General features: G+C 41.2%; 5 protein-coding genes and 1 long non-coding RNA gene across 32 annotated transcripts; 2 read left to right on the top strand and 4 right to left on the bottom strand.

Moving 5' to 3' along the window:
• Positions 1-28,197: 28,197 nt before the first annotated feature.
• Positions 28,198-45,768, bottom strand: FGFR4 (fibroblast growth factor receptor 4). 4 transcript variants are annotated; one of them, XM_056811659.1, is made up of 20 exons: positions 45,286-45,768; positions 44,258-44,287; positions 42,246-42,309; positions 40,228-40,377; positions 38,702-38,965; positions 38,459-38,542; positions 37,516-37,682; positions 36,496-36,619; positions 35,840-36,030; positions 35,531-35,669; positions 35,056-35,249; positions 34,730-34,875; positions 34,313-34,434; positions 33,505-33,615; positions 33,076-33,266; positions 31,686-31,808; positions 30,728-30,798; positions 30,052-30,189; positions 29,762-29,867; positions 28,198-28,741 (listed from the first exon to the last, which is right to left on the bottom strand). In XM_056811659.1, the coding sequence occupies exons 4-20, from the start codon at positions 40,316-40,318 to the stop codon at positions 28,586-28,588; spliced, it is 2,418 nt and encodes an 805-aa protein (XP_056667637.1). In that variant the 5' UTR covers positions 40,319-40,377; positions 42,246-42,309; positions 44,258-44,287; positions 45,286-45,768; the 3' UTR covers positions 28,198-28,585. The 4 variants fall into 4 exon arrangements, with proteins under 4 accessions (XP_056667637.1, XP_056667638.1, XP_056667636.1 ...); XM_056811660.1 differs by lacking the exon at positions 42,246-42,309; XM_056811658.1 differs by lacking the exon at positions 44,258-44,287.
• A 3,397-nt stretch (positions 45,769-49,165) lies between these two features.
• ZNF346 (zinc finger protein 346) lies at positions 49,166-122,459 on the bottom strand. 6 transcript variants are annotated; one of them, XM_056811661.1, is made up of 7 exons: positions 122,259-122,459; positions 117,363-117,466; positions 115,667-115,762; positions 114,119-114,263; positions 107,069-107,287; positions 99,451-99,544; positions 49,166-49,450 (listed from the first exon to the last, which is right to left on the bottom strand). In XM_056811661.1, exons 1-7 carry the CDS (start codon positions 122,314-122,316, stop codon positions 49,390-49,392), a joined length of 777 nt encoding a protein of 258 aa, XP_056667639.1. In that variant the 5' UTR covers positions 122,317-122,459; the 3' UTR covers positions 49,166-49,389. The 6 variants fall into 6 exon arrangements, with proteins under 6 accessions (XP_056667639.1, XP_007474189.2, XP_007474184.2 ...); XM_007474122.3 differs by lacking the exon at positions 49,166-49,450 and adding an exon at positions 85,092-98,062; XM_007474123.3 differs by lacking the exon at positions 49,166-49,450 and adding an exon at positions 85,092-98,062 and having other exon boundaries at positions 122,292-122,450.
• Positions 121,555-315,027, top strand: UIMC1 (ubiquitin interaction motif containing 1). 15 transcript variants are annotated; one of them, XM_056811651.1, is made up of 19 exons: positions 121,931-122,038; positions 122,875-122,908; positions 150,144-150,247; positions 152,579-159,005; positions 164,803-164,892; positions 165,005-165,053; positions 173,419-173,552; positions 218,097-218,184; positions 234,798-234,922; positions 235,838-236,983; positions 239,896-239,960; positions 265,219-265,304; positions 268,930-269,009; positions 273,264-273,432; positions 307,153-307,231; positions 308,839-309,007; positions 310,186-310,249; positions 311,000-311,045; positions 312,293-315,027. In XM_056811651.1, the coding sequence occupies exons 7-19, from the start codon at positions 173,427-173,429 to the stop codon at positions 312,492-312,494; spliced, it is 2,445 nt and encodes an 814-aa protein (XP_056667629.1). In that variant the 5' UTR covers positions 121,931-122,038; positions 122,875-122,908; positions 150,144-150,247; positions 152,579-159,005; positions 164,803-164,892; positions 165,005-165,053; positions 173,419-173,426; the 3' UTR covers positions 312,495-315,027. The 15 variants fall into 15 exon arrangements, with proteins under 15 accessions (XP_056667628.1, XP_056667629.1, XP_056667630.1 ...); XM_056811652.1 differs by lacking the exon at positions 121,931-122,038 and having other exon boundaries at positions 122,495-122,908; positions 152,579-152,721; positions 158,949-159,005; XM_056811650.1 differs by lacking the exons at positions 121,931-122,038; positions 122,875-122,908 and adding an exon at positions 121,555-121,699.
• Positions 237,458-259,229, bottom strand: LOC103099550 (uncharacterized). Of its 4 annotated transcripts, none has more exons than XR_008915191.1 (5): positions 257,375-259,229; positions 251,839-252,004; positions 240,421-240,601; positions 237,959-238,126; positions 237,458-237,833 (listed from the first exon to the last, which is right to left on the bottom strand). It is a non-coding gene; the product is annotated as an uncharacterized LOC103099550 (long non-coding RNA). The 4 variants fall into 4 exon arrangements; XR_008915192.1 differs by having other exon boundaries at positions 259,133-259,220; XR_457919.3 differs by lacking the exon at positions 257,375-259,229 and having other exon boundaries at positions 251,839-252,196.
• Positions 315,028-336,048: 21,021 nt separating the features above from the next.
• Positions 336,049-382,913, top strand: HK3 (hexokinase 3). The gene is made up of 19 exons (XM_007474119.3): positions 336,049-336,238; positions 347,756-347,833; positions 352,656-352,818; positions 353,170-353,324; positions 353,607-353,726; positions 353,876-353,971; positions 360,769-360,883; positions 360,975-361,158; positions 361,388-361,543; positions 361,788-362,021; positions 365,051-365,346; positions 366,001-366,149; positions 366,317-366,436; positions 367,129-367,224; positions 367,580-367,679; positions 381,587-381,770; positions 381,917-382,072; positions 382,202-382,435; positions 382,523-382,913. Exons 2-19 carry the CDS (start codon positions 347,810-347,812, stop codon positions 382,662-382,664), a joined length of 2,724 nt encoding a protein of 907 aa, XP_007474181.1. The 5' UTR covers positions 336,049-336,238; positions 347,756-347,809; the 3' UTR covers positions 382,665-382,913.
• UNC5A (unc-5 netrin receptor A) lies at positions 382,774-489,544 on the bottom strand. 2 transcript variants are annotated; one of them, XM_056811647.1, is made up of 16 exons: positions 489,206-489,544; positions 413,376-413,597; positions 406,392-406,535; positions 405,746-405,849; positions 404,529-404,709; positions 403,781-403,948; positions 398,767-398,931; positions 397,051-397,239; positions 395,093-395,395; positions 389,490-389,577; positions 389,007-389,175; positions 388,545-388,778; positions 388,178-388,327; positions 384,863-385,030; positions 384,356-384,534; positions 382,774-384,068 (listed from the first exon to the last, which is right to left on the bottom strand). In XM_056811647.1, exons 1-16 carry the CDS (start codon positions 489,276-489,278, stop codon positions 383,903-383,905), a joined length of 2,703 nt encoding a protein of 900 aa, XP_056667625.1. In that variant the 5' UTR covers positions 489,279-489,544; the 3' UTR covers positions 382,774-383,902. The 2 variants fall into 2 exon arrangements, with proteins under 2 accessions (XP_056667625.1, XP_056667626.1); XM_056811648.1 differs by lacking the exon at positions 403,781-403,948.
• Positions 489,545-536,229: the final 46,685 nt, after the last annotated feature.

Raw genomic sequence — 536,229 nt, 5'->3', positions numbered from 1 at the left:
AAGGTACACCCCCCAAAAGCTGGAATTCGAGAACACTTGGGTTTAAGAGAAAGGAAGAAGGAAGGTCCCAGGACTCTCCCACCCACACATCTAAAGTGCTAAGCCTCCAGTGGCAGCAGGAACCTCTGGGCGGGCAACAGCACTGGTCTTGAGGGAGTACTTTGAGAGCAGGGCTGTGCCAGGCTCAGAGCGTCGAACACAAGTGGTGGGGAAGGAGCTAGAGAGGGAGTGCAGAGCGGGCAGCCTGGTCACAGCAGCAGAGACCCTCCATATTGCTCCAGCCTTCCAGGAGATTTTGGCCTCAGGGCACATCCAACCCAACCCAGCTGAACTTAATCCCATCAAAAGTCTTCAGAGGTCAGGGAAGCACAAACTCCAATACCCTTCCCCCATAGACTGCACTGAGAGATCTCCTGACAAAGGTCCAAGAGGGGAGACTGACAGAAAACCCCAAAACCAAAAAAATGAGAGGAACAAGAGCACAGACAACTGTGGGTAGTAAAGAAGGGGTAAATATGAGCAAACAACAGAAAAAGAAAAAAGAAATTATAATCGACAGCTTCTATACCGGCAATGAACAAAGAACAAATGGAACAGAGGAGGATCGAGGAACGTCAAGCAAAAACACAGAAACTCCAGCAAATTGGGCACAGGCTTTGGAAGAACTCAAAATACAATTCAAAGCACAATTAAGAGAGGCTTAAGACAACTGGGAAAAGAAGTTAAAAAGTAAGATAAGATAAATCTGGAAACAGAAAATAGTGTCTTGAAAGCCAAAATCAACCAGCTTGAAAATGAGGCAAAGGAGATGAAAGATGAGGCAAAGAAGACAAAAGATGAGGCAAAAGAGATGAAAGATGAGGTAAAGAGGATGAAAGATGAGGCAAAGGAGATGAAAGATGAGGTAAAGAGAATGAAAGATGACCTCCAAAGAAAATCAGACCAGAAGGAGAAAGATGACCAAAAAGCCAGGGATGAAATCCAGTCTTTAAGAACCAGAATACAAAAACTATAATTAAGTGACCTCACAAGGCAGCAGGACATTATAAAACAAAACCAAAAGAATGAAAAAATTGAGGAAAATATGAAGCATTTCATTCACAAAACAGAAGATTTAGAAAATCGCTCGGGGAGAGACAGCTTATGAATCATTGATCTACCAGAAGACCATGACAAAAGAAAAAGGCTGGACATCATACTGCAGGACATTATGAGAGAAAACTGCCCCAATATTCTAGAACAAGAGGGAAAAATAGAGATTGAAAGAATCCACAGATCACCTCTGGTACTTAATTTGTTATTGTCCACATTTTATTGATGAGAAAGCTAAAAATATGCCTGAGGTTACATGATTAGTAACTTTCTGAGGCATTATGTATGTATTTATTTATTTTAAATTTTATTTGGTCAATTTAAAACATTATTACTTGGTTACAAAAATCATATTCTATTCCTCCCTCCCCTCCACCCACCCCTCCCATAGCCAACTCACAATACCACTGGGTATTGCATGTGTCCCTGATCAGAACCTATTTCCATGTTGTTGTTTGCATTAGGATGTTCATTTAGAGTCTACATCCCCAGTTTTTCCTCTGAATGTGAATAGTGTTCTTTTTCATAGATCCCTCCAAGTTGTTCAGGGTCATTGCATTGCCACTAATGGAGAAGTCCATTACATTTGATTGTACCACAGTGTATCAGTCTCTGTGTACGATGTTCTCCTGGTTCTGATCCTCTCACTCTGCATCAATTCCTGGGGGTCGTTCCAGTTCCCATGGAATTCCTCCACTTTGAGCACAACAGTATTCCATCACCAACATATACCACAATTTGTTCAGCCATTCCCCAATTGAAGGGCATCCCCTCATTTTCCAGTTTTTTTGCCACCACAAAGAGTGCAACTATGGATATTCTTGTACAGGTCTTTTTCCTTATTCTCTCTTTGGGGTACAAGCCCAGCAGTGCTATGGCTGGATCAAAGGGCAGGCAGTCTTTTATTGCCCTTTAGACATAGTTCCAAATTGCCTTCCAGAATGGTTGGATCAATTCGCAACTCCACCAGCAATAAATTAATGTCCCCACTTTGCCACATTCCCTCCAGCATTCATTACTTTCCTTTGCTGTCATGTTAGCCAATCTGCTAGGTGTGAGGTGATACCTTAGAGTTGTTTTGATTTGCATTTCTCTGATTATAAGAGATTTATGTGGATTATATCTATTGATAGTTACCATATAAAAATGAAGGTATCTTCATATTATTATGAAAAATTAATTTTTACCTCATGTATCCCCTGAAAAGCATCTCAGAGACTATACCAGAGGCCCCCAGATTGCATGCTGAGAACCAGTACCCTCCTCCATTTTCTACCAGACCTATCTTATTTAGCCTTTAAGGTCTTACTCAAAGGCCGCTTCCTCTGGGAAATTACTAAGCTCAATAAGACGGTGTCCTTGCCCTAAGGAAACTCACAGTCTCCTAGAAGGAACATGATGTGTGTCAAAATAATTCTAACACAAAAATAGCACGTGAAAGCCTAAGAAAAAAAGTACAAAGTATTCCAATTCAGGCTTGTTTCTGACTGGGGGAGGCGATGCCCAGGGGAGGCCCTATGCAGAAGAGAGGGCCTGGAGTTGAGCCTTGAGGGACAGCTAGGACTTTGTTAGGTGTAAACAGAAAGATGAGTATGTGAGGAGGGAGGAAAGGTCCAGGTGTGAGTGAGTGAGTGAGAGAGAATGATGGTCTGTTTGGGGTAGAACACAAGCTATGCAGGTGGGAGTAGTGGAGGTTTGGGGTGGAATGTCAAGTGAAGGACCTTAAATATCAGTGGGGAACAATGGAAGGTTAATGAGCAGGAGAATGAGGAGGACATTAGCAAGATGGTACTCAGGGCAGCGAGGTGACCAAGTGGATAATGAGCTGGGCCTGGGGTCAGGAAGACCTGAGTTCAAATCTGATCTCAGACACTTATTAACCCTGTGACCCTGGGCAAATCACTTAACCCTGTTTGTGTCCATTTCTTAATTTATAAAATGAGCTGGAGAAGGAAAGAGCAAATTGCTCTAGGAAACCTTAAATGGGGTCATGAAGAGTTGGACATGACTGAAATGACTCAACGATAACACTAGCATTAGGAAGCCTGTACGAAGTGATGCAACGTGAAGTGAGCAGAACCAGAAGAACATTGTCTACAGTAACAGCAATAATGTACGGGAATCAACTTCGAATTACTTAGTTATTCAGCAATGCAAGGATCCAGGACAACTCCAAAGCACTCATGAAGCAAAAGGCTAGCCACTGCCAGAGAAGGAATGGATGGAGTCTGAATGCACATTGGAGCAGACCATTCTTCATTTCATTTCCATCATAAATTTTTTTTAAAATATAAGCAATATGTATCTTTTTTCACAACATGATGAACATGGTGAACATGTGTTATATGATAGTACATGTACAACCTATATCATATTGCCTGCTGTCTTGGGGAGAGGGGAGGAGAGGGAGCAAAGGAGAGAACACAGATCACAAAATGCCAGAAAACAGTTATTAAAAATTGTATGAACCTGTAGTCTGGAAAAATATATAAAAAAAATTTTTTTTAAGATGGCTCTAGCAGAGCATGCAAGAAGAAACAGTTAAGACTAGACGATCAATTAAGGAACTGTTGTAATAGTATAGTCTACAATGCTCAAGTGTAGCCTGAAGCAGATTAAAATATATTTGGTGCATTGTTGGTGGAGTTGTGAATGGATCCAATCATTCTGGAGAGTAATCAGGAACTATACCCAAAGGGCCATAAAACTTTTCATATTCTTTGCTCCTGTAATACCACTACTGGATCTTTATCTCAAAGAGATCATTATCAAAGGGGAATGGACCTACTTGTACAAAAATATTTATAGCTGCTCTTAATGTCATGGCAAAAAATTAGAAATTGAGGGGATGTCCATCAACTGAGGAATGACTGAATAAATTGTGGTCTATGATGGTGATAGAATACTATTGTGCTGTAAGGAATGAACAGGATGATTTCAGAAAAAACTAGAAAGACCTTCATGAACTGATGCAGAGTGAAATAAGCAGAACCAGGAGAACATTGTACACAGTAACAGCAATACTGTGGAATGATCAAATGTGATAGACTTAGCTACATTCAGCAGGACAACGATCCAGGACAATTATGAGGAATTTATGACAAAGAATGCTCTCTACCACAGAGAAAGAACTTGGAGTAGGAATAGATAGAGAAGGAATACAGATGAAAGCATGTGATTTTTCACTTTAATTTATTTGGGTTTTTATTTTAGGGTTTTGGTTTCATATGAGTATTCTCTTACAAAAATGAACAACATAGAAATATGTTTTGTATGATAATACATGTATAATCCCTATCAATTGCTTGCCAGCTTGGTTTATTGTCTTTAATAGTCCTTACTTTTTTTCTATCTTGGAACAAATACTTAATATTGATTCTAAGACAGAAGGTAGGGTTTTTAAAAATTTTTTTTAAATGTAATTGGGAGAAAGTTAACAAAATAAGTAAAAATATAATAAAAACATAAATAATATCACATTTTAAAACTAAGTCAATATGTGGCCCATGGGCATCCTCACGCACAGATAAGTGTTTCTATTGAGTTTAATACCTCTAGGTATGCTGAAGGCCTAAACCAGAGGGTCATGGGAATGGAGAGGGAGGGAGAGATGGGGGAAGTTTTCAGAGCCAACTCACAGGAGCTGGCGACAGATTGGAGATGGCAGTGGGTTTGGAGAGGGAAGAGTCAAAGATGATTGACAATAGGAGCATAATAGGTATGGATGATGGTGTTGCTCTGAGAAAAAATAGGGATGCTGGGATGAGAGGAAGATTTTTTTTTGGTGATGAAAGTGGGGCAAGTTGAGTTTGAGATTCAGGAAGGATAACCAGACACCCGTATCTTGTAGGCAGCTGGAAATGCATAACTGGAGATTAGGTGAGAGATTGGGACTAGAGATATAAATATAAATATTTATTTTTATATATGTATAATATATAAAAATATAAATATAAAAATGAGAGGGAGGTCTGAAAGTCATCTGTATAGAGATGGAGATGAAACCCTGAGAGTGGATGAGAGCATTAAGGGCCAGAATATATTGGAAAAAGAGAAGAGGAACAGCAGAGAGCCTTGAAGAGTATATGTTCTTGTGATTTTGCTTATATGGGCACGCAGAGGACACAGTCACACATACATGTGTAGATACACATAGAAAAACATGCATGCACATACAGATAGACAAATGTGTGCAAGTACATGCATAATTTGCATGTATGTCCCAATTATATTCATATACACGTAGCTCTCTAGACAGGTTCAAATTTCTCGACAAACATATATGTAGATATACATATGTGTCACCACATGCAAAGATGCACATGTCCAGACCCAGCCTTGAAAAGACTTACATGTTCACATGCACAGACTTGCCCTTGCCCCCAGTGGATGCCTGGTGCTGCTGTCTGGGGGTGACCATAACGGCAAAGCTTGCAGTGTTGGCTGCCTGTTTCTGCCATCTGCTGAGGGATTAGGATTAATCCAAGAGAATGTGGGTGGACGGGGCAGCAGGTGTGGCTGGCTTTGAGGGGGCAGAGGCAGCAAATTGGAGAAAATATTTCTTTATTCTCTCGATGCCGAAATCTGAACTCGGGCTGCACCTGGGGCTAACGGCTGGTTATTTTCTCTGTCCTTCCCATGTCCCAATCCTCATGGGAGCCATTAAATCGTTCAGAGCTGAAATCTATTGTGGGAGGGAAGGGTACTGACTGACCTTCTCCAACCCTTAGGATAAGAGAGCAGGGGAGAGGGCCAGGCCTGGGGTCCCCAGGTCTGGCTACAGAGAGTCAAATTTGGGGGACACTTCAGGAATGTTTGTCTTCTTATTCATTCATCCATCAAACATTATTAAGCATCTACCAAAAGAGAAGTTCCATTTCTAGTCTAAGATTTAAACCGAATTCTTGCAAGAACTTTGGGGTGAGCAGCTATTATTATGTTCATTCTACAGATAAGGAAACTAAGGCTTATTTAGGTAAAGCGTCTTTTATAAAGTCACACATTGCTGTTTAGGGGCCAGAATTGCGACTGAAATGCAGGTCTCTGGAGTCTCACGGCAGTATTCTTTCCCTTCTGTATATGTATACATGTGCAGGTCTATACCTATGTATGTATATAGACTCCCACACGGGGGGAAAGGTCATTTATTGCTGTATCCTTGATGGCACCTTTTGGGGTCTTTTCTATTTTCTTGAGTAAACTAGAGTCAGAGGCTTCAGTTTTGGTGGGCATTAGCGTAATCTTCATTGTTTTGGAGACTGTGCTTTTGTGTCAATGTCTAAAGATTCTCTCCCTGCCACTGGAGGTGCCCAGGAAGTAATTTGCTCCATTCCATCCCCACCCCCCCATCCTTTATAGATAGATTTCACAAAGCAGCCCTAAAGAATTTGAATAATTTGGCCCAGACACCCTTGGGAAAGTTGGAGGACAGAAGGTCAATGGGAGGGGAGAAGAAATGGAGCCCCCCTCAAGCCCCAAGAATTGGAAGGAGATGTCAGCACAAGTAGGAGACACCTTGACTAGACATTGGGGGAGAAAGGAGTCCGGTGGCAATCTTTCACTATAAGCCTATGTAAATGTTGAAGACAGAAATCCATTTGGAGGTATAAGAGGAAAGACTTCGGGGGATCGTTTATTTTTAAAAAAGGCTTATGTAGGGCAGGTAGGTGGCTCAGTGAATAGAATGCTATGCCTGGAATTGGGGGGACATGGGTTCAAATGTGATCCCACACACTCCTAGCTGTGGGACCCTGGGTAAGTCACTTAACTACATTGGCTAACCCTTTCCCTTCTGTCTTACAGCTATTACTAGTTCACAAAGTAAGAATTTTTTTTTTAATTACAAGCAATTGTAGTGATTTTTTTGAACAACATATAAAAAAAATTCTCATCGACTGAGTCAGTGGGGAGGGGAGTGTTTAATGGAACCAGTTCCCAGAAAAAGGGAATGAGTGTCATCTGCAGAGCTGAGAAGGTGATTGACAAGGATCATCTGCTGAAGAAATTTTATTATTTTTTAAATTTAAATTAATTTATTTAGTTAATTTAGAACATTATTCCTTGGTTACAAGAATCATTTTCCAATTTTTGGCCACCACAAACTTTGCCGCATCCCCTCCAACACTCATTACTTTCCTCTGCTGTCATGTTAGCCAATCTGCTAGGTGTGAGGTGATACCTCAGAGTTGTTTTGATTTGCATCTCTCTGATTATCAGAGATTTAGAACACTTTTTCATGTGCTTATTAATAGTTTTGATTTCTTTTTTTTAAAAACATTATTTTATTTGGTCATTTCCAAACATTATTCATTGGAAACAAAAATCATTTTCTTTTCCTCCCCCACCCCACCCCCCAACCACCTCTCCCATAGCCCACACTCGATTCCACTGGGTATCACATGTGTTCTTGACTAGAACCCATTTCCGTGTTGTTGGTATTTGCTCTAGAGTGTTCATTTAGAGTCTCTCCTCAGTCATATCCCCTCCACCCCTGTAGTCAAGCAGTTGCTTTTCCTCAGTGTTTTTACTCCCACAGTTTATCCTCTGCTTGTGGATAGTGTTTTTTAGATCCCTGCAGATTGTTCAGGGACATTGCATTGATACTAATGGAGAAGTCCATCACCTTCGATTGTACCACAGTGTATCAGTCTCTGTGTACAATGTTTTCCTGGTTCTGCTCCTTTGGCTCAGCATCACTTCCTGGAGGTTGTTCCAGACTCCATGGAATTCCTCTACTTTATTATTCCTTTGAGTACAATAGTACTCCATCACCAACATATACCACAATTTGTTCAGCCATTCTCCAATTGATGGGCATCCCCTCATTTTCCAATTTTTGGCCACCACAAAGAGCACAGCTATGAATATTCTTGTACAAGTCTTTTTCCTTATTATCTCTTTGGGGTACAAACCCAGCAGTGGTATGGCTGGATCAAAGAGCAGACAGTCTTTTATTGCCCTTTGGGCATAGTTCCAAATTGCCCTCCAGAATGGTTGGATCCATTTACAACTCCACCAGCAATGAATTAGTGTCCCCACTATGCCACATCCCCTCCAGCATTCATTACTTTCCTTTGCTGTCATGTTAGCCAATCTGCTAGGTGTGAGGTGATACCTCAGAGTTGCTTTGATTTGCATCTCTCTGATTATAAGAGATGTAGAGCACTTTTTCATGTGCTTATTAATAGTTTTGATTTCTTTGGCTGAGAACTGCCTGTTCATGTCCCTTGCCCATTTATCAATTGGAGAATGGCTTGATTTTTTGTACAATTGGTTTAGCTCTTTGTAAATTTGAGTAATTAAACCTTTGTTAGAGGTTTTTATGAAGATTGTTTCCCAATTTGTTGCTACCCTTCTAATTGTGGTTGCATTGGATTTGTTTGTGATTTTTCATTTTGTGATTTTTCTTAGCTCTTGCTTGTTTTTAAAGTCTTTACTTTCCCAAAGATCTGACATGTATACTATTCTGTGTTCACCTAATTTGTTTATAGTTTCCTTTTTTATATTCAAGTCATTCACCCATTTTGAGTTTATCTTGGTGTAGGGTGTGAGATGTTGATCCAAACCTAATCTCTCCCATACTGTTGAAGGAACTTTAGATATCTGTAAAGCTGAAGGCTGAGAAAAGCAGAGATGGCAGGAGAATCACTACCTGCTTGGAGAAGAAGATAGATGAAGCAGGGAGCTACTGGGCAGCAATGGACAAATGTTGGAACAGTCACCAGTGACTCCTGCTAAGAGTAGGTGTTGGTGCATAAGACAAGTAACATGGCACAGATGTAGAAACTGTGGAGAAGAACTCTGACCACTCCTGACTGTCTCCAAATAGAACCCCATCCAGGGCAATAGTGTAAGTCATGGACACCATCCTGGGGAATGGTTATACACTGGCTGTTAAAGTCACTTTCTGAACTGTGGGAATAGAAACACAGAAGAAAAACACATGATTCATCATGTGGCTCTATGGGTATATGATGGGGGGTTTGGTTTTAAAAGATGACTCTATTACAAAATGAATAATTTGGAAATAGGTTTTGAGCAATAATACATGCATAACTCAGTAGATTTGCTTGTTAGCTCTGGGAAGGGGGAGGGAAGAAGGGAAAGAGAGAACAAGAATATTCTAAATCAATAAACATAGAAATAAAAAAAATAAAGTCACTTTCTGTAGATTCAGACAAGACATTCATTTCTTTTTACTTGTAAATAAAACTTCATGTTTGGAGCCTCTGCAGTCTGTTTTCTTATATGAGTTGGTAGCTAGTCTTGGGGGGGAAGGGAGTATGCAGAATACTGAAGCTCCCAGAGAATCTATCCAAGCAATGAGTCAAAGATTTCTCCAAAGTGGGGGCAGATGGGTGGCTCAGTGGATTGAGATCCAGGCCAAGAATTGTGGAGGTCCTAGATTCAAATGTGGCTGCAGACACTTCCTAGCTGTGTGACCCTGGGCAAGTCACTTAACCCTTACCATTCTTCTGCCTTGGAACCAATACACGGTACTGATTTTAAGACAGAAGGTAAGGGTTTAAAAGGGAAAAAAAAAGATTTTCCCAAAGTGTATCCAGGCTTTTTGCATCAGCTTTTCCCCAACCACCAGCTAGCTGCCTTGCCACTTTGTGTATCCTCTGTATTCCCCCTGTCCTCCCCTTCTCCCAGCCCTACCTCCCATGCTGCTTTCTAGTTCAGAAACCTCACAATCACACCAACACTGCTATTACTGCTGGAAAGAACATGTCTGTCTCTTCTCTTCCACCATTCACCATCCTTGCTATTGTCCAAATCAAAATACATTTCCTGGCCAAAACCCTCTTTATGTGTTACCTTCTCCTATTAGAATGCAAGTTCCTTGAGGGCATGGACAGACTGTCTTCACTGGGCAATAGGAGTTAAGTGACTAGCTCAGGATCACACAGCTAAGAAGTATCTGAAGTCACATTTGAACCCAGGATCTCTCCTTTCCAGGCCTGATTATTTACTGAGCCACCTCACTGCCTCCTTAGAATCAATTCTAAGACAAGAGGGACAGAGGCTAAGGAATCAGGATTAAGTGACTTGCCTAGAGTCACACAGCTAGGAAGCTCTTGACTCCAGGTCTAGTGCTCTATTTACTGTGCTACTTAACTGTTCCTGTTTGTTTTTAACATGAACTGATGTCTACTTACTTTTTTTCTCTTGTATTTTTGCAGACAAATGTTTGAGAACTGATGCAAAGTGAAGTAGTTGAACTAGAACCACATTGTACACAGTAACAACAATATCAACAATAATCAACTGTAAAAGACTTAGTTAATCTGATCAATATGAGGATCCATGACATTTCCAAAGCACTCATGATAAAAAGTGTTATTCTCTTCTAGAGAGAGAAGTGATGAATTTTCTTTATTTTTCTTGTCTTTTACTTTTTTTGCAACATGGTTAAAATGGAAACATGTTTTGCATGACTTCACATGTATAATGGATATTGTATTATTTCCCTTCTAAATGGGTAGGGAAGGAGCTGGAAGGAGGGAGGGAACATGGAACTCAAAATTTAAAAAATGAATGTTACAAATTTAAAAAACCATGATAAATGTTTGAACCCAAGTGGAATTTTTACATTTATTCCTATTCTGTTTTATCTTATTAGATTTAACCCATCCTTCCAATCTGTGGAGAATATTTTGGATTCTGATTCTGTCATCCAACATGCTTACTATCCTCCTCTTAGAGCTCAGCTTACATTTTTTAAAAAGTTTACAATGCGGATTTATTCTCCACGTTTTATTTTTCACTGCAGTTGAAATTAAAAAAATTGGAAAATACTGTGGGTAATGGATTACAAGCAATCATTCTTTTCTTGTTTCCTGCATGAACACTCTGTTAAGACTGAATTAAATGCCAGCCCTTAATTTCCATAGAGTTTATTCATATTTACTTGAATTAGAGAAGGCAGAGAGAAAGAAGTCTATTCTAAACTAGCCATTTGGGTGCTCCTCCACATGGCTCTCTCAGCCACCATTTCTTTCATTGCATGCCTGAGCGAATAGAGAGAGCCCATTTCTTGGAACCCCCTCTTTTGTATCTTCTTCTTTACTCCCTCCCTCCATCCTAACCTGATCCTTTGTGCCTAGGTCACTCGCTTGTGATCCACGTTGGAGACACTGACATGATGTAGCGCTAGTAGTAGTACTGGGACACAGTCCTGGGAGGTGGGGGGGTTCCCTTAACACAACTCAAAGCTCATCTCTCTCCCTAGTAGGCTCTCAAGACAAAGAGAGGAATTATCTTATCCAGGTCTGAGACCCTGTCAATTTGCCCCAGATTCTACTTTTCAAGACTCACATAACTCTCCCTCTTGTCTTCTGTCTCTCTCCCCACTTTTCTCTCATAGATCCTGTGTAGACATTCTGGACAAGAGTTGCATAGCCTGAAAAGTCATGAAGGCTTTGATAGCTGGCATGGATAGAGAGCCAGCCCTGAAGTCACTTAATCCTGTTTGTCTCAGTTTCCTCATCTGTAAAATGAGCTGGAGAAAAAAACAACAAACCTCTATCTTTGCCAAGAAAATCCCAAATGGATTCATGAAGTCAAACGTTGGGAAAACGACTGGACAACAACATATGCATTACAGGCTAGTGGGATTAGGAGGAAACCAGAAACTATGACACCCAAGTATCAGTCAGAAGAAACGAGGATGCAGAACCTAGAGAAGAAAAGACAGGGCAGCATGAATGGGAGCTAGTCAGGTGACTGGGGCTTTGTCACAGGCTGTCAAAATGCAGGGGAGGGAATGGCCCGCTTTTTCCCTGGGGTAACTACTGTCCCAGGCCTCTTCCTAGCAGTTTTCTGCTGATGCAGCACAAACATGGTAGACCAGACAGTATCATGGGGTCCTGGCATCAGAATCATAAGATTCTTTCCTCTGACAAAGAAGAAAATAAATGATATTAATAATGAGCTCTGCAATTTAGATTCAAGTCTTCCAGAAACAATTTTATTGAATTTAATATTACTCATGTCTAGTTGAGAGGGACAGAGACAGACCCAGAAAGAAAAAGACCGAAAGAAATATAAAGAGAAGTCCAATATGGTTGAGCATCTTTGAACTAGTCTATCATATTTCTTAAGGAAAAACTTTAAATTTAAATTATCTCCCTCTTATTTGGCATCAAATAATTGTAATGCAATGTTATACAATTAAAAAAAAATCCTTACCTTCTATCAATACTGTGTATTGGTTCCAAGGTGGAAGAGCAGTAAGAACTAAGCAATGGAGGTTAAGTGTCTGAGGCCAAATTTGAACCTAGAACCTCCCATCTCTAGGCCCGGCTCTCAATCCACTGAGCCACCCAGCTGCCCCCAATATTATACAATTTTGAACCATGCTCTATTAATTTGTTTCTCTTTTGATATTTTATTTTTTTCCTCAATTACATGTAATAAAATTTTTTGAGTTTCAAATTTTCTCCTCTTCCCCCACCTCCTCCCTGAGATGGTAATTAATCTGATATGGTTTTTACATGTGCAATCATGTAAAACACTTTTCTGTATTAATTTTGTGGAAGAAAACTTGAACAAAAAAAATAAGGAATTAATATATAGTATACTTTGGTTTGGATTCAGACCCCATCAATTATTTCTCTGGAAGCAGATGGCCTTTTTTGCCAGGCTTTTGGGATTGTCTAGGATCTTTGTATTGCTGGGAATACGTAAATGATTCATAATTGTTCATCATACAATAATTGCTGTTATTGTGTACAATGTTTTCTTGATTTTGCTTACTTCACTCTGTATCAGTTCCTAGAAGTCTTTCCAGGTTTTTCTGAAATCCTGCTTGTCATTTCTTATAGCACAATAGTATTCCATTACATTCATGTATGAAAACATACTCAGTCATTTCCCAGTTGATGGGTATCCCCTTATTTTCTAACTCTTTGCCACCACAAAAAGAACTGCTATAAATATTTTTATACATATAGGTCTTTCCCCCCCCTTTAAAAAAATTTTTTTTTAAAAACCCTTACCTTCCTTCTTGGAGTCAATACTGGCTCCAAGGCAGAAGAGTGGTAAGGGCTGGGCAATGGGGGTCAAGTGACTTGCCCAGGGTCACACAGCTAGGAAGTGGCTGAGGCCAGATTTGAACCTAGGACCTCCGGTCTCTAGGCTTGGTTCTCAATCCATTGAGTTACCCAGCTGCCCCCTCTTTTTCCCTTTTTAAAAAAATTTCTTTGGAATTCAGTCCTAGCAATGTTATTGCTGGGTCAAAGGGTATTGTATATTTACAGCCCTTTGGGCATAGATCCAAATTGTTCTCTAGAATGGCTGGATCAGTTAAAAATGCCCCCAGCAGTGATATTAGTGTTTCAGTTTTCCCATATCCCCTCCAACTTATTTCATTTTTCTTTTCTGTAATAAAAGCTAATCTGGTAGATGTAGGGTGGTACCTCAGAATTGTTTTAATTTGCATTTCTCTAATTAATAGTGATTTAGAGCATTTTTTCACATGACTATAGATAGCTTTAATCACTTTGTCTGAGAACTGCCTGTTCACATCCTTTCACCATTTATCAACTGGGAAATAACTTATATTTTCATACATTTGACTTATTTCCCTACGTATTTGAAAAATAAGGCCTTTATTTGAGAGACTTATAAAATTTTTTTCACCATTATGATTTTTATGTTTTACTTTATATCCTATTACCCCCCCATTTATCCTACTCTCTCTCCTTTCCTCCTACGCATCCTCAAAAGTGTTTTGTTTCTGACCACCAGCCACTCCAATTTGTCTTCTCTTCTATAAGCTCAATGCTCTACCCCCATCCCCTATCCTTCCAACTTTCTTGTTGAGTCAGATAGATTTCTTTATGACATTGAGTATGTGTGTATATTCTTCCTTCTTTGAGCCAATTCAAATAAGAGTAAGGTTCAAGTAATCCCTTCCCCACTTCCCCCTCTTCCCCTTCCACTGTAAACACAATTGCCTCTTTTATGTGAGATAATTTATCCCATTCTACCTCTTTCTTCCCCTTCCTCCCAATGGCATTCCTCTTTCTCATCCCTTAATTATATTTTTTTAGATATCATCTCATCCTATTCAACTCAAATCTTTGCCCTCTCTCTATGTATACTACTTCTAACCACCCTAATCACAAATATCATCTTTCCAGATAGAGATGTAAAGAATTTAACCTTATTGAATCCCTCATTATTTTTTTTCTTGTTTACTTCTTTATGCTTCTCTCAAGTCTTGTATTTGAGATTCAATTTTTCTATTTAGCTCTAGCCTTTTTATCAGAAATGTTTAAAAATCCTCTAATTCATTGAATACTCATTTTCCCTCCAGTTTTGCAGGGTAGATGATTCTTGGTTACAGTCTTATTTCCTTTACCCTCTAGAATATCATATTCCAGATTCTCTGATCCTTTAGGGTAGAAACTTTGAAGTCTTGTGTTATTCTGATCATAGCTCCATGATATTTAAATAGTTTCCTTTTTGTTGTTTGCAATATTTTCTTCTTGACCTGGGAGTTCTGTAATTTGGCCATGATATTCCTGGGAGTTTGTATTTTGAGATCTCTTTCAGGAAATGGATTCTTTCACTACCTATTTTACCTTCGAGTCCTAGAATATCAAGGTAGTTTTCCTTGATAATTTCTTCAAAGACAATGTCTATTCTCTTTTTTGATCATGGATTTCAGGCAGTTCAATAAACTATGTCTTCTGGATCTATTTTCCAGGTCTGTTGCATTTCCAATGAGATATTTGATTAAAAAAAAAATTTTTTTTTGCTTTGTTTGATTGTTTCTTGATGTCTCATGGAGTCATTATCTTCCACTTACCCAATTCTAATTTTAAGGATTTTTTTCAGTAAGTTATTGTACTTCCTTTTTCCATTTGGCCAAGTCTACTTTTTAAGAAATCCTTTTCCCTAGAGAATTTTTGTACATCCTTTTCCATGTGACCAATTCTGCCTTTTAATGAGTTCTTCACTTCAGTGTACTTTTATATGTATTTTTCCATTTGGTCAATTATATTTTTTAAGAAATTCTCTTCTTTGGATTTTGGTGCCTCTTTTATCAATTGGCTTATTCTGTTTTTTAAAGATATCATTTTCTTCAGTATTTTTTGTGCCTCCTTCACCAACCTGTCAACTCTTTTTAAAATGATTTTCCTGTATCACTTTCACTTTATTAATTTTTATTCCATATATTATATTTGATTTTTAAAATCTTGAGCTTCTCCAGTAATTCTTTTGGGGCTTGAGGCCAATTCATATTTTTCTTGGAGGCTCTGGATATAGCAATATTGACTTTGTTGTCTCTTTCTCTGTTTGTATTTTGATTTTCCCTGTCATCAAAATAACTTTTGATATTGTTTCTTTTATTGTTGTTTGCTCATTTTTCTAGACTTTTTCTTGAATTTTAACTTAAAAACACTATTTTAGGTAGGCTCCAATACTGTTGGGAAGGGGGTACTGTCCCAAGCTTCAGGTTCTTTGTGCAGATGCCTTCAGAGCTAGCTCTAGGGATCTGTGAAGTGTGTTTAATATTCTCCTGGCCTGTGTGCTGGTCTGTGAGCAACCACAAGTACTCTTTTTTGTCTTGGAACTGTGACCAAGACTCCCTGCTCCCCTGTAGCTACAAGTGCTGCTGTGTGCTAGAACTCCCCCTTGCCCTGTGGGATTGTGACCTGAGAATATTTGGATCTGTGTGTGGTCAATGCAAGAGGGTCCTGCACCCAGAACCAGCAAAGGGACTTGTAATTTCCTTCTGACTAGTTGTTCAAGTTTATAATTTGTGACTGAGAATTCAGGAATCTGCCACTGATTCGGCCACCCCCAGGGCCTGTCCTGGTTTGCTGAGGTAGGGTCTGTCTTGGCATACAGCTCTGTGCTTTACTCCCACAGCGTGTGACAGATCCCCTTAAGCTGTCTTGGCTTGAAAAATTGTTTTGCCCCTTCTGTTTGTGGTTTCTGTCACTTCAGAATTCCTTTTCAGGTTTTATATCAACGTTGTTTGGAGAGTAATTTGGTAGAGCTCAGGCAGGACCATGTACTTCCTCCATCATCTGGGCTCCATCTCCTCTAATACATTTGCAGAGAATTAGATTAGTGTTTTGTGTGATGCCCTCTGCCCCAAGATGATTTGAAAGAACTCAGGAATGTTGAATAAGGGAAAAAAATCATAATATGTTAAAATTCTGTAACATTCTTGAATAGTTTCCATTCAGCTATAGACTAAAAAGAATTCCTTTTTGGGTTCAATATCTTATCCTTGAATGCAAAAGAGGACACTGTTCTTTGATGAGTCAAGATATCAATCATTTCAGGTGGGTGGGGAGGCAAGGATCTTATCTAGACAAGAGTTACATTCATTCTCTTTTTCTCTATCTTATCACTCTGTTTCAAAGGAAAGTCTTAGCTTTTGTTTTGGCCACTTACCTAAAGATTTGGAAGAGGTTTTAGGCTGGAGAAATAGCATTTCTTTTTGCAGTTGCATCAGATACTTTATGACCCCCTTTGATGTTTTCTTGGCAAAGATACTGGAGTAGTTTGCCATTTCCTTCTCCAGCTCATTTTTCAGATGTGGAAACTGAGGCAAACAGGGTGAAGTGACTTGCACCACAGCTAGGAAGTGTCCGAGATCAAATTTGAGTTCATGAAGATGAGTCTTCCTGACTTCCAGGCCTGATACTCCTTCCATTGCACCCCCTAACTGCCTTTTCTAGCTGTGATAAGATGGGCTGTTATGTCCTCCCTACATTTTTCTCTTTACCAGGTTAAATATAATAATTTATAATGTTTGTTCTCATCTGCAGAGTACTTTAAGGTTTACAAAATGATTTCATTTGATTGAGGCAGTTAGATGGCACAATGAATAAACAGAGCCTATACCGTTGATACTTACTGAGTGACCCTGTGCAAGTCACTTGACTTCTTTTCACCTCAATTTCCTCATTGATAAAATGGGGAACAAATTTAAGTGACACCTACTTCCCAAGGCTGTTGTGAGAATAGAATGAGATAATATTTGTAAAACATTTTGCAAACCTTAAAGCTTTACATGTAAATGCCAGTTATTATTTCCTCACAATTATCCTGGAAAATAGGCAACATTATTATAGGTCACACAGTAAGCAGCAGATGTTCTCTATTTAATTCTAGTGCTTTCCTCACTATGCTACACTTCTTCCTCACAATAACAACAGCTCTCATTTCTATACTGCCCTAAGTTTACAGAGTACTTTTCCCCAATACCTATTTAAGGCAAGTTGTACAAGCATTGTTATCATACCCATTTTTAAAATGAGGCTCATGGCAGTGAAATGACTTGTCTAAGGTCATATAGCTTTACATTTTTATTTTTATCTTTTTAAACCCTTACCTTTCATCTTAGAATCAATACTGTGTATTGGTTTCAAGGTAGAAGAGTGATAAGGGCTAGGCAATGGGTGGTAATTAATAAGTGATAATTAAATGTCTTGCCTATGGCTATACAGCTAGGAAGTGTGTGAAGCCATATTTGAACCCAGGACTTCCTGTCTCTAGACCTGGTTCTCAATCCACTGAGCCAACTAGCTGCCCTTCCCTATTGGTTGTTAATGATTAATGTATCATCCCAAAGACCTTCACCTGTGGCATTATTTTTTTTTAAATCCTTACCTTCCATCTTGGAGTCAGTACTGTGTATTGGTTCCAAGGCAGAAGAGTGGTAAGGGCTAGGCAATGGGGGTCAAGTGACTTGTTCAGGGTCACCCAGCTGGGAAGTGTCTGAGGTCAAATTTGAACCCAGGACCTCCCATCTCTAGGCCTGGCTCTCAATCCACTGAGCCACCCAGTTGCCCTCTGCGGCATTATTTCTCAATTTGTGGAGCCTCTCTTATGTGGTCAGTAAATCCTAGAAACGTACGCCTGTAATGCACATGAGGAGATGGGGCAGAAGGGAATGAGGGAAATGGGTGCTACGACCCGGGCACCCAAGAGATGGTGGCAGTGTGAGGAGGGTTAGGGCAGGGGAGCTGGGAACTTCTCGTGGGGACCAGGGATCATGAAAGTTTAGAACATAAGCTTGGTAATGTGTTCAAGAATGGTAAGGGCTCTGGGACCCAAAGATGCGAGGGACACTCCCTCGTGACATGCCCTTAACAACTAGTCAATGCTACCAGAAGTGGGACCCCGGGCTTAGGAAAAGAGATAGAGGAGTTGGATTTTTGTGGTTGTTTTCAACAGCCTCCTGAACCTGACTCTGGAGGACTGAGGGGGCAGAGGGGAGTAGAGACACCAGGATCTCAGAGACCAACTTCCTCATCCCCCTCCCACCCCGCTGGAGAATGTTCTCCCGGAGCCAAAGGAGAAGAGAGAGGAAGGAGGGGGCAGGAAGGAGAGGGGCTGTGAAAGGGGAGAGTGGATGGAGCCAGCCCAGCTGAAGATCTCGGTGGATTAGGACAATCCGTTCTGGCCTGACATCGAATATCGGGAATGTGGAACAAGCACGGCCAGTGCCAGGGCTCCCATCTGTGCCATCGCCCTCCCTTTCTTCCCCAGCCAACACCTTGACCCATGGCGGGATGGGGTTGGGGCTCTTCTGATGGGAATCAAAACAACTTGGAGCCCAAATGCTTGGAAATGAGGAAAAGCTAGGCTGGGGTGTGTGCCCTGTGCTCAAGCCCTAGCGTTACTGTCACAACAGCACCAAGGATCTATGGGATCCCCACTGAAGGTTCTGCGAATGTTGGTCCTTCTCTCAGTTCTCTGAGCCGCCTTGAGCAGAGTTCAGATTCAGAACGTTCTGATTTCAGGGTCTAGCTGTCGCTACCTTCCTGATTTTTCTCATCAGTAAAATGGGGATAACAATGCCCGCTCTGCCTTCCTTACACGGTCCAAGTGCCAGTTTTGCAGTTTACTCATTCTGAACCTTGGGGGAATAATTTTAATGACATTCAACCAGCTTATATAGGTTCACATTCAATGGTAACACTATTTCAGAAGTTGAGGCAGGCATAGTAAATGCTCTTATCCTTCGTTTAGAGATGTAAAAACAGGTTTGGAGAGATGGAATAATACAGCTTGGCCAAAAGAAAAACAAAGAAACAAACTGTGGGATGAGGAAGGAAAAAACCTAGGTTTGAATCTTTCCTCTTCCATTTATTGTTCGTGTGACCTTGGGCAAGTTATCTGAGCGAATTTGAGGTGGATTTCTTCTGTAAGGGGAGGGAGTTGGACTAGATGATCTTTAACTTCCTTTTTTGGTTCTAAATCCATGAACTATGTTACTTCTCTGGGCAAGTTACTGGATTGGCTTACTGAAGATCAGTTTCCTCATCTGTAAAATGGGGGTTACTTATCCTCCCTCCCTCCCAAAATTATTGGGAAAACCAATGTGAGAGAAAGGACTGAACTTTGTAAACTGGACAATGTTATGTTCATGTGAAATTAATTACTGGCGCATCCAGCCAACCAGTGGCAGGGCTGTGGCTGGACCAAGGCCTAGGACTCTTCCCAGGACACTATACTCAGCCTGAGAAGACCGGCCAACAAGGACTAATGTCTACTGGTCTCAGAGGGGAGGTGGCAGGCTTAGGGGGGTGGGCAGCTTTGGAGGAGAGGGGGATATGTTCCTTGCACCCAGAACCAGCAGCCACCCTCAGCTTCTCTCTCCTTGTTAAACTGTGTGCAGAGCTAATGTTCTCAGGCTGTAGTCTTCATCTGGAGGGACTAGTCAAAAACCATTTTATTAAATACTTACTATTTACTAAGCCCCCCTCTCAGTGCTCAGAGTCACCAGTTTTAGGTAAGACATCTTTTGTGTCTCTGCCAAGAAAACCCCAAATGGGGTCTCCAAGAGTTAGAAGGATGAACTGACTAAACAGCAACAAGGAACAAGCACATCCAGCTTGGTTTTAACCAGACTGAAGTTTCAGGCATCCGGGGAACATTCAGGAGACAGACAGGTGAAGGCAGGCAGGCAGGCAGGCGAAGAAGCGGGTTGAGAGCTCAGAAGGCCCAGAGCAGGAACTCCAGATCTGGGTTCCATCAGCTTAGAGATCATATGGAAGCTGGAGAAGGGAATAAGACTGCTGAGAAAGTAGACAGAGAAAAGAAAAGGGTTCAGGTGGGAGCCCAGGGGAACATCTACACTGGATCATAAATTTGGAGCTTGAAGGACCTCAGAAGCCTTCTAGTCCACTTGTTCATCCCCCATTTTACAGATGAAGAAGGCAGTCTAGAGAGGGTGACTCGCCCAATGTCATACAGGTAGGAAATAATAGATCTAGGATTTGAACACAGATCCTCTGACCCCAGAGAGAGTGCTCTCTAACCACTGTGCCATGCTGGCTTCAAAAATTCAGAGACTGGGAAGAGGATGAGCAGACACAGGGCACCTGCTTCCTGGCTTGTCTGCCTCTGCCTGGGACCTTTCATGGCTCCATGACCTTTCTTGGCCCGTCTATCCTGCAGCTGGTTCAATCCTTCATTCCTAGACTGAGCTCATTCTACTGGCTTGAAGCCATGTGCCAGCAGCTGGCCCCAGCCCCCTAAGGGGAAGAACCTCCTTTCTGCCAGCTGTTAGACCCGCATAGCTCCTGAAAGGAATGGGCAGTGAACCCTGGAGGAGGGTTGTAAGGTGCCCTTAGCCCATCTCCTGGTTCCCTGGTCAATAGTTCTCATTTCTCTACTACCTTAAAATTGATCAATGGGTAATGAAAAAATTATCCCCATTTTACAGAAAGGGCCATTGAGGTTTTTAAAAAAGAAGTAACTTTCTCAGATTCATACAGACCTTCTCTGCTTAATCCAAAGTTTCTTCCTGATGAACCTGGAGAAAGGACCTACCTCGGTTTGCTCATCAGGCTGGGTTTTAGGATTTGGACCTTAGGTAGCAACTCAGGATCCGAGGTGAGGCTCTTTCCCATAGGCCACATGGGATAATAGGACCTTATATGTGGAAGGGAACTTAGAGGCCATGAAGCCCACCCCACCCATTTTACAGAGGAAACTGAGGCAGGCTCACAGCTGGCAAATGATTTTTAGAAAGTCACCTATTGCCTCTGAAACCACAAGTAAGCAATTTTGCTCCCCAGCTACCTGATGGAGCATGTGCCATGCCATGCTGAAGAAACTGTGGAGGGTTTTTAGGCAGGCTGTGTGGTACACTGGAAAGTACCAACTGCCTAGCCTTTGCTGCTCTTCTTAGAACTGATGCTAAGACAGAAGGTAAATTTTTTTCATTTAAAATTTTTCTTAAACCGATACCTTCTGTCCCAGTGACAACTCTAGGCCAGAAGGGCAAGGGCTAAGCAAACAGGGTTAAGTGACTTGCCCAGGGTCACACAGCTAGGAAGTATCTGAGGCCATATTTGAATCCAAGACTTCTTTTTTAAAAATTATCTTTTAGGGGGCAGCTGGGTAGCTCAGTAGACTGAGAGCCAGGCCTAGAGATGGGAGGTCCTGGGTTCAAATGTGGTCTCAGACACTTCCTAGCTGTGTGACTCTGGGCAAGTCATTTAACCCCCATTGCCTAGCCCTTACCACTCTTCTGCATTGGAACCAATAAACAGTATTGATTTCAAGGCAGAAGGTAAGGATTTTTTTAAAAATTATCTCTTAAAAGTATTTTTCCATGGTTACATGATCCATGAGCTCTCCCTCTCCTCTTCCCTACCCCTTCCCCAAGTTGACAAGCAATTCCACTGGGTTATAAATGTATTATCACTTAAAACCTATTTCCATACTATTCCTTTTTGTAATAGAGTAACCTTTAAAAACAAAACGTCTCATCCTATACCCCTATATACAAGTGATAAATCATGTTTTCTTCTGGATTTCTACTCCCACAGTTCTTTCTCATAAGTCCCACAGAGTGTAAAGTCAGTGACATTTGGTCTCCTCACAATGTTTCAGTTACTGTGTACAACATTCTCCTGGTTCTGCTTATTTCACTCTGCATCTGTTCATGTAGAAATCCTCCAGTTCATCATTCTTTATAACACAGTAGTACTTTATCACCATCATATACCACAATTTTGAACCCTAAACTTGTTTCTAGGACTAATTCTCAATTCACTGAGCCACCTAGCTGCCCCTAGAAAGTAAGGATTAAAAAAAGAAGAAAAAGTACCCTAGACTCATCTGTGCTGGAGCTATCTTGACTAGAGAGCTGGTTGTTAAAATATTCACTGTGAGCATTCATTTTGCTGAAATCAGCAAACAATACAAATCAGGGCTTGATTTGTTATGTTGACTGTCTAGACATAAGAAAATGATGGAGAAAATGTTATCAATGCAGATTAAACTTATGTGTGTGTGTGTATACACACATCAATTTTTCCTGAGCCTGTTGTTAAATACTTACCAGCACGTCCGGGTCCTAGCTCAGATATTTGTTTTGCCCTTCACCCCCCCCCCCCCCCCCCGCCCATCTCCAGTTTTTGCCACTGTGAAAAGGAGATGACAATGTTCATGCTTCCTCCCTCACTCGATGTTGGGTAGAAAGTGTTTTGCAAACCTTGAAGCATTCTAAATCTGAGCTAGGATTATGAGACAAGATGGAGGAAAGGAAGAGGTCCAGGTGGTCCAGTTTGTATCCTGTGCACCAGCTACTTTATCCAATGCAGAGTCAGTGATAAGAGGGTTGGATCCATCCTGTTCCTTCCCAACCAATCTGTTTATTGATCCCATCCCATCCTGCTCCATTTCATTCTGTGAAATGTGTATTTGCAGCTCCTATCCCATAGCTTTCCCATTGGGGTGTTTATTGAGCTAATCCTTTACTCTGATCCCTTTTCATTTATTTGTCCCATCCTCTCCCCAACCAAACTATTTATTGATCTTTTCCTTTCCAGTGCCATTCATGCTATGTGTATAGATCTCACCCTCTCCCATTCATTTTGTCCCGTGAAATCTGTATTTATTGATCCTGCCCTGTATATTCCCATCCCTTACCGTGGGTTTAGTCATCTCATTTCAACCCATCCCTTTGCATCTAGTCCGGGTGCCTGTTCTATTGCTAGGTGCAGTGAGGGAGCTGGATAAAAGGGTGAGTGTTGTAAGGCTTCGGAGGAGGGAGATGAGTATCAGCTGGGGTGTTCAGGGAAGGCCATCATTAATCATGGGCAGAGCTGAGGTGGCTGAGTGTCCAGAGAAAGGGGAGTGACAAATCCACCGGCTGGTGGCAGGGTCAGATACTCTTTGGAATACTGTGCTTGGTTCTGGGCATCACATTGGGGCACATCTACAAAGGGGCAACAAGGATGATAACAGGACTGGGGGCCTTGTAAGAGGAAGCCAGGCTGAAGGACCTAAGGGTGTTGAGTTTGGGGGTGGGGGAGGTGGAATGGCATGAGCCCTTTTCAGGGAGAAGAGGGAGAGGACTTAATCCATGGGTCCTCAGAGGGGAGAACAAGGAGATAGTGAGTGGCAGTAGGAGAGTGGCCAGGGCAAATTTTAGTTCAATTTAAGGAAAATTAGAGCTGTCCAAAAGGGAGATGGATGCCCTGTTTTGGCAGGTAGTGGGCTCTGTCACTAGAGATCTTTGAGCATTTGTTGGGAAATATAATAGAGGGGAATCCAGACTAGTCCAGGTCCTGAGGTTGGACTCTAAGAACTTTCTGGATTGGGGATTTGAGGAGTCTCTGAGACTTCCTGGAAGAGGTAGGACTGAACCTCGAAGACTGGGTAGGGTTTGGCTAGGCAGCATTCCAAGTTTGGTGTCTTTCAGATGGGTGGTGGGGAACAGCATGAGCAAAAACAGAGCTGGGAAAATATGATTTGGAGAGCAGACAAGGGTAATGTGGCTGGGAGCAGGGTGATGGTGGCAAACTGTAGAGGGCCTAGAAAAAAGCCGGGTTTGGTTAATCAATAAGGAATCATCATATCTTTTTAAGCACAGGTTTTGAGGCAGCTGGGTAGCTCAGTGGATAGAGCTCTGGACTTAGAGTCAGGAAGATCAGAGTTCAAATATGACCTGACTCATTAGCTGTATGACCCCTGGGCAAGTCACCTAATCTGTTTGCTTTAATCCATTACACAAACAAGTGGCAAAACCACTCCAGTTATCTTTGTCATTTAGCTGCTTTTTGTCATTGACAATGTCAATGGGATCTTGAAGAGTCAGACTTGACTGAATGACTGCTCTGGTTCATTCCATGAAATGTATATTTACTGGTCCTATCCCACTGCTTCTCATTTGATCATTTCAATTAGACCTGCACATTACTACCTGGGTGACCTTGGGCAAATCATTTAACCTCCCTGAGCTTCGGTTTCCTTAGCTATAAAATCAAGGAGGTGGACTAAGTTTCTTTCCAGTTCTAAATTCTGGGGCCCTCATCCTAGGAACATTATGAGAGTTGGTTGTTGAGAGGAAACAGAAGCAGAGAACACTGAAGAGGCTGTTGTGGTAATCCAGGGGAAGGTTGATGAGATCTCGATAATGGTGTCTGTGACCATGGAAAGGAGTTGAAGAGGCATCTTAATGGAGGAACTGACAAGATTTGGAGCCAGACTGAATGTTGGGGAAGGGACAGAGAAGTCAAATATGCCTGGGGTTTTGAGCCTGAGAATCTGGGAGAATGGTGATACATGTCACCAATAGAACCAGAGAGGGGTGGCTAATTAGCTCAGTGGATAGAGAGCCAGGCTTGGACGTAGGAAGTCCTGGGTTCAAATTTGGCCTCATATTTTCTAACTGGGTGACCCTGGGCAAGTCAGTTAACTGTGGTTATTTAGCCCTTGCCACTCTTTTGCCTTAGGTCAATTCTAATACAGAAGGTAAGGGCTTAAAAAATAACAACAAAAGAGGCAGAAGGTGAAGCAATTTGGGGGAAGGGACGAAGAGGAGTGATTTGTTTTGGGACCTGTAGAATTTGGGATGCTGATGGATATCTAGATGAAAATAACAGTTTCCTATCACTTTAGAGTTTTCAGAAATACTTTTCTCACAACCTCCCTATAAGGGAAGTATAATTATTCCTATTTTATAAAAGGACTAACTACTGCTCAGAAAGGCAGTGAATTGTCCATTGTCACATATCTGCTAAAGGCTAGATCTGAACCTTGACCTCAGCTCCTATAACTCTAAATTCAGTCCTTTTCCCTCTCTAGCCCACATTACACCCCATGTCCAAAAGATGGAAGATGTGGGCTTGGAGCTCGAGAGAGAGGTCAGGACTGGACAGAGATTTGGGAGTCATCTACATTACAATTTAAGCCAGGACTATGGATGACTTTGCCAGTCAAGCAAAAGAAAGAAAAGAGCGGAAAAAAGAGAAAGGGCTAGAATCTATACTTAGGGAGTGGGAGAAAATGTCAGAATGCCAGGCACAACTTCAGAATAATTTCTGAGGTATAAGTTATGACCCTAAGTTGTGAATCCATATCTAATCCATCTTTGAACTGGTTTATATTTGGTCATCTCAGCCTTGACCACTTTACAGGTAATGAGATCCATGTTTATATCTTGCTGTATGGAGGCAGGAGAAAGACTTAGGAATAAGAACAAATGTTAAGTTTGGAGATGAGACCTGGGTTTGAATCTTGGCTCTCATAATTAGTAGCTGTGTGAGGCCTTGACAGGGTCATCTAACTTCTCCAAATCTTAATTTTCTCATCTATAAAATAAAGACAATTGTATCACCTCCATCCTAGGGCTATTGTGGGGAATGTACCTTGTAAATCTTAAATTGTCTAAATGTGACTTTTTATTCTAGGCTTATGTGATCTTGGAGAAATCATCTGTCCCTGAAACCCAATTTCTTCTGCTATAAAATGGAAACAGAAATCCTCCTTCCTCCTCCCTTCCATGGCACCCAGGAAGGTTGAGGTGAGACAACAAGGCTGATTGGTACAGTGCAGAGAACCCTAGTGGGTCTTGAAGGCCAGGAGGATTTAGAGATGGAAGGGTCTAGATTAAGAGATGGGAGAATCTCTACGTTTAGGACTCTAGGAAGGGTCTAGATTTAGAGCTGGAAGGGTCTAGGACTCTAGGAAGGGTCTAGATTTAGAGACAGAAAGGTCTAGGACTCTAGGAAGAGTCTAGATTTAGAGTTGGAAGGGTCTAGATTTAGAGACAGAAAGGTCTAGAACTCTAGGAAGGGTCTAGATTTAGAGACAGAAAGGTCTAGAGCTCTAGGAAGGGTCTAGATTTAGGACTCTAGGAAGCATTTAGATTTAGAGATGGAAGGGTCTAGGAATGGTCTTTAGGAAGGGTCTAGATTAAGAGACAGAAGGGTCTCTGGGCTTAGGACTCTAGGAAAGGTCTAGGAAGGGTCGAGATTTAGAGACAGAAGGGTATTCAGGTTTAGAGATGGAAGGGTCTCTCCTAGCCTATAAAAGATGAGGAAAGAGATTGCTCTTAGAACGTGTTTTTGATCTGGCTCTTACTGTGTGACACTTGTAGGGCCATTGTGGGGGGAAGAAACATTTTAAATTTTGATGTGGTGCAGGCATTCTCAACTATGTGTGACAATTTGTCTGGAATCTGGGGTTCCTCCGAGCAGGCCCCCGAAGACTGAGGCTGCCACAAGGGGGCCTTGACCGCCAGGCCTGGCCTCCCTTGCCTATAGGACTACAGGACGGCTGGGCTGCAGCTGCCATTGGGACTTTCATAGGGTAGAGGCGGAGTAGAGAGTAGATCCAGGGGATCAGGGCCCTGGGCCCTGGGAAACCGGATCCATCCTTTGAGAATAGGGACGTGCTGCCTGGCTCAGCCGGGGCTGAAACCCCAGCCGAGGACTCAGGGACAGGAACAGCTGTGGCCCAGGCCTCCCACACCGCCCCTTGCCTCCTCCCACACTCTGGGCCGGTTGGTGCCCAAGAGGCTGGCCAGGTGGTGGGTGGGGCGGGCGGGCCATCCCCTGGAGTCTGGACTCCAAGCTGGTTTTCCCAGCGTGGGAGAAGCCGAGCCAGTGGGCTCAGTTTCAGACCTGGCTAGGCTTCCTGGTCACGCTGGGTTAATGGGGCGGCCGAGTTAATACTGAACAGATGGGGGAGGATTGTGGGCATGGGTGGAGGGGAGGGAGCCCTGCCCCAACTGTCCCTGACCAGATCCCACGGGAACAGGATCTTGCCCCCTGCCCCGGCTCCCAGGCCCCGGAGCACAGTCCAGCGTCAGACACACACATATCCCAAAATACGAGGAGACAGACACAATCACAGGGCAGAGAGCTGGAAGGAACCTTGGAACCCAGAACATAGAATGCCAGAGCAAGAAGAGACCTCAAAATACATAGTATTCGAGTGGGAAGGAGCCGTAGAACAGGACGATAGAGAGCTATGAGAAATCTTGAATCGTGGCTCTTATAGCTGTATGAGGACTGGCAGGTTGTCTAACCTCTCCAAGCCTTCATTGTCCTCATCTGTAAAATGGAGACAATAATAATTGCATCACCCACTCCTAGGTGTTAGAGATGGGAAATCTGGAATGTAGGATACAGAACGTTAGAACTGGTGGAGATCCATCTTGTCCAGGACTTTCACATTCAGAGAAGAAATATGGCTGAGGGTGGGGAAGGGATGTGATTGCAGAGTTAAGTTAGTGATGGAACCAAGGCTAGAACCCAGAAAGGTGAACATGGATGCAAATGAATGAGCTGTTTTAAAAGATAGCTGGGGGGAAGGTTTCCAAGGGGTTGATCCAGGCAGGGACCCCAGCCGGAGCAGGTCTGCCATGAGGAAAGGCCACCCCTGACCCGGATGCCAGGCCAGAAGCCCAGGCCTGTCTAATCTGTGTTTGCATTCCTCCGATGAGTAGAAAGACTGTTTGTTGGACTGGAGCTGGGAGTGCTGGGTTCTAGTTCTAGCTTTGCCACTGACCAGCTGCTGCATTTATATGACCTTCTGCTCCCTATGCCTGGAGAAGCCCAGAGTCTGACAGAACTACAATTGCAAGGATTCTTGGGTCAGCCTTTTTCTCATTTGTTCCTCCCAATGTCTTAGAAGCCATCTGGTGCTGCCAGGCTTCCCTCCTAGTCTGCCTTCCCTCCCCAGGGCTTATCCTAAAAAGGGGTCTCTCACCCTGCCTCCCATCCTCCCAACATACTCTGCCAAGTCTTGATTCCATCTCTCAGGCTTTCGTGTCTCCCTGCAACCCCTAGTCCTACCCTGTGGTAAAAGCCAAGCGTATAAATGTCTATTCAAAAAAATAATTTATCAAAAGTCATATATATATGCACAGACACATTATGTACATCAACCTTCCCTGGGATCAAGGGAAGGGAGGGAGAGGAGGAGAGGGGAGGGAAGGCCTTAGAGGGTTGGGTCCTTCTAGGGACAACTTCAGATGAAAAGGACCTGGGGCTGTCCCTCAATGATTCTGGGCTCTGATAAAAAGAAAAGAATCAAGGCACAACTGTATCAAATAGGCAGCCATTCAAAGTTGGCTGTTCCTACCCTTCTTAGGGGAAGGCCACCGAGAGTTCCAGGGCAGTCAAATTCTTGAGATCAGAAACAGAGCCCAAGCCCAGTGCATTCACAGTCATATCCCTGCTGTTTCAATCCTTCGTTGGTGGGGTTCACCTTATGTCCTTACATTGTGGTAAGTGAAGGGGCTAGGGCTCAGGCCCCCGGGGGCCAGGGGTTCATGGGTGAAAACCGAGTCATTGGAAGAGCAGGTGCTGCTGGTGTCCTCAGCGGCTGGGGAGTACTGCTCAAAGGGCATCGAGAGGTCCAGGTACTGTGACAGCAAGAAACCAGCAAATGGAGGAGAAAGGAGAGGCAAAGCCTAGTTAGACTGGCCCAAGAGGTTCCACCCCAGGTCTGCCATGTTTGGCCTTGGGGACCAACCCCAGGTCTGCCATCTCTGGCTATAGAAGGTCCACCCTAGGCCTGCCATCTTTGGCTATGGACGCTCCACTCCAGGTCTGCCTTCTCTGGCCTTGGGGACTCAACCCCAGGCTTCTTCTGGGTCTGTCCTTTCCCTCTCTCCACCTCCCCTCAACCAGCCTCCTGATGGATCTCAGAGAGAGAGAGAGAGAGAAAAAGAGAGAGAGAGAGAGAGAGAGAGAGAGAGAGAGAGAGAGAGAGAGAGAGAGAGAGAGAGAGAGAGAGAGAGAGAGAGAGAGGCGCTAGGTTCCTTTCTTACTGTGTCCAGTTATCTGTCTGTTTTGAATTGGACATCCGGATAGAAGAGGGAGAAATTAATAATAAAAATAATAATTTCCAGTTCTAAAGTACAAACCATCTTCCCTATAAGTCTTGAGATGCAAAGGCAATTATCCCTAGTTGATAGATGAGGAAACAGGTTTAGAAAGGTTAAGGGCTTCCAAAGAGGTTAGGTCACATAGCTAGGAAGTAATAGAAGTGGGACTTGAAATGAGGTTTTTGGGGGCAGCTAGGTGGCTCAGTAGACTAAGAGCCAGATCTAGAGATGGGAGGTCCTGGGTTCAAATATGGCTTCAGATACTTTCTAGCTATATAACCATGAATTATATAGTAAGTCACTTAAGCCCCATTGCCTGGCCCTTACTGCCTTTCTGTCTTGGAACCAATACAGAGTATTGATTCTAAGACAGAAAGTAAGAGTGCAAAAAAAAAAAGAAATAGGGTTGTCTAGCTCTAAGACTAACATGCTTTCCACTCTATTTCCAATCCCTTGATGGAGGCCTAGGAAAAGTGGTGGGGTTTTGGGGGATGTGTAGGTGTGGAGGAGTGGGAGAAGATAAGGTAGGAGGATGAGTGCCCACCAGGAACATACCTCCTCAGAGATGGCAGTCAAGAGCTTGTTCAGGGCTTCAACCAACTGCTTGAAGGTAGGTCTCTGGGAGGGTACAGCGTGCCAGCACTCACGCATCAACATATACCTGGGATAGACAGAGAGAAGGGAAGGGGTCAAGAGCCTGGAAGGGAGGAAGAAACTGTGAGCTAAGAGGTAAGGAGGAATAAGAATGGAGGTTCTGAGCAACAGGGGAGTGGGAAAAGGAGCGGGGATAAGCAGGAGCTTGTCAGGAGAGGAAATGGGGAATCAGGATAAGAAGGGTGGCTCACAGCTCTGGGGGGCAGTGGGAAGGCCGGTCCATACGATGTCCTTCTCTCAGCAGTGAGAATAGCTCTTCTACAGGGATGCCAGGGTAAGGGGAGCCACCCAGGGTGAAGATCTCCCACAGCAGGATCCCAAAGGACCACCTGGAGAAAGAATGTGGGCAGAATTTGGAATTAGCCTGGACCATGATGGATTCTACCCACCCCACCCTGACCTATACCCAAGATCCAGGAGAAGCTATCAGTGACTTCATATTAGGAGGACACAGATAGAGACGGGGATCAGGGGAGAAGAGGAATGGTGGGGTTGGAAATTGGGAATCCCTATGTCTGAAAATAGGACTTTCAGGTATAAAGATCCTAGGTAGACATTAGTTGGCACACAGTATTCCTTTAATCAATAACTGACAACTCATTAACTGAAACATGGTACAGAGTGATAGAATATTAAATCCCAAAGGGACCTTAAGCATTGTTCTAGTCTAACCTTTTCACTTTATAGGGGAGGAAACTGAGGTACAAGGAAGGCACAAGAAAATGGAACGGAAGTGACATGCTCAGAGCCATTGCAGCAGAGTCAAGATTAGGACACAGCACTCCTGACCCCTTCCCCCTCTAGCCCCTATGCAAAGGGGAAACATGTTCATTCAGGGTCAAAGTGCCTTGGGCTCCCAGAACTTACACATCACTCTGGTGAGTGTAGACTCGGTCAAATAGGGCCTCAGGTGCCATCCACTTGACAGGCAGGCGGCCCTGTAGTAGGGAACAGAACAGGACTCCTGATGGTCTAGCTCCCTGGTTGAGTAGGGAGAGATGTAGCAGCTCCATATGGGTCCTCCAGCCCTCCCTACAGTGCTCTGAGCTCTCAGGAAGAGCCAGAAGAAAGACATACATATGCACATATATGTATATGTGTGAGAGGGATGGAGAGGGAGAGACAACGAGAAAGGAGAAAAGATGGGGAGGAGAGAAGGAGGGAGAAAAGAGGAAGAAAAAGAGGAAGAGAGAAAAGAGGGAGGGAGAGAAAAGGAAAGAAAAGAGGAAGAGAGAAAAGGGGGAGAGAGAGAGAAGAGGAAGGAAAAGAGGAAGGGGTAGAGAGAGTAGAGGGAGGGAGAGAAAAAAGGAAAAGAGGAGGAAGAGAGACAAGATAGAGGAGAGAGAGGAGAGAATCAGATAAAGAAGGTAGGAAGAGGAGAATTGGGGAGCTAGGTCACAGTGGGGAGCCATGTGCTGACCCTTACAAAATAACTAGAAATGACTCTGTTGGAAGGAAAGAGAGAGAACTGAGCAGAACCTCATCATGACAGGGCAGGGTTACTGTGGAGAGTGATGAGGTTCCCTAGGCATCTGTTAGTATTCTTCCGTTGTGTGTCCTAGGGAATGTCTTGTGCATTGGGTCATCTTATAAACTCAGATATTGCTGTCCCAAAGGTAGGGGCTCCTAAGCCCTTCTCTTATTTTCTCTGCAGGGTCTAGATCAGAGTGGGTGAGAGAACCTTGCACTCAATATTTATGGGATCACGACACAGATGGCTGCTTTCTTGCTCACCTGCCTCCATTTTTATCCGTCTACCCATGTATTTTGTGCCCTCTCCCCTGCCCTATTCCATCCTCTGGGCAGGCTTCCCTGCCTTACTCACATTACTGGTTTTTTTGTAGTAGTCGATGTCATGAACACCCCTGGCCAGGCCAAAGTCTGCAATCTTCATCACATTGTCCTCAGTGACCAGCACATTCCGGGCAGCCAGGTCCCTGTGTATGCACTGGGATGGAGGCAGCAAGGGAAAAGTCTCAGGTCAGTGATCTGCTCCCCCTAATTCCCAGACCTCTCATCATAGAGGAAGAAGTCATTTCCTTAGCCTGAAGTGCACTGCCCACCCCCGCCCCTCCTCACTTCATCAGAGCCCGAGTGTCCTCTTCCAGATATGGAAATATCTGCCATGGCTTTCTACTCCAGGTGAGTGTTATGAGTAGAGAGTGCTCACTCTTTCTCCATGAGTCAAAGAATGGACATCATGGTCCTTTAGGAGTGTTTAGGGGGAAGCAGCTAAGTGGCTCAGTGGATTACTGCCAGGTCTGGAGACAGGAAGTCTTCCTAGCTCTATGACCCTGGGCAAGTCATTTAACACCATTTGCCTAGCCCTTGCCTTTCTGTCTTAGAGCTGTTTCTGAGATAGAAAGTAAGGATTAAATAAAAGGTTCACCTGGGGAAACTCCAGAGACAGTTTCTAGACACTGCAGTAGAAAGAGCTGTAGACTTATAGAATTATAAAAGGTAAGACCCTAAAGAAATCACAGAGTTTTTATTTGAACCCACAACTTTTGACTCCAAATCCAGTGCTTTTCCTACTATGCCACACTGTCTCCATGAAAATTTGACTGGAATCCTGGCTCTAGTCTTCACTAACTGTTCATTATGTCTCTAAGCATAAGCTTGTCTATAATGGGAATAGTACATACAGCTGACCTCCTGGCCTCATAGGACTTTGTGAGGGAAGTGATTTATAAACCTTGATAGGCTAGGGAAATGGAAGATGGTATTACTACTGAGCCTGGAAAAGTCTGGGATGTCACCAGTGCAGGTGGTCCCTTCCCTGATACAGATTACGGCCCCCTCCAGACCACCTGGGTTGCTTTGGCCTGGCCTCTGGTGAGGGGTTGATTGGCACTAAGTTTGGCCTTAGACAAGAAACATGTAGTCTGTCTCCTGACTCATACTCAAAGCCTTTCCAACTCTGCAGAAAGATAGTTATGTTGTAAGGGTCAGCACAGGGCTCCCCAATTCTCCTCTCCCTTCTTCCTCCCTCGTCTCTCCCTATCCAAGCTGGCATAGTTTTTAACTCCTCCATGCTCTGTTTAGGAGAAGGTTAATGAAGGGTTATCTTTGTCCTTATTGTCGTCATCATCATCACCACTATCATTAACATCACTGTCATCAGCATCACCATCATCACCACCACTACCACCATCACCAGTGTATCTCCTGAGCTAGGACACTGGGGTGGAGCCCGTCCACCCACCTGCCCTCACCTTCCGAGACTCCAGATATTCCATGCCACGGGCCACTTGGTAGGCACAAGAGACCAGGGCCTGGAATGACAGCTGTTCCTCGGGGGTCCTGGGTGCTTCCAAGGTGTAGTCAGGGCTAGGTGGTCTTCTTGCCCGAAGGTATTCCCGGAGGTTGCCTTTAGCAGCAAATTCTACGATCACGTACAAGGGCCCTGAGGTAGGAGAGGCAAGATCATGGAGTTGAGTTGGAAGTGACTTTTGAAATCATCTAATCCAACCCTTTTAAGGAAACTGAGGCCCCAGGAGGGTAAATGACTTGTCTGGGGTCACAGAGCTGGGAAGGAGTTGCACTGAGATTCAAACCCAGGTCTTCTGATTCCAAATTCTTGATCCCATAGGTTCTCTCTTCTCTCTACTTCCCCCAGAACCCACCTTGCCCCCTGGTCCCACCTTCCTGGGTGCAGACACCCAGCAGGTTGATAATATTCTTGTGTCGACCAATAAGCTTCATCATTTCCATCTCAGAGATCAGGTCTGCCAGATCTTTGTCAGAAGCATTGTCTGTAGCAGATGACATACAGGGAAGGAGGGGATGGAGTCAGGTCACAGAGTGTGGGCACCATAAAAGTAGAGGGAGGGTGCTCCTTCAGGGCCCAGCTTCAGAACCATCTCCTCCAGGAAGTCTTCCCTGATTCTCCTCCCCATTCTTCCCCTTCCTTGATTCACAGGATTTGAAGGTGGGCAGGAACTTTCTCAGAACATAAAACAGGGTGTTGTTAGGTGCTGGAAGGTAATCCTTCAAAGTACCAAGGTTAGATCATTTTACAGATGAGGAAATTAAGGCCCAGAACAGGGAAAGGGCTTGATGAATTTCATGTAGATATTAAGTAGCAGAGACTGAACTTGAACCTACATTCAATGCCAAACTCAGATCTCCTTCCCCTGATTCACAGTTGCCTCTCTCACTCAGGCCATTCTCTTTGCTCTCCCTTATACACTCCAAACTCAGTGTACATCTCTTCTCCCTCCCCTTTACATTGGGCTGTGAGCTTCCTGAGGGCAGGATCAGTGTCTGATTATCTAGCTGCAATCCACAGTACTGAGCACAGCATTCCTGCATCAAGTAGGAAGCTAATAAATGTTTGTTGCATTGTATTGAAAAGGAGCTGGAGAATAGAGCAAATGTGGTAGAAGACACACTGAGGGTCACATGGGAGACAGAAAAGATCCTTGCCCTGGGGCCATGCTCCTTACTCACCTTTGAGCATTTTGATGGCCACCGTGGCAGCTCCATCTGGTTGTTGAGGGTCCATTCCATAGGCCTCTGCCCATACCACCTGCCCAAAACAACCTTCACCAAGGGGCTTCCCTAGCACCAGCCTGGAGACAGAAAACCATGGCTTTATTTGGGGCACTGGCATCAGCTTCACACCCTTGAGGAACAGAGGACAGGATTGCTTTGCCCTGGTTCTAGGCCCTTGCCTGCTGCCCTGCCCATACCTTCCTACTCAAGCCCTGCCCATTCCTCCCCATCACCCTCTGACCCCCTTCATTCTCTTCCTGCCTTTTGCTCTCCTGATGAGTAGAAAAAACAGGAGACCCAAGGGCAGCTGACCCAAGAAATGGTTGGTGGCTGGGTCATCGGGGACCAGGAGGAAGCTCCTGTAGAACCCACCTATCCCGGGGAAACTCCCACTTGGCATCAAGTGGCAGGTCCAGCTCCACAAGGCCAGGGAGCATTGGGGTACAGCTGGAGGACAGGCGGCCACCCCGAACGAGGGAGGAACTCAGCTTCCCTGATGAGCCTGACTCCAGGGAGAACTGTCAGGGTGGAGAAAGCAATTCAAAGGAGGAGAAATGCACAGGAAGGCCAATGAGACCCCTGGTCCGGGCCAGGAAGTTCTCAGGGAGAGGCCTGCCTTAGTAAAAGTCTGGGGGAGAGAAGGTGGCACCCATAGGGTGGGAAGGGACAGGGAGGCTCAGGCCGCGCCAGCCACATACCTGTCTGATGAGAGGGAAGCGTGAGAGCTTCTGCACAGCAAGGGGCTGGTGGGGCGGCCGGCTAGATAGCGCCTGCCCCCGGCACAGCCCGGCAATGACCAGGATCACCAGGATGGCCACAGAGCCTGACGTGTACATGATGATGTCTGTGGCCTTCACCTCTGAGGCAGCAGCTTCCCATACCAGCCTCTCCTCTGTCCCGCGAGGGCCGGCATAGATGGATGAGATGCCAGGTCAGTGTTTCAGGGGTGGGGCTTGGTCATCTGTACACGACTGCCCCCCCCAACCAAACACATTCCCCCACCCCAGGAAACTTACAGACTGACCCCCATCCCACGCAAACACATGAATATACACATGCTTCCTCCCTCTGTCCTGCTCATGCCAGCCTGGGACCTCGTGGGCCTACAAGCCTGTGCCAACCCTCCCCCCCTCCCCCCCTCCCCCCACAGTACCCCAGCTGCCAGGGCCTCACCAGGCAGCACCGTGAGCCAGGCCGATTGGTAGGAGAGCCCAATGGAGTTGCCAGCCAGGCAGGTGTATTCGCCTGCATCCTCTGATGACACATTACGTAAGTACAAGACCTCTACCTCTGAGCTGTTGATATCAGCGGTCTGCAGGGCAAAGAAGACCAAAATGGGATCTGCATGAGATGTACAGTGCAGTGGGAGGGGAAACAAGAACTGGGAAAAGCCACCTGCATAAGGCGACCTCAGAGTGAATCTTTAGGGAAATCAGGAAGTAGGGGGAGAGCACCCCAGGCTGGCTGGGCCTCTGGGCCTACCTTGAGCACCTGCACGAAGGGGAATCCGTCCGCCCCAAAGCTGCTCCCGTTGACCTCGATGTGCTTCAGCCACTGGATGTGGGGCTGGGCGTCGCTGTAGACTTTGCACAGTAGCTCTACATCGCTGCCAACCACAGCTGTGGTGTTGGCGGGCAGGCCAGCCTGCAGGATGGGCCGGTGGGGGGAGCGCTCTGCAGGGTGGGGAGCAGCGTCAAAGCTGTCCCCTAACCCCATCCTCCAACCAGCAGAGGCTCCAAAGTGCACAGCCCGGAGCACCAGAAGGAACTCTAAAAGTCACCTCCCCTAAATCCCTCACTTTACCAAAGAAGAAACTGAAGCCCAGACAAGGAAAGTGACTTACTAAGGTCATACAGAGTTGACACTACTGGTTCTAAGGCAAAAGAGCAATAAGGACTAGGCAATGGGGGTTAAGTGACTTGCCCAGGGTCACACAGCTGGAAGTGTTCTGAGGCCACATTTGAACCCAGGACCTTCCATCTCCAGACCTGGCTCTCTATCCACTGTGCTACCTAGATGCCCCATCAATATTCTTTGTACTCTTGGTCCACTTTGTCCCTTTCTGCTTCCGAGGAGACTGGCCCATGGCATCTGCATCCCACCTTGTCCCTTTCCTAGAACCCTGGGTCACTGCTCACCTAGCACATCCAGGAGATAGTTGTATCGGAGGCTCCCCAGGGCATTCTCTATCACGCAGGTGTAAGTGCCACGGTCTGAGGGCACCACACTTTCCATGACGAGACTCCAGTGCTGATGTCTGAGCTGGAGAGAGAATGGGTGGCCCAGGCAGACCCCATCAGGGAGAGGCCAGCAGCCGGGCAGCCTCATCCACACAAGTCTGCAGGCCTTCTATATGCAGGTACACACGCACATATATGCCCTTCCATACAGGCATTCACCTCTCTCCTTGCTCCTTTGGCTGCAAGAGCAGACACTGTCTCCTGTCTACATGGAACCATAGCTGTTATTCACATTCACACATGCACACCCACACACGTGTCCTAATCAACATGCAGAGACACAGGTGTTGCTGGGCCTTGTTGGCAAGAGGACGGCAATTATGGCCAAAGTCCAAACACATGCAGAGGAACCCAAAATGTGTCTTTGCACAGATAGGGGGGCAGACACAGGTATGTCCCTGCCAAGGGCAATGCAGGGCAGCAGTGGGAGGGTGGCAGACACAGTCACATTTTCCCTAGTCCTTATATAAAGGTAGACCTGCCTCTTGTGGACAATACCCTGTGTGGGCCATGCAGAAGGGATCACTGAGAGTGCATGCATAGCTTCTAGGCTGAGACACATCCCCTGTCCTCAGTAGGCCTGGGCCAGGCCGGGCCAGTGGCTCAGAGAGGCTACCACCGGAGGCCTCTAAGAACTCTGAAAGGGATGCTGCGGTTGACCAGATACTTTGCCTCATGCACAATGTTGCTGGTTAGGAGCTACCAGATGCAGTAGAGTGCAGCAGCTAAGGTTAGGGTTTTAGGGCCTGGCGCTGCCTCTTACTGGCTATGTCACCTTGGGTAAATCACTTAATCTCCCTGGGTCTTAGTTTCCTCATCTGTAAAATGCTCTGCCCATGAGGAACAGCTAGGAGTAGCCTCTGGGCAGGGGTGTCAGGTCCAGAGCAAGATTTCCTGCTCTATCTCCTAGGTTCTCACCCGGATGCCCCCAATTCGGTGCTCTCCATGGAAGTCTTCTCCGTTCTTCAGCCAGCGGATGGTGGGCATGGGGTTGCCTGCAGCTGGGCACCGGAACTTGACTGTGTTGCCTGCAGGGACTGCATGCAGCTTCTTCTCCATGCGATGGGGATGTGTCCAGTAGGGACCTAAAGGGAACAAAGCTCGAGTGGGCTGGTGGGACCATTTCAGTGGAAAAGGACATTTCCATCTCCATTGACTCAGGGATGCCTGAATGGGAAAGGGCCTTGGTGAAGAGAAGTTCCCTTTAGGTCTGAAGGTAGTTAGTGACAGACAGAATTTACATGAAGACCTTCAGCGACAGGAAACTCTTTACATACAAGCAGCCTGTTCTACTTGTGTGCACCAAAGTTGTGTCTTCTTGGAGCTCCAACCTATCTCCCTGCATCTTCACCCCACTGACCTGGATCTTCCCTCTGAGACTAAGGACAGTAGTCTATTTGCTCCTTAGCGTGATGAGCTTTCAGACACTTTGGACCATGGAGCACTTCCCAAATCTGTTCTACAGGCTTACCATGAAATCTCCAAACTGGGAAGGGACCTCAAAGATCATCCAATCTCATCTGTTCCTAAACAGGAATCACCTGGATAACTCTCAATGAGTATATTTCCCAATATGAAGCTAAAAATCTGCCTCTCAAGAACTTCCCCAGTAACAGGGTTCTACTTTATGAGGCCAAACAATGAATCTAATTCATCTCTTCCCCAAGGGATAGTCTTCCAGCTTCCTGAAGTCAACTACCAGGTCCATTCCCAAGGCTTTTCTTACCTAAGCTGACTATCCTTCTGAATGCTCTTTTCTTTTGTTATAGCCTCCCAATCTAGAAACCCCAGTTCTGATCTTGGAGAACCTTCCCCAGTTCTATTTCTCAGTTTGGGTAGGGAAGAGGATTGAGTTACTGACCTTGCTGTGGATAAATGTGCCCCTTGGGAAGGTCCTTAGGGGAGCTGTCACTGTCCTCGTCATCATCCCCGGAGGCCAGAGAATCTGTTAGCCAAAGAGAAGCTGTAAATTTGGAGGTCAGGGATCAATCAGGCTAAAGGTACAACCCAAGGAAGGGGAATGACCCAGTTCTGCCCTGGACTTCTAGCCCCTCTGCTCCCATTAGTGCTTCTCCTTCTCTCACTTCATTCCCTTTTCTCTTACCTATGACAGAGATAGTGAGATTGTGCAGAACATGGCCAGAGCCTCGAGAAACACACAGGTACAGGCCAGCATCCTCATACACTAGAGTGGCGATTTCCAGGCGACCTCGCCAGGCTCGCACACGGCCTGATGGTGCCAGACGAGTGCCTTCTTTATACCAGTGGCCACCTCGGTTGGCACGACCACAGCAGAGTCGTAGTGCTTGGCCCAATGCTAGGGTCAGGTGCTGTTCCAACTCTTCTGGGCCTGGGGCCTGGCAGGGCTCTGTGAACAAACCACCAAGTCAGAAGGAGAAATCAGGACTTGTATTTGAGCCCTATTTTATTCCTCATTCCCAGAGGTCTCCAACTTTGGAGATTTATTACCCTAAAAGAATAAAATGAACATATCCCTTCTTACATCTTTCCATGCCTCTTACCCAGGGATGCTTAGGGGAGTATGACACACCCCAGTTCTCTCATACCCAAGCACATTCATCCCCAGGTTTCCCCTCTGTGCTCACCCAATATGGGCTTATTTCCCTGGACATTCTCTTACTCCCTTCCCTCTCCAACACTCGTATCCTGAATCTCATTCTTCAAGGTCCTCTCAGGCTCATGAGTCTTCTAGATCCATAGACTCATTTAACATATCCAGGGCCCATTATTTCTGGGAATTAAAGCTATCCACTCTAGTGAATGAATTTATAGAAGTTCCTCATCCAGTCTCCCCAGCAAAAGTTTATTTGATCCTTTCGCTGTAGATCCTTACCACCCATGCATACCACCTATTGCCACTCTCCTCGTCCAGGAGGAACACACACTTTAGATGCTTTCATGCTCAAAACCAAAGGTTTGTCCCAGGCTGCCATGCAGGGTCCCATGCCAGCCCCAGCATGCATGTCTGGGAGTCCCACCACCTTGCAAGGCCCAGCCACTCAAACAAGCCAGAGCTGGAAACTTACAAAGGGCAAGGGAAAGCTGGTGTCCTCCCAGGCAGCCCTGGGAGCTGGGCGCCTAGGCCCACCTCTGGCTTTCCCCAAGGGCCAGCACCTATAATATGTCAGAGGGGTATTTGGTCCACTTCCCTGGTTGCTACCCAGAAGCTTGTGGATAGGCAAAATGTCAGAGCTGAAAGGGATCTCAGAATACAGAATGTTAGAACATATGATGTTGGAGTGGAGATGGGTCTGGGAACTTAGGATGTTAGAGCTGGATGGGATCTTAGAGCATAGGTTTTCACAGCTGGTTGCTATCTTCAAATACCAAATGTCAGAGCTAGAAGTCTTAAAAGAGAATGTTAGAACTAAAAGATTCTTTAAAGGTCATTTAACCCAACCTCCTCTTCTGACATAAAGGAATTAAAGGTCAGAGAGAAGGAAGTGACTTAGACAAAGTCATAGAGTTTATTAGTAGCATAGCCAGAACTTGAATCTTGCTTCTGAAAATTTAAGCCCTGTGATTTCCCCAGGAAACTCCCCCTTGGATCTGCCCTCCCTTTGACATACTTCCCCTAGCATTTACTCCCTCCCTCCCCGAGTGTCTTACCCTGTTCCACCTCTTCAGAGGTAAAGGCATGAATGACCAGGAATCCAGCTGCTGCCAAGAGAGTCCCCAACACTGATGCCAGTGGCTGCATCTTCCAGTCCTGAGTCCCCTCAGCTAGAATTGAGGGCTCTGGCCAGAGTGGTCACTTCCCTGGAGAAACCAGAGGGAAGAAGCGTGAGCTTGGCATGGGGAAACAGAGAGAGCCTGGTCATAGACTAGAAAGTATATGTGGGAACTGATGTCGAGATAATCTATTTCTTCTAAATACCTCCAAAGGACATTCAGCATGAGTCTCAGTGCACAGTAGGTACTCTGTGCACTCACAGTTGACCAAAGAAACCAAAATGATGGAACCACAACCCTTAGCTAGAGGGGACCTCAAGGGTCAGTGCATTCCACATCCTATCTCAGTGCCTAAGGAGCATACCAGCATCCAGAATGGTACATCCTGCCTGAGCATGCACAGGTCCAGTGATAGGGAGGGAGCTCACTCCTTACCAAGGCAGCCAGATCCACTTCTGGGGAGTTCTTTCTCTAGGTCTAAAATCTGCCTCAAGGAATTCTCTGTGCCTGTGGTAAACTAGTTAGGTCCACTGATCCACCAGGCAGAACAAATTAATCTTCTTTCTAAGTATAGCCCTTCCAAATACAGGAAGGCCATCATGCCTAATTTTTCTTTCAGCTAAGCATCTCCAGTTCTTTCATAGGAACCTCCTGGGAGGTGGTTTTTAGGCCCTTTCCCATAATGGTCAACAGGTGTTCCAGTTTGTTTTTATTCTTCTTAAGGGGACAGCTGGGTGGCTCAGTGGATTGAGAGCCAGGCCTAGAGATGGGAGGTCCTGGGTTCAAAACTGGCCTCAGACACTTCCCAGCTGTGTGACTCTGAGCAAGTCACGTAACCCTCATTGCCTAGCCCTTACCACTCTTCAGCCTTGGAACCAATACACATTATTGGTTCTAAGACAGAAAGTAAGGGTTAAAAAAAATACACACACACATATTCTTCTTAAAACAGGGTATTCAAAGTTGCAAACCTGATTTCTGGGATTTACCACCTGCTTAGTTCAACTAGATAATCTGATTCTATTAACACAGCCTAAAACTCTTATCAGTTTCTTTGATCTTTGGGTCATACTGGTAATGGACTCCTTTTGAGATTGTAGTGGGTACCTTTACACTGGCTGCACTGGCTCCTCTTAAGGTTCATTCTCCTGGAGAGAACCTCCTGCCTCCCTGCAGTTTCTTTATCCCTCTCAGGAGGATGCACACTCTCAAACTGGATCCACTGCCTGCCTGCTCACCCTTAGACTCTCTGGACAGACATTCGGGCCAAGAAGCAGCAGCTACGTGGACAGTTTACTCCCTCTGCTTCCCTCAAGGCTTCCTGAAGTACTATCCAAATGCCCTGGTGAGCAGACAGGGGCTGGAACCCTTTTCAGGGCCCCCAACATATCCTGACCCCAAGTCAAGGCTCATCAATCCTTCCACCCTGGAGAGCAGCTGAAGTCTAGTCCCTTTCAGACAAATCTGCATAGAAATTTACTTGGATCCTTCAATACCACAGTATGGGTCCTCCCTCCTCCTCCACACATCCCAGCTCCCTTATCCCCCTTCTTAGTAGGGGGCTGCAAGAACTGCCCAGGTCAGTCATTTATTGGTTCATTCTAGCGGGCCTTTATTAAGCAGTTATGAGCCAGGCACCCAGGCTAGGCAGAGTCCTCCATACAAAGATAAAAACAGAACAGTGGGGGGGGAAGGGGTGTAGGAGCTTACATTTTAATGGAGTGGAGGACAAACAATGGGGTACATAGAGAAGCAAATAAGCATACATACAAATTAATTTGGGAGAGGCCCTAACAAATGGAAAGACCTAGAAAAGTCAAAGAAATGCATCTTCTTGGAGTTGCCCTTGGGGGATGAGCAGCTGGGCTAGAAAAGACAGTCTATGCTAGAGCTAGAAAAGAAATTTGGGGATTTAAAGTCAGAGGATCCTGGTTCAAATCCTATCTGCTACTTACACTAGTGATTGATGTGGTTTTCTCCGACAAGCTCCTTCCCTTCTCCAGCCCTCAGTTTCCTCATCTGTAAAATGAAAGGGGCCTGTCTCCTTAGATGGTCTTTGGTCTTTTCCAGCTGTAAATCTCATGATCCTCTCAGCTTGGCACAACTTGCAATTGACTGGCATGGCCTTTGAGGGCCAAGGTCACCCTGATCCTCTGATAAGGTATCAGAGAACTTTAGTGGAAAAGAGGATTTAGAACTGGAAGGGATCTTGGAGATCATTTAGTCCAACTCTTTCATTTTTAAAAGAACATTTTTTCCCTTTTCTTTTTCCCCAATTACATATAAAAATAGCTCTCAACATTTTAAAAAAGAATTTTGAGTCTGGAATTCTCAACCTCCCTCCTTAGCCTCCCTGAAATGGTAAGCAATCGGATACAGATTTTATATGTACAATTGTGTAAAACTTAAAAATAACATTTTGTTGATGTGTTTTTAAATGCTTATGTTTTCCTTTGCATCCTTCCCCATTTCAGAACTATCCCATATAACAAGGATTTTTTTTTTTAAGAGGAAAAGGTACAATCAGAACATTTAAAAAAGTGATCTATGTAATGCCCCCCATATGTGGATGCTTCCTTCCCTCATCTTTGTACAGGCATGGGGCCAGTTCCTTCATTTTACCAGTGAAGAAACTGAGGCCCACAGAAAGGAAGTGACATGGGCAAGGTCATATCAATTGTAAGTAGCAAGATTAAAACAAGATTAAAAATTAGGACTTTTGACTGATTTAATCAATCATGAAATCAGCCACTATAGGCCCTGGCTAGTTGGATTTTCTGCTGTGAAATGTATGTCCCTTTATTAGAAGTCATGTTTTTAAAAAACTCTTGATTTTAGGTCCAACTGAAGTAAGATGATTGTTGGCTTGACCCCTGAGTATCTTGCCTTAACTGGCTGCTTATTTTGCTTCCCTACTATGAATTGTGGCACAATGGAAAAAGTCTGACTGACACTTAAAGTTGGAAGATGGGTAAAAGTCTCATCTCTTTCCACTTGGTAGCTATGTGACTTTAGACAAGTCACTTTGCTAGTTTTTGTTTTTCTAATACTTAGCACAGTACTTGGCACATAGCTAGTGTTTAATAAATGTCTATTTTACTTTCTATCTCTGATTCTGATTTTGTTCTTTAGTAAAATGTTAACCAACCAACCAACATTTATTATTATTATCATCATCTTTAAACCCTTACCTTGTCTGAGAATTGATACTAAGTATTGGTTCCAAGCAGAAGAGTGGTAAGGACTAGGCAATGGCAGTTAAGTGACATACTCAGGGTCACAGCTAGGAAGTGTTGAGGCCAAATCTGAACCCAGGACCTCTCAACTCTAGGATGACTGTCTAACCATTGTATTGTATCTCTTCTTTAATGGGATTTCCACTAACAAAATCCTATCAGTATCTGAAGTTGAATTCTTTGACAATGCCAAGGACTTTGGTGGCAAGAACCTTCTTTTCTGTTCAGCAGCTGTAGCCCTAGCAACTGCAGAAGCATTTGCCAAGAGAGGGTCTATGGCCATAAGTGCTGCTTCCCAGGTTGCTTTCCCTGTTCAGAACTAGGGAAGTGATGGGTCTAACTATCTTCTCCCCTGGTGAGAACATACCTGGAGTGTTGTTTTGGGGACCAACCACATTTTAGAAAGGAATCTGGCAAGCTTGAGAATTTCCAGAAGGGCCTAGCTAAGGACAAACCAGGAGTCTTCACCCTTAATCTAAGTAAACTGGGGTTCATTTAATCTTTCTAGGCTACAAGTTTGGGGACTTCTAGATTACACGTTGACACTAGGAAATAAAGAAGGAAGGAAGGAAGGAAAGTAAGCATTTATTAAGTGCCTTCTATAAACCAGACACTATGCTAAGCAGTTTTACAAATACTATCTCAGTTGATCTCATTTAAGTACACTGTTAGGGGACAGGGCAGCTAGGTGGAACGGTAGAGAGCCTGGTCATGGAGTCAGGAAAACTCACCTTCCCAGGAGTCAAGTGTGAGAGCTCCTCCTGGGATAAAATGTAAAGAGTTAAGATTCAGAAGCTGGAAAGTCTACTTCCTGCTTGGGGAGGAGGTGGAAGAAAGGATAAGGTTATCTGGGAAGACTTCATAGAGGAGGCATTTGAGCTATTTCTTGAATGATGAGAATTTCACAAGTGGAGATGTCAAGGCCATTTCTGGCAGAAGAAGCAGTCCATGGAGTAAGTGTGTAGAGTCCGGAAGTGTTCCGAGAGAGGTACAGGGAATATAGATCACTCTGGGGAACATAGAGAGGCTGGAGCTCTCCCAAGGTCCAGGCCGAGGACGAGGCTAGCCTTGAAACTGGCCTAGGAGGGGGGATCCCGACTGCCTTCATTTTCATGCGTAAAGGAGAGGCATAGCCTCCCACTCGGTCAAAGTGTCATCTGGGGCTTCAGTGAAGCAGGACAATGTGGGGTGGGAACAGGGGGAGGGTATAGCGAAGTCAGGAGCCCATCAGTCTCAAAAGGAGGGCGGGAGGGAAGGGGCCCTATGGCCAATAAGTACTAGCTCTGGTTTGCTCTTTGGACAGGGTGACAAAGGGCTTTGTGTGCTCTGGGTTCTGGTTACTGATTTACTCCCCTCTCTCAGCCACCTTGCTTCCCTCCCCCTATCTCCACCCAGCCCACTAGGGGCGCCCGGATCCAGGCCCATCACTGTTCCCCCCTAACCCTAACCCCCCCTCCACTCCCCCGCTCCTCCAGGGTAGTCTGGAAACAGGAGTGTCCCCAATTTCCATAAGGGTAAACCTCCTTATTTCACGATTCCGGAGCCCCTTAAGTGCTAATCCCACAGGGCATGGTGGTGTCCGCCTCCCGCACCGCAGCCCTGGTCCCGGTCCCCCAGCCTCCTCTGCTAGTCTCCATCCATCCCTAAAGTTGTTCCCTGCCCCAGGCTTCGCTGGGCACGTCTCCTGAGCCGCCTAAACTCCTGCTCCCCTGTCCCAGGAGTCTGGAGCTCCTCAGTCTGGTCCGCCCTGGCCTCTCACCTCCGTGGCTCTTCGCCGCTGCTCCCGCAGACTAGTCCCCCCTGGAGCCTCTCTGCAGGGCACCCGCGGCGGTGGCTCCCATTAGCAGCGGGGAGCAGGGCTGTCGCTCCCTGTCACTCTCCGGCTCCGGCTCGACTCCACAGTCAGGGGCGCTGCGTGCAGGGGGCCAGGACCGCCCCGCCCCGCCCCAGACCGCTGGGTCCCCCCCGCTCAGGCTCTAAGGACGCCTGGCCCCGGTCACTGGGTCACTGCCCGGTGCGGTCCGCCCACAAGCTGCGGAGCCAACAGCTGCCGGTGGGGAAGACCCAGCGAGAGGCAGGGGGCGGGGGAGGGGGGAATCCTAGCATGGACCCCTCCTCTCTCCTCCTTCCAGCCTCGCTCTGCCCCGCCCGCCCGCTTCCCTATCCTCTCATCTTCCCCTCCTCTCCCCCTCTCAACTCGTTCCCCTCTGGGGAGTCCTGGCTCTGGCACTAAACAGCTCTGGGACCTGGGGCGTCACTTTTCTACTCTCTGGCTCTCAGTCGCATCCCCTCCCTCCACCCCTGCCCCGCAAAATGAAGGGGTTGATTGGTCAAGATAACGTCTAAGGCCGCTCCCAGCTCTGACATTGGGCTGTTCAGGGGTCGGCCTGTTTTTGCATTTAGGCTTAGCCGGAGCTGCAGCGGTGAGAGGGTTAATGAAGGGGGGTGGGGTTCGGCAAGTGGCCCTTAGGGGGTAACCTGCAAAGTCCTCTCCTCAGACTTCGAACCACCCGGCTACAGGTCAGAGCGGTGGGGGAGGGGATCCTGACCCCCTCCGTGGGTCTCCATCGGCCCCATGCTTGTCCCACCTCCCTGCTGGGACAGATTCCCTAATTCCTCGAGAAGTTGCATCCCTAGTCAAGGCCACCCCATTATTTCTTTCTCCCCCGAGAAAAGGTTTCCCATCGTCTCTCCAGGACCCCGTGTCCAAATTCAGCAAACATTTATTAGTTGCCCATTGTGTGCCCTGGGTTAGGTTTAAGGAGACAGGTTTAGATAAGATCCAGTCAGGTTCCAGCCTTTACCAACAAATCTTTCCAGAACACTTGTCACAGGACCCTGGGGGGAAAACAGAGAGGGGGAAGACACACTACTTTTAGAGTTAGAGTGTGTGTGTGGGACGCAGAATGCCTGAGCTGAGACATCTTCAACCAATTAATCCTTCACTTTGACAGTTAAGGAAACTGAGGCCAGGGAGGTAGGCTGTTGACAACTAAGGCAAATGAGTAGCTATGTAAGGGTGGGGATGCCAACCCAATTCCACCAAGTCATTGGGCAGTGGCTGCAGTTCTCAAACTTTTTGGTCTCAGGACCTAACTCTTAACCTTGTGGGGCAGTTGGGGTATCACAGTGGATAGAGAGCCAGACCTGGAGTCCTTCTGGCTTGGGTTCATATCTAGCTTCCTACATTTTCTAATTGTGACCCTGGGCAAGTCACTTGACCCCAATGCTCTTTTGCCTTAGAATCAATACTGAGTCTAAAGCAGAAGATAAAGGTTTAACAAATAATTGGGATCAGTAATTAATAGAAAGTCCCATTGTTTATCCCATGAGTTTGCATTATCATAGTAACTCCAGGAAAGAGTTGTACTTTCATTTCTGCAAAATGCTTAATATACATTATCTCATTTGCTCCTCACGAGAAGTTTGTGAGGTAAACATTGTAGTTATTATTAGAGATGAGAAATGGGCTCAGGACGAAAGCATTTATTAAGCACCAGCGAAGTGCCAGCCATTTCACTAAGCACAAGGAATATTAAGAAAGGCAAAAGACAACCCCTGCTCTCTAGGAGCTCACAATCTTAAGGGGAAGACACCATATATGTATACTTTGCACAACTAGGTACAAATAAGATGTGGACAAGATAAACTGGAGAAAATTAACATTAAGGGAGATCCAGAAAGACTTCCTGTAGGAGGCTGGAAGCTGAAACTTAAAAGAACTCAGGAGAAAGAGATAAGAAAGGAGAGACAGCTGGTAAGTGTCAAAGATAGGTTTAAACCAGGTGTTTCCAGTACATATTGCTGAAGGCACAAAAGGGGAGGAAATGAGGGAGGGAGAGAATCTGAACTGCAAAATGTCAGAACAATTGTCAAAAATCCTTTCTATATGCAATTTAAAAAAAAGTTCAAAATAAAACATAACACCAGGTCTTTCCTGACTCCAAGACCATTGCTATTTTGAGTGCATCATACTTCCTCACCCAGTCACCCTACATCCTCCTTCCCATTCATTTCTTCATGCCTTCTCCATTCTTTCCCTTTCCCCCTGTCTCTCCCTTCCCCCTTTGTCTCTGTCTTTCACCTTCTTCCTTGCAGAAACTACTAATCTGAATATGGAACAAAGGATTTTACCTCCGGGACTCTACTCTGCCTCAGTTTCCTCATCTATAAAAATGGGGATAACAATAGCACCTATCTCCCAGGGTGGTGGTGAGAATAAAATAACATGTGTAAGGTGTTTTGCAAACCATAAAGTGCTATCTAAATGCTAGCTATTATTATCTCTGGCCTCTGTCCTGGAGCAGGAAAAGTGGGCAGATGGCTCAGGCTCTGGCTCTGAAGACAGCTGATCCTTTCTCTTGCACTCTGATGCCAGGTCAAAGGGCAGGCAGCTGTTGTTCAGGTCTCCACATGGGCAGGAGGCTGGGATGCTGAGGGGTCACCACAGCCTGTTCTCGTCCCATCTCCTTGTTTTAGTTCAGTTCCAACTAGACCCTGTGTATCACTGTCTAGGCCCCTAGGGCACTATTAGGGGCTCAGTAGCAGGGGAAGTGGAAAAAGAGAAGCGACCCTGAGAAAGAAATGGGGAATTTGGGGAATCCTGGGTGGGGATAGGGGGCCTGTGGAGAAGATCTGAGGATAAGTGCGGATCTTTGGGAGATTTATGGGAACTGTAGGGGGCCTAATTCCTGAAACTCACAACTTTATCCTATAGGAAACTCTTGGAGTTGCTTAACCCTACCAGCGCCCTGGAGGTGGAGGTACAGGTGAGTTCCTTTTGCTGTAGACTGCCACTCCATATCCCCACTATGCTACAATCACTCAAACTCTCCTTTGGAGAGTTTTATGACATTTCAAATATGATTCTAGTTTTTTCTTTTGCTGCTAAGTGTTGACCAACATTTTTCTTGAATTGATTCAGGCTTACCTTCCCTGTTATTATTTATTTTCAGGAAAAGGCAATATATTTGAAATTGAGATCTTCAATTACATTCCAACTTCTACCATTTATTATTTGTATGGCCTTGGGTAGGTTATTTGATCCTTTTCCTTCCCTGACCTCACATTTCTTGTGTCTGAGTCAGAGCTGGTCTAGATAACTTTGAAGGTTCCTTCTGGCTCTCCAGTGGCCTCACAAGGGAGTAAATCAAGACCTGAGTATCATGGAGAACTTTTACATCTCCTCTAAGATCCTGAACTCTGAAACTCCTCTTCTTTCCCCTCCCCTCCCCTCTGCTTCCTATCAATTTTCTCTCATCCTTTTCTTTGCCCTAATTATGACTTTTCATCCCTCAGTCCTTTTCTAGTCTCCCAATCTATAAATTATTCTGGCCATTGTTCCTTTTCTGCTTAATCTTGACTCTATGCTTTGCCATTTCAGTGATGACCTCTCTATATGCATATCTGTCTGCTAGATGATGTCTTCTATGATGTGGGGAGGGGAGATAGAGGCAAAGATACTTGGAAATAAATTCTATTAATAGGAAAATAAATGCCTTCACCTCCACCCTCGACTCCTTTGTCTCGTGATTTTCCACCATCTTGCCCTACTCATCCTCAACCATAAATAACTTCTAATATATATATATATATATATATATATATATATATATATATATATATATATATATATATATATATATATATGTATACCAACTCTTTTCCTACTACCAAACACTTCCAATATACTGGAGAAAATCTCCAAAAGACACAGCCTGGCATCAACCACAAAGATTTATGCTATCTAACCTTGAGTGGGCCCTCACTGGTAGAATCATGCTTTTTATTCATGACTGGACTGACTCTGCATTATACTACTCAAAATGGTTATTATGCATCTTCTTTCTCTTCAGATTCAACATCAGATTCCTCCGTTAGTTGGTGATTTTTCCTCATACCTTAATGAGAAAATTGAGGCCATCCTAACAGGACAAAAAAGAAAATTACAAATGTTGGAGGGGATATAAAAAAACTGAGACATTAATGCACTGTTGGTAGAGCTAGAAACTAATCCAACCATTCTGGAGAACAGTTTTGAATTATGCTCAAGGGACTATAAAACTGTGTGTATCTTTTGACTCAACAACAGCACTTCCACCCAAAGAGATTTTTAAAAAGGATCTATATGTACAAAAATATTTATAGCAGCTCCTTTTGTAGTGGCAAATAATTGGAAATTGAGGGGATGTCCATCAATTGGGAAAATGGCTGACCAAGTCATGGTATATGAATGTGATAGAATACTATTGTGCTATAAGAAATGATGAGCAGGATGCTTTCAGAAGAGCCTGGGGAAGCCTTATATAACTGATGCAAAGTAAAAGTGAGCAGAACCGGGAGCACACTGTACAGAGTAACAATATTGTACAATGACCAACTGTGTATGACTCAGCTATTCTCTGTAATTCAAAGATCAGAGAAAATTCTGAAGGATCTATGATGAAAAATGTTATCCACTTCTTGAGAAAGAACTGATGGAATCTAAATGCAGACCAAAGCATATTATTTTTAAACTTTCTTTTTTTGTGTTTTCTTTTACAACACGACTAAATCTGGAAATATGTTTTATGTGACTGCACATGTATAACCTTTATCAAATTGCTGGTCTTCTCAATGGGGGGGGGAGAGGAGGGATGGAAGAGAGTTTAGAACTCAAAATTATTAAAAATAGAGGTTAAACTGCTGGGTTTATACCCCAATAAGGAAAAAGACTTGTACAAGAATATTCATAGCTGCGCTCTTTGTGGTGGCAAAAAATTGGAGAATGAGGGGGTGCCCTTCAATTGGGGAATGGCTGAACAAATTGTGGCATATGTTGGTGATGGAATACTATTGTCCTCAAAGGAATAATGAACTGGAGGAATTCCATGGGGACTGGAATGACCTCCAGGAATTGATGCAGAGTGAAAGGAGCAGAACCAGGAGAACATTGTACACAGACTGATACACTGTGGCACAATTGAATGGAATGGACTTCTCTACTAGCAGCAATGCAATAATCCAGGACAATTCTGAGGGATTTATGAGAAAGAACACTATCCACATCCAGAGAAAGAACTGTGGGAGTAGAAACACAAAGGAAAACAACTGCTTGATCACATGGGTCAATAGGGATATGATTGAGGATGTAGACTCTAAATGGCAAATATCAAAAATATGCAAATAGGTCTTGATCAAAGACAAATGTAAAACCCAGTGGAATTGCTCTTTGGCTACAGGAGGGGGGAGTGGAAGGAGGGGTGGGAAAGAACATGATTCATACAACTATGGAAAAATATTCTAAATTAATTAATCAAATAAATAAAAATAAATAAAGGTTAAAATTGTTTTCACATGTAATTGGCAAAAAATAAAATATTAAAATTGGGGAAAAAGAAAATTGAGGATATTGGATATGAATTTCCTTCTTTCCCAATTCACAATCTCTCTTTTTTCTTTTCTATTCTTTTTTTTCCTCTCTATGTTTTCAACAACCTTCTTTCTCCTTCCTTAAATTTTCAGAAGTGGCCCTTTCTCCTTGCCAAGACATTAAACTGTCTATCTGTATCCTCAATCCCACTTCTTTCCATATCCTCTGTCACCTTGCTCCATAAGGCAATCTGTCCATCTCAAGTATCTCCAGTCCTTCTTGATTTATTCCTTTTCTGCTGTCTACAGAATTGTTCAAGTCTTGTCCATCCTAAAACAAAACAAAGTGAAACAAAACCCAACAAAAACAACAAAAAACTCCTTTTCATTCCACTGTTACTTCAGGCTACTAACATATCTTTTCTGTCTTCACCACTAAAATTCTAAAATGATTGTTTACTCTCACTGCTTTGACTTCCTTACCTTTCCACTCATTCTTCAGAATTCTACATTCTAAGGGTAGCTAGGTGGTGAAGTGGATAGAGCACTGGACTTACAATCAGGAAGAATCATCTTCATGAGTTCAAATTTGACTTTAGGTACTAAATGGCTATGTGACCCTTGGCAAATCACTTAACTCTGTCTACCTCAGTTCTTCATCTGTAAAATGAGCTGGAAAAGGAAATAGCAAACCATTCCAGTATCTTTGCCAAGAAAACCCTCAAATGGGGTCACAGAGAATCAGCAACAGGGAACTGAACAAAAGCAATTAAAGACGTATATGAATAGCATACAATTGAGATTGTTCTTATCTTTAGGGGGCAGTTAGGTGGCTCAGTGGACTGAGCCAAGGCTTACAGACAGGAGGTCCTGGGTTCAAATTTGACCTCAGACACTTCTCAGTGTCCCAAAAAGAAAAAAGAAACCAAACAAACAAAAACCCCTCTATGTTCTAGTTTCTATTCTCCTATTCTCTATAGCAACAGTTCTTCCTTAAACCCATGATAGCATTTGCAATTGGTAACTACTTATAAAAGAGATCCTCTTTTATACCATTGCTTCCAGTGGCTCCTATCTCTTAAACCACTTCTATAGCTCCTTTCTGCTTATTCATCTTCCTCCTGCTCCTTAATGGTGGTAATTCCAATCTTTCTCTCCTAGGTCTCCTTCCCTCTTCTTTCTCCCTTAGAAATCTTATCTATTTTATAAACTGGAGGAATTCCATAGGGACTGGAATGACCTCCAGGAATTGATGCAGAGTGAAAGGAGTAGAACCAGGAGAACATTGTACACAGAGACTGATACACTGTGGTACAATCAAATGTAATGGACTTCTCCACTAGTGGCAATGCAGTGATCCTGAACAACCTGGAGGGATCTACAAGAAAGAACACTATCCACATCCAGAGAAAGAACTGTGGGAGCAGAAATACAGAAGAAAAACAACTGCTTGATCACATGGGTGGAGGGGATATGGCTGGGGATGTAGACTCTAAAGGAACATTCTAGTGCAAACACCAACAACATGGAAATGGGTTCTGATCAAGGACACATGTAAAACCCAGTCGAATTGCAGGTTGGCTATGGGAAGGGGTGGAGGGAGGGGAGGGCAGGAAAGAATAGGATTCTTGTAACCAAGGAATAATGTTTTAAATTGACTAAATAAAATTTTCAAAAAAAAAAAAAAGAAATCTTATCTATTCCCCAGATTTCAATGATTTCCACTACACAGACATCTCCCAGATCCACATCTCTAGCCCAAATCCCTCTAGTTGAGTCACTCATCTCTTGTGGTATGTCTAGCTTCATCTAGATGTCTGACTGGTATGCAAAATTCATGTCCAAGACTGTGGTTATCCTTTTCCCCCAATTTAGCTTTTTCCAAAAATCCCCTGCTTCTGTTTATAGCACCCCTATTCTTTCATTCGCTACTCAAAACCATGGAGTCAGTCATCTTTTATTCCTTCTTTCTTACCCTCCAAATATCAGGAGTCCTGTCAATCTCTTGATATATTTTGCTTCTACATCACTTCTATTTTCATATATATCCTATTCTCTCTGCTTATTGAGCAAATAGGAAGAAGAAAGAAACAAATGGTTTAATAAAACTCATCATTATATAATGGAAATTTGAGAATATTCAATGTTCCATACCCACAGACACCCTTTTCTCATTTCTTCTCTAGGGTATCTATCCCCTTTTCTTCCCACATGGTACCATCACTTGTTCATCACCTTTTTTTTTAAACCCTCACTTTCCCTCTTAGAATCAGTATCAAGTATTAGTTCCAAGACATAAGAGAGATAAGGACTAGGTAAGTAAGGTTAAGTGATTTGCCCAGGGTCACATAGCTAGGAAGTATCTAGCTACTGAACCACCTAGTTGCCTCTTGAACACTTAAAAAAAAATTACCACTTAATTAAAAAAAATTTTAAACCCTTACATCTCTAGGCCTGGCTCTCAATCCACTGAGCCACCCAGCTGCCGGCTCCTGCTTTATTTTTTAAAACTGCTTTATTTTATTCTATATAGACTTTTGTAAAGTCTCTTAAAAACAAACAAACAAACACCAAACTTCTATCTTAGAATCAATAATAAGTATCAGTTCCAATGCAGAAGAGCTAAGCGTGTTAATGGAGCTATGAAATTGGTATAACCATTTTGGAAATTTAGAATTTTGTAAATGGTGACTAAAATGTCTAAATCATTTTTCCCAGGGATACTACTGCTAGGCTTATACCCCAAGGAAGTCATTGACACACAAAAAAAGTATTATTTATTCCACTATTTATAGTAGCTTTTTTTTTTTGTGGTAGTAAAGAATTGGAGAAAAGTAGATGCCCATCATTTGGGGAATGGAGAAACAAATTGTGGTACACGAGGATAATGGAATATGACTGTGCTGTAGGAAATGACAAACAATGAATATAGAGAAGCAGGAAAAGAACTAACTGAACTAATGCAGAGTGAAGTAAGCAGAGCCAAGAAAACATATGCAATGATTACAATAGTATATAATAGTGGAAAGAACAACTACCACAAAACAGTAAAAAAATTAATGTTGTCAAATTACAAAGACCAAGAGCAGCTTAAAAAAAACAAAACCCTTACTTGCCATCTTAGAATCAATACTATGTATTGGTTCCATGGTAGAAGAATGGTAAGGGCTAGACAATGGGGGTTAAGTGACTTGCCCAGGGTCACAGAGCTGGGAAGTGTCTGAGGCCAGATTTGAACCCAGGACCTCCCATCTCTAGGCCTCTCAGTCCACTTATGCCCCTACAAGCATAGTTTCAAAGAAAAGAGTGAAGATATCTCTCTTCTCTTCCCTAAACCCCACTCTTCGACTCCTTTGCAGAAGTGGGGGGTAATCAATGGGTTTTCTGACTTTTTCAATTCATTGATCTGTTGTGCTAATTTTTTCCTTCTTTTCTTTTACAGATTCTCTGTTATATGAGATGGCTCAGTGAGAGGGAAGAAGTGGAAGGATGGAGGTGAAAATAGAGTCAATTTAAAATCAAAACATAATTTTAAAAAGAAAAAGAGCAACATGCTTTAGTGGACTATAAACTGAAGGAGTTAACTCACCAGACACAAAAAGGTATGGGGGCAGCTGGGTGGCTCAGTGGATTGAGAGCCAGGCCCAGAGATGGGAGGTCTTGGGTTCAAATCTGACCTTCAGACACTTCCTAGTTGTGTGACCCTGGACAAGACACTTAACCCCCATTGCCTAGCCCTTAGCAGCTCTTCTGCCTTGGAACCAATACATAGTATTGATTCTAAGATGGAAGGTAAAGGTTTAAACAACAGGTATTATCCATTGCCTCAGCAGGGCAGGAATAGTACAGGCACAGTGTAGAATACAGGAGGGTATAAAATAATTCTGTTGGACTTTGCCCTGCTCAGATCACATGGGGAGCTTCCTGCTCAGTTCTGGCCAGCCACTAATAAGCTTGAGTGTGTCTGGAAGAAACAGGGAGAAGCCCAGGAGATCATGCCATGGCCCTGGGGAAGTGCAGACTTAGGAAGGACCCAACAACTATTTTTGGCCCCAGGGAGGTAGAAAAGCAGTCTGTGGATGCTATAGAGTGAGGTGATATAATGGATAGAGCTCTAGGCCTTAAAGTCAGGAAAACATGAATTCAAATCTAACTTGCAGCGCATATTAGCTGTGTGACCTTGGACAAGTCACTTAACCTCAGTCTGCCCCAGTTTCTTCATTTGTAAAATGGGGACAACTATAACACCTACCTCCTTGGGTTGCTGTGAGAATCAGATGTAAAGTACACAGCATAGTCCCTGCCACATAGCAGGTGCTTGACAAATGCCCGTTTCTTTCCTCCTTTAATGAATTAGGGTAGAGGGGGCAGCTGGGTAGCTCAGTGGATTGAGAGCCAGTCCCAGAGATGGGAGGTCCTAGGTTCAAATCTGGCCTCAGACACTTCCTAGCTGTGTGACCCTGGGCAAGTCCCTTGACCCCCATTGCCTAATCCTTACCACTCTTCTGCCTTGGAGCCAATACACAGTATTGATTCCAAGAAGGAAGGTGAGGGTTTAAAAAAATGAATTAGAGTAGAGATTGAACCCTGTGATATGACTAGATGAAGAAATTTCCTATGTCAGTGCAGGTTGGAAACTTCTTTGTGCCTCAGTCTTGCATAGCATTGAGAGGTTGGCACTTGTTCAAACAGTCTCTCTCTGAATGGGATTTGAACCCACATCTTTCTAACTCAGAAGGCAGCTCCACTAAGCTGCATGGTCTCCTCCCTTGGCAGAAATGTAATGAGCTCATTGGGGAGGCAATTTGGTCCCCTCATTTTGGCCCTTTATTCAAAGGCTGGAGGATCGAGTTTGGCTGTTCAGAATCGGATCTGAATGGGTGCCAGCTCAGAGAGTTTGCGCAGATGTATGGTCATCCTGTCCTCTCCCTTCCTTGCTATTGCTCAGGCTCTCCTCCTGCCTAGAATAAGTTCTCTATGCATTTCCATCTGCCAAGGTCTCTTTATTAGAGGCCCAATTCAGATGCCACCTTTCCCAGGAAAGCTTCCCAGATCGCTTCCTCACGAAAAGTGACTTTCCTTTCCATAGTTCTGCCTTTGCCCCCTTGATACTCATCTCCTTTCCACTGTGTATAAATTGTGCAATTCTCCTTAGTTTCCTGCCCCATGGTCTGCCATTAAATAATTGCCTCCTTGAGAGCAGGATTTATGTTAGGTATAAAAATATACATGTGTGCATGTTCCCCACCCCCCCTTCACTCTCCCACTCCAGCTGACTACTACATGGTCCTGTTCAGGATAGACATGTAGTTAAATGTTTGTTGAAATCAAATGAAGCCTAGAGGGAAAAGGAGGGGCTCTGAGGGAGGGGGAGGGAAGCATGTTTAGTGGAAGAACTAGCTAGCACTACGCTTTGGCTGGGGCAAGGGGTTCCCCTTGCTCCCAGAAAGGAGTTTCAAGGAAATGGCCTTACTCTAGCCCCTCCTAGGAGTTTCCCATTGGCCGAGTGATCTTCCATCTCTTCTTCCATTCCAAGCTGCTTTTGGCGCAGACTGGGCTGCCTATCGACCCTCTGGGGGACTGAGAAATCTCCAGTTTGGATCCTGGGGTAGTCTTCTAGTCTGCCCCTATCCAAAGCACCACAGGCTAGGTCCTCCCTGGGAGGCAGAGAAGGAGGGAGAGAGGGAGGGAGGGGGAAGCTGGGCAGCCTGGAGTCTTTTCCCAGATTTATAACCAGAGCCAGTCAAACAAAAACCCCTTCATCTGTCTGGCTCCCACTACTGCCGATGCCGCCTCCCTGTCTCCTCAATTGCAAAAAGCTCCCCCAGATTAGCAGGCACCCACAAGGGTTCCCTTCCCCTTCTCAGGCCCTCTCCTCCGTTTTCCCTTCCCCCTCTCCTCAGGGCTCCATCTCACCCCTCCCTTCTGCAGCTGGGCCCCGATACTGGATACGGTAACGGGCACTTTATAGCTCTTCCAGAACCTCTGTACTGCAATGTCTGACAGGGACAGGAGAAGCTCTCACATGAATAGAGGCATCTTGAGGGAGGAGAAACCTTAGCCTTATACCTAATGGTCTTTAGAAAAGCCATCAGGATGCTCTTATCTCATTTTCTCCCTTTGTGGATTTGAATTCTTCCATCTTCACCTTCCTAAAAGAGGAAGGATTCAGGTACTGACTAAGAAGTCCTTCCTTGCCCTTGGGCTGAGCTTGTGAATGTAGGACAGTTCTCTATAAGGAGAAGGTCCTTCTCCTCCTCCTTTTCCTCCTCTTCCTCCTCCAAGTAGAATCAGCTTCTAGGTCTGGTCTTGGTGTCAACAGTATTGCTTTTGGATGGCAGTCGGTTTCAATGACCAGCTTGGGGGAACACTACTAACTTTGTTATTCCAGAGCAGGAAGTTACTTACTGGCCCAGCTTGGTACCTTAGCCCCAACCCCAATCCCAGGCCCTGAGACTTGGGCTAAGCCCTTGTGAGCTTTGTGAGACGTGGGCCTGGGATGCCAGTTTCCTGCTCCACTTAGGATGAGCTTCTGCCTTTAGCAGCTCAGAGCATGGCACCAAGCCCTACCTCCCTTCTAGCTAGCCTCCAGAGGAGTCATCTAGAGAACCCCACTTCTCTTTTCTCTTTGCTACTGGGGGAGGGAGGTGGTTTGGAGACAATCTCTGAGCTCTCTGCCTCCTTGGAACCTTCAAGGAGTCCCTGCAAAGCTATGCCTTCTCCAATGCTGGATACCAGAGCTATTTCTCATTCATACCCTTAACGTGAGGAAGTTTCTTTACCCCTCTCCAGAACCTACCCTCTTCCTCTGGGCACATCTGTACCCAATTTCTGAACTGGAGACAGCAAAGCCACAAAGGATGGGAGGGGCTGTGGAAGCCATTCTTCTTCAAACCACCAAGAGCTAATGTGGAGACAGGGAGGCTGAGGTAGGGCTTGGCCAAGTTTGGGGGTGGGGTGGGGGTGGGGTCAGTTCAAGACTGGGAAGGGAGGGGACCAGGAGCTTCCAATGGGCCCAGATGTCTCTGAAACAGACCCTAAAGCCATGGTCTCATATAAAGGTGATCAGCATCATCCAGTGTAAAAGAAGTAGATTTTGAGTCAGAGGATATAGGTTCCAACTCTCCCTCTAACAACTTATCACCTGTGTGATCTCAGCCAAATTGTTTCTCTGGGCTTAACAAGGAGTGGAACTACATGATTTCTAAGGTTCCTCTTTTAGCTTTAAAGTGATGATCTTATGATTATACTTGTAGACAGCAAATATGATCCTATCCTAAGAGAAGGGACTTTTGTCAGAACATGGGTCCCGATTTTTGGTTTAGAAAAGTCACTCACTCTTACCTGAAAGCTCTTAAAAGTCCCCCTTTTCAGATAGTTAGAAGTCTAGATTAATAAAATGACTTTTCATAGAGGTAGTAAGGGATCAGAGCAGGGATTTGGACCTAGTCATTCTGACTCTTTCTGTTACACCATGATACCTCCTTAATTGGAGAAAAGACATCTTCCATTAGAGGAGGGTGGAGTCCTGAAATGTATACAAAGGGACAGGAGGAGTGATGGTATAAGGATATAGGCACCTTACAGGACGGTAGTGGCTGGGAATATTTTCTCTCCTTCATGGTTGCATTCTGGATCTGTTGCTTCTTCCTACTGGGATCGAATCTGATTTCTCTACCCATAGTTACCTTAAGTTTCAGATTCAGTCAGGAGAGAGCAAGAGGGAACAGAGGAAAAGCTGATTTGGCTGAAGCTAATCCTGGAAGAAGAGAAGACCTGGGCATAGGCAGTGGAGAAACCTTGGACTGAAGATTCCATTTTTTCATTCTCTCTTATTGCCAGTGATGTGGCTGGTTGATTGCAGCCTGACAGGTGGGTCCTTAGTCTGTCCTGGCTTCAGGGTTTCTGTCTGTGAGGTAGAAGGTGGCTTAGAAATCTCGTCTAACCTGCTTGTTTACATTATGTGTACATACACAGGCAATGGTGGTATGTTGGAAGAACTAGATTTGGATTCAAAAGTCTAAATCTGTTACTTAGTGTGTGATCTTAGGCAACTACTTTACTTTGGGCCTCAGTTTCCCCATTCTCTCCAGCTATAAATTTTATGCATTTATGATCCCAGGGGCTTGAGTAGGACAGGAAGTGTGCAAAGAATAACCAAATGTTCTACATTTCCAGCTCCAATGTTAGTAATTTGGCCTTCACCCTTGCCACTTTTGTCTCTGGCTTGGGTTTTAGTTATTGGTTCTCAAAGTGTGGCCTGGAATCCCTGAGGGTTCTGAGGCACTTTCAGGGGGGTCTGTTAGATCAAAACTATCTTAATAATATTATTTGTCTATTAAAACTCTTCCCTTTTCCAACTACACATCTGTGTGAGGCTTTATTTTCTTTACATACTTCAACCAAAATAATATATTGTAACAGATTGAATGCAGAAGCAGATATGAAAATCCAACGGTCTTCTATTAAAACAGACATTAAAGAGATTTGCAAAAAAAAATACATAAAACAATGCCACTCTTCTAATTTCTTTTTGCTTTGGAAAAGTTATCATAATACATTAGTAAGAATTAAAAAAAATTGTCAGCTTGAATTTCTAACATGGTAAATCTCAATAGACATAACCCATATAAACAAACAAAAACTCTTTGGGATTCTCAATAATTTTTAAGAGTGCAAAAGGGTACAAAATGCAAAATAAATAATCTGGATTACATCAAATTAAAAAGTTTTTGTACAAACAAAACCAATGTAACCAAAATCAGAAGGGTAGCAACAAATTGGGAAACAATCTTCATAAAAACCCCTGACAAAGGTTTAATTACTAAAATTTATAAAGAACTAAATCAATTGTACAAAAAAATCAAGCCATTCTCCAATTGACAAATGGGCAAGGGACATGAACAGGCAATTCTCAGCCAAAGAAATCAAAACTATTAATAAGCACATGAAAAAGTGCTCTACATCTCTTATAATCAGAGAGATGCAAATCAAAACAACTCTGAGGTATCACCTCACACCTAGCAGATTGGCTAACATGACAGCAAAGGAAAGTAATGAATGCTGGAGGGGATGTGGCAAAGTGGGGACATTAATTCATTGCTGGTGGAGTTGTGAATTGATCCAACCATTCTGGAGGGCAATTTGGAACTATGTCCAAAGGGAGATAAAAGACTGTCTGCCCTTTGATCCAGCCATAGCACTGCTGGGCTTGTACCCCAAAGAGATAATGGACAAAAAGACTTGTACAAGAATATTCATAGCTGCGCTCTTTGTGGTGGCCAAAAATTGGAAAATGAGGGGATGCCCTTCAATTGGGGAATGGCTGAACAAATTGTGGTATATGTTGGTGATGGAATACTATTGTGCTAAAAGGAATAATAAAGTGGAGGAATTCCATGGAGACTGGAACAACCTCCAGGAAGTGATGCAGAGCGAAAGGAGCAGAACCAGGAAAACATTATACACAGAGACTGATACATTGTGGTACAATCGAAGGTGATGGACTTCTCCATTAGTATCAATGCAATTTCCCTGAACAATCTGCAGGGATCTAAAAAAAAATACTACCCACAAGCAGAGGATAAACTGTGGGAGTAAAAACACCGCTGAAAAGCAACTGCTTGACTACAGGGTTGGAGGAGATAAGACTGAGGAGAGACTCTAAATGAACACTATAATGCAAATTCCAACAACAGGGAAATGGGTTCGAGTCAAGAACACATGTGATAACCAGTGGAATCATGGGTCGGCTATGGGAGAGGGAAAGGCGGGGGGGGGGGGGGGGGGGGGGGGGGAGGGGAGGGGAGGAAAAGAAAACGATCTTTGTTTCCAGTGAATAATGTATGAAAACGACCAAATAAAATAATATTTAAAAAAAAAAAGAGTGCAAAAGGGTCCTAAAACCAAAGAGTTTGAGAATCTTGGTTTAGGATATTGGTAGACATTTGAACCACCTCACCGTCCAGTCCTCTGGACAAGGTTTGAAGTAGGAATAGGACTGAATAGGTGTGGGAGTTGGGGAGGTAAAGTGGGTGGGGGTATGGACAGATTCCGAGAAGTAGCATTGGACCAGGAATCCAGAGACCAGTTATAAGACTTGGGAAAATCCCCTTTCCTTCTTCATCCATAAAATGATAGGGCTGTACAAGTTGGCACTTTCTTGAAGATTTTTCAGTTTTGCCTAGGGATGGGGGTATGGGTGTTTCCATTTCTCTATGATTAGTGGGAGACTGGTGCCCTCTGGTGGTCACCAGGAGACTTGGCAGGTCCCTAAGATCTAGGATAGTCTAATCCCTTTGCAATACATACTGGATGGTCTTCAAAAGATGCTGTGGTCAGATCATCATCTTGCAACTAACCTGGTGATGAGACTCTATGAATGTAGCCAGGATGGTGTGTGGTCTGGTGTGAAAACATCTGGCCCATTTCCAGGCGTGTAGGCAAAGCCTCACCAGTTTGCATTCTAGTGTAACCTTTCTGAACTTGATATCCCTTCCATGCTATGATGAGGTAAGTTGTGAAATAACTCTGTTGGAGGCTCCTCCAAATAATAATGTTCTAAAGCATATTAAGGTTTACAGAGAGGTATCAGGAGGAGACTGTTCTAAGGCTCCACTCTCCATCCCTGTGACTTCCCAGATTAAATCTCCCTTTCCTAGTCCCACTCCTCTAGATGTGCTCTCTTCTTTCAGATATTTTGAAAGATCAGCACTTTTAATGACCTCCAAATTTTTCCTGAAACAAAAGCCCCATCTTTTAATAGTCTTCCAGTAGTGCTACATGGAATACCAGTCTTCATGGAATTTAAAGTTGTAGTTCATCTGAAAGATGGTAGAGAGGTATAGGGAAGTATGAGTAGTGTAAGAGGAGGTTTGACATCTTGGAAAGACATGAGCTGGGAAGAGCTGCAGAATTCTACAGCAGTGGGGGATGGACGAAAAAGGAAGACAGAACTTTGGAAAGAGAGGAGAGAAGGGAGCTGATCCAGTAGTTGGGGACCTGACTTCTGTCTGGTACCACAAGCCAGAGAGGTTAGCTCTGGTTAGTTTCCTGATCCAGTGATCTCTTTCCCTGTGATTCCTGACCCAGATCTCACCAGAAGACAAGCCAATTGGACAGGAAACATAAACTGTCCAACAAGAAAAGATTTCCATCTACCTCCTTGAATTTGAACTTGGAACACTCACTGTGCAGCCAAGAACCAGTCTTCTTTATTCTGACCCTAAGGGGTCAGGTGAACCAAACCTGATCTGTCTTGACTTTGGGGAGGGGGGATATTAGCTAATTATGGACCCTTTCTCCCTCCTTCCTTTCTGAACATCAATTCCTTACCCTCCATCTGCCCCATTCCCTTTTCTGTTTCCCTTCAATAAATTCAGTTAAGAAGATTCAGTAATTGACTCAAACTATTACTAGAGGGAAACTTGAGAGCGAGGTGGAGGGAGGTGACATTTCTTTCCCCAAGAAGAGAACTTATCACCATAAACCTCTTCAACAAGATCCTTCATAGAACCCAGCAAAGTTGAAGGCAGCCATAGTGAGGGAGGTTTGTCAGAGAGTGCTGAGGGGGGAAAGACAAAACCATTCTCCTTTCTCTCCCCTGGCTCATCAACATCGCCTCCTCACTCTGTCCCTGCCTTAGAAGGGGAAGACTCCATTTCCTTTATCACCTTTTTCCCCCTTACCACAAATCTCTCTCTGTTTTTACCCTCTATTACAAGTGGCACCCCAGAGATAGAAGGATCCATCACCAACTGCCATTCTTTGACAGTTGGAATTCTCTGGGCAGGGCAGTCATCTTAAGGGACAGTATACAGGGAGTTAATACATAGAGAACAAAGAAGGGTATGTGAGAGAAGAAAACCCAGAGACTTTTTGGAAATGGAAAAAGCCTGGAATGGCTGCAAAGATTCCAGTAGCAGTGGGGGATGGGCTGAGAAGATTTGGAATCCCAAGGAAAGGAACCCAGAGAGAGGCAGTTGGAGCCAGGGTCTCTGGCTTTGAGTGAGCTTCTGAGAAGGTCCGATCTTTGACTGGACCCTGATCCCAAGAAACCCTTTCTTTCATTAACTCCTGATCTCTATACTCCCTAAACCCCTTCAACAAGTAGACAGAAACTGAAAAGAAGAGAGTCCTCAAGAAGAATCATCACAGTCTCCTCTCCTGAACTGAGGCACCTGCTGGGCAGGGCTAAAGCCAGGGTTCATCACTCTGAACCCCTCAGGGGCTTGAGGTCATTAAGCCCAAATCACCTCAACTTTGGAGGGGAAGGGTTTAGACAGCTTGGGATTCCTCCTTCCTCTTCCCCTTTGCCTCAATCTACCAGCCTTTCCCAACTTCTTCCTACATCCCCTGTTACATTAGAATAAATTTTATTATCCACTATAACTGGCTAAAGACTGAATAAAGGACAGTTATAATTGAGGAGGGGAGAATGTGGTGATCTCTCTCCCCCTAGAGAAAGAATTTTGCTGGGAAGAAATAGCTTAGCTGGGGGGAGTAACAAGACAGATTTAGTAAGGAGCCATCACAGACTGAAGGCTGAAGGGGGAAACCTCACTCATCCTCCTCTTTCCTGGCCACTTTAATACCAGATACCCCTGCTTTGCCTTGCCTCAAGGGGGAGAGGACTCCATTCTCTCTTTATATATAGATATACCATCAAATACACTCCTCGATTATAAGGGACAGTCATAATAAGAAACCATAATGATTCAAAAGTTATTCTGGACAATGTTGGTGGGATCCATCCTGGCATGTTGGGGATATTCCTTCATCTACAATACCATTACTGATATGATTGATGACACCATTAGGACTATATTCAACATTAATAAGTACTGGAACAAACTGCCATTTGAAATATCTACACTATGGCAGACTACCACAAGCATATGTAGCTTTAGTAGCTATTGGGAAGGCATGCACATATATCACAAAAGGAATTAAGATAATCTTGGAAAAGAAGGCTATGAACAAAATAACAGACAACAAACTAGAAACATTATTCTCTCAAATACCTATTATAACTGAGATATGCCAAGAATATAGCATGAGAAAGAATGGGAACCTAGGGAATGGGACTGAGACAGTGACTGGGGAAGTGGCTACAGATACACAGACATGAGCAAGAGCAACAAGGCATCCAATTTACCAACAGCAATAGCAATAGCAGTGTGTAATAACAAAGTTATGGTAAAGAAAGAAACCAGCTATCAACCTGAATCTCAGGGATTTCGCCAAACTAACACCAGACTCAGGAATACTGCATGCTAAAGTGCACTTTTACTACCCAAGACTTGGATTCATTGAAACTCAGGATACCCAGATTTATAACTGAATCATATAAATGTTTAAAGGAGCTAAAAAGAGTGTTCAGACTGTATGAACCTGATTTCAGGGATGTAGAAATCCTGCTCTCTGAACTTTTTACACCCCAGGAACAGAAAAAATTCATTGACAAAACCCACCAAGATGACAATCTAACCAGCTGGCCAGAAGTCTATAAAGACTTTGATTTTTTACAAGACCACTAAATATGACATATCTTAAAAAAGCTAGGGAGGACCTATTACAAGCAATAAAATCTTTTTGTGATAGGGCAAGTGCATGGGAGAAGTTTGACAAATTACAAGAACAAAAGGACACCAATCCCTGTTCATTGACAGACTTCTTAAAATAGGACTCTCCGAAATATGAATCTCTTTCCCTGTCAGAACTTAGGGACTCAGTCACTTACCTATTTGAAACATAGGTAGAGCAAGAAAAAGAAAAAGAGGAGTTAAAGCAAAAATTATATGAAACCAAAGAAACTTTAAAACAAAAAGGGATAGAGGAGGTCAAAAACCTGGCCACTATTAGAACATTCCCACAACAGAACACACAATATCATCCAAGGGGGCAAAGAGATAATAGGAAGTGCTTTCTCTGTAACAAAATAGGTCATGTAGTTTGATTTTGCCCAGTGAAGACCAAATATGAGCAAGGATACAACAGGGATAGAAATGATCAATATCAGAGATCACAAAATAGAGGGTACAAAAACAATTATGGGAAACAGCAAGCTTTCCAAGATGTCAAACCTTCTCTTACAGTAGGCTGTAACATATTAATAATGAAGAATTACTCTGAAGAAATGGTGTGGATTGAACAAGGGGAATATACAAGCAGAAAAGGAGTGAACCAGTATTGTACTGAGTGGTAACTAAAGCCTAATGGTTGCATTGGTATCTCCAAATAATTTAGCCCTTCTGAATCTTCATTTTGTTACCTGTAAAATGAAGGGATAGATACTGTTGGGTTCCTTCTAGTTCTGAATCTATGATCCTATTATTCTTGTTCAGATACAGTCTAGACTAGAGGATCACTGATGTCCCGTCTCATTCTACATTTTCATTTTCCACTTTTTCAATGCCTGGCAGTGGGAAGATAGAATCTGCTTAGGCAATAATATGGACTAAAATCACCAAACCCATATGTAGTAAAAAGGTTTGTAGAACTGATGAATAAACTCAATTCAAGTCCACCTAAAAATGGTTTAGGAGATGTTGTGGAGTATGGAAGGGGCAGATGCCATACTCCTTTAGGGTCCTGGGGTGGGAGAGAGGGAGGGGTAAAAATGTTCCAAGTAAATGACATCCCCTAGGCTAGTCTTTATGGAACTTTAGCTTAGAATTAATTTAGAAAGTTTAGTTCCTAACTCATCTCTGACATGGATGATTTTTATACACTGCCAATTCCCAAACTCTGGTACATTATTTCTTAATTTCTGCATTCTCTTCCCCTGTAGATAAACAAAAAATGTACTGCTATGCTTGAGTTTGTGGAGACAGAGGTGAGTGAATGAATGAAAAGGATGCCAAGATCAGTAATTCAATGATGGTGGCAATAGTAGAAGGGGAACAGGTAAATAAAGATCAGTGCCAGCAAATCTATGAACCCAGTGAACCCTGTAAACTCTGGGCAAGATGGTGGTGGCAAAGGGCAAGAATCCCAGAAAAAGAATAATACCTTTGATCTCAGGTTCTGTCTGTGTTAATTGCAGTTATGAGTTGCAAGGGTTTGATTGACAGGAGCATGTGACTGGAATCTTTGGGATTCAATTGAGAGAGAAACTGTCTCTCTGGAGTTGGAGAGGAAAGGAGAGAGAAGTGTGGCTGAATCTGTCAGAAGATCAATTCCCAAGACACTAGCCTGTGAAGATCCTTTGGCTGTGGTAAGGATTTATTCTTCAATCATCTGCTGGTCAGGGATTGAGGAGCTGTCTTCAACTTGGAAGAGTTTGTATGTCTGTGGATATTTCACCTTGGATTCCTGTTTTGACTCCCAGTTGTAAGATTCAGCTTCCCTGTTTGATTTGTCTTTAGGATATTAGTGTAGTTAGATAGAATTATTAATTTAGGAGTTAAAATTAAAGGTATAAAGATAAGATCACCTCTCACTCTCCCTGCCCAAAACACTCTTCCCAATCTCAAATAAACACAAACTATTTAAATGTTAATCCATATGTGTTTTCCCTTCCTAAAATCCTGGTAGTACCAGTTGGCAGAGCCAGCTAGGTTTTAGAAATCATAAAAATTTAGTTTTATATATATTAGACTGTCTATTGTAACAGAGGTCTGAACTCAAAAAAGAGTGACAGGCTGAGGTGCTGCTGAATTTTCTCTCCTTGACAGGGGAGGGGCCCCAGGAGATCTGGAATCTTAAGAAGCCAAAAAGGTTCTGACTAAAGTCAGTTAGCTCTCTCAGCCTTGAGACAGCCAAAGGAGAAGGTCTTGTTAAGACTGCATCCTGAGGAAAAGATTCAAATCTTTCTCTTGGTGCCATCCCTCACTGATTTCCCAACTGAAAGCAACCAGCCTGAGAAGAAACAAAGCAGCTAATAAGATTTTCACATCTCCTAGTGCCCTGGGTCTGAACTGTGCTTGGTTGTGACCAAGACCAGGGTCATTCAAACTTGAATCTCTCAGGGGGCCCAAAGCTGCCAAGGCCTAGGTTCCCCAACTTGAGGGGGAGAGTAAGGTATAGCCAGTTAGGGACACCTTTCCCTCTTTCCTCACAGACCCTTTCTTACAATCATTTTCCTGTGTCATTCCTGATTGATCACTCAGAATAAAGTTTATTTTTCTCCTAATTGAATTCAATGTGAGTGGAGAAATAGTTCTAGCTGTAGGAGAGAGCAAATACTCTCTCTGAAAGGAGAAGCTCTTGTATAGCGCGAAGTAAAGGGGCAGTTTGGGTGGGTAGCCATAACTGAGAAGCTGAGAGAGGGAACTACAGACTCACTTTCCCTTTCTCTCCCTTGGCCAAATTAAACATTGACTGTTCCTCCTGAACCCCAATTTGAAAAGGGAGGTCTCCACTCTTTCTCCCTCTCTCTCTTTACAACCAGACTAATTCTCAATTACACTATAGAAAAATCAGTTAGTGGGAGTGGAACTTTCCATTCTCACTCAAAGTAGTGGTACAATGTACAAAGTAGTGGGGCAATGGAATTCTAAGGCTCTGGGCAGGCTAGTGGAGCCATTTAAACTTTAAAGGGCCATCACCAAGTGTTCTTGGTGGTCATATTGAAAAATTTTTTTTGTTTATATTTGTTTCTGTAAATATGGAGTATAACAACTCCCAGTCACTTGTATATACTGTTTTGTCGATGAATGTTAAGATGTCTGGTGATGTAATAATGGATGTTATTTGTAATGTGGGACTGCATTATGCATATCCTATATACTATTTTTATGTTGTTTCCTAATGTATGTTATATAGGATTAGGATATACATGGATGAAACTAGTGATGGATATAACATTGAGAACTGTCCTGTCTTATGACCCCTTGTGTTGTATTTGTCTTTGTCTATTGTACAAGTGTAGACTGGCTTTCTTTATTGTGGGCAAATGGATTAAGGCTATGGTCACCTAGGTAACAAGGGATTCTGAATTAAAATTAATGGTGATGCATATGAAATATCAACTGGATCAGATGGAGCAATATATAAGATAAAACAACATCATAAATATGGAACATGGTTGTGGGGATAATACGAACACTGAGGACATGAAATAATTAAGCAGGTTACAACAACAAGAAACTACAGGGAAGGCTACCATCTGTCCCCTTAGGGATCTACCTGTGGTTACCAAAGATGAGATACATAAAGTAAAGACCCATAAAAGATTTTCCCTTGAGGACCTTGAATCTATTAAAAGATGAACCCTAGCATTCACTGACTAACCAAATCAAGTCATAAAAGAAATGAAATGAGCAATTGACCTTTTTGACCCAGATTACAATGATTTCACTCTTTTGATGAAAGAGGCCCTAACTAAAAGGGAATGTAACAAATTTATTGAGGAAACAAGATCATATCCTCTGTTACTATCATGGCTGGAGAACTGTAATGTGGATATGAGTGATAATCAAGTTTATGAGGAATTAATAGAAGCAAGGGAGGCTATTCTTGAAGTTATGGGCAGGTACACCAAAAGACCTAATGCCTGGTCCAAATTTGAGGCAATAAAATAAAAAGTCACAGGAGCACCTGCACCATTCCTAGAGAGAATAACTGAGTAAGCAAAAACACTTCTTGGTGTGGATGCTCTGGAGGAAGGGACCATTGCTCATATCAAACAGATTTTTATAAAAAATGCACTTCCCAAAATTAGACAGTTTTTTAAGAGCAATTACCCAGACTGGGAAGACCTAGATCTGGATGACCTTAAGTGTAAGGCTACATATTTAACAAATGACACAGAAGAAAGGAATGAGAAAGATTCTATAGTGGAGGATTTGATTCTCTAGGATTCTTTAAGTAGACCATCATATCATCTGCAAAGAGTGATAGCTTGGTCTCCTCATTGCCAATTTTAATACCTTCAATTTCTTTTTCTTCTCTAATTGCTACTGCTAGTGTTTCTAGTACAATATTAAATAATAGCGGTGATAACGGGCATCCTTGTTTCACTCCTGATCTTATTGGGAATGCATCTAGTTTATCCCCATTGTAGATGATGTTGACTGATGGTTTTAGATAAATACTGTTTATTATTTTTAGGAAAGACCCTTTTATTCCTATAGTTTCTACTGTTTTCAATAGGAATGAGTGTTGTATTTTGTCAAAGGTTTTTTCTGTGTCTATTGAGATAATCATGTGATTTTTGTTGGTTTGCTTGTTGATATGGTCAATTGTGTAGATGGTTTTCCTAATATTGAACCTTCCTTGCATTCTGGGTATGAATCCCACCTGATCATAGTGAATAAGCCTTGTGATGACTTGCTGGAATCTTTTTGCTAATATCCTATTTAAAATTTTTGCATCTATGTTCATCAAGGAGATTAGTCTATAGTTTTCTTTCTTTGTTTTTGATCTGCCTGGCTTTGGAATCAGTTCCATATTTGTGTCATAAAAGGAATCTGGTAGAACTCCCTCTTTGCTTATTATGTCATATAGTTTGTATAGTATCAGGATTAGCTGTTCTTTGAATGTTTGATAGAATTCACTTGTGAATCCATCAGGCCCTGGGATTTTTTCTTAGGGAGTTCTTTGATGGTTTGTTCAATTTCTTTTTCTGATATGGGATTATTTAAGAATTCTATTTCTTCTGTTAATCTAGGCAATTTATATTTTTGTAAATATTCATCCATATCACCGAGATTGGCATATTTATTACAATATAATTGGGCAAAATAGTTTTTAATGATTGCCTTAATTTCCTCTTCATTGGAGGTGAGGTCTCCCTTTTCATCTATTATACTGTTAATTTGGTTTTCTTTTCTTTTTTTTATTGGATTGACCAGTACTTTGTCTATTTTGTTTTTTTTTTTCAAAATACCAGCTTCTAGTCTTATTGATTAGTTCAATAGTTCTTTCACTTTCTTTTGATTTTATTAATTTCTCCCTTAATTTTTAGGATCTCTAATTTAGTTTTCTTCTGGGGATTTTTAATTTGCAAGTCCAATTCATTGATCTCTGTCCTCCCCAATTTGTTAAAATATGAACTCAAGGATATAAATTTCCCTGAGTACTGCTTTGGCTGCATCCCATAGAGTTTGAAAGGATGTCTCATCATTGTCATTTTCTTCAATGAAATTATCGTTTCTATGATTTGTTCTCTAACTAACCGATTTTGGAGAATCATATTATTTAACTTCCAATTAATTTTTGATTTGGCTCTCCATGTACCCTTACTGATCATTATTTTTATTGCCTTGTGATCTGAGAAGGCTGCATTTATTATTTCTGCTTTTCTGCATTTGTTTGCCATGTTTTTATAACCTAGTACATGGTCAATCTTTGTGAATGTACCATGTGCTGCTGAAAAGAAGGTGTATTCCTTTTTGTCCCTATTTATTTTTCTCCATATATCGATTAACTCTAATTTTTCTAAGATTTCATTCACATCTTTTACCTTTTTCTTATTTATTTTTTGATTTGATTTATCTGAATTTGATAGTGGTAGGTTCAGGTCTCCCACTAGTATAGTTTTACTATCTATTTTCTCCTTCAGTTCCACTAGTTTCTCCTTTAGAAATTTGGATGCTATACCATTTGGTACATATATGTTGATTACTGATATTTCCTCATTGTTGATACTCCCTTTTATCAGGACGTATTTACCTTACCTATCCCTTTTAATTAGATCTATTTTTACTTTGGCTTTGTCAGATATCATGATTGCAACTCCTGCCTTCTTTATATCAGTTGAGGCCCAATAGGTTTTGCTCCAACCTTTAATTCTAACCTTGTGAGTATCTACCCACCTCAGGTATGTTTCTTATAGACAACATATGGTAGGATTTTGGATTCTAATCCACTCTCCTGTTTTCATTATATGGGTGAGTTCATCCCATTCACATTCAAAGTTATCATTGTCACTTGTGTATTCCCCAGCATTTTGATATCCTCTCCTAGTTTTGTCCTTTCTATTTTTGCTATATCCTTTTAAACCAGTGGTTTACTTCTAATCAATCCCCTTAATCCCCTCCCCCTTGATATGCTTCCCTTTCTGGCCCCTCCCTTTTTGTTCCCTTCTTGTTTTTTTAGGGTCTGTTAAGATCCCTCCCCCCTCTCTTTCCCTCCCTTTTTGTACTCCCTCCCCCCCTTAGTTTTCCCTTCTCACTTTCCCTGTAGGATAAGATAGAATTCAAGACCCCAATGGATCTAGATGCTCTTCCCTCTCAGAATTGATTACACTGAGGGTAAAGTATTCCCTATTACCACTCTCTTCCTCTCCTTCTTATATGAGTATTCTTCCCCTCACCTTCCCATGTCTATCTTTGTGTGATAAAGATTATCCTATTTATTTTATTTCTTCAAGTTTCTCTTGGTGCCATCTTCAATTCCCCCCTCCCTTTTTCTTTTTCTTTTTTTGTATATCATCTTATAGCACTTATCACCCCAATCTCTTCCTGTGAATGATTCTTCTAATTACTATAATAGTGAAAATAATTTGAGAGTTACAAATAACATTTTCCTCATATATTAATATATGTATATATAATTTGATCTAATTGTAGCCCTTAAAGAAGTTTGAATAAAAATTTTTTTCCCCTTTTCCCTCTCTTTTTACCTTTTTTTTATTACCTTTTTTAACCTATTTACCTTTTCATGTTTCTCTTGATCTTTGTGTTTGGATATCAAACTTTCCACTTAATTCTGGTCTTTTCTTTACAAATACTTGGAAATCTTCTATTTTATTGAATGCCCATACTTTCCCCTGGAAGTATATAGTCAGTTTTGATGGGTAAGTGATCCTTGGTTGAAGACCCAATTCTCTTGCCTTTCTGAATATCATGTTCCAAGCATTGTGGTCCTTTAGTGTGGAAGCTGCCAGATCTTGTGTAATCCTGACTGGTGCTCCTTGGTATCTCAATTGTCTGTTTTTGGCTTCTTGTAGAATTTTATCCTTAGCTTGGAAGCTCTTGAATTTGGCAATTACATTCCTGGGAGTTGTCTTTTGAGGATTTAGTATAGAGAGTGTTCTATGAACTCTTTCAATGTCTATTTTGCCCCCTTGTTGAAGAACATCAGGGCAGTTTTCTTGGATGATTTCTTGTAGTATGATGTCAAGATTTCTGTTTATTTCTGACTTTCCGGTAGACCAACGATTCTCAAATTGTCTTGATGTGATTTGTTTTCCTGATCTGTCAACTTGTCAGTGAGATATTTTATGTTTTCTTCTATTTTGTCAGTCTTTTGACTTTGTTTTATTAATTCTTGCTGTTTTGCAAGATCATTTTCTTCCAGTTGCCTAATTCTGTTCTTTAAGGACTGATTTTCTGCTATAATCTTTTGATTTTTCCTTTTTTGGTTTGGTCTATTCTGGTTTTCGTGACTTTCAGCTGTTTCTCCAATTGGGAGTTCTTGTCCTTTAAACAGTTATTTTCTCTTTGAATTATTTCCCACTTTTCTTGTCAGAAGGCTTCCATCTTTTTGATAAGCTCCAATTTAAATTCTTCAAGAGCTTGTGGACAATTTCCTTTTTTTGGGAAGCTTTTGGATTTATTTGAATTTCCTTCTGTATTTCCTCTGTAGCCTGGGTTTTTCCTCCGTAAAAATTTTCCAGGGTTAACCCCTTCTTCCTGTTTTTCTTGGAGGGAGGTTGTTGCTCCTGGGCATAATTTGCCATCACTGTGGAGGTTTTTCCTTCCCTTTTTAGTCAGAAATCTGAGTGAGATGGGCAGGCTCTCTGTGCATGGAGCTAAGGAGCAAGGATTTTGTCTGAGGCAAGCTCTCGAATCTCCGCAGCTTCTGCTGTATGCTGCCCTTCTCTGTGCTATTTTCCCACGAGTGCCCACGGTCTGTGCTCTTTAGCCTGCTGGGGTTTTAGGTATAGCTGCTCTCAGGGGTAGGTTTTTGGTGGTCTTAGTCACCTCCTAAGGACCTAGAGGTGCCCCTTACTCACTCTAGAGGTGCCCCATACTCACTGTTTCTGGTGCATGCTGGCTCTGACTCTGGCTCAGTAGGTGGGGTGGGGAGGGTAGATCAGCTCACAGTTTTGGTGGGAGCTTTTTCACCCCCTTATAGTGTGGAAATGCCAAAATCCTATGTACCTTCAATGCTGCGCCCTACTGTAGGGTCCCTTCGTTCTTATGAATTTGTTTTATTTGGTCTTTTGAGGTAGTCTATATCGATGGGTGCTGAGGAGAGGATGAGTCTTGAGTCTAGACTGCCACCATGTTTACCTGGAAGTGATAGTGGAGGATTTGAAAAGGAAACTTAGGGAAGCAGAGAATAAGGCTAAGGAAAGCGAAATAAAGGAGGTGAAAACGATAGCTGCTTTAAGATCTATGCAGCCAAGGAATAACGCCTATAGGTCTAATGAGAGAAGATCAGGTCTCAGAAGATGTTTATGTTACAGAATTAGGCATTTTTATGGAGACTGCAGATTTAGGAATCAATTTAGGAGGCAAATTAATAGAAATGGAGGATATAATAGGCAATATAATAACAATAATAACTGGAGCAATAACTGGAATAATAATTATTATTATCAAAATAGAAATGTAAATCAGTGCCCATATACCTGTTTTTGGGGACAACCAGTACCTGATCTGACCACTATGCAGGAGTGGATAAAAGGGGGCAGCTGGGTGGCTCGGTGGATTGAGAGCCAGGCCTAGAGATGGGAGGTCCTAGGTTCAAATCTGGCCTCAGACACTTCCCAGCTGTGTGACCCTGGGCAAGTCACTCCCCCCCCCCACCCCCAATACACAGTATTGACTCCAAGATGGAAGGTAAGGGTTTAAAAAAAAAAAGGAGTGGGTAAAGTCTGGAGCTAGGCCGAAATATTGCCAGGACTGGCTGGTTGTAGATTTACCACTGTGGCCTGTGGGAGAAGAAAAGCTTATCACAGATAATGCAGAGGTAGGTTCCAAATTTGATTGAAAGAATAGTCTATGTCCAACCTCTAACCCGAAATTCATTAAATTTATAAGCTTCTGCTTTATAATACAAATATTCTCTACCTAACCTTGCCCTTGGCCAATTCTATAGCTATTCACATCTTAGTCTGATTGATTCGAGATAGTTTATCTCCTTAAAACCTCTCAAAGATCAGAAGAAAGTTTTGCTCTTTGGCACTCATGGGTGGGGTTCTGGGCACCCAAGTTTTTGGATTTGGAGTCAGAATGCTGGTTCAAACCCCAACTCTTGACATTTCCTAGCTATATGATCTTGGCTACATCAATCTCTGAACCAGTTTTCTCATCTATAAAATCACCTTGCATCATTTACTTCATAGCTTTTACCATTATGAAAATTTACAAAGTATATATTATTATGAGGGGAAGGTGGGTACCAATGACAAGTTGCCTAGATTCAGGAACTACAAGCAAAATGGCAAATTGCTAATCATCAGTAGAAGTCTTGGCATATAACACATATCCCTGGCCATCAGCAGTGATTTTTTTATTGGGAGGCCTCTCTCCCAAGGGGCACAGAGCAGACATCCACACACACAAAAGTTTCTTTCTTTCACAAAGAAATGGAGGTTGGGGTTCTAGAGGGAAGTAGGAAAACCTTTATGAATATGTAGCAGCTTTGCTCCATTTCACAGACTGAGGAGGGAGGAATCTCAGAGTACTAAGAAAGGGAACCCTATTCTCTTCAAACTACTTGCCTGTGGGATGTCCTGAAATCCTTGCTACATCAAAATAAAAAGAAACTCCTTTTTTCCACAGCAGGGCCTACCCCTTCCTACTTGTGGGGCATCTGCTTGCTACAAGCTGGCTTCAGGATTAGAGCATTTTGTTAGATAGGAGAGTCACTTAAACTATGCTGACTCAAGGACAGAGAAGAAAGGAAGAGAACTGGAAGATCCCCCCAAATTTGAAGATAATAAGATTCAAGGAGAAAGTGAAGAAGACAAAAGAAAGAAAGTTGGGTGTGTCTATAATGCTATAGAGGTAAAAATAAAAACTTTGGATTTCAAGACCCCATTGGCAGGAGGTTCACAGGAATTCTCTAGGGAGCTAGCCGTAACTAGTAAGAAAAACAAAAGCCCAAGAAACTCATGTTTCTGGCAGGGAAAATTTTGTAGTGATTTGCACAGACTTCATTACATTCGTCTTTCTGTCATGGACAAGGGATAATTATTAATGCCCAAAGCATAGGCTGGTCTCCTTTTGAGAAGAGAAAGTAGAGGTCCTGGAAGAATATCTCTTCAATCCATGTTATCAGGAAGAATGTAACATAAATTTAAAAAAAAATGAAAGTGCTTCCATGTAAAGACAAAGAAAAAAAGTTTCTCTAAAGACAGAGTCTTGTCTGCAGCAGGAGACAGAAGACTTGTCTGCAACAGGAGACAGAAAAGACTTGTCTGCAGAAGGAGACAGAGAATTCATGTCTGCAGCAGAAGGATGGAAGATGGTGACAGAGAAAGTGAAAGACTTTTGAGCTTCTGGAGCTCAATACCAGACATGGGGGCGGGACCCTCTGAGGAGGAAGAAGCTATTCATCCTCAAAGGAAGTGTGATATAGATCCAGAGATGCTGTCAGGTCAGAAACCTATAACAGTCAAAGGCAAAAGAAAAGAATATACTACAGAACACCTAGGCAGAGGGAAGAAACAGATAAGTTTTGAAAACAGACAAGCCTGGCACTGTGGAATGAGGAATCTGGACTCCTACCAGAGTTCATTCTCAGTGAAAAGCAGAGCAGCAGCTCATAATTTTGTGGCTTGCTCAGATGATTACTTCATTCATCAAAAGATGGAAGAAGTTGAGAAACTGCTATTTTGGATCAGAAGTTTGCCAAAAGGAACTGAATATTAAGGTATAAATGAGGAGAAATCAAGGGGAAAGTACTCACTTTATCTTAGTGATTTGAAGGAGAGGACAACTGAGCATAGTCTGACATGCATACAAAGTTACTGGAGTAAAGATTTCAAAAGACTCAAAGAAAGGATTAGGTAAGATTCTATGGATCAAAATTTGTCAGAAGTCAGACCAGGAGGGAAAGGAAGTTTTCAAGAATGAAATTCTGAAGACACAAAGAAAATAATTCCAATGAGGAGAAAGAAATATGGAAGCAAATGGAACTTAAGCAACCTGGGTTTTAAAAAGATGTGTATAAAAGATGAAAGCAGAAATAGGTAATGGAAGATGAATACAAAGCCTGGCATAGGCTTGTAAGAACAGTATCAGGAAACTCAAAGTTCAAAATGAGCTAAGGTTGGTAGGAAAGCTAAAAAGAATGGCCCCCAAAATAATTTTTAAAGAGCTGAATTGAGGAAAAGGATGATTAAAGACCAGATAGGACTGCTGCTCAAAGTGGATGGGCCAATCATAACTGACAAGAGAAAGAAAAGCTGCTTGGTTCTTACTTTGTTTCTGTTTTGTCTGCCAGGGACTGAACAAAAATAGTTAACAGGATATTAAGATTCAAGATAAGTAGGGAAAGAGTGAGAAAGTATCTGCCTACCTGCCTTTCAAGTCACCAGGTCCAGATAAACTATATCCCAGAGAACTGGTAGATTTGATTGTTGAATCACTGTTGTCAGTCTTTAAAATTTCATGAAGAATGGGAGAAGTACAACAGGATTAGAAAAAGGCAAATGTCTGGATTTTTTAAAAGGGAAGATTATGGAATTGGCAAACTATAGGGCAATAAGTACAACTTCAATTTCTGTCAAAATTCTGGAACAAATATGTGGTTAAGGAATGTATAGAAAAGGAAGAAGTAACCACAAAGAGCCAGGATAGCTTCATGAAGAACAGGTCATGCCTGATTAACTTTACTTTAAAAAAAAAATCTAGATTTACTAGTTTTAGTTTACCAAGGTTTTAGCAAAGCATTTAACAAATCTTTCATGCTATTTTTGTGGAAAAGGAAAGCTAGATAACAATGGTTTTGGTTTTAGATAAATAGATGGACTGAAAGAATGGTTCTATGTTACTCTGTGTAGTAAGGGATTTCTAGCAGGGCATAGCAGGGCAAGTTGACAGCATGAGACCCTGCAGACCAACATTCCACATAGAGAACTCTCAGAAGCTGGGGCTGAAGACAGGCAGTTGCTGAAGCAATTGGTGAATTGGTGAAGAGAGAGGCTGCTTTTCTCTAGCAGTCAAGAGAGCCCAGGGGGTGCTGTCTGGTGTTTTGGGGTAGACCCAGAGAACCAGTGATTCCCTCTTCTTTGGGCTTTCTTGTTTTCTGCCTGTCCCTGCTACAGGAGCTGGTGCTACTGCTATGAAGATTTCATCTGAGCTGTTACTGGGACTGCTGCTTGACCCAAAGGAAGACTCTGGTGTTGTGAGAATCTTTGGCCCATTTGTCCCTGGCTCTGTTCCTGTAAGTATTACTTTAGAAAATTTAGTTTAGAATACTTATATAAGTATAAGGGATTTAATCTCTATGTGGGTTATAAGTTAGGTATTCCCTGTTCCCTACTTCCCTTCTTCCTTTAGATAAATAAACTGTTAATTTTATATATATAGCTAGTTTGAAACCTTCTTTTAACCCACATTATAATATTTGGTAAGTCAGTAGGGCAACCTAAAATAAAATTTTGACTTTGGCCAGAGTAAAACAGACAGATTAGTAGGCTGGCAGTTAGGCTACCTGGGAACATTCCATTGATCCTCACCAGCACTTGGTTGCTCTCCAAGGTGTGGAAGAGAGAAATGCTAAAATGAATACAAGGACTGGATTTTGCAAGGTTATCTCATGAAAAAATGAGATCTACAAATCTACAAATCCCTTGCTGAGCAGAAAAAGATCCAAACTAACCATCCATTTTACAGTGGTGGGATAGAGTCCTTTTCCCTTTGGGGAAGGCAATAGCCTATCCTTCAGAAGACTCATTCAAGTTATATCTCTGTGACAAGAAATACCATCATCTTGAATCTACAAAGACACTAAGATAGTTTGGGACTAAGTCCCCAGACTTGTGTCTCAAACTCCTGAAAACATCTATAGGAGGGAGATAGTTCAGGGACCCCCCGTTTCCTCTTTCCTAATTTATACCCAACTCCTTTTATCTAATAAATAGCTATTTTCAACTTATTGAGAACCCAGACATCTTAAATGTACTAGAGGGGGATTACAAATACATCAACTAAAGAAGAAAGAGACTGAAGGGGATTTTCTCTTAACCTTCAGCTCTAGCCAGATTTGACTCCATCTTCCAGACAGCTCTGCCTGGGAGGACGGAGAATTGGTGTTTCTCTTTATTTGTTCCCTCTCCCTATCTTACCTGTCAAAACTCTGGTTCCTTGATTTTCCACTAGGACAGTTTTGGTACCCCAGTTTTAAAGACAGAATCCATCTTGGCCAACTAAAAGGGGCTTGACAGTTGGAACCCCTGAACAAGGGTAGCCGTTTGGGGGGTTCAAGTGTAGAGACAAATTGAAAAGAAAGACAAGATGTGGCAATTGGTATTTTGGGCTTCTATCATCGTGATGCTTGGTATATTCTGGATCTATTGCTTAATTTACAACATGGTGACATCAATAGTGATGGACACAATTGAATTAATTACAAATACTATCTTCTTTGTAACAATAATTCCTTTTACTAACTCTGTGATATGGCAAGCAGTGACCCAGGTTTATGTTATTCTAATGGCTACAATTCAAACTTTGATTTATGTGAAAACTGTATTAAGAATGATTTTACCTAAAAAAAAAAAGCACAGATCTTAATCCTTGATAACAAGCTTGAAGACTTGGTTAAGAAGATCTGCAGTGAATACCTAGCCAGTAAGAATACTGATAAAGATAGTGAGATGGGGACTGAAAACACAAAAAAGGAAGAAGTTAATAACAAAGACAAACGAGGCAATGATACAGATAAGGCTAAGGGTTTAACAGTTGAAGACAATGTATCTGACAGTTCTAAGGCAATTAGCAAAGAAGACAACACAACATCAGAAGTCACAGGGGCTCACAAAATTATGTCTCTTTGTGATGTAGTGAGGCTGAAGGGTCTGGAGTTTTACATATAAAGGTTCACAAATCATTTACTATGCAAGACCTGAAATATCTGAAGAAGAGATTCCCAAATTTGTCTCTGAACCACACAAATGTGTAAAAGAACTGAAGAGAGCGTTCAAAGTTTATGAACCAGACTTTAAGGATGTGGAATTCATAATGGGGGAGGTATTTAGCCCTCATGAACAAAGACAGTTTGTGGACAAGACCAGACAAGATGATAGTTTGATGGACTGGCCTAGGGCACATGAAAGGGAAGTCTTTGATTTTGCAAGACCAGCTAATTTCTCTTATTTGAAAAGGTGCAGGGAAGACTTCCTAAAAGCCATTAAATTGTTCTGTGATAGACCTAATGCATGAAATAAATTTGATAGGATGGCCAGACTGACAGAAAATATTGAGTCCATCTTGGGGATTAGCCAAGATTCACAAGAGTCTATTGCTCATGTCCATAGGCAGTTCTTGAAAAGGTGCAATCATCAGATGAGAAACTTCTTCAGAAAAATTTTCCCCAAGTTTGATTCCATAACAATTTCTGAATTGAGAGACACTGATAATATACCTCTATGAAAATAAAAAAGAACAGGAAAGAGAGAATAAATTGAAACAAACTGCAAGAAACCACAGAGACATTAAAAAAGAAAGAAATTGAAGAAGTAAAGAATTTAAATACCATCAGCACATACACTAGACCAAATTATCAATCTCGGCAAACAGGTCAGAAAGACACTAGAAAATGTTTCTTGTGCAACAAGATCGGGCACATTGTGAAGAATTGTTCCCTGAAACAAAGATATGAGCAGGGACACAACAGGATGTAAAATAACATACTAACACCCAAAGCAGAGGTTATTACAAGAATAATGAAAAAAGTAACAAGAGCTGTTGTGATCATTGCAGAATGAGAGAATCATAAATGCCAGATTTGAAAACGATTCAATCTGCAATCCAAAAAGGGGAAAAAATCTCGCTATGCAGATGTTGTAGCTAAGGGAAAGAGATACATAGCATGAAGCCAGGACTCAGCTCCATTAAAACAAAAGACTATGTATGGGGGAAATGAATGGACAGTAGTTAAAAGGAAGAGACAAGAGGGATTGAACATAAAATATAAAAAGGGTGATGGTGTCAAAAGGGTGGTATCTACACATGAGATTTTAGATTCTGTAAGAATTTTACCAGAAGGGTTGGAACAAAACATTAGTAAAAAGCAGAGAAATGGAAAAAGAGATTCAGAAGCTTATAGCAGAGATAAAACAAGATATAGACGATTCAAATACATGGAGCATAATAACAGGAAAAGAGAAAACTAGAGAACAAGTTAAAGCATATCTTAAGAATTTCTTTGAATATAGATTTGGTTTAGGGATTGGACAGAGAAAGAAAAGTTATTAAAACTTACAACAAAAAATCAACAACAATATAAGGTTACATCTGTAAAGAATAAGCAACATCACATTTCTCTAAACCATTTCAACACAGCAACAGCAAAGGAAACAGTTACAATGAAATCTAACTGTAGAAACAAAATACAAAGCTGATATTCTTACAGAATCAAATAAACTCTCACAGGGACTAATTGAAATCACCAAAGAATGTTTCTCTACTGAGAAAAAGGAATCCAAAAGCAAAAATATTTTACCCATTACTGTTTAAAGGAGAAAATTCAAATCTTAATAATTGTAAACCTGGGAAAGGGTTGATATGACTACACAAACTCAAAATCCAGAAATGTTAACCCTAGTATCAGAGTATACAACAGAAACATTTGAAAGTATAGGTAGAATACAGCAAGTTACAATTGTCAGAGAGGCTCAGTGTTCAAATAGCTCTCAGTTCTGTAACATTCCAAATGCAGGACCTACGTCTGACATACAGCTTCAGAAAAAGCTGACCGTGGTCCTAATTCAAGATTTCTTAGCATAGGAAGGCTTAGAACTGGTGCAGTTAGTGGGGAACAGCCAGGAAATGACTTAAGCCAAGAAATTTCAATTAGTTCAACCATATAGACAACAGCTAATGTAGGGGCAGTGCAAATCAACTATATAACAACTGGTTCAATTACAACTGACACACCTGAACCATATGTATGGATTAAAGTGGGAAAGAAAGAATATAAATCTCATTGATACTGGTACTTCTATGTCTGTTCTAAAGTCATTTCCAGGAGATACTACCATTGAGGGTATGGTTTCAGTGGCAGGAGCTACTGGGTAAATACAAAAGGTCCCAGAGCTCAAAAGCACAATGGTAGGTCCTCTCTCCACTGACCATAAATTTCTCCCAATTCCTGGATGTCCAGGTAACCTTTTGGGACATGATTTTTTAAATGTAAAATCGGAGTGACTTTGCAATGTGAACAATCTGGGAACATATATTTACATCTACCCAAGCAGTCTCTCAAACATTATTCTTTATTATACCTGTAACAATTAGAGGAAACAACTGAACTGCTGCAAGCATTAACATCAATGTATGGAATTCCAGATGACATACCACAAGGAGAATGATGTGGGTTTCAGCAACACCAGTAAAGACAGAAGTCAGGGATGGTGTACCTCCTAAGATACCTCAAAATAAGCTCAGTAAAGAAGCTGTTCTAGGCATAACTCCTATTATCAATAGTTTACTGGAGCAAGGCATATTAAGACCAACAGTATCAGAATTTAACAGTCCAATCTTAGCTATCAAGAAGAACAAACAGAATGCTGATGGTTCATTTTCCTGGAGATTTATGGAGGATCTTATGGCAATAAACAACTTTATAAAGAAGACACACACCATAACACCATCACCAAATGATATTACAGAAATTCTACCCAAAGCCCAATGGTACACCATGATAGACCTGAGCAACACCAACTTTAAAATCCCATTACACCCTGACTCTCAGAACATTTTTGTATTCTCATGGGGACAAAATAAGCTCTGCTAGACTCGTTTAGTTCAGCTAAATGAGTGAAAATGCATCCTTTTTTTTTTGCCAATTGCTTAAGAGAGACTAGAAACAGTCCAATTCAAGCACAGCAAATTGGTACATTATGTTGATGATCTACTACTTGCATCACCCAATCCAAAGACATGCTTGGAAGATTCAAAAAGGCTGCTGATAGAACTTTATAAAAGAGGAAATAAGGTCTCTAGAAAGAAGCTTCAGTGGGTTCTCCTGAGAGTAGAATACTTGGGGTTTATCCTGTAAAAGGGCACCAAGAAAATCTCTACCAAAAGGATTGTTGATATCCAAAAGCTAGGAATCCCAAGAACAAAGAAACAACTAAGAGCATTCCTTGGGACTGCAGATTTCTCTCGGCAATATGTCACAGGGTATTCCCATATATCCAAATGTTTAACAGATTTGACAAAGAATGAGGTAGAAGAACCATTACAATTAACAAAAGAACACTTTCATGTTTTGTCAAAGTTGAAACAGCCTAATTCTAACAGCCCCAGAATTAGGGATACCAAATCATGTCAAGGAGTTCCACTTATATATGCATGAAGCTCAGGGCATAGTTTCCGGGGTGTTGGCACAATATCTTGGACTTAATATAAGACCTGTAGTATAATCTACAGTATAATCCTAGATAAGATGAAACATCTTATCCTAGATAAGATTGTACATTGCTTGAGGAGTATAGCTGCAGCAGCCCTCATGGTAAAAAGGCAAATGACATAGTACTGAGATATAAGCTAAATGTATATTCTGCTCACCAAATTGAAAAAACTCTTATGGTCACAGAATATGCATGCATTCACATCTGCTAGGCTATCTCAGTATGAAATCATTTTGCTAGGAAATGATAATCTGACCATTCACAGATGTGCACCTCTAAACCTAGCAACTCTGATTTCTGATTTGCCTTTAGGAGAAGAACCATTACATGACTATACCCAAGTTATAGAAATTGTATATAAAGCAAGGGAAGATCTAAAAGATACACCTCTTAGTGATCTAGAGATGGAGTTATACACAGATGGATCCTCATACATCTTTAGAGGATAAAGGGTCACAGGTTAAGCAATAGTGACAAATGATAGGTCATTATGGCATGCTTCACTGCCTGGTCATGTCAGTGCCCAGGGTACCGAATTAAAAGCTCTCCTGCAAGCATTCGAGTTAGCAAAAGGCAAAAGTGTGAACGTGTTCACAGATTCAGTTTATGCCTTTGCAACCCTGCATGCTAATGCGAATATATGGCAGAACAGAGGTTTTATAACTACAGCTGGGAAGCAAATTGCATATAAAGATCTCATATCCCGTCTAATAGCTTCAGTAGATTTGCCAAGTGAAGTACCTATAATACGTTGCAAAACACACACTTCTGGCAAGGACAATGTATCCCAGGGGAACCAAAGGGCAGACATAACAGCAAGATACGCAGTCAGATTTGGTCCTTACTGTGTTCTGAATATTTCTCTGGTGGAAAAGCATATCACCAAAGCATACCACAAGGATGAGATTCAGTCATGGCAAAAACATCTAGGAGCCAAATTAGTGAAAGGAATATGGCTAGCTGAAGGAGGGAAGCCCATACTACCTAGAAAACTTTATCAACATCTATGTAATGTGATTCACTCCAAAGGTCTTTATTACGGAGTGCAATTTGTGCTGAATGCAATAAGGAGATTTTGGATCGCCCTGGGGATATCTACAAACACTATTAGAGTTTGTTAGGCATGTGATATATGTAGGAAATTCAATCACGGTCATTTTAAGAACAAGGCACTAGGAGGCAGACCTTTGAGTTATACACCATTCCAATGTTTACAGATTAATTATATTAACATACCTAGTGACAAGGGATACAAATATGCACTTGTGATAGTGGATCATTTAACTAGATGGATAGGGTATATCTGGCTAAAAACAATAACACAGTCACAGTAGTAAAAACACTACCGAAGGAAATAATTCCTAGATATAGCATTCCTGACGTTATAGACTCAGACAAGGGATCACGTTTTACATTGCAGATATTGCAAGAAGTGTACAAGAACTTAGGAATCAGAAGTTGTCTACATGATGTGTACAGGCCTCAGAGTTCAGGGTGGCTGGAGCACATGAATAAAGAATTAAAAACAACTATAGGAAAACTCTGCACAAACATATCTAAAGTGGACAGCTGTTCTTCCTTTAGCTTTATTCCACCTTAGAACTAGTTTGAAATTCTATATGGACAACCATTGTGGCATGGACAAACAGCTAAACCGTATTACATATCCATGTTAAAAGGAAAATGCCAACTTTATACCTATCTAGTAGAAATACAAAATATGTTGGAAGAACTAAGAAAACTAGGATTATTAGTCCAAAGAGTACCACTTGACTTCTTACTACACAATATCAAGCCTGGAGATAAAGTGTATGTAAAGAATTTTGTTAGAGAAACATCTACTTAGCCTAGCTGGAATAGCCCTTTAGAAGTAATACTAATTACTCCTACTTCCATCAAAGTTTCAGGAAAAGATCAGTGGTAACATGCCTTGCATGTGAAACAACATTATGCCCACAATATTGATAGCACAATAGAAGATCTAGAGAAAAATCCAGAAGAGAATGCAAAAGAAATATCAGAATCTGAAGTAATACAAAATGCCTTAGAAACAACTGAAATTGTCCCTATAAATGAGAATGAGAGCGAAGAAGTAGTAATAGAATAAGGCACTGAACAAATCTCTGCTAACATAAAAGAACAAATCCCTGCTAACACATAACATCATAAAGAATCTCTGTTAAGATCAACAACATCTGAAGGCTAAATCAAGACTAGAAGGAAGTTTTCATCTCCAGATCTCAAATCTATCTCCATATTTCAAATCACAACACCATACATTGTATATACACATACATGAAGATTTGCACAGTAAAATACTTACATACACGCATGAAGATTCATTATCACTTACATACACACATGAAGAAAATCAATCTTACACACATGCAAATGATAATTTTACACATATATATGATCCTATATGTTAAGGCCATCAGAGAACACAGGACTTCAATCAAAGTGAGACAACAGGCAAATATGCATGCTGAACAGAGGAAGTCACTGGACCAGATATTTATATCCATCAACACCAAGGACAGCAAAAGAACTAAAAAAAAAAAACTGATGATAATGGGTCACGTAAGATTATTCATCAATAATGTTAATTTCACATATAGGGCAATGCATTCACATACACATTAGAATAATAGCAGGAACAATAAATCATAGATCTTCAGGCAACATATGAAGAGGATTCACTGACGGAGTAAGTATGCATGCAACAATACATAATTAGCACATAAACATTTATTCACACTGATATTTTTGGGTTGTATCGTACATAAGATCAACCTATTTGAGTTTCTGCAGGACTCATGCAGGCAAAAAGATACAAAGAATTCTTGTCTGAATGACTTCTGGTCAGAACTCATGTAAAAATGTAACATAGTTGTACATATGTAAAGTTTGTACAGGAAAAGATGTACATTTATATAATACTAATGGTCTAACATACTAACATAGCTTAAGGAAGATTAACATATTAACCATTAGGGAGAGATTAGCTTAGGGAAGTTTGGAACTAGAGATAGACTAGGGACAGGACAATATCATATCTTGTGATATAATTTTTAAAAAGAAATATTACCATAGAAGTTAATAGAGTTCATAATTAGAAAAATTGTTATTGTTCATTGAGATAGGAAAATTTAGTTTGTTACAGAATGTTACATTGTTGAAACTGTTGCTATGCTCAAAATACTTATGTATTTGAATTACTTTCCTACTTTCCACTTTCCTGTAATCCTGATTTTAGCATAGAATTTAGATAAATTAGGATATTTAAGAGAGTGAGATTTATTATTTTGGGGGGTGGAGAAATATTTAGAATAGTATATTTTATTAGATAAGATAGAATGTTAATTAATAAGGTAAGTACTGGACTTTGGTACAGATGTCAGGCTGACTCTGTATAACAGAAAAAAGGGGGAGTTGTGGAAGAGAGAAATGCTAAAATGAATTCAAGGACTGGATTTTGCAAGTTTATCTCAAGAAAAAAAGGAGAACTCTGGCTGCCAAAGGGGGATGGGAATGGAACATTCCAGCTAAGAACATATTGTAATATGTAAGGTTAAAACTCATAAATTATTTACACCTGAAGATCTGGAAATATTAGATGTAGAACTCCTTGCTTTTCAGATGAACCTAATGAGGTGGTAAAAGAATTTCAAAGGGCTATAGAGATTTCTGACAATTTTTATTTATTAATGAAGGAGTTATTAACTAAGAGGGAAAGAAACCAATTCATAGAGGCCACGAGATTTTGAAGGTTTGGATATGAATTTATCCCGATTATGAAATGATGAAACAAGCCAGAAGGTCAATTATGGATGTGATAAAGAGACATACTAAATGTCCTAATGCTTGGTCTAAATTTGAGAATATTAAACAGAAATTAAATGAGTCACCTACAAATTTTCTTGAGAGAATAACAGATACAGCTGAAATATTTTTAGGTCTGGATGTGTTAGCAGATGACACAATTGCACACATTAAGAATATATTTGTAAAAAATGCATGTCCTAAGATTAAATTATTTTAAAAAAATGATTGCTCAGATTGGGAAGAGATGGGATTGAAAGAATTAAGGAGAAAGGCAACTTATGTGTGTATGGACAATGATGATAAATATGAAGACAGGAATACTGTAACAGAGGATTTGTAAAAGAAATTTAGGGATGTAGAAAATAAAGCAAAGGAGAGTAAAATAAAGGAAATAAAGGCAGTAGCAGCACTTAGATCTGCAACCAAACAACCAATATAAGCCAAAAGAAAGGAGATCTGGACCTCAGAGGTGTTTCTTATGTAATCATGTTGGACATTTTGTAAGGGAATGTAGGTTCAAAGGGCAAATTTTCTAGACAATTAAATAGGATTAATGGATATAACAGTATAATAATAATTGGAATAATAATTATCAGAGATAAAAATGTAAACAATTGCCAAAATAATTGCTGTCAGGGAGCTCAAGCACCAGATCTAAACACTATGCAAGAGTGGGTAAAATCAGGAGCAAGACCATTCTTTTAACTCACCTTATAACATCTGGAATGTCCCAGACATGTTGTTGGCCTTATGCTGTTAAACATCTTATCAATGACTTGATAAAGGGAAAGATGGTACGTTTATTAAATTTGCAGACAAAACTAGGAGAGATTACAACCAAGATTCAAAAAGATCTGACAAGTTCAAAACACTGCAATCAATTAAGTAAGTTGAATTTTTACAGGAATAAATGTAAGTTTTATACTTAGGTTAAAAAAATCAACTTGGGGGGAAAAATCAAGATAGGGGAAGTATGGCTAGATAGTTCATCTGAAAAAGATCTGTCAAATTTGAGTGGACTTTAAACTCAATATGAGGCAACATTGTGATAAAAAAAGCTATCTTAGGCTACCCTGAGAGGCACAGTGTTTGGGAGATGTGAGCGCTGCAGAATTCCACAGCAGTGGGGGATGGGCAGGAAAAGGAATTCAGAACTTTGGAAAGGAGAGCTGAGCTCTCCCAGCTACAGTTGGGGGTGGACTTTTGCCTGGCATCATTAGATAAGGCAGGTAGCTCCAGGTGGCTTCTTGATCCAGTGATCTTCTCTCTGTGATTTCTTGACCCAAAATCCCACTAGAACATAAACCTATTTGACAAGACTTTGGGGAATAAGCTGTCCAACAAAAAAGATTTGTCATCTATCTCCTTTAAATCTGAGTTGGGACATTTATTGTGCAGACAAGAATCAGATTCCTCATCATCCTAACCCCATGTGGGCAGGTGAATCAAACCTGATCTATTTGACTTTTGAGGAAGGATATTAGCTAAATAGGGACCCCTCTCTCTCCTTCCTGAACATTAAATTCTTATCCTCAATTTGCCTTGTACCTTTTCTGTTTCCCTTCAATAAATTAAGAAAAGATTCAAGAACTGATTCAAGTATTTTTAGAGGGAAACTTGAGAGTGAGAGGGGAGAGAGAGAGGGGACTTTCTCTCCCCAAAGAAAGAGAGATTACTACCATAATCTTTTCAAATAGATCCTTCTCAGAACCCAGCAGGGCAAAGCTGAAGGCAGAATTAGAAGGGGGAAGACTATTATTTCTTTAACACCCTTTCCCCTTATTACAAATCTTTCCCAATTTCCACCATCTATTACAAGTGGCACCGCAGATATAGAAGGATCCAACACCAAATGCCATTCTTTGACAGTTGGAACTCTCTGGGCAGGGCAGCCATTTAAAGGGCAGCATACTGGGAATTAACACATAAGAAACAAAGAAAGAGACAGCCATATAAAAAGAAACAACAATGATCCAAAAATTGTTTTTGACTATGTTAGTGGGAACTATCCTAGCTTACTGGGGATATTGTTTCATATATAACATGATAATTGACATGATAAATGACACCATGAATACCATATTTAGTTTTACTAAATACTGGCAGAAAATACCATTTAATATATCTACACTGTGGCAGACTTTTACCCTCAAGTATATGTAACCTTAGTAGCTGTGGGAAAGGCTTGCACATATGTTACAACAGGAATTAAAATGATCTTGGGAAAGAAGGCTATGAATAGGATAATGGATAATAGATTGAACACACTGTTTTCACAAATACCCATAATAACAGCAATATGCCAAGAATATAGTATGAAGAAAAAGGGAAACCTAGGGAATGTGACTGACATAGTGACTGAGGAAATGGCTACAGAAAATACAGACATGAACAAGGGCAATGAGGCATCCACTGTACCAACAGCTATAGCAATTGCAGTATGTAACAACAAAGTTATTGTGGATAAGGAAACTAGTTATGAACCTGAAGAAGTCCTGGGGGCACAGAAAGTCATGCCTCTCAGAGACTTTGCAAAACTATCACCCGACTCTGGAATTTTACATGCTAAAGTACACAAGTCTTTTACTACACAGGACTTGGATTCACTAAAATGTAGGAAGCCTAGATTTATAAGCAAACCATTCAAATGTCTAAAGGAACTAAAAAGAGCATTTAGATTATATGAACCTGATTTCAGAGACATAGAAATCCTACTCTCTGAACTGTTTACACCCCAGGAACATAAGAAATTCATTGAAAAAACCCGCCAAGATGAAAACTTGACTAGCTGGCCAGAAATGTACGAAGACTTTGATTTTTCTAGACCACTGAACATGACATATCTCAAGAAAGCTAGGGAGGACCTATTGTAAGCCATTAGATCATTCTGTGATAGGTCTAATGCATGGGGGAAGTTTAATAAGTTACAGCAAGAGAATTAAGAACGCCCTTCCTTGTTTATTGACAGACTTCTAGAAAATGCTGAAGCTATCCTAGGATATAGCCAAGACTCCTAAGAATCAATAGCTCATGCCAGGAGGCAATTTCTCAAAGGCTGTAATCAACACCTTAGAAATTTTTTTTGGAACTACTGCCCAAAATATGAATCTCTTTCTCTGGCAGAACTTAAAAAAATATGAAGATATGAAAGATATAGGAAGTCAAAGTCTAGTTTTAATCTGCCATAGTCAGATCATACCTGGAATACTATGCCTGGTTCTGGAGATCATGGTTTGTAAAGGATATTGATAAGTTGGAGAAACTAGAAGAGGGATGACCAAAAGGAGCTCAGGATGATGTCATATGAAATTCAGGTGAAGGAATTGAGTATGCTTCTGCAAGTCTGGGGGGTGTTATAGGAAAAGTTAAAATATATAGTGAGTGTGCAGACTGACAGCAAGGGGAAGAGTTCTGGAATTCTGAGGATAGCAATTGCTGTTGAGGAGAGACTGTTAAGCCTTGGATTATGGCTTTTTCCCTTCTGGGTAGACCTGAGAGGAATTAGCTTGTCCCTGTGAATTTTACTGCTTACTCAATAAATCCATTCTGCTGCTTGAAGTATCCTGTGCCTGCTGGCCTTGTGTCCTGTACTATGACAACTGACAGCTGATTGTGACACTATCACTGGGTCCTGTCAGACTTGCACACAGACCTTTTATTGAGATTACCAAAGGGGTGGTTAGTATTAGTTAAGTATAGTATCTTTGGGTTATATAGTGTAAGAAGAGAGTAGGGAACCACTTGGAAGCAATCTCTCTGTGGAGAGATTTGTAGATCTAGGGAGATGTAGATACTTATTAATAATGTAAGGAATATCGAAATCCCTTCCAACCTATACTTATTGTATTACATACTTCTAATTTATAACCTAGGAGTCTGTGGGTGTGTCATCTCAGGGTCTGGCTCTACCTACTGTTGCAATGGAAGTAATGTTTAGTGCTGTGGATGAGAGAAAGATACAATATATTACAAAGACTGGATTTTACAATGAAATCTCATGAAAGAAGGAAATAGAACTTTGGCTGCCAACGGGGAATGGGACCGGAATCTCTAGTTTAGAAAAGCAGGTGAACAGTTGGGAATATACTTTTTCATGTAACTCTGAACTGAGGAGGAAAGGAGCAGATCTCACTGATCTTATCCGGCTACAATCCCTTGTTGATCTGAAGAGATCCAGAATAACCATCTTTCCTTATAAGTGATGGATACTTTTTCCCCTTGGGGAAGGCAAAAAGACTATCCATCCCAAAGATTTCCTTCAAAAGCTGTATCTGTCTCAGGAAATTACATCAACCTGACTCCACAAAGATCGTAAAGTCTTCTGGGACTTAGGTCCCTAGACCTGAGCTTCAACACTTTGAAGAAACTTTAGGTGGAAAATAGATTAGGGACTTCCTGTTTACCTTTTCCCATACCTATCATTCCAGACCTATAAAGTAATAAATACATCTTTTAACTTACTGAAGAACTAGACATCTTCAATGTACTACACAGATAACCATCAGCCAAGGAAGAGAACAGAAACCAGAGACTGAAGGGGATTTCTTCTTACCTTTCAGTTCTGGACATAGATTAACTTCTCTGGGACAGCTCTGTCTGGGAGGGAAGAGGGTTTCTCTATCTGTTCCCTCCCTCTCAGTTACTTGCCAAACTTTGGTTCCTGATCCCTCACTAGTATAGTGCATAAGCATGATTGGCAAGTCCTCAAGACAGAATCTTCAGAGCTGATGGGGAAAGATTCCAAAGCTGTTGGAGAGACAGTTCGTCCCAGCTGGAGTTGGAGCTGACAGGGAAACCTGGTAGTGGAAAATCTTCTCTCTCTCCTGGACTCCATTGGACAAGCAGACCCTCAATCAAGAGTAAGCAGAAGTTTCCCCAATACCCTTAGGTGGACTAAGGGGAAGATTGAGGAAAATTACTGCCTTTCTCTGGACCTCAGCAAACCTCCATCTGGATATCAACAACTGCCTGTCAAGGACTCTTATTTATGCAAGATCTCTGTTGCATAAAATCTTTAGGATTTTAGTGTAGGAAAATAGGATTATTATTTAGGAATTTACATTAAGGGTTTAAGGTTTAAGATTTCTTTCCCCCTCTCCCTCCTTTCCCTAACCTCTCCTCTCTATTAAATAAAACCAAATATTTATATGTTAATCCTTCTGTGTTGCTTCCCTAGAAAACTCTTCTAATTAATACTAGTATTTCAGTTGGCTGAGCCAAGTAGACTGTATAACTTAATTTTTATGTATTTTCAACTATCTAGATGAGATTTCATTAGAGATAAGGCAGTTAGTTGGAACATTCTAAAGTCCTTCTGAGAGCGGTATAGTCCAGAGGGGGAGGCCAGTGGAATTCTAAGACTCTGGGAAAGCTGTGGGGCATTTAAAGACATTAAAGAGCTATTACCACATGCTCTTGGTGGCCATATTTGGCAGCCATTTTGAAAATTTTTTTTTGTCAAATTGTAACTTTTTGTAATTGTTTCTTAAGAACTGTTCAAAGTGAATCATAATAGTACAAATACACTTGTTAATACTGTATTATTGTTTAATGTATACATGTCTGGAGACATGTTAGTTACTGTGTTAATGATGTTTTGGAAGTGCATTCTGTATATTCCTTATATTGTATTTGTATTGTTTCCTAATATTTGTTTAATTGTGCTAGAATATGACTGGATGAAACCAGTAATGGATGTAAAAGTTAAAACTGTTGTGGCACATTTCCCCCTAGGTCTTATATGTTTGTATGTCATGTATAAGTCTCGACTGGCATTCTTTTACACTGGCAAATGTTTAAGGGCTAAGGTCATCTGGGCAACTAAGGATTTGGAACTTAAAATGATGGTACACCATATGAGATGTCAACTTGATTTAATGGAATTATATATAAAAGAAAATATGATTGTAAACAAGGAACATGAATGTGGGAATAATGGGGAATTGAAACAACTTAATAGATTACAACAAGAGGAGGCTAGGGGGATGGCTACCCTATGTCCACTTAGGCATCTCCCTGTAGTTTCCAAAGATGAAATATTCCAAGTAAAAACCCACAAAAGATTCACCCTTGAGAACTTGGAATCGATTAAAAGGTGCACTCCTACCTTTACAGAAGAACCCAATCGAGTTATTAAGGAAATGAAAAGGGCATTAGATTTGTTTAACCCTGACTATGATGATTTTGCATTGCTAATGAAGGAATTATTAACTAAAAAGGAACATAACAAGTTTATAGAGGAGACAAGATCAGACCCTCTATTGGTATCCTGGCCAAAACAATATGATATGGATATGAATAACAAACATAGATAAGATAAATTGTAGGAATGTAGGGAAGCTATAATTGAGATTATGGGTCGGTATACTAAAAGACTGAATGCCTGGTCAAAATTTGAGGCAATTAAGCAAAAGATCACAGAAACACCTATGGCCTTCCTCGAAAGAATTACTGAAGCGGCTGAAACATTCCTTAGCATGGATGTACTCGAGGAAGGGACCATTGCTCACATTAAAAGGATCTTTGTCAAAAATGCAGGTCCCAACATCAAACTAGCCTTCCCAAATCAGGTTACTGGCCTGATAGATTACTATCTTGGCTTCCAACAGCTACAAAACAGTTATTCTAGTTCTAAACAGTTAACTTAGTTAGCTGAGCCAGGTAGATCAAATATTGATTTGGGCAAGTCTAAAAAGGGATTTTTAGTATAAACGGGGTGTCAGTGGGTTAGCTGGCAGTTAGCAGCTTTAGAATTCTATTGACCTGTCTGTCAAAGGCAGAAGGTTCTACTTAGCTTGTTACAGTGGGCAGCTGTCCAACGTGCTGAAGTCCACCAATGTGGTTGATTGACACCTCAGTGTTAAAGGGTCACTTCTGTTCAAGTGTTAAAACCAAGTAACATCTTTGGTTGAAAATTTTTTCTCTTTTCAAAGTGGCAGCTAATTTCACTTAACCTATTGTACATACATTGCTATTTCCCCATTATTCCTGTGTTACTACAACCACATACAGAGAATAATGGAAATGATTTACAAGTGTGTGTTATGGATACCCTATTTAATATTTGCTATGGTTCCGGATTGGTGTTATCTTTTATTGGATTGGAATATGTGAAAACCTTTTATGGAGCTAACTATGAGGCAAGTTTGCTCTTATTTCCCAGTTACATTACTGATCAAAGCTGTTATTAAATGGATGTTGAGAGATTCTGAGTAAAAGCAGATGATGGTAATGATGCAATTAAAGACAGATTTAATGCATTAGTGTTTTTAAGAAAATTTGGTTAATGGTAAAATTAATGGTTGTGCTTTAATGAATATAACTGATTGGTGGTGCAAATGGTGAGGGAAGTGAAGTGAAGGCTAAAGTACCAAGTAGGCTAGAAAAGGAAAATGAGGAATTGAATAAAAATCTTGCTTTGTTTCCATTGTTTCCATTTCTTCTGATGGGGTAGTACATCTAAAACCCCATAAGCAATTTTCTGTAGCAGAATTAGATGCCAAAAATCATAGAACTCCCAGATTTTTTGATGATCCAAACAAGGTCATCTGAGAATTTAAAAGAGCAGTCAGAATATACTATCCGGATTATGCTGATTTTTTTCTCCTGATGGAGGAATTACTAACAAAGCATGAGAGAAATCAGTTCATAGAAACAATCCTCCATTAACCCCATGGCCAGAACACTATGAGGAAATAGACCTGAACTCAGTGCATAATTATAGAATTTTGAAGCAGACTAGATCGATTATTGATCATGGAAAGAAATTCCCGTAGACCAGATGCATGGTCTATATATGAAAAAGTTAAATAAAATTTTGATGAGACTCCAGCTAGTGTTTTGGATTGCTTAACTGAGGCTGCTGGGTTAAAACTGGGATTGGATGTGTTGGCAAAGAAAATCATTGCCCACATCAAAAGGCTATTTGTCAACAATGCCTGTGCAGCTGTAAAGAAATTTTTTAAATCAAATTGTGTGGACTGGAAATTGATGAGTCTAGAGGAGCTAAAAAGAAAGGCTACTGTAGCAAAGGAAAATAAAGGTTGCAAGGAATGATGGACAGGGGCTTGAGATCAGAATCTTCCCGAGCCTGGTTGGGTCAGAATTCCTAGGGACAGTTGATTAACTGTCACTCTGGACCTGAGAGAGAAAGGAGATAGGAGTATGTAGGAATCATCTTGAAACCCATCCATAAAGCTACTGGCCTTTTTAATATCTACTGGCTGTAGTGTGGAGTCATTCTTCAGTCTTCTGCTGGACAGTGATTAAAGAGTGGAATATCTACTTGGAAGAGACCATCTGTTGACATTACACCTGGGATTCCTGTTTCTGGCTCACCAAGGACCCTTTGCGAGATACTGATCCTCTGTTGGACTTGCCTTTAGATAACTTAGGATTTAGTCTAGTATAAGTCAAATATTGATTAGTTAGTGGGTAAAAGAATTCAGATTTCACCCTTTCCCATTTCCCTTTACTTTATCCCTTCTATGTTAAATACAATATTTATGTTTTTCCCTCTGTATTATTTTCCTTCCCTCTATCCAAATTATATCTACTTTTAGTAGTTGGCAGAGCTAGCTAGGTTTAAGAAATTTAAGGAAATTTAAGTTTTATTTATAGAAAAAAAAACAGTTTCTATAGGGAAGTCAGTTAAGGTTGGAATATTCTATCTCCACTCTGAGAGTGGTACATTCCAAGGGTGGGGGCCAGCAGAATTCTAAGACTCCAGCTAAGCGGGTAGAGGTATTTAGCTACATGGTATAGGCGGCCATATTGGTGGCTACATTGTAAATTTTTTTTCTTTCAAGTTTTTCCCTTTTAGTAATTGTTTGTAAAAATTATTCACAGTAGATTGTAACAACTCAAATTCACTTGGATATACTTTATTATCCTTAAATGTAAACCTGTCTGGAGACATGGTAATGGATGTTTTGATGGTACTGTGGGAATGCATTTTGCATATCCCATACATTATGTTTGTTTTGTTCCCTAATTTTTGTTATGTAGGATTATAGATGGATGAAACCTTTTATGGATATCACAATGCGAACCGTCCTGTCTCATGTCCCCATAGTTTGTATCTGTCTTTGTAACTTGTAAAAGTGTAGACTGGCATTCTTTATCATTGGTAAATGCTTTAAAGTGATTATGTTTTGGTTAACAAAGGATTCAGAGCTCAAACTAATGGTGACACATATGAAAAAACAACTGGATCAAATGGAACTACTTATAAAAGATAAATTTATAAACAATGAATATGAGTGTGGGGAAAATGTAAACACTGGTGCAAAGGAAAATCTAAGCAGGTTACAACAAGAAGAGACTAGAGGGATGATAACTATTTCCTCTAAGATCTTCCTGTAGTCTCAAAGAATGAAATATTCCAGGTCAAGACACACAAAAAATTGACCCCAGAGGACTAAGAGTTCATAAAGAACCCTAGCCTTTGTGGACGAACCCAATCATGTAATTAAAGAGATGACAAGGGCTATAGACATATTTGACCCTGATTATAACGATTTTTCACTATTAATGAAGGAACTATTAACAATAAGGGAACATAATAAATTTATAGAGGAAACAAGAGCAGACCCTCTATTAGAACCCTGGCCAGAAAGATATGACATGGACATGAATGATAGAGCTCAATATGATATAATGAAGGAATGTAGGCAAGCAATTTTGGAGGTCATGGGTCAGTATACCAAAAGACCAAATGCTTGGTCAGAATTTGAAGGAATAAAGCAAAAGCCCGCAGAAACACCAACATCATTTTTAGATCGTATCACTGAGGCTGCTGAGACATATCTTACTACCTTGAAGAGGGGATGATTTCCCATATAAAAAGGGTCTACTATCTATGTTTATGCTGCTGATAAAGAAAAGTGTAATGAGGATAAGGATACAATCATTGAAGACTTAAGGAGACAATTAAAAAAGGTCAATGGTTGAGCAATAGAAGAGGTGAAAGCGGTTGCAGCACTAAGATCAGTGCAACCTAGGAATCAATATGTACCTAGGGAAAGGAGAAATGGAGCTCAGAGATGTTTTCTCTGCAATCATGTCACACATTTTGTGAGAGACTGTCAGTACAAAGGACAATTCTCAAGACAGCTAAATAGGAGGGGATAAAGTACTCATCTTTAATATATGAAAAGCTATAATATGGTAGAGTCTTGCTAGGCTGGGGAGTAGGGAAGAATTAGGAACAATGGGTAGAAGCTACAAGAAGGCTGATTTCAGCCTGACAATAAGGAAAATTTCCAAACAATCAGAATTGTCCAAAAGTAGAATGGGCTGCCCCAGGTGGCGGGTTCTTCTCCATCAGAGATCTTCAAGCAAAGGCTAGCTAGCCACTTGTCAGGAATACTGTAAAGCAGACTTCTGTCCAGTATGGGTTGGCTCAGAAGACCTCTAAGAGTCCTTCTAATTCAGGTTCTTTAAGTAGTCCTTCTATTTCTACAGAGGGAAGGGCAGTCAAAGGGATCTCTTGCTTGCTTATTTTCATGGTATGACCTGAATCAACTTCTTTCCCCTCCTTCCTGCTTCCTCCCCAACCATTTGCAAACAACTCTCTCTAGTCTAGAAGTTCTACATATAAAAAAGTAGAGTCCCCTAATACCTAGGGGGCTTCCTCCTAGAAAGAAACCTTCCTATTCTCACAGATTCCATTTATCACCAGTGCATCTGGGAGAGGACTGTACAACAAAGGGAAGGAGAAAGTCTGAAGGGTCAGGTGAATAATGACTTTAATGTGGTCTATGTCCATAGAGTGGATAGGCAGAAGGTCTTGGGCAGGCACAGCTGCTTCCAAGTGAGCCTCCTTTAACTTGCACCCTCAGAGTAACCTCCAGTAATGATATTTTGGCTGAGAGCAGCAACCTGGGGGCAGAAGGGACAGAACCTCGTGCTTCCCATACCAACTTGACTACTGAGTGTACCCAGAATAGCATGTATGATGCTATTCCCTAGTACCATTCATCTATCACAAAGAGTAGATAGATTATCTGAGGCTTCCAACAAAAGTCAGAAAACATTTCAACAATCAATTAGGTTTAAAAGCAAGCCTCTCCTGCAAAACCAGAAATAACTTGCCTTTCTTTTAAGGGATGAATAAGTACAGTTGGCCAATAACCTGAAAGGAGTTCTCTCGGGAACAGTGAGTTTTTTGTTTCCTACCCCTGCCATGGTTTTGGCACTCACATTCCATGGTTTCCCTATTAGGTGTCCAGGGAATTAAGAAAAACCCAAGGTCTTGTCTCTCCAAATATAAGATGATAAATCCTATGCAGACCTTTCCCATCAGAGAGGACCGAGTAAGACACATAGAGACACACAAGTTCAAGTGGGACCAAGGAGCTAACATCCAGCTCTTTGTGATTACTCTTGATCTAAGAGAAACCAGTCAAAGGTGCTGTTCTTGAAACCCAAGAATTCTGCACTATTTGTAGAGGGAAAAGACACAGCTTAGAGGCAAAGGGGTGGCAAGAAATGACATAAAAAGGGGGGACGCCACCTGTATGTCTGAGAAACACACAGAACAAGATGTCAATTAACAGATTATGCCAAAGGAGCTTCCTAATGGAGCACACAAGATGGAGCAAAGTTTGCTACATCATATCCTTTTCAAACTAAGTCATTTCTGCTTTTGTCCTGCGCAGTCACTCTGAGGCACGGGTCAGTCTCTGACCAGATAATAGAGCCGCTGAGAGTTGCACTAGCTGCTTGTTCTTGGCTGGCACCAACACGAAGAGAACAGTATTGCCATTGGCTCTAGGAGTCTTGGCTAAAATAACTGTAGTCTCCTGAGGACACTGTTTCTTCCCGAACATACTGCTGCTTTGGAAAGCGTCCTAGGATCGGCACAGCTCCTGGTATACTGTGGGGGAGGTGGAGAGAAGTAGGAGTAGAAGGAAAGAGAAGAGGAAAGGAGACAGGGGTGTCAGAATCTCTGCAAAGCCTGGACTCCCAACCTCCCTAAATTGGTTCATATCTGAGCTACTTTCCTAGAATGTGGTCAGGTCAGATACTGTGGGGTGTAGTGGCAAAGATGTTGGATTTTGGGGTCACAAAGCCAGAGTTTGAATCCGAGCTTTGTTACTTATCATTTGTGTGACTCCTCTCTGGGTCTTAATTTCTTCATCTGCAAAATAAGGAAGTTGGACTGAGTGAACTCTAAGAATCTTTCCTGCTCAGAAGTCTTGATTACTAGCAAGTTATATGGTAGTACATTTGAGGTGCTGCTAGCAATACTGAGCAGAATGTCATAAACCAAACAAGTTGTCTTGGGAGAACTTAACTCATAATCAACAATGCTTAAAAAATTAACTGAGCAAAATCAAGGAAGACCTATTACATCCTCTATGAAATGTGTTTATCAAAAGTGAAGAAGTTTACCTTTTGGAAGAGGAGTAGGAGAGAAAATAGATTTTTGTTAATTGAAAAAAATTAAATAATTAGCAAGTGATTCTGAGGACCAGCATTGAGAGAGATCAAGCTCAGGCAATCAGTCCTTTCTGGCTCTTAAAATAGGAGGATTGTATGATGGCCAGCCACTGCCTTACAACATATCACATCCTAGAAACCCTCTGGCTAAACAGGAGCTGTCATTTTTCCTCCATGTAAATTAACCAACTTCTTAATGTCATGGGTTTAATGATAGAAGGAACCTTAGATATGACCTAGTTCAACCCCTTTAATTTTGCAGATGGAAATGAAGGCTCTGAGAACTGACTTGCACAACATCACACAGATAGTTAAGTAGGAGAACTAGGATTTGAATCTAGTTCTTTCAAATTTAGGGCTCTTTCCAAGATGTATATGGTCCTCAGCTATGGGCAAATCCTTCAGTAGGAGGCACATTGGGGAGTTCTTTCCAAAATTTCATAGGGGACTCCAAGATGCTACCATAATTCTATGTCAGGGCTCTTGAAAGAACAAACCAGATGTCTGTTTAGGAGAAGTGGTGGAACTTGGGACAGGTAGGTAGCACAGTAGATAGAGCACCAGTCAAGAGGACCTGGGTTCAAATTTGACCCCACATACTTGTAGATTCTAGGCAAGTCACTTAACCCCGACTGCCTAATCCTTGCCACTCTTCTATCTTAGAACTGATACTAAGACAGAAGGTAAGGGTTTGGAGTGGGGATGAGGGGGAAGAAAGAAAGAAAAGTGGTGGAACCAAGTACTGGTAGAATGAGCTGTTTTGTTGTCCCTCCCATTTGTCTTACTAACCCACACCCATAATGAAAAATAAAGCTCACTTACTGATTCCTGTGCTTGAAGCCACTGATGTGCGCCTGGTACTGCTCTATGGAATTCAGTATGATTTTGCATGTGTTGCAGGGGTAGCCCCACCCAGCTGAAATAGACAGCAATATTAAACTATATTGTGATTCCAAACTTTGGGCCCGTGGCAGAAATAAGTATGGTAGTTCAAAAATGGTAAAGATCAGTTAAAGACTTTTGAGTAATGAGCACAATAAATGATACCCACAGTCCCTTTACATTTTTAAGCCCCAATTCCCACCAAGCTCTTAGCCCCAAACATTTTATAGCTCTGACTGATAAGGAGAGCAGGACCAAGCCAGATACTAACTAACTTTGTCATAGTTTCACAGAAATCATGGGATGTCAGGGGTATTTTGGACTATTCCAATCTCTCCATGTGACAGATGGGACAACTAAGTATCAGAGTTTAAATCATCTGCCCAATGTTACATGGCTTAGGATCTTAAGCAGGATCCAAACCAAAGTTTCTGACAGTGAATTTAGTGCTCTTTCTACTCAAAGGAAAGCCTTTTTTTCTTTAAGAGTTGGGTTTAGCAGCAGCTCAGTGGATAGTGAGCCAGGCCTGGAGACCAGAGGTCCTGGATTCAAATTAGACCTCATATGCTTCCTAGCTGTGTGATCCTGGGCAAGTCACTTAAACCCCATTGCCTTGCCCTTACTGTTTTTTTTTAACTTAGAATCAATTCTTAATATTGATTCTAAGACAGAAGGTAAGGGTTTAAAAAAAAAAAGTCAGCTTTAGGCTCTCATAATATGTACCATCCTAAGTGTCCTAGATGGTGGTACTCTTTGATCAAATTAATCTCTGGAAGGTTCTAGTCTCCTTGGGCTTGTAATAACAGTAATTAATATAGATCATTATTCTGACAACCCAATTTATCTTGTAGCCAGGCTAGCTCCAGATTTAGAGTGGTCTTTATTAAGAAGCCAAACACCTAGGGAATTTAGTCCAGGATTTACCACCGACTTCCTGTGTAACCATAAACCAATCCCTTTTTTGGCTTCAGCAAACAAGGGGGGTTGCATTAATTAATAGATTTTAAAAGGTCCTTTCCAGTTTTTACAAAGTTCTTTCTAGTGCTGAGATTCCATGTTCTATGTGCTGAGGACCCTTCTGGCTCTGTAAGATCTGGTCTAATGAAGGTTCTGATATTCCATGTTCTGTGTCTTCCTACTCTGACAATCTGTATTCTAAACATTGCATGGTTTTGTGAACTGTGTAGCACCTGGTCCTCTTTATTACTTCACATTGTCTCATACAATATTGCCATCTCAAAGAGTTATGTAACAGTGGCAGGTATTTTTAAGACATTTATTGAAAGAACATTGAATTAGGAATCATGAGACCCCATTTTATGTCTAGATATGTAGAAAATTAATGCCTTCCACTAAAACATTTTGCCCAGAGTTTTATACTGCCTTTGAGATAAAGTACAATCTATATGTACCAAGAGGTAAACTGTTATCCTCAGATACCAAATTCTTTTAGTCTAAGACCAGTATAAATAGGTCATTTTCTAGAAGGATTGAGCATCATTAACAGCAAAACTTGGGACCATTGGCATTCCTAGAAGATTATAAATAAAGGGGAGGAGGGAATATTCCACCCCTTCTCAAAGAAGTTGGCTCTATTTTGTACATTATTGGTGTATGTGCCGCAAGAGACAGTGAAAAAAAAAATGGGGCTAGTTTTCAAAAGCCTGGATATATAAGTGCTGTATCTAATCTACTAAATATTATCTAATGCTCTAGAGGCAAAGCTTCTCTCTGGGATCCCTCCCAAGAGAAGCAGCTCGTAAATGCTGCTACAATCAAGGCCATTCCTGACAGATTACTGGCATGCCCAACCTTCAGGCATGACACAGATAGGTGGAAACCTTTTCAGAGACCAAATATAGGCCTATGAGACCTTGGGAAAGACACCTAACCTTCCTAACCATTAAAACAGATGTAATCCTAACTGTCCCTAGGGATTCAATTCATACAAAATCTAGATAGTCTCTGAAGGACTGAAGATGTTGTAGTGGAGAAGGGGCTGGTTCCAAAACTTGGCTCACTGGTTGTTTATCCTTCATTTTCAAAGAGAACTGATGATGACATCATGAAAGTAATGTCTTGACTTGCATGTGAATTAGATTTAAGTGAGGTAGGGTTGCACAAAGTCATCAGGATCACTCTCTCTTCTCTTATGGCAAGACAAAAGTCATGGTCCAGGGTATAGCAGTTAACATGGTATCTTTGATATTTCACTCGGCTTTAAGAGTACCACAGTGCCTGCTTTAGCTGCCTCCATGCCTGTTGGAACAAACTGTTGTCATCCACCCCTTCCCAGTGAAGGGAAGTCTTGATGGGCTTGGGGAAGACACTCCCCTAATTCACTGGTAGGATTGAGACCTGTAAGTTACCCCTAACCTGGCTTAGACCATCTGCAGAGACAGTTTTACCAGAGTGTGGCTGCTATATATGCCTGGCTCATTCACTACGTGTGTGTAAGATCTTAGACTGCTTCAGGTCTCAGTGGGTTGGGCTAGAGAGTTTTTAAAGTCCATCTAGCCTTATGTCTATGATTTTATTCTGAATGTTAAAGAAAGAGAAAATTCCAAATCCACATAGTCCCTATTTTCATTTATTTAGAAGGGTGAGGTAGGAGACTGACTGGCCAGGGATTGGGGAGTGGTGGGATGGGCCTGAAAGGGAAAGCTCCTGGATCCTGAGGACATACTGTGGCACTAGTGTGAGGACAGCATGAAGCCCACCTTTTCTTCATCCACAAACTCCAGATATCAAAAGCCAAAGCAAACAAGCTTCAGGGGAAAGGCAGTGTCATATAGTGTCAAGAACAGAGAATTAGGAGTCTTAAGACTAAAATTAAAATCCTGCTTCTAGCATTCATTGGTTTGGGTTTGTCCTTTTCTTGTCAGATTCCATTTTCTCATTTTTTAAATGGGTCCTTCCCCGCCTCTCTCACAGGCCTGTTGGATGAATTAAAAAAAAAAAAAGCCTTTGTATACTAAAGAGTGCTGTATAAATGTATGCAGTAATGTTTACTATTATTTATGTGGGGGACTTGTATGATGAAGTCAAAAGAATCAAACTCTGAGTAACCCAAAGCGCAAGCTAAATGGTAAGTTAAGCAGACTACCTTCTATCACCAATGATGACTTACATATGAGAAAGACTATAAAAGACACTGCCAAGGACACATGACTGGGAAAGAAGGCAGGTGTTTATGTGTTAAGAGGGAGATATAAAAGAGATGGACAACATGGATCCTAAATTGGTAGCGGAATAGTATTCAAAGAACCAGAGGAAACCTCTACACTATGCTGGATATTTTACAGAAATTAATGGAAATAACTTTTAAAAAGGATGCAAAGACATGGATGAGTTGAGATCTATAATATCATAGGAAATACTCATACCATTGCAATTACAGAGCTACTGAAGTCCTTAAGTACAAAGCAATTCTAATGGTATTTGGTAGCAAAGAAAAGGAAAAGGGCTGAAGATTTTCTGAAAGCAATTGATACAGATCCTTGGTCTTGGATGACTTTACTGAAGACCACAAAATTTGGAAAAAATCAAGATGAAGTTGAAGAAGTACTGAGAGTGAACAAATAGAATAAATGGCCAGAGGCTTTATGAGCAATGTCCATCACTTAATATCGATGCTAATTGTAAAGTAAAAATGGGACAGGTGGTCCCTGGCCATTTCTCCTTTCTTTTTTGCAAGGCAAGATTTTAGGGCCCTGAAGGGTTAGCTAAAGTTTTGCTGGAATTCTGAAAAAAGGCATACTTCCTTTAGGAAAAAGGCAGGGCTTTCTCTTCTATCCATAAGTTCATGATTGTTCAGTGATCTGGTGTAAAATAAGAACACAAAAGACTAAAGAAAGAGTACTCATTATTCAACCAAAATTGCTAGAAAAAATTGGATAGCAATTCAGGCAAAAATGGGTTTAGAGGGGCAGCTGGGTAGCTCAGTGGATTGAGAGCCAGGTCTAGAGACAGGAGGTCCTAGGTTCAAATCTGGCCTCAGACACTTCCTAGCTGTGTGACCCTTGGCAAGTCACGTGAGCCCCATGGCCTAGCCCTCACCACTCTTCTGCCTTGATTCCAAGGCAGAAGGAAAGGGTTTAAAAAAAATGGGTTTAGACAAAAATCTAACATATACTATCACATTTACTATAAATTCCAAGTGAATAAACAATCTAAACCTAAAAATCTAAAATCTAAAATCTAAATCTAAAAAAAAGTCATACTAAACAAATTAGAAGAGAATGGAAAATTATATGTTCTGCAAGTTTGGGAAAAGGAATACTTATTAACCAGAATTGCAGTGAAATCTTATCTGTGTGACCTTGGGACTTAACCTCTCCATCTCAGTTTTTTTATTTGCAAAATGAAAGGTATTGAATTAGATGGTCTTTAGGTCTGGACCCTTCCAACTCTAAGCCTAAAATCCTGATTTGATAAAAGCCATTCAACTAAAATTTATAGAGAATTAACACAAATCTAAAACATCAGGAGCCATTCCCTAATAACTAAAAGATATGAACAAACAGTTTTTCCTAGGAGAAACAGAAATTAACAATCAACATGTGAAAATGTTTGAAATCACTAATAACAGAAAAGCAAAGTAAAACAACTTGGTGATATAATTTTACATCCAAATTGACATAGAAAATAAAAAATTCCATGTTGGTGGGGTATTCTGAAAGAACTAACTCACTGATGAAGATGTAAATTGGTCCAACTGTTTCAGAGAACAATATAGAACTGTATAAGAAAAGATGAAAATATTTTCATACCTTTAACCCAGCTATCCCACTACTAGAAGCTGGCTGACAGGAAGGAAAGTCCTATCATATAAGAGAATTTGTTTCATCACTATATGTAAGGATCAAAAAGTTGCAAATAAATATTTGGCCAGCAAATTGAAAATGGCCAAGTAGGCTGCTGTTATATATCATTGTAACATTTTCTTCTTGGATAGGTTGTGAATTTCTGTCTGCTGTATTAAATAAAAATTTATTAATAAAGAAGTGAAAATGTTAAATCTTTAAAAACTATCATTCCTAGTGGGAAAAAAAGGCTAATTTGCTTATGCTAGCAATTCTGTGTTCAAGAAGATGTGTCCTGAAGGGGGAGGACCAAAAATGAAGTATGAAGTCTAAAACTGTTTCATTTCTTCCCTACCCAACCTGGCTCTCTGTACACATCAGCCCGCTGCTTGGGAAGGCCTCTTGGTTTGTGATTAGAACTTGGGCCTGGAACCTTGCTTTAGTATCAGCTCAGTCAGCAGCAATGTAGTGGGAAGAGCACTGGAACAGGAGTCAGAAGACTCAGATTCAAATCTTGTCCTTCTTTATGAGCCTCATTTAACTTCTCTATGAAAATTCTAAATCCTATAGACTGACATTTCTTATGTGTCTCAGAACAACAGTAATTTTTCTCTAGGCAAGGAAGGGTAGTGTAAAAAATAGACTCGAATACAGGACTACAATCCCCATGAGCCTTTGCTCCACTTCCCCAGAATGCCTTGTAATCTCACCTGGGCCGAGATCGAGAAGGGATTAAAACTGAGGAAAAGGCTTTTGAGGGTCTTTTGGACTTCCGTTTTGGAGCAGAGGGTCTCTTCCATGATGTGAGGTTATTTTGTCTAGGCCTCTGGCCTAGACACATGTTTCTTACTTGTATATTCTTAATCTTTAACCTTTAATAAACCTCTAAAAAATATAATACTCCTTGCAGAGAGAAACTAATTTCTACCTGCCTCAGTCTCCCCATCTCCCCTAAATTTTAATCTTTACAGTAGGGAATGAAGGTTTACTAGGTGGGAATGTATGCAGGTAGAAAGAAAATGAAGCCAAAGTCTTCAGTAGTCTAATGGGTCTTTCATCTGCCTGCGGTTTTCACTACTACCAGCAGGGAGGGTGGAGATGAAAGGATCTGATCTTGGTCAGAGAAAATAACAGAAAGGACAGTATTAGATTCAGTCTCTGAAATCTCTAGACTGCTACTTCAGGACCACAGCAAAGGAAGATGGCGGAAATAGATCTCTAAAACAGTCTCATGAATTGGGAGGAGGGATTGTTTTTGAGAAAGCTGAGGAGGAATATTAGTCCTGAAGCATCTTGAGCATAAGCAATGAGAAAAATATGAGGCTTGGACATTAAATAGCAGACCTCACTCAAACCACCCGACAGGGGTTGAACTTACCCTAGAATGCCTGGGATTCTGAGGGTCACAGAAGAGCTATGATACAGAATGTTGTGAGTCAGAAGAGACAACTCTTAGTGTCTCTACTATGTAAACACATTTTTGCCTCCAACCTGAAATATGACTGGCAGGCCACAAAAGACAACCTGTTAGCAGGTTCAATTCCTTTATCTAGATGACTTCTGCTATTAGACTACATGGTTTAAGTAGTCTGCCTAGGAAATTATTTGAGAATGGCATTTTTCAAGGAGGAACAACAAGAGTAAAGAAGGCAGAGAGGAGGTGCAAACACTACCTTGGGAAAAGTGGAGTTGGCAAATATGGGTGCCAAAAAATAGGTTGCTAAAGCTGATCCTCTAGTTAGGTTTTAGAGAGCAAACATTATGTTTTATTGAAACAAGCATAAAAAGAAATAATAAACTGGAGGAATTGCATGTGAATTGGAACGACCTCCAGGAATTGATGCAGAGTGAAAAGAGCAGAACCAGAAGAACCTTATACACAGAGATGGATACACTGTGGCACAATCAAACGTAATGGACTTCTCTACTAGCAGCAATGCTAGTATTCTAGCATTTCTAGGACAATTCTGAGGAATTTATGAGAAAGAACACTATCCACATCCAGAGGAAGAACTGTGGGAGCAGAAATACAGAAGAAAAACAGCTGCTTAATCACATGGGTCGATGGGGATATGACTGGGGATGTAGACTAAGCAATCACTCTAGTGCAAACATCAATAATATGGAAATAGGTCTTGATTAATGACACATGTAAAACCCAGTGGAATTGCTAAGGGAGGGGTGTGGGAGGAGGGGAGGAAAAGAACATGAATAATGTAACCATGGAAAAATATTTTAAATAAACTAATTAAATAAAAATGTTCAAATAAAAATAAAAAAGAAGAAAAAAAGAAACAGAAGCATAATTATTGGAATTTCTGACCACTGTTGAGATTATATAGGGGATCTCTACTCAGGCATGGAGTAAACATTCTCTGATGTCTCTTTAAGCTCTGGGGCTACAGGATTCTCTTCTGGATATGTTCTGGTTTGTCAACATCCTTCTTAAAGAAAACTGGCTCCCAGAAAAAATCCAAAGAGGATCCTAGGATTTACAACTAGAAAGAACCTTAGAAATCAACTGGTCTAAGACTGCTTATTTTGCAGATGAGGAAACTGAGGTAAGTTAAAGTAACTCACCCAATATAACCCACGAAGGGGAGTAAGAAAACTGAAATTCAAATTTAAGTTCGCTGACTCCAAATTGTACTAGTGGGGAATCAAAATTAAAAAAATAAAATAAAATAAAATCCAAAAGGCTTTACAATACTACCCTAAGGCCTGGCCTAAATCCTGAGATAAGATTTTCTCACCTTCTGAAGCCGTTACAGGGGAGTCCTTGCTCTTGCCATAATGAGCCATCAGTTTGACTTTGGTTTCCTGTTTTTTGTGCTTCTTGCCAACATAGTGCTGCTTGGCCATGGAGGGGTTGTTGAAAGTGGCATGGCAGAGGCTGCAGAACTTATCTGGATCAGATGTATCACTACTGTCTTCACTGAAGCCAGGGGCATTCATGGGGAGTTTTGATGGAACTATACATAAAGAAAGACAATTAAAAGTCTCAGAGGTTAGTAGATTTTATATAAACCAAGACAAAAGGAAATAAATGGTAGAACAACTGATCTGGGAATGCCTGTGCAAAAAGAGTGTTTCTTCTCACTGGAGGAGGAAGAATGAAAGGAATGGTGGGATTTGCCAAAAGTGTAAGGGAGCAATAATGATTAAGGTCCTCAGTGCTGGAGTAGAGTTTAACAAGGTAGACACAGACTGAACTTGGGGCTCTAATAGTCTGAAAAATCTTTGAATTTCCCACCTTTATTTATCAGTATCCAATTCAGTCCTCTAATTGTGGGTATCTACAGAGGTTCTGCCCTTGGCTTTCTTGTCTTCGCTCTATACTCCTTACTTGGTGATTAGTTCCTATGGATTAAATTAGCTCTCTGCGGATGGCTCTTAGATCCAAATCCTAGACCTAAGGTTCAAGCCCTTGGATCTAGGTCTAGCCCTAAATCTTTTCCTAAATTCTAGAATTGCATCACCAATTATTTAAAAATGGATGTTCTATAGGTATCTCAAAACCTAACATTTCTAAAACAGAACTTATGAACTTTCACTCCAAACACAACCACTTCCAAACTTCCTTATTTCTATAGAGAATACTATTAACCTTACAAGTCACCAAGATTCATAACCTTCCATCATCCTTGATTCTTAACCTCCTCTGCTCCCATGCCCCATATCTAATCTCTTACAAAGTCTTTTGCCAATTACTCTTCCAGAGTATTTTTTAACATACATTCCCTTTTCTCTACTCACAATCACCTCACAACCTGATTACTTTAATGACTTCCTAATTGGTTTCTCTGCCTACATTCTCTCCCCTTTCCAATTCCTATTCCAGATAACTGCCAAAGTGATATTCCTAAAACACAAGTCCGACAATGAAACTCTAGATGTTTCCACTTGCCTCTAGAATCAAATATATAAACTCCTTCGCTTGGCATTTAAAGTCTTTTACATTATGGCTCCAGCCTACTTTATCAGACTTTAAACATTATTCACTTTATGTACACATTATAATCCAGCCAAACTAGCCTACTTGCTGCCCTGTACTCATAACATTCCATCTGTCCTCTCTGTTCCTTGGTGTCCACATGCCTGACATACTGTCTCCTCCTTCTGCCTCTTAAAGTCCATAACCTTTTTCAAAATTTAATTCAAGTACTCCTTCCTATATGAGAACTTTTCTGATGCCTCCAGGTATCTATCTCTCCTTCTGAAATTATTTTGTGAGTTGCATCACCTTCTAAAATGTCTATGTAGGTAAAGTAATCTGCCTAATATCAGAGGTAAGAGTACCAGTTGGAACTTCAAAGCAGATCACAGCTCTAAGCCCCATGCTGTTTTTCACATTCTATATAATACTACCTCTGATGTTTTGGCCTGGATTTGAGGTTGACTACCTTTTCTGAAACTGTCCTGGGGCAATGTAAAGATGCAACTCCTTGAGGTTAGGGATTACTCTAATTTTATTTTTTAATCTCTATCACCTACAGTGTTCTGAATAGTCGGCTTCATATGAATGCTTGTGAATGAAGTGATGGCCTGACAAATGCAAAAATACTGTGGTAATATGTGTCTTTATAACACTTCTCTCCCTTGAAAACCCAAAACAATGGATATAGAAACCTTTCAAAAGATGAGAGAAGTGGGATCATTACTGTTATACATCCTCATAACATCCCAGTTATACTGTCCAGAGGCCAATTTATAGGTAAATGATGGATCAACATTTATTTATAGTTTACAAGAGAGAGCGAAGGAAAAAATCATTTATATAGTATCTACTATGAACCAGGTACTGGGCTTTAAAAAAACACCACCACTTTACCTCTTGTCTTAGAATGGATACCACTTATTAGTTCCAAGGCAGAACAAAGGGCTAGACAACTGAAGTTAAGTGATTTGCCCAGGGTCACCCAGCTAGAAGTGTCTGAGGTCCCATTTGAACCTAGATCCTCCCATCTCTGGGCTTGGCTCTCTATCCACTGAATCATCTCCCCCCTGCTCCTCTTAAAAATTTTTTTTTTCATTATGCTTTTTCAAATAACAAATATCTCATTTGATCCTCACAACAACTCCGCGAGACTGGTGATATTATTATCCCTATTTTACAGTTGAGAAAACTGAAGCAAACAGAGGTTAAGTGAATTTGCCAAGGTCACACAGCCAATTAAATATCTGATGTCAAACTTAAACTCAGTTCTTCCTGATAGGTGTTTCAAAGCACATCTATTATCTCCTTTGATCCTCATAATACTTTGAAATAGGCATTACATGAATCATTAGTCCCATTTTAGAGGAAAAATTTTGTTCAAGATTATATAGCTATTAAATGGCAGAACAAGAATTTGAACCCAGATCTACTGGATCCAAAGTAAACTAACAATAAACTGACTTTTATATGATAATATATTAAATTGTTTCTGATACATCTTTTCACTGGAAACTGAAAACAATCCTATGAGTTGATAAGTGTAGTTATTTCCAATTTTTAGATGAAGAAAATAAGGTTCAGAGAATTCATATGATTTACCCAAAGTAAAAAAAAAGTTTCAGAGTAAGAAATGAACTCAGTTCATTTGACTCTAAATTCAATGCTCTTTTTAGTAGACTAGAATTCCTTTCTCTTGTTAAAAGTCATGTAGAAACAGGGTCCAAACTTCTTGCCTTCTCTATCTCCTTGAAAGAGCTGGGAGCAGAACCAAGGCCTATGGCTCTTTACTGAACCAAGAAACAGTGTATTTGTTGAATCCAGACTCAGAATACTCAGCTGATTAGTGATAAAACAGGTTTGAGTTTGCTTCCTTTGTGGGGCCAACTCCCTTTACTCTCACTGACTGCAGACTGCCTCTTTCATCTTGATCAACCATATTGTAAAGCAGAGCTATAGATAAGCAGAGCAACACCATATATAGAGTACACCTCACACTCACCAAGACTCTCTAGGCTACTGTGTTATTTTTCCTTTCCAAAATATCATTTTTCTATATATTTTTAACAAGTCAAGTGGAAGGTACTTGCTTTATGCAATGTCTAATTTAGGAAGTCCATGTCCAGGAGGGTCAAAGAATTCCAGACTTAACACTGCCTCTGGCACCTCATCATGGCACGGAGGGGACGCTGAGTGAGTTCTTGAAGAATATGGCAGCAGTACACCAGCTCTGAAAGATCCTACCAGGCTGAAAAGATTCTTAATTTGGTTTCATTGCCAGAACTGTATTTCTGTTGTTTGAGGAGAAATCTAGCTAAATTTGGAAGATCTCACTATTGGGATGGAGATAATAAGAAGAATTTTTTGGTCACAGACTATCTCAAAAACTCCCTACTAATTATAAAAGGCTGTGACCTGTATTGTTGGAAGGAGACCTATGTGAATTGAAGGGCTGAAAAATGTATTAACTTTTTGGGGTTGTGATGCCACTTTTTTTTTTTTAACCCTTACCTTCCTTCTTGGAATCAATACTGTGTATTGGTTCCAAGGCAGAAGAGTGGTAAGGGCTAGGTAATGGGGGTTAAGTGACTTGCCCAGGGTCACACAGCTGGGAAGTATCTGAGGTCAAATTTGAACCTAGGACCTCCCATCTCTAGGTCTGGCTATTAATCCACTGAGCTACCCAGCTCCCTTAGAACCCTCCCCAGGGCTTTTTCACAATAAGTATTTTATAACTTGGCCTCCTATAATTATACAGCTTTTTCTTTAATCCTTAAATTTCCCTTTATTTCTAGTTCATTCCAATATATAGAGGTATTTTTGAAACCCAATTCTTTCACCCAAACTGTTACCTAACACTCCTACCTTTCTATCATCTGAAGATTTAATAAGCATGTTACTTGTGTTTTCTCAAGACAGTGAAGGTCCTCAAAACCATATAATGAGGATTGTATAAAAGAAATGAGGATCTTTAGCCTAGAGAAGTCTTTGTGGGAAGATGGACTCATTGTCTTTAAATATATGAAAAGATTTCTTGTGCAAGAAGGCTTAGACTTGTTCTGCTTGGTTCCAGAGGGCAGCACAAGGACTAATGGAGGGAAGTTACTAAGCAACAGATATTCACTCCATATAAAGAAAAAACTTAACAATTAAAACCTTCAAAAAAGGGAATGGTTTGCTTCAGTAAGTACTAAGTTCTAGGTCAATAGAGGTGTTCAGAGGATAACCATTTGTCACATATATTTATAGCGGAGATTAATACTTCAGGCAAGGCTTGGATCAGACAACCACTAGGGTTCTTTCTAGCTCTGGAAGTCTGCTCCTAAGATTCTAAGATCCTGAGCTCCCCAGTTCATGGTTTAGCATCAACCAAATTATCATGAATTAATAAGTATCATGGACAGAGATATACTGCTTAATGCAAACAAAATGGAAGTTCAAAAATTCAAATAAGGACATCAGCTAATCACTCCTTCTCATGGGTTCAGAGAAGGTATGTAAACCAGTACTCCTGTTATTAATAGGGTGAATGAAACCCAGGGATGAATCCCCATCATGAGAAGTTAAAAGAGTCTATTTTCAAACCATGTGGAATGAAAATTAATTCCTAACAGTTGAAAACACAGCTTGCTAGACAAAGAGAGCAGCACTGAAGTTCTCCACTTTTATAGGCAAGCTTCCTATCTCAGTAAGAAGAGGCTGCTTTTGTAGATAAAAGCAAGTAGGGCATGACCTGCACACTCCAAAAAGATGAGGGATTTGCTTTCAAGTCTGAGCATACAGCGAGTGGTGAAGACATAAGTTGTTAAGAGAAGATGGAAGTTGAAGAGGCAGGAGGGAATTTCTCAATATACTCACAGAACTCCTGTACTTTCAAAATCCCATTCCAATTCCAGACAAAGGATTGGGGCCATGAGGCTCCTGCAGAGAAAAATCTATCTGACCCTAGGAGAGATTAGGTGGCCAAGTCCCTTATAAACATCTGACTTGGTGTTAGAAGCCTTGGGCTCAAGCTTTGGCGTAACCATGGGCAAATCTCTTTCCCTTTCAGCTTACTTCCTTATCTAAAAAATAGGAATAACAATAATTATATTACTTATGTCACAGCAGGGTGTTGTGAAGATTAAATAAGAGAAAATATGTAAAATGCTATAAGTTTGTCCAATCATCCTCAGTTCCAATCAGTTGCCGAAAACTTTTAATTATATCTCTACATGTTTTGAATATATGTCACCTTCTTTTTACCACTAATTTAGATCTTCATTTACTTGCAACTGGATTATTCTAACAGCTTTTAAAAACAATATCCTATCTGCTTCTAGTCTCTTCTTTTTCTGATAAATCCTCCACAAAGCTGCCAAAATGATATTGCTACGGCACAAGTCGTACAAAGGCACAAGGCTCAAAGATCTTTAATGGCTCCCCATTGCCTAAAGAAGTTCAAATTCTTGACATTTAAGGTCCTCAGAAATTTTGCTCCCACTCATCTTTCTAGCCTTATTTCATATGATTCTCCTTTACAAATTGTATGTCCCAGCCAATTTCAATCATCCACTATTTCTCAAACTTGACCCTCCATATTCAATCTGGACATCTGCACTGACCAAGAGTTCCCTTATTCATAGATTATATAAGTACTTTTTTCTGACTTCAGATCTCAGGGTATGGCCACAACCTGCCTGGAAAGTATTATTTTATATTATTTCCACTCATTCACTCTTCTCTTCGAAACTATACTAGTGGCAAGTCCCATAAACTTGCCACTATTTCCTGCTTCTTTCTGTTCATTTCAGCAGGCTATCTATCCCTTCTCCAATAAATGTTCTGCTCATTTTTCCTCCCCCGAATCCTTCCCTTTCTTCAAAGCTCTGCTCAATTCAGCCACTAACTTTCATAAAGCCTCTCTTGGCCTTCTTAGCCAGAAATGTTTTCTCCTTCCTCAAATTTTCCAAAATTCTTTATACTTCCACCATCACATAGAATACTATATTTATCTTTGTACAGATCACATTACCCTCATAGAATATAAACTCCTTGAGGGAGGAGACATTATAGCTTAACAATTTTTGCATTCTTATTTCCTGGCATAGTACCTTGCACTTAAGTACCAAATGTTTGTTGAATCCAATATGTTCTTGCCTAGACTAGAACTTCCTTCTAGTCACTCTTCCCAATTCCAGTAAATCCCATCTACCCTTCATACTGTCACCTAAATGATCTCCCCATATGAAAACTTAAACCATATCATTCTGGTACTCAAAAGTCTTTAGTGGTTCCTATCTCTACCAAATTGAGAAAAAATACCTGTACCTAGAATTCAAAGTTCTATACAGTCCAGTTCTAAACTGCTTTTCAAGCCTTACTTCACACTTTCACCTTCCACATACTTTTCATTCCATTCCCATCTTATTGTCTTTTCTTTGTGTCTTTGCTTCTGACAACTCCCAAGCTTTAAAGAGATTTTCCTCCCTCCTTTCTTTTATCTCTGAAGCTTTTACCACTGAAATCTTTCCCTTTAAAGCTCAACTCAGATGTCACATTCTATATGACATCCTCTCTGACTCTCCTGGGTAAAAGTGAACTCTGCTTTGTACTTATCTTATTACCCCACTAAATTAGAGGTATTTGTCATATTTGGTGCTCTTCTATTAAACTGAAAATTTTGTGAGAACAGTTTCTCTCATTAAATCCCTAGTGACCAGCCCTTGTTCACAAAAGGTGTTTAATAAGTGTTTGCTGAATGAATAATTTGGTTGAGTGGAGCTGCCCTTGCTTCATGATTATTTAAGTCATCCCCCAAAGATTTTAATTTGAACATCAGCCCCATCCCATCCTCAGGCATGAAGACGGTGCAGAGAAAGAGCAGTACCTTCCGCCTGGGAGTTACTCTGCTTCAACTTCATGTTCTTGGCATGGGTCTTCCCCAGGTAGTGAGACTGGGCCACGATGGGGGAAGAAAAGGTCATGTTGCAGATGGCACAGCACCGATCCCTGTCATCGCCATGGCTGCTCTCCTGCTCAGGAGGGAGAACGGTGCCTTTTACTGGCTATTACAGGGACCAGGCTAGAAAACACGACAGTTCCACCCCACCCTCTATCTGCAGGGCCCTGACCTCATCCATTTTATTTTCTGCTGAAGTGTTCAAAGAGGGCAATCCTAAGGCAAGCAGGAGAACAATGGCTCAGTAACAATGCTCCTCTTATCTATAGGATACTTGATAATTTTCAAAGTGCTTTTGTTCATCTGAGTCTTACAACAACCCTGTGAGGAAGGCAAAGCTGGAATGAAAGTCTGAGATGGAAGGAACCTTAGAAACCATCTAGGACAACTCCCTTATTTTACAGGAAAAGAATTAGGAAAATGAGGCCCAGAAAGAGATTTAGTGACATATCCAAGGTCACAAAGGCAGCAAGAAGCAGATCTGGGTTGAAATCAGGTCCTCTGACTCCAGATCCAGTATTCTTTCTATGATAGCCCCTCAAATACACCCCTTTACCTGATACTTTCTCCCACAGATTTCCTCCACCCTCTCTTCCACTGTAGACCTAATAAATAATTCCATTTCACTGATCAGGAAACAGATTCAGGGATGGAAGATGACCATGCAGTTCCTAAGTAGCAGAACCAGTAGGTGACTCTAAGCCTTAAAGGTTGCCCTGTGATCTTTTCAATACTTTATTCTGCCTTCCTGGCTCAGACAAACAGTTCTAGGCATACAACTAAATATCTGGGAGAGAGAAAAAAACTTCTGGATTTGGAGAGAGATGGAAATTTCTGGATTTGGGGAACAGGGTGGTAAAAGTCCTTCTGAACTTGGCAAGAATCATATTGACAGGGCAATAGATTAGGTGATTCAAATTGCAAGAATACCAACTGTCCTATAATGTTACTAAGCTTTGGAACTTTTGATGGATAGAATTTAAAATGGAAAGGATCTCAGATAATCTAACCAACTCCCTCATTTTCCAAATGAGGAAACTGATGCCCAGGTGCATCAAGTGACTTGGCCAGGTTCACAAAGGTAGCAGGTGGTACAATATCACACATTTAGGTCTAATTAGATTTCAATCACAACAATTACGTTGAAGTACATTCTATTTGTCAGACAAATATCACAGATCAAGAGTTCACTTTTTTAAATGGAAATGAAATGAAGACCATAAACCTGGGTTTCTAATGTATCTCCTCATTCTACACATTGGGACACTTGAGAAACAAGGTGTTCTGACAAGAGAGAGATCACATTTTCAGATTGATTTCTTGATCATTAGTTAACTGGGAGCCTTCTCACAACCTCTGAGGAAAACTGGAAAATACTCTTGGAAAAGTAGTTAGGTCCTTCCCTGTTCCAACACACTCCAGAAGGGAAATATCTTATTCTGATGGGTCTCCTTTTGGGAGGCCTGTAATTATTACCTGTTTTGAATCTAGCTTCAATTTTTTTCCATCATTAAACTCCTCCTCTTTGTGAATAGATGTATATCTCCTCACTTTGTTTGCATGTTTCTTGCTCTGGAAAGAACCCAGGAGGAAGAAAATAAAAAATACTTTTTAAACCAAATGTTGTATGATAGTGCTTGGCTAACATACTTATCTAGAACATCTCTCCAAGGACCTCAAACTGTTAAGACTCATACAATTCATTCTCATACTAATCAGTGACTGAGTGAACAAGTCATTATATGGTGAAAATTGGGTCATATAGCAAAGATAATGTAAAGGGGTTATCCCCTGTGAACATGACATGGGAATGCCTTCTATGTTGGGCTAAATTACAACTGAGTTAAAGGAAGCTATCCTACTTGCTTATTTGTATTTCTATGTCTGTTCACAAAATGAAGACATCAGATGGGCATATGCTGGGGATGTAGACTCTAAATGATCACCCTAGTGCAAATATCAATAATATGGAAACAGGTCTTAATCAATGACACATGTAAAACCCAGTAGAATTGCTTGTTGGTTATGGGGGGGGGGGGAGAACATGAATCATAGAACCATGGAAAATTTTTCTTAATTAATCAAATAAAATTTTTTAAAAAATGAAGACATCAGAGTCCATTCTCTCCTTTTGCAGACAAAGGAATATAAGTTCAGTGAGAGAAATCCATTTGTTCCAGATATTATAGCTAATAAGTGGCTATGTAGGGATATGACTCAAATTGCCCAATACCCATTGCAGAGGTTTTGCCACTATCCCATATTGCCACCTTAAGGGGTACAGATTGGGAAAGGCAAGTGCATATCTGGTTAGCTAAGTGTGGTCACTCATGAATAACTATGGAAAAAGTGCCACAAATCAATTGGTGGCTTCCTGATTGACTTGAAAGTGGTGCTGGAATTAGAAGATGAGACCAATAAGCTAGGTCCATAGGTGAAAGGTAGAGGGTGAAGAAGGGAGGGGAGAATCACAAATTCAGCTTGGGAAAATGACATTTTTATTTGGGGTATTTTACACAGAAAGAATGAAACCACTAGGAGAGTCCTGGGAAAACTTTAGTATAGGATAGGTTTGCAAGCTTATGGTCACCTAGCCTGGAACTAGGTGATTTTTTTTTACATATTTCTAATAATCTTTAATGCAGAATCTCCTTTACTTTATTAAGCAACTCTAAATATATACTCTTATTTCGGGGAGAGTGTAATGAAGGAGAAGGGAAACAAGGAGAATGGATATTAGAACTAGGGTACTTTGAAACAGTGGGAGAATGTATAATCAGCATTCTTGCATGGCAGACTCTGAGCTTAGTCAAGAAAGTTTAGGGGCCAGGAAAGCCCAAGAAGCTCAAAGCTTTGACTTGGGATTCAATGAAAGAGTGAAAGGCAAAAGGTTGGGGTTGGAAGCAAGGTTCCATGGGTCTTCTCAGAGAGGAGAAACTAGAATGCTTGGGAATGTGACTTTAAATCAATGATGCCCAAGACTCATGGTTGAATTATTGCATCTTCTATAGATATACTGAGATGAGATCCAAGAAGCTAACAAGGAATGTCACCTTTCTCATTTGGTAAGCTGGAAATGGAATCCATGTCTCTCTCCCTCTCTTACTTCTAAACTGTTGTAAATGGGTCTGTGGAGTAACTATGGTTCTCTCAAATGGCTATGGCATGATACCTGATAATGGGCGAGTTTCTGGGACTCAGAAATCAGTACTGCATTGCACACTTTACATTGGACATCTGTGAAGAGGTGGTTGTTTTCTTGGATCATTCGATCTACTGTGGAGGAAAAGAAAAGTCATGTTAATTGTCTCACACCCATCTTACAAGGTCATAGCATGCCATAGTCCTTTTACAACTAAGCAGTATAGCTTCTATACTGACAATAGAGAAGCAGCAAAAACAAGCCTCACAGTGTTCTGGATTTCTTTACAAAGGTAGACAGGATATCAAATTGGGAAACCAGAAGCTTGTTAATTTTTACTACAATTCTGCCAAAGGGGCTAGGAATCCCATGTCTCTTTGGTACATAATTAGTCATTCCATCTAGGACAGGGCTGTGTGGTTGGTAGTCCCTGAAACCTGTGAATAATAAATCACATTTCTGTCATACGTTAAGGTTTACAGAAGGCATTCCTGACACTTTCTTTTCCTCAGCTGGGAGGTGAGGGAGTACTACTGTAGAATGCCACCTACTCTTGTTCAATGCATTAGGCTGCGTCATTTGATTTTGCTTAAACATTTTTCTTTGCTTTAAGACAGACTTCTATAGTGTGTGTTGTGTGTGTAGGCTTAGAAATGTTTTATGTAAAATTAACAAAAAGGAATCTACAAAATTTAAAAAGACAAAATCTTCCACAGGTAGGAGAAATTTGCATTTTAGATATGAAGAAACTAAGGATCAGAGAGGTCAAGTGTTGTGTGCATGCTCACACAAATACTAGGTATTCTTTAATGATTTGAACACAATTGTTAAGAAGTTACCCAGCCAGGTAAGGTCAACTGGCCATCTCTGGTCTTATTAAAAGGGACATACACACATGTAAATATATACTACATATGGCATAATAATAATGTAGATAAATACAAAGTAATTGGGGAGGGAAGTCACTAACAAATTGGGGAAAGATTAGAAAAATCTTTATATAGAAGGTGCTACTTGAGTTAGATTTTGAAGGGAGGGATTCGAAGCATTGGAGGTGAGGAAGGAGGGAATGGGAGATAGGTGGTACAAAGGCACAGAGTTGGGGATGGAGTACCAAGTGTGAGGAACTCTCAATGGCACCACCACCCTCTCAGTCCCCAGAATCAAAACCCAATAGTCATCTCCAATTCTTCCCTCTTCTTCATATTCTTCAGTAACCTAGTTCTGGTGTTTCTACCTCGACAATAACCCTAGAATCCATTTCTTTCTTTATTGCTGCTGTTCCCATTGTGGTCTAGGTTCTCTTCATCTCTATTGAACAGCTACAAAAGAATCATAAAGCTTTTTTTTTTTTTTAAACCCTTACCTTCTTTTTAAAAATAGATATTAAGTATCGGTTCCAAGGCAGAAGAGCAGTAAGGGCTAGGCATTTGGGGTTAAGTGACCTGACCAGAGTCACACAGCTAAAAGGTGTCTAGAGCCACATTTGAACCCAGAACATCCCAGGCCTGGTTGTCTATCCAGTGAGCCTCCTAGCTGCTTGACTCACAGAACCTAGGCATGTTATTTAACCCCAACTGCCTGACCCTTACTGCTGTTCTGTCTTGGTAGTAATGCTTAATATTGACTCTAAGACAGAAAACAAAGGTTTAAAAAGGAGAGACTTCAAAAGCTTTCTAATCTAAACTATACCTTAACAAGAATCTCTTCTCTAACATATGACTTCCCCAAGTGATTATACAACTTTAGCTCGAAAATGTCCAGTAAGCCTGAGCTAATTACTAAAGCCACAGGTTCCATTTTTGGAAAGGGTAATGGTTAATAACTTTTTCCTTAAATCAAGTGAGTCAAAATTTGCCCTTTCACAGTTTTTGTGCATTGTTCTTAGTTCAGCCCTCAGACCAAGCTAAGGAATTTGATTCTTCTTCCACATAATAATTGTCAAATTTTGAAGACAGATAGCATGTTCCCTCCAAGTCTTCTCTTTTCCAGAATAAATATTTCTAGTTCCTTTAACTAGTCCCCATGTGATATGAATAGAAGTCCTTTACTATCCTGGTTGCTCTTACAGGAATACTCTACAGCTTATCAATGTCCTTCCTACAATGTGGCACCCAGAATACTTTAGATGTGGTAACAGTAGGGCAGAATATAGCAAGACTATTAACTTCCCAATTCTTGGAAATTCTGTTAAAATGTTGTAGTCTAAGATTGCCTTAGCTTCCTTGGCTGCCATAGCATACTAGAGAGCTTATAGTCCACTCCAAGTTCCCAGATCTTTTTTGGGACAAACTGCTGTCTAGCCATCTCTTTTGTCTTGTATTTATGAGATTTTTTTTGTACTCATATAATACTTTAAATTCATTCCTATTAAATTTCATCTTGGTTTCCTAACTAATCATAGAGGTCAATGGGACTTTCTATAAGTAAGGAAGCTGTGGTACAGTAGGAAAAGTATTAAGTTGGAAAGCCAGAGCCCAGCTGGGTCCTACACTCTTCTCTACTTCTGAAAATGACTAGTTTGTGATGTTGACTAATTGAATTCATCTCACTTAACTTTACTCTCCCCCTTGATGATGAGAATAGTCACAATACCTTCTTTTTGGGATTGTTGTGAGGATCAAATGAAGTAATGTACATAAAGCTTGGTATCCGAGCATATCTGTATATAGAAACTATTAAGCCTAATAGAAATAACAGCCATCATTATTGATATTCATCAAAGCAAATTTCCACATTATATATTATAAATACTTTTGTCCTTCAATCAAGCCTATTAATTGCAGTCATTTTGGAAAAAAAAAACATACTTCTCCCTATTTAAAACTCTTGGATATGTCTCTCCTCTACGTGAAGGGTCAAAATCAAAAAGGTTCAGCCTACTATTGAAGAACTTGATGATGTGACTGTGATTTATCTCTATTCTTAACTCACATTACACCCCCACATTCAACCTCCACTGCAACCAAAGAGAACTTATTGGCTATTTCCTGAACAAGACTTATACCTTTCTACCTTGTCACCTTGCTTCTTTCATCAACCTAGAATGCACTCCCTTTTACCTTTGCAAACATGGAAGTTAACTGCAAACCTTTAAGTACTGTATATCTGTTACTATCATCATTCATTCTCCTTGTCAGGTTCTGTTAAATTTCTATCCAGCCTTCAAATTTCAGATTACACCCCCCCCCCCACTTCTCTCATCTTTAATATATGAGAAATAACTCACTTAGTTTGAATCTCTTTATGACTTTTACTTAGCTTGTCTTTTACTGGTGTTATCATATTAACCCTTTTAGACTGAACTCCCATACCTTGCTATCAGAGTGGGCATAGCCTGGAAAAAAGAAAAGTAGAAAGATGCAGGCAAGGGAGTCATGATGCTAATCCAAGGCACTGATACAAGAAATATATGGGAGAATAGATAACAGGAAGTCAACTTCCCTAAAACAGGGTGGAAGAGGGACGATATTAGTCCTAGTAACAAGAAGAGGGGTAATATTGCTAGATCTAAGATTGACCTGATAATTAAGAGGGAGGAGGACATACATAGGAAGCATGTAATGTTCAGGCACTGGCTGAGTGGATGTGAGCTTGGGTAAGGATTGTAGCTGGCCTCAGAAGGGTTAGCTGTGAAGAAAGGAATGATAGTTGTGGGAGTGGGGTCCTTAGAAGACAATTATGCTAAGGAGAGAAAAGAGCCTAAAAATAAAAGCCCTTATGTGATGCTTAGGATAGGAGTCAAGTGCTGTGACTCAAAGAAGCTGGATGTGAGGTTCATTGGAGACCAGGGAGTATGGGGCTATAGTGGGTATAGATGGTGGTATATTCAGGTGAAACTGGAGAAACCCAAAGTTAGGGGAGAAGGGAAAATGACCAGATGAGGATGGGGGCCAGGTGGGGATGGGGCCCTGACTTCCTCAACCAGGATCTATGAGGTCTGGGAAGGCAGTAAGGTTTGGGAACAGAGGATGGTGTCTAGGTAAGGTTGGGGACAGGACTGGTCAGTAAGGGGATAAGGTCCAGGTGAAGAAGTTGGGAGCCAATCTGAGCAGCCATCCTGGTGAGGCTGGATGGAAAACTCACTGGGGAGTGTACCCCGGAGATATGGGTTCATGAAGGGCAGAGTGCACTAGCATGCAGAAATGAAGTCCGGGTGAGGTTGGGGCAGGGGAAAAGCCATTGAAGTGAGGCTGTAAGAGAGGCTCAGTGGCCCCGGGAGCCCCGCCCCTCTCTTCCCTCATGGTATAAGGTCTAGGAGAGACTGGGGGTCAATCAGGCAGTTAGAATGGGGGCAGGGAGAAGTCATTCAGGTGAGGCCGGACTGGAGAATCAGCGGCGGTTCCTCTACCTCGCGCAAGCTTAAGGTGAGACTGGGGCTAGGCTCAGTACAGACCGACCGTGGCAGATGGGGGAAAAGAGGCGCGTGCACGCGCGCGGGGCATAAAGGGGGCCAATCAAGGCAGTTAGGATGGGGGAGGGGGTAAAGCATCCAGGTGAGGTTGGTCTGGAGCTGTATAGAAACCGCGGGTTTACCCGAGGGGCGGGGGCTCAATGCAGGGGTCTATCATCCAGGTGATGTTAGGGTAGTCTAGGACGTAAGGCCAGGAGAGAGGGAAGGGGGTCCAGGTGAGGTCAGGGTCCTGGCATGTAAGTAAGGAATAGGCTCAGTGGGGTCAGGATTCCGTAGCTGGGTGCAGTTAACGGTAAGTCAAGACAGAGAGGCTTAAGCACAGGGGAAGGTGTCCTGGTGAGGTCGGAGATAGGGCTCGGTGAGGATAGAGGGTGTCCAGGTGAGGCTGGGGGCGGGCCTGTCTCCCGGGGCCGCCCCGACTTCCCTCCCCAGGAAGGGGCGGAATGAATGGGCTCCAGGGGGCGCAGTAAACCGGGCGCCTCCGTTGGCCCCAAGCCCGCCCCGAGACTCACCCGCCTCCTTTCCCACGGGGCCCGCCGTGTCACCATTACTGCCGAACATGTCCGCCATCTTCACTGAAGACCCCGTAGAGCGCAACCAGGACCGACTTCAGACCCTGTCCAGAGTCCCAACTCCCTGCTCTGGGCCTCGGATCTCGCGAGAACAACGGCCGTTTCTTTTCCCTCCCCCCATCTCCGCCACCTCAGCGGCTGCAACCGCGAGATTTCAGGCGGGCGCCAAAAGCTTTCTCGCGAGATGTGCGGGCGCCAGGGCGTGATGGTCTCTGGTTCTTTGGATAGCTGTCCTTCGAAGGATTTAAGCTACCTTGTGAAATCCTAAGGTCTTTGACCTTGGGAGTCTGAGAATCATAACTTTCGAGACCCAGAGGGGCCAGCCGAAACCATCTGGTCCTGCTGCTACTGCATACAGTTGGGGAGACAGGCCTAAGAGGGAGTGAGAGAGGGGAAATGGCCAAGGTCTTACAGGATTACCAGTTATGGGTGGTGTCACTGTCAAAATTTTTTATTAAATGCTTGCTATATGCAAGGGCTCTGTAGTAGATGATTAGTGTAAAAAGACGAAAAACAGTTCTTCAAGCACCTTACATTCTATTTGGGACGTTGGCAGGTATGCTGACAAAATGCAAGATAGAGTTACATAGGTAAGAGATCCCAAGTTCTCTCTGGAATACTTCACTGGGTAGATAATTTAAAAGTTTACTATGCCCGAATCAAAATGAGATATTCTGTTACTTCTACTGTATGTACTTTGTAAATTTTGCCCATAAAGCCACTGTCTCTTGATTCAGAGATTAGAAGGGGAGGAACTCACCAGGCAAGCATTTTAGCTGATTGTCCAGTCCGGAAATCATCCAAATAAGAATATTGCACGAGTGTAGTGTGAATTGTATTGACAAATAGGTGAAGAATTTCTTTTGAAAACAAAAACCAATCAATTTATCAATTTCTGGTTGCCCCCCCAAAAAATATCAGTTTCCAGGAAGACAATAGGAACATAACCATTAACCAAATATAACTACACTGCTATGGTAACTGGCCTTAAATCTAGACAGATCTGAAACTGACTGCATCTCCAGGGAAAGATTAAGGTCTGGAGACATCTAAGATACCAGCTGCCTAGATGTAGGAACACTCACATTTTTAAAGTACTATTGTGCACCCCCCCCCATTTGAATACCCCGTAAGCTTTTAAATGCAATGTGAAAGACCTGTAGTTTTTCAAAGGCACATACACTCTGATACTTGCATGTATGTATATATTATATAAGTACCACATATATAAAATTATTCTCCTATACTTGTACTGGTGAATTTTCTCTTTTAAGTTTTATTTTTTTTAATTGGCAAAAGTATTTTCGGCCCTATCTCCTTTCCCTTCTCTCATTGAGAACAAAAGAAAGAAAGGCTTAAAAAACTTGTGTAATCAATCAAAACAAATTCCCACTTTAACCATCTCCTAAAAAAAAGTCTCACTTGCACTCTTGTCTATCACTTGTGTTCTCATAATTGTGAAGTATCAGGAATTGTGGTTGTTTACTGTGTTGATTGCAGTTCTTAAATCTTTCAGAATTGTTTCTCTTTACAAGATTATAATTGTTTAAATTGTTATAATTCTGCTCATTTCACCTTGTATTAGTTCATACATCTTTTCTCAGGTTTCTCTGAAACCATCCCCTTCATCATTTCTTAGTGTACAGTTATTCTTTTAACTTTATATACTGTTACTTGTTCAGTCATTCCCCAATCAATAGAAAATTTTCTAATTCACTTCCCTTATCTTCCTTTCCACTGTAATAAGTTTCTTGCCTCTTTTATGTGAGATAATTTACCTCATTTTATCTTTCCCTTCTCCTTTTCCCAATTCATTCCCTTTTCTCATTCCTTAATTTTATTATTTTTTTTTACATATCATCCCATCATATACAATTCAGAACCTTGCTCTCTCTTTTTATTCCTTTTAATTGGCCTAATAATGATAAAGATCTTGGGAGTTACAAATATCTTCCTGTCTAGAGATGTAAGTAGTTTAACCTTATTGAATCTCTTATGATTTCTCTTTCCTGTTTACCTTTTTATATTTCTCTTGTGTCTTGTATTTGAGTCATATTTTTATTCAACTCTGATCTTTTCAACAGGAATGTTTGAAAAACCTCTGTTTCATTTATTGTCCATTTCTCTCCCTGAAGAATTATATTCAGATTTGCACAGCAAGTAATTCTTGGTTGTATTTCTTGCTTCTTTGCCCTACAGAATATCATATTCCAGACCCTACAATCCTTTAATGTAGAAGTTAAATCTTGTGTTATCTTGACTAGCACCATGATATTTGAATTGCTTCATTTTAGCTGCTTGCTGTATTTTCTCTTCAACCTGAGAGTTGTGGAATTTGGCTGTGATGTTCTTGGGAGTTTACATTTGGGGATCTTTTTCAGGAGACGATCAGTGGATTCTTTGGATTTCTTTTTTACCTTGTGGTTCTAGGATATCTGGGCAGTTTCTTTTGATAATTTCTTGAAAGGTGATGTCTAGACTCTTTTTTTTTTTTAAATCATGGTTTTTAGGTAGTCCAACAATTCTAAAAGTATCTCTCCTGGATCTATTTTCTAGATCAGTTGTTTTTCCCATGAGATATTTCACAGTTTCTTCTATATTCTCATTCTTTTGACTTTGTTTCTTCAAGTCTTATGGAGTCATTAGCTTCCATTTGCCCAATTTTAATTCTTGAGTCATTATTTTATTCACTGAGCTTTTGTATCTCCTTTTCCATTTGGCCAATTGTACTTCTTAAGACATTCTTTTCCTTGGTGAATTTTTATACATTTTTTTATCATCAACGTTTATTAGCCCTTCTCCAAAGTTTTTTTAATTTAAATTTTTCCAGAGTACTTATCGAGATGAGAATAAAATTATATTGATTGTACATATGATCATATAATACATATTTCCATGTCCATTGTAATATGAAAGAAAACACATGTCACTTAAACTAGAGAAAAATTCATGGAGGAAATAAAGAATGATATGCTTCAATTTGCATTCAGACTCAGTTCATTCTATGACAATGATGACCTTTTTCATCCTGAGTTCCTTGGCATTGTGTTAGATCCATCCATTGCTACAGTTAATCATTGTACTTTATTACAGTTACTGTATGGAGTGTTCTCTTGATTCTGCTTACTTTACTTTTTGTCAATTCATATAAGTCTTTTTAGGTTTTATTTGTGATCAACTTTCAATTCTTTTTTATTTTTATTTTTTAGATTTCCTCAGTTTTTAATTTTTATTATTTTTTGAAATTTTTATTTCATTAGTCAATTGGACCATTATTCCTTAGTTACAAGAATCTTATTTTTCCCTCCCTTCCCTCCCTCTACCCTTCCCATAGCCAATTTGCACTTCACTTGGTATTACATGTGTCCTTGATCAGAACCTATTTCCATGTTGTTGATGTTTGCACTAGGATGTTCATTTAGAGTCTGTATCCCCAATATTATCCCTCTCGACCCATGTAATCAAGCAGCTGGGTTTTTTTGTGTGTTTCTTTTCCCACCGTTTTTCCTCTGAATGTAGATAGTGTTCTTTCTCGTAGATCCCTCCGGGTTGTCCAGGATCACTGCATTGCTAATAACAGAGAAATCCATTACATTGGATTGTACCACAGTGTATCAGTCTCTGTGTACAATGTTCTCCTGGTTCTGCTCCTTTCACTCTGCATCAATTCCTGGAAGTCATTCCAGTTCACATGGAATTTCTCCAGTTTATTATTCATTTGAGCAGAATAGTATTCCATCACCAACATATACCATAATTTGTTCAGCCATTCCCCAATTGGAGGACATCCCCTCATTTTCCAATTTTTTACCACCACAAAGAGTGCAGCTATGAATATTCTTGTACAGGTCTTTTTCCTTATTATCTCTTTGGGGTATAAACCCAGCAGTGCTATGGCTGGATCAAAGGGCAGACAGTCTTTTAGCACACTTTGGACATAGTTCCAAATTTCCCTCCAGAATGGTTGGATTAATTCACAACTCCACCAACAATCCATTAATGTCCTGAATTTTCCACATCCCTTCCAGCATTCATTACTTCCCTTTGCTGTCATGTTAGCCAATCTGCTAGGTGTGAGGTGATACCTCAGAGTTGTTTTGATTTGCATCTCTATGTTTATAAGAGATTTAGAATACTTTTTCATGTGCTTATTAATAGCTTTGATTTCTTTGGCTGAAAACTGCCTGTTCATGTCCTTTGCCCATTTATCAATTGAAGAATGGCTTGATCTTTTGTACAATTGATTTAGCTCTTTATAAATCTGAGTAATTAGACATTTGTCAGAGGTTTTTGTTATGAAGATTTCCCCCCAATTTGTTGTTTCCCTTCTGATTTTGGTTGCATTGGTTTTGTTTGTACAAAAAAATTTTAATTTAATGTAATCAAAATTATTTTTTACATTTTGTGATTTTTTTCTAACTCTTGCTTAGTCTTAAAACCTTTCCTTTCCCAAATATCTGACATGTATACTATTCTGTGTTTACCTAATTTACTTATAATTTCCTTCCTTATATTCAGGTCATTCACCCATTCTGAGTTTATCTTGGTGTAGGGTGTGAGGTGTTGATCCAACCCCAGTCTCTTCTATACTATCTTCCTATTTTCTAAGCAGTTTCCATCAAATAGTGGATTTTTGTTCCCAAAGCTGGGATCCTTGGGCTTGTCATAGACTGTCTTGCTGAGGTCACTTACCCCAAGTCTATTCCACTGATCCTCCTTTCTGTCTCTTAGCCAGTACCATATTGTTTTGATGACCACTGCTTTATAGTATAGTTTGAGATCTGGGACTGCAAGGCCCCTTTCCTTTGTATTTTTTTTTCATGATTTCCCTGGATATCCTTTATCTTCTGTTCTTCCAAATGAACTTTGTTATGGCTTTTTTCTAATTCAGTAAAAAAGTTTTTTGGTAGTTCGATGGGTATGGCATTAAATAAGTAAATAAGTTTGGGTAGAATTGTCATTCTTATTATGTTAGCTCATCCTACCCATGAGCAATTGATGTTTTTCCAATTGTTTAGATTTTGTTTTAATTGTGTGGAAAGTGTTTTATAGTTGTGTTCATATGGTTCCTGTGTTTGTCTTGGCAGATAGATTCCTAAGTATTTTATATTGTCTAGGGTGATTTTAAATGAAATTTCTCTTTCTAATTCTTGCTGCTGAGATGTGTTGGAGATACATAAAAATGTTGTTGATTTATATGGGTTTATTTTGTATCCTGCAACTTTGCTAAAGTTGTTGATTATTTCGACTAGCTTTTTAGTTGATTCTCTAGGATTCTATAATTAGACCATCATATCATCTGCAAAGAGTGATAACTTGGTCTCTTCATTGCCAATTTTAATACTGTCAACGTGTCACAGGAGAGTTTCCCCCTAAGGAAAGGTCCCACTTCACCAGAAAATAGACATCCACTTCAGGTGGGAGGTAGACTCCATCTGATGTCAAGTAACTCTTATGTCTCCAGAAGCCTTTCCCAGTATATCACACCCTCCTTTCGAGGATCTAACTTGGGACCTTCGGCTTGTGAGACTGACGCGCCACCTATTGCGCCAAAGCTGAAGTGGATGTCTATTTGTCTGGCAAAGTGGGGCCTTCCCTCAGGGGGAAACTCTCTTGTGACAAGTCAAAACCTGGGGTTTCTACCTCCCAACTAAATAAACTGGGGATCTCTAGACTTCCACGTTGACAATACCTTCAATTTCTTTTTCTTCTCTAATTGCTACTGCTAGTGTTTCTAGTACAGTGTTAAATAATAAAGGTGATAATGGAAATCCTTGTTTCACTCCTGATCTTATTGGGAATGTGTCTAATTTATCACCATTGCAGATGATGTTGGCTGATGGTTTTAGATAGATACTTTTTTATTATTTTTAAGAAAGAGTATTCTATTCCTATACTTTCTAGTGTTTTTAATAGGAATGAGTATTGTATTTTGTCAAAGGCTTTTTCTGTGTCTATTGAGATACTCATGTGATTTTTGTCAGTTTGCTTGTTAATGTGGTCAATTATGTGGATGGTTTTCCTAATATTGAACCTTCCTTGTACTCCTGGTATAAATCCCACCTGATCATAGTGAATAACCCTTGTGATGACTTGCTGGAGGCTTTTTGCTAGTATCCTATTTAAGATTTTTGCATCTATGTTCATTAAGGAGATTGGTCTGTAGTTTTCTTTCTCTGTTTTTGACCTGCCTGGCTTCAGAATCAGTACCATATTTGTGTCATAAAAGGAATTTGGTAGAACGCTCTCTTTGCTTATTATGTGTAAAGGGTGAATATTATGGTTGAGACTGAAAAAAAGCTCCAGGATGGAACTGAACTCTAGCCCTCCTCACAGGAAGTCCTGAGAACTCCAGAGGCTGTTCTCTACCTCACTTCCTGCGTCTGACATGTGCCAATGGTCGCTCAATCTTGACTTAGGACCGCCCAGAGGTCTGTCCTTTTTTTTGCACATGTCTGTTGAAGGTCATTTTCTCAAATAATTAAATCTTGAGTTTGATGCAGCCCTTCCTAATCTTGTTAAACTAAGAATGGAGGAGAAATGTAGTTTCCAAGACCTGATTCTGTTATTCCAAGAATCTCTATTGTTATTGATCAGGAAATAGCTAAATCAGATCTTCTAAAGAATGGTCTGATTAGGGTGGAATAGTTTTGAAATTCACATATGTCAAATAGTTTGTTTAGTATTGGGATTAACTGTTCTTTGAATGTTTGATAGATTCACTTGGGAATCCATCAGGCCTTGGGGATTTTTTCTTAGGGAGTTCTTTAATGACCTGTTCAATTTCTTTTTCTGATATGGGATTATTTAAGAATTCTACTTCTTCTTCTGTTAATCTAGGCAATTTATATTTTTATAGATATTCATCCATATCACCTAGATTGGCATATTTATTGCTATATAATTGGGCAAAATAGTTTTTAATAATTGCCTTAATTTCCTCCTCATTGGAGGTGAGCTCTCCCTTTTCATCTATGATACTGTTAATTTGGTTTTCTTCTTTCCTTTTTTTTTAAATTAGATTAACCAGTACTTTGTCTATTTTGTGTTTTTCTTTCAAATTACCAGCTTCTAGTCTGATTGATTAGTTTAATAGTTCTTTTATTTTCTTTTGATTTTATTAATCTCCCTCTTAATTTTTAGGATCTCTAATTTAGTTTTCTTCTGGGGGTTTTTAATTTGTTGTCTTTCAAGTTTTTTGATTTGCATGTCCAATTCATTGACCTCTGCCCTCCTTAATTTGTTAATATATGAACTCAAGGTTATCAATTTCCCCTGAGTACTGCTTTGTGGCTGCATCTCATAGATTTTGAAAGGATGTCTCATCATTGTCATTTTCTTCAATGAAATTATTAATTGTTTCTATGATTTGTTCTCTAACTAACTGATATTGGAGAATCATATTATTTAATTTCCAATTAAGCTTTGATTTGGCTCTCCATGTACACTTACTGATTATTATTTTTATTGCATTATGATCTGAAAAGGTTGCATTTATTATTTCTGCTTTTCTGCATTTGTTTGCCATGTTTTTATGACCTAGTACATGGTCAATCTTTGTGAATGTGCCATGTGCTGCTGAAACGAAGGTGTATTCCTTTTTGTCTGTATTTATTTTTCTCTGTATATCTATGAACTCTAATTTTTTAAAGATTTTATTCACATCTTTTACCTCTTTCTTATTTAATTTTGATTTGATTTATCTAAATTTGATAGTGGTAGGTTCAGGTCTCCCACTAGTATAGTTTTACTATCTATTTCCTCCTTCAATTCCACTAGTTTCTCCTTTAGAAATTTGGATGCTCTGCCATTTGGTAAATTTATGTTGATTACTGATATTTCCTCATTGTTGATACCCCCTTTTATCAGGATGTATTTACCTTCCCTATCCCTTTTAATTAGATCTATTTTTACTTTGGCTTTGTCAGATATCATGATTGCAACTCCTGCCTTCTTTTCATGCTCCAACCTTTAATTCTAACCTTGTGAGTATCCACCCACCTCAGGTGTGTTTCTTATAGACAATATATGGTAGGATTTTGGATTCTAATCCACTCTCCTGTTTTCATTTTATGGGTGAGTTCATCCCATTCACATTCAAAGTTATCATTGTCACTTGTGTTTTCCCCAGCATTTTGATATCCTCTCCTAGTTCTGTCCTTTCTATTTTTGCTATATCCTTTTAAACCAGTGGTTTACTTCTAATCAATCCCCTTAATCCCCCCCCTTGATATGCTTCCCTTTCTGGCCCTTCCCTTTTTGTTCCCTTCTTGTTTTTTTAGGGTCTGTTAAGTCCCCCCCTCTTTCCCTCCCTTTTTGTACTCCCTAACCCCCTTAGTTTTCCCTTCTCACTTTCCCTGTAGGATAAGATAGAATTCAAGACCCCAATGAATCCAGATGTTCTTCCCTTTTAGAATTGAGTACACTGAGAGTAAGGTTTAAGTATTACTCATTAGCACTCTCTTCCTCTCTTTCTTATAATAGTATTCTTTTCCTCCCCTTTCCATGTGTCTCTTTGTGTGATAAAGATTATCCTATTTATCTTATTTCTTCAAGTTTCTCTTGGTGCCATCTTTGATTACCCTCTCCCTTTTTTTTTTGTATATCATCTTATAGCACTTATTACCCCAATCTCTTCCTGTGAATATTTCTTCTAATTACTATAATAGTGGATATAATTTTTGAGAGTTACAAATAACATTTTCCTATATAATAATATAAACAATTTGATCTCATTGAAGAACTTAAAGTAGAAAGTTTAAATAAAAAAACAAAACATTTTCCCCTTTTCTCTCTCTTTCTCATTTACCTTTTCATGTTTCTCTTGATTTTTGTGTTTGGATAGCAAACTTTCTTCTTAGTTCTGTTATTTTCTTTACAAACACTTGGAAATCTTCTATTTTGTTGAATTCCCATACTGTCCCCTGGAAGTATATAGTCAGTTTTTTTAAAACATTATTTTATTTGGTCATTTCCAAGCATTATTCATTGGGAACAAAGATCATTTTCTTTTCCTCCCCCCGCCCCCCACCTCTCCCACAGCCAATGTGCGATTCCACTGGGTATCACATGTGTCCTTGATTCTAACACATTTCCATGTTGTTGGTATTTGCATTAGAGTGTTCATTTAGAGTCTCTCCTCAGTCATATCGCCTCCACCCCTGTAGTCAAGCAGTTACTTTTCATCAGTGTTTTTACTCCCAAAGTTTATCCTCTGCTTGTGGATAGTGTTTTTTAGATTCCCTGCAGATTGTTCAGGGACATTGCATTGACTGACAGTAATGGAGAATTCCATTACGTTCGATTGTACCACAGTGTATCAGTCTCTGTGTACAATGTTTTCCTGGTTCTGCTCCTTTCACTCCGCATCACTTCCTAGAGGTTGTTCCAGTCTCCATGGAATTCCTCCACTTTATTATTCCTTTTAGCACAATAGTATTCCATCACCAACATAAACCACAATTTGTTCAGCCATTCCCCAATTGAAGGGCATCCCCTCATTTTCCAATTTTTGACCACCACAAAGAGTGCAGCTATGGATATTCTTGTATAAGTCTTTTTCCTTATTATCTCTTTGGGGTACAAACCCAGCAGTGGTATGGCTGGATCAAAGAGCAGACAGTCTTTTATTGCCCTTTGGGCATAGTTCCAAATTGCCCTCCAGAATGGTTGGATCAATTTGCAACTCCACCAGCAATGAATTAGTGTCCCTACTTTGCCACATCCCCTCCAGCATTCATTACTTTCCATAGCTATGTCATGTTAGCAAATCTGCTAGGTGTGAGGTGATACCTCAGAGTTGTTTTGATTTGCATCTTTATGTTTATAAGAGATGTAGAACACTTTTTCATGTGCTTATTAATAGCTTTGATTTCTTTGGCTGAAAACTGCCTGTTCATGTCCTTTGCCCATTTATCAATTGAAGAATGGCTTGATTTTTTGTACAATTGATTTAGCTCTTTGTAAATTTGAGTAATTAAACCTTTGTCAGAGGTTTTTATGAAGATTGTTTCCTAATTTGTTGCTTCCCTTCTGATTTTATTTACATTGGTTTTGTTTGTACAAAACCTTTTTAATTTGATGTAGTCAAAATTATTTATTTTACATTTTGTGATATAGTCAGTTTTGATGGGTAGGTGATCCTTGGTTGAAGACCCAATTCTCTTGCCTTTCTGAGTATCATACTCCAAGCCTTGTGGTCCTTTAGTGTGGAAGCTTCCAGGTCTTGTGTAATCCTGATTGGTCCTCCTTGATATCTGAATTGTCTCTTTTTGGCTTCTTGTAGAATTTTATCCTTAGCTTGGAAGCTCTTGAATTTGGCAGTTACATTCCTGGGAGTTGTCTTTTGATTTAGTGTAAAGGGTATTCTATGAACTCTTTCAATGTCTATTTTTCCATCCTGTTCAAGAACATCAGAGCAGTTTTCTTGGATAATTTTTCGTAGTATGATGTCAAGATTTCTGTTTATTTCTGGGTTTTCAAGTAGAGCAATGATTCTCAAATTGTCTCATTGTGATCTGTTTTCCTGATCTGTCATCTTGTCAGTGAAATATTTTATGTTTTTTTCTATTTTGTCAGTCTTTTGACTTTGCTTTATTATTGCTGTTTTGCAAGATCATTGGCTTCCACTTGCCTAATTCTGGTCTTTAAAGACTGGTTTTCCATTTTGGTTTGACATATCCTGCCTTTTCTGGCTTCTAACTGTTTCTCCAATTGGGAGTTCTTGTCCTTTAAGCTGTTATTTTCTTTTTTAACTATTCCCCACTTTTCTTGCCAGAAGGCTTCCATCTTTTTGATAAGCTCCAATTTAAATTCTTCAAGAGCTTGTGTCCAATTTCCATTTTTTGGAAGGTTTTGGTGCATTTATTTGTATTTCCTCTTCTATTTCCTTTGTAGTCTGGAATTTTCCTCTATAAAAATTATCCAGGGTCCACCACTTCTTCATGTTTTTCTTGGTGTTGGGAAGTTGTTCCTGGCTACTGTTTGCCATCACTGTGGTGGTTTTTCATTCACTTTCCAGTCAGAAGTCTGAGTGAGGAGGGCAAGCTCTCTGTGTATGGAGTTAAGGAACAATGATTTTGCCTGAGGCCACCTCTTGAGTCTCTGTAGCTTCTACGTTGGCTGTCCTCTGTGCTATCTCCCCACGGGCGCCCAAGGTCTGTGCTCTTCAGCATGCTGGGGTTTCAGGTTTAGCTGCTCTCAGGGGTAGGTCTTTGGTGGTCTTAGTCACTCTAGACTTTCCCCTCTCTCACTCCCTGTTTCTAGCCCACGCTGGCTCTGACTCTGTAGGTTGGGTGGGGGAGGGTAGATCAGCTCAAATTTTGATGGAAGCTTGTTCACCTCCTTATAGTGTGGAAATGCCCAAAACCCATGTACCTTCAATGCTTCGACCTACTGTAAAGTCCCTATGTTCATATGAATTTGTTTTTTTTGGTCTTTTGAGGTAGTTTGTATAGGTAGGTACTTAGGAGAGGAAGCATCCTGCATCTAGATTGCCTCCATGTTTACCAAGAAGAGATCTATGCATCTTTTAACATTTGGTCAATTCTGCTTTTTAAAGAGTTCTATTTAGTGGGGTTTTTACCTCTTTTACCAATTGACTTGTTCTTTTTTTAAGGTATTTTCTTTAATGATTTGTGTGTGTGCGTGTGTGTTTGTACATCCGTGTGTGTGTGTGTGTGTGTGTGTGTGTGTGTGTGCATGCGCATGCTTCCTTTACCAAACTGTTGACTTTTTTTGTGGTTTTTCAGCACTACTCTCATTTCTTTTCTCAATTTTCCTTCCACCTCTTGGATTTTTAAAAAAATTTTTTTTTAGTTCCTCCAGTAATTATTTTAGGGCTTGATACCAACTTATTTTTCTTGGAGGTCTGGATATGGCAGTATTGACTTTGTTGTCTCCTTATGAGTTTTTGTTTTTGTTTTCCCTGTCACTGAAATAACTTCCTATGTTGAGTTTCTTTCTTTCTTTTTTTTTTGTTTGGTCATTTACTAGCCTTTTTCTTGTTTGTTTGTTTGTTTGTTTTTTTAATTAAAAAACAAATGGTTATGGGTAGGTTTTGTTCCTGTGATGAAGGGGGACTTGTCTCAAGCTTCAGATTTTTTATGCAGGTGCCTTCAGAGCTAGGTCTGGGGATCCAAAAGTTTTCAGTTCTTCCAGGGTGATACAATATAAGGAGATGTATATTTATTACCTTCCCCTGCCTGTGCTCTGGTTTGTGAGCAGACGCATGCACTCTTTTCCACCTTGGAACTATGACCAAAGTCCTCTGCTTCCCTGCAGCTACAAGTGCTGGTGTGTGCTAGAACTTCTTCTCTCTGGGGTACTCTGACCTGGGATTGAGACCTGGATCTGCTTGTGGATAGTACAATAGAGTCCTGCACCCAGAACCAGCAAAGGGACCCCTGAAATCTCCTTCTGACCAGAATTCCAACTCCTTTACCTGCTGTGGCTAAAAACCTCAGAAACACCCATTGCCGATTTTGCTGTCTCAAGGCCTGCTCTGATTTACTGAGATGGGGCCTTCCTTGACTTCGTGCTTGGTGCTTTGCTTCCAGTGGGATAAGACAAATCCTTCTGCTGACCTTCTGCATTGTCTTGTCTTGGAAATTTATTTCACTCCATTTGGATGGGTTCTGTCACTCAAGAATTCTTTTTGATCCATTATATCAAAGTAGTTTGAAGGATAATTTAGTAGCAATCAGGTGGGCCTATGTACCTTCTCCCCCATCTTTGCTTCCTGGACTTCTGCTTTTGGACCCCCACATATTAGATTATTTTCTCCATTTTTCCCTAACACCCCCACACCCCATATTCCTCTTTCTCTCCCTTTCCATTTTTTAAAAATCATCAAGACATAATAGGCCCTCTATCTAATTAGACTTCCAGTAAAGATGGTTAGATTTTGAGGGGACATTTATCATCTCCCAATTTCGAATATGAAATAGTTTATCTTTGTTTAATTCCTTATAATTGTTCACTCACATTAACCTTTTTTATGTTTCTTTTAATTTCTGTGTGTTTACTTGATAGTTTCTATGAAGCTCTGGTCTTTTCATTAAGGATATTTGGTTCTTTCTACTCAAAGTGGTTTCTTCTCAAGTGTTAGGGAGGCTTGCATAGACAAAAGCAGTTATTTCATGGGACTTTTACCCTTAAAAAAAAAAAGTAGAGTTTGTAACTAGTGCATATAAAAGCATTTCATTTCGCCCCAGGAAAATGCATTTATATTGGAAAATCTGGCTGGCCCTGTAATTTAAATTGAAATAAAATTTTGAAGAAACAAAAAAAAATAAAGAAAAAAGAATGTTTGCTTCTGTTTCATTATTTCCATTTTCCCCTTCTTGTAGGATTATGCTCAATTTTGACTGGTAAATTATGCTTGGTTATAAGTCTATTTACTTTGCCTTCTGGAATATATTCTAAGCTCTTTACTTCTTTATGACAATGGCTTCCAAATCATATGTGATTCTGACTGTGACTCATTAGTACTAGAATGCTTTCTGACCACTTGCAGTATTTTTTTTTTTGACCTGAAATTCTGGATTTTGGCTATAATGTTCTCAATAATTTTCATTTGAAATTTTCTTTCAGAAGATGAAGAGTTGATTCTTTCTATTTTGCCCTCTTTTTCTACGATATCTGTAAGAATTTTAATGATTTCTTGAAAAAATGATATCTAGGCTCTTTTTGGGAGTCGAAGGGGAGGATGTCATGGCTTATAGGTCAGGCTTTCTCAAGATATCTCTCTTGGATCTGTTTTCCAATTCTGTTTTTACTATGAGATACTTTATATTCTGGTCCCTCCCCCAAGTCTTTTGACATCGTTTTTTAATATTTCTTGTCTCTCATACAGTCATTACTTTCTATTTAGGCTGTTTTGATTTTTAGGGAGTCTGTTGCTTGGGCAAGGTTTTGTACCAATTGTGCCAAGTTATTAATTCTTCTATAGCTTTTATATCTTTTCCAGTGTATTCACTTAGCATTCTCATTTCATTTACAAAAAAATTTAAACTTTTTTTTTGATATTGACAAATATTTATTATATGCATAAAAAAAGCTTTTAGAGAAGGTAAGGTATACTTCTTAAAGATCCTCAACTCACTCAAGGAACTTTTTTCTATGATTGAAGGAAGGGGAGGGCAGCAAATTTCTCAAGAGAAAGGAATAAAGGTAAGAATACTGGTGGTCTTCAGTGGATGAGAGTGACTGGAGTGACTGAGTGTCAAAATGTAGGGAGATGAAAGTCAAGGTAAACAGGTTGAACTTTGTCCTTCAAGGTAATGGGAAACCTCAAAACCTATTGAAATAGGATTGACAGTAGCAGTAAAGAAAGATCACTTCATATAGGGATGTCATGAGGAAGAGTAAGAATCAGGCTTCTTTTTCTTAAAAGAGGTGGGTTGGAAGGGACAGAAAAGTTCAGAACTAGAACCAGTGAGGCCCAAGTTTTGGAGATCAGACAAGTTATTGTAATGAAAATTTCCAAATTTCTATTATAACAAAATATGATGGTTTGGAAGGCAGGTTCTCAGTCATAAAACATCTTCAAAGACAATGTGAATTACAACTTGTTGGGGACTTTTAATTTTTATTACTAATAAACATAAAAAGCCCTTCCAAACCTAAAACAAAATATGTAAACACAAAAAAGTGGACTTTATATGAAACCAGAAATGCTAGCTTCATACCATTTGCTTTAAGTATAAAAGTCTTTACTTTCATTTCAAAACATTTGTCATGCTATTTGAACTTCTCCTCCTTTGTGTGAATTTACAATATTGCAATGGTCATTAAGACATCATTATTGCTAAACCCAACCTCTCATTTCTCCCCCAAAACACTGTTGAGAGGATTTGTAACACCAATAAAATTAATCTCCATATTGGGATTAATCCCAGTAGTCTGTCAAAAAAATATAGGTTTCTTTATCCATCCTGAGTCCATCTCTTCTGCCTCAAAACTTGGTTGGCCAGTTTTTTTCATTACTTTCAGCATTATTTCTCTTTACATTGTTGATTTTAATTCTTGATTCTGCTCATTTCACTCAGCATCAGTTCACACTACCAGGATTCTTTCTACATTTCTCTGTATTCCTTTGTTTCTATTCCAAACTTCACACTCAGTTCTGGTCTTTCCATCAAGAATGCCTGAAAATCTTCTACTGAATCAAATGTCCATTTTTTCCCATATAGGATTATGCTGAGTTTTGAAGGATAAATTATTCTAGGTTGTAAACCCATATCTTTTGCTTCTCTAAATATTATATTCCAAGATCTCCTCTCGTTTACTGTTGAAGCTGCAAAGTCTTGTGTGATCCTAATTGTAACTCCTTGGTATTTGAACTGTTTCATTCTTGATTCTTGCAATATTTTTTCCTTTATGTGGGAATTCTGAATCTTAACTATGACATTCCTGGGAGTTTTCGTTTGGAGATTTCTTATAGGAGGTGATCTATGGATTCTTTCAATTTTTACTCTTCCTTCTGGTCCTAATAAATCTGGGCAGTTTTCAGTTATGATTTCTTGAAAAATAGTATTTTTACTATTTTTACTAAAAAATAGCTTTTTACTAGACCAGTGTTTTCAGGGAGCCCAATCATTTTAATATTATCTCTTCTTGACCAGTTTTCTAAATCAGTTGTTTTTGATACCAGATATCTTACATTTTCTTCTTCCAGTGTTTCAATCTTTTGATTTTGTTCCAATATTTCTTGCTGTCTTGAGGAGTCATTGATTTCTGTTTGATCTATTCTTGCTTCAAAGAACTCTACTTTTTTGGGCAAGGTTTTCCACATTCTCTTCTAAGCTATTTATTCTACTTCCAATTCTTTCCTCTAAGACTCATATTTCACTTTTTATCTCTTCTTTCATTTGTTCTAAGAATTGATGAAATTCTTGTGGAAATTTTATTTTTTCCTTAAAGTTTCTAGTTAGAGTTGTTATAGAGTTGCTCATTCCTTCATCTTGAGGATCTCTGGGTTTGATACTGGGTGTTATTTTCATCTTTAATTTATTCATCTCTCCAGGTTTAGTTCCTGAAATGGGATTTTCTCCTGGAACTGAGCTATGACCCAGAAAGAGCTTCTGGGTAGGTTGACTGCTTATGTTGGGTCTTATTTTGGAGCCCATGTGTTCTGGCACTGACCTCCACATCCTAAGATTAGGCCTCTTTGGATTTTTAAAAGTTCAGAACTAGATCTACAGGATCTACTATCAGGAACCTCAGAGTTCTTGGGACTGGACTATACTGTTTTGATAGCTATGGACAGCTACTTTTCTCAGTAGAGTAGATAGTTTGAAATTCCACAACAGTTTGAATCCTAGATGATAAGTTTTTGGAAATGTTCAAGAAAGAATTCTTGTCCAGAAATGAGATGACCTCTTCCAACTATGATTCTAATTTCACACAGTAGAAGCCAGAATTCCAACTCAGTTTTTAAATTTGATTTCCAGTCCTTCATCTACTTTACCATGTAGTTGCTTCTTGTCCTCTCATTTTATAGTGAGAAAAAGCACTGTTATTCAAAAGGAGTCATAGCCCTAAAAGTTCCTCTTGGGTGTCACTGGAATTCCAAAATTCGCTTCACTCAAGAGTCAGTCTATTAATTTCTGCAAGATTAGTTCAAGACTTGACTGTATAGGTATTTGTCTCACTCCAATTTAAACTCTTTTTTTTCTAATTTATTTATTTTTTATTTTTTAAATTTTATAATATTTTATTTGATCATTTCCAAGCATTATTCATTAAAGACAAAGATAATTTTCTTTTCCTCCCCAACCACCCCTCATAGCCGACGCGTGATTCCACTGGGTATCACATGTGTTCTTGATTCTAACCCATTGCCATGTTGTTAATATTTGCATTAGAGTGTTCGTTTAGAGTCTCTTCTCTGTCATGTCCCCTCAACTGCTGTAGTCAGGCAGTTGCTTTTCCTCGGTGTTTCTACTCCCACAGTTTGTCCTCTGCTTATGAATAGTGTTTTTTCTCCTAGATCCCTGCAAATTGTTCAGGGACATTACACCGCCACTAATGGAGAAGTCCATTACGTTCGATTATACCACAGTGTATTAGTCTCTGTGTACAATGTTCTCCTGGTTCTGCTCCTCTCGCTTTGCATCACTTCCTGGAGGTTGTTCCAGTCTCCATGGAATTCCTCCACTTTATTATTCCTTTTAGCAGAATAGTATTCCATCACCAACATATACCACAATTTGTTCAGCTATTCCCCAATTGATGGGCATCCCCTCGTTTTCCAATTTTTGGCCACCACAAAGAGTGCAGCTATGAATATTCTTGTACAAGTCTTTTTGTCCATTATCTCTTTGGGGTACAAACCCAGCAGTGCTATAGCTGGATCAAAGGGCAGACAGTCTTTTATCACCCTTTGGGCATAGTTCCAAATTGCCCTCCAGAATGGTTGGATCAGTTCACAACACCACCAGCAATGAATTAATATCCCTACTTTGCCACATCCCCTCCAGCATTCATTACTTTCCTTTGCTATCATGTTAGCCAATCTGCTAGGTGTGAGGTGATACCTCAGAGTTGTTTTGATTTGCATCTCTCTGATTATAAGAGATTTAGAACACTTTTTCATGTGTTTATTAATAGTTTTGATTTCTTTATCTGAAAACTGCCTATCCATGTCCCTTGCCCATTTATCAATTGGAGAATGGCTTGATTTTTTGTACAATTGATTTAGCTCTTTGTAAATTTGAGTAATTAAACCTTTGTCAGAGGTTTCTATGAATATTTTTTCCCAATTTGTTGTTTCCCTTCTGATTTTAGTTACATTGGTTTTGTTTGTACAAAAGCTTTTTAATTTGATGTAGTAAAAATTATTTATTTTACATTTTGTGATTCTTTCTATGTCTTGCTTGGTTTTAAAGTCTTTACCCTCCCAAAGGTCTGACATGTATACTATTCTGTGTTTACCCAATTTACTTATGGTTTCCTTCTTTATGTTTAAGTCATTTTGAATTTATCTTGGTGTAGGGTGTGAGGTGTTAATCAATTCCTAATCTCTCCCACACTGTCTTCCAATTTTCCCAGCAGTTTTTATCGAATAGTGGATTGTTGTCCCAAAAGCTGGGATCTTGGGGTTTATCGTACACTGTCTTGCTGAGGTCGCTTGCCCCCAGTCTATTCCACTAATCCTCCTTTCTGTCTCTTAGCCAGTTCCAAATTGTTTTGATGACTGCTGCTTTGTAATATAGTTTAAGGTCTGGGACTGCAAGGCCTCCATCATTTGTGTTTTTTTTTTCATTATTTCCCTAGATATCCTTGATCTTTTGTTATTCCAAATGAACTTTGTTATGGTTTTTTCTAAATCAGTAAAGAAATTTTTTGGGAGTTCAATGGGTATGGCACTAAATAGATAAATAAGTTTGGGAAGGATGGTCATTTTTATTCTATTGGCTTGTCCTATCTATGAGCAGTTAATGTTTTTCCAATTGCTCAAGTCAAGTTTTAGTTGTGTGGAGAGTGTTTTGTAGTTGTGTTCATACAGTTCCTGTGTTTGTCTCAGGAGATAGATTCCTAGGTATTTTATTTTGTCTACGGTGATTTTGAATGGAATTTCTCTTTCTAGTTTTTGCTGCTGAGCTGTGTTGGAGATATATAGAAAAGCTGATGACTTATGTGGCTTTATTTTGTATCCTGCAACTTTGCTAAAGTTGTTGATTATTTAAATTAGCTTTTTGGTTGAATCTCTAGGATTCTTTAAGTAGACCATCATGTCATCTGCAAAGAGTGATAACTTGGTCTCCTCCTTGCCTATTTTGATGCCTTCAATTTCTTTTTCTTCTTTAATTGCTACTGCTAGTGTTTCTAGTACAATGTCAAATAGTAGAGGTGATAATGGGCATCCTTGTTTCACTCCTGATCTTATTGGGAATGCATCTAGTTTATCCCCATTGCAGATGATATTAGCTGATGGTTTTAGATATATACTGTTTATTATTTTTAGGAATGACCCTTCTATTCCTATGCTTTCTAGTGTTTTTAATAGGAATGGGTGTTGTATTTTATCAAAGGCTTTTTCTGTGTCTATTGAGATAATCATGTGGTTCTTGTTGGTTTGCTTGTTGATGTGGTCAATTATGTGGATGGTTTTCCTAATATTGAACCAGCCCTGCATCCCTGGTATAAATCCTGCTTGATCATGGTGGATGACCCTTCTGATCACTTGCTGGAGTCTTTTTGCTAGTATCCTATTTAAGATTTTTGCATCTATATTCATTAAGGAGATTGGTCTATAGTTTTCTTTCTCTGTTTTTGGCCTGCCTGGCTTTGGTATCAGTACCATATTTGTGTCATAAAAGGAATTTGGTCGAACTCCTTCTTTGCTTATTATGTCAAATAGTTTATATAATATTGGGATTAGTTGTTCTTTGAATGTTTGATAGAATTCATTTGTGAACCCATCTGGACCTGGAGATTTTTTCTTAGGAAGTTCTTTGATGGCTTGTTGGATTTCATTTTCTGATATGGGATTATTTACGAATTCTCTTTCTTCTTCTGTTAGTCTAGGCAGTTTGTATTTTTGTATATATTCATCCATATCACCTAAATTGGTGTATTTATTGCCATATAATTGGGCAAAGTAATTTTTAATGATTGCCTTAATTTCCTCTTCATCGGAGGTGATGTCCCCCTATTCATCTTTGATGCTGTTAATTTGCTTTTCTTCCTTCCTTTTTTAAATTAGATTGACCAGTACTTTGTCTATTTTGTTTGTTTTTTCAAAGTACCAGCTTCTTGTCTTATTTATAAAATCAATAGTTCTATCACTTTCGATTTTATTAATTTCTCCCTTAATTTTTAGGATTTCTAGTTTGGTTTTCTGCTGGGGTTTTTTAATTTGATCGCTTTTGAGTTTTTTTAGTTGCATTTCCAATTGATTGATCTCTGCTCTCCCTAGTTTGTTAATATATGCACTCAGGGATATGAATTTACCTCTGATTACAGCTTTGGCTGCATCCCAAACGGTTTGAAAGGATGTCTCCCCATTGTCATTTTCCTCGATAAAATTGTTAATTGTTTCTATGATTTCTTCTCTAACTAAATGATTTTGGAGTATCATATTGTTTAATTTCCAATTAGTTTTTGATCTGGTTTTCCATGAACCATTACTGATCATTATTTTTATTGCCTTGTGATCTGAAAAGGCTGCATTTATTATTTCTGCTTTTCTGCATTTGTGTGCCATGTTTCTGTGACCTAATGTAAGGTCAATCTTTGTGAATGTGCCATGTGGTGCTGAGAAGAAGGTGTATTCCTTTTTATCCCTATTTATTTTTCTCCATATGTTTATTAATTCTAATTTTTCTAAGATTTCATTCACTTCTTTTACCTTTTTCTTATTTATTTTTTGATTTGATTTATCTAAATTTGATAATTGTTGGTTTACGTCTCCCACTAATATGGTTTTACTGTCTATTTCTTCCTTCAATTCTCCTAGTTTCTCCATTAGAAATTTGGGTGCTATATTATTTGGTGCATACATGTTGATTAGTGATATTTCCTCATTATCTAAAGTCCCTTTTAACAAAATATAATTACCGTCCCTATCCCTTTTGATCAGGTCTATTTTTGCTTTGGCTTTATCAGATATCATGATTGCCACTCCTGCCTTCTTTCTGTCAGTTGAGGCCCAGAAGGTCTTACTCCATCCTTTAATTCTGACCTTGTGGGTGTCTACCCGCCTCATGTGTGTTTCTTGAAGACAACATACGGTAGAGTTTTGGATTCTAATTCATTCTGCTATAAATCTACGTTTTATGGGCGAGTTCATCCCATTCACATTCAAAGTTATGACTGTCACTTGTAGACTCCCTGGCATTTTGATATCCTTCCCTAATTCTAACCTTTCTTCTTCAGCTCTACCTTTTAGTCCAGTGATTTACTTTAAATCAGTCCCCCTTGTCCCCTCCCTTGATATGTTTCCCTTTCTAGCCCCTCCCTTTTTGTTCCCTCCTCCTCCCCCCGTCTTCTTCCCTCCCTTTTTTGTGTTCCCTCCCCCCTTCCCCCCCCTTGGTTTTCCCTTCTCCCTTCCCTTGTTGGGTAAGATAGAATTCAAGATCCCAATGGATCTGGATGTTCTTCCCTCTCAGAGTTGATTTCCCTGAGAGTAAGGTTTAAGTAAAAACTCTCTTCCTCTCCTTCTTATAGGAGTTTTCTTCCCCTCCCCTTCCCTTGAGAATCTTTGTGTGAGCAAGATTATTGTATTTGGTCTTTCTTTTCCCCCTATTTGCATATTACATTTTCCCCACATGTTAGTATACATAGATTGATATAAATGTAGTCCTTATAGAAGAGAGTTTGAGTAAAAGAAAAAGATAACATTTTTCTCCTTTTCCCTTTCCTTCATATTTACCTTTTCAGGTATTCTGCTCTTAGTTTTTCAGTATTGAACTTTCCACAGAGCTCTGGTCTTTTCTTTGCAAAAACTTGGAAATCTTCTATTTTGTTGAATGCCCATACTTTCCCTTGGAAGTATATAGTCAGTTTTGATGGATAACTTATTCTTGGTTGAAGGCCCAGTTCTCTTGCCTTTCTGAAACCAATGTAAACTCTTAAAAAGCTTTTGCTTCATCTTCTCCAGGATTTCCCATTGAACCTGTTGAGGCTTTGCTTATAGATGTTATAGAATTATTCTTTTCTCCTGGGTTTATCTTTTTTTAAAAAATATTTATTTGGCACTTTATTTTTTTAAAATATGTTTCCATGATTCATTTTCTTTCCTTCCCCTTTTTCCTTTCCTCTCCCAGAGCCAACAAGCAATTCCACTGGGTTGTACAAATGCTGTCACTTGATACTGGGTTTATCTTTTAAGAGCCCTTGTCTCTATGCCTTTATTCTTTATTCTTATGACTTTGAACTTTATGTTAGGACTGGGCCCTGCATGTTTTGGAGATAATGTTTAGACTGGTCCTGTTAGTCCTCAATTCATGGAGCATTTTTTTTTGTTATTTAAGACTTTCAAGGATAGCTCAGGATGGGGAAGGATAGTTCAGTATGGGGACCTGTAAGCTTTCAGTGCTTCTAACATAATCTGTTCCAGGGAAAAGGATCATTGCCGTCCTGGTCTGAGCTCTGCAAGTTCTTGACCTTGTACCTTGACCCTGGTTTGGGTCAGAGCAAGATATCTGTCATCTTTTCTTTGGTTAGAAATTCCAGTAGATTATTGCTGTAGATTCCTCTTTGGTTTGAAATTCCGGGGCTGGTTATTAATGTATGACTTAAGACTAGGCTAAAAGTTGGAACTAAGACCTCACTTGGCCTCTTGGGTCAAGTCCACATAGCTGCCACTTTTTTTTTGTTTTGTTTTTAACTTTTATTACCTTCTATCTTGGAACCTATACCAAGTAACAGAAGAGCAGTAAGGGTTAGGCTTCTGGTCTCCAGGCCTGGCTCTCTCCCCACTGAGCCCCCAGCTACCCTCCACAGCTTCTTTCTGAACTTGATCCTTGTTATAGCTTAGGGGCCTATCACTGATCCTTCCTTTGGAATACCACCCATAAGGTCAGTTTTCAACCTGTTCTTGATCTGTAATCCAGAATTAAGTAATAAGCAGTTAAACTGATAGTTAGTTTATTCCTATTCCTGTTCCCAGCTCAAGTTTAGGTCCCTTCCCCCCTCCCCCCAGGTTTGGTACCTCTTCTTGCCCTGTGACATAGCCTCTCCCTGTGCTGGAATGTTTTTCATGGCTGTCCCGGCTATATTTTGTCCCCAGTATCTGTAGATCTTTTTGTCTGTTTCCCCATGCTGACTCAGGCTGGAAAAATGTCTCTATGATTTTTGTTGGATTTCTTAATTAAGTCCTCGATCTAGTGCTTTGTCTAGATGTTTGGAGGAGTTGTGTGTGTGTGTGTGTGTGTGTGTGTTTTTACACAGTCCAGCTATACTTCCTACTATGCCATCTTTATACTAATGTTTTTTTCAATGTCACATAACTTTACATATGCATATATGTATGTATACATATATATATAGTTCAATTTTTCAAATGATTGGGTGATGTCATGGTGTATCTTTCTACAAATCACAGCCTACTTATAACTTATCTTACATGTTTTTGTCTATTATTCTTCTGTAGATTCTCTATTAAAAATTTTTCCAGTATTCTGACATTTTCCTTCTAGGACTTTTTACATATTATAGGTATCAGTGCATTCATTCCTTTTGGATTTTGAATGTAAATTCACTTATTACTTTTGATATGAGATTCCAAAATAAGATCTACTGGGTAGTTGGGCTTTGATTAGTTGATTCCCTCCATAACAGATAGCTAAGTGCAGATAATAGAGATAATGAGATATATATTAAATAAATTGTAATTTATCCTCAAGTGTGAAATTGCTTTTCTGATTAAAATGGAAGGATTGACTAACTGAAAATTGTCTATAACCCTGGAGGCTTTTAAATAAGTCAACTTGGCAACCCTGGAATCATTTAATACAGTAAAATAGAGTTGAGGTTATGAACATGTTTGTGGTATGTCACCCTTCAGCTTAAAGGATTTTCTCTTTTCCGATTGACCAAGGTATCTAGCAGCAGAACTGTTTGACTAGAAGGAAACACTTCATCCAGAATTTAAATTCATCATCTTGAGAAAGTTCAAAGCACAGTTAGGATTTAATCAAGGATTAAATGTTTCTTTTTTCCTTCTGCTACCACCTGGTCTAGGCTTCATCACTTTACACCTGGACTACTGCAATAGCTTGCTGCTTAACAGCTTGTTGTCTGTAGTCTTCTCATTACAATCCAACCTCTTGGTGTGGTGGACAATCTGCAGATGTAGGAAGAGGCAAATAGCTTGTAATAGGTTGGCTAGAGTATTGGCTAGAAAAAAGGATGAATTAATTAAGTAAATCTGGAAAAATAGATGGAAAAAGAGCCATGGAAGGTCTTTACTAGAGTCTAAAAAGATTTATATTTTATCTGTGGGCATTGGGGAGCCACTGAAGGAACAGGAAGGTGATGCCAGATTATAAAGGGTTATAAATGCTAAAAAGGGAAATTTGAACTTTATTTTGTATTGAAGAGGGAACTACTGCTCTTCTGCCTTGGAAATGATACTCACTATTGATTCTAAGACAGAAGGTGAAGAGTTAAAAAAAGAATTATATTGAGGATCCCTTCCACCCAAAGACCTTTTCTGTTGCCTTATTGGTCATCAGTCCTGTGTAGTTTCCTTCTGTTTCCATAGTGATGGTGACGAAGAGGTAGAAAAAGAGGCAGAGTTGTTAAGAAATCTTAGGTCTACAAAATCTGTTTAGCTGTTGATATATTAAGTGGAAGAATGAATGAATGAAAAAACATTTATTAGGCACTTATTTTGTGTAAAACACTGTACTAACTGCTGGAAATACAAATAGTAAAACAATCCTCGTTCTCGAAGTACTTATATTTTAAGACAGTGATGGTGAACCTATGGTATGGCTGCCAACGATGGCATGCAGAGGGCTCTCTGTGGACACTTTGGCCACCCTTTTTCCCCATCATTCACCAGAGTTTGTTAATAGAAAGGCAGAGAGACTCAGGTGTAGCTGCTCCCTCCTCTTCTCCACCATGCCTGACAATTTTTCACATCCCCTGCTCTTCTGCCCAGCAGCCCAATGGGAGTGCACAGGGGGTAATGTGGGTGTCTCACAGGTGGCAGAGCTGTAGAGGAGCAGAGCAATTTGGACCACTCTCCTCTCCTTCCCTTTCTTTCCTTTCTTTTCCTCCCCCCAACATTTAGGGACAACATTCCTCACTTCAACTACCCCTCCACCCAGCAGCTCAATGGTGTACTATTTAAAGGATTGAGGATTGAAGAAGTTTGGATTGGAGGATTGAAGAGGATTGAAGAAGTACAGGGGATAAGGAAGTTTTTGTAACAGGGAATGGAGGGGTTGAAGGGACAGAGGGAAAATGGATGCCAGTGAGGTAAAAGGAGGGAAATACCCCCTGCTGAGAGGCTATCTATGAAAAATGTGGTTCCTGAGAAATGGGCCAACTATAATAGCCTGAGGGGATGTCTTCTCTATTGATTGATGTTGAAGATACCCCAGAGCAGGTAAGCCTGGATTTCCCTGAGGGACATGCTTCCCCCTGGACCAAGGTTGCCCAGCAGGGGTCTGATTAGGACTGGTTATGGTTGAATAGTTGTCCTTAGGTTCTGCTTCCTCTATGACCCCTTAAATGATAATCCTCTTATATGACTGCAGTTTATTTAAATAAAGATGAATTTTAATAACAAGTTTGGATTGGGAGGTATTAGGGAAGAGGGAATGAGGATTTCCCTAGATTGGGTTTGAATCTCTCTCAGCTTTTGAGCTGAGACCAAGCCTTGCAGGCTGGTGGAAGATTTCTTTTATTCCTATCTATGCTAATCTATGCTACTTTTCTTAAGATCAAAGTCTTTAGCAGTAGACAGCAAGAGGAAGAAAAGGTTCTGACTTTTAGAGCTGGTTGGGTCTGTCTCTTTGGACTGACGTCCTTAAAGACCAGCCTTACAGTTCAAACTGCTCCCCTTAAATCCTTTTGTTCGATGACATCACAGGAATTCAGGTAGAGCACACAGTAGGGAAAATCCAGGAATAGAAGTACTTCTATCCTGAGACAGGGAGAGAGGCTCCTTCCAGTCTGAGGGCCAGGAAAGAGAGACTGTCCTTGAGTCCAACTGTCCCCCTCCAAGTTCCCTTTCCCCCATTAACTGTCGTTCTTATCAATATCTTCTCTCCAGCATTCCAACTGCTGTTTGTTCTACCTGAGTGGCAGAAAGTCCAAAACATGCTTCAGTTTTCCTTTCTACAATGGGGACACTTTCTCCCTCCCCTCTGTGGGGTAAGGGTTGGGGGAGGGCAGGGTATACCCAGCATGTGGGGATGTGGGTAGGTGTGGCATTCAGTCTCTGGGTGGGGGTGGGCACAGCACTCAGTCTTGGGGGGGGGCGGGCACAGGCACTCCATCTCTAAAAGGTTTGCCATCACTGTTCTAAAAGAAGGAGATTGCATCTAAAAGAAGTTTTCAGCTGTAAGTCAGATGAAAAGGTAATGGCCCTTAGAGTGAGTGGTAAAGCAGATGATAATGTATCATCTTTAATGTTATTTCTAAGCCATTTCTTTTTTAAAAATAAAAAAAATATTTTAAAAATATTTTTCCATGGTTACCTGATGCATTTTCTTTCCTTCCACTCTTACCTCCCCTCTCCCAGAGCCAACATGCAATTCCACTGGGTTAGATAAATGTTATCACTTGTTATCTATTTCTATATTCATTTTTGCAACAGAGCAATCTTTTAAAACCAAAACCTCAAATCATATACCCATATAAATAAGTGATAAGTCACATGTTTTTCTTCTGCATTTCTATTCCCATAGCTATTTTTTTCAAAATGGATAGAATTCAGGTCTGTACCCCAAGGAGATAATGGACAAAAAGACTTGTACAAAAATATTCATAGCTGCGCTCTTTGTGGTGGCCAAAAACTGGAAAACGAGGGGATGCCCATCAATTGGGGAATGGCTGAGCAAATTGTGGTATATGTTGGTGATGGAATACTATTGTGCTAAAAGGAATAATAAAGTGGAGGAATTCCATGGAGACTGGAATAACCTCCAGGAAGTGATGCAGAATGAGAGGAGCAGAACCAGGAGAACATTGTACACAGAGACTAATACACTGTGGTATAATCGAACGTAATGGACTTCTCCATTAGTGGCGGTGTAATGTCCCTGAACAATTTGCAGGGATCTAGGAGAAAAAAACATCATTCATAAGCAGAGGACAAACTGTGGGAGTAGAAATACCGAGGAAAAGCAACTGCCTGACTACAGCAGTTGAGGGGACATGACAGAGGAGAGACTCTAAATGAACACTCTAATGCAAATATTATTAACATAGCAATGGATTCAAATCAAGAAAACATGTAATGCCCAGTGGATTTACATGTCGGCTATGGGGGGTGGGGGGGAGGAAAAGAAAAAGATCTATGTCTTTAATGAATAATGCTTGGAAATGATCAAACAAAATAAAATTTAAAAAAAAATGGATAGAATTCTTTCTTATACGTCCTCAGGATTGTCCTGAATCCAATTTTTTGCTACCACAATGAATGTGACTATGAATATTTTTGTACAACCCTTTTTATTATCTCTTTGAGGTACAAACCTAGTAGTGGTATTGCTGGATCAAAGGGCATGTATTCTTTAAATTGCCTTCCAGAATGGTTGGATTAATTTACAACTCTACCAGCAATGCATTAGTGACCCAATTTTGCCATATCCCCACCAACATTTATTATTTTCCTTTACTCTCATATTGACCAATCTGCTTGGTGTGAGGTGGGACCTCAGAGTTGTTTTGATTTTCATTTCTCTAATCATGAGGGATTTAGAACATTTTTTTCATGTGATTATTGATAGTTTGTCTATTCATGTCCCTTGACCATTTGCCAATTGGGGAATGACTTGATTTCTTCTACATTTAACTGAGTTCCTTATACATTTGAGAAATTAGACCTTTGTCAGATCTAAGCCATTTCTTAGGTTATTTATCCTTAAAAGATTTTGGGGGTAAGAATTTTCTTTTAGGGGCTTAGTAGCGATGTCTGTCAAGGAGGATGGGGTTGTGTAACACTTACAAAAGGCATGAGTCACATGCACAAGGGTTGCTTCTCTGGTGATGGCAGTAGGGGTTGAGTTGGAAGCAGAGTCAGTGGCCGAAGGTGGCAGAGCTGTTATGCTCAGACCCATTTCCATCTAGGTCTAAGGGGGGGAGATAGTGGTAGTGGTGTGACTGCTTGACCCATGTTTCCTCCATTTCTTTCCTTAGGATATTTTGCTGCTTTAGGATGGTGTGTGTAAATGTGTGACTTTGTCCTGGCATCATCAAGTTGACAGTGTAAAGGAAGAACTGGACCATATTAAAAGTTAGAGGTGAGATCTTCAGTATGTTGGTTGAATCCTCTATAGCAGTGATGGTCAAGCTTTTAAGCTGAGTGTCATGCTTTGCCCCCCACCCTCACCGCCCAACTCCCCCCTTGCCCCAGACAAGGGAAGGAGGAAGCATTTCCATTGGGCTGCTGGGCAGGGGGGGTGAGTGATAAGAGGTGGGGGAGGAGAGTGGCCCATGCTTTGCTTCCCTCCAGTTCTGCTGCCTGTGAGTTATGCTCCCTTCAAACCTAGCTCCTTTCCAGCCCCACCATGAGAATCACCTTCACCATAGACTCAATAGACTGCTGTCCTTACTGCACCCTCATACAACATGTGAACCCCCAGTGCCTCACCCCAGATAGGGGAAGGAGGAAGCACTCCCAATGGGCTGCTAGGCAGAGGGAGGGGTGAAGTGAGGAATGTCCTCAGTTGCATGGAGAGGGGGTGGGGAACAGCTCTGCCCTGTGTCCCTCTGAGTTTCTAGTAATGAACACTGGCAGGTGACTATAGGCATGCTCACAGAGAGGGCTCTGTATGCCCTTTTTGACATGTGTATTAGTGGGGAAATTGAGAAGGAACCAGAGTTGCCAGATACTTGGGGAATAAATATAAGGTAGCACCATTGCTTCCTTCCCTTCCCCCAAGCAGAGCTGTTAACTACAGAGTCAGGTCTGACTAGAGCTGAAAGGCTTAGTGAAAATCACCCTCAGCCTCCATTTTCTTTAGGTGATGTACTTTGTAATTTCCCCTCCTAACACACTGAATATGATTGAGCCTTTAGAAAAAACCCAAAATATCTGTTTATTTGGATAAAAGGGTTGAAGTATAATGATGATAGAGGAAAACAGGAAGTCCCTAGCTATTCCCCTTCTACAGATGATCTTAGGGGTTTGAATCAGGGAGTCTTCTTTAGAATAGGCTCTGATTTTCCCCCAAGGGAAAAGTCTCTATCCTAAAGGTATCACCAAGGAAATACAGGATCTTCTGTTTCTTAGGCAAAAGGATTAAGGGATGTATGTAGTCTTCACAGTAAGGGTTAGTTCCCCCTCGCTTCAGACCAAGAAGAAAAGAAGAAGAACCTTTAGCTTCCCAACTGCTTCTCCTTTCAGCTTGGCTGGAAAGTTCCATCCCATCCCCTGATGGCAGCTGGATTCCATCTCATCTCTTCCTGAGACAGTTTTTTTCCAATCCAGTCTTTTCCATTCCTTCTGGCCTCTCCCTCTTACACACATGCATGCCATAGGTTTGCCATCGCAGCTCTATAGAAAATTTAGAGACACCAATGTGAATTACACAATGACCAGACTTGGAAGGCTTGTGGTCTGTAGAAGTACCCATGCTAATGAACACATAGATTCATATAAGTACTGGGAACCCACTCCTGTTGATTCAGAATTATTCAGCTAGAAATACAGAAAGATAAAAGATATTTTTATTAGAGGCATAGAGTTCACAAAAAGCATTTTTCATGCACTGTAGATAGATCGAATGCTGAAAAACTGTGCAATGGATTTAGAAAATAATATCCCCTGAGTCCAATTAAATGCTTAAAATAGTTTTCAGTTCTCTTCCAAGAAATGCATTCAGAACTGTAGTCCCTTGTGTTTTAATAGTATGATTCTTGGCTACCATGCTGGATATTTATTTTTAGTAGTCTTAATTCTTACCTGTTCTTTGACCTACCTTATATATGATATGCCAGGCAATACCAAGACCCAGGATCCTGTTGGGGACTGACACTACTAGAAATAACATGTGTTTACCATTTTCAGTCTCTTCCCTGTATTTGATAAATGGGCACTTGGGGGCCATCTTCTAATAAGCGTTCCACTGTGCATTATTGCTGTGGAAGACAAGTGGTCCCAGGGGAACATCCTTGCTAAAGGACAGAAAGTAGCCACAGTGGTAGAAGGAAGGATTTCAGAATTTCCTACTTATTATATTGTCAACTAGTCAATACAAAAGGCTATATATCCTTTTCTCTTTGAGTGAATTAAGTCATATGCATCCCTTAATAAAACAGTTGCTATAATGCAGAAGGCAAAATTAAGAAGAATCAACCTGAAATGGATAAAGATAAATAATGTGGAATCTTCCTAGGAATCACCTCTGGCCCTCTGAAATGATTAAGAAGCTCAAGTTACTCCTCTCAAAACAGAGAGATCCCACTTCACAGTGTAAACTAGCATAGACAAAGCTATAATCTGGTAAACTGTAACACATCTAGAAAATGCCAGTTACTTTGGGAATTTATAAGGGAATGTTGAAAAAGGAGAGCTGAGGAATCACTTAATTTAAATAATAAATAATGCTAATTTGTTTCTTTTATTTTAGACAAAAAAAATTTGAGTAGAGAAGGCAATTCCCTGAGCTGTGCTGGACTGATGGAGATGAAGGTAGTATTAGTGGGCATAGGGCAGTCTTTGGAATCAAAACTTGGGTTCAAGTGCTTCCTCTGACATACAATTTGACAATGGGTAAGTCACTTGGCCTTTCAGTGCCCTAGGTAAACGAAGAATTACAATGTGGATGGGTTGATGAGTAGAATATTCTTGGAGTTTCCACAGCAGGAGTCACACATACTATGAAATATCAGGCCACATAAGATGATGGAAAATACACCAAGGAACTTCCCCTCTCTTTTTGTCTCAGTAGATATAAATACTTGGAGAGTGCCCTATGCAGAGATGTTATATATTTCAGAAATGTTTGGTGCACACCATAGCTGTGGGTGTAAATCATGACCTCCCTACAAGTTAGTAGAAGATCTTTATGAGTTGTCATAGCTAAAAAAAATTGCTTCCTTGCTGGCTAATCTTCTGGCGTTATATGTTTCTCTGGCTGTAACCCAATTGACTCTTAGATGTCAATGTGCACTTCTATTTCCTGGCCTGTATTTGAAATAAAGTTTGATAGGTCCCCTCTAAGACTTGCACTGGGCTAGCATTATAGCTGTTAGGAGTCCAAGGTTATTTCTTTTCTTTTCTTTCGTTCTTTTTTTTTAATCCTTACTTTCTCTTAGTATCAGTTCTAAGACAGAAAAGAAGCAAGGGCTAGGCAGTTGGGGTTAAGTGACTTGCCCAGGAAGTGTCTGAGGCCAGATTTGAACCTACATTCTCCTAACTCCATGCCTGGTGCTCTTTGCACTGTGCTTTCTAGCTGCCCTTCCAGGGTCATTTCCAGGTCATGATGAGGCAGAATAGGACTTTTGTGGAGATCCAGGTTTATCATGGCTAATAAACATTTATTAAGCTCCTACTATGTGCCAGGTACTAAATGACTTAAATGCTGGGGATACAATAAAAAAATAGTCCTTTCCCTCAAAGAGCATACCATTTAATGGGAGAAGACAGTACACCAAAGGAAGCTGAAAATGGGAGGAGGCACCCTACTCAGACATGGTGGAGAAGTCATCTGGGAAGTCTCAAAGCAGTTCAGCCAGATAAGAAATGAGTTGCGCTCTCTCCTTAAAGAGAGAGTTGGCTCTGCCCTCTAATCAGAGAGGCAGAGGATGGTGATGTGGTAGATCACTCATGGTAAATCAGTAAATTAGAATTCTGACTTATAAGTTAGTTTTTTTAATCAATTTTATTAATTTGAAATTATCCATAGAGTTTGAACATACTTGGTTGAAATGATAAAATAGAATTTCTGACCCTAAAAATCTAAGCTTCAGAAACTAGACCCATGATGACCCCACTGAGGTACAAACACCTAGTGAGATCCTGTCTAGGACAAACAACTAGCCTCTATTTGTACATCTTGATTATAAGCCCATATCAATAAACACATCATGTCAGGGAAAAACTTCAGCTGGTGCCTTTATTATTCTCTCTGCCCTCCTGCCTTACACTCAGGGACTGGCCAATAACCTGCTACGCAAAACTAGCCAGCAGTGACAAGATGCTGAGAGTGAGAATTCGTCTTCTCTACTGACATTTATTGAGTATGTGTTTATATGATATGGTGCAATGAATGAGGTGTCCTGAAAAGTGGTATTTCTTGACCATAATCAAATATCAGCATCTTTCTCTTTGTTTTTTTTTTCCAGTTTTGTTTTGCTATGATTTCATTGGCTTAGGGTGTTCTCCATTGAGAAAAACTATATACATCCATTTAGATCAGCAACTGTTTTATAATTGATTGTTATGAGAGAGACACATGACATAGTAGACATGGAGTGGTAGATTTGGAGTCAGTTAATTCTAGGTTTGAATCCTATTCCAGATCTGAAATATGATCCTGGACAAATCACTTAAACTCTCTTAGCTTCAGTTTTCTAATCTGCAAAATGAGGATATCAAACTGTGGTCTTCAAGGACCCTTCTTGGTCTAAATCTGTGATTGTATGATGTTTAAATTGATTGACATTACTGAGAACTTAAGTGAATTGCCCAGGGCCATTATGTGTTAGAGGTGGGCAATGAATCTAGAAGTTTTTGATTCTAAGCTAGCTCTCTATCCATTATACCACCATGTCTCACTAGCATTTTTAGATTAGAAGTAGAAGACTGTATTATATGAATGTTTGAGACCTGTTACACTTCCTAATTTATGGAACCTAATTTGATGTTTAATTTGTGTTTCTGGTTATGGCTCTCAGTTGGTTGCAAGGATTTAAGCTAGAACAGCCCTGGGATATCTGGATTACCACAGGAAAGTGTAACCCAGGACTGACTCATTCTTTTAATTGAGACCAGAGTAGTTCCAGAATGGTTTCATTCCTTTGAGGTTCTCTTAAATTAAAATATTACCTTAAGAGTCCCAGACATAATAGAACAAAGAAATGACTCAAACCCTAGGATTAACCCTGAAACCAGAAAGCCATATTGTCACACTAGGCAGAACTTTTATTTTTTTTTAATTTGGAAATTTTTATTTAATTAATTAATTTAGAATATTTTCCCATGGTTACATGATTCATGTTCTTTCCCTCCTCTCCTCCCACCCCCCTCCTGTAGCCAATGAGCAGTTCCACTGGGTTTTACATGTGTCATTGATCAAGACCTAGTTCCATATTATTGATATTTGCACTAGGGTGATAGTTTAGCGTCTACATCCCCAATCATATCCCCATCAACCCATGTGATCAGGTAGTTGTGGGCAGAACTTCTAAAAAGACAGTTGTTTTGTGAGAAATGTGAGGTAGATGATAAGGAACAGCTCTTGCTGGGAATGGAGGTATTTTCATTCCTTAGAGTAGGAGCTAATCTTGAAACAGTAGTTTTTACCCTTCAAAAAAAAATTGTCCTTTCCTGCCTCTTTTTATGTAATAGTTTTCTTGGAGTTCCCTTCCTTCTGTTCCCTCTGACTGTTGAAATCATAGTCACACTTCAGATCAAATGCTTACTTTCTCATCAAGCATTGCCCAGGAACCATATGTAGGATATCCACTTCACATGAGGCATTTTGCTAGGGATAAAAAGAGAGACATAATGCAGACTCTGCTCCTACAATTCAATAGTAGGGAAATGACATTTATATATATATATATTCAAATAATCATGCCAGGTACTTAGTAGGTTCTTAAATGCTTATTGATTAATGAAGTAAATGCAAAGGAGAGAGCCAACAAAAGTTCATGAAAACTGTAATAATGGAGATAATTTTCAGATGGGGGTAGTGGTGGTTGGGATCAAGGAATACTTTAAGCATCTGAGTTGGTTATTGAAAGAAGAGGACATATTAATGAACTGAAGCAGGTAGCAGAGGAACAACTTTTTGGGGAGGTAATGTTGTAGAGTGGAAAGAGCATTAGACTTGGACAGAGTATGAATTTTGTCTGTGCCAGAGATGGGATTCTAGGCAAGTTTCCACATCTGTAAAACAATGATAATATTGCTTTTACTAACTTATGAAGTAAATAAATCTTGAAATGCTATACAAAATATAGGATTATTATTCTAATGAATTGGTAGTAGAGTACAAAAATCTGCAAAATTGGGAGAATTGGTTCTATGACCCCCTTGAGTAAAGGACTGATGTTGTAGTGCAGATAATTTAGAAAGTTGCCCTAGTCATAGCAAATATCTCACCTTTCCTGCACCCCAACCCAGGTTCCTCTAGACTCAGACTAGGCTTTATTTTTTTCCTTTTTTTCCTTTAGTAACACACTTAATATAGATTTTCCAAAGTTATATGATTCATATTATCTCCTTCCCTTCTTCCCTTCCCCTTCCTGGAGTTGGCAAGCAATTGAATATGGGTTATATATGTATTATTGCACAAAACACATTTCCCATATTCTTCATTTTTGTAAGTAAATCTTTTTTTGGTAATTTTTTTGGAAATGATTTTTTGTAAATCTTATAAAACCCAAACCATAAATCATATACCTAAGTAAACAAGTGATAAATCATATGTTTCCATCTGCATTTCTACTCCAACAGTTCTTTCTCTGCAAGTGGATAGTATTCTTTTTCATAAGTCCCTCAGAATTGTCCTGGGTCATTGTATTGCTATTAGTAGCAAAGTCTATTACATTTGATTATCCCTCAGTATTTCAGTCACTGTGAATAATGTTCTCCTAGTTCTGGTTATTTCACTCTGTATCAGTTCATGTAGGTCTTTCCAGTTCAGACTAGACTTTATATTTTAAAAAATCACTTGCATGTAATATTCCATACATCAATCACAAAATTAACTAATTAATTTGCTCCCGTTGAGAACTCCAGGAAAATCTCCAAAAATATACCTATATTGACTATTTCCTGTTAAGATTCTTATCTTGCCCTTTTGTGTGACCCAAACAAGAAAACATATTTCCATTGTAATTTAGAAGAACTTTACTGGGAGAAATAAAAAAGATAAAGCAATAAAACTCAAAGGGGCAGAGCATTTCTCTGGAAAAGAATCACCCCTTATATATGCCTACCCAGAATTTTTCTCTGTCTCTACCTTAGAAGTCTTAAAACAATTGCTATCTGTTTAAGACCTATGCCCAGTATGACAATTCATGACATTCCTTGCATTTTTAGAGTGGTGGTTATTTCCTCTTAACCTCTATTTGTGTCCCAGAGTGTGACGGTTCAGGTAGAAACCAGAGGAATTGGAAGAGAAGATCCCCCTACATAAATATAGGGTCTAAACTAGGAATATATGCTATGGAGAAGGGAAGAGGGGAAATAGAAAATAGTCCAATTTGGCTGGCAGGTAGGAGAATAAAGTAAAATATGGTTGGAAAAGTACCTTGGAGCCAAATTATTGGATGACAGAGGTGAAGCTTTGAATATCAAAACTGAGGGTTTAGAGGCAGCCCAGGTAACATAGTGTATAGTGCAACAGGCCTAGAGTTGGGAGAACTTGAGTTCAGATGTGAAAATCACTTCACCCCCATTGCCTAGCCCTTTCTCTTTTTCTTAGAATTGATACTAAGACCCAAGGTAAAGATTAAAAAAAAAAAGGTTAAGGGTTCATATTGTTATTTAATTTCACCTGGGCCTTCACAGTTGCATGGTAACTTTTTTTTTTCTTGATTGATTCCATTTTGCATTTCCTACTACTTCTCTTCCAGACCTTCTTCTACCAGATACACCACTCCTCCTCCTTCCTTTTAGTAGAGGGATTCATTTCATTATTTGAGAAAAATGAAGCTGAGCTTCCTCTTCTCTCCCAATCTATGTTCCTCAGGTCATCTCAAAATCACCCATTATTCATGCTTCCTTTTCCTCAGAATCTGAGGGAGAGATGGTTTTCTCCATGCCAAGGCTTCTATTTATGTTCTTGAACGCTAGTAGCTGTTAAAAGAAAAATCCTGTTTTTTTGTGTAATTGAAGAAAAAAATAAAATATTATGAAATCCTTTTAGAAAAAATAAGAAAAATTCTAGTTCAGACCTTGTTCAAATAAAGGCAAATAAAGGAAGTAAGTCAAAGGAGTTTAGTGGCCCCCTCTGGTATGAAGCAGTTGGAATGGGTTATTTTTTTTTAATTGTTGGTTATTTTTTTTTCACTCATGTCTAACTTTCCCCCCATTTGGGGTTTTCATGGCAAAGATAATGGAGTGGTTTGCCATTTCCTTCTTCAGGTCATTTTATAGATGAAGAAACTAAGGCAAGTGGAATTAAATACCCAGGATCATGTCGTACTAAGTGTTTGAGTCCAGATTTGACCCCAGTCTGGCACTCTATCCACTATGCCACCTAGGTGGAGTGGGACCAGTGCTAAATCAATGCTCCAGCCTACTTTATAGACAGTAATAGAACAATTTACATATAAAGGTAAAACAGTTGAAATTGGTGGAGGTGTTCTTGAAGAGGGGAGACAAGTGCCATCTCAGTGCCTCCCACTAAAGGTATCATTGGGAGATAAGATGAATTCTTAGATGATGGGATTAGGAGACCTTACCCTTTCTTGCAGTCTGCCTGAGAATAGCACCTAATGGTTAAAATATGGGGAGTCACTGAGACTGTATTTTCCCTAGTGGCCTGATTTTATGTAGAGCTTATTCCTTTAATCATCTCCAGAGTCTTTCTTGTAATCACCTTCTCTTTATCCACAGGCTTCTTTTTCTGCTGTCTACAAGCTTATACAGAGGCAACTAGGTGGCACAATGGATAAAATTCTGGGCCTAGAGTCAGGAAGACCTGAGTTCAAATTTAGCTTCAGATGCTAGTTAAAAGTTCTATTCCTTCATGGTTAGGTAGAGAAGAGAGAAGAGGGAGGACAAGATAATACATTCTTTTTAGGCTTACCCTTTCATTTCAGCCATTTTTCTTGGGACAATGCTGAAACTCTCATAATGAGACCTCACCCTAACTTAAGGTAATTATACATTACATTCCTAAAACCTCCTCCTATGCAGGACTGTATAACCAGACAATAACTATTTGTCCATTTATCACCAAATAGTACCAAGGTTCAAAGTTCCCCACTTAAAAAAAATCTAAGGTTCTATTTGTGTATAAAGATGAGTGGTTGTGGGGGGAAAATCTAAAAGCAGTTTATGCCCATTGTCTCTGATGGCTATTTCATTGCTTTCCTGGCCTTTTCATACATAAATTAGCCATGAAAAATTTCACATCTTTTGCAGTGTAGAAAATGATCAAATCTAAATGGGGATGACCATTTACAAGGTACAATGTAATCTGGATGCATCCTTATATCTCATTGCCTATAATCATCCAGGTTCAGTACAAGGCATATACTTTGTACATAACATTTGCTATGTGCTATATTATGCATCTTATAATTAAAGACCAGATATAAAATGTAGCAACCAAGCACATGGCATGTTTATAGTAATAGTACATAATGCAGTAAGGAAACAGTACACATGAGAAAATACGCTATAATACAATATAGTCAAATTGAAAGCATATATTATATATACTATTATCAATGAATTTTGTCAGACTACATGAGTACTTTCCCCATTTTTCTTGATGTATCATAATTACATCTGGCCACTTTTAAATTGTTTTAAAGTTTATTTATTTAATTAAATAATTTAGAATATTTTCCCATGGTTACATGATTCATGTTCTTTCCCTCCCCTCCTCCCAACCCCCTACTGTACCCAACAAGCAATTCCACTGCATTTTACATGTGTCATTGATCAAGAGCTATTTCCATATTATTAATATTTGCACTAGGGTGATCATTCAGAGTCAACATCCCCAGTCATATCCCCATTGAACCATGTGATCAAGCAGTTGTTTTTCTTCTGTTTCTACTCCCACAGTTCTTTCTCTGAATGTGGATAGCATTCTTTCTCATAAGCCCCACAGAATTGCATTGCTGCTAGTAGAGAGTCCATTCCATTCGACTGTGCCACAGTATATTTGTCTCTCTGTACAATGTTCTCCTGGTTCTGCTCCTTTTGCATCAATTTTGCATCAATTCCTGGAGGTCGTTCCAGTTCACATGGAGTTCCTCCATTTCATTATTCCTTTTAGCACAGTAGTATTCCATAAAACTCTGGTCACTTATTGAAGAGTCCTGATAGTTATATTTTGACCTCCTTAGTTTGTGGATGGTCAACTATTGACCACCTGTAGTTGTGATTGCCTCTCTCCACATATTCCCTCACTGACTAATATAAACTTTTAACCCTTTGCAGTATACTTTTTTCTTTTTTTAATTTTAATACCAAATTCTATTTGGTATTAAATTAAGCTAATTTAATACCAAATTTCCACATAAGTTTTCTGAAGTTATATGATCCATATTGTCTCCCTTCTTCTCTCTCTGTTCCCAGACTGACAATTAAGGTGTTACCATGATACATGTGTTATCATGCAAAATATACTTTTGTAGTATATTCTAATAATCTGGGAAATATGCCTTATAATCAGTTTCTAAGTACTTCCTAAAGCTTATATGGAATTTTTAGAAGGGTTGGGTAAGTTAATGAAATCAGACACTTTTTTTGTCTTTCTCTTCCTATCTCTTGGTGAATACTTCACATCTCCTCAAAATATCATAACATCTTGTAAAATAACCTCAGTATTTTGGGGTCTTAAACTTTATGGCACTCCTTTATAAAATGAGGAGTCCTCTGTGTTTCTTTTGTATTGATTTTTTGTCCTCTTCCTCTTTTAAATCAGTACTCTTAATATGTTAGTTGATAAATCCAATGATCTTTTCTTTGTCTTCATCCTTTTTGATCTCTCTTCAAGTATTTGACACATTGGCCATGGCTTTTCTCCTGAGTATTTTTCCTTACTGTGTTTTTATGAGTCTTATCCAAGTCTTCCTCTACCTCATGTGACTTCTTCTCAATTTCCATTGTTGCATCATCATCTTTTACCTACCCTTAATTATGAGTGTGCTTCAGAATCTTTATTTTCTGGACCTTCTTTTCTTTTTCTACATTCCCTTTTTTTTGATGATTTTATAAACTGTCATGTATTTGGTGATCCCATTCAATTAATTAGTTCAATTATTGTTCCTATGTAGATAACTTCCAAAACTATATATATATGTATATAGTCTTCATCTCCCTCTTGAGTGTCAGTCCTTCATTGCTAACTGCTTGTTGTATTCTTCACTCTTTTATTCATTCAATAAATATTTTAAACTAGATTTCTCACAGATATTGCAAATTCAAGATATGATAATATTGTATAAAAAAGGAACTGTTTGTTCTTCCCCTTATTCCTTCCCCTTCTCCTACCTTTCTAACTTTCCATGTTCTCTCTGAGGGAGTCACCATGTTTGTGGCCACCAAGTTCACAAACCTGCAGTTATTTTTAACTCTTTAGTCTCCCTCACCCCTACCTCCATGTTTAGTTGGGATCAAACAATCATGCCACATTTTGGGATGTAGAACTGGAAAGGACCCTATTGGTCACCTGCAGTGCGGCTCCCTCCTTTGATAGATGAAGATTTGTGGGTTCATCACATCTCTTGCATTCCTTTTTATTCCACAGCTATAGCCCTAGTTGAGGCCTTTCTCATCTATGCCTGGATTATGGCAGTAGTCTCTTTATTGATCTCTCTGCCTCTCACCTCTCCAATTCAGCTTCCACAATAACAAATTGATATTCCTAAATTGTGTAACCCAGTCATATTCTTGCCCTGCCCCAGAAGCTTCAGCACTCCCTTATTGTCTGGAGGATAAAATACCTCTTTGTTTGAATACCTAAATGTTAGTTATTTATTCCCCTTCATAACCCGGTTCCATTCTAGATCAATTTCTCATTACTTCCCTGCATGTATTTTAATTTTTAGTCAACCTAGCCTACTTACTGTCCATTTCCTTGCATGTACACAAGATGTCTTCCGGACCTAGAGTGCTCTTCCTTGTCATCTCCCTCTTAAAATCCATATCTCCCTTAAGGTTCAGTACAAGAGATGCCTTCCTTATTTCTCCTGGTTGTTAGTGTATTGTATGTATTTTGATGCAGTGGCATACAGTAGAGGATAGAAGAGCTGGAGAGAAGAATTTGAAAGAAATAAAAAACCAGAAAGACTTGGGGGCAAGTGTCATGTTTATTGGCCTGGTGACTCTTGATAAGTCCCTTCACTTCTAAGTGCATGGACAATATTGTTAGATTATAAATTGCTGAGGAGGTACAATCCTGCACCAGTAGAGGGACTTTTCTCTATGTGAGAATTCCAGGATTAATGAAATCCTTAATCTTGGCCCAGTCTCTTTTATATTTACATATGTTATTTCTCCCCCAATCTCAAGACTCTCATAGAACTGACCATAGATTTAGAGCTGAGAGGGACCTGAAGAAGTCATGTAATTCAGCTCCTTCATTTTACAAAGGAGAATCCTGAATCACACAGAGGTTATGTGACTTATTCAAGGTTCCACTGCTAGTAAATATCAGTTGGAATTTGAACCCTGATCTTTTGGCTCCAAATCCATTGAGTTTTCCATTGTAATATGGTGCTTCCCATAGTAGGTGTTTAATAAATAGTGGTTGAATTAATGAATGAATGCTTTATATGATAGGGAATGGGGAGTGTGTTGGCAAGATTAGTTGGTCAGCAATGTGAAAGGGGGAAGGAAGAGACGGGAAACTGAGAGACTAGTTAGGTAAGGACACACGAGGACCTAAAATAGTGGAATCCCTGCCCTTCTGTTAAACTTAAAAAAAAAAAGTTTTTTTTTTATTGCTGTCTTTCTTATGTCATTGAAGACATCCCAAATATCCTTTCCATAGACTATCCGATGTAACAAATAGCATTTTTTGAGAGGAAGAAATATGCATAGATGATTAATACATTAAAAAAGTCTTTAGATATGTGCAATAGTTCCATAAAGGGGTAGATTACGGATATCTTCACATATTTCTTCATTTGAATCCAGAAATCTTTGTAATTGTGTTACATTCAGCTGTAATGTTTTTGGTGTGGCATTTTTTCCCCAGTTACATTGTGTTTTCTTGTCTCTGTTTATTTCATTCTGCATCAATTCATATAGATCTTTCCCTTCTCTTTATTCACCCTAAGCATCATTTCTTACAGCACCAGCATATCTCATTACATTTGTATACCGCATTTGTTGAGCATTTGTAACCCACTGGATGCTCTGTGTCTCTGTGATAGGCATGTAAACGTGAGAACTTGGGTTTCTCTGCCACCTGTAATCTAGTGGGGAGAGGAGATACCAGAGTGTACCTAGGTTACAGAGAGGATTACCTCTTGTGTATTTTATCACATTTTGACTTGTAGTGTACAGCTTTGTCCAGAAATTTTAATTTTCCACATAGATTGTCAGTTTCTTGAAAGCAGACACCGTGTTTTAATGAATTCAGCCCTGCTTCAGACAGGGTCTTCCCTTTTCTGCCGACTTTTGAGATGGTGTCTTCCACGGACTCCCCTCTTCCATTATAGAGTTGGTTTAGTCCGCGCCTTCTGCGCCTGCGCCCTGGAATTCCGCCTGGGTCCGTCCTCCTGGATTTCACTGTCCCTGGGGGCGGCGCAGTTCCGTCCTCCTCTGGCCGTTCTTCCCTACCCGTTTCGTGACTCCCCGCAGTGCCAGGGCCGTTGAAGCCCCAGCCCTGCTCAGGTCATACCTTCAAGGCCAGGGGTCGCTTCAGGCTTAGGCCGGTGAGTAGCAGCTGCCCCACTTCTCCTCTTCTCTAGGGCCGCCCACCGCTGCTCCTTCGATCCCTGGGATGAACTCCCCAAGTCTGGGGCTCCTCAGCAGCACAGCCTAACTGCCGGTCCTCGCCCCTTCCCCTCCTACTGCTTCCCTCACCTTTCTTTCCCCATCCACTCGTTTTATTCTCCCTTGGATGCTGTATCCTCCACCCCTATTGCCTCCGCCCCTCTAGTCTCTTCTCTGTACTCTATACCCCTCCCCCAGTTTTTCACCCCCCCCACTCATTACTCCTCTCCTTATCTCATAACGTACTCCCTCCACATTCCCCCCATTTTCATTACTCATTCTTTAATACCTGATACAATGTAAGGGATGTCTATTTTAGAGTCAGAAGAATACCTGGGTTTGAATTCTGCCTCTGCCATTCATTACCTCTGTGACTTGGGTAAGTCACTTAACCTCTGTATCCTTAGTTTCCTCAAAAGGAAAATGAGAGGGGTGGATGGTATGATTTGTGAGCTTTTTCCAGCTTTCATCCATGATTCTGTGAACTTGCTTATCTCCAGGACCCCCTTCCCCATTTCTAAATTCTCCTCTCTAGGTTGGTTTGTGTTTGAGAAGACATATTCTTTTAAAAATCTCTCTTCTTACAGAAAGTGTTCTTCTGAAACTTTTTAGGGCATTATTACACCACATCTCTTTTCCATTTGTTTTGTCTTCTCCAAAGATGGGTCATACCTTAACTTCTAGCACTGCTTCTTCTTGTTGTACCTTGTGCCCTTTTATTCTTCCTATCTTCCCTTCCATCCTATCTGCAGTCCTCTACCTCCTTTTCTTTTTGCAGAGCTATTACTTTCTTGCCTTTTAGGATTACTCTGTACATTAGATGCATAGCTTTTGTGGTAGCAGTGACCTGTTTTAGGTGTGATTAAATGAAATAAGTTGGAGACTCGGGTATCCTATTGCCTGTAGTTTTTTTGTGTTGTTGTTGTTGTTGTTGTTGTTGTTGTTGTTGTTACTGTTTCCTTTGATGAGATCTTCTGTCCCTTATCTCCCCAGGTAAACTCAGCACCTTTGTGGATGAGGTAAAGTGAACTCTAGAAAATGACAGAGGTTTTGCCCCAGTGTTTTACACAGTGCATATAGAAGGTGCTTAATAAATGTTTATTGAGTATAAGTTAATTTTTCCTTTCAAAGAATAATAAGATTTAGAACTGGAAGAGACTTTAAAGATTAATTTAATTTTCATTTTTTTTTTAAGAATAGGAAACGAGTTGAGAGTGGTGAAGTTACTTGTCCAAACCACCCAGGTAAGTAAACAGAGCTAGTGTTCAAATATAAGTCCTTTAACTCAAAAGTCAGTGTTCTGGTACTGGCTAGGTCAAGTAATTTTCGGAGCCAGTGGAAATTACTTCCTGCTCCACTCAAAAGGCATTGATGAAGATTTGGGTAGTTCCTTGTAGTTGCAAATGGAAACTACAATGGAACTCTAGCCCTAAACTCTCCAAACTTGAGTAGGTGATTGGGGTACATAAGCTACCTTCATATGTATGTGTGTCATATCTCTATATGAGAGCCTCTGGAAGGAGCCAGGGAGACAGTAGGGGTGTCATCACTTAAGTGTTAAAAGTTAATGCTCCAAGCTAGACCCCTTTTATGGACTTGGCCTTCCTTACCTTGGAACTTATTGTCATATAAGGCAGTCATGTGTAAAGGCACAGTCTGTCACCAAATTGTCTTGAGAAAATGCTCCATCCCTATCTTCCCATTAATGCCATCATAGGAGGGTGGAAGAGGAACTCATTTTGTGCCTGCTATCAATTTCCATAATTATGGAACTTTCAAGTAGAACTGCTGACCCCTTAGTCCCTTCTTGCCCTCTCTCTAAGCACTTAGTCCTTTTTTTTTTTAAACCCTTCCATCTTAGAATCAATACTGTGTATTGGTTCTAAGGCAGAAGAGGAGTAAGAGCTAGGCAATGGGGGTTAAGTGATTTGCCCAGGATCACATAGCTAGGAAGTGTCTGAGGCCAGATTTGAACCTAGGACCTCCTGTCTCTAGGCCTGGTTCTCAATCGACTAAGCCCAACTGCCCCTCACTTATTCCTTTTAGTACCATTACTAGTTTCTGGTGGCTGGAACTGGATTTGGAGGCCTCCCACTGCTTCCCACTGCCTATTCTGCCTTGTTTTACCAAACCTTAGAAAAGCAGTACCTCTAATGGCCAGAACTAACCAGGACCTGTAATGCTGACATTTTCTTGTAATGAACTTCACTTTCTTTGGGGTGAGGCTCTCTGTTATGTTGAGATGAGGGGAAAGAGCTAGAATGCTTGGCTTCATTCAACTCTCTGAGAAAATGGAACCATAGGGCTTTGTAAACCTAAGTCCTTGTGATTTTGAATTGCTGAGGGGAAAATCTTTTTTTCCTTTTCACTCTTTACTGTCAGCTACATCCTTCCCCTTTTTCTTATTCTCTCTTTCCATTTTGGCCTTTACAGATTCCTTTCATTTGTTAGCTAACTTTTATTTGGATGTCTTCTCACATTCTTCTATTTTTTTTTGTATTCCTGGAAACTCCTAGACCATGCAAAACACCTTCATGCATTTGGGAAATGTTTAACAAATTAATTTTCAAAAAATAAAAATATGATCTAACATAGATGATGTTAATTTGTGGTTTTCCAAATCAGTATGCAAGAAGTAGGATCGAAGATGCTGTGTGGGACCCCTTCCTTATCTCTTAATGGACAAGGAGGAGGACTAAGTATTCAGATAGTTCTCTTAAATTCACATTATGCAAATTTGACTTTACATGAAGAATTATAAAAGAAATTTTTTTTCTAGAAAAACAGCTACATTAACTTTGTTGTTGTTCAGTTGTGCCTGATTCTTTCTTGATCCAATTTGGAATTTTTTTGACAGAGACTGGAGTTGTTTGCCATTTCTTTTTTCTAGTTCATTTGACAGACAAGGAAACCAAGGCAAACAGGATTAATCAATTTGCCTAGGATAGCCAGCAAGTTTTTGAGGTCAGATTTGAACTGGGGTCTTCCTGGCTCCAGGTCTGACACACTCTATTGTGTCACTTAGCTGCTCATGTTAAATTTTATTATGCAGTACTGTTTTTTTTTTTCTTTCTCTTCTCACTTCTGCCTCTTGGGTTGGTGCTCCATGGCTGCCTCCCCTCCCCAAAAAAAGGACTCCCACCAACAAACTCTTCAGGTGAAAGCACAAGAATGGAATCACAGCCATCAGATTGGAGGGGTGGGGCTTGACTTGAGACTTCTGGTGCAGAAAGGAAACTTTTGTCTGTTCTCCTGGTGCATACAGAGTTTGTCTTGTCTGTCTGTGCTTGAGTAGCAAATGTCTGTTTACAGCCCTCTTATCCTGGTCCTTTCCAATCTATGTCTGTATCTGGCCCCCATGTTTTTGCTCCCCTCTCTCCTCATTGCTTCTTTGTCCCTGGCATCCATATACCCTTGAACTGTAGACTGCCCCTAGGCCACCTCCCTTCACTGGCACAACCCCCCCTCCCCCAATTTTTCCACTTATGTAAATTGAGAACTGCCTACTTCTCACTTGGTGTCACTTCCAGAGCTTCATTCTGCTATCTTCACTCAGGAACCTGTCCTTTTTAGGTTCATCATTTTTTGTCACATGACTTAGCACAGTGCCTGGGATGTAATAGGTTTCTAATAAATGTTTATTGACTAACTGACTTCATCTACATCCTTGAGTAAAGTCATCTAACATCTAATAGTCATTTTTCTTTTCTCACAGAGTTCATTACTTGGTTCTCACTCTTTCTCAGTCCCATTAATCATTTGGGGTCTTAAATATATACATTGATGTCCTCTCAAAAACCTTTGGGCATTCTGCTCTTTTTCTCTATGATCTCTTGGTAATCTTATAAATGCCCATGAGTTAAATTATAATCTCTACTTAGATGGCTTCCAGAGAAATCTATTTAGCTATAGTATCTCTTAGTTCCAGTCCTAAGACACTGATTTGATGTTTTGAATTGGATATATTATAGGCATCTCAAACTCAACATATTCAAAATAAAATTATCTTTCACTCAAAACTCATTCCATGGAGGCAAGTAGGTGGCCCAATGGATTCAGAGCCAGGCCTGGCGATGGGAGGTGCTGAGTTCAAATGTAGCCTTAGGCCTTTCCTAGCTGTGACCTTGAACAAGTCACTTAACTTTCATTGTCTATCCTTACAGTTCTACCTTGGAACCAAAACACAGTATTGATCTAAGACAGAAGATAAGGATTTTTAAAAGAAAAGAATATGCCTACACAGGCAAAAAGGCTTCATGCTTATTTCTGAATTCTTTGTAGGCAAACTTCTTACTCTACCAGTCAACTTTTTGTATGGTGAGCAATAATTTCCTTTTTCTTTTTTTAATCCTTATTTTCTGTCTTAGAATTGATACTGTATATTGGTTCCAAGGAAGAAGATTGGTAAGGGCTAAATAATTATGGGTTAATGACTTACCCATGGTCATAGCTAGGAAATACTTGAAAATGGATTGAGTCAGGCCTAGGCCTGACTCAATCCACTGAGCCACCTCAATACTCCACGGTCAATATAATTTTGTAGCATTCTGTTTTGACCCCTTTTGTTCTTTCCATTAGATGGCATAGTGGATTTAGTGCTGAACTTGTAGTTGGGAAGACTTGAGTCAAGAGTCACACAATAAAATCTCGAGTTCAAATCTACCTTTAAGCCCTTATTGTCATAGCCTCTGAACCTGAGATTACTTATCTTGAAAATGAGAAAGTAATTTCGAGTACCTCACAGGAATATGAGTATCCATTGTTAAATATTTGACAAACCTCAAGGATGTAAATGTTGGCTGATGTTGTAGTCATTGTATTGTTTTCATGAATTCATATAAGCCTTTCTGTGCTCTGTATTCATAATGTTCATCAGCACAGTAAAATTCCACTATTTATATTCCTCAGTTTTGCCACTTACCAGTTGATGGGTAGCTACTTTCAATTCTTTGTCACCACAAAAAATGCTACTCTGTTTTTGGTGTATATGGGTGGTACAGTGGATAGAATCATGAAAACTTGATTTCAGACACAATAGTTATATGACCCTAGGAAAATCTCTTTCTCTTATTTGCTTCAGTTCTTAGCTGCAAAATGGGGATGATGATGATGATGATGATGATGATGATGATGATGATGATGATGATGATGATGATGATCTGGATGATCTTGGAGGGTTGTTGTGAGGATCAAGTTAGATATTTGTAAAAAATCACTTAGCACAGTGCTCGGCACATAGTAGGTGCTTTATGAATGTTTATTTTCTTCCTTTCCCCTCCACTTTTCTTTTTGTCTCATTTTGGGGGTATATTTCTAGCAGTGCAATTTCATGAACATTTTATGTTGTATTCACTTTATTTGCATAATTCCAAGTTCCTTTTCAGAATCAGAGTACCAATTCATAGGTCCACCAACAATGTGTCTATCTTTCAGCTGCCCCTCCAGTACTATTTCCATTTTTTAATTATTCCTTTCAAGTTGCTGGATATAAAGTTAAGCCTTAGAGTTGTTTTTATTTGTTTTTCTCTTATTAGTGATACCAGTAAATTTGTAATTACTAAGATTTATTGATCTTTCTGCCGCCCTTATCCTTTTTGATTTCTTGGCAACTTTTAATACCCATTTACCACTTTCTCTTTCTGGATACTCTGAATACTTTCTCTTCCAGGTTCAATTTCTTGTTCTCCCGTGTTTGATTATGCTTTTTTGTTCTCATTTACCAGTTCATTATTTGTGTCCCATTCCTTTTGCAGAGTTTTGTATGCTTTGGGTTTCTGTGTTGGTTTGTTTTCTTTCTTTACACTTTCTCTTAGAGATCTCACTTCTTTTTTTTTTTTTAAAACCCATACCTTCTGTCTTGGAATCAATAGTGTATATTGGTTCCAAGACAGAAGAGTGGTAAGGGCTGGGCAATGGGGGTCAAGTGACTTGCCCAGGGTCACACACAGCTGGGAAGTGTCTGAGGCCAGATTTGAACCTAAGACCTCCTGTCTCTGAGCCTGGCTCTCAATCCACTGAGCTACCCAGCTGCCCAGAGGTCTCACTTCTTATGTGTTCAGTTTACTGTCTTTCAGCTAATAATTTCCTGACATAGCTCCAGTCCTCATCTCATGAGTTAATCTCTAGTACTTCTTCGTCATCATCTGTTGGACATATTCCCATAAATATCTTATACTCATAACTTAAAATAGAATTTATTATCTTTTCCCTTACAACTTATTTAGCTTTCCAATTTAACCTATTTGTATTGAGGGTACCACTGTTACATTCATTTCTTTCTCCCTTCCTCCATTTAGTTAATTGCTAACTTACCTATCTTTGCCAGTTTATTGTACTTCTTTTCTTGTACTTTATGTTCCAACCAAACAAGCTTTTTATCAGTTCCCCAAAAAACATGACATTCCACCTATCTCAGTGCCTTGGACAGGTTGTCCTCATGACTTAGCACAGTTTCCTGTTTTAGTAGGTACTTAATATGTGCTTTTTCACTTGAATTTCTTTCATCTTTCCCTCTTTGACTTTTCTTTAAGGCTGAACTCAATTATGATCTCCTCAAAGCCTTTCCCATTCTTTCTCTACCCAAGTTGCTTTTCAATATCATGTAAGTTCTTTAGGGGCAAGGACTGTTTTTTGTTTTTGGTTATTGTTGTTTTTTTTTAATCTTTGCATCTGTACCTGCCAAATACAGTGCCTTCTTCTTAGGTGTTTAATAAGCATTAATTGCATTGAACTACCCCCTGTTTTTTCATTCTGTTTGGTCTTTGCTTAGATCCTTGAATGGCACTTTAATAATAATAGCTAACATTTATATAAAGCCAACTTTGTGCTAAGTGTTTTGCAAATATCTCATTTAAGCCTCCCAATAACCTTGGAACGTAGGTGCTGTTACTATCTCCATTTTATAGATGTGGAAAACTGAGGTAAAACGTAACTAAATGACTTACCCAGAATCACACAGCTAGTTTAGTGCCTTAGGGCAGATCAGAAGTTAGTTTTTCCTGAGTCCAGGCCCTGTGTTCTATTACTGTATCTAGATGCATATTAATACTTCCTTTATGTTCTTATTCTTTTCTGTTCCACCTTGTACCATACTTACTTTGTAGTACTGAAAATTTGTATGTGTAGTAATCTTCTCCCTCACAGTTCAGTGACTCCATTTTAATTGTCTTTGTTTTTCTCCGAGGGCCAAATATATAGTTGATGTGTAATAAATGGTCATTGATTCACCTGGGTTAAAGGTACTAAAGCAATGGTTAGGAGTCAAATATCAGTTGTTTCAGAATTGGTTCATTTTAAACCAAGAACTTGTAGCCATAACCAACTTGCTTAGTGGAATTTAATTTTTTAGGTCCCTATTCCTCCTTTGGCTATCAACAGAAGCTTTGACAGATCTAGAATGTCAAGATTTTGAATTATCTTGTTAGTAACTATTCTTTTGATGGATGGGTATAGAGAAAATGACAAATAATACCAATTGGGGATTTTCAAGGTCACCAACAAAAAAATCTTACCTGTAAGTAGTGAATTTTTCATTACAGGGGTCACCTATATGGTCTATATTTACTCAAAGCCATTTTGTTCCTGACTTCTTATTTTAAAAAAGTATCTGCTAGCATCTTTTCTACACCTAGTGGTAATTTATTCTTTAACCCTAGATCATGTAGCTATAAATAAGTTGGCATTTTATCAAGCAGTTGATATCCAATGTGAAGGGTATCACTTAAAATAAATAAGGAATGAACTACATTTCTGACTTGCTTTCCTGATTAATCTGGATCTGAATTATACCTCTCTGTTTTTCAAATTGGTGATGAAACTGGAAATCATCATGTAACAGTAAATTTAAGAGATTTATACTGGGCTAGTTAGCCATTGATATTACTTATATTGATCCCTTATCTAGTGTGAAACATTTTAACCCTCCTTTGAGTATGCAGGTGGCTGGAAGTTAAGGAGGAAGGTTTTTATTTATTTACATTCCTTTAAGGCATGACTTCTAGCCTGGTAAATCTATACTGGCTGACAGAGTTGTTACTCTTTGGGTTAAGGACTTACCAAACAATCAACCAATATTTGTTATAACATATACTGACCTATAATACAAAAAATGTTACAAAGTGGGAATTTTATTTGCATGACCAAAAAAAAGCAAATTTAAAATGGGAGAGTTGGACTAGATTGGAGGTCTTAGATACTCTGAAATATCTACAAATACACTCCAGTGAGCTTGAATTAGATTAAAATGTAATTAAGAAATAATCAACAAATTAAGTAAAAAGATAATAAAACATAGATAATATGTGGTTTTCTAAGTTATTATGCAACCCACAGTAATCCTTATGCTTTGGTGGCCCAGTTTCTATTTGAGTTTGATACCCCTAGGCAAGATGACATCTACAAATAACTATAAATCAATGTTCTTTTGCTTTGTTGATCCTAGAACAGTGCCCCTAAAATCAAGTAAACTTGGAGAAACTTTGGAACTAACTAGTCCATCTTACCTAAGATACAAAGAACTGATAAGTCATAATTGAGCTTGTACTTAAAAACTTCCAGTGAGGGGGAACTCAGTCTCCCCATGTACCTTATTCCTTCTTTGGACAGTTCTGATTATTAGGAATTGCATATGGAAGTTGAGCTAACTCTGATGGTAGAGCTGAATTATAATTATTCCTACTACTCATCTATCTTAACTTCCAATTAATGTCATTAAAATGTTTATTAAGTGAGACTAATAAGGATATCTCTAGATAGCTAGAACATCTAAAATAGGCAGCTTTATTGCTTGGGATCTTTTTTCCTTTCAATACATCTTTATATTTGTGAGAGATGGGTATTTTTCTTCTGCATTGGTGACTAGAATCATAAAATTAATATGGAGGAATTCTTTAATATTTGAAATCATTCAAATGTGTATAATTGTACATCTTTGTATAATTGGTGAGGAAGGTTGATTTTTTTTTTATCTGAAAGTAGACTGACACAGTGGAGCATACATCATAATTGAACACTAAAATTAATATGTGGATTGTGTCAGTGGTTGGGGCACTTTGGACAAATAGAAAATCACTGGTTACACAGGATTTAAAGTTTTGAGGAATATCTATATAGGTGATAGCAGTATATATTATTAGAATAGTCTCTATTGCCTTTCTCACCCAACTCAAACAAAATAACCTCATAGAAAAATTTAAATCCCAATTCTACTAAATAACTTGTGACCTAGAGTCAGGCACTTCCCCTCTCTGATCCTTAGTTTTTTCTTTTGTAGAATGAAAGATTTTGGTTACCTAAACCATCTTTAAAATTTTGTGATCCTAGGAATTCTAAGAAATCCCATATATTTGAGAGAAGTGTAACCTTTTTTGAACCAAAATATGTCATTTTAGCAACCTTGAAATCTTCCATTAGACTTAGGCCACAATGAGGAAGGTAGTTTTTTTTATTTCTTTAGAAAATAGTTTGGGTTTTTAATAGCTATAGTAGATTTTTTATATTTTAGAACAATTTAATACCATTTTTAACTTTGGCAGAATAGAACTGTATGCCTTTCATTGATCAAATTGGAAAAACAGTTTTCGAGTAATTGAATTTTTTCACATATTTCAGACTTAAAAATGCCTCGGAGGAAGAAGAAAGTTGCAGAAGCTACTGACCCTGAGAGATTGGAGGAGGAAAATGAAGAAATTCTCAAAGTAAAGAAGATGGAAAACTTATTCATTGTCATCTCTGATAGTGATGAGGTTAGTATTATGAAAGGTAGAACTCTTTAACTACTCAAAGATAATGTGTTATAGTGACTGGATTTATAATCAGAAGACCTATTTCTGATCTAGTCTCTGTGATTTACTACTTCTGTAATACATCACTTAAGTTCTCTAAACCTCATTTCCCTTATTAACTTGTAGTATAAATTGGTGGTTGAATTAGATGATGTTTCCAGTTGCTTCCATATTTTGTAGTTAAGATTTATAAATTGGCCTACTTATCCTTGGGTGCAAGTTTTCTTTTTATCAGTTTCTTTCTTTCTTTTTCTTTTTTTTTTAAACCCTTACCTTTCATTTTAGAATCAGTACTGTGGTTCCAAGGCAGAAGATTGGTAAGGGCTAGGTAATTGGGGTTAGGTGAACTTGCCCAAGGTCACATAGCTAGAAAGTGTCTGAGGCCAAATTTGAACCTAGGACCTCCCATCTCTAGGCCTGGTTCTCAATCCACTGAGCCACCCAGCTTCCCCCTAGTAGTTTCTTAATATTACTTGCTCCACCCCCCATATTATGGTATAGTTGCTAGAAGGCTTGATTCAGGGCCAGAACAATATGAGTTAAAAAACCTTCTCCTGGCACATATTGTTTACACTCTGGGCAACTCTATATGACTTTCTAAGTTGCAGAATAATTACCAGTTTTCATTGCTAGGAGTTTCTTTACCAAATGATCACAAGTCCAAAATAAAGTTTGTTTTGAAAACCTTTATGAAACCTAATAAAAAATTCCTGAAAAAGTCTTCCCTGAAAACATTTAAGGAAAATCACCTAATAGTGATTGCTACTGGTAATGGATTCAGTTCAGTTAATATTTGCTACTTTCCACTCTTGTAGTTTACTTTGTTTTTAAAAATAAGTTTTAATGAGTCTTCTATAAAATCATCATATCCTCAGTATCTTTCCCCTTTGTCCTCCTACAGTCATTCCACATAACATAGTATTATTAAAGAGGGGAAAAAATCAGCACAACTGATCCATACATTAAGAAAAGCCCCCCGAAATGCAGTGTATAACAGCTATGTACTTTTTCACCTTCCCAAAGGAGTGTGTTGGAGGTATCCCCATATATCTTTATTTGTCCTCTTTGATAGTTAAAATTTTATCTTCACTTTTGAGTTTTTGTTGTGTAGTTTTTTCCATTTATTTTGTGTTGTAGTTTTATGTTGTAGTTATTGTGTATATTGTTTTCTTGGCTCTGCTTATTACTTCACTCTGTATGGGTTTATGTAGGTCTTTACTATTCTTTTGTGTAGTTATGGCATGCCATTTTGCACAATAGTTTTTCATTACATGCACATACTGTCATTTTATCTATTCTCAGTTGATTGGCATCTTTGTTTACAGTTTCTTGCCATTACCTGAGTGCCCCCATAACTATATTGTTGTATTGGGGAATTTTCTTATCAGTTGCTTCCTTGGGGTATAAATTCCATGTTGGAATTTGGGTCAGAGGTTATGGGCATTTTAGTCACTTTATTTGCATAATTCCAAATTGCTTTCCAAGATGGTTGTACAAATTCACAGCTCCACTAACAATGCATTAGTTTTTCTGTTTTCCCACAATCCCTCTGACATTAACATTTCCCATCATTTGTCCTCTGCCAGTTTTGGTGTGTGAACTTTCAATGTTTAGTTTTTTCTTATTATTAGTTATTTGGAGTATTCTTTCAGTAGTTATGAATGTTTTGCAATTCTTTTTTTGGAAAACTATTAATAACCTTTTGGTACTTTTCTGTTGAGGAATGTATATTAGTCATATGTATGTATATATATACATGTATATATAAATACACATCTACTCCTATGTATGTATTGTTTCTCTTGAATGGTTAGTGAATATTTTTCAGAGAAATTTGATACAAAAGTTTTTTTCCCATTTGATCTCTTCCTTTAATTAATTAATCCACTAATATTGTCTGGGCAAAATTTTTTTAGTTTTATGTAATTAAAGTTACCTATTTTATTTTTTGTAATTGTCTCCATTCTTCATTTGGTTAAGAATATCTTCTTTTTCTTTCTAAAAAAATTTCTAATGACAAATTTCCACATCAGTTTTCCAAAGTTACACTATCCAAATTGTCTTCCTTCCTCCCCTCCCCCCGGAGCTGGCAAACAATTCAGTCTGGGTTTTATACATGTATTATCATGCAAAACATGTTTCCATATTATTCATTTTTATAAGTGAATAATCTTATAAATCCAAACCCTAAAACATATACGTAAAAGTGATAAATCATATACTTCCATCTGCATTCTTATTCTTAAGGTAGATAAAATTCTTTTTTCATAAGACCCTCAGAATTGTTCTGAATCATTGTATTGCTGTTAGTAACAAAGTCTGTCGCCTTTAATTGTTCCACAGTATTGCTGTTACTGTGTACAATGTTTTCCTGGTTCTGCTTATTTCACTTTGCAACAGTTCATATAGGGTTTTCCTGCTCTTTTCTGAAATCATCCTGTTCAACATTACTTATAGCACAGTAGTATTCCATTACCATTATATTTGTTCAGCCATTCCTCAATTGAGGGACATCTCTTTAGTTTTCAATTCTTTTGCTGCCACAAAGAGAGCAGGTATAAATATTTTTGTATAAATGAGTCCTTTCTCATTTTAAAAAATCTCTTTGGGATATTTAGTGATATTCCTGAATCAAAGGGTATGCATTTTTTTATAATCCTTTGGGCATAATTCCAAATTACCCTCCATAATGGTTGGATTAGTTCACAATTTCCCCAGCAATGCATTAGTGTCCCAATTTTGCCATATCTCCTTCAACATTTGTCACTTTCCTTTACTGTCATATTGGCCAATCTGATAGGTATGAAGTGGTACCTCAGAATTGTTTTAATTTGCAATTCTCTAATCAGGGTTATAGATCATTTTTTATATGATTATTGGTAGTTTTGATTTATACATCTAAAATTGCTTGTTTATATACTTTGACCATTTGTCAATTGGGGAGTGACTCTGGTTTTAAAATTTGACTTAGTTCTTTATATATTTGAGAAATGAGACTTTTGTCAGAGAAATTTGTTATAAAAATTTTTCCCCTGTTTGTTGCTTCCCTTCTAATCTTGGTTATATTGGTTTTATTTGTACAAAACCTTTTTAATTTAAAAAACCCTATTCATTTTATATCTTGTATTGTTCTCTATTTTTTGTTTGGTCATAAATTTTTCCCTTCTCCATAGATCTGACAGGTAAATCATTCTATGGTCTCCTAATTTACTTGTAATATCACTCTTTAAATCATATACCCATTTTGACTCTATCTTTATATAGGCTGTGAGATAATGATCTAAACCTAATTTTTTTCATACTGTTTTCCAATTTTCCCAGCAGTTTTTGTCAGATAGTGAATTCTTATCCCAAAAGCTGGGATCTTTGGGATTATCAAACACTAGATTTCTGAGGTAAGAATTAATCTCTTAGAAACAATTATTTATTTTCAAATTTTAATTTATTTAATTAATTTATAATATTTTTCCATGGTTACATGACTCATGTTCTTTCCCTGCCCTCCTCTCTTCCCTCTACTCATAGCCAATGAGCAATTCCTTTAGGTTTTATATGTATCATTGATCAAGACCTATTTCCATATTATTAATATTTGCAGTAGAGTGATCGTTTAGAGTCTACATCCCTAATCATATCCCCATCAAATCATGTGATCAAGTAAATGCTTTTCTTGTGTGTTTCAACTCCCACAGTTCCTTTTCTGGGTTTGGATAGCATTCTTTCTCATAAGTCCTTCAGAATTGTCCTGGATCATTGTATTGCTGCGAGTAGAGAAGTCCATTACATTTGATTGTACCAAAGTGTATCAGTCTCTATGAATAATGTTCTCCTGGTTCTGCTCCTTTCACTCTGCATCAGTTCCTGGAGGTTGTTCCAGTTCACATGAAATTCCTCCAATTTGTTATTCCTTTGAGCACACTAGTATTCCATCACCAACAGATACCACAATTTGTTCAGCCATTCTCCAATTGAAGGGCATCCTCTCATTTTCCAATTTTTTTGCCACCACAAAGAGTGCAGCTATGAATATTCTTGTACATGTCTTTTTCCTTATTATCTCTTTGGGGTACAAACCTAGCAGTAGTATGGCTGGATCAAAGGGCAGGTATTCTTTTAATACCCTTTGGGCATAATTCCAAATTGCCTTCCAGAATGGCTAGATCAATTCACAACTCTACCAGCAGTACATTAGTGTCCCAATTTTGCCACATCCCCTCCAACATTTATTACTTTCCTTTGCTGTCATGTTAGCCAACCTGCTAGGTGTGAGGTGGTACCCCAGAGTTGTTTTGATTTACATTTCTCTAATTTTAAGAGATTTAGAACACTTTTTCATGTACTTATTTATAGTTTTGGTTTCTTTAGCTGAAAACTGCCTATTCATGTCCCTTGACCATTTATAATTGGGGAATGGCTTGATTTTTTTGTACAGTTCATTTAGTTCCTTATAAACTTGAGTAATTAGACCTTTGCCAGAGTTTTTTTTAGAAAGATTTTTTCCCCCGAATTTGTTGCTTCTCTTCTAATTTTGGTTGTTGCATAGGTTTTGTTTGTACAAAAACTTTTTATTTAAAAAAATTTTTCTTTTAAACCCTTACCTTCCGTCTTGGAATCAATACTGTGTATTGGTTCCAAGGCAGAAGAGTGGTAAGGGCTAGGCAATGGAGATCAAGTGACTTGTCAAGAGTCACAGAACTGGGAAGTGTCTGAGGCCAGATTTGAACCTAAGACCTCCCATCTCTAGGCCTGGCTCTCAATCCACTGAGCTACCTAGCTGCCCCCTGTACAAAACCTTTTTAATTTAATGTGATCAAAATAATTCATTTTACATTTTGTAATATTCTCTATCTTTTGCTTGGTCTTAAATTCTTTCCTTTCTCATAGATCTGACAGATATACTATTCTGTGTTCACCTAATTTATGTATAGTTTCCTTCTTTATATTTAAGTCATTTACCCATTCTTTTAGGAAAAATTATAACAAAGTTCATCTGGAAGAACAAAAGATTAAGAATATAAAGGGAAATAAGGGTAAAAAATGTGAAGGATGGGGGCCTAGCAATACCAGATCTTAAACTGTATTATAATGCAGTGGTCTTCAAAACAATATGGTACTGGCTAAGAGATAGAAGGGTGGATCAATGGAATAGACTAGGGGTAAATGACCTCAGTAAGCTAGTGTTTGATAAGCCCAACGTTCCCAGCTTTTGGGATAAGAACTCACTATTTGACAAAAACTGCAGGGAAAATTGGAAAACAGTATGTGGAAAAATTAGATTTAGATCAACATCTATACCAAGATAAATTTAAAATGAGTAAATGGCTTAAATATAGAGAGTGAAGTAATAAATAAATACCATAAAAACCAAATCTATTAAATCATTTGATAGTACCAAGTGTTTGGTGGTAGGAGCTTGATTTTCTGAGTCTTTAGTAGTTGTGGCTGCGGTAGTTCCTAGGTTTCATCTCCATGAGTTGAACTCCTGATTGATGACTGTGGGGGACTGGGCTGGTGACAGAGTTGATTGTCTGAGAAGATATTCCTGTTCCTTTGTTTATTTTCCAGGCAGCGATTGGTATTTGTGGACCAGGAATTGTGGGTCTCTTAATACTAATTCCTGAACATTTATTGCTTTAGAAACAATTTTGTTGATTAATAGTATATAAATAGGGGACAGCTAGGTGGCTCAGCAGATAGAGAGCTGGGTCTGGAAGACAGAAGTCTTGGGTTCATATATGGCCTTAGACACTTCCTTTCTAGCTGTGTGATCCTGGGCAAGTCACTTCATTCCCGTTGTCTGACCCTTACCAAGCTTTTGCCTTGGAACCCCACAGTATTGATTCTAAGATGGAAGGAAAGGGTTTAAAAAAAAACCGAAAGCATACAAAGACATTTTTTAATTAAAAAAATATTAAGATTTTTAACCCCAGTCTTAGAACTGATACTAAGTATTGGTTCCAAGGCAGAAGAGCAATAAAGGCTTGACAGTTGGGATTAAGTGACTTCCTCAGAGTCATATTTCTAGGAAGTATCCGAATTCAAATTTGAATCCAGGACTTCCCATCTCTGGGCCTGGCTCTCTTGCTTGGTTGTCCCTAAAGAAATATATTTCTAGCTGAAAATGGTTGCTTAACTATCATGGTATCCTGGGAGAGAGTTTTGAATCAGCATGTGCCAGATAGAACATGCCAGCTCATTTTCCACCTCTCTTGAGCCATAGATGGATGTGGCCTAGAGCAGCTTTGGCAAAGATTTGGCAGACTTGTAGAGCTGGTACTCTGGGAGCTGCTCGTTCACCCCCTTCTCAGTGCCTGAAGATATTTTTTGCATGCTCTGCCTCTGTTCAGCAGCCTAAAGTAAGCACTTCCTCCCTCAGCTCTCTCTGGTAATGTGAGGGTTCACAGAAAGCTTGAATTTTCCCTCTGGGCAGTCTGGTTTGGGGCAGGACGGGGTGCCAACTTTAGCCTAGAACTAAGATCCCAAGAGGCTGGGAATAACAGCACATGGTAGATGATCACATTTGTTTCCCAGTTATGGTTAGTCACTGTTTTTTTCTCCAAGTTCCTTAATTTAAAATGTAGGATCATAGGATTTAGGAGTGATTTGTGCCTTAAGGATCATCTGTTTTAACTTCATTGTTTTACACATGGGGAAACTAATACCCACATTGGTGAAGTTAGTTGTCCAAGGTCACACAGGTAGTAGATTGTAGAGCTGATATTTGATCACTCTCCTATATAACATATTACCTATACACATGAATCTTTGTTAAAAAGTCTGTTCTATTGTTGGATTACTCTTGTGAAAATTTTGGTAGGAGTATCTGTCATGCTGCCAGAAGAAATTTACCCACATGGGTCACTAACTAGTTAGATTCTGTGTGAAAACAGTTCATGTGGCTAGTTGATGAATTGAATTTATTTATCTGTCTATTTCAATTTTCACATCTTCTATTTTAAGATGCTCAGCTGTCACTTTGAAGTATTCCTGTTGGATAAAAGCCTTTGCTTTCCTGAGACATTGAAAAACAGTCTCAGGCTGCCATAGTATTTCTTCAGTCTTTTAGAAAACCATTTATTGAATCTCACAGCTTTTGTTTTTCTTTTCAGCCTCTGTCTACATCTTTTTAAAGGATGTTCTACAATTCAGTTACTGCTATTTTGCTGAAAATTAAAATGAATTCTTTCAGAGTAATAGTCTTTCTCTTATTTAGACTTGTTATCCAAATTTTAGATTACCAACACAAATGATTGATTTACTGTATGTTCTCTTTATTATTAGTTTCTTTACAGATAATAATATAAAAAATTCTAACATTGAGAACATATATAGTCCTAATTTTTCTATAAGATAAATTTTAGTTCCTTCATTTAGTTCATTAGTCTTATTTTTCTTAAAAATCTGGACAAATACTTTAAATCAGTCATCTAATTTATCTTTATTTTTCTCAATCTGTTGGCTGTGGCTTTTCTATAGAAATACTCTATCACAGTCTTATTAAGAATAAAAATAATTTACGTTTATTTCAATAATAGCACTTCTTAAATATTTAGTTTTAGAGCTATGACAATAGTTAAATTGTTAAAAATTAATTTTGTGGATATAGTATTTCTTTTAGAGATTATTTTGGGATTAGTGATTTTATTAAAAAGTTAATTTGTGGAGTGATTCTAGTGACTATGAATTACTTATAGAAGAGATTGTTTTTTAGAAACTAGGTCATACTAGAATAATTTTTCTGAAAGAGATTTCATATATGTCAGAATATCCTCAATCTCATAACCTTGTTGAATATTTTCCTCTTGCTATGACTTACATCTTCTTTTAACTGTTGAATTATTTTTGTATACATAGATCCTTTTTTTATTCTCTTTGGGATTATGCTTAGTAGTGAATGGTAGCAAACATGTCAAAAGGTTGTATGTACAATTTAATGGCTTTTTTTGGTATATTGCCAAATTGCTTACCAGACAGGTTAGACCAATTTTCAGGTCAATTAGTAATACAATATTATACAAAAAATCAAGCCATTCTCCAATTGATAAATGGGCAAGGGACATAAACAGGCAGTTTTCAGATAAAGAAATCAAAACTATTAATAAGCACATGAAAAAGTGCTCTAAATCTCTTATCATCAGAGAGATGCAAATCAAAACAACTCTGAGGTATCACCTCACACCTAGCAGGTTGGCTAACATGACAGCAAGTAATGAATGCTGGAGGGGATGTGGCAAAGTTGGGACATTAATTCATTGCTGGTGGAGTTGTGAATTGATCCAACCATTCTGGAGGGCAATCTGGAACTATGCCTAAAGGGCGATAAAAGGCTGTCTGCCCTTTGATCCAGCTATAGCACTGCTGGGTTTGTACCCCAAAGAGATAATAAGGAAAAAGACTTGTACAAGAATATTCGTAGCTGCGCTCTTTGTGGTGGCCAAAAATTGGAAAATGAGGGGATGCCCTTCAATTGGGGAATGGCTGAACAAATTGTGGTATATGTTGGTGATGGAATACTATTGTGCTAAAAGGAATAATAAAGTGGAGGAATTCCATGGAGACTGGAACAACCTCCAGGAAGTGATGCAAAGTGAAAAGAGCAGAACCAGGAGAACATTGTACACAGAGACTGAAACACTGTGGTACAGTCTTCTCTATTAGTGTCAATACAATGTCCCTGAACATTTTTCAGGAATCTAGGAGAAAAAACACTATCCACAAGCAGAGGACAAATTGTGGGAGTAAAAACACCATGGAAAAGCAACTGCTTGACTACAGGAGTTGAGGGGACATGATTGAGGAGAGACTAAATGATCACCCTAATGCAAATACCAACAACATGGAAATGGGTTTGAATCAAGGACACATGTGATACCCAGTGGAATCGCACGTTGGGTATGGGAGGGGTAGTGGGAGGGGGGAAGAAAAGAAAATGACCATTGTTTCCAAGGAAAAATATTTGAAAATGACCAAATAAAATAATGTTTAAAAGGGAAAAAAAAGTAATACAATATTATGCCTGTATAATTTTCTATTTTTACTATTTTTGCCAACATAATGAGTATGAGGCAAAACCTCAGAATAGTTTTAATCTGTACTTCTTTGCAAACACTTTTATATAGTTGTTGGTTTACCTTTCTTCTTTTGAGAACTACTCATTCCTATCCTTTGATTATTTATGCATAGAAGAATGGCTCTTTTTTTTTTTTAACCCTTACCTTTAATCTTGGAATCAATACTGTGTATTGGTTGCAAGGCAGAAGAGTGGTAAGAGCTAAACAATGGGGGTCAAGTGACTTGTCCAGGGTCACACAGCTAGGAAGTGTCTGTCAGATTTGAACCCAGGACCTCCCGTCTCTAGGCCTGGCTCTCAATCCACTAAGCTACCCAGCTGCTCCCTGACTCTTTTTTTTAATAGATATTTTTTATCAATTCCCAAAATATTCTGCATCTTATACCTCGACTAAAGAGATTTGCTACAAGAATATTTTCTCAGTTAACTCTCCCTTTTGACTTCATTGATTCTGTATGTGCAAAAACTTTTAATTTTATGCAATTAAAACTGCCCATTTTATGATGTCTTTTGATCCTAACCATCCCTATTTGGTCAAGATGTGAAAAGATATCTTCCTTTATTCTATTTAGCTTACAATATGACTTTTTATAACTAGATCATGTATCTATTTACAGCCTATTGTGGTACATGTTGTAAGATAGGATTTCATCCTCTTTTCAAATCTATACCTCACTTTTGGACCTACCTGGTCAAAATTTTCTGGATGTTGCTCTCTAGATTATAATAAAATCCCTGAGCAATAGAACTGGAACATTTCACAGTTTACATCATGGCCTACAAGAACCCACAGTAGCCACAAGCTTCTAGACAGCAAAATCTGAATAATTGATAGCAAAGCCTTATCCTTGTGTTCTTTCTCTTTAGTACTATAGAAACAGAAGTCTTCAGCATCAGTGTCCTATTCATAACTCATTGATAGCTGAAATGGAGGAAAGCTCCTATTTTATTTTATTTTATTATTTTATTATTTTAATTTTTTCTTTTATTTATTTTTTTAAACATTATTTTATTTGGTCATTTCCAAACATTATTCATTGGAAACAAAAATCATTTTCTTTTCCTCCCCCACCCCCTCCCACCACTTCTCCCATAGCCGACGCATGATTCCATTGGGTATCACATGTGTTCTTGACTTGAACCCATTTCTGTGTTGTTGGTATTTGCATTAGAGTGTTCATTTAGAGTCTCTCCTCAGTCATATTCCCTCAACCCCTGTAGTCAAGCAGTCGCTTTTCCTCGGTTTTTACTCCCACAGTTTATCCTCTGCTTGTGGATAGTGTTTTTTAGATCCCTGAAGATTGTTCAGGGACATTGAATTGTTCCTAATGGAGAATTCCATTACGTTCGATTGTACCACAGTGTATCAGTCTCTGTGTATAATGATTTCCTGATTCTGCTTCTTTTGCTCTGCATCACTTCCTGGAGGTTGTTCCAGACTCCATGGACTTCCTCCACTTTATTATTCCTTTTAGCACAATAGTATTCCATCACCAACATATACCACAATTTGTTCAGCCATTCCCCAATTGATGGGCATCCCCTCGTTTTCCAATTTTTGGCCACCACAAAGAGCACAGCTATGAATATTCTTGTACAAGTCTTTTTCCTTATTATCTCTTTGGGATACAAACCCAGCAGTGCTATGGCTGGATCAAAGGGCAGACAGTCTTTTATCTCCCTTTGGGCATAGTTCCAAATTGCCCTCCAGAATGGTTGGATCAATTCACAACTCCACCAACAATGGATTAGTGTCCTTACTTTGCCATATCCCCTCCAGCATTCATTACTTTTCATAGCTGTCATGTTAGCCAATCTGCTAGGTGTGAGGTGATACCTCAGAGTTGTTTTGATTTGCATTTCTCTGATTATAAGAGATTTAGAACACTTTTTCATATGCTTATTAATAGTTTTGATTTCTTTGGCTGAGAACTGCCTGTTCATGTCCCTTGCCCATTTATCAATTGGAGAATGGCTTGATTTTTTTGTACAATTGATTTAGCTCTTTGTAAATTTGAGTAATTAAACCTTTGTCAGAGGTTTTTATTAAGATTGCTTCCCAATTTGTTGCTTTCCTTCTGATTTTAGTTACATTGGTTTTGTTTGTATAAAAACTTTTTAATTTGATGTATTCCAAATTATTTATTTTGCATTTTGTGACTCTTTCTAAGTCTTGCTTGGTTTTGAAATCTTTCCCTTCCCAAAGGTCTGACATGTATACTATTCTGTGTTCGCCTAATTTTCTTATAGTTTCCTTCTTTATGTTCAAGTCATTCACCCATTCTGAGTTTATCTTGGTGTAGGGTGTGAGGTGTTGATCTAAACCTAATCTTTCCCACACTGTCCTCCAATTTTCCCAGCAGTTTTTATGAAATAGTGTATTTTTATCCCAAAAGCTGGGTTCTCTGGGTTTGTCGTATACTGTCTTGCTGAGGTCACTTACCCTGAGACTATTCCACTGATCCTCCTTTCTGTCTCTTAGCCAGTACCAGATTGTTTTGATGACCGCTGCTTTATAATATAGTCTGAGATCTGGGACTTCAAGGTCCCCTTCTTTTGTATTTTTTTTCATTGTTTCTCTGGATATCCTTGATCCTTTGTTCTTCCAAGTGAACTTTGTTATGGTTTTTTTCTAATTCAGTAGAAAAGTTTTTTGGTAGTTCAATGGGTATGGCACTAAATAGAAAGATAAATTTGGGTAGGATGGTCATTTTTATTATATTAACTTGTCCTATCCATGAGCAGTTAATGGTTTTCCAATTGCTCAAGCTTAGTTTTAGTTGTGTGGAGAGTGTTTTTGTAGTTGTGTTCTTATAGTTCCCATGTTTGTCTCGGCAGATAGATTCCCAAGTATTTTATTTTGTCTAAGGTGATTTTGAATGGGATTTCTCTTTCTAGTTCTTGCTGCTGAGCTGTGTTGGAAAGATACAGAAATGCTGATGACTTATGTGGGTTTATTTTGTATCCTGCAACTTTGCTAAAGTTGTTGATTATTTCGATTAGCTTTTTGGTTGAATCTCTAGGATTCTTTAAGTAGACCATCATGTCATCCGCAAAGAGTGATAACTTGGTCTCCTCCTTGCCTATTTTGATGCCTTCAATTTCTTTTTCTTCTCTAATTGCTACTGCTAGTGTTTCTAGTACAATGTCAAATAGTAGAGGTGATAATGGGCATCCTTGTTTCACTCCTGATCTTATTGGGAATGCATCTAGTTTATCCCCATTGCAGATGATATTAGTTGATGGTTTTAGATATATACTGTTTATTATTTTTAGGAATGACCCTTCTATTCCTATGCTTTCTAGTGTTTTTAATAGGAATGGGTGTTGTATTTTATCGAAGGCTTTTTCTGCATCTATTGAAATAATCATGTGATTTTTGTTGGTTTGCTTGTTGATATGGTCAGTTAGGAAGCTCCTATTTTTTTTTAAAATATATTTTATTTGATCATTTCCAAGCATTATTCGTTAAAGACATAGATAATTTTCTTTTCCTCCCCCCCACCCCCCATAGCCGACGCATAAGTCCACTGGGCATTAGATGTTTTCTTGATTTGAACCCATTGCTTTGTTGATAGTATTTGCACTAGAGTGTTCATTTAGAGTCTGTCCTCTGTCATGTCCCCTCAACCTCTGTATTCAGGCAGTTGCTTTTCCTCGGTGTTTCCACTCCCATAGTTTATCCTTTGCTTATGAATGGTGTTTTTTTCTCCTGGATCCCTGCAAGTTGTTCAGGGACATTACACCGCCACTAATGGAGAAGTCCATTACGTTCGATTATACCACAGTGTATTAGTCTCTGTGTACAATGTTCTCCTGGTTCTGCTCCTCTCGCTCTGCATCACTTCCTGGAGGTTGTTCCAGTCTCCATGGAACTTCTCCACTTTATTATTCCTTTTAGCACAATAGTACTCCATCACCAACATATACCACAGTTTGTTCAGCCATTCCCCAATTGATGGGCATCCCCTCGTTTTCCAGTTTTGGGCCACCACAAAGAGCGCAGCTATGAATATTTTTGTACAAGTCTTTTTGTCCATTATCTCTTTGGGGTACAGACCCAGCAGTGCTATGGCTGGGTCAAAGGGTAGATATTCTTTTGTCGCCCTTTGGGCATAGTTCCAAATTGCCCTCCAGAATGGTTGGATCAGTTCACAACTCCACCAGCAATGAATTAATGTCCCTACTTTGCCACATCCCCTCCAGCATTCATTACTTTCCTTTGCTGTAATGTTAGCCAATCTGCTAGGTGTGAGGTGATACCTCAGAGTTGTTTTGATTTGCATCTCTCTGATTATAAGAGATGTAGAGCACTTCTTCATGTGCTTGTTAATAGTTTTGATTTCTTTATCTGAGAACTGCCTATCCATGTCCCTTGCCCATTTATCAATTGGAGAATGGCTTGATTTTTTGTACAATTGATTTAGCTCATTATAAATATGAGTAATTAAACCTTTGTCAGAGGTTTCTATGAAGATTTTTTCCCAATTTGTTGTTTCCCTTCTGATTTTAGTTATATTGGTTTTGTTTGTATAAAAGCTTTTTAGTTTGATGTAGTCAAAATTATTTATTTTACATTTTGTGATTCTTTCTATATCTTGCTTGGTTTTAAAGCCTTTCCCCTCCCAAAGGTCTGACATGTATACTATTCTGTGTTTACCCAATTTACTTATGGTTTCCTTCTTTATGTTTAAGTCACTCACCCATTTTGAATTTATCTTGGTGTAGGGTGTGAGGTGTTGATCTATTCCTAGTCTCTCCCACACTGTCTTCCAATTTTCCCAGCAGTTTTTATCGAATAGTGGATTTTTGTCCCAAAAGCTGGGATCTTTGGGTTTATCGTATACTGTCTTGCTGAGGTTGCTTTCCCCCAGTCTATTCCACTGATCTTCCTTTCTGTTTCTTAGCCAGTACCAAATTGTTTTGATGACTGCTGCTTTGTAATATAGTTTTAGGTCAGGGACTGCAAGGCCCCCATCGTATGTGTTTTTTTTCATTATTTCCCTGGATATCCTTGATCTTTTGTTCTTCCAAATGAACTTTGTTATGGTTTTTTTCTAAATCAGTGAAGAAGTATTTTGGTAGTTCAATGGGTATGGCACTAAATAGATAAATAAGTTTGGGTAGGATGGTCATTTTTATTATATTGGCTCGTCCTATCCATGAACAGTTAATGTTTTTCCATTTGTTCAGGTCTAGTTTTAGTTGTGTGGCGAGTGTTTTGTAGTTGTGTTCATATAGTTCCTGTGTTTGTCTTGGGAGATAGATTCCTAAGTATTTTATTTTGTGTAAGGTGATTTTGAATGGGATTTCTCTTTCTAGTTCTTGCTGCTGAGCTGTGTTGGAGATATATAGAAAAGCTGATGATTTATGTGGGTTTATTTTGTATCCTGCAACTTTGCTAAAGTTGTTGATTATTTAAATTAGCTTTTTGGTTGAATCTCTAGGATTCTTTAAGTAGACCATCATGTCATCCGCAAAGAGTGATAACTTGGTCTCCTCCTTGCCTATTTTGATGCCTTCAATTTCTTTTTCTTCTCTAATTGCTACTGCTAGTGTTTCTAGTACAATGTCAAATAGTTGGGGTGATAATGGGCATCCTTGTTTCACTCCTGATCTTATTGGGAATGCATCTAGTTTATCCCCATTGCAGATGATATTAGCTGTTGGTTTTAGATATATGCTGTTTATTATTTTTAGGAATGACCCTTCTATTCCTATGCTTTCTAGTGTTTTTAATAGGAATGGGTGTTGTATTTTATCAAAGGCTTTTTCTGCATCTATTGAGATAATCATGTGGTTCTTGCTAGTTTGCTTGTTGATGTGGTCAATTATGTGGATGGTTTTCCTAATGTTGAACCAGCCCTGCATCCCTGGTATGAATCCTACTTGATCATGGTGAATGATCCTTCTGATCACTTGCTGGAGTCTTTTTGCTAGTATCCTATTTAAGATTTTTGCATCTATATTCATTAGGGAGATTGGCCTATAGTTTTCTTTCTCTGTTTTTGACCTGCCTGGTTTTGGAATCAGTACCATATTTGTGTCGTAAAAGGAGTTTGGTAGAACTCCCTCTTTGCTTATTATGTCAAATAGTTTGTATAGTATTGGGGTTAACTGTTCTCTGAATGTTTGATAGAATTCACAGGTGAATCCATCAGGCCCTGGGGATTTTTTCTTAGGAAGTTCTTTGATGGCTTGATGGATTTCAATTTCTGATATGGGATTATTTAAGAATTCTATTTCCTCTTCTGTTAGTCTAGGCAGTTTGTATTTTTGTATATATTCATCCATTTCTCCTAAATTGGTGTATTTGTTGCCATATAATCGGGCAAAGTAATTTCTAATGATTGCCTTAATTTCCTCCTCATTGGAGGTGCTGTCCCCCTTTTCATCTTTAATGCTGTGAATTTGCTTTTCTTCCTTCCTTTTTTTAATTAGATTGACCAGTACTTTGTCTATTTTGTTTGTTTTTTCAAAGTACCAGCTTCTTGTCTTATTTATTAAATCAATAGTTCTATCACTTTCGATTTTATTAATTTCTCCCTTAATTTTTAGGATTTCTAATTTGGTTTTCTGCTGGGGGGTTTTAATTTGATCGCTTTCGAGTTTTTTCAATTGCATTTCCAATTGATTGATCTCTGCTCTCCCTTGTTTGTTAATATAAGCTTTCAGGGATATGAATTTGCCTCTGATTACCGCTTTGGCTACATCCCAAAAGGTTTGAAAGGATGTTTCGCCATTGTCATTTTCCTTGATGAAATTATTAATTGTTTCTATGATTTCTTCTTTAACTAAACGGTTTTGGAGTATCATATTGTTTAATTTCCAATTGGTTTTAGATTTGGTTTTCCATGTACCATTACTAATCATTATTTTTATTGCCTTGTGATCTGAGAAGGCTGCATTCATTATTTCTGCTTTTTTGCATTTGTGTGCTATGTTTCTGTGACCTAATGTATGGTCAATTTTTGTGAATGTGCCATGTGGTGCTGAGAAGAAGGTGTATTCCTTTTTATCCCTATTTATTTTTCTCCATATGTCTATTAATTCTAATTTTTCTAAGATTTCATTCACTTCTTTTACCTCTTTCTTATTTATTTTTTGATTTGATTTATCTAAATTTTATAATGGTTGGTTTAAGTCTCCCACTAGTATCGTTTTATTGTCTATTTCTTCCTTCAATTCGCCTAGTTTCTCCATTAGAAATTTGGGTGCTATATTATTTGGTGCATACATGTTGATTAATGATATTTCCTCGTTGTCTAGAGTCCCTTTTAACAAAATATAATTACCTTCCCTATCCCTTTTGATCAGGTCTATTTTTGCATTGGCTTTATCAGATATCATGATTACCACTCCTGCCTTCTTTCTATCAGTTGAGGCCCAGAAGGTCTTACTCCATCCTTTAATTCTGACCTTGTGGGTGTCAACCCGCCTCATGTGTGTTTCTTGAAGACAACATATGGTAGGGTTTTGGATTCTAATCCATTCTGCTATTCGTCTACGTTTTATGGGTGAGTTCATCCCATTCACGTTCAAAATTATGATTGTCATTTGTGGACTCCCTGGCATTTTGATTGCCTTCCCTAATTCTAACCTTTTCTTCTTCGGCTCTACCTTTTAGTCCAGTGATTTACTTTGAATCAGTGCCCCTTGTCCCCTCCCTTGATGTTTCCCTTTTTAGTCCCTCCCTTTTTCTTCCCTCCCCCTCCCCCCTCTCTTTCCCTCCCTTTTTGTTCTCCCTCTCCCCTTCCCCACCTTGGTTTTCCCTTCTCCTTACCCTTGTTGGGTAAGATAGAATTCAAGATCCCAATGGATCTGGATGTTTTTCCCTCTCAGAGTTGATTTCCCTGAGATTGAGGTTTAAGTAACCCCCCCCCCCCTTCCTCTCCTTCTTATAGGAGTTTTCTTCCCCTCCCCTTCCCATGTGAATCTTTGTGTGAGAACCATTATTCTATTTGGTCTTTCTTTACCCCCTATTTATACATTACATTTTCCCCATATGTTAGTATACATAGATTGATATAAATGTAGTCCTTATAGAAGAGAGTTTGAGTAAAAGGAAAAGATAACATTTTTCCCCTTTCCTTAATATTTACCTTTTCAGGTATTCCTTGCTCTTTGATTTTCGGTATCAAACTTTCCACAGAGCTCTGGTCTTTTCTTTGCAAAAAGTTGGAAGTCTTCTATTTTGTTGAATGCCCATACTTTCCCTTGGAAGTATATAGTCAGTTTTGCTGGGTAGCTGATTCTTGGTTGGAGACCCAGCTCTCTTGCCTTTCTGAAGATCATGTTCCATGCCTTACGATCATTCAGAGTAGAACTTGCAAGGTCTTGTGTGACCCTGATTGGTATTCCTTTATATCTAAATTGTCTTTTTCTGGCTTCCTGTAGGATTTTTTCTTTTGTTTGATAGCTTTGGAATTTGGCAATTACATTCCTGGGAGTTGTCTTTTGGGGGTTTAGTGTAGAAGGTGTTCTGTGAGCTCTGTCAGTGGCTGTATTGCCCCCTTGTTCTAGAATCTCTGGGCAATTTTCTTTGATTATATCTTGTATCACCATGTCCAGTTTGGTGTTTATTTCTGGCTTTTCTGGGAGTCCAATTATTCTTAAATTTTCTCTTCTCCCTCTATTTTCCAGATCTATCACCTTGTCGGTGAGATATTTTATGTTCTCTTCTAATTTCTTGGTGTTTTGGCTTTGCTTTATTAGTTCTTGCTTTAAAGCCTGGTTTTCTTTTACAGTTTGGTCAAACTGGTTTTGTAGATGCATGAATTTCTTTTGCATTATTTCCCACTTTTCCTCCCAGAGGGCTTCCATCTTTTTGGTCATTTCTGATTCAAATTCTTCATGGAGAATCTTTGTGGAGAGTTTCTATTTCCTTTGGAAGATTTTGGAGAATTTTCTTGTATATCTTCTTCTATCTGCTCTGTATTTTGTATTTTGGCTCCATAGAATGTGTCCAAAGTCGCCCCTTTCTTCTTATTTTTCTTGGTATTTTGGGGCTTCTGTGCTTCTGTGGAGTTTGTCATCTCTGAATGTGGAGGATTAGCTTTTCTTATCTCTGTCTGGTGATCAGAGGCTTTAGTCCTGGGCAGATGGTTCTATGAGCTTTCCCTGGGTTAAACTGAATATGCCTCACTGGAACTGGAATGGAAGGGTCGGACCACGAGGCCACACTCTCCCCCCGGCTCGCTTTCCGGAAGTTGCCTTCAGAATCGCTGGCCGTGAGGCTGTTTCGTCGGCCTGCGGGGGGATGGGCTGCAGCTTTCCCAAGCTCCGAGGGCAAGGACTTTCACTGAGACTTGGATAGCAGGATCCAGCCCGTGAGGCTGTCTTGCCCGCCCTGAGGGTTGCTGTTGTTTTGACCAGCTCTCTGCAGCGGAAGCCCCAGGCAGTAACTTTCACTGGGACTCGGGTAGAAGGCCCTGAGGGTTCTGCTCTCTGGGCCCCGCCGGGCTGCGGCTTCCGGGAGCCTTGGACTCTGCGCTCCTACCCCTGAGGTCCAAGTGATCTCGGGTTCTGGCTTTTGAGGGGAGCCGTACCTTTTGAACCGGGTCCAGGTCCAGGAGGAGGGTTCCCAGGGTCTGTGCTGTTGATCGTTTTGAATTTCTGCCCCTTAGGAGCTTATAGTTTGAGATCGGTCGGGAAGGGTTTTCCGGAGATCTGAGCTTTAGCTTTCTCTAAGCCGCCATCTTAACCGGAAGTCAGGAAGCTCCTATTTTAACCATTGTCCTATGTTAAGTTTCAGTCTACTAGTTTTTGTTCCCTAAGGGATACTGGCTTGCCCACTTAAGGAGGCGCTACCTCTATAGGGAACTGGTGGCACTGAAAATTCATCACTAGCTGTAGGCACCCTGTTCTTTTAACAGGAGTAACATAGCCATGCTCTGTTCCGTACACTGGTTTGGGAACTTATACAATTGGGCTTCTTGAATTTGACACCTCCAGTTTTCTTTCCAGGTAACGTGAAGCCCAGAATTTTCTCTATAAATTTTACATTGGGTCATATCACTAAAGTGATTTGTGACCAGTCTTGTAAGTGTGCTTGCCCTTGTGTATTTCCTATTCATTTTCCTCTTCTCAGGGATTCCCTATAGCTTTCTTCATACTCTTGGTAGTTCTTATGCCAAGATTTCCATAGATTCTCAGTATAATGACAATGATGGACCCTTACAGGTGGCTTTAGGCAGAGAACAGTCATTAAGAGATAAAAAACTTCATTGATGTTCAGCATTAATATTTATTTCTTATTTGCCTATGTTTATTTGGTTAATTTCTTTCTCTTGCTTTATTGTTATAGCATACAAGCATCCTGTCTACCTCATTGAGGATGTGGTATCCCTCATGATCTAGGAAAATCCACATACAATTTTTTGGCCTTCCCTTCATGTCAGATGAATTACTAAACTTAAGATATCTCTGCATTTCTAGCTTTCGTGTGTCATCTGTTAGCTTTTGTGTTCTTTTCACAAACTTAAACTTTTTACTTATTTTAACTTTAAAAAAGAAATTGTGTATATGGTTTTAAAAGATAAATATTTTCAATATTTTTATCTATTATATCTATTTTTATTTATTTATTTATTATATCTATTATATCAATATTATATCTATTTTTCAATACCATATATATATTTTATGCATTTCTGATATTTTTCTGTCATCTTCTGGCCTTCATGTGCCATCTGTGTCTTATAAAACTTCCCCAAAATTCCCATTTAATTTCATGTACCGACCTGTGATATATTAAAAATGTGATGGAGACAGTTGTGATATGGAAGGACTATCTGTATTTTTAGAACAATATCAAAAAATAGTGGCAAGAATAGACATTCTTACTGTATTTCTCAACCTCCTGGACTGGCCATAAAAATCTGTATGACAAATAATCCTAGCTCTTGCTTTTAGTTAGACACTATTATTTTAAGGAATGAATCATTTATTCCTATACTTTTAAATTATTTCTTTCATTTTGTTAAGTTTTTCTATATCTATTGTTATAATCCTGTGAATCTTATTGTTTTTTATTATTAATATTATTATTATTATATTTGTTGTTTTCCTAATATTGATTCAACCCTATGTTCTTGGTAGAAAAACAACCTAGTCATAATAGTTTCTTTGCTAATATTTTGGTACCAGTATTCATTAATATTCATGTATAGTTTTCTTTTCCTGTTTTATCTCTCCCTAATTTAAATATCTTGTGCCATAGAATGTTTAACAGGATCCTTTTCTCCTCATTTTTTTCTTTTTTACAAAGCTCCAAAGTGTTTATTAAGAATTAAAAATACTGTAAAGAAAGCCTTACAGTTCAGTTCATTTCACAGTCAACTAAACGAACGTCTGAAATTAATCCAAATGGAGGCAAAACAAAATGGCTTTATAGGACAGGACAGAGCATCGGGGACAGTGCAGCTCAGGACTGGGACAGAGCGAACAATGAATGAAAACGCAGTGCATCCTTTTTTTTCCACTGAACAGGCAGGAATCTATTGTTAGATTTCCGTGAGTATCATTTAAAAAAAAAAAACTTAAAAAAAAATAGGTTATAGACATTTGGTCTGCATACCTGAGGGGATTCCCCATTCCGCTGTGCTGCTCCTGGGATATGATTCAAGAATATATTAGACCCCTGTTCTGGGCTGCTAAGTCTAAGAGTTATCTGATGACCCAACTAGAGATCTGGCACAGATGGGCTCAGGATTTCTCAGGGTGGATGTCCCATCTTGGCATTTGGAGCCTTCCAGGTCTTGCATAGTAACCTTGGATATCACTAAAGGATGTATAGAATATCTCCATTTTTTGAAATAATTGTGCTTTGAGTGTTGGATAGAATTCACATGTCAGTCCTTCTGGGTCTTGGGATTTTTCCTTTTAGGGGTTCCTTTTCTGCTAATTTGTTTTCTTTTTTCTATATTGTGTTATTTAAATTTTCTATTTCTTATTTGTTAACCTGGGTTTTGTACTTTTTATAACTATCTTTTTAATTCACACTTTCATTTTGTGAGGCATATAGTTGAGTAAAATAGTTGCTGATAACTTCTCTAATTTCCTTTTTACTTGTTTTAAGTTCCTCATAGTTTTTTTTCCCACTCTTTCCTTCTATCTTAGTATCAATTCTAAGAGAGAAGAGCAGCAAAAGCTAGGGTTAAATGACTACCTATGTGTAATTGGAAATCTTGTGCCTTTGAACTACATTTCCCAGAAGCCCACTGACTTTCTGTGTACTGACATAGGCAGGAGATAAATTGGGTGGGGCTAGCTCTCTTTGCTTTCTGTTGGCAGCTTTTGAACAAGTAGATTTAGCTTGGGCATGTAGTTTTATTTTGTTAAATAATTAGCTTTTTATTCCTTTACTACTAATGATCATTTAATAAATCTCTTAAAATATAATATTTTTGTTATTTGACATTAATTTTAATTTTTACTGTATTATTTCATTATCTTTGATGTCCTTAAGCATAACATCTCATAGCTTCCTTATGTCCTTTAACCATGTCAATTTTACTGTTGCCTCAGCTGAGACCTTGATTCTTACTCCTGCTTTTTATTTATTTATTTTAAAAAATCTTTACCTTCTGCCTTAGAATTGATACTAGGTATCAGTTCCAAAGCACAAGATAAGGGCTAGATAATTGGGGTTAAGTGACCTGTCTGGGATCATATAACAAGTATCTGAGATCAGATTTGAACCTAGGACCTCTGTCTCTAAGTCTGGTTCTCTATCCACTTAGCCACCTAACTGCCTCCTACTCTTGCTTTTTTAAATTCATCTAAAGCCTAATAAATTCTGCGCCAGTCCTCCATTTTAATTGTCAGTGGATCTTTGTTCCTAGTGTGTTTCTTATAAATATAATATTGTTGAATTGCCTTTTTAATTTATTCTGCTGCCCCTCTTTTTATGAGAATTCATTGTATTCTTGTTCATAGTTTATGTATGTTTCCTTCCATCCTTCCATCATCATATTCTTTAATTCTTTTCTCTATATCCTCCTCCTTTGGAAAGTTGGAGGAGATAGAGAAAGAGAAGTTATCTGCTTGACACTTTTGATTTGTAATTTAAGTGGTCAGTTCTTATTCTTTTTTACTTTTCTTTTCTAAGCCCAGACTGTGCTCTCTGGTTCTTATATATAATTTATCTTCCTTCAGCTCTTCCTTTTATCTTCTGAACTGAAGTTGAAATTTGTTTTGCTTGTGACTTTTCCCTCAGATTTGGAAATTCTTCATACTTATTCTGTTCCTGCTTATTTCTTTGTTGAGTTTAATGTCTTTTCTTACCACACTTTGTGTGTGGGTGCTGAGTGCTTATGCCCACACATACATATGGATGTTCAACCCTCCTTTGTTCAATCCAGATAAGAATGAAGATTATGAGATGCATGTACCTCTTATAACATTCATATTCATGTAACCTTCTTCTCTTGTGTTCCCATGATACTAGATAGTAAATTCCTCAGCCTTCCTCCTCATTTCTTCATGTATCTACGTGTGCATGCATGTGCCTACATTTTGACTAACTTGGCCCAGAATTGAATAATAGATGCATGGACTGTTGTTTTTTTTAACTTAACTGTTTATAGAGTCTTAGTTTTACAAGGTCACGTATTTTTGGTTTCTGGTTTCAATCCTTATATTTTGCCTTTTTTAAGTTTTTTGCTTTTTTTATATCTATATCTATCAGCAAAAGCTTATTTGAGCCTGACTGGTTCCTTATTACTTAAACTTCTTTTTTTTTTCTTTTTAAAAATTAATTAATTTTTTAAAACCAATTACACATATTGAACTTTTTCTTTCTGGTTGCTTGTAGTATTTTTTAATTGGCAAACAAACTGAAATTTATCTTTGCCATTCCTATCTTGTTTTAATTTGGAGGGAGGTGACTGATGGATTCTGTCAGTTTCTCACAGTAGCCATGTCTAAAAATTTGTGTCCTTTTCTGCACCTTGTAGTTACCTGTTTTCTGGCAGGTGGTAGGTAACTTGCTTCATAATTCCTCTGGAAATCTCATGGTCATTGCATTGATCAAAGTTAGTTTTCTGTATTATGCTGCTATCTTTATACATGTTGTTCAGGGTCTATTCAGTCTACTGGCAGTTCATACTAGCCAGTATTCTCTGAAATTATTTAATTATTTCTTATGATGCTGTAATATTCTATTACATTCATATACCACAGTTTATTTGGCTATTCCCCAATTGTCTTAAGAGACAATCTAAAGCATCTCCTAAGATTCTGATTCATTTTTCTTCTCTCCAGCCCCTTTTCATCCTTTTATACAGGAGTTTTGTTTTGCTTGTGATTGTTCTCTTCTTATTATCCTTCTTCATTCTTCTATACTCATCTTTGCCTCCTTTCTACACTAATATTTTCTTTTAATCCTAGTTTCTTTAAATCTTCAAAACATAATTGACCACCTCTAGGACCTCTATTTTTATTATTTAACTCTTTCAGCACTTTTTGAAGACTTTGAGGTTTGGAAAGGACAATTTGTTTCTCCTCCCCCTGTTAGAATGTCAGCACTACATCATACTACTCCTTCCAGTTGCTCAAATAAATTTACTTTCTAGATTTCCCTGGCCTCTTGTGTTTGTATTTCAAAATTCTTCCTTAGGCAAAATAAGCAGAACCAGAAGATTATATACAGTAACTGAAACACCGTGGGATGATCAAGTGTAATCAACCTTGCTAATAGCAGTGTAGTGAACCAGGACAATTCTGAGGGATTTATGAAAAGGAATGCTATCCACATCTAGAGAAAGAACTGTTGGAGTAGAAATGCAGATGAAAACATGATTTATCATATGTTTATTTGGGTATATGATTTGGGGTTTTGGTTTTATAAGATTGCTTTCTTTCCAAATTGAATAAAAAGGAAATAGGTTTTGAGTGATAACACATGTATAGTTCAGTGGAATTGCTTGTCAACTCTGGGAGGGCGGGGAGGGAGACAATATGAATCATGTAACCTTGGAAAACTTACATATACATTTGTTACTGGAATAAAATAAAGACAAAATTTAAAAAAAATCAAAGCTTCCCCTTCCCAAAGTTTTGACATTCTTATCAGAAATGCTTGAAAGTTCTCCATTCCATTTCCCCCCAAAAGATGATACTTACTTTACAGAGTAAATTATTTTTATATGTAAGTCTGTCTTTTGCCTTTTGGAATAATATATTCCAATATCTCTCATTTATCATAGAAGCTCTAGATTTTGGGATCCTGATTATGGCCTTTTAGAAATTGAAGTGCTTCTTTCTTGACGTTTGCAGTATTTTTTCTTTGACATAGAAGCTTAGGATTTTGTCTGACATTCTTAGGATATTTCCTCTGGGGATTTCTTTTAGGGGTTAATTGGTAGATTCTTCCTATTTTTACTTTACTCTAGCTCTAATAGTTTTGGGCAATTTTCATTTAAGAGTTCTCAAAATATAATCTAGGCCTTTTAAAAAATATTTAATTTATTTTAAAATATTTTTCCATGCTACATGATTCATGCTTTCTCCTTTCTTCTCTCCCCCCTCCTGGAGCTGATAAGCAATTCCACTGGATTATACATGTGTTATCACTTGATACCCATTTTCATATTATTTGTTTTTGTAATAGAGTAATCTTTTGAAACCCAAAACCCAAATCATATAACCATATAAAAATGTGATAAATTATGTTTTTCTAATGTGTTTCTACTCCAACAGTTCTTTCTCTTGATATGGATAGCATTCTTTTTCTTAAGTCCCTCGGGATTGTCCTGGATCATTGCATTCTATTAGTAGCACAGTCTATTACATTTAATTTTAATTTCTGCGTATAGTGTTCTCCTGGTTCTGCTCATTTCACTCTGCATCAGTTCATGGAGGTCTTTCCAGTTCATATAGAAATCAAGCACTTCATGATTCTTTCTTGCACAATTGTGCACATCACCATCATATACCACAGTTTATTCAGCCAGGGTATGGGGTATGTATGGGGTGCTCAGGGAGGGGTAGTATCTCTGGTATGGAGGGCTTGTCGTGCCCTCCTAGGGCAGCTCTCCAACCTCTGACCCTCACCTGACACCCCAGCTCTCACTTGTGGCTCCCAGTAGCTGCTAGCAGCGGCCACACCCCGGGCAACAGCTTCGACAGGCCGGCTAAACCTTGTGAGGGTAGCCATCGGGTCGTCAACCCCTGGTGAACCAAGGCTTTGCTCACCCAGCATGTGAAGACTGCTTCGGCTGAACAGACGGAAGAAACCAATAAGAAGGTTCAGCGGCTGAGATGGAGACGCAGCAAAGCACTGTGGAGTGCTTAGGGCGTGTTGGAGCACAAAGGACAACACGGCCATCCAATGCAGCTGAGGAAGTCTCCAGGTGTAACAATTTTTCGTGCCATTGGACCCAGGCAATGACTTTTCCACTTAAATCTCCTTCACCCACAAGTGTCTTTGTGCACTCATCTATACACCATAGATGAAAACGCACAAAGACAATTGTCATCCTCAGTTACCGAGAGACTACTACCATTCAGCCATTCCCCAGTCAAGGGACACCCCCTTATTTTCCAATTTTTTGCCACCACAAAGAGTGCAGCTATGAACATTTTTGTACAGCCATTTTTATCATCTCTCTGTGGTACAAACCTAGTAGTGATACTGCTGGATCAAAGGGCATGCAGTCTTTTAAAGCCTTTTGGACATAATTCCAAATTGCCTTCCATAATGGTTGGATCAATTCACCACTCCACCAGCAGTGTATTAGTGTCCTAATTTTACCACATCACCTCCAACATTTATTGTTTTCCTTTACTGTCATATTGGCCAGTTTTCTAGGTGTAAGGTGGTACCTCAGTTGTTTTGATTTGCATTACTCTAATCAGGAGGGATTTAGAATGCTTTTTCATGTGATTATTGATTTGATTTCTTCATCTGAAAACTTTCTGTTCTGTGATCGCAAAATACCCAAGTCAGCTGGGTTTTATGGAGATTTTAATTAATACAAATGAAGGAATTAAGGGAAGGGAGAGAGACAGAGTAAGAAGAAATAGTAGGAAAAGGCCTAGGGCCTAGGCCAAATGGCCTAGGCCTTTCTCTTTAAGAGAAAACTAAGTCAGTCTTTAATCCACTCACCACAAGATTTTGTCCCAAGCAAAACTCCAACTAAGTTCAGAGGCCCAGTTACTCCAACTAGTCCGAGATCCAACTCCTTCAGAGAACCTTCTCTGACTCCTGACCTCCACTTCAGCTTCCAAAGCTGAACTAACTTCAGAAACCTCAAGCTCCTTCCTTTTAAAGAAAATTTTCTCTTGTGTCACCTCCCCTAAATTTTCACATCTACCAATCACAGTAGATGCTTTTCCTAGGCCTGCCCATTCTTAGTTTTTACCACTCTTTAGTTCTTACCTTCTCTGGGTAGACTATATCTTCTGAGTACTTCACACCTCTTTGCTAAGCTTGCTCTTTGTAAGTTGCTTGACCTTTTAGTGATTAATTCGACCTTCGTAGGTACTTAGCACCCTTTTGTATTAGATCTAAAAACAGACCTACCTTAAGGTTCTAGCTTTACTATAAGGTATGACTTGGGGACTTTCATTGTTCAATCAGGAGTTTGCAACCTTATCTTCCCCTAAAGTATGCCTAAGTATGGGTGGAGTAATGTTAGAGTTCCCAATACATTCCTGATGAAGCACCTTCATTGTTTAAAATGGGGAATACCATTCTAAGGTAGAGTCTGAGAAGTTTTAAGATTCACAATTCATGCCCCCAAAACATTTGTCAATTAGAGAATGACTTGATTTCTTATACATTTGACTTAACTCCTTATAAAATTGAGAAATTAGACCTTTTCAGAGATTTTTTATTAAGACTTTTCCCCCAGTTTGTTGCTTCCCTTCTAATTTTGGTTGCATTGGTTTTGTTTGTACAGAGATTTTTTTTCAGATTTTTTGTTATTAAGACTTTTCCCCCAGTTTGTTGCTTCCCTTCTAATTTTGGTTGCATTGGTTTTGCTTGTACAACCCTCTTTAAATTTAATATGATTAAAATTATTCATTTTACATGTTAAAATGTAACTTGCTTGATCTTAAATTCTTTCCTTTTTCTTAGATCTGACAGGTATACTTTTCTATGTTCACCTAATTTACTTATAATTTCTTTCTTTATATTTAAGTCATGCTTGGTCTTAAAATCTTTCCTTTCCCAAATATCTGACAAGTATACTGTTTTGTGTTTACCTAATTTACTTATAGTTTCATTCTTTATATTCAAGTCATTCACCCATTCTGAGTTTATCTTGGTATAGAGTGTGAGGTGTTGATTTAAATCTAATTTTTCCCATAGTGTTTTCCAATTTTCCCAGCAGTTTTTGTCAGATAGTGGGTTCTTGTCCCAGAAGCTGGGGTCTTTGGATTTATTGAACACTAACTTGCTGAGGTAATTTACCCCAAGTCTATTACATTGATCCACCTTCTATCTCTTAGCCAGTATTGTATTGTTTTAATGTTCACTGCTTTATAGTACAGTTTAAGATCTGGTACTGCTAGGCCACCATCTTTCACATTTTTTTTTCATTAATTCTCTTGATATTCTTGAACTGTTGTACTTCCAGATGAACTTTGTTATAATTTTTTCTAATTCTATATAAAAGTGTTTTGGTAATCTGATAGATATGGCACTGAATAAGTAATTTAGATAGGATTGTCATTTTTTTTTTTGATATTAGCTTATCTTGAGCAATGAATGTTTTTCCAATTGTTTAGATCTAGTTTTATTTGTATGAAAAGTGTTTTGTAGTTGTGTTCATTTAATTCCTGTGTTTATCTTGGCAAATAGATTCCCAAGTATTTTATATTGCTAGAGTGATTTTAAATGGTGTTTCTCTAACTCTTGTTGCTGAGTTTTGTTGGAAATATATAAATTAGACCTTTTTTTAAAAAAAGACAATAGATTTCAGAGAGTTCATTGATTCCTAATTATCTCTCCTTGACCTGTTTTCCATTAGGTATTAAAGATATTATTCTATTTTTTTAAAGAGTTTTCTGAGTTCTAGTATTTCTTGTATCTTATGGAGCCGTTGGTTGGTTTGTTCTAGTCTAGTTTTCAGGGAGTCTAATTCTTGGGCAAATTTTACATTTTTCTCTTATAAGCGATTTGTTTTCCAAACAGTTCTCTTTTCATGAGAATTTTTATTTTAGTTTCTTATTTTCAGTTTTATTTTTTTTCCTAAGGATCCATGTAGTCTTTGTGGAAAATCACTTTTTTCCTTTTAACTCTCTTGCACTTGTTTAGGAGCTAATTTCTCCTTTTGGAGATGTCTAGATTTGTAGTAGCTTTTAATACTGGTTTATGTTTTCTTTAGGTTATTTATCTCTTCATCTTTAGTTCCTTAATTGGACCTTTCTGCTATGGCCATACTCAACCCTCTGCAACACTTTTGGATGAGGTGATTGGTTATCCCTATATGGTTTTGTGGTGGATCTCCCAGTTTACTGTGCTGGTATCCATTTCCTGGGTAGATTGGTTTGGATCTTCTGTCATCAGAGCTAAGGATCTCTATGAAGTTTGAAGGCCCAATCTGGTTGTTGCCTGCTTCTGCTCCGTAACATTTCCAGTTCCCTACCCTGGGGCTTTTTCTATCAGTCATTAAGTGCCTGCTATGTACCAGTCACTGTACAAATTGCTAGGGATAAAAAGAAAGGCAAAAGCATCCCCTGCCCTTGAGAAGTTTACAATCTAATGATGGAGACAATAAACAAACTTTGTACAAACAAGCTATATACATGATATAGGAAATAATTAATAGTAGAAAATTCCTAGAATTAAGAGAGAAAGTCAGGAGGTGGAGATGAGTAGGTAGAGGATTCCTAACATGGGAGCAGCCAGAGAAAACACCCAGAACTTAGAGGCATTGAATGTCTTGTTCATGGAAGAGCAAAGAGGCCATTGTCCCTGGATTGAAGAGTATTGTTATAGGGGTTATATGAGATTTCCTAAGAATACTGGAAGGAGAGACATGAGGTGGTTATGAAGGTTTTTGAACACTAGAGGACTTTGTATTTGATGATGGAGGCTTTGGAGGATGGATTGGAAAGAGAAGAGATTTGGGGCAGGCAGACCATTCAGGTTATTGCAATAGTCCAGGGGTGAGGTGGTGGTAGAATCACAGTAGAGAAGAGTAGGGTTTGGTATGATAAGGCAGAAGGAGACCTGGAAAACCAAAGTGTATGTTGCATTTGTATTGGCAAGATCCCAGATGTGGCTATCTTTGTGTACAGCTGAAGTGGGGTAAAGGCACAGGCCATAGAACTGAGTGCTTAAGGTGCTTGAGAGAATAAGTTGAAGGTGTGAGGACAAGAGTTGGAGAAGTATGGCGGGTGAAAGATGAAATACCTGAGGAAACAAAGGTTCAAGCTTCTGAGTATACTGGTTTATTAAACAATGCATGCCATCTGCCCAACTAATTGGAACCAATATCTTTGCTCAGCTTTGACACTAGACCCTGAATACAGGAAGAAACAAATTTTTATATATTAAAAACAATCAGATAAGGCCAATTAATGAAAGAAAATGGTTAACCAAGATATAACTTTAGGCAATCAGACTTCTAATTGGAAGAAAGATTAGGAACTTTCCAGTTTGAGAGAGGGAGAGTGAACAGTTATGGTTCCCTGAAATTAGAAAAAGAAATGTCTCATTCCCTTCCAAGTATCTGTGAACAGTCAAAGGAACATGAAAATAACAAGTGATCAGTATGGGCTCAATTACCAAATAAGGCACATGGATTCTTTGAGGTGTTTAATGATGTGAAAATTCCTTATTTTAGTCTTAGTATCTGACTGAGTTTCTGGTCAGCATAACCTAGATCCTTTGTTAAGGATGGATAAAATGGATATAATAAGCAGCTGGTAGAGGGTGGTCTAGCTTCTCAGACATGTAGGGCTAGGTTCAAATAATACAGCAAAGTCCTCTCACACGATTCCTTAAGCAGAGAAAGATTGAACCAGTACTGAAGTGTGAGTAAGAATAGAAAAGTGTCCTGGAGGTCATAGATAGAAGCTTGCAAAGATTTTGATTAGGTAGAAAGTATGAATTGCATGTGACTTATCAGTTTTGCTGCTTCGAAACAAGAGTGCCCTGCAGAGTATAAGGGTTATTGGGCAGTTTGTAGTCTCACTGAGAGGCTAGACTTGTTTGGTTGCACTGGTGGGCTTTATTGGCCTTGTTCGGTTCTGGAAAGGAAGAAGTCATTGTAGTTGCTCATTATGTTTCATTTCATTTCTTTTCTTTTCTCTTCTCTTCTCTTCTCTTCTCTTCTCTTCTCTTCTCTTCTCTTCTCTTCTCTTCTCTTCTCTTCTTTTTTTCTTTTCTTTTCTTTTCTTTTTTTCCTTTCCTTTCCTTTCCTTTCCTTTCCTTTCCTTTCCTTTCCTTTCCTTTCCTTTCCTTTCCTTTCCTTTCCTTTCCTTTCCTTTCCTTTCCTTTCCTTTCCTTTCCTTTCCTTTCCTTTCCTTTCCTTTCCTTTCCTTTCCTTTCCTTTCCTTTCCTTTCCTTTCCTTTCCTTTCCTTTCCTTTCCTTTCCTTTCCTTTCCTTTCTTTTCTTTTCTTTTCTTTTCTTAACATATATATTCTCTCTTAAAATTGATACTAAGTATTTGTTTCAAGACAAAAGAGCAGGAAGGGCTAAATAGTTGGAGTCAAGTGACTTGTCCAGGGTCACATAGCTAGGAAGTGTCTGAGGTCAAATTTGTACCCAGGACCCCTGATTCTAGCCCTGGTGCATCATTCATTTAGCTGCCTAGCTACTCTTCTCATTATATTTCTTGATCATTATTTGTTTTGGTGAGAGCTTCAAGGTTTACTGGGGTAGGAATGTGAGGCCTAGGGGCTCTATTTCTAGTTTGGGCAACCTCTTGTCCATAAGTCCTTGATTTTCAGTATTACTGTGGTTAACTTTCTCTAGTATTATATATATCTGTATATGCCTTAATCACTGGATAAGAATCTCACATTTACAGTAATTAATTAATGCTTATGGACAATCTAAAAAATTGTAATTAGTATTTTTCTCTTTTTTCTATCACTTTACCACCAACACTGTGATAGTGAATGGGATTTGCACAGGTCAAAAGAAAGGAAAATCCCTAAAGGTCTGTGTATGAACCTGTAGCAGCAAGCCAGGAAGATGGATGTTGCTTTGAAATAAGAGGTGGTATCATTTGAAAAGGAAACAAACCAATCCCTAGAGTAGGGGTAGGTAAATTTGGAGTCTATAAACTTAAAAAAATATATTTTGATGACTGTTTCAATATACTTTTTCTTTTTAATTTCATGTATTTAATTTTATGCATTTAAAAAAACATCCCTAGAGGGGATTGATAAGTTTCACCAAGAACCCCTGTGAGTCTAGAGGTGTCATAAAAGAAATAAAAGAAAATACTGTTGTATAGGGTATGAGTCTCCAGGAGTTCTTCCTCTCCCATAGTTCTTAACCTCTTTGCTACCATACCCCAGTCCAGGTTCCTCACTCCATGAATTCTTACCTTTTTACCTTTTCCACTGGAGTCTTTGTATTCCATGCCTTGGGAACCACCACTAGATTTTTGGAACTGGAGTAGTCCTTTGTTTCCCTAGAGATGTGAAAGGAGAGGAGAAAAGGAAGAGTACCTGAGGAGGAGGGGGCAAGAGAAAGGGATTTGTTCCTGTTGTTCCAAGTTGGAACTCAGTTAATTTGTTTTCCCTTGAGACTGCTAGATGGTACAGTGGATAGTGGGCCCAGAGTCAAGAAGACCCAAGTTTAGATGTGATCTCAGATACTTGATTAGCTATCTGACTCAAAGCAAGTCACTTAACTCCCTTTGGCCTCAGATTCATCATTTGTAAAACAGATATAATCACAATACCTGCCTCACAGAGTTGTTGTAAAGGTCAAAGGGGATACATTTATAAATCTCTTAGGAGAGACTATATAAAACTTATTCTCTTCCCCTGAACTAAAGTGTTTTTAGTGACCCATTTTATTTTGACACATTAGTTACTTCCTTATAAAGAAGCCTCTCTATAGTACCTTACCACTAAAAAAGCAGTTTAAAAAACTCCTTTAATATAATATAGTGATTACAATTGACAGTATGTGTAACTTAAAAAGAAATTGTTTGTTACATTACAGTTCCCATCTATCTCTCTCTTCCTTCTTCCCCACACTAAAGAAGGGATCATTTGACCTAAAATATATATAAGTACATGTAATTAAAAAAAAAATCTTAGTTTAAAGGAAAGTTTTATGTTTCAATTTGCATTTAGAACCAACACAATCCATTATATTTGACCTGAGTTTTGTCTTTTTATCTCAATTCATTTTCCAGTAGGACTATTGTTATATATGGTAAATACCTTATAGACTACTGTTTATTCAGCATTATACTTCAGCTCTTATCACCACAAGATTGTCCTCCAGATGATGAATCTTTTTGGCTATAGGAATGCAGCTTCCACTTACATGAAGAGGATTATGATCTTTGATTATGGGAGAAAGCTCCTAGACCTGTGAAATCATGATTTGAAATATTGAAGCAAGTACGTTTCAGGTATATTTTGAATAAATAGGCATCTGTGACCTACTTAAGAATTTATATCATCTCTGTGGGAAAGAAAGTGCCTTTTGAACATCCAACTACCAAATGAACTTAAACTTTTTTTAAATATTGTATTCTTAATATCCATTAACAAACACAAATTTTTAAATAGACCAAAACAAAAGAAGAAATGATTTGAAAATGATTATAAGTGAAATTGTAAATAAACTTCCCTTAGTAAAAGAACTTTTGGAACAAGCCCTGTTCATAAATTGGAGATAGCCCATTATATTCTTTCCCTATTTCCTGTTTAATAGCAAAACTTGGTTAAATGGGGGTTTAGGGTCACTTAATTCTTAAAGCTTGGGGGAAGCTGGGTAGCTCAGTGGATTGAGAGCCAGGCCTAGAGATGGGAGATCCTAGGTTCAAATCTGGCCTCAGACACTTCCTAGCTGTGTGACCCAGGGCAAGTCACTTGACCTCCATTGCCTAGCCCTTACCACTCTTCTGCCTTGGAGCCATGCACAGTATTGACTCCAAGAAGGAAGGTAAGGGTTTAAAAAAAATTTCTTAAAGCTTGATGCTATAGGAGGTGAAATGATCTGCATATTTATTTTAATGAGGGACCTATAAGGATTAATTATAATTAATTATTTCAGTCATATACTTAAGAGAGAGTGGTTGAGAATAATAAACAATCATGGAATATCTAAGGACTCTAAAAATTTTTACTCATGTTTCTCTTTAACTCATTAAATAGCTTTGTACTCTTAATGTTTTTCCCTCATGAAATTCTTAAACATAAGCAAATCCTCCTAGGTCCCCTTTACCTCCTCCTACCATGGCGTTCCATAAATATCAGTCAGCCTAAAAAAGCTTTTCTTTAAAAGGTTATACAAGGTCTTTGAGAAGGCTGTGCTATCATAAAGAGAATATTTATATATTCAATTATGGCTTATGAAATATTTATCTTCAGCAGTTCCATGAGGAAATAAAATATTATTCCCCACTTTATAAATGAATAAAGCTTCAAAGGATTTTCCCAAAATCATACAATAAATACTGGAGCCAGTACTTGGAGCAAGGCCTTTTAACTTTTAAAGTCTAGTTCTGCTTTCCACTCTGTTATGCTCTGACTGTAATTAGTATTGGAGTATTAAATTTCTTGGTTGGCTTCTGCATATATTAGAAATTCCAAGCCAAGCTCAATTATTACTGGGCCAAATAACTTAAAAAACAAAATAAAACAACAGAAAACTTCACCCTTGTATGGAGATACTATGGGCCTGAAGACTAGGCAGATTAGCTGTTCCTCTCCAGATTCTTGGTATAGTTATTTGAGAGTTGTGTGGGGCCTGTGATATGACGATTGCCTCATCTATCTCCTGCTGTCACTCTCACTCTTTTTCACAGTTGTGGAGAGTGGAGCAGCCTAACTTGTTCTTGTTCTACATACTACCAAGTACCTTAACTGCTTCTCCAGGTTTTGCATTTTGTGTGTTTTGGAATGACTAGACTATGAGTAAGTGGCCAACTAGTCAAGTAAGTGAGTTTATATATATACACATATATTTACATAATAATTTGACTTCAGATTTTGATTAAAATTATTTGCCACCATGGATCGCTGAGATTAAGGTGCATTCTGTAAACTTTACCATGTTTGGGGAAATACATCAGAGTTGTGAAAAGATAAGCAGAGTGAAAAAGAAGTAATGTTCTAGAAAGGGCATACTTGTCCTGCAGTGGGAATGACATGATAAATAACTGTCTTTGGCTTATGAATCCTGAGGTTGGAGGATTAGTGGAGTGGGTATCTTTCTTTTGTCTGTATATCTAACTTTATTCTACCTGTGTCACTTCTTAGAATCCATTCTTCTTTAGCTTAGTTTTCCAGATTTCAGGGAAGTATGAACTCATATTTCAAATAATAATCTATCTAGCAAGACACTACTAGTCCATTAAGAAATTGAAAAGAATTTGCCATAGAGCAGAAAGATCCTAATTCAAGAATGAATACAGAGTAAAATTTTAAGAAACAGAAATAAAATACTATCAAAGTATGTTCTAAAAAAAAATTCCTCAATATTACAAAAGACCTACAATTTCTTTGCTGTTCGCTGTGAATTGAAATTCTTGTTAGTTTTTTTCTGGGTTACATATAGATTATCATGCAAAACATTTCCATATTCATTTTTAACCAATTACATGTAATAACAAATTTCTACATATTTTCCTAAGGCATATGATTAGACTTATCTTCCTCCCTTCCTCCCCCTCTTTTTATCCCCCTCTGATTCAGTATGAGTTATACATGTGTGTGTAATCATGCAAAACATATTTCTTTATTCATTTTTTGAGTAATATTATAAAACCAAAACCCCAATACATAAATCCAAATAAACAAGTGAAAAATTGTATGCTTTCAGCTGCATTCTAACTCCAAAAGCTCTTTCTCTGTAGGTAGATAGCATTCTTTGTCATCAAGTCCCTCAGAATTGTCCAGGATCATTATATTGCTAATAGTAGCTAAGTCTGTCATAGTTGATCAATTTCACACATATTCCTTTTATTTGTAAGAGCATAATCATATAAAACCAAAATCCCAAAACAAAAACCCAAATAAATTTAAGTGAAAAACTGTATTCCAACTCCAACAGATTTTCCTCTGGAGGTGAATAGCATTCTTTGTCATCAAGTCCCATAGAATTGTCCTGGATCATTGTATTCATGGATCATTCCACAGTTTTGCTGTTACTGTGGCGTGGCGTACAATGTTTTTCTTGTTCCGCTTATTTCACTCTGCATCCATTCATTTAGGTCTTTCCCACTTTTCCTGAATTTATCCTGTTCATCATTTCTTTTAACACAATAGTATTCGTTACCATCATATGCCACAATTTGTTCAATCATTTCCCAATTTATGGGCATCCTTTTAATTTCTAATTCTTTGTCACTACAAAAAGAGTAGTTCTAAATATTTTGTATAAGTAGGTCCTCCCCCACCCCCTTTTTAAGAAATCTGACCTAGTAGTGGTATACTAGATTAAAGAGTATGCACAGTTTTATAACCTTTTGGCCATAATTCCAAATTGCTTTCCAGAATGGTAGGATCAGTTCACAATTCCACCAGCAATATGTGTTCCAATTTTGCCATATTTCCTCTGATATTTACCACTTTCCTTTACTGTCAATATTGGCCAATCTGATAGGTGTGAGGTGGTACCTCAGAGTTGTTTTAATTTGCATTTATCTGATAAAGAGGGATTTAGAACTTTTTTTTTATATGATTATTGATTGCTTTAATTTTTTTCATCTGAAAATGCTTATTCATATCCTTTGACAGTTTGTTGATTGGAGACTGACTTGTATTCTTATAAATTTGAAGAATTAGACCTTTATCAGAGAAATTTGTTATGAATATTTTCCCCCAGTTTGTTGTTCTAATCCTGGTAGCATTGGTTTTGTTTCCATGTTGTTGGTTTTTGCATTAGGGTGTTCATTTAGAGTCTTTCCTCAGTCATATCCCCTCCACCCCTGTAGTCAAGCTGTTGCCTTTCTCGGTGTTTTTACTCCCACCATTTGTCCTCTGCTTGTGGGTAGTGTTTTTTTCTCCTTGATCCCTGCAGGTTGTTCAGGGACATTGCAGTGACACTAATGGAAAAGTCCATTAAGTTCAGTTGAACCACAGTGTATCATCAGTCTCTGTGTACAATGTTCTCCTGGTTCTGCTCCTTTTGCTCTGGATCACTTCCTGGAGGTTGTTCCAGTTCACATGAAATTCCTCCAATTTGTTATTCCTTTGAGCACACTAGTATTCCATCACCAACAGATACCACAATTTGTTCAGCCATTCCCCAATTGAAGGGCATCCCCTCATTTTCCAATTTTTGGCCACCACAAAGAGCACAGCTATGAACATTCTTGTACAAGTCTTTTTCCTTATTATCTATTTGGGATACAAACTATGGCTGGGTCAAAGGGCAGACAGTCTTTTATCTCCCTTTGGGCATAGTTCCAAATTGCCCTCCAGAATGATTGGATCAATTCACAGCTCCACCAGCAATGCATTAATGTCCCAATTTTGCCACATTCCCTGCAGTATTCATTACTTTCCTTTGCTGTCATGTTAGCCAATCTGCTAGGTGTGAGGTGGTACCTCAGAGTTGTTTTGATTTGCATTTCTCTGATTATAAGAGATTTAGAACACTTTTTCATGTGCTTATTAATAGTTTTGATTTCTTTATCTGAAAACTACCTATTCATGTCCCTTGCCCATTTATCAATTGGAGAATGGCTTGATTTTTTGGTACAATTGATTTAGCTCTTTATAAATTTGAGTATTTAGACCTTTGTCAGAGGTTTTTGTTATGAAGATTGTTTTCCAGTTTGTTGCTTCCCTTCTAATTTTGGTTACATTGGTTTTGTTTGTACAAAAACATTTTAATTTGATGTAATTGAAATTATTTATTTTACACTTTGTGACTCTTTCCAAGTCTTGCTTGGTTTTAAAATCTTTCTCTTCCCAAAGGTCTGACATGTATACTATTCTGTGTTCACCTAATTTACTTATTGTTTCCTTCTTTACATTCAAGTCATTCACCCATTCTGAGTTTATCTTGGTGTAGGGTGTGAGGTGTTGATCCAAACCTAATGTCTCCCACACTGTCTTTCAGTTTTCCCAGCAGTTTTTATCAAATAGTAGATTTTTGTCCCAAAAGCTGGGGTCTTTGGGTTTGTCATAGACTGTCTTGCTGAGGTCACATACTCCAAGTCTGTTCCACTGATCCTCCTTTTTGTCTCTTAGCCAGTACCAAATTGTTTTGATGACCACTGCTTTATAATATAGTTTAAGATCTGGGACTGTGAGGCCACCTTCCTTTGTATTTTTTTAATTATTTCCCTGGATATCCTTGATCCTTTGTTCTTCTAAATGAACTTTGTTATGGTTTTTTTCTAATTCAGTAAAAAAGTTTTTTGGTAGTTCAATGGGTATGGCACTAAATAGAAAGATAAATTTGGGTTGGATGGTCATTTTTATTATATTAACTTGTCCTACCCATGAGCAGTTAATGTTTTTCCAATTGCTCAAGCCTAGTTTTAGTTGTGTGGAGAGTGTTTTTGTAGTTGTGTTCTTATAGTTCCCATGTTTGTCTCGGCAGATAGATTCCTAAGTATTTTATTTTGTCTAAGGTGATTTTGAATGGGATTTCTCTTTCTAGTTCTTGCTGCTGAGCTGTATTGGAAAGATATAGAAATGCTGATGACTTATGTGGGTTTATTTTGTATCCTGCAACTTTGCTAAAGGTGTTGATTATTTTGACTAGCTTTTTGTTGATTCTCTAGGATTCTTTAAGTAGACCATCATGTCATCCGCAAAGAGTGATAGCTTGGTCTCCTCATTGCCTATTTTGATGCCTTCAATTTCTTTTTTCTTCTCTAATTGCTACTGCTAGTGTTTCTAGTACAATGTTAAATAATAGAGGTGATAATGGGCATCCTTGTTTCACTCCTGCTTATGTCACTCTTTAATGTCTAAATCATAGTTCCATTTTGACTGTATCTTGGTATAAGGTATGAGATATTGGTCTTTACCTAGTTTTTACCATACTGTGTTTTCCAGTTTTCCAGCAATTTTTGACAAATGGTGAGTGCTTATCTTATATCTTATCTTTTTTTTAAATTTAGTTCCCTTGATATTCTTGATCTTTTGTTCTTCCAGATGAATTTTATTACTTTTTCCAGTTCTATAAAATAGTTTTTTGGTAGTTTGGTATGGCACTGAATGAGCAAATTAATTGAGATCGAAGTACCATTTTTATTATATTAGCTTGGCCTAGCCATGAGCAATTAAATGTTTTTCCAGTTGTTTAATTCTTACTTTGTGTGGAAAATGTTTTGTAATTAGGTTCATGTAATTCCATTGTTTAAATGGAATTTATCTTTTTAACTTTGGCTGCTGGACTTTGTTGGAAATATATAGAAATGGTGATGATTTTTGTGAGTTTATTTTGTATCTTGCAACTTTGCTAAAATTATTAATATTTTAGTTTATTCTCTAGGATTCCATCATGTCATCCATAAAGAGTGATAGTTTAGTTTCCTCATTACCTAATTTAACTTCAATTTCTTTTTCTTCTCTTACTGCTAATATTTCTAGTATAGTGTTAAACAATAGTTGTGATAATTTAGGCCAGCCTTGCTTCACTGATCTTATCGTGAAGGCCTCTAACTTATTCCCATTGCAGATGATAATTGCTGATGCCTTTAGATAGATACTACTACTTATTTTAAATAAAGGTCCATTTATTCCATGCTTTCTAGTGTTTTTAATAGGAATTGGTGTCATATTTTGTTGAAGGCTTTTAAATGCATCTGTTGAGATAACCATATGATTTCTGTAAGTTTGGTTACTGATATGGTCAATTATGCTAATAGTTTTCCTAATACTAAACCAGCCTTGCATTCCTCGTATAAATCCCAAATGGTAAATAGTGAATAATGTTTGTGATATATTGCTGTTATTTTATTTAAGATTTTTGCATCAATATTCATTAAGGAATTTGGCCTATAATTTTCTTTCTCTGTTTTTGGTCTTCATAGCTTAGTATCAGTTCTATATTTGTGTCATAAAAGGAATTTGTTAGAACTGCTTATTTTGCTGAATATTTTATATTGTATTGGGATTAATTATTCCTTAAATGTTTGTTAGAATTCACTTATGAATCCATCTGGCACTTACGGATCTATCTGGTCCTGGGGTTTATTTCTTAGGGAGTTCATTGATGGCTTAACCATTTTTTTTCTGAGATGGGATTATTTAATTTAAGAATTTGATTTCTTCTTTTGTTAATCTGGGCAATTTATATTTTTGGAAATATTCATCCATTTTACCTAGATTGTTAGATTTATTGTTATATAATTGAGCAAAACAATTCCTAATGATTGCTTTAATTTCCTCTTCATTGGAAATGAATTCACTCTTCATTTTTGATCCTGGTAATTTCATTTTCTTTTCCTTTTTTAAATCAAAATAATTGATGCTTTTTAAAATTTGTTTTTTTTTAATAGAACCAACTTCTAGTTTTATATGTTGGTTCAATAGTTCTCTTCAAATTAAAAAATTTCTCCTTTGATTTTTAAGATTTCTAATTTAGTCTTTAATTGGGGACTTTTAATTTGTTCTTTTTCTAGTTTTCTTAGTTGCATGCCCAATTCATTGGTCTGTTTTTTTGCTATTTTGTTGATAAAAGCATTCAAGAATATATATGTTGTCTCCTCATTTTCATTCTCTTTAATGAAATCATTGTTTCTATGATTTGTTCTTTGACCCACCCCTTTTGAAGAATTAGGCTAATTTCCAATTACTTTATAATTTGTTTTTCCATCAACTGTTATTAACATAATTTTATTGTATTATGATCTGAAAGGATTGCATTTATTATTTCTGATTTTCTGCATTTGGTTGTGAAGTTTTTATGTCCTAATATGTGGTCAGTTTTTATGTATATACCATGTGTTGCTGAAAAGAAAGTATATTCCTTTTTAGCCTCATTCAATTTTCTTCAGATGTCTATCAAATCTGACTTTTCTAGAATTTCATTCACTTCCTTTACTTTTTTCTTGTTTATTTTTTTGGTTAGGTTTATCTAGTTCTGAGAGGGGAAGTTTGAGGTCTCCCACTAGTAGAGTTTTCCTTTTTCCTCCTTAAGCTTATTTAATTTTTCCTCTAAAAATTTGGAGGCTATACCATTTGGTACATGTATGTTAAGAATTTATATTACTTCATTGTCTATAGTACCTATTATCAAGATGTAATAACCTTTATCTCTTTTTTTAGATATATTTTTGCTTTAGCTGGTAGATCATGAGTGCTCTTATGCTTTTTTTTTTTAAATCTCAGTTGAAACTCAATAGATTCTGTTTCATTCACCTGTGTGTGTCTGTTTGCCTCAAATGTTTTTCTTGTAAACAATATATTTTAGGATTCTGGTTTTTAATCCATTATGCTATCTGCTTCTGTTTTATGGGTAAGTTCCTCCCATTTACATTCACAGTTATGATTACCATCTGTGTATTCCCCTCCATCTTGTTCTTTTAATCCTAGACTTTCTCCTTTTTTTTCTCCCTCCACACAAATGTTTTGCTTTTAATCATCCCCTCCCAATTCCCTCTCCTTTATATTACTCCCCTCCCCACTACCCCCTCTCTTAGTCTCCTCCTGTTTCTCAATAGTATTCTCTACTCTCCTCCTACTTCTCTAAGATAGGATTCTGTACCGCAGTGTCTGATGGTTATTCCTTCTCTGAGCCAATTCTGATCATATATTAAGGTTTAAGCATTGCCTGTCAAGGCCCTCATTCTCTCCTCCACTGTAATAATTTTTCCCCCCTGTACTTCCTTAGGTGATATCATTTACCCCATTTTACCTTTCTCTTTCTTTTTCTCTCAGTACAATGTTGTTTTCAGACCTCAATCCTATAAAACTTACTCCCATACCCACTGTCTTTATATACTTCTAACTATTATAATGATAAAAATTTTAAGAATTACAAATATCTTTCCATGTAAGAATATAGACAATTTGACTTTACTGAATCCCTTAAATTTCCTCTTTCTAATTTACCTTTTTATGCTTCTTTTGAATCTTATATTTGAACATCAGATTTTCTGTTTAGTTCTGGTCTTTTCATCAGGAATGCTTGGAAATTGTCTATTTTATTAAATGACCATTTCCCCTCCTTGAATGAATATAGTCAGTTTTGATGGGTATGTGATTCTTGATTATAAACCTGGATTTCCCTTGCCTTCTGGAATATCATATTCCAAGCCTTCTGATCCTTCAGGGTAGAAGCATCCAAGCTTCATGTAATCCTGTCTGTGTTTCCACGACTTTTGAATTGTTTCTTTCTGGCTGCTTGTAGTATTTTTGGCTTGACCTGGTAACTCTTGAATTTGGCTATAATATTCTTGGGAGTTGTCATTTGGGAATATATTTTCAGAGGTAATCTGTGGATTGTTTCAATTTCTATTGTATCCTCTTATTCAAGAATATCAGGGCAGTATTATTTGATAATTTCTTGTAATTTGATGCCTAGGCCTTTTTTTTTTATCATGACTTTTAGTTGGTTTGAGAGGATTCTCAGAACAATTCCAGCTTACGTTACTCTGCCATCTTGACTTTGCCCTCAAGTCAGGAGTTCTTGAGCTTTTTTGTGTAATAAATTCTTTTAGATGAAAACCTTTGGACTTCTTTCTGGAATAATGTTAAAAATTCATAATTGAAGAAAATGCTAAATTTCAGTTATACTCTACTAGCAAAAATGTGCATGTGTGTGTGCGCGTGCATGTGTACACACATGCATATGTATGCATGCATAGCCCTCAGCCTGGGCTATATCTGAAACCTTTTCAGTTTATGTTTCACTAGTATAGCCTTTGAGCACCCATAGTCTTTGCCTGAATATTATGAGGCTTCAGAAGAGGGTGTTCTGGAGGAAATTTTGCTTTTAAAAAATTTTCCTCCCACCCCTTAATAACTACTGAAAAAAATTTTTTTTAAACTTTTCTCTACACTTAGGCAGATTCTGTCTGCAGATGGTCTAGCGCTCTGTGGGGATTATTTTCATGTCTTTTTATGGATCAGATTTTTATCTTTTTTTCCCTTATGTTAAAAACCATTATTAGTCATATGTTAATATTGTTAGAGTGGCAACATAGTATAGTGGATAGAGACCACTGTCTCTGACGTGTACTGACTTTGTAATCCAGGACACTTAGTTATAACCTTTAAGTATGTTAAGTTGCAGAGAATGTGCTGATTTGCATCGATAGGCAGTTTTCTCATTTGAAAAACTTCCTATATATACTGAAATTATGGGTTAGTCTCTGTTTCTCTTAGTAACATGCTGTTGCATCTATATCTTTCCATTGTCCTTTGAGTTACCTAAAGTGATTCTTCTGAGAAGATAATGTTCAGTGATTCATAGACATATTGCATCATTGAGAGAATTAGTGTTAAACATGTTAGACTTTGGCAACAGCAACTTGAGATTCTTGAAAATGCATTGCTTAGGAAGCAGCTTAAGAGACATCATAGGGGCAGCTAGGTGGCTTAAGCTTGGAGAATAGAGGTTCATCCTAGGTTCAGATCTGGCCTCAAACACTTGTTAGTTATGTTACCCTGGATAAGTCACTTAACCCTGATACTTAGTTTTGATTCTAAGATAGAAGGTAAAGATTAATTTTTAAAAAGAGAGAGACATCATAAAGGACATGTATGACGAGGAAAACAAAAGTGGACCAGTCATATAACAAGAGTCACCACCAACTCTTAATATGCAGGTCCTCATCACCACAAATCTGGATTTTGTTAGCTTGCTGGTGGGTCTGCTTGCCTCCTCTCCCCATTCTATTCCATTTTCTATTCAGTTAAAATGCAGGTATGACTACCCCCCCCCCCCCTTCCCCATTAAACTCCAGTGGCTCCCTATTGCTTCTGGTTCAAGTAAAAAATACTCCATTTAACACTCAAAGCTCTTCATATTCTAGTTTCCTTTTACCTTTCCAATTTTCTTATACTTTAGTACATCCAAAACATATTCTTCAATCCCATGATAGGCTGTTCCACAAACAAGATGCTCTGTCTCTGAGCTCTGGGCATTTTATCTGACTGCTTCCTGTGCGTGGACTATTTTTCCTTTTCCAACTACTGACTACTTTGGCGTCCTGTAAATTCCATCTAAATTCTCACCTTCTATAGAAAGTCTTCTCTAACCCTTCTTTTTTTTCCTTTTAAATAATCTTTTATTTGGTAATTTCAAACATTATTCATTAGAAACAAAGATCATTTTCTTTTCCTCCCACCTCCCCCACCCCTCCCATTGGCGATGCGTGATTCCTTTGGGTATCACATGTGTCCTCGATCTGAACTCATTACCATGTTATTGGTTTTTGCATTAGGGTTTAGAGTCTCTCCTCAATCATATCCCCTCCACCCCTGTAGTCAAGCTGTTGCCTTTCTCGGTGTTTTTACTCCCACCGTTTGTCCTCTGCTTGTGGGTAGTGTTTTTTCTCCTTGATCCCTACAGGTTGTTCAGGGACATTGCAGTGACACTAATGGAAAAGTCCATTAAGTTCAGTTGAACCACAGTGTATCATCAGTCTCTGTGTACAATGTTCTCCTGGTTCTCCTCCTTTCACTCTGCATCACTTCCTGGAGGTTGTTCCAGACTCCATGGAATTCCTCCACTTTATTATTCCTTTTAGCACCAACATATACCACAATTTGTTCAACTATTCCCCAATTGAAGGGCATCCCCTCATTTTTCTAACCCTTCTTAATAAAGTTATTTCCTATTTATCCTGTACATAATTTGCTTTGTATATATTTGTGTATTGTTCTTTCCATTAGATGGTTTCCATGTGAGGGTGGGGTCTGTCTCTTTTGCCTCTTTATTGTATTACCAGAGCTTAGCATAGTGCTTGGCACAGAATAGGTCCTTAATAAATGTTGATTGATTCATTGAAGAATAAGAAACAACAAATGTTGAACTGGTATCTATGAAAGTATCAGTGGAATGCCTTCAATCCATTGGGGGAATCTTTTGAGAATTTATAGAATTTAGTGAACAAACATTAATGATAGACTGATGAGAACACGGATCCTTGAAGTATTACTAATAGTAGAGTTCTCTTAGAAGTAAAGGAATTTTGTAGCCTTTCAAGTTTGAAATCACTATTTTGCAAAAATGGCAACATATTCCTTGCATGTTTGAGACCTCTGTTACCCTTTATTGAAGAGTTTGTGTCCCAGAGCACACTAGGGAGAGTGAGCCTCTTAATGAGTTTTGGTTTGTTTTTTAACTGATCTTTTTGCTTTGCCACAGGAATCTGGGGAAGAGAATGGACTGCCAAGGACAAGGTCAATGCAGCCGTTGGATAGAGCAAAGTTTGCAGCCAAAAGAAGAATTACACGTAAGTTTTCATTTGGGAAGCAGAAGGTCTTTCATTAATGTTTGTTTGGATGCTACAGTATTGCTGATTTCTACACTGGGAAAAGAAAGCCAATTGTGCTGTGTGCCATGGTAACCACTTCTGTTTTCTATAGGGGTTTAGAGATTTACTAAGTGCTTTCCTTAACATCAGTCCAATCAGGTAGGCACTGGAAGAGTTATTATTATCATCATTTTACAGAGGAGGAAGCAGAGGCTCAGTGAGGTTAAATAACTTCTTTCTAATCATATAGTTATTAAGTGTTGGAGTTTGAGGTTAAACTCAGATCTCCTGACTATCAGGACTTCCACTCCATGGTAATGACTAAAGTACAATATAATAGGTTCAGGAATAATTTATGTTGGCTAGCAACAATCACTAGAACTTCTTTTATGTCATTGTCTTTCCCATCTAACCCTTAGAACCTTAAGGAGTCAGAAGCCTATTTTGTGGTTTCATGAAGTACAGTGCCTAAAATTTAACAAAATTTAACAAAATCCTCCAAATATGTACTGACTACAGCAGAACACATTGGAACTATGAGCTTCCTAGCTTTAGATTAGGGGTTTTCAACATGGGGTCCATTTAACTTGATTTAAAATATATTTTAATAACTATTTCAGTATAAGTATCTTTTAAATGTATTTAGTTATGCATTTTTACACATTATTCTTAGAAGGGGTGCATAAGCTTGACCAGATTGTGAAAGGAGTTCATATTAGAAAGAATTAAGACTTAATGTTAATGCAGTCTAAGATTGCTTCAGTTTTTGTGGCTTTAACTTGACGATATTGAAACACTGAATGTGAAATTAGTGAATAAAACTCTCAGGTTACATGAATTGCCATTATCTCATCTAACTTCCCCCTTCTAGTACTTGTATAGTTGATTTTTAAAATCTAAACATAACTGAATTAATTAATTCCAATTCTCTCTCAATTTGTTAGATTAAGCAAGGTTAATCTACTGATATTTTGTCACTGAATACTGAGGGTATTGAACTACATTTTTTGGGGTATTATTTATAATTTTATAGCTATTGCTAGACAAAATTTCAGTTGTCTTGTTTTGCCACAAGGACCTTATTCATTTTATATAAGTGAACATTACTTTCTTTAAAAAAAAATTTCCAATTAAAACCTTCCTTTGTTTCTATCCAGATGTGAAGTTAGGTGGTATAGTGGGTAGATAGAGCATCAGGCCTGGCCTCAGGAAGAACTCAGTTCAAAATTGACTTCAGGCACTTAGAAGTTGTTTTTCCCTGGACCAAGTCACTTAACCTTTGCTTTGCTTTCTTAGTGGTAAAATAGGAGTAAATAGCACCTACATCACAGGATTGGCATAAGCATCAAATGAAATAATATTTCTAAAGTGCATAGCATAGAGATTGATCCATCAATAATTAAGACAAGGTAATTGGCACAATAGTGCTTTTTAAAAAACTATTTCTGTCCCAGTAACAACTCTAAGGCAGAAGGGCAAGGACTGGGTAAATAGGGGTTAAGAGACTTGCTTAGGGTCACACAGCTGGGAAGTGTCTGAGGCCCGATTTTGTGAAGAGTGAATCAAACTCTGTCAATCAGAAAATTTTAAGTTAATCAAAAACTTAACACCCCTCTTTGACTGAGGCTAGTTGATTAAGGGCATGCCTGTATTTACACCAAATTTTCTTCTCTGAAGTCCACAAAAAGACCACATCCTGATTCAAACTTCTAGCCATTATATACTTGGGTAGCACCATCTACTGATAAAAATTAGAATGACAAGAAATTTTACTAAATAGATTGAAAAATACTACATAAACAATTAAAAATGGTACTGGGCAACATAGCCCAAATTGGAAAAATGCTGTTTCTGGTCTACCTAAAATGGCTCATTATACCGCAGAACATTTCATAGTGACTCTATATAGCACTGTTCCTAGCTGTACTTATACTGATAGGAGGCGGGGCATTTTATCTATTCCTCCTCAGGAAGAAACAACAATAGTTTGCTTGACTTCAGACCTAAACTAAAAACTCAGCTTGAAAAAGTAGAAAATAATTCAAGTGACCTTGAGAAGAAGCTGGAGGAAAGTTTGGGGGAGCTGAAGACTTATATACAAAGAATTAAGAAAAGCTTGAGTAAGAAGAAAGATTTATCTCTCCACATTCACTCATTATCAGAGTCAACTCAGTCTCTGTCCCATCCTGTCCTACACAATTCTGCTCATACTCAACCCATCCCTCCCCCTACTCCTGACCCATCTCCCCATTCCCCTCACCATCTAATCCTACCCAGCCTCTTTGCTCTTGCCATAGCCACCTTCTCTCTTACCTTGCTTAGCTTTTTCCTGCCCACTACCCAAACCCAATCATACTTCCCCCTGCCCTTACCTCTCATTCTTCCTCCTGTGCCCCAGCCCCTCCCACCCTGCCCAACCCATTCCCCCTCCTGCCTCTGCCTTTCATCCCTCTTCCCCTCCCTGCCTACAACCCTTCCCTCACAGCTCACCTACTCCTCTCCCTCCCCTCCCATCCCCCATTGAAAACCAACTATTAAGCCTAGAGGCAGAAACTGAAAATAATTAAGCTAAAAACCTATTCCCCCTCAAGGAAGTACTCACCTTTAATTAGAGTGGAGACGTAGATTCTCTTAGGCACAATACACCATTTACCCCCCCCCCCCCCAGGATATTGAGAGATTCAAACAAAACATTCCTTCTTTTGAAGATGATCCTATTGTAGTTATTAAAAACCTAGAGAACATTTACCAGCTATATGACCCCTTGTGGATTGATATTGAAAATTTGCTACAAGCTTTTTTGACAGTAAGAGAGAAAAATAAAATCATCTCTCTTGTCAATTAAGCCCAGGGAAGGAAAGCAATTCATTGGCTCATGCAAGACCTAAATGGTCCCCCAACAATGAGCAAGACTACTTAAAACTATGCCAGCTAGAAAGGGATTATTAACAGCAATGAGAGCTTGTTCTGACAGACCAGGCACATGGACAAAGTTTGAGAATCTTAAGCAAAAAAGCGATGAAAATCCCTCCCAATTTATGGATAGACTTTGAACTGGGAGGTAGAGCTGGACATTTCCAGAGAAAGGGATTTCAGGCAGTTTGTAAAAAATTGTTGTAAAGTGGTAAAAGATTATTTTAAAATCTACTGCTTAAATTGGGCTAATATGGACCTTGAAGAATTGAGGAGAGTAGTAGTTTGTGTATTTAACAGACATGGAAAGAAATATAATCAATATTAATCTTTTTTGGTTTTGCAGTTCAACAAGTTTAAAATACCATTTGCTCTAATGTCAGTGCATACCCAAAAGTTTTAGACTATGGAAACCTGCCATTGGTTGTTAAAATATTGTGGGACTTTGATTAATAATTGTGTCTGATTCCAGGAGAAGGGATCACAATAGAGCCATTGTACAGTGCCAACAAGGTACAAGGTCAAGGAGGCCAACAATCCTTGTGGGATTGATGAGACCTGCATGAAGACAGAGGATTTGTTTGAGGTTTGAGGTAGTGACGGTTTGACATACATCAGATGCAGGTCTTCCCTATGCCACATTCTGACAAGTACTTTGGTTTGCCTGCCATTTTGGCTTCCCTATCCCTGAGAGTGAAAGTAAAATCAGACCAGGGAATAATATACTTCCCTTTTACATCAAAATCTAGCCTTTTTTTCTATCTTATAGCATGGCTGCCAGTGGGTAAGTGCAATATTACTGCATTTGTCCTACAGACTTGTAGGACAGAAATCACTTTAATTGGACCCTGATTTAAGAACCTGTTATAGATTTATTCTTTTTTACTCAGAAATTTTTATATACATAGATTTTGATATTTTAGCTTTGGTTTTTATTTTTTTCTCCCATACTCCCTAACTCAATCATCTATCCTGATTTGATCTGAGTATAGGTCAACATCCTCTTTGGGGGATTGTATAATTTTCATAAAACTTAAGACTTAAAATTTTTTGAGAAAATTTTCAGGAAAAGAAGCTTGCTAATCCCTTGAATCAAGAAAGTGAACTGTTTGAAGAAAGTGCCATAAAACCTACACTGCATCAGAAGATCTAGAATGAACTTTGGGATGTAATTGATTGAACTGAAGGGGGTTGAACATATCATTTATTCTGAATGTAAATTCTTATGCCATAGGGGACTGCCCCCTAATTGGCTTTTTGTCAGTGCACCTAGCAAACATTGGTTTTGCTCTCTATCTTTTATTTCCCTCTTATCTCCAACTATTGTAATTATCTCTTAGAAAGTGCAATATTGTATTCCCCTTTAGCCAGAAGATCTTTAGAGGTATAAGTTGGTTATGTTAAATGATTCATTGGGGAGACTAGTCTCCCAAAGAATTATAGGGGGGGGTTGTGAAGAGTGAATCAAACTCTGTCTATCAATCAACAACTTAAGTTATTCAATCAAAAACTTAAGTAACCCCTACTTAGTACCTTACCAGTCACTAAGTATGAGAGTTAACATGTCACTTGCTAGAGTGGGTGACAACTCCAGAAGCCACTGCTCCACCCCTTGGGCAGTGCTAGGCAAACTGAAAGACTGATTGGTTCCTGTAAAGTAGGGAAGGAACAGCAAGTGACAAGGAAAAAGGATTATAAAAAGTACCTGTCCAAGGGTCTTCTCCTTAAGGCTTCTCCTTTGCAGTCTCTGTTCCTTGGATCTTCTCCTTTGGATTTCTTTGGAGGATGGCTTCTTGGGGCTTTTGGACTTCAACCTTGACTTGGAGTTTTGGGCCTTTTGACTGGAGTTTTTGGCTTCAGGACTTTGACTTTCAGCTTTGGAATTTCTTGGAGTTGGGGACTTTCTTGTTGGGTTCACTTAGCTTAGCTCATGAGGGATTTTATGCATTGGAACCTTGCCTGGATCCTGCCCCGCTGGCTGGTAAGTGACTAGGATTCCCATGTGGAGATTGGAACTGTTGGAGAGCGAGCTTCATTTCACTGGATTAGCATTTAGGGTAGGGTAGGCAGTCTCTTCCTTTCCCTTCCACATTTCCCTCTTTTTACTAATATTCCAATTAAACAAAATTGCTAAAAGCTGCTAATAGTTTTCCTGACTTAAGGGATAATGATCGGTGACCATTTTTTAATAACTCTCTTATTTAGTCAAAACCCAATTTAACCATTATAAGGACCTCCCTTCTCCAGGTCTGGCTCTCTATTCACTGAGCCACCTCGGTGCCCCTGAGTCATCTCCTAGGACCAGTGTTCTTTTTACTTAACACTGTCCTACAGACTAATGCGTCTTCATTTTCAGTAAAGTCTTTTATTGTATCTAATAATGCTGGTAAAAAAGATGCTTAGTCTTAGATCCACTATCCTAATACTATATTGACCTACAATATCCCCTTTTCAGTGTTGATAGTGGGGCTTACACTTGTGTATTTTGGTCATCTATGTGAATTTGACATTTTCTCATTGACTCTGAGTTGTCAAAGCTTTTTGCAAGTACGTGCCATCACTTATTCATGGGAGCCTGTAGGTGAGATGTTTTATTCAGCCAAGTCAAAATGGAACACAAAATCTAAGCAGATTGTTCTACTCTTTATATTTTAATCTAGTACTGTAAAATAAAAATATGTAAGTAGAAAGGATAGAGCTTTAATAATTACTTTTAGTGTTTTCCTGACATCAAGGATTCAGAAGTGACTCATTTTCTTTGAGGAGTTTTAATGTAGTCAAAACTAGTTAATTCTTGGATGAGATGGTCATGTTTTTTTCATTATGCTCATTTACTGCTGTAATATATCATCACTGAATTTTAGGATGTTGTATAGGGCATTTATTTTAGGCTGTTTTTGAAGGAGATGAAGAAAGATTTAAGTGGAAGAGGGAATTTGTTTTGTTTAATTGGCTACATCTGAAATGCAATAGTAGGAGTTAGTGTGATGTGGTATAGTTGTAAGAACAATGGACTTGGAGTTAGGAGATCTGAGTTCAAAGAAAAATGACCTTTAGCAATTCATTTAACCTTTTGGGACCTTGCTTTCCTTTTTAAATATCTATACTAATACTGCTATTTATAGTGATATTGTGAGGAAAGCATTATGTAAATTTCAAATTGTTCTTTACATTTGAACTGATATTATCATTTGATGTATAGGTATTCAACTTGGGACCTCCTGATATATGAAGCATCTAGTTTTAGGTTTCAGTTTAGTCTGTTTGCCCACCTACCAATGGGAAGCTAACAGAACATATTGAGTTCTTGTTCATCATAAATTATGACTAGTGTTGCCTGCATTACCCAAGTTATATACATACATTCAGTGCTTTGGAAAGATAATGCAGCCAGCAGAATTATCAGATATTTTGAAGAGGTGTCAGTTCAATTGCAACCTAACCAGTCCCTCAGGTTCCTGAGGGTGAGTTTGGTCTGATATTTTTTTTCCTTAAGATGCATGCTTCTGGATGGGATTGTTATTATAACCACTATCTGTACTAGCTCTTGAGTTCCTGAAGACTTGAGAATTAGGGGTAAAATGTGTCCTGTTTACCTCCCTTGTTGTCTTGGCCTCAAGCCTAATCCTACATCACTTTTGGTTTAATTGTGTGAAAGATAGGAATGAGTTGCTGAATGTGTGTTTTTGTTTTCTTTTCAAGAGGTTGCTTATTGTTAGAATAAATAGCATGGCCTTGGGAATACCTCATATTTATATTATTTTTAAACTGCTTTTCAGGCTTTTGAGATGATCATCCTAGTAGCCTGGTAAGGTTCCTGATTCCCCGCTAGTACAGTAGTTAGGATAGATTATTACAGCTAAGGAAACTAAGTTCCAGAGAGATTTGCTGAGTACTACTGCTTTCCAAGTATTTCATCTCCTTGCCATTGGAGAACATAGTAATTAGGAGAGAGTATGGCAATAAAGAAACACTGGATTTGGAAACCAGAGACCTGGTTTCAAATGCTCATACGCTTAGACTTTGGGCAGCAAGTAATCAATAGAATTTATTAAGCGCCTACTAAGTTACTTCTCTTCTCAAGACCTCCTTATTTTTAAAATGAGAGTTGGACTTGATGACTTCTCATGTCCCTTCCAACTTTAATGTCCTGTGATTCTAAGTGGTGGAAAGAGTGAAATATGATCAAATTATCAGTATATAACAGTATTATAATCTTCATGTAAATAGTAATATTTATGACCACAAATGAGAGGCAGCATGCATTAGTCAATAGAGAGCCAGCCTCAAAGTAAGGAAGATCTACTTTCTGACCTATATTGGCACTAAACCTCTTAGTTTTCTAGGGCAACCCTTTAAGACTAAATAGTGGAGACTATATCAGCCTACATTGGCAAAGGTAATTTCCTTACTTGGGAGTTCTGTCTAGCAATGAAATCATAGTTCCAGTCTTGATCCTTTGAAGTAACAAAGAGCTCTGACATTTCTCTGGGAAGCAGAATGATCAAGTATGCAAACTAATGTTTTATCCCAAGGGTCTGACTATAATAACTTAAGTTTCTATAGTATTTCATAGTTTACAAAGGTTTTTTTCCCCCCATCATAGTTTTGTGAGATAAGGTAGTTTGAGTATTATTCCCATTTTACAGATGAGGAAACCAAGACTCAGAGGTTAAGTGAATTGTGGGTCACACAGTGAGTGGATGGCAAAGGTAGAGTTTGAAACTCAGTACCCTTGACTCCAATGCCAGTGCTTTTTCTTCTTTCTGCTGCCTCCCTTAATTTAAGTAATGGCAAAAAGGACCCATAGGGGATGCCTTGTTGCTTCCTAGAACCTTCAGGAAATAATGTTCTACAGAGTCAAATCATCTGACAAACTGAAATTTTGTTCCTTTAAGCAGCCTAATTTCTTTTTCATTTTAACCATTTTGGACAAATATTTCTTATTCATTTCCTTGCTTTTTCAAACTGCAATGAAATGTTCTACAGAGTCAAATCATCTGACAAACTGAAATTTTGTTCCTTTAAGCAACCCAATTTCTTTTTCATTTTAACTATTTTGGACAAATCTTATGCATTTCCTTGCTTTTTCAAACTGCAATGAGTGTGCTGAATGTTGTTTAACCATTTTTTGATCACCTGATCATCACTGTAAACATTGCTCTGTGGACTATTATACATCCTTCAGCTCCTATCTCTGATAATGTGTTGTTATATGATGTTTCCTTTAACTTAGGGAATAGAAAGCAGTCAAAAGAAATTCAGCCACTCCTTCTTTCCACTGTCCCTAGAAGTGAGGATGGTGTATATCTCTGCATTATATTTGTCTTTTTTTTTTCAAAATGACTTTATTGATGGTTTTTGTCTTTATATCATGCTTCATTCCCCCAAAAGATCCCTTCCCCAACCCTACCCAGGGAACTATCTCTTATAACAAAAAATAAAAATGAAGATAAATAGGGGAGTTTGGCAGATAAATCAACATATACTAGTTATCTAGAATATTTTTCACAGCTGAAGCCCCTCAGTACAGCAAAAAAGGGAACAAGGTTTACTTACATCTTGTTAGGGAGAAAACTTGGATGTTCTTCACAATGTTTAGTGTTCTTTTTTATGCTTCTCTGAATTCCTCATATTTACAATTTCTTACAGTAAAATTATAATCCATTACATTCATGTACCACAATTTGTTTGGCCTTAGTTGATGAGCTGCTTTTATTAAAAAAAATTACTTTTTTAACTTTAAAATTTTTTCGAATACATGTAGAAACAATTTTTGATAATTGTTTCCTGTTATTTTTGATTCAGATATTCTCCCTCCCCGCCCCCCTGTATCTGATCTGATACAGGTTATATTAGTGCTTTCATGCAATACATAGTTCCATATTTCTCATGACATGACAGAAGACACATATCACAATAATCATTCATGAAGGAAATAAAGTAAAAAATGACATGTTTTAATCAGCAGTGAGATTCTAACAGTTCTTTCTTTGACTGTGGTAAAATTTTTTAAAATCATGTGTCCCTTGGCGTTATCTTGGAACCTTGTTTTGCCGATAATAGTTTAGTCCTTCACAGTTGGTCATTGTTTTCTAATTTCCTATAACTATAAAATAGTTTGAATATTATTCCCATTTTACAGGAAACTGAGATAGTTTTTCTATTACTGTATCTAAATTGTCTTTTTCTGGCTTCCTGTAGGATTTTTTCTTTTGTTTGATAGCTTTGGAATTTGGCAATTACATTCCTGGGAGTTGTCTTTTGGGGGTTTAGTGTAGAAGGTGTTCTGTGAGCTCTGTCAGTGGCTGTATTGCCCCCTTGTTCTAGAATCTCTGGGCAATTTTCTTTGATTATATCTTGTATCACCATGTCTAGTTTGGTGTTTATTTCTGGCTTTTCTGGGAGTCCAATTATTCTTAAATTATCCCTTCTCCCTCTATTTTCCAGATCTATCACCTTGTCGGTGAGATATTTTATGTTCTCTTCTAATTTCTTGGTATTTTGGCTTTGCTTTATTAATTCTTGCTCTTTTACACGATCGTTGTCTTCCAGCTGCCTGATTCTGGCCTTTAAAGCCTGGTTTTCCTTTTCAGTTTCATCATACCAGTTTTGTAGATGCGTGAATTTCTTTTGCATTATTTCCAACTTTTCCTCCCAGAAGGCTTCCATCTTTTTGGTCATTTCTGATTCAAATTCTTCATAGGTTTGTGGAGAGTTTCCATTTCCTTTGGAAGGTTTTGGAGCATTTTCTTTTATATTATCTTCTATCTGCTCTGTATTTTGTATTTTGGCTCCATAGAATGTGTCCAAAGTCGCCCCTTTCTTCTTATTTTTCTTGGTATTTTGGGGCTTCTGTGGTTCTGTGGAGTTTGCCATCTCTGAATGTGGAGGATTAGCTTTTCTTGTCTCTGTCTGGTGTTCAGAGGCTTTAGTCCTGGGCAGATGGTTCTATGAGCTTTCCCTGGGTTAAACTGAATATGCCTCACTGGAACTGGAATGGAAGGGTCGGACCACGTTGCTTTCCGGAAGTTGCCTTCAGAATCGCTGGCCGTGAGGCTGTTTCGTCGGCCTGCGGGGGGATGGGCTGCAGCTAACCCAAGCTCCGAGGGCAGGGACTTTCACTGAGACTTGGATAGCAGGATCCAGCCCGTGAGGCTGTCTTGCTCCAGGCAGTGACTTTCACTGGGACTCGGATAGAAGGCCCTGAGGGTTGTTGTTCCGAGGACCCTACTCTCTGAGCCAGGCCGGGCTGCGGCTTCCGGGAGCCTTGGACTCTGCACTCCTACCCCTGAGGTCCGAGTGATCTCGGGTTCTGGCTTTTGAGGGGAGCCGTACCTTTTGAACTGGGTCCAGGTCCAGGAGGAGGGTTCCCAGGGTCTGTGCTGTTGATCGTTTTGAATTTCGGCGCCTTAGGAGCTTATAGTTTGAGATCGGTCGGGAAGGGTTTTCCGGAGATCTGAACTTTAGCTTTCTCTAAGCCGCCATCTTAACCGGAAGTCTCTATTACTGTATACACTGTTGTTCTGGTTCTACTTACTTCACTTTGCATCACTTCATTTAAGTATTTCCAGTATAAGGATTAAAATGGGTTTTGGTCAAATTCAGAGTTATAAAAAGTTGTCGTCATTGTTTATAAAAATGGACTCAAGTCAAAAGGCTGTTAGTAGCTTTAGTAGCTTTATTACAGCAAGGTGGAGATAGTAAAGAAAGGGAAATGTAGGAAGGAGGTAGAAAATATTGCCTAGCTAAATACCCTAAGTCCGGATCTGAGTGCTTCCAGACTGCAAATGCAAATCCAAATGTGAATTTCACCAGAATCTGAGTGTCTCTAGCCAAGTGTTTCACAAACCAAAGGACTGATGCTGAAGCCGCAAAAGGCAGTCTCTTATGCCAAGGAAGCAAGAGTCTCACCAGAGGAAGCAAAAGTCTCACTAGAGTAAGCATCCCTATTCAGACTGAGTCACCAACATAGCAAGCCAAATCCGAAAGTCCACCAGAATACAAAGTCTAAATCAAGAAGCCAAAATCAGAAGCCACATCCAAAATGGGAATCTGAAATCAGAGTCTGAAATGAGAATCACTGACTTCCTGTTGGGTCTCATCTTATAAGCACTTTTCTCTACCCTACAGTTCTCCCATGTCACATCTCAGGAACCAATCATAGTCTTAATTTGTCTAGCACTGTGGGGGGTGGCGGGGAGTGGGGGAACAGTGCTTGTGGGATCCATTTCTGGTCCTTGAGATGTACTTCTTTTTCTAGTAAAAGGTTCTTCAAGAGCCTGACTAAGTGTGAAAGGAGGGGTACTCCAAGTTCTTGATTAAGTTAAAATAAACAAAGGGAGTTAAAAATTCCCTTTCACACCAGGTTGTCCTGAACTCATCCTATTCATCATTTCTACACTAGTTTTCCATAACAATCCACATACCACTTCTTCTTCAACCATTTCCCAATTGATGGATACTCCCTTAGTTTCCAATTCTTTGCCATTACAAAAAGCTGCTAAAAATATTTTTGTACAAGTAGGTGCTTTGGGATACAGATCCAGTAGTAGTATTGCTGGATCAAAGGGTATGCATAACTTTATGACCTTTTAGGCATAGTTTCATATTGTTCTCCAGAATGGTGGCATCAATTCACAGTTCCACTATATTAGTGTCACAGTTTTCCCACATTCCCTCCAGCATTTATCATTTTCCTTTTTGGTCATGTTAGCCAATCTGCTAAGTGTGAGGTAGTATCTTAGAGTTTTTTAATTTTTCATTTCTCTAACCAATTGTGATGTGTAACATTTTTTCATATGACTATAGGTAGTTTTAATTATTTCTTCTAAGAACTTTCTCTCAGATCCTTTGACCAAGTTGGGGGTATGCTTTGTATTCTTATAAATTTAGCTCACTTTCCTATATATTTGAGAAATGAGGCCTTTGTCAGAGACTTTTGCTGTTAATTTTCCTCCTCAATTTGTTGTTTCTCTTCTAATTTTGGTTGCATTGGTTTTGTTTGTACAAATCCTTTTTAATTTAATGTAATCAGAATTATCCATTGAATTTTTCATATGTACTCTGATTTGGACATAAATTCTTCACTTATATATAAGTCTGACAAGTGAACTTTTCAGTGTTCCTCATTTTGTTTGTGGTATTGCCCTTTATTTCCAGATCAAGTATCCATTTTGACTTTATCTTGGTATATGATGTGAGATATTGGCCAATGCTGTTTCTGCCATATTGCTTTCTAGTTTTTCAATGGTTTTTGTTAGATAGTAAGTTCTTCCTCCAATAGCTTGGATCTTTGGGTTTATAGAACACTAGGTTACTATGGTCATTAACTCCTGTGTGTTGATTACCTAATCTATTCTTGGGCATTACCAGATTATTTTGATGATTATCACTTTATAATATAGTATGAGATTTGTTATGGCTAGACTTCTTTCCTTCATTTTTTTTCTCCATTAATTTCTTTGATATTCTTGACCTTTTGTTCTTTCAAATGAATTTTGCTATTTTTTCTAGTTCTAGGAAATAATTTTTGGGGTAGTTTCATTGGTATAGGATTGAATGAGTAAAAATTTTTTTCAGTTTACTAATTTTATTTTTAACTCAATTACATGAAAAAAAAACATTTTTAACCTTTATTTTCTTTAAGTTTGGGCCAAATTCACCCCATCTTCCCTTTCCTTCCTCCCTCCCCAAGATAGCAAGCAATATAATATAGATTTTACATGTGTAATAGTATAAGACATCTTCCCATATGTCCTTTTGTGAAAGAAAACTTGAACAAATGAGAGAAAGGTGAAGAAATAAAGTGAAATACGGTATGTCTTGGTCTGTATTCAGACTCCATCAGTTCTTTTTCTGGAGGCAGATGGCATTTTTTATCATGAGTACTTGAGGTTTTTCTTGGATTGCTCTTTTGCTAGGAAAATCTGAGTCACTCCTAAATATTCATTACATAATATTGCTATTACTGTGTACAATGTTCTCCTGTTTCTGCTCCCTTCATTTTGCATCAGTTCATGTAGGTCTTTCCAAATTGTTATTAAGTCCTCCTTTACATCATTTCTTTTAGCACAGTAGTATTCCATTACAAGCCACATTCTTTGCCACTACAAAAAGAGCTGCTTTAAATATTTTTGCATAAACAGATCTTTTCCTCTTTTTTAAATCCTTTGGAATATAGACCTAGTAGTAGTGTTGCTGGTTCAAAGGTTATGCAAAATTTTAAAGCTGATATAACCTTCCATTAAAAAAATATACACATGTATACACACATGCATATATACAAATGTATGTATATATGTATACACATATATTATATATTTACATATTGTTTTCTCCATTAGTATGTGAATTCCATGAGAGCAAGACTTTTTTTTATTTTAATTCTTACCATCTGTCTTAGTATCAATTCTAAGACAGAAGAGCTACGACTAGGCATTTGAGGCTAAGTCACTTGCCAGGGTCACACGGATAGGAAGTATCCAAGTCCAGATTTGAATCCAAGTCCTCCTGACTCCAGGCCTGATGCTCTATCTGCTGTACCACTTAACCATACCTCATTCCTGGTAACTTAGTAAGCACTTAATAAATGCTTGCTGACTGACTTGTGGGAAGCCATCAAGTCCATGCTGACATAAATATAGACACACACGATAAATCCCTCTGTTCAAGATGCTTGCATTCTTTTGGGAAAAGACAACACATAAAGGGGAACTGGAAAGATTTGGGTTCATTCATGAACTAGTTGACCATCCACTGTCATACTATTATTGATTTATTATTTTTTGGTGTTCAGCTTTTTCTGCTTTTGCTTTATTTTTATTGATAACTTTGATTTTTTTACATCATCTTTAATTCTAATATATTTCTCCCTCTTCTATACTCAGCAAAACATCTCTTGTTATACAGAATAAAAAAGAGAAGAGAAGTTCAGCTGTGTTCAATTTATATGGAAAATTCTATACCCATAGCTCCTCATCCCTACAAAGAAGGGAGGGAGGTGCATGTTTCTGACTCTTGACTGGGGTCAACTTGTACACTTGTTTGAGCAAGGATCAAAACAGTGAAAAATAAAGATATTGCATGCAATTGAAACAACTCCATCCTAAGCCATCTAAGCAAGTTATTGCCACTGAAGAATGGGAAATGAAGGATCTTTTACTGATGGAAACCAGTTGCCACATTGAGGACAACAGAAGAGTCTAGAAACATCACCCATCAATAACAGTTTTCTTGGCAAGCAAAGATAAGGCAGCCAAGGGTAACACTGAGTAGTGGGCAATTAATTATGAGCGTATTGCCTCATAAAACAGTAGGAAACAATAGAGAGAAAAATAAGTTTTACATTAAACTTGGTAAGTGACTTATTTAAGTAAAATCATCTTTAAAACATTTAAGAATAAGACTGAAAAAAATGACAGATGCAAAACAGAAGCTATACCAAATAGAAAAAGGAGCTATACCAGACTAAGGAGAACCACAAAGGGGGTTCATATTGAATGTAAGAGTTTTGAAGACAATGGGGAATTGATTCCCAAAGTTTATGGAAGAGAGGAAGACACCAAAGGTGCAAAAACATCTTTAACTTTATTACCAAAAACAATAAAATACCCATTACTAATTAATTCTTTTTGTACCTTTTCATTTGTACAACATTTTTATGAGTCTTTACACAGAAACAGAAATTCTACTCCAGAGTTGATCATATCTTTACAATAACAACTGACCAAATAGCTCAGAGGATACTAAATCCCACTGTATTTTTTCATTGATTATAAGAACCATTGATTTGGTAGACTTTAATTCTTCCTCAGTGTTCATCCTTTACAAGATGCATATGTCAGAATATTATAAGATACTTTGAAAGCTCAAATAACAAGAGAAAACTACATTCAGCAATGCTACCAAAGAAGAGATAAAAACAGAGATGTGTTCTCACCAATGGCATTCCCCAGTTTTATGGTAGATGTGGTAGAATGCCAACTCAATTAAAATAAAAGCTTTATTACATGCTCTGTGGACATGAGTTCCTCCATATACTCCTGTTTCTGGATGACAGTGTGCTGATTTCATGAAGCCCTGGAATATTTAAGAGCCATATAAATGAGATATGTTCATTCAGTGAAATACATAATTGTTCAAAAGAGTTTGTCCTAACCAGCTGTAGAAGACAAAAACTAAGTGGATGAAAAATAACTATGTTTATGCTATGCAGTTGGATGAACAGTTTATAGAATTTGTATAGTATGTGTATCTTGGAAATTCATGGTAATGCTCAGAATTGAATAGGAGGAGGATAGGTTGGATAGCCTTTGGGAAATTACAGTTATTTTTATAACCCCTGGCTTTTCTCAAAACAAAGGTTTTTAATACCAGTGTTCTTCTGGTGATGTTTAGTATGACTTAAAGTTATGGAATGTTGTAGTCTGAATGATAAAAGTTGAGTATCATTCAGAGGGCAATGCAGAGGACTTGGGCAAACAGTAGTATATTGTAAGTGGGGAACTGTTGTAGGACAGGTGGATGTATAAGATATCATTAGAGCAATTACAACTGGAAAAAAAATGGGCTTATCCCCCATATAGTGAGAGCAAGAGAGGGATAACCTAAGTTCTTCATTGGTATCTATGGAAAATGTAGAGCTTGAGGAAAGCCTCTAGCACATTTTTTTGGAGCACAAATCCAGCACAGAAATTTCCTTTGGCATTTTTAAAAAAATCATCAACACCTCAGGATCAAACATTTATTAAGTATAAATCAGGATCTCCACTAAAGTCTTCTGATACTCATCATCTTTATCATCATCACTAGCTTTTATATAGTGCTTTAAAATTTGTAGAGTACTTTACATATATTGTCTCATTTAATTCACAACAACCCTGTGAGGGAGGTACTATTTTTATTCATATTTTGCAGATGAGGAAACTGAGACTGAGAGATTTTGTCACTTATGCAGGGCCACATAGCTAGTAAGTATCTGAGGCAGGATTTTAATTCATATTTTTCTCTCTCAGGTCCACTGTACCACCTAGCTCCCTCTAGCCCTTAACAGCATAGGAGGGCAAGCTTAGGGGTTTGTTTGAATTAAAATAAATTTTTTTCTTCTCTTTGTAGTGAATACATAGGATGTTATAAATGAAATTTCACAGAATAGGAAGGTGTTGATAGGTTGCAATCTATATCATTGGAGGGAAGAGATAAACATATCAATGTCATCTTCCTCTGAAGATATAACCTTTGATATATTGAGGTTGAGAAACCCAAGACCCAGTGACTCAGGCCTTTGGTGGTGAACCTTTTCAGAATTAGGCTGGTCTTCTAGTGACACATTTCATCTCCAGGATTTTATTTGAATTGCTTCCAACTTTTAAGCATGCTGGTTGTGATTCATGTGCCTAGCTTTCAAGCGCTCAGGGTCAAGTTCATGCTGTAGTAACATAATTATGGAGAACTTAAGAACTGAACTTGTGCAAATGTAAAGTGTGACGTAGTGGAGAGGGCCCAGGTCTGGGAAGCAGGAGACCTAGAATTGAGTTCTAGTCCATAGGGAAAATTGTAGTGTTTGTGTCTGGTTGGATTAGATGGTCCCCACAGTCTCCTTCGGCTCCAAATAGTCTATAATTCCATTTTTTATGTTCAAATAAATACATGATTTATTTTTTCCCTTTGCCTTTCAGAGATGACAGAAGAGGAGCAGTTTGCTTTGGCTCTGAAAATGAGTGAACAAGAAGCACAGCAAGTGAATGACCAGGCAGAAGAAGAAGAGGCGCTCTTAAGGAAGGCCATTGCTGAGAGCTTGAATGTAATTATACCTTTTCTTAAAAAGTTTTACTGGAATGCGATAGCTGTATTCTTTCAATCTCTCAGTCATAGACTTGTGACCATAAAGAATATAGTCCTCCAGTATTTTACAGTATTATTGAAAGTAACAAGGAGCAGTTTATAAATTCACATGAGAAAGAACCCTTGAGGCATTTGGGGTGAACATCATTTGAATTAATTTTGACATGAAGGCATTTACTCTGTAGATTTTTTTAGGCTATTATTTAGAAGAAGAAAAGTGTTGAATAGTTGATTAAAAATCACACTCCTACTTTCATGTGGTATAGTGGAAAGATTGATGGATTTGTAACTAAAAGACATGACTTTAAGTTGTGAGACCATAGGCAAATAATTTAACCTCTCCAAGTGTCACTTTCCTTGTCTTTTTAAATGGGGATGAAGTCCCTGCTTCATGAGGTTGTTATGAGGAAAGCCCTTTGCAAAATATAAAGTTATTATCATTACTTTCAGAATAATGGTATTTATTTGGCACTAAAAAGAATAGGACACAGGGTAGGCATTTTCCTGTGGGGAAAGCCCAGAGTAAAAATTGGTGGTGGGGGTGAATAGAGCTGGGGAGGTGGGAGGAAATATAGAGAGAAGATTTGGCAGTTTTTCTGAAGATTCAAATATATTCATAGAAATCTATATTCTTATATGGATATATAAACTCTTTAGTGGATAACTACAAATGGAATGAAAAGATATGGAGATGATAGCATCCTATAGTCATCACTTATGCCAATTAACACTGGTTATTGAAAAAAAAAACATTTAGCCTTCAGATGTTAGAGAGGAAGAACTGATCATAGGCAATATACTCTACTTTTTTCCCATTGCTTCTCATGTGCATCTACATTAATAATTTTATGGTGGGTGGGATAACTTGTTTCAGAGTTGCCAACCTTCTGATTCCTCTGCTACCACCTCTGCACCTTTGTTCACTGGAGTACCTGGACAGTATCATCAGGAGAAACCAGTGGTCTCTGAGACTATTGAATACACGTTGCCTCGTCCTGAATCTTCACACTCTCCTATCACCTCCCTGGCACAGGCATTTCAATCTGAACAGACAGAAGTGCCCAAAAGCCCTCTGGTGATGTTGAAGAGGTTAAGTCAAGAAATAGTTGAAAGCTCATTAGTATCAAGCATAATTTTATCTCAAGAAAAGAGCCAACTGTTGCTTAAATCCAATGAAACACGTTCCTCACCTATTTTAAGTGACTCCAGTGATGAATTATCAAGTCCTCCTGGTAAAAAACAGTTTGTTCTGAGTCCTACTTTTTCTCGAGTACCTACAGGAACATGGCAGCTGGTACCTCGGAAATTGTTTGCAAACGCATGCGTTAGCCAAGAAGAGGAGGCTGAAGCAAGAGAGAAGTGTTTGGATCATACTGTTGACCTGGAAGTGGAGCCAGTCACTGGAAGTTCAGGAATTAGGGATAAATTCAACCAGCCAATTCTTGAGAGTAAGAACTCTAACTTTTTTGATAATGGGACTAGTCAATGGACTGAAGGTACAAAGTGTAAACAGCCTAAAGAAAATAGTAGGCTAGGTTGTGGTTCTTTCATGGCTACACAAAGGAAAGAAAAGACACCTCAGTTCCGCCTCCCTGGCACAATTGATGTCAAGGGTCTGCAGGAAGAAATTGGAGGCACTGTGCACTATTACTGGGGCATCCCGTTCTGCCCTATTGAAATGGACCCTAACCAGTATACTAAGGTCATACTATGTCAGCTGGAGGTTTATCAGAAAAGCCTGAAATTGGCTCAGAGGCAACTTCTTCAAAAAAAAGAGTTTGGAGAGCCAATATTACCTGACTCTCCTTCCCTGCTGCAAAAGGAGCATGATGGACGAGATCAAGCCAAAGGACTAAATGAATCTCTTGCAGAAAAGATAGGAAACGATAACACAGAAACAAGGAAAGAACTACTGACATCTACCTGGCATTTAAAAAGGAAGGCTATCCATGGGAGTCCATTGCAGAGTTTGAAAGAAAAGGCTTTACTGGAGGAAGAACCAACAACCAGTCACCATCAGGTAAGGATCAAGAATGCCTGGGACAGGGGTGCTTAACCTGCAGAATAAACAGGAATATGGGTTAACCTTAGCCTATCATAATGTTCATTAAAAGGGATTAGCAACCTATAGTGTTAAATTAGCTGGGACTTATTTCTTTGGGAATCACTATTCTTATTATCTTGCATCATAGTCTGGAAAGATTCCTGAAAAAGAAATGAAATCTTATTCCTTTATATCCTATTCCCAAACTTCCCTAGATGTCATAGAATCATTGAACCTGAGAAATGGAAGGGCTCTCTGAGGTCATCTGATTTAACCTATCCTAGAGCAAGACTCCCTTCTAAAATATGCTCAATAAGTAGTCATTTAGCTGCTGCTTGAAGACACTTTTTTCCCTTATAGAAGGGAAGTTTAGTTAATACAGTAAGGCACTTTAGTGACTGTACTCTGCAACCAGAGATATCCCTTTCAAGGAATACATTAACTCCAGAATAATTGACACTTAATAATTTATTGTCTGGTTTGAAAAAACATTGAGGGAATAAGTTCTGAGGAGTGCAGGTCAGTGGCAAGTAATTTAGTTTAAAGTCAAGAATTGAACAATATCCTTTGAACAGCTACAAAGAATGTTCAAGGGCTAGTTATCTTGTTAGAAGTTCTCTAGCTCAAAAAGCAGACAAATTTCACAGGATATAGTGTAGTGGAACAGTGCAAGACTTGTAGTTGGAAAATCTAGGTTGAAATCCCAGTTATTTTACCTCTGATGAATAACCTCAGGCAAGTCATTTTCCCTTTCGTATGTCAATTTTCTTCAAAATGTTGGTGTTCAGAGATTAGATTGATGTCTGAAGCCCCTTCTAGCTCTAATCTGTAAATGACAATAGCAGGCAGGATTCCAATTTCTCCTCTTGTCACAATTAAAAAAAAACAAACAACTTTGGAATTGGGATAGAATATTAGAGAAATGGGTAAAATGATTATAACTTTCTCTACCTTCTCTGGATCTTTCATTTCTGAAGCTGAGTGTTCTACAGAGGCACGAAGGACTTTTTGGTGGTCAATGCTTTCAAATATTTTACTTTTGATCATGTGGGTTTGATAGGGAAAGGTTATACTTGTCCTCATTAGTTGGAAGATTGCAGAGAGCCTGGAAAAACAAAGCTGTAAAAATCAAGGAGAGAGACCTCAGAAAACAAGTTTTCTCTAGGAAAATCTGATATATACACAAATTTTGCAAAGTTTTTAGGATGAGGGAGAAATTTGCTGTAAAGGAACATTTTAAAATTTGTTCAGGAATTAAAAAAGCAGGACTTTGAAGTCATGCTTTGTTATAGACTGACAAACATAAACTTTTTGGGAGCAAATGTCTGGAAATTGGTGGGCCAGAATTTGACTTTGGAAAGAAATAGTTGATTATGTTGTAGGTCCTGCAAGAGAGGGGGGGCCAGGCTGTTTTACCATAATCATTTCAGAACTCCATTCTTATGAGGGAAAACTGAGTATCCTGACAAACTTATGTGTCATTAGATTTTTGTATTTAATAGTAGGTAGACACTAGGTGTCAGTATTGTTTCTCTTTTTCTTTTCCTTCGTAAAACTGCCTGGGCTAGAACATCATTTTTGTTACTACTGGGTTTAAACAAATAGTCAACTATAGTACTTACTTCTCATATTTTCACCTTTTAACAATTTTTTTCACTTCTTATTTTTCCTAATGACTTCACTCTTGGGTTAACTGTTTTTTCTATGACTGAAAGTTTAACCTCTATTCCTGTATTTGAGTGTTTTTCATCATTTACCTGAGTGATAAAAAGATACTTGGCTTATTTTTGTTTACTTAGGTTCTGATAGGTTATGTGGAAAACTAAACTTTCTCTAAGCATTTGAAGCAGAGGCACTTGTCAGTAGTGTTCCCTGGTCTTATTCCTGTGGTTTCTTCTTGTCTATCTGCATGCAATGAATTGATAGTAGAAACTTTTGATAAAAGAAAATGTTTGCTTTTCTTCTCCCTCATTTTATTATTATTCTTAAAAAATCATGGAATCCCAGAGGGTCATTTGCTAAAAAGAGGAGCCTTTCTACAATAGCTTAGACAAATAAGTATTCATCTGGCTTCTGGACACTTAGTGATAGTGAGTTCACTAACTCACAAGGAGAAAGCTTATTTCACTTTCAGACAGTTATTGTTTTTAGAAAATCATTTTGAAAATAAATCTGCCTCTCTCCCCATAACTTTAACCCATTGTTATCCTCTACAGCCAGGCAGTATAAATATAATAAATAGCTCTTCTCCACATAATAACCTTTCAGATATTTGAAGATAGTCATCATGTTTCACTATTATTTCTCCCTCCCCTAAAATAAAAATTTTTCTCCAGATCAAAAATCTCTGGTTCCTTTATCTTTTCTTGATGTATTGGAAACATAGTACATATGGATGACTCCCAGACCCCTTAGCATCATGGTAACCTTCCTTTGGTCAAGCTTCAGTTTTGTTAGTTTCCCTCTTAAAATTAAGTACCCGGGTCTGAACACAATATTCCAGATTTTGTCTGACCACATCCACAATCAGATAATCAAAACAATAGTATTAGGTATTGGGTATTAGCTTGCTATATATCTAGACTCTTAGAGATGTACATTGGTGTTTTAGCTCTGTTGTGTATACAGAGCTTTAAAAAAAATTAACTTGTAATAGTTTCTAATTCATTATTAACTTTGTTATACTTTTTTCTATCTTTGCTTACCCCATACAGAATCCCAAACCTCAAAAGACAATCACTTTTCTGAAGTCATGCATTTATTTCTGACTTATACAATCTATATAACTTCCATTTTCTATTTGCTTGGTGGTAGGGCCAAAATAAATTAAATGAAGGAGAGGGTTTGACTCTATAAATATAGGTAAGATATTGTCCATTTCATTGCAGAGTTCCCAGGTTCTATTTGCTGAGGATACACGTGAAGAGGATGAAGTTATGACAATTACATCAAGGTGAGATTATCTGACTTGTCTTGTCTTGCTGTGGGATTGAGTTCTCTGCTTTTAGAAGATACATTGCATAAGGAGGGTAAAACAAAGAAAATTGCAGTGATGCTTCTGGGATTTTCATTGCAAACTTTGTAAGACATTTAAGTGAGTTCAATGCACTTGAGCACCATTCCCATTTAAGGTATTCTTTTGGGCTCTGGGGGTCATACAAATAGGTTATACATAGTCCCTGCCCTCAAGGAATTTACAATTTCCTTGTATGTGTGTATTTTGTGGGAAGGGTCAGGAGAAGACAAGTACACAAGTCATAGTTGGCATATTGACTTTTTAAAGCACTTATTGTGTACTAGGCACTATGTTGAAATACTAGGGATATAGAGCAAGGCAAAATTAGGCCCTGCCGTGCTCCCATTATAATGGAGGGGCCATGATATAAACAACTTTGTGCTAACAAGATATTTACAGGGTAAATGAGAGGTAATCTCTGAGGAATGGTAGATTTTAACTGTGACCTGAAGGAAGCCCCCAGTAGGCAGAGATGAGATGGGAGAGAAATCCAGGTATGGGAGAGAGCCAGAGGAAATGCATGAGAAGATAGAGAGGCTTGTGCCAGGAACAGCAACAGTATGACTGGATTGTCGAATCTGTGGAGGGAGAGTCAAGTATTAGAATACTAGAAAGGTAGGTAGGAAAGGATTCAGTTTTTTAAAAATTTAAATTAATTTATTTAGTCAATTTAGAACATTATTCCTTGGTTACAAGAATCATATTATTTCCCTCCCTCCCTCCCCTCCACCCACCCTTCCCGTAGCTGACACACAATTTCATTGTGTATTATGTGTCCTTGATCAAAACCTATTTCCATGTTGTTGGTGTTTGCTACATCCCCAACCATATCCCCTTGGCCCATGTAATCCAGCAGTTGTTTTTTCTTCTGTGTTTCTACTCCCATAGTTTTTCCTCTGAATGTGGATAATCTTTTTTCTTGAAGATCCCTCCAAGTTGTTAGGAACACTGCATTGCCACTAATGGAGAAGTCCATTACATTCAATTGTACCACAGTAATTGTACCACAGTGTATCAGTCTTTGTGTACAATGTTCTCCTGGTTCTGCTCCTTTCACTCTGCATCAATTCCTGGAGGTTGTTCCAGTTCCCATGGAATTCCTCCACTTTTTTACTCCTTTGAGCACAATAGTATTCCATCACCAACAGATACCACAGTTTGTTCAGCCATTCCCCAATTGAAGGGCATCCCCTCATTTTCCAATTTTTTGCCACCACAAAGAGTGCAACTATGAATATTCTTGTACAAGTCTTTTTCCTTATTATCTCTTTGGGGTACAAACCCAGCAGTGCTATGGCTGGATCAAAGGGCAGGCAGTCTTTTAGCACCCTTTTGGGGCATAGTTTGAAATTGCCCTCCAGAATGATTGGATTAATTCACAACTCCACCAGCAATGTATTAATGTCCCGACTTTGCCACATTCCCTCCAGCATTCATTACTTTCCTTTGCTCTCATGTTAGCCAATATGCTAGGTGTGAGGTGATACCTCAGAGTTGTTTTGATTTGCATCTCTCTGATTATGAGATTTAGAACACTTTTCATGTGCTTATTAATAGTTTTGATGTCCTTAACTGAAAATTGCCTATTCATGTCCCTTGCCCATTTATCAATTGGAGAATGGCTTGATTTTTTGTACAATTGGTTTAGCTCTTTATAAATCTGAGTAATTAGACCTTTGTCAGAGGTTTTTGTTATGAAGATTGTTTCCCAATTTGTTGCTTCCCTTCTATTTTGGTTGCATTGGTTTTGTTTGTTGAAAACCTTTTTAATTTGATGTAATCAAAATTCTTGATTTTACATTTTGTGATTTTTTTTCTAGCTCTTGCTTGGTTTTAAAGTCTTTCCTTTCCCAAAGATCTGACATGTATAGTATTCTGTGTTCACCTATTCTGAGTTTATCTTGGTGTAGGGTATGAGATGTTGATCCAAACCTAATCTCTCCTGTACTGTCTTCCAATTTTCCCAGCAGTTTTTATCAAATAGTGGGTTTTGGTCCCAAAAGCTGGGATCTTTGGGCTTATCATAGACTGTCTTGCTGAGGTCACTTACCCCAAATCTATTCCACTGGTCCTCCTTTCTGTCTCTTAGCCAGTACCAAATTGTTTTGATGACCACTGCTTTATAGTATAATTTGAGAGCTGGGATTGCAAGTCCTCCTTCCTTTTTCATAATTTCCCTGAATATCCTTGATCCTTTTTTCTTCCAAATGAACATTGTTATGGTTTTTCTAATTCAGTAAAAAAAGTTTTTTTGGCAGTTCAATGGGTATGGCACTAAATAAGTAAATTAATTTGGGTAGAATTGTCATTTTTATTATCCTACCCATGAGCAATTAATGTTTTTCCAATTGTTTAGATCTAGTTTTAATTGTGTGGAGAGTGTTTTGTAGTTGTGTTTATATTGTTCCTGTATTTGTCTCGGCAGATAGATTCCCAAGTATTTTATATTGTTTAGGGTGATTTTAAATGGAATTTCTCTTTCTAATTCTTGCTGCTGAGATGTGTTAGAGATATATAGAAAAGCTGATGACTTATGTGGGTTTATTTTGTATCCTGCAACTTTGCTAAAGGTGTTGATTATTTTGACTAGCTTTTTGGTTGATTCTCTAGGATTCTTTAAGTAAACCATCATATCATCTGCAAAGAGTGATAGCTTGGTCTCCTCATTGCCTATTTTAATACCTTCAATTTCTTTTTCTTCTCTAATTGCTACTGCTAGTGTTTCTAGTACAATATTAAATAATAGAGGTGATAATGGGCATCCTTGTTTTACTCCTGATCTTATTGGAAAGGCTTCTAGTTTATCCCCAGTGCAGATGATGTTTGCTAATGGTTTTTAGATATGTACTGTTTATTATTTTTAGGAAAGGCCCTTCTATTCCTTTGCTTTCTAGTGTTTTCAATAGGAATAGGTATTGTATTTTATCAAAGGTTTTTTCTGCATCTATTGAGATAATTATGTGATTTTTGTCAGTTTGCTTGTTAATATGGTCAATTATGTGGATGGTTTTCCTAATATTGAACTATCCTTGCATTCCTGGTATGAATCCTACCTGGTCATAGTGAATAACCCTTGTGATGACTTGCTGGAGTCTTTTTGCTAGTATCCTATTTTAAGATTTTTGCATCTATATTCATTAAGTAGATTGGTCTATAGTTTTCTTTCTCTGTTTTTGACCTGCCTGGCTTTGGGATCAGTACCATATTTGTGTCGTAAAATGAATTTGTTTGAATTCCTTCTTTGCTCATTCTGTCAAATAGTTTGTATAATATTGGGATTAGTTGTTCTTTTGAATGTTTGATAGAATTCATTTTTGAATCCATGTGGACCTAGGGATTTTTTCTTAGGGAGTTCTTTCATGGCTTGTTCCATTTCTTTTTCTGATAAGGGGTTGTTTAGGTAATTTATTTCTTCCTCTGTTAATCTAGGCAATTTATATTTTTGTAAGTATTCATCCATATCACCTAGATTTTAGCCATATTTATTGCCATATAATTGAGCATACTAGTTTTTAATGATTGCCTTAATTTCCTCTTCATTAGAGGTGAGGTCTCCCTGTTCATCTTGGATACTGTCAATTTGGTTTTCTTCTTTCCTTTTTAAAAAATTAGATTGACCAGTTCTTTGTCTATTTTGTTTATTCAAAGTACCAGCTTCTAGTCTTATTTATTAAATCAATAGTTCATTGACTTTCAATTTTATTAATTTCTCCTTTAATTTTTAGGGTCTCTAATTTAGTCTTCATCTGAGGATTTTTAATTTGTTCACTTTCTAGTTTTTTAATTTACATGCCCAATTCATTGACCTCTGCTGTCTCTAGTTTGTTAATATATGAATTGAAGGATATAAATTTCCCCCTGAATAATGCTTTGGCTGCATCCCATAGATTTTGAAAGGATGTCTCCTCATTGTCATTTTCTTTAATGAAATTGTTTCTATGATTTGTTCTTTAACCGATTTTGGAGAATTGTATTGTTTAGTTTCCAGTTAATTTTTGATTTGCCTCTCCATGTACCCTTAGTAATTATTATTTGCATTGCATTGTGATCTGAGAAGGTTGCATTTATTATTTCTGCTCTTTAGCACTTGTTTGCAATGTTTTTATGCCCTAGTACATGGTCAATCTTTGTGAATGTACCATGTGCTGATGAAAAGAAGGTGTTTTCCTTTTTGTCCCTATTTATTTTTCTCCACATATCTACTAACTCTGATTTTTCTAAGATTTCATTCACTTCTCTTACATCTTTCTTATTTATTTTTTGATTTATCTAGGTTTTCAAAATTTTTTTTAATTTTTGATTTATCTAGTTCTGTTAGAGGAAAGTTCAGGTCCCCCAGTAATAAAGTTTTTCTATCTATTGCATCCTTGACCTCTACTAGTTTCTCCTTTAGAAGTTTGAATGCTATGCCATTTGGTGCATACATGTTGAATACTGATATTTCCTCATTGTCAATGCTACCTTTTATCAGGATGTAATTACCTTCCCCATCTCTTTTAACTAGATCTATTTTTACTTTGGCTTTGTCAGATATCAGGATTGCAACTCCTGCCTTCTTTTTATCAGTTGATGCCCAATAGATTTATCTCCATCCTCTTACTTTTACCCTATGCATGTCTACCTTCCTCATGTGTGTTTCTTGCAGACAGTATATGGTAGGGTTTTGGATTCTAATCCACTCTGCTATTCACTTGTGTTTTACTGGTAAGTTAATTCCTTTCACATTCAGAGTTATGATTACCAGTTGTGTATTTTCCAGCATTTTGATTTCCACTCCTAGACCTGCCTTTTCTTCTTTCACTATTTCCATTTCTTTTACCTCTTTCTTATTTATTTTTTGATTTGATTTATCTAAATTTGATAATTGTTGGTTTAAGTCTCCCACTAATATGGTTTTACTGTCTATTTCTTCCTTCAATTCTCCTAGTTTCTCCATTAGAAATTTGGGTGCTATATTATTTGGTGCATACATGTTGATTAGTGATATTTCCTCATTATCTAAAGTCCCTTTTAACAAAATATAATTACCTTCCCTATCCCTTTTGATCAGGTCTATTTTTGCTTTGGCTTTATCAGATATCATGATTGCCACTCCTGCCTTCTTTCTGTCAGTTGAGGCCCAGAAGGTCTTACTCCATCCTTTAATTCTGACCTTGTGGGTGTCTACCCACCTCATGTGTGTTTCTTGAAGACAACATATGATAGGATTTTGGATTCTAATCCATTCTGCTATTCCTCTACATTTTATGGGTGAGTTTATCCCATTCATGTTCAAAGTTATGATTGTCACTTGTGGACTCCCTGACATTTTGATATCCTTCCCTAATTCTAAACTTTCTTCTTCAGCTCTACCTTTTAGTCCAGTGATTTACTTTAAATCAGTCCCCCTTGTCCCCTCCCTTGATATGTTTCCCTTTCTTGTCCCTCCCTTTTTGTTCCCTCCTCCTCCCCCCTCTTCTTCGCTCCCTTTTTTGTGTTCCCTCCCCCCTACCCCCCTTGGTTTTCCCTTCTCCCTTCCCTTGTTGGGTAAGATAGAATTCAAGATCCCAATGGATCTGGATGTTCTTCCCTCTCAGAGTTGCTTTCCCTGAGAGTAAGGTTTAAGTAAAAACTCTCTTCCTCTCCTTCTTATAGGAGTTTTCTTCCCCTCCCCTTCCCGTGTGAATCTTTGTGTGAGAAAGATTATTCTATTTGGTCTTTCTTTTCCCCCTATTTACACATTATGTTTTCCCCATATGTTAGTATACATAGATTGATATAAATGTAGTCCTTATAGAAGAGAGTTTGAGTAAAAGAAAAAGATAACATTTTTCTCCTTTTCCCTTTCCTTCATATTTACCTTTTCATGTATTCCATGCTCTTTGTTTTTTGATATCGAACTTTCCACAGAGCTCTGGTCTTTTCTTTGCAAAAACTTGGAAATCTTCTATTTTGTTGAATGTCTATACTTTCCCTTGGAAGTATATAGTCAGTTTTGATGGATAGCTGATTCTTGGTTGAAGGCCCAGCTCTCTTGCCTTTCTGAAAATCATGTTCCATGCCTTACGATCATTCAGAGTGGAACTTGCAAGGTCTTGTGTGACCCTGATTGGCATTCCTTTATGTCTAAATTGTCTTTTTCTGGCTTCTTGTAAGATTTTTTCTTTTGCTTGAAAGCTTTGGAATTTGGCAATTACATTCCTGGGAGATGTCTTTTGGGGATTTAGTGTAGAGGGTGTTCTGTGAACTCTTTTAGTGTCTGTATTGCCCTCTTGTTCTAGGATCTCTGGGCAATTTTCTTTGATTATATCTTGTATTACGATGTCGAGTTTGCTGTTTATTTCTGGATTTTCTGGTAGTCCAATTATTCTTAAATTGTCTCTTCTCCCTCTATTTTCCAAGTCTATGACCTTGTCAGTGAGATATTTTATGTTCTCTTCTAATTTCTTGGTCTTTTGGCTTTGCTTTATTAATTCTTGCTCATTGTCTTCCAGTTGCCTAATTCTGGCCTTTAAAGCCTGGTTTTCCTTTTTAGTTTGGTCCAACCGGTTTTGTAGATGCGTGAATTTCTTTTGCATTATTTCCCACTTTTCCTCCCAGAAGGCTTCCATCTTTTTGATCATTTCCGATTCAAATTCTTCATGGGTTTGTGGAGAGTTTCCATTTCCTTTGAAAGGTTTCGTGGCATTTGCTTGTGTTTCCTCTTCTATCTCCTCTGTATTTTGTATTTTTGCTCCATAAAATGTGTCCAAAATCGCCCCCTTCTTGTTTTTCAAAAAAAAAAAAGTTTTGAGGCTTTTGTTCTTCTGTGCTGTTTGCCATCTATATCTGAGTGGGGAGGAATAGCTTTTCTTCTCTCTGTCTGGTGTTTAGAGGCTTTAGCCCTAGGCAAATTGTCCATTCTCTGCAGCTGTTCTGTCTTCCCAGGGATGTCAGGAATTGCTGGTGTTTCGGTGTTACTGCCCTCCTCAGTTCCTTCCCAATCCTTCTCCGTTGCCTTACTTCCATGCTCTGAGCCTGGCTTGGCACTCTCCTCGAGGTGTTTCAATGCCTTTGCTGGCCAGAAGACCCTGCACTCTGAGGGGGGAGGGGCCACGGCTTCCTGGAGCTCAGAGGGCTCCTGATAGGATTAACTTCAGCTGGGTTGAACTGAGTATGCCCTGAGGCAGGGACTTTCCGTGAGACTCAGATGGAAGGATCCAGCCAGGGGGCTACAGGTCCCCCCCCCCCCCCCCCCCCCGGGTTTCCCTGATGTCTGTGTTGGGTACCTCCGTGACTGAGTCAGGTTGTTTTCAGGAAGCGGCCTTCAGAATAGCCGGCCCTGAGGCCCTTTTGCAGGCTCAGAGGTTCCCTCTGCTGCCTCGGACTCAGCTCTCTGGGTTGGGGGGGATGGGTCCTGGGACCTTCCTTCTGCCTACCCCATAGGTCCAAGTGATCTCAGGTTCTGGCTTTTGGGGGGCCATACCTTTTGATCCAAGTCCAGGAGGAGGGTTCCTAGGGTCTATGCTGTTGTTTGTTTTGAATTTCGGTGCCCTAGGAGCATATAGTTTGAGATTGGTAAGGAAGGGTTTCCAGAGATCTGAACTTTAGCTTTCTCTAAGCCACCATCTTGATCGGAAGTCTCACTATTCCCTTCTACACCAATGTTTTGTTTTTAATCAGTCTCCCTAATTCCCACCCTTATTTTACTCCCCTTTCTATTCCCCCTCCCTTCTTATTCCCCTCTTATTTTCTTTACAATTGTTTTATACTACCCCCCCCACCTTCTCCCTCCCTTGTACTACCTCATTCCCCACCAGTCCGTTTGTTACCCTTCTACTTCCCTATAGGGCACAAATCAATTCTCTGAGCCAATGTATTTGCTTGTTCTTCCCTCTTTGAATCAATTTCAATGCATGTAGGAGTTGAGTATTTCCTATCTCCAAACTCTTTACCCTTCTGGTATATTGATGTTCTCCCCCCTCCTACCATGAGCTTCTTTGTGGCATATAAATTTACCCCCTTTTGTTTTTTTTCACATTTCTTTTAGTATTAACCTCTTCTATGTACATATTTATGTCTTGGCATTTCATCCTATACAGTTTGTCACTGTTCCCTCTAAGTGTAATTCTTCTAGCTGCTCAGGTGATAATAATTTTTAAGAGTTATCAATGACCTCTTTTCTTATAGGATGCATATCATTTTATTGGGTCTCTTAAAAAAAGTAGTTTTTTTTTCTTTTTCCCCCCCATTTTTTAATTAATTACCTTTTGATCATTCTCTTGAGTTTTGTGCTTGGGTATCAAATTTTCTGTTCAGGTCTGGTCTTTTATTTACAAATGCTTGGAATTCTTCTATTTTGTTAAACGACCATACTCTCCCCTGTAAGAATCTAGTCAGTTTTGCTAGGTAATTGATTCTTGGTTGTAGACCTAGTTCCCTTGCTTTCCAGAATATTATATTCCATTCCTTTCGGTTCTTCAGTGTAGATGCAGCCAGATCCTGTATTATCCTCACTGTGGTTCCATGATATCTGAATGACTTCTCATCAGCTTGTAATATTTTTTCCTTGGTCTGATAGTTCTTGAATTTGGCTATAACATTCCTGGGTGTTGTCAGTTGGGGATTAAATACAGGAGGTGATCTGTGGATTCTTTCAATCTCCACTTTTCCCTCTTGTTCTAGAATATCAGAGCAGTTTTCTTGGATAATTTCCTGCAGTATCATGTCCGGGCTTTTTCTTTTGTCATGGTCTTCTGGTAGTCCAATGATTCTTAAATTGTCTCTTCTGGAACAATTTTCTAAATCTTCTGTTTTGTGAATGAGTTGCTTCATATTTTCCTCAATTTTTTCATTCTTTTGATTTTGTTATATAGTGTCCTGCTGCCTTGTAAAGTCGCTTGCTTCTAGTTGTTGTATTCTGGATTTTAAAGACTGGATTTTATCCCTGGCTTTTTGGTCATTCTTCTCGTTCTGATCTTTCATCTCCTTTGCCTCATTTTCAAGCTGATTGATTTTGGCTTTTAGGACACTGTTTTCTATTTCCAGATGACTTATCTTACTTTTTAAGTTCTTTTCCCAGTTGTCTTCAGCCTCTCTTAATTGCGTTTTGTATTTTGATTTCTTCCAAAGCCTGTATCCAATTCACTGGATTTTCTGTTTTATTTCTTGGTGTTCCCTCCTCCTTCTCTGTTCTGTTTGCTCTTTGTTCATTGTCTGTATAGAAGTTGTTGATTGTAATTTCTTTTTTATTTTTTCTGTTATTTTCTCATATTTACCCCTTCTTTACTCCCTGCAGTGGTCTGCACTCTTGCTCCTCTCTCTCTCTCTCTTTTTTTTGTTTTTTGTTTTTTTTTGTTTTGGGCTTTTCTGGCAATCTTCCCTCTTGGAGCTTTGTTAGCAAATCTCTCAGGGAAGTCTGTGGGGGAGGGGTGTTGGAGCTTGAACTTCCCTGCCCTCTGAAGATTTTGATGTTATTAAGACCTTCTAGGTTGGGCTAGATGAGGCCAAAACCTCCTGGAAGGGGGGGTAGCAATATGGAAGGTCTCCGCTGCTGCAACTAGGCTGCCCACTCTGCACTCCTTCTCTTACTGCTTCCCCACCAATGACTCTCTGAACTTGGCACAGCTTTGACCGCAAGGTACTCCACTCCAGACCAGCACCCTTGCCTGCCTAGAGGTTCCAGCCACTGGAGGCTTTGCATTCTAGGTGGGGGAGGGGTGCTGGGACCTTACTTCTTCCTTCCCCTTAAACCCGACTGTTCTTAAATTCAGGCTTTTTGGAGGTGTACCTTTTAAGGTGAGTCCAGCAGGAGAGTTCCTTGGTTCTGCCTTGTTGTTAGGTTTGATTTTCAGTCCCCTTGGAGCATTTAGTTTGTAATTGGTAAGGAAGGGTTTTCAGAGGTCTGAACTTTCACTGCCTCTATGCCCCCATCTTGACTCCATCCCCTTCAATGTCAAAAGGATTCAGTTTTGAAGGACTTTTAAAAACAAATGGGTGGGACAAGCTAGGTGGCTCAGTGGATAGAGAGCAAGGTTTAGGGACTAGAGATTAGTCCTGGGTTTAAATCTGGCTTGAGACATTTCTTAGCTCTATGATCCTGAGCAAGTCACTTATTCTTAGTTGCCTAGCCCTTACCACTCTTCTGCCTTGGAACCAAAACTTAGTATGAATTCTAAGACTGAGTATTAAAAAAAATCAGGTGGTACTGATACCTAAATCAGGAAATAAAATTATTGATCAATTTCTAATGTAGAAATCCTAAATAAAACACTAGCTAGAAGACTTCAGCAATATATCACAAAGATTATATATTGTAAACAAGTGGGATTTATACCAAGAATGCAGGTCTGGTTTAATATAAGGAGAAGTATTAATATCATATCATATCATATTAGTAAACAACAAAATCTGCAAAAATCATATGATTATATCAGTAGCTACAGAAAAAGTTTTTGACTACATATAACTCATTTTTATTAAAAACACTTGAAAGCATAGATATAAATGGATTTTTCCTTAAAATGATAAGAAGAGTCTAAAACCATCAGCAAGCATTCTCTGTAACAGAAATAAGCTAGAAACCTTCCCAATAAGATCAGCAGTGACACAAAGATGCCAGTTATCACCAATATTATTAATTTTTGCACTAGAAATGCTAGTAATCGCAATAAAAGAAATTGAAGGTATATGAATTGGCAATGAGGAAATAAAACTATTCCTTTTTGCAGATTATATGATGGTATACTTGGAAAATCCTAGAGATTCAAATAACAACAACAAAAAACAACCAACCAGTAATTTTAGGAAAGTAGCAAGATATAAACCCATATAAATCCATCAGCATTTCTATAAATCACCAACAAAGTCCTATAAGAAGAGAGGGTAAGAGCTATTTCATTTAAAATAACTACAGACAATATAAAATACTTGGTAGTCTACCTGCCAAGACAAAACCAGGAACTATGTGAACAGAATTATAAAATTCTTATTATGCAGATAAAATCAGAATTAAATAATTGCATAAATGTTAATTGTTCATGCGTGGGCTGAGCCAATAGAATAAAAATAACAACTCTACCTAATGTAATCTACTTATTCAGCACCATCCTAGTTAAGCTAACAAAAAGTATTTTATTGAGCTAGAAAAATAATAACAAAATTCATTTGGAATAACAAAAGATCAAGAATATTAAAAGAATTCAGAAAAAAATATAAAGGAAGGAGTTCTAGCAATACCAGTTCTTAAACTGAATTATAAGTTAATAATTATCAAAACTATCTGGTATTGGCTAAGAAATAGAATGGTAGATCAGTAGAATAGAGTATATACCTCTGTGTGTGTATAAAATAGTGTATACCTTACACAATACACAGTAGTAAATGATTCTAGCAACCTCATGTTTGAAAAACATAAAGATCTAAGCTTTTGGGATAAGAAGCCAATATTTGGTAAAAATTGCTGATAAACCTAGAAAGTATTCTGGCAGTAACTAGATATAGACCCAATATCTCTTATACCATTTACTAAGATAAGATCAGAAAGGATTCATAATCTAGACATAAAGGGAGAAATCTCACGTATATTAGAAGAGTATGCAATGTGTTAGAGTAGATTGCAAGACATAGATGGCTGAAACCACAAATATAACTTAGAAAACCTGCTGAACCCATTTATGAGGTGATTTTCTTATTTATAATAGTTTAATCACTAAGGACACAGTAAGATATTACCAGCATTAAACAGAGTAATAATAAAGTATATTATACATTATTATACTGTACTTTCTTGGAGTGTATGGGTGTTCAAGCACCTCTAGTATGGTTTGCTTACTTCTTTTCAGGGCTGTTTGCTCACCTTTAGTATCCACCTGGCACTCAACTCTCACTTGTGGTTCCAGGAATTTGTAGCATGTGCAGTGGCCACAAGGAAGATGAAATAAGCCAAATTGAGGGTAATCAGTAGGCCACAAACTCATTGGTGAGTTAAGGGGTTGTTTATCCCAAGCATGTGAAGACTTCTCCTGATAATAGAAAAATGAGAAAAATTTGTTCCAGTGACCGTGAAGAAGACTAAGGCAGGTGCTATGGAATGCTTAGAGCTTGGTATCATATAAGATGCCAAGGTCATCCACTGCATCATGGGCCATCACCAGTAATCCTAGTTTGCCATTGAACATTGATGACTGGAAGAGAGAGTGAGGCTGATGACTTTATGTAACTTATGCCTCACATAAATCCAGTTCATGCACAAGTTAAGACATCACCCCATGATGTCATTGGTCCTCTTTGAAAATGTACAAACAATACTGCCCCGCCCATCTCTGTCTTCTCTCACACATCATGTACTGGCTTGGCACACTTCAGGTTTAAAATTTATTTTTTTATTTTCAGGAATTTTCCAAATTTTCCATTTCCCCTCCATAGTTAACTGCAGGTGACTAAATCAACATATACCAGATCAGCAATACTGAGGCCCAACTGTACCTATCAGATTTATATTTAGGAGAAGAATTTATGAATAAACAAGAGAGAGCACTGAGCATTGTAGAATATAAAATGAATCATTTTTATTATATTAAATAAAACCAATGTAGCCAGGGTTACAAAGAAAGCAGAAAACTTGGGGAGGGTGGTGGATTTTATAGATAGATTTAAAAATAAGTGCCTCATATCATATATCTAGAATTGAGTTAAATTACAAGAATAAGTGGTTAAATAAGAATTATAAATATTATAAATTATAAATGTGTGGTTAAAGGATATGAACAAGCAGTTTTTGGTAGAAGAAAGCAAAGATATATAGTCATTAAAAATACTCTAAATCACTATTAGAGAAAGACAAGTTGAAATAGCTTTTGAGGTATCGTTTCAGACCTCTCAGATTGGTTAAAATGATACAATGGGGAAAATGACAAATGTTGGAGGTGATATGGAAAAATTAGGACCCTAATACACTTTTGGTGGAATTGTGAACTGATATAGCCATTTTGGAGAACAATTTGGAATTATGCCCAAAGACTTATAAAATTGTATATAAAGTGTTAAAGGCATTTTCTTAATCTCTCCCTCTGTCTCCTTAAGAGGCTAGAGAGCAGGATTTCTAAGTAGATGAGAACTGACAGGACTCAGTGAGCCAGAGCTGAAGATTCCATTACTAGGGACCCCGAGAATGAGGGGAGGAAGTAGCAGGCCCTCTGATAGGAAGTTAGGGGGAACAGATTGTCAGTGAGGAGAAAAAGGAAGCAGCTGCAGATAGTTGAGGGTCTTTTGCCTCTGGGATCTCTAGAGAGCAGGTCTTTGAGGCAAGGATCTGCTGGCACGTGGCTACTGACTTCTGGCTACTGGGGCTTCTATATAAAACTGATTGAAGGAGTGAGTGAATAGTGGCTGTCTGTTATTTAGGGAGTTAGTGAATAATTTATAGATAGAGTAGGTTAAGATAGGCCTAGTGTGCCAGGCAGAAGAAACTGTCCTCAGAAGACAGAGATAGTGTTAGGAAATTTTAGGTAGTTACTAGGAATTTTAGGTATATTTATAGGGTATAAGATTAGTAATCTCTCTTTCCTCTTTTCTATCTGTACTTCTTTCTTAAATTAAACAAAATTTCTGTTAAACTGCTTTCCTCACATTGTTGAACTCTTTAATTTAACCCTTACAACAGCAATACCATTCTTGGGTCAAGTCTGTTTTCTTTGGGGGGGGGGTTATTTTGTTTTAAATTTATTCATTTAATTGATTAATTTAGAATATTTTTCCATGGTTACATGATTCATGTTCTTTCCCTCCCCTCCTCAGTTCCCCCTCCTGTAACCATTGAGCAATTCCACTGGGTTTTACATGTATCACTGATCAACACCTATTTCCATATTATTAATATTTACAACAGAGTGATCGTTTAGAGTTTACATCCCTGATCATATATATCCCCATCAAACCATGTGATCAAGGAAATGTTTTTCTTCTGTGTTTCCACTCCTACAGTTATTTCTCTGGATGTGGATAGCGTTCTTTCTTATAAGTCCCTCAGGATTGCCCTGGGCTCATTGAATTGATGCTTGTAGAGAAGTCTATTACCTTCGACAGTGCCACAGTGTCAGTCTTGGTTCTGCTCCTTTTGTTCTGTATCAATTCCTGGAGGTCATTCCAGTTCACATGGAACTCTTACAGTTCATTATTCCTTTTAGCACAATAGTATTCCATCACCAACAGATACCTCAATTTGTTCAGCCATTCTCCAATCAACAGATACCCCTTATTTTCCAGTATTTTGCCACCACAAAGAGCATGGCTATATTTTGGTACAAGTCTTTTTCCTTATCTCTTTGGAGTACAAACTCAGCATTGGTGTGGCTGGGTCAATTGGCAGGCAGTCTTTTAAAGCCCTTTGGGCATAATTCAAAATTGCCTTCCAGAATGGTTGGATCAATTCACAACTCTATCAGCAATGCATTAGTATCCCAATTTTGCCACATCCCCTCTAACATTTATTACTTTCCTTTGCTGTCATATTAGCCAACCTGCTAGGTGTGAGGTGGTACTTCAGAGTTGTTTTGATTTGCATTTCTCTAATTATAAGAGATTTAGAAAACTTTTTCATGAACTTATTGATAGTTTTGATTTCTTTATCTGAAAACTGCCTATTTATGTCCCTTGCCCATTTATCAATTGGGGAATGGCTTGATTTTTTGTACAATTCATTTAGTTCCTTATAAATTTGAGTAATTAGACAATTGTCAGAGGTTTGTTTTTTTTAAATAAAGATTTCCCCCTACTTTCTTGCTTTCCTTCTAATTTTGGTTGCATTGGTTTTGTTTGTAAAGAAACTTTTTAATGTAATGTAATCAAAATTATTGATTTTACATTTTGTGATATCCTCTATGTCTTCCTTGGTCTTAAAGTCTTTCCTTTCCCATAGATCTGACAGGTATACTATTCTATGCTCACCTAATTTACCCATTCAGAATTTGTCTTGGTGTAGTGATGTGAGATGTTGATCTAAACCTACTTTCTCTCATACTGTTTTCTAGCAGTTTTTGTCAAATAGTGGAATTTTGTCCCAAAAGCTGGGATCTTTGGGTTTATCATACACTATCTTGCTGAGAACATTTACCCCAAGTCTATTCCACTGATCCTCCCTTCTGTCTCTTAGCTATTACCATATATTGTTTTGGTGACCACTACTTTATAGTACAGTTTAAGATCAAGTACTGCTAGGCCCCCATCCTTCACATTTTTTTTATTAGTTTACTTGATATTCTTGATCTTTTATTCTTCCAAATATTGTTATAATTTTTTAAAATAAGGTAAAAAAGTTTCTTGGTAGTTTGATAGGTATGACACTAAATAAGTAAATTAATTTGGGTAGGATTGTCATTTTTATTATATTAACTCATCCTACCCATGAACAATTAATGTTTTTCCAATTATTTAGGTCTAGTTTTAATTGTGTGAAAAGTGTTTTGTAGTTGTGTTCATATAATTCCTGTGTTTGTCTTGGTAAATAGATTCCTAAATATTTTATATTGTGTAGGGTGATTTTAAATGGAATTTTACTTTCTAATTCTTGCTGCTGAGTTGTGTTGGAAATATATTGAAATGCTGATGATTTATGTGGGCTTATTTTGTATTCTGCAACTTTGTTAAAGTTGTTGATTATTTCTATTAACTTTTTTTTTATTCCCTAGGATCCTTTAAGTAGACTATCATATCATCTGCAAAGAGTGATAGTTTAGTCTCTTCATTGCCTACTTTAATCCCTTCAATTCCTTTTTCGTCTCTAATTGCTACTGCTGGTATTTCTAGCACAATGTTCAATAATAGAAGTGATAATGGGCATCCTTGTTTCACTTCTGATCTTATTGGGAAGGCTTCTAACTTATCCCCATTGCAGATGATGCTTGCTGATGATTTTAAATCCATATTGTTTATTATTTTTAGGAAAGGCTCATCTATTCCTTTGCTTTCTAGTGTTTTCGATAGGAATGAGTGTTGTCAAAGGCATTTTCTGCATCTATTGAGATAATCATGTGATTTCTGTTGATTAGGTTGTTGATATGGTCAATTATGTGGATAGTTTTCCTAATATTAAATCATCCTTGCATTCCTGGTATAAATCCCACCTGATCATAGTGATTAATTCTCGTGATAACTTGCTAGAGTCTTTTTGCTAGTTTGATATTTAAGATTTTTGCATCTATGTTCATTAAGGAAATTGGTCTGTAGTTTTCTTTCACTGTTTTTAGTCTGCCTGCCTTTGGAATCAGTACCATATTTGTGTCATAAAAGGATTTTTGTAAAACTCCTTCTTTGCTTATTTTATCATACAATTTGTATTGTACTGGGATCAGTTGTTCTTTTGAATGTTTGATAGAATTCACTTGTGAATCCATCTGGCCCTGGGGATTTTTTCCTTAAGGAATTCCTAAATGGCTTGTTCGATTTATTTTTCTGAGATGGGATTAAGTGTTATATTTCCTCTTTCTTTAATCTAGGCAATTTATATTTTTGTAGACATTTACCCATTTCATCTAGATTATTGTATTTATTGCCATATAGTTGGAAAAAAGAGTTCTTAATAATTACCTTAATTTCCTCTTCATTAGAAGCGAGGTCACCCTTTTTCATCTTTGATTCTGTTAATTTGATTTTCATTCTTTTTATTTATTAAATTAACCTGTACTTTATTTTTTTTTCAAAGTACCAGTTCCTAGTCTTATTTATTAGTTTTATAGTTCTTTTGCTTTCAATTTTATTTTCTCCTTTGATTTTTATGATTTCCAATTTACTTTTTATTTGGGGAGTTTTAATTTGTTCTCTTTCTAGTTTTTTACATTGCATGTCCAATTCATTGAACTCTTCCTTCTCTAATTTGTTTATATATGCACTCAGGGATATAAATTTTCCCCTGCGAACTGCTTTGACTGCATCTCATAGATTTTGGTAAGTTGTTTCCTCATTGTCATTCTCTGCCTCAATGGATATGATTGTTCCTCCCTCTCTGAGTCAATTTCAATGCATGTAAGATTTAAGTATTACCTGTCTCCAACCTCTTTTACCCTTCCATTTTATTGGTCTTCTCTCCCTGTCCCCCATGTGCTTCTTTATGAAATATAAATTTACTCCATTTCATCTCTTTTCCCATTTCTCTTAGTATTATCCTCTTTTTTTTTACTTCTAGTGTGTGTGTGTGTGTGTGTGTATACATATATATAGACATGAATATACAGACGAGCGCGAGCGCACACACACACACACACATATATACAATTTTTTTTTTTACATTTCATCCTATACAGTTTGTCACTGTTCCCTCTAAGTATAGGAATAGAAATCATTTGTACTTATTGGATCCCTTAAAAAAAGTTGGGTTTTTTGTCTCCTTTCTTAATTACCTTTTGGTGATTCTCTTGCATTCTGTGTTTGGGCATCAAATTTTCTGTTTAAGTCAGGTCTTTCCTTTATGAATTGCTTGGAAGTCTTCTGTTTTATTAAATGACCATACTTTCCCCTGTAAGAATATAGTCAATTTTGCTGGGTAGTTAATTCTTGGTTTTAGACCCAGTTCCCTTGCTTTCTGGAATATCATATTCCATGCCTTCCAGTCCTTCAGTGTGGATATAGCCAAGCCTTGTGTTATTCTAACTGTGGTTCCATGATATCCGAATGGCTTCTTCTTTGCAACTTGTAGTGTATTTTCCTTGGTCTGGTAGTTCTTGAATTTGACTATAACATTCCTGGGTGTTGTCAATTGGGAATTAAATGCAGGAGGTGATATGTGGATTCTTTCAGTTTTCACTTTTCCTTCTTGTTTGAGAATGTCAGGGCAGTTTTCTTGGTTAATTTCCTGTAGAATAATGTCCAGACTTTTTTCTTTTGTCATGATCTTCTGGTAGTCCAATAATTCTTAAATTGTCTCTTTTGGATCTGTTTTCCAGATATGTAGTTTTATCAATGAGGTGTTGCATGTTTTTCTCAATTTTTTCATTCTTTTGATTTTGTTTTATAGATTCTTGCTGCCTTGTGAATTCATTTGCTATTTCATTTGCTTCTAGTTGTTGGATTCTAATTTTTAATACTTAATTTCATCCCTGTTTTTTGTTTGTTCTCTTTCTGGTCTGATTTTTTGGTAGGTCATCTTCTACTTTCTTTGCCTCATTTTCAAGCTGGTCAATTCTGGCTTTCAAGACACTATTTTCTTATTTTAGTTCATGTGCCTCTGTTTCCAAATGACTTATTTTGCTTTTTAAGTCCTTTTCCCAATTGTCTTTAGCCTCTCTTAATTGTTTTGAGTTCTTCCAAAGCCTGTGTCCACTTTGCTGGAATTCCTGTGTTTTTGCTTGGCATTCTTTGATTCTCCTCTGTTCCATTTGCTCTTTATTCATTACCTGGATAGAAAGCTGTCAACTGTAATTTCTTCTTCCTTTTTTTGTTGTTTGCTTTTATTTTTTCCTTCTTTCCCCCCATCATTGACTATAATCTTGCTCCTCTGTTTATTTGGGCTATTCTGTCCTGTAGGGGCTTCTTCTCTGTTCTGCTGACTGACTAGATTAGGCTGATGGTGTATTAATGAGCCCTGAGGTCAGATCTTCCCCATTTGGCAACAGAAGCTGAAGGTGTAGGTGAAAGTATTCAGGCTGAAGGTTAAGGGTCCTGTACTTCCAACCCTGTTATCAAGTTATTCTGTCAGCTTTTGCCCTGGGATCCCAGTCAGCTGGATTCTTATAGCTACTCTCAGCACAGTCCTCGGGGAAGGGTTATTGGAGATTGAGCTTCCCAGCCCTCTGAAGGCGTTTTATCTGCCATATTGATAGACTAGATTAAGCTGGTTATAGAGCTTATCTGTGGAGCTGGATGTGCCCTGAGGCCAAAACCTCATGAAGCTGTGTTGGCCAAGATGGAGAGTGCTGGCTGGGACCTAGCTGTCCTCCTGTCCACAGCTCTCCTCCAGCTGCTTCCTTCATGGCTGTGGTCAGAGCCCTGATCCTTCTCCCAGCTGTAGTAGCAAGGCACTCCCTCACTGCTAGAGTCCTCTCCCAAGATCCCAACAACAGAGATTCTGACCACCAGCATAGCTTCTTAGAGCTACTCTCAGCACATTGGGTGAGGGAGGGGTCCTGGTACTTTCCTTCCTTTTCCTTGAATCTGGGTACCTTTTAAGTTGAGTCAAATAGGAGGGTCCCCTGGCTCTGTCCTGTTGTTAGATTTGGTTTCTAAGAGCTCCCCAGTAACTGCCGGTGTTCACTTTTATCCCCTTCCCCATATTCCAGAACACAGCCTCATCAGTTCCACAGCATGCGGTTGGGTTCAGCAAACATCTTTCTTTGCAAATCCTCTCTCTTTCACATGCTTGCCATCCATTTCTCTTCTTCCCTTCTTATACTCCTCAAGTTCGTTTTCTGAAGATCAGGGAAAAAGAAAAAGAACCTATATGTTCTAATATATTTATAGTGGTTCTCTTTGTGGTGGCAAAGAACTGGAAATTGAAAGAGTGTCCATCAGTTGGATTGATTGAATAAGTTGTGCTATATGATTTTGCTGTAAGAAATGACAAGCAGATTGGTTTTAGGAAAACATGGAAAGACATATGAAATAATGAAGAGTGAAATGAGTAGAACCAAGAGAGTGTTGTATGTATAACAGCAACATTGTTCGAAAAGTAACTGTGAATGACTAAGCTGTTCTGAGTAATATGAACATTCACGTCAACTACAAAGGCCTTGTAAAGGAAAATGCTATCCATTCCCAGAGAAAGAATTGATATATCAAAGTATGTGTTGTATGGTTATACACACTCTGTGTGTGTGTGTGTGTGTGTGTGTGTGTGTGTGTGGGTGTGTGTGTGTGTGTGTGTAGAGATATATATTCCTTTTTGAGTGCATAGTTGGGAGGGAAGGAGACAACTTGGAAATCAATGTAACACCTTTCCCCCAATCTTTTTAAACAATATTTTATGTTTGATCTTTGAGTTAATAGAGTATGACTAGAGTTGGTATATGGCAAAGGAGGGTGTAATGGGTGGGACCTATACTTTAGGAAGTATTTTGATTTTGATAGTAGAGTGGAAGATGGATTAGTGTGGGGTGAGACTTGAGGCAGGCAAACCAATTAGACGGATATTGTAAGAATCTAGGAAGCAAGTTATTAGGGTCTTCACATCTTAGAACTTCCATCTGGAAGGAATCTTAGATCTCAACTGTCTGAAATCCTTTATTTTTATAGATGAGGAAATGGCTCAGAGGATTTGAGGTCATCTGGTAATCAGTAGGAGAGTGGGGATGCTAACGCAGGAATTCATGTACCAAATCTTTCTGCTGTTTAAGAAGTTTTAGTGATTTCTTGTTTACTTTATCTAATTTCCTCTGCTATTTTCAGCATCCTCCATACTTGTTTCAATCATACCTAGATAATATTATTTTCAACTATTTCTTTATATGTGTTTTTTGTAACTGCAAAAAATGTGGGTTTCAAGACTGAATTGCCAAAACTGTAAAGATAAATTTTAGTGTCTTGATTTAAATAAAAAAAATAAGTGGTCACCATGGGAAAAATTCCCAAATATGAAAATACCCAAGTCAGCTGGGTTTTATGGAGATTTTAATTAATACAAATGAAGGAATTAAGGGAAGGGAGAGAGACAGAGTAAGAGGAAATAGTAGGAAGGGGGCCTACGCCTGAGCCTTAAGAGAGACTAGTCAGTCTTTTACCATTCACCACAAGATTTTGTCCAAAGCAAAACTCCAGTCCTTCACTGAAATCCTCAACTCCTGAACTAAGTTCAGAGACCCAGCTACTCCAACTAGTCCGAACTCCCCCTAGTCTGAACTCCAACTAACCAACTCCACCTTGAGCTCCTTCCTTTTAAAGAAAATTTTCTCTTGTGTCACCTCCCCTAAATTTTCATATTTACCAATCACAGTAGACCTTTTCCCCAGGACTGACCATTCTTAGTTCACATTTTCTTTTGTTATCTTCTCTGAGTAGACTAAACCTTCACACCTCTTTGCTAAGCTTGTCCTTTGTAAGTTGCTTGACCTTTTAGTGATTAATTTGACCATTATAGCTACTTAGTAGCCTTTTGTATTAGATCTAAAAATAGACCTAGCTTAAGGTTTTAGCTTCACTATAAGTATGAGTTGGGGACTTTTCATTGTTCAGTAAGGAGTTTACAACTTTATCTTCCCCTAAGACATTATCTAAGTATGGATGGAGTAATGTTAAAATTCCCAATACATTCCTGATCAAGTTCCTCCATTGTTTAAAATGGGGAATAGCTTAATCAAATCTTCTAAGGTATAGTCTGAGAAATTTTTTAAGATTCACACTTTCTAAAGTCTGGGATTTCTTTCCTCTCTACCCACTCCTCTTTTCCAGATGCATTTCCATACATACAGAACAAGAAAAAGGATGCTATATGAAATGGTGAATGTCTATTTTATATGGCTTTGAAATTAAAAGTAAACAATTTTACTTGTTTATTTTCAGTCTTCCTCCTTGTTTGGACTTCTTTTTAAACTTCTGTTGTGTATAATTAAGAATATTTCATTGGCCTTTTTTTTAAATGTCTATTTTATTAATCCTACAACCCCCCCCCCCCCAATGTTCTCTCCTGATTAACAACCTGGATAGAGAAAGAAAGCAAGAAAAACTCTTTGTAAACAGATGAGTCATCCAGCAAAATGAATTCAAATGCTGTCCAGGTCCAGAAATATTTATCTTTTTCTACATCTTAAGCCCTATACCTCTCTGTCAGGAGTTGGGTAACTACCTTTAGAAATGGTAAGTCATTGCATTGATCAGAATTCTTAAATTTTTCATAATTATTTTTCTTTACAATGTGTCTTCTGATTTTGCTTATTTCACTCTGTGTCAATTCATATTACCCAGGATTCTCTGAGACATCTTTTGCATCATTACTTATGTAATAATATTGCATCCAGATACTACCAATTGTTCAGTTATTTCCTTGTTGTCTAAGAGACCTAAGGCCCTCCTTAGATTTCATTTCTTTACTTAAAAGGTATAACAAGCACAAATAGGGTGAGGGGGAGCTTAAAGAACTCCTTAATATCAGATGAGGAATAGCTGTAAGCAAAACTTAACTTCCCAGGAAGGAAAGGAGTAAAAATGGAAGAAAAAATTAGAGTTTTATGAATTTTACACCAAAATGTGTATTCTTAATCCTTCATTGTTCATTTCAGATAGGAGTGAGGCTTATCTCAGGCTTATTCCTCCCACCCCCTACTTCTTGATCTATGTTTGTATGGTCTTCTCACGTCTCAATTATGAGAAATAACAAGTTCTATCTTCTTCCTCTCTCTGCTGGTATATTTGTTTTTACTTTCCCTTCTTATTCCCCTTTTCAAACCCTCAAAACATAACCACATCCAGGACCTCTTTTTATTATTTAATTCCTTTAAAGACATTGAGATTTGGAAGGGACACTTATTTTTTCTCTCTTTGTTAAAATGTTAGCATATTATCATATAGTTTCTTCTAATTACTGAAATAAATTCAGTTTTCCAGATTTCTCTGAACTCTTGTATTTGTATTTCAGAGGTCCTCCTTCGGTCTGGCATTGTCATCAAAAATGCTTAAAAATCTTCCATTCAATTAAAAGTCTTGGGATAGTCCTTGTGATTCTTTTAAGGCTGTGATAGAATCCTATTATTGGCTAGTTGTGATGTCCATGCCTCTGATTGGAGAACACTTCTCTGAGCTGTGGGATTTTAAGAGTTGCCTTTTGGAGGAGGTTGAGTGGTTGGTATTCCCTATTTTGAAGATGAGGCTCTGTCACATGCTCCAGTGGTTATAGCATGTGTAAAATCCTTGGGCTTTTCACACTTTGATACGTAAAAGGAAGTTCTTTGTTCTCTCTGAGTTTACACTTGTGAAAGGGAATCCTTTATTCCCTTTGTCTATCCTGACAGACTAATTTAACTAATTTACTAATTTAACACTAATTAAAGTACCTCACTAGATTGTGAAGACAGGATTAACTCTCCTTTGTCTACCTTTTGATTGAATCAATACAAGATTGAACTATGTGGAGGAGCTCGAAAATCAATTACTGAATTCACACCCTCAGAAACTCAATCAGCCAGGATGAGTATTCACCTCTCCAGAAGATGAATTTTACAAAATTCACACCCTTAGATGAGAACTTAACCTTTAGAAGGTGAGAAGTCAATCCCACAGACACTTTCCCCTGGGCAGTGCTAAGACAATTCCGGAACTGTGATTGGCCCCTGTGAAGAGGGAAAAGGGCAAGAAGTCACCATAAAATCAAGCCCCAAACTCCCTCAGGGGAGATTGTCTTTGAGAAGATAGTCTGAAGAGATTGTCTTCTGGGGAAGAGTCTTCAAGGAAGCTTCACTGGAGACTGTGGCTTGGATCGTGGTCTTGAAGCTCCACTTCAGCTTTAGACTCTGACTCCTGGAATACTTCATTGGGTGAGTGAAAGGCTGACTCCTTTTCTAGTTTCCTAAGAGACTAGCTTTCATCTTGGAGGAGGCCACGTAGTTATTCACCAACCAGCCTTCCTGGTTGAGAGCTAATTAATCTCTGCCTGGATGTACAGACTCGGAGTAAAAATTTAGGTTGATAGGATAGATAACCTCTCTAATTTTTTCACATTTCTCTCTTATATTATTTCATCTCCATTTTGTAAATATTTGTTATTAAATTTCTGAATTGAGGTATAATATATATTGGTGACCATATAATTTCATAAAATTATTGTCCAACCATTAAATTTAACCCTTACAGATAGTGTTATTCCCTTCTCTTCCGGATCCATTCTTGTTCCTCTATATCTTTTCTCACACTGTTTCCTTTTCTTCTCCATCTAGTCAGATCTTTCCAAAAGCCTAGTTCAGATTATGGTGATGAGTCCACATAGGTACTCTGACCAGAAAGTCATACAAAAGGTTGAAAGAATCAAGGAAAACTCTTTGAAAGCTGAGCCAGGCTTTCAAATCAAGGTGGGATTTTGTTAGGGTGGAATAGAAAGGCTGTGCAGCTTGTGCAGCAGCCTAGAAGAATTTCTTTCAGTGATGGAAAATATAGTTTTGGTTGAATTATCAGGCTATTCAAATGGTTTTGGAAGTGGTTATAGCTGGAGAAGGCTTTCTGCTTCCTGTGGGCTCTTTTGCTTTGTTGTGGTGAGCTCTGTGCAGAGCAGATGTAGGTTTTAATAAATGATTATACGCTTTGTCACCAGGAGATAGTTGGAGTAGCAGGCAATGTGGTTTGACTTCAAATTGATTAGCCCATTTTATAAATGTCAGCAAATTGTTTTGTGATGGACCCTTTGAATAGAGCCCTGATGTTATACACAGAGTAAACTGTGCCTGGCTTGAGTTTCTAACAAATGCTTTGAGATGTTTTATTTAGAGAGAGAAATCACTTGTGGTTTCCTATCAGGATTTGGTTATTTATCATGAATCAATGGTGGGTGTTCTCTCTTCTCTGTGGTTCTCAGTTGACATGGGGATTTGTGTTTTTTTGAAAGTGTTTTCTTGCATACTTGATCAAACTAATTGTAAAGCTCAGTGAAGCGGGAAGGGGACTACTCTCAGTGCCTGCATCGCTAAACCACATGTTCTTATGTCAGGAAGAGATTGCATTCCATGAACAGGCAGGGAGAACCAGAAGGTCAGATAGGGAGAAGCCATGCATAGTTAAGCTCTGCACAAAATAGATGCTCAACTTGTGTGGGCAGATTTTTGCTGTAGGGCTGCTTAGAGAATTGTAGCCTATTTTTTGCTGCTTTAGAAAGAAGTATCTTGAGATAAAAAGGAAAATTAACAGCAAGGTGGGAAGAAACTAGTTTTTTTCTCTGAGTGTACAAATCACTGCAGTGTTCAGAATTACCTGAGATAGGCAATATAAAACAAATCTTTGACATCTTTAGAGTGGAGGGGAGATTTTTGACTACTCTACACACAGAGAGTGCATACCCTTCAATCTTCCTTTGTGAATTATCTAAAAGGAGCTCCTTTTTACTTAGTGATTTCTCTGGGACTGAAGTTGGAAGCATGTTTATTTTTTCCACATTTTTCTCCTAGTGTTTCCACTTTCATTTCTCACATTACCATTGGTTTTTATAATGTAGGACTGCAGGTGTTAAGTATTCTGTTACTTTGTATTGCTGGATATTTTTTCACACTGTATTACTTTGATCTTGCTCTCTGATTTATTTCACTGGGAATTTATTTTACTATTGGTTGTTTTACAGCCCCACTGCTCTATGTCTGTTAGCCCGTAAGAGAAACCGAGTTATTGCCAGAGGACACTCAGCAGAGGACATCACTGTCTGCCCAGGTGAGAGCCACCCACTAACTTCACAAATATTTGCATGTTTTCTGCTTTGCTTTCAAAATCCCTTTCAGTACACTTAAAAAAAAATTTTTTTTATTTTTTTAAATAAAACCCTTACCTTCCGTCTTGGAGTCAATACTGTGTATTGGCTCCAAGGCAGAAGAGTGGTAAGGGCTAGGCAATGGGGGTCAAGTGATTTGCCCAGGGTCACACAGCTGGGAAGTGTCTGAGGTCAGATTTGAAACTAGGACCTCCCGTCTCTAGGGCTAGCTCTCAATCCACTGAGCTACCCAGCTGCCCCCCAGTACACTTTTTAAAAGTTCTTTTGTTTGTTTTTCATTTGTAATCCATTTGGTAGACTATTTCTAACTCTGCCAGCCATGTCCTCCTTTTCTTCCAGGGAGGTTTTTTTTTTTTAAGTATTGGAATATGACTTTTATTTGCTTGTTTGCACACCAACCTCTTCAGAGATGCCAGCATAGCACCAGGAATAGAATTTGATTAATTAACTGCAGCTGCAGATCCTATTGGATCTTGTTTGTTGTTTTTGTGTGTCCTACAAAGCTGGACTATGTTATTTGTCATTAAAGAATTATTTACAGTGTTTTTCTTTTTTTTTTCCTTTTTGTTTTTGGTTCATTGTAGTATTGTTGCATAGGAATTCGGGAGACTGAATTTTTACACAACACTGACTTGATTTTTTGTTGATTTCAGATAAGACAGTTAATCTTGCTGATTGCTTCAATGTACCTTTTTATAAATTATAGAACTAAATGAAGTTTTAAAGGAAAACTACATAATAATTAGAATTACCCTAAAGTAGGTTAATTAGTTCCCCATCACTGAGAATAATAATTATATAATATAATTAATATATAACAATAACAATTTTCAATGATAGGAAACTCATTACCTCCCAAAGGTAGTCCTTTCTACTTTAAAATAACTAATTATTATATATGTTATATGATTATTGTGATGATGATAAAGTTGATGATGAAATAAGGTGTCCCAAAAATACTGGTGCAGTTTAAAGCTTTCATATCTTAAGTGCACCATAATTTTTTTTTTTTGAAAATTGTGTGTAGTGTTTTATGGTTTGAGAAGTTCTCATGCAAATTCTCACAGAAACCTGGTAAGGTAGGGATTATATCCCAATTTTGCAGATAAAGAAACTGAGAGTGAGAGAAATTAAGTGACTAGCCTGGAGTCACATAGCTAAGTGCAGGAAATAGAATTCATACTCAGATCTTTTCTTGACTTTGAAGTACACTACTTTATCATGTTCACAACCTAAAAACTACCTCTTTATCATATATTTTCAAATGGAGTTTAGATGACTTCTGCTTTAGGCTTTTTCCCCCCATCCATATCTAGGTGTCATCAGTTTTTGGCTTTTGTTGGGTCCTATTAAGTCAATTAAGGAGACCTTTGCATTTTCTAGTCTTTGTCCTTAGGGACTTAAACAATTGCCATCATAACTTGAGATTATTATCAAGATCTTAATTTTCAGGATTAATAATCTAGGGTTAGAATTTTTTTACTGGATATTTTTGTAGTTTTTTTTTCCATTTGGATAAAATGAGCTTTTTGTAGAAGACTCTACTGCTAATTGCTCTGCTTTTGGCAAGATTATGATCTATGGGAATGTTATCTTTACAAAAAAGAAACTAGTTCTCATTGTTTGAGTGCCACTGTCTTAACTCCAACCCAAGTCACTAATTCCATGATCTAGAACCATGTTGGCAAACCCATGGAACATGTACCAGAGGGGTCTACTCCCCCTTCCCTAATTCGCCTAAGGACATTTCTCAAATGACCCGCTCCTCTACCCGGCAACCCAATGGGAATGCTTCCTTCCTCTCCTGTCTGGGGTAGAGGGGCAGCTCACATGCAGCATGAGAGTGCACTTTGGGTACTCAATCTCTAAAAGATTCACCATCACTGATCTAGAATGTTAGCATCTGACATCATCACAGGCTCTAACGGGGATGAACCTGGAAATAACAATGATATCAAAAGCCACAATTAATGAGAAAGAAAAAGGCAAACACTTCATGACTCAAGTTGGATGACTTTTATGATCATGATTTATTGACATTAGCCTGGTAATTAAGTCCAACTGTTAGCTGACATAAACTGTTTCTGAGAGATTGCAAAGGGTTTTTATTCTCCTAATATTCCTTTTGCTTAAAGAAAGTAAGAAAGCTTCCCTAACTCTGAGAAGCCAAATTCCTAATTTAAAAAATGCGTATGATATGTGTGAATTGATCCTGTATGAGTATTTTGAGCCTTATAGATGAAATATGGAGAGAAAGTTGGCCTTTGTTTTCTGCACCTTATGTAGGATCTGTGGCAGTGCTAAGCCTCTAGCACTACATTAACAGTATGATTACTTTGGGTTATTATTCAGTTAAAACAGCAGTATCATAGCATAGGGCTATTCTGTTGTTTATTTTTCTAGCACTGTATTACCTATGTGGAGTTGACACTCACTTTAGCTGTCATAGGCAAGTATTTTCGTCATTTTTCAAAATCAGAAGCAAAGACTTTTTATGATTGCAGTAGTTCAAGCAGTAATCAGCTCTTGCCTAGGAAGAGACTGACTGTCTCTTCTCATAACACTTTTCAGTAAAACCTGACAAAGAAGATGCTATAGTATATATACATCAAGCTCTATTTTCTGCAACACAGTGAGGAATAGGATACTCAAATATTCTGGCTAATAACGTTTCTGGGTAATTACCAATTTCATAATATTAGCATACTTAATATTAAAACTGTACTGACCACAATTTAATCTTAGTTTGAGGTAAGAAAGAGTCTTACTACATCATCATTATGTGTATTAATTGTCATTGTACTTGATAAAATTCTAGATAACAGAGAAATTATTTACTTTGTATATTGATACAGACCTCTTTGTCCTAACTTGTTTACTACTTTGCCTAGTGTAGGTAGAATATAATAAACACTTGTGTATGTGTGTACATACATACATACATTATATATATAAAATTGCTTATATATGTATGGGTGCCAATTATCATGCTAAGTGCTTTGCAAATTGTATCTCATTTGCTTCTCACAATAACCCTTTGAAGTAGGTGCTATTTATTATCATCCTCATTTACAGATGAGAAAACTGAGACAAATAGTGATTAAGGGACTTGCCCAAGATCACACATCTAGTAAATGCCCAAGAATGGATTAGACCATAAATTTTCCTGAATCTATGCTTAGAATTCTAGTCATTGCACCAGCTATTTCTTAAAAGGTAGATGCACAGGTGAGAACCACATAAGGAAGATGCAGTAGCTTTATTCAATTTGCCTTTATTTTGGGTTAGTGTCTGTTTTCTACAAATCCCCACATCATTTTTTAGTAACTCCCTGCTATACCTTTAACTTCAGCAGCAATATGAGTAACTTATATTGACTGAATAAAGGTATGTGTGTATATAGGTAAAAACAGTCTTTCATATGCTTATAGTGCTGTTAATAATCCTTAGAGAAAGTATAATTGATTTGTAGACAGTGACAACACAGCAGAATGAAACTGAACTATCTAATAAAATCTGAGTTTGGAGAATAGAAATAATGTCGAAGAGTTTGTTCTTTTGTTGCAGAGACTCAACTAAGTCCATCTGAAGTTCTTGTATTTGAGAGAGAAGAGGCATGCCTGGCTAGTAAAGAAAGACCTGTTAAGGTAAGAGCAGTGAAGTCAGGTAAGGAGCATATAAGACTCTTATAATTTCTCTTCTAAAATTTTTTTAGTGCTTTCTACTTACGTAACCCATCTCGGAAGCAACATTACCTTTGACTTCTCAGAGAAGATACAGTAGAACTCTGTAGTTTATGGGCCATTCCCATTGGCATACTATTAAGAAATAGTGTGGTATAATGAAAAGAGCTAACTTTTGGACTGTGAATTAGGAGAACTTTGCTCTGTTGTTGACTAGCTGTGCAACTTTGGGCACGTGTCATTCCCTTCATGGGGATCATTTTCATCCTCTGATGAGATTGCATTTTATAATTTCTAAGGTTTCTTTCAGCTCTAAGATTTTATATTTGGTAGTTGGGAGGAGAAATTCCTTTTGGGTAACTCCCTTGTACATTGCTGCTAAAAATATATTTACTAGGATGAACAATTTCAGATTAAAGTCAACATTTTTTTAACAAATTAATTTCCATTGTTATCCTTTTTTTTTAAAAGCCTTCCCTTCTGTCTTAGAATCAATACTAAATATTATTCTAAGGCAGAAGAGCAGTTAGGGCTAGACAGTTGGGATTAAGTGACTTGCCCAGGGTGGTATAGCTAGGAAGAGTTTGAGGCCAAATTTGAACTCAGATCCTCTCAACTCTCGACTTGGTCCTCTATCCACTGAGTCATCTAGGTGCCTTGGTATCTTTTGTTTTTAACAACAATGCCTTTCCCAGGGTATCCATCCCACAGAGGTAGTCCTCATTATAAAGAACTCAAAAGAGAGAGAAAAAGAAATTTAATAAAATTAACCAATACACTAAAAAGAATCCAATATTTTCTGTAGTGTCTGTATCCATGATCCCTCACTCTGCAAGGAAAAAAAATGGCAATACTTTAAACTATATTGGAATTTTATTTTAAATCTTGATGTCTGATGACAGCCTGAGCCCCCCCAAAAATGAAGACATGGTAAAAGTTAGCTTCTTTTTTTCATGAATACCATTCCTGTCTTATGAAACATCTTCAGTAAGAAAAATGCAACTGCTGCAATAACGGAATCTAATACAAGTTCCTTCTTCTGATCAAGACTCCCTTCGTATGTACTTGTGACTGTCAAAGAAATGTGACCATTAGTAAGTTCCATCAGTATGCTTTAGACATGTGAGGCTGTGACAGCAGGATCTGTGAATGAAATAAATTTGTTCTCATATTATAACAAAAATTTCATTGTATTATATGCCTACTTGTTTTGTCCTGGGCTACTTTGAAGTACCTTAGAGAACAGAAATCCCCTTTCTATTATGTCTCTTTTTTAATACTCTAGGTTTCTTACAGCTATTTTTGTAGCAATGAATTAGATCTCTTCTCTAGTTTCTGCTTTAGGTAGCCACACAACCACTTCTTTCATTAATCATTCACACAAACTGCTATATTAGAACATGATCTGTCACTCCTGGAAATTGACAGACTCCTGATGTGGAGAGGTAGTATTTGAAAATGTCATTTCATATAGCATAGTGCCCATTCACAGATCCTGCTGGGCAATATAAATATGATTTCTGGACCCTTATCCCTCTGAGTGATCTGAGTTTTTTGCATTCTGGATTGTTAAAAATTACTTACGTCATCCTGACACATGGAAGTCCTTTCAAGCCTTGAATTAATCAAAGATGATTCCCTATACAACCACAATTGCAAAGGACACTGCTCTATGTGGGTCAAAGAACATGAACCCTGTTTAGAATTTATAGTGCGTATATATGCATCATTATATGTCAGAAGAATGTGACTCTGGTGTGTGTTTACTTCCCTCAATATCTTGAAAGGTTCCAGTAAGAGAAGTGCAACTTCTTAATTATTGTGAACCAGTTTCTTAATAAGTTTTAAGTTATTAGGGCTATGGAAGGAGGCCCTTTAAACTTTTCATATGTGCCCAGGTAAGGATAATGAAGATCAAAAGTGCAAAGTGTCTCATCTGAACATGGACCATTGAATGTCTTGTGTGATATGTATTCCTGCCATACCACTCTGTAATGTACTGTGATTGTTCAGTGACATCAGATCACAAATATCAGAAAACTACTTTGACAGCATCTCTGAAGTAGCTGAGAAACTAGCCCTTGAACTGAGATCACTCTCAATTTGTTTTCCTATCAGAGTCACGTTCATTTTCTGAACATTGTACTTGGAAACTTGTCTTTCATGTGCTAGATTAGTTCCCTCTTCTCCAGTGATGTCAGTGGAAGCTACTCAGTTAGGCTAACAGTTAAGATGGTAAATAAAAAAAGAAAATTTTGTATGGTGATAGACCTAGATAATAAATCATTTGCACAAAGAACTGAAAAACATTCAAGAGTTTTTAAAATTGTTTTTTAAAGAAATTTCACTGCAGTGGACTTTTTGGAGCCAGAATGTAAGGGTCAACCCCTTAGTAGGTTTTATCACAGTGTCTTCTTATCTCTTTTGAGAGACAGTTATGTCATATAAACTAATAGTATCTCTGTCAAGACTGAGTTTTCCAACTACATGGTCTTAATAATTTTTGTTACATTTTTCCCTCTTCAAATTTCTCTGTGGTAGTTAATATTTAAACAGATCTTTTTAATGGTGCTAGAAAGAAATATTTTTAATATAAAAATGTTCAGAAATCTGGATTGCCAAAGAACGTAATTGGAAGTGCCCTAGTATTTACAGTAAGGCAATAATAGACAGACTTCTTCTTGAATACATTAATAGTTGAAGGCACATTCTCTGCATTTTAGACAGCTGGTTATGAATGCAAAGTGAATAGTTCTGGGTGTATCTTCTAGTGAAATGCACGGCACACAACACAAGTGTGTTTAGTGAACTTTGAATGCTAAGTAACTATTGGTGATGGCTACCAAATTCTGAGGCGATCAGAACTGCTTGCATATTGTTACAATATAATTGATTTTGTTTCTCAAATAAGGTTTAATATATTGTGGCATATTTCCCACTATTTCCCACTGGCATCTCTAAACAGAATGAGAAACCTAGGAGAGAAGGATGCCCAAGAACCAGTGTTGGGAAGAGATTGCAGATCTTCCTTTTTCAATTAAGTGATTCTGTTCTGTTCTTTAAATATTGAGACACTTCTAAGGGTCTGTAGAAAATAGTTTCATATAGGAACATTCTATTTATAGTAGAAGGGACTTGAATTACCTAGATGAACCATCTCAGTTTATAGACAAGGGAGCTGGGATTGCAGAGAAGAGGACAGAGGGAGATCAGAAATTTGTCCAAAGTCCTATAAAGAAATATTCAGTAGACTCAAGATTTGAACTCAGGCCTTCTGATTCCAAATGAACTAATCTTTTTGAATGGTCTTTTGTTTTCCCCACTTAATTTCAGTTCATAAATAATGCAGCTTATTTTGGAGTTGGCCTGATTTTATAGCCCAAAATGGCAATTTGGCTTATCTGGATTTTCATTCCATTTTATCTGTGAGCTCATTTTGTTTCTAGACCAGAGAAAGATTCCCCCCCCCCCTCCTGTGAGGTATTGTAGCAGTACAGGTGATCCTTGCTCTAAATGGAAATGGCGGATATCCAGGGCAGCCTCAATATTGATTGGCTGGGACATGCTGTCCTTGGAAACAAGCATTAGGGAGTTGTGCTGCAGTGCTCACTCATGCTGCTGAGTTAATAACTGCAAAGTTCCCAGCTCTGACCTGTACAGGTGAGGAGTAAGCATTATAAGAGGAATAACAGCTACACGACCATGATGATAAGAGCTCACATTTCTTTAGGGCTGAAGGTTTGTAAAATGCTCTCCTTGCAAAAACCCATCAAGGAGGTAGTATATTATCACCCATACTTTGTGGAAGGGGAAACTGAGGTCTAGAGGAGCAAAATGACTTGCCCCAAACCACAAATCAGAATTTGAACACAGATCATCTTGTTTAAGCCCACTCTTTTCCACCACACTATTCTATCTCTGAAAAATGTGTTAGGAGTGAAAAATAAAGGCAGTTTAATTTTCCTATAAATGTCATTCCCTCCCAAATCAACCCCCTCCTACTCCCCCCCCCCAAATAAAAGGTTATAAACTCCTCTAGTTCAAGGATTGTGTCACTTTCATTTTTGTGCCCCAGGGCCTAGCACTGGGTCTGGCATGTAATGGCTCTCATATGTGTATTGAGTTGAATGAGTGGGAAACACTTAGAATTACTTGATTTATTCATTGAAGGTATTGTGATTCCTTTTTTGTGATAATTATATTCTTTGTGTCCTTCAGGCTGCTGTCAATGAAAATATTGAGAAAGAAATGTCTGCCTCCATCTTCTCGGCTCATATCCAGGTGTCCTGCCCAATGTGTGACCAGGGTTTCCCACCCACAGAAATTGAGCTGCATGCCATGTATTGCAATGGTTTAGTGGGGGAGGAGGAAAGCAGAGACTCACCAGGTCAGCCAAACCCTGATTTCTCTGAGCTTCTGCCAGAGAATCTCTTTGTTATTCTTCTCTTCTTGTCCCTAGCCACTGTTATAAACTTTTCTGAGAAATGTTTGTAAGTACAGAATTTTATGTGAAAAGAGTGGTTAAAAATGCTTGACTGGATTTAAAAAAAAATTTTTTTTAGCCATGGGATGTATATATGTGACCAGATTTGCAGATGCCAGTGCTTAAACCTTTACTAGCTTTACATATGTATTCTCTCATTTTTCTTGTGCTTCTGCTTCTTAAAGGGGTTTTCTGAGACAGACCAGATCTGCATAAAATATCTCAGATCCATTCTCAGGCATCTTTGCTTCAGAATATCTGAGATTGTTTTGTAATCTAGGGCAATATATGTGAGAATCAACAGATTATACAGAGGTGGTTGTTTTTTTCTGGTAATTTCAATTGCACGTACCATATTCTCTAGCCCTTTGGCACGTGGGGAGCTTTTGCCAAAGATAGGCCAAACACCATGGCATTGGGATGGTTGTGTCTCTCAGTTTCTTTTGAAACTCCATTAGAACCTGAGGGACAAATTCAACTTTAAAAAATTACTCTTTTGGTTGTGTTTAACCAAGTTAAAACTGATGCAGACTAGCAGGTGAATAAATGTCATGCTCATTACTACCCATTTCTTCTTTATATTCTAATCAGAGGAACCTAACAATCTACACCATCTTGTATCCTTCCCCACTTCTCTGTTCCCACTGCCATCCACTTGTCCAGCCCTTGTGCCTGCCCATCCATCTGAACTAGAATAGAAACTTCTTCATGCCTTCCCTTTTCTCTCCAGCCTCCACATCTAGCCTTTGTTTTGCTTGCTACCCAATAGTCCTTCTTCTGAGTACACCAATAGTCCTTCTTCTGAGTACAGATGGCCATGTTACTTCTAGGCTCAAAAATTTCCAGTGAATGCTTGTTTCTTACCAACAATCAGTACCTGCTATGTGACAGGGAGCACTGAACAGGCTCTGGGGACACACAAAAGTGGCATAGTTCATTCCTTCAAAAACCTAGGAACTTACTGTTATCTTCATAACCTGGCCTCAATTTACTTCTGAATGCTTAGTGCACATTCTTTCCTTTCATTCTACCATGGTTGTCTAAATTAACTAGTGTTCTTAGTGTTCCTCACTCACAGTATTTCCTATTTCAGTGTCTCCACACTAGATTTCTCACTCACCTGTAATTTACTGTATTCTCACATACATCTATTTCACAAAGTCCTTTGTCTCTCCCCTCCCTCCCTCCCTCCCTCCCTCCCTCCCTCCCTCCCTCCCTCCCTTCCTTCCTTCCTTCCTTCCTTCCTTCCTTCCTTCCTTCCTTCCTTCCTTCCTTCCTTCCTTCCTTCCTTCCTTCCTTCCTTCCTTCCTTCCTTCCTTCCTTCCTTCCTTCCTTCCTTCCTTCCTTCCTTCCTTCCTTCCTTCCTTCCTTCCTTCCTTCCTTCCTTCCTTCCTCTCTTTCTCTCTTTCTCTCTCTCTCCTTACCTATCTCTCTCTCTCCCTTCCTTCCTTTCTCTCTTTTCCCCTCCCCTTCTCTCTTTCTTTCTCCTCTCCATCCCTCCCTCCTAAACCTAGTTACCTACCTAGGAAGTGTCTAAGTTTAAATCTTAGGATCTCCAATCTCCTCCTAAGTACTGAGTCACCTATCTGTATCCCTCTGAGGCAAATTTAGATCTGCACATTAACCTTTTCTGAGCCCTTTAGCTCCTGGGCCTACTCTGCCTCTATTTCACCCCCTTCCCCCATTCTTGTCTCTATATGTATACACTTTTACCTACCTTTCCATCCTTCTTCCTCAAGGGTTGGCAAACTACAGCCCAATGCCTAAATCTAGTCCTCCACCTACTTTTGTATAGGACCAGCTAAAAATGATTTTTATATTTTAAATACAATAAAATTATTATAAAACTGTAAAAATCATTATTAGCTTCCTAGCATGTACAAAAACAGACTGTAGCCATACTTTGTTGCCCCCTGTTCTTTCTACTGCAACATAAAAGTTCTAGGATTTTCCATATATTCTATAACTGAACCTTAAAGAGCACTAGACCTTGCCATCTGCCCTGAAGCTGAACCCTTCATATGTACTGTTTCTCCATGAGAGTGTGAGTTCCTTGAGAACAGGAAGGTCTTGCTTGTTTGAATCCTTGGCACTTAGAAAAGTATTTGGAACATAATAAATATTTTTTCATTCACCTATCTATATCTTAATTTGTATATGCATATGTGCTTACATGTATAGTTTCCATATGTATTTGGAACTTATATTGATAATAGTGTACTGTTAGATTTTATTGAGTAAGGCATTGATATGGTCAGACCTGCCTAAGGAAAATCACATTGACAGCTATTCAGGGGCTAGATCAGAGTGGTGAAAAACATCTTTTGCTTGTCATTCAAAACCTTCAATTTGGCACCATCCTATATTTTAAGCCTTTCATATTATTCTTTTATATACTGAATGCTCTAGTTAAATTACTTTCTTCCTCCTGACATCCCTTATGTTTTCCTACATTTGTGCTTTGGATATTTTTGTTTCTAACCTCTGCTCTCCCCCTTGCCTGTTGAATCTCATATGCCATTTTGCTTATATCTAACATACTTATAAATTATGGTTAAATGTTTCCTATCCAGCTACCAGACTTTGGGTTTGTTTGTTTGTTTTTTATAGTATCATGAGATACAGTATAAAGAGAACTGGATTTGTATCAACCAACAAAATTTAGTGCCTACTTCATGCTAGGCTCTAGGCATACCATTACAAAAATTGCAGTTCCTGTCATTAAGAAACTTAAATTCTTTAGGAGAGAAAGATATACATATATAATTAGAACAAAGAACAAAAAAATTAGTCAAAGCAAACATAAGCTAATTTTGAGGAGAGTAGGAGAGAAGATATGGTACTGGGGTTCTGAACCTGGCTTCTTATTACCAATTTAGGCAGCATTTGTAAAAATGAAATATTAGATGACTAAAAAAATTTTCTATCAGCTCTACTTATGATCTGAACTTTGTATCTCACTTCACATAGTACCACACCCAGGATTTTGTACAGAATAGTTTAATTGTTGAGTAATGAATAAAGTGAACTTAACTTATTGACCCTTGAAAATACCACTTTCTTTGTTGTTTCTCCTTTGTAGGGGGAGCAAAAAATTCCCTCCAAATGAATATAAGCCTACTCTCCAAAAGAAAATAGAACAGCTAAACATACTGCTTTCTGTCCATACTATAGACATTTGAGAGTATTTGCTGCATTTTTCAGTGTGCTTGACTTTTACTAATTTAGAGGGGGCTAATATTTCAAATTGTGTCATTAAAAAGCACTTGAAAAGGGTAAGTTAAATTGCCAGGAAGGAAAGGCAGAATTCTCAACTTCTGCTGAAGTAATACTACTTATTCATTAAATAAGGAAGTGCCTACACATGTGGTCTTTCATACATAATGAAATTTGAGGAACTTAATCAGGACAGACAGGAACATTTTGGGGTATGACTCCAGTTGGGACTTGATGTAGAATAAACAGAAATGAATGATATTTTATCTTAAATTTTATGGATTTAAATATAATCTTCATTTTAAGCTTCCACAATATGGTGCATTACCTACTCCCTTCACATATATAATGTTCTAACTATACTGGACTGGTAGCTATTAAATGATGCCATTAAGTCATATCCCATTACCATGCGTTCATGCAGGTTAATCTAACTACTATACCTGGAACCCAGTCCTTATTCATTGCTGCCTCATCTGATCCTTCAAAACATACCTTGGACATTTCCTCCTCCATGAAGTTTTTCCTCATCCCAACTGTTCCATTGAAAATAATATCTTTCTCCTCATATTTTCCTAGAACAGTTTGTCTGGATCTCTTCTTAAATCTTATTGCATTTTGCCTTGGGCTATATTTTTTTATGTTATTCCAACAAGTTCTTTTGACATCAGAGGCTTATAGTTCATTTTGATATCTCCATCCCTTAGGCTATGCCTTACACATAGTAGGTGCTTAATAACAGTTGAATTTAAGTGCACAAAAACACTTGAGAGGAGGATAACCATAGGAAGATGAGGGTGTCGAGCATGCTCACAAAGGCAGATTGTTAATCTGCTTGTTTGGTGATCCTGAGCAGAGAGGTCCAGAGATCAATAAGTTTCAGTTACATGCTCCAAGATTAGGTTAGTTTTTTCAGATCAGGATTAATGTGGATCAAGGAAGAGCTAACATGAAAAAAAAACAAAAATCCACCTTAACACTGCTACCCTTCCCTTCCACACTGAGTTTCTTGTAACATAGCGTTCAAGCTTTATTCTCCATAGCTGTCAGGCACCTTTTACCAGCTTGAAATTTGTTCTTAATCTTATTCTCCTCCACTCAAAATAAAGAAAAACCCAGCAGTTTCACATACTTGACCTTCAAATTGACTTTGAGCTTGTATCCTTGTTTCAGAATCTTCTTACAACCAAATGTAAATCTTACTTCCTCTGAACCCTTTAACCTTAGCAGCAGGAATCTAGTATATTGATAGCATAATACAGAATAGAATCTAAATGATGTGTTCAGTGTCTTCATAACCCATTCAGAGAAAGTACTTCAGGTTCTCCTTATTCCTCTGGGCCCAGGGTCAGTAACCTAATCTCTGCTTTTTAATTGGTTTTATACTCCGGGTCTAAAGGACCATTTAAACCATTATAGACTTAAATGTTTCCTCTTATAAGAGGAATCTTCAAGTATTTAATTCTATTTCTTCAGTAGCTTTGAACTTAGTCTCCTAGGCATTCAGTTGAAGAAGAAGCCCACTATATCATATTAGCACTGATTTCTTTGCAAGGAAGGTTAGGTGCATTGGTAGTTTTTTAAAAATGATTTTAACTTATTTTTCTTTTTTTTTTTAATGGAAATTTCTGCTGGTAACTTTTGTGTTTATAACCACTTCATTTCCTAATATATTTCTCTTTCATATCCTTTCCCCATAGGATTGTTCTTCATAATGTACAATAAAGGTGAGGGTAGTTTAGTAAAACTAACTAATATATGCAATATTCCATACCCATAATCCTCTGCCTCTGCAAAGATGAGGGATTCATTCTCTTCTTTCTTCTTTGGAAATAGGCTTGGATATTATCATCTCATAGCATTCAGTTTTGGTCATTCTGTTGTTTTTTCCATTTACAAGTTTACATTTCCACTGAAGCCATTATACATATTGTTGTCCTGGTTCTATGTATCTCATTTTGTATCCGTTCATTTAAGTCTTCACATGCTTTTCAGTATTCTTCATATTCATTTCTTATAAAGTAATATTCCACTACATTCATAGTTTTTTTAGCCATTCTCCAACTGATGGAATCTGCTTTTTTTATAGTTCTTTGCTATAACAAAAAGTGTTATTATAAATAATATATATAATATGCTATTTTTCTTTTTATCAGCCTTTTCAGAGAATATGCCTAGTGGGAACTGTGGATTTAAGGATATAAACATTTCAGTCCTTTTCTCTGCATAATTCCAAATAGCTTTCTAGAATGATTGGATCTGTTAAAATTTTGTGTAATAGTGTTCCTGTCTTCCTCCAACCCCTCCATGTAGACGTTCCACATCTTGGCATCTTGAGGGTTATAACATTTGTTTTTTCAGTCAGGTCATAAGTATTTGAAGAATCTTTTTTCAAACCTACTTACTCTTTTCTCTAATACAGTCTTTATAGTTTTCATCAGAATTTGATTACTTTTTCTACTCAACAAACACACCAGATTGTTGGACTCAGTAAATCAGTGTTTAGTAAGCCTGAGAATATAAAATTACTTGAAGAAGAGCTTACTGCTTGGAAAACTAGACCACAATAAGTTTAAAGTAGATAGGTGATCTTTTAGAGAGAGAGAGAGAGAGAGAGAGAGAGAGAGAGAGAGAGAGAGAGAGAGAGAGAGAGAGAGAGAATCAGAATAGGCATATTTCACAAGTTATCACAGAAGATAAAATTAATCATTTCAATTACATAACATGAAAATTCCCTGGAACACACAATTAATGCAACTGGGATTTGAAAAGAGGCAATTGATTGGGGAGAAAAATCTTCGCATCAAATATTTGAGATAAAAATTTTAAATCTAAGACATATAAGAAATAAGCACAAATTTTATAAGACCAAGACTGTTTTTTAAAGATAAGTTGGCAAGATACAAATTGTTCTCAAAATAATTATAAACTATTAGCAACCATTGGAAACATTGCTTCACATCAATAAAAATAAGTGAATGTAGTGATGCACTATGTCATACAGAGCAAACTATTAGAGATGACAAAAGAATAGTCAGTGTTGGAGAAGTATGAGAAAATAGGCAAACTTGTACATTGTTGGTAGAACTGAGAACTGATCTCACCATTTTGGAAAGCAGTTTGGAATTGTGTTAAGAAAGTGAGTAGGGGGCATCTGGATGGCCCAGTGGATTAAGAGCCAGGCCTAGGGATGGGAGGTCCTAGGTTCAAATCTAGCCTCAGACACTTCCTAACTGTGTGACCCTGGGAAAGTCACTTGACCCCCATTGCCTAACCCTTACCACTCTTCTGCCTTGGAACCGATACATAGTATTGATTCCAAGACGGAAGGTAAGGGTTTAAAAAAAAAAAGTGACTAATATGTCCAGACTCATAGATGCCACTATGAAAGTCAGTGATAAAAGTAAAAGTCTCATAGATAGCAAAGTATTTAAAGCAGCATTTTTTTTAAATAGGTGCAGAGAACTGGTAACAAAGCAGGTCTCTACAAGATGGGGAAAGGCTAACCAGATTGTGGTCATGGATTTAGAGGTTGAAAGATTCTCAGTGATCAGTCTGAGTCTTTCATTTTATAGATGAGGAAACTAAAGTCTAGAGAGGTAAAGACACTTTTCCAAAGCCATAGAAATAATAACTCATAGCTGAGATTTGAACTCATTCATATTTTCTAACTCCAAATCCAGCATTCTTTTCCCACTGTTTTGCTCTTCCTTTAAAGGAATTTTACCATAAGAAATAATAAATGGTGATGAATAGAGAGAAGCATGGCAAGACTTATTAATTGAAAAGTAAGTAAGCAGAACCAGGAAAACAAAAGATATATCACCGCTACAGTGTAAATGAAAAGAACAGTGACAGCAAAGCAGCTGAAACTGAGCGTTTGTGATGTTAGAATAACCAAGCTTGAGCCAAAGAGGAGGCAGAAGAATACATCTCCTTCCACTTCTTTGCAAAAAGATTCTGGATAGTGAATACTGCATATAAGTGTGATTGGTTAGTTTTGTTGAACAAAAGATATCAATTAAAAATGTTTTAGATAAAAATATACTTTTAAAAAATCCCCTAATTTCTTCTCTACTTCCTTTTCTTATCTGTTATTTCCTAGCCTCCTTTTCTATAATATAAACTCCAAACTTCTTAGCTTGGCATTCCAGGACTTCTATAATATGACTGTAACCTACTCCTCTTAACACAGTCTTTACTTTAGCCAAACTGAATCATTCATTGTCAAGCAAACATAAGTAAACTTTACTCACCTCTCCTCTTCTCTCCTGTCTTTCCCCACACCTCCAGCCCAATTCCCAGTACCTTTGTTCATGCTTTTCTCTACATCTGGAATGACCTTCTCCACCTCTCTAAATGCTTATCCTTTAAAGCCCAGCTCCTCTATGATTCTCCCTGCTAAGCTGTAAGTAAATTCTTTCTCCTCCTCAACTCTTTTCTTGTTTCTCTTATGTACTTTCTCTTCTGTTTTATATTGTAACTATGTATGTACAGATCTTATCTCACCTAATAAATTATAGGATCTCTCAGGATAGGGAATTAATTTATTGTATTTCATAGAATCTGAGCTAGAAGAAGGGTCTTCCTCATGTAGTCCAACCTAAGCAAGAATTCCTTGTCTAACCTTTAACAGGTTGTATAGCAACTTCATAAAGACCATCAGTGAGAGGAAATCATTTCACCTGAAGATATACCCATTCCATTTTTTATAGCTTTAGTTGTTAGGATTAGTGCTATATTTTTCTTTACATTATCTACATTTCCAAATATATACTATCTCCTTCACTTCCTAGGGGCAGTCTCTTAAAACAAATAATAAAAAAGAAAGGGGGAAACTTGGTTCATCAAAATTAGCCAGCATAATAGTTTAACAATATATGAAGCATTACACACTCAAAGTCAGGGATGTACTGTAAATATTTAATATTTGGCTCTCTGGGGAAAGAAATGCATGCATTGACACATTTTTAAGGTTAATATGAATTATTAACATTTTCTTCATCACTTTAAGTCTAGAAAATCAACAAAACAATAACTTAAGCTTTGATTTATTCCATTTGTCAGTTTCTAAGGTGAACACTATAAATTTAACAACTGTTCTCAAGAGCCTGTTTTGAGCTGACCCTAGCATACTCCTGTTTAATACCTTCTCATTTCTATTTCAGGTCAAGTTTTGTCATTATAATTTAAAAATATACAGTTTTGATTGTTTTATTCTTTCCATTTTGTCACAGTATTAGCCTTTAGTCCTCATATTGACATATATTGTGCTTGCAGTTCATAAAATCCCAAAATCTTTTTTTCTTAAAGCAGGGTATTTTTTCTTCTTTTTCAATTCCACATTCTTTCCTTCCTTCTCTCCCTTCACCCATCCAATGAGATGATAAGAAAAATAAAACCTATTACAAATATGTATAGTTATACAAAATAAACTTATGTATTAGCTAGGCCTATGCTTCTCCCCCCCTCACCGTTTCCTCCCTTAACCCCCCCTCCCCACTGAACAAAAAAGGAAGGGAAAAAACACTTCACTCTGCACTCTGAGTACATCAGATTTCTAGCTGAAACTGGAGAGTATTCACCATGAGTCTTTTGGAATTGTAGTGGGTCATTTTGTTGATCAGTTTCTAAGTCTTTGAAAGGCTATCGTCTTTATAATATTGCTATTTCTTTGTAGATCACTCTCCCTATTTTGCATTTGTTCTTTCAAGTCTTCCAGAATTTTTCTGAAACCATCCCCTCCATCATTTCTTATAGTACACTAATATTCCATCACAAATAACTTTTCCAACCATTCCTCAAATGATAGGCATCCCCTCGATTTCTGTTTCTTTGCAGCTACAAAAAGAACTATAAATATTTTGTAGATATGGGTTCTTTTAGTAGTTTCATTGGTATGACAGTGAATAAGTAAATTAGGAAGTAGTATAATTTTTATTACAGTGGCTCAATCTACCCATGAACAATTAATATTTCTCTAATAGTTTAAATCTGTATTTGTGTGAAAATTATTTTTTAATTGTGTTAATTTAGTTTCTGTGTCTTGGTAGGTATATTCTCAGACATTTAAACTGTCTGCAGTTATTTTAAATGGAATTTCTCTTTTCATCTCTTCCTGCTAGGTTTTGCTGGAAATGCATAGAAATGCTAATGAATTATGTGGGTTTGTTTTGTATCCTATAACTTTGCTATTTGATTAGTTTTTTAATTGATTCTCTAGGGTTCTCTGAAGCAGACCATTATGTCATCTGCAAATAGTTACAGTTTGTTTCCTTGTTGCCTGTTCTTACTCCTTTAATTTCTTTTTCTTGTCTTCTTACTATAGCTTGCATTTCTAGAACATTGAATAATAATAATGATAATAGACATACTTGTAAATAATAAACATATAATTATTATAGTTATATATGTCAAATATATAATTATATACTGGGAGCATTATAAATTAATATAATTACTATGCTATAATAAAAACAATTTTTATGAATTTTATTGGAAAGGCTTCTAGTTTATCCCCATTACAGATAATGCTTGTTCTTGGTTTTAGAAAGATACTACTTAGTATTTTAAGGAAAGCTCCATTTATTCCTGTGCTTTCTAGCCAGAAATACAGTTACACTAAAATATAGTACAATATATGAGGTATTGGTCTTGTATTTTGCCAAAAGCCTTTTCTGTATCTATTGAAATAATTATGTGGTTGCTATTTTTTTATTGATGTGATCAATTAAGTTTTCCTAATATTGAACCAGTCCTATATTCCTGATATATACTTGGTCATAGAGTATTCTCTCTGTGATATATTGTTATAATCTCCTTCGTAGTTTTTTTTATCAAGTTTTATGTCAGTATTTATTATGGAAATCTTTGTATAGTTTTCTTTCTCTGTTTTGGCTCTCCCAGGTATAGGTATATAGACTGTGTCTCATAGAAGGAATTTGGTAGGTATCTTTCTTAAACTTTCAGTTTATGTAGCTTTGGAGACAGTTATTTTTATAAATAATCAGTAGATTTTGCTTGTAAATCCATATGCTTTGAGTTTTTTTTCTTTAGGAAGCTCATTTATGGTTTGTTGAGTTTTTTTTTTCTAAGATAAAAGTTCTTTGTGCATTCTATTTCCTCCTCTTAATCTGAGCAATTACTTTTTTTTTGTAAATATTCATTTCATTTTGATCATTAGTTTTATTGGCAAATAGCTTCTAACAATTTATTTTATTTTTGTTATGAATTCTTTTTAAAAAATCAAATAACTAGTTTTTCCCAAAAAACACCTCCTAGTTTTATTAGTGCTTTTTTTTTTAACTTTCAATTTTGTTAATCTCTCCTTTGATTTTCAGGATTTCTATTTTATACTAAAATGTTTAACTTGGAGGGTTCTTTGTCATTGCAGTTTTAGGTGCATATCCAGTTTATTGATCATTCTTATTGGTGTGTTTACTGATAAACATTGCATCAGACAAATTTTTCATTGTTGTCTTATTCTCATTACCTTGAATGAAATTGATTGTTTCTATAATTTGTTCTGGGATCCATTTTTTCTTCAGGATGAGGGTTATTTAGATTCCACATAATTTTTTTTAACCTTAACTTCCATCTTAAAGTGTGAACTTTAGATTACTCCACCCTACTTAGTCTAACAAAAACAGGAATGTCTGCACTCATACCTAAGGATTAAATATTTAGGAGGATGGCCTATGACAGACATCTGCTAGCAAATGACAAATCAGAAACAACTGACAGACCCCTGGGCTGTCCTAAGTCAAGCTTAAGCTACCATTGGTACATGTGAGACACAGGAAAGTGATGTAAAAACTGTCTATATATTTCACGTCACTTCCTCTCTCGGCCTCATTCTGTGGAGAGATGGCTCTGGCGGCAGCTTGCTGAACGTTTCGACATCTTGGCATGGAGCAGCTATTGTCCAGGGTTGGCAGTGAGTTTTCCTTGATACTATACTGGGAGAAGCTTAGTAGCCTAGTTCAGGTGAGGCATCTTCACTGAGCTCTCTTGGAGTTTAGGCAGATTCTTTTCTCCTACCTTCCAAACACTATCCTCTTATCCTCTAATCTTCTTCAAAGACCTCATGGCGGAGGTCTTTGAACTTCCCCTGGCACAGGCCAGGTGGGAGAAATCCTATACCCTCTTTCTCTCTCTTCTCCTTAATTCATTCCCTCTATATTAATTAAAATCACCATACATTTCCAACTGACTTGGGTATTTTATTTGGGATTTTCTCTGGCGACCAAATTAATTTAGATTAGGTCACAACCCTAAAATTATCCTTACAAGAGTCAATACTAAGTATTAGTTCCAAGGCAGAAGAGCAGTAAGGTCTGGGAAATCTGGTTAACTGAGGTCTGTCATATCTGACTTTTCTAAAATTCTGCTCTTTTTCTTGTTTATAAAAGTCTGTTATCTCTTTAATTTCTATCTTGTTTATTTTATGGTTAGCTTTATCTAGTCTAAAAGGAGTAAATTGAGGTCCCCCACTAGGAAAATTTTATTTTTTATTTTATCCTGAAATCTACTTAACTTCCCCTTTAAGAATTTAGATAGCAGCATCCAAGTGCCTTAGTAGATAGAGAACCAGGTATGGAGATGGGAGCCTCCTGGGTTCACATCTGGGATCAAGTACTTCTTAGTTGTGTGATCCTGGGCAAGTGACTTAACCTCAATTCCCTTATCCTTACTACTCTTCTATATTGAATCAATATTGATTCTAAGACAGAATATAAGAGTTAAAAAAAAGATTTTGGAAGGCATGTCATTTAGTTCATGTGTTCAATATTGATATTTGTTATTTCTGCTACCTTTTACCAAAATGTAGCTTTCCTGTTTATTTTTACTTAAGTCTTTTTTTGCTTTCACTTTGTCTGAGATCATGATTGTTATTTCTGCCTTTGCATAATACCACTCCAGTCCCTTATTTTAAGTCTATATATACCTTTCTCTTTCAGTTGTATTTCTTATAAACAAAATTGTATTTGATTTTGTATTCATTCTTCTTTCTTCTATTTTATACATGAATTCATTCCATTTACATTCATAGTTATGATTATTTGATTATGTGATATGTTTCCCTCTATCCAATAGGATAGAATATGAAAATATTCATATACTTATCTTTCTCTTTTTAAAATCCTGGCACCTTTTCAGGAGTCTTTTTTTTGTTTCTGATCAATGCCTCTTTTTATTCTCTACCCACCCTTTTATTCCTCTTTCCTCTTAACCTCTTTCTTTCCTCCTTTACCATTGAATAAAATGAACTGTTTCTTGTGTGTCCTACATATGTGAAATAATTTTCCCCATTCTTCTTCTTTCTTTGCATTCTCCCAGTGTATTCTTCTTCCCTATCCTTCCATTCTTCTTTTTGGATCTTCTCAATATAATAGAAACATATCCATTTTGCTCCATTGGACTTCTTCTAATATCTCTAGTGATTCTGAAGTTTTAAGGGGCTACACTTAGTCCTTTATGTTTTTTTTCTCATATTTACCTTTTATGCTTCTCTTGTGTTTGAATGTGAAAATTTTCTTGTCTTTTTATCGGGAATGCTTAAAAGATTTTTTTTTAATTAGATGTCCATTTTTTTCTCCCTATAAGATTATGCTTAGTTTTGCTGGATAATTTATTCTTGCCTATAATCCTAGATTCTTTTCCTTCTGGAATACCAAAATCCAAGCCCTCCCTTCCTTTAATAACAGTGGTTGCTGAATTGTTTTTATCTTGACTATGGTTCCATAGTATTCGAATTGTTTCTTTCTTGCTATTTATAGTATTTTCTCCTTGACTTGAGAATTCTTTATTTTGACTTTAATATTCCTGTGAATTTTCATTTTGTTTCATTCAGGAGACAACTGATGGATTCTTTCAATGTTTACTTTTCCCCCTGGTTCTAAGATTTGTGGGCACTTTTCTTTTACAGTTTCTTGAAATATGACATCTAGGCCCTCTTTTTGTTCATAACTTTTAGGTAGTTCAATAATTCTTAAATTATATCTTCCCTTGATCCCTTTTCCATGTAAGTTTTTCCTATGAGATATTTTATGTTTTCTTTCATTTAAAAAAGGTGTTTTCAGTTTATCTTACTACTTTTTGTTGTCCCATGGAGTTAGGAGTTGCCATTTGACCAATTCTAATTTTTAAGGAGTTATTTTCTTCGGTAAGATTTTATAGCTTTTTTACAAAGCTGTTAATTATGTTTTCATAACTTTTTTACATGGCTCTTTCCATTTTTTCCTCCAATAAAAATTATTAATTTTACTAAATATTAACCCGTGAGTATACATCCTTTTAATATTCTGTGTGATAAACTGGGAAGTACTCATAAAATATCTTCTGCTGCATACCTCAAGTACAGTAGTTGTCTCAAGGAAATTATTTGTTTTTTTAAATCATTTTAATAACTTTATATTAGTATGGGCTCTGCTTACCTCTGGTAGGGAGGAACATCTGGTTTGAGGTTTTTTTTTTGATGTCTTTCTACTCTTTTCAGGGCATTCAAAGTGGTGTCATCTGGGGACAGATTAATTTGCCCTCTTAGTATGAGCCTCAGCAAGATCCTAATATAAGCTTGAGTCTGTTGGATTTTGTGTGATTAAATTTCTGTAGACTTCTATTGGACTCAGTCTTTACTTGCCCCCTTGGTAGTTCTGCAGTTTTAGAGAAATTGAACTGCTAACTCCCCTTTAGTCTTGATTTCCTGCCCTGATTGTTTTTAGCAGGCTTGGAGGGAGAGGGGGTTGACTTGAGTTTAGAACTGAGTCCTGTCTCCCCACCCACCCACCCCCGGTTCTTGGACTCAGTCACACAACTATTTTGGAGATTTGTTCAGGGAGGGTTTTTCTCACTAGTAACTCTTTTCTACTCTGAAACTGTGACCAGGAAGTGACTAATGAACAACAGAGTTGTTATCTGGCACCCTTTCCTATTACCAGTGTTGGTTCAAGGATTCCTTTGCTATCCTTCTGGTGCTCTAGAATGCTCTCCCTCACTTCTACAGTACTGTGTTTTTGGCCAGCCTCCACTTTAGTATTTATAATCTACCTATCTTCCCACTGGTCGGTACAAAATGACTCATTGTTACTTTTCCTTGGTTTTCCTATTTAGAATTTGGTTTGATGCCTTTTGTAGATTGTTCTGGATGACCTATACTGGTTGAGCTAGACAAAAATGCTGACAAATCTTAGTCTACCATCTTGACTCTGTCTCCCTCCCAGATCTTTTTCTAAGAAGCTTTTTATCTTTGTATCTTAACCAATATCTAGAACAGTACTTTGTAGATATTAAGAACGTACTAAAAGTTTGAGTTTTTTATCTTAATTTTGTAAATCTGAACATAAATACCTACAATAAATACCCCAAAAAAGCATTTCCATGTACTTAGCTGAATAGACAAGAATCTCAGTGAAATATATTGAATCACCAGTTCATACTTGATTTAAAAATTTTTGAAGTATATGATAAATTCCATTATTATTTTCAAAATTGCATTGATTGTGCTTTGTGAATTTTCTTTTGTTTCAAAAAATGTTTCATTGGTCCTTGTTTATTTGCTCATGATTACTAATCATGCTCTGTTTTACATTTAACCCTTATTAATGGAGAGAAAAGAGGGAAAATCGCCCTAGGATCAAATAAGTATAACCAAGCAAAATGAATTTCTACAGTGGCCCTATCTAGAAATCTATTCCTTTTTCTGTACCTTGTAGCTATTGCTTATCTTTCAGGAGATCAGTAATATGCAGATTGGTCCTTGCATTGATCAGAATTCTGAGGTCTTTTAGTTATTTTTCTTTAATTTTGCTATCCTTGTATAAATTGTTACATGCCCCTGTTCACTTCACTCTGCATCAGTTCCTACAATCCAGAATTCTCTTAAAAGTGTTGGTAGTGCAAGGAGGAAACCAGTTTTTATTTTAAATTGTTGGGAGTTGTGAAAAAGGTTAGATAAGTAGGACCAAGTTATGGAGTTTTGAAAATGAGATGTAAGAATCTAATCTAGCACTGTCTAATTCCAGGACTCCACAGACCTTTCCAGACATCGCTATTTGTTGGCCATTTCTACTTTGGTCATCACCTCTATTGTCTCCCTCATTCTTCCCTCTTTACTTTCCAGTCGTCTTGTCTTGTATGTATATGTCTTATATTTCTCCTTTAGAATGTAAGCTTCATGAATTTTTTTTGGTTTTAGAAAGCTGGTACAATTTTCTCAGGCTTCATGAAGTGACATACTTTCCAGAAGTTCAAAAGGAAGAATATTCTACTATATTCTGCCGTGGTCATAGATTGTCTAGCATGCACTTACTTGTATTTCTAGAACTTAGCTCATGCTAACATATGGTAGGCACTTAAAATCTCTTATCTGCTACAAGAGGTAAAGAGTTATTTGAAATTTTTAGAATCATGTTTTCTCGAAATATTGGGCCTTGGGGGCAGCTATTTCAGGAAACCCCTCTATAATATCCCAAATAAGTGGTCTGTATTCTGTTTGAAACATTTAGTGAGTGAAAATACTTCATAAATAACTATTATTTGTCTCTGGATAGTCTAGTTTGGTGTTAAGTTACATTTCCAAATAACTGTAATATAAATAGGGATAAATTCTCACAATGTGGTAAGAAGAGGAAGAGATCGAAGAGCACAATTTCTAGGAATACTGCCTTCGATTTTCCTTTTTGATCAAAACAACCAAACCCATCTCCACATATAGAATAAAAATTAAGAGCTTCAAATAAAGCTCTTCTAGTCTCCACCCTACCTCAGCAATTTCTACTTTAAAAAAAACCTCAAACCTCACTTATCTCAATATTAAAGAGGAGGATTATATGCCATATCTTTGCAGTACACCAGAGAAATGAGTGGTTTTCTGGAAGTTTACATTTTGTTCTCTCAGAAGCTAGTATAGTGCCATGCCCCAGTCGTGGATACTTCTCAGAAATTCAAAACAAAGAGCTAGAGACTTATCCAGAAGAGTTTCAGTGGTTTCAAGCTACCTATCTCGAATATTCCTTTTAAGTACTTATGTATGTAAACTACAGTGCTCCATGCTAGGGATTAAAAGGCCTATAGCACAGATTTTTCTTTCTAGGCTGAACTCAGCCTTATGGGAGTAGGAAGGAAAGAAAGGTTCATACTCAGATAACTGGGTATGAGCCAAGAGACATGAGTTAATAGCAGAAGTGATGGATAGGGTAAGGCTTTATGAGAGCTGTGAGAAGCTGGAAATTGTTTTCCCCCAAAATGGGGTTTTAGGAGGTTAGAATTTCAGAGGAGGTTTATTGGAGGAGGCTGGCACATGATTTGGGCCTTGAAATGAAAGGATTGACTTTACCATAAAATTGGAGCATGGGGGGGGGGGGGGTGCAGCTAGGTAGCTCAGTGAATTGAGAACCAGGCCTAGAGACAGGAGGTCTTGGGTTCAAATCTGACCTCAGACACTTCCTAGCTGTGTGACCCTGGGACAGTCACTTAACCCCCATTGCCTAGCCCTTACCACTCTTCTGCCTTGGAACTAATACACAGTATTGATTCCAAGATGGAAGGTAAAGGTTTAGAAAAAAAATTTTTTTTAATTTTTTTAAAGAATTGGAGCATGGCAGGGGAGTTGAAGAGTTGATTCCAGGCATGGGGAAAAGCATGGGCAGTCACAACAATGATAACAATATCCCACATTTATATAACACTTAAAGTTTTGCAAAACACTATATATTTTATCTCATTTGATTCTCACAATAAAATCTGTGGTATAGGTGCTAATTATACTTCCTATTTTACAGATGAGGAAATTGAGTCTGAGAGAGGTTAAATGACTTGTCCTCAATCACACAACTAGTATTGGAGGTAGAATTTGAACTCAGGTTTTGACTTCAAGTCCAGTAGCATTAGCCACTATACCTCCTAGCTCAGAGTTAGGAAAGGACAGGACAAAAATAGGTGATAGAGATTATGATGGGGATACAGAATCGGTAAAGTGTGATAGGAGGAGACAAGGTTGGAGATAGGTTTTACAGGACCTTATATGCCAGACTCTGCAATTTATTCAGGAAGTAATGGGGATTTGTGGAAAAGTTTTTAGAAGAATGGTGCTTAAGAAAGATTTTTCCAAGGTCCTTCTAATAGCCTACTTCCCAGATTGAGTCCAGGAGCCTGGGACAGCACGCCCCTTATTTTCTCCCAAAGTGGAAAAAACAAAGCCTCCAGTATTTGAGACAGGTGAAGCTGATGTTGCAGAAAACCTTAATCATTATGAACAGTAGTGGCGCTTATGTAAGAGAGAATATGAGAACTGATGTAGAACAAAAGAGGGGCTAAGTGCAAGAAGGGTAATTGCCATAAGGAGTGAGAAGAGACATTTCTCATTGACAATGAGGAAGGGCAGTGAAATATTGGAGAAGACTGCTTCATGCTTAAGACTTCATGATGGGGGCAGCTAGGTGGTTCAGTGGGTTGAGAGCCAGACCTAGAGACAGGAGATCCTGAATTCAAAATTGGTCTCAAACACTTCCTAGCTATATGACCCTGGGCAAGTCACTTAACTCCCATTGCCTGGTCCTTACTGCTTTTCTGCCATGGAACCAAAAAATAGTGTTGATTCTAACATGGAAGGTAATAGTTAAAAAAAAAAAGACTTAGGGGGCAGCTGGGTGGCTCAATGAATTGAGAGCCAGGCCTAGTGACGGGAGGTCCTAGGTTCAAATCTGGCCTCAGACACTTCCCAGCTGTGTGACCCTGGGCAAGTCACTTGACCCCCATTGCTTAGCCCTTACCACTCTTCTGCCTTGGAGCCAATACACAGTATTGACTCTAAGATGGAAGGTAAGGGTTTAAAAAAAAAAAAGACTTGATGGTGATTAAAAATAATGAGCTGACATTTTCATAGTACCTTTAAGTTTTTCAAAGGACTTCATATATATTACCTCTTAGAATAAACTTTTGAAATAAGTACCACAGCTAGTATCCCAGAGATACTTGGGATTTGAGCTGTAGATATTCCTCTAGCCACTTTTTGGTATTTCATGATGAAATAATTCTTTGATAGATATTGAAGTATTTAGAAATTCAAGGCCTTTGCAACTGGAAGAACTTTAAGAAAGTCTTAGAATTTAGAATTAGTATCCTGTTCCAGAAGTTTTTTTTTTTAAACCCATATCTTTTAGTATAATTTCTAAAACAGATTAAAGGCAAGGACTAAGCAATCTGAGTTAAGAGACTTGCTCAGGGTCACACAACCAAGAAATGTCTTGAAACCAGATTTGAACCCATGACCTCCTGACTCTAGGCTTAGGACTCTTATTCATTTTAACTACCTGGCTACATTTTCTGAGACATATTATTACTGGACTCTTGTCCTTTTGATTAATATTTCAGTTGTAATCCTTTTTTCCCCTCATTCTGCTTAGTTTTTGTCTTACAAACTTTACTGTCAATTATGGGAGCATTTTGTAATCATGTAAAATTAGTAGATTTGTTATATACTGTATATAAAGCAGACTTTGTTGCTTGAACCCATCAGAATCTTCTGTTCAGTTGCCTTTCTCTTACTACTTTTGACTTCATCATTGCTCCTGACACCCCAGCTGGTGTCCTTCCCATTCTGACTTGGTGTGAAAGAGCCCGTCCTCAAGATTTCTTTAACAGGTACTTTCTGCCAGATGTGCTTTGCTTACTGTTTTCTGGAAAAAATAGATCTGATTAACACTTGAGTTAATAACAAAAGTATTATGTGTTGAAGGAATATTAACAACTTAAACACCCATTTTGGAGAAATTCTCTCACTACCAAGTCACACTTTTTATTCAGGTGTCCTGAACATTTTAAAATATTATATAGTTTAAGGTATTAATTATAGAGCAGTGATCTCCATTATAATTTTCCTGGGGTTATAACCAGGACTATGAAATAAGCCTATATATAACCATGTATATGATTTGCATACATAAAGAATCCATGCAGCCTATTCTGGCAATTTTCAGTTTTATTATTGCAGTCTCTAAGGTCTTTCAACAACAACAAAAGGCCAAACTTAGATGATATCATTTGATCCTCAAGATCTTTGAGCTAGGTACCACAAGCATTACCCAAGGGACTTCATTGTACTGTGGAAATGAACCCTGGAATTATCAAGACTCTGTGTAAGTCTAACAGAACCCACCAGATTTTTAGAGATGCTTAATAAAGACCTGGCAATTATCAGAGTAGAGGCCACATGATGAGAGTAATGTTAGATTCGTAGTTAGGTGATCTGGATTTGAGTCACAATTTTGCTTCTAGCTGTGTAACCTTGGGCAAGTCACATTCTCTCTTAGAGACTGAATTTCCTCTGCTAAAATGAGGCAAGAACATCATTATTTCCAAGGTTCCTTCCAAGTCTTGACAGTTGATTAAACTAGAACAAATAAAGGCAGTTATGTGGTGCAGGTGGCCTCCATATCAGTCTTGGGTCTTGCCTCTTTTTCCTTATTGTAGTGAGTGAGAGGATATTAATATGTGCCTCTGTTGAACCATGATTGAAAATTATGCTGCTTCAGAGCCAACCTAGTTTGTACTAATCTAGAGAAGTGACTTTGAAACCATGTTTTACAGCCTCTTTAGGGCTACCTCAATTGAACTGATTGTATTTATACTTGGGAAAATTCTTTCTAGTACCCAGCATTTTCACATGTGACAGCGAGGGCTTGTATGTTGTCTGTCAGCCAAGTGTCATCTTAGCTAAATGCTCAAGTGTCTTATCAGTATAAATTTGGTCACTAAAGGGGATGCATTTTTATAATGAAACAACTTATGAAGACACCTTATCTAAGGTACAGAGAAGTTGTGATCTTTGTTAGTGGAGGGCATTACCTATACCAATGAAATCATGTATCCTTTTAGTATATATTTGAAAACATAAAACGTATTACTCCTTTTTCAAATCAGATCCTTACTTCCTAAAAAAGACAGCAAAGGGGGAGTGGGGTGCAGAATGCTCTCTGCTTACGTTCCAGGCATCTTTGGAAGTTTAAAAGTTAGGACAACAGAGAATGTCTATGGAAACTGTTTAAACAATTTCAAGAACATTATAAACTTAGAGCATTTCACCTCTGAATATAAACATGATTCCCAGATATATGCATTTTGTACTTATTTGAAGTGAAATTACCTTTTTATTATCTTCTTGAGTTTTGTTATTATTACATAAAAGTGCTATTGATTTTTGAGGATTCATTTTGTAGCTTGCAACTTTGTTGAAGCCATTAATTATCTCAATTAGTATCTTTGCAGATTCCCTGGGTTTTCCAAGTAAATCATCACATTATCAGCAAATAGGAATAGTTTGATTTCCTCTTTATTGATCTTTATTCCTTTAATTCCCTTCTTTTGCCTTATTTCTGGCACTAGCATCTGAATAAAAATTTGAAATCTAATTCTGTCCAGAAGTACTTTTATTTACCTTAGCAAAATAATTTGATTGATTCAGACTTGTTCCTAATAGACAATGTTTTTTATTGTTCAAACAATAAAAATGCATTATCATTAAGTGTTCTATGCCAGGTACTCTGTAGGTGTGTGTGTGTATGTATGTATGTATATATGTATGTATGTATGTGGACATACACATATGCTGGGATACAAACACAAAAAATGAATTAAAAAATCTGTTCTCAAAAAGCTTTCGTTTTGTTAAAGGAGCCTATGGTTACATATATAAGTATGTATATACACAATAAATATAAAACAATAAGAAGTTGTTAGGCAAGAGCATAAAGGGGATAGATAGAAAGGCTTCATGTAGAAAGTAAAAGTAACACATGAGCTTTATCTTGAAAGAAAAGAGGAATTCTGTAAGGCAGAGAATAGGAGGGAGTGCATTTCAGGCAAGAGGGACATCAAGTGAAAAAAAAAAGAGTGAGAGGGACATGCAGGGCATGAAATATGGAAGGCTGTACATGAGGAACAAAGCAAAGATTCAGCTACATTATTTTATTGTGGTAGAAAGGGAATTAGACTGGAAAGATAAGTTGGGGTCAGGTTGCAGAGGGTTTTAAAAGCTATGAAGTTTATATTTTAGAGACAGAGAACTGAAGTTTGTTAATTAAAGGAAACATGGTCAAATTTGCACTTAATTAAAATCCCTTTAGTAGCTGTGTGGAGGATGCACTGGAATGGGAAGAAACTAGAGGCAGGAAAACTAATTAGAAGGTCTTCATAGCAGTATAAGTGAGAGGTAAATTATTGTGGTGGCTGAGTGGGTATGGAGAAGGGTTTGGAAGTGAGAGATATGGTAGAGGTAGATTGTGGAGGTTGCAATATTTAGCAACTGATATGACTTTGAAGGATGAGAGAATGAGGAATTGGAAACAGTATTGAGGTTATGAACCTGGAATACTGGAAAGTATGGTGGTATGGTGCTTTTGACAGAAATAGATGTTTTTAAAAGGTGGGTTTTGGAAGAAAAATAATGAGTTCTCTTTGGAACATGTTGAGTTTGATGTCTCTGTGCTGTCTGTTTTGAAATGCTGATTGCCTAAGCAATTGGTGATTGATGCTTGATTAACCCTTGGAGCAGAGAATAGAACTCTGGCTAGAGATAATAATTAAACCTGTGAGAGCTAATGAAATCACTCAAAGAGATAAAATATATAGAGAGAAGGGAAGGGTCCAGGACCTAGCCCTGGAGGTATGCAGATATTTAGGGAACATCATAAGGATGAATCAGCAGAGATTGAAAAGAAGTGGGCATTATAGGTAGGGGTAGAACCAGGATAGGGTAGTGTCACAAAAATCTAGAGAAGATAGAGTATCCAGGAGGAGAGACTGGGCAATTGGGTGGTCAGGTGGAGCAAAGAGGTCAAGAAGGATGAAGACTTGGGGGTGGGAGTGGGAGGGCTAGGCCTTTGTATGAGATCATTGTGAAGAGAGCAGTTTAAGTTGAATAATAAGGCTAGAAGCCAGATTGCAAAGGGTTAAGGAGTGAGTGAGAAGAGGGAGGCCATGTAGTATAAATAGCTTTTTTCTATTTTAGCTGAGAAATACAGGAGAGGTGAAGGAATGGTAGGATACAATGGAAGTTTTTATAGAATGGGGTAAATTTGGACATGTAGGAAAGGCTATGGAGAGACAATATTAGAAAGGGGGAATAATTCAGGATGTAGTCTGATGGAGAATATGGGAGGAATGGGATAAAGGGCATGTATAGAGGAGCTGGCTTTGACGGGGAGAAGACGTATCAAATGGGAAAAGTGAGTAAAAGGAACGAAATCAAAAGATTTTGAGATGAAGAGAAATAGAAGATAGGGAAGGCCTGTTCAGCTAAAATTACAGTGGGTTAGATAGGGATTAATATGCAGTAAACCTTTTCTATAACCATATCTTTGATCACCTCTGTAAGAAAGAGGTATATAAAAATTTGGGATTGAGTGAGTCACAAAGATTGCCATATCAAAAGCAAAGTAATACAATGGATAAAGCTTTAGCAGGGAAGGCAAGAGATTTCACTTCTAGTGCCAGTTCCACTCTTAGGTTCTGCCGTCCCCCATTCTCTCCTCTTAAGCTTCAGTCTCTGATGAAAAGGTGTCCAGGTTGGGTTTGTTTGTTTTTTTTGTAAGTTTGAATTTCACAGACAACCCATCAACATTCCATTTACAAAGCAGAATGGGAAAAGATTATATGTGGAATCACTGGTTTCTATTACTTAAAGCTTCCATAAAATAAAAATACATGCAAAATTCAGCATTACTTTAAAAATCCTGCTCTTTTTCTTTGTTTCCTTCTGAACATGTTCTCTTTTGCACATTTAAAAATGCTTAAATGTCCTCCCCCCCCTTTTTTTTGGTTCCTCTATGTGGAAGGGGGGGAAATAATCACAATCTTCATAACAAATAAGCATATAGTCTGCACATTGGCTATGTATGTTCAGAAATGTATGGCATCTACTCTGTCAGGAAATGTAGGTAAAATTCAGATTCATCATCTCTCTGTTTTCTCCTCGTTCTGCTCACTGCAAACTGCATAAGTTTAAACTACCTAGGATTTCTTATAGCATAACAATGTTTCATTGCATTCATTCCATTACAATCATAACATGATTTACCTTTTAAAATTTGGGTGTTTTTTTTTTTGCAGGGGAGAATTATAAAACTAATAATAGTATTGCTAGATCAAAGGAATATAGATAGCCTAGTGAGTTTGGGGACACAATTCAAAATTGCTTTTCAGGATGGCTAGACCAGTTCTAAACTCCAGCAATGTACTAGTATGCCCTTCCAATATTTGTCATTTCCTTTTTTGCCACATTTGCCAATCTGCTAGTGAGGTGGAACTTCAGTTGTATTAATTTGCATTTTTTAAAATATTAGTGATTTGGAACTTTTTCTGTATGGTTATTGATAATTTGGATTTCCTCTTTTGGGAAATGAGGCTTATTCTTATATACTTGAATCAGATAGATTCTTATATATCTTGGAATGAGAGAAACTTGCTCTAAAGATTTTTTTTTCACTTAATTTCCCTTCTAATTTTAACTTCCTTGATTTTGTTTGTGTAAAATATTTTCAGTTTTACATAACCAAAATTATTTTATTTTCTATGATCTTTTTACTCTTTATTTTTGTTATGTACTCTTCTTATCCATGATTGTAACACATTTTTTTTCTTGCTCCTCTGATTTATGTCTAGGTCCTTTACATTCATTTTAGTGCTTATTACAGTATATATGTGGGAGTGTGTTCTATACCCAATTTTTGCCAGACTGCTTTCCCATCTCCAGCAGTTTTTCTTGAATACTGACTCATTTACCTCACTAGTTTGAGTTTATTGAACACTTTTACTTTGCTTGCCTCTTTATGTTGTTTGTACCTAATCTGTTCTACTGAATGATCTCTGCATTTTTTAACTAATACCAAATTATTTTGATGATTACTGCTTTCTAGTATGGTTTGAGAGGTGTACCATTAGGCTCCCTTCTATCTCTTCCCTCCTCCCCAACATTATTTCCTTTGAAATTTTTGGCCTTTTTTCTTCTAAATAAAAATTTTTTTATTGAAAGTAATCTTTTGGTGTATTTGATAATGTGGCACTGAATAAATAAATTTAGATGGTATTTTCATTTTTATATTGACTTATCCTGATCATAAACAATATTTTATTATTTGGGTTCATATTTTATTAAAAAGTGTGTTATAGTTGTATCCATTTAGGTGTTATGTGTGAGTCTTGGTGGGTAGACTCCTAAATATTTTATACATTGTTTGGCCATTTTTAATGAAATTTCTTAATCTCTTTCTCCTGGGTTTTATTGGTAACATAGAAAAAGTCTGATGATTTTTATGTAGTTATTTCGTATAGGACATTTAGGTAGTATTTCAAATAAATCTCAGAGTAAGGAAGAAATGAGTTCTTTTTGGTTCTAGATTTTGTCTTCTACCTCCCCTCTCCCACTCATTGAAAAAGCAACGGAAACAAAACTGTTACAAATGTGTTTTATCATGTAAAACAAATCACAGAATTAGCCATGTCTAAAAAAATTTTCTTCAGTAACATATTAAAACTTGTGTTCTAATTTTGCCTCTGGCTCTTAAGTAGCTGTGGGAACCTGAACAAATCACTTAACCTTTTTTGGCCTTTGTTTTTTCATCTATAAAATTAGGATAATAATAAGTAGCCATTTAACAAGGTTATTGTGATGATCAAGTGAGATAAAGTAAGGTGACTGTCTATATTAGGACTTCTAGGATACCCTCTATGTAAGTGCTTTGTAAACCATGTGTGTGTCTGTGTCTGTATCTATGTGTCTGTCTGTCTGTCTCCCCTTCTCCCTTCTCAGAGTATAAGCGAATACTTAATATAAAACCCAAACTCCAAAATAGAAACACAAACTAATATGAAAAATTATTTACTTTGATCTGCATTCCAACTCTAATAGTTCTTTCTCTGGAGGTAAGATGGCATTCTTTGTCAGAATTCCTTTAGAATTGTTATGGATGATTGTATTGCTGAGAGTAGCTGAGTCTTTCAGTTGATCATCCTATAGTATTGATGTCAGTGTGTACAATGTTTTTCTGGTTCTGCTTATTTTGCTTTGCATCAGTTCATGTTGATTTTTCCAGCTTTTTCTAAACTCATCTAGCTCATTATTTCTTAGAGCACAAATAGCATTCCGTCATGATCATATGCTACAATTTGTTCTACCATTCCCCCCAATTGATGGACATTCCCTCAATTTCTAATTCTTTGACACCACAAAAAGAGCTACTATAAATATTTTTGTACAAGAAGGTCCTTTTCCTCCTTCTAGGTACAGAAGTGGTATTGTTAGATGAAAGGGTATATACAGTTTTATAGCCCTTTGGGCATAATTCTAAATTGCCCTCCAGAATAGTTGGATCAGTTCACAAACCTCACCAACAATACATTAGTGTCCTAATTTTGCCACATGGCCTCCAACATTTATCACTTTCTTTTACTATTATATTAGCTAATCTGATAGGTGTGAGATGGTACCTCAGATTTATTTGAATTTGCATTTTAATCAAGTGATTTAGAACATATTTTCATATGATTATTGATAACTTTGTTTTCTTTATCTGAAAAGTGCTTATTCTTGTCCTTTGACCATTTGTCAATTAGGGAATAACATAAATTATATATGTATTCTTATAAATTTGACAGTTCTCTACAAATATGAGAAATTAGACCTTTATCAGAGAAATTTGTTATAAAATGTTTTCCTAATTTGTTGTTTCCCTTGGTTACATTGGTATTGTTTATATAAAAACTTTTAAATTTAATATAATCAAAATGATTCATTTTATATCATCTAATGCTCTCTATCTCTTGTTTGGTCACAAATTCTTCCCTTCTGCATAGATATGCCAGGCAAACTATTCTATGTTCCCATCATTTACTTATAGTATCATCTGTTATGTCTAAACCATATACCCATTTTGACTTTATTTTTATATAGGACGTGAGATACTGGTTAATACCTAGTTTCTACTATACTGTTTTCCATTTTTCCCAGCAATTTTTGTCAACATAGTGAATTCTTAACCCCAAAGCTGGGATCTTTGGGTTTAGCAAACACTAGATTGCTAAGGTCATTTACTCCTGTATTCTGTGCATCTAATCTATTCCATTGATCCACCATTCTATTTCTTAGCCAGTACCATACTGTTTTGATGATTACTACTTTAATAGTAAATTGAGATCTGGTTTTGTTAGGCCTCCTTCCTCTACATTTTTTTCATTAATTCCTTTGATATTCTTGATCTTTAGTTCTTTCAGATGAATTTTGTTATTTTTTCTAGTTCTTTAAAACAATTATTTGATAGTTTGATTGGTATGGCACTGAATAAGTAAATTAATTTAGGTAGAATTGCCATTTTTATTATATTAGCTCAGCCTATTCATGATCAATTAACATTTTTCTGATTATTTAAATCTGACTTTATTTGTGTGAAAAGAGTTCTGAATTATGTTCATATAATTCCTGTGTTTGTCTTGGCAGATATATTCTCATTTGTTAATATTGTCTGGAGTTATATAGCTATCATTTCTTAGTACTGTCTAAAATCACATATTTAGAAACATTAAGTTTTTTATGGAAGATAGAAATTTCACTAATGGAATTCAGAAGTCACTGAGTTTACATTGTGCAGATTTTAGAGATCTCTCTGTATCTTATCTTTAGGCTCTCTACCTCAGTTTCCTCCCCTGTGCATTGTAGGATCTGTTTTTTCTAGCTTGCACATTTTCTAATTCTCTGATTACTTGGTGGTACTAGTGATTTGGAAAGCAAACTCTCAAGTCTCTGTCTCAAAGAAAAGGAAGTAAGCATTGTATTAATGTTTTAAAAAACATTTTTAATGAAAGAATATTCAGTGTCTGATTTATCCAGTCTTATAGAGGGGATAAATCCCCCCAAATTATTGTTGAAGATCAAATCATAAATCTTTTTTCATAAGCCCCACAATATAGTATAGCGAAAAGATGGCTATACTTACATATTGACTCTTCTGCTTCTGAGCATTTCTCTGACCTTCAGTTTCTTCCACTGTAAAGTGGACAAGAATTGTGAACTGCCTACCTCACAGAGTGGTTGTTGAGGAAATAGTTTATAAACTGTAGATTGCTACCATGACTTTTAATCAGATTCTGCTGCATAATTCTAGCTGTCTTTTAGACCTAAAAAGAATCACTTTCTTTGAAAGTGTTTGATTAAATAGAAAGATTTAAAATTCAATAATTACTTAGATTGCTCGGGACTTTTAAAGTTAGGTGGATTTTTCACATACTGACTCTTCATAGACCTTAAGAAGATCTGTAAATATTTCTCAGCGATCAGATTTGCCCTTGCAGTAAGAATTACTGAGTCTTTGCTAAAATTTGCATTGACATGGCTGACTCCAGGAACACTGTAGACTGTTAGGGGTAAAATTTTAGTGTTGAGAATGAATATATTATATTAGTGGTCACCAGGAATTTAAATTCAATCCCAATGAAATACTCATCAGTATGGGATTTTATGGTGGTTTATTTACAATAGAAGGAAAAAATTAAGAAGGAGAAGAGGGAAAGGGTAGAAAATTTGCTCCGGCTTGACCTAAGGCAAGGAGAGTTCAGAGGCCTCACCCAAGGGGTCTTCTCAGAAGATTAAATCTAGCTTGGCTTCCAGCCACGAGGCTTCCTTCAAGATGAGGGGCCTCACGGGGGGTGGGAGGGAGGAAAAGAAAATGATCTTTGTCTTTAATGAAAAATGCATGGAAATGATCAAATAAAATACTATTAAAAAAAAAAAAGATGAGGGGCCTCTTCATAGGATAGTGCCTACAGAAGGTCAAGGAAAAGAGGAATTCAGTCTTATCACTCACCAAGGTTTCTCATTCAGGAAAACGCCTCACCTAAACCATGCTACAGAGCTCCTCCCAGTAAACTCCACCTCCCAAGTTCACCAAAGCCTCAAGCATGCCAAATGCCACCAAAAACTCCCAACGCCTCCAAGCAAGAGCCTCACACAGGAAGAGACACAAAAACATATAGGCAGTTCTTTACATTACTTCCTGTGTCTCTCATGTACCAATAGTGGCTTAAGCTTGGCTTAGGATAGCCCAGGGGGTCAGTCAGTTGTTTCTGATTTGTCACTTGATAGCACATGCTGATCATAGGCCATCCTCCCCTACAGTTAATCCTTAAATGGGGGTGTATACATTCCTGATTGCTAGAATTCTAAAGACTAAGCAGGGTGGGAGTGAATCTAAAATTCACAAGAGTAAGTGGAAGAGCAGAGCATTCAAAGTATTTCACTTGAGATGTCTAATTCCTACCTTTTGAGTGGGGTCAAGAAGTCTGGGACCTTTTTGTTCCTATTCATATTCTTCTCCCACTTTACAAACCCCCCAAAAGAAAGAAAAATCTATTTTGAAACTGTAGCAACCATGAAATCTATGTAAACTATTTCTTCCAAGAGTATATATATATCATTAATGAAACTTTGAAACAGGCTTGAGAGAATGCACCATGTTTTTGTCTTTTTGGCTTGCTTATTCTTTCTGGAGTGCTGACAAGTATATTCTCCTTTTCTGTGTATATTAAAAATCCAGATTTCTCTGAAGAGGTAGTGATAAAATTTTGTGGATTGAGGACTTTAGGTGATAATCTGTTACTACTCACTAAAGAGTCAGAAAGCACTTCTCCTTTCTGGGACTTTATGTAGATCAGTCTTTTGAAACATTTAATTTGGGTTTATAGAATGATCTTTTGAGGCTAAATCTAGGAAACAGCATTTAGAGAAATCCAAAATGAGAAGGAACTTCAGAAGTCATCTAGTCTTATTTGAACCTCTAGAAGAGTCTCCACCTATTAATTCAAAGTAGTTCATTTCCCTTTTGGACAACACTGTTAGGAAGTTTTTGATTTTCTACAGCCAAAATCTGCCTTTATGCAACTACCCACAGTTCCTTCTTCTGCCCTTTGGGGCCAAGCAAAACAGAGCTGATCTTTATAGGCTCATACATCTAAAGGTAGGAGGGGTCATCTTAGGCCAAACCCTTAATTTTACAGATGAGCAACCTCTCCCCCTAGTTAAATTCTTAAAGTGCTAACTTTTTTTTCTTTAGACCTAAATATTCTTCCAGTTCATATCGCTTATGGTTTTAAGTTCTTTCACTCTCCTAGTCGTAATTCCAGTTTGTCAGCGTTCTTGCTAAAATATGACACCTTAAAGCTGGAATGGAGTACTCTAGATTTGGTCTGCTCAGGGCAGAACAGTGGAACTATTGTCATTCTGTCTTTTGGATGATGTATTTTGTTAATGCAGCTTAAGATTAAACGCTTCTCCTAACCCTCATGTCATTTTCACATGTTGCCTAGCCCTGTCTTTCCATCTATTCCTACTACTTGCTCATCCCATTAGTGGTTTTACCTGTAAATATAGAAACAGTTCTGACAAGCCCATCCTCCAAATAGTGTAACTTAGACCATCACTGTTTAACTTTACATTCTGTTATAAAGGGTTGTAGTCACATTTATAGAATGAAAAAAAAAAGGGTCTGAATATTGATTTTTTCCTAAACATTCCTCTGAAAATAGGCAGCAAAGAATGTTGGTTTGGGAAACCTAAGCCTTGAGTTCAAATCCCAGGCTTATCACAACCTAGATGATCTTGCCCATGTCTAGACCTCAGTTTCCTCATCTGTAAAATAAAGAAATTGAATAAGATAATCTTTGAAGTCTCTCCCAACTTAAAAGCTATTATTCTGTGATTCCTCTCAATTTAAGTAATTGATGATACCCCTGAAGCCTCTCTGGTTCTATATCTTTATTGTTCAACCATATGCTTCCATTTTTTTGATTGTTTGGTGAGGAGTAGGGGAGTAGAAGAAAGATACTACTGCTTTGTTTAGACTATGAATAGCTCTTATGGGTTGCTTAAATCACCTATTTATCTCTATGTTCTGTATAAAAACTTATACTTACAGTTAAAATAGCTAAAAACTGTTATATCTGTCTTTTAAAACTGATGCCCAGCACAAATTTAGTGTAGTGAGTGCCAATTCTGAACTACCTGTCTTAAAGGTCAGGTTAAATCAAGATGCCTTCCAGAATGTCAAGCTCTATTGGAGAGGGTTTCTGAGGAAAATAAGACTGCCAGTGGCAAGACTTCCCAGAGGACCACTTCTCCATTGTGGTGGTGATGGTATCAATAAAATTTCTGTTATATTTGTCTCTTTGTGACTCCATTTGGGGTTTTCTTGGCAAAGATACTGTAGTGGTTTGCCATTTCCCTCTCCAACTCATTTGACAGATGAGGAAACTGAGGCAAATGGGGTTTGGTGACCTGCCTGGGATCTTACAACTAGTAAGTATCTGAGGCCACATTTGAACTCAGGTCTTCCTGATTTCATGCTTAATACTCTATCTACTATACTACTCAATCCACTTTACTACTAGCAGCCCATATTAAAATATAAGTGCCCTTTGGGATAAACTGCTACCTTCTGTTCACATTGCTATCCTCTTCTTCCTTTTGCTGTTGTCCCTTTTCTTGTTGATAAAACTGAAATTAGGCAGCAGCAAAAGTTCTAATAGTTTGCCCCCTTGGCTCACCAAACTCAGGAATGGCTGATAAGATCATTTAGGGATCTTTTTTAAAATTAGAAACCTAGATGTCTACCTATAAGCAGATTCCAAATCCTGGTTTAGAGTAGTCAGTAGTATTTATGAAGGGATTTATAGTAGTTTTTATCATAAGACAACAATGAGGTTCCATGGGAAATCTAGACGAGTTACTACCCAGGATGCTCCACTATGCAAGTTGAAATTAATATTAAACATTATCAACTGATAACCACTTATTATCATCTCCTATACATTCTTCCACTGTTTCTTGCACATTAGCGTGCTATATGAGTAAATACACAGGTATTTATTTAGTACTTTCAATGTGCTCTGTTACTTTCTTAAGCACTATAGTGAATGCAAATAAATATTAGATATATTTGCTTCCATAGTTCCTACAGTATAGTTGTAGGTTAGACTGTACAATTAAGGTATAATTATACTCAATTGTGAAATAGAAGCTAGTAAGTGTTAAATTGAGATAGTTCAGCAAAAAAGACCATAGGTTTAGAGTTGGAAGGGACCTCAAAGTCCATCTTGTAGTAAATGTTAGAGGTGGTATTTGAACCCAGGCCCCTTCAGAGTCATTTTTATATTCGCCATACTGTGAACCATATCAGTATAAGCTGTAGTGATTAGAGAAAGTTTCATATGGGAGTTATGGAATTTTAACTTGAGTCTTGAATGAGTAGGAAAAGAGTACATTCTAGGCAAATACAATATGCTTATGTATTGGGGGAGAGGTGTACACAGTGCTGAGGTATACAAGAGAAGATGTTTTATTCCTTTCAAACTGGAACAAAGTTGCTAGGACTAGAAAGGAGTAAATTCAGGGAAAGCCAAGAAATCTGATCCAAGTGCTAGGAAGTGTGTCTCTGTTGCCAAGGGTATAGGCTGCCAGGGAAAGGACTCCTCTGCAAGCAGAAAAAGATTGTAGGTTTAGAAGACAAGGCTGTATGAAGCAGCAGGATTGGCCTAAGATATGTAATTAGCAGCATAGCTAAGGTCAAATCCAGAATATTGCATTTTGTTCTAGGTACCACATTATAAGAGGAACATTGGCAAATTGGATTATTCCTCAAGTAGGGTTGCTGGCAAAGCTAAAAATCTAGAAACTCCATCACATGGGCAGCAAATGAAGGAACTGGACAAGGAAAGATTTAGAAGGCTATCTTCAGACATCTGAAGAGCTGTCCCAAAGAAAAAATATCTTTCTTCTGTATGACCAGTGGGATTCAGTTAGAATAGAATTCAGTTTGTGGAAGTTGGAGAGAGGCAGTTTTCAACTTAACAGAAGGCAGAAGTTCCTAATACAACTGTCCAAAAATGGAATGAGCTCCTTTATGACGTAGTAAGCTCCCCATTACTAGACATATCTGACCATAAGCACCATAATCCACCCTCTCCCCCAGATGCATAATTTTGGTTTTGTCTTTGACTCTTCCTTCTCATATTCAAGTTACCAAGTCTTATTCATTCTACCTCCATGATGGATGTTGAACATTTGTCCTCCTCCTCTCCTCTTTCCTTATGCCATCAACCTAGTAAAGGCATGGAATATTATGTAACCCTCTAACATGCCTTCTTACTTCAGCTTGTTACTCCTTTCAATCAGTCAAATCAGTTCATCAAAGAAAGTCGTTAAGCTTCTGTGTCAGGTGCTGTGATATGCTGGTGATTAAAAAAAAATCATAAGCTGCTTTAGAAGGTGATGGGCTCCTATTATTAGATATTTTCATGCAGAGATTGGACAAGCACTTGATATATAGTCAAATGAAATCTATGCAGAAGCCTTGGATGTTTCCTATTTCAACATTTAAGCTTCTTTATCAGGGCATTCAAGGTATTGTACATTTTGATGCCCCTGCCTTCACCTCACCTTCGCCTTTCTAACCTTATCTTATATTCCTTGCCTCTGTGCTTCCTCTATCAACCAAACTGGACATCCCTCTTCCCTCAACACACACGCCACTTCTCTGTGTCTCTGCCTTTACTCATGCTGTTTCTTATCCCTGGAATGTCCTCTTATTCATTCTTTGCCTCATGAATGTTTGCCCATCCTTTAAAACTCATCTTGATTCCTCCATAAAACATTTTATGACTCTTCTGGTCAGTAACAACCTTCTTCCCCTTTGGTTTGCACCTCTGTAATGTAGAAATGACCTAATATATTGTCTTGTGATTTTCTGTGGTTGTGTTGTATCCCTTTGTTGCTTCATCAGAACAGGGACTGACTTCTCTAAATTTAGTGTCTACCAATAGCACCCAAAACAGGTCTCTGCAAACTGTAGATAATTAATATCTATTGAATGCGTAAATGAACAAAAATACTAAAGTTAACCTGCATTGCAACATCTTAGTGCCATGGTGGGGGGAAGGGAGCAGAGAAAGAGGAATAGTTAATTTTCAAATGATTTAAATTAACACCACTGTTTATTTTCCCTGGATCAATCAACCCCAGGTGGGTCGTTACCAAAAAGACCTTTCCCAGAGGGACTATAATATTAGCTTGGCCCCTTGAGTGGATTGCTTTGACTCTTCACACCCCTAAAGTTAATGAATGGGAAGAAGATTAAATTTTTCATGGGATTACATAGCCACCTCAATTTGTATGGTGCGTGCCATGGAAATAGTCGCTTCATGTATGGCATTCTTTTCTAGAGGAACAGAATTTGAATAGGGCCCCCTTATACAGAATTTTCTTCAGATCCTTTCCTGGGTGTCTTGCAAAGCATTCAGTGAAACACCATAGCATTGCAGGAAAAGGATCAAAATATCCTATAATCTAACAGTTTTCTTTTCTTTTGGAAGTGTTGACTCGGAAAAGGAAACTGGCCAAGAATAAGAGTGACAATAGGAGAGACACCCAGCCATCCCTAGACATTGACAAGTAAGTAGGTATGCTGCATTCTTGGCACTCTTGTATAAAATAGCTTGTACTCAATGAAGAATCCAGTTCCTATTTCTAATTGTGCTTCTGTAGCATGTCAGTCACTGCATTCTCTGGAGAGCCGAAGTTCTTTTTCTTCATCCCAATTGGCATCTATATAGGTGGCCCTATTGCCCTTCCTTACAACTCAAGAAAAGACTGAAAAAAAAATCAGATGGGGGGGGGGGGGGCGGAAGCTGCTACTCATTCACCTGACTCCTACAGCACTTTTAGGCTCCTGTTTGCTGTGAGTTTTTATTCATGTGAGGAACCTCGTGCTGTTCTCAGAAAAGTGTGGGCCATTTTCCCATTCTGGAATTGAGAGCTGGGTTGCAAAAGATTGTACAGTGAAATAAATGGGGCAAAAAACATCCTGAAGAAGGGACTATTAGCAAATGGCCTTTCTTGGAAATAATTGGGATGTTACTAATGTTATTATAGTGGTTAATTAAAAGGCAAAAATATTTAGCATGAAGACACAGGTGTTATATCTGAAGTCTCTGGATCAGAAGGAACTTTAAAAGGCCATCTAGTCTGTCCTTTACTTCAAGTAAAACTAAACTTGTATCTTCTCCATTCATTCATTTATTCATTCAACAAACTCTTCTTAAGGGCCTGCACTTGGAAAGATACTCTACACTGGACAGGTAATTGAATATTAAAACGTGTCCAAAGAAGGGAGTCCACAAACCACTTTAGTGACATTTTTCTACCATATTTTGGTTACTTATTGCTATGGTTATTAAACACAAGAAAAATTCATAGCATTAGGACCAAGAGAGACTTTATTTAGAATTATTTGGCACCATACTATTTAACAGCATTGTTAAATGTAGATTTTCTTAGCTTCCAAGAAACAAGACCCTTATTCCTTTATCTTTAATATGACACTTTACCCATACACTGTTTCCTTCCTTGATGCCCTGGTTAAATTATTTTATGGACTTAGTTTTCTCCTCAGTCTCTAGCCCTAACTACTCTGAAAGCTGCAGGCAGTTAGAATAAGACAGAAAGAAACAACTATATGGTAGATATTAAAATTATGTAGAGCTTTCCATCTGAACCAGGAGTTTGAGGGAACTTCTTAGTTGATGATGCAGGTTGTGAAATGAAGTAAGCACATAGAGTTGATTTACTAATCAGAAGAGTATATCCACCCCCAGGAAAATGTCATCTTGATTTAATGTGCTTGCTCCTTTTTTGTCGAAATTTTAACTCTCCTTTGAAAAAACCATAACACTTAATTTCAGCAGAGTTTGACAGAATGTTTTATGTCTGAAGAGCAATCAGCATTGTTTGAGATAGTTAGAAGAGCTGATTTCATTACCATCCCACTGCTGCAGCAGCAGGGTACAGAGGAACAGCCTGGGAAAACTGCTAATCACTCAGTCCTTTTGATTGGCGTCGGGTTAGTTTTATTGGTGATCCTGCTGAGCAAATCTGCATTGCTAGACATGTCTTCTCTGTGGAATAACTTGGAGAAGTAAAAACACCATTTGAAACATAGCCAAGAGCTCAGAGGCACAACAGAATACTAAAACTGCTTTTCTTTTCTCCTGGCTGGATAGGATTGAGAAATGTTACCTCTGCAAATCCCTGGTTCCTTTCAAAGAGTATCCAAGTCATGTAGACTTCTGCCTTCAGATTGCAACAGATGACCAAGGAAACAAACTGGAAAGAGACAATGGACGATCTTCAGATTCTGAAGGAAAAAGTGAGAGGCAGAAGAACACAAAGGTATGTGCTGGGTTAGGTGAAGTAGGGGTTTGCTTTACTATTATACCTGTCCATTCTTTTTGGTTAAGGCCATATTGTGTCTTTTTATCCTGGAATCATCTGTCTTGATTTCTAGTTAAAGCACTAAAACATGCAGAAGGATCAGAGTACCTGAGAAGAAAAGAGAGCTACCCAAGTGAGGATCTAGTCCTCAGTGCTGATGCTTCTGAACTATCAGATGGTTGGATCTTGACTAGGAGTTGGGAAGAATACGCAGATAGTCTTGATTAAAGATTAGATGATAGACCTTTTTTCCAAATCCTAGATTGTAATTGAGTATACCATCTTAGAGCAAAGGGCAAAATGTAGGCATCTATCTAGCATGTGAGGTAAAAGACATCCTTTAAGAAAGTCACTACATGAAAATGTGTTGTATGCCAGGGTCTAAAGGAGAATTCTCATTCTGTGGGGCTGATTAGTTCTTTTGGCTTCAAGGTGTGCATTTACTACCTAGAACTTAGGATCTTAACCTCCCAAGTCTACCATACACCTAATGCTCTTTGAGATAGTCACGTTGGGCTAGTTCCACACAGATTCTCAACTCTGGTCATTGACAGTGAGTTGGATGGTTGCTAATCTGAAGAGTGTCTGACCTTGGAAAATATTGTGCTTGACTCAGCTGTGCTCTAATTGTCCCTGGTTGCGATGCCACACACACACTCACTCTCTCTCTCTCTCTCACACACACACACACTCTCTCTCACACACACACACACACACACACACACATTTGTTAAAAGGAAAGCATTTATATGCTTTACCTTTAAGGTAGTACCAACATTGTCCTGATTTTTATTTCTGTGTAATGCCTTAATTTAAATAATTGTAGTCAGCTTATAGGTTGATTTTTTTGAATGAACTTTCTATTTTTATTTTTTAAATCTGCTTTCTTCACAATGCATTACTTTATATTCTTGAAAATTTTTATATTTGTCATTCTTATAACAGCAATTGTCTACCTTCATATTTGTGTGTTCCCATTTGCTAGAAAGCAAAATGTTATTCCTGGAACTGCCCCACAGTTTTCTACCTTCAGAGAAAAGTGTGATCTGAGTTATTAACAGGGTCATATTTTAGGAATTGAGTAGCATAGTGACTTATTCTGCAAGAATGTGACTGTTCTGTCTTTTCTGTCCCAGGAAGGGGATAAGAATGGAGGACGACTCCTCAGCTTGTTGGAGCAGTCTGAAAATAAGTCTGCAGGTGAGCATAAAGCCACTTTCGTTAAGGAAGCCCAAAATGTTTTCTTATAAAGACTACCAGATTGAAGCCCTAGCTATTCCTCAGAGTTACATAGGTGACAATTTGGTTGGACACTTAACCCTTTAAGAAATCTAGATTCAGACTTGGAATTCTTATTCCTAAATTCCAGTTGAGTTGCTTCTCCAGCTTCTTCGGTGAAATGATAGTTTGGACTTGATCTTTGAGCTCTGTTCCCAAGCTCAGAACTTTAAATTTTATATTACCCTAAGGAAGGCAGCTCTATCTCCACTACTGTTTCATTTTCAGCTCTTTAGTGGGGTCAGCAAAACCTTGTAAACTTGAGTAAGCACTTTTCTGGAATTTATGGGAAAGATATGTATGTTCTTTTCCACACAAACTATGGGGGAAACTTGGCATTCAAACATTTTGACTGACTCTCATAATGCCTTGTGCTCAGTTTATATATGTCCTGGTAGATATTAGATCAGAGCCCTAATCTAATGTTACTAAAAAGTTTTCTCATAGAGGATACAGGTGACCAAGGAGCTTTTGAAAAAAATACAATATATACTGAAGCATCTAGTTCCTCTGGGTAGTTCACCTAATTGGTTTCTACCCACCAAATATGAAATCAGATGCAAGTACTCCTAACTTATTGGAGAAGTATAGAGTATTTTACATTGAATTTTGTGATCTGAAGCATAGTTTGGTAGAAAACCCAAGTTCTTTTTTTCCCCCCTCTCATTACAGATATTGATATGAAGACAGAGATGGCATCAGAAGGAGAAGCTTTCAGGTGAATTCAGGACTGCTTTAGAACTTTGAGACCATGAGAAATACAGACCTGGTTACACTGTTTATTTGATATGACATTTTTCTACTTATACACATTGGTAATGGGGAAATCACCAGAGAGCTGAATGTGTCTTTGTGGCTTAAGTGGGTGTGGTACAGAGTTCATACTCCAAACAAAAAAAATGTTACATCATAGTAGAGAAAGCTTTGAAGTGCAACCTTAGACTTTTGACTACGGGTTAGCAGAGCTTGGGAATTTGGGTTAAAAGGAGATGTAGCTTTGAGAGACCTGGAGTCTGAGATCTATATAATGGATCCCTAAGAAGTGACATTTGTTGAACAACTGTTTATCAAATACCTGTTTGTGCAGAGTGTTGTGCTAGATCCTGGGGGAGATAATAAAGTTTAGATAAGATCCATCAATCTTTTTATGAAGCTTATGTTCTAGGAAGGGAATAAGAGAGAAATATGTATAACCATAACATATAGTGTTCCATGATAACTACATTAGAGAATTTCAAGTAAAATACTCTGCAAGGTCATTGAAAAAAGGTCATTAACTTTGGGGAATAAGGTTTTGTGGAGGGAGTGGCATTTAAGTTGTATTTTAAAGGATAGGAAAAAAATAGATCCAGTGAAGAGAGGGGAGTAAGGGCATTTCAGGCAGAGGGAACAGTGTGAGCAAAGGCAAGATAATGGGCAATCTTAATGGGAAAGTGCCCTGTGCTATTCTGCTCTGGCATCAATCTCTGGAGATTTTCTTTAGAAAATGGGTGGGCGGGGGGGCACGACTCCTACTTAATTTGCCCTCTAAACATATGGATTAGCATTTGGTACTTTTTTATCTATCCAAATGACAGCTTAGGCTTCCCTTACTTTTCCTGGTTCTCTGAATAGTCATTTTAGAAAGGAAAAGCAGGCATCAATTCCACATCATAAGTAGATACTAGAGGAAGTATTTACAAAATATACCTGTGTTATGCATGTCATGAAGATGCCCAGTATTTGTTTCTTTTTTTTTATTATTTGTTTCTGAAGAAGCTTTTAAGGTACTCATATAAAGTTATTTTACAAGTTAACTTGAGTTAACTAGTCTTATGAGCATGTATCATAAGCCCCAGGACTAATACAGAAAAAGGATTTCTAAAACTTAGTTGGCCATGAAATTGGGATGAAGATCAACTGAGAAAATTTGCTGATGATTCTTTGGACTCCTTTGAATTTTGTTCATTTTCCTCTTCTTGTCAGGTATCCCCATTCAGAGATGGAGAATGCAGATTGTAGCAGAAGAGTCCAGAGCACCTTTAATTTGAATGACTCTCCCATCAAGTCTTTTGTTTCTATTTCGGAAGCCAAGGATTGCCTGGTGGACTTTAAAAAACAACTTTCCGTTCGACCTGGCAGTCGGAAACGGACCAAAGCGAACAGAGGAAAAAGGAGAAAAACTTGAGCTTCTTGCAATGGAATGGAAGGTTGACAGATCCATTTAAGAAATATGTGGCTGGACTTCTTTCTGTAGCCCAATTACTGTTCTTTCTCTACTTATTGGTCAGGGTCAGGCCATACCTTTGTCATTACCAGCACAACTACTCAAATCTTTTAAAAAATGTTTTCTATGATCTGTATAGGGAAAAAGTGTATAGAATTTGTGTTTTCTAATTACTTGTTTGAAATTGCTTATAGTTAAAAGAAAAATGAAATATATTTATGTATGTTTCTATGAAACTAAAGCAATAAGGTTTTCCTTTCCTTCCTTTGTTTATGGTTCCTCATGTTAGACATACTAATTTTAGAGATAAGGAATCACAGATCACGTGTTTCAGAATTAAATGCATCATTGGCTGTGGACTTGTCACCAGTATTCTTGATCTTGGGTCACTTGGTGTGCATTGTTCCAAACAGTTTCCATAGTTACTCCCTTGAACTTTTCAGGCCTCTCTTTCCTCTGAGCTTTATTCCTAAGAAGCTTCATCCATCTGAAATATTCTGCCATCTTCGTGATTCCTCTACAGTCTTTACAACAGACAGAATTCTAGATGGCCATTCCTAGCAGTATTTTTCTGTTAAGTAAGAGAATGTTCTGAAATCAGTTATTTGTTCAACCTCACAAGGCTCTTGTTATGTATAGTCATTTTCTCTTCACACTAGCCGGTGGGAATGTCAATTGGTTAGAAATGATCTCAGCTCTGTTTTGTATTAGCCGGAGTTTTACAGAGGCAGCAGAGTGTCTCTGATTTGCTTATGGTGAGTTGTACTACTGGATGCTGAGATGTAGCCCAAATTTCATCCAGTATACTAGCAGAATTTTAGCTTCTAAGGATGATAAAAGCATAAGGCAATAGGAAAAAATATTCAAGGTATAGGAGAAAGGAGTCCTAGGATAATGGGGAGAGCACTCCCTGACCTTGGAGTCAGAGGACCTAGATTTGAATCCTGGCTCTGCTCATTGCTTTAGGTGTCCTTTGGAAAGTCACTAACTTTAGGCTTAGCTTTTAATATGAGGAGATTGGACTAATTAATCTCTTCAGTTCCTAAATTCTATGACTCTTCTGTAAGATTCTGTTGATAAAAGATCCAGATGGTAAGAGACATTGACAAGGAATAAGTGATCAAAGCTTCTTTTAATGTACACCAGAAAGGTAAAGGAGGTGGCAGCTGACTTCAAATAGATCTTTTACTAGGGAAACCTCAAGCAAGCTCAGTTTCCTCTGACTTCTACTTTTAGAAGTCCAGAATTTTTGTTTTTTTAGAACTGGAGTGTTTCCAAAGGCACCTGATTATAGAAGGTACAATTCAAATCTAAGTTATGGCTGAAACTGTCATCATAATATTTCCTCCAGGGTGGGTGGAGTGCTGCTATACAGTTCTCACTCTCTTGGAAGAAGATGGGAAATAAGGAACACACAAGAACCTGGCCCTTTTTGGTGGAAGAAGGCAAGATTATGGAGCATCCTAAATGTTTGCTGCTGTTACTTTTGCTCCTTCCAAACTATTCCCTCACCTGTCCAAAAAAAAGAACAGTCTGACATTGACACCACTTTGCTCTGTGTGTGTGTGTGTGTGTGTGTGTGTGTGTGTGTGTGTGTGTGTGATGACCTGTGCCAAACAGTCATTCTATACTCATGAGAGGGAGATCCTCTTATTTCTGCTCTTCAGTGCTGGGGAAAATGCTGCATTTTGATTGTGGTATTGATTCTTTACCTGTTTTCCTTCTAATGACAAGCGGTTTATTAGTTATGCACCATCAGCTCAAATCCTGCTAGTTTTTGCTCTCCCTAAATGGCAATTTATTGAAGGTAGATCTCCATAAATAGGGGATATAGTGTTTATCTTTTGTCTGAAGATAAAGGAAGTAAAGAACTAATCCTGGAGAATGAATTACTTTTCTTTAAGTTTGAGTATTCACCATACAAGTTTGGTGAATTGATGAATTGAATTGATGAATCCATATTCTATTGAAGTAGGATATGGGTTAGGAAAATAGGAACCCAAGAGACCCAATTATCTTATGAATTCATGAATAGGAAATGGGGAGGTTGGAGGGAGGGAAGGGAATTCCTCAATATTTACCTTTTGTGGGCAAAGACTAATTTAAATCTTTCCCTCCTTTACTAACACCCTGCTTCAACTTCATTCTTACTTGGAATCTCCCCCAGTACCCAAGACCTTCTCATCCTGGAATATCCCATTGGTGTATTCACCTGGAGCAGCCTCTGGTTTAGGGAGGAGCCAAGGTTGGCCAGCCTTCATCTCCTTCCTTGCCCTGCTTCTGACTTTCCAGACTTAAATGCCATGTACTTATGTCAGATACCTTCACCTCTTCCCAACCTTTCCAGCTTCTTTTTGTGTGTTGTCTTCTCTCGTTAGATTGTAAGCTCCCTGAGGGCACAGATTGTGTTTTTGCTTGTATTTATTTGTATCCCCAGAGCTTAGCATAGTGCTTGACACATAAAGAATGCTTAATAAATGCTTGTTTCCTTGCATTGCTTTGCTTTACTAGTGATAGTAAAGGCGTCATACTACATATGTAGGTTTTTCTTGGCTTGAGGACCCCAACACAGTAGGTTTCTATCTGCTAGGAGATAGGGGAGCTACCAATAGAAATGACTACTTTACAACTTGGTCGACCTTGTAAGTCTTAAAAGCATTTATTATTTGTGCTGCCATAAAGGTATAGGACAGGAAGGAAACTTCAAAGAGTATTCTTGAACTTAAAGAACCTTAGAATATCTGCTATCAGAACTAAAGGGGACCTTAAAATAAAATAGATTACACTTACATAATAATAAAAGCTAACATTTATATAGCACTTGCCATGTTCCAGACATTATGCTAAGCACTTGACAAGTCTCTCATTTGATTCTTACAACAACCGGGGGAGGTAGGTGCCATTATTCCGATTTTACAGATGAAAGAACTGAGGTAAATGACTTGCTCAGGGTCACACAGCTAGTATCTGTGGCCAGATTTGAACTTCCTGCCTCTAGACCCAGTGCTTTTATCCACTGTGCCACCTAGCTGCCTATATAATACATTAGGATTTACAAAGTATTTTCCTTACAGCCATCCTGAATATGATCATGTAAAAATTATATTCATTTTGCAGGTGAAAAAACTAGAACTTAGACAACTTAAATGATTTTCCTAGTATTACACAGTATCAGAACCAGTGCTCCCATTGAATGAAGCCAAAACCCACCTATCCATAACAACCCAAATTATTTGTGACTTTCTTTATCACAATCCTATGAGGTAGGTAATCTAAGGATGAAAAATAAAATGTTGGTGTTTGAAGAGTCCATGGAAAGTAGAAGTCTTTAAGAAGAGGAAATTGAGGTTGTCACACAGAGACACTTCTGGAAGAACCATCACAGTGGTCCTCCAGAGTCCCCCAAATGCTGTTTAACTTGTATTGGGTTGGTGATAGAGGTGCTGAAAAAACTGTGTTTGGGAAAGTCAGTTGACTGGTAGATTTAAGTATTATGTTCCCTACTAATAAGAGTCCTGTTAACATGTGAGATACAGCTGACCAAGAGAAATCGAGAAGTCTGAGAGATAGTTATTGTATCTAGGTGCAATGTGCCATTATAATGTTTGATGTAACATTAATTCCAGAATGTACTTAGGTGCCAGCGAGGTGGAGAGAGAGCCAGACCCAGAGACAGGAGTTTCCTGGGTTCAAATCTGACCTCCCACCCTTTCTAGCTGGTGACCCTGGGCATTGCCTAGTCCTTACCATTCTTCTGCCTTGGAATGAGTACATAGTATTGATTCTAAGACAGAAAGTAAGTGCTTAAAAAAACATGTGTAACTAAAGGTAGCCAGGTAGCACAGTTGATAGAACACCAGGCCTAGAAGCAGAAGGACCTGAGTTCAAATCTAGCCCCAGCCACTTCCTCATTGTGTAACCCCTGGGCAAGGCACTTATTGCCTAACCCTTACTAATAGAAGTGGGGGGTTAAAAAGACAAGACAAAACAAACAAACAAAAACCCCCCAACAAAACACCATACCCAACTAAGCATAGGAATATGGTACAAGTTTGTAAAATATCCCTAAAATATTATGTGGTAACAAAGTGGATATTAAGGATAGAAAAGTCAAGGCAAAATCAATTGTCATCTAGAGGAAGAAGAATCTCCAGCACTAGATGACGTTTCAGCCAAAAACAACTACATCTTTGAGTAAGTCTTTACTTTGTCTTGCCAGAAAACATACTGGGGAACCTCATTTGAAGTTTGTTGCCATGCCTGCCCTTGACCTCCAGAGGTTATCATGGACTCAACCAATGCTGGTAGCACAGTATGAGCTTGCAGATTGCCCGGATGATTGTGCTCCTTCATCAAGATAATGGCCTGTAAGGGAATGAAGCTAGAGCCCGATGCCAGAGGCAACTGTCTCTGTCGTCATTGGTGTAGTATGTTTGTCACTTTATTATGTAGCCGAGCATAACATGTGCTTAATCTTCAGAATGGTGGAGATGAATGGGCTATAGAGTAAATATGGCAGTTTTAAAAAAAATTCACATTTTGGACCTGCATATTTAGCTGATTTGGACCACAATTATGTCCCCTTGAGCTTAAAATATAAGACTGCTGCAGTCCCATCACAATATTCAGCAGTGAAGCTTATTTGTTACTGTTATCCCCATAGCTTTTTTGTTTAGATCATAATAAAGTAGTATTTCAAATATCTTAAGCAAAAGAGCTCCTATCCCTTGTTTACAATAAGCATTTGAAAACCTGTTTTGTATGGTCTGCGGTAGATATATATACCATGCTGTTTTTTAAATGGACTTCAACAACTGCTTGATCACATGGCTCAATGGGGATATGATTGGAGATAGACTAAACAATCAACCCAGTGCAAATATCAATAATATGGAAATGGGTCTTGATCAATGACACACGTAAAACCCAGTGGAATTGCATGTCGGCTATGGGAGGCGGGTGGGGGTGAGCTGGGAAAGAACGTGAATCTTGTAACCAAGTTTCAAACATATCAGATAAGATACATTCAAGTCATAAGTTTCACAAGGTAAAGATAGGAGCTGCATAGGTTAAAAATAGATTACTGTTAGATGATTTTTGGTAATAAAGTTAAAAGGTGTGAGTATAATCTAGAGTTAAGCTAAAAGTTTTCCCATTAGCTAAGTAGCCACCTAAGCTGACTTGTGGAAGAAGGGTAAAGTTGAAGAATGAAAAATTAACATGAATATTATATATTCTTTCTATCTGTAAGAATAGAATTTAAATTAGTTGATTGAGAATCATTTTTTTATCCTAAATGTAAATCCTACTTTACCTTCTTTTTAAAATAATGTTTAACTTGTCATAAGTTGCATGTAAAAACAATTTTTTGATATTTAAAAATTTTTAGATTTCCAAATTTTGTTCTTTGTTCCTACTTCCCCTCCTTCACTTCCTTTCCCTTCTCCCCCTCCCTGAGACAGTAAGCAATCTTAAATAGATTTTAATGTGCAATCATATAAAACACTTTTCCATATTAATCTTTTTGTGGGAGAGATCTAAGAAGAAAAAATGAAATATAGTATGTTTCAGTCTGTATTCAAACTCCACCAGTTCTTTCTTTGAAGGAAGATGGAATTTTTTATCTTGAGTCTATGGGATTGTCTTGGATCACTGTGTTGCTGAGACTATCTAGGTCAATATTGCTGTCACTTTGTGCTATGTTCTTCTGGTTCTGCTCACTTCACTTTGCATCAGTTCATATAAGTCCAACTGATGGACAACCTCTCAGTTTCCAATTCTTTGCTACCACAAAAAGTCACAATAAATATTTTTGTACAAATAGGCCCTCCCCCCCCCTTTTGTTTTAATCTCTTTCGAATAGAGACATAGTAATGGTATTGCTGGATCAAAGGGTAGGCACAGTTTTTTGAGTCCTTATGGCATAGTTCCAAATTGGCCTCCAGAATGGTTGCATCAGATCACAATTCCACTAACAGTGTGACCCCTCTGATATTTATCATTTTCCTTTTCTATTATATTGGCCAAGCTGATAGATGTGACGGTGATATCTCAAGAGTTATTTTAATTTGCACTTCTCTAATCAAGTGTGCTTTAGAGCATTTTTTCATATGACTATAGATGACTTTGATGTCTTCATCTGAAAACTGCCTGTTCATATCCTTTGACCATTTATTAATTGGAGAATGACCTACATTATTTATAAATTTGACTTAGTTCCTTATATATTTGAGAAATGAGACCTTTATCAGAGACACCTGCTATAAAAAAATTTCCCCAGCTTTTCTACTAATCTTGGTTGCATTTTTTTGTTTGTACAAAACCTTTTAATTCAATATGATCAAAATTACTCATTTTACATCTTTTTCTATCTCTTGTTTGATCTTAAGTTCCTCCTTTAACCATAGGTATGACAAGTAAACTTCCATGCTCCCCTAATTTGTGTCATTGAATATACACCATTGAGTATCAGTTGAATGCAGTTTTTTAAAGCCCTTTTCTGCCTTAGTAACAACTCCAAGACCAAAGGGCAAGGACTGAGCAAACAGGGTTAAGTGACTTGTTCAGGGTCACAGAACCAGAAAGCCTCTGAGGCTAGATTTTAACCTGGATCCTCTTGACTCCAGGTTTGGTACTCCATCTGTTGTGCCACCTACCTTCCTGTTAAATTTTTAAAGACTTTTGTGCTTGACACACATGGAAAGAGTAACCATTCTTTAGAAGGATGATGAAGAAAATAAACTAGACACTGTCAACTTCAACTTTGATAGGTTTTAAATCCACTGTAGACAGTTTTGTTGAGAAGGAAGCAGGTCAAGGCAAAAGTCATTAATCACAGGTAATGCTCTGATAACTACCTCTGGAATGGTGAAAAAAATGGAACATTTTCAAGGATGTTGAAGCCTTGGAATGAGTTTTGTATTTTGGGTTCTATAATTAGAGTGAAGCATTAAAAAGGAAAAAGAGGAAACCGTCTTACCAGTGTAATGATGTGCCCAATGTTGCCCCAATGTGTGAGAGCTGGGGCTTGAACTTAGGTCTTATGAGTTTTCTCTGGTTTCTAGATTTGAATTAGTTACTTCCCCTCACTTCTTACATTTTCTTATCTCTTAGGGCATTTGAGGAACAGTGGTTACATTAATATAATTTACCAGATAGAAAAATAGGGAACTTGTAGGGAGAGGCTTGCCCTCAGGTTTCATTGATCTTATGTAGAACCAGAAGCAAAGAGGATCAAGATTCAAATCTTTATTTGATCTTGGAGAAGCCATTTAACTACTCTGAGCCTCAGTTTCCTTTAGCACCAAATCTATGATCCCACATCCCATATGAACTAAGAATTGATTGAGAATATGGTAGAGTAAGGCTATTGAGTGGGAAGATGCCAGGAGGTATCATAGGCAGACTGAACATTTACCAGAAAGGCACTACTTAAATAAAATTGCCTCCTTGTTTTTAAAGCCTTCAAATAGCCAGTTAGATTAAGTTGTGCCTGTGGGCAGGTTCAGAGTTAGAAGAGTTGGAAGTCTTAGGAGATGTGATGATAACACTGTCAAACAGTGGCCCTAGATTTGACAATGAAAGTTTTTGGTATCCTCATTCTTTGTATATTAGTTTTCTTTAACAGCTGGAGTCAGAAGCCAAGAACATGAGTTTAAACCATGTCAGATTTGTTCTTCCTCTTGTCGACCTTTGATGCTTGGAACAAACGAGTGGCTGACATCTGGTTCTGATGCCCTTGTTGCTGCCTCTGTTCTAAAGAAGGGAATCAAATTGTCTTTGGTGTCCCTGTTTCTTACTTTGTTCTCTCCAAAAAGATATTGAACTAGAACCCATCTTTCTCTAGGAGAAAGTCATTGGAAGCATTCCTCCCTCAAGCCAAACCTCCTAATTTTTGTAAAGGTTAAAATTAATGGTTGGACAATGATTATATGAAATTATGTGGTCACCAATATTTATTATATTGAGTCAGAAATTTAATAACAAATATTTACAAAATGGAGAGGAAACGATAAAGTAGAGAAATGTGAAGAGGTTAGAGGTTATCTATCCTATCAATGTAAATATTTACTCAGAGTCTCCTTCATTCAGGCAGAGATTAATTAGCTTTCAACCAGGAAGGCTGGTGGTGAGTAACTACATGGCCTCCTCCAAGATGGAGGCTAGTCTCTTAGGAAATTAAGAAAGGAGGAGAGGCAGAGTCAAGATGGTGGCCGAGAAGCAGCAGAAGTTCAGACTTCTGAATACCCTTCCTTACTGATCACAAACTGGATGTTCCTAGGGGACTGAAAATCAAACCTAACAACAAGACAGAGCCAAGGAACCCGCCTGCTGGACTCAATTCAAAAGGTATGCCCCCCAAAAGCTGGAGTCTGAGAACATTCGGGTTTAAGGGCAAGGCAGAAGGAAGGTCCCAGAACTCCCTCCCCCCCTGAGCACTAAGTCTCAAGTGGCAGCGAGAACCTCTGGATGGGCAAAGGTGCTGGTCTGGAGGGTGTACCTTGCAGGCAGGGCTGTGCCAGGCTCAGAGCATTGAACACAGGCAGTGAGTCAAGAGCTGGAGAGGCAGCATAGAGCAGGAAGCCTGGTCAGAGCTGTGAAGACCTTCCATAGTGCTCCAGCCTTCCAGGAGGTTTTGGCCTCAGAGCACACCCAGCCCAACCCAGCTAAACTTAATCCCATCAAAAGTCTTCAGAGGTCAGGGAAGCCCAAGCTCCAAAACTCCTCCCCCACAGACTGCACGGAGAGATCTCCTGACAAAGCTCCAAGAGGGAAGACTGACAGACCCAAAACCAAAAAAATGGGAGGAGCAAGAGCACAGACAAATACAGGGAGAAAAGATGGGGTAAATATGAGCAAACAACAGAAAAAGAAATTACAATCGACAGCTTCTGTACAGGCAACAATCTAAGAACAAAAGGAACAGAGGAGGAGGCAAGCAATAAAACAGAAATCCTAGCAAATTGGATACAGGCTTTGGAAGAATTCAAAATGCAATTCAAAACACAATTAAGAGAGGCTGAAGACAACTGAGAAAAGAATTTTAAAACTAAGATAAATCATCTGGAAACAGAAAATAGTGTCTTGAAAACCAAAATCAACCAGCTTGAAAATGAGGCAAAGGAGATGAAAGATGAGGCAAAGAGCATGAAAGATGAGGCACAGGAGAAGAGAGATAAGGTAAAGAGAATGAAAGATGAACTCCAAATAAAATCAGACCAGAAGGAGAAGGATGACCAAAAAGCCAGTAATGAAATCCAGTCTTTAAGAACCAGAATACAACTAGAATTAAGTGACCTCACAGGGCAGCAGGACACTATAAAACAAAACCAAAAGAATGAAAAATTTTAGGAAAATATGAAGCATCTCATTCACAAAACAGAGGATTTAGAAAATCGCTCGAGGAGAGACAACTTAAGAATCATTGGTCTACTTGAAGACCCTGACAAAAGAAAAAGCCTGGACATAATGCTATAGGAAATTATTCAAGAAAACTGCCCCTATATTCTAGAACAAGAGGGGAAAATGGAGATTGAAAGAATCAACAGATCACCTCCTGTACTTAATCCCCAACTGACAACACCCAGGAATGTTATAGCCAAATTTAAGAACTATCAGACCAAAGAAAAGATACTACAAGCTGCCAAGAAGAACTCATTCAGATACCATGGAACCACAGTGAGGATAATGCAGGATCTGGCTGCATCCACACTAAAGGACCAAAAGGCATGGAATATGATATTCCAAAAAGCAAGGGAACTAGGTCTACAACCAAGAATCAACTACCCAACAAAACTGACTATATTCTTACAGGGGAAAGTATGGTCATTCAACAAAATAGAATTCCAAGAATTGAAAAGAAAAGACCGGACCTGAACAGAAAATTTGATGCCCAAGCACAGAACTCAAGAGAACCATCAAAAGATAATTTAAAAAGAGGGAAAAAAGAAAAACAAAACAAAACAAAAAAAAGCCAACCTTTTTTTTTAAGAGACTAAATAAGTTAAAATGTTATGTATCCCTATAAGAAAAGAGGTCATTGGTAACTCTTAAAAATTGTTATTACCACCTGGGCAGCTAAAAGAATTCCACTTAGAGGAAACAGTGGCAAACTGTAGAGGATGAAATGACAAGACATAAATAGGTATATAGATATACGTATGCATGAATAAAATATATACAACTAGAGCTAAAAAGAGGTTAATACTAAAAGAAATGAGAAAAGAAACAAATGGGGGTAAATTTAAATGTAACAAAGAAGCTCATGGTGGGAGGGGGGAGAACATCAATACACTGGAAGGGTAAAGAGATTGGAGATAGGAAATACTCAACTCTAAAGTGCATTTAAATTGACCCAAAGAGGGAAGAACAATCCAATCCATTGGGGCAGAGAATAGATTTGAGCCCTATAGGGGAGTAGAAGGGTAACAAATGGACTAGTGGGGAGGGAAGCAGTAAAAGGGAGGGAGAGGGTGCTGGTAGTTTTAGAAAGACAGCAGGGAAAATAAGGGGGGAATAAGAAGGGTGGGGTAGAAAGGGAAGTAAAATAAGGGGGGGGGGACTAGGGGAAGTGATTAAAAACAAACTGGTGTAGAAGGAAATAGTGAAAGAAGAAAAGGCAGGACCAGGAGTAAAAATCAAAATCAAAACAGCTAGTAATCATAAGTTTGAATGTGAATGGAATGAACTCACCCATAAAACACAAGTGAATAGCAGAGTGGATTAGAATCCAAAACCCCACCATTTGCTGTCTACAAGAAACACACATGAGGAAGGTAGATATGCAAAGGGTAAAAGTAAGAGGATGGAACCAAATCTATTGGGCATCAACTGATAAAAAGAAGTCAGGAGTTGCAATCATGATATCTGACAAAGACAAAGTAAAAATAAATCTAGTTAAAAGAGATAGGGAATGTAATTATATCCTGATAAAAGGCAGTATAGACAATGAGGAGATATCAGTACTCAACATGTATGCACCAAAAAGCATCCAAATTTCTAAAGGAGGAACTAGTGGAGCTGAAGGATGAAATAGATAGAAAAACTATACTAGTGAGAGACCTGAACCTTCCTCTCTCTGAACTAGATAAATGAAACCAAAAAAAAATCAGAAAGAGGGAAGAGAAGTGAATGAAATCTTAGATATCTGGAGAAAAATAAGTAGGGACAAAAAGGAATAAACCTTTTCAGCAGCACATGGTACATTCAAAAAATTGACCATGTGTTAGGGCATAAAAATATTGCAAACAAGTGCAAAAGAGCAGAAATAATAAATGCAACCTTCTCAGATCACAGTGCAATGAAAACAATAATTAGTAAGGGTACAAGGAGAGGTAAATAAAAAATTAATTTGAAACTAAACAATATGATTCTCCAAAACCGGTTAGTTAAAGAACAAATCATAGAACCAATTAACTTCATTGAAGAAAATGACAATGATGAGAAATCCTTTCAAAACCTATGATATGCAGCCAAAGCAGTACTCAGGGGGAAATTTATATCCTTGAGTTCATATATTAACAAATTAAGGAGGGCAGAGGTCAATGAATTGGGCATGCAAATTAAAAAACTAGAAAGTGAACAAATTAAAAATCCTCAGATTAAGACTAAATTAGAGATCCTAAAAATCAAAGGAGAAATTAACAAAATTGAAAGTCAAAGAACTATTGATTTAATAAATAAGACTAGAAGTTGGTACTTTGGAAAAACAAATAAAATAGACAAAGTACTGGTCAATCTAATTAAAAAAAGGAAAGAAGAAAACCAAATTGACAGTATCTAAGACAAAAAGGGAGACCTCATCTCTAATGAAGAGGAAATTAAGGTAATCATTAAAAACTAGTATGCCAATTATATGGCAACAAATATGGCAATCTAGGTGATATGGATGAATGCTTACAAAAATATAAATTGCCTAGATTAACAGAGAAAGAAATAAATTAACTAAACAACCCCATATCAGAAAGAGAAATTGAACAAGCCATTAAACAACTCCCTAAGAAAAAATCCCCAGGTCCAGATGGGTTCACAAATGAATTCTATCAAACATTCAAAGAACAACTAATCCCAATATTATATAAACTATTTGACATAATAAGCAAAGAAGGAGTTCTACCAAATTCCTTTTATGACACAAATATGGTACTGATACCAAAGCCAGGCAGGCCAAAAACAGAGAAAGAAAACTATAGACCAATCTCCTTAATGAATATAGATGCAAAAATCTTAAATAGGTTACTAGCAAAAAGACTCCAGCAAGTCATCACAAGGGTTATTCACTATGACCAGGTAGGATTCATACCAGGAATGCAAGAATAGTTCAATATTAGGAAAACCATCCACATAATTGCCCATATTAACATGCAAACCAACAAAAATCACATGATTATCTCAATAGATGCAGAAAAAGCCTTTGACAAAATATAACACCCATTCTTATTGAAAACACTAGAAAACTTAGGAATAGAAGGGTTATTCCTAAAAATAATAAACATAATCTATCTAAAACCATCAGTCAACATAATCTGCAACGGAGATAAACTAAATACATTCCCAATAAGATCAGGAGTGAAACAAGGATGCCCATTATCACCTCTATTATTTAACATTGTACTAGAAACACTAGCAGTAGCAATTAGAGAAGAAAAAGAAATTGAAAGTATTAAAATTGGCAATGAGGAGACCAAGCTATCACTCTTTGCAGATGATATGATGGTCTACTTAAAGGATCCTAGAGAATCAACTAAAAAGCTAGTGGAAATAATCAACAACTTTAGCAAAGTTGCAGGATACAAAATAAACCCACACAAGTCATCAGCATTTCTATATATTTCCAATACAGCTCAGCAGCAGGAATTAGAGAAATCCCATTCAAAATCACCCTAGGCAATATAAAATACTTGGGAATCTATCTGCCAGGACAAACACAGGAACTATATGAACACAACTACAAAACACTTTCCACACAACTAAAACTAGATCTGAACAATTGTAAAAACATTAACTGCTCATGGGTGGGACGAGCTAACATAATAAAAATGACCATCCTACCCAAAATTATCTATTTATTTAGTGCCATACCCATCGAACTTTCAAAAAACCTTTTTAATGGAATTAGAAAAAACCATAACAAAGTTCATTTGGAAGAACAAAAGATCAAGGATATCCAGGGAAATCATGAAAAAAATACAAAGGAAGGAGGACTTGCAGTCCCAGATCTCAAACTATACTATAAAGCAGTGGTCCTCAAAACAATTTGGTACTGGCTAAGAGACAGAAAGAAGGATCAGTGGAATAGACTTGGGGTAAGGGACCTCAGCAAAACAGTCTATATGACAAATCAAAAGATCCTAACTTTTGGGACAAAAATCCAGTATTTGATAAAAATTGCTGGGAAAATTAGAAGACAGTGTGGGAGAGGTTAGGTTTGGATCAACATCTCACACCCTACACCAAGATAAACTCAGAATGAGTGAATCACCTGAACATAAAGAAGGAAACTATAAGCAAATTAGGTGAACACAGAATTGTATATATGACAGGTCTTTGGGAAGGGAAAGATTTTTTAAAACCAAGCAAGACTTAGAAAGAGCCACAAAATGTAAAATAAGTAATTTTGACTACATCAAATTAAAAAGTTTTCATACAAACAAAACCAATGTAACCAAAATCAGAAGGGAAATAACAAACTGGGAAATAATTTTCATAACAAAAACCTCTAACAGAGGTCTAATTACTCAAATTTACAAAGAGCTAAATCAATTGTACAAAAAAAAAAATCAAGCCTTTCTCCAATTGATAAATGGGCAAGGGACATGAATAGGCAATTTTCAGTAAAGAAATCAAAACAAAAAAGTGCTCTAAGTCTCTTATAATCAGAGAGATGCAAATCAAAACAACTCTAAGGTATCACCTCACACCTAGCAGATTGGCTAACATGACAGCAAAGGAAAGTAATGAATGCTGGAGGGGATGTGGCAAAGTTGGGACATTAATGCATTGCTGGTGGAGTTGTGAATTGATCCAACCATTCTGGAGGGCAATTTGGAACTATGCCCAAAGGGCAATAAAAGACTGTCTGCCCTTTGATCCAGCCATACCACTGCTGGGTTTGTATCCCAAAGAGATAATAAGGAAAAAGACATGTACAAGAATATTCATAGCTGCTCTCTTTGTGTTGGCAAAAAATTGGAAAATGAGGGACTGCCCTTCAATTGGGGAATGGCTGAACAAATTGTGGTATATGTTGGTGATGGAATACTATTGTGCTCAAATGAATTAAAAAGTGGAGGAATTCCATGGGGACTGGAACACCCTCCAGGAAGTGATGCAGAGTGAAAGGAGCAGAACCAGGAAAACATCGTACACAGAGACTGAAACACTGTGGTACAATCTAATGTAATGGACTTCTCCATTAGTGGCAATGCAGTGACCTTGAACAACTTGGAGGAATCTACGAGAAAAACCACCATCCACATTCAGAGGAAGAACTGCGGGAGTAGAAACACCGAAGAAAACAATTGTTTGATTACATGGGTCGAAGGGATATGGTTGGGGATGTAGACTCTAAATGAACATCCTGGGGCAAACATCAACAACATGGAAATAGGTTCTGATTAAGGACACAAGTAATACCCAATGAAATTGCTCATTGGCTGTGGGAAGGGTGGGTGAAGGGGAGGGAGGGAAATAATGTGATTATTGTAACCAAGGTATAATGTTCTAACTTGACTAAATAATTCAAATGGGGGAAAAAATTAAATTAGGAAAGGAGTCAGCCTTTCACTCACCCAATGAAGTAGTCCAGGAGTCTTAGTCTAAGTTGAAGCAGAGCTCCAAGCCCTCAATCCAAGCCACAGTCTCCAACAATGCTCCCTCGAAGACTCTTCCCCAGAAGACAATCTCTTCAGACTATCTTCTCAAAGACAATCTCCTCTGAGGGAGTTTGGGGCTCATTTTATGGTGACTTCTTGTCCCTTCCCCTCTTCACAGGGGCCAATCACAGTTTCCAAATTGTCTAGCACTGCCCAGGGGGCAGTGTCTAGGGGATTCACACCTCTCATCTTCCTAAGGTGTAAACTCTTATCAAAGGATTCACAAGTTTCTGACTGAGTTAAAAGAGTGGAGCTCTTTTTCTAAGTGACTGTGAACTCCCTTACTTAGTGTTATGTAGGGGTGTTTTTAAGTTTTTGGTTGATTAACTCAACATAGACAAAGAGAATAAAGAATTCCCTTTCACATTTTTAAGATGGAGGAATTGACATGTGTAGAAAATTTGCTTAAGAAAAGTGACAAAGCCAGAATTTATACCCACATTTTCTGAGTCTAAGATTTTAATCCTGAACCCTACAGCTTCACCATTCTCTTTAGCCTGGACCACTCCTTTTGTCACCCACCTGACTTTGGGCAATTTTGTGTACAGGAAGACCCTAAATCCAAAAGTCAGAAACAAAGGAGGATAGGGTGTCTGTTCCTACACATCTCAAACAAAGCAGAGAGATTTGAACTTGGGAGAGCTTGTATCTGGGAAGAAGGGAAGGAAGGTCTGGTGTTGTCATATACTTTAGGAAAGAAGCAAAGGTCGTGTCTGGGAATGGGCCCATTCATCTGAAAACTGCCTATTCATATCCTTTGGGATATGGGGGATATTCATATCAATTGGGAAATGACTTGGATTCTTGTAAATTTGATTTTGTTCTTTGTATATTTGAAAAATGAGACCTTTATCAGAAAAATTAAAAAATTTTCCCTACTTTGTTGTTTCCCTTCTAATTTTGGTTGCATTGATTTAGTTTGAACAAAAACCTTTTAATTTAATATAATAAAAATTATTCATTTTATATCTTGTATATGTTCTATATCTCTTATTGGCCATAAATTCTACCCTTCTTCATAGACCTAATGGGTAAACTATACCATATGCCTCTAATTTACTTATATCACTCTTTATGTTTACATCATATACCCATTTTTACCTTATCTTGGTATAGGGTGTGAGATATTGATCTTTTGTGAGATAGACCTTTTATTCTTTCAGATGAATTTTGTTATTATTTTTTTCTAGTTCTATAAAATTGTTTTTTGGTGGTTTGATTAGTATGGTACTAAATAAGTAAATTAATTTAGGTAGGATTGTAATTTTTATTATATTAGCTCAGGCTACCCATGAGCAATTAATATTTTTCCAATTGTTTAGATATAACTATTTGTGTAAAAGTATTTTGTCATTGTGTTCATATAATTCCTGCATTTGTCTCGGCAAATAGATTCCCAAGTATTTTATATTGTCTAGTGATTTTAAATAGTTTCTCTTTCAAACTCTTCACAGTGCACTGTTAAACACCATGTGGCTGAAGTCATTGATGATTGGTTTTCTGCTATAGAGAATCAAGCTTTTAAGTGGCTTCCCTGATGCAGAAAGAGAAATGGGTTCTCTATCTTTCAGACTTGGCACCCATCCAGTGCTGACCCTGCTGAGAAGTTCTGAGACTTCTGGTTGTCATCCTGTGCTGAGACTTGGCTAGTTCTGGTCATTGCTCATAGGACATTAGTGTGAGTGTTTCCCAAAAGATGGGAAGCAATACTAATTACATATTTACAATTTACAACATATTTACAAATATCCCATTTAAACAACCATGTTAGATAGGTGCTATTATCCCCATTTCACAATGTTGTAGGAGAAACACACCCAAGTTTGTAGCAGGCTCTCACCCCAAGAATGCGAAACTCAAACGGTTCAATCCGGAAGTAAGAAAAGAATTTTATTTGAAGAAGAAATGGTTTATGGTAGTAATTTATGGTAACCGTAACCAGTGGAAAAGTCTGAGGGCTAATCAGATAGCCTTAGGGCTGGTGGATAAGCTTAGGGGTTAGTAGAGTAGCTTCTCTGGAGCTGATGAAATTCAGCACTCCAGGTGTGGAGTAGCAATCCCAGCTATAGTGTAGCAGGCATATTTATTAGGGGTTTGGGGCTAGTTATCTCCCATTTCAGAGATATCTTCACCTCTCCCAAAAACCTTAGAAAATGAACACAGCCAGATTCAGGTGGAGATGTGTTATGAGTTTGACAGGTATGCCATCAGGAATAAGGAGCATGCACAATTTGAGGGGATTCTTCTGAGATAACAGAGTCCTTAGCCTCAGGTTTCATATTTCCCCATTGTCCACCTTGTCATCATTTGTCAAGGTGGGAGAGGTCTTGCTACCCTTGTGGAATGAGAAAATGGGAGAAGGGTAGGTGGTACATTGGAGGACCACTATATATCTTACAGTTCTAAACTAAAGTAAATATAGAACAATAAGAGCAATTTGCCCAGTATAGAATATTATAGATCCACTACACAGAATGGGTAATTGATCAATCTATAATTTATGCTTGACTAATGCTGAAATGACAGGTTTTGCAGTTATTTAACCAGTGCCAATTGGTGAAAATGCAAGATTTCAGAGTATGAGGGTCCTGTTCCTATATTACTACCCCTCCCTGTCTGCTCCCATCAACAGATGTAGAAAACTCAGGTAGCAAGTGACTTGCCCAGGGTCACACACCTAGAATATGAGAATAGATTTGAACTAGCTCCTTTTGGACTTCAGGTACAGGGCTCTGTCCACTGTGCCACTCAATGGCCTGGTATTTAAAACCAGCTTCCTTCACCTTGTAAGAAAGGAACCCAATTGCCACACTCCCTTGGATGACAAAATGCAGTGTCCTCATCATATTGATCTCCCTTCCCATTCTGTTGCCATTTCTGAAAAATGGATGTCTGCTGGTTTCTGTTACCTCTTCTGATAGAAGTTGTATTTATATCTGCCTCCCTTCCTTTGGCAGCATTGTGCTTTCCTGCATGCCTTGTTTTAAGTCTGCCAAGAGTAAATCACCTTGAAAAGGAAAAAAGGTTCAAGGTAAATTGTTAGGAGAAAGGCATAGGTCTGAGAGCCTAAACTGCTTCACTCTAGCTTAGCACTCTCCCTCTCTCCATTCTCTGTGTGACTTTGGATAATGTACTCCTCTTTCTGATAACATCATTTGTGATGCCACATTTCTATGGCACTTAAAGTTTGCCAACCACTCTCCTCATGACAGTCGGGGATGCATGTTCAAAAGAGTAAAAGTGTCATTATCCCTTGTTAAGGGTTAAATTGGGGGTAGGGGTGGGGAGGGCAGGAGTTTGATCAAAAGCCAGTGAGCAGTTTATTAAATGCAAAACACTTAGTTTGTTATTAGGAAATATGAGTAGGAAATAGGAAGGAGGAAAGTGAAGGTAATTTTATAATAGATTATAACTATACCCAAGATCCCAATACTGACTAAATTTATTCAAAAAGCCCTAAGTCTATCTGCCTCAGAGGGCAGTATCTTCTGCTAGGCCGAAGCCCTCATCTACTCTCCTACTCTTTCTATCTAATAATATAGCCACTATCTACCTACCTACCCAAATCATTAATAATGAATAAGGCTATTAAGGCCTTAAATCCATTTCTCAGTCTCCTCACAGTCCCAGAGAGAGCAAGTCACATACTCCTCTTCCCAGGGGACCTGGAGACAAAAAGCCCTTTCCAGTGGTCTACAACTTATAAACCACACTCAGTCACACCCTTCTAACTGTCACCAAGTGCCAAGCAGCACAGCAGGGGGTCCCTTGCTAAGAAATCTTATTACTCCTTTGCCTCCTAAATATAAAATGGAAGAAATTAACAAAAACTAACTTAACATATCCCCCCTAAGATCCATTAGGAGACTGATCTCCCCAGTGGATCTTTCAAATAAAACCATCCTATACTCTATATTATATAATGGAAGAAGTAAAGAAAGTATAAAAGCAAAACAATTCTTGCAACATGCAAGTCTCAAATACTATACAATTCCAAATATTTACAGTTACAGCAATTACAATCACAAAATTAAAACTATCCATAAATAAAATCTATTCTTATTATACTTTACAGAAAAAAGAACCTAAAGATATTAATTCAAATATACCTTATAATTACTACACTCACACAAAATTAAACAAGAAAATAAACAAGAACTTTACATACACATTATATACCTCTAAAAATAAACAAGAACCTTATATATACATTATATACATCTAATATTTACCTTACATATGCAATTTATACATCTAATATATATACATCTACCATATCCCCCCTGAGGTGGATCTTGTTCAACAGTTATAATACTTTACCATTTACTTATCATTTAGTTAATTTTAACTTTTTCTATAAAGTAGATTATATCTATAACTTTTTTATAATCCTATAGAAGTATTATTATTATTATTCCTACATAGAACTAATAAATCCTATATGATATATATATAACAAATATCATAATAAAATAACATAATATAAATTATACACTTAACCATTACATTCCATTTCAAATCTTTATATATGAGAAATCTTTATTTACCCACAAAGTTTAGTATCCTTTAAATAATGTTCATTTGTAGTAGTCCTTGTAGTAATACAGTGTTCTTGTAAATATTGTCCAATTGTTCAATTATCCATTTGTAGCCTTCTTCTTCTTGAATTTCAATGTCCTTAAAAAAAGTGTCCAGTTGTTTCTGTAGTCTTGTCCTTGATTGCAGTCACTCACTTTCAATGGCAGGTACTCTTTTCATGTGTGAACAATGAATCTACAACATCCTCTCTCCTACATTAATGGCTGTAAGGGTTGTCAACAGTGCTTGAAATGGACCTTCCCAGGCTGGCTGAGTTCCTCCAGTGTGTTGAAAGTTTTTTACATATACTGTATCCCCAGGATGTAGATCATGTATTGAAAAGTCTATAGGTCCACTTTGCACTACAGCTCCTGGTTTGTGAAGTTCTTTTATTCTGGTTTGTAAATCTCTTATATATGTAGAAATAGTTGTATCTCCTACCAATGACATATACACCAGATTAAACAGCTTTGCATGTATAGGTGGATGACTAAAGAGTATCTCAAATGTTGAGATATGTAGATCTCCCCTTGTTCTATTTCTCAAGTAGAACAATGTTAATGGTAGAGCATCAGGCTATTTCAAGTGAGTTTCAGTACATAATTTGCCCATCATTGTCTCTAATTCCCTATTCATTCTTTCTACTCGTCTTGAGCTCTGTGGGTGGTATGGCACATGAAATGTTGGTGTTATATCTAGGCAAGAATATATTTGAGATAAAACTGAATTTGTAAAATGCGTTCCCCTGTCCGAATCAATTCTCTTTTTTTTTTTAACCCTTACCTTCTGTCTTGGAGCCAATACTGTGTATTGTCTCCAAGGCAGAAGAGTGGTAAGGGCTAGGCAATGGGGGTTAAGTGACTTGCCCAGGGTAACATACCTGGGAAGTGTCTGAGGCCAAATTTGACCCTAGGACTTTCCATCTCTAGGCCTGGCTTTCAATCCACTGAACCACCCAGCTGTCCCCCGAATCAATTCTTGCTGGTAGACCAAATCTAGCTATAATTTCTCGTAATAATATTTTGGCTACAAATACTGCCATTGCTTGTGCTGTTGGAAATACTTCCAGCCATCTGGTTAGCTGGTCTACTTTCACTAAACAAAATTTGTAATGTCCTGCTTTTGGCATTGCTATAAAGTCAATTAGTAGATGTTCAAATGGTATGTATGCTAACGGACATCTCCCAAATGCTTCTCCTCAAAAGCTATGTTGGTTGTAGACTTGGTAAGTTGCACAAGCTGCATATACTTTTGAGGCAATGTTTATGCCTCAAAATGCCATATGCCAGGGGCTATCCACACTTTCTTCACCAAATCTACAATGCCTTGTGTTCCAAAATGACCCATTTTATTTTCTGTAGTAGAAACAGGCAGAGAAATGTTCAAATTAGGAAGCCTTGGCATCAGGATTTAGACCTTGGTTTCCCTAGCTCAAGTTCAGGACTTCCTCCCATTTCCCCCACAATGCCTCCTAAGCAATTGCTTAAATTTTCCTAGCACTTTCAGGTTTACAGATCTAGAGCTGGAAGGATCCTTAGAAGTCATCAAGTCCTCTTATCTTACACTAGAGGAAACTAAGTCAGAGACATGAAATGATTTGCCTCTGGTCACATAGCTAGTAAGTAGTATGTGTTGGATTTAAATCCCAATCTTTTTTCGTCTAAGTCCAGTGCCCTATCTACTACTCTATGCTGCCTGGGACCTCATCTATGCTGTCTTCCCCAGAGCCTAGAATGTATTCTCATAATACAATGCACACAATGATACTGAATGAATAAATGTAAATGAAAATAATGATGTAGAGACGGAGCACTTAAAGGGACCTTAGTGACTATGACCTGAAGTCTGGAAGACCAGAGTTTAAATCCAGCCCCAAACACTTCCTAGCAGTGTGACCCTCAATTTCCTCATCTGTAAAATGGGGCCCACCTCCTAGAACTATTGTTAGAATAAAATGAGACCACATTTGTGAGATGCTTTGTAAGGCTTACAGTGCTAGCTATTATGAGTTAGAATAGACATCACATATTGCTCATATTCAATAGATAGTCAGGTTTGGTTTTCTTATCCATTCTGCTATTCTCTTTGATTTTATTGGATTATTTAATCCATTCAAATTTAAAGTTAGGATTGTTAGACCTGTTTTTCTCTCCTTTTTTTGCCCCTCTCTTCTTTTAAGTCAGTATTTCATCCCTAAGATTAATTTTACTGATGCTATTTTGATGCTAGTTTGTTCCCACATTTTCTCCTATATTCCTATTTACCTATCTTTTCCCAAGGTCTTAAGATTTATTTACATTACTTATTTACTTACTTACAAAAACTTATTTACATAAGTTTTTCTTTCTTTTTAAAAACTTAACTCTCTCTCTCTCTTATGACCTGTCTCTTTCCAGTCAAGCCTATAGGCTTATTTAAAAATCTTCCCTCCAACCTCTTTTAAAAAAAATTTAAATAAACTTATTTTGGTTTACATGTAGAAATAATTTTTTTCCTCTCCCCAAGAAAAGAGAGGTAATAGGATAAAGGTTACACACATATTATCATATAATTCACATTTCCCTGTTCATTATATTGTGAAACTAGACACATATTGCTTGGAGTTGTCCTGGATCTTTGCCTTGTTGATGTTGCTGTGTACAAAGTTCTCGTAGTTCTGTTCACTTCATTTTGCATCACTTTGTATAAGTGTTTCCATGGGGGTTTTTTTATGATCATCTTGTCAGTCATTTCTCCAACTACTTTTTAAGTAACATTCCTTTGCCCCATTCCTTTCCCAAAAAGTTTTCCTTTGTTTTGAGCTCTTGATTTTTCCTTTTTCATTCTAGTCATTCTGAATTCTCTTTGCCAATTCAAGGGCCACCATGTTCCCTTTCTTCTCCTTGTGTCCTTCAGGAAGGGAGAGCTTCTGAACTAGCAAATTCCTTCCACCTAACCCATTTCTATGTTATTGAGCTTGTAGATCTTACCCCTGCCTCTCTAAGTTCTGCTGTGTCCCACACTCAGAAATATCAGTTCATGAAGCCAGAGTCAAATGGAAGTATTTGGGTGGTGGGTGTCACTCTCTCATTTAAGTCCTCACCCTCCCACTTTCCCCTAGGCTTGATCCCTTCATGTGCTTAGATCATTAATTTTTCCTTTTCTGATCATCCTCTCTGTGATTCTCCTCCAGGGTGCTAGGGAAGGGAAGGCAATGTGGTGCAGTGGAGAAAAGCTAAAGGTGGGGTCTACGAGTCTGGATTCAAATCCTGCCTGTGCCACTTACTCCTTATGGGATCTTGAGTAAGTCACAACTCCTGGACCCCCACTGTCTCATCCTTAACATGAAAAGGCTGGAATAGTTGACCTCCAAGGTCTCTTCCTGTTCTCTGTCCCAGGAAATCTGACCTCTTGTGAAATTCCCAAGGCTGGTCTTAGGAGATTAACAGCAAAGACAATTTGGGACCTATACCTGAAAAAAGGACATGCAGAGCCCCTAAAATGAACAAGATGCTCCCTCCCAATGGCATTTCCTTGAAACTTTCCAATCCAAAAAATATTTAAGCCCTTCCTTTTATAGTAGAAAGAGAGCGGGTCTGGGAAATTAGAGAAACCCAGTCTGAATGCCACTTTATAATGTATGTGACCTCAGGGCAATCATGTAACCACCCACAACACAGCAGTTTCCTCATGTGAGAAATGGGAACCTCTAAGACCCACCTCCCAGTGTGACTGTGAGAATCCAATGATAAGAATGAGCTGACACAGCAGAGAGGGTGCCAGGCCTAGAATTGGGAGACCCTGGGTTCAGATCTGGCCTTAGACCCTTTCTAGTTGGGTGACCCTGAACAAGTCACTTAACCCCAATGGCCTAGCCCCTGCCACTCTTCTATCCTAGAATTGATGCTAGGACAGATAAAAATAATGCATGAAGAGTGCTTTACAATCCTCACCCCCTCAGCATCACTTATAATTATTGGCGTCCCTCTGAGCTTCAGTGCCTGTGGCCTCTCCCTGACCCTCCGAGACCCAAAGCTCCACTTCTTCCTGTGCTCTTTTTGGGGAAGATTGGAGAGCCAGCCCAGAAGGTCATCATCCTGTTCTATAGCCGAGCCTGGGCGATGGGGCAAGTGTCTTTGCAGGAAGAAGGTGGGGCCTCAGAAATTGGTGTGTCACTGCTTGCTTTCACTCTGGAGCAGGTTCAGGGAGAGGAAAGCTTGGCCTTGGAAAGGATCCAGAGCAGGATTCGAGGAGCATCACAGCCCTTTCCCCAAGGTAAGGAGGAGGCAGCCCGGAAGTCTCTTGTCTTCCCTTCCTCAGCCTCCCTAAGCCAGCCACATCCCATCCCCAGGCTTCTACCTGGTCCTACTCAAGGGAGATGCACAGGCTCAGGCAAGAGGGCTCCAGCCTCCTGGTCCTGACCCCAAAGAATACCTCTGTGTCTCTCCAGCAGAAAGGGAAGAGGAGTGACAGGAGTTGGATTTCTGGGACTCCTCTCCTATTATACATGGGCTGTTGATCTTCCCCATTATCTGAGTTAGCAAAGGAAATGAGGAACTGCTGGGATTTGGCAATCTAGGGGTTCAGGGTGTGGTGGAAGGGGTGGACGTAGGGGTAGAAGGGCCTGACTCTAGGTTCTCCCCCTTGAATTTATCTTCTCAGCTGGCCCCCGCAGTGACGGCCATTGACCTGAAAACCAGAATGTAATTATGGAGGGGAAGGGGAAGGTGTGAGTGCACAAGAGAGGATTTTCAATGTGTGGAATAATCCTGCTGTGTTTGAGAGCTGTACACGTTTTTTTAAACCCTTCCCTTCTGTCTTAGAATCAAAACCATGTAAGAATTCTGAGGCAGAAGAGCGGTAAGGGCTAGGCAGTGGGGGTTAAGCGCTTGTCCTGGCTCACACAGCTGGGAAGTGGCTGAGGTCACATTTGAACCCTTCTCCAAAGCCTAGCTCTCTAGCCACTGAACCACTTAGCTGCCCTTCTCCCCTAGGGGAAAAATTATGTGTATAACTTTTATAAAAACAAAATCTGTAAGAAAAATGAACTTGTTTTTCATAGAAGGCGTCAGTCCTTAAGTGGTGAAATATTGGCTCAGTATTTCGCCAAACCCCACGCAAAAAAAGACCCATCATCCCCACCGGTGGAGAAGGTGTCACAGGCCAAACAGCCCATACAGATTCCCCCCCCAACTTCCCCCAGGCTGTTTTCTATCTGTCAGTAGAGTTGGGCTTCGTTTGCTGATTTTCGTGACTCCATTTCCTACTAAAATGGAAACAAAACATCAACTGCCTTTAAACCCTTTTCACATACCTAGAAGACAGAATTAGCCCTTTCACATATCCCCAGTGAAAAGCCAATTTCCACTTTGAATAAGGAAAAAGTCAAGGTGGCTATCATCTGAGAATTGGATCTTAACCGCTGTTCCCAAATGCTTCCTAAGAGAGGAGTTACACTTTACAAGCATTTTTAGATCCTTTTTTTTAAGCTTTGACACTCAAAATACCCCTGCAAGATGGTCAAGCCAGAGGGTAAACCCATTTTTACAGAGAGAGAAACCAAGTCTTCGTGTCTGTGTGCCTCTAGGGAGGTGGGAGTCTCTGTATATCTACATGTGCATGTATGAATCTATGTGTGTGTGTATGCAAATCTATCTTTTTGTGTCTACTTTGGACATGGATGATATATGTGTGTATGTATGTATGTGTGGAAGTATTTGTGTACATATGTAACTCAAATATCCATATATATGGTCACGTGTATTTGTATGCGTATGTGAAGAGAGACACCCACATTCTTCTTTTCTTGAGACGTGTAGACACGTAAGACAAACACACTTTCAATTTCATTCTCTAGAGGCAGCTGATGGCTCGGTGGATAAACTCCCAGATCTGGAGTCAGGAAGACATAAATTCAAATCTGTCCTCAGACACTTATATGACCCTAGGCAAGCAACTTTATCAGTTTGCCTCAGTTTCCCCAACTGAAAATGGGGATGATAATAATAGTACATCCTCCAGCAGTGGGAATGTCATGAAGATCATTTATAAAAAGCATTTAGTATGCAATGTTTGGAACAGAATAGACTCTCTATAAATACTTATTCCCTTCCCCTTCATTTCCCTACAATAGGGATAACATCTGTCTTCTTACCTCATATAACAACATAGATCTGAAAATGCTTTGTAAAGGATAACTTTTTAAACTGGCCGGAAGTCTTATGAACTTTTACCTTCTCTCTTCTCTCCATAATAGTTACTTTATATGATTAAACATTTTTAAAAATTGTAATAACAAGTTTCCACATAAGTTTTCCAAAGTTACATGATCCAAATTGTCCCCCTCCCTTCCTCTCTCCCCACTCCCAGAGCTGGCGAGCAATTCAATCTGGGTTATATGTTTATTATCAGGCAAAACATATTTTTATATTCATTTTATAATTAATCTTATAAAACCAAAGCCACAAATCTTATACCCAAATAAACAAGTGATAACCAACAGTTCTTTCTCTGGAGGTGGACAGCATTCTTTGTCATAAGTCCCTCAGAATTGTCCTGGATTATGGCATTACTGAGAGTAGCTACACAGTTTTTGATATTCCACAATATTGCTGTTACTGTATACAGTGTTCTCCTGGTTCTGCTTATTGCATTCTGCATCAGTCCATGAAGGTCCTTCCAAAATCATCCTGTTCATCATTCCTTACAAGTATTCCATCATCATCATATCCCACAATTTGTTCAGCCATTCCCCAATGGAGGGACATCCCTTTAGTTTCCAGTTCTTTGCCACCACAAAGAGCAGCTATAAATATTTTTGTACAAGCAGGTCCTTTCTCATTTTTTAAAAATCTCTTTGGGACACAGACCTAGTGTTACTTTATATAATTACATACACACACACGTATATTTATATATATATATACACACACACGCAGATGTAGATATATGTAGTATCCCCAAAGTTGAAGTCCAGTTTTAGTTTTAATAACTATTAAAAGTTACCAAAGATTATTAAAATTTAAAGCTGGATAGCCAGGCAGCACAGTAGATAGAGTACTAGGCCTAGAGTCAGGAAGATCTGGGTTCAAATCTGGCCTCAGACATTTCTTAGCTGTGTGACCCTAGGCAAGTCACTTAACGCTATTTACCTAGCTCTTGCCACTCTTCTGTCTAAGAAACTATCTTGTACTAGCTAAGAAGTAGAAAAGTAGATCAGTGGAACAGAATAGAAACACATCAAACAAGTGTAAAAGATTATGGTAAACCTTGTGTTTAACAAAAATAAAGGTTCAGGTTTTGGGGGATAAGAATTCACTATTTAGCAAAAATTGTTGGGAAAACTAGAAAGCAAGATATAGAACAACATCCAACATCATTTATCAAGATAAGATCAAAATGGATATATGATATCATAAGCAAATTAGAAGAATAGGGAACATATTACTTATTAGATTTATGGATCAGAGAAGAATTTAAGAATAAACAAGAGATAAAAAGTGTTGTAAGAGATAAAGTGAATAATTTTGGATATATTAAATTGGAAAGGTTTTGTACAAGCAAAACTAAAGTAGCCAATGTCTGAGGAGAGACTCTAAACAAACACTCTAATGCAAATACCAACAACATGGAAATGGGTTCAAATCAAGAACACATGTGAAACCCAATGGATTTGCGCGTCGGCTATGGGGGGGGGAGGAAAAGAAAATTATCTTTGTCTCCAATGAATAATGTTTTGAAATGACCAAATAAAATATTGTTAAAAAAAAACAAAAAACTAAAGTAGCCAAGATTAGAAGGAAAACAGTAAATTAGGGGGGAAAAAATTTAGACAGTTTCCTGGATAGAAGTCCCATATCTAAAATATATAGAGAACTTTGTCAAATATATAAGAATATGAGCTATTCCCCAGTTAATAAATGGTTAAAAGATATGAAAAGACAGTTTTTGGCTGAAGAAATCAAAGCTATATGTAACTATTAAAATGCTCAAAATCATTCTTGATTAGAGAAATGCAAATCAAAACAGCTTCGAGATATTATCTCACACCTATCAGATTGGCTAAAATGACAAAAGGGCAAAATGACCTAAAAAAACCCTCACTTGACTCTGCCATTCCCTTGCCTCTTCTCCTTTTCACCATAAAACTAGAGAGGCATCTGCATTCACTGCCTCCACTTTACCAACAACTCATTTCTCAACCCCTTCATCCCACCATTCTACTGAAAAAAAGTTACCAAAATTCTCTGGCCTCTTTGACCTCTCTTTTTCTTTTGATTTTTAATTTCTATTCCCTCTTCCTGTAATCTGGCTCTTTCCGTGACTCCCATGATGCTTCCTGATTCCCCTTCTACATATCTGTGGGTTCCTCCTCACCCTCCTTGCCAAATCGTTATCCATTTCCAGCCTCTGAGGTGGAATTTACTGGAGAATGAAACTTAGTTCTCAAAATGAAGTCAGTTTTTAAAATTCCCATAATTCTCCCACTTCCTTGTCAACATCTCAAATCAAACATTCCTCAAACAATTCATTTTCTTTGCCCCTAACACTGTGGCACCTTCAAGCTTCGCCCTGTGCTCCATCAGCTTCACAACTGCAAGGTCAATATTGACTCTTCACTATGAGATGCCCTGCCACATACATCCAGGAGGTTTCCTAGTCTTATTGATTCTACCGCCATAAGATTTCTTGCCTCCATCCCCTTCTCTAAACTTACTCTATTTTAGACTTTCATCATTCCTCAACTGCCTCAGTTGCCTCATCAATGGTCCCCCTGCCTTTAGTTTCTTCCTTTGACACTTACTCCTCCACATAGCCACCAGGATAAGGCATGAGTCTGATTCTATCATTCTCCAACTCAAAAAACTTGAGTAACTTCCTCTCACCTCCAAAATAAAGTATATGTTTTTCAGCCTCATCTTCAAGGCTTTTTGCATTCTGGCTCCAACCTACTTTTTTTCCTTAATTTAAAACCCTTTACCTTCTGTCTTATTGTATTATTCTGCGTTGGCTCCAAGGCAGAAAAGCAGTAAGGGCTAGGCAATGGGGGTCAAGTGACTTGCCCAGGGTCACCTCGCTAGGAAGTGTCTGAGGTCATATTTGAACCCAAAACCTCCGGGTCTCTAGGCCTGGCTCTCAATCCACTGAGCTACCCAGCTGCCCCTCCAACCTACTTTTATAAATTTATTTCATGTTATTCTCCTTCATGCACTGATCATTATGTCAGTTAAATTAGACTACTAGTTATTCTGGGAATTTGACATTCCGTCTTCGAATCAATCAGCAAGAATTTATTAACTACTTAGTAAGTGCCAGGCAGCAGCATGTGCCAGACATTGGGGAAATAAAGACAAAAACGAAGCAGTCCTTATCCTCAGGGAACTTACATTCTATCAGAGGGAGAAATGTGTACACCGGGCCAATATACACGAAGTAACTGCAAAGTAATTGGTGTTGGAGAGGGGTTCTTCTAGCAGCTGGAGGGAATCTAGAAAGTCTTCATGAGGGAGGCGGCACTTCAACTGGGTTTTGAAAGTAGTTAGGGATTTTAAAAGATAAAGATGAGAAAGTAGGGGGCAGTAGCTCAGTGGATTGAGAGTCAGGTCTAGAGACTGGAGGTTCTGGGTTCAAATCTGACCTCAGACACTTCCCAGCTGGGTGACCCTGGGCAAGTCACTTAATCCCCATTGCCTAGCCCTTACCGCTCTTCTGCCTTGGAGTCAAAAGGAAGGTAAGGGTTTAAAAAAAAAAAGAAAGATGAGAAAGTACATTTCAGGCGTGAGCCTGTGCAAAGGCATGGAGAGGGGAGAGGGAATGTTTTGGACGAGGAACAGTAAGAAGGTCTGTTTGGCTAGATCATTGAGTCAAGGCAAAGGTAATAAGTTTGGAAAGGTAAATTGGAGTCAGATATGTAGTAAAGGGCTTTGAAAGCCAAATAAAATGATTTCTATTTTATTCTAGAGTCAGAACTGGATTGTATTGAGCAAGGGAATGACAATGGGCAGAGCTGTGCTTCAGGAATCTCTATGAGTAGGGTATGTGGATGACGGATTTGAAAGGAGAGACACAGGGGAGGAAGAACCAATTAGGAGGCCCGACTTATATGAGGACTTGACCCCTAGGGGAGTGCTTGTGTGAGGGGGAAGAAGTGAATGGATGGAAGAAAGATCGGGTAAGTAGAATTTACAAGACTTGGCACTGGTTGCGTGTGAGGGATCAGGGAGGATGGGCAAATAGCGGTAACTGGAAGCAATGGTGAAGCTAGAAAAGGGGCAGGTTTAGGGAGGAGGGGAGACGGTGAGAAGGGCAAGTTGGGGTCTGAGAAGGAAGACAAGGGATGGATACGTAGATTTGGGAGTCTTTTTCTAGAGGTGATAATTAAATCAGAGACGACCAGATTACGGAGAGAATGGAGACAGACAGACAGACAGACAGACAGAGGCACAGAGAGAAGAGGGTCCAGGACAGGGCCAGTTAGGGGGCAGGATATGGATGATGGTCCAACAAAGGAGTCTGAAAGGAAGGCGTGGTGTCTTGTTTCTTTCTTTTATTCCAGTAACAAGTTTACACATACGTTTTCCATGGTTCCATGATTCTTGTTCTCTCCCTCCCCTCTTCCCTCCCCACTCCCGGGGCTGACCAGCAATTCCGCTGGGTTATACATGTGTCATCTCTTAAAACCTGCTTAGGAAGGAGTAATATCAAGACAGAGCAAAGTCAGAGCAACCCCGAGGAGAGGATACCCAGGAGGAGACGGTGGCCAGCAATGCCTAGTGTGGCAGAGAGGTCCAGAAGGATGAAAATGTACAGAAGGACATCTGAGCTAACTAGTGAGAACTCACTGGTGATTCTGGAGATGGCAATGTCAGCTGAAGGTCAGGTCAGAAACCAGATTGAAGGGCTTGAGGAGAAAAGCAGAGACAGATTGTAGGCAGCTTTTTCTAAGAGTTCGGCTGTGAAAGAGAGGTGAGATCTAGGATATTGGGCTTAGGGCAGTGATGTCAAACTCAAATAGAAATGAAGGCCACTAGATTGTACATAAGGATGTACTTTTTTTTAAACCCTCACCTTCTGTCTTGGAGTCACTACTGTGTATGGGCTCCAAGGTAGAAGAGTGGTCAGGGCTAGGCAATGGGGGTTAAGTGACTTGCCCAGGGTCACACAGCTGGGAAGTTTCTGAGGCCAGATTTGAACCCAGGACCTCCTGCTTCTAGGCCTGGTGCTCAATCCACTGAGCTACCAGCTGCCCTCAAGGATATGCTTTTGAACCACATATTGGCTCAAGGATGAGAGAGAACTGGTCATGTTTAAGAGCAGCAAGAAATAAGCTTGTAGATTAGGAGAGCCTAAAGATGAGGTAGAAGCCAATGATTGTGGGGACCATGTGCCAAGATGATGGGAAGAGATAGGATCAAAGCAGAGATCGGTCTCAGTAAAGAGAAGAGTATGGAAGGAAAAAATATTCACACTGTACTTTGCATATTAGGCACAACTCTGCCAGAAACAATTATATTTAATTTAACATTAATATCTAAGCATTTCTAGCCTAGGGAGATATTCAAATTGGCATAGTCCCTACTGCCTCTCCCCTATTCTATCAGACAAGAATCTCTTCCCAAGACAATTTGAGGTAATATTTTATAGGACTCTTAAAGGAAGAAAAAAATCATAATATGTTAAAATATGGTTTGGGTTAATATTCCAAAAAAAATACTATGAAATTCACCATTCCATTCCTCCCCAGACCACTTCCTTTAAGGCATCTAAGAGATTCTTCCAGCAATTAATAACACTATCTTATCTTGATGGAGAAGGATGGGTTATAGATCTTTGTTTTAGGGGATTGGGCAAGGGACTGCTTTATTACTTCAGGAATGGGATAGGCTATGCTGTAACATTAAGAGTTATTCTTTGTTCAACATCGTGATTACTCATAATCTAATTCTTTAAGAAAGACATCCTATCCTACCCTACCCAGTTTCCTAACAGAAAAGTCTGGAAAGGTCTTTTAAGCCAGAGAAAATATTATTTCTTAAGGTTTTCCGTTTTAAACCAGGGTTTAAAAAAAAAAAAAGCTTTTAACCATTCTGGAGGGCAATTTGGAACCATGCCCAAAGGACGATAAAAGAATGTCTACCTTTTGATCCAGCCATAGCACTGCTGGGTTTGTACCCCAAAGAGATAATAAGGAAAAAGACTTGTACAAGAATATTCATAGCTGTGCTCTTTGTGGTGGCCAAAAATTGGAAAATGAGGGGATGCCCATCAATTGAGGAATGGCTGAACAAACTGTGGTATATGTTGGTGATGGAATACTGTTGTGCAAAAAGGAATAATAAAGTGGAGGAATTCCATGGAGACTGGAACAACCTCCAGGAAGTGATGCAGAGCAAGAGGAGCAGAACCAGGAGAACATTGTACACAGAGACTGATACACTGTGGTACAATCGAACGTAATGGACTTCTCCATTAGTGGCGGTGTAATGTCCCTGAACATTCTGCAGGGATCTAGGAGAAAAAACACTATGCATAAGCAGAGGACAAACTGTGGGAGTAAAAACACCGAGGAAAAGCAACTGCCTGACTACAGCGGTTGAGGGGACATGATTGAGGAGAGACTCTAAACGAACACTCTAATGCAAATACTAACAACATGACAATGGGTTAGAATCAAGAACACATGTGATACCCAGTGGGATCACGCGTCAGCTATGAGGGGTGGGGGGGAGGAGAAGAAAATGATCTTTGTCTTTAATGAATAATGCTTGGAAATGATCAAATAAAATATTATTAAAAAAAAAGAAAAAAATAAAGCTTTTGTTTTTGAGACTAAGTCTCCCTATCTAGTCCAGGTTGGAATACAACAATCACTCATAGGTTGAATTAGGAAGGTAATTTTGACCTGCTCTTTTGCCCACAGGAGACATTTGACCCCTTCTTAGGCACTTGGGTGACTCCTCCTTCCACCCCTATCCTTAGGAGGTTTACCATTTTGATGCCTTAATGAGGAGGACACCTGATTCGTTTTAGCTCTACAATTTTAGCCCTACAAATTCAAATTATCAAGTGATCCATCAGCTGCTCCTACCTCCAAGGTAGCAGAGATCACTGCCACCAACATCAGCTTTAATATCCTTTCACAAGGACCACCTCCGTCCCTTCTCATAGGCTGTCTCTCAGGCCTGAGTGTGTCCTTCCTACACTCATCTCCACCTCTCAGAATCCTCTTTTCTTTTTTTTTCTTTGTATTTTTCTTTTATTTTTTTAAAATATTGATTTATTTATTACCAATTACATGTTATAACAAATTTCCACACACATTTTCCCAAGTTATGTGATCGAACATATCTCCCTCCCTCCCTTCCCTCGGTGCTGGCAGGCGATTGGCTCTGGGGTATACATGCATGACCACATGTAACATATTTCCATATTGTTCATTTTTGTAAGTGAGTAATCTTATCAAACCCAAACCTCTAAACATATACCCAAATAAACAAGTGAAAAATCATATGCTTCCATCTGTGTTCCTATTCCAATTGCTCTTTCTCTGGAGGAGGAGAGCATTCTTTGTCCCAAGTCCCTCAGAATTGTCCTGGAACATTATATTGATGAGAGTAGCTAAGTCTATCACATTTGATCATCCCACAATAATGCTGTTACTGTGCAATTCTCCTGGTTCTGTTTATTTCACTCTGTATCCGTTCATGTAGTTCTCTCCAGCTCTTTCTGAAATCATCCGGTTCATCATTCAGAATCCTCTTTTTAAGACTCAGTTCAGGTACAGCCTCCTAAGGAGTGCCTTTCTGATCCCCTAATCAGTCCTCTTCTCTCTTCTTAGACTTTCTTACACTTGTTTATCTGTGTGTATGCCATAGAATGTAAGTTGCTTCTTTTTCTTTTTTAACCTTTCTGTTCCCTCTTAGAATCAATACTAAGAATTGCTTCTAAGGCAGAAGAACAGGCAATGGGGGTTAAGAGACTTGTCCAGGGTCTCATAGCTAGGAAGTGTCTGAGGTTAGATTTGAACCCAGGACCTCCCGTCTCTCAATCCACTGAGCTACCCAGCTGCCTCCTGAATGTAAGCTTGTTGAGGTTAGATGCCATCCTGTTTCTATCTTTGTATATCCAGTGTTTTTATACAGAGTGTGTGCTTACTAAATGTTTTCAAATTGAGAAAGTGCGCCTGGTCTACAGGAAGAATGTCTGAAACTGTATAAATGTATCTGTTTAAGATATTCTTCTGCCAGCCCTGGGCGACTATTATCAGAGTGTGAGTGCTGAAAAGAATAAGGTTGAGGCCAGGCGGAAAAGTGTCATAGCTTCATTTTATTATCCTTAAAGTTAGGTTTTATAGAGACTTTTGTGTCATTATATCACCTCAAAAAATGTCTCTGGCTATATGATTACCTTAAAGAATTTTATCGGAACTAGGAACCATAAACACTCCAAGGCTCCTCTAGAAACCCAAACAGTTGAAGGGTCCAAGAGTTCCTCCCAGACAGCCATCTCTTGCTTATGTAAAGAGGATCAGTCTTACACAATGATCTTTTTTAAATAAATAAATTAATTAAGAATATTTTCCATGTTTACATGATTCATGTTCTTTCCCTCCCCTCTTCCCTTTCCCCTCCCAGAGCTGATAAGCAATTCCACTGGGTTTTACATGTATCATTGTTCAAAACCCATTTCCATATTATGAATATTTGCAATAGAGTGATCGTTTAAAGCCAAAATCCCAATAGTGTCCCATTGAACCATGCGATCAATCCTATATTTTTCTTTTGTGTTTCTACTCCCACAGTTCTTTCTCTGGATGGGGATAGCGTTCTTTCTCATAAGTTCCTTTGGATTGTCCTGAGTCATTGCATTGCTGCTAGAAAAGAAGTTCATTATATTTGATTTATACAATGATCTTTTTAAAATTAAGTTTATTTATTTATTTAATTAAGAATATTTTCCCATGGTTACATGATTCATGTTCTTTCCCTCCCCTTCTCCCAACCCCTTCCACAGCCAATGAGCAATTCCACTGGGTATTACATGTGTCATTGATCAAGACCTATTTCCCTGTTATTGATATTTGCATTAGGATGATCGTTTAGAGTCTACATGCCCATGTAGTCAAGCAGTTGTTTTTCTTCTGTGTTTCTGCTCCCACAGTTTTTCCTCTGAATGTGGATAGTGATTTTTTTCATAGATCCCTCCTGGTTGTTCAGGGTCACTGCATTGCCACTAATGGAGAAGTTTATTACATTTGATTGTACCTCAGTGTATCTGTGTACAATGTTTTCCTGGTTCTGCTCCTCTCACTCTGCATCACTTCCTGGAGGTCATTCTAGTCCCCATGGAATTCCTCCACTTTATTATTCCTTTGAGCACAATAGTATTCCATCACCAACATATACCACAATTTGTTCAGCCATTCCCCAATTGATGGGCATCCCCTCATTTTCCAATTTCTTTGCCACCACAAAGAGTGCAGCTATGAATATTTTTGTACAATGATCTTTGACAGAGCACAGAATAAATCTCTGAGATTTATTCATGGTTCCTTTTCTCATGAGGTCAGACTGACCCCAACATACTTCCACATAATAAATGAGTGGATGACTCAGTGGGGCAGAAGGGAGCTCCTGTTTGCCCCCTGTCTTTGGAAAGACCCCAGGAGCAGGCCATTGAGCAAGTTCTGTCCACAAGTCCTTCTCTGACTCTGTGGAAAAGGAGGAAACTGGAGAGGCTTCCAGCCATGAGATAACCTGGGATTCCCCTTATCCCTTTCTGCCCTTCCCATAGGTATTCTCCCTATCTTGGAACCTCCCTGGACTCTGCCTTGAGAACTCAAGAGCCATGAATGAGAAGAACCTGGAGTTGGTAAGCTTCGTGACTAGTTAGTGCTGGACATGGGGCCTGGCTGCTCGGCCCTCCTTCCTCCCCACCCAATCCACCCCCATCAGCAAGGCTCACCCCTCAGGCGTGGCAGCCCTGGGAGAAGCATAGGAGAGAGAGCTGTGGCCTGAGCCAGGGTACCTGGGCTCAAAACCCTGGCTCCTGTGCTTCCTGACTCTGTTACTCTGAGCCTTAGTTTCTTTTGCTATAAAACAGAGATGACTCTCATCCTCCCCGGAGTCCTGGTGAAGAAGATGCTTTGCAGACAGCCTAAATAACTCTAGAAATGAGAGCTGTTACTGTTATTATTCTGTCAAAAATGAGGTCCCTTTTCCTGGGAGAGGTTGGCACTGCCTGGGCAGCTGTCCTAGACTGCCAGCAAGTTGGCATCATGGGATGGTGGGGAGACTACCTATGTGACCTGAGGCAAATCACTTACCCCTGAGGCCTCAGTTTTCTCATCTGTCTGATGAGATGGGTGGGTTCACATCAGCACTGTGGACTCTGTGTCCATCCCTAAATCTTTGCTCCTATGACGGGCTGGGCTATCATGGCCTTCTTCCTTCTATCCCTGAGGTGTTCAGATGAGAAATGGACTGGGGGATGGACAGGATGATTTGGGGTGTCCGTTTTAGCTCTGGCATTCATAATTATGAGGTTTTATTAACTATGCAAACTCATCAATTCAAAGGACTTTGGTAATCAGTTTGTCCAACCATCCTTGATTTGCAGAAAGAAAGTGAGCCTCAGAGAAGGGAAAATAGCTTGATAATGGCCCACTGAGTCATGGAGAGGAGCCAGCACTAGATCCCAGGGGCTCCTCAGAGCTCCTTTGTCCACACCACCCTCCTGTCCTCTTTATGTCACTGAGTCAGGGCTATGTGATAATTACATTTTGGGGGCCCTTGAGGCTTTGCAAAGGCTTTTCCTCACTGTGGTAAGTTGTGTAAGCATTTTAACACCCATTTTAGAGATGAAGAGCCTGAGGCCCAGAGAGGTGAACTGTTTTGGCCAAGGTTACACAGGAAGCTTTCAAAGGGAAGCAGAGGAGCTGGGATCCCAAGCCATGTGTCCTGGCTCCAAGCTCTGCCCTCCTGGGGGATCCCCCAGCTGCAGACCTTCATGTTACATCCTGAGCGAAGCCGTGAGTGAAGGATGTACAGGATGAGATGAGTGTTATGAGCCGAATTTAAAGCAGCAAAGTATTAGCATTTGCTTTGGTTTGGTGGGAAACAAGCCTGTGGCCTCCAAAGGTTTCTTGTCCCCCAATTTTCCTCTGCCACCTGGACTTGTTAACTCTGTGGCAGAGGCAGGTAATTATAAAATTAGATGCGTATAGAACTTTGAAGTTTACAAACTCTTCTTATATATTACCATATTAAATGAGATTAAATCTACACTAACCCTGTTAGGTGGGTCCTTTGGGTATTATTGGCAGTTAGGCGGCACCATACCAGGCCCAGAGTCAGGAAGGCTCGTTTTCTTGAGTTCAAATCTGGCCTCAAACACTTCCTAGCTATGTGACCTTGGGCAAGTCACCATTTGCCTCAGTTTCCTCATCTGTAAGATGATCTAGAGAAGGAGATGGCAAACCTCTTTAGTATCTTTGTCAAAAAAGCCCAAATGGGGTCACAAAGAGTCGAACATGTCTGAAAAGACTGAACAACAACATAGGTATTATTATCCCCATTTTATGAGTGAGGAAATGGAATGCTTATGATCACGTGACGATTAAACCCTGGAGATAGGATTTGAGCCCAGGTCTCAAACCTGACTTCAGGTTTAGCACTTTCCGCCACATCATACAATCCCTGCTGATTCCTGGCTTCAAGGAATTTCCTAGAATCCAGTATCAAGAAGAGAGCCATTGCTGTCATTTAGAATATATGGGAACTGAGGACTGGGGGAAATTTATTAAGTCCATGGGCCTTGGACAGTGAAAACCCACACCATCATCCCCTTGATTCAATTCTTCCTGACCTATGCATTCATTTGATATTTCCCAGGCCCTATTTTCCTCCGCTTTCTGAGATGTCCACACGCCTATCAGAGTCTTGTGCTATTTGTTGTTGTTCAGTGGGTTCGGTCTTATTCAACTCTTTATAACTAACTCCATTTGGGATTTTCTTGGCAAAGAGAATTAGTTTGCTATTTCCATCTCCAGCTCATTTTACAGATGAGGAAACTGAGGTAAACAGGCTGAAGTGACTTGCCCAGGGTCACCCAGCTAATTAGTGTCTGAGGCCAGATTTGAACTCAGGAAGATGAGTCCTTCTGACTCCAGGCCAGGCACTCTATCCACTGTGCCTTCTCCATGAAAAGAGCTGATCTGTAGGTTTGGTAGTAGTCTACATTACCGAACCCACGAGAGCTGGTGACCTCACTAAACGAGAGGGCGTAGGGAGAGCAGAGGGTCAGGACCGCATCCTGGCTACCTCCATTTTGGAAGTGGAAGATGGATGATGAGATGGATGAAGAAGCAAGAGAACCAGCGTGATTCATACGATGAACGCTGGGGGAGGAGACAGTATGGAGTGTACAGTAGAGGCAGGTGATGAATGACATCAAAAGAAGGAGGGAGGTCAAGAACGACGAAGATGAGGGAACTTTGCTGGGTTTATCGGTTGAGATGACCAGCATAGCTATAACTGTGGTTGGATGGTTAGGGCTTTTCCTCAGTCTCTATATACTTTGCTCCCTCTTAGCAAATCTCCTGACCTCCTACTTTCCTGAGGAAATAGTGGTCCAGACTTTGTGAGGAGCGGGGCAAAACCATATGGACTTCTACCCCATTGTGGTCCCCAGACTGCCATTGACCTAACAGGGGTTGGCAGGTCCCTGCAGAGTGTAAGAAGGCAGGGATGCTCACCCATGTAGCTTGGGAAGGGGGTGGGAAGAAACTTCATCAGTGGGTGGATTGTCAGTGTCTGCCTCACCTGAACTTGCTCTGGAATCCCTAATAATGGCTCCGATCATTGATACTCATGGAGAGAGGGGTATTAGTGAAGCCGCAGCTCTGAAAACCAGATTAAAATAAGGGGGAAAGGAGGTGGAGAAATGGAGGCAGTGAGTGAAGATGGCTTTTTTTAGAAGTTTGGTTGTGAAAGGAGGCTGATATATAGGATGATGACTTGAGGGGATGGCAGAGTTAAGGGAAGGATTTTTTTTTAAGAATAGGGAAGCCTTGAGCTTATTTGAAAATAGGAGGGGAAGGGTGCCAGCTGGGTAGCTTAGTGGATTGAGAGCCAGGCCTAGAGATGGGAGGTCCTAGGTTCAAATCTGGCCTCAGACACTTCCCAACTGGGTGACCCTGGGCAAGTCACTTAACCCCCATTACCTAGCCATTCTTCTGCCTTGGAACCAATACCCAGTATTGATTCCAAGACGGAAGGTAAGGGTTGATTAAAAAAAAAAGAAAGAAAAGAAAATAGGAGAGGAAGGAACCAGAAATTGGGAGAGGCTGAAAATGACACAAAGAAGAGATTATCAGAGGAGTCCATTTCCACAGAAGGTGGGACAGTTTGGGGTCAGGGGACTAGGAATGAAGGTCATTTCTTCCTAAGAGACAGGGAGAAGAAAATAATATAGAAGAGTTTTGAGATATAGAAAAGAGAAGAGATGCTTGTGATGGAGGGCCACTCTTTTCTCAGGGAAGTAGAAGATCAGGAAATTTGCTAAGAGAAAGTACAGTATATGGAGACTGAGGAAAGCAGACTTTCCAACAGCCACTGTGGGGAGGGAGATAAAAAGTAAATTAATAAATCTAAAGGAGGTCAGTCTCTTATAGTTGGGGGCAAAGGGCCAGAAGGAGCCTCTCTCTTTGAGAGTTTGAGGCCATGCATGTATGTGGAAGCCTGGTGTCATGTAAAGAGCACTAGATTTGGTGGGAGAAATCCATTCATATCCTGGTTCTGCTAAAGCTTTGGACCCCCCTCTGGGTTTCAGTGCTCTCATTTGTAAAATGAAAAGGGTTAGCTGATCCCTCCAGCCCTTTCTAGTTCTAAATTTCTTTTTTTAAAGTTATTATTATCAAAACCCTTACCTTCCATCTTAGAATCAATACTGTGTATTGGTTCTAAGGCAGAAGAATGGCTAGGTAATGGGGGTTAAGTGACTTGCCCAGGGTCACACAGAAAATATCTGAGGTCAGATTTGAATCCAGGACCTCCCATCTCTGGGCCTGGCTCTCAATCCACTGAGTCATCCAGCTGCCCTTTCAGTTCTAAATTTCTGATCCTAACTGTGTGTTCTTGGGCAAATCACTTCTTCAAGACTCATTTTCCACTTCTATAAGAAGGGAAAAATAATGGGGCTGGAGATAGAGGGAGACCTACAGGAGGAGGGGAATGTTGAGGAGGGTAGGAGCTAGAAATAGTAGCTATTATACCTACCTCACAGATTTCTTTGGAAGGAAAAAAAACATTTATTAACCAACTGTGCACCAGGCACTGTGCTAAGCAGTTTATAAATATTATCTCATTGGATCCTCTCAATAATCTTGGGAGATAATTGCTATCATTATCACCACTGAGGCAAACAAAGGTTAAGCAACTTGCCCAGAGTCATATAGCTAAGTGTTGGAAGTAGGATTTGAACTCTGATCGTCCTGTACCCTATCAATCCCATCTCTTTCAAGGAAGTGCTTTTGTAAACCTCTGCAGACTCTGGGCATGGGCTACAGCAGTTGTAATTCAAATTGGAGGGGATTAGGGTCATTCTCTGGAGCCGGAAGCCACTCATCCTAAAAGATGCCAGTCCTTGACTTTTGCCACATGTATGATCCCTACATGCCCATCATCCTGTCCAGGTGCAGCAATGCCTGAAACAATTCTATGTGACAGAGGAGCAGTTGCAGCAGATCCAGGCTGGCATCCTGAGGGACATGGAGAAGGCCCTGAGCAGGCAGACGGACCCCTCTCCCACTGTCCAGATGCTGCCTACCTACGTTCGATCCACTCCACATGGCACTGGTGGGTTTTAGGGCTTTGGGCTTGGGTAGATTCAGGCCCCAGAAACAGATGCCTCCCAAGGGGGAAGTCACCTCTGACCTCCCCTCTTTAAGCTCGGGTTCAGGGCCTCGGGTCCTGCTTATCTCCATGAAGGGTCAGTGGATAGCCTCTCTCTTTCTCTCCTCTTTCTTCTCTAGCAACTGTGCCTCTGGCTTGCTATTCTATACTCATATAGGGGGAAGTGGAGGTTCAGTGGACATGGCAGGGAGGTGAGGGGTTGGAGATAGGGGGAAGGCTAAGTTGGGGACTGTAGGACCTGGACACAACCTCCCGGTCCCTATTTCTCTTCCATTCTCCTATCCCTAACCCCAGAGCAGGGCAATTTCCTGGTGCTGGAGTTAGGAGCCTCAGGAGCCACTTTGAGGGTACTGTGGGTGACACTCACGGGCACCAGTGGCCCAAGAAAAGAACCAATAAGCCGGGAGTTCACCATCCCCCCAGAAATTATGCTTGGCACTGGTCAACAGGTAAGCTGTTGGGTCTGGAGTGGCAGGAACCAACATGTCCAAGAGATACACTTGGGGTCAGGAACTTGAAGTTCATCATCTCCCAGAGGTCTCTGGATGTGGGTCCAAGTGGTTTGGGCAGAACAGATTAGTATACAGCATTCATGTTCCTAGAACCTAGACCTTGTCCAATGGTATGGGATAACCACCATGGCGGGCTGAGCCTCCTGCTGCAGTTTGGCTGGCCTTCTCCTCTTCCTTGACCTACTTGCCCACCAGCAGCCTCACTTTCTGCTCCTACAGCTCTTTGATTTTGCTGCTAGCTGCTTGGTGGAATTCTTGGACCAGCTGAAGGTGGGATCTCAGCACATCCAGCTGGGCTTCAACTTCTCCTTCCCCTGTCACCAGACGGGCCTTGACCGGGTAAGTTGGGGGAGCATTGGGAGCCTTCAGCCTATGGTGAGTTAGGAACTGGCTGCCGGCTCCCTCAACGAGCATCTCCTAGGGGAAGAGCTGAGTGTGGGAGAGAAACTGAGGAAAGATGGATTGTCATTTTTTTGCTCCCTCCCCAGAGCACCCTTATTTCCTGGACCAAGGGCTTCCAGTGCAGTGGTGTAGAAGGCCAGGACGTGGTACAGCTGCTGAGAGAGGCCATCCAGAGACAGGGGGTAAGAAGTGTGGGAGAGGGAATTTGGATAAAGAAGATATACTCGATCTGGGGGTAAGAGGAATCCTAGAGCCTCAATAGGACAGCAAGGTTACTTACTTATGAGTGTGAATACAAATAGGGTTCAAGTTCTGGTCTTGCTAATCTGTTAATGATGACCTCTGTGAACTTTTGGGCAAATTAATTCTGTCTCTGAGTCATGATTTCTTCCTCTGAAAAATGAGGGAGTTGGATGAGATAACCTTGAAGGTCCCTTTTAGCTCTAAATCCTTTGAACTCCTATGATTATGTAGCTAATTGGTCTATTCAATGGAAAGAAACATGGATTTGGAGTCGTGAGATTTGTGCAAGGGAAGTAGGGAAAAGTGGGAAGTATCTTTGAGCATGAAGACCAGCCTGATTCTGGCTTAGTTAGGTAGTGATGGCATGAGATGAAGGTGGGGCTGGACCGTATGGGTGACGTCACATGTCAGACTGAATACTTTGGATGCTGTTCTATAGTAAATGGTGAGCCATAGAAGGTACTTGTGGAACACAGTGTCTTAAAGAGGCAAATCTGGTTGTTTACCTGGGATGGAGTAGGAGGAGGAGGGACCAGAGGAAGGAAGAACAATTAAGAGACAATTATAGTCTTCTGGGCAAAAAACAATGAGGGCTTGCCCCAAGGAAGTGGCTGTGGGAATAAGAAGGGTTGGGCCGCCATGAAGAAGAGAAAAGATAAAGGACTGCAGAGACGGGTGTATGGGTTGGAGTGTAGGGGAGCAAAGTCAGAGATGCTTGAGATTTTTAGCCCAAGTATTGGGAGAATGGGGGTGGCCTTAACAGAAGTAAGAAAGGTAAAGAGAAGGATGGGGAGGATCCCTTTTGGATATGTTGGGGTGCCAGTGGGACATCCAAGTTGAAATTTTCCGTAGGCAGGAGTCCAGACAAAGGTGGAAGATTGCTTAAGGAAGTTGGCTGGAGATAAGAGAGATAAGAAAGAAGCCATTTGAAGAGGATGAATTAGCAAAGGATAGGATGAGAAGGGAGAAGGATCATGACTTTATGGTACCATCAGCTACTATATGGTAGCTATTTATAAGAGGAAGTTAGTTTAATGATTTAAGAAGCTTGTGTATTTGCCAGAAAATTTATCTAAAGAAAGGATGGGTGAGGCCACAGTAAAGGGAGTGAGAAGTGTTGAGAGAAGTGGGAAGAAAACCTAGAGAGAATGATATCATGGAAAACAAGGCAGGGGGCAGCCAGGTGGCGCAATAGATAGAGAGGGTCAGGCCTGGAATCAGGAGGACCTGGGTTCAAATCTGAAATCAGATTGTGTCACTGTGGGCAAGTCACTTAACCCCAATTGCCTAGCCCTTATTGCTCTTCTGTCTTAGAGTTGTTATTAAGACAAGAAAATAAGGGTTTTTAAAAAAGGAAAAGAAGCAAAAAGAAAGCAAGGCAGAAGAGGATCATCAGCAGGGTCAGTGGATACTGAAAGGTCAAGCAGAATGCAGACTGAGAAAAGATTAGGAGAGCTGAAGATTAGGAGGCCACTAGTGACCATGGAGAGAAAGAAGGGTTTCAGTGGCGAGATGGGGACTAAAGCCAAGGAGCAGGCCTGATGCCCCCCTCGTGGGAAGTCAAACTCACAGGGTGGGAAAGACCTCAGGGTGTATTTAAGGAGACAGAGAGGTAACCACTCCATGGAAAAGTGTGACAGTGCAAGGAAGTATAGAAATAGTGTTGCTCAAGGGGGATGGAGCAACATTTAGGGGAAAAAAACAACATTTTTTCCAAACAAGCAATATCTCAGCATGTTCAAAGGCAAAGGAGATGAATCTGGTGCATCTCCCCCTTGGGGGTAGGGACGGTTGCCATAGCTTCCAGGGTGTATGAGAGATTAATCTGAGAATTGATAAAACTGATGTTTTGTCTATTAAGACAGCTAGCTGGAGAGGGTCTACTTAGCTTCCACAGATGTCCTAAATTTAGGAACGATGATGAGACTTGGGTGTCTCAGAATCTCTTCTACTCTTACCCATCACATCCATTCCATTTAATTCAACAAGCACATATGAAGGGCCTACATGTGCAGGCACTGGGAGGCCCTGCGGAGGCAAAGACCCAGATAATAACAAAGACCCCATCCCTTCAGGGACTTAACAATCTTTAGGGGGAACAGAACACATACACAGATAAAATCAAAATAGAGCAACTGAAGGCTCCAGAACAAGAGAGATCAAGAAAAGTCTTCAGGAGGGGGAAGCACCTGAACTGAGCTAGAAGGAAGTGGATGTGAGGAGGGAATACCTTCCATGCATTGGGGCTAGACCTGTGCAGAGGCATGGGGATGGGAAATGGATACCCATGGCACGACAGTTTAGTTTGTTTAGTTCGGCTAGAATGTGGAATTTATAAAGAAGGGTGTTATGAAATAATACTTGAAAATGAAGTCTGAGCTGGATTCAAAATGCTTTAAATGCCAGACCAAGGTCTCCGAATTTTATCTTGGAGATCACTGGGGAACCACGGGAGGAACGTTTCTGAGCAGGTAGTCATTTGGCCAGTCCTGCATCTTAGGAATATTAATTTGGCTGTTATGCGGAGGATGGGTAGGAGAGTGAAGGAGCTAGAGACCAATTAGGAGGCTTGTGAAATAGTCCAGGTGAAAGGTGATAAGAGCCTGGACGCCAGGGGCGCTCCGTGAGTGGTGTGGGAGAGGGGAATGGACATGAGAGATGCTGAGGGAAGGAGGAAGAGCCCCCAAGACTCGATGAATGATTGATTAGTCTGAGGGAAAGTGCATTTTATTCCAGAGTACAGACCTGGAAACAATGGATGAAAATTACAGAAAGACAAAATTTAGGCTTAAAGTCAAGAAAAACATTCTCACAGCAAAGGCTGTCCCAAAGCTGCCTCAGGTGTTGACTAGGTTGCTTCTCCACTCTGTGCCTCCACATAGTGGAGAGAAGGGGATGAATGCAAGAGATGCTATTGAGACATGACCTAGGAGATTTGGCAGCTGATTGGATATGGGAAGTAAGGGGGGAGAGGGCTAGATGCTGTGTGTGTGTGTTTTTTTTTTCCCAAACCCTTACCTTCCTGTCTTCCAATACTCAATACTGTGTATTGGTTCCAAGGCAGAAGAGTGGTAAGGGTTAGGTAATGGAGGTTAAGTGACTTGCCCAGGGTCACACAGCTAGGAAGTATCTGAGGTCACATTTGAAACCAGTATTGGGATAAAATTAGATTTAGGGTAGGTTAAGTGACCTCCAGTTTCTAAGCTTAGCTCTCAATCTGCTAAGGCTAAAAGGCACTGTGTTAAGCACTTTACAAATATCTCATTTGATCCTTACCACAATGCTAGGTGCTTTTTTAAAATTCCCATTTTACAGCTAAGGAAACTGAGGCAGACAGGAGTTAAATGACTTGTCTAGGGTCACACCACTGGGCTGAGGGAGAGGGAAGAGTAGAGGATGATGCTGAATTTTTGAAACTGTATATCTGGAAGAAGAATGATGCCCTCACCGGGATAGGGGGAGGATGCTAAGGATTGGGTTTTGAGCCAACATAATGAGTTCCAATTTGGATATGTTGACTTTGATTCCAGCATGTAATTGTCAGTGTTGAACTGGAGTTTGGGAGAGATATTAAGGCTGGACATTTAGATCTAAGGGGCATCTACATGGGAATAATAAGTGAATTCATGGAAGCTGATTGGATCACCAAGAGGGCTTAGGATAGATCTATGGAGGACCCACATTTAATGAGCAGGGCACAGATATTAATCCAGCCAAAGAGATTGGGTGGATTGAATATGGCAGACTAGGCATAGCAAACATCAAGGGAAGAAGGTGTCATGGAAGCAAAGGGATTTCTACCTGGCTCCTGTCAGAACTGGCTTCACACAGTCATCTTTTTTTCGGCACCTAATTTTGTATAAGGAGCTCCCTGCCCCCAGTCTCCTCCTCCAATCCATCCTTCCTATTGCTGCCAGGATGATCCTTGCTCTTTAAACCCATCACTCAATAGGCATTTATTAAATGCCCACCATTGCCTGGCACTGTGAGCGAAATACAGGGAATACAAAGATGAAAATGCCCTCATTCCAGCCTTTTATAATTTGGAGCTGGTCTGTCCACATTTCCAAGTTTATTGCCCACTATATTCCTTCACACTTGGCATTCCAATTACATTAGCTTATTATCCTCCGACCAGTGAAGTGGGGTACTTCATAAAGCAAGCCGGGACACCCAGAAGTTCATATTAATGGAACCAATATGTAGTTATTAATCTATTGATTAATTAATTTCCCTATGGGCCAGGATAGACTTTCCTGGAGAAAGCTGCCCCGAACTGAAGTTACAGACAGTTTTTATAGGGTTACATACGTGCAAGAGGTTAAACAAGCTTAAGCTTATATGATATAGAAAATGATATATATTGCTTTAAATCATACCATGAGTGGCTGGGATAGAATGACCAGGGCAAGCAAGCCTTATCATACAGAAGCCAGATGTGCCATTAGCAGGGGAGGACAGGGCATTCCATGGTTTATTTTATCCTATACTGGATTTATCTCTTCTTTAAGGAGTTGTCCTCTGGGGTGCATTGACCATATGTTGCTTCTGACTTTCCCCTGAGAAAACACATTTCTGATGCCTGCTTGCTACAAGGAAAAGTAGGCTTATTGATTTATCCAATTGATTAGAGACCTAGTTTTATTTCACTTCACCAGGACCTTCATCTCCCATCTCCAAGCCTTTGTGCAAGCTGTTGTCTGTGTCCGGGTTACACTCCTGCCTCACCTTTGCACTGAGAATTCTTAGCTTCTTTCCAAAGGAAGGTCAAAGGCTACCTGAAGCTTATCTCAATTCCTCCTGGTGCTAATTACCCTCCCCACCCCCACCCCAGAAAAGGCTTTTTATTGACTTTGTAAATATTACAATTACTTTTCTGGGTGCAGTTGTTTCACCCCAATAAAATGAAAGTTCTCAGAGGTCAGGGATTGTTTCATTTTTGCTTTTGTATCCCCACACCCCACATCCTGCATAGGGCCTGGCACATAAAAGGTCATAATTAATGGTGTTGAATGAATTGATAGGAAGGGGCATGTCATTTACTGGAAGGAACCTTAGAGAAAATCTTGTCCAACCCCTTTGTTTTACAGAAGAGGAAATGGGCCCAGAGAAGTTACTCAGGGTAACATGTCATAAACATCAGTCAGGATCTGAAGACAGGGTTCACTCTTACTGCCCAGGAATAGTCACGTTGCTTTGCCTAATGTTCAAGGCCTTCCACAATCTGGCGCCACTTCCTCTTTCCACACATCTCTTTCTTTCCTCCACAAACTCTTATTCTAGTCATATTGATTGACCCTTTGTTCTCCAACAGCGTCCCTCTGCCTTGAATGTCGTCTTCTTCCTTTTGGCTTATCAAATTAGAGCCCATCCTTTATTTATTTGTTTATTTTTTTAGGGAAGGGTGTAGATTTTTCCTTTTCTTTTTCATTTCATTATCTTCATGCAAAATTGATATAAGAGCAAAGTCATTGCTAACCCAAACCCCCAAATAAAACCAAAGATACGCTGATGTGAAAGATGACTCCAACAGTTCTTTCTCTGGAGGTGGAGAGCGTCCCCATCTTAAGCCCGTCAGGATTGTCCCAGATCATTGCATTGCTGAGAGGAGCCAAGATTCCACACATGATCATGGTCCAGTATAGCTGTTACTGTGCACACTGTTCTCCCCGCTCTGCTTGTTTTGCTCTGCATCAGTTCCTGAAGATCTTTCCAGCTTTTCTGAAATCATTTTGCTCACCATTCCTTATACCGTAATAGTATTTCATCACCGTCATGTACCACAATTTTTGTTCAGCCATTCCCCAACTGAGGGACATCCTTTAGTTTCCAATTCTTTGCCACCACAAAGAGAGCAGCTATGAATATTTTTGTACAAGTAGGTCCTTTCTCCTTTTTTTTTTAATTACATCTAGAAACCTACCTCTTCCAGGAAACCCTCCTCTATCCTCTGGTCAGGAATAATCTTCTGCCAAAGGGCACTCAGGACCTTGCTTACAAATTTAGATTGTAATAGGGTGTTATCTGGGTTTGTGTGTGCTTCAAAGGCAGAATTAGAAGCAATGGCTAGAAGGAATAGAGACAAGCTTCAGTCTGGTGTTAGAAAAAGCTTCTGAATAATTTTTTGTGGTTGTTTTAGCTGGTTTTCAGTCCTGTCTGACTCTTTGTGACCGATTTGGGGTTTTCTTGACAAAGATACTGGAGTGGTTTGCTATTTCCTTCTCCAGCACATTTTAAAGATGAGGAAACTGAGGAAAACAGGATTAAATGACTTGCCCAGGGTCACACAACTACTACGCGTCTGAGGCCAGGTTTGAACACAGGTCTTCCTGACTCCAGGTCTGGTGCTTGCCAGAATTTGGGATTGAGTGGGTTTCTCATTCTTAGTAGCTTTTCAGGCCTCTGCTAGAGGGCAGTATTGTTAAAGGGGTTCAGGTAAGAGTTGGACTGGGTCTCTTCTGATCAGATTTTGAAAGATGCCCTACAGGATGTCATCATCTCATCTAAACTTTGTGCCTCTCCTGATGCTTAGCCCAGGCCTCTGCAAACAGCAGGTGCTAAATAAAATGCTGAAATGATGGCGTGCTGAATTTCATTGACTCCAGGAATGTGCATCAAAAGTAGATTCCGGCCACGACGTGGCTCTGGCTGCCCAGAAATGAAACCGAGGGGGCAGTGGGTGTTGGCATCCTGCCTCCTCACTCCCCCTAATCAGGCTCTGGCCTCCCTGTCCCAGCCTCTCCTTCCCCAGGGCTACAGCATCGATGTGGTGGCTGTCGTGAACGACACAGTGGGCACCATGATGAGCTGTGATCCCAGGCCCCAGGCTTGTGAGATTGGGCTCGTTGTAGGTGAGGATGCTTCTGCTTGGTGGCCACTGGGGCCTGGGCCACTGGGGGTGGCTCCTCTGCGGAGCCTGTAACCAGTCCCCTCTGGCCACAGACACGGGCACCAACGCATGCTACATGGAGGAGGCCAGGCACGTAGGAGAGCTGGGGGAAGACCAGGGCCGTGTCTGTGTCAACGTGCAGTGGGGTTCCTTTGGAGACAGTGGGGCCTTGGAACCTGTGCAGACGCCCTTTGACCTCCTACTGGACCGCGAATCCTTGAACCCTGGGACTCAAAGGTGATGCTGGAGAAGATGCTAGAATTTGTGGGGTATCCTCGCCCATCCACTTCTTCCCAATGCCCATAAAGATGAGTAAATAGATGTTAGTGCCATGGCTCTGGGCTTGTGGGATCTGTTCTCTACCCCCTCCCCAATCTAGGGGCTGAGTCGTCTGCCCATTCTGCTTCCCTGCCTTGGGAACCAGCCTTGTAATGCCAGTGGCCCCTTTTCTGCTCTGGACCCCCAGGTTTGAGAAGATGGTTGGGGGTCTGTACCTGGGAGAACTCATCCGCTTGGTGCTGATACACTTGGCCGGTCAGAGGGCCCTCTTTGATGGTGCCACCTCCCCTGCCCTGCTCACCCATGGCTCTGTGCCCATAGAGCATGTGATGGAGATAGAGGAGTGAGTTGGGGGACCACTGGGGACTCCCCTGAGTGGGGGAGGACAAAGATTTGGATCTACCCACCTGGGAAGGGGGACATATGGGGAGCCCTTGGCCTGGAGGGATATGTAGATGTTATTGGGGTGGGGGCAGGAATAAAGGATCAATGGCAGCTTATTTATGGGGAATCCCTTCTGATACTGACTCCTGGCCCCTCAGCAACCCCCAGACTCTCCGCCACAGCTCAGTCCTCTCCCCCTTTAGTCCTTCCCAGGGCAGGGCTCGGGCCCAAGCTGTGCTACAGGGGCTGGGCCTGAACCCCAGCAGCCAAGACTGTCAGTGGGTACAGCAGGTGTGTGGGGCTGTGTGTGCCCGGGCTGCCCGCCTCTGTGCCGCTGCCCTTGTGGCCATCCTTGCCCGAGTGGAGCACAACCAGGAGAGATCCCAGCCAGGCATAGCCGTGGCAACAGGGGGCCGCATTTGTGAGCAGCATCCCAGGTAAGTGGGCAATGGGGCACAGGGGAGGCTTTATGGGCCCTAGAGTTGGGAGTGCCTTAGGAATGGTCTTATTATACAGAGGGGAAAACTGAGCCCTAAAGATGGAGAGGGATTTGTTTGAGGTCACATAGTAAGAATCAAGGCCACAAATTGACCCCAGGTCTGTCATGTGCTCCTCAGTTTCCCCACCTCTAAAATCTTAGTGAAAGCTTTGATTTGGTGGGGGAAGAGGAGGTTTGCTTCAGGACTCCTCACCCTAGGGGCAAATGGGGTTTGTGGTTTTACCTCTGAAGCCAGGTAGGGAAGCACTACCATGGGAGGAGAGGCCCTTCCCCCCTCTTTCTCATCTTGTCTCCTTCCCACTTGGGGCTCCCAGGCCAACTCAGCCATTCCAGACCCAAACGTCATTTGTTTATTAAATATTTTGTTTTCTCAATTACATGCAAATTAAAAACATTTTTCAACATGTTTTTTGAAATTATGAGATCTAAATTGTTTCCCTTCCTTTCCATCGCCTTCCAGTGATCTGGTTATTCATGTATGATCAAGCAAAACATACTTCCATATTGGTCATTAAGAGAATTAAGAGAATTGGTCAGTAAGAGAATACTCATAGAAAACCCAAACCCCAATGAACCAAAGTGAAAAATAGTATGCTTTGATCTGCATTCAGCCAGCATTTATTAGGCACCAACTGCATGCTAGGCAATGTGCTAGGCTTTGGGGACTCAAAGACAAAAGCAGTTCTTGCCCTCAAAGAGCTTATAATTCAATCAGAGGAAACAAGGCGAACATATGTAAGGAAAGACCAAAAATATACAGTCGGTGCATGGCCACTTGGGGGTGTCGGGGTTAACAACACTTAGCAACAGACTGGATTCTGCAGAGGGGGAGAGGGAAGAGTTGAGGATGACTCAGGTTGAAAACTTGGGTTTCTAGAATGATGGTGAGGGAGGGAAGACAGAAGAAGGGAGGAGACAATGTGGATCATTTGACTTTGGAAAACTTAGGGGGAAATGTGTAATTAAAATAAAAAGGTAATAAGAAATAAAAGTACAATTTTGAAGGATGGTGATACAGTGGACAGAAATAAAGCAGGTAGGAAGAGGTTTTAGGGGAAGGAGAAGAGAGTTCTATTTTCTTATTATAATAAGTATGGTGCTTCTTGTGGAGCTCCCAGACAGAGGGGATGATCTCAAGATGAAGAATGGGGAAACTGAGGCAAACAGAAGACAAGTCTCTTGCCCAGGGTCACACAGCTAGTGTTTGAGGCCATCCCCACAGTCTCTGTGGCAATTTGTTCTGCTTGATTGTGCATATGTGTTCCAAGAGTTTCTTTTTGTTTTTATTTTTCCTTGGGGTGAGATGGGGCAGAAGAAAATGAATATTTGGTCATTGAGAAAAACATTTTTAAAAAGGGATTTCCTAAAAAACATTTAAAAAAGGGATTTCCTGTGGCAAATGCCAGTAACTGGTTGGTGATGCAGGACCGGGGTGCAGGAGAGAGACTATATATATATAGGGATGATCGTTAAATCCAGGCGAATTGGTGAGGTCACCAAGTGAAGGTAAAGAAAAAGAGGCACAAGACAAAGCATTGGGGGGAGATTCCCAGGAGATGTGGAGGCATGACAAGGATAATGTCATCAAAGGAGACTGAGGAGCACACAGAGATGTAGGAGGAGAACCAGAAGACAGCAGAGAGAGTATCCAGGAGGAGATGGTAGTCAGCAGAGCTGAAAGATGAAAGAAATGAAGTAGAAAGTCAAGAAGCCTAAGGAGCAATTAGGGACCCCAGGGCAAGGGGGCCAGGAAATTAGGAGGATGGAAGAATTTACTAAGCACCCACTGTGCTAAATTTTTTATGTAAAAATTTTATTTATTTAATTTATTTAAATTTGTTTAAATAAAGTTAAATAAAAATTTAAAATTTGCTTTACAAATGGGATCTTATTTAATCTTCAGAACATCCCTAGGAGAGGAGTCCTATAATTTACCCCAGTTTTACAGTAGAGGAAACTGGGGCAGATAGGAGTTAAGTGACTTGCTTAAGGTCACACAGCTAGTATCTGTCTGAGGTCAAATTTGACCCCAGGGGGGCAGCTGGGTAGCTCAGTGGATTGAGAACCAGGCCTAGAGATGGGAGGTCCTAGGTTCAAATGTGGCCTCAGACACTTCCCAGCTGTGTGACCCTGGGCAAGTCACTTGACCCCCATTGCCTAGTCCTTACCACTCTTCTGCCTTGGAGCCAATACACAGTATTGACTCCAAGACAGAAGGTAAGGGTTTAAAAAAATTTTTTTTTTTACCCCAGACAGTTAGGTGGATCAGTGGATAGAGAGCCAAGTTAGGAGATAGGAGGACCTGGGTTCAAATCTAGACCTAGACCATTTCTAATGGCCTCTCTCTTCCTGTTTGTCTGCCTTAGAATGGATACTTAGTATTGATTCTAAGACAGAAGGTAAAGATGAATTTAGAACCCAGGTGACCCAGCACTCTGTCCTTTGTGCTTAAATAGGGAAAGCAGGGCTATACTGAGGGCACAGTGGGTATGGGCCCAGCTGGCTCCTCTGCTCTGTGTTCCAAGGAAAGAACGCCCCAGCCCAAGGGGCTGCTGCATAGAGTAGACGCAGCACAGAATTTAGATGCAGTGGACCAGGGTTCAGATATAGACAGTCGGTGGCAGTGGATAGCGCACTAGGACTGGAAAAAGGAAGACTTGGGTTCAAATTCAACCTCAGACCCTAGTTATATGACTCTGGGCAAGACACTTACCTGTTTGCCTCAGTTTCCTAATCTGTAAAATGGGGATAATAGTAGCCTCTGAGGGCAGTTATGAAGCTCAAATGAAATAAAATTTATAAAAATGCTTAGCCTAATGCCGGGCACACAGTTTCCCTTTCTCCCCCTGTGTTTCCTTGAATAAGTCACTTAACCATCTCCTTGGCTTTTAAAGGAACAGGCAGAAGTTCTGGGAGGGGGAGGGGGAGGCCAAGCCAAGCTGAAATCTTCCTCATCTTCCTGGCCAGGTTCAGCACCATCCTGCAGCAGACAGTGAAGCTCCTGGCTCCGGATTCTGATGTCACCTTTGTCCCCTCAGAGGATGGTAGGGGCCGGGGGGTGGCTGTGGTGACAGCTGTGGCCTCTCGCCTGGCATTACATCGGCGTCAGCTGGAGGAGACCCTGGCACCCTTCCGCCTCAACAGTCAGCAGCTGAAGGCTGTGCAGGTCCAAATGCAGGAGGCTATGGTGCGGGGGCTCCGGGGAGAGGCCTCCTCCCTCCCCATGCTGCCCACCTATGTGTGCTCTACGCCCAATGGCACTGGTGAGTGTGCTGCTGGCCCCCCACAATACAGGAGCCCAGGAAGGAAAAGTGGGAATTTCACATCTGGTCCCTACCCCTGAGGCCCCTGAAATTCTATGGGGATGACAGGAGATGGTGAGGTTTTATTTGTGGGGGTCCTACTTCTGGATGGGAGATCCAGTTTCTTTTAGACCCCAGTGCTTAGGTGTTTGACAAGTGTACACTAGGAGAAGGTTGCCAAAGTTCCCCCAATACCTAAAGGCCATGTTGGCAAGTCTATGGTACATGTGCAGGAGGGGTCTGCTCCCCTCCCCCTCCCCACCATGCCACAGGACATTTCTCACATGCCCTGCCCCTCTGCCCAGCAGCCAATGGGAGCGTTTCCTCCCTTCCCTGTCTGGGATAAGGGGGAGGCTCACAGGTGGCAGGCATGAGGATGCAGTTTGGGCACGCTGTCTCTCAAAGTTTTGCCATCACTGCTAAGACTTCCTAAATATATAACTCTTCTCTCTCCAGAATAAGAATAAAAAGTTGGCATCTAAAAAAAAAAAGACTTCTAGACTTCTCCTGGGGGTCTAGTTTCCTTTGGACCTCAACACTTAGGCAAAGCTTAAAGTTCCCCTCCCTCAGGTAAGAAGGCAGGCTCCAGAGGCTGTGGCTTGATTTGTTTTGCAGAAAGGGGAGACTTCCTGGCTCTGGATCTTGGAGGAACTAACTTCCGGGTACTCTTGGTGAAGGTGGGCAGTAAAAGCGAAGGAGGCGTCAAGATCACCAACCAGGTCTTCTCCATCCCCGAGAGTGTAACCCAGGGGACTGGGCAGCAGGTACCAGCTCTGCCCACCAGCCATCACCTCTACTAATGGTTTGGGGCATTCTTTCCCCTAGGCTGGCGACTGGGGTAGAACTGGAGGATCGATGAAGGGGGAGGGAAGGGAGAGAAAGACTGTGGTTCAGTGCCCTGAATCTTCCCTTTTTTCTCTTATTCCTGAAGCTCTTTGACCACATTGTAGATTGCATAGTGGACTTCCAGAAGGAGCATGGCCTGGTTGGGCAGATTCTGCCCTTGGGTTTCACCTTCTCCTTCCCCTGCAAACAGCTTGGCTTGGATCAGGTGAAGAGTCTTGGGAATGTGGAGGGAGGTGCTTAGGGGAGACCAGCAGAAACAGGAATAAGGACAGACTGGGAAAGGATGGGGAGGGGGACCCAGTGGGGAGAGAAGATTAGAATTCTGGGTCGATGATAGGCCAAGTCCTACTTACTACTTGGTTACTAATTAAGCCATTTAAACTTTGTTTCTTGCATTGTTCTACCACTTGCGTGACTCAGTTTCCTTTTCTGTAAAATGAAGAGTCTGGACTTGAATGGCCTTGTGAGATTCCTTCTAGTTATAAACTTGATATCACTGACTTCTCCTCCCTCTTCCCCATTTCCCTCTAATGGTTTTGAACAGCGTTTGGAGAAAAAAAGATGCTTGCTAATGGCTCTGTGTTTACCCTAGTTTGTTCCTAATTCACTCATTCTGGACTGCATCTTCTGGACTTGGCGACTAAAAGGGCCACGTTGTTATCTTTTCTAACTATTTAAAAACCTTTCAGCTAATGAAAATTGAGGGGTGTTTCCCCCAACTCTGTGGTGAAGTGGGGGAAGGCTGTAAATGTAATTTAAAGGACAGAGATCTTGGGGGGCTGGAGGGACTGGGTCACTCTTGGAGGAGGGTCTTAGGACAGGAGAAGGGAGGAGTCTTTGAGAGATCTGCTCTAGGATCGACCCTGAGCGCCTCTTTCTTATATGTCCGGCTTGCAGGGTATCCTCTTGAACTGGACCAAGGGCTTTAAGGCGTCAGACTGTGAGGGCCAGGATGTGGTGGCCCTGCTTCGAGCTGCCATCAGACGCAGAAAGGTAGAGCCTCTTTGGGAAAGGGAGAGGAAGGGTTTGAGTGAGGGCCCCAGGAATCCTCCTGTGGGGAAGATAAGGGTGGGGGGCTCTCACAGGGGATTGTGGAGGAAATCTACTGCTCTGGTTGGATAGAGAACTTTAGCTGGGGGGTGATTCAGGGCTTCCCAAGGGACTGTGGAGGGGTGGAATCTACCATGCTGGGATCCCTAATTCCCCTTAGCACGGACCCAGGTTTCCCTGAAGGCGAGGACATTATTCCCTGCTTCTGGGGAGGGGGTCCTCTTTGCCAGAGGCTGTAGGCCCAGCCTTGGTTGCCATGATGACTGTTGCCTGGCAACTGGTGGCCTTTTGTGCACAGGGAGTGGAGCTGAATGTGGTGGCCATTGTCAATGACACAGTGGGGACCATGATGTCTTGTGGGTATGAGGATCCCCGCTGCGAGGTCGGCCTCATTGTAGGTGAGTAAGTGAGCATCCTTTCCTTATCCCATCTGCCTCTGGTGGGCGGCTCATGGTCCTGATGATGCCAGTCATACAGTCTGCCAGCCCCTTCCTAATGCCTTCGTGGTGCTCCCTGGAGGAGTATAAAACACTTGCCCCTGAGAAGACTCTCACATACCATTAAGAATGGTGGAAGAGTTGGCCAGAAAGCTTCAGGGTACTTGGTTCTAGTGGTATTAGCAAGGAAAGTACAAAGAAAGGGCCTCAGACACTTCCAAGCTGTGTGACCCTGGGCAAGTCACTTGATCCCCATTGCCTAGCCCTGGCTGCTCTTCTGCCTTAGAACCAATACACAGCATTCATTTCAAGGTGGAAGGTAAAGGCTTAAAAAAAGAGAGAGAAGGGAGGCTTCATGGAGGAAGAGGGCTTTTGCTCAATCATACAATCCTAGAATTTGAGAGCTGGAAAGGGAGTCCAGGAGTTATTTAGTCAGCTCAGCCTCTCATGCAAGGCAGAAATCTTGCAATGTGTGTGTCAGAGACAGAGAGACAGATTCAGGCCCTGCTCAGGCACTTCTGGTGATGGAGCAAGCAGCCTATTCCATTTTGGACAGCTTGCATTGTTGGAAAGTTCTTCATTATGTTGAGCTGAATGAATTCATGATGCCTTTTGTCTTCTCTGCTCGAAGCCCTCCGTCCTAGTTCTGCCCCCTCTAACTGCACAGAAGCAGCCTCCTCTCCCTTTTTCAGGATGATCTTTGGGCTCTTTGGAAACAGTGGCCTGAATCTTCCCCCTTTCTTGGCAAAACAGCATTGAACAGTTCCTTTAGCCAATTCTCCTGGGACGTGTTTCCCACTCCCTGCTGGCCCGTCTCCACATGTACTCCTGCTTGTTGATCTTTTCCCCCAAGATGTGGTGCAGAACTGAACAAGCAAGTCACTCTTCCTCTCAGTTCTAGACATTCTCTCTGGCTGTCCCTTGCCTTCCTCATCTCTGCTTCCTGGTTTCCTTCAAGGCTCAGCTAAAATCTTACATTCTGCAAGGAAGCTTTTCCCAATCCTTCTTAATTCTAGTGCCTTCTGTCTCACTCTCTCTTTTTAATCCTTACCTTCTGTCTTAGAATTGATACTAAGCATTGGCTGCAAGGCAGAAGAGCAGTAAGGGCTAGAAAATGGGGGTTAAGTGACTTACCCAGGGTCACACAGTCTGAAGCCAGCTTGATCCCAGGACTTCCTTTCTTTAAGCTTGCCTCTCTATACTGAGCCACCCAGGTGCTTGATGCCTTCTGCTAATGATTTACTTTTTATCCTGTACATAGCTTGCTTGTACAGATTTTTTTTTTTGTTTCCCGCTAGATTGTAAACTCCTTGAGGGCAGGGACTATCTTTTGCCTCTTTTTGTATCTCCAGCACTTAGCACAGTGCCTGGCACATGGTAGGTGATTAATAAGTGCTCATTTACTTACTGGCTGCCAGAACTGAATCCAATGAATCCAGTACTCTAGGTGTGCTCTGACACAAGGCAGAGGACAACAGGACTAACCCTTTCCTTTTGCTTTTATCAGAGCTTTCTTAATAATATGTATTAAAGCAACATTCCTTTTTTTAACTTTCATGTTACACAGCTAACTCATCCTGCATCTAAGCAGTCCATTAAGACTCCCTAAAAAGGTCTTTTTCACACAAACTTTTATCTAGTCACATCCTACTTTTGGGCAGGAGATTTGTAAAAAACTTGCATGTAAGCCTTTATGTGGTCCCTTATTAATTTCATTTTTTTAGATTTGGCCTATCATTCCATCTTAACATAAACACATACACACACACACACACAACAACAACAACAACCTCTATCTTCTTAGAATTGATGTTAAGTATTGGTTCCAAAGTAGAAGTGTGGTAAGGTCTAGGCAATGGGTATCAAGTGACTCGCCCAGGGTCACACAGCAAGGAAGAATCTGAAAACATATTTGAACCCAGGACCTCCTGACTCCAGGCTTGGCTCTCTATTCACTGAGCCACCAAGCTGTCCCTCAGCTTATAATGTAAAAAAAAAAAATCCTGATCAGTCATTAAACATGGTTACTATTCTTTGCATATGCAGATTTGATAAGCATGCCATCTTTACCTTCATCCAAGAGTTTGGACAGAATGAAAATGCTAGTCAAGATAAGACCAAAGACAGAGAGCCCCATGGCACCCTACAAAGGACTTGCCCCCTTAGAGAGGTTGCCATCAATCTCCTAATTAACTCTTGAGTCCAGTTGTCCAACGAACTGTGAGTCCCCCTAATTATACTATCAGTTAGCCCTTATCTTTTCTCATCCAGAGATATCTTTTTTTTTAATCCTCACCGTCCATCTTGGAGTCACTACTGCATATTGGTTCCAGGGCAGAAGAGTGGTAAGGGCTAGGCAATGGAGGTTAAGTGACTTGCCCAGGGTCACACAACTAGGAAGTGTCTGAGGCTAGATTTGAACCAGGACCTCCCATCTCTAGACCTGGTTCAATCTACTGAGCTATTTAGCTGCTCCCTCATCCAGAGATATCTTGCTGAAACATAGACTCACTAGGTCTGAAGAGGCCTTCTGATCTCCTGAAGTCAAGTAACCATTCAAAAAACAAATGAAATGAATCTGGCATCATTTGTTTTCAATGAGCCCAACTGGCTCCTGGTGACATTTTGGAGTGCTGACCTGCCTATCATCCACTGAGTGACTAATCCAGTCTAGAATTCTGCTAGGATGTTGACTTTCAAGGTCAACAGCCTGTGGTTTCTAGAACCTACCTCTTTGGGAGGAAAAAAAAAGCTACATTATTTATCCATCTTCAGACCTGTGGACCCTCCTGTTTTTTCATTATTCCTAAAAGATAACTGGCAATGGTTCAGCACTTACATTTTCAAGCTCTTTCAGTACTCTGGGGTGTAATTTTTTCAGTCTAGGAGACAAACCCATTTAGAGTAACTAGGTGTTCCCTTACATTTATTTCACCAAGATCTTAGCTATTTTTTATTTTATATTTCCCAGTCTGAAGGTCATTCTCCTTGACAGAGAAAACAGATACCAAATGGTAGTTAATTAGTTTTGCTTCCTCTCTCTTATCTGCTATCATCTGCCCGTCTACTAGTTCCGTCCCATCCCATTCTATCCTAGTTCTTCTTGCCCTGGACACAGCTCTTAAAGTGACTTTTTGTCATTGCCATCATTCATGGGAGGCCTGAGCTTGCTCTAGTCCAGGACACACGTTCCTGTGTCACGGACCTCCCTGGCAGTCTGGTGAAGCTTAGGTATCTTTTCTCGGAATGATGTTTTTAGATAATTGAAGGGAATGCTAAAATTCAATTAGAGATTAGTGAAAATAAAGGTGTAATTTTTTTTCCCCATCCAAGGACACAGACCTCCTTCAATCTATCCATGCATCCCTAGCCTGGTTCATGGTCCCAAGGTTAAGCATCCCTTTTTTCAGTCTTTGACCTTTTTGACACTATTTCTATGAGTCCCTGCTGCACATCTGTATCTGTCCTCAGTTATATCCCTTTGCATCATTTTCTTTTTTAATTTAAGAACACATTTGAGCTCATAAGATAGCCTCCCCATGTAGTCATAAAGAAACCTCCAAACCCTTTATAGAAGCTTCCTTCTCTCTTTTCTCTTTGGGATAAAAGAAAGTTGCACAGTCAGAATTTCATCCTTGAACCTCTCATTCTCTTGAACTAGCTCCTCTTTAGGATCTAAGGCCAAGGAATCATGCCTTTCCATTTTCTGAACTCTTTAAAATTCATTCATCTAAAGTCTAAATCATAGATTTAGAACTAGAAAGTCTCTCAGAGATCATCTATGCTGGAGGTGTCAAACAAACACTACAAGATTCCCCAGTGAGGTCTAAAGCAGATTAGAATTTAATTGGTAAATCTTTAGCAAAATAAATAAATAAAAATACAATAGGACGTAGATAATGTTAATATGTGGTCTTGTGGCTCACAGGGAGCCTTAGGTGACATTCATTGCCCTCCCATTCTATTTTAGTCTGATACCACTGATCTGAGCAACCTTCTCATTTTGTAGAAGAAGAAACAGGTCCAGAGAGGATGTCGTACAGCACAGTCAGAAGTAGAACTAAGAGTGTGGTGAAGTGGATGGAGTTCTGGACCTGAAGTTAAGAAGATACAGGCTCAAGCCTTTCCCCTAAGACTTACTAGCTGTGTGACCCATGGCTGTGGCTGGCCAGTCCCTGTTCTAGGCGTTGGCATATAGATGAATATTAATTGTTTTATAGGACCTGTTGTTAGCCTTTGCTGGGGAGTTGCTGTCTGCTTGGAAGAAGAGACAAAACCTTCCTTGAGTGCACAAAGGGGGAAAGGACAGATGACTTATCTTCTGGGGATGGTGATTTTGTGGGGCTAAAGAGACCTATCCATGCAGCGTCCCAGGGAATTCTGGCATGCCAGAAGACCCCCTTTCTTTCAAACTGCCTTTAAGATGATTCTCTAAGCCAGATTCTTGAGCTCCACTCAAGAACATAGCAGTGGGCCAAATACAAAACAGGACAATTACAGATAGAGTTAATTCTGAAATGATAAGGAATCGCTTTAATTTCTTCACCTCTAGGGAGTTATGGGATGCCTCCTCCACGGTTGTGTTTCTTCCTGTGTCATCCCTAATGTCCTTCATTTTCCAACTTAACGGGGAGGATTTAGCGGCGAAATGGTACGGGCAGACAGAGTATTAGACTTAAAGTCAGGAACACCTGAGTTCAAGTCCTGCCCCTGACAATTATTAGCTATGGGCTGGACAAGTCAGCAAGTCTCCCTCTGCCTCAGATTCTTCACCTATAAAATGGAAATAATAATAGCGCCTCCTTCCTGAGGATTGAATGAGCTGATACGTGTAAAGTGCTTTGCAAGCCTTAAAGGGCTACATAAATAATTATGATTACCATTGTTATTGCTATTATAAGGGATATGGAAGAGAGGACGGAGGGCACATGGCATGTGCAACAGCCCAGAGTTGGCACCGAGCACAGCAGGTTTATAGGACAGACCCGCTTCAGGAGAGTCCTCACTCGGTTGGAAGGCAGGATGGAAGTAGTTGTAGCTGGATGGAAGTCTGGATAGGTGTGGGGTAGGGCTGACCTGTAGAGGGCCTCGAATGCCAGGCTGAAGGATCTGGATTTTATCTTGTTTGGTAGCCATTGGGGATTTGGGGGGGGGGTAGTGTGATATGGTCACACCTGTGCCTTAGGAAGATGATTTGATCAATGGATGTGGGAGGGATTGGAGAGAAGAGAGGCTGGAGGCAGAGGCAGCGTTTTATGCTGGTCCAGATGAGGGCAGATAAGAACCTGAAGTAAGCTGATGCTGTGAGTGTGTAGCAGAAGGAAACACTCAAGTGGACATTAAAAAGGGATGAGTTGGTGCTTGATCACGTGGCTCAATGGGGATATGGCTGGGGATGCAGACTCTAAACGATCACCCTAGTGCAAATATCAATAATATGGAAATAGGTCTTGATCAATGACACACGTAAAACCCAGTGGAATTGTACATTGGCTATAGGAGGGGGGAAGGGAGGGGGAGGGAAAGAACACAAATCATGTAACCATGGAAAAATATTCTAAATTAATTAATTAAATAAAGATTTCCAAATTTAAAAAGGTGGGGGATGAGTTGGAGGCAGCTCAGTGACTTGAGAGCCAGGTGTAGAGACAGGAAATCCTGGGTTCAAATCTTGCCTCAGACACATCCTAGCTGTGTGACCCTGGGCAAGTCACTTAACCCCCATTGCCTAGTCCTTATCCTTCATCTACCTTGGAAGCAATACACAGTATTGACTCTAAGATGGAAGGTAAGAGTTAAAAAAAAAGGGAGGGGGAATGAATCTTCCTAATTTCTTGCCCTTGAAGTTCATTTTCCTCCTCTTTTAGTCTTATCTCTCACTCTTCCTCTATGTAGAACCCAACCTCTAGCCAGACCAGAAGCTCTTCCTTGTTATCTGAACATGCTCTCTGGTGTGCCTTTTTCATGGCACTTATTAAGCACTTCTGTGTAAAGTGCTGTGCTACACTGTGGGAGAACAAAGCAGAAAAGTGAGACAATTCCTGCTCACAGAGACCTCTCATTATAATTAGGGAGGCTGCCACATAGAAGAGAATACCACAGCAGAGCAGAGCTTAGGCTACCCTCATTGTCTCCAATTTTACTGGGAGGACCATAGCTAGCCAGCTCACACCAGTTCATGAGAACTAATTGTTAAATTTTCATTATGGACGTTTTACTTCTTGGGAATCAGTAAATACTATAAATTAGGACTTTGTTGTTTTATTAATTGTTTAGGAGTTGTTAGGAAAGAGATGGATGAGGAATTTGCTGGGTAGATCAATAGATAGAGAGCCAGGCCTGGGGATGGGAGGCCCCGAGTTCAAATCTGACCTCAGATACTTTCTGGCTGTAGGATCCTGGGCAAGCCATTTAACTAATCCCCATTGCCTAGCCTTTACCACTTTTCTGCCTAAGAACCAGTGGACAGTGTTGATTTTAAGACAGGAGGTAAGGGTTTAAAAAAAAAGTGAAGAAAAGACAAATCCTAGCCACCTCCCTAGTCCTAGATGCCATCACTTTCTTAACATAGCCTAAAATCACATTAGCTTTTTGGGCTAGTCTTTCTTAATATTGTCTCATGTTTACTTTGCAGTCCACTAAAACCCCTGGATAATTTCCCCACAAACTACTGTCATGGTTATGCTATACCCATCTTACTTGTGAAATTGAATTTTTGAATCCAAGTGTAAGCCTCTATGTTTAGTCCTATTAAATTGCATCTCATTAGATCTGGCTTTTAATGTTCTAGCTGCTGAGATCTTTTTGTATCCTGAATTGACCCCCCAAAGTCATCTCTCTCTCCCAGCTTTGTTCCAGCTGCCAATTTGAGAAGATTGCCTTTTTTGCCTTTATTCTAGTCAAAATATTAAATCTCACAGGGCCTTAGGCAGATTTCTATGGCACTCCTTTACAGACCTGCCTCCATGTTGACATCAAGCTATTAATGGCAACTCATTGGATCTGTTCTAAATTACTGAACTGTTCTATTTCTGGTCTAGCCTGTGCCCTTCTACCTTGATCATAAGGATAAGATGAAAGATTTCAGGGCCTAACCCTAATGGCATTGTAATGAATGAGATTCTCTGAAGGCTATATTTTTAGTTTAAAAATATTAATTTATTACCTTCTGCTCAAGAAAATCTAAATAGCCAGTGGACTCTCTCATGGTCCAAACAGAACTCAAATGGGGCAGAAGGTGGCGGGGCCCAAGAGAGAGCCAGACAAGAGCATGAGCACCCAAGCAGTCAGGTGACTACAGAGCAAGTAGACTTAATTAAGTGTGAGCAACTAAGCAGCTAGAAGGGGAATTAGGTCAAAGAGAGGGACCAAAGTGAGCAGCTAGGTCTCTAGGAAGGAGAGCTGCGGAGCCCCCCAAAAGGATGACTTCCCAGTGTGACATAAATATAGTAATGGAGGAAATTAGCTTAGACTTCAATCTCAGGAAGAGGTGGGTCTTCAGGATGCTAAGGAGCCCTCTTCCGCTCTGCCACACAGTTGCCAAAATGGCTTGACCATAGTCATGTTTTCCAACATGGTGGCTATCTAGTTGATTTCATCACCTAATCATCTTCTTGTTTAGAGACAAATAGGGAGTAGGTCTCCACCCTGTCTGGAACAAAAATAGCCCAGAGAGAAGTCTTTAATCCTTTTGGTTTCAGCCCAGTTTTATAGCCTGGGGAAGAGACAGTTTTGGGGAAGTTTCTCAAAAAATATTTCAATACAATATTAGTTTTCCACAGTGTAAAAAAAAGGAAATGAGGAGAATGTGGTTCTTGATGAAGCCATTTGGCCTTTTTCTGATCATCACTTCCTTTTTTTATGTGACTCACTAAATATTTCAATTTTTCACAATAAAATTCTTTTTGCCAGAATCAAAGACAAAGCATGCTGTCCTATAGTCTGCAGATTCTACTATCTTCCCTCTCTTTCAAAACTGGGCTAACTTTTGTCTTTCTCAAGAGTCTTATGGAACCTTTTCCATTGTCTTATCATTTTTCAGAGTTCATTGATGGTGGTTCAGCCATCACGCCTGCCAGTTCTTTTAGCATCCTGGGGTATAGCTTATTTGGGCTGGGTGGACTAAGGGCTCTCTTCTTCCCTTCTGTTTCCTTGGTTTTCAAATTCCTATTAGTCATTTTTGTTCACTCCTCCCCAATCCAAAGAGCATTCTTCTTGGTAACAAAAGAAAGACAAGAGTAGTTCTGTCCTCAGGTGGTGGACCTTTCCTTCTTTAACTTTCTTAACAAAAAAAAAAGTCTCTTTATAGTGTTTGGTTCCTCACCAGCCTTTCTTATTTTTTCCCCCTTCATTCCTGGTTATTATTACTCTGGATGTTACCATTTTCTTCTATTTTTTCAGTCTCTTTGTTCCATTTCTTGCTGCTATTTGTTTGATCTATTATAATTTTCAGAGATTCCATTACTTAGGCAAAGTTTTTCATTTTCAGTTCTAAGCTATTTATTTTCCTACCAATTTTTTTTTATCAGAACTTTTATTTTATTTTTTCTCTCTTGCTTCATTTCTTCTAGATATTCATATAATTCTTGGGGAATATTCTCCCCCCTCACCCCCTTGAATCTTGCCTTGCAATTGTACAGTTCTTCTCTATCTCTGGATCTATTACATTTCTTCAGAGTAGTCTGTCTCTTGTGTGTTCACTTAGCTTTCCAACTTTAGTTCCTGAATGTGGACTTTGTGCAAGGGTCAATCTTGGCCTTTTGGCATACTTGGAGGTAGGGTGGTTGGCCAGCTTAGTCTTTACTTGGAGTCACCTGGTTTCCTTCTCAAAGTAAGGCCCTCCTGGATCTTTGAGATTCAGAGTGCCACTATGGCACCTCAGGTCAGAACACTGGAGACATTGGAGCTCCTGGTTTTTGGAGGCCTTGGTCTGAGTACTATTATGCCTAGGGTGGTAGTTAGTGCTTTCAATAACTTCCAAGGCCCCCACTGTGGGTTTCCATCCATTTTGGGACTTATCCTAGGGAACCTCTCTTTCTGCTGCCTTGGGTTACACAGCCTTGTAGGCTCCAGGTATTTCTGGTTACACTGAGAGGTGTAGCTTGTTTGCCTAAGCAGAGGGGCTGACTTTCATGGAAGGTCCCCTTTCCTATTTCCCTGTGGACTTCTGGATGACAGTGGGTCACTTTGCCCTGAGATTCCCACCATTTCTACTTCAGAAACCAGTTTTTCCTTATTGGTCAGTATCAGGTCCTCCTTTGGAAGGGTGAGATTATCATTAGGGCAAGTTAAAAATTTTTTGTTAGTTGCACAGCTAGAGAGAAAAGAGAGACAGAGACAAACCGAGACAGACCAATATGAAAGAGAGAAAGAAAAACAGAGACTGAGACAAGAGAAAGAGAGAGAAAAGAGATCCAAAATAGTTCTAGATCCTGGCTCTGATGCTTCCGACCTATGTACCCTTTGGCAAATCATCCTACCTTCCCTGGCCTTAGTTTCTTCAGCTGTAAAATGGGTTAGATGATGTTTGAAACGCCTTTCAAGCTCCACTCTTTCTCTTCAGCAGATCTGAGGTCTAAACCCTTGACCATATCACTTGTTTCTCTTTTTCTCTGCTTCATTTATTTCTATTCAAATGCTCTCACCCAGGTGTGTCCCTGGCTACCCCACCCCCCCCACCCCAATCAGGTTCCTGGATTTCCTCCTGAGAGCATCTTAATATAAAATACTACTCTGTCCCTCCTTTAGTCTTTCTATTCATTTTGTTCCTTGTATGTCCTTCTAGAACTACGGATCCCACTCTACTTCAAGCCTCAGTGATACTTCTGAGATATGCTTCTTTGTGTTAGGATCCCTAGTTTTTGTGTGTGTGTGTTTTTGTTTTTGGCATGTTACCCACACTTTACCGATTTACATTTCTAGAGGCGCAATAGAGCACAAAGCCTGGTGTCAGGAAGACCTGAGTGAAATTTAAAGTCAGCCTCAGACACATAATAGCTATATGACCCTGGGCAAATAAAAACAAAAACAAAACAAACAAACAAACAAAAAACCCTCGGTCTGCTTCAGCTTCCTCAACTGCAAAATGGCGATAATACTAGCTCCTGCCTTCTAGGGTTATTGTGAGGACCAAATGAAATAAGGAACTTAGGGGGCAACTGGGTAGCTCAGTGGCCTAGAGACAGGAGGTCCTGGGTTCAAATGTGGCCTCAGACACTTTGTAGCTGTGTGATGCTAGACAAGTCAATTAACCCCATTGCCTAGCCCTTACTGCTCTTCTGCCTTGGAACCAATGCTTAGTTTTAATTCTAAGACAGAAGGGAAGAGTTTTTTCAAAAAAAGAAAGAAAGAAGGAGCTTAGCACAGTGCTTCTTGGCACAAAGCAGGCATTTAATAAATCCTTTCTTCCTCTATCTCTCCCTCCTTCCTTTCTTCCTTCCTTCTTTCCCACCCACATATAGGTGGTAGGTGGTATAACCCCAGATTTTATTTCTGGCTCCTTTTATGAATTTCTCTGCTGTTTTTCTTCTTCCTTCATGAGGGTTATTTTCTACGGTGTCTAGCTTGATAGCCATCTGTAGCCAAATGTTTCCCTTTTTCCTCCCTTTTCAGTTGAAAGCCCTTTTAATTAGATTTGAAAGATTCCACAAATACGTGTTTTTGCCAGCCCTTATCAAGTGTACTCCATCCTTAGCCAAGAGCCCATCATTTCTGTACTTTAAGCTGTCATTAAGAAATCCAAATTCTGTTCTTCAAGGCTGGCACAAGCATTACCAGTCACTACATGTCCTTCTTCGCTTGCTGCTTCCTGGACAACCTCTCTCTTGATGATATCTGTGGAATCATATAATCATTCCTTGAAGGTAACTTTCCTCCATAAAAGCTTAAGCTTCCTACTGAATGGAAAGGCTCTCAGATCATTATTTCCCTCTGCGTGCTCAGTGGTCTTTCCTCTTCTCTTCCCTTCTCCTTGTAGGTCTCATTCTTCTCTTTCCAGCCTTTCCCTTCTCGAACCTCCTGACACAGGTCGAGGCCTGGGTCTATCTCCTGATTCTTTAGGCTCTCCTACTTGAGCCCTTCTTTCATATTTTCTTTTTAGGAATGTTTCATTCTCCCAGATCGCCAGGAGAATAGAAAGCCACTATTGGAGCCCCTCTACTTCTCTTATGGGAGGGAGACCAGCCTGTACTTGGAACCAGCTATTTATTATGTGGCTTGGCAGCAAAGCAAACATAATGCATTCTATGCAGATCGATGTGGCATTCTCTGTGCCCCCATACTAGCTGGAGGTGAGATTCTCAGGCCTTGGCCCTTACTGGTGCTTCAGTTAGGAAAGTCCCATTCTTTACTTGTGGGATTCCCCCCCACTTTAAAGGCCCCATTTGAGTGCCATATCTTGAACCAGATATCTTGTAAATATATTGAACTCAGCACATCCAAATCTGGACTCATTATCTATGCCCCCTCCCAACTTTCTCCTTTTCCTACTTCTATTTCTGTCAAAGGCCCCACCTCCCAGACTCCACGGCTTGTGTCCTAGGAGTTATCATCCATCCCTCACTCTCTCTCACCCTGCATATCCAGTCTGTTGCCAAGGCCCTTCCATGCCACCTTTGAGTATCTCTCAAGCATGCTCCTTTTTCTCCTCTGACAATGCCACCACTCTGGAGCAGGCTCTTGCCATCCCACATCTGGACTATGGCAACAGCCTGCTGGAGTCTCCCTGCCCCTGTGCTCTCCCCACTCAGATTCCAGAGACCTTCCTAAAAATGTTTGTCGGGCACGTCCCCTTCTGTCCTGCTCAGGGCCTCCTGGTAGCTTCTTGTGCCCTTCAGGATCAAATAGAAACTCTTGCATGCAGCCCCGCCTGGGCCTCTCCTGTCTCCCCACTTTGCTCCCCTTCCCATATCTGCGATCCAACCACACTAGCCCCAGTGTCCTGGAATGCTCTCCCTCCTCACTGCTGCCCCCGGCTTCCTTCAAGACTCGGCTCAAATCTTCCCTTCTGCAAGAAGTCTTTCGGGTTCCCCCTCCTCTCTTCCTCTGAGATCGCCTCAGAGTTACCCTAGATATCTTGTAGGTACACAATAGTCTTCATGTTCGTGAGCTTCTTGAAGGCAAGGTCCTTTTCTTTGCATCCACAGTACTACTTAAGGGAGCCAAAAACATTTATTAAGCACCTACTACCTGCCAGGCGCTGGATTAAGTGCCAGGGATGCATGCAAAGAAAGGCAAGAGACAATCCCTGCGCTCACTGCCTAACGGGGGGAACCAGAGGGAAACACCTCTGCACCAACGAGCCGTGGATAGTGACCCCAGAGGGAAGGCTCCAGAACAAGGAGTTCTGGGAAAGCCTTTCTGGAGAAGGGGGTGGCCTGAGCTGGGACTTTGAGGAGTTGCCTTGATTCCACATATGGTGGGCATTGAACTCCCCTAGTCTTGTGTGCATCAGTCATTTGTGTTTGTATCCCCACTCTGCTCTAACTAGACCATGGTCTTCCGATAGGGACCGCCAGTCAAGAAGCATCCATTGGTCCCCACGTGCCAGGCACTGTGCTCACCAGGGGCCATACAAATGAAGGCTTTGGGGGCAGACAAGAGACATGGAGGTGATGAAGTTCACCAGAGTGGGCAGGGGAGGAACAGCTGGAGAACAGGAAAAGGCCTCCCACAAGAGAGGGAATTTGAGTGGGGCTCTGAAGGAAGCCAGAGAAGCTAAGAGGTGGTGTATAAGTGGGGGCAAGGCCCGCCAGCACCGGGGACAGACATTGTAAAGGTGTAGAGGTGGAAGGAGTGTTGTGATGTGGGAATGGCAAGCAGGTTATTTTAGATGGATTATGGAGTACCTGGGGAAGGATAAAGGTGTAAGGAAGCTAGAAAGGGGCAGCTGAATGGGTAGCTCAGTGGATGGAGAGCCAGGCCCAGAGACGGGGGAGGTCCTGGGTTCAAATCTGACCTCAGACACTTCCTAGCTGTGTGACCCTGGGCAAGTCACTTGACCCCCATTGCCTAGCCCTTACTGTTCTTCTGCCTTGGAACAGATACTTAGTTATTGATTCTAAGACAGAAGGGAAGTGTTTTACCCCCTCCCCCCCCCACCAATCAAAAACAAACACTCCAATCTTCCAAAAAAGGTTATGAAGAGCTTTAAATGCCAGAGATGTTTATATTTGATCCTGGAGGTGAGAGGAAGCCACTCCTTAGGGGGTGAGGGGGCCAGGGAAGGGGTGGGTGGCAGCCAAGGCTGGATTGGGGTGGGAGAGATCTTTGACATCTACAGACGCTGGTACCCACTCAGGCTTCCAACACCACAAAGGGGCTGTTATCCTGCTTTCCCAGGTGGGCCACCGCAGTGGCCAGCTGGCTGAGGTGGCTGCTAGGGAAGAAGGGGACTCCCATAGGTTTTCACAAGGGAGGAAGCTCCTTCTTAGAGAAGTTAAGCCACGTGTTCCTATGACAGTTCACATGGCTAATAAGTTGCAGAGTCTGTATTAAAATCTAACTTTTCTGATGATCTAGTCAGGTGCTGCCCTCAGAGCCTGGCACAGAAGTGTTCCCATTCTTTTTATGAAAGAACCCTTACCTTTGCCATAGAATGAATACTAAATATTGGTTCTAAGTCAAAAGAGCAGTAAAGGCTAGGCAATGGGGCCAGGATCACACAGCTGGGGAGTATCCAGGGTCAAATTTGAACCCAGGACCTCTGACCTGGTTCTCTATCCACTGAGCCACCCAGCTGCCCTCAGAAATATTTTCTTAATTGAATAAGAAGAATAGGCAAAACTTGGTGACTGGGGAAAGGAGAGGGTGAGGCCCTGAGGGATGTGGGTCTTGGGTGGCTGGACGGTGACCCTCCCTGCCGCTCCTAGGAACTGGGACCAATGCCTGTTACATGGAGGAGCTGTGCAACGTGTCTTCGGTGCCTGGGGACCAAGGCCGCATGTGTATCAACATGGAGTGGGGTGCTTTTGGGGATGACGGCTTGCTGAAAGAGCTCTGTACACCCTTCGACATTAACGTGGATAAATCCACCATCAATCCCGGCAAGCAGAGGTGTCAGACAGCACAGCCAGGAGCCCAGGCCGGGGCGGGGCCCAACATCGACGGGGGTGGGGCGGGGGCGGGGCCAGGGAGAAGGGCCGGCCTTTCCGGGCTAACCTCCTTTCCTGCCTCTCCACTTCCATGACAACGTGGGCCAGGTTTGAAAAGCTGATAAGTGGCATGTATCTGGGGGAGATCGTGCGCCAGGTCCTCTTGCAGCTGACCCACCTCGGGGTCCTGTTCGGTGGCGAGGTGTCCCAGCGCCTTCAGACCAAGGATATTTTCAAGACCAAGTTCCTGTCTGAGATCGAAAGGTGCCCGGCCTACCTCCGCACGGCATTCACCAGGGGTTACTGGGGGAGAGGATGGTTTCCCCCGGGGTGGGCAAGGGCTGGCGGGGGTGGGGGAGGGGCGGGTTGAAATGAGCCCCTTGATTCTGCTAGTGAGGGTCTGGAGAGGCGGCAGGTCCGGGCTATCCTGGGTGCGCTGGGCCTGCGAGTGAACTGCGACGATGCCCTGATGGTCCGGGAGGTGTGTCAGGCCGTGTCTCAGCGGGCCGCTGGGCTCTGCGGGGCTGGCGTGGCTGCCGTGGTGGAGAAGATTCGGGAGAACCGCGGTTTGGAGGAGCTGAATGTGGCCGTGGGGGTGGACGGCACCCTCTACAAGCTGCACCCCCAGTAAGTGCGGCTCTGAGGGGGGCGCGGGTGGGGGATAGGAGATGCCCGGCCCCTACTCAAGGCCACACCGCTCCCGTCACCCCGCAGCTTCTCGGAGCAGGTGAAGGACACGGTGCAACGCCTGGCCCCGCGGTGCTCCGTCACATTCCTGCAGTCGGAGGACGGTTCTGGGAAAGGGGCCGCCCTGGTCACCGCAGTTGCTTGCCGTCTGGCTGCGGGAGCCCTTTAGGCTCGCTGAGGGGATCCGCCCACAGGCCCAGCCCGTCTAGAGACTCCTCCCTTCCCCACGTGTCCATCCCAGGAACCCAGGTGGGCCTTGCCCCATAAAAGAGAGACCATTTAGCAATATATATATCATTTATTTACATTATTCACGTCCGCTAAAATCCCTACGTGCCCGGCCGGGCAAGGCTGTATGTACATAAGGCCAAGTGTAAGTACTTGAATGCACTTTGAATACAGAATTAGAAAAAAGAAACGGTCTTTACACAACACGCCCTGGGGGTGGGGCGGGACAGGGGAGGGCTGGGCCTGCCCCGGCTCCAGGGACCAGGGACGGACACACTACAGCACAGACACTCGCCAATGTACAACGCATGACTCCCTTTGCATATACACCCGCCCCGCAGGGCCTGAGGAGGGGGGAGGGGCGGGGCGCCAGGGCTGGGCTGGGGGCCGGGGAAGGAGCAAGCCTGTGTCCCTGTGGGGGTGGAGCGGCAGCTCTGCCGCCAGTGTGTGAGGCACGTGTGTGACACGTGGGGGGCGTGACACGATGCGTGTGTGAGCGATGGGTGAGGTACGTGAGACTGGATCTGTGGTGAGTGCTGGGGGAGCGGTGCATGTAGGGGAGAGCACGGCGGTCGGTGGGCCAGGTGGAAGGCCCGGTCTCGGCCGGTTCGCTTTGGCTCCTGCAGAGGCCAATGCCTTTTGGAGGCCGGGCCCCCCTCAGACCTGCTCTCCCACCCCCACAGGCACAGAAATGTTTGCATAAGGCCCAGCTCCAGGTGGGCGAGGTGCCCCATTCCCTGACCCCCGTGTTTGCGTCGCGTGTATGTGTGACCCCAGGGGAGGGGGGGAGAGGTAGCATATGACACCCACACACGCGGACACGTGCCATCTGCCTCCAGACCTGCCTACTCCCCTCTCCCGGCAATTCTCTTCCTTTCCTTCTTTCCTGCGGGCTCAGCTCTGGATGCCCATCCCCACCAAGCTGAAGGCCCAACCCAGGGTGGCAGGGGGCCAGGGAAGGAGCCCTTTGAGAAGGGCAGGGGGAGTTAACTTGGCCCAGTCATGGCTGTGAGAAGGGGCTCCTTGTGCACAAAGCAAGAAAGAAGAGAGAGGTGGGCACCGTTCCAGGGGTGCCACCAGCATAAGTCCACCCCCTTTGCCCACCTTGCCTCTGGCCCATGCCCAAGTCCTATCCAACGATGCTGGTGCACGTGCAGGGAGCCGGTCCTGGCCTGGGGCTCAGCACTCGGCCTCAGATACCATGAAGAGGGCAGTATCCTGTTTGCCCAGATCAGCCACTGCTGCGGCCAGCTGGCTGAGGTTGCCGTGGGGGAAGTGCCGGGCCTCCCAGAGGTTGAGGATCATGGCCGTGGGGCTGGGCTTGGAGGCAAAGAAGCCGAGATGGCTGCAGAGGGAGAGGGGTCCATCAGTAGGCCCTGCCTTTGTCCTCTCCATCCCAGTGTCCCGAGGGACCCCTCCCCCTCTGTCCTCCAGCTCCCTCATCTCCCAAGCTGCCCCAGGCAAAGGAGGGCCAGTGGCCATTGGCCAACCCCTTATATAAGGGAGATGCCAAGACCCCTGGGTGAGCGAGTAGGAGATATGGGAAAGGAACCCAGGGACCTTGAGGACTCCCATCTAAGACAGGCCTCAAACTCTGCCAACTAGAGGTTTCCCCACCTCAGTGCTGCCCACCTGTCCAGGTGCAGTTTCTGGGCCAGAGTTCGCCAATCAGCACCCCGGCCACAGGGTGGGTCGAGGCTGCTGATGATCTTCTGACGGATGAGGAAGGGGATCTTAAAGGCACTGGGGCCCACCAGGGCTGGGACCCCCCCTTCATTGTCTGGAGCCAACAATTCAGCAAATCTCGTGTCCTGTGATGGAATGAGTCCAGTTATCTTGGCAAGCTATTCAGGCAGCTGAGTGCCCCCCAACGGATGTGGCATTCACTATCTCCCCCAAATGCGTGGTTCTGAAAGGGCTATAGGAGGTTAGAGGTGGGAGAGTTCCCTGTGGGAGGATGTGGGACCCATCCAACAGGGCCTTAAAGGATTATTTTGCTCCCCTGATAAGCGAGGGCTAGACGAGGAGCATCTCCCTCCGGCTCTCACCTGGTTCTGTCTAGCTAAGGATGAGGCCTGGGGCGGATGATGTTGGGGGCAGTGACAGTGGGGGGGGGCCCACCCTCCTCCCTGCTCCTACCTTGTTGATGTTGAAGTTGACATTGAAGCTCTGCCCATCTCCCTCCACCTGCCAGATCCAGATTTTACAGGCCAGGTCAGTGGTGCTGGGGCTGAAGCGTTCCAGGGTGAAGGTACAATGAAGGAATTGCTGGGCACCACCATTCCAGATGTGATAGAATGGGATCTCCTGTGGGGGTGGTGAAGAAGTGGGGAGAGCTTTAGAACCGCTGGCCCCAGGGGGGACACAATGATTGATTCCTGCACCAGGCCAATAACTTCATTCATGCCTAAGGGACGGCAAGTCTGGGGCTGGCACTTACTTGTCCAAGCGGTCTCTAGGCCTGGCAAGGACACAAAGCCATTGTACCCAGGTCTGGATCACTTTAAAAGTAAAAAAAGTGCTTTCTAACAAAGCATCATCATCTTCATTTCTCAGAGGAGAGAACCAAAGAAACAGAGGGTGGGGTGACTGGCTTCTAATTTTGAAGTCTTATTTTTTTTTTTCTTTTCACCCTGGAGTAAGTCTTGACATTTACCCTTATTAAATTTCAGATTCTTAGTTTCAGCCCAGTGTTCTAGCCTGTTGGGACCTCTTTGAAAACAATTATGTCAGTGATTGTGCCAGTTTTCCCAGACTGCTTTGTGTTGCATGCCCAGTTGATAAGTATGCCTTCATCCAAGTAATTAACAGAAATGTTAAATAGCCTAGGCCCAACCACAGATCCTTTGGGCACTCCACTGGAGACCTCTTTCCAGGGTTTCTTCTCATCAATAACAACCACCTGGTGTCACAGAGACAAATATGGCTGTATAGGGAGCTCATTGACTGTATGAGATTTGTAAAAAATCATGTTTAAAAGCTCAAAGCAAGAGAAACACAACCAATGAGTGTAAGGAATCCTAAGGTTCAGAAGCAGCTGAAGCCAGGGGTGAATGCTAAGGACAGAAGGGGTGCAACTGTTTTCAAATCTATGTTGGGGACCCATGATGGATAAATGTGTGTGTGTGATACCACAGCTTCCGAGGAAGTAGAGTTGAGGATCACTCAAGGGAAATGAAAAGGAATATGGTGGGTCTTGGTGCCTTGCAACCCATTACAAATGAGATTCTAGGGGGCAGCTGGGTAGCTCAGTGGATTGAGAGTCAGGCCTAGAGACGGGAGGTCCTAGGTTCAAATCTGGCCTCAGACACTTCCCAGCTGTGTGACCCTGGGCAAGTCACTTGACCCCTATTGCCTAGCCCTGACCACTCTTCTGCCTTGGAGCCGATACACAGTATTGACTCCAAGACAGAAGGTAAAGGTTTAAAAAAACAAAAAAATAAATGAGATTCTAAAGACCTGAAAAAAAATGGTGAGCTGTCAGGTAAAATATAACAAATGGCCAGCTTCTGTGCTCTCCAGGCATCCACTTAATATCAGCAGCACAAGAGGAATGAAATGAAAAAAAAAATACTTATTGTTTGCTATGTACCAAGCATGAGGGATATAAATACAAAAGTGAGACCTAGTTCCCGCCCTCAAGGAGCTTATGTTCTAATAGAAAGAGACAACTCATAGAGGAGGGGAGGAGGCTCCCAACCCACCAGGTGAACCACCCAGGCTGGACAAGAAGTGCAGGGAATGGAGAGGCATCGATGGGGGTTGGGGTCAGGGGGCTGTGTGATTCACTAGAGGAAGGGCCCAATCAATGAGATCACAAGATTCCTGAAGCTCTACTGTTAGAAGCAGGAGGAAGGCCAAAGGATGAAGGGAACCACTGTTTATGGTGGATGGGGGTAATGATAACAGACTGTGGAAGATAGAACTACTGAGCTCTTGGGTTAGTTCCCTCTTCAAGAAAGTGATCTTCAGATTGAGAAATATTTAATAAAATTGTTAAAGGGGAATTAAAACTGAAGACAATACAGGAAATCATAAGAGAATAACTTTTGGAGTGTTCAGGTAACCAGTACCTTGGCCACTCAAAGAAGGTATTGACATGGTTGCTGGGTTGTTATTGATCTCTGAAAGACCAGGGAGAATTAAAAGATTGCCACAGGACTGGAGAAAGGTAATTGTGTTGATTTTCAAAAAAAAGGGGAAGAAGGTAGAATTTAATTATAAGCTGGAGAAAAAAGACTTCTATTCCTGGAAAAATTCTAGAACATGTTGTATTAAAAAGCATAATTTGGGGGCAGGTAGGTGATTCAATGGATAGAGGGCCAGGCCTAGAGATGGGAGATCCTGGGTTCAAATCTGATCTCAAACACTTCCTAGCTGTGTGATCCTGGGCAAGTCACAACCCCAATTGCCTAGCACTTGCTGGAGTTATTACTGAGACAGAAAGTAAGGTTTGAAAAAAAAAAAAGATATGGTCTGTGAACTTTTAGAAAAGGAGGTAATGGCCACTTTGTAGTTATCAAAGAACCAGAAACAAAGTAGAAGTCCATCAATTAGGGAGTGGTTAGACAAGGTATGGGATATGAATGTAATGAACAATTACTACAAGAAAGGAAGTGAAGAATTCTGACAGTTGGAAAAGACTTATAGGAACTGATACAAAGTGAAGTAAGCAGAACCAAGAAAACATGTACAACAACAAAGAATGGCTGCCCCAAAGAAGAGATGAGATGTCTCCTGTACCTCTTTGCAGAGGAGGAATGGGGTCATGAACACAACAGATGTCTTACTTTTTACATTCTTTGCATTATGGGATTGCTTTCTGATGAAAAAAGTAATTGATATAAAAACAAAACAAGGAAAAACAATTTTTTAAAGGAGATAATGATCACTAGTCCACTGGAGAAAGCCGGCACATCAATCCATTTATCTTTGCCAAGGAAACTAGAGACAGTATAATACATGAATTCACAAAGAGATGGGCACAGGGGGCAGCTAGGTGGTTCAATGGATAGAGAGACAGGCCTGGAGATGGGAGATTCTGGGTTTAAATTTAAGCTCAGATACTTCTCAGACCTGTGAGCCTGGGCAAGTCACTTAATCCCAATTGTCTACACTTTGCTGCCCTTCTGTCTTAGAATTGCTATCAAGACACAAAGGAAGGGTTTAAAAAAAAAAAAGAAAAGAAGCTATCTGGTCCTTCTCTTGGGGTAGGATTTCTTGGAACATTAATGTGAAGGATGGGGGACCAGATGAAAAGCCCACCTTGCAAATGCCTTGGGAAATTTCTCTAGGGGGCAAGTCCTAGATGGGCAAGGCCCCAGTTGCTTCTCTTGACCTTGGTGGCATGCCCCCAGATGTTACTTTGGTAGACTAATACTCAGAAGCCCCATGGGAGGTGGGCCACAGTTGAGGTTCAGGTATTCCTGGCAGGGTCACATCCCCCTCCCTCACCTGGTAGCTGACAAGCAGTTTGCTCTTCCACAGGGAGCTGGGCACATCATGGATAGAGAGGCGCAGGTTATGGTAACTGTCCTTGAAGTGGAGCACTCGGGGCTCCTCGATCAGCTGTCCCCCCATCTGCTTCTCCAGCTGGATCACCTCCTGCCCCACAGACAAACCAGGCCAGTTGTCATGCTCAGGGCACAGATGCAAGAGCTAGAAGGTCCTGAGACCCCAAACTCTTCACCCAGTCATGACTCTTCTCCCTCCAGGGACACCCCAACTCCCCCTGCCCAGGGCAGTCCCCAGGGCTCATGCTGCCATGAGCCTGGGGGTGGGAGAATGGGGCTTCCCAGGCTTGGAGGGCTGGGCCAGGTACCTTCAGGGCGTCATGTGTGTCGTGGAGACAGTAGACACGGATGGTGTATTCCAAGGAGGTGCAGGCCGTTGGGGCAAACAGCAGAAGTTTGAGGCGCTTGGCGGCAGCTGAGCTGAGGGCCTCCCCCACTAGGGCGAAGCGCCCCAGCTGCTCTGTGAAGACGTGGCAGGCGCGAGCCTCCAGCTGGCAGTAGTACAGGTGGGCAGGGGATTCCTCACCCAGGTGCAACACATCCTGGGGAGAGAGGGGAGGCCCAGAGGTGCTAACTCAGGCCCCACAGGCTGGGTTCTGGGGCCCGAGGGCTTTTATGTCAAGGTTATTAGAACCCAGGCTCCCCTCCCACACTCAGATGACCTCCACCCCCCTCCTCTCTTCTTATAGCCCCTGTTGCCTTTCTGGTCACTTGGGGTCTCTGAACCTTTGAGGGGCCTCTAGCTCAGGGGCACCCCCCCAGCCTCTCACCTCCCAGGTGCCCTCACAAGACTGCTTCTTGAGCCGAAGGCTCCAGTTCTCGGGGCTGGGCTCCCCACAGTGGTCCATGGACAGGATGACTGGCCGGGTGAGGAGGACTCCAGGAGGCCCGCAGCTAATGATGGGGCTCAGCAGGGTCTGGCAGCCAGCTAGGGGCAGCCTCAAGTAGGAAAGTATGGGACAGGGGAGGGGAGGAAAGGCATCAGTGGGAGAAGGCAAGGCCTCAAGGAGCAATGATGTCATTCCAAGATGATGCTGGCCTTTCCACAGCTCCCTGGGCAGGCAATGAGCCCCTGGCTGGTGCACTTGGCCCAGCCGGTGACAAAAGAGCCCCGGCCCACTGAGGCATGCCAGGCTCAGGGTCAGGCCGGGGCTGAAAGGGAACCCAGCTAAGCCTCCCTCTCCCTTGGGGGCTGCGGGGCTGGGGCAAACCTCCCCACTCCCACTCCAGCAGGGCCCAGGTCCTGTTCACACCTCACATCTTCCTGCTTGTGCAGCGTGAGGTAGATCTCATAGATCTTTCCCCGGGGAATGGCATCTGGAGGGATGAGGAGGCTGATTCCTGCAAGGAATGATGTTGGCAAGGCAGCCTCAGTGAGTGGTTATCTCCCGAGTGCAGACACTTTTACCCCAGCCTTCTAGCACCGCCTGCCCTGCCCCTCCAAGCACTCCTGTCTCATAATCCACACGGAAACATTTCCTCTTTCCTTACATGGAATTCATGGGTTATTTTTACTGTGCAAAGTTTATTTCTCCTGTAGACCCAGAGTGAAAATCATAGTATTATAGACTTAGTATTACATAGTATTATGGCATTATAGAGTATAGATTTAGAGGGGGAGGAACCTCAGAGTCCGTCCCTTCTTGTTTTACAGATGAGGAAACTGAGGCACAGACTTGCCTCGAGTCACCCCACTGGTAAACGTCAGGCAGGATGCTAATTTCAAGGCCGGCGCTTCATCTTCTCTCTCTGTGCTGCCTCTCTGAGCTGCTCCTGTCAAATCCAGCTCTGTTCCTTCCTACCTGGGTGGCCTGGGATCTTTTCTGAAGCAGCCCCAGTGATTTTCTGCAAACTAGGGTCTCTTCTGTCCCCTTCTCCCTCTCATTCCATTAGCCCCAGCTTCTGGAGGGGGCAGGTCAGGGAAGAAGAGAACTGGAATAAATCCAGAGAAAACCTGGGCAAGCGGGTAGACAGGTGCTGGCCCCATGCTTGCTGCTGTTCGATCCCTCTCCTCCAAACTCCTAGAAAGGGTCTATAGGGTCTGTCCCCACTTCTTCACTGGGCACTGGCTGTCTGACCCCACCACTCAGCTGAAACGGCTCCTTAGCCTCACCTGTTAACACGGATGCTCTAAGGTCCTAAAAAAACCCTTACCGCATTCCTTCCTAGAATCAATACTGAGGATCTGTTCCAAAGCAAAAGAGTGGTAAGGGCTGGGTCAATGGGGGTCAAGTGACTTGCCCAGGGACACAGAGCTAGGACCTCCATCTCCTCAGCCACCTAGCTGCCCCTTAATTCCGTAACTTCTGAAGTCCAGGACTTTCTTCCTCCTTCATTTTCTCTGGGCCCGTCTTTCCCTCTCTCCCAGCCACGCTGGGATTTGGTGATGTGTTAGGTGGACAATTCTCAGCAACCTGTCGGGCTGCTCCTCCTCAGGCTCCTTTGGGGGATGTCATCCCTCTCCTGTCTCCTCTTAAGTGTGGGTGCTGCCCCAGGCTCCCCACTCTCTCCACAAAGGCTTCTTTCTTTCTGCACTTGGTGATCTCATCAGCTGCTATGGGTTCATCTATCATCCGTGCTGACAAATTCCCCAAACTAAATATTTAGCTTGTCTGTTTCTTGAATGTGGGCCTTGCATCAACAGCTGCCCGCGGGCCATCTCCACACAGACTTCTTGGCCTTCAAATTCAATGCGGGCAGACTTATGATGTCTCCAACCTACAGCTTTTGCCTGTGCCTATGTAGGGCAATCCTTTCACCTCTAGTCACCCCGCTGGTGATCTCGGGGTGGCCCACCACCTTCTCTCCTTTGCTGCTTGGGAGCTGGTCAGCCTCCGAGTCTCAGTGGTTGGCCCTGTACAATATCTTTTGTCCCACCCCCTCTTTGGATTCACACGCTCCACTGTCATTTGGGCTCTTTGTCTTTCATCTGGACCATTATAATAGCCTCCCAACTGGGCTCCCTGGCCCTCAGTCTCTCCTTCCAACAGCCGTCAATAATCTTCCCAAGGTACGTGCCTGACCAATTTCTCTTCAAAAACCATCAGGATCCCCATATTGTCTTTAGATTATACAAGGGTTTTATGATCCCCCCCCCCACAATTTGACAGTTCACTTGTGTCCAGAGCTCTCTGGGACCCCATTTGGGGTTTTATTGGCAGAGATACTGGAGGGGTTTGCCATTTTCTTCTCCAATTCATTTGACAGATAAGGAAACTGAGGCAAGCAGGGGGAAGTGATTTGCCCAGGGTCATATGGCTAAGAAGTGTCTGAGGGCCAGATTTCAACTCAGGTCTTCTTTACTCCAGGCCCAGAGCTCTAGCCACTTAGTTGCCCCAAAGAATATGCTTCAGAATATTGGTCAGGCCAGAAGGCAAGAAACAGTGGAGCCCAATGGCAAACTGCTTTATCTTTGCCAAGGAGACCCCAAATGAGGTCATGAAGAGTTAGACATAATTGAAACACCTCAACAACAACAAAATATAAATATTAGGTTATTATTATCTGGGACCAGAGATGAAGACTTGGCTCCACGTGTGGAAAGAAATAATTCAGTTGTTGGGAGATGAGGAGGCCTGGGGCTTCCCCTGAGATCCAGCACTATGAAAGCTTGGTCTGGGAGAGACTAGAATAGTTAGGGGCAGAATTGGGATTTGAACCCAGGCTGGAAAAATGCAAATCCAAAACCGTTTTCCATTGTTTCATGCTGTCTTCTTTGATCCTTGGAAACCTGGCTGGCAGGCGAGCCTGCTGTATGACTATTACCTACCCTTTTAGCTCTAAATCTGTGATCCCATGTCGTCTGGGCCTACTACAGCTAAGTGGCACAGTGGATAGAGTTCTGGGTCTGGAGTCAGGAAGACCCACATACTATGTGACCCTGGGCAAGTCATTTAACCTCTGCCTCAGTTTCTTCATCTGTAAAATGGAGATTATAATAGCACAACTTGTTGGGTGGTTGTGTGGCTCAATAATTTAAACAATTTAGATAATGAAATAATTTAGATAATTTTAAAAGCATTCAGCACTGCACCTGGAACGTAGTAATTGTGACAGAAATGTTAAGATATTGTTGTTGAATGTGACCTCAAATGCGGTCCAGTCATCACTGAAGCCTGTCTAACAAGGTGCTGACCACATGTACATAGGATAGTAACTCCCATTCCTATCTAGAATGCTTTAGAATTCAACACCTTCCTCATAACAGCCTTGCAAGTACTGAGTGTGAGGATTATTATCCTCATTTTACAGATGAGGGACTTCAGAGAGTTTGAGATTTGCTCAAGGCCACCCAGCTGCTAAGAGTCTAAGTCCAGGATTCTTAACCTTAGGCACTATATCATGCTGAAAACAGAACAATGGAACAGCAATACAATGAAACTGGAGGCTTTAAAGACTATGCTAGGTAGCCTAGTGGATGGAGTGCCAAGCCTGGGGTCAGGAGGACTGGGGTTCAAATATGACCTCAGACACTTTTTAATTGTGTGACTCTGGACTTAATTCTGACTGCCTAGTGGCTCTTCTTTCTTAGAAATCACATTAATAAATATTAAAAAAAAGAAATCACATTAAGAAGATAGGAAGAGAGAGGAAGGGAGACAAGAGAGACGGAGAGAGAGAGAAAAGGGAGAGAGAAAAAAGGGAGAAGGGGAGAGGGATAGGAGGAGAGAGAAGAGAAAGACAAACAGAAAGGGAGAGACAGAGGGAAGAGAGAAGAATGAGGCACAGAGAGAGGGAAGAGAGAAGAGTGAGACAGGGAGAGAGAAAGAGAGGAGAGAGACAAGAGAGAGGGAGGGAAGGAAAGAGGCAGAGAGGGAGAAGGAGAGAGAGAGGGAGAGGGAGCACTGCATGGGCTTGTCTTAAAAATAGCATTGAAGCCTACACCATGACCACAGGAAGGAGAGATATCCAGGTAGAGGAGGCTGCAGGGGGTCAAGAAGGTCAAGCTTGGGGGCTCCCAACTTCCTCAGCTGTAAAAAAGGCAACATGTCCTACCTCCCAGGGTTGATGAAGGAAACAACATCTGCAAAGCACCTTGAGAACACAACAGGGCTCCCTAAATGTTAGCTACCCAGTGGAGGGAGGCACGGTATGGCACCACTGGGCCACCCTGAGCCAGTGGAGCACCAAGACCCCCCCCAGGTTCTTTTCACTCGGGTTAGTGCTCAGCCATGTCTCAGCACCATTCTATACTTGGGGAATGGATTTTCTGAACTCAAGTGAGAGACTTTACATTGATTCTTGTGGGATTCGGCTCCACATTCAAGCCTTTCATCATCTTTTTGGATCCAGATCCCGTCCTCCAGGGGCTAGTTATTGCAGCTTGCTGTCAAGGATGCCGCGCATGCCCGTAGAGACCACTAGGTGGCGCAGTGGATGGAACACTGGGCCTGGAGACCTCAATTCAAGTCTGGTCTTAGACACCAGTTCCAAGTCTCTGGGCAAGTCAATTAACCTCTGTATGCCTCAGTTTCCTCATCTGTAAAATAAGGCTGATAATAGCACCTATCACCTATAGTTGTTGAGGGGATTAAATGCAAATCTGTAGCACAGTATCTGGCACGTAGTAGATGTCTAATCATTCCTTTTTTCTTTCCTTTCTCCTGTCATCTTTCCCTCCTTCTTTCCTTCTATCTTTCCATCCCTCTCTCCCTTCCTTCCACTTTCCTTCCCTCCCTACGTCTCTTCCCTTCCTTCTTTTCTTCCACCTTTCTCTCCTTCCTTCCTCCCTGTTGTCCTCTCATCCCCTTCCTCCTCTCCCTTCCTTCCATCCGTTCTTCCCTCTGCCTCCCTTCCTTTCCTCCTGGCCCTGGTAAAAACAGTGAGAAAGTCTTGTTCATTACAGACCGCCCCCTCCAGTCTGAAATCCATCAAAGGCACAAGTCAGGCATGACCTTCTTAGTGAACTCATGCTAGCTCTAAGTGATCACTGCTTCCTGTCTCAGTGCTCAGGAATAAATGCTCTTGTGGCCCTAGTACCGAGCACAGGGCTACCCAGGTACATCCCCAGGAACTGATGGCCGGGCTTGGGTTCCATCAAAGCAGCCATGTGGCAGGGCAGAGGCTACGAGTTCCCTCTCCTCTGCAGCAATCTCTGCCTGCCCAGAGAGGTCCCAGCACCCAACTCGGGCTCACCAAGCCACCACAACCTTCTGCCTCGAGTTGTACTATACACTTCTGACTTTGCTCTGGCCCCATCCCCAGCCTCCCCAACCTTTCTCGAAATTCTTCCACTGGAGTTGAACAAGGGCTTTAGCTAAGATGACTTAAAAGGCCATCAGCAGGTACTTACTTATCTACCTCAAATTTAGATGACTCATGATAGAGATGCAGACCCTTCATTGCCCCCCCATCCTTGTCACCCCAAGTCCTTTTCGACCCATTTAATTAGCTATGATGGTAATAAATAACTCACCTCTAGCACTTTAAGGTTTATAAAGCATTTTCCACACAACAGCTCTGTGTGGTAGTTAGGGCAAGCATCATGACCCCCATTTCATAGATGAGTAAACTGAGAGTCAGAGGAGGAAGTGACTTGAACAAGGTTATAAAGACAGTAAAGTCAAGGTCAAGATTTGAACTCAGCTGGGAGGGGAGAAGGAAGGGAGACAATTTGGATCATGTACCCTTGAACAACTTATGTGGAAATTTGTTATTACATGTAACTGGTAAAAATTTTAAAAAATAATTAAAAAGCAAAAAAAGATTAGAGCACAGGTGTCCAAGGCTAGAAGTCTTTCCACAATAGTACTTCTTACTCTCCCACATTTATTCCCTTCTCTCTAGTTCTTCCCTTTCCTGAAGGAAGCTGTCATGGCCTCTTGACAAAGTCTCCCCATCACACAACAAGCCATACCTGTATTGGGAATCATTAGCCGTCCCCCTAGGAAGTTGAAGGTCCCATAAGCCATGTTGCTGGCCCCCCGGGGCAGGGAACGGAAGTAGTTCTGGGTGGAGAGACGGGCAACGAAGTCCTCGGCCTCTGAGGCGGGGGAGCTGTGGTGCAAGGTGTGCCGACCACTACCCAGGGGACTAAGGAGGTGCCCATTGGTAAGCTGGAACTTGGGACCAGAACTTTCCTGCCGAGGGCACAGGGTGCCCTGGTATGTAGTGGTCGTGGTGCTGAGGTCTGGCTGGATGGTCAGCAGATGGGAATTGTCTGTTAGGGAAGGAAAAGAGAAAAAGGGGGAAGAATTAGAGAACAAGAGTGAGAAGCTAGGCCATCCAGCTTTCTCATGGAGACCTCCATAGATGGAAAATTTACTACCTCCCAAGGAGGCCACTTTCCTCTTGGGCAGCTCCAGCTGTCAGGAAGTTTTCTCCTCACACAGAGCCGAGGTCTGCTTCTCTGCAAATTCCCTCAGGATCTTCGTGCTTCCCCTTGGGGACTGAAGGAAACCACCCAAAACTCCCTTCCCTAGGAGGGTTGATCTATCAAATCCCCCCATCCCCTTTTCTGAAGAAGTCTTCTCTTCTGACAATTATTTCCATTGCCCTCCATGGCACATGTTTTCCAGTATTCTCACCATTCTGGTTGCCATTCTTGAGTCAAAAACTCCAGCTTACCAGTCACTCATGGGGATACCAAGAATTAATTCTCCCCCTCCCTCCTCCACTGAAGAAATCCCCTAAAACAACAAACATCCAAGAGGACATCCCTAGCCCTCAAGGAGCTCCCATTCTATGGGAGGAGACAACCTCCCAGAGTACAGAGAGAAGAGAGAAGGCTCTGGTAAAAACACCGTCCCCACGATGGGAGGTGGTAATCCAAAGGCAGCCCGACAGAGACTGAGCTAGGAGAGTGACCCCTGTCTTAGAGCTTTCCAAGAGACCATGAAATCTAAGAGACAAACTAAGCTCCTGTGTGTGGAAGCCCTGCAGTCCTTCTCCCTGCGGACAATCCCCGTTTGGCCCTCACAGCCAAGCTAGACCCAATGGCGTTCCCTGGGCTCTGCTAACTGGCTTCTTCCTCCCAAGACACAACCACAACGAGACAGGACATGCAGGGAAATGAATTCTGGTGAATTCAATGTACTAGGTAGCTAACTGAGGGTTGAAAGGATAGCCAGGAGGCTCAGTGGATAGGATGCAGGGTCTGGAGTCAAGAAGACCTGGATTCAAATCAGGCCCGAGACACCAGCTGTGCACACAAACCCTGGGCAAATTAAATCTTGTGGGCCTCAGTTTCCCCATCTATCAAATGAGCCAGAGAAGGATATGGCAAATCACACCAGTATTTTTGTCAAGAAAACCCCAAATGGGGTCACGAAGAGTCAGTCATGACTGAAAAGATTCAACAAACTGAGGGTTAGCCCTCGAACCCTTCTTGGAAGGCTGAAAGTTAGCCTGGAAAGGGCACCAGCCTTGGGAGCAAAGGGTCTAATCTGAATTAATCAAGGATAATTGTTACAGCACATTAAGGCTTATAAAATGATTTCCTCAGCCACCACAGTGAGTCTGGTGGTGGAAGCTACTATAATCCTTATTTTACAGACAACCAAATTAAGGCTCAGAGAAATTAAATGATCTGCCTGGGGTCACAGATCTACTTAAGTGGCAGGACTGGGATTTGAACTCAGGTACACTATCTAGCTTCTTTTCCAGTCACCTGGGCTAGGAAAGCCAATGGGAGACCCCAAGGCCATTGACACATGGAGATCCATGTGCTCCTGCCCATTGGTGCCTTTGCGGGCCCATCTTGTCAGTGTGAGAGATGCTCTACCTTGTCCCGGTGGCTCAGTAGCCACCTGGGGTTCTGGAGAAACCTTGGCCAGGGGAAGCCTGGCACATCTGGCCAGAGCAGGGTGACCTCACCTGCTTTGGTGGGCTTGATGCTGACGGGCTGGAAGCCTGAAGTCAGGATGGACGAGTCAGCCACATCGGAATCCAGGCCCTCTTTTTTCCGGCAATAAACCAGGATGAGGACGAGCAGGAGCAGGACCAGGCACACAGCCACGGCAATGAGCCCCACATACAGGGCCACATCCTCTGGGCCTGAGGCAGCTGTGAGAGCGGCACAGGAAAAGGTGATGAAGCTGCCCAGCTGGGATCTAGTCACCCAGCCCCACCAGAGCAAGTGTCTGAAGAGTTCACACCCTGTGGGGCACCTATATTTGATGCCGGGTGTCTATGTTAGCAGCAGGGAGTCAGTCTGCAGTCACCGGGGTGCTGACTGGCTGAGAATAGCAACGTGTTCTTGGGGAGTTGGGAGCCTGGGGTTCTTGTCTCACATCAGTCATTAACTTGCATGACTTTGGATAAGGGCCCCTCCACCCCCCAATGATCCAAGCTGGATTCGAGAATTCCCTCCATCCTTTCTGGTTCTGTGTTCTAGGGTCCTTTGAGCTCTGCCAGCCTATGCTTGAAGGTGTTTTCCTGCTCGATGAGGGATTCTATGATTTGGATGTCTCTGTAGCTAAGAGGAGGGAGGGAAGCAAACCCACATGTTCCCAGGACTAGTCTCTGAAGACCAGTTATTGTGGCCTGTGAAAGTCTGGTCGACTGATGAAGGCCTGGGGGGGTCGTCTGAGGGGCTCAGGGGAGAACCTCTGTCTTACTCTCTGCTTCTCACATTTTATTTCTTCCAGGAACCCTGTGGCTGGCCATCCTTGCTTGACCCAGAGGCTGCTGGGTATGTGTAGAAATAGCTCCTAGAAGTGTGTGGGGCCCACGATGGGATTTTGATTGGGGATGGGGGGGGAGGGGGAGCAGAATAGGAAGGACAAGGGGCCCTGGTGAGGAGACAGGGGATTAGCTGTCTAGAGGAATCAATATTGATTTTAGTGGGAATCTGCATAATGGAAGGAAGGTCCATCAGGAAGGAATTGACACAGATAATTAGGTTTTTAATTGAAAGCGAAGGTGGGGGTGGGGGGAGAAGGTTGTTTCAGGGAAGCATCACAGCTACTAGGTTTGTGTGTGTGACATTGGCTGAGAGCTTTCAACCTGTTCCCCCCCCAAGTGTTCAACATGAAGGGGGGATGCTGGTCTCCCAGGAGCACAGATTTTGAGCTAGAAAGGACATTTAGTACAAATCAGTTCATGTCCAAGTGAAGGAACTCGTGTCTTCGGAGCTTATATGACTTTGCCAAGGTCAGAGTGGCCAAGGTAGGATCTGAACCCGGCCCCTCGGTACCACACAGGCCAGGGAATGAGAAACAAGGGTCCCTCATGCTCCTAATCCCCGCGCTCCCCGAGAAGCAGAGCCACACTGCCCAGGCTCGGGCTGAGACCTGGAGCCGGGCCCACCATTGGCGGGGAGAGCTGAGCCGGGTGGGCTGGAGGAAGGAGACCCTTTGCTGGGAGCAGGGGGCTGGTAGGACTCAAGGTTGGGATGCAGGGAGAGCTCAGTCTCCAACCCTTCGAGAGAGGTGTGAGCCGTGTGGGCGGGGTTACCAGGGTGGGAGGAATGAAAGGAGTTCCGGGAGGCGGAAGTAAGGGATAATGGCGGAAGGACTCCCTGTAGGCCAATGGATGTAGTTCTGGATAGCTTCCTCGTGGGGAGGGGCAGGAGTGTTCCGGGGAACTCACTGTGGATGCAGAGGTCACTGGTGCAGTTGCGGGTGTCCAGATCGGCTCCTTGACATTCTTCCCCACCGTTCCGGGGTGGGGGCTCGGAGCACTCCCGGCTCCTCCAGCGGGTGCAGTCCAGTGCGCAGGCCGACCATTTGCTCCACTCGGTCCAACCTCCGTCTACTGCACACGTGAGACCGGGACACCAGACAGAGGCAAAGAAGAAACCATCAATTCCTCAGTCTCAGGGGCAGGGCACACTCCCTCCCCCCATTCCACCTCATGCCTCGGGGGAAAAGACAAGGGATGTCCAAGAGGAGAGGCTTCGGTGGGGCCAGGCCATCCGAGCCATGGAGGGTGGAGCGGGGAGGGTGGTCGGCGGACAGGATGGCGGCGGCAACGAGTGATGGCGGCGGCTGCGGGGGTGAGGGCTGATGGAAGTGGGAGGTGGTATGATGCCAGGGCCGGGGGCAGAGCCTGGACTAGGTGTGGTGCTAAGGCCGGTATCCAGCAATGAAGGTCTTGGGATGCCCAGGAGCGTTGCTGATGAAGAGGCAGGGCCAGGCTGGCCCTAGCTGGGCCCCAGAATTGAGGAGCTCAGCCCAGTACTCCACTTAATCCACCGGCAGGGACTGGGAGTTCCACTGTCAGGCTCCACGCTAAGCCCTGATCCTGGAATCATGAATTAAGGCCTGAGCTCAAACTCTGCCCCACAAAGCTTCTGTGAGGATCTGGACTCCTATTGGCTGAAATCTCCTGGTTTTTCAGGCCTAGACTACAAGGTCCAAGGCCTCCGGGAGCTAGTGCTTCCTTGCCTTAGCAACCCTTTATCTCCTCAATGATGCAACTGGGGCTATCTGCTTTTATAAGGTCAGCCACGAACATTTCTTCCCTCAAGGAACAGTTCCGTCCTCCCTTCTCTCTCTCATAATCTTATGGGCTCCCCTGGCTTTAATTATTGCTTCAATGTGGAGGGATCCCAAAGCCACATCTCTAGGCCAGACCTCTCCCTTAAGGTCCAGTCTTGGATTTCCAAATGCATAATAAACTTTTCTACCTGTATAATAATTGTAATTGCCATTTATCTTGGGCCTCATCCTTACAACAACCCTGGGAGGGAAGGAAGCCTCTAAGTATTATTAGTTCTATTTTGCAAAAGAAAAAATGGAGGCTGAGAACTGCCTAGGGGAACTGATCTAATACATTTTTGTATTTGAACCCAGGTCTTTCTGGTTGCAAGTCTTAATTTCATTCTATCATATTGCCCCTCAAACGGCCTCAGCACTTTAGGCTGAACTTCCTTTCCTCCACAACTTCCCCCTTTCCCTCTAATGACTGCCGATGGATGGTACTATCATCATTCTAGGCCTCAGACCTGAGACTACCCAATCAAAGACTCTTCCATCTCCTTCTCCCCCTGCCCCTGTGCATTTAATGTGCTGCCAAGTCTGGCCGATTCTCTCCTCACCTAGCCTCAAAGTCGTTAGTCTGGCTTTTGAGGCCCTCCATAACCTGGCTCCAGCTTTATCTCATGCTTGCTTCTGGGGGAAACTCCAGCCTCTGATCTCAACAGGAGAAGGGCCAGGTGTCAGTTCCTAGGATCTGAGATTTAGAGTTGCTGGGAGCCTCAGTGCACAGATTTGGCCAAAACGGGACTAGTCTGGGGCCTTATTCTTGTTCAGCTCTTCTGTCCTTATGCTTGGAGCTGATCTACCTGCCTTTTCTCCACCTCTGGTCTGGCTCAGGGGCCATCTTTTTTCTTCTTTCTTACTTTCTGATTTAGTATCAGTTCTAAGAAGAGTGATAAGGTCTAGGCAACTGGAGTTAAGTGACTTGTCCTGGGTCATATAGTTAGGAAGTATTTGACGCCAGATTTTGACCCAGGTCCTCCCAACACTAGGCCTGGTACTCTAACCACTGTGCCACCTAGCTGCCCCAGGTTTTTTTTTTTTTAATTCTTATCTTCTGCCTTAGAATCAATACTGTTTATTGGTTCCAAGGTAGAGAAGTGGTTAAGGGCTAGGCAATGGGGGTTAAGTGACTTGCCCAAGTCACCTGGCTAGGAAGTATCAGCTCTCCCATCTCTAGATCTGATGCTCTTAGCCATTGTACTAGCTAGCTGTCCCAGGGTGCCATCTTTTCTTTCTTCACCCTTAGGTGAAAGTGATTTCTCCTTCCTGAATGTCTCCAAGGTTCACAGTGTGGAGTTCTGCACTACCCTTTCTTATTCCATTCTCTGTTACTGCATTACTGTTTTGGTATTTGCTCTTCCCACACCCCCGTTATATTATAAACAGCTTATTATCAAGGCTTGTGTCACTGTTGTCTTTAAACCTCCAGCCCAGTACAGTGACTTACACACTTAATAAATGTTTGCTGCATTGAACTGTAACCCAGACTGTCCTGGCCCATGGTGGCTATGGCTAAGAAAAGAGAAGCTGGGGTTCCCCCTCTGGTGGAAATAGCAGACCCCAATTCTGCAAGGACTACCTTAAGGACTACCAAGTGCTTGAACACAACCAGAAGGTCAGTGTGGGAAATGGTATTGTGTCCATTTTACCCAGGTCCTTCTGACTCCAGCCTCGGCACGTATCCACTGAGCCACCTAGCTGCCCCTTCCCCAATAATCTTTTATTTCCTTCAAAACTCTCTCCTGGCCTTCCAGCTGCTAGTACCTTCCCCCATCATATACCCTTGTATTTAATTGTATAAACTGTCCACTCCTTGAGGGCAGGGGCTGTTTTATATTGCCAGCACCTGGCACAGAGTAGGCGCTTTATAATGTCTGCCGACTGACTGAATCCTGCTGTTTTGTACCACAGGTGCTGAGGCAAAGATTGTGCTGGGCTGGGTGCATCTCTCTACAAGAGCTGGGTTCTGTGGTGCTCACTCTCTCTAATCAGATGATGGGCTGTGCCCAGCTGTGCCCTAGACACTGTCTGGGGTTGACAAACAACAGCCCTATGCTGGCAATGGCAGACCTCAACCTGATTCTCTTGTGCAGCCACAATCCACCCACATTTACCACATGTAGCCTGGCCCTACAGCAATCCTAGCATGCCAGCACTGGGCATGCTTCTCCACTCTTTACCCACTGTGGGCTCCTCTTCCTTTCCCTCATCACTCTCCCCTGACCACCTGGTGCCTTCCACAACCACATACTAACTCCCCAACTCATGGCAGCCCACCAAAGAGCTGGACAGGAGAGCTGAGGCCCCAGGGACACTGGGGAATGTATCATTGGGATTCTGGGATCAATGTTCACACAGAGAAATCAATTCACAAAGGATGGGTCAGAGCCTGAGGGCACTGGGCTCAGAGCCCAACTCTGATGCTCAGACACTTGCTACTTAATAGACACAAAGAACGTAGAATATCACAGGTAGAAGGAACCTCAGTCCATAGAATGTTAGACCTTGAAAGGGCCTGAGAACACAGAACATCAGAGCTAGAAGGTAGCTTAGAACACAGAATATCAGAGCTAGGAGGGAGCTTAGAACAGAGTATCAGCAGGGGGAGCTTAGAACATAGAATATCAGAGCTGGGAGGGAGTTTAGAACACAGAATGTCAGAGCTGGGAGGGAGCTTAGAACAAAGGATGTTAAAGCTGAAAAGGGCACAGAGAATGCCACAGAAAATCAAACCATCATTTTACAAGTAAGGAGAATGAGATCCAAAGAGGGTCACGCAGAAGATTAGTGGGGAGGCCAAGACCAGAACCCAAATTCCTAGCACACTCTTCACTGACTCCTGCCATTTCCTAACCTGTCTTCTGTCAGAAGATGCTACTTCTCTGGTCTTGGTGCCAAGGAAACTTCCAAAGGACCCCCTCTGGAGCCAACCTTTCTCATGGACCAGGTACAAAGGGAAGAAGCCCAGTTTGGGGAGAAACAGATGTGATAGTGAGGGGGAGTAGCCAAGTCTCCTTCTCAGCAGATGGAGCCCACCATGCATATCTGAAAGTCTAGTCTCCCTCTGTATCCAGTATTGTTTCTGGGGAAACGCCATCTCAGATGCTCATTCATACCTGGAGCTATGGAGGACATGTGTCTCCATCGAGAAGAGTTGCTGAAGAAGGGCCAAAGTGGAACCCAGGGGAAAGAAGCACTAATGGGGGGGGGGAGGGAAGGGGGGGGAAGGGATTTTAGACACGTTAACGGGATGTTTTTCATGGAATCTTAGAATGCCAAAAGTTTAAGGAACCCAAATTCATCTAGTCCAACAATATCCCCTCCCTAATATCCCCAATATCTAAGTTTCCACTGATGGGAAACTCACACTTACTAAGGCATTCCAACTTCTGAACACTTCTAATGGCTACAGAATAGTCCCACAGGTCCAGCCTAAATCTATTTCTCCACCACTACCCCCTGATTCCTAGTTGTGCCTTCTGGTGCTGGGAAGAACAAATATAAGTCCTCTTCTCCAAGATAGATAGCACATCAAATTTTTACTCATAGCTGTTATGAGGCTGGCAAAATGCTTAATAAATATTACTTCATTTTATCATCACAAAAACCCGTGGAAGTAGGTGCTATTATTCTTGTTTTACAAATGAGGAAACTGAGACAGGGTCAAATGACTTGCCCAGGGTCACATTGTTGAGGCCAGAGGGAATTCAGGTTTTCTTTTACAGGCCCAGTGCTCTACCCATTGCACCACTTGGTTGCCTTGAAGGCAATTCTCAGGCACCCCACATCCTTCCTGAGTCTTTTTTTTTTTCTCCAGGCTATCATGCCCTGCTCCTTCAGTCAGTCTTCACACAGCACATTCTCTAGTCCCCTCACCATCCTGGTTGTTTTCCTCTGGACATATCTGGTTTGTCAATGTCCTTTTAAAAGCACAGTGTCCAGAACTGGACACGGTACTCCCTGGCTGGGGCTTAACCAGAGTAGCGGCTAGCAGCCCCATCACCCAGAGCTAAAGTGGCCTCTGGCCCATCTGCCTGGTCTGAATGGTGGGACTGGTGCGATGGAGGCGGCTGAGTGACCGATGCAGGGTGGCCATGGTAGTGGAGGCGAGGGGCCAGTACCTGGGCACAGGGTGGCACAGGCGGTTTTCTGGCCGCTCTGGCCCTCACAGAAGGAGCCCCCGTTGAGAGGTGCCGGGTTGGTACAGCTCCGGCTGCGTTTCTGCCAGCCTCGCCCACAGGTGGCACTGCAGGCTGACCACTCCGTCCAGGTCGACCACCCACCGTTCACTGGTGTGGGACAGAGAAGGGACCAAGGTCAGCGAGGCTTGAGGCCTGGCATGAAGCACCTCCCCAGGGCAGGCTTGGGGGCACGAAAGCAGCAAAGGACCCTGCAGAGGCAGCATCCAAAGCTGCAGCCAGCCTCTGGGCATTGGTGGTTATGAGCGGAGGTGCCCAAGGCAGAGACGAAAGAGGAGGTGAAGGCAGGGGAGACCAAGCTCTGGCTAGCTCCTCTTTTCTAGGTTTTCTTCCCAGACAGTAATCAGCACGCGCCTGGGGTCCCCTCACCCCAGCCTTTTCTAGGAGAAGCTTTGCCACCCACCTCATGCTATGTTCTCCAAGGCTTTCGGCGGCCCCTGGCCCCAGGCACTCCCATTCTGGTACCCCAGCTTCCTTTGTAGACTTCTCTGCCTGGTTATCCATCTCCTAGAGCACCCTCAGGCTGTGTGCCACCCCCCACCCAGTATCCTTAGATCTTGGCATCTCTTAGCCTGGAGCACCCACAGCCCAGCTCAGACCACGAGCTCTGTAGACCCTCCAGTTGTGGCCAGGGCCACAAGAGGTGATGGGGGGTGGCACGGAGGCTCACCATAGACGGTGACAGCGGCAGAGCTGCTGCGGCGACGAGCCACTATGTTCTTGGCCACACACGTGTAGTTGGCCGTGTCAGCCAGGCGGGCCTGTCGCACCACCAGGCTGTGTTCCCGGGTCACGTAGACATTGGGATCCAGGGAGGGGTCAACCAGGTCCTCATTCCGGAGCCACTCCACCTGTGAGGACAGGAGATGCTGGAGAAGCCACAGGCACCACCGACGAGGGGACGGATGGGGGCACTGCCTGGGGCTGGCCCGAGCTCTTCCTCTGGGCCTTCTAGATACTGCCTGCAGGGGTCCTGCCCATCAGACCCTGACAGGGTCTCAGTCTGAATCGGGGGAGAGTGAAAAAGATCCTAAGAGGAGAGGAGGCAGACTGCCACTGTGGGGAACTCAGGCTCAGGGATTCGAGGAGGGCAAACCTGTTCTAGGACAGGCATGCTGGAATGCTGCCAGAGCCAGGCCCAAGACGGAGGGGGCAGAGATCTGATTAGGGTGCCCTTTGGGCTCGGCTCTGGGCTGACCAGTCTGGACTCTGAAGAATCCCTGAATGCCAGGGCTGGTGGGCACTTCGGGACTCATCTGAGTACACCCCTCTTATTATTCAGTGAGGAGACGGGGATGAAGAGAAGTTAACTCTTGTGACTTGCCTAGAGTCACAAAAGTAGTAACTAATACAGCCGGAATTTGAAGCCAGGCCCTTTTTATTACAAACATAAGGCTCTTTCTATTACACATCACTGCTGTGGGCACTGCATAGATGCCAAAGGGCAGTCTGCTCACACAGGACGTTGGAGCCCACTAAAACCAGACAAATCAAAAATACCACCAGCCTGTTGAGGAGGAGCAAGCCCATGCTGAACGGGCCTGAGCTCGCCTTCCCTGGAGAGCCCCTTCCCACTTGGCCCCATGGCTTGAGACTGTGGTGGGCCCCCAGGGGGAGAGAGGCTGCATGGTGGCTGTGCTGCCTTCCATGTTCAAGGCCTCCTCTATCATGTCTGGATTATAGGCTCAGAAGTGTTTTCAGGGTCCTCAGAAACTGCCTAGTCCAACCCCTTCGTTTTTATGGAAAAGGAAAGGGCCTGGTGCTCCCAGGGGCCCGGCTGGTGCATGGAGCGGGGAAATGGGAAGGAAGCTGAGCATAGTGTCTCCAAGTTAGAGAAAATGGGATGGGGGCTGGGTGCCACCCCAGAGACCCAGGCCAGCCTCTTACCTCAGCAGGAGGGATGCCCTCAGGGGGGCGGCAGGGCAGGATGATGCCCTGCTCCAAGGATACTTCCTTGGCTAGAGGCTCCTGTTCAAAGTTCTTGCGCAAATCTAGGAGGAAAAATGAGAGGGTTTAGAGCTTCTAGAGTCTGGCAGAGACCCTGCTGGGCACTAAGAAGAGTTTTTCCTGGGCCCTGGTACAGAAGCCAGCCTCTGTGGTCAGGGGCATCTAGAAGATGGTTGCCCCTCACCCCCAGGAGGTGGGGAGGAACAGGGTCTGGGATTGGAGGGGAACAGATAAGAGATTCCACAATCGGGCTTGCTGCAGAGCCTGGAAATGTGGGATTAGCTGCTGGTCTTTTCTCTGGCCAGACTCAGAGCTGGAAATGGACCACCCCAGACGTGTTCTCTGTTTTGGGGTTGGAGGAGGGAGTGCAGTCTGAAGTGGACTTGTTGTCCAACCTCCTCAGAGTTGAGGCTAGGGTCCCAGCAGAGGGGGCCCCTGTCTGCAGGAGGCTCAGCTGACTCTGCCCCCTATCCAGAGAAGTCCATTTAGGCTCTCTGATCCTTAAGGGAGGTCCTGAAAGTTCACTTCCTGGTCTGGGACAAGCTCATGACCCCACTTTCCTCCCAGTCACCCCAAGAGTGCTCACAAGCAATGCGGACGTAGGCCTTCTGGCTCTTGGTGGTGCCTGAGGAGCTCCAGGCCACACACTGGCACCAGTACTCCTCCAGACCGAAGACTTTTTCCACCTGTTGCCTGGAGATATTGATGCGGACCTCCATCATGGGCAGCCCTGGGTATGGAGGAGAAGCACTGTGAGGGCCATGAGATGGGGCCCATGTTATCCAGAGAACTTGGGGGGAAGTGGGTGGGTATCAGCCCCAGGGAGCCAGTAGCATTTGGGCTGCAGAACCCAGGAATTCAAAGAGCTTTGTGGCAGAGAAAAGAACTGTTATTATTGGCCATTTTGGAGTTTGGGCCATTTAAGGCTTTCAGTACTTTCCACAGGGAATCTGGGCATGCTTGTGTACTGGGTAGGGAGGAAAGGGAGTCACATTAAAGTTGGAAAAGGCCCAAGAACACAGCTTAAAGAGACCTCAGAACCCTGAAGGGAGATTCTCAGAGCTGGAAGGGACCTCTGAGACCATATAGTCCAAGATTGTGACCTCCGCCCTCCCCAGTTCTATTTTATAGATCAGAAACCTGAAGCTCAGAAAGAAGCTCAAAAAAATATGACGGCCTGAAAAATGTGCATGTGCTGGGACTGGGGGCAGGTGAGTGTTGCACTGGATTGTGCTCCTTGGAGGCCTGGCCATTCTGGAGCACCATTTGGAGAAGGTGTAAGTGTGTGTGTGTATGCGTGCATCTATAGGAGGGCTAGAGGCACTGGGCCCATTGAGGTCAGAGACAGCACCAGCTGGGCCTCAGGTTCAATTCTATGGCATGGCAAGACACTGTATGAGGGGCTAGAGAACTGGGTGATTGGCAGAAGTGAGCCCAGTGGTTTGGATGCCAAAGCTTCAATTCTAATCTCAGGCAGTCATCTTCTTCCCCAATAGGGCAAGGGGGACAGGACCCTTCAATGGTCCAGGGGAAAGGGCTGAGTCTGTCTGTTGATTGCTCTTTCCTTCCTTTGTTCCATTCTTTCTTTCCCTCCCTTCCTCCCTCCTTTCCTCCCTCCTCCCTCCTTCCCTCCTTCCCTCCCTCCCTCCCTCCCTCCCTCCCTCCCTTCCTTCCTTCCTTCCTTCCTTCCTTCCTTCCTTCCTTCCTTCCTTCCTTCCTTCCTTCCTTCCTTCCTTCCTTCCTTTCTCTTTCTTTCTTTTTCCTTCCTCCCTTCCCTCCTTCCTTCCCCCTCTCTCTCTCATCCTTTACTCTCTTAGAATCTAAGAATTACAATGTGAATTTGCCAGTACATCTAAATCTGTAGAGATAGACATTGGGTCTATTCCTTCTTCAGTATCTGATGATATTTTTGAGATTCTGATGTTGCTTCTAAGGCAGAAGAGTGGTAAGGGCTAGGCAATTGGGGTAAAGTGACTTGCTCAGGGTCACAAAGCTAGAAGTGTCTGAGGCCACATTTGGATCCAGGACCTCCCATCTGTAGGCCTGGTTGGTGCTCTATCCATTAAGCCACCTAGATGCTCCAGGGCCAAGTTTTCCTACCTTTACTTCCCAGTCATCCTCTAGCCACCAGAGAGCCAGGTGCAAAACAGAATGACATGGGTAGAAGTCTTTCTGACAAAACATCAGGGAAGGTTTCCTGGAGGAAGTGGCATGTGAACTGGACTTTAAAGGACAAGTAGGATTTCAAGCAGAGAATATTCCTGCCTGCCACAATCTCTTTGACCACCTATCTGTTCTGCTCGCTGGCAACTATTGTGTCCCTTTGGCCACCTCGAGGTCCCTCTGCTGCCAGTTTTTCCTTCCACCTGTCTGAACCCCTCCCCATCTATCTGCTACTCCCAACACCTGTGTGTCTGGCTCCCAAAGGCAGGGTGCCCAGGAGAGAGCAAAAACTGTTTGTTTCCAATTTCTCCTCCTCCTGACCCCAATTTCCCTCGGGTCACTGGCTTATCTGAAAGAGGGAGTGAGGCAGGGATGGGAATGTGTTTCTATTGTTAACAGAGAAATTCAATTAGGGCTGCAGTGCAGGGAGTCAGGGCTGACTCCAACCCAGTGGATAGAGACAAACTTAGCTCAGCTCTTTGGATGGGCGGCTGGAGGCCGGCCTTTCCATTTGCTAGCCTGACCTTCCAGAGTCTCCTGCCTTTCCTTCCAGCCCCACAAAAGACTAATGGCTAGGCTCCTTCTGTTCCTGGATCCTGTTTTGGCAGTTAGCATGGTATAGCTAAAACAACTCTGGATTAGGAGTTAGGAGGCCAGGCTGGAATTCTGAGTGCAAGTCCCTGGCCCAATTTCCTTCTCTGGTACTCCCTAGCTGTGTGAAAGTAAGTCATTTACCTCTCTGATGCTCCTTTATAAGATGAGGGGATTGGGTTAGGGCCTCTCAGCTCTGATATTCCACATTCTTGGTCCCATTCACCTCTGACATTCCAGTTGTCTCAGTCAATGGACCTTTCTGGGCCCCGGTTGTCCCATCACTTAAATGGGGATGATCCTACTTGCCTGGACCAGATCCCTTCTGAGGACCCTTCAGAGCTGTGGATCCTGGCTAAATTGTTTTCCCACCACACCTGAGATTTCACTGGTTCAAGGGGAGAAACTTTTCTATCCAAGCAGACCTACAATGTCCAGTCTTACACCATTTCCTGGAGGCACTGAGAGGCTTGCCTGAGTCACCCCACTAAGTATGTGTTAAGAGACCTAAAGGCCATCTCTTTGCTGGTCTTGCCAAGGTAACTCTGCTAAGGTGTTGGCTGGTAATAAAGGCACGGACACTCCCTGGGACACTCTTTTTTCTCATTTCACGATTTCTGTTTATGGCAACATCTTTTGTACCTACTGCCCCTTTTTGACTATTTTGAGAGCCTCATAAAAGATCTTCACATCTTGATTCCTTAGATTTTATTCTTCACATCACTATCAAACTAATCTTTCTAATATGCAGATCTGATTGTCATTTTTCTGCTCCAAAGTCCTTAATGACTCCCTATTACTCACTGAGCCAAAGTAAAAAACTCCTGATTGGTCTTGAGGCCCACCATCCTCTGGTATTGCCCATTTTCCTGCTTTATTTTGTATATTCCTCTTTTCTTCTTTAAACTCTGTATTTCAGCCAAACCGGCCTACTCTCTATCACCCAAATCTATTCTGTGCTCTCCTTAGCTTTCCAAGCTTTTTCTCACACTGTTCCCAATCCCTGGAATGTCTTCTTCCTCCTTACTGCTTTAATTCCTACTTGTTATTTAAAATGCAACTCAAATGCAATGCATTTCCTCCAGGAAGCCTTCCCTGATGTCTCAGATCTTCACTTGGCACTGTTTTTTATCTTTCTAACAAGATTAAGTGACATGTCCAGTGTCACACAGCTAGTGTTTGAGGCCAGATTTGAACTCAGGAAGATGAATCTTCCTAAAACTCCAGGCTCGGTACTCTGCTTTTTGCAACACCTATCTGTCTCCTGACTCCCTTAGTCTCCCTCCTTTCTGGGAGTCTGAAAAGAGGAGCACAGACTGGAACCTGCACCATCTAATGGGAAACAACCCCTCCATCTCCTGTATTATTTTTCCCATTCCACTCCTCTCCTCCCTTCCTTTCTCCTCTTTTCTCCCCCCTTACCCTCTCTTCTCTTCCCTTCTCTTGAGCTCTGACCTCAGAGTGCGCCCCCCCCCCCCAGTTGTCTTTGTTCAGTTCTAGGTCCCTCACTCAGTACAGCATGATATAAATATACACCCAGGTGAAGGAGGAAGGGTGGATGGTTTGAGGGAGCTTAGACCTCCATTGCCCTGGAACCACTGCGCAGAGCTGGGCTTAGCTGTGTGGATGGGGTCTCTACCCTTCAGTCCTGTCCTTTCTTTTCCTTTCAAAGCCTGGATTCTGGCCTTCCAAGTTCAAGCCCCATTCCAGGAATCAGAGATAATGGGGCAGTGGCAGCTGCAGCTTCAGGGGACAGGTGTGTGTATGGAAGCAGATGTAACCTTGGCTGGCTGGGTCCTTTCTGGGGATGCAGCAATTAAGATGTGTTCTCTCTCTCCTTCCCTCCCTCCCTCCCTCCCTTTCTCTCTCTCTCTCTCTCTCTCTCTCTTTCTCTCTCTCCTCTTCCCTCCCTCCCTTTCTCTCTCTCTCTCCTTCCCTCCCTCCCTCTCTCTCTTTCTCTCTCTCCCCTTCCCTCCCTCCCTTTTTCTCTCTCTCTCCCCTCCCTGTCTCTGTCTCTCTCTGTATCTTTCCATCTCACTCTCTCACTGTCTCTTTCTCTGACTCTCTCTTTTCCTTTCTCCCCCTCCCTTTCTCCCCTTCTCTCCTCTCTCTGTCTGTCTGTCTGTCTGTCTGTCTCTGTCTTTCTCTGTCTCTGTCTCTCTCTCCACACCCTTCTCTCTCACACACATGAGAGAGGGAGACAGAGAAAAAAAGACAGAGAAAGGAGAGACAAAGAAAGGGAGAGATAAACAGACAGAGAGAGACAGAGAGGGAGGGAGGGAGGCTGGCCTGATAGCATGGGCATACGTGGAGCTCAGTACAAGTAGGCCTGTGTTTGTTGACTAAGCCCCTCTGCTGACCTTAGTGACTATATTTTCACCCTCTCATAAATCTGGTTCTAATAACCAATCAGTTTGTTTAACAAACAATAAATTACACTTTCCAAGACGGGGCTTAAATGCTTAGGTCAGCAGATTTGGGTCTTTTACGGAGTCAGAGTTTCTGCTCTAATGTTTATCACATTCATCCCCCCACTTTTTTTCTGACCTGGGAAAACCACTGCACCAAACCCTGCCTCCTCTCCGGTCCTGGGGTAGGAAGATAAGGGTGTGTGAGCGCAAGCAGCTTCCTCTCACTTTCTGGCTGCTGAGAGGTGGCTGAGAGGTGTGGGGGGGCAGTGGGGGAGGCAGGGGCCATATCCTTCCCATCTCCCCAGACAAAGGGCCCCAATGGGCCCAGGCCCCTTTAGGATGTAAGTCTATGGATAGGCAGCAACTTGGAAACTGCATGGGACCACGCGTCAGGAGACTGCTGATCTTGGCCTGGGCCTGCCACTCCCTAGCTGTGACCTTCCTGGAGTGAGCCTTTCCCCTTCCTGGGCTCCAGTCTAGCCATCTGGAAGGTGGGGATAAGCCTCAGGCTGGCTGCTGAAAGGAAAGCACTGTATAAGCCTTGTGTGCTAGAGCAATAGTAATCTTATTATTGTAATTAAATACATATTTATTAAGTACAAGAAAACAAATACATATTATTATTAATAAGAGGCAAGGGTTGCTCTGGCTCTCTGGCTGAATTTCCCCTCCCCCCAAATTCTGGTTCACTTTGAGAGGACAAAACAAGATCACAGACTGGAGCTGCTGCAAGGACCCGTAGAGGTCAATGAGTCCAGCCCTCTCCCTTGGTTCTGTCTTTGTGTCCCAGGGACCCAGCACCATGCCTGGCACTGGAGTGTGTGCTCAGGAAATGCCAGAGGGAGACAGAGAGACAGAATAGAAAGAGATGGAGAGAAAAAAGAGGCCAAGAGGGAGAAGAAACAGAGATAGACAGAAGTGAGAGACAGGCAAGATGGAGGACAGAAATGAGATGAGAGACAGGGAAAGAGAGAGGGGGGAGGGGGAGGGAGACAGATGAGAGAGAGACAGACAGACAGACAGTGACAGACAGAGGCAGAGAGAACAGGAGGGGGGGAGAGGGAGAGAGAGGAAGAGATAGAGAGAGAGTGAGGGGGAGAGACAGAGAGAGGGAGAGAGGGGGGAGAGAGAGAGAAGGAAGGGAGGGAGAGGGAGGAGGGAGGGAGGGAGAGAGATGGAGTGGTTTGCCATTTCTTTTTCCAGATCATTTTACATATGAGGGAACTGAGACAAACAGGACTAGGTGACTTGATCACCTATTGTCAAAGTTAGTGTCAAAAACTGGATTTGAATTCAGCTCTTCCTGGTTCCTGGCCTGGCAGCCTTATCTGCTGTATTACTTAGCAGTCTGGCCCATAGTCAGTGTTTAATACATGCTTATTGATCGATGCATACACAGGAGTGGTAGCCAGCCTCCTCGCTTTGGCCCCAGCACTCAAATCTGCCCAATCACCCAGGCAGCTCCCCAAGCACTTGTCACAGATCACGGTGCATGGCGGTTATCTGAATGGTTGTCTTATCCCCTAAGGAGACTATGTCAGCAAACAGTGGGCACTTGGGGCTGGGGGCTGAAGTAAAGCTCAGTCGTATAGGCCTCTCAGGTCCTAGACTTCCCAAATACTGCAGCTGGATACTGTGGTGAGGACACCAGCTTGAGAGCTGGAGGGACTAGATTGAATCTTCAATCTATTACTTGCTAAAGTGGCTTGAAGCAGGGCCCTTCCTTTCTACAGGTCCTAGTTTCCTCATCTGTAAGACAAGGGGATTAAAACAGATGAGCTGAGATGGTCCAGGCCAGAGGGGTAGAAAGAAAGAAGTACGGACTACAGCTAAGGAGACCTCAATCTAATTCTTGGGTCTACCACGATTTCCTGTGTGATCTGGGACAAGGCAAGGGCCCTCTCTGGGCCTCAGTTTCCTTACCAGGGAATAAAGGGAGTCCGATTAGATGGATTCTCAAGATGGACTCTCCCTTCCAGTTGGGCCATTTGATGTTTCTGTGACGGCCTTTATACTCTCAAGAATTTCTACTCATTAGTTGTCAGGTCCTTTTCAGAAAAGGCTGTCTTTGTCCCAGAATTCCATTTTGCTCAGAACACCACTGGAGGCTAATATCCTTGCTTCCCGGCTCCCCCATTTCAGCTCACTCTTTCCCTCCCTCCATCCCTGTTCCTTCCCCTCCCTCCATCCCTGTTCCTTCCCCTACCTCCATGCCTGCTTCTTCCTCTTCCTTCTCCTCCTTCCATCTCTGCTTCTTCCCCTCCTTCCATCCTTGCTCCTTCCCTTCTCTCCATTCCTGCTTCTTCCCCTGTCTCTACCCCTGCTCCTTGCTCTCTCTCCCTCCCTCCCTGCCTACTCCCTTCTCTCCGCATCTCTGCCTCTCCCCACCCCTGACCCAGCCTCACCACTGCCCTTGTCGGTGCTGTGCTCGGTTATGTGGTCCCCTTGGTGAACCCACTCCCCGTTGCACTTGAAGTAGATCTGGGTGGCAGGGCTGGCCTTGCATGTGAGTGTCACTGGCTTGTTCTTGACAATGTAGACATCCTCGGGCTCCACCAGGAAATGGGGCAACAGGTCAGGGTTGGCTCCAGGCACTGGGTTAGCCACAGTGGCGCTCTGCTGGGCACCTGGAATGGCAAAGGGAAGGGATGAGAGACCTAGAAGAAGCAGACACAATGCTGCATCTAGGGCCACTGGAGGGGCCCCCAGACTTCCTGCCTCAAGGTCTGCCCCTCCCCCACAATCTCCACTCTGCTCAGTCATGGACATTGGATTTAGACCTATAAGAGACCAATGCGGAAACTGAGGTCTGGAAAGAAGTGATTTGCCCTGAGTTATGGAACAAGTAAGTGCCTGAGGTGGAAGGTCGGCCTAGGTCTTCTAAGTCCAAATGCAGAGTTCTCCCCATCCTGCCACAGGGCCCTTCTCCCTCAAATGCCCAGGTTTAAGAGAAAACTTTATGAGGAGTCACCACAATTACCTGAAAGTCACAATGAGAAAACAGAATCAAGAGTAGGATGGTCAAGCTCACAAAGGTTGTTCTCTTGCTTAGCCCTTGATTACTGCTCTGTGGCAGGGGACCAGACATGGAGCTCCCTGACGCCTCCCTTTCTCCTTTTAACATCTACAAGTCTTCACTGGCCCTTCCCATACAAAAAGGTAAGGGGGAAGTTAGAGACATTAGGTTGCAAAGGATGGGGCAGCTAAGTGGCTTGGTGGATAGAGAGCTTGACCTGAAGACCAGGGGTCCTGGGTTCAAATCTTGATTCTAACAATTATTAGCTGTGTGACCCTGGGCAAGTCACTTAACCTCAATTGCCTGGCCCTTACTGATCTTCTGCCTTGGAACTGATATTAAGTATTGATTCTAAGAGAGAAGTTAAAGTTTGAGAAAAGATTACAAGAGCCCACCAAGATCCTTTGGTCTAATCTCAACATCTCTGATAAATGATCACCCAGCACTGCTTGAGTACTCCCAGTGAAGGGGACTGGTGGCCCCTAACCCATTAACTACCATGAAAACCCATTTTGCTTTCAAATAGCTCTGATTTTGAGATAATTCCTATTTCTATTAGGAGTTTTTACTTCTACTGAGTTGAAATCTGGCTTCTCTATCCTCCTCCTCCCAAACATACAAGCTACCGGTCCTCGTTCTGTCCTCAGAGGCCAGGCAGAACACATTTAATCCCTCTTCCCCTTAAGGCATTTATCATGTCCTCCCCAAGTCTACTCTTGTCCAGGCAATAGATTTCTCATTCCTTTCAGACCCCTGAAGTCCTGGTCCAATCCCCACACCGTCCTGGCTGCCCTTCTCTCCGTGTGCTCGTTTGTCAATGTCCCCTCTAGAACATGTGGCCCACGACTAGATGGACGCTGTTGTTCCCTGGTATAAACCTGGTCAGAGGAGAGGATCAGGGAGAGAAGGGGGACAATGGACAAACACCTTTTCACTGCCTTCTTAGTGCCAGGTAAGGGGAAGTCTGAAGGGCAGGGCCCTGATCCCCAGGGCTCCAGGCTGGCCTTTCTGCTTTCCCTAAAAACCTGAGCTGGAAGTCACTCCAAATACTGGATAGTATGTGCTGTAACTGGGAGCACTGTGGTGTCCTGGGAAGAGCAGTGAATCTGGACTCAGAAGCAGTTGTTCAGTTGTATCTGGCTTTTTGTGGTCTCATTTAAAGTTTTCTTAGCAGAGACTCTAGAGTGGTTTGCCACTTCCTTCTTTAGCTCTTTTGACAGCGGAGGAAACTGAGGCAAACAGGGTTGAGTGACTCATCCAGGTTCACATAGCTAATACATACCTGAGGCCAGAACTGAATGAACTCAGGTCTTTCTGACACCAAGGCTGGCCCTTATTCACCTCGACATCTAGGTATCGCTTAGAGCCAGAGGATTTGGATTCAAATTTTGATTCAGCCAAATACTGCCTATGTGAGTTGGGGTGTCTCTACATGCCTCAGTTTTATCAGTTGTAAAAAGAAGGTGAAGAGAAAGGAAGGAAGGAAGAAAATGAATAAAGAAAGGAAAGAAGGAAGAAAGAATGAAATAAAGAAAGGAAGAAAGGAAATAAAGGAAGGAAAGAAGAGAAGAAAGAAAAGAAAGGATGGAAAGAAAGAAATGGCTTCTGAAATCCCTTCTGGATCAAAATCTATGATCCTAAGAGCTCTCGCAGCTTCAGTATCCTTATTTGTCAAATTCACTATCTCTTAGGGCTGCTATAAGGAAAATGACTTTACCAGTGTGTGACAGAATTGGGAATAACCTTATTTTTAGAAAGCACAAAGGAAGAGTGAGTGAGTGGGTGTGTTACTTGTTGGGGTTTAGATCCAAGGTCAGGGGGTACCTGAAACCAAGAAGAGAACTGGGTTTAGGCTGGAAGGGAGGGCCAGGGCCATCCCAGGACTCCTTTATTATTTATTTATTTATTCAGTCACTCATTTATTTATCCCCCCCCCCATGGTTACATGATTCTTGTTGTCTCCCTCCCCTCTTTCCTCCCCCCTCCCAGAGTTGACAAACAATTTCACTGGCTTATACATATATTATTATGCAATACCTATTTCCATATCGTTCATTTTTGTAATAGAGCAATCTTTTAAAACCAAAATCTCAAGTCATATACCTATATATACAAATGATAAATCATTTGTTTTCTTCTATGTTTCTACTCCCACAGTTCTTTCTCTAGATGTAGAGAGCATTCTTTCTCATAAGTCCCTCAGAGTTGTCTGGGATCATTGCACTGGTTTTTGTAGCAAAGTCAGTTACATTTGATCATCCCATAATGTTTCAGTTACTATGTACAATGCTCTTCTGGTTCTTGCTCATTTCACTCTGAATCAGTTTATGGAGGTCTTCCCAGTTTTTATAGAAATCAAGCAGTTCATCATTCCTTATAGCACAATAGTATTCCATCACTATCATATACCACAATTTGTTCAGTCACTTCCCAATCGAGGGACAACCCCTTGTTTTCAAATTTTTTTTTTTGCCACCACAAAAAGCACAGCTATAAATGTTTTTGTACAAACAGAACCTTTCCCATTTTAAAAAAATCTCTTTGGGATACAAACCCAAGAGTGGTATTGCTGGATCAAAGGACACCAGCACCCCTTTTATAACATTTCTAAGGCTTCCAAAGTACTTTCCTCACAGATGTACAAGTATTGTTAGCTCTGAGACTCAGAAAATTTCTGTAGGATCACATGGTAAGACAGTTTCAGAGCTGGGGATGATGACTCCAATGCCAGTCTTTTCCCCTCACAGAACGGAATGGCTGGAAGGGGACTTAAAGAGTTTCTCACATAAACTGTCTCTCCTTTTTACAGATTTCCTGAGAGGCAGACACCCAGTTTTCTTTTAAATGCTGCCCAAGTTCAGGAGGCTCACTCTTCCACAAGGTCACGCCTGGCTGACTCAGATGGAGGCAAACACTTGTGACACCAGCACATTCTCTCTCCACTTATACTCTCCCCTTCTTTCCTTACTGGTCGATTTCCCCTTTTCTCTGAGTCTTACAAAACCATTAAATTTGAAGGAGAAAGAGGAGGAAATGGCGTCTCTCCCAGAATACTCGATGGACAACAATCCCAGAAGCCTTCACTTATGACCTTTGAAGGAGTCCCTCACAGGATGTTGAGAGTTGGACATGGCAAGGAAGGATTATAATGATAACTGGGTGGGACGGACCTCAGAAAGCATTTTGCCCAACCTGTAGTTGACCAACCTTTCTGGTGACCCTCTAGATCAGAGGTCACCAGCTTTTTACTTGAACTTCTCTGATGAGAGAGATAGCATCTCTGGGCACTTCAAATACTAAAAGAGAGCTCCCACATTCCCCGAGTCCTCTTCTTCAGCCCAAACAATGTCTCCCTCATCTCTTCTTCCTTTTCTCTTGTCTCTCTCTTCTCTGGGTCTCTCTCCCCTTCATTTGCCCTCCCTTTGGCAGTTGGGATCATTCATGCAAATTTCTGAGCATACAGGCAGCCAGAGACTGGGAAAAGGCAGCAACTATGCCCCTCATCTGGGCTTGAAATGAGGACAAATATAAAGAGGGAATTTTAACCCTGACTCAACCCTGTCCTCTAATCCTGATCCAGCCATTAGATCTATCCTCCCACTTTATTCTTCCTAATTTGAGTTCTGAAAGTACCCTCCAAATTCAGCCCAAATTTACCATTCCACCAGCCTTCTCCCCCATCCTCCCAGTTAAAACCCAACCTTTAATCCTCTTCTGCCCTTTGACCTGCCCAATCCATCCTCAACTCTTCAACCCTGGCCTGACTTGAAATCTGCATTGAATTTCTATTCTGTTCCAACACCAACTGTGCCCTGTCCACATCCAGTCTACTATTATGGATTTAAAAAGATCAAGTTCCTGAGGAGTTGGGGGTGGGAGTGGGGAGGAGAAAGAGAGAAAGCAGAAGGGCTTGTGGAGGTGGGGGGAAGCTAGGTGGCTCAGTGGATTGAGAGCTGGGAGGTCCTGGGTTCAAATGTGACACTTCCTACCTGCATGTCACTTAATCTCCATTGCCTAGCTCTTACCCTTATTCTGCCTTGGAACCAATACACAGTATTGATTCTAAGATGAAAGGTAAGGGTTTAAAAAAAAAAAAAGAAGCCCTGGGAGGCTAGAATTCTAGTCCTGGCTCTATCTCTAATCCACTGCCTGCCTTTGGGTACACCCCACCGCCTCTCTCCACCTCAGTTTTCTTGTCTGTAAAATGAGTGGGTGGGGTTTCATGATTTCTATACATCCCTCCAGCCCCGAAGCCTGTGATTCTAAGGCAGAGAAGAAGCAGAGAGACTTGGGAAATGTCCTGATGGTCTAGAAGCAGAGAACAAAGCTTTCACTTAAGTGGATCTGGGTCTATCCACTGGTCTCCCTCTCACCTCCCGTGACTCTTCCAAGATCAGGGAATGAGAGTGGAGGAAAATGCTTAATTTTTGTTTCTTCTTCCCTCTATCCTCCCAGAACAGGAGGCCTCTGCCTCTCTCAGTGGATGCTGGTTCCTTTTCCCTGACTCCCGAGTCTCCCTCCCAGGGACTCCTTCCCTGCAGCTTCAATGCTGTGCATACCCCCAAGATGCTCAAGAATCTACCTCCAGGGCCCAGCCCTACTAGCCCCTTCTTTCCTTTCTGGCCTCTTTCCCCCTTTCTCTGGGTCTCACAAAACCACTAGATTTGTGGAGGAGGAGGGTTCAGTTCCTGGTGCCCAAACCTCCTACTTCCATTTCCTTGCCCCGGCCAGGCTTCTGCTACCCAGCTTAGTAGAGATCCAGTGAGGGAGGGGAGAGGCTTTGAGGGGCTCACAGCAGACTCACTCACAGGATGAGCTTTTGGCCCAGCTGGTGGCGGTCCCTGGCCACTAGGGCTGCATCTCCCAGGCACCAGGGGGAAGGGGAGTAGGCACAAGGGCTTCTGAAGCTTTCCTCCCCGGCGTCCCTGTCGGCCCATCCATTACCGCACCGAGCATTGCTAGCGTCAGGCGCCCGCTGAACCCGCCACAATCCCTCATGTCTGCATTTAACTGCTAATGAAAAATAAATGTTCCGTGACCAATGAGGGGCACAGCTCACTTCTCTGGGGGCTGTATCACGCCAAGCCACGCCACGCTCTCACCCGCCGCCTCCTGCTGCTGCTCTAGCTGGGAGACTCAGGGGACGTCTGGACTTTCCCTCCTGGGCAGTCCATGCTGCCAAGGGCACCCAGAGAAGTCCCAAGGCTCCTGCCCCTGCCGATGGGCACAAGTGCCTTTTCTGGGGTATCTGGTTTAATCTGTAAAATGGGGACAAAGGCCCTATTTCCTTTCCCTCCCAGGTGTGGTTTGAGGATCACAATCTGAAAAATCTTTTTCATACACAGATCTAGTCAAGTCACCAGTCAACTCAGAAATCTATAGTGGCTTCTTCCAATCTATTGAGTAAAATTCAAATTCTTCTATTTGGCATTCAAGGCCCTTCACAGTCTGATGCCCCCTACCTTTCCAGCTCTATTTCACATTACTCCCATGCATTCTGTACTCCAATTAAAATGGACAGTTCTTTGAGCTCTGCACATGCACTGGGATTTCTTGCCTTTTCTCCTTCTGTCCCCCTCTACCTGGCGTGTCCTTCATCCTTCCCTCTGCCTGTTGAATTCACAACCATCTGTTAAAACCCAACTGGAAGGCGACTTCTTCTGGGAAACCTTCTCCCCTCCGAGCTCCTTGGCGTACATGCCTAGCAGTGGGGTCTCTGGATCAAAGGGTACAGGCATTTTAGTCATTTAAGATGATTCCAGACTGTTTCCCAGACTGGCCAGCCCAATTCAAAGCTCGCCAACGGGGCGCTTGTGTTTGCTCGACGCTGACAACTCCAGTTTTCTGTCACATTGGCTAGTTTTCTGGGTATGAAGTAAAGCTCCTGAGCTGCTTGAATTTGAATTTCTCTTTTTTTTAAATTAAATTTTTATTGATGTCTTTTTTTTACATCACTAAAATTTCTAATATGTAACAGAATCTCTTTTATTATTAGGGATTTGTACAAAAAAGCATTTATTGAGCACGCGCCATGTGCCAGATATTATGCTAAGTGCTGGGGGATACACATATGAGCAATTAAGACAATCCAGGCTCTCAAGGAAACTAATGGAGGAGGACAGAACATGGAGGTGGGGAGAAAAGGCAGAAAGTGGGGGGCAGGATGGGTAAGGACATGTTTAGAATTGTCTGGGAAGGGACTGCTAGGTGGATTAATGGTTTGAGAGGCAGGCCTAGAGATGGGAGGTTCTGGGTTCAAATCTGGATTCAGATACTTCCTAGCTATATGACCCTAGGCAAGTCACTTAACCCCGATTGCCTAGCCCTTGCTGCTCTTTCTTCTGTCTAAGAATCAATAGTAAGTTAGAAGGTAAGGGTTTAAAAAAAAAGATTGTCTGGGAAATCACATAGGGGTCCCTCTATCAAGAGCCAGGGTTCCAGGAATGGAGTTCAGATTCTGGAGAGAGAATGGTCAGCTTGGTTTGTAAATGCTTGGGAAGCAATGGGGAGGCCTGGCTTCAGGCTAGACAAAAGCTTGCCAATTGGAGCCAGAGTCCCAGGAGGAGAGTCCAAGAGGGATGAGGATGATGATCAGGGTACAGGCAGTGAGGTTTGTAAATGGGAAATGACCAGGAGGCCCCAGGGTTTGGGCCAGATAAGACAGAAGCTCAGTGGACAGAGCACCGGGCTTGGAATCAGGAAGACCCATCTTCATGAGTTCAAATTCAGACTCAGACACTTCCTAATTGTGTGACTCTGGACAAGTGACTTCACCCTGTTTGCCTCAGTTTCCTCCTCTGTCAAATGAGCTGGAGAATGAAATGGCAAATCTCTTCAGTATCTCTGCCAAGGCCATGGCTGAAATGACTCAACAACATCATCATTTATCAGAGCCCAGATTTGGAGCTGCCTTTCCTCAAATTTCAAACATTATCTTATGCCCTTCCTTCCTTCCTTCCTTCCTTCCTTCCTTCCTTCCTTCCTTCCTTCCCCTCCCTCCTTCCTTCCTTCCTTCCCCTCCCTCCTTCCTTCCTTCCTTCCCCTCCCTCCTTCCTTCCTTCCTTCCCCTCCCTCCTTCCTTCCTTCCTTCCTTCCTTCCTTCCTTCCTTCCTTCCTTCCTTCCTTCCTTCCTTCCTTCCTTCCTTCCCCTCCCTCCTTCCTTCCTTCCCCTCCCTCCCTCCCTCCCTCCTTCCTTCCTTCCTTCCCCTCATTCCTTCCTTCCCCTCCCTCCTTCCTTCCTTCCTTCCTTCCTTTCCCTCCCTCCCTCCCTCTCTCCTTCCTTCCTTCCTTCCTTCCTTCCTTCCTTCCTTCCTTCCTTCCTTCCTTCCTTCCTTCCTTCCTTCCTTCCTTCCTTCCTTCCTTCCTTCCTTCCTTCCTTCCTTCCTTCCCTTTCTCTCTCTTTCTCCTTCCTTCCTTTCAAAAAGACAATACAAAAACAACTTTTTTCTCCCTAGAATCAATACTAAGTTAGTTCTAAGATAGAAGAGTGGTAAGGGCTAGGCAACTGGGGTTAAGTGACATGCCCAGGGTCACACAGCTAGTATGTGTCTGAGGTCAAATTTGAACCCAGGACCTCCTGACTCTCTAACCACCAAGCAACCCAGCTCTCCATCCATATGCCTTTCTAGATGCACTTATCAGGTAAAACTGACTTTGTTTCTTCTCTTCCTACTTGAAGGAAGATTCCAAGAGGGATACAACTATTTCTTATCTAACCCCTAATACAGAGCACAATGCTCTCTGCATGAAGCATTCTATATAAATTAATAAGCTTTTTTAAAAGCACCAACTCTGTGCAAAGCACTGCATTAGGTCCTGAAAGCACAAAGACAAAACTAAAGTGGTTCCTGCTCTTGAGCAACATCATTTGGGAGATAGCCTGGCTGCTTGTTTTGTCCTTCCTATCCGAAGAGGCCCCAAAGGGCCATCAACTCTGCATCCCGCTGCAGTCTAGCACAGGTTGTACATAAATGTATCTAAATCTGAGGTCATGATAGAACGTGAAGCACAGGTGAGAAAAAACAAGAGAATTCAAGGAAGGAAAGATCACTAATGCCAGGGCTGTGGGAAATCAGGGAAGGCTTCCTGTAGGAGTCAGAACTGTATAGGTGGGTGCTTAATCCATGTCTGCTAAATTAAGAAAATGTCGTGAATGTGCTGCTGACCTGTGAGGGAGTAGTGATGGTATTCTTACCAAATCTAGGTAGAGACTGGCGCCAGACACCTGCCAATGTGGAGTTCACACCCTAAGTGTCTGGGATATCTCTCTAATCAGGTCTAAAATGCAATTTGCCTCAATAAATAGAAAGCCACTTTTGGAGGGAAGAGACAGGAAGAACATAGACTGAGCTGTCAACATTGAGTCTAAAGCATACAACAGGATGGAAGACATGTGAACACAGAAATGATACGGGGAGAAAGGAAGAAGAAATCTAAGGAAGCTGTGTGACCCTGGGCAAGTCACTTACCCCATTGCCTTGTCCTTCTGTTGGCTCTGATACATAACATTGATTTTAAGAGGGAAGGGAAGGGTTTAAAAATACAGAAATATGAGGAGGAAGAGAATGCTTTGCTCTGGGATGGGAAGAGGCAGGAGAAGGGAGGCAAGAGTTAGGGGTACCTTCATAGATGAGGGGGTGAATGGGTTAGGCTTTGAAGAGAAAGACTTCTACATTTGGAAAAGTCTTTCTCTCTTGGAAGAGGGGGTCCAGAGACTTCTTTAGACTAACCTTTGGCCCAGGCCAATCTCCTTATTTTAAAGAGGAAGACAAACCAATTGCCTAAAGTCACTGTTGTTATTTAGCCATGTTTGACTCTTTTTGAATGCTTTTAGGGTTTTCTTGACAAACATACTAGAGGGGTTTGCCATTTCCTTTTCCAGATCATTTGACAGATGAAGAAATTGAGGCAAGAAGAGTTTAAGTGACTTGCCCAGGGTCACCCAGCTAGGAAGTGTTTCCTGACCCCAGGTTGGGCATTCTATCCACTGCACCACCTAGGGCCATAAAAGCAGCAAAAGCAGGATTCAAAACCAAGTGATAGGATTATATGGGATTATCCAGCATTACAGATTTGGAGTTGGGAGTGATTTTAGAAGGTACTGAATGCAACTCCTTTTTAAAGATGAGAAAATGGAGGATGAGGGGATTACATGACTGGGCCAAAGTCTCATGGGCAGTAAATGGCAAAGCCCAGATGTGAGTCTCCTCACTCTTTGCACCCCAAACATAAGATTAGTGCTCGGAGAGAGGTCAGGGCTAGACATCTCTCTCTCTCTCTCTCTCTCTCTCTCTCTCTCTCTCTCTCTCCCTCTCTCCCTCTCCCCCCCTCTCTCTCTGCCGATCTCTCTCTCCCTCTCTCCCTCTCTCTCTCTCTCCCTCTCTCCCTCTCCCCCCCCTCTCTCTCTGCCGATCTCTCCCTCCCTTCCTCCCTCTCTCTCTCTCCCTCTCTCCCTCCCTCCCTCTCTCTCTCTCCCTCCCTCCCTCTCTCTCTCTCTCCCTCCCTCTCTCTCTCTCTCTCTCTCTCTCTCTCTCTCTCTCTCTCTCTCTCTCTCTCTCTCTCCCTCTCCCCCCCCTCTCTCCACACACACACATACACACACATGTTCTTTGCAGAAAAGTAGATTTTGAAGCTGTGCATGGAGAATGGAGATCTCTGTGAATAAGATACAATGCAGAGTGGGAAGCTGGGGCTAAGTGGCTAGAGCCAGACAGGATGGCAATCAAAACATTTTTTAAAGAAAAAAAATCCCAACCCAACATAATTACAGGACACTGAATTGGAGTCAAGAAGATCTGGGTTCCAATGTAGCTTTAGATACTTATTAGCTACATGACTCTGGACAAGTCACTTAACACCTCCATGGCAGTAAAACGAAGGAGTTGGGCACAGTGATCCTGAGATCCCTTCTCCTCAGAGTTTATGATCATGCACATTTCTAGCAAACCAAGCAGGAATCGTGTTCATGACTGCATGGATGAGGGACAGAGAGAGGGAGGGGAAGGTGAAAAGAAGCATCCCTAGACAGCAGTGTAAGGGTTAACAACATAACTGGAGCACCTTGGAAGGAGAGGGTGCCTAGGGTCCCTGCTGCAGCCAAAGCTTCCTTCTGATTGTGGGGGTGTCCCTGAGGGGCCCTCCACAGGGTAGGACAGGGGAGGCCCTGGCTGGCTTTGGGCCCACTTTATCCTCGGTCCCTCCTTCCCTGGTGCCCTCCAGCCTGCAGCCCATTTGCTTAGGCTCCTAGACTCGTGTCCACCCCCTTCCCCAGCTGCTGTGTTTCCATGGTTACTCGCCTGTGACAGTGTCACAGGACCAGCCACATCTCCAAGAGCAAGGGAAAGTCATTCTCTCTCCCGGAGTGTGACTGTCTCTGCGCTCCCCCTGACAAGACTCGGGATCATGGCAGCGTGTGCACACACAGGCTCACACCCGTGCTTTCCACCTCACTGCCGCGCACATACAGTGACACCCCACGCCCGAGGGACGCACCCACACAGTACCAGGGAGCACCCACAGCTCACCTACAGGCACCGGGACACCCCAGCACTACATGCAGAGACACATACACAAGTACACTGGAAATAACTGATTCAAAAGGCAGCTGCACCCTTGGGGCCAGGGATGCAGACCCCAAGATCTTGAGGGTCCCAGGTGTAGACACGTCCACGCCCGGGGCTGTGAGGGCCCAGAGGCACTGTTCCTTGGCTCACAGCCCCTCTGCGCCAGGCCCTCCTCAGCAGGGAAAGGCCCTGGCTCCCAGGGCAAGGGATAAGGGGAGATGCAGCCCACAGGGGACGGTGAGGGAGAGAGGGTCCCAGCCACCCAGGGCCGGCCTCTCTTCAGGCCGGAGAAACAGTTAATAAAGCAAAGCCCTAAATAAGCATTTGATTAGCAAACGATAAAATAGCTATTGTGTCCCTGGATTAAGCTGTAATTGTTGCTGATAATTGGCTGGTTAGAATTTAATAAGCTGCAATTAAGTGGAATGGAATCCGGAGTAATTATGGCTCCTCACAACCCACAGTGAGCTCAGAAGAAGGGCCTCCTTCGTGCTCCGGTGTCTTGCTTTGCACAACGTCCCATCTTCCTGCTCTTCACACTGGCCGGAGAGCCCGGTGTGCAGCTCCCCAGGGCTGCTGGGGGCCTGGAGCGAGAGGGGCCCGACAACCCCTGGATGAGTGCCAGGCCCAGGGACGCAGGACGTGAAGCCCCTCACCGGGACGGAGGAGCCAGACAACGGCTGACTCCACGCGGCTTCCTCAGGAGCACCTAGGCAGCCGGCGAGACAAAGGGGGGAGAGGCAGGGAGGACGGGCTCTGCGGCGGCCCAGCACTAGCTGTCACCTGAGGGGGGAATCACTGACCCACGAGGAGTAAGAGCAGGGGCTGAGACTCCAGGAGCCTAGCACACACGCTTACACACCTAGAAGCAGGGCCCTGCCCGCGCATGCACACGCACACTCGGGGGCCAATTGCAGGGCAGCCTGAGGAGGGGACTCCGGGAGGCCTTCACGTCCCCTGCCAGGAGCGGGCCCGCCCCATCTGCACACCCCCATCCTTTGTACCCTGGTCACGTCCCAGCCCACCGGCCTCAGGTGCTGCAGCAGCCTCTGACTGGGGATAATAAACGGCCTCCAGGATGCTCCGTTTATAGTCCCATCAGCATTTTTACAACATAGCCAGCAATTAATTTAATTAAAAGCCCTGTCCTGGACATAGAGACATTTCATATCCCACTGGCTCAACAACAAGCCCCGCCACAGCTGCTGCGGGCCCATCTCGGCAGAGCCGGGAACCTTGGGAGCGGTCCCTGAGAGGCCCGGGGAGTAAGAGCCACAAAGGCCGGCCCTGCCACCTCCCTGAGCTCTCCCAAAGAAGAGCTCACAGAAGCACAGGGATTAGAGCGCAGAAGACAGAACTCGGTGGTGCGGAGTCTTAAAGCGCGTTCTTATTCAGTCACAGCACCCCTGTGTGCGTATGTGAGGGAAGGGGGCACGCTAAGGGCCACGCGTCCCCCTTTTACAGAAGAGAAAACTGAGTTGTGATCGAATTGACAAGAGAATTCTAGAGGGAATGAATCACTTGTCAGATATGAGCTGGAGATGTTCCTGGGTAATAAAACTTCCTAATGACTAGAGCGATTCCAAAGCAGACCTAATGATGAGAGCTGTCCAAAAGCTGTTGGAGCAGAGGCTGGATGACCGCTTGTCAGGGACACTGTAGAAAGTGTGGGGCCATAGGCCCAGGGGTCCCTCCCAATGCCCAATGCCTCCGATTTTATGGAGGAAGAAACTGAGGCCTGGGGAGGGGGAGAAGCTCATACAATGGTGGTCCCAGCAGCAAGTCAGTGCCCGGCCCAAGATGACAGATTAACACCGTCCATGCTGTGTGTGTGTGTGTGTGTGTGTGTGTGTGTGTGTGTGTGTGTGTGTGTGAGCAAATGCCACTCCTCCCTCTGGGGAAGACAAGCCCTGTAATGCTCAGGCTCAGAAAAACAGAGACACACACACGCACGCACCACCACCTTCACATCACAGCGGGCTCCTGCCATGCCCACATCCATCGATCATCCCCCCCCCACAATCGGCCCACAGCCGCGGGCACTCAAAGGGCTAGAAAGCGTCCCACACAGACGTGCAGAGACATAGGAAGGCACACGCATCTGGAGAAACACATGTGGGCACGCCGTCACACTCAGATACTTTGTCACACAGGCACTAAGAAGACACATGCTCACAGATCTCATCCATTCAACAAACGTCACAGAGGCCTGGGATACAAAGACAATAAAGAAACAGGGCCTGTCCTCAAGGAGATGCTATTCTATTACGCTACATAGTACTTCTATTATGCTCTATTATCTTTCTTACAGTGTGTTACGACAAAAGCACACACACAGAGTGAATGCAGAGCATCAGGAGGGAGGGAAGGGGAACCTCCAGGGATCAGAAAGGCCCCCCCAGGTGGTATTTGAACTGATCCCAGAAGGGAACCACAAAGACACAAATGGTCAGTCAGGCACACTCACCCACAGACATTCCTAGCCGGGTCGATACACAGTTACAGCCATTGACAAATGGACAAGCACTTACTTGTGACTACTATGTGTCAGGGACTGGGCTAGGTACTGGGGATACAAAGACAACCATGAAACTAGTCCTGCCCTCAAGAAGCTCATTTTCTACCCACTCAACTGTGTGCATGTGCAGAAGGGCTCTTCCTTATCTTTTAAAGGCTTGGGTTGAGGGTTCAAGAGCAGGACACTCTTAGAAGGGGCAGTCAATGGGTAGGGTGCCAGGTCCAAGTTCAAATCTGGCGCAGATACCTCCTAGCTGGGTGACCCTGGGGAAGTCACTTAACCCTGATTGCTTGGCCCTCACTGCTCTTCTGCCTTGGAATTGATACTGAGTATTGATTCTAAGACAAAAGGTCAGGGTTTAAAAAAAAGCACAGGGTGCTCTCTATCACAATTCTCCTCCTTTTCCTCCAGGAGAAAATGCCTTCCTAGCCAAACCTCTCTGGAGCTGAGGAAGCACTTGGAACCTGGGCTGCCATGGCTTAGTGCAAGGAGCCCTCCTTACGTTTGTACCTTTTTGCCGGGGGACTCATGTGGTCTTGAGGCCCCACCTGGGAAGCTGGAGGGTGAAGCCTTCTGACTATTGTAAGGTCCAGCCCAGGATGGCCCAAAGAGAAGCTGGGATCAGCAGGGAAGCAAAGCTGGGCTGGGAGCATGAAGCCCTGGGTTTTGTCACTACCTATGGGACAAGGGGCAAGTCACACCTCACTGGCAGAACTATTTCCTTGTTTGTCAAGAAAGAGGCAGCTTTAACCACTGGGTCCATCCTGGAGTCAAGAAGACCTGAGTTCAAATCTGACTTCAGACACTCATTAGTTGTATGACCCTGGGCAAGTCACTTAACTCTGTTTGCTTCAGTTCCTCATCTAGAAAATAAACTCGAGATGGCAAACCACTCCAGAATCTTTGTTAAGAAAACCCCATATGGAGTCATGAAGAGTCAGATAAGACTAAAACAACTGAACAAAGAAAGATGAATAAGGAAAAGGGAGGGTCAAAGAAAGTATGACTTGGAGCAAAACATGGGGTTTTGGTAGCCTCTTCTGTAAAATAGGGAGGGGAATTGTGCAAGATGATCTTGTAAGGCTTTCCCATTTTAAAATCAATTAAATCTAACTTGATAAAAAATAACTAAGCACTTACTATTCAAGGTGATGGGGATACAAAAAATTCCGGCCTTCAAGGAGCTTTACATTGTTTTTCTTTTCTTTAAACCCTTACCCTTCTGTCTTAGAACCAAAACTAAGTATCTGTTCAATTGGGGTTAAGTGGTTTGCCCACCGTCACAGAGCTAGGACATGTCTGAGGTCAAATTTGAACCCCAGACCTCCCATCTCTAGGTCTGGAAAACAGTAAGGCAGGAACTAGGTACAGATCAATATCCTACACCCATAACAAAATGGGTATATGCTTTATTTTATTTTTTCTTTTAAGCCCTTACCTTCTGTCTTGGAATCAATACTATGTATTGGTTCCAAGGCAGAAGAGTGGTAAGGACTAGGCAATGGGGGTCAAGTGACTTGCCCAGGGTCACACAGCTAGGAAGTGTCTGAGGCCAGATTGAAACTTCCTGTCTCCAGGCCTGGTTCTCAAACCACTGAGCCACCCAGCTGTCCCCTGGGTATGTGATTTAGACATAAGTGTGATACCATAAGTACATTAGTTTACCTGTCAGATCTATGGAGAAGGGAAGAATTTATGACCAAACAAGATGAGAAGGGAAACAACACACTGGGAAAATTTTTTATAATAAATTTCTCATATAAAGGGAGCATTTCTCAAATATATAGAGAACTAAGTCAAATTTATAAGAATGCAAACCATTCCCTAATTGATAAGTGTTCAAAGAATATGAATAAGCAGTTTTCAGATGAAGAAATCAAAGCTACCAATAATCATATTAAAAAATGTTTTAAATTCCTCTTTTTTTTAAGCCCTTACCTTCTGGCTTGGAATCAATACTGTGTATTGGTTCCAAGGCAGAAGAGTGGTAAGGGCTAGGCAATGGGAGTTAAGTGACTTGCCCAGGGTCACACAGATGGGAAGTGTCTGAGGTCATATCATGAGCCTAGGACATCCCATCTCTAGGCCTGGCTCTCAATCCACTGAGCTACTCAGCTGCCCCCTCTAAATCCCTCTTGAGGAGAGAAATGCAAATTAAAACAATGCTGAGGTTTCACACCTATCAGATTGACCAATATGAAAGTAAAGTGATAAATGTTGGGAGGAATCTGGCAAAACTGGGACACTAATGCATTGTTGGTGGAGTTGTGAACAAATCTAAACATTCTGGAGAACAATTTGGAACTATGCCCAAAGAGCTGAAAACAACGTATATTTTGATCTAGAAATACCACTACTAGGTCTGAATACCAAAGAGATTAAAAAAAGGATCCATACACACAAAAATATGTATTTCAGTCCTTTTGGTGTGGTAAAGAATTGGATATTGAGGGGATGCTCATCAATTGGGGAATAGCTAAACAAATTGTGGTATATGATGGTGTTGGAATACTATTGTTTTATTAGAAACAAACAGGATGATTTCAGAAAGAGCTGGAAAGACCTTCATGAACAGATGCACAGTGAAATAAGCAGAACCAGGAGAACATTGTACACAGAAACAACAATATTATAGGATTTTCAATTGTGAAAGACTTAGCTATTTTTAGTAATACAATGTTCTAAGACAATTCTGAAGGACTTAGGACAAAGAATGCTTTCCACCTTCAGAGAAAGAACTGTTAGCATTGGAATGTAGATCAGAGCACATGATTTTTCACTTTAGCGTATTTGGGTTTTTACTTTGGGATTTTGGTTTTATGTTAGTATTCTCTTATTATAATGATCAATATGGAAATATGTTTTGCATGATAATACATACATATATATATATATATATATATATATATATATATATATATATATATATATATATATATATATATATATATATATATATATATATATATATATATATATAACCCAGATCAAATTGCTTACTATCTCCAGGGAGGAGGGGAGGGAGGGAGACAATTTGGATCTTAAAAACTTCTGTGGAAAATTGTTATCACCTGTAACTGGTAAAATAAAATATCTTTACCAAAAAAAAGCGATCAAGATACCTAATTTAAGTGTCTGAGGCAGGATTCAAACTTAAGACTTCCTGGCTTCAAGCCCAATACATTGTCCACTAAGCCCCTAGCTGACCCACATGAATATAGCAAGTTCTACTTTCAACCACTTTTTCTGGTAGTAGGTTGGGGAAAGGGGGAGTCTGAGATGCTTTGCAGGACATCCAGGATGAGATTCTCAGCAGGTAATTGATAGTGTATTTGGTGTTCAGGATGGAGATTGGGGCTGGATATGTAGGTGGGTGAGGTGGGAGGAAAGAGCCTGCCAGGAGAACTGGGTTCCTATCTCAGTCCTGTGACTTTAGGTCACATTACACTCCCTGGGGAGGTGAATTCTCATCTGTATAATTAGAAGACTGTGTTGGCTAAATCCTTAGACTGCCATCCTCCTCCCTTTGAAGTGTTCATGGGGCATCAAGATGGCTCAATGGATAGAACACCAGGGCTGGAGTCAGAGGACCTGGGTTTACATCTGGCCTCAGACACTTCCTAGCTGTATGACCCTAGGAAAGTCACTTAACCCCAATTGTGAAGTCCTGGCTCTTTTGTCTTAGAGTTGTTATTAAGACAGAAAGTACGGGTTTAAAAAATAAAAAGACCCAGCTCAGATGCTACCTCCTTTAGTAACCACCCCTAATACTGGGATACTGCCCAGGGGCAACACTGATGGTGCAGGATGTGCATGAGGGAGAACTATTCCCTCAATCTGTTCCCTGGGTCATTCTGGAGGAACAGAACATTTCCCCTTATATCTGGGAAAGTGGAGGAGTGGGGTGGATGAGTGTCTGGGTCACAGGAACAGACAATGGACACTTCCCTCTCAGCAGCTAGCCATATACAGGGCTTACTGCTATGAACTCTGAATTTGAAGACTTGGGTTCAAATTATGGACCAGACATTTACTAGCATGGGTATTTGGGCAAGCCACTCTAAGCCTCGGTTTTCTTATCTTTAAAATAGTCATAAAAATTATAAAAGCCTTTTAAAATCTATCTATCTTTGGTATCGCTACATCCTCCCTGGTTTTCTATCTCATCCATTCAAGTGAAACTGCCCTTCCCAAAGTTATCAATGATCACTTGTCAAACCTAATGACTTCCTCTCAATCTTCATGCTCCTTGATCTCTCTGCAGCATGTCACATGGCATTAACCCTCTTCTACTGGGTAAGTTTTCCCCTCTGGATTTTGGGACACCGATCTTTCTGGGTTGTTGGACTGCCTGACCAGTCATTCCTTGGTTTTCTAGTTTCATCCTTTGTCACAGTGTCCTTTGTGAGTATCCTCTCAGGGTCTGGAAGATCTGAGCTCAAATCCTACCCTGACACTTCCTAGTTTTATGTTGCAGGACAAATCCCTTGACCTCTCTCTACCTCAGCAAAAATGGGGACACTTACAGAACCTATCTCACAGGTTGTTGTACAGGTTTCTTTGTAAATCTTGAAGCAACCATATTTCTTGATTTCACAATGGGGAGCAGAGGTGTTAGGGAATTTGGGATTCAAAAAATTTTTAATGTCAAAGAGAAATACATTTAAAATTTTGAAAGCACAATATAAATGCTAGCTATTATGATCTATGCAGATGATTATTGTATGCATATCACACACACACACACACACACACACACACACACTCTTCCTTAGTCTTCTTTTTGAGATCTCCTTTGAGTCTCCTTTAATCAAGCACCTCCAACTACCTACCATTCACTTTGAACTGGATGTTCCTGAGGCATCTCAAACTCAACACATTCAAACCAGAACTCATTACTGTGCCCCACCCCAACCAACCAGACTTTCCTATTATTGTTGAAGATACTATCAAACTCCCAATTTCCCAAGTGTCTTCAATTCCTCACTCTTCATTTCACTTATCCAGTCAGTTGTCAAATCTTGTCATTTCTACCTTCATAACATCTCTCCCGTCTGATCTCTCCTCTCCACCCACACAACCACCACCCTAATTCAAGCCCTCACCCCCTCTTTCCTAGTTCATCTTAGTGTATTAAAAAAACCCATATCTTCTTTCTTGGTATTGATTCTAAGGCAGATGAGCAGTCAGGGTGGGACAATTTGGGGGTTAAGTGACTTGCCCAGAGTCACACAGCTAGGAAGTAACAGAGGCTAGATTTGAACCTAGTCCCCCTGACTCCAGGCCTGATTCTCTCTTTCTCTCTCCAATGTGCTACCCAGATGCTCCTCTTTCCTAGTTTACTGCAATAGACTTCCAATTGGTTTTTCTGCTTCAAGACTGTCCACACTGATCGATTCCCTGCATAGCTTTCAAAATGACTTTCTTAAAGCATAGGTCTGATCATGTCATATCCTTCCCCACCCCAGCTCTCCCCTCTGCTCAGCAAACTCCAATATAAAGTGGAATCTCCTCTGTTTGGCATTTAAGGCTCTTCACAACCTGGTCCCTTTCGGTTTTTCTAGTCTTCTCCTGGTTTGCTCCCTGTACAGCTTATTGATGATACAAGCCTTTTTGCTCTTCTTCCCACATAACTACATCTCTCATCTCCGTGCTTTTGTACTGGTTGCCCCCCACCCCTGCCTGGAATACTCTCCTTCCTTATTGCTGCCTCTGGATATCCCTGGTTTCTTCCAAGCCTCAGCTCAAATAGAACTCAGAAGGTCTTCCCAGCCCTCTGTCCCTTGGACCTTCCACTTCAAGCTGACCTTTTTTCTACTCTGCATCTTGTACTTAATTTTTTAACTTAATCCCAAGGCAGAAGAGTGGCCAGGGCTAGGCAATCAGGGTTGGTGACTCAACCAGGGTCACACAGCTAGGAAGGATAGCTGTTTCTGTACATGTCATTTCCCCATTCATTTATAAGCTCCTTGAAGACAAGACCCATTTGAGGTTTTTTGTCTTCTTTTGTTCCCTTAGCTGTCACAAAGTGGATGCTTAATAAATGCTGGTCAGAGGAAAGTGCTCTATAAATCCCGAAGCACTTGGCACTATTACTATTCTTGGACTCCTGACAACCCAATGGAAAAAGCAGGCAGAAACCATGATTTTTGTAGATGAGGTTCTTGAGGACTAAGAGGTAAAGTGGGTCCTGCTCAAGCACACAGAATAGTGGAATGAAATGGGTGCTGGCACCAGGGTCAGAAGAGCTCATTTTGAGCCCCAGTTGTGATGCTTTCAGGTTGTGTGACCGTGGTGAAGTCACTTACCCTGACACTTCATTTCCTAAGACTCAGTTTCCTCATTTTAAAAATGAGGGCAATAATATCTGCTCTCCCTTCCCTACCCCTTTGTTGTGAGCTAGGTGTCTTGGAGCCTTCTGGAATGTTCACGATTAGCATCATGCCTTTGGCCAAAGTCTCTTTCTGAGACTCAGATTCCTGCTATGTAAACTAGGAGCAATAATGCTCAAACCATCCACCTTGAAGGGTGGTTGTGAGGATCCTATGAGCTAATGGACAGAAAGGGCTTGGGGGCTTAGTCAACCTTAAAGAACTACAGAAATTGGGGGCGAAGTCTCCTGACCTCCAGGCTTCACTGCACAGACTGCCCTTCCCCACTGGCTCTTCCCCTCTACTGCTGCACCTCCCCTCTCCAGAGCTCCTAAAACAAATCGGATGGAGGCTCAGGGGGATCCTGCATTCTGTTAAGCGGCCCTAATTAAATTGCCAGCCCACAGTCCCTGTCCCAGGGCGGCATTAACGCCTCTTCTCGTCATTACTCCCAACGAGTCGCTGCCTCTGAATTAAGGGCTAGATGGATCCCTGCGGGAAGAAGGGGAGGGCTGGGGAGTGGAGGTATATGCATATGTGTACACACAGAGAAGGTGAGTCCTCTTTCTCACACAGCCAAGAGGAAACTAAGCCCATCTGCTTTGATAACCTTCTGTCCGCTGGCTCTAGGAGAGAGCCCTTCTATGTGAAGTAGTCACTGGAGATGGCTGCCAGGGATCAGCACTGGGCAGCTCTGGTGGGGGCAGCTAGAAAGCAGCAGCTAGTGAGAGACCCGATGCCCCCCCCATCTACCCCAGCGCCTGCTCTCCCATGGGTGGGGGGTTGGCTGACTTGTACCCAGCAGCCCCTCTACCACGGCTGCAGCTCTGAAGCCTCCCTCTTGGCCCAGCCCCTGACGAGGCAGTAATTAGCCCTCACCCCATTTTAATTACCCGCTGTCCAAATAATTACCAGCTTGTTTATTTCCCTCAATGGCAGGGGCACTTTTTCGCTGGTATTGATTTCATGTTTTCTTGGTTTGTTCATTATCTCTCCTGCCCCCATTTAATGGGCCCCAAGGTGGGGGGAAGGAGGAAGGAAGCAAGGAAGGGGGAGGGAGAGTACAAAGGATAGGAGAAAAGAATGAAGAGAAAGAAGAGAAGGAAGAAAAGGAAATGAAGGAAGGGGGATGAGGAAGGTTAAGAAGAATGAAGGAGGGCTCCTGGAGAGCCTCATTCACTGTGGAACTTTGAGCAAATCATTTCCCTTCTCTGAAACTCAGTTTTCTCCTTTGCAAAATTAGGAGAGGGCTGGATTAGAATTCCTAAAATCCACTCTGTTCTTACCCTAATATTGTATAATCTGTGTTCTGAAATCCCTTCCAGCTCCATTTGATGATTCCAGGATAATTTTTCTCTCTGTGCCTCAGTTTTTTCATTTGTAAAATAAGGGAGCCTCCAAAGTTCCTCCTTCCAACTTTGATGTATTTATATAAAAAGAAGAAGAAATGAGGTTAGAAGGTATATGTATGATTGGAGGTTTCTGTAGCCAAAGCCTGGGAAGGGTAAGGCCTGCTCTGGATTCCCTTTCCATGGAAACATGCTCTAGAATTCCATCGGCTGTTGGTTGGAGGAAAGGAATAGGCTGAGAGGGAGAGGTAGGAAGCATAATACCCAGGGAAGAGGACCCGGAAGGATGCTCAGGGGTGATGCTTAACTCCCCCAGGGGGCAGCCCTTCTCTGGGCTGCTCTGGTACATAGAATCCCATTTGACCTGAGAATTCTTCAATACTGGGCTCAGGATAGGTAGTTCAGATGGGTGCTATCTATCTATCTATCCATCTCTTTTCTATCTATCTGTCTGTCTATCTATCTATCTATCTATCTATCTATCTATCTATCTATCTATCTATCTAATTATCTCCCTCTGTATCTGTCATCTATCTATCTATCCATCTCTCTTCTATCTATCTATCTAATTATCTCCCTCTGTGTCTATCATATATCTGTCTGTCTGTCTGTCTATCTGTTTGTCTGTTTATCTATTTGTCTAATTATCTCCCTCTGTGTCTATCATATATCTGTCTATCTATCTCCCTCTGTGTCTGTCATCTATCTGTCTATTTATCCATCTTTTATCTATCTATCTATCTATCTATCTATCTATCTATCTATCTATCTGTCTGTCTGTCCGTCCGTCCGTCCGTCCGTCCGTCCGTCCGTCCGTCCGTCCGTCCGTCCATCCATCCATCTATCTATCTATCTATCTATCTATCTATCTATCTATCTATCTATCTATCTATCTATCTATCTATCTATCTATCTATCTATCTCCCAATCTATTTCTCTACCTATGTCTGTCTATTTATCTATCTCTCTTCTCGCCGTCTATCCATCCATCGAATGTATGTATGCTCTTGTGTATTGTACAAATGAAGGGATGTCCCACCTCCCAACCTGAGAGGTTGACAGAATCCCTCCTCAGCCTGACCTCCCAACTTGGTCCCTCGGCCTCCTTCTCACCTGCCTCCAGGTCGTCATGGAGACGCCTCTGCTGCTAGCTATAGAAGGCTGGCAACAGAACTCAGCAACTCTCCCCTGCTGTGTGTGGGGAAAGTGGAGAGGGGGAAGGGAAGAGGGAAGACAAAAGTGGGGGGAGGGCTCTTGGTGGAAGGTAGATAGGCTGGAGAGGGAGAGGGTTGGGGCATCTTTGGGGGAAGATTTAGGGCCCCTGGAAGGGGTCATTAGTGTCTAATAAATCATGAATAATTGCATGAATATTTAAATCTTTAAAAAAAAAACCTTCGCTGGGCATGGAGAGTTCCCCTGTATCGGTATTTATTGCTATTGAGCGGGAAGATATAAAAGTTGGTATCGGGCTGATTGAACTGGCTGTTATCTCGGCCGCTAAATGGGTAATTGGGAGCGAGAGACGCTATCAGCAGATATAAATTACCTACAGTAAACCCAGGGCATTAACCAAGGGTTTATTATCAATTATCCCCTAGCTCGTTCTCCTTAAAACGAACTTTAAGTATATTAATGAGAAAATTTACAGGTCTTAATGAATTGAGGAAGAAGAAAGGATGCTGGGGCCTCCCCCACGGCTTGCTGGTTGGTGGGCTAGGAGCTCTCAGGCCAGGGCTGAGGCTGCTTATTCCCTGGGGCCCATATCACTATACCAAAGTCTACCGTCCTCCTGAGGATGAGTTGGAAAGTCCAGAGGTGAGGCCAAGGAAGGATGAGGAGCTGAGTCAGTGATGGGGCCACCCTGGTCCCAATTCCTTTCTAAGTCTCTGGGAACTTAAATTCTGGCAGCAATCTCACCTTCACCAGGACCAAGAGATCCCACATTCTCAAGGCAAACCCATCTTTGTGAGTAACTGGAAAACTGAAATTGCATGATAAACCCAGAGGGAGGTCTGGGTCCAGTCCAAATTAAAAAAAACTGGTGCATCGGAAAGAGATATTTAGTTGGATTCTGGAGATCCGAGTTTGAATCATCATTCTGATATTTTACTTCACAAGTAAATCTGGGCAGGTCATTTGAGCTTCCTGTGCCTCAGTTACCTCATCTGTTAATTAGGGATAACATATGACCTACCTCAAAGAATTGTTACACAGATGGAATGAATGATACATAGAAAATGCTATAAAAATGTAAGCTATCCCCACAAGCAAATTGACCCAGCCCAAAACAAAGACTAGCCTTGCTTTCTTATTAGTACCAGAATTTCGTGTCAAATCACCTTCCCTCCCCCAGATATTCTTTCTCCTCCTCAATCCTTCCCTTTTAATTCTCCTAGGATACTAGCAATAATTGCCAGCAGGGACCATAGAGATCACGTAGCTCAACTCATTGCATAGAGGAGAAAACAGATGCCCAAAGAGCAGAAAGGACTTGCCCAGTCTTCCAGAAGAGCAAACATTTGAACCCAAGTCTTAAGATAGCAGATTTAGGGAAGGGAAGGGATTTTAGAAGCCATCTGGGACTAACTCCTCATTTTACTAAAGGGGAAATTGAGGCCCAGAGAGGCTATCTTTTGTTATTTAAATCCTTACTATTTTCTGTCCTAGCATAAATTATTTTTTTTAAACACTTACCTTCTGTCTTAGAATCAATACTGTGTGTTGGTTCCAAGATAGAAGAGCGGTTAGGGCTAGGCAAAGGAGGTTAAGTGACTTGCCCAGGGTCACACAGCTAGGAAATGTCTAAATTCACATTTGAACTCAGGACCTCCCATCTCTGGACCTGATTCTCAATTCACAGAGACACCCCACTGCCCCCCTTTGGTATAAATTCTAAGACAGAAGGGTGGTTAGGGCTAGGTAATAGGGATTGAGTGACTTGCCTGGAGTCCCACAGCTAGAAAGTATCTGAGTCTAGATTTGAACCTAGGTCCTCCTGACTCCAAGCCTATTGTACTATCTGCTGTGTTACTAGCTGCCCCTCAGAAAGGTTATTTTGAGGCAGCATGATGGCACAGTGTCTGATAGAGCTGCATGCCTGGGGGTACAAATATTTCCTCAGACACTTACTGCTGTGTGACCCTGGGCAAGTCACTTAATTGTTCAGGTTCCTCAACTGTAAAATGTGGAGAATAATAACATCTAATTTCCTGGGTTGTTATGAGGATCAAATGAGATCCTATTTGCTTAGCACTGGTACAGAGTAGGCCTTCCATAAATGGCTTGTTCCTTTTTCCTGCCTTTATCTGACTTGCCCAAGGTTATAAAAGTGATGGTGATGCACTGTGAAACAGTCCTCTTGATTCCAAATCCGGTGCTTTTGCCTTTATATCATCCTGTCTGTCATTCAACCAACACAGGCTTGATTTGTTGTGGGGGCTCTGACAGAAAAAGAGGGTTAAAAAACAATCCCACACCAAACTTCTTTGTCAAGGGCAAGGAGTAGTTCTGAGAAGAGATAGGACTGCTTTTCAGGGTAGATGAGGTGACAGCAAAAGATGCCTGGAATAAGTAAATAAAATGGCAGCTACTTTATATAGCACTTTTATGTTTAATTTGATTCTCATGACTGGGAGGAAAGTGCTATAATTATCCCTCATTACAGGAAGGGACACTGAGGCTCACAGGGGTTAGTGACTGGCCCGGGGAAAGAAAACAGAACCACTCAACTCTCACAACTCATTTTGCTCCTGTTTCCTCTGCCATGAAAAGGTTCTTCTGCCTGGGAAGGACAGACCCAAAATGATGAAGAGGGAATTGAAATCCCAGATAAGTCGGGCAAGGCTAAGAGAGCACCTAGCTGCCTTTAATGGGTTCAAGTCTCCAGGACCAGACAAACGAAATCTCAGGGTACTGGAAACAACTGGCAAGATGAGGTTGGCTGAGCCACTGACAGTGATCCTCAAATAATCAGGGGAAATGGGAGCAGCAGGACTGGAGAAGGGTCAGTACTTGTCTCAATTTTCAGAAGGAGTGGAGGGCATCAAGTCTTTGAGCTTGACATGTTTCTTTGGCAAAATTCTAGAACATGTTAAAGGGCTGGTTTGTGAGTATTCAGAAAAGGAAGTGGAGAGCACTAAGGGTTCCTTAAGAATGGGGTGGGCTAGCTAACCTCATTTTCTTTTTGGTGGTTTCTATACTGGTAGAGCAGGGGAAAGCTGTTGCACACCTATACTATAGCAAAGCCCTGAACAAAGTCTCTCATGTTCTTGCAGACAATATGGTGGGCTATGTGGGAGTACATTTAGGTGCTGGTGGTACAGGTGAGTGAGAAGACCTATAGGGTGGTCATTAATGGAGGGAGTCAACTCTCTAGGGACTAGCACTAGGAATCTATTTATCCTTAGTCCCCTGTGCTGTTTAGCAGTTTTATCAATGACTTGGATGAGGGCAATGATGACATGCTAATTAAATCAGCAGATAATATAAAACTGGGAGGAAAAAAGCTAACATAATGGCTGACAGGTTCAGGGTTCAAAAACATCTTGAGAAATTGGAACAATAAGCCAAATTACATAGGATAAAATTGAACAGTAGCCCAACTTGGGTATAAAAATAAATCAACTGGGGCAGTTAAGTGGCTCCATGAATTGAGATCGTGGGTTCAAATCTAGACCCGGACACTTCCTAGCTTGACCCTGGGCAAGTCACTTAACCCCCATTGCCTAGCCGTTACCACTCTACTATCTTGGAACCAAGGCACAGTATTGATTCTAAGATAGAAGGTAAGGGCTTAAAAATTAATCAACTTCTTAGGTATCTGGCTGGACAAGAGGCTGTGAAAAAAGACTGGGGGGTGTAATAGATGTTAACATGAATCAATAGCATGATAGAACAGCCAGAAAACATTAACTTGATCTTAGACTGCATGAAGATGAGATTATTCTTGGTGGTTCACAAAGTGTCCAGAGGAAGGGTAATGGATTAGACCATATCTAGAATAGTGTTAGGTTCAGGCTGGGGTACCATATTTAAGGAAGGATATTAACAAACCAGAATATATCCAGATAAAGGCAACAAGGATGATAACAAAGTTGTGCCACTCAAAGATCAGATGAACAAACTGGAGACATTCTGCCTGAAGAAAAGAAAACGGTGGGAAGAGAGCTATCCTTGAGTGTTTCTTGGCTCCAGAGGGAAGAAGGACTGAGCAGAAATTAAAGCTTCTTAACTATCTGAGTTTCTTTGATATGGAATAGTGGGTTGCCTCATCACAGGAGGTCTTTAAGTAGAGGCCAGATGACCACTTGTTAGAGATTTCATGGAGATTCCTATTTAGGTATGGGTTGGACAAAAGAGCTCTGAGGTCTATTCTAGATTTAAGATTCTGTGATTTGTAACCTGCTCAAATATGTCCCCAAATACATCAAACTCCTCCTAACAGTTCACTGAAGATTACTCTTCCAGGAATTTATTTAAAGGGCTCCTGAATCTTGTATTTTCAGTGGGTACTACTTCTTAGGATAATAAGCTCTTGGAATTTATTCCCTGATGTATAATGGAGGACTTCCTGTCATTTGTCCTAAATCTAAACTGCTCTGTGGTGCAATGGATAAGATTCTGGAAGACCTGAGTTCAAATTCAGCCTTAGTCACTTACTGGCTGTGTGACACTGCGCAAGTCACTTACCCTCTATTTGCCTCTGTTTCCTCATCTATAAAATGGGGGTAATAACAGCATCTACCATCCCTGGAGTTGTGATAATAAAGCAAGATACTTCTTAAGTGCTTTGGCAACCCAAGAATGCTATATAAACTATAATTATTGTGGTTATCTACTCTCTGGATTCAAAGAGCTCTAGTTTTAGTGTTTGGACTTTGAGGAACAAAAAATGTAATCATGGATATCCTGTTAGTTTGGGGAGGACTTACTGTAGGTAGATCTTATTTTAATAAGAGGAAAATTTTCCTAACAATGAAATATGTTTAAAATTCCACCTTTTTATTACATGTGTGAGCATGAACAGCCTATTTAGATCCTCAGGGCTTCAGGATCTTCAGTCTCTCCCACTCCAAGGAGCCCTTCACCTTTGCAGACTAGCATGTTCACTTGGTTCTTCCCAAATCTTGAAAAGTCCTTCTTTAATTCTATGGACTAATTCGTAGACTACTGGAATTGAAAGAGGTCCTCAAAGATCACTTGATTCAGCCCCCTTGTTTTACATACAGGGAAACTGAGGTCCAGAGAAAGGAAGGGATTTAGAATCATACTACAACATGACTGGATGGATTATAAAACACAGTCATTTGTGGTGGTTGTTCAGTCTTTCTGACTCTTTGTGACCCCATTTGGAGTTTTCTTGCCAATGATACTGGAGTGGATTGTCATTTCTTTCTCCAGTTCATTTGACATAGAAGGAAACTGAGGTAAACAGGGTGAAGTGACTAGCCCAGAATCACGTAGCTAGTAAGTATTTGAGGCTGGATTTGAACTCAGGAAGATGAGTCTTTCTGATTCTATGCTCAGCACTCCACTGTGCCACTCAGCTGTCCAAATATAGTACACAGAATGTCAAAACTAAAAGCAATTTTAGAGATCATCTAATACAATTCCATCATATTACAGATGGGGAAACCAAGGTCCAGTATATGAAGTGTCTGGCTTAAAGTCATCCTGTAAGTTAGTGACATCTTTTACCACCCTTTCATTGCCAAATTTCTCAAAAGAGCCAACCCATGTACACAGACTTGCTCCATTGTAACACCTCCATTCCTCAATCCTCTGCAGTCTGGCTTCAGCCCCCTTCTCTCTCCACCATTACCAACTGTCAGTTCTCAATCTCTTGCCACTGACTCCTCATCTCTCTCTAGAGCTTGACACCACTGCTCATCCTCTCCTCCCCTCAAATCAATAATAGTAATGCCGTAAGGATTACAGAGTGCTTTCCTTCCAGCATCCCTGGGAGGTGCTGTACTTCACAGAGGAGAAAACTGAGGCTGACACCACATCCTACAAGAAGGCTCCTTGGCTCTCCTGGTGGTTCATGCTCTCTCCCCCTCTTCAAATTAGCATGGATATGCCTGTCTGTTCATATGCTATATCTCTCTAGTAAAATATAAGCTCCTTGAGGGCAGGAATTCTTCTTATTTTATCCTTGTATCACCAGAGCCTAGCAGGATGACTTGCTGATAATAGGCACTTAATAAAGCATATGCTATATTGGATTGGACTGGATTGCTGGAACCTGACCAATACCATCCTCCCAGGATATTCAGGCTATTTTCCCTTCCCTTGGCTTCCATGATTTTCCCCCCATTCTTCACATTTCTGTCCTTTTTCAATTTCACTGTTTCTTTCTTCTCCCAAAGGTTCATTCATCAGGGCTCTATGAATTTAGGGTTAGAGTATTACTCCGTGATCTCACACAGTCACAGAGGTATCAACTCTGGCACATTAGGGGGCCTCTCAAATCTATGTATCCAACCCCGATCTCTCTTCTGAGCTCTAGACCCAATGTTCCACCAGAATCTCCAACTCAGTGTGTCCTCATTTTTCCTCCCCAAACCTGCTTCTTCCCTGTGGTTCTCTTGCTCAATGACAGGGAAGCATGTCTACTATAGTAGAGAAAGCATTCATTTTTGGGGCAGAGGACCCACATTCTAATCCCACCTGGGACAATGACTATCTGTGTGACAATGGGCAGGTCACGGACCCTCACTGGGCCTCAGTTTCCACATCCTTACACCAAAGGGGGTTGAACCAGATGGTATCTGAGGTCACTTCAAGCTTGAAGTCTCTGACTTTATGACATTGCTAGCAATCTCTCAGGTTGGAAAGAGATGAATAAGCTTCCTTCCTTCCCCTTCATCCCTGATCAACACTCTGTGACCAAGGCCTGCCAGTTCTTCCTTTGAAATGGTACTTAGGCATGTTCCTCTGCCCCTCTCCCACAGCTACCACCCTAGTCCAGTCCTCATTACCTCTCCACTGGACTATTTCAAAAGCCTCTTAATAGGCTTCGCTGCTTCCCTTTCCAATCTGGCCTTCCATCCCACTGCTCCTACTTCCAGTTCTGCCCTCTGAAGTCAAGAAGAACAAATTGAAACCTTTCTCAGTATTTTAATCCTCCAAATATATGAAAACAATTATCGTGCCCTTCACTTTCTCCCCGTCCTATCCTGTCTCCTCTTCTTATCTTCAGCCTAAACACCTCAGTTCCTTCAGTTTATCCTCATCTGGCACGGTCTCTATGTGACGTGTAACAAGAAATTTTGTACTTGGGCCAAGAGGCTCCGGAGGAGAGGCCCCTTCCATGGGGGTTGGGGAGTGGGAAGAAGGCGTGTAAGCCAGAGAGCTCGACTCTGTGGGTTCACCCGATAGTTCCAAACCAAGCAGCATTTGTTGAATGCCTGCTATATAAAAACATGGGGGGAAAAAGGAAGCCTGTCTGCTACAGTGAGAAATACACACCTGTGCTATAGGTGTTTGGGATACAATATTGGCATTCTGTAGTTTCAGTTGTGTCCGACTCTTCGTGACATCATTTGGGATTTTCTTGGCGAAGATACTGGAGTGATGTGTCATTTCCTTCTCCGTCTCATTTTACAGATGAGAAAACTGAAGGAAATAGTGAAGTGACTTGCCCAGGATTACACAGCTAGAAAGTATCTGAGGCTGGATTTGAACTCAGGAAAATGAGCCTTCTGATTCCAAGCCCAGTGCTCTATCTACTGCACTACCTAGCTGCTCTTTGGGACACAAAGACAAAAAGAAGAAAACAGTCTCTGTTCTCCAGGAGCTTACTTGCTATTGAGGAGATGCAACAGGTAAATGGTTAGGTGCATATCTGCATATACATGTATGTATGAGAAGGGAAAGTGTCCTAAGCACAGACTTCTCATGATAAGTAGTTCATGACCTGAGCACTGAGGGGAGCCAGGGAATCTAAGTTATGGAGGAGAAGAGCGAACTATTCCAGGCCTGCAGGATAGTCTGTGCAAGTTCACAGGGGCAGGAGGTAGAATGTCAATTTGGCTAGAATGTAGAGCGCACGAAGGGGAATCATGTGAAGTGATCCTTGAAGGGTGGGCTCAAGATAGACTCTGACAGATTGTAAATGCCAACCAAACTAAGGAGTTTGTATTTTTTCCCAGAGGGATCGGGGAGCCACTGAAGGTTTCTGAAAAGTGATGTGATGTGCTCAGACTTGTGCTTTCGGAAGATAATTGGTACCTGGATGGACAGTGGATTGAAAAGCAGGGCGATTCAAAGTCAGGAGGCTCGGTTAGGAAGCCGTCACAGTAATCTGGGAGAGATGTCATGAAGGCCTCAACCAGGATGGTGGCTCTGGAGAAGGGAGCAGGGGCAAATGGTGTTGGATGGGGGTGAGAGGAGGGAGAGAAAGGGAGAGTCACAGAAGAAGTTTGGAGGCGGACGGGCTAGGGGTAAAAGACATAATCTGTTCCATTTTAGACATGCTGTGGGCCCGCAGGACATCTAGATGGAAATGCACAATTGACAGTCGCTGACAAAGGACTGAAGTTTAGAAGAGAGACTAGGGTTGGTATAGATTTCACTTACAAACTGGAATACATTAAGAGGAAAGCTGATGAGCTCACCAAGAAAGGAAGGAAACAAGCATTAATTAAGCTCCTACGCTGTGCTAAGTGCTTTTAAAATGTTATCTATTTTATTCTCACAACCACCCTAGAAGTTTAGGTGCTATTCTTATCCCTATTTTACAAAAGAAGAGATGGAGGCAAAGGTTAAGTGACTTGCCAAAACTGAATTTGAATTCGTTTTTTTCTGACTCCAGGTCCAGGGCTCTATCCATTGAGCCACCTAGCTGTCTTTAAATGAGAGGATATACAGGGAGAAGAGGGCACAGGATGGAGTCTTAGAACATTCATATTTAGAGGGTTGAAAATGGCTGATGACCAAGAAAAGGAGACTGGGAAATGAGGAGAAGCAGGAGAGAGTATCGTCAGGAAAGCTATAGGAAAAGAATATCCATGAAGAAGGATCAGTCAATAAGGTCCAGAGCTGGATAAGAACTGAGAAAAGGCTGAGATTGCATAATTAAGAAATCCTTGGTAGCCCTTAGAGAGAATAGTTTCAGATGAGTGGTGAGGTCAGAAGCCAGACAGAAAAGGGTTGAAGAGGTGATTGGGAAGAGAAAGTAGAGGCAATGACTGGAAGGTTTTTTCTCTAAGAGTCTAGGGGTGAAAGGGAGGATAGATAGAACATGATATCTTTCTGTTTTAACTAGTCTTGTTACCTGGGTGCTAGTTAGGCTTCGGGGATGCTCTGTGGGCATCTCCATCTGCCTACCTCTCTCGCCACTGGTCATCCCTCTGGTTATCCTTCTCTTTGTTTGGGGGCTGCTGGGGGAGGAATTGGATCTAGGCAGCAAAGGGCCTTTCACTCAGCAATCTGAGTAGAAGCTTGCCCACTGACCCCTAATGGGGTTGAGCAGATGCATGCCTGAGTGATTTCTGCCTCTGAGTGCATATGCAAACATAGCTATGTCTATGACATGTTTATAATCATGCATACATAGGGCAGAAAGGAATTCATCATTCAGGACCACCACCAGCTCTGCATTGCTGCAAGGTTGTGGGCACCTATTTTCTCTTCCTGTTCTTGGGGAGGCCTGGCCAAAGGGGAAAAGAGGCTTTGCCACCTCCGGCTATGAGGGGATGCATTTTTAAGGAAATTCTCACGGGACAAGAGAACACATTTTTCAAATAATTACAACTTCCCATATGGTTCAGGTGCAAAGGCCTTAACTGGTAAGCTGAGTAACAGCTGAAACCCCATTCTTGAACTCATCCTGGCGGTCCCAAGCTTCCATCTCCACCCCACTTTGCTGTGCCCAGAAACTGCGTTTCTGAGTTAAAACTCAGTCCCTGAGTTTTAAAACTTGAGGCCAGTCACCTCACTACCATCATCATGTTTCCCTTCTGGCCTTGATTTGGGTAGGAGATATCCAATGTGTTGGAAGTCAGCCTGGTTTTGACTTCCCCAGATTCTGGGTGGGTGAACCTAGTTCAGCTGGAAGAATCTAGATTGTTGGTAGTACTCCTCCTTTCTTATCCTCAAAAGCTGGGGTCCATAGCTCCCCCCTCCATCACTCAGGGGTTAATTTCTGCCCTCTAACTGCAGCCACTCCTGGAACAAAGCTCCCCTTGCCCTGCCCTGGTTGCAGATCTGGGCTTCGCTCCATTCCCCATCTGGGTTGTCTTCTTGATACTCTCCAGCCTGTAAATTTCCTTTCTACGATGCATAATCCAAAAATAAACTCCAAATTCCAGATGCATCCTGACCAGGGCAGGGTATAGTGGCACTGCCTCCTCCCTGGGGGACATTTCTGGACAGCTCTCTTCTATTCATTACACCACCTCACCTTCCACAAAATGCTAGAGCTGGAGGGGACCTCAAGGGTCAGCTAGTTCAACACCTTAATTTTACATATGAGGAAACTCTGGCCCAGGGAAAAATGATTAACAAGGTCATAAAGATAGTAAGCAGCAGACCTGGCATTTGAACTCAGGTCTTCAGATTTCAAATTTAGTCTGTTCTGCCACGTGATGCTTCCTCTGGGATTTCATAGCTATTATTGATCCTCTGTAGGAGAGGCAGATCAGGGTTGATTATCTTCTATCTTATATGAGGGCTAGCATTGTCTCTGTTCTGCAAGCCCTGCCTCTCAGGCTACAGGGTGGCCAGGCACAACAAAGAGGAAACTTCCTTTTGCCTCTCCCCAAACCCTGGCCTCGGAGACAACTACAAATGGGAAAGATGCAGGTGGGAGATGGGGAGGGCAGGGACTGCTAAAATCTGGCTGTCTTCCCAGCCCTCCAAGGCACCAAGAGGTTGTACCACACACTGCAGTGCTACCCAAACTTAGATCAGCCTCCATCCCATCCTTGCTGCCTCATGGGGGATCTTGTCTATCGAAGACAAGCTGTGAGCAATTCCAGGGCAGAGAACTCATGTCTTCTCAGAGGATCCAAGGCCACAGGCTTAAGGCTGGAAGAGGCCCTAGAGGTTCCCTAGTCCAAACTCCTCATTTTATATATGAGAAAAAACTACCAACAAAAAATGAGCTGGTGCTGCCCAAGTAGCCTATTCAAGGTCACATGGATGACAGCTGGTATTCTTAGGATCACAGATTTGCTGGCAGCTGTGGATAGAGAGCTGGGTCTGAAACCAGGAAGACCCAAATTCAAATCCAGCCTTAGAAACGTTCTAGCTGTGTGACCTTGGGCAAGTCACTTAACCTTTGTTTGTCTGAAAAGAAGATCCACTAGATCAAGAAAGGGCAAACCACTCCAGTGTCCTTGCTAAGAAAACCTCATGGATAGCTACAGTCTATGGGGTCATGAAAAACTGGACATGATTGAACAAATGAACAACAACAACAACAAAACCAACAAGGAGAAAAGCTAAGATTTAAACCCAGATCCCCTGATTCCAAATCTAGAGCACTTTCTACTATGATATGCTCTCTCCCTTATGGAATGTTAGATCCCCAACCTCTTCAACTGGTAGACAGGGAAGATGAAGCCCCAAGAAAGTTAAAAGATTACTTAAAATTTCCTAGCTAGCATAAGTACTAGAAAGTCTTCTAGAATCTTAAATTCAGAAATGAGGGGGACTTTAAAGGCCATGTAGTCCAATGCTCTTATTCGATAAAGGAGGAAACTTAGGCTCAGAGAGAGTAAGTGACTTGCCCAAAGTCACACAGCTAGTCAGGGTCACAGGTCATCCTTCTTCCAAGTCACCAGATACCTCTCATGACAATCAGTCCAGTGCCCTTCCCTCTGCATCATAATTGTCACTACCTTTTAATTTTTTATTAAGGGTGAGTGATTGGGATAGACCTAGACCACATTGTTTTTCTGAGGTAATCATGAGGCTAAATTTCCAAGGCACATCTCTCCCCATGCCAAGTACAGAGAGAGACCCCAGAGCAGGAACAGGAATGGAGAAAGATGATGGGCCTGGAGGCAGCCAGCAGGGCATCTGAGGAACTCTCTCCCACACTAGGCAGACCCTCCTTCCCTCCCCTCCCTTCCCTTCTCTTTCCTTCCCCTCCTGGTTTTTGCTCCATCCTGCTGCCTCTTCCTTGATGAATAATCCTTTCTTCGGTGGCTATAATTAGCCCCAAGCGGAATAATTCATAACCAACTTTATTTCTCGTGGCATCCTTCTCGCTAACGTGTCACAGTTGCCTCACAGGGATCAGCAGGAGGGGAGCTGTTGAGGACTGCTCTCTCCCAGCCACCAAGGCCACAGTTAGGGACCAAGGCTATGAAGCACAGGTTTGACTGTGGACCTAAAGGCACAAAAATGTGGAGGCTGGAACTCTATGCCATCCTTTTGAGCCTGTCTTTCCCAGGTGCCTACTATGCTACTTGGGTCCAGTCCTTGGTGGTGGTAGGAAACAGAAGAAACTGCTTGTTTCTGTTTTCTGTCCATTAATAGAAGGAAAGCCCCTTGAGAACAGTGGCTCCTGCATTTTTGGTCTTTGTATCCCTAGCATCAGGCTCAGTGCTTAACATATAGTAGATACTCAATAAATGTTTGTCAATTGATTGATTTGGGGAATTCACAGTCTAATTGAGTGCTATTCTCTCTCAAAAAAAAAAATCAAAGAATATCAGAGCTGGGCAGGATTGTCAGAGATCACCGAATCCAACCCCTTCGTTTTATAGATAAGGAAATTGAAGGCTAGAGACAGGTGACTTACCCAAGGTCCTATATCTAAAAAAGATCGGAGTTGTTGTCCAATTGTACCTGACTTTTTGTGATCCCATTTAGGGTTTTCTTGGCAAAGATTTTATCATTTCCTTCTCCAGCTCATTTGATAGAAGAGGAAACTGAGGCAAATAAGGTTAAGTGACTTGCCCAGAGCCACACTGTTAGGAAGTGTCTGAGGCCAGATCTGAACTCTGGTCTTCCTAAATCCATTCCTTGGCTCTCTATCCACTATACCACCTAGTTTTCAGACTCAAACCTAGTTCTTTTGATTCAGATAAAGTCTAACTTGTGCATAAAACTCTCTAGTTTCCAAAAGCTTCCCTCTCCAGTGGATCCTTTTAACACTCCCCGGAAGGAGACAGGATAGAGATTTTTATCTCCATTGTATAGATGGGGAAACTTGGTCTCAAAAGAGGGAAGTGATTTATTACCTTCCTGCATAGCCAGGGACAAGACAAAAGGATGGCATGCATGGCACGGCTAATAGCCGCTAGAGGGCAGTAGGGGAAGGGGTGATTATGGTGGAGTCCCTGAGAGAAGATTTCCTGAAATACTTATCTAACTCAGGGATCTCCCAGGTCTAAAAGTAGAAAGAGCATCTCCTCCTTTTGCTCTTCACTACAAAGAAATACAATAGCTTCCATCATAAAGAGGCTTCATGGTATGTACAGTGGAAGAAGCACCAGATTTAAAATCAGGGAACCCAAATTCTCAATCTGGCCCTACCATGTACTGTGTGACAGTGGCCAAATCACAGCCTCCCTGGATCTCAGGGAACTCTCTGGGCAGCGAGGTGGCACAGTATATCAAGATGTGAATTCAAATCCCTCCTCAGACATTCACTGGCACCACAACTGATTAAGTGACTGATTTGCCGAGGGTCACAGCCAGATGAGTCAGAGGCCACTCCTTTTTAAAAAACCCATACCTTCTATTTTAGTACTAATTCTAAGACAGAGGAGCAGTAAAGGCTAGACCGTTGGGGTTAAGTGACTTGCCCAGGGTCATCCAGCTAGGAAGTTTCTGAGGCCATATCTGAACTCAGGTTCTTCTAGCTTTGGGTCTGGTGCGCCATCTAGCTGTCCCTAGAGGCCACTCGAACCCAGGTCTTTTTGAGTCTCAGCCTAGGTACCTATATCATCTGCCTTTCCACAAACTCCTTCTGTGTGAAGGGAGTGGAGGTAGGAGGGACAGGGGGCCCCTCTGTCCTTCCAGTCTGGGTCCCCCATGCAGGGCTTGACCTGGCCTGGAACAATCTACATCAACAAACCCTTTTTGTTGGTAGGGCAAAGGAGTGCAGAAGAACAGGAAATTGGATTTGAAGCTGGAGGTTTTGGATTCAAATCTTGGCTTCCATTAAGTTGCTTAACCAATTTGGGTCTAAATTTCCTCTTCTGAATCAGGAGGGAGTTGGAATAGGGGTCTGGTGATGGTCTTTTCAACTCCAACCCTGGAATTCTGCATACCGAGGAAGAAAACAAGGCAGGGATGGGTAGGTGGGATGGAAGGGCCTGATCCTTAGGGACTGACACGGCTCTTACTGCCAAGATGGCCATAACTCCCTCCACCCTGCTAGCCCCCGGCCTCCCTGCTCTGCCAGGTTCTGCCAATGGCAGCAGGATTATGCCTGGCTCCTGTGATATGTCTGCGATGGAGAGAGATAAATAGATGTAGATATGTCCTTGCTGGTCCTGAGCTGGTTATTAAAATGAGCACGTGGGAGAAAAACGCTGATCAGTGGTTCCTTCATTCAGGGAAACACAAAGAGGGTGACAGGAATGAGAAATAGCCTGGCCACCCTCTCTTCTTACTTCCTGCCAGAATTCCTCTACTTCCCTCTCTGGGCTTGGCACCTCCCCACCTCTATCCCAGACTCGCACTACTGCCAATCTCCATCCCTGTATCTGTATTTCTACCCCTCTGTTCCCACCCAAAGCTCAGCTCCTTTGCCTCCTCTCCCTCCTGCCTCCAGCCTACTTCCCTCTAGACCTGGGCACCTTTCCCTCCTCAATATCTCCAACCCCTCTGGGAGAAGCTCCACTTATTTCCTGCTATCCCCTTGGAGGAACCCCCCCCCCCAGCTGGGGTTTGGCTCCTTTGCTTTGGGTATTCCTACCAGTGTTAACTGAACAGGGAGATCATCATATCATCATAGCTAACATTTATATAGTGTTACCTATGTGCCAGGTGTTGTGCTAAGCACTTTACAGTTATCATTTCATTTGATCCTTATAAGAACCCTGGAAGTGCTACTATTATCTCCATTTTGTAGTTGGGGAAACTGAGATAAGCAGAAATTAAGTGACTTGCCCAGGGTTACACAGCCAGTAAGTATCTGAGAAGAGATTTTAATTTAGGTCTTCCTCACTCGAGGCCCAGCACTCTATATCCACTATTCCACCTAAGTTTTTGAAGATAATATGCTTTTCCATTTCTAGGAAGAAATGGGAGTGAAGAGCAAGGATGGATTAAGCCAAATGAGATCTCCTAAATTGGCAATGGTGTTGGGGAGGGAAGCTATAGATAAGGACAGAACCCAGGTATCCCCAGGCTTTTGGGGGTCTATTTCTAGAAACCTGGATTTTCAGGGTACATCATCTCCTCTGTTTCCTGGTTCTCAGAGGATCACAGGATTTAGTAGTTGTCTTTTTTCAACTCCCATATTGCACAAAAAGAAGATGCTGAGGCCCAGAAAGAGGAAAAAATTTGTTTCATCATCTTTTTGTCATGATGGCTAGCATTTAGACAATGCTTTAAGGTTCGCAAAGTGCTTTATAATTATTATCTTATTTTATCTTCACAATAATCCCAAGAGGTAGGAAACTATGCCCATTTTGTAATTGAGGCAGACAGTCATAGTAAGTGTCTGAGGGAGGCTTTGAATTTGGGTCTTCCTGACCTCCCAGTCTAGCACACTATCCACTTCATTACCCAGCTGCTCCAAGGGCATAGGCAGTAAGAAAAAAGGTGGGATTTGGACCCAATGGTGTTGTTTTTTTTTTACTATTCCATGGGGGATGGGAGTAGAAGGAGGTTAAGAGGAAATAGGGGTTAAATAGGGAGCTGAGGGCTAACCAAGTGCCACTTACTTTCTTAGAGAAATGGAAAGAAGTTCTGTGAGTCATATGACTGAGATCAGGAGGGTCAACACAGAGAGCCCTATCTGGGGAACAGAAGAGGCTGCTGGCCTAAATAAACCTCACCCCTCTCTTGCTATAAGACTAAGACTGGCCCCAGTGACATGGTTATCCCACCCAGCTGAGCTGCTATGACAAAGGCCATTCATCATGACTGCTCTGGTGTCTGAGCTTCCCATCACAGACTGATCCCTCTTGCTGCCCACGGGGACTGGCTGGATTTCTGCCAAGTTCTCCATTCTGTTGGCTTTACTCCTCCCCTAACAGGTCCTTACATAGTTCAGATTAAAGCAAGATCTTGGGAGACCCTTCAGGCCTCATTTCACCATCTAGTTTTCCTTTTCCATAACTGTAGATGTTGTACAGGGGCCCCTTCCCACAAACCAAGCTCTGACTTGTTGAAGAAGTAGGCATCAGGTAGGAAGCCAGATTCCAGGGGTCAAGGGGGTGATGACTTTCTTTTTACTGGTCCTGGGGAAAATGGTACTGAGGAGAGCTGAGAAAGAAAAAACTGCAAAGGGTCTTAAATCTCTTGGTAGCAGTCAACATTCCATTCTCACTTTTGTTTTATTTTTAAACCCTTACCTTCCATCTTGGAGACCATACTGTGTATTGGCTCCAAGGCAGAATACTGGTAAGGGCTAGGCAATGGGGGTCAAGTGACTTGCCCAGGGTCACACAGCTAGGAGGTGGCTGAGGCCAGATTTGAACCTAGGACCTCCCGTCTTTAGGTCTGGTTCTCCATTCTCACTTTTATAAAGTGTCTCCTACTACATTCAGGAAGGGCAGCTAAGTGGCACAGTGGATAGAGCACTAGGCCTAGAGTTCAAATCTGACCTCAGGCACTTACTAGCTATATGACCTTGGGCAAGTCACCTAACTCTTGTTTGCCTTAGTTTCCTCATCTGTCAAATGAGCTGGAGAAGGAAATGGGAAACCACTCCAATCTCTTTGCCCAAAAAACTCCAAATGAGGTCAGGAAGAATTAGCCATGACTGAAATGACTCAACCACTACATCCAGTAGGTCCTATGCTTGGGGCTGGAAATATCAGATTAATAAAACAGGCCCTAATAGGGAATCATGGGCTATAGAGCTAGAAAGGTCTCAAATCTTATCTGGTCTGATTGCACATTTTTTAGATGAAAAAGTTATGGTCCAGAGATGTTAAAGAGACCATGTTGCCCTCAAAGAGTTTGGTCTTGTATGGAGAATGAGTCATGGGCAGTTTTAGTTTAATGGAAAGAACTTGAAGTCATAAGATACGGTTGTAAATCCTGGTTCTGACACTTAGTAGTAGTGTGACCTTGAGAAAGTCATTTAACTTTTGAGCCTTTTTCATCTGTCAAAAGGGAATAATGTTACTTGCACTATCTTACCCTCTAGATGACCTTGAGCTAGTCACTTAAGTACTTTGGGTATCTCATTTTCCTGACATATAAAACGAGGGGACTGAACTAGATTACATTGGGAAGGTGTTGTCATTATGATCCCAGTGGAAGTATATGCAAAAGATTGACAGAAAGGAATTGCTAGGAAGTATGTGAGGAGGGAGATTACTGAGGATTCAGGCCTGGCCCTGAAGATCCCAATATCTAATCTAATCTACTCTAATCTAATCAATTCCTCCTTTTGCTACTCCTAGTGCCTGCTATCCCAGTGAAAAGGAATGAAGAGAGACCTAGCTTCTAGGAAAAAGAAGGTGAGAGTCCTTCTGTACTCTGTCCTCATCAGGCTTTCATTTGGAGGACCATGTTCAATTATGGGTGCTATGGGGCAAGAATGACAGATAAGCTGAAGAGTTTTTGCAGGAGGGCAAGCAGGATGGTCAAGGGCTGTGCATTCATTTCAGATGAAGGATATGAACATGTTTTGACTACAGAAGGAAAGTCAGGAGGGACATAAGAGCTGTCTTCAACTATCTGAAGGGCTGTCATGTGGAAGAGAGGCTAGATTTATTCTGTTTGGCCACAGAGGGCAAGACCAGGAACAATGGGGGAAGTTGCAAAGAGGAAAGTTCAGGCTCTTTGTTAGGAAGATTACCTAACAATTAGAGCTCTCCTAAAGTGGAATGAGCTACCTCAAAAAGTGGTGGGCTTTCTCTCTTTTGGAGGTCTTATGTTAAATGGCCATTTGTTAGTTATGTTCTAGTGGGGACTCCTTTGTATGGGCTGTACTAGATGGTCATTAATGCCCCTTGTAGCTCTCACATTCTGTGCTTCTGTAATACAAAGGTCACTAAACACTAGGGGAGGTGAAGGGAAGGGAATAAGCACTTATGTAATATCTATTATGTGCCAGTTACTGTCCTAAATATTTTTCACAAATATTATCTTATAAATATTATCAAATTGATTAGGAATTTGAATCATGGGCTTTCATAGTTTTGAGGAACTTTAGAGATTGAGTCCAACATTTCTATTTTGCAGATAGATAAACTAAAGCCCAGAGGGGAGGGAAGAAACTTGCCCAAGGTTACACAGTGAGGTAGAGAGCTAGGACACGTCCATCACAGCAGGCTGTCTGTTTTAACCATCTGAGAGGGAGTAGAATCCCATTCCCCCATATCATACTGCCTAAGTAAGACCAGTGGAATGAGATTGGTTACCATGAGAAACATGGTGCCATAGTGGTCTGGGTGAAGGGGGCACGGGGTGGCCAGTATCAACATCATCCCATACTTGGGCATATAGGTGAAATGGTAATGCAGATAGTGATGAAACATGGAGAGATGAATGACTCTAGGGCTGGCAGAGGGAATTCTCTATTTGCCTGCTGGAGCCAGTGGAGCTTGTGAATGCTGGAGAACTCTCCATGGTGCTAGACTCAGAGCTGGGTGCTGTCCATGGTGGAGAGGAATCTCACACACTACGGGGGCACAGTTGGAATGGTGCTCTTGGGGAGCTGTCCAAGTTGTTAAGACAAGGGCTTGGGGGAAAGCTTTAGAATTAGAAGAGATCTTTTCCCCTGGGCCTATAAGATTCAAAGGATCATGGGTTTTTAAGTTGGCAGGAATCTTATAAAACTTCTAGTCCAACTCTCCCAGCTTCACTGATTTTGAGGTTTAGAACTGGAAAGGATCTTATAAATCCTCTAGTCCAACTCCCTCATTTGCAAATGAAGATATGAGAATTAAAGAATGGAAATGACTTGCCCAAGGTCACAATAGAAGTCAGTAGCAAAACCAGGATAGATCAGGTCCTCTGACTCCAAATCCAGGGCTCTTGCCACTAGGCCAGAGGCCCTAGGCCCAACCCCTTCATTCTCTCCCCAATCCCACAAGGCATGTAATCCAGTAAAGACTCAGGGCCTCTACACTTTGTTAGTGAATACTTATCCATCTCCTGCCAGGAAAGCTCCTATCATTCAGATCCAGACAGCTTCTCCTGGGTCCTACTCAGGTCATGGTCTCCAAAGGCCTTGAACCTCAGCATTAGGTTCTTCCAGAAGCCTGAGCTGGAGGCCTAGGGGAGCCATTGAGGTAGAGCTGGGCCTGGGCAGGCAGCCGCTAGGGCACAGTGCCAGCAGCATTAACTGGAGGGCTTGGCACAAGATTCCATTCCTCCCTGGACCCTGCCAGGCAGGCTGCCCATTGTTGGCAGACTGCACATGGTAGGGGGTGGCAGACACTTTATGCTTATGGGCTTGGTGAGGTCATGGGGGCAGTGTAGGGAGGGAAGACTTTGTCTTTAAACCTAAGATAGAGGTGGGGGACAGTGAAGAAGAAAGGGCAGGAGAATCCAGTGGGATTGAGATTGAGGAGAGAGGAATGGGCAATTTGCATCACTAGGCTGGCAGGGGTGGAAAGAGGGAGGAAGGACCTCTGGCCTGTAGGGCTAACACCCCACTCAATACACATGTCCTCGTACAGTTACACATGCCGACTCATGAGGTCGGTCCACAGTCCCTCTATAGTCTATCAGTAAAACTCTGATGGAGCTTCCTCCTTGATATCCCCAAATATCAAAGCCTTGCTCTGCTCAGTATCATCTATAAACTCTTCCTGACTTTGTTTGAGGCTGTTTTTGCTTCCTGCCTGGCCCTCCTCTCAAGGTGACAAGCTCCATAAATTTAACCCTTGTGGGGTGACTTCCTGTTGTTTGTTCTAAACCTGGATTTCTACTAGCTTAGAGGTGGGGAGGAGGTTTCTGTTATATTGTTAGAAACAGGTGAGTGAAGGGGATAGAGTGCTAGCCTGGGAGTCAGAAATCCCTGAATTCAAATGCTAGCTCAGATACTTGGTAGCTATGCCCATGGGCGAATCACATAATCTCTGTGTGCCTCAGTGTTGCCTTAGCTGTAAAATGGGGAATAATGATAGTACTTACCTCTCAGAGTTATTGTGAGGACAAAAGATATCAAACCACTTTGCTAATCTTACAGAACTACATGAATACTGAGTGATTAGTACTATTATCACAGGGATTTAGTGAATTGGTTCTCATACCTCTCCCTTTTTGTCCTTCTCTACTTTTGTCTCTCCAGGATGAAAGGTGCATTTCAACAAGCAGCCCGATCTCTCAATCTCTTCTCCATCCCAGTGGTAAAAACAATAATTATATGTAGGGGTAGCTAGGTGGCACAGTGGATAGAGCACCCGGCCTGGAGTCAGGAGGTTCTGAATTCAAATCTGATCTCAGATATTTCCTAGCTGTGTGACTCTGGCCGACTTAACCCTGCTTGCCTAGTCCTTGCTGTTCTTCTGTCTTAGATTCATTACTAAGACATAGAGGAATGGTTAAAAAACAACAAAACAAAAAAAACAACAACAAGAATTACATGTATGTGGGGCTTTCCTGGTAACAAAGCACTTTCCTATTCACTCCGTCCATAAATCCTGGGGACTTCAGATTATTTCCATTTTACAGAAGGGGAAATTGAGGTCTAGAGAGGGGCAATGACTTGCCCAACAGTCACAAGCAAGGCATGACTTCCAGTATAGGTTTCCTGATTCCCAAATCTAGTGCATTTTACACTTTGGTAAGCTGCCTCTTATTCTGGCGGCTGTGCTGTGGACCCTCTCCAGCTCTACCCCTCTGGACTCCCTCCCTAAGGCCAGTGACCAGAACTGCACTGGGGATTCCAGGTGTGGCTGCACCATCTCTGTAATGGACTTGGTATTGTTTCTAGTGCCCTCCCCAAGGATCCCCAGAGTCCTGAGGTCATCCTCAAGCAACAGTCTACAGTAGCTCCCAGCTTCCTCTCTCCACATCTCCCACTTACTCAAGACTCAGGTTCACCCATTATTTGTCTGCTGGACTTGTTTGCTGCTTGTCTTCCACTAGACTGAACTCCTTGAGGGCAACAGCGGACTTTTGCTTTCTGGATCCCCAGTGCTTAGCACAGTGCCTGGCACACATTGGACACTTAATGATTGCTTACTGACTGACTGACTGAAGTTTACTTCACCCTCCTGGCCTTTCACTTCCCAGGACAACTTGGGGTCATCTAATTTCCATGTGCGCCTCCTTTTCCACATCATAAATAGAAATGTTAGCTCAGACCAGCTCCAAATCCTATGCAGTCTCACTTTCTACCCTTCCCCATTCAGAGAAGTGCATGCTCTGCCATCCCTGCTAGGCTTTTGCTTCCTCCTTAGTCAGTTCCCAGTTAACTACAATGACTCAATTAAAAAAAATACACATTCTGCTCAGGAAGCACATGAAAACAGGCCTTCCCTCTCCCCAACACACCCTCAGACCACGGTCCCTGGACTCTGTCACTCCCACACACATGCATATACAACCTCTGCCTCTATTTCAACACTACTCCCCCTTTTCTCTACCTCACACCAAATCCAGCCCCTTCTCCTTGTCTCTCCCTGTCATTCATTCTGGCTCTCTTTCACAATGACATGGATACACACACATGCACACACATGCACACGGTGACCCCCTCTTTTTCTACATCCCATCAAAGTCAGCCCCTTCTCTGTCTCTCCCTGTCTCTCTGCCTGTCTCAGCTTCTCTCTGCCTCTCTTTCACACACACACAACACACACACACACACACACACACACACACACACACTGCCCTCTTTTCTCCCTCTCACGATCAGGTACACGTGTCTGCACAGCCACATATTCATGACAATATATATGTGACTGTATGTTCCTGACACTATTTATGGCCACAGGAAAACATTTTGCTTTTCCTTGGAAATGCCCAAGTTCCTCCATTTTCTTCCCCCAGCACAATCCTGGCCAAACCACCTCGGGAGTTCACACACGGGGAGGCAGTGCCAGGGACGAGTGGGGTTCTGGAACTTCAGAAAGCTTTTACTTGGAAGCAGCTGTCGTTCCAGATCAGAGGGGGTCCCTGACAATGGGCCAGAGAAGCTGCTTCAAAGTACTGAACCAGGCCCCAGGTGGCTCCTGCTCACGCGGCTGCCACTTATGGCTGAATGTCTGCCTTACCTTTCCCAAATGGACTCCTAGCTCATGCTGTCCCTGTGGCAGGAACCTGACCCAACCCCACTACCCTCTCCCTGGGCTGGGCCTTCTGTTCCCTCTCCTGCTGGGCATCCCTGAGAGACCACACACAGGGCTCGCCGGAGACGTGGCATCGAGACGGTGGGGAGGATGGATGAGATAAGAAGGGTGCACGCAGGTAGAGTCACAGGACGTCAGAGTTGGAAAGGCCCCGATGACACAGAATGTTGTAATAATTCACATTTTTCTTGTGTTTGAAGATTCAGAAAGTACTTTTCCTCGTCGCACTGCTGTGAGATAGCCAGTGCTTGCCTTGTTGTTCCATTTTCACAGATGAGGAAACAGAGACAAAGAAAAGTACTATAAGGCGGATGCATTAGAACACAGGACATGGGAGCGTCCTTAGCAAGCCCCTTAGCCACCATCCAGCTTCCAGTCCGGATCCCATCACTTTATATAGAAAAGGAAATGAAGCCCTGTCAAGGTGACTGACACAACTGGCAAGTGAGAGAGCCTCAACTTGAATCCAGGTCTTCTGATGCTAAGTCTCTCTAGTCTACTCTTCCTATTACCCCCCCCCCCCAGTGCCTTAAATTGAATTGCACCCGAGGATATCATCTCAGCAGCCACCCGACTCCACTCTGGGAGAGCAGGGGAGGCCGCCAGAGCAAGCCCGGGCCTCCCACTGTGCTTGGGGAGAGAGACAGATAAACAGAATGAGACAGAGAGAGAAAGAGGAAGTGGAAGCACTTATGTGGCTGGGTAAATATGTCTCTCAGCAAATAGGGCCCCATTTCCTTCTGCATCTGTCCTGCTGGTTGGGATTTCTGAAATCTGATCTCTCTTGCTCTCTTTTTTGCTTTCTCCCCACATTTTTCTTCCCGTTAGGGTCCTCCGAGGGGAAGGCTTCACGGAAACGATTTTTAAATGAATTGCCCCTCCTGGGCCCAGGGGAATATATTAGTGTTCTGAAGTGTCAGCCAAATGGGGAAAGGGATGCCGAGCAGACAGGGGGACGGATCGAGCAGGCTGGGCCCGTAATTCTAACCATATATCTCAGCCCAGACAGGGAGCCCACAAGGAATCATCAGCGGGGATGGAGGGAGGGTAGGCAAGAGGCAGTCAGGGTGGGATCTGAGGCCAGATAAAGGCACCCAGGGTAGACACATACCTTCCTACCCCATAGCATCCTAATATGGGGGAACTGTACAATCCTGGGGAAGAGTCTAGGATCCCAGAATTACCCCCAGCCTGGAGATATGGAAATGGAGTTAGGAGAACCTGACGGAATGGGTAAGGTAATCTGGTGGGAAGGAAAAACCCTTCTGGACTCAGAGTCAGGGGTTACAGAGTCCTGGGGCGGCTAGGTGGCACAGTGGATAGAGAGCCAGACCTGGAGTTAGGAAGGAAAACCTGAATTCAAACCCAGCCTAGGCAAGTCACTTGACCCTGTTGACCTCAGTTTCCTCATTTGTCAAATGACCTAGAGAAGGAAATGACAAACCACTCCAGGATGTTTGCCCAGAAAACCCCAAATGGGGCTACGAAGAGTTAGAAAAGACTCAACAACAGGGTTCTAGCCTTTTATTTTAACTTGCTGTGTGACTTTAGGCAACTTGCTTAATTTCATTGAGCCTATTTCCTCATCTATAAAATGGGAATACAAAAGCCTCAAAATTTTTTGTTTCCCAGCATTGCTGTGAGGAAAGTGCTTGGCATTATAGAAGCATACTTTCCTTATAACAACCTGGAGAGGTGGGTTGTGCAAATATTAGTATCCCCATTTTACAGATGATGAAATAGAGGTCTGAAAAACAGAATCACCATCCGTACATATGGAAGGATCTAAGAACTGTTAGGGCCCTACCTTGAACCCAGCTCTTACTGATTCTGAGGCCAACAGTTTGTCCCCAACATGTCTGTCTCCTAATTCACTATGGGATCTTGTGCAATTTCCCCCTTGAGGGATCTGTCTGCCTTGTTATAAAATCAAAGGACTGCATCATCAATGGCCATGACTTCCAAGTCCATGGAGGGCCAGCTTCTTGCTTTGTAAAGTCAGTCTTGCTTGCTTTGTAAGGTACCAGGGTCACTTATCACTTCCTCAATATATGCTAGGGACAGCTAGAACAAACAATGAATCCCCTTACTCCTTAGCCTTAAGAAACTCACAGTCTTCTTGGGGAGACTAGACACACACACAAAATGGCAGCCAACAATACAACAGCCAAATTATATGATCAAGACAAGAAGTCAAAAGACTTGTGTGACCTCAAGTAAGTCATTTCTTTTTTCTCAGTTTCCTTGCCTGTAAAATGGGGACAGAATTTGGCCTAAATGATGGTTGAGAAACTTTACAGTCCCAGTGTCTTATGTCTTTTTTTTTTAACATGACAATTTTTTACCACAACTAAGAAATTATACAATTTTTACAACCTTGGTCTTTCCTTCTTGCCTTTGTACGAGGCCAGAAGAGAAATGTTTTCAACTTTTACAACCTTGAAACAGACTCTAGGAATATCACCAACAGCATGACTTTTTTCCTGACCAAATCCAGCAACCAAAACTACATCATTTTCCTCAACAAAATTGAAGTTGAGAGCCTTGGGAACAAAGACAGTGGATTTTTTTGTCATCTTTAATTAGCTGAATTCTCACATACTTCTGGATGGCAGAATTGGGCTGCATGGCTTCCACACCAACTTTTCCCAAGACAATTCCTTTTGCATTAGATTTTCCTCTAAATGGAATGGCCTTTAGTGCAGCTTTCTTGTACTATTTGTCATGCCAATTTTGGTCTCTCCTGTAGCTGTGGTGAAGAGCCTTCTACTGGGTACAAAGACCATGGCACTTACCTATGGTGCCACCACCCGGACCAAGAGAACAGAGATAAGAAAGGAATTGTGAACCCACAATCCCATTTCTTAAGTCTTAAAGACAGGAGAGATTTGTCAGCGAAGAATTAGGGAGACAGCATGGTACAGTACAAAGAACCCAAGATTTAGAATTGGAAAAATGGAATTGAAATCACAGCTCTTACTACCTAATGATGTGGGATTAAGACATTTAACTTCTCTGGTACACATTTATAAAACTGGAGATAATATGAGGTTTCCTCATGTGCAAAATGAAGAGGTTTGAATAGATGAACTCTATTTAGAACTTCCAGTTCTAAATCCATGATCTTGGTGATCCTACTGGAGGGAGGAGAAATTGAGTGAAGGACATCTCAAAGGATGGAGAAGATTCAGGTAGGGAGGCAGTTGGAGCAGAGGGAGAGAGGGCTAAAATCAGGTGAAGGCAAGGAGTTAGCTTAAAGCTATGTCTATGAGTGAAGGTGTGTGTGTGTGTGTGTGTGTGTGTGTGTGTGTGTGTGTGTGTGTGTGTGTGTAGGGGTTAGTAAATGGAGATTAGACAAGATGGGACTCCCATGAGTGCCAGACTCAAGAGTTTGGGACTTTATCCTGTAGTAAATGGACAATTATTGGTGGGTCTTGAGTAAGGGAAGGATTTAATGAGAGCTATGCATTAAGACTTTGAGGTTGGACTAAATGATTCTTAATGTACCTTTCAACTCTAAATCCTATGATTGTGGGCAAGATGAGTTGGAGGGCATGAGGCTAGAAGAAAGGAAGCTGGTCCAAGGAAGAAGAGATGAGAACCTGAACTAAGTCAAGGATTATTATGAGGATACAGAGAAGGAGGCAGATTCAAGAGATAGATTAGGAAAGAAGAATCATCCATTCTGGCGACTGATTGGCTTCAGAGATGCAGTAAGATGGTGAGGGACAGGGAGGAGGCAGAGACAGCTTAGAGGTTTGCTGACTGGGTGACTGGAAGGGGGTGCTGCTATGAACAGACATGGGGAAATTGGAAGGAAGAGGTAGGAAAGTGATGATGAATTCATTCACCATTCAACATGACTGTTGAGTCAAGAATTTTAACAGAGGGGTGGTTGGTAGTTATGGCTATAGAGGGGTGAATATGATGGGATAAATAAGCGGTTGGGGCTAGATATAGGGAGACTGGATGATAAGGATGGAGAGGTTTGGGATAAATGGTGAGGATAGAGAGAAGAGGACAAAGCAAGTGGATGATGGGGAAAGGCAGTGGGATCTAGATGATAGGGATGGAAAATGGGGACAGAGAGGACTAGACTGTGAAGATGGACTTTAGAAGGGATGGTTGGAGGAGAGAGATTGGGAATTCAGCTTTGCTCACAGAGGAAACTTTCAGAGGGATGAACAGAGGGGTAGATGGTGGGGATGGATAGAGGAGAAGGTGGGAGGGGGCAGGGCTGTTTTGGTACTAGTTGAATGAAGTCACCAGCTGCAGTCCCATAAATTGCTGCCCGGCTGGGCTGGCAGTCCATTAACATGAAAGATTTTATCGCACTTTACAACCTCCCTGTCTTGTACGGCGACAGCAGGTAATTAAAACAATAATTGTTTTCTGATGTCGTTTTGCTGAACGATAAAAACTTTCAGTTATTTTCCTTTCAATAGGTGGGGGATGGGGCCTGGGACAGGTCAGCGCCCCAGGGGAACTCTCTAGGAAGGCCAAAGCCCAAGCACAGCCTCTGCCCATCCATGCCCATGTAAGGGAAGAGATCCCAGAGAGACAGCAGGACGGAGAGCTGAAAAGGACCTTAGATACCATTTAGTCCAACCTTAGAACTTGAGAGAGGAGCAAACTTGAGGTCTGGATGAGGGAAGAGACACTTGATCAAGGTCATACAAATGGCAGAGCTAGAACTGGAACTCAGTTCTTCAAATCCTGCCTTTAAATCCTGCATCCTTTCTACGACACAAATACTTGACTCTTTGCTCCAGCTTCCCTCCCCTCTCATTATACAAGGAGACAGCCACATACATAAATATGTGCACGGATGAGCAAACCCCACATACAAGAAGTAAGGGAATCTGTCTGTGTGTATGCCAGGACTGTACCCATCCTTTGGTACCACACACATCCTTCACAAAGCCCCAGCAATCCACCCAACAGGGGAGGGGGTAGTTCCCCCAAAGGATTCATGGAGGTTGGAGGGGTTCTGGGACTCTGAGTGGAAGGTGAGCTCTTTGGAGGGTGGGGACTGTTCCTCGTTATAATTTTATTCCCAACAGCTCCTAGCACAATGTCTGACACAGAGTGGGAGCTTAAAAAATGAATGAATGAGTGGAATGCTCATCATCTTCTCCAATATACCTATGTAAGTGCAAGGCTAGCACAGGGTACTATGGCTCAAGCAGGAAGCCCAGGAGATGGGTTTGTATGCATCTCAAGGGAGCTAAAAGTAAGGGTGATCCAATGCCTACATGCCTCCTAAGCCTCCACTTCTAGTTCAGATTCTAAACTCCCCAGCTTTGTATCCCACAGCAAGTCAAAGAACCTCTTTAAGCCTCAGTTTCCCCCATCTGTAACATGGGGTATTAACCCTTGAAATACTGACCTTACAGGGCTGCTATAATTTGAGGATGGTACCTTTTTGGAACCTTAGTTTTCCCTATCATAACAAAGGATGGTTATATTTGCACTCTCCCTTCCATAGCTGCTGGGAAGGTCTGGCTTTTGGAGTGTCTTCTTATCCGTCGCCTTCAATGATCCCGGGCTAAGCTTTGAGTGGCAGTCATGTACAGAAGCCTCCTTCTCTCTACTTTTAGTCCCCCCCCCCCAGTCTCTATTGTAAATTACCACCCTGCTCCTAACACTTTAAAACAAATACTTCTTAATCACTAAAAATTGAAATGATTTCATGTGAAAATGTTAATGCATTCAGAATCACAGCCGCCCCGGCTGCGTCTGACAAATTAGCGCCCAGCCCGGTGCATTGTTTGTAGCTACATTTATCCTGGTGACGAGACAAGAAAACCAGCTAGGATCAGCCACAGGCAGGCACCAGTGGGATGGGGATAGGTGGGGGTGGGTGGGAGGGGGGAGGGGGGCAAGGACCAGGCTCCTGAGAAGGGAGAATCAGAGAGAAATGGGGGCAAGGTCAAGGATGGGATGGAGAGGGGAAAGGAGAGGAAGGGCTCCTGTGGGAGGGAGAGAGATCAGTGCCTCTCTGCCTAATGCCCAGGTTTTCACCCTCTTCCACCTCCTCACAGGGAGTCAACAAAGCTGGGTCTGAGTCACTGAGCCTCCCAGCAAGTCATATTCTTTCCAAGATTCATTTTCCTTATTGGTAAAAGAAAGGAGATGAGGGAAGAGAAAATAAGAAATTGGACCAAAGTGGGCAGCCTGGTGGTACTGGGGATCTAGAGTGCCAAGTCTAGAGAGGGGAGGTCCTGGGTTCAAATCTTACCCCAGATACTTCCTAGCTGGGTGACCCTGGGCAAGCCACTTAATCCCCACTGCCTTGTCCTTGCTTCGCTAGATAAGGGTTAAAAAAAATCTTTTTAGTGTCATGGACCTCTTCGGCAGTCTGGTAAAGTCTATGGACCCTTTCTCAGAATCATGCTTTAAAATGCAAGAAATAACATACATGTGATTGTGAAGGAAACCAATTCTATTGAAATACAGGGGAAATGTTTTTCCTATCCAAGTTCCCAAGCCTCTTGAACTTCTCCTGGGGAACACTATTCACCCCCAGAGAAAGAACTGTAGGAGTCGCCTTTCACATTGGTGTATTTATGGTTTATTTGGGGGTTTTGGTTATGTATGAGTGTGCTCTTATAACAATGACCAATATGGAAGTGGGGTCTGCATGACAATAAAAATGAAAAAACAACAACAAACCAAACCAAAAAAGAAATTTAACTTGGACATCTAGAACTCCTGCCTTAGGGAATATGAAACACCTTCCAGCTCTGAAGCATAAATTAGTATAAACTAGGTATAAGCTTAGTATGAAACTAAGGTTTTTCTAAATCACACCTTATGACAAATCCACCTCTTGATGACTCCATGATTTCCCCCTCTACCTTGACCCCAGGATCATCCTCTAGAGGAAGGAGTGTGATGGGGCAGAAAGAATACTTAAGTCAGAGGACAGAATTTGAACCCTAACTCTGGGCCTCAGTTTCTTCGACTGAAAAATGAAGGCAGTGGTCTAGGTGCTCTCTAAAGCCTCCCTTCCAGCTCTAACCTTTTATGATCTCATGACAATAACTATGAGCTCAATAAAAATTGAAAACTTCTTGAAGGCAGCATTTGTTTCTGTCTTTGTACCTTGCACATGTTGATGTTTAGATGTTTATCAGTTGTGTCTGACTTCGTGACCTTATTTAGGGTGAACAAAGACACTGGAGTGGTTTGGCCATTTCCTCTTCCAGCTCATCTGACAGATGAGGAAACTGAGGCAAACAGGGTTAAGTGACTCACCCAGGGATACCCAGCTAGGAAGTGTCTAAAGCTAGATTTGAATTCAGGTCCTCCTGACTCCAGGTCTGGTGCTCTATCCATTGTACCACCTAGCTGCCCTACCTTGTACACAGTAGTCATTTAATCAAAGTTTGTTGCATTGAAAAGAACATCAATATTCCTGGTGGCACCTCAGCCTCCTGCATCCTCATTCTCCATAGCTCCACAGCCTTCCTTAGTCATAGCCCCAGGAAGCTGGTTCTTTGGCGTCAAAGTGAAGAGAGGACTGGAGCTGGAGTCAGGAAGAACCAAGTTCAAATCCTGCTTTATATGCTTAGTAGCTGTGACCCTGGGGCGAGCCACTTTATCTCTCCCCAGCTCAGTTTCCTTAGATGTGAAATGAAGATAACAATCACAGCTGCCTCACAGGCTTGTTGTGAAGAGGTAACATCTGTAAAGTGCTTTGCAATCTTTAAAGCACTATATAAGCGCTAGCTATTAGCTATTATTAGCCACAAGCACGGGCTCCCTTCTGTTCCCATCAAACCTGATTTCCACTAAATGAGAAGCCTTTCCCCACTGGGGCTGCCATTCCTACCGGTCCTTTGCTGGGCCTGACCCCTTACAAAAGCTGGACTCGAGCATCAACTCCAGCATCACTGCTTGTCCTCTGACATCTCACAGGCCCTCCAAGCTCATTTCCTAGCCCCGAGTGCCCTCTACCCTGTACCACTCAGTGCTTGTCCTCATACCTGATAGGACAGGTTCCACTTTCTCAGCTTCTCCCTGGGAGATGGGCAGGAGGGCAATGGATGAAGATGATGGAAGGAAGGAATGGACAAGATGGTGGGAATAAATATGATGGAAGGGATGGAGAGAAGAAACGGATGGAGGAAGAGACCCAGGGAAAGGGAGGCAGGTGGTAGAAGGGATAATGCCCTCTCCCCCAAACTACTATTTGTTTATTCTGGATGTACTTATATATGTTGTCTCCCTTCATACACTTGGAGGGCAAGGACTGTTTGATTGCTGTCCTTGTATCAATTGGGCCAAGAGTAGGCACTTAATGTTTGTTGACTGATTATTGTTTTGGAGAGAGGAAGAAAAATGGCATGGGTGAAGAGCAGATAATTAATTAATTTTGTTTTCTCCCTGTCACACTCCAGATAGTCTCTTTCCAAAGAAAGCCAATTCCATGCCCCTTAGCAGACAAACTCATTTTTCTCCCTTTCAGACTTCAATTTTTCCTCTGTCCTGGGTCCTTCCAAGGTACTACCATATTTTTATGGAAAAAAGAAACCAGAAACCTTTCTGGCTATCTCTTCTTTCTTATTCTTTGAATGAATTAGCTATACCTATCCCTTTCAATCTGATTAAACAAACATTTAGTAAATGCCACTAGGGATTACAAAAACAAATGAAAAATAACAGTTCCTGCCTTCAAGGAATTCACATTCTATTGGGGATCCAAACAGAAAAAAAAGAGAATTTGGGGAAGGGGAAGTTTGAACCATTTAAGAGATCAGGAGAGGATTCCTGTAGGAGGTCGCTCATGAGAGGGGGGTCTTGAGGGAATTTGGGGAACCTCAGAAAGGAATGCATCCCAGGTATAAAGGAGACAGCCCATTCAAGGGCCTGGAGGGGGAGTTTGGAATATCAAATTTGGGAAATGACAGGCTAGATTAGCTCAAGTTCATGAAGGAAGTAATGTGGGATAAGTCTAGAAAGGCAGGCTGGAGTCAGCTTGTGAAGGCCTCTAAATGCCAAGCTGAGAAGATTTTATCTTTGAGGAAATAGGGAGCTACTGAAAATTCTTTAGGAGGGGAGTATATACTATACTTAAGGAAGAATATTTTGGCAGTGCTATGAGAGATGAATGGAGAGGTTTGGAGAAAGAAGAAGCCACAAACCTGGAGTGCAATTAGAAAGCTACTGCAATAGTCCCAAGGTGATGAGGACTTGAACATTTCTTGGTCAGTTGTTTTTCCAAAGTGCCCTGACTCTTCATGACCCTATTTGGGGTTTTCTTGGCAGAGTAGTTTGCTATTTTTCTTCTCCAGCTCATTTGACAGATGAGAAAACTGAGGCCAACAGAGGTAAGTGACTTGCCCAGGGTCACACGACTAGACAGTATCTGAGGACAGATTTGAACTTGGGAAGAATCTTCCTGATTCTGAGCCCAGTGAGTCACTGAGCCTCCCATGAAGACTTGAACTAGGGTGTTGCTATCTGAGTGGGGGAGAGTCATATGCTACATGGGTTTGAGAGAAGTGGCCCAATATGACAGATATCACGAAGGAAGGACAGACAAAATTTGTCAATTTACTGGCTGTGGGTGGTGGGTCAAAGATGACTTCCAGTGATAGCATGTGGGTCACTTGGAGGGTGTGGAAATTCTCAGCAGTTGGCAAGCATTTGCTAAGTAAGCCCTTACTAGATACACCAGGTACTACCCGAAATGCTGGGGATACGAAGAAGCAGCCCCTGTCCCAAAGGAGCTCCCATCCTAAAGGGGAGAGAGCATGAAAAGAACTAGATACAGCAAGGTGGCACAGTGGATAGAGCATCAGGTCTGGAGTCAGGAAGAGTCATCTTCCTCCATTCTAATCTGGCCTTAGACACTTAATAGCTGTATGACCCTGGGCAAGTCACTTCACCCCGTTGGCCTCAGTTTCCTCATCAATAAAACGAGAAGGAAATGTCAAAACACTCCAGTATCTCTGCCAAGAAAACCCCAAATGGGGTCACAGAGAGTCTGAACCACAACAAAAGAAGGCAAATATCAAAGATGAAGCCATTGGCAGCCCAGGGGACTGGGAAGGCCTCCTGGAGGAGGTAGGATGTAAGCCGAGTCTTGAAGGAAGTGAGAAGTTCTAAAAGAAGGGGATGAGTGGGGGACCCATTCCAGACATGCAGAGTGCAGTGCAAAGGCATGGCTGGATTTTAGAGTTTTGGGGGGAGTAAATAAAGATGACTGGAAAGGCAGGGAGGAGGTGGAGTGGGGTGGGTGGATCCTATACATACTAGGAAGTCACTGGAGGTAAGTATGGAAGAAGAAAGGCTAATTTGTGGGGGAAGAAAATGAGTTCTCTTTTTGACATACTGAGCTTGAGGTGCCTATGGGATATCTATTCATTCATTCAACAAACATCTATTAAGTGATTATTGTGTGTGGATCATGTCCTGGGCTCTGGGTGAGCTACAAAGGGGCTGGTAAGACATGGCCCCTGCTCACATCTCGGTCACAGTCTAATAAGATGCCGACACAGATAACTGTAAAACACGTTATATGAGTGCAATATAGACAGCCATATGGGATATCTGAGGCGGAAGGCTATTACTGACCCTGAATGAGTTGGAATTTGAATGGGGCTTTTAAATGATGGGTAGGGGGCAGCTAGGTGAGGTTTCGTGGGAAGAGAACCAGGCCTGGAGACAGGAGGTCCTGGGTTCAAATCTGAACTTAGACACTTACTAGCTGTGTGGCCCTGGGCAAGCTACTTAACCCCCATTGCCTAGTCCTTACTGATCTTCTTGGAAATGATAGTATTGCTTCTAAGACAAAAGGTAAGGGTTAAAAAAAAAAAGATAAGTAGGAATTAGGCAAGTGAAGAGGGCCAGGAAAGACCTTCTAGATATAGGGAATAGATGCAAAGGCAATAGGATGAGTAGAGTAACATTGATAAGACTGAAAGGGTCCAGTAATGCTAAATAACGGAGGTTTTGAGTGTTCGGCCTTAAAGAAGGATAAACTTTATTCTGTAGGATGCTGGGAGTCACTGAGGATTTTTGAACAGAGAAGTCATGTGATTCAATCAACAAGCATTTATTAAAAGCACCCAACTCTATCTTTGAATTCCCAATGTTTAGCAGTGTTGGAATATACTATTTAACAAATGGTTTAAAATGTTTTTAATTTAGTTTTTCTCAATTATAGGTAAAATTTTTTTACATTCATTTTTTAAAAACTTGAGTTGCAAATTCTTTCCCCACCTTAAAAGGCAAGTAATTTGATAGAGGGTATACATGTGAAGTCAGCAAAACATATTTCCATATTAGCCACATTGGAAAAGAAAACACTGAAAAAAAATCCAAGAAAAATAAAAAAAGTATGCTTTGATCTTCATTCAGACACCATCAGTTTTTTTCTCTAGAGATGAATAGCATTTTTCATCACAAGTCCTTTGGAATTGTCTCAGATCTGTGTATTGCTGAGAAAAGCCAAGTCATTCACAGTTGATCATCATAAAATATTGCTGTTACTATGTACAGTGGTCTCCTGGTTCTGCTCCCTTCAGTCCACATCAGATCACAAAATTCTTCCTTGGTTTTTCTGAAACCTGCTCTTCTTTCTTTTCTTTTTTTTAAACTTTTACCTTCTGTCTTAGGAATTGATACTAAGATCAGTTCCAAAGCAGAACAGTAAGGGCTAGGCAAATGGGGTTAGGTGTCTTGCTCAAGGAGACAAAGCCAGAAAGTATGAGGTCAAATTTGAACCCAAGACCTCCTTGTCTCTAGGTCTGGCTCTCTATCTACTGAGTCACCTAGCTGTCCCTTAATAAATGTGCCTTGATTGACTGTGCCAAACACTGTACTAACTGGGCATTCAAAGACAAAAAAAGGGAGAGTTCTTGTTCTCAGGGAGCTTATATTTTATAGGAGAAAACAAGTTTATATATGTATATAAAAAATAAAAACAAGTCATTTGGGGTAAGGTATAGAACGAGTGGAGTTTTGAAGGAAATCAGAGATTCCAGGGAGCAGATTTGAGGAGGGGAAGTCCTTCTAATCATGGGGACAGTAGCTGGTGCAAAGGAATGGAAGAAGTTAGGAATGGCAAGTGTGAAGAATGATAAGGCCAGTTGGTCTGAACCACGAGTGCATAAAAGGTATCTTGGGTCCAGATTATTATGAGTTTTAAATGCCAGCCAAGTTTGTATTTGATTCTTGAGGTCATAGGAAATCAACAGAGTTTATTAAGTACTGATAAAGGGAAACGACCTAGCCCTAAACTAAGTGAATTTAAGCTCCGCTTCTGGCACACAATAGGCCCCTAATAAATGCTTTATTTGTTTCTAATTTTTAAAAAGCCCAGTCTTTATCTTCCATCTTAGAATCAATACTAAGTATCAGTTCCAAGGCAGAAGAGTAGGAAGGGCTAGGCAAGAGGGGCTAAGTGACATGCCCAGGGTCACACAGCTAGGAAGTGTCTTAGGCCACATATGAACCTGGGATCCCTGCTTCCCATCTCCAGGCCTGGCTCTTTATCCACTGAGTCACCTAGCTGCCCCTAATTTAATTAAAGTTCACCAACTATTGTTTCGTATCCCAGAAAGGGCCACAAAGAAGCCCATTGCTGTTTTTCCTGGTCCTGCAGATGGCTTCCTGATGAAAATGGTGACTTTCACCCGAACTCAAGAATTTGTTGGCACAGGTATGGGAATTATTTGCTGGTTCTGCAACGCCTGGCGCAGTGCCAACTGAGCAGGAAGCTCCTGGTGGCCTGGTAGGCTTGTTCTCATACCTGAACACATCATTGAACATCTCTCTGCCCCCCAAGGGCCAGCCAGGAAAATGTAAGCAGATTCCTATCACCTTAAAAATCAGAATAATTTGGCCTGCAATACAGATCATCTCCAGAGTTTATGACATCCTCTTTCCTCACAATGGCCTCCTGCTCTCCTTCTCAGACTCCTGCTTTAGTTAACCAAGATTTTGCCCCTAGCATCCCTCTCAAAGACTGACTTCAGTCTCAGGCAGGATGGATTGGGGGAAGGAGGTAGCCAAATGATTTAGGAGACTGTCAGAATAGTCTAGGGAACAGATAGTAAGGAACTGTGTGACAACCCTGGGGTTGGATGAATGGGGTAGGGGTCACTTAGAGACACGTTCAAAAGAAGACTCAACTAATTATATAGTTGGTTAGATCTAGGCTTGGGTCTACAGTAGAGGTTCCTTGACCTGTCACAGATACCTTTGTCAGCTTGGTAAAGCCTATGAACTCAGAATAATATTTTTAAATAATTGAAGGAAATGCTGAATTTCAGATAGGGGTTCGCGAAACTAAGGATATAATTTTGTTCTTAGCCAGAATCAGGGACCCCTTGAAATCTACCATGGACCCTGGCTGCAGAACCCTTCAAACTTTGGAGAAAGATTGGAACAGGAAAGCTATATTCTCACAGAGATGAGAATTGAAGCTTTGTGGGGCAGGGGGACGAGGTCGATGACTGAGTTCAGGAAAGAAGAGAAGAAAATTGAGGATAAAAACCTTTCAAATTAATTCTGTTTGGTGAACAGAAGGAGAAAGAGGATTCAGTACAGTAGGGAGATAGGAGAACAACATGAATTTTTCTTAGAAGCCAAGGAAGGAGAGTGTCCCAAAAAGGGGACTGTGGTCAGCAGTAACAAATTCCGCTTTATCAGTACTTCTAGGGGGTTTCTTGTAGAACAGGGGCTTTTAATTTGGGGTCCAAATGCATTAAAAACTATCTTGAGAATTGTTTTTCAAGATAATTTATTTCCTTTTTAAACCTGGGTATTTTATTTTATATATTTAAAAACATTATTCTGAGAAGGTGCCCACTGACTTCATCAGACTACCAAGGAGTTCCACATCACAAAAAAGCTTAAGAAACTGTACTAGTATGTTATGTTGGAATTTGTCAATTCGATCTGCATTTATTAAGTTTCTACTATGTGCAAGGCACTGTAATAGGCCTTGGGGAGACAAAAAATGGAAAAAAAAATTACCCTTTCCCTTCGAATGAGGACCTTAAAAATGCCAAGTTTCTTTCCACAATGTGGGGGAACACAGAGTGGGGGGGGAAGAGACAGGTTGGATCCAGGAAAAAATTATGACAGCCAGAAGTTTGGAGATTATATCAAGTTTAGAAAGGAACGAAAGGGGAGCACCTAGGTGGCTCAGTGGAAAGACAGCCAACCCTAGAGTCAGGAGGATCTGGGTTCAAATTTGACCCCAGATACTTTCCAGCTGTGTCCAATCAATTCCAAGATAGAAGGTAAGGGTTCTAAGAAAGAAAGAATAAAGAGATGAAGGAAAAAAAGAAGAAAAAGAGAAAAAAGAAAGAAAAATAAGAGAGGAAGAAAGAAAGGAGAAAGAAGAATGAAGAAAAAAGAAAAAGAAAAGAAGGAAGGAAGAAAGAGAAAGGAATGAGACATAAAGGCTCTAGGGGCTAAATAGAAATGTTCCCTGGACCAGCTCCAAGCAGAGGGATCCCTAGGATCCTGTCCCTGGTCCCCTGGGCTCCGCTATCGATCCTACTTCCCGACCTATGGCCAGAGAGGCTATGGTTAGACCAATAAGTAGGATCAACTGACTTCCCCTACCCCTATCTGACCCCGTCCTCATCTCCTTCAATCCCCTTTAGCCATCTACCTTTCAAAAGAAAACATGGAATGTTGACAGCTCACCATTCAAAAATTCTGTCTCGTGGATAATCATCACTTGCCCCCTAAACTGTCTCTTTCCACATAAAGTAGTTAAATGAATTTCCAGATGACACAGTCTCTACTTCTGGACTCATCAATGCCCTGTATCAATCCCCTCCTCTGCTTCCCCTATCCAAGGCTCCTGACAATGGTGGAGGCTGGCTCTCCTGCCATGTTCCTTTGACCTGGAGTCACATGATTAAGGGATAACATTTTGGGCTTAAGAGTAGAAAGGCTTGGGTTCCAATTCCTTTTCAGACAGTAGATGTCTGACCCAGAGCAAGCTACTTGAAGCTCTCCTGGCCTCATGATGTAGATGGCCTCCAAAGTCCCTTCTAGCTATAAATCTCTGTCTCCAACACCGTCAGATGGCTCTAAAGAAAGGAACCAGTGAGGCCCAGGAACTATGCTATGTATGAGGACAAGCCCAGCCCCTCCACATCAGCCCTGGCTGAGCCCTTTCTTCTGCTCCCTCAGCCCCTGCTGAGCTCATCAAACAGAAGCACTGGGGCCTCACACCCAAACAACCTAGGATGGGAAAGGAGATTTCAGCAGCATCTTTTGGGAGGAGGGAGGAGCTGGAGGGAGGCAGGGGATAGAACTCAGTGACCGAATCAGAATGAAATAAACAAGTGCCTATTATAATAATAGCTCCAAATTGCATGCAGAGGGTGTGTGTGGGGGTGGTAGTGTTTCCTAGTTTCAAAGCTTTCCCACCCATTCTCTCAGCCCAGATTCTGAACAGCCTTGGAAAGAAGGCTGGCCAGAAATCATTATCCCCATTCTACTAAAAGGGGACCTGGCTTACCTAATGATACAACATGATTAGCTGCAGACCTAGGGCTCCAGGTGTCTAAGCTGGTGCTTTTCCCACTTCACTTTAGACCCTGGGCTCCAAGCTTTGGGGAGCCAGAGTAGAAGGAAGCTGGGTTTCACTTGCCCTTGGAGTGTTCACAGTCTAGTTGGGGAGCCATGAGATACACACAGCAGTGAAAAACTAGGATAGCAGTTCAAGGCAACAAGAGAAGACAAAGCTAATTGCCTGGCCCCTGCTTTCCTTGTCTGCTTAACTCTGGGAGGCTAGAGTTGGGGTTCCTGCAAAAGTGCCCCTTAATGGACAGCAAGAATGTTGGACCTAGAGCCCCAAAGGATGTTAGCCATCTCTTCAACAGATTACGAGCTCCGTAGGGACAGGAACTGTTTTTTTCTTTATATCCCCACTACTTAGCACAATGCCTGGCACACATTAGGAACTTAATAAATGCTCTCTGGCTGACTAATCTAGTTTAACCCTCTCATTTTAGGGATAAGGAAACTGAGGACCAGAGAAGTTAAATAACTTGCCCCAGAGTCTTAGATGGACTAACTGCCCAAAGTGGAAGGATCCCCACCCAAGTTCCTTGGTTGCAGGAGGAGGTGAGGGGGGCACAGGTAAGAGAAGAAAGTCCTCTCACTCTGGGAAAGCCAAAAGAAGGCAAAGTGGGGAGGGCACTAAAAAGCCAACAAATAACAGAATTTTGACAGAGAAGAGCCAATCCCACTAACCGTGTGACATGGATTCCAAGTTTCCTGTCCTTATTTAAGTGCACTCAGGCCTGAAGGGAAGGTTCCTGAGCCTGAAGCCCCCACTTATCTCATACTATTTACCCTACCCCTAGAGGCACCCGGGGGCATTCATTCCCCTTTCCAGATCTAGAGAAGAGGAAAGGCAGGGAAACAGGAGGAGCTCCTCCCCAGGGCCTAGCTCTCAGCCTAAGAGGGGAAAAGTCAGGGAGAAGTTGAAGCTGCTAATTGCTAATCCCTGTGGACGCTGGGCTGGGGCCTTGGCAAACCTGCTCACGCGCCTACTGATTAAAACCAGATGGTTTAGATCTGCCAAGTGTCCCTAGGGTTCCCCCTCCTGCCTCTCTCGTCCCTAAACCAAGAAGTCCCACCCCAGCCCTTCTGGGTCTCCTTCTGGCTCAGAGATTCTCCCAGTCCTGATGGTGGTAATAGTCAGGATGGGAAGCCTGTGCTCGAGTTTAAACCCCAAGGAGTTGGGAGTAGGAGGAGAGATGGAGAGTGGTCTCCGCCTATACTCCTGCTGAGAATGCCTGAGGGGCCCTCATCGGGTCCCAGAGGACCAGAGTTTGAGACATCGAGCTTTGGCAGAGGGAAAGAAGGAAAATGCTGTTGGGATCTCTGAGGGCTGAAGAGAGAACATGGACCTCTCCCCACCTAGTTGGGGTTAGAGTCATCCAGAAAAGAACAGCAGGCACACAGAGCCCTCTGGCAACAGAGGTGAGGGACTCTGGTTGTGCTGGAAGGAAAAGAGGTCTGGGTGGTCTGTGGGAGTCAACTTCGGAGGCCCCTAAGGCTGGACTTCAAGTGGGAAGGCACGAGGTGGGTGGTGAGCCTCAGTCCTTCCTCCGCCTTGAGACCAGGGCAGAGGAAAGGGCCCTGGCCCAGCCTCATCTCTTCTGTCTCTCCCCACCCCCATCCCTGAGCTGAAGAGGCTCTCCAAGCAGAGGCTGACTCCCCTTCCCCTCAACATCAGCCGGGAGCTTCAAGGTGACCCTGAGCGATGGGCCTTTCCAGACGCTGGGCTGGGTGGAAGAAGGAAAAGCTTGAAAAGCTGCAGGAGAGGCTGTGCCACAGGGGAGGGCCACCTTCCCGCCTGCTGCTTTATGCTGTAGTGACTCCCTGATGCAGGCCAGGAGCCCTTACCATCACCTGCGGGAAACCCAGGCCCTCATCTGGTCTGGGTCCCAGGCTCAGATATAGAGTGGGGGCAGAGAGGAGTCCTAAAAGTCAGGCACCCTCCTGGAGAGGGTAGCCAGATACAGGGAGAGGCCTCTCTTTACTCTGTCCACCTGGCTCCTAGGCACCAAGGGAGAGGGAGGAGTGTGAAGGTGGGCTTCCCTGTCCCACACAAACACAGAACATCTCACCTGCAGGGAAAGACAAAGGCAGCCAGGCTCCTGCTCTCCCTCCCGAAACCTGGTTCTCTTTTAATCCCATGGGAGGAAATGCAAACAAAGATACACTATACTTCTCTCTCTCTCTCTCACTCTTTTTTTCCCTCTCCTCCACCTCTCTCTCTCCCTCTCCCTTTTTTCTCTCCTCCCCTTCTCTCTGTGTCTCTCTCCCTATCTCTCTTTTTTCCTCTCTTTCTCCCTTTTTTCTCTCTCTCCCTCCCCTTTTTCTCTTCTCTCTCTCTCTCTCTCTCTCTCTCTCTCTCTCTCTCTCTCTCCCTCCCTCCCTCCCTCTCTCTCTCTCTCTCTCTCTCTCTGTCTCTGTCTCTCTCTGTCTCTCTCTCTCTCTGTCTCTCTCTTTCTCTCCCTCCCTCTCCACCCCCCTTGTCTGTTTTCTCTCTCACCAAACAGTAAAGAGTCCTAGATTTAGAGATGGAGGTCCTGAATTTGAACCCTCTTCTGGACTCAGGTTTACTCCCCTGGGAAATGAGTTGTCCTAAGTCTCCCCCACACTCACTCATTAGTACCACCTTCCCAATCATACTCCCTTGGGTAAGGATGGGTGAGTTCCATGTGACCCCAAATAGCCAGACTATCTCACGTCCAGAGAGAAACAAAGCCATCAGGGATGGCGTGCTCTTCACTTTCCAGATGAGGGTGGGTTTCACCCAGGTCTTGCTGATCCTCAGGAAGGGCCTATTTTTTCTTGGTTTTGTAAAAGAATGAAACAAAGACCGTCTGCCCTGGGCGCAGGCTTACCTGGCCATGGCTTGGCTCCCTGAGAGTGCCTCGAGCCACTGGGATCCCTGCTTCCACTTCAGCCCGGCAGGTGTGGTGTCCCACTGTGGGTGGGGCAGGCGTTTGGCAGATGTGAGTGAGACGGTTGGGAACACCTGCTGCCACCCAGAGTCAAGGTGGTCTAGAAAGGCCTTCAGGACCTCATGTTCCCCCTCCTCACCACCTGGAGGTGTTTGATGGGCACAAGCAAGCAAATCCTGTCCCCATGGTCACCCGCCACCCTCCAACACAGTGTGGCTCATTATCCTTCTCCATAAACCCACCCTTCCTCCTAACCTCCCTCTCCTAACCTCCCTATTTCTGTCAGAAATACTGTTTCCCCAGTTACCCAGTTTTGAAATTGAGAAGTCAGCCTCAACTCTTCACTCCCATCCCCCATCTCCAATTTGTTGCCAAGTCTTATGGATTCTATCCCTTTTAAGATCCCTGGAAACGGTCTCTTCCTCTCTACATCCCCCTCTCAGGACCTCATCGCTTCTCACCTGTGCTATCATTACAGAAGTCACCTCACTGGGACCCCTGCAGAAGTCTCTTAATTGATGCCCTAGTCTCTTTCCTCTCCAATCAATTCTGCACCCAGTTCCCCAACTGGTTCTTTCTGAAGCTCAGGTCTAATCACGACATTCAAGAAACCGCAACAGTTTCTTATTGTCTGTAAGGATGAAATAAAAACCCCTCTCTGGCATTGAAACTCCCTTCTGTGGCACTAACAATCTATCTCCCACTTCTCTTTCCAGGCCAAATCCCCATGACTCCCATGAACTTTGCAATCCAGCCAATGGAGCCCTCTTGCTGTTTCCTATCCATATTCTATCTCCTAACACCAGACCTTTTTTGCATCAATCGGCTCCTAGGCCTGCAATGCCTTTCTGCCTTATTTCTGCCTCTTGGAACCCCTCCTTCCCTTCAAGGTTGAGCCTGTGACACCCCTTTCAAGGGACCTTTCCTGATGTCCCTCAGTAATTAGTGTTACCCATTCACCAATTATTTTGGTGCAACAAGTACAACTGCTTTGTATTTATTTGTCTACAGGAAGTTTATTCTCAGTAGAATGTAAAATCCTCAAAGGTAAAGACTTTTATTTTTGTCTTTATATTCCTGGGATCTAGCAGGCATACAGAAAGTGCTTAATATATGCTTATTAAAGAGAATTAAATTGGATCGAAGTAGGGCAGTTTCCAACCCCTCAGATGAGATCAGGATTTGCCCTAGCTTAAGCAGGCAAGATGATTGATCCCACCTCAGGGGCTGATTCAAATTGTTCAACAAACATTCATTAAGCTCTTACTGTATGCAGTACTCCTATTTGGTATACAAAAACAGGGAGTCTGCAGTGTAACGAGATGTAAAAACATGTGTTTAAATAACTGTGAAACAAGGTAGAGAGAGATGAAGTGTGATGGAGAGGTATGAGCCAGGGTGGAGAAAGAGCTTCATGAAGGAGCCAGCTGGCATCAGGATCTGTCCTGGAAGGCTGAAAAAGCTTTTATGGTTGTAGGAGAGGGCAAAGACAGAGAATGTTGTACTGGACAAAACACTGGATGTAGAGTCAGAAAAGCTGGGTTTGGATCCCAGCTCCATCGCTCGCTAGCAGCATGATCATGGGCAAGCCCCTTCTCCTCTCTCAGACTCAGTTTCCTCATCTGTAAAAAGAGAATTGGACGAGGTGACCTCTAAGACTTCTTCCAACTCTAAATTGGAGGAAATCAAGTAGACAAGCCAGATAAAGCTGGAAAGATGGTGGGACCCTCTGCCCAGGGCCTCAGGGACAAATCTTGAGGGACAACTTGAAACCTTTGCTCCAGTTAGGATGGTCCAGAAAGAGGGAGAGTCAAGAATGAATTCCCTCCCTGCTTGGAGATTTCTTCTGGGTTTTCTTTTGTCTACTATAAATCTTTAAAATCTTATTTTTATCTAAAGTTAAACACTTCATTTCTATATACATTGTAGAACAGAAGGAGGGAAATGTACGTAAAACTGCAAATCTCCATTATGTACAGCTTGCTTTTATTTTTAACTATATAATAAATTCAATATGTAACTCTCAAAGCTGTCCTGCTTGTCTGTGATTCTTTCTCACCTTTCCATTCCCTTCTTTTTTTGGAGGGAGGGGGAGAGACCCTTCCCCTCTCTCTTTTCCAAATTTAAAAAGAAAAATAAGAAAAGCAAAAACCTTGTAACAAACATGCAGAGTCCTGACAAACAGATACCCCATTGGTCACTTCTTATTCTGCATCTGGAATCCATCACCTTTGTCAAGAGGTAAATATACCTGTTGGGGATTCATGACCCCAGTGTCGAGCCAACTAGTATTTATTAAGCACCTACTATGTGCCAGGCACTGTGCTAAATCCTGGGGATACAAAGAAGGAAAAAAGTCTCTGCCCTCAAGGAGCTCCAAGTCTAATGGGGGGCAGGGGAAAGGTTAATGGTCAAAGAGGGTACTCTGAAGCTTTCCTGAAGGAAGTATCTAAGTTGGTTGTATTGCAGTCATCATGGAGGCTGGGCTTTAGGGCTCTCCCTGTCATGAATAGTGAGAGATGGGCAATCTTCAGGGACAGGGCAAAGGGATTCCTGAACCCCTTTTCGGACCTATGAGATCTGTGCAATAAGCTGGTGGCCAAGTGGCAACAAGCCAATGATTCAAAATGCATTTATTAAACACCTCACATACAATGCACTAAACCATGAGCCAGTAACAAGAATAGCTGATGGTTAAATCAAACTTTCAAGGTTCAACATGGTATACTACATAGCCCATCTTAAAGTCAGGAAGACCTGGGTTCAAATCCTGCTTCTGACACATACTGTGTGTGTGACCCCAACTCACCTTAATATCTCAGTGCCCCAGGCAACTCTCTAAGACTATCAGAGTTACAGAAGAATCATCCTTTGTTCTGGGGAGTTTCCAAATCATTCCATATCAGAGGTCCAAATTAAAAAAAAAAAAGTTTCCAAAGGGATCTAAATACATTTTCTCATTAAGAGGCAGCTCTCTAGGACTATAAATTGCTGATTTGCAATGGAAGAGGAATTTTCTGACTGGTGGTTTTTAAAAAAGGTTAATTTGGTACCATAAATATTATTGTTGTTGGTTGTTATTTTTATTATTTCCTGTTTACAGATATGGAAGCTAGACTTGGAGTAGTAAAGTGATATCATGCCCATGGTCATAGGCTATTCTTTTTTTTTTGAGGCAGAATAAAGTGAATTTTACCCAAAGTCATATAGCTAGTGTCTCACATTTGAACTCGGGTTCTTTTAATTCTAAAGCCTGGCACTCTATCCACTGCACCTCATAGCTGCCCAGTCATATACTAATTTTTCTTTTTTAACTCTTTCCTTCGTAGAATCAATACTATGTATTGGCTCCAAGGCAAAAGAGCACTAAAGGTAGGCAATGGGGGTTAAGTGACTTGCCCAGGGTCAAATAGCTAGGAAGTGTCTGAGGCTAGGTCTGAACTTGGGACCTTTTGTCTCTAAGGCTGGTTTTCTATTTGCTGAGTCAAGTAGCTGCCCCTGTCATATAGTGTCTGAGGTCACATTTGAATCCAGAACCTCCTGTCTCTGGGCCTGGCTCTCCATCCACTGAGCTATCCAGCTGCCCCCATATACTATTCTTAAGCTTAAGGTGGGATTTAAACCTAGGTACCCACTGACTTCGAGACAAGGACTGGCCTCCGATCTATACCATGCCACCTCTCAAATCAAGCTGGTATTTTCCTCAATTCAACTAAACAAGTATTTATTAAGTTACTTTTTTTTTAAACCCTTACTTTCCATCTTGGAGTCAATACTATGTATTGGTTCCAAGGCAGAAGGGTGGTAAGGGCTAGGCAATGGGGGTCAAGTGACTTGCCCAGGGTCACACAGCTGGGAAGTGGCTGAGGCCAGATTTGAACCTAGGACTTCCCGTCTCTAGGCCTGGCTCTCAATCCATTGAGCTACCCAGCTGCCCCCTATTAAGTTACTTCTATTTGTAAAGCATTGGGGAACAAATACAACCAAGATAACTGGGAAGAAGGCTCTGAGCAGAAATAAGTCTCCACATTTTCTCCTGCTATGGAACTTGAACCCAAAATCTAACCCTAAGTTGTCCTCTACTTCCTCTCATTGGTCTGCTCATACTGGGAGGGAGGGAAGATGCATGAATGGCAGGGTCAGCAGAAGACAGTGCCAAGTACCAGGCATGCGAACATGGGCAAGTCACTTTAACCTCTATGAGACTCAGTTTCTATATCTGTAAAGATGGGCACAGTAGCTGTGGGACCCTGGGAAAGTCGCTTCATCCTGCCTCAGTTTCTCACTCTGTCAAATGAGCTGGAAAAAGAAATTGGCAAATCACTCCATTATCTTTGCCAAGAAAATCCCAAAAGCGGTCATGAGCATCAGAAAAAAAAAACAATTAAACAACAACAAAGAGAGAATAATAGCTGAATGCAAGGTCCCAGCTTTCTCCTGACCATTGTCCCTTTCTGAGATGCCAAATGAGCCCCACAGAGGAAATGAAGTGCTTCCTCCAAAATACAGGTTGATTCCTCCTCTGCCCACCCCAGTTTCCTCCCTTCATCTCTACCTCTCCTTACTGTAACATGGAGAGGAAGGGGTTGGATTAGACTACTGGATCTCTGAAGACCTTTCTAGCCCTAAGATTTTGTGAGTCTGAGTTGCTGAGTTTTCCCAAGGGTCAGGATGTGAGTCTCCTGGGAAAGGGTAAGGGAAACCAGCACTTACAGAATGCCCACTAAGTCTAAGCGCTTTACAAGTATTACCTCATTTGCTCTCACAACAAACCTGTGAGACAAGGTGCTACTATTTAACCCCTATTTTGCAACTGAGGAAACTGAGGCAGACAGAGAGAGGTTAAGTGGCTTGCCCAGTATCATAACTAGTAAGAGTCTGAGATGGGATTTGAACTTCTATCTTCCAGGCTGCAGGGTAGGTACGTTATCCACTGAATGATGGAATTCCGGCACCTCCTGGAAAAGGAACAGCATCTCCATGAATCCTGGGAGTGGAATACATGCACAATACATACATGCACACGAAGGCAGGTATATACCCTTGTAGAATAAATATGGCTATACACAAGGGCTCTTTTTAAATCTCGAAGAACTAGATAAATTGGAAAGGCCTATGAGTCAGTCCCTGCTGTGGCTCTTTATTACTTACTGCTAAAATCAAATGCAAATTCCTTTATTTGGCATTTAAAGTCCTTCAGAGCCTGGTACAACCCACCTTTCCAGCCTTATAACATATCGTTCCCCTTCATGTATGCTATCGCAGCCAAGCTGGCCTTCTTGCTGTCGCTCACACACAAAGAAGCAAGGAAACAGACATTTATTAAATGCCTACTATGTAGGGGCAGCTCGTGGCTCAGTGGATTGTGCACCAAACCTGCAGATGGGAGGTCCTGGGTTCAAATCTGGCCTCAGACACTTCCCAGCTGTGTGACCCTGGGCAAGTCACTTGACCCCATTGCCTAGCCCTTACCACTCTTCTGCCTTGGAACTGATACCTAGTATTGATTCTAAGACAGAAGGTCAGGGTTTTTAAAAAGATGCCTATTAAGTGTGTAAAAGAGAAGTTGCAAAAGGAGGAAAATTCAGATCCATGCATTGTGCTCTAGCATCTCCTTTGATCTTCACATTAATCTGGGTGCTGGTGCTATTGTCATACCCATTTTACAGTGGAGAAAATGAAGGCAGATGGAAGTCAAACAACTTGCCCAGGGTCACACAGCAACTAAGAGTTCCTCTTTACAGATAAAGATACAGAAATGGAATGTCTGAGGTTTTGAACTCAGTACTCTATCTACTGTATCATTTAGTTTTCTCTGCACTCCACTATACGTTTCTCATCTTCATGCCTTTTCACATACTGTATTCCATGCCCAGAACGAATTCCCATTGCTTCTAGAATCCTTTGCTGAGTTGTTCAGTCATTTGGTTGTGTGCTTCCTCCTGATCCCATTTGGGGTTTTCTTGGCAAAGATACTGGAGTGGTTTGTCTTTTTCCTTTTCCAGCTCCCTGACAGATGAGGAAACTGAGGCTAATAGGGGGAAGCAGCTTGCCCAGAGTCTTCCAGCTAGGAATTTGATCCCAGGTCTTCCTGACTCCTGGCTGGGCACTCTCTCCACTGAGCCACCTCATGCTTTAAAGCTCAGCTCAAGGACCACCTTCTCTGGAAAGACTTTCCCAACTCCCCTTCTCCCCCTTTCCCTTCTGGCTGTTGGTGCCTCCCCTCTGGAGTTGTCTTATATTTATTCTGTCCTTGTTGCCTCCTCCACGAGAATGTGAGCTCCTTGAGGGCCCTTGCAGGGCCCTTGAGTGGGCGCCATGCACAGTATATGTGGACAGCTTCCTCCCTCCTCTCCAGGTTACCCATGGCATCTAAGAGTCCCCAGCTTCCAGAAGAGGAGAAACGACTAACTGGTTCCCTCAAATGTCTGCTGACTGGTAATCTCCTTGCAGGGGATCCCCTCCTGGTCTGAATGTCTGCCTTCCCTGGACGTGTGTCTCCCTGCTACGGACCAGGAAACAGAGCCAGCCTTCCTTCCCAGAAGGCTTGCTGCCCCACAGGTGGAAACATTTCCTGGGATCATACATGCATCCACATGAAACCATCCATGCTGGTTTGTTACCCTAAGTGTAATGACAGTTCAGAGGAGGGAGGGGGAAGTGGGGACTGCTGTGATGCATCTTGGTCCAGGGGAAAGAGCACTAATATAGAGTCGGAGGACTTAACACCTTGGGCACCTTGGGCAAGAAACTTCATCTCTCCGTCTCAGTTTCCTCATCTGAAAATGGAGGGAGTTGGATCAGGTGGCCTCTCAGGTCTCCTCCGTCTGGAAATCTATAAGCCTGTGGTCAAGGAAGACTTCCAGGAGGAGGTGGGATGTAGACACTAGACTATCAAGCCTGGAAGAGACCTTGGGGCCCCTCTAATAATAATCCAACCCTCTCATTTGGCAAATGGTCAAATGGAGATCCAGGGTGGCAAAGTGCTTGAGGTTGTACGACCATGGGTGGCTGGGTGGTGCAGTAGATATAGCACAAGTCCTGGAGTCAGAAAGACCTGAGCTCAAATCCAGCCTCGGACACTAGCTTGGTGACCCTGGACAAGTCACTTCACCCTGTTGGCCTCAGGTTCCTCCTCTGTTGAATGAGCTGGAGAAGGAAATGGCTAACCGCTTCACGAATTTGCCAAGAAAGCCCCATTTGGGGTCATGAAGAGTTGGACACCACTGAACAACAATACATACAACTCTTGAGTGACCGATGGGTGACTCACATCCAAGCTCTCCCTACTTCTCATTCAGAAAAATAGAAAACAATCCAGGCAGGCTGAGAGGAAGGAAAAAGCCATCCAAGGGGAGAGAAACAACATGAGTAAAGGGCTCGCACCTCAGCTAGGAAGCATGCCTGGAGCAGAGGGTTTTATTGGGAAATGGTGGGAAATGAGGTTGGAGAGTTAAACTGGGGCCCAAAGCATGGGGGTGGGGGGGCTTGAATGACAAACAAACTGGGATTTAATAATTATGATCAGGATATTAAAAAAAATTAAATCCCAGCCAACATTCACATTTATATTGCACTTTAAAATTCAATATCTTTCTCAGTAGACAGTTAGGTGGCACAGTGGATACAGCACAAGGCTAGGAGTCAGGAAGACCAGAGTTCAAATCCAGCCTCAAATACTTATTAGCTCTGTGGCCCTGAGCAAATCACTTCGCTCTGTTTGCCTTAGTTTCCTCCTCTGTAAAACGAGCTGGAAAAGCAAATGGCAAACTACTCCATTCTCCTTTCCAAGAAAACCCAAAAAGGGTTCATGAAGAATTGAATGTGACTGAAAGACAATTAAACAACAATATCTTTCTTACACTCTAAGTTAGGCAGGCCACATATTCCTCATTTAGCAGAGGAGCAAACTGAGGCCAGAGAAGTTAAGTAACTTATTCGGTCACACAGCCAATTAGTTGACAGAGATGGGATTCTAATCCAAGTCTTGAGATTCTCATCTTTCTACTTTGTTGCATTAATTATAACCATTCCCTCAAAAAGCATTTCTAAAGTATCTATATACAAAGCACTATCCTAGGCACTTGGGATACAAAGAAGAAAAAAGGAAATAATCTCTGCTTTCAAGGAAATTGCATTCTAATTTGGAGGTAGGGAGAGAGGAAGAATATGATATACATGCTGATATGCAAATACAATATAAATACAAAATAATTTCAGGAAAGCATTCATAATTTGGGGTGGGATTAGAAGGGCTTCAGATAGGAGGAGGCTTTCAGTAAATGTGTACAAAAAGGATTTGGAGGGGCAGAGGCTCAGGGCCTAGAGTAGGGCAGACACAGGGTGCTGGCTAGAGCAATGGGTGATAGGGGACTGGACTAGAGTGGTGGCTGAGGGGAGAGAGAGAAAGGTATGGCTCCAAGGTATATTTCAGAAGGAAAAAAATGGCGGGACTTGACAACCGATAGGATATGAAGCGTGAAGGGAAGGGAAGGGTCAGAGGAGACACTGATCTGAGCCCGGGCGGATGGTGGTGCTTTTGTGAGAATGTCAGGGTTGGGGAAAGCACATAGGAAACCTTCAGGCATCAAGGTGGAGAGGCCTATCCACAAATGGGGGCACATGCATACATCCCAGAGCCTTGCCCACAGACAGAACATGCACTGGGCAGGTTTGGCCTCCATTGGGACCGCTCTTATGCAGGAGACCGAAGGGTGGATGGGGGCCAAGTTGGGGAGAGCCTCTTGTTCCCAGTACATGGAGAAGGGCCCTCTGCCCCCTCCCTCCACGGGCAGAGAAACTGGTGTGTGTGTGTGTGTGTGTGTGTGTGTGTGTGTGTGTGTGTGTGTGTGTGTGTGCGCGCGCGCGCGCACACGCACGCCCCAGGACAAGGAGCCCAGCACCTGGCCTAACTCATCTCCTGTGGGGCGGGCAGTAGTACCTGGTGGCAAACAGTACTAGTTTTGGAGCCGGAAAGTCGAGGATCTGTCCCAGGGTCTTTCACTTCCTAACAAGAAGACCACTGACTGTCTGAGCCTTAGTTTCCTCATTTAAAAAAAGGGAGTAATAATACTTCATGAAGCTTTGTGAGGAATTCCATTTAAAACCCCAAGTGCCAACGAAATCTCACCTTTCATGAGACCCATCCTGGCTGAACCCCTGCTCTATCCCAGCTCCTGTGCTCAGGAGCCCTGTACCTCCCCACCTGTGGAGAACTGAGGCTGGGGGAGCAAATGAAGGAAGGAATGGGGCCCACCCATGTCCTCTACAAAAGGACCATGTTGTTCAAAGATTGAATAGGTGTGTGAGGATGAGATCTAGGGGAGAAAGAGGGGAGAGAAAGAGAGAGGGAGAGAGAGAGAGAAAGGGAAAGAGAAGGGAGGGACGGAGGGAGGGACAGAGAGGGAAGAAGAGGGAGGGAGAGAGGTGGGAGGAAGGAAGGGAGAGAGAAAGGGAGGGGAAGGAGGGAGAGAGAAAGGAGGGGGAAGGAGAGAGAAAAAGAGAGAGAGAGAAGGAGAGGGAGAGAGAGAGGGGGAGGGAGGGAAAGGGAGAGAGAGAGAGAGAGCGAGAGAGCGAGAGAGCACGTGTGTTTCTATCTGTGCATAAAAGGTAGATGGCAGAAGAGACAGGAGAGAGTACACTTGTATGGGTCAAAAACAGAAGGGTGGGTGTGTAAAAAAGGAAAAGAGAACAGAGGTGTGTGTGTAAGAGATGGGTGTGTGTGTGAGAAAGAACAAGACAAAAAGGAGGGTGCATGTGTAAGGACAGGGCCAGAGGAGGAACAGATATGAGGGTGTGTGAAAGGATGGATGTGTGTTAAGTGTGAGATGGGTGTGAGAAGGAAGGCTAGAGAAGAGGGCTGTGGGTGACAGAAATTGGTATGTGCGAGGAGGAGGAGGAGGGGGAGGAGGAGGAGGAGGGCTGGGGTCAGGGCTGGGTCAGGCCTGGGGTGGAGCTATGGTCTCAAATGAAGAGGTATCCAACACTGAACTGGGGTGCCCAGCTCCCCCTGCCGACACATACCCACACGGACCTGCGTTGTTCACTGAGAACAGGAGCTGAGAGGCAAGGGCTAGGGGTCATTCCTGGGCCACCCAGGCTTTTCCTAACTGTGCTACTCACGTACAAAAGACCACCCGAGAGTCTGGAGAAAGGCCTTTAGAGCCCCCTGGCCTCGGCTCCTTTCTCCTCTCCCCTCCCCTCTTGGATGGAGAGGCAGACTCGTTGTCTGATGGGGTGGGGCTGGGGCTCCCCCTAGACACACACACACACACATGCTGGGCATCGTGCTCACCCGATAGCACTGCAGGCACCCCCTGGCCACTGCCCAACAGGTGCCTACCACCCTGTTCTCCCCTATTGCCTCGTGGATTATCTTCTTACAAAGCTCAGCTTTTCCCTCTCCACACCCCCCAAGAATCTTAGTGACTGGTACTAACCCTCCCCCCAAACCTCTGCAAGGCTGTGCAGTCCTGACTCACTGGTACTCCCCCCCCCCCCCATTCATCTGTGCAACACACAAACACACAGCTCTCACACACGTGGTACAAATTGCAAACACACACAGCCATCTGTGTAACATGCAAACATCCCCACAGTTTATCCACACGGCACATTAACACATGTGCACTCACACAGATGTTCATCAACATCACATGTAAACACATCCATCGGAGCAACATACTAACATACGTTCCACTTGGCACACAAGACACCCGGGCAACATGCATTCATCCACACACAAGACCATCCATGCAACATCCACCATCACACATGTGGCTATCTGTGCAACATGCAAACACATTCATCCTTCACCCACATGATCATCCATGAAACAGGAAAACAGCCTATCCCTCACCATGTAGCATGCCTCCATGTGCATGTCACCCCAATCCCACCTAGGTACCAGCCAACCCCTCCCTGCATGTTCATTTATGTAACGTGTGAATCCACAACATTCCATGGGGGAGTGAGGGCAAGCCTAGGACAGGAGGGCTAAGTGAAGAGTAAAGGGAGAGGAGGAAGGGGACGGTGCAGAGGGGCCAGGAGGCTGGATGAAAAGGAGTAGGGGGACAGGAGAGACAGCGGGGAACAGTCGCTGGAAGAGGGTAAAGAGACAGGAGAAGTGCTGGGGGTGGGGTGCCGGGGAAGAGGGAAACTGGGGGAGAGGATTGGAGTAGTACTTAGGGAAAGGAGGGGACAATAGAAGGGTTGGAATGACTGGGAGGGAGAAAGGCCCAGCGGGAGGCACTGCTCCCTGGAGAGACCATTTAAGGAAATGGGCATCAGTATCAATCAGGCAGTACTTCCCCCCAAGGAGCTCTCACCAGCACACTCTCCCAATAAATCCTGCAGCGAGGCCTCTGGCCCCTCCAGTTAGCCCCTGACTGTGCCTGACCCCTGTGACTAAGACTAAGACCACCCTCTGGCAATCTCTTCCCTCCATCAAACAGTGACTGAGGGCCCTCCCAGTACCCCAGGCCAGGCTCTGCCCTCTACCTGGGACCAGGGTCTCTTGGGAAGGAGGCTGGGAGAGCTCAGAGCAGCGGGAGGATGCAGGTGCCCCAGGCAGGGAGCTGTCCCGTCTTCCCGGGCTCCATCCAGCTGCTTACTGCCCCTCAGGGCAGAGGAAGAAAGAGCGGGATGGGCAGGGCAGAGAAAGGTAGGGCTCTTAGGAGGAAGGACGGAAGGGGAAGAATGGAGAGGAGGCAAGGGCAGGGGGAGGTAGGGGCTCCACTCAACTCGTCGCTAATGAAGGCAACAAGAATGTTTTCCTGTGAGATCCCTGGGGGGCACTGCTGCTGCGTCCATATGGAAGCCCATCTTAGGTATGCACGGGGCATGTCCGACCTGCTCTGGAGGTGGGCAGGCAGTCAGGCTGGCCAGCCAGATGTGTGCAGATCCCCGAGTGCCTGCTAAGCCCATCACAGAGCAGGCTGGTGACTGGAGCATCCTCGTGGAGAGGGGGCTGAGGGGTGGAACAGATGGGATTCGGGCAGGAGAGGGAATGCTATAGTTTCAGTGGGGGACACGCACAGGGGACAGGTCTACTGACTTCACTAGGTTTTCTACTACTGAGCTCACAACCTAGGTACAGTCCTGCCATCTGTCTTTCTCCGCACCCCCCACCCAACCCCCACAGTGGCCTGCCAGTCCCAGCACACCAGCTCGCAAAGTTCACTCGCCCAAGGGCTCCACCATGAACGCCCGCTCTAGGGCATCAATCTACCCGACCCTCCCCCCACACCCCAGGTGCTCCGAGGGCTTCGCAGACCCCAGAATTAGGCGGCGGGGAGGGGGGGGGGTTGTCTGGTGAGTGGAGGAGGTGATGATGGGGACAGGAGAGGGGCAGGATCTAGTGGCGGGGGCGCCAGTGGAGGAGAGGACGCAGCCCCGGCTAGGTGAGCGTAGGATGGTGCGGGGCCCCATCCCGGACCGCAAAGTTTGGCCTCCGGGGGCCCGGGCAGTCCCGGGCGGGTTTTCCCCACGGGGAGCGCGCCCAGATCCCCGCAACCCCAGCCCCGGACCCACGGAGCTTGGGCCGCGCACGCGCCGCGTGACTCACCCGAGGCGCGGAGTCGGACGGCGAGGACGAGAGCCAGGAACGCGGGCCACAGGCCCCGCGGGGAGCAGCCCATGGCCAGGCGCGCGGGAGGAGGATGCGGGAAGGAGGGTGCTGGCAGGAGGGAGGCGGGCGCCCCGAGCCCAGAGCCCCGCGCCGCTCAGCACCTCAGCCCCGTGCCCCGGCCCGGGCCGGCCCCGGTATCCATGCCCCGGGGGCCGCTGCCCTCCCCGGGGCGGGCCGGCTGCATAGACGCCACTCCCCGGCCGCGCCGGCCCGCGCGTGGCTTCCTTGGGCGCCGGGTCCGCGGCAATGCAGGCGGAGCGCAGCGAGCGGAGCCGCGCGGAGCCGCAGCCAGGGAGCGGAGCTGGGGGGGGTAGGGTGGGGGGGCGGGGGCGGGGGGGCGCCGCAAAACGCGGACTGGAGCCCGCGGACCGGAGTGGCGGCGGCGGCGGCAGCGGCAGCGGCCGAGCAGGAGCAGGTGGGGAGGAGGGGCCGCGCTGCGCTGCAGCGAGCCCCGTCCGCCCCCAGGTCTGGGGATCCCTCCCAGGGCGGGGAGACCCTTCTCCTCCTCCTTCTCCTCATAGATACCCCTGGGAGAGGGGGCAGAAACCTGGGCTGGATCCTACACCCCTGGAATGATGCTAGAATCATAGCACTGTAGTGCTGGCAAGCGACCTAGGAATCATCTGGTGTGCCCTTAGTTTTACAGATGTGGAAACCGAGGCGCAGAATCACAGAATGTCCGAATTGGGTGGGCCCTTAGAGGTCATTTAGTCTTATCCCTTAGATAGAAGCTCGGACTGGGGGTGCTGAGGAAGAGGAAAAGCAATTTTTCCAAGGTCGCACAACTAGTAAGTAGCAAGAGCATGGTCTGAATCCAACTGGTCTTGAGTCCAGGACATCACGCAGGTTTTTGGCACACACACACACACACACACACACACACACACACACACACACACACCACAGAGAGAGAGAGAGAGAGAGAGAGAGGTCCAAAGGTTCCTGTGTTCGAGGGAATATGAAGCCACACCCATGCATACACATACAACACCCCCCCCCCAGATGTGGCTTCTTCGAGGCCCCCTGTACACTTCCATCACGCTTCCTTACAGGTGAAGTTAGTGGATCTTTCTAGGGAAGCACCCAGAAAAAGAGAGAGTGAGGGGAAGATGTAGAAGATGGGTTTTACTGAAAAGGGGATGGTGGTTATTTGTAGGTGAGTCTCTTCCCAACCCCCAGTAATGGGAGATCCCCCTCTCACCTTACTCCCCAGCCTGGCTGTTGGCCTTCCATTTGTATCCAAATGAGGTCTTTGGAGGAAAGGAAGGAATAATGGGATTTTAGAGCCAAAAGGAACCTCCTAATTGTCTAACCCAACCAATTTGCTTTACAAGAAGATGAATCCGAGGACCAGAGAGTTCCAATGATTTGCTCAAACTCACACAGCTATACATTACAAAGCCAGAATTTAAATCCCCTGTTTCTTGACCTCAGATCCAGAGAAGAATGAGAAAGCATTTCTGCAACTGGAAGAACAAAAGAGAGGGAGGTGTTAGTAGCTATCTTGGTCTGTCTAAAGTTTTAAAAACCTATATTGATCACCTTCTCTGTGCAAGGCACTGGACCTGGTGCTGGGAGAGATGCAAAGGAGAAATAAAACATAAACCCTGCCCTTGAGGGGGAAAAAATAATTACTAAAATGGGGGGGAGGGAATGGGAATGAAATATACATTGATAATTGTAATGCAAGTTATGAAGCCCTAATAGAACATTATAAAAGATTAGAGAAGGGAAAGTCTCCTTATAGCTAGGGAATCAGGGAAGGCTTCGTGGGAGAATTGGGCATTTGAGCTTTGAAGGTAATAAAGATAGTGGAGATGTTTGGGTTGCCATGCTAATCTAGAACAGAGAGGGTTCCAAATCAGAGAGTGAACGATCAGGAATGTGGATGTGATAAGCCTGGAGAAGGAGCTTGAGGTTAGTTGTAGGAGGGCCAGGATAGGCAATTAAACAGTAGTGAGCATCAGAAAGTGTCTAATAGAAGGAATGACTAGTTTGAATTGCATATCAGGAAGATGAATCTGATAGTTCAAGTAGGGTGGTTGGGAGGAAACCATACCACATAAGGCTGAAAGGGACCTTAGAGATCCCCTTTTCCAAATCTTTCATTTTATTGAGAAGGAAATTGGGGTTCAGAAAGTTTTAATCACTTAATAACTTGCCCACATCTTTAGAGCCCAAATCCAGTGCTCTTTCCACTATAGGATGAAGAGAACTAGAAGCAAAAAGAGGCTAGGTGGCACAGTACATAAAGTGTCAGACCTAAAGTCAGGAAGATTCCTCTCTCTGAGTTCAAATCCATCTTCAGATACTTACTTACTAGCTCTGTGGCCCTGGGCAAATTACTTCACCCTGTTTGCCTCCGTTTCCTCATCTGTAAAATGAGTCAGAGAAGGAAATGGCAAATCCCTTTAGTATCTTTGCCAAGAAAACCCCTAAAGGTGATGATGACAGGTAGGGGAGACTTTGCAGAAGTGGAATAGATAGAACTAGGCAATTGGTTGATGGAGAGGGAGAGGCAGTGAGAAGATGATTCCAAGGTCCTCATGCTGTCCTCTGCAGGTCTGGGTCCATTCCATGGCCCCTTTCCCTCTTCCCCTTTCCTGCTTGTAGGTTTTTGAAAGGCCTTGGGGAAAAAAGACTGAACTCTGGATAAGGTTCTTGCTAGTTTTAGGAGGAAAGGTCCTAGGGGAGGTTGGGGAAGAGAGGAGCAAGGAGAGAATATCTCATTTCACACCTTATACCAATCCTAAGTACAGAGTCCTGTCCTTATACTGGAAGCCCAAGAAGGATAATGAAGAGGATGATGATGATGATGATAATGATGATGATGGTAATTGAACTAAAAACAATAAAAATTTCATATTTCTATAATGATTTAAATTTTACAAAACACTTTCCTTATAATAACCCACAAAGTAAACAGTACACTATGCTATTCTACGTGTGCTATGCCCATCTACAGATAAAGAAACTGAATCTTGAGGAGGAGAAATTACTTGGCCAAGGTCACACAACTACTTCGTGGCAGAGCTGGGATTTTTCAAGTGTTCTTGCCACAACTTTGGAGACTGAAGAGAGATCTTAGCAAGTGGGTCCTCCAGGGGGCACTCTCAGTCCCCTGCTGTACACATGCAGAAAGGCTAACGCTATTCTACATCTCTCATGCAGTTCTTCTCCTGCTTAGCCTCCCAGTGTCTAATCAGGGATGATGGCATTTTAGGCCTCCAGCCTTCATTCATTCTGCAGGCTTTACGGAGAACCTACCTCAGGCACACACCCTTCTGGTAAGCAGAAAGGAACAAGAGCTGAACCCTGGCCTTAGGAGCTCTGTCTAGAGACCCAGACAAGACCACATGTGACCCCTGATGGTACAGGGCAGAGGGGTGAAAGGGGCCACCAGAAGGGAAAGAGAAACAGTCTGGTGACTGCTTACAGGAGGGAGACGACACTTCTGGATGAAGGAACCAGGATAGTTTCCTGGAGAAGGAAGCTTTTGATCAGGGTCTTGAAGGAGGGATAGGGTTTCTGTACAGGGAAGTAGGGGGAGGGTGCTCTGGGCTGAGTAGATAGTGGGAGCAAAGAATTAACTCCCAGAGAAGACTGAGACCTCCCTCTTTATCCTCTGACATTTGTTCCTAAATCAAACAACTAGGAGAAACTTTAAGGATCAGTCCCTGTATCCCAACCCACAAACATATGCATGTGAGCTCACTCACGTGCTTAGTGATCCTAGGTCTACTAACTACCAGCTCTGTGACCCCAGACAAATTATTTAACCTCTCTGGGCCTCAGTTGGAGTGGGTGACTTCTAAGGTCCCCAAAGCTCTTGGTTCTAAAATTCTGTGATGTTATGTTCCCTTAACATCCTTTCTTTCCAACATAGGACCATAATACACATTGCCTTGTGCTTTGTGCCCCTAACAGATGGGTCCAGACCCTAAATTCTCCTGCCTATAGTTTTCATATTCTGTCCCAGGCTCTAGAACTCTCACATAACAATAACAACAACATTTATATAGTACCTACAATGCACTAGGCACTGGGCTAAGTACTATATAAATATTGTTGCATTTGATCGTACAATAACTCTGGGAGGTAGATGTTATAAAGATCTTCATTTTACAGTTGAAGAAATGGAGGCAGAGGTGAAGTGACTTGCCCAAGGTCATGAAGCTAGACCAGGTCTGAAGTGGGATTTGAACTCAGGTCTTCCTAACTCCAGGTCCAATGTTCTATCCATTTCAAGATTATAGAATTTAGAGTGGGAAGCTACCTTGGAAAGTTCTAACAGATTAGTATAGCTCAAAAAGACTAGGGATAATCCAGTCCACCCACCTTATTTTACAGATGAGGAAACTGAGACCCAAAGCAATTAAGAGCCATGCCTAGGGTCATATAACTAGTAAGTAGCTGAGTGGAATACAAATTCAGATCTCCTCATTTAAAATTTAGTGCTTGTTTCAACATCCTCCCAGTGGACACCCCCCTACCCCATGCCTCTGCTCCTGAGAGTTAGAGGACCAGGAGGAGGTATGTAAGGGAAGGCTGGGCAGGGTCAGACAAGGTATGGGAGAAGGAGGAAGAAGATTGGATTCAACTAGAAGCCAGAGGGAGACCCTAGCAGCTGACCCGATGAGCATTTTGCAGAGTTAATTTCATTAGTCGCTCTGGGAGATAAACAATTAACAAGATGCTCTGATGCCTTTAAGAGCTTAAGAGAGTGAGAAAGGAATATTCCCCATCTTCCCCCACTCCCCCTCCACCTTTCCTTATATTCCCTCATCTTCCTTTATACTCCCCTCTCTCCTCACTCTTTATCACCCCCCATCCCTAGTTCCCCACCACAGCCCCGTTTTCCCCCAATCCTGAACTCCTCTCCATCTCTAGCGCCCCCCACAACCTACATCTGTCTTTATTACCATATCCCCTAGCTTCCACCCCTCACCTTTCCCATCCCCATTTCCCCATATACTTCCTCATCTGCTTTCACTCCCATATTTCCATTCACCCTCCCCCCTTTCCCTCTCCATCTCCATTTCCCTCCACTCTCCTCATCTTCATTTCCATCTCCTCTAATCCTTCCTCTTCCCAAGCTCCCCTCATGCCCTATATTTTCCCCATCACTTCATCCCCTCATTCCCATTTCTTCTTTTACTTTCCTTCTCCCCTCACATTCCCATTTCCTCCCAGTCCCCTTAACTCCTCTCTTACTCCTCCATCTTCCTTCACATTCCTCCCATATTCTTTCACCCTCCCCAGTCGCCCATTAGACTCTCCATCATATCTGCTCATTTTCCCATCTCCCCTAAGACTCCCATCTTCTGTCCCACTCCCCCATTCCTCGATCCTTTAACATCCCCTCTCTACCCATTGCCTCATCTCCTCACCTCCATCTGCCCTCATGCTCCTCCATCTCCTCTCATGTTTCTCCAATCCTACTTTCCTGAACGCCCTCCCTCTCTCCCCATAACCATCTCCTTTCACATTCTCATCTCCATTAGGCTGTGTCCCTCACTGCCATATTCCCTTACATTACCCACCTTCTCTCCCATTTTCCCACATCACTACATTTCCCTTCTCACTCTAGGCTTACCCATCTTTTCCCCCACTCCTTTCCACACACTCACTTTCTTTCTCCCTTCACACTCCCCTGTCTCATCTATTTTCTCTCCTTCCCACTTCACCTTTCTTCTCATGTTTCTTTCTCCCATCATATTTGTCCTGTCTTTCTTCTCATTCATCCCTTTTCTTCTCTTCCCTCTCCTTTTCCATTTTCTCTATAGAATCCTAGAATCACATAGTTAGAAAGAATCCAATTTCGCAGGAATCTCCCTTTCAACATCTCCTTAAGTCTCTGTCTAAAGATTCTATCAGTGATGGAGGTAGGAGATGGGGGATGGGTGAGGAGGAGGGAATAAGCATTTATTAAGTACCTACACATGCCAAGTACTATGTGCTAAGTGATTTACAAATATTATTCCATTTGGTCAGTCCTCAAAACAACCCTGTAAAGTAGATGCTATTATTTATACACACACACACACACACACACACACACACACACACTACCCATTTTACAGTTGTGGAAACTGATTCAGACAGAGGCTAATTGACTTGCACAAGGTTACCCAGCTAGTAAGTATTTGAAGTGGGATTTGAACTTGTGTCTCTCTGATTCCAAATTCAGCCCTCTAACCACTGCTTCACCTAGTTACCCCCTGAAAGCTCATACCTCTTCAGGATACCTCTAATTATTATTTTCCCTTACACATAGCCCACATCCCCCCCCCCAATTTCCTCCCATTGATGCTAGTTCTTTTTTCTTGGACCCAGAAAAACAAATCCAATCTCTCTTCTAGGTGACTGTTTTTCAAACATTTAATGACAGCAACTATGGATTTGGAGCAGATCTTGATGATCAGAGAATCCAACCACTCCATCTAACAGTTGAGGAAACTGAGACTGGGGACAGAACATGAAGGCTACTTACCTAGTTGTCATTAGAAGCAAAATGGGAACCCAGCCCCTCCATCTTTCCATTGTTCAGTTCAACCCAATAGGGTCTCATTGGACTTCTACAGGACTTGAACTTTCATGACCAGAAGCTAGATTCTTTATCCAGTAGGCCACAAAACCTTCATTCTCTGCACCAACAGAGTAAGTCTCCATAACTATGATATCATTTGGATATTTGAAGTCTCAATGTATTGTTTTTTTTTTAAACCCTTACCTTCCGTCTTGGAATCAATACTGTGTATTGGCTCCAAGGCAGAAGAGTGGTAAGGGCTAGGCAATGGGGGTCAAGTGACTTGCCCAGGGTCACACAGAATGTATTGTTATTGCTACTACTACTACAAGGTACCATCTTGGTAGACAGTCTAAACCAAGTGAAGGGTAACTAATCTGTTGGGGAGTCAGGGGGCACCTACCCCCACCATGTGAAGACTTCCCCCAGTGGAATGGGTGGATGAAAGCAATGTGTGCCAGCGGCCAAAAAGGTGGCTGAAACAGCTGCTGTAGCGTGCTTAGAGCCTGGTCAGACGCCAAAGATGCAAAGGTCATCCATTGGACAAACTTCATTCTCTTTATCAGGCTAACTTTCCTTTACTGCTCCCTGGTCTCTTCAATCAGTCCTTCCATTTCTCTAATTACCCTGGCCATTGTCTCCAACTCTCACACCTCCTCATTTCCCTCATCTTCCCTTCTACTCCCTGACTCCCCTCATCTATACTTCCGCTTCTTTTAATCCCACTTTCTAGTCCTTCTTCCCACTTTCTACCATTCTTTTATTTCCCCTTACTCCATATGCCTACATTTATCCCCAAACTTCCCTCATATTCTCTATCTCCTTTTCTTCTCCCCTGTCTTCTCCTACTCCTCCATATTCTACTTCTCATCTAGGCCCATCCTCCCCCCCCACAACTTCATACCTTCATATTTGCACCCTGACAACTGTACAACACTGTTCTGGGGTCTGGAGTTCCAGGAGCCGATTTTCTCTTGTTCCAGCTCCATAGATCTCCTCTAATCTGAATAAGAGACCCCTTTCCCTAGCCTGTGTGCTACTTTAAGGAGGTGACCCCAGCCTATTCCCACCCTTCTCAGTCCTGAGGAAAGAGTGCCTGGCTATCTCTGGCCTCAGGAACATTCTCTCTCTCTCTCTCTCTCTCTCTCTCTCTCTCTCTCTCTCTCTCTCTCTCTCTCTCTCTCTCTCTCTCTCTCTCTTTCTCTCTCTCTCTCTCTCTCTGTCTCTCTCTCTCTCTCCCTCCCTGTCTCTCTGTCTGTCTGTCTGTCTCTGTCTGTCTGCCTCTCCTCTCTCTGTGTCTCTCTGTCTCTCCTCTCTGTCTCTCTCTCTGTCTCTCTCTCTGTCTCTCTCTCTGTCTCTCTCTCTGTCTCTCTCTCTCTGTCTCTCTCTGTCTCTCTCTGTCTCTCTCTGTCTCTCTCTGTCTCTCTCTGTCTCTCTCTGTCTCTCTCTCTCTCTCTCTCTCTTTCTCCATCTTTCCCTTTCTCCCCCCTCTTTCCTTCTTTCCCCCTCTCCCTCTCTCTGGGTCTCTCTGTTTCTTTTCCCCTTTCCCCCCTTCTCTTTCTCTCTCTCATTCTCTGTTTCTCTCACACACATACATAGCATCCTCCCTTTTTCTCACTCACATACAAATACATATAACATGCTTCCACACCCTCCTACGCAAACATCCAATAATATTACATTAGCAAAGGGGAGGCTAGGTTAGGATTTTAATAAGCTTTTTTTTTCTTTTAAAGAAACAATAACACATTTTACAATCTCTAGGCCAAGGAAAGATGAGTCCAAATTCCCCATCAGAAGAATGTCTTTTGGACTTATGATAACACACACATGCTACACACACTCTTTTATATATGTATGTATCTGCATATCTTCCCAGAGATGTGTTTCTCTGGTACATTGGTGAAGTATATGTGCTTCCATGCTGGAGAGGGTATCAGTATGATTAATGTGTGGATATACATATGTGTGTATGTACAAGTGTGTATGATGTGGGTCTATGAAGTCTATGTGAGCATATGGGAGTGTGTGTTTAGTGATTATGGGTCAATCAATTAGCATTTATTAATCGCCCACTGTGTGCCAGCCATGTGCCAAGCCCTGGGTGTGTTGGCTCTTTTTGAGAGGTGTCAGCAATGAACAGATGGGTTGCTGGTGTATGTGTATGTGCATGAGCTTGTTTATTCTGTGTGCTGTATCTCTGCTGTGGGTCACGTAGGAAGTCCTGTGTTCGGGTGATGTATGTGTAGCTTAGTGAGATGTACACATCTCTGAGCTATATGTGAGATGTGAGAGACAATATGGTATAACAGAGAAGGCATGGGACTTAGAGTTAGGAAGACCTGGGTTCAACTCCCACCTCCAATACCAGCTTTGGGAATCTGTGCCTCAGTCTCCTCTTCTGTCAAAAGAGAGGGCTGTTTAGATTCAGTGGCCTCCAAGTTCCCTCAGTCTATGATCCTTGGATCCTATGCATGTACAGGGGCATGTGCACATATACATTAATCCCACGTACCTATGTATATGCATAAAAGGGACCCATGAAGTTTCTATCTCCTGGATTGGGGATGGAAGGGAGCAAGAGATGGCAGGGTGAGGAGTCAGAGTTCATGCTCTCTCTCTCTTTCGCTCTCTCTCCTTGACCATTCATGTAGGAGTCTGACCACACATGAGCTTCTAATTTCTCCTGCCCCATGTAGTTATGCAGAAACAGTTGTGCCTGATCCTAGAGCATCAGCAGACCATAATATTATAGGATTGGGGAGAGAGAAGAGGTTTAGGAAGGATCATTCAATACCCCTATTACTTTCCCATTTTACAGATGACATTAGATGACATCCCAAGGTCATACAGAGCTTGGTTTCCAAAATCTCTGCTAGATTTGGGAGAGGTCTTAGAATACAGAATGCCAGTGCTGGAAAGGGAAATTAGAAAATAGAATGCTAGATCTAGAAGGGGGCCTTTGAATCGAGAATCTAGTTTAATCCCCTAATTTCACAAAGGAGGAAACTAACTAGGAAAATGACTTGCCTGAGGTCACCCAGTGAGCTGGCACAAGGGCTGAGCTGGAAGTCAAATCCATCTTTTGTATTCTAAATCCAATACACTTCCCATGGCACTAGCTGCCTCCTCTCTTCTGGGGCACTCTTCCAGATACTGTATTCCAGAGAGCTTCTGTCTACATCCCCTTCCTGCTTTCTTCTTCAGCTCTTGTCCTCTGCATGCCAGGTACTGGGCGCCACAATGCCCAGTGCTTCTGCCTCCCTCGAGGGTCTGGCTAAAACTGCTGCAGAGCAGATGGGAGATTTTTATCCAATGCTGTCATCCTGACTTGTTCCTTCAAGGGGTTGGTACATACTGTGTGCCAAGGTTAATTAAACTGGTAATTAGGAGAGATGCTTAATCTATCTGGTTAATAAAATAACCTCCTTCCCATCAAGGTATCAGTCCTTTCACTCGACTAGATAAGCACCAGTGAATACCTGGTATCCTGAGATTAGTCAGGAAGAATGACAAGCTCTTCTGGGGCTCCAAACCCCTCCTTTCTTTCCTGGCACTGGCCCATATCCAGAAATGGTCAGACTACTGAAAGGGTGAAGAAAGTAACAAGAGGATATAGAGAAGCCACAGGAAAGGAGACCTCTTCTCCCTCTACTTAGGCTGAAGGCAAGGGATAGGTAGGGATCAGGAGAAGAGACCTTGGACATTCTGCCATGAAGGATTGTGCCAGGACAGATCTTCCTGATTCAAGACTATGAGGTGCTGGGGGAGGTGATGGCAGCTGGGGAGAAGGGCATAGCTACCCAGGGTTCTCCTTTGGGTACCAGTCAATTTCCTCCATCCCAGGACTTCTCTCCCTCCCCAAGCCTAGAACAACTTGCATTTCCTATAGCATTTTACTTTTTGATATCTTCATTTTTATATCGCCATTATTTCCTAATCTCTCTCTCTCTATACCCCCACCCAGAGAACCATCCTATATAACAAATTGTAAAAAGAAAGGGGAAAAAGCATTTCAGCATTCATGGAATCTGACAGTAAATGCAGGGTTCTGGATCCATTGCCCCTCCTCTCCGCAAAGAAGGGGAGGGATGCATTCTCCTACATTGGGACCACACTCTATCATATCATCATAATTACTCAGGGTTTCATTTCACCATTTTGTTGTCCTTGTTTTTTCTTTGCATTTTGCTGGTCACTGTGTATATTGTTTTCCTGGTTCTGTTTACTTCACTTTGGATCAGTTTTTTAACATCTTCTAAACACTTTCAGATTTACAAAATGCCCCCAATAACCTTGAGGCAGGCAAATTTCACTATCCCCCTTTTCCAGAGATTAGAGTAAGTCATCCTGCAGCTGCCACCACTGGCCCCTTGGAGTAGTTATTCGTCCTTTGCTTCTGAAGAGGACCAATGACATCATGAGGGTGATGTAGTGACTTGTGAATGAAGTCGATTTAAGTGAAGTGGAGTTGCACAAAGCCATCAGCCTCATTTTCTCTTCCGAAGTCATCAAAGTCCAGTGACAAAAGTCAGGAGGTCTGTCTGGTGATGGTCTAGGATGCAGGGGATGACCTTTGTGTCTTTGATGTCTGACCAGGCTCTAAGCATGCTACAGCAGCTGTTTCAGCCACCTTTTTGGCCACTGGCACACATTGCTTTCATCCACCCATTCCACTGGGGGAAGTCTTCACATGGTGGGGGTAGGTGCCCCCTGACTCCCCAACAGATTAGTTACCCTTCACTTGGTTTAGACCGTCTACCAAGATGGTACCTTGTAGTAGTAGTAGCAATAACAATGCATTGAGACTTCAAATATCCAAATGATATCATAGTTATGGAGACTCACTCTGTTGCTGAAGACCATAGTCTTCACTCCCTCACACCCCCTACCTCATACCATCTCCCTGCCTTAGTAGATGCTGCCACAAGTTGCTATGGTTAACAAACTCCATCCTCCACTCCTTAGCTGGGCTGATCTTCAGAGGACCAATACACAAGCCATCACTGGACTTGTGTGGGAAACTCTTCCAACCTGGCTTGTGCTCTGCTGGCAGAAAGCCCAGGGTCATCTCCATGCTACAAAGAGGCATAGGAAGAGGACTTTAATAGAGGATTATGAATTATGAATTGTGATAAGTAAATAATAATAAATGAAAAGCTTTCAAATATAGAAAGCAGAAGAGATGAAACTCATGTGGGAGCATGATAGAGCACATATCATCCCCAACATCCTGTCTGCTATTGGAGTGGACCCAAAGATGCTCGCAGCAGGCCTCCAGAAGATGGAGGAGCTTACATCACGACACTCTGATTCAATTACAAAGCAATTGTTTTTCCATCTGCATGAGAGTTGCCCAAATATTAAATGTAAAAGAATAATGGTAGAATGATGTGACCTTGGCTCATTACTAGCTGAGCTCCATATATATTGGGATAAGAGACTTGGGTTTGGAGTCAGAGGACCTGGGTTCAAATCCCAGCTCTGACACATATTACCTTTGTGACCTTAGATAAGACACTCAGTCTCTTTAGATCTCAGTTTTCCTATATGTAAGTGTTCAACTAGAATCCCTCTAAGGTACCTTCTAGCTCTAAATATTTTTAAACTCTTAATTTATGTCTTAGAATTGATACTAAGTATTGTTTCTAAGGCAGAAGAACAGTTAGAGCTGGGCAATGTAGGTTAAGTGACTTGCCCAGGGTCTTACAACTAGGAAGTGTCAGAGGACAGATTTGAATCCCAAGTTCTCTCATTTTCAGGCCTGTCTCTCTATCCACTGAGGCACCCAGCTGCTCCACTAGCTCTAAGTCCAGGGTCCTATAAATTATAAGATGAGGAAGAACAATAATAATAATAACCTTATCACCAGGGGACTGGCCACCAGATAATAAAAAAATGGGTTTTTTTTGCCTATAGTAACTCATGGATATTTTCAGTTCATGAGCAGAAGAGCTGTGACCTTCCTGGGTCAAAGGACTGTCCATATAGCTCCATCATGGATCATTAAAATATTAATAATATCCAACCTTTCTGTAAAGCTCTCCACTTTACAAAACCCTTTCCACATGAACTAGATGGTGCGAGAATCATTATACTCATTTTACAGACAAGTTAAAGTTTTACTTCGGAAATGAATTCCTTCAGAAAGAAAAGATTTGAATCGCACTGCACTGTTATGTTACCAGGAGGAAGTCAGTTAGCCTTTTTCAGCCTCAATTTCCTCATCTGTAAAATGGGCCTGATAAAAGCACACTTTGCAAACAAGCCTTGTATAAATGATTGCTATTTATGTTCCAGATTCCCTTGTTTAAGGCTGCCCTTCCTGTTCACTTTAGCCATATTTCACTTGGATAAAAAATGTTGGATGGAAGAAAAGTACCACACAGTGTGATTTGTCTGGGCTTCATTCCCTCTTCCCTCTTTCTTCCTCCCTTGCCTCCTGCTGGGATGGCCCTGGACCCACCGGCTGGCATCCTTTAGATTTATATGAGATGCAGCTTGGCAAGGACTGCTCCATTTTGCCTTTGCATGCCCAGCTTCTAGCACAGTGCCTGGAATATAGTAGGCACTTAATAAATGTGTGTTGATTGACTGGCACCACAAAAGGGAGATCTTAGTTCAAATTTTGGGGTCATTATTGATAGGATCTTAGGATTTAGAGGGAAAGGGATCAGAGAGGCATTCTGGTTCAACCCCTCATTTCACAGAGAAGAAAATGGGAGGCATAGAGAAATGACTAGCTTACAATATTCTGGGACTAAGGGCAAGTTCCTTCAGCCCTCTGGGCTTTGTTTTCCCCATCTGTAAAATGGAAACAATAACATTTTCTCTCCCTTTCTCACAAGTGGGACTTTGGACATCTGAATTCAAATGCTGGATTGAATACCTAGTAGCTATGTGTTACTGGGCAAGCCACTCAAGATCCTTGAGCCTCAGTTTCCCCATCTGTAAAAAGGGCATGACAATACTTGTAATGACTCACTTTCTAGGGTGGTGGTGAGCCAGACCCCTTCTAAATCTGAAAATGCCAAGGCAATGGGAGTTATCGTTATGACGGTTAAAATTCAGACCTTCATCCCCTCTCCCTTGGGGACTCCTGTAGTAGTCTAATAATTGGTTTCCCTGTCCAACTCACCCTCCAGCCAGCATGCCAAATTGAGATTCTTAAAGCTCAAGCCTCACCCTGTCACTCCCCTACTCGTGTCTTCCAATTGCTTCTAGGACAAAATACAAGCTCCTGTTTGGCATTTAAAGCCTTCTCAGTCTGGCTCCAGCCTGCTTTTCAAGTCTCACTGCTTATTATTCCCCTTCACCCACTCGCTTGTACAGCCAAACTGACTCCCTTGATGTTACTACCCATAAACAATATGCCATCTCCTACCTCCATGCCTTTGGCCCCATGCCTGTAATGCATTGCTTTCTCATCTCCAATCTTACATTCTCCAGCTTTCCTCAAGACCCAGCTCACCACCTTCTGATCCCCACAGATGTCCCCCCAGCCCAATTACTTTCTCTTTATTATGTAAGGGTGGGAGTCACCTTGCATGCAGTATTTGTAAAATAAAAATAAAATGTATTTGTATTTTGAGACAACTAGGTTGCACACTGGGTAGAGCAAAAGATTTGAAGTTACAAAAGATCTGAGTTTGAATTCTGTCTCAGACACAGGGCTGTGTGACCCTACAAAAGTCACTTAACCTTTCTTCCATGCCTCAGTTTCCTCATCTATCAAATGGGGATAACAATAATGCCTATCTCAGAGGAATCAATATGCATTTAAAAAGTACTATATAAATCATAGCTATTATTATTATTGGGAAACTAGGTGGTACAGTGGATAGAGTACCAGGCCTGGAGTCCAAATATGACCCTAGACGTTTAGAAGTTATGTGACCTTGGGCAAGTCACTTTACCTCTTCTGCCTTGGTTTTCTCCTCTGCCAAAGGAATTGGAGAAGAAAATGGCAAACCACTCCATTATCTTTGCCAAGAAAACCCCAAATGGGGTCATAAGCGTTGGAAAAACAACCAAACAACAAAAAACTGAAATGATTATTATTAAGTTTTATATACATACCCCAAGAATCTGAGCCATTTGAGAGCAAGGATTGTTTCATTCCCTCTTTGCATTCTCAGTGCCTCCCACAGTTTCTGCCATATAGTAGGCACTTAATACAAGCTTATTGATTGAAAAAAATGAATGAATCTGGAACCTGGAATTAGTGGATTGAGAGCCAGGCTCAGAGATGGGAGATTTGGGGTCCGATTTGACCTCAGACACTTCCTAGCTGTGTGACCTTGGACAAGTCACATGACCCCAATTACCTAGCCCTTATCACTCTTCTGCCTTAGAATCCATACTTATTATTAATTCTAAAATAGAAAGTAAGAGTTTTCTGTTTTTAATGAATGAGGGGTAGCTAGGTGGCTCAGTGGATGGTGAGTCAGGCAAGGAATTGGGATAAACTGGGTTCAAGTCTGGCCTCAGACACTTCTTAGTTTTGTGACCCTGGGCAAGTCACTTGACCCCAATTGCCTAACCCTTACCCCTCTTCTGCCTTTGATTCTAAGATAGAAGGAAAGGATTTAAAAAAAATTAATGAGGGCAGCTGGGTGGCTCAGTCGATGGAGAGCCAGGCTTAGAGATGGGAGGTCCTGGGTTCCAATCTGATCTCAGACACTTCCTAGCTGTGTGACCCTGGGCAAGTCACTAACCCCCAAATTATCTAGCCCACATTGCTCTTCTGCCTTGGAACAAAGGGATTAAAAGACCCGAATGAACCATTCCTCATAAGCAGAGAACTTAGTTGAGGCAGCCAAAGAGAACCTGAAGCTAGCTCCTCCTCATAGAATATAACATCATGGAAAATAGAGCCAAGATCCTGGTGATTCTCTGATCCAGGCTCCTATTTACAGGTGAGGGAACTAAAAGCAGGGAGCAGTGCTTCGCCCAAGGACACAGCCAATAAACAGCAGAGCCAGGAGAGGCAGGTCCTCTGACACCCTCTTCCCCCCTTCCTCCCTTGCTCTCCCTTACATTCTTTCCTAGCTCTTGGATGTAACCCACAACCACTCCAAGGAGCCGCCTCTCCTGTTGCCATGTGGCTCCATGAGCTGCCGGAGCCTCGGGGAAAGGGGTTCTTTGGCTAGAAGTAGGTGCCCACTCCACCCTCCCAGCCCAAAGGGTTGGCAGCTATTGCCTGGAGCAGCCTTGGCTCCTGGGGGACAAGCCTGCATGGACACCAAGCCTCCCTGGGGTTTGGTGGAGTGGGAGTGGGGTGGCATGGCAACCATTTCTCCAAAAATCTGCTCTGAGGGAAGAATCATAGAATGCTAGCCTAGTAGAGGGGGAATGACTTCAGAGATCATGTAGTCCAACCCCCTCATTTTTCAGAGGAGGAAATGAAGGCTAAGAGTGGGAAAGGAGCTTGCCCGTTGCCATACAGCTACTAAATGGAAAAGCTGGGATTCAACCCTGAATTTTCCAACTTCAAATCTAGTGCTATGTGGCTGCCTTTGAGGAAAAAAATCTCAGTTTGAAGGGGCCTTAGAAATCATCTAATTGGGGCAGATAGGTGGATAGAGTGGATGGAGTGCCAGGATTGGAGCCAGGACATCCTGGACTCACAAGCTATTTAGCTGTGTGACCCTGGGCAAGTCACTTAACCCCAATTGCCTAGCCCTTGCTCTTCTGTTATAGAGTTGTTATTAAGATTGAAAATAAAGGATCAAAACAAAAAAGAAGTCATCTAGGAGAGATAACAAGAGTCAGGAGAGTTCTGGGTTCCAATCCAGTCTCCAACTAAGAATTGGGAGATTCAGCTTTTTAATTTGTAAAATGGGGATCAAATGAGTGAATGTGTGCAAAATGCTTTGTCATTCTTGAAATGCTATTAAAATGCCAGCTATTACTTAGCCCAACCAGATAATGTAAGTTTCTTAAGAGAAGAGAATGTTTTCTAGTAACTAGCATGGTGCCTGGCACATTGTATGGGCTTAATATATATGCTTGTTTAGTCAAGTCACTGAATTTCTGTCAGAAGAAGTAGTTGTTTGGGCTACTTATGTGGTGGAGAGATAGAGGTCAGGCCTACCAGGTAAGGGACAGTGAGGTGGCACAGTAGATAGAGTGCCGGCCTGGAGTCAGGAAGACTCATCTTCTTGAATTCAAAAATGGCCTCAAATACTTCCTAGCTGCACGACCCTGAGCAAGTCGTTTTACTCTGTTTGCCTCAGTTTCCTCATCTGTAAAATGAGCTGAAGAAGGAAATGACAAATCACTCCAGTGTCATTTCCAAAAAACCCTATCACTAAGAGTCAGACAGGACTGAAATGACTAAATAACATACTAGGCAAGAGGGACAATACCAAGGCAATCTCTGAAAACCCCTTTAGATTTGTGGCAGACAGAAAGCGAAGAAGCCATTGGCCCACCTAAAGAAAAGGCTTTGTTTTTAAGCTGAGAATGGAGGTGAAACTAGTTTGGGAGACTGTCAAGGAAATCTGGTGAGGGGCTGGACCTATGATTTCATTGGCATAAAGAAATCTCATATGAAGAAACTCTATTTCCCCAATGCAGGTGGGCCCTTTCCCTTCAGTAGAGTCTCAGAGCTGTCTTGAGCAACTGCATGCTAAAGCAACTTGTCCAGAGTCACACAGTTAATTTATGTCAGAGGCAGCAATTGAAATCAGGACCTCCTGGCTTCAAGGCCAAATTCTTCTCCATTTTTGCCTCCTTAGTTCTCTGAGTTGTGGTGAGGAAAATACCCTGTGAACCTAAAGCACCATCATAATATGAGTTAGTGTGTGTGTGTGTGTGTGTGTGTGTGTGTGTGTGTGTGTGTGTGTGTGTGTGTGTGTGTGTGTGTGTGACTCAGTGGACAGAGTGCAAGCCTGGAGTCAGGAGGAACTGGGTCCAAATCTGACCTCAGATACTTCCTAGCTATGTGCCCTTGGGCAAGTCACTTAACCCTATTTGGCTTGTTCTTGCCCATCTGTCTTGGAATTGTTACTAAGACATTGTTACCAAGATAGCTATAGAAATGTCTAAAAGTGGAATAGATTCTTGTAAGGTAATGAGTTCACTACCACCAGAAGAATTCAAGGAATGGGTGCTGTTGAATTTGGATTTTTGGAAATCCTTAGCCCAAATGAAATATCTGAAACTGTATTGGCCTGAGGTAGGGGACCTGTTAAAGGCAGACAAGTTTTCTAAGAGTTTTTTGGACCACTCCATTAGAAATAATTTTATTTGTATTTTGCTTGATAATACATGTATAATCCAGACTGAATTACTTGTCAGCTCCAGGTGCGGAGAAAGAAGAAGGGTGGGAGACACTACAAATCATCTAACTTTGAAGAACTTATGTAGAAATTTGTTATTAAAATAAAATAAAGAAAGAAAAAAGAAATAATCTTATTCTATGTTCTAAATTTGTATCAGTAGCTCTACAAATGTTACATAGTTCTACTAAGCCTCTACTTAGCCCTGTTTAGAACAAATTTAATGATAGCTGTTTGGTGTAACCTATTCTAGATCATTTAGACTAACTTTCTATCTTAGGTTCTTAGAAACTTTGTAAACTTTTTTTTGAAGCTCCAAACTGTGTTACTCTTTTATTCTTCTCTTGATAACATGCTATCGAGTATATAAAACATTGTTTGCAGTAATGCATTTTATACAGTTGCTGACTATCCCCATTAAAAGCATAACAACCATTAAAAAAAAAAGGCAGAGATGTAGAGCTAATTCCTCCCAGATAGAAGCTATATTGCGTAGATGGGAAGCCTAGTGGATAGAGCACCAGGCCAGAGTTAGGAATACTTAAATTGAAATCCTGCTTAAGACACACCATAGCTGTGTGACCCTAGATGAGTCATTATATCCAATTTGCTTCAGTTTTCTCATCTGTCAAATGAGCTGGAGAAGGAAATGGCAAACCAGTTCAGTATCTTTACCAAGAAAATCCTAAATTGAGTCATGAAGAGTTGGACATGGCTGAAACGACTTGACAAAACAGAAGTTAAGCTAGATGCTTTCTGGGGTTGTTTCTGAGCTTCAAGGGTTTGGGTTCTTATTTTGGCATGTACCTGGCCATATGTTTGTGTGTCTGTTTCTTCATGGGCATATACCTATATATGTGTTCGTGTGTGTATTTGCATCGATGCATAAGTGTATATTTACAATGGATTAGCTGAGAAACATTGGGATGGGGAGAGTGACGAGACTGCCTTTGATCCACAGGGGTTTGGTGGCCATAGAGAAGAGGAAGGCTATGAGAACAGCCACCTCTTAGTTCAGTAGGATCAGGGTGCTCCCACTGGCCTGTCGGTTCCTATCTGAAACTTCATCCGTCTTTGTGGCTCTGTGAGCTGTGTTTATCCGTCTGTCTGTCTCTGTCTCATTCCATCTTCAGATATGCCTGTTTCTTAGCCTCCTGATCAATTCTTGTCTCTCTCACCCCAGGATTTTAGAATTTCTGAGGAATGAAAGAAAAATGTCAGTTTGATTCTTCTTCCCTAGAGACGTGACCAAGCCCTTGGCATTCAATATCCCAGATCAGGAGCTTCTGATGCCCTCCACATTCTTTAGGGACCTGTTCCCAGGAAGGGCCTTTGATGCCAACTAGAAATATCGTCAATAATTACTCATATGTGTACATCACTTGTACAAAACACCCTCCCATCTGTTATCTCATTTGATCCTCAAAACAGCCCAGTGAGAAAGATAGGATAAGGGATAATTAGGCCTGTTTCATAGAGGTAAAATGACACATGGCAAGTAGATGATAGTGGGGATAGAGCACCAGGCCTTCAATCAGGATGACCTGAGTTCAAATCTGGCCTCAGACCTTGGCTGTATGACCCTTCGCAAGTTAATTAATCTTATTTGCCTTCATTTCCTCATCTGTGAAATGAGCTGGAGAGAGGAAGGGCAAACCACTGCAGAATCTTTGCCAAGAAAACCCCCAAAGGGGTCACAAAGAGTTAGAAACAACTGAATGATAACTAAAGTCCAGCCACAGTAGTTGACAAAGATGGAATTTTAATCCAGGTTTTGATTCACTGTCCATCGGGTTTTCCTATAAACTATACTGGAGATATTGTCCATGTTCTCATCTTTTCTCTACTCCACAAGCTATGGCTTGTGTTCTATTAACTTCCTTCTCCTAAATTGCCAGAAGAGAAATCCTTAAGTGCAAAGTCCCATACTTGGGTTAAAAAACCAATTGTATAAGTAAAGAATGGGAACTTGGGACTAGATGACTGCTCATGTGAAAAGGATTTGTGGAAGAGTTTTAATTTAGACCCTTATTGCAAGCCAATATGAGCCAGAAAGATGACATGGTAGCCCAGAGAGATCATGTGATCTTGGGTAGCATTAAGATGGACATAGTGTCTTGAAGGAGGGATGGGGTAGTTTCCTTGCCCTCTCCCCTGGTTTGATCACATCAGGAACATCTTATCTAGCTTGTCACTCAACATCCCTTCTTTTAGGAAAGAAGAACAGTAAGGGCTAGGTAATTTTGAGTTAAGTGACTTGGCCAAGGTCACACAGCTAGTAAGTGTCTGAAGTCAGATTTGAACCCACATCCTCCTGACTTCAGGCTTGGTGCTCTACCCACTATACTACTTAGCTGCTCCACTCCTGTGACTTCTTTAAACCCCCCCCCCCAAAAAAAACTCCTACCTTCTTTAGGAAGTATCCTATCACTTCTAAGGGGGGGTCTGCCCAGAGGAGGACAACCATGATGGCAAGAGAACTGGAGACCATGCCACATGAAGGCCCATTGGAGGAAACAGGAATGTTTGTCCTGGAGAAGAGAAGGCTTGATGGGAGAGATAGATTGGTAATGAAGAGAGATTACATTTGTATTTCTTGGCCCTAGGAATGAAATTGGGAGCCATAGCAGAAGTTGCCTAGAAGACTTTGGCTTAATGTAAAGAGAAAAATTTCTAATAACCAAAGAGAAATTTTGTGCCTCCAGAAGTCATAGGAGTGAGGCAGCTAGGTAATACAATGGATAGAGCATCAAGTCTGGAATCAGGAGGACCTAGGTTCAAATCTGTATTCAGATACTTTTTAGCTGTGTGACCCTAGGCAAGTCACTTAGTTCCAATTGCCTAGTTTTTATGTCTCTTTAGTCTTAGAACTGATACTAAAACAGAAGGTAGGAGTTCTGTTTTGTTTTTTAAAGAAGCCACAGGAGTGGGGCAGTTAGGGAGCACAGTAAATAGAGCACTAAGCCTGGAGTCAGGAGGACATGCATTCAAATCTGAATTCAGTCACTTTATAAATATGTGACCTTGGCCAAGTCACTTAACTCCAAATTGCCTAGCCCTTACTGCTCTTCTGTCTTAGAATTGATACTAAGATAAAAGGTAAGGGTTAAAAAAAAAGGGGAGTCATGGGAGTAAGAAATCTAGATGTAGGGCTGGAAGAGATGTTAGAAGTCATCTAGTCTAATTCTCTCACTTAATAGATCAGAAACCTCAGGAACAGAGAGATTAAGCTACTTGCCCAAGGTCATATAGCTAGTAAGAGGCAAAGCTGGGTTTTAGATCCAGGCTTCTGAGTCCAAACCCAGTGCTCTTTGTACTGTACCATACTACCAGAATCAGAATTTGAATCCAGGTCTTTGGGCCCTAAATTTGGTGCTCTCCCTAAAGTGTCCCATCAGACAAAATCTTCAAGCAGGGGCTAGAAAGATAGCTGGAGAAGTGTTACAAGAGGGGACTCCTGAGCAGGCATGGGCTGGACTCTCTGATCCCTGAGGTACCTGCCTGCTTTGAGATGGAGTCATTCTGTGGCACAGGCGATGAACCTGGCAGCCAATTCTGACCCCTGAGAGACACTGCTGGAGCAGGCAAGAGCTCCAGTCTAGGTGATACCCAGTGACTTGTGGAGTCTGTCAGGACGGGGAGAAGGAGAGCAAGAAGGGCCTCCTGCTTGAGCTGAGTGAGGCGGGAGGGATGGTGGGCAATGCTGAGAAGACGGATGGTAAATGCCCAGATGAGGGCGAGGCCCTCTTTCCAAGATGCCCACTCAGAGAGGCATGATGCCAAGGCCAGAGGGAGAAGAGGAGAAGGCGAGCAGAGCCCACAAGCCAGAGAGAAAGGAGGGGTCACCAGGGCTGCAGAAAGATGGCTGTGAACAGCCGCAACAGCCAAGCAAGGGAGAGGACGGGAGGGCTGGGGAGGGTGCCGGCGAGGCTTGGCAGCCGCTCTCCCAGCTGCTTTGGGTTTGAAGCAGAGCCACTTTTCTGGCTCCTGCACAGCGCGAACAGGTGGCAGCAAGATTGGCACAGCCAGGAAAATCCATCTTGTGGAGGCCAGTGTGCAGCCGAGTGAGCGAGGGATGGAGGGAGGGAGCCAGACATGGGGAGGGAGGAGAGGATGGACAGAAGGTGAGGAGTGCCAGCAGCTCCCTGCCATTCCCTTCCCACCCAATGCCGTGTGCTGGGCCCACCGCCTCCCCTGCTGTGCTGGTCTTATCCTCCCAGGGGATCCCAGAGCTTCCTCCCCAGGCACAGGAGTGTCTCTAGACGCCCACTGCACTGAGGCCCTGTGGGAAGCTGCGGAGACTCAGGGATGCTGGAGGAAGGCCAGGAATGTCTCAGCCTCCTTAGTGCCCTGCCTTTCTGTCCATGCTCATCCTGTCTGGACGGCCAGCCTCTGGAGATGCTGCCATCCAGGCTGCTGAGAGCCAGGGCTGTGGGCCCAGCCAGCTTAGGCAGAGAGCCCATGCCCAGTGGGACCCCAGAGTGGCACCTGGGACTCCTAGGAGTGATTCCATGGCTTCTGCAAGGACCTAAGAGAGATTTGGCCTTCTGATGAGACTCTGTCCTACATCCTTAAGGGAAGAGCTCTCTTCTGAGTCTCCTCTCTGGGTCTCAGTTTCCTGATATATAAATTAAGGGGAGGGAACTGGAGGGCCTCAAAGGTCCTCCCAGCTCTAAAACCTTTGATCCTCTGTTGGCTCTGTCTTTCTCCACCCTGTTTAGGGATGTGGTCTGGGGCTGCTCACAGGTAATGGAGAAGCAGCTGATGGCCATGAAGCCCTTGATGCTTGATGCCAGGGGCATCCCAGTATTTGACTGACAAAAGAGAGGCCGTGTATGAACATGGATGGAAGCACCATCTCTGAGGGAGGAATGAGGAGAAATCTCACTGACCACAATCATAAGTGGGATGCTCGACAATGCCCTAAGAAATCAAATGGAAGCCAGAGACCAGAGGTGGGAGAAGGACCCTTGAGGGGCAGACTGGTAGCTTGGGATTTGGCCTCAAATCCAGGGACTGCTATTTACTAGCTGCGTAATTGTAGGCAAATCATTCCAACTCTCTCAGCCCCGGTTTACTTTTCTGTAAAATGGGAATGACATTAGTATCTTTCTCATTGGGTTGTTCAGATAAAGAGATGATGCATACAAAGTACTTTGCAAACTTAAAGTGCCGTAGAAATGTATGTTATTATTCTCTACACTGGGCTCTTTTAAAACTGGAATGTTACATTCCCAGATCCTTTCTAGCTTTAAATCTTGCTATCCTGTTCTCTTTTTAAGGGAATTCACACACCTGGGAATGCACATCTCTTCAATACAAGCAAGTCAAGAAACGGACTTTTCGGTCACCACCCAAAGGACAGTGTACAGCTGCCCTCACACAGATCCACACGTGAATGGCATGAATGAGGACCAGCAATGGACACAGACACTGACAGCCACATAAGCAACCAGACCCCAATTCTCCAAATCACATTGAATAAGTTGTGTTCCCTTCCTGAAGATGGACGGCCCTTTACAAACTCCATATGCTCAGTTTTCTTTTATTATTTTAATTTCTAAATACTTGGGAAGGTTTCCAGCCTTGGCTTCTGCTGCTATTCCGGTGCCAGCAAACACACAGCTCTCTCCCCTCCTCCTCCCACCATCACTCCTATCCAAACCATAAAGAGCCCTTCCAGCTATAAGAGGAGGCAAAGCCCAGGGAGTAAAGCCCAGGCAGAGAGGCCGTTTGCCCTGGCCCAATGGGCTTGAGATTGATGGTCAAGCACACATCTGGAGGCAGTGTGGGGTAATGGAAAGAAGAATCATGACACTTGGGTCTTGGTCCTAGCTCTGCCCCTGCTACTAAAATTGTGACCTTCAAGTCATTTAGAGAATTGTTCACATTATGAAAAAAGCCACAGATGAACACTTAAGGAGGAGAAATTTGGGGGGAGAGGAGAAGGGGAAGAAAGTTGACTGTGCTTATCAAGGTGTTAAGGAGTGGAGAAGTTGCTAATGAGAGGTGGTGGATGACAGTTCTTGCAATAGAAAGCCCCCATAGGCAAATTGCCCTCTTAGCTTTTGGGGTTTGAGGGGTTGAGGGGTGACGAGTGGGCCACGAGAATTGCTAGTAAGAATGAGCAAGGACTAAAGATCTTGCTTCCAGGAATTATGGAAAATAGGGCTGTTGTGATCTACATAGAGCAGATGATGCTTTTCTTCCTGCTACAGCCAAGTAGTTTTTATCTATCCTCAAAGGGCAAGCTTATCTCCCTCCTAGAAAAGAAGGTAAAGGAATATGAAGACTGCCCTTCCATCTTCCAGGTCATCAGGGAGATTTAATCCAATCTAATCCAAGTGATGTTAATTAAATGTCTACTATGTGCAAGGTCCTCTGCTGTAAGCTGCTGGGGGCACAAAGACAAAACAAAACAAAACAAAACAGTCCCTGTCTTCAGAGAGCTTATATTCTTCTCATTTTTGGGGGGTGGGGAGGTAAACTATATAAGTATATTTACGATTATTTGAGAAGGGATAGAGCATTAAGAATTGGAAGGTATCAGAAAAAGATTTTTGTGTTGGATGGCCTGAGAAGGGGAAGGGAACGAGCTTTTATTAAGCACCTACTATGTGCCAGGCACTGGGCCAAGCACTTTACATACATTACCTCATTAGATCATGAGACAGAACTCTTAAGGAAGTCAAGGATTCTAAAAGATGGCTCTGAGGAAGAAGTGCTTTCCAGGTATGGAAGAGAGCCCATCTGAAGGCCTGGAGGCAAGAATTCAGTGGAATGTTGAATTTAGGGACTAGCAAGTGGGCCAGTTTGGCTAAAGTACAGAGTACACTAAGGGGAATAATTGGAAATGAGCCTGGAAAGGTTGGCTTGAGCTTGACTGTAAAGGGCTTTAAATGCCAAGCTGAGGAGTTTGTATTTTATCCTAGAGGCAATAGGGAGCCACTGGAAGTTCCTTAGCAGGGAATTGACATGGTCAGACTTTTTGCCTTAGGAAGATGATTTTGGCAGCTCTGTGGAAGATGGGTCAGACAGTAGAGATACTGAATTCCAGGAGACCAGTTAGGAGTCTGCTGAAATAATTCAGGTGAGAGGCATTAAGGACTTGAATCAGAAAGGTTGTGATGTGGGTGGAGAGTAGGGGGTAGTTGTGAGAGAAGGGAGAGAAGACACAAGTCCTGGCAGTTAGAGCATTCTTTTTAAAGTGGTGAAAGGGATTTAGTACACAAACAAGGGAGGGAAAGGCTCTGGTGAAGCTGGTGGGGATTCTGACCTATAGAAGGAGGCTGGAGGCTGGGAGAATAATGAAGGAAAAAGGGATCCTGGGGAGAAGAAGAATCTATTTGTCCTGCTTGGGGTAATGGTGCAAGTACCACATGAGGGATATAAGTAAGGGTCAAAGAAAGAAGAACTACATAATGGTGGTTGGTGAATCCTTCCCTATTGAGGCAGCTGTTTGTCTCACTCGGCGTGACTCAACAGAAAGAGTCAGAGGATGATGGTTCAAATCTGCATCATCTTGGACAAGTTACTTCCCCTTTCTGGGTCTCTAAAGTGAGGGGGCTTGATTAGATGACGTTGAAGATCCTTTGTAGCTCTAAATCTATGGTCCTAAGACTATTGTGGGTGGTTAGGTGGCACAGTACATAGGGTGGGACTGGAGTGAGGAAGACCTGACTTCAAATCTAGCCTCAGACACTTACTAGCTGTATAACCCTGGGCAGGTCATTTATCCCTGTTTGCCTCAGTTTCCTTATCTGTGCTGGAGAAGGAAATAGTGAACCATTCCATTATCTTTGCCAAGAAAACTCCAAATGGGGACATGAAGAGTTAGACACAACTGAAAATGAGTAAACAGTTACAACAAAGTATTTTGCAGACCATTTGGATATAAGGAATTAGAGGAGTTCAGAAAATAGACCATAATCCTGGTACAGAGGCAGCAGACAGTAGAGATGGAGGACTTTCAGTCCTCTAGATATCTTTTAGAATTTTCTGCCAAAAAGCAGAGCATAATTTATTGACTTGCTTTAATGATCCATTTGTCTGTCAGAAGCTGGAGGAACCATACAATTTTTCGCTTGTTTGTTTAGGTTTTTGTTTGGGGGTTTTGGTTTTATATGATTATTCACTTACAAAAATGAACAATATGGAAATATGTTTTGCATGATAATACATGTATAACCCAGATTGAATTGCTTGCCAGTTCCGGGAAGGGAGGAAGGGAGACAATTTGGAAATTTGGATCATTTTACTTCAGAAAACTTATGTGGAAATTCATTATTATATGTAATTGGAAAAAATACATTTTTACAGATAAAAAGTTGTAGGAACCCATTAATGAATCAATAAACATTTATTAAGCATATATTTTGACCTAGACATTGGGGATATAGAATAAAAAAGAAACAATCCATTTCCCCAAGTAGCTTATATTCCATACAGGTAAAAAACATATATACAATTTTTTGGTAAATATTCAGTTGTTTCAGTCATATACAACTTTTCATGACCCCATTTGGGGTTTTCTTGGCAAAGACATTAGAGTGGTTTGCCATTTTCTTCTCTGGCTCATTTGACAGATAAGGAAACTGAGGCAAACAGGTTTAAGTGATTTGTCCAGGGTCACATAGCTGATATGTGTCTGAGGATGAATTTGAATTCAGGAAAATGAGTCTTTCTGACTCTAGGCCATAGCACGTTAATTCATTGTGCCACCTAGCTGCCCATATACATATAAGTATACATATTATTTTTTGTAAATGTTATAATTCTATTATATTTCTATATTATTATGTTACATAATAATATTACATTATTAATATATTACTTTTAAGCATATGTAAAATAAGTTCAGAAAAATAAATTCAAGGTTATTGGGGAAGTATTAACAGCTAGGGGCTGGGAAAAGACTTCATATAGGAAGAGGTACTTTGAAGGAAATCAGCAATTGTAGGAGCCAGAGGTAAGGATGGAATAAATGGGAGGCTCAGGGCACAGATGGTGCAAAGTCGAAGAGATGGTACACAGACTGCCCTGAGTGAAGGCTGGTTTGGCTAGGCTGTAGAACGTATAAAGTGGAGTTATATAATAAGGTTAGAAAGACAGGTTGGATGAATACAACTACAAAACACTTTCCACACAGCTAAAACTAGATCTAAACAATTGGAAAAACATTGATTGCTCATGGGTGGGACAAGCTAACATAATAAAAATGACAATCCTACCCAAATTAATTTACTTATTTAGTGCCATACCCATTGAACTACCAAAAAAACGTCTTTTCTGAATTAGAAAAAACCATAACTAAGTTCATTTGGAAGAACAAAAGATCAAGAATATCCAGGGAAATCATGAAAAAAAATGCAAAGGAAGGAGGACTTGCAGTCCCAGATCTCAAACTATACTATAAAGCAGTGGTTATCAAAACAATATGGTACTGGCTAGGAGACAGAAAGGAGGATCAGTGGAATAGACTTGGTGTAAATGATCTCAGCAAGACAGTTTATGACAAACCTAAAGACCCCAACTTTTGGGACAAAAATCCATTATTTGATAAAAATTGCTGGGAAAATTGGAAGACAGTGTGGGAGAGATTAGGTTTGGATCAACACCTCACACCCTACACCAAGATAAATTCAGAATGGGTGAATGACTTGAACATAAAGAAGGAAATTATAAGTAAATTAGGTGAACACAGAATAGTATACATGTCAGACTGTTGGGAAGGGAAAGACTTTAAAACCAAGAAAGACTTAGAAAGAGCCACAAAATGTAAAATAAATAATTTTGACTATATCAAATTAAAAAGTTTTTGTACAAACAAAACCAATGTAACTAAAATCAGAAGGGAAGCAACAAATTGGGAAACAATCTTCATAAAAACCTCTGACAAAGGTTTAATTACTCAAATTTACAAAGAGCTAAATCCATTGTACAAAAAATCAAGCCATTCTCCAATTGATAAATGGGCAAGGGACATGAACAGGCAGTTCTCAGCCAAAGAAATCAAAACTATTAATAAGCACATGAAAAAGTGCTCTAAATCTCTTATAATCAGAGAGATGCAAATCAAAACAACTCTGAGGTATCACCTCACACCTAGCAGATTGGCTAACATAACAGCTATGGAAAGTAAGGAATGCTAGAGGGGATGTGGCAAAGTAGGGACACTAATTCATTGCTGGTGGAGTTGTGAATTGATCCAACCATTCTGGAGGGCAATTTGGAACTATGCCCAAAGGGCAATAAAAGACTGTCTGCCCTTTGATCCAGCCATAGCACTGCTGGGCTTGTACCCCAAAGAGAATAAGGAAAAAGACATGTACAAGAATATTCATAGCTGTGCTCTTTGTGGTGGCCAAAAATTGGAAAATGAGGGGATGCCCTTCAATTGGGGAATGGCTGAACAAATTGTGGTATATGTTGGTGATGGAGTACTATTGTGCTAAAAGGAATAATAAAGAGGAGGAATTCCATGGAGACTGGAACAACCTCCAGGAAGTGATGCAGAGCGAAAGGAGCAGAACCAGGAAATCATTATACACAGAGACTGATACACTGTGGTACAATTGAATGTAATGGACTTCTCCATTAATGGCAATGCAGTGTCCCTGAACAATCTGCAGGGATCTAAAAAACACTATCCACAAGTAGAGGATAAACTGTGGGAGTAAAAACACCAATGAAAAGCAACTGCTTGACTACAGGGGTGGAGGGGATATGACTGAGGAGAGACTCTGAATGAACACTCTAATACAAATACCAACAACATGGAAATGGGTTCGAATCAAGAACACAAGTGATACCCAGTGGAATTGTGTATGGGCTATGGGAGAGGTGGGGGGGGGGAGAGAAGAAAAGAAAATGATCTTTGTTTCCAATGAATAATGTTTGGAAATGACCAAATAAAAATTAAAAACAAAAACAAAAAAAAGAAAGAAAGAAAGACAGGTTGGAACCAGGTTGTAGACATTACATGCTACAGAGGAGGTTTGCTTTTTGTCTTTTAAGACAATAGGGAGCCGTTGCATTTTCTTTAGAGAGGGACTGATGTGGATAGACCTGGGCTTCAGGCATATCAATTTAGTAACTTTGGGAAGAATGAAGTGGAGAGGGAAGAGCCTAGATGTAGAGAGAACGGTTAGGAGGCTATTATGATATTGTGGCTGGGAGATACCTTAATGAGATCAAAGGAAGATATCACATATATGAAAATATTTTTAGTAACTCTTTTGTGATGGCAAGGAATTTGAAACTGAGGGGGTGCTCCTCAACTGCAGAGGACTGAATAATGGAATACTAGTGTGTTCTATGAAATGACTGGGGCAGTCAGGGGGTGCAGTAGATAGCACAAAGTGCCTGGAATCAGGAAGACCTGAGTTCAAAGTTGACTTCAGGAGTTTACAATCTGTGTGACCCTGAGTAAGTCACTTAACCATGTTTGCCTCCTTTCCCACGTTCATCAAATAAGCTAGAGAAGGAAATGGCAAACCACTGCAGTATCTTTGCCAAGGAAATCCCAAATGGGGCCACCAAGAGATGGACAAAGCTGGAACAGCCCAACAACAATAAAATGTGAAATGATAAATGGTAGTTTCAGAGAAACCTGGAAAGATCTGTATGAACTGATGCAGAGTAAAGTGAGCAGACCAGAAGAATATTTATACAATAACAACAATTTCAGAATACTTAAAGATTCTAATAAATGCATTGATTAACTATGATTCTGGAGGACCAAGGAGGAAGAATGTTGCCCACCTCCTAACAGAGAGGTTATGGACTGAATGTACAAAATGAAACATACTTTTGGACATGGACAGCATGGGAACTTTTTTATTTTTATTATTTTAAAAGTTTATTTATTTATTTACTTTAGAAGATTTTTCCATGGTTACATGATTCATGTTCTTTCCCTCCCTTCCTCCCACCCCCCTCCCATAGTCAATGAGCAGTTCCACTCGGTGGGAATTTATTTTGCTTGAATATGTATATTTGTTAGATGTTTCTTTTTTAATAGTAGGGAGAAGAGAGAGGGAAAAAATAAATGCTTGTTAATTGAAAAAAATTAAATAATAGATTTAAAAAAATTATGCAGGGATGAGCAGCTAGATAGCTCAGTGGATTGAGAACTAGGACTAGACACAGAAGGTCCTGGGTTCAAATTTGACCTAAGACACTTCTTAATTGTGTGACCCTGAGTAAGTCACTTAATCCCTATTGCTTAGCTCTTACCACTCTTCTCATCAATACACAGTATTGATTCTAAAGATGGAAGGTAAGGGTTAAAAAATGTACAGGGGATATGTGATAAGGGTCCAAAGGTGGTTGTAATGTGAATAGAGAGAAGGGGACAGATTCCAGAGCTGTTGTGAAGATAGAATCAATAAGATTTGTCAACAGATTGGATATGGGGGTGGGGAGGAGTGAAGAATTGGGGCTGACTTCTAGATTTCAAGACTCGGTGACTGGAAGAATGGCAGTACCCCAAAAGAAAGAGGGAAGTTAGGAGGGAGGGGAGATTTATAGGGAAAGAGCAAGCTTCATATAATGATCATAGGGACAGAAATAGTGAGGATTCACTTACAGGACCTCTGGGGCCCCCTCCAGGCTTGGGGGATAGGGACCTGAGGCCCTGAGGCCTTCCTAGGCCACCTGTTTTCTGGGTGGTGGCAGGTGTTCCCAACCGTCCAGTTCATATCAGTCCAATAATTACCTGCCCCGCCCACAGTGGGACCCTACACCTGCTGGCAGTTGGAAGCTTAGCTAGGGTGTTATTGGAATAGGGGTGCAGATTAACAAGAACCTCAGGCCCTAATCTGACCAGCTATATCTGTTCTGGTAGGTGCAGGAGCTGGAGTATTGGAGTCAGGATCTGAATTCATGGCTTTTTTTTCTTCTTATTTTGAGTCTAGCATTCTGACGGTGACACCATACTTATCTCTGTGGCATTAACGAGAGGATCAGGGGATGATGACTAGGGTCATGAAGGACCATGAGATCATGCCATAGAAGGATCATTTTACAGAGATGGGTGGGTTGGAAGAAGCAGGACTGGGATAGTTCAGATTGGAGAAGGGAAGGTTAGGTGAGGGACATAGGAGCTACCTTCAGGTATCTGTCATCCTACGGAAGAGATTTTAGACTTGTCCTGCTTGGCTACAGACGACTGAACTGTGAGCAATGGGCAAAAGTTGCAAGAGGCAATATTGGACTTGTGGCAAGAAAATTCCTGAATATTAGCGATATTGAAGAGGGGAATGGGCTCCCTCTAGGGGTTGGGGTTTCAAGCCAGGATTGGAGGAATGACTGCTTGTTGGGTATGGGTTGACTAGATGGTCTCTAAGGGACCATCCAACTCAGAGATTCTGAGTCGGTATTGCAGATTGGCAGCTAGGTGGCTTGGTGGATAGAATGCCATGGCCTGGAGTCAAGAAGACGCATCTCCCTGAGTTCAAATCTGGCCTCAGACATTTATTATTTGTGTGACCCTAGGAAAGTCACTTTACCCTGTTTGCCTCCATTTCCTCATCTGTCAAAATGAGTTGGAGAAGGAAAAAGCAAACTTCTCCAGTATCTTTGCCAAGAAAACCCCAAATAGAAGCAGGATTTGAATTCATTTCCCCCCTAATTTTGAGTCTAGCTTGATAGAACACCACCACCACTGCAGATTAGTGCAGTTGGAATATTATTCAAGCAAATGTATGAAAGATAGATTGAAAGAGATATATATTAAAGACAATTAAAATAGACATAATACGCTTTCTTATTGTATAGAGAGTTTGGGCTTGGAATCAGGAAAGGAATGCCTGAGTGCAGATCCCAGAACTATTACTTAACTGCATGATCCTGGTTAAGTCATATGAGTCATATGTAATTCCTATGTTTGTAAGTCATATGTAAAATGGGATAATTCTCCACATAGATGATGATGTCCATTAACTTGTTGGTAATTTGAGATCAGAACCCAGGTGAGAGATATGAGCTGGGTATAGAATGATGCATCTAGGTGGCACAGTGAATAGAGTGCTGGACCTGGAGGCATGAAGACCTGAATTCAAATCCAACCTTAGATACTTGCTAGCTATAAGACCTAGCTTTTGTCTGCCTCATTTTCTTCATCTGTAAAATGGGGACAGTACTTCCCAGGATCATTATAAAGATCAAATTAGATATTTGTAAATGTTTTGTGAACCTTAAAGCACTTCATATATGCTAGCTATTATTGCATATAAATTTGGGAGTCTTTTGTAGAGATGATAATTGGATCTCTAGGAACTTACAAAATTAACAGGAGTGAGTGGAGAGAAAGAAGAAAAGAGGGCTCAAGGCAGAGCCCTGAGAGGATATCCATGGTTAGGGAATGAAACATGGATGAGATCCAGCAAAGGTGACTGAGTAAGAGAAAACAGACAAGGAAGTAGAGAAACAGGAAAGAGCATTGCCTTAAAAGTCACAGGAGGAGAGAGTATTCTGAAGGATGGAGTGGCCAACAGCATCAAAGGCAGCTGTTATTTGTCTTTTGTTTTTGAAGAGGATCAGTCACCTCATGGGGTGATATCTTGACTAGCCTGTGAATTGGATTTAAGTGAGGCAGAGCTGCACAAAGTGGTCAGCTCCAGAGTCATTGAAATCCAGGGTTCAAGACAGAAGTCAAGATGGCTGGTGATGGGCAGGGATGCGGTAGATTTAACCTTGGCATCTCTGATGTCTGATCAAGTTCTAAGTGCTCTACACAGCACCTGCTTTGGCTGCCCTCATGGTCACTGGAATAAATTGTTCTCATCTGCCCATTCTTCTGGGGGTAGTCTTCACATGCTTGGGGTAGACATCCCTCTAGCTGTGGCCCATTGGTTACCCTCAATCTGGTTTAACTGATCTGCTGAGATAGTTTTACTAGACTGTGGCTGCAGTGTATGCTGCAACTTCTTAGAGCCACAGGGGAGAGTTGGGTAAAAAGTGGATATCAGGGTACAGCTAGGTGGCTCAGTGGATAGAGAGACAGGCCAGGAGATGGAAGGAAGGTCCTAATTTCAAATCTTGACACCGATACCTCCTAGCTGTGTGATCCTGGACAAGTCACTTAACCCCCATTGCCTAGCCCTTATAGCTCTTCTGCCTCAGAACCAATACACTATTGATTCTAAGATGGAAGGTAAGGGTTTTAATTTTTTTAAGTGGACTCCAAAAGTGAATGAGCAGTCCTGCAAAGGACTCAGTAAGCCCTCACAACCAATAGTACTAGTCTTCCCTGAACACTCCATACAAAGCTTTCAAGAAGGATGATGATGTACAACTTGTATGCCTTTGGACAAGTCTCTTTATCTTTCTGGGTCTCAGTTTCCTCCTCTGTAAAAAATGAAAGGTTTGGATTAGATGATCTCTGAAATCCAATTCTCAGTCTGTGATCATATATGTTACCCATTTCTAGATGCAGAAACGGAGGCTCAAGGAGATGAAGGGACTGGCTCAAGGCCACATGGTAAATTCCAGAATCAGAATTCAAACATAAGTCCTCTGACACCAATTTTAACTCTTCTTCCTGTGCCATGCATCCTAAGACTGATTGTTTAACTAACGTAACTGAACTTTTTTACTCAAATGAGCGTGGTTCCCTCCACCCCCTTCCCCAAGATCATTACCCAAAAATAGCTCCCTTAAGAGTAGAGTTAGTGCAGGAACAAAAATTACACTCATTTAAGCTTGCTTCTCAGTATACTGTTTGGATTCTGGATAAAAAGGAGTTTCCCCAACTCAACTCAAAAGTTCCCTTGAGTACTACCAATAAAGAATGGGGTTGCCTTGGGAACTTTGGAGATGATCTGTGTGCTGGGCTGAATTATTTTAATTGTGAGATGATGAGGGTTGTCATGTCTACTTGTTGGCATTTCCTCCTTTTTCTTGGAGGGACTTTGATAATTTCCTTTCCCTCCCACTGTACCTCACTGTCCTTTCCCAAATGAGGAGGCCGAATATTTCCCCCTCCACTCGTCAGAGTTGACCTACCAGGGCAGAATGGGGCAGACATTGTCAGAAGAAGTCACTTAATCATTTTTTGCCCCTTTTTCTTTGTTTTGAGGCAGGATTCATTTCCATGTATCAAGGAATGGGGAAGTTATAACTGAAAAGATGCCAGAAAAGGAATCAATAAAACTTTTTTTTTAAATAATGGGTTTGGAGTGAATGAAGTCCTTCTCACCCATAAATGCTATAAGGTATCTGTCCTTAGACAGGAAATACTGAGTACTGTGGGTAAAGCCCCCCACAAGCCTGCCATGTTGTCCGGAGGATTCCTGATTGGTTAAGGACAAGCTTGAGGCTAGGATAATCAGAGGCATCATGGTACAGTGGAAAGAGCCCTGGTTCTGGAGTCAAGGGACCTGAGTTCAAATTGTGTCTCTGATATACATTACTGGTATGACCCTGGATACGTCACTGCTCTTCTGTGTTTTCTCATTTTTTAAATGAAATTATTGGACTGGATAGCTTCTAATGGCTCTTCTAACAGTTCTTCTAGCTTTATATCTATGGTTCTATAATTTAAGAACAAAGTTCAGGCAGAAGAATACCAAATTGCTCTGATATATTTTGAAGGGAAGACTTCATTCTCACCTGTGGAGGAAGTGGAAACAGGAGTTACTCCTGGTTCAATGAGAACCAAGGTGGCCCACTGGTCCTGAAAGAGCTTGAGTTTAGAGTAACTCTTGTCCCTATAGCAGTTGAAGGGCAGCTAAGGCGCCCTTATGATGGCACAGTGGCTCAAGCACTAGGTCTGGAGTCAGAAAGATCAAAGTTCAGATCTTGTCTGAGATACTAGCTGTGTGTCCCTGGGCAAGTCAATCAACCCTGTTTGTCTCATTTTCCTCATCTGTCAACTGAGCTGGAAAAGGAAATGGCAAACCACTCTGGTATCCTTGCCAAGACAACCCCAAACAGGGCCATGAAGATTTGGGCACTAAACAGCAACATAGCAGTTTAAGATTTACACAGTGCTTTCCTAATAGTGATAAGAAAGGATTACTTTTCCTTTTAGGAAGGAGGACACCGGTTTAGAGAGGTAAGAGATGACACAACCATGAAACTCATGTCTATTGATTTCCAAATTCAGGGTTCGTTTCAGTACACCAGAATAGCTTAGGAAGTTTAAGACTCCCTAGTCTGGAACTAGGTACAGTATATTTATTTTATTTATACTTCTAATGATCTTCCCCCGGCGTATTATATTGGAATTTGTAGCCTCTTTCTCCTCTTTAATAAATCCTAGAAATTCACTCTTATGGTATAGAGCTTGTAAAGACAGAGGGGAGGAGGGACAGAGGAATCAGCTGGTAAGACCATGGGCTTCAGAGATGCAAGTCAAGAAGGGACAGAAGGCTTAGGCTCTTGACCTAAGAAAATAAGCCAGATCAGAGGCCAGAAAGAGCCAGAAGGTTCAGGCTTAGGATTGAAGTTGAGGGAAGGTAGAAAAACGAGACAAAAGCAAAACAAAACAAAAAATCCTGAAAGAGGAGACATTGCCAACTCTGAGTAGCTGAGAAGCTGACTAGGGTCAGTGAATCCTAAGGCCAAGACTGACTTCTCTCTGTTCTTCTCACTGCCTGATGGTAGTGCATCACCACTGATGTTTGGCTTGTGGGTGAGACTGCATCTGGAGTTCTCGAGGGCACCTTAGGGCCTGATTATTGACCCCAAAAGGCCTCCCATCTCTCCGAGTCATGGACTCAAAGGGATACCAGCTGGAACTTACCTTGCGAATCATCCAGTCCAAGCTTCCTCGTTTTACAGATGAGAAGACTAAAGCTTAGAAAGGGGGTAGTGATGATTTGTCCAAAACTATAGGTAAAAAATAGCAAAGGTAATATTTAAGCCTAAGCATTCTCAATCCAAATCCAGTGCTTTCTCCATGGCATCATGCCCACTTGAGCAATAAGCACTTATATGACATCTCCCTCAAAGGGGTCAACCCAGTCTCCTTTTGAAGAACTCCAGTGGCAGAAAACCAGGGATGTGCTAGAGTCAGCTCAGATCTGCCAGCAAGCATTTACACTTCAGGAATGGACAAACATTGGGGACAGCTAAGTGGCTCAGTGGATTGAGAGTCAGGCTTAGAGAGGGGGAGGTCCTGGATTCAAATCTGGTCTCAGACACTTCCTAGCTATGTGACCCTGGCAAGTCACTTAATCCCCATTGTCTAGCCCTTACTGCTCTTCTGCTTTGGAACTAATGAATTCTAAGACAAAATGTAAAGTAAAAAAATAGAAATGGAGAAACATTATAAATTAAGGCTTAGTTTATTGTTTCATTGCTCTCTAGGCTTAAGAAAGTGATGGAGAAAATGTTAAAGATGCAGATTAAATTTAAAAGTGGCTCTTGTGTACCTTTTTTCCCTTTTTGGAGATGGTCATTAAACATTTGCTTTTCAAACCCCTGATTGCTGTCTGGTTGAGGATGAACTCAGTCTTTGAATCAAGGAGGCCTATAATAAATCCAAGTGGGTCCAATTGGCCAAAATTTCATTTAGATTCATTCAGATGGGACCACAGAACTCTAGAACCATAGAATGTTAGCACTAGAAAGGTCTTTAGAACATAGAATGTCAAAAATGGAAGAAACCTGAGAGCATAGAACAAAGGATGTCAGAGCAGCGAAGGGCCTTGGAGACAATTTGGGGTAGTGGATAGAGTACTGGACTGGATGCAAAATCAAGAATATCCAAGTTCAGATCCCATCTCTGACACTTTAGTTGTATGACCTTGGACAAGTTATATAACCTCTTTCAGCTCCAGTTTTCTCATCTCTAAAATGGGAATAATATTAGCCACTAGCCTGCAGGATTAGTATGAGGATTCAATGAAAGTGATATATATTAAATGCTTTGCAAACCTTAAAGCCCTATAAAATATTAGCTATTATTGTTATCATTTTACATTATAAAAGAACTGGAAGGGATCATAGAATATAAAGTCATAGAATCTAGGTCAGCCTCCTCATTTTACCAATGGGGAAACTGAGGCCAAGAGTTAGTGTGGTACCAAAATAGAATCTTGATGTCTCTAGATTCAAAGGACCTACGTTTACATCTTACCTCTGGGCAAATCATTTGATCTCCCTAGTCCTTGGTTTCCTCATCAATTAAATGAAGAGATTGGACTAGATATCCTCTGGGTTTTTTTTTTTTCAATTTTAGGCCTACAAAAGTGACTTTCAGCTGGTGGAACAGTAGTCAATTGATCGACAAATATTTAAAAGAGGCAAAAGATAGTCACTGCCTTCAAGGAGCTTACAGTCTAACGAGAGAGACAATATACAAACAAATACACACACATACATATATATAAAGTGAGCTAAAGAATAAGGATGAGAAGGCCATGATAAATTAACAGATGGAAGGCACCAGAATTAAGAGGGGAAGAGGGGTCAAGGAAGGCTTTCTGTAGGTGGGATTTAGGTAGAACTTAAAAGAAGCCAGGGAGGTCAGCTGCCAGAGCAGAGGAGGTAGAGTATTCTAGGCATGAGGGGAAATTCAGAGGAAATGCCCGGAGCTGGAAGATGGGGGCAGTCAGGAAGCTGGTGTCACTGGATCAAAGAGTAGATATTGGGAAACAAAGTATAAACTTAGAAGCAGGGCTTAGAACACAGATCTTCCCACTCTTTTCCTATACCAAGACAAAGTGAGATCTTTGAAGGAGAGTCATGACTTGGCACCTCTTGGCCTGGTAACATCTGCCCTTTTCTGCCTGGACTCATCCTCTAACTCCTACAGATAAGAACTCCTTCCGGGCCCATTGTGGCCAAGTTGAGGAGAGACTCCAGCTATCCAGGTGGGACCCTCTCCTGGCCCCCCTTCTACTCTGTGGTACAGTCGACACCATTGAACATTGTTCTAAAACCCATAAAGCAGCTGAGAAAAAATGACGGCAGGACAAGGAAATGAGCCACCAAGGAAATTAACTCTCACCCAGGGAGCTGCAAGAGCTTTCTGCTGACAGAGAGGGCTGTCTGCCTCGTAAAACTAAACACTTAAACTCTACCATTTACAATAATTACTGCTCCCTTTAATGCTGCCTCCCCACTGCTAGCACCCATGCAGCCTTCTTGACAACATCAGCCCCCTTGGGGCAATCCTATCCCCAGGGTGGTAAGAAATACTCACAGGGAAACCCTAGCAAGGGGGGGAGGAGAGAAGCATGGGAGATGAGTCCATGACTTCTAAAGGGTACATCCCCAAACAATTTGCTTAGATTCTGCCTATACAAACATGGAGCCCTGTTGTTTATCCCTGACAAGATGTGTGCTCCTTGAAGGCAGGAACTGTTTTATTTTTGTCTATCCCCAGTGCCTAGCATGGCCTGTCTCAAAATTCATGCCCAGAAGATTTCAGCTATGTGGTACAGTGGATAGAATATTGGATTTGGAATCCAGAAGCTTCAAGTTCAAATCCTGCCTCAGACACTTATTACCTGCATGATCATGGGCAAGTCGTTTAAATTCTCTCACTTAGTCTGTAAAATGGGAATAATGATAATAGCACCTTTTGTTGTTGTTGAGTTGTTTTCAGTTGTGTCCTACCTATTCTTCATAACCTCATTTGGAGTTTTCTTGGCAAAGATACTAGAGTGTTTGCTATTGCCTTCTCTAGTTCATTTTACAGATAAGGAACTGAGGCAAACAGGGTTAAGTGACTTGCCCCAGGTCATGTAGCTAGTAAATGTCTGAGGCTGGATTTGACCTCACAAAGATAAAACCCAATACTCTATCCACTTCACCACCAACTGAACCTACCTCACAGCATTTTAGCAAAGCTCAAATGAAATAATACATGTAAGATATTTTACAGTCTTTAAAGAAAATATAAATGGCAGCTATCATTATTAAATGCTTGTTAATTGGCTAAGTGGAGAAGGTTGTGACATCACAGAATGTCAAAACTAAAAGAAAACCTAGAACAGGCTGAGCAAGAGGGAACTTTAGAACAAAAAAAAGTTCATCTTGCAAAGATCCTTAGAACACAGGATGTGAGAGGTTGGCAGGATCTCAAAGCATAGAATACAGACCATAGAACTGAAAAAGACCTTAATTTTCTTATCTCCCATCTTCTCTCTCCTCCCCACCCTCATCATTTTAGAGATGGGGGTACTAGATTCCAGAGAACTAGAACATAATAGCCTAGAATTGCTGCCACCAATTCAGGTGTCCCTTTTATCCCAAGCATTTCTTCTCAATTATTGCTAACCTCCCTAACACTGACATTCAGATATTAACCTGCAGCATTGGATACCTGGGATTCCAAGCCATGTATCTATTCTAAAGCAGCTTCAGGGAGGGCCAACTGACAGGAGCTGGATATACTGCTAAGTCTCAGGCATCCAATGACAATTCAACATCAGTAATGTGGTGCAGAGTACCAGGAAGGGTTCTGAGAAGAGAGACAGACAGACAGACTCAGAGACAGAGACAGAGAGACACAGAGACAGAGAGAAATTTTAGAAAAGACACAGGCTCTACCTTTTTGGAGCTCACAGTCTAATAGAGGGTATAATAATTAAAAAATAACAAGATCTGGGCATTTCTCTTGTGCCTTAAGTTTTGCAAAGCTCTTTACATTATATTATATCATTTGGGATAAAACACACACAAATATTTATGATACTCAATATGATATGTTGAGTTTGGACTGAGAGGAAGTCAAGAAAGACTTCCTGGAAGAAGTAATCTTTGGTGCTACTTTCAAAAGACTGGATGGGATTCAAACTGGTGATGAGGGAGAGGAGGGGCATCCATTGGTACAAGGTCAAGAACAAAGAGGGAAACTTTACTCATTCCCTTGCTTCTTCCTTTGGGGAGAGGATATATGACAGGAATTTCTTCCAGATCCAAGGATGTAGAATAAAAAAAAAAGAGGCAACTCTAATCCTTTTTTCCACCAGCCATCTCATCTCAAGAGAAATTAGCCTCATTTTGCAGCTGATTTTCAGGTTGAGGTGAATGACTCATGGGCAGAAGAGAGGGAGGAGAGAGCTGCTATTTTCTAGGCCTTAGGCATTGAGGCTAGGGCTAGGGCTGGGACTGAGCAAAGGGGTAGGAGGTAAGCAGAGTGATGCTAGCAGTACTTAATTTACAAGTTTTCTTCAACTTAATCCAACAAATTTTTATTGAGCTCTGCCAGGGTTGTTAACAGGAACTGGGTGATGCAGGCTTTTCCCTGTAGAAGTCCCTTCTCTATCAAAAGTATTCTGCTAAAAAAGCAAATCCTGCACTGAGGTACTCACTCTTCTGCTTGTCTATCTTCCTCGCTGCTCTCCATCCCACTATTCTTTCTTTCTCTCCTCCTTTCCCTCTTGTTTCTTCTCCTTCTCCTCTTTTCTTTATCTTTTTTCCCTTTCACTCCCTTCTCTGTCTTTATCTCTGTCTCTGTCTCTCTTTCTATTTGTCTCTTTCTCCTCATCTCTGTCTTTCTCCTCCTATCCCCTTCACTTCTCCCTCCTTTCTCCTCTCTTTCTCTCCCCTTCTCTCTCTTTCCTTTCCTCTCTGTCTGTCTTTCTGTCTGTCTCTCATTGTCTCATTCTCTCTCTCTCTCTCTCTCTCTCTCTCTCTCTCTCTCTCTCTCTCTCTCTCTCTCTCTCTCTCTCTCTGCCCCTGTCTCTGTCTTTCTCTGTCTCTCTTCCTTTCTGTCCCTCTCTCCTCACCTCTGTCTGTCTCCTCCTATCCTCTTCACTTTTCCCTCCTTTCTCCTCTCTCCCTCCCCTTTCTCTCTTTTTCTGTTTGTCTTTCTGTTTCTTTCTTATTTTTGCTTGGTTCCCATCTAAGCAGAGATTCTTGACTAGCTTCTGAAGCTGATTCACTAGACATGTTGAAATATTTCTTTTTCCTCTTCAACCAGAGAATAGACAATTTTCATTATAAGTCTAATCAGAAACAGCTTGGGGCTCATGGGTTTTAAATAAACCAAGGTCTTTTAATACTTCAAGTCTAGATAGCCCTGCTGAAAATACACTTTAAAGACACTGAGGAGGGAGGGCAGGTTGTGTTCAGGAAGCTGGAATACTTGTTTGACTAGACTGTAGATTGTGGAGATAGTAATAATGAAATGAGACAGGAAGGTATTGTGGTACCACATCATGGAGCACCTTGAATGCCGGTCAAGAGAGTTTGACCTTTACTCAGATGGCAATAGGAAACTATTGATTATTTAGACAATAGAATTATGCCATGAGATTTATGCAGGAGGTCTGTCATAGTAAGGGCTTCATAAAAGTGCTGTCTGTCAAAGAGGATGGTTTGGGTAGTTGGATATATACCTCAGTTGGAGACTGGGGAAGGGGAGAAGAGGGAAGATCTACTAGGAGAACGTTGCAATGGTCTCAGCAAGTGGTAGTGGAGGTCTGTCCTAGGGTAGTGGCCCTCAGAAGAGGAGGAAGGGATGGGAAGAAGAGATGTTAAAAAGGTGGAACCATGCAGATCCAGTAACTGATCAGAGAAGAATAACAAAGCTTCCAGGACCCTCTGTCTAGCATGAATGAACTTCCTTCTCTGGTTCTCTGCCCATATCTCACCTACTCCTCAAGCCCTTTCCTATCCCAATGTGGCTTCAGGACTGGCCACAAGCCAACATCAGCCAAAGTCTCCCCTCCTCCTCTACTAGCTTCGGATTTTCTCTGTTGGCACAAATCAATCCGACCTCAGCCTCTTCCATCCATTTCTTGCCATCCATTTCAACTCCATCACTCCTCCTGTTGGCTGGCTAGCTTTGGAGAGGTTATCACAGTGAAGAAGACAAGATAGTTCATTTGTGGGGCCGAAAGGCAGCAGCTGCTGCTGCCAATAGCCCAAATGAGGGCATCAGCCTCTCTCCCACTCAGAGGATGTCTGTAGGCAGCAGATAAAATTAGAGAACTCAACCCTCTGTGCTGGCGTTCCTTAAATAGGCCCTTATCCTATGGCTATAGAGCTGATTGTGTTTGAAGTAGGCACAGCAGTGTGGCTCTGTGGGAATCTGATTACCTGGGTGTCTTTGCCTGTGCGTCTGTGTTCCTTTATGGTATGTGTGTGTTCCTGGGGAAAGTCTTGTGTTTAGGGCTACACAAAGACTGGGCAAAAGTCTTAGAGCATCCTGAAGGGCAGAGCATTTAGGTTCCTGTGTCACAAAGTTCCTGTGGCATAACTGAGTCCCTGAAAATATCTTTTTTGAGTCTTAGGTAGGTAAAGGTTTATAGGATCCTGGCAGCAGTGACCTTCCTCCCACATCTATTTTTATTTTTATAAAAGAAAAATATTTTCAATTAAAAAATGACAATTATTAAATTTTCAGCGTGGATATTTATACATTGTAATTGGTAAGTATTACAGATGAGGGCTTAATTGATTTTGTTGTTGCTTTGTAGACATAAGAATATGCCCATATCTATTTAAAAAACAACAACTCTTACCTTCTGTCTTAGAATAGGTACTAAGTATAGGTTCCTAGATAGAAGAGCAGTAAGGCAACTAGATGCCTTAGATCCCTCTAAGATGCCTTCTAATATTAAAACTTTTTCTTTTCCTTTTTTAAACCCTTACTTTCTTGGAATTAATACAAAGAATCACTTCTAAGTGAGGAAAGCAGTAAGGGCTGGAAGAGGGGGTTTAAGTGACTTTCCTAGGGTTGCACAACTGGGAAGTGTCTAAGATCACATTTGAACCCAGGACCTCCCATCTACAGGCCTGGCTCTCTAGCCACTGAGCCCTCTAGCTGCTCCCTCCCACATTTATTGAACTTAAGATGTCCTATTCTTCAGAGAATTCCTTTGCCCAGATCCCCCCCGAAGATCCTGCCATCCCACAGCACTCTCTGATTAAGAACAATGTGTAAGTCCACCAAACCCAACATGCACTGCTGACTATGCCCCAGGACCCAAAGTATGTATTCTTGATTCTGTTATCAGATAAACTCCATGCAGGTAAGGATGAGATGCAGAGGACCAAGTCAGAAGACTAGGATCAAGTTCTGTCTCTGATGCCTGCTTCCTGGGTGGCCCTGAAAAGTAACTTAATATTAATGATAATAATAGTAGTAGTAGATAGAGTTTATAAAGTGCTTTAAGATCTGCAAACAGATATATAACTTCAAGGGACAGAACCCTGGTGAAGTGAATAGAGCACGGAGCCTAGAGACACTTACTAACAGTGAGATACTAAGCAAGTCACTTTATCCTGTTTGCCTCCGTTTCCTCAACTGTAAAATGATCTGGAGAAGGAAATGGCAAACTACTCTGGAAATTTATGTCAAGAAAACCCCAAATAGGGGCAGCTGGGTAGCTCGTGGATTGAGAGTCAGGCCTAGAGACGGGAGGTCCTAGGTTCAAATCTGGTCTCAGATACTTCCCAGTTGTGTGACCCTGGGCAAGTCACTTGCCCCCCATTGCCTAGCCCTTACCACTCTTGAAGGTAAGGGTTAAAAAATAACCCAAATGGGTTCATGAAGAGTCAAATGCAACTGAACCAGCTGAATAACAACTGTACCTCTAGCTGTGTTACTTTAGGGCAGGCAGTTAGATGACCCAGTGGATAAAATACCAGCTCTGGAGACAGGAATATCTGAATTCAAATACAGCCTCAGACTGTTACTAGTTGTGTGACCTTGGGCAAGTTGAATGAATTAGTGATTTTCAGGCCTCAGCCTCAGTTTCCTCATTTGGGATGTGAATAAAAATGGGAATACTGATAAAACTTGGTTCTTATGAAGATGAAGAATAAGATAATAACAAGCCATTTCCCACATGACAAATGGTCAAAAGATAGGAACATGCAGTTTTTAGACAGAGAAATCAAAACTATCAATAATCATGAAAAAAGCTCTAAATCACTCTTAATGAGAGAAATGCAAATTAAAACAACTCTGGAGTACCACCTCATACCTATCAGATTGACCAATATGATAGTAAAAGAAAGTGCTAAGTGTTGGAGATGTGGCAAAATTGGAACACTAATTCATTGTTGGTGGAGTTGTGAACTGATCCAACCATTCTGGAGGATAATTTGGAACTATGCCCAAAGGGCTATAAAACGATGCATATCCTTTGATCCAGTAATACCACTACTAGGTCTAAAACCCAACAAAAATTTTTTTAAAAGGGAAAAGGACCAACCTGTATAAAAATATTTATAGCTGTTCTTTTTGTGGTGGCAGAGAATTGGAAATTAAGAGGATGCCCTAGAATTGAGGAATGGCTGAACAAATTGTGGTAAATGATGGTGATGGAAGAATACTATTGCGCTGTAAGGAATGATGAACAGGATGATTTCAGAAAAAGCTGGAAAGACCTACATGAACTGATGCACAGTGAAATAGCAGAATGGGGAGAACATTGTACACAGTAATAGCAACATTGTGGGACAATCAACTGTGATACTTGGCTGCTTTCAGCAATGCAATGATCCAGGACAATTCTGAAGGACTTCTGACAAAGAATGCTCTCCACCTTCAGAGAAAGAACTGTTGGAGTCAGAATGCAGACCAAAGCATATTATATTTCATTTTAGTTTATTTGGGTTTTTATTTTGGGGTTTTGGTTTTATATAATTATTCTATTACAAAAATGAACAGCATGGAACTATGTTTTGCATGATAATACACATATATAACTCAGATCAAATTGCTTACCATCTCCAGAATGGGGGAGGGAAGGGATAGGAGACAATTTGGATGTAATAACTTCAGAAAACCTATGTGGAAAATTACTATTACCTCTAATTGGTAATATAAAATATTTTTACAAAAATAAAATGTTTAAAAGAATAATATAATATTTCACCTTATTACACTGAACTTCTTGAGAGCAGGGATGATCTTTTACTTTTCATAGTGCTTAGCACAGTGCTTGGTCCAGAGTAGGTGACTAATAAATGCTTCCCGATCAACTGACTGATCAATCTCAGTTCCTCAGTTTACATATTTGTAAAATGAGAAGGTTGGGATAAATAGTTTTGAAAATTCCTTTTCAACTTTCAGATCCATAGGTTTTGGCTTCACTTCTATAATAGGAGACTGAACCCATGATTCAGAGTCGAAGACTTGGGTTGAAGTCTGGATTTTATCCCCAACTCTTAATGATCCATGTGACTTTAGGTAAGTCATTTCCCCTCCAGGAACCTCCCTTTCCTAGTTCATAAAATGACAATTTTGTCCTGTCTTCTGCAAGTGCCCAATTAGATGATAGGATTACACTTGGAGAAGGGCTGAAAGAGCTCATCAAATCAAGCTCTCTTCTTGATGAGAAAACAAAGTCCAGAAATATTAAACAACTTGGCTAAGATCTTACAGATAGAAAACAGTAGAGCTGAGATTATTTGTTGTTTGGTCATTTTTCAGTCATTTCTGATTCTCTATCATTCCATTTGATTTCTTTTTTGGCAAATATATTGAAGTATTTTGCCATTTCCCTCTCTAACTCATTTTGCAGATGAAGAAATCAAGGCAAATAAACCCAAGTGACTCGCCCAGGGTTATACAGCTGATAAATGTCTGAGGCTAGATTTGATTGAACTCAGGAAGATGAGTCTTCCTGACTTCAGATCCAGCACTCTAACCACTATTCTACATAGCTGCCCACTTGGGATAAAATGGACCTTTTAAAATGAGGTACTGCAATTCTCTGAGGTATTGGTGATCCAAGATCTCCTTGATGTGGACACTCCCTTCACTGGTGTAGATTACAATCTTCCCATGAATAAGTTACTGTTTTTCATGAGAAAATTATCTGATCAAATGAATGCATTCCTTAGTTTCTAACCCTTTGGGGATGACCAAGCCTAACTAATGTAGTTCTTCTAGGACACACACACACACACACACACACACACACACACACACACACACACATTCCATCATTGAATCCACATTTGAATCCTTTCTAACTTGGTGGGACCTATTGGAGCTTTTGCTCCTGAGTCATAGTCTTTGAAAACCCACAATCATGTCTATGCCATGATGATGAATCAATGCATCCATGAATGAATGATTTGACTTCAGTTTGGAGGAAGAGTGCTTTAGATCTGCCCTTATTACTATGCTCTTTAATACCATTTATGATATTGGTGATTCAGTAAATAGAGAGCACACCTGGAGTCAAGAAGACCCAAGTCCATCCTGGGACATTAGCTATGTGACCCTGGACAAGTCACTTAACCCATATCTGCTTCTTCAGTTTCCTCATCTGTAAAATGGGCATAATAATAGTGCCCCTCAGTTGTTGTGAGATAAAAAGATAATATTTGTAAATTTTGAAGTCCTATATAAATGCTAGCTATTGTTATTATTATTATTATTTACTTGAAGGTAGAGATGCATGCTTGTCAAAAAGAGAGATTGCTAATGTGTTGAATGAGATAATCATTATCTAAAACAATCTAACAGGCTAGAATGATGGGCTTAAATTAGAGGCAAAGTGATGGAGTGGAAAGAGTTCTGGATATTGTAGCCATGGAAGTTGAAATCCTGCTTTTACCGATTAGTGCCTGTATAATTAGGGTGAAAACTTCAGTCTCCTCACCTGTAAAATGAGGAGGGTAAACTAGATAACGTCTAAGGTTCCTTCCAGTCTTAAATCTCTAATCCCAACAGGGCTAAATATAAAATTCTATGCTTGGAGTAAAAAACAAAACAAAACACAACACCACCACAACACCACAATACCAGAAATACAAGATTGAAGGGGAAGGGGGCAGCTAAGTGGTACAGTAGATAGAATGCCTGGTCTTCAGTTAGGAGACCTGGGTTCAAATTTGCCTTCAGACCCCTCCTAGATGTGTGACCTGGACAAATAAAAAACCCCAATGTCTAGGGAAGCAGGGAGGATACCACTAGACAACAGTTTTGTGAAGAAAAAAAAAAGACCTGGGGAGTAGATGTTTACCTATTGGAGAATGTTAAAACAAACTTTGGTATTTGAGTGTGATGGGATATTCCTGTGCCATAAGTAATGAAGTCAAAAGATTCAGAGAAACTTGGGAAGATTTGAATGAACTGATACAGATTGAACTAAGCAGACTTGGGAAGATAATATACTCAGTGACAACAACAGTGTACACTGGAAAATCGTGGGAAATTGAGGGCATATTAGGATCCAGAGGAGTCCAGATCTCCCTCAGACACTTCAGTGAATCCCTAA

This window comes from Monodelphis domestica, chromosome 1 (assembly GCF_027887165.1).
Source record: "Monodelphis domestica isolate mMonDom1 chromosome 1, mMonDom1.pri, whole genome shotgun sequence".
NCBI lineage: Eukaryota > Metazoa > Chordata > Mammalia > Didelphimorphia > Didelphidae > Monodelphis > Monodelphis domestica.
The sequence above is the reverse complement of the archived record's forward strand: the minus strand, read 5'-3'. Positions and strand labels throughout refer to the sequence as shown.

What these genes read in the sequence shown, in the direction of transcription:
- ZNF346 (XM_007474122.3), bottom strand. Translation starts at nt 122,316, where the DNA reads ATGGCGGACATGTTCGGCAGTAATGGTGACACGGCGGGCCCCGTGGGA. An exon ending in GAGTAACTCCCAGGCGGAAG is followed by an intron (nt 107,288 to 114,118) that starts GTACTGCTCTTT and finishes CTTTATGTATAG; the next exon opens with TTCCATCAAAACTCCCCATG. An exon ending in GGCTTCAAGCACAGGAATCA is followed by an intron (nt 98,063 to 99,450) that starts GTAAGTGAGCTT and finishes CCTCCCCCACAG; the next exon opens with TATACCAGGAGCTGTGCCGA.
- UNC5A (XM_056811647.1), bottom strand. Translation starts at nt 489,278, where the DNA reads ATGGGCTGCTCCCCGCGGGGCCTGTGGCCCGCGTTCCTGGCTCTCGTC. An exon ending in CGTCCGACTCCGCGCCTCGG is followed by an intron (nt 413,598 to 489,205) that starts GTGAGTCACGCG and finishes TTGCCATTCCAG; the next exon opens with GTGCCCAGCAGAGCGCCACT. An exon ending in AGGGCATCCCTCCTGCTGAG is followed by an intron (nt 404,710 to 405,745) that starts GTAAGAGGCTGG and finishes CTGTCCTCACAG; the next exon opens with GTGGAGTGGCTCCGGAATGA.
- UIMC1 (XM_056811649.1), top strand. Translation starts at nt 168,066, where the DNA reads ATGCTTATTTCTGAATTCTTTGTAGGCAAACTTCTTACTCTACCAGTC. An exon ending in AGCCAAAAGAAGAATTACAC is followed by an intron (nt 218,185 to 234,797) that starts GTAAGTTTTCAT and finishes TTTGCCTTTCAG; the next exon opens with AGATGACAGAAGAGGAGCAG. An exon ending in GGACATCACTGTCTGCCCAG is followed by an intron (nt 265,305 to 268,929) that starts GTGAGAGCCACC and finishes CTTTTGTTGCAG; the next exon opens with AGACTCAACTAAGTCCATCT.
- FGFR4 (XM_056811659.1), bottom strand. Translation starts at nt 40,318, where the DNA reads ATGCAGCCACTGGCATCAGTGTTGGGGACTCTCTTGGCAGCAGCTGGA. An exon ending in CCTTCGTGCAGGTGCTCAAG is followed by an intron (nt 35,670 to 35,839) that starts GTAGGCCCAGAG and finishes TTTGCCCTGCAG; the next exon opens with ACCGCTGATATCAACAGCTC. An exon ending in TCCCACTGCCCCCCAGAGCT is followed by an intron (nt 29,868 to 30,051) that starts GTGAGCCACCCT and finishes TGTCTATCCCAG; the next exon opens with GTATATGTTGATGCGTGAGT.
- HK3 (XM_007474119.3), top strand. Translation starts at nt 347,810, where the DNA reads ATGAATGAGAAGAACCTGGAGTTG. An exon ending in ATGAGAAGAACCTGGAGTTG is followed by an intron (nt 347,834 to 352,655) that starts GTAAGCTTCGTG and finishes CATCCTGTCCAG; the next exon opens with GTGCAGCAATGCCTGAAACA. An exon ending in AACAGCTTGGCTTGGATCAG is followed by an intron (nt 366,437 to 367,128) that starts GTGAAGAGTCTT and finishes TCCGGCTTGCAG; the next exon opens with GGTATCCTCTTGAACTGGAC.